At 41.3% G+C, this 576,716-nt stretch overlaps 1 protein-coding gene and 1 pseudogene across 1 annotated transcript; one reads left to right on the top strand and one right to left on the bottom strand.

Moving 5' to 3' along the window:
* Positions 1-72,819: 72,819 nt before the first annotated feature.
* LOC118596734 lies at positions 72,820-86,259 on the top strand (annotated as a pseudogene).
* A 30,972-nt stretch (positions 86,260-117,231) lies between these two features.
* On the bottom strand, positions 117,232-561,925 carry Tmem117 (transmembrane protein 117). The gene is made up of 8 exons (XM_036208156.1): positions 561,690-561,925; positions 554,400-554,702; positions 483,742-483,874; positions 326,420-326,519; positions 274,703-274,800; positions 202,903-203,062; positions 134,216-134,345; positions 117,232-118,959 (listed from the first exon to the last, which is right to left on the bottom strand). The coding sequence occupies exons 2-8, from the start codon at positions 554,674-554,676 to the stop codon at positions 118,313-118,315; spliced, it is 1,545 nt and encodes a 514-aa protein (XP_036064049.1). The 5' UTR covers positions 554,677-554,702; positions 561,690-561,925; the 3' UTR covers positions 117,232-118,312.
* Positions 561,926-576,716: the final 14,791 nt, after the last annotated feature.

The following is a 576,716-nucleotide window of genomic DNA, read 5'->3' as shown; positions in this document are numbered from 1 at the left end:
AGCACTTACAGTATTCAGTGCTTTGAAAAACAGTGTGAAATAAGAGGATAACTCTATGTACAGATTAGAAATGATAGTTTATTTTTAAATAATTTTCTATCTCTCTAACAAAACCACAAGAAAAAATACAGAGAAATATGAAAAAACAACAAAAATTAATTTATTTTAAAAATAAGGAATCATGTCATACATGTATCATATTATGATGTATGACCCTATGGGGAAAAATGCAAACCCAGATTCAATAAATCTTTTTTAGTGACTTTCTGCACGTGTTCCGGATACTGGTCTAGGCACTGTGTGAAGGATACCTAGTGTGCCATCTGCACCCAGGTGGTATGAAAAAGAGAGAGCATCCAGGCACACAGTGAACAATTGACATTGGACCTCACCATTCACTTACTGGCTGCTCATCCAACACACACCCTCATGAGAGGAAGAGAGAAACAGGCATGATGTCACATGGTTCACAAGTACTACGAAGAAAAATGTGACTGAGTTGAGGTGGTGATTATAGACAGGGATGATAATATAAATGATCAGAAACTTCTCTGGAAATAAAGTGATAGTGGAGGAGATACTTCAATAAGATGAGAGACTGAGGTACCTGCATACATAGAGGTGGAAATGGACAAGCATTGAAACGTGTGCACAGCACTGATCCTGGACCACAGCTTGTACATGCCTGGTGGAGCAAGCAAGCTGAATGCATGTAGAGAATGTGGTCAGAGTAGCAAACAACGGTCATGCCAGGCTCCCCCAGGCTATTTTATGGGTGTATACATTTTTCTTTTGTTGCCATGGGAGAAGTCCGAGAGCCTTTGACCATAGAGGCGCCACATTCTGACAGACCATCATGGCTGCTCTGTGGAGACTAGACAGGGGTAGAAGAAGTGTGGGGGACGGGATGCAGAAGCACATTCCTACGACAACGCAATTTCTGACAAGATGTTAGTGCTTTGAACTAGGGTGATAAGAGAACATTCCAGAAGATCCAATTAAAGGAAGAAACAGGAAAGAGAATCAAATACCACAAAATGCCACTTCCCATAGCAGTTACAAGAACTATAAAAAGACAGTTCTTTCAAAGGTTGCTGTTATAGAAAAACAAATGACCAGGATTAGCCAAGACTGATTTGAAAGAGAATGCTATTTAGGGACAGTGGAGACTTATTCTATTGTACACCCACCTTATTGAAGAAATTAAATGCCACACATTTTACCTGTGCTACATAGACACTCACATGTGTTTATAAAATAAACAAATGGTCTGTCAGACACATAACCAAAGAACGTACAAAATGACAGTCCCATAGAAGATGCGCATGTGTGTGTATGTACATATGTACATAGTTATTCACAGCAGTGAGGCCATGGATATACCAATATGTCATGCATGTTGCACTGAAAGGCAGGCTATGATGAATGGTTGCAGGAAAACAAAACTATAAAACTTAACCTAAATTTCATGCAAACCAAGTCCACGAAGGTGAAGATCCTTGTTTGTCTGAAATGTCCCCTCGGCCTCATATTTTTGAATACCCAGTTCCAAATAGTGGTGGTAGTTTGGGAGCTATGGAACCTTTAGGAGGTGGGTCCTGGCTAGTAGAGATGGGTTACTAGAGGTGGGCCTTTCAAGGTTGTGCCAGCCTTGTGTCTGGTCCTGGGCTCTGCATCTGGTACAGCAGCAGCATGGTGTGGGTGCCTCACGTCACACTGCCACCATCTTGGTCAGAGGTTGCTCTAGCAGCCATGCCTCTCTGCCATGATGGACTGCACCCCTGGTGCAAGGAGCAGGAAGTAACTTCTCCCTTTAAGTTGTATCTGTCAGGCATTTTGTCCCAGCCACAAAACACAAAAAAACAAAAACCAAACAAACAAACAAACAAAAACAAGTAATACAGAACTTGATGTGCCACAAATCCTTGAATTTTGGGCAACAATGTATTTTCAAACAGTCTGTCTATTAAAGTCTTGGTTGAATTCTTCAGCATGAAATGGACAAAAAAAAAAAGACTACACATAATGACATATGTATAGTCAACATAAATTGGTGCCTAGGATTAGTCTACATATTTATATAATTTTTAAATTCCTACTAAGGTAAGAGCTATAAATCATTCCATAGAGAGATGAGCAAGAGACATGTATAGACACTTAACAAGAAAAAAATAAAGATGTCCAAATTACCTGTGGAACACAATAAAACTGCAACAGGAAAGTGTGTGCAGCATTAATGCACCGAGATGCAGTTTGTCTCCTCCAAACGTCTTTCCCTGTTATGGATGCAGTTGCAACTCCTATCTTCTGATTTCCATACACAATGTTATCAAGAGCCGACAATGGAGGACATTATGAACAGCCTGCTCCATATGGTATGGCTTAGCTTGCTTTATCCCTTGCTCAAAGATGTTGAACGTGAACAATGCCACCAGCTATAGATGGGGTCAGTGCAAAACCAGCCTTTCTGCCAAAGGAAATTGTTAACTTCATTTGAGTCCTTTGTGGTGTTTCTTTTACAAGCATAAAATGACATATTTCTGTTTTAATGTGAGCTTCTAAAGTTACTGTGGGATGAAGATTCCAGTTGTTCATTCCATCATCTGTGAATTGTCTCTGCCTATTTGTATCTTAGGTTCCTACTTATAAGGTGTGTTAGTTTTGTAAATCAGATAAATACCACTGCACAATTGTTGGAAATTCTCTGACACATCTCAACAAGGCTGTCCTCAAGGTATTGTTATAGATTATTTATTATGATTTTAATTTTCAAAGTTTATTTGTTATTGTGTGTGTAGTGTGATGAGCATGTGAGAAAGATCATGTGTGGGCAAGGTACAGGCTCAGTGTCAGGGCAACTTTCATAAGTCAGTTTTCCTCTTCACTGTGGGGTCTGGGACTTGAACTTGGGTCACCAGGCTTTCAGAGTGAGCACCTTTCACATTGAGCCATCATGCTGGCTATTTTCATTGTATCATTCATTCATATTCCCACCTAATAGTTCCTTAAAATTTACATTATTGTCTCACCAACTCATTGCTTTTGCAGAGACCCACAAATCCATCTTTGGGATCCTCTATTCCAGTTATTCTGGACACTCACTGAAATATGTTTTCCTTAAGTTTTATCTTCATTTATGGCATTTCAGCACTAATTCTCCTACCTGGGCCATAGTGACAAACTGCTATTCAAATATCCTCCCAGAACTCTATGAGTGTTAACTTTCTCCAGTTAATTTGGTCCTCGCAGGAGAACTCGGATGTACCTTTCTAGATATCCCGTAGCTAATCACATGCTATATTATTACATCATATCCAGAACCAAACTCCACATTCTAGGAGGAGGTCCTTTAGTCAAACATGTGTCTGGCTTAGAGCCCAGCACTGGAATTCAGGACTGACCCACTGGACACATCAAGAAGAAAAGTACACTTTTCCCAATCCACCGAGCAATCTCTTCTGATATATTTGAAATTCATAAAGACTGTAAAATGCTAAATAAGAATACATTTATATTCAAATTATATCCTCCCAAGTGTGTTTATGAAATCATCCTTCTAGGGGCGTATTCAGCTCTGTGTAAAATCACATTCTATTCAGTGGCATGTTACTATTCCATAAAGAATCAAATAGCATGTATTTTCTACTTCAAATTGAATTTTTCTGGTAATTTGGGGTTTCATTTGTAGTAAATACATTTCTAAGCACAGGTCTTTGTACATCATTTCATCAATTCTCACAGAAATTCCAAAGGAAGATATCTTTGCTAGGCTATGAATAAAACAGCTTGATTCTATTTTACTAATTTGAAACATTTTAACTGCCTGGTTCATAGAAATGCAAGTGTAGCCTTTAAATTCTCATGCACAGACAAGGACAAATGTAAGAGATCTCCGAGGGCTGATTAACAAGGCAACAGAGCTGTTGCTGTTGGTTTAACATGTTGTTTGTGCTTTTTAAAGCACTATTCCCCAGGGCCAGGGGTCATCCCATCACCCTTAATCTTGAAGAACAACCACCCTGCCCCCTCTGAGCAGGGAGAACAATATTTGAGCAGTTCTGGGCTAAGCCTTAGAGAAACTCTGAGTATGGTTCTGATGCAAGGACAAAATTCACAGTGACATACTTGAGTGAGGAAGTACTGAGGATGGCGGGAAACCCTTAGGCGGCTTCTCTCTCATCTCTTCCTCAAATTATGATGCGTTCCAGCTCACTTGGGTCTCATGAAGTTCCCCAGGGAATTGACAATGCCAACACTCATGGACTGTTGGAGATTCCATTTCTTTATTTGATTTACTTTTGCTTCTTACATACAAACGTAGAAATTCATAGTTGAATCCTATGAGCATTTGAGGAGGCTGAAGAAAATCACATGTTCAAACCTTGTATCCAAATGTTGCTGTGCTCTACACAAAACAAAAGAAGCTGAAAAGCTGTGCTTGCGCTTTGCCTTGCTCCCAAAGCTACAGTAAGTCTCAATCAACAGTAGGGAGAGTATGAGGACCAACTGTGGTGCTAGCCCTGGGAAGCAGAAGTTCTCCCTAGGTTCTGCTCTCACACGCTATGACAAGGTACTCCAGAGGGGGAGAGTGCCAGCTGCCTGTTGACCTTCTTTTGCGATCTTCTGGAGCCTATGGCTAGTCCATTATGTCCTTCGTGGCTCGCTGTTCTATCTTGAGCAGCTCTGATCTTGAGGGAGCCTCAAGAGTTACTGTGAGAGTTTCAGCTCGGTCCTCTGAGAGTTGGAGTCCAGTGATCCCCGCTCTGTATTTGGAGCTAAATTTAATGTGCTCCATCCTAAATTCTACTATTTATCTAACTTTTCAATCCTACTTTAGTCTTCTAAATATGTATGTGTGCATATATATTTAATATAATACAAATATAAATGTATAAATATGTAAATATATACATATTTAAAGAGTTATATTTATGTGCCTGCATCTGTGTCCCTGTGGAGTTATATGCATGCACATGCTGTTGCCATTGGAGCCTATGGATCTGGAGTTATATGCAGTTGTGAGCTGCCTGACATGGGTGCAGAGAGCTGAACTCCCGTCCTCTGTAAGACCGATATGCACGATAAACCGCTGAGCAATCTCTCCAACCCCCATCTTTTAAATGTACTCTTAAGCCTTGGGTTTGGAACCTTAAATTGCCCTTTCAAACTATTTCCCAAAGAGCAGAGTCTGAGTCTGTGAAGAAAGCTGCTCACAAATATCAAATTGGATGATGGCACAGACAAGAAATTTGTTGGACCTTATTTTCTGCTCCTTTCGATTGCATGGTGATAGACTCCCTCACTCATCTCTGTCTTAGAATGCCCTGCTAAGTGCTGACAGCCCTAATTAGCCCGTACTACTCATTTTGTTTTGCAGTCTCTTCTCGGAGAGCTAACATCCAATAAACATATAGCTTGCCTACCAAATTAATGCTGGCACAGTGTTAGCAGAAGTACCTTTCTCACTGCATGGAACTTTCTTCTTATTCTCCATGAGTCAAGGTCTCATGTAAACCAGATTGGCTTCAATATTGCTACAGAACTGAGGATGATCTTGAGCTCTCTGATCCCCTTGTCTCTGTCTCCCAAATGCGGCTGGCATTTTATAGGCATTAACATCACACCCAGTTTATGTGGTGCTGGATATAAAACCCAGGGCTTTGCTCATACTGGACACTCTACCAAATGAGCTACTTCTCCAGCCCCAGCATTATGCAGCCATTTCTGCAGGTCCCAAAGCATAGCCTGGGCAGCTGCTCAGCCCTGATGGGGGCTCCCTGAGACATGGCCCCATGTGCAGAAAAGATTACTTGGCAACAGAGGAAGAAAGGGACCTAAGAAGAGCCAGGATTGGTGCTGATTGTAGTCTGGTGTGTGTGTGGTGTGTGTGTGTGTGTGTGTGTGTGTGTGTGTGTGCGCGTGTGTGTGTGTGTGTGTGTGTGTGTGTGGTGTGTGTGTGTGTGTGTGTGTGTGTGCGTGTGTGTGTGTGCGTGTGTGTGTGTGTGTGTGTGTGTGTGTGTGTGTGTGTACACATGGAGGTCAGAGGACAACTTCAGGTGTCCTTTTTTGGGTGTCAGTCACTTTCTTTTTCATTCTTTTCAGACAGGGTCCATCACTAGCGGGGAGCTCATTACATAATCTAGTCTGACTAGCCAGAGAGACCCAGGAGCCCTGTCTCCATCTCCCCAGCACTGGATGCCAAGTGTATGCCATTACAGCAGGCTTTTGTTTTCTTTTTCTTCACTTGGATTCCGGGGTTGAAGTGGGGTCCTGCTGCTCACCAGGCAAGCACTTTGTGGACCGAACTATCTTCCCAGGTCCGGGTGCTTTTCAAAATGTAGAAATTGCATGTAATACACCACCACAAGGGTGGCCCTGCAGAAACTGTAACTACAGAGCATTGAAATAATCTTTAGGGAGGCGGGGTGCTGCACAGCGGTGTAGCCTCAAGGAAGTCATAGAGCTCTCCAGATGCAGCAAGGAGGAGAAGAGATAAGAAAGAATGAGCCTCCCGGGGGGATAAGTCATGGAAGGAGTGGGGATCATCTGAAAAAGTCTCTTTTAAGACAGCTCGTGAAGCAGGGCGCCAAGGATGTCCCCCTGTCCACGAGGATTATCCAAGGGAGTAACCACTGTGTTTCTTTATTGCTTTCCTTAATGTGGCCATTTTATGGTGGCTGTCAGGGGTAGATATGAAATTCATAAGTCACAGAGCCATGAGGAGCTATGACTGATTGTCCCAAGCCCAAACACTCTGGGCTGAACTTTAAGGCTAAATGTAATCTGTATCTGAAGAGGAGAGAAGGAGAAATGAAAATCTGGTCTGGTCACCAGAAAGAACATACTATTATTAAAAACAAAATACCCACTGGTGTTCATGTTCCCCTTTCCAGGACACCACAAGCCTGCATCTCTGAGCCTTGTATCCCTTGCAGTACTGCCAGATGAGTTCATTACATTCTAGTCTAAGAATTGTGAGCAGTGGTGAAGCGCAGGAATTCTAGGCACAGCGCACAGGCATCCTTCGGTGGAGAATTCAAAACCTCTCAAAGAATGAGATCACTACAGCTCACATCTGACTCACTGCCTGTCTTTGTAAAGCCCACAAACTAAAATGCTTTTTATATTTTTAATTCTCTAAAAATAGGAATACTATATGCAATTTGAATTTGAATATCATAAAGTTCTGCTGGAACATATCCACATTCAGGGTGATTTATGCATTGACTTCAGCTACTTCTGTGGCAGGGCTGAGTGGCTGACACAGGGAATGTTTGTGGTGGACCCTGATGATGGTGCTTCATACTGTACGGTGATGGAATAATAACCTGGCAACATGCTCACCATTTATCGTGACATTTTGTTTTATGCTTTTTTTGCTTCATAATAAGAAGGTAAAAAAAAAAAGAAATAGAAAAGTAAGCTTCAACAGGGGAATGTGGTTTACTGCGTTATCAGATTAAATGGTGAAAGCCCATGTTCCATGCAATGACATTATATGTATGATAGATGTCTTAGTTTGAGTTTCTATTGCTGTGAAGAGACACCATGACCATGGCAATTCTTACAAAGGAAAACATTTCATCGGGTAGCTTAGAGTTTCCGAGGACTGGTCCATTCTCATCAGGGCAGGACATAGAGGCATACAGGTAGACATGGTGATGGAGAAGGAGCTGAGAGTTCTACATCTTGATCTGCAGGCAGCAGAAGGAGACCGTCACACCGGGTGTGGCTTGACCATATTTGAGACCTCAAAGCCCACCTCCTCAGTGACACACTTCCTCCAACAACACCACACCTTCCCCACAAAGGCTATACCTCCTAACAGTGCCACTCCATATGGCCAAGCACTCAAACAGCAGTCTGTGGACGCCATTGCTACTCAAACCAGCACAATAGACAAAGGAGAGTTACGTTCACACCATGATCTCTGGAACCTGTGACTACGTCACCTTACACACTGAAAGGGACCGAGAGGGGCTGAGATGTAGCTCAGGTGGTGGAGTGGTAGCCTAGCATGCGTGAAACCCAGGGTTTAATATGTTCAGTGCCACGTGAAACTGGACATAGTGGCTCACACATGTAATTTCTACTCTAAGGAGGTGAAGGCAGGAGAATCAAGGGTTCAAGATTATCCTTGCCTACTTAGTAAGTTCAAGGCCAGCCTGGACCTCCTGAGACCCTACCTAAAAAGGGGAGTAGGTGGGAGGATTCACATATGTGACTAAAAACAAATGATTTTGAAATGGAGAAATTGAGCAGGTGCCTCAGTGTCATTGCAACAGACTAGAGAAGGAGGCTAAGGAGTTAGGGGTGGAGGAAGGAATGGCTGACTCCCTGGGTTCAAAGGTCATAGTATGGTCCCTATTGGCTGGGAATCTCAAGTCAAGCACTCAGGAATTCCTGGAACCTGGTAAAATCAGGGCAGCAGATAATCAAGTAGATCCTCGGGGGGAAGGCACTTAAATCTCCACTTTAAGGAGCGTGGAACAAATTTGTGTTGTTATATATTGCTGTGGATATGTTACACCAGCAGTAGAAAACTAGTACAATGTACTATATTGATATTCCACAAACAGCTGCTCATGGCAGTATTCCCCCAACCCCGCAAAAGCCTGTCCAGACAGAAATGTAAAGCCAACTCTTTCATCTTATCAGGATTCTTTTCAAATTTTAAGGAAGGAAAGAAAGAAGGAACGAACGAATGAAGGAACGAAGGGAGGGAGGGAGGGAGGGGAGGATGGAAGGGAAGGAAGAAAAGAGGGAAGAAGGAGGGAGGAAGGGGGAAAATGAACGTGAGAATGTAACCTCGACAAGTTTCCAATTAGCCGATTTGTCAGCCAAGCAGAGAAACTACTCATTGAACAGTGCTTGATTACAAAAAAGAAGTGTATCAAATATGTATTTTTAATTTTTAATACTTATATGTGTGAGTGCCTGAGCACCAAGGCACTCGTGTGGAGGCCAGAAGACATCTTGTGAAAATCACTTCTCCACCATACTCGGGTCACCAGGCTTAGTGGCAAGTGTCTTTTACCTGCTGAGATGTCTTGTTGATTCCAAGAAAACAAAATTGAAACCACTATTTTTATTTATTTATTTATTTATTTATTTATTTATTTATTTATTTATGAAGACAAGTTGCCCAGAGTTAAGGCTACTGGGATCAACCACAATGGGTAAACAAATGTGACACATTTGAGTGGATTGTCTCAGGTCTCCACCTGGGTGGGGGTTAATTCCTCTTGTTGTTAGCCAACTCCTTTTGAAGCTACTAAAATCACTTATGTGAAAGAAGGATTGTGGTGATACATTATGTACCCTAATAAGGCTTGCCTGGGTATCAGAGAACAGAACAAGCCACTACATTAGACATGGAGGTCAGGCAGTGATGGCACACACCTTTAATCTTAGCACCCGGGAGGCAGAGATCTCTGAGAGTTCAAGGCCACCCTGGACCACATGAGATTGACTCAGTCTAGGAGAGAAAACAGAGCCAGGCAGTGGTGGAACATACCTTTAATCCCAGTATGGGAAGCACACACATCATTAATTCCAGGAAGTGATGTCTGGGCAGAGAAAGGTATATAATGCATGAGGAGACAGGAACAAGAGATCTTTTGGCAAGACTCTTTCAGCTGAACCTTTATGGAAGAAGTGTCCCTTTCAGCTAGAAGCCATTTCAGCTGAGGAACCCCTTTCGGCTAAAAAGCTTTGTCAGGCTGAGGAGTTGTTGAGGCAAGAGGTGGTGACCGTGACTTGTTCCTTTTTCTCTCTGAACTTTCACCATTTACCCCAATATCAGGCTCCGGGCTTTTTATAAAAGACCATCTAGAAATTAGAGTTACAAATGCTTTTCAAATAGGTAGAGAAAATATGAATTCAGTGTAATCTGAAATAGAATCTGCTAGAATGTGTTACAAGGGATAACAGTAAAAACACCCATAGAGCACAAAGAAATAAAAAGCATACTTAGACAAATCCACAGACATAGTGAAACAGCAAAGATATGGGGCTGGAGAGATGGCTCAGTGGTTAAGAGCACTGGCTATTCTTCCAGGGGTCCTCAGTTCAATTCCTGAAGCATAGGGTGGCTCACAACCCTATGTAACCCATCTGGCACCTTCTTCTCACCGACAGGCATACATACAGACAGAACACTGTATACATAATAAATAAATGAATCTTAAAAAAAAAAAAAAAAAAAGCAAAGCTATTTCAACCTTGCCTTTAGCAGAGATTCCTTTACAGAAGACATTTGAACTGTGGTAAAGAGCATGGAGTCTCCCCTTAGGTGGAAAAATGCTCTCATCTCCTCCCGCATCCAATGGGGTGGTTCTGGGATTTGGGTAAGGGACCACCTATGCCTGGATGGCAGGTTCATCTTTAAAAAATGTGCTGCTCCTGGCCAGAATTCCTTCCCCTTAGTGGAGTCCCTAAAGCCAAGTCACCAAGCAGTTCACTTTGCCTTTGTCAGTTCAGCCTTGGACAGACATTAACTATTTCTTTGCTTCCCCGTGCTGGCCAGAGCCAAGGCATATCTTTAAACTCCCTAACTCACACTTCGGTCTCCCCAGCTATTATCGTAAGCTCCCCTTCGCACTGTGTGGCTGCCTGCTACCTGGTAGCTGACCCCAGGCTTCCTTAAGCTCCAGCAGAATATTTCTTGCTTCCTCTTGTCTAATTTCCCCTATTCCTGCCAGGCAGCTGGGAAGTTTACAGTTTGCCTGCCCTGGGGGCTTTCCTTTTCCTCCCTGGAATTTCTGTTTGAGTCTGTTCTTTGCGCCTTCCCGCCTCCACCCCCACCTGCACAGCTTCTGTTGGTATCTGGTCTTAAAGGCTTTTTAATTTATTTAAGTTTGTTTAGTGTTTTCATTTATTTTACATACCAACCACAGTTTCCTGTCCCTCCTCTCTTCTGATTCCCTCCTTCCACCTCCCTTTTACCTCCACCCCAATACTCCTCCATTCAGAAAGGGGCAGGCCTCCCATGGGAGTCAACAAAGCATGGCACATCAAGTTCAGGCAGGATCAAGCTCTTCTCTCTGCATCAAGGTTAGATGAGGCGTCCAAGCATGGGGAATAGGTTCCCAAAAGCCAGATCATGTTCCAGGGACAGGTCCTGATCCCACTGCTAGGAGCACCACAAACAGACCAAGCTACACAACTGTCATCCACATATAGAGGGCCTAGGTTGGTTCCATACAGGCTCCCTAGCTGTCGGTCAGTGAGCTCCCACTAGCTCAGGTCAGCTGTCTCTATTGGTTCCCCCATCATGATCTTGGTCCCCAACTTGCTCATAAAATCCCTCCACCCTCTCTTGCACAGAATTCCTAGAGCTCGGTCCAGTGCTTGGCTATGGATCTCTGCATCTGCTTCCATCAGTTACTGGATGAAGGCTCTCTGATGACAATTAGGGTAGTTACCAATCTGATTACAGGAGGCTAGTTCAGGCACCCTCTCCACTATTGCTAGGAGTCTTAGCTGGGGTCCTCCTTGTGGATTCCTGGGAGTTTCCCTGGCACAAGGTTTCTCCCTAGGCACAAAATGCTGCCCACCATCAAGAATCTCTCTTTCATTACTCTCCTCCTCTGCCTGCCCCCAACCCACCCAACCTTATTTCTCATGTTCCCAATCCCCTATCCCCACCCCAGTTTACCCAGGTGATCTCATCTATTTCCCCTTCCCAGGGAAATCCATGCATCCCTCTCAGGGTCCTCCTATTACTTAGCTTCTCTGGGGTTGTGGATTGTAGCCTGGTTATCCTTTGCTTTAAATCTAATATCCACTTATGAGTGAGAACATACCATGTTTGTCTTTCTGAGTCTGGGTTACCTCACTCAAGATGATTTTTTTCCCCTAGTTCCATCCATTTGCCTGCAAATATCATGATATCACTGTTTTGTTTTGTTTTTTTTTAACCACTAAGTAACACTAACACAATTACATTGTGTAAATGTACCATATTTTCTTTATTCATTCTTTCGTTAAGGGGCATCTAGATTGTTTCCAGGTTCTGGCTATTACAAATAATGCTGCTATGAACATAGGCAAGCAAGTGTCCTTGTGGTGTGGTTAAGCATCCTTTGGGTATATGCCCAAGATTGGTATAGCTGGGTCTTGAGGTAGATTGTTTCCCAATTTCCTGAGAAACCACCATACTGATTTCCAAAATGGCTGTACAAGTTTGCACTCCCACCAGCAGTGGAGAAGTGTTCCCCTTACTCCACATCCTCTTCAACATAGGCTGTTGTTAGTGTTTTTGATCTTAGCCATTCTGACAGGTGAAAAATGGTGTCTCAGAGTCATTTTTATTTGCATTTCCCTGATAGCTAAGAATGTGGGACAATTCTTTAAGTGTATCTCTGCTATTTGAGATTCTTCTTTGAGAATTCTCTGTTTAAATCTGTACCCTATTTTTCAATTGGATTATTTGGTATTTTCGTGTCTACTTTTTTTGAGTTCTTTATATATTTTGGAAATTAGCCCTTTGTTTTTATTAAACATTAGCCCATGTTTTATGCATATGGTTTGTTGTTGGTTTTTTGTTTGTTTCCTGTGTGAATATCTGTGTACCCCATGCTTACAGTGCCAGCTGAGGCCAGAGAGGGTGTTGGTTCACCTGACACATGGAATGATCATGTGGAAGCTGGGAATCAATCCCGGGTCCTTTTGCAAGAGAAACCACTGCTCTTCACCACTGAGCTATGTCTCCAGCCCCAGAAACTAGGTATTTTGATTTACCGTACCATATCAATCAATGGCTTGAGATTGTTAAGGATTTTTGTTGTTGTTGTTGATAATTTTTTTCAGTTTGGAGTCAAATTCAATTTTTTTTCTGAGTAATTTTTTTTTCTCAGCCCCTATTAGTAAATAGTAACTATCTGTCATTGGAAATTAACATTTCCTACAATTTATTTTTAGTGAATGCTACGTAAAGTTCCAAGACAAAACAAAAGTAAAATGCAAGATTTATTAGACAATTTCTGTGGGAACTATGAACTTAAGTTTTCTGAGTGACAGGTAATATGAATTATGTGCAGTCTGTTCTGTAAACTTGAAACAAGATACAAGATCTCCATTCTCACACAAAATGGCTGCCATACTCTTTCCAACTTGTGTTTGGCTCTCTCTGTTTCCTCAGACACCTGGGACATATATTGGCTGCATTGTTTTACCACAGTTTGCCTATGTCTGTCAGTAGGGATATTTAGAGGTAACATCCATTCAAACTTTGAAATTTATTCTTGATTAGTTTGCAAGCAGAGAAGTTCAACCTCTATACAGAGAAGAGGAAGTCCTCATTTTGGAGAGGGAAAAAAATATCTTGTTCTTTGTCTAAGTGAATTCTTCATTGAACAAATGGTTGTGTGGGCATCTAATCATTTGTTCATTTAGACATTACATTTTTCAATTTAACAATAAATGAAACAAATACATTCAACTTAAAGAAAAATACTGCATATTACCTTGCTTACAGGTGCTTTTTGCAGGAATGCTGACTGAATTCTAAACAGATGAGTATGAGATGCCATGGTAGCTGGCATCCTATAAGTCTCAGACACTTGAATACTTTCTGCCCCGTTGGTGGCTCTTTGGGAAGGTTTGAAGGGGTGCAGACATTTTGGAGGAAGTATGTCACTAGGGGAAGGGTTTGAAGTTCCAATAGCTATGTACAGTCTTCGGTGAGTTCCCTCTTCTTACTGTTTGTCATTGAGGTGTGAGCTCTCAGCTGCCACTCCTGAGGCCTGCTGCCTGCTACCTTGGCTCTGCATCACTGACTCTAACCCTCTAGGACTGTAAGCCCCAAATAAACATTTCTTCTACAAGTTTCTCTGGTCATGGTGTTTTCTCACAGCATTAGAAAAGTAACTAAGACATTTCTCTTCGCTGTTGCTCTTTGCACTGGGTAATGACTAGACATTATATAACACACATATAATGTGTTTATTATATATATTGTATATTATGGATAATGCCTTTCTTGGAGTAACAGGATTTCCTGAAATGCTTGTGGTGTACAGGACCTCTTTAAATTGTGAAAGTCAATTACACAGTAAGGAAGTGTTAAGCCTGGGAGTGTAATGCAGCAATAGAGCATGTATTTAGCAGAGGCTACTTCCTGGCTCCAATACCCAGAATGCTTGCAAAAGAAAAGGAAGGAAGAAATAAAAAAAATACAAAAGAAAAATGTTATTTTATTCATGATAACACTGGCTTCTATAGCAATATAATAAACAACCCACAAATTTCACAACAATGGTTATTTTCTCACTCTGGTCCTGATCCAATGGGATGGTCAAGAATCAAACTTCCTCAATGTGATTGGGAATGTAGTCTTTCTGATTGTAATGGTTCCATGATCTTCTACAGCAAAAATCAAAATACATTTTTTAAATAATTGTTTTATAAATTTAATATTTCGGACGTAAAATCCAGGAGACAATAATCAAAGATATCATCTCCTTTTACATACAACAAGAAGAAAACAAATTTTATTTAACACTAGTGTTATCATCAGTTTGCATGCATAGCATGTGTGTCTGTGAGTATAATACACCCATGTGGGTATACATATATGTGCATATTCTTGTGTAGGCTGGAAGCCAATGACAGGTGGCTTTCTCAACTGCTCTCCACTTACTTTTTCTAGGGCAAGAATCTCTAAGTAATATTTCATCCAACTTTATGATTTCTATATTTATACAATCCCTTCACTTCCATTATCACTTCTAATATTCACTCTTTAAAATTCTGATCCAGTAATAACAACAACATTAACCTTATCAACATTCACTATATTTAGAAATTACCAATGGCTTTAAAGTAGGTAATACTAAGAAGAACAGATATTATATCTGAACACCGAAAGCCCTAATAATCTCTCACAGTCTTACAGAGATCTGATTGGTTTTACTCATCTCTAGCACACATTCTCTCTTTCTTTGATTGTTGCCTATTTCCAAAAGGTAAGTGGCCTCTTGAATCCCAGACTCAGATTTACTGATACATTTTCCCACCTCCTTTCTTAGTCAAAGTGTCTTTTATTCCATTATCTATGGTGGTTATTCTCCTGCAACTCATGCAGGAGTCCTAAATAGCTAAATTTCAGCCACTCAGCTCGCATCCAAACAAATATTCTGATGGTTGTCTGTAAACTGAAATTTGAGATGGTATTTGTGCAAAAGCCATTGATTTAAAGTAGGTTACATATATTGGACCCTTTTGATAAACACTGTAAAAGATTCTAGACATTCAAAGAATGCCTACTGCTTTGCCTTCAAACATCTGCCCCTGGTCTCAAGTAGAAGACAACAAGCTAAAATGCCGCACTGCCACACTGAATTAGAGACCAGATAAACTGGGTATTGGGAAAATGGTTACGTTGGGATTCCTTGGCCATAGCAAGCAACCAGGAGAAGCAGTTTAGAGATTAATTCCAGCGTGTTTAGACTGTATCACCTACAATGGATGATAGTTCTTCTCTAAGTCAGATTAGATTGATTCTGGGAATGCTCCCTGAGTTGCCAAAAAAAAAAAAAGCCATGGTTTTATATCAGGTTTAGTCATATTTTTAAATAATTTTATTTATTTGGGATTAGGAGGATGTCTCAGTCACTGATGTACCCATTGCTCAAGGATGAGAACTTGAGTTTAATCCATAAGATCCACAGAAAAACCCAGGTGTGGTGTGTGCTTGTAATTCCAGTGCTGGGGAGGCAGAGGCAAGCAGATGCATGCTGTTTCACTGACTAACTAGCCTGATTGGTGAGCCCAGATCCCAGGGAGAGTCCTGTCTCCAAAAAATGAGATGGATGCTATTGAGGAGTGATCCCTGACATTCATCTCTGGCATCCACAGCCATGTGCACACACATATACATGAATATTGTCAAATTCTGTATACACACACACACACACACACACACACACACACACACACACATACACGCACACACATACATGCATACAACATAAAACCTTTAATTTACTGACATTGAAATTATATGTATTTTTTCCTTTTGACCAGGAATAACTCATGGATGTTGAGTAATGGTTTTATGTTTAAAATGACTAATTCAGAGTCAAAGTAATCTCAAATAGTGACATCTGCTTTAAATTGTTAAAAACTCAGATGATTTCAAAAATGTAACCCATAAAAACAGCTATAATCATGTTACATATCTGAGAGTTTAGGTCTAAGTGAGATGGGTGCTACTGACTTTATCCTTCCTAGATTACAAAGCAATGAGAGTTTTTCCAAAGTATTTCCAATTTTATTAGCTTTTATTAAGTATTTTTAGATAGAGTTTAATATTTTTTCTTATTTTCTGCAATAGTCAAGTGTGGCTTCATAAAAAACAAGATCTTATTTTCAAAAAGTTCTCATCGATTTTCCTAATTTGTAGTCTGCATATTTCCTCTGAGTGTCTCCAACTAAAAAATCCTCTCAGCTGTATTTGACAAGGCAGCTGAGGTTTATTCCAACAGCTGTGTGGCGTCTCACAGCTGTTCCCCTGTCCTCGAAGCCTGCATATTTTGTCATCATTTGCACAGTGCCACTGTGAGAGGATTCCTGGGATTGCTGATCCCAGCCAGATCCCTCTTTGTTCCGACAAGACACAGAAAGAAACCCACTGTGCTCAGGATCATATGTTTTCTTATTTTATGGCAAAAAAGTGATAATAAAAACCGGACTGCCAGGTCGCTATTTTAGGGCCATTCTATTCTAACACAGCTGCCTCCTTAATTAGCTATAAAATGATAAAAGGTTACTTTCGCAATAAAAGTTACAAGGAGAAGATCCTTTACTATGCTACAGATATTTAAATATGTCTGTAATGAGTCTGGGTGTGGAGTACCAGCTTTATCATCTAGGACGTATAAGACAATCACACTTAACAGTCAGTGTTCAGCTTGAGAAAGAAGCAAGGTGGCATGTCGTTCCAAGTCAGCGCAATCCCGTAGCATAGTGAAACCTTTCAAGCAATGAGTACTCACACATTTTTTTTTTTTTATCTTCAGAGCATGGATCTTGTTCCATTAGTTGGGGAGTAGTGGAAAGGATTTTTTAAAAGTAAATCATATGATTTCATATTTAAGTAAACTCAATAGAAAAAATAAAAATTCATGGACAAATACAAGTTTCATATTGTTGTTTTCATGTCTTCTAAACTTTTATTTGCTAAGATATCCTAGGATGGAGGAACTCTTTTTAACTTCCCTCTCTCAACCCTGAATCCTGCTCTAAGTGGAAACTTTATACATGTAAAAACAAAAAATTCTGGACTCTAGCTGCCTTCTCTTCCATCCCACTGTTAGACAAGTGTTCAGGGTTAATTTCTTGGATAAATTCTTAGTTTTAAGCCTCTATCTTTCTTTTCTGTCTCATATTAGGAAAAGCTTAAGAAAGCTCACATGTTTTCCTCTTTGGAACTAATGAGAGGTTCAAGTCCCCCATGGGGACTCAGCTTGGCTGAATTCCCTGACCAGCAGGAAAGCTCCTAGCCAAGTTTCTTCCTTGCAGCCCGCTGGGCCTTCCCTGCCCTCGACATGCCTCACTGCATGACTAATAAGCCTTCTCATGCCCCATGGGTCACCAGAAATCTCCAGGTTTGGACCAAGCTTGTGAGGAAGAGAGAGCATCCTCCTTGTGTGGAGTGGTCACATGACAGACTATCTTCATGGCTAAACTGCCATCACACCCACCTGGGTGATCCCAAGATCCTTCTGTGCCTTTGATCTCCTGGCGTGAACTCCTGTAACTTTTGTCTACTATTCACAAGGAAACAAAGGTGGAAAATTTTAAATGTAAATTGGATCTGTCACTCTTCTATTTAAAATCTTATGGTGCATTCATTCAGAATAGGAGCCAAAGACATCTATGCATTACAAGGTTTTCTGAAATCCCCAATTCTGCTTCACCCTGGGTAGTATCTCTCTCTCTCTCTCTCTCTCTCTCTCTCTCTCTCTCTCTCTGTGTGTGTGTGTGTGTGTGTGTGTGTGTGTGTGTGTAGTGTGTCTGTCTGTGTGTCTATCTGTGTGTATCTGTGTCCGTGTGTGTATGTATGTGATGTGTATGTGTGTGAAGTCACAGGCATGTATGCATGCCTGTGGGTGCACATATAAAGGTCAGAGGTCAACATCAGGTAGCCTCTCCTGCTGCTCTCCACTTTATTTGTGAGACAGAATGTCTCACTGACCATGGATGTCACCAGAAGTCAGAACTGTTCTGAAAGCCCCTGGTTAAGCCTGCCTTTGTGTCCTCGCTATGACACCAGGTTATAGATGTGTACTCAGGTTTGTGTAGGGACTGAGGATCTGACTTCCGGTCCTTCCTCTTCCCAGCATGCAAAGCAGAGTCTCTTGTCCTCACTTGCACCATTTTTCCCGAGTCTCTGTGAAGACGCAGAGTCTCGTGTCTTCAGATGTCTTAACGTTACTTTTCTGATTTTTGTTCATGTTTCTGCTCAGATTTTACCTTACAGATTGTGCCTTCTCTGATGACCTATGTGAAAATAGTAACTTCTTCATTCTCTAACATTCCCAATCTTGATTCCCCTGCTTTATTCTTTCTTTAGAATATTAGCCATCTCTGGAAATAATTATCATTTTATTGTTGACTGCCTGATTTCGACTAGAAGTTAACTTCTGTGATGCCAGCAACATTATTTCCTTCACTCATGCATCCCAGATCACGCCACCCAGGATTTCTATTAACATCTGTCAAAGAATACACACATACATCCATGCATGGGCACATGCAAAAAACATACAGAGAGACACATGCACCCCAAATACAAATACAAATATGCACATACAAGCACATCTGAACACACACACAAGAATGCATGCACACACATGCATATTCACACACATGGACACACATAAAAATGGACATGCACAAAGAAGGTCAGTGCATACATGCACACTCACATAAGGGCACACAGTCATATGCATCATAGGTACATGTGAGCAAGGAAGAAAACATACACAGTACATATACTGATACAGACACTGACATACAAAAGTATGTATACACACATATATACACATATGTAGGCACACACTAACACATGCACACATGGTGACATGCACATATACCATGCATGTGCAAATAGTGCCCAACCATACAAATGCACACAATGCCCATATTCATGTGTGCACAAATATACACAAATAAACATGAATATCCACACATGCAAGAATATGAGCACACACTTATGTGCAACGCCACACACACCCACATACAGGCACACATGCACACAGATGTATAGATGCATACACCACATGTTCACATATGTGAGCACAGAGGCACATTTTGGTACACACACATGCATGAATACACCCACCCGCATATGCACATACACAAAGCATACATGTACATGTGTGCGTGAGCATGCACACGCACACACACACACACACACACACACACACACACCACCACCAACACCACCACCACCAGAATCCATACTTTAAAAACCAACCTGGTTAACTAAATTGGATTCCTGATTCCTTCTTCTCTGGGTGAACACAGGACGGGTCCTGAGAATGGTGCTGTATTCTTCTGGTTTCTGTTCCCATACAACAGGCAGGGACTCCAGCTGAACTGAAGAGCAACACTGAACAGAACTTCACTTTGCCCCCTTGACCTTGTCCTGGATGTAACTTTTGGTATCTAAGATTCCCAGCTGGCTACTGTTTCTGCACAGAACACATCCTTGCCTGCAGCTGGGCTGCATACGTGCTTTACCTATAGGCAGATGGAGAGGAGGGGATGCTGGAGTCAGCGAGCCTGACTAGGTTAGTCTGGGTCAGCATCTCACACTGTGATCATGGGGTGATTCTGTGTCACACCTTTCCAAACTCTCCTGCTTTGTCCTTGGGTTTCTGCCTGGTCATTTGCAGGAGAGGCTTTTGGGATGCTGTTGAATCAGGTTGAATCAGCATGGCAGGTTGGGGGTCCCAGCCAGAGCTCTGCGTTTGCATTCTCAGCTTCTAAAAGATGTCACTTTCTGAAGGCTCAGTAGAGAGTGGGACTGTCAGATCCCACACCAAGCAGGCTAGTTCCTACATAGGCTGCAGGAAGCAGTGGCCTCCCAGAAACCTCCACATTTCTCACACTTTAATCTTACATGGCTTTTTGTTGTTAAATTGTTAACTTCAAGTCAATCTAAACTATTCTTATATGCAGGGTGGAAATACATGTGGTGCTTTGACTAGCTGAACCCATAGAGGCATGCTGTTATTGTTCTGTGGCAATTCTAGCTCTAAACATGAGGGAAAACCTTGAGGTTTTTCTCACCCTGCATTTAAATTAGTGACTTTAAATTCTTTATGAAAAATATGCTGTAGTTATTTTTAAGTCTCTTTGGTGTGTTTTAAATTTTTCATCTTATAATTTTTTCCTTCTACCATTCTTTTTCCTTGTACTCAAGTTGATCTCCTACTCATTTATAAGTAGGTCTTCCCCAGTCTTTCTCTCTCTCTCTCTCTCTCTCTCTCTCTCTCTCTCTCTCTCTCTCTCTCTCTCTCTCTCTCTCTCTCTCTCTCTCTCTCTCTCTCTCTGTCTGTGTGTGTGTGTGTGTGTGTGTCTTTCTCTGTGTGATTGTCTCTATATGAGCATGTCTGTTTGTGTGTTTCTTTCTATGTGTGTGTGTGTGTCTGTCTCTTTGTCTCTGTCTTTCGCTATGTGTGTAGGTGTGTGTGTGTGTGTGTGTGTGCAAGCCTCATAACTTTCAGTTGTATCCTTCACAAGGAAGCAGATGGCCCATTTACAATGCACAGCCTAGTGCAAAGCAGCACACGGGATTTTGAAGCCTAGATGCCAACTTGCTATACAGTGAGAAACAAAGGCTTTAAAAAAATCTAAGCAGTAACTATCTTTGCCCAGACGCCAAAGCCAGCTCATACTGAAGTAGCAGTAAGGAGTAAGGGCCTGCAGCAGGAGCACAGCCTTACCCCAGGAGTGGCTCTGCTTCCAGCAGCTGTTTGTGGTCAGTGGGGATTGCCACCTGTATGATCAGAGGCTGTAACTTCATCATGGTGGGATGCCTCCTTTGAGCCCCATGCTCCCTTGCTTACAGCCTTGTCTGATGGCATCTGCATTTAGAGTATTTTTCTACCTTGGCTGTTCAATCGAATCTCTAACTCCTTTTCTATATGCAGCATATGTTGACTGTTCTGGGTAAGTTGACTTTCTAAGCAATAATAAAAATGATTATTTAAAAGAAATGAACCTTTAAATTCCACTTTTGTGAAAGATAGCATCCTATGGTCCTCTGGTTTCTGCCACTTCTCAGCTGTATTGACACAATTATGTTCCTTTTAGCTGCCTCCGAGATTTCTCTTATCTTCATTTACAGTTTTATTATGATTACCTGTTAAGGGTTGGGTTGAGGCTGCTCTGGTTGAGTTCATGGGAATTCCTGAGTGAGGAGCTTGGAGTCTTTTATCAACTCTGGAAAATTTTTGCCATCCACTCAAGTTTAGCATTGGCTCCCATTCTGATCCTCCCTCTCTACTGAAGACCCAGATGCTGAAATTCCACTCTGTCTGGTTTTAGTCCCACCACACCTGCTTTCTTTATGAGGCATCTGCCCAGCATTTCTTTGCCCACACTTGTCTTTGTATGAAAGGATTTTATTATTACTGTACTTGTTACTTGTAGCAATACAATTCATGCTCTGAAGACAAAAATGTGTGAGTACACATTGACTGAAAGGTTTCACAACATTACAGCATTGCCTTGACTTGGGACAACATGCCACCTTGCTTCTTTCTCAAGATGAACACTGACTGTGAAGTGTGATTGTCTTGGACATCCTAGATGATAAGCTGGCACTCTGCACCCAAACTTATTACTTGGTCACTTCTTACGGGCTGTATGACATGAAGCAGGTTACCTAATCTTATCATAATATGCCTTTAAATCCTTTGCTTACATCAGTTATATTAACAACCTATACCTGACTATATATTTTTTCTTTTTAGTTTGATTGGTAATTTTGCCTCACATGGCTCGGGAGAGCTTGGTGCCTGCTCTCAGGAAGACCGCTGTGTTAGTCACTGGGTAGACAAACCATTCTTAAGGGCAGATCCCATGCCCAGAGGTAGTCGACTAACACAAAATTAACTCACTAGTAGTTTTGGAGGTTTTGTTTTTGTTTTGTTTGTTTATTTTGTTGTTTCTAATCTCACAGTGATTTCTCTGAGTCATTTTGTTCTTTTGTTCATTTGATTTTATTTTTCAGCTTACATATCTTTTGCTTATATATTCTGGCTTCTGGTTTTGTTTTTATGGGATTTCTGTGTGCAAACGTGTGTGTCTCAGTGTCTGTGATTGCTTTTCTTGTTAATGTGATCAAGCAGCTGACAAAATTAGCTCAAGGAATGAAGCATTGTTTGAGAGTACAGTCCATTGTGGAGAGGAGGCATGACGTCAAGAGCATGAGGCACCTGAGCATGCTGCATCCCCAGTCAGGAGGCAGAAAACAGAAGGATGAATGTTGGTGCTCATCCCACTTTATCCTTCTCGTGCAGCTAGACATTCTAGCCCCGGTAGTGGCTTTGCCCATATTTAGGGTATGTCTTCCCACCTCAGTTAAGATGATCTAGAAAATCCTTTGCAGACATACCCAGAAGCTTGTCTCTTTCGTGTTGACAATATTAGCTATCACACCAGGTTTCTAGAATTCTTTCTCACATGCTTCTCACATGACATCCCATTTAAATTCCCCTGTACAACGTTTTCAAATAATCTACCCATTTCTCAAAACCTGTGTAATGAAGGATAATCCATGTAATTCCAATACCATACAGTCGCACTCAGCTGTCTTTGGAAGTAAGTTGAAGCCCTGTTTTTTCCCAAGTACAGCAAAGCCTATTATCTCTTTTAGAAATGTCTCTACTCTACCAGATGATAAACTAGCATGGCTGGGACCTTCCTTGGAATCCCTCTATAACCCAGGTCCCCCCACACAAAACATCACCTCAAGACAGATACAATAACAATTACAATAATGTTTGTGGCTGATAATTTATGGCTTGCCTTACACCACCAAATGCTGAAAAACAATTGTCAATTTTCCCAGCTAGAAGCCATTCTAGCAATCTCATTAGCAGAACAGGTAATCCCAGCTTGGGAGAGTATAAGAAGGGAGCCCAAGTTCATTCAGCACTTTAGTGAAAGGACCTGCGTACAGGACAGTTTGGTCGCCATCTTCTTCCATCCAGCTGAAAAGCAGGTATTCAAGCTGAACTCAGAGGTGCTCTGGGACTGCCTTGGAGCCTCCAGTGTGTGTGTGTGTGTGTGTGTGTGTGTGTGTGTGTGTGTGTGTGTGTGTTGTTGTTGTTGTTGTTGTTGTTGTTGTATGTCATTCAGATTCAGCTTTCAGTGACAAAATAGCTGAGGTGAAAATTGAAAAGGAGGGAGATTAATTTTGACTGATGGTTGCAGAGGATTTTCTATACAGTCACCCATTTTGAGACTATCACAGTACCAGGCACTTGATGAAGCAAAGCTGCTTACCTCATGACGACTTTGGTAAGTAAAGAAAAGGGTAGAGCCAGGGGTGCCAATATCCCCTAAGAGGTCATGCTCCAAAGACTTAACTTTCTTACACTGGGTCTAAATGTCTTGAAGCTTCAACCACTTCCAAATAGTATGGCAGGCTGACACTCACCCAAGCTCTCCATGTATGGAGTTTTGAAGAACATTCAACACAAACCACAGCAGAAGTATTGAAGTGGAGGCGGTTTCAGAGCCAATCACTTCCCCAGAGGCCTGTGCCATGGAAGATGAAGCAGTTGTCATAGTGACAGACAGTAGCTGGCTCCCTGCCTCCGTGCTGGACAGGGTCTGTTCTTCGAGTATTCTGCATCTCTGTGCTGTGGCAGGCGGTGTGACACCAATGTCCCTACTTTCCCCATTTCCCAATTCCTATTCTGAGCCTTATTCTTAAGCTTAATTTACTTCTGAAAACAATTACCTGGTCATTAATAGAAGCTCTAGGGCACTATGGCGTTAAGATGAACAAACCTTCAAATTTGACAGAAGGTGAGGTGGCAATTGACGCCTCAGGAGGTTTTGGGGCTCCTGACACCTCGAACATGCTGATTCCTGGAGACTAATGTGCTGGCCAGTATAGTTTAACAAAGAGTCTTTCTCAAGGACAGCTGAGGAAAATCCTAAAATAGGTAAGGACTTACAAACCACTCACAACTTGGGTCCCTCACCTTCTTCGCCCTATGAACTTGGGCTACTTTGAGTCTCAAGGAAATAAAGGTGATAATATAACAGTCCTCCTTGGCAATCAGTAAAACAGACAAAGCTGAGGCTCTAAACGTCACACGTGGTGTTGTCCTGCCGTCTAAATGGATGTCCATTTATATAAATCATGATTTTAATCCTTATTCACTTTCATGATAAATATACTAAAATTAAGCAGAATGTTTCCTGGAGTTACAGTGTGTGTGTGTGTGTGTGTGTGTGTGTGTGTGTACATGTGCAAGCTCATAAGGAAGCATGTTTATTCTCTGGGCTTGTCAGAACTGACATAAAAATAAGGCCACTGCTCTGGACTAAGGTCCTAATACTGCCAGGTTGGCTACTGGTGTGCAGTTACTGTCCACAGACTAGCTGTCCTTTCTGTCTTCCCGCACTAATCAGAAATGTCTTCTGTAACCAATAAATGTCTCCTGCCTGCAGGAAAACATCTCTCATGAAAGTCCCAAGACAGGAGAAAAGCAAGTCTCCATAGTCTCAGACTAGAGGAGTACACTACAAACACCCCATTTTGTGTGTTCCAGTCAAGAGAAAGCACAATAGTACATCAGCTACAATTTTTAGATGCAAGAAAAAAAGACTCAACTTAAGCAAAATATGTGTTTGTATATACATGTACACATATACACATTATATATAATGTATATACTATATAAAGTTGAGGTATACATACATACATATATATACATACATATATACATGTTATGGGAAATCTTAGACTTTTCAACAAGATAGAGAATCAGGCTTAGAAAACAAGCCAGGTGGAGAATCGCTGGTCACCAACCACACACACCCTTTCTCATCCTGCTACAGGTAGACCAATTTAAAACCTCTAAGTAGCCATTGCCACAAATGGACATCCCACACAGTTAGACTGATGACCTTGATCTAGAGATGGGGTGCTTTAGTTTATTCAGGTTGCTACAAGAAGGATACTATCCATAGACTAATAATATATAAATATTAGAAAATTATTTTGTTTTTTAGATTTCTGAATGCTGGAAGTCCATGATCAAAAAAAGGTAGGTTCAATACCTACCGAAGGCTTGCTCTATGTCCACACAGGGCAGGATGGCAAGTGGTCTCCCTAAGCCTCCTCTATAAGGGCTAATCTTGCTTATGAGGGCAGAGCCCTGAAAAGAATCCCTCAAAGAGCACACCGCTTGATGCTACTTTGCAAGTTAGGTTCTTACACCTGAATTTTGGGAAATGTCCACATACATTAACAAATGTCTCTATCTTTTTGTCCAGTTCCTTCAAAATTAATGTTCATGTTGAGGACCTATGATTGTTCTAGCTCTGTTTGTCTGCCTGCTGCTGGTGGGTGATGGAGCAGGGGTCTCCATCTTCTTCCATTTCTGTGGGGAAAGCCCACACATTCTTATTCTAGGGGGAGATGTTATGATCAGAATGGTGTTCAAATATTAGCCAGAGATTTTGCTACAAATGATCAGTGATTTCCTGGCTCATTAGAGAATTACTCTACTCAAATTTGGCATTTCTTACATGAATCTATTCACTTTGTCTATACTCCTAAGTTAACTGGGAAAAATTATCTTCCTCTGACTTGTCTGCATGCTACCCAGAGTTTCAAGGACAAGTTCATAATGGAAATGGTCTCAATGAAAAGGGTACTACATTCACAAGTAATTATAGCCCTAAGTGGCTATCAGATATAGAGGAAAACATTGTTTATGCCTCCAGCATTGAGTATTATGCCTGTTACACAACACCACCGATTAGATGGTTGTTGGGTGAATACTAGGAAGAAATACTTTTCAGTCTGGCATTTAGCTATATGCCAGGGATGATAAAAAGTACTTTGTAGGAATTATCCAATATCATTGTCATCATTCTTATTCTTATTTTATTAATGAAGCAACAAATGTGATAAGATTAGGTTACCTGCTTCACGTCGTACAACCGTACAACCCATAAGTGACCAGAACTCTGGGTTGTGGAGGCTGAGCCGGAAACTAGGATGTTTCCTCACACAGAGACTCTAATTGCCCTTGGGAAAGGGCTGGTGCCCTTACTGTAATCATCAACAAGTGCACCACAGACTATAAATGAAGCTGTTGTCCTTTCGACTCTGCAACTATTCACCACAGAAGTTGGTCTTGACCTTTATCTCTTGGTGAGCTGAGGGGGGATTTTGAAGGAAGCTAATGGTATCACTTGCAAGAAGAACAACGGCTTTGGAGTATGCTTCAAAGCTACTGTTTTAGAGAGCAGGAAAAATAGGAAGAATTTTCACTTGTGCCTTCCATCTATGACAGGGATAAGCCATATACATAAGCCAATTCCTAGGCATACATTTCATACAGTTGAGAAGCCATCCTTGAGAGCTTTAAAAAAAAAGTGACAGTTGCTAATTGGTTAATTAGCACTTAACTGAAATGCCTCTAAATTTGAACACTCCCGGCTGAACAGTAGGCAGGAAACAAATTCAATGCCTTGAAGTGGGATGCAGGAGGCTGTTAGGGAGCAGCTGGTGCCTGCCTTCCTCTCCATCCTTCCTGACGCGGTTTGGTCCTTTCCCAGGAAAACCTGTGAAAATGCATGCAGCAAAGGGGTATGCAACAGTTTTTTTTCTGCAACCCCACCTCATTCTCTGTTAGCAAAGGGAGTATCTGAGGTTACTCCCATTATCATCAGATGCAATGTTCCATGTATTCATCTCCAGGGTTTCCCAAGCATCTTGTCTGTGCAGTAAGTTAACTGCCTAGAAAGAAACAAACCAAACAAACCAAATAGGCGCAGCCTTTGTTCTTGTTGAACAAGCAGTTTCCATGTTAGTCTGACCTCTTGCAACCATGACAAAATGCTTGACAGATACAACCTAAGGATTCATTGACTGACTCATGGTCTCAGGTGCAGCTTCTTGTGGGAGAGGGCTTGACTAAGGTGGCTGGTCACATGACATCCATAATCACGAAGCACAGAGGAGAATGCATGGTTTCCACCAGCGTTTCCTCTTTCTTCCTTTATTCAGTCCAGGATCCTAGCCCACAGAATGGTGCCATCCATGTTCAGGGTATGTCTTCCCTCCTTGGTTAACCCTCCTGGGGAATGCCTTCTTAGATGGGTCCAGCGATGCGTTTCCTAGGTGATGCTAAATCCAGTAAAGTTGATGGTCAGGATTGATTCACATAACAGTCAACATTTACTGAACAGCTGCCTAGCAAACAACATCATATGTGATTTCTCAGAGGCATTATATTCCTACAGAGCTGAATGGCCAATAGCAAGGCAGGAGAAAGGAGCTGGTAGGCAGAGAATATATAGGAGGAGAAATCTGGGAGAAAATGAAGAAGGGAGAAAGAACAAGAGAACAGGGAGAGGAGGATGCTAGGGACCAGCCACCCACCCAGTCAGCCACGGAGTAAGAATGAGAGTAAGATATGCAGAAATAAGAAAAGGAAAAATCCCAGAGGCAAAAGGTAGACGGGATCATTTAAGTTAAGGAAAGCTGGCTAGAAACCAGCCAAGCTAAGGCCAGGCATTTATAAGTGAGAATAAGCCTCCTGTGTGTGATTTACTTGGGAGCTGGGTGGTGGGTCCTCCAAAAGAGCAGAAACAAACAACACTGAATGACACTTAGGCAGGGACAGAAGTAAATGGCTCCACCCCCATTTTTTTTTTACTGTTATTTGGCAGGTATCCCTCGTACATGGTAAGACAGAAGCTTCCAAAGTGAAGCCCTAGCCTGTTCCAATGACCTGGAAGGAGCCCTAAGGAGGAAATATGCTATTCAGATATGGGCAAAAGGAGGAGGAGCGCTCTGACCCCCCTCGCCTCACCTTCAGCAGGCTTTTGAGGAGACAGATGACAATTTGAATGAGACCTGTCGATTTCCCCACAATAGCTAGAACACCAACCTCCAGGTTCAACTGCGTATTGTCTCCTCAACCAGAGCACAGAACCAAGTTTGGCTTCCTGCTTTATCCTTGTGTGTGTGTGTGTGTGTGTGTGTGTGTGTGTTTAATCATTTAAAAAGAAAGTCTTTAAAAGTGACTCTTGAAAGTTTTTCTGCCTCCAAAAACAGGAAAATAAAATATTTCATGCCTCACCAGTGAACGGTGAGAACTCATTTTTTGTTTGTAAATGTTAATCAAATGATAGGCTTGGGCACCTGCAAAATGCTGTTTCTCTCTGATTTAAAACCACTGGAGTGATTGACTGGGATCAGAGCGACTCTAAAAGCTCAAGTTTGAGGTGTAACCTGGTGCTGTGCTTTCCTTTGCATTAATTTGGAAGGAGGTAGGAGCTTAGAGCTGGCCCCGGAGACAGTATCTATAATGATTTATTTAAATTCTGACCATGCTTTCTAATTATGTAAATATTCAATCATCTGTCTTGCTGACTTGACTCCTAAAATGAGAAGAACATTTCCCCTCCATAATATTTGGTGAAATGTCCAGGCTCCTTTGCATGAAATGCTATGAGGGAGCATCTATGCAAAGACAGAATTGTGAGTGCTCTTCAATAATTCATTTTCTTCCCGGGTGAAAACTCCAGCTCTTACTTTAAGATGCACCTAGCAATCATGGAGTTCTTCCTTCACTGAAAGACCTAGCTGCATCGCTGGCTACCCCCTTTCTCTGGGTGTGCTAATGACCTACTGCCAGCACTTCAGGGAGTGGCATAAATCCTAGGGCATTCCAGAACAGGAAATGGACACCTGGACCTTGGCTGAATTTATAACAGTCAGCAGTGGATGGACAAACCTTTCTGTATGCAGATCCAGTACCAATGTAAGCATTGGGAACTCTGATTATCTTTTACTGCTACACTTGTTATCTCCTGTGTCTCCAAAACTGTCTGACGTCATCTGGGTAAGCTCCCGTCTACACAGTGCATGGCAGCTCAGGGTCATCCTTCTTGCTCCCTCCAAGACCATAAAGTAAACACACCCACCATACTCACCTCTGGGGTCAGAACTACTAACCCAGGAAAAATATATCAGGGCTTTGTTCCCACTTCTGCTGATCTCAAATGGCATCGATTATAAATAATAATCTTTATGATAAAAAATAAAATTTTGCTGACTAGACCCCTCAAATCCTGTGTCCCCTCAGCTTCCTTCTGCCCTGGGAAACTCTTTATCATCCCACCATGCCTAGTTTCTATTCTTCACTGACATATTTATTTGTCTATCTATTGTCCTCTACACATTACCCTTGAGGGAGGAGAGTGGAGAGTGAGGTTCAGAGGCCTTTTATACAGAGGCTGTAAAATTAATATATACACATGGGAAAAATTAACATACACATATGAGAAAACCCAGTCATCAAAGGAGACTGGAAACATCCAGGCTGAGGCCGACTGAAGACTAGAAATGGCTAGAGCCACCTGCTCAGATGCAGAGGCACCTTAGACTGTCCGAAGCTGGCCTGCCCACTCACTCACTATAAGCTACATAACACACACACACACACACACACACACACACACAGAGAGAGAGAGAGAGAGAGAGAGAGAGAGAGAGAAAGAGAGAGAGAGAGTCAAAACTGCCTCCTCTCCCACATGTGCAACCCATCCTACAGGACCTAAAAGCACCCAACTTTTGCAGAGCATTGCAATTGAGCTTCTAAAAAATGTCCCTTGTCCTGACCCACTTCCCCCTCCTTGGAACTGTAGTATGTCTTAACAAACTGCCTGTTTGGGCTGTAACTGTGTGTTCCTGCTCAATTATTCGTTCTAGGATAGAAGAACCTGGAAATCCCTATAGGTGTCCACTGAACCCCAAATCTACCAATATCACCCCGACTTGCTTCCTCGAGGATAATTATCTCAATGTAACATTTATTTGTCGGCTTTGTGTATTGATGACTTTTTCCTGTAATCGTTGGCTCATGCTTTGAATAATGAAGTTTCATCTCATATAATAAGCACTTGTTAATTAAATGAATGATTGGATCACAATTGATAAGATTCTCCACAGCTTAACTAGGTATGAAATGTTTCATTACACAAAACAAAAACAAAACAACTCATTAACTTTTTCAGTATAACATTGAACGTCTCCTATATTCTGGCTTCAAACTTCTAATGCAATCTTCAGTTCTGCTTCATTCAGTCCTCACTCAGGGTGAGCGATGTGTCTTTAGTTACAGAACCTCCTGTAGATACCAAATGCTGCAGATTCTCAAGCCCCTTTTATGAAATGGCATAGTATTTGCATATAACCTGGGCTTATCCTCTTGTATACATTAAGTCATTCTTAGATTACTTGTAATACCCCTATAATGTAAATACGATACAAATGCTTGTTCCATTCTGTTGAAGGATTGCATAGATCAAACTGGCTTGGCAGCATGTCTGTGAGTATTGCCTGGGCTACTAATTACTGCATTAGGACCCAGCCATTTCCTGAACACGTGGTCTTGGGCTCTGTAGGAAAGCTAGCCTTCCTCCAGGGTTTGTGTGTAAGGTTCTAGCCTTAACTTCCTGCCCTGACTTCCCTCAGTGGTGACTGTGACCTAGAAGTAAAAGCTAAATAAGCCCCTTTGTCCTGTGGTGGATTGAATAAAAATAGCCCCCCCATAGGTTCATATATTTGAATTTGAATTAGTTATCAGGAAATGGCACTACTTGAGAACGATTAGGAGGTGTGGCCTTGCTGGAGCACGTGCAGCTTCACTGAAGTAGATGTGGCATCCTTGGAGGAAGTGTGTCACTAGTTGGACTTTTAGGTTTCAAAAGCCCAAGCCAGGCCCATTGTCACTGTCTACCTGCTGCCTGCAGGTCCACATGTAGAACTCCCAGCTACTTCTGTACTATGACTGCCCATAAGCCGCGGTATTCCCCGCCATGATAATGGACTAAACTTCTGAAACTGTCAGCTAGCCCCAGTTAAAAGCCTTCTCTTATGCCTTGGTCCTGGTGTCTTTTCACAGCAATAGAACACTGAATAAGACACCTCCCCTAGCTTTATAACAGCAAGAATGAAGGTAGGGCAGTGTGTATCAGCCAACTGCTCCTAACATTCATTCACCATTCTTTCCATACCAGGTTTGTGTTCAGGCTGGATGTGTATCATTCGCCAGAAGGAATCTTTGCTTCCTATTCCATCTTGTTAAAGGTGCTTTTCCCTGGGACACGAGTACCCTTTTGCAGAGGCTTAGTCTTATAGATTAAAAATAGATTCTAACTAGGGATAGAAAGACAGTTAAAATATGGTAACCTCAGAAGGAAAAAAAAATGTCTCACCCCAGAGTCTGATTGATGCTTCTCATTAGCTGAGAAGCAGGAATTAAGATAACAATGTATCAGGATTACAAACTCAATGCGTGTGACCTTGGTTAAGTACTCATTTTATTTCTAGGACAGTCTCTGGGAATCTCAAATAAGACCTTTGTAGTGAGGATACCCTGCCTTCTGTATAGCCAAGATCTAGACTTTATGTTAACCACTGTAATCCCATCAGGTGCCCCCCCAGGAACATCCTTGTAATCTCATTTAGGCTACTAGATCATATCATTTGAATACCACAGTTTCAAAACCATCAAAATTCTCTAAGTGATCATTTTAAAGACAATGAAGTTGGGCAGTCTCTTAGAGACCCCCACACCTGTGCTCTCCCCCAGAGTCTCTGTCTTTCTTAACCCCTGTGCTTGCAATCTGCACTTAAGTATCTTTCATAAACCCCAACTCTGCTTCATACTGGTTCATCCTGATTTTTCATGCATCGAATTGGAGAATCCATTTTCAGCTAAGTGGAGGTCTCTAGAAGAGTAAGGGATCTCCTTCAGGAGCAGCAGGAACTGAGTCTAGAGACCTCTACTCCAATAGGCAGGCTAACAAGAGAAAAGTAGCAGTTTACTGACATACTTCATACATACATGAGAGACAGCCAGAGAGTGAATAGTTCCCCTAGACGTTGCTTTGAATTCCAGCTCACGCTGAAATGTCAACAAATAATAGCAAATGTTTAGAAAAGTTGTCAGCTCAGCTGTTAATTGCTAGTTTTCAGACTCACAGGCCATTGGGAATGGAAACACCCTTCATGGTCAGTTTTCTCACCTCCTATTTCTCCAGCAGCGTACCAATTTAAAGAAAACAAACAAACAACAACAACAACACTGAGAAATATTGTAATTGCCTTCCCCAGAATCTGAAATATAGTGTGAAAGGAAGATTTCCCAAGGATTTAAAATACCAAGGGGAGGAAGGGTGAGGAATGAAGCCTTGTTGAAGCCCCTTAAGGGAAAGCTATCTTCTCTTGTTAAACTGTGGCTTTTTTACCATTTTTCCCTCCTTTAATTCTTCTAAATCCAGTTAAGCACTTTTTTTCTTTTCTTTTCTTTTTTTTTTTTTGGTCAGAGGAATAGAATCTAAATTTTATCTTTGAAACTGAAACAGACATGACATTTGATACTGTCTAGAAGGACATAACATCACAAAAGCATTTCATTGCCCCCTGAGAGTTGATCTAAATCACCTGGCCAGAAGAACAAACCACCACAAACTGATACAACTGAAGACTCACTGAGCGGGTGGAAGAAATAATTATCCGCTTGATGAGATGATGTCTATGCTCCCCCAGAGCCTCTGCCTTGATTCTGTTGCTTCAGGATCTTCTGTGCTAGGCCTGCCCCAAAAGCACCCCCTTTCCCTCCTAGCTCTTCTTCAGACACAAGGCAAAGTGCTAAGCTTGTTTGCACTTGGCGCTCTGGGCATCCACACTCATCCTCTGTCATTCCCCTCCCCCACAGTTGCCTGAAGACTTCTCTCTAACTCAAATGCATGTTTTCCTCCCATCCAGCTCCCTCCTCCTGGCAGCTGCTGAGTTTCACAGCTTGCCTGCCCTGCTTTCTCTCAAATGAACTTGACCCTGAGCTTCCTTCTAAGGCCATTTTTAAATTCTTTTATCCATGAAACCCAGAACTCACAGAAGAGGACACAGTTCCGCAGTCATCAAAATGACAAGATGAAAAGCCAAGGACATTGAGTCTCTAGTGACGGCAACGTATAGAAAAGTGAATAAATAGAAGCTGGAGGCTGCTGGGTGACGATTGTTAACATCCATTCCTGTGAAGTGGCCTCCAGTGGCTGGCCTTGCTCTTCATGGAGGAAACAAGGACACCTCTTGTGCCCATATATCTGTCAGGCTTTCGCAAGTAGAGGCGGGACCTGCTACAGTTTCCTTGTGTCCCCCTCAGCATCCTTCACATATTGAGGTGCCACATTCTGGTTTCCCTCCGGAATTTATTTTGTACCTGGAAAACGAATAAATGAGATTCATCTTCTCTTCCCAGGAGCTCCTAGTTTACTGTTAAGGAGACTATGGACTCCAAACATAGATGGTTAAGCACTCAATAAATGAATCCAATAATTAACTTGAATACAATAATGGACTTTCAATAAAGTATTGTTTGTGGTGGACATGTGACAAAACAGTGGGAATGAGCTGTCCGGGACCCTGTTCCAGAATTTGTGAGCCTGAGATGAGAGGAGAGGAGAGGGAGTTTGATACCAGTCTAAGCTGTGCACCAGAAGCTTTTCTCCAAACAAAAATAAACAAGGAACAACAAGAAAGAAAAAAATGAAGACTGTCTTTGCAGACCAGTTGCTTGCTTTTAGCCAGGAATAATGACTGAACATTTGACACACCATGGGAATCATGGATTTTAAGCATGAGTGCCTGTAGTTGGTGGGCAGCTTGAGAGATTAAGTCGGGTGTGAGAAACTGCAAGTCACTGAGATCACCTGGAATGCACACACACCAGGAAAAGCGTAAGAGGTGGCTGGTCGTCACAGCACAAATGTCTTGAGTCATAATGAACATGGACCCATGTATTGTATATAGTCTTGTTCTCTCTGATCTGTCGAAAACTTTAAGGTTGAAAACAGTTGCCATTAAAGGGAACAACGGGATCCTTATCAATCTTTTATCTAGAACAATCGGAAGCACTCCTCCTTGCCACCTTTCCCTGGTCTGTAGAAGAATTCAGTGAGTTGAAGTAGGGATTGGAGTTCAGTAAAAGCAGTGGATCTTAGGGTTAAGAGACAGGGAGAAGAGAAGATAGAAAGACAGAGAGGGGAAGGGAGGGAGAACAAGGGAGGGGAGGGAGAAGGGGAGGTGGAGGGGGGAAGGGAGAGATGGAGAGGGAGAGGGGAAGGGAGAGAGAGGGAGGAAGAGAGAGAGAGACTATGTTCCAAAAGCAGAGGACGGTGTGTTGGGAATGTCGATGCTTGGATGCTTGTTCAACTACAGAGAAAGCCTGTTCTTTCCCTGTGAAGCTCCCAGGAGAAATAAGAGGCCTCACTGAAGCTGGGGCAGCAAGCAAGATGGAGGACAGAAATAGCAAGGTGTGTTTTACTCTCACATGTGGCCAAGTGTGCTCCTCAAGGGAGGTCCTAGTCCTGAGTGTGGTGCTTTGAAAGAAAATGCCCTCCCCAAGGGAGTGGCACTATTTGGAGGTGTGGCTTTGTTGGAGTAGGTGTGCCATTGTTGGAGGAAGTGTGTCACTGTGGAGGTGGGCTTTGAGATCTCGTATATGCTCAAGCCACACCCAGTATCTCTGTTCACTTCCTGTTGCATATAAGATGCAGAAATCTCAGCTCCTTATCCAGCACTATGTCTGCCTGCATGACACCATGTCCCACCATGATGATAATGGAATAAACCTCTGAAAAATGTAAGCCATTCCAATGAAATGTTTTCCTTCTTAAGAGTTGCCATGGCAATGTATCACTTCACAGCAACAGAAACCCTAACTAAGACAGAAGTTGGTATCAGAAGTGGGGTATTGCTGTGATAAACCTGACTGTGCTTTTGTTTGGAAGAATTTGGGCTTTGGTTATTTAGGTTAGGAAGCAGTGGAATGCTTTAAGTACTGTTTAATGAGCTGTACTAGAAGGAACATGGAAGACAATGGTGCTGAGAATAATTTGAACTGTGGAGGGCTAGCTCAAGAGGTTTCAGAGGAGAAGAATTTTAGTATGTTGCCTAGAGACCATTCTTGTGATATTTTGGTGAAGAAAATGGCTGCTTTTTGCCCTTTTCCAGAGTCTACTTGAGACTAACATGAAGATAATTTCATTGTTGGAAGAAATCTCAAAACAGCCTCGTTGGTGGCACACACCTTTAGTCACAGCACTCTGGATGCAGAGACAGGCAGATCTCACCCAGCTATTTCCATCTTGTGACAAGGAATTTAAGAAAAGCTTAGGGAAGGTTTGATAGTATATGCCGTTAATCCCAGCACACCAAAGGCAGAAGCTGGCAGATTTCTGAGTTTGAGGCCAGCCTAGTATACAGAGCATGATCAAGGACAGCCAAACTTAGGCAGTGAAGGTAAGCATCAAAAACAGAAATCTGGTGAAGATGTATTTAAACTCCATCCCCAGTAAGCAGCAGAACATGGCAGCTTTTGCCATGTAGTTCCTGCTCTAGAGTTAAGGATAGAAGAAAAGGGTCATGTAATTTGCTTCCACAACTAAGGATAGCTGCTGGAGCCAAGCATGTGTCAGGACTGTCCCTGAATGGAGCCCTAGAAAGGTCATTGTAAGAACCTACAAAGTTAAAGCTTGGGTTGCCTTGGAGACCATAAAATGTTAGAGATGTCAGAGCCATGGGATACCATCCAAGGAAAGCTGCTAACAGGGAGTGGAACCAGCCCAAGAGAAAGAAGCATGTTGTGATCGACAAAGCTGAAAGGCATTGGAGACCCGGAGAGTGCTTTGACATCAGATGTGAAGATAGAGTTTGGTGTTTTCCCAGGTAGTTTTCAGTCTTGCTTTGGTCTAGTATTTTCTCACTAGGTTCCCTTCCCTATGTTTTGGAATGGCAATTGTGGAGGAAACCACAAGGGTTTCCTAGTGAGATCTGAGCATGTTTTACCTAGCAGAGCTGCTTTAGAGGATTGCTTGACCATATGCATGGTTTCTAGGTGATTGGAAGGGGTCTACATTTGGCTGAGCTAGGGGGAGGTCTTTTGCTCCACCCCTTGGCATTTCTATAAATAGCTTGTTAGAAGAGACAGAAGGGGACAGTGGATAATGATCCAGGAAGCTGGTGAATAATGATCCAGGGGGCCAGTGGGTAAGGATCTAGGCCCTCCTGAGGCTATCCTGTGTTTCTATCTGTTTCTCTCCCATGTGTCCTTCTACCTAAATCTCTTATCCCTCTCTCCTCAAGAGTACAAATGTAGGAGGTGGTCTCCCACAGGTAATGTGTACCATGTGCTGTTATATGTTGGAAGTATATGATCTGGTTTTTTTTTTTTTTAATTTTGATTTTATAGGGGATAATAGATAAGAGATTGCATGGATCTCAGAAGAGACTTTGAAGTTTGGACTTTAAAACATTGTTGAGACTGTGATAGACTCTGGGGACTTCTGAAGTTGGACTGAATGCATTTTTGCATTATGATATGGCTACAAGCCTTTGGGGGTCAGGGTATGTAATGTGGTGGTTTGAAAGAAAATAGCCCCCAAGGGAATGACACTATTAGGAGGTGTGGCCTTGTTGGAGTGGGTGTGGTATTGTTAGAGGAAGTGTGTCACTATGGAGGTGGGCTTTGAGGTCTCATATATGCTCAAGCCACACCCAATGTCTCAGTTCCCTTCCTGTTACGTGGAAGATGTAGAACTTTTGGCTCCTTCTTCAGCACTGTTTCAGCTAGCATACCTCCATGTCTCACTATGATAATAATGGACTAAACCTCTGAAAATGTAAGCCACAGCAATTAAATGTTTTCCCTTCATAAGAGTTGTCATGGTAATGGTGTCTCTTCACAGCAATAGAAACCATAACTAAGACACTGAATAACAGAGCCACACAGAGGAGACAAAGTGTGTTGAGTTGCTAGAACATAAGCCAGTGAGTGAACTGTAAGGACTTGTGTTGTAGTAGAAGCCGAGGTGGCCCAGCCGAGACTGTTCCAGGGCCTTCAATGAACTCATCTCCTTCCATGCCATCTTTTGTCCTGCTGTTTTCTCAGGCCTTACCGTCATCCCAGAGAGTTAAAAGCAGTGGAAACATGCCTTCCTTGCTGTGGGACCCTGAACCCTGAATAAGATCCTAACCTGAAGTTTCAGTTCACATTAGGATGGACTTATTTCTGTTTCTATCTTCAAATTGTCCATTTGACTCTGTTGTAAGCCAGACATCATCCTATGGTAGAGACAGGGCTGCTGAGCATTTTAAGCCAAGAAGCCATGGCTTTTTGGAAGATGACTAAATGCTTAGGGCACCATTTGCTCTCCCTAGTCATTGCCTCTTAGGTGTCATTGTGTGTTCACCTTGATTGGCTTTCCCTCTTTGCTCAGTAGAATTTGCCATGAAGGCAAGATCCACAGGACTATTTCACATTTCTCACTGATCTTTCCTTCCTTTTTTCTTTTCTTTCTTTCTTTCTTTCTTTCTCTCTCTCTCTCTCTCTCTCTCTCTCTCTCTCTCTCTTCCTTCCTTCCTCTTTCCTTCCTCCCTCTCTCATCTATCTATCTATCTATCTATCTATCTATCTATCTATCATCTATCTATCTATCTATGTATCTATCTATCATCTATCTATCCCTATCTCTTTCTTAGTGAAAAGCAGGGGAAAAATTACTTAATGTGGTCACATTGAAAAGAGGAACAAAAAGGTCCCATTACCTCCAAATCTATCTTTGGATCTTAACATACAAGGTTCCGATGTAAATAAAAGGTCAGAGGTATTCATAACTAAGAGGATCCAGTCAAGGTCAAAGTCCCATCATTGCCTCAACCCAAGTTGTCCCAATTGTGTAAAATCCCTTCTAGGGAAACAAGTTCTTCCCTGGCTGGCACTGGGATCCAGTCATTTATTTCTTCCACCATGAGATTCTTGAGAAAATGTCAATTTTTCTGGAGACTTTTGTTTAAATGAGTGCCTCTTATGCACACTTGGAGGTTTTGTGTGTGTGTGTGTGTGTGTGTGTGTGTGTGTGTGTGTTGTGTGTTGTTGTTGTTGCTTTATTTGTCAAATGATGTTTATTGATATAAATTAACTACAATAAACAATGATTTTGCATTAGGTTGTTTCTGAATAATGTGAATATTCTTACACAGTGTGTTACATAGTACAACCATTCTCTTTTTCTTTTTTTTTCCGGAGCTGAGGACCAAACCCAGGGCCTTGTGCTTGCTAGGCAAGCGCTCTACCACTGAGCTAAATCCCCAACCCAATACAACCATTCTCTTTTGTTGATTTTATTTTATTTTTATTAAAAAAATTTTTTTTATTCATTTTACACACCAACCACAGATCCCCCTCTCATCCCTCCTCCTGCTCTCCCCTCAACCCCAACCTATCCCTCATCCCCTCCTCCAATAGGGTAAGTTCTCCCATGGGGGGGCGGGGGCGGGCTGGGAGGATAGTAAAGCCTGGTACATTCAGTTGAGGCAGGACGGAGCCCTTCTCCATTGTATCAAGGGTGAGCTAGGTGTCCAACCATAGTTAATGGGATCCAGAAAGACAGCTCATGCACCAGGGATAGATTCTGATCGCACTACCAGGGGCCCCTCAAACATATCCAGCTATACAACTGTCTTTCATATGCAGAGCATCTAGTCTGGTCCCATGCAGATTCCACAGCTATCCGTCTAAGTTCCTGAGTTCCTTTGAGCTTGGTTCAGTTGTCTCTGTAGATTTCCCCATCATGATATGATCCCCCCTCGTTCATATGATCCCTCTTCCCTCTCTTCAACTGGACTCAGGAAATTCTCAGAAATCCACAAGGGTGACCCCAGATTAGACTACTAGCAATAGTGGAGAGGGTGCCTGAACTGGCCTACCCTGGTAATCAGATTGGTGAACACTTGAAGGTTTTACGTTTACATAGTTTCTTTAGCTATTTCATCCTAACATAAAACAATAAACGAGAGAAAAGATGCATGCATATTTTCCATGACTGTACCATAAATTCTGTGAAAGAAGAGCCCATGACCTATGAGCATTTATATTTCTGAGTATATCTAGAAAAACACTAATAATTCTATTGTCATCAAGTGAGTTCTCAAGTCTCAAGACTCCCCAAGAAACCTGGGGAATCCTTGTGTGTTCCTAACTGCCTGCCTTTCCTGCTTTTCACCATCTTCCCTTGTGTGGGCTTTGTTTTATCATTGGTTGTGTGCAGCACTTGAGCAGAGCAAGGTCTGGGAAATGATCTTTGGAACAGAACAATGTAGTATCTCTCTGGCAGCACTATGTTCACATCTTCAAGTACCCAGGGATATTAATAATCAGGGTTATTTTAATCCATTTCCAGAGTGGGAGATTTTGGGTTCAAAGGATAATTTGAAGCTTGTCAAGTTTGTTTATTCCTGGAATATAGACTTTGGAGGTCTAAATCCAAAAATGCCAGGGGTTTATAGAATTTGGTATTCAGCCCCTGCCCTTCTAATGTGATGAAAATTCTGAGACATTCCCAGCAGCCTCAGGACCACCAGCACATGTTCTCATGGCAAAACCATCCCTGTTGGAGTAGGCAGCCTTTTCTCTTTCCAGTCTTGGCCAGATGTTTCCCATCATTCCCTCATCTCTCTGAAGCCTTAAGGGGGTGAATTTTGTCTCATGCTTGCCTTTTCTAGCTGTCCTTAGTGACTGAGCTAGTTCCGATGACCCACACCACCTTTACTAGATGCTGAAATCTTGGAAACCACAATACTGGACTGACTTAATACATATTTTCTAACTTTTAAAACATGACCATTGGCTTTGGCAAATTTTAAATTAGGTGTGGGAGGAAACTTGGATAGTTGCCTGAACAATGGGTAACACTTTGAAAGCTTCTGGGAAATGTTAATGAACTATCAGTTTCTATGCCTTCAGAGTTCAGCCAAGTACAATTTCAGACTGATATAGAATACATTTAGACTTTCATGCAAGTCAGTCTTGAATCCCTTGGAATATGGTTTTATCTTGATTACAATTAACAGTAGAAATTAACATCATGGTAACTTAAATTCTTTCCTTAGAACCTACTTATCAAAACAGCAAGAATTATGAAGAAGACAAAAGAAATTGAACAAAGCAGCCTGGCATGCCAGACCCTAAGTACATGCTTTCTCTTAATCATTATTACATTTTACTTATGCATGTGTGTGCATGTGTGCATGCATGCATGCCAGCCTGTGTGTATGTATGTGTCTTTTCATCATGTAGGTCCTAAAGCTTGAACTTGGGTCCCCAGGCTTCATAGGAAGTGTCTTTAGCTATAGAGCTATTTGGCCAGTTCACAGTTTCATTTTATAGTTACTTTAGCATTACTTGTTATTATATATCTAAACATTTTTTTCTTTTTCCCTCCTTCTTTCTTTTGTTTTTTTTTCTTTTCTCCCTCCCTCCCTCCCTCCTTCCCTCCCTCCCTCCCTCCCTCCCTCCCTCCCTCTCTCCTTCCTTCCTTCCTTCCTTCCTTCTTTCCTTCCTTTTTCCTTCAAGACAGGGTTTCACTTTGTATCCCAGGCTGTCCTAGAACTTGCTTGGTAGACCAGGCTGGCCTTGAAACTCACTCTGCTGCCCCAGTACTGGGATTAAAGGCCTGTGCCATCACTGCTCCCTGCCTCCTCATTATCTGTTATTATGCATCCAAACATTTCTCTGAAACCCAACAGAAGGCAGGCGTGGTGACGATCCTGGAGGTAGTGAGTAAAGCTGAAAGGGAGCCTCAGTTTCTGTCCTCCACGGGGGCTTCCATTCTACACAACCACTTCTCTTAAAATGACCCAAGCTCATTCCAGGGTGAGTGTTCTGTTGGTTTTACTGCCCACATTCATTCGGAGTAGGCCAAAGCACAAGAGCCTCAGGGCATGGCAAGAACTCGCAACTGTGTGCTGTGAGCCCGGGGACGTGTGGAAGAGAGCCGAAGAGCTGGTGGATAAGCACCGGTTCAGGTTATGCGGATTGGATGGGAGTGGACTCCGAACGACTGATGTGGATAGACGGTCACTTCAATTGCCAGCTTCCCCTTCGGTGCTCTCTCACTGCGGAGTGTGAGCGAACATCTCTGTCTCCTACCTCATCTGTTCTCTACGACTTGGCAAATATCCCAGTGGGAGTTTGCACAGAGAAGTCAATGGCTCCCTGGAGAGGACGTGGCTCTGCTCTCATTGCTGTTATCGATGAGAAGCTTTATTTAAAAGTCGAGAAAGAAGCGAACATTTTCACACTTGGTAATCTTCCTTGCTCCCTTGGTCCTCACCAGGAATTCCTAACACTCCTCCGGAAAGCACCCGCTAAGCCTGGCACATTTTCAAAGTATGAAAGAGAATTAGAACGCTAAATAGGCTAACAAAATGCTGCGGAGATCTAGCAAGTTCCCGTGGGTTTTTCTTGTGTCTTAAAGCCATGGTGACTAGAAATATCATTACTCCCCTTCTCTGCATTGAGAATCATTCAGGGAGAGCAGCTTGTCTCAGTGAAATTCAAATGCCTATGAGCAAGCTGGCTGAACAAGTCCCTCCTGGAGCTTGGATGTGGACAGCTGAAGACAAACACGCCGATGTTATGATTTGACAGCTAAGGCTAGTGAGGCCCAGGGCTCCAACTGTAAAATATTTGAAAATTAAAGGGCCAGCGTTGGAAAAGAAGTGCAACTGTACTGATATCACAACATTCATACTTCCTGGGAAACTAATCTGGCATTTCAGTTTTCGTCATGAAATTGTCCTTTTTCATTATCGTGTTTCTATTATATTAGTTAATTAATTAAGTAATTGAAGCTGAACTTGTTTGTTCAACAAAATTTTAATTAATACAATAATTGGAACTAGTCAAACAAAGCATTGCTTACTAGCAGCCCTTTGAGACTGCTTAATGAACAGATCAAAATGATTTCTAAATGGGTGTCAATTATTTATGTGTAAATGATACTGCTAAAGGGCCTGAGGGCTGTTCAGAAACTTTATACTCAAGTGGGTTAAACTTTCTTCATATGCACAACCCTTACTTATTAATTATTGTTTTATTAATTGTTATTAATTTCCTCAGCATGCCACATTCACAGAGTAACAAGGCTATAAGACAGCCTTCTCCATGGTTGTTTTAATGAGTTACAAATCTGTGCCTAGTGGATAAATATTTTTTTCCATCTTTTATTTGGTTTAGTCCTAAATGAAGCTCATCTGCCCTGCACCAGATCACAAGAATCAGGCAGCTGCCCACTGTACCCCTCATTCTTTGGGTTTTTCGTTTTTAAAATAAGCTATCACTCTATAGCCCAGGCAAGTCTAGAACTCACTGTGTAGACCATGCTAGCTTAGAACTTGTGATTCCTCTGCTTCTGCCTCTGAGAACAGGTATGTTCTGGGACCTAGCCTTATTGATTTCTTTTAGAGAAAACATGCCGTGAACTAAGTAGCTAATTTATTCTCTTATTCCCCTCCCCCTCAAATTTTCATTCTTTACTTCTTTGTTCCTGGACCTGTGTGTTTGTGGTGGAGATGAGCCGACGCTCCACAGGTATTCAGAGCTCGTATGGGCATGCTCTCCTTTCACCCGCATAGGTCATTCTTTTAAAGTGTTTAGAAGCAGCTTCCGTTCTTCATCTCACAGCTAGGAAACCCAGCTTCCGAAAAGAACATGTCAGACAAGATCAATAACTACTAAGTAACAGGATGCCTTTGGTAGCACTCACTGGTATCAACCAATATTTTGGTTTGCTTGTCTGGTTGGCTGGTTTTGTTTTGTTTTTGGGATGGGGTCTTTATATAGCTCTGGCTTTCCTGGAACTGCTGTATAGACCAGGATGGCCCCAAATTCACAGTGATTCTCCTTCCCTGTGCTGGGTTTAAAAGTACACCACCACACTTGGCTCATTAGCTAATGTATTATGATATAAAATTACAAGGTAAAATGTCTATGAAACAATTCATGATTATGCCACATGGGACTGTGGTGTGAACTGATCTGCTGCAGACACTCCATTTCCCTTTCCACTAATCATGTTTTCTTTATTTCCTTCTGAGTCTCAGAGAACACTGACCTCTCTCCATGCTAGATACACTCAGACCTCACCAATTCTGCTTTGCAAATACAGCACCCTGAAACAATATAAAAAAACTTAGAATATTTTAAATGAGCCCTTCAGTCTAATTTTGGATGTACATGATCATTTATGGACCTAGGTCAAGGCTCCTTTTTAATGTCACCTATCAAATAAGACCTGGGGTCTTTAACTAATGTATTTTCTCATTGAGCTAGTAGAAAGGGTCACACACTCAGGATGGCCCTCTGACTTGTGATTTGGGATAATGTAACTATGTTCAACCAATGTCACCTTGCCTGTTATAATTTTCCATTTTTTCTTGTGTAAATGCTGGCAACCAAGCTTTTCTGTTGTTCTTTAAATGTCTAAGGCAATTTTCCTTTACAACCATCTGACCTCCATCTCTCCCACAACCTTCCCGAGAACTCTAAAAGCTCAACTAGACAGATTTGTGGATTTAAAAAAAAAAAGATCCACAGGACATGTTCCCATTGACCCAAGAAAAAAATGGACCATCTATCAAAAACAAAACAAAACCCCCCCAACCCAGTGGCATCCTCCAGTACAAATTCTTTGCAAAGTCAGATGTGGTTACCATTAAGAAGCTGATAGTAAAAACGAGGCCCATGAACCAAAACACTCATTACAATACACATGCATATACAGAGCAAATGTAGGCTTGGGCATGCGTACATGTAAGCTAAAATATATGATTTTGTACATGTGTCCATGTATCTATATTTTATACACATATAGAACTTGTACATGTCAAAAACACTAAAGTTACCTTGCTTCTTCTTTGATAAGTGCATTTACTAGGGTTCTCTAAATAATAGAATTGATAGAATGAACACACATACACCCATGCATGCACATGCACATGACCACACACACACACATGCACACACGTATATTGGATTTATTAGGCTCTGGTCTGAGTCCAACAATGACTATGTCCTGACAGAAAAAGGCCAAACATCCAGTAGTTGTTCAATCCAGAAGACTGGATGTCTCAGTAGCCCAAACCTGGTGCTGGCATACCAGGGAATTACTAGAGAGCTGCTGGTCTTCAAACTACATTGGAATCCTGAAGAAATAGGTTCTAATATATGCAAAGAATGGCTCAGCAACAGGATAGATGAACTTGCCTATGAGAGTGAGGGCAAGCAGGCTAAAAGCAAACGCTCCCTTATTCCATGTCCTTTGATGTAGGCTGCCACCAGAAGATGTGGCCCAGATTTAGGGTAAGTCTTCCCACCTCAAATGAGCCAATCAAGAAAATCCCTCACATGTGTGCCCAGCAACTTCAGTTTTAGTTGGTTCCAGATGTAGTCAAGTTGACAACCAACATTAGCCATCACAATAAGCAATTTAAAAAAATAAATGTGTTGACTGGCTTACTTCATCACAGATGATCAAAGATGGATGCTTTGGGTGGGACACCTATTGATTGTTTTACCATTGTCTACATTGATTTCACTTCTGCAACTAAATAGGCTTTGGTTAGTGGTCGTGTTGAGGGAATCTCTCTCTTTCAGTCTCAGAGGTGTTTGTTGCAGAGAAATCCATGCAGCTGTAGAAGTAGGAACAGAAACTGAACAGTTTCACAGACATTGGAATTACACTGACAATGGCTAAAGACAGCTATTTATTATTAAACTTATATTGGCTACGTTATATTAAATGACTCAAGTGTACCAGTGCATGGGGACATTTGGCTTACTCTCTTGTCCCCAGTCCACCATGCAATGATTCCCCAGCACTCACCTGACAACAGGCACTAACACAGCATTAAATTTAATCTCAGTTCCCAAGACATATCTAAGCTGTGAGCAGAGCTTACATTATTCATTCATTAGTCATAATTTCATCATTTATATGTTATAATAATTGATGTTATTATAATAAATTTCACTATGTCTGGAATCCACTTGCACACTGCTTCTACAAGGTTCACCAACCATTTGTAGGCGTATTCCCTACTAGTAGGAAAACAAGGGATATCTGTTGTCATGGACAACTAGACCTATTATGTTCTACTGCTCTATTAGTGTTCAAAGGGAGTCTGTGAACCTTGAGAAAGTCATATAGAGTCAACTACCATAGAAATGTCCTATAACATATGCATATACACAAAAAAAAAACAGACTTGAAATAGAGTTACCTGACAATAAGGGAACATCACCCATCCTAGATACCATGAACTATCAAATAAAAAGCCCAGTACCAGGAATGGGTTAACTCCTTTGGAGTTGTTGGTCAGTGGAGCCCTGTAGACCTTCAAACATTACAGGCTATTGCCTTTGCTCTTGGCTACTCTCCAGAAATTTATGGCAAGACGCTGCTGCTGAACATACTTACTGTATACTGAGTCATAGAACATGGCAAAGTCAAGCTGGTACTCACCTGGAAGCGTCATCCCTACTGGCTAGCTTTCATGGTGCTGTAAGGTGCTGTGCACACCACTGAAGGAGAAAATAATAATCAGTCTATCCAGCTGTGAACTACAATAGTGATTAAGCTGGCAAGACATGCTCACTCGTGCAATGGTGACATGAATGGTATGGGAGTAACCAACCACTTTCTGATTGAATTTAAGGCTTGCTATAAAATAATTGGAATCAAGGACCTGTGACCATACCAGCTCTAAAGGATTATTTCTGTTATTTGGTTCAATGGACATAGCTTTAAACCTACACCTAATGACTTATCACTGTATCCATGTATCCTCATAAGGGAAACTTCTTTATGTGTTATACAGAAATTAACACAGAGACTCACAACTGGCCAGTGTGCAGAGAATAAGAGACTGTGGAACAATCATTTCTAAATTGTGATATCTATTTAATTTTTATTTATTAAAAATAGGTTTTATTAATAAAATACATTCTGATTTTGGCTCCCCTTAACTTCTCTCAGATCCTCCACACCCACCCAAACCCATACCCTTTTATTCTGTCTCTCATAAGAAAACAGTCATCTAATAATAATGAAATGAGATAAAAAAAATAAAAACAAACCAGAATAAGACAAAACAAACAAAAAAATAAAACAAAGAAAAAGCACACACTTAGTAATAATAATTAATAATAATAATAATAATAATAATAATAATGATGATGATAAAACAAATACAGATGCAGAGACACACATATTCACATAGGCAGAAATCCCCTAAAAACCTCAAATCAGAAACCATAATATATAAGCAAATGACCTATAAGGTTAAAACAAAAGGCCAGCATTATGAAACAATAAACAACAAAAAGAACCTTAAAAAATACCATTAAGTTTGTTTTGTGCTGGCCATCTACTGTTGGGCATAGGGACTGCCTTTAAATATGGTTTGTGTCCCCATTGAAACTCTGTTGATGAAAACTAAATTTTCCTTTGTGAGATGTTGTCAACTGGAGATAGCTTCTGGGTTAGAGATGAAGGGCTCATGTTCACTTCTCTGTCATCACTGGGCCCCATCTGGCTTAGACCTATGTAGGCCCTATGCCTCCTAACACAGGCTCTGTGAGTTTGTATGTGTATCAGTCCTGTTGTGTCTGGAAGGGACTGTAGCTTGACACTGCTCAGTTTTGGGCAAGAACCTGAAACTAGATAAGCCATGAAAATAAAGGGAAACCAAATACTATTGTTAAGCTAAAGAAACTATCAGTAAAATGACTCCTAACAACATCCTGCTATACTCATTAATCAGTGTTTTGCTCAACCATCGACAGAGAAGCTTCCTTCTGAAGTAGATAGGAACAAATGAAGAGACCCATAACTCAAAAATATGCAGAGAGTGAGAGACCTTGGCAAACTCAGTCCTAAATGGGATGTCTCCATCCAATTCTCCCCCTCTTAGGGCCCAGAGAACTGTGTGGAAGAGGAGGAAGAAAGATTGTAATAGCCATTGAGAATAGAAGACCCTAAGAAAACAGTACCTCCATCATATCCTCCAATTCCCTCCCCCCAACATCCCCTGTTTTGCCCCATCCACTCCTACTCTGTTTCCATTCAGAAATGGCCAGGCCTCCCATGGGTATCAACAAAGCATGGCTTATCAAGTTGAGGTAGGACTAAGCTCCTCCCCTTGTATTGAGCCTGGGCATGGCAACCTGGTATGAGGAATAGGTTCCCCAAAGTCAGCAAAAGCATTATAGACAGGCCCTGCTCCCACTGTTAGGAGACCCACAGGTAGACCAAGCTACACAACTGTCATGCATATGCAGAGGGCCTAGGTTGTCCCATGCAGGCTCCCCGGCTGTTGGTCCAGAGTTTGTGGGCTACTGTAGCTACTAGGCGCCCAGGTTAGCTGTGTCTGTGGGTTCCATTACGATGTCCTTCACCCCCCTGGCTCATCCAATCCTTCCTCCGTCTCTTCAGTAGGATTCCCCAAGCTCAGTCTAATGTTTGGCTGTGGGTCTCTGCATCTGTTTCTGTCAGTTACTGGTGAAGGCTCTCTGATGATAGTTGAGGTAGTCACAAATCTAGCGGAATATAGTTAGGCATCATTACATTGGCCTTTTCTTTTCCAATAGTGTTTGGTTCTATCCTAGGTTTCTGGGCCATCTAGCCTCTGGGTCCTGGCACTCCAGGCAGTGTCAGGGGTGGGTCCACTCACATGGGATGGGTCTGAGGCCAGACCAGTCATTGGTTGCATGAGACTTAGTTTCCTGATTGACTAGATTTTTATTGTGACGTTTTTTAGACACCAAGTTTCTTTCTACTTTACTCCTCATTTTTGTTTTTCTTGTATTGTTTCTTCCTGAAAAGTACTCCATTCTTGTCTCTAAAATGATCCAGTCATCTTTAGTGATTTTTTCCCCCCTGGAAGAATGTGCTTTAAGAGATATCATCCATGGACAGAATGACCTGAGTGTAGGGACAGAAAGCCTTCAATGTTTCACATAATGGGAACTTGCTTTGTGTTCCTCAGTACTTTCTAATTAGTTGAACATGTTGTCAAAACTTTCCCAACATTTCATCTTTATAGCATAATAACCTTGGCCTACTTCAAGCGGTGAATGCACCTCTGCTAGTTCTCCTCAGCAGACAGTACAGGGTGAGGAAAATCAATAGCTCATTTTTAATATCAGTGAGAGGGATAAGTCCAGAAGGCTTCAGCCAAGTTTCACATCTTTGTGACAGGGAAATGCATGTGTTTTTTGTTTGTTTGTTTGTTTGTTTTGTGTGTGTGTGTGTGTGTGTGTGTGTGTGTGTGTGTGTATCTTCTTTCTATTTCAAGCTGCAGCGTTTACAAGCAGCCATTGACAGCTTTGCAGACTTCCTGACTTTAGATCTGTCACAGCGGTCCTTAGATTCTCACTGAGTGTGTTAGGAGTGTATCTGGAGCCACCCTTTCCTCTGCCCCTGTTGTAGTCAGTAGATGCTAAGGCTGGCTTAGTGACTGGAAGAAGGCCGTTCATCACCGCCTGAGCCAGATGGTGATTGACCTGTGAGACACAGGAAGGCTTCCTGGAAGGGAAAGGTGTAAGGTTAGTGTGGCGCTGTTTTTCACTTTAAATGCCTGTCAAGGGGACAATGAACTGTAACCTCCTTCGTTTTGCTGATGGTTAAAGAAGGGAATAGTGCTAAGTTTGTTTAATCTGAGGTGGAAGACAGTTTTGTTCACCCAAGCATAATTAATTCTGGAGACTATATAGCTATTGCTGTTTTTGAGAACACACTTCTGGAAAATCATCTGGAAATAAAACCATATGTATTTATAATGCATAGCTTGGATGATGTATTTTTATTTTAAATTATGACTCCTACAGATAAATAATCAAAGTGGTCATGATCTTGAATGCCATTGAAGTAAGTAGTTCTGGGGGAAAAAAAACCAACCACCTTCTCATTCTTTATTTCACTTCCTACCTTTGCCTTTCTAAGAAAATGTCATAGAGATTTCCTGATTGCCCTTTTCTAAGTTAATATTTCCATAGTTGACTCGTTTGCATGGAGCCCTCTGTTCCCAGTAAACCTCACGCATCTGTATGTGGCGCTCACCCTTAGATTAACAATCATTTAAACATTGGTTTGTATCTTACAAAGAACATCATTCATGCTTCTTAACACAACTCTAAAAAGGAATCGGCTTTTACTCAAGATGCACAAGTTGCAGACCAGAAGCTTGTGGCCACTGAGTGCCCCAACCTACAGTCCTATGATAGGAATCAGCAACAGGAAGAGGGAAGGGAACACATCCAGTGATCATGTGTTCTCAGTCACTGCACAGGTAGGTCTTGCACTTTGGCTGGGTATGTTTTTGTTACAGACTTCTCAACTGTGGACTCCATCTCAGGAAGATTAAAGCAAAATATTCTATATTTTATATTTTATAAGAATGTCCAGAAACCTCAGTTTAAACAACACACAGAATTCAAATGGGTTCTCAGTCTGAGAACACTGGTATCATCCTAAGCTATCCTTGAGAATGATGGAGGATTTAATTTGCTATCCACTAGAATTCTGAGTGGCTTTTATGTGGTTGAATGCACTTCATCCTCAGAACAATGTCTTCCTTTGCACAGAACAGGTATCTGTTCCCCAGCCACTTCTTCCCCCAGCACCTCTGCAGATATAAACACAAACACAATGAAGGGGAAGGGGGATTGCCCAAAGTCAAACAGTCAACCCTGATCTGAAACCACTTTGCAATTTAATTGTAAAGCATCCATGCTCGAAATCATATCAGTAAATCTGTCTTTTAAAACGCATTTGTAATAGAAGTGTTCTGGCAACAAATGCTTAAGTTTCAGCGAATTTCTGTGGTGTTTGTGCCAATGCAGACATTGCAAAGAGGATGTAGATCTTTTTCACAGAGAGTAATGAGCAAATCTTGACAGGAAATGCAATGGTGCCCTTTGAGAGCCAGTTTCTTCTCTAAGTTACAATTGACTGTGTTATTTGTCTAGGTCTCCAAAGGTCTAATTAGAGGAAACAAAGGTAATAAATTCAAAGCCCTTGTGATGGGTTGAGGGGAATGCACTGGTTGGTGGCAAATGCTAGGTTGAGTGATGTTCTCAGGGATACAGGAAGCGGTCTTTGACTGAAGGTCTCCTGTTTGTGGCGTCACTTTTCAGAACTTTTGGATTTCAGTCACTCTGGTGTAAGTCATCTAGGTTTGCATTTCCTATTTCTTGCAGTAAAATATTGGATAGAATGACATGGCAAATTGCCATTGAGAAAGGTGAGTTAAGAATAAAAGAAAAAAAAATAGCAGTAGCATGGAAATTTTATTATTGGATTCTTTGATGAACTGATTAGCTAGTCAATCCTTCATCACCCTGCCCCCATTCCCTGAGGTTAGAATGGATGCCTGCAGGGTTCTGCTCCTTGCTTAGTCTGGGAAGTTCCGAAGGGTCTTCTCAGCTCCAGGACTGCCCGTTGTACCAAATCCACATTTAGCTTCAGCTACACCATTGAAACCATTGAGGTTTTATATCTTCTCTCACTCCTTGTAGGCACAGCTCTGAATTCTGCTCTCCAGCATACTTACTGTATGTAGATCTCAGAGTCTGATTCCAGGAAGGCAGTCCTACAGCTGGGCCTTTGAGATGTGGGCAGTAATTGCCTCAGAGCAATTACCCATAATGAGAGAAGCTGAGATCCACCTGGTGACTATATATCAAGGGAGAAGTAGACTGTGGGCAAAGCTTCAGCAAGCATGCTACCCTGTGTAAGATCAACACTGAAGAGTAACTTATAGACCTCTGGGGTTGAATCTTCTCCTTCCTTCCTGGGAACTTCCCTTGCCCTCAGCTCCAAGGAAATGGACCATTGAAGAGCTTTCATTGAGGTTAGAAAGATTGTCCACACAGACAGACATTTTATTTGTCAGTCAGAAATGATAATAGAATTGTGAGTCCTAAGTCCTCCTTGTAGCCCAATAGAACACTGTACGAGTGTTCTTGGGGGAACTGGACAAAAACTACATAAAGTTGGAGTTAGATGTCAATGTGCTGCTGCTCACTTTCCCTTTGGAGAAGCCTAAAGGTAGGCACAGATCTCAGACAGCCTTATCAGCAGAAAGGAAAGAGAGAGCAACGTGAGGAACAAGGTAAGATGCATAGGATCATACACACCCAGAAGACATTGTGGAAGAGCCTAGAGGCATCTTGATGGGCCCCTTCTTGCAAACAGACCGCGTAAACCCAAAGAGGGAGAGTGCAGAGCCGTTGCTGATTCTCTGCCCTGCCTCCAGATCTTCTGAGGGCTTTCCCTGAGGACATTAAGTCTGTCTGGGCTGTTCCTTTCCTGTTTGTATGTCACTTCCTTTTCCTTTCAATTGCTTTTTATCTCCTCCCCAAACAACTCCCTTGGAGCCCTCTCCATTTCTTCATAATTGCTTCAAGAGAGCAGTTCAGCTGTTTGGGTTCTCACTGTTGCCCAGTAAGTTACTTGGCAACCCTAGTGGTTCTCCAACTATCTGGATTCAGGTGTCCTTAATACCCATTGCAGAGGACAACCAGCTCAATTTGTTTTTACTTATTATCATTTTACCTATTAAAAATTACTGGTTGATAATCTCATTTATGTGAGCCACCATGTGGTTGCTGGAAATTGAACTCAAGACCTCTGGAAGAACAGCCGGTGCTCTTAACCACTGAGCCATCTCTCCAGTGGTTGATAGTCTCAACAAGAAAATGTTATGAACAGAGACCAGCACCTTAACAACACCAGTTGACATAAGGATGGGGGAAATCATGCAAGATCCCACCCCTTGAGGAAGAATTATAGGCAATTAATGGCTACTGAGAAGGGGCAACACAGTATTCTCCAGAGATAAGCTCTTGGTAGGTTATGCCATCCCAATTAGTCAGCCTTAAGCACATTAACATAGGAGCAACGCCTAATGGGCTCAGCAGGCTATAGATGTATGTTAGATATATTTGTGCATGTGTAAACATTAACAACTGAATAAGAAGAGATCGTGAATTTGAAAGTGAGTGAGAGACATGGGAATAGTTGGAGGGGGAAAGGTGGTCATCAAAATGTTGTAAATAGTACTAGTGTGTACTCAAAATATACAATTAATTGTTTTAAAAAGGAAGAAAAACAATCCAGAGTCATCAGTTACCCAAATCATTTGATTACCAAAATTGGTTCCTAGATTTGTTTGAGCTGAATCTCCTGGCAGCAGAGAGAAGAAAGCAGGCATGAATTATGACATGTTGACCATCTGGCATGAGGAAGCATTAACACTTGCCAGCAGAGAGACTTTCTCGTGAATTAAATTGGAGTATCAATTTTCAACATGAGTTGTTAAGTAAGAGACCCTCAAAAGATACAGGTAAGACATCGGAATGGGCAGCTGTTGAGTGTACACTTTATAAAGCGGAGGACATAATGTCTCATTTCTGGGGCAGGTCTGTGCATTGGAAAACATGCAAACAGGAATCAAATGACCTGGGTTTGATCCCTGGTTCTTCAACTCTGAGGACTTTGCAGATGCTTATTGAGTTCCTGGGGGTAGGGAGCATTTCTTTAGATATTTTCTCCTAGGTTCCCTATCATGTGGGAACAGAACAGAACACATGAAAGTGCCTGTGTGTGATTGGCTTAAGCTAGATGGCCATTAAATCTGAGAAATGGAGACAGGAAAATATATTTATCTGCTAGATTCAAATATTTGCATACAGCCTTTAGCTTTGTTTTCACACAATATACATGAAGTTCTTAACTGAATCTTATTCCCATTTTACAGAGGAAGCCATGATCTCAGATTTCGTTTCAGATGAAGTCCTGAGTATTGTTGCCATGAGCACTGCAATTTCAAGGACCCCAGTGTCTTTGACCTATGGGAGTAGCAAGGTCTTCTACTCAGGCTCGGGAATGGCAAAGCCTCCTCTTGTCTATATCAATTGCAGCATCCTCCTCCCAGATGACTGTGATCTACAGTGATCTACTGAGATTAGCTAACTCTCCCCATACTCCTACTTGTTCCTTGATGCTGTAGTCAATAAAAAGGCTGCAGGGTGACCAGCCCACCAAACCCCAGCTTTTCTGTATGTGTGACTGTTGAGTCTCAGTTCCCAGTCACACCAGTCAGGTCAATCTCAAATCCATGCAGGTTGTGGCACCATAGACTCCCCCAAAGCAAACAGTGGAACAATGCAGCAGCTGCCCTTCTGCCTGACTTTTGAGCACCCTCTAACATCCTTGCTTCCGGAGGCTTTTGTGGTAGTTTGAATGAGATTGGCACCCATAGGCTCATATGTTTGAATGCTTGGTCCCCAGACAGTGAGCTATTTCGAAAGGATTAGGTGTGGCTTTTCTGCAGAAGGTGTCTCTACTAGAAGTGGGCTTTGAGGTTTCAAAAGACCATGCCCAGTCCAGATCCTCTCTCTCTCTCTCTCTCTCTCTCTCTCTCTCTCTCTCTCTGCCTGCTGCCTACAGATCAGGTTATAAAGCTCTCAGTAACTACTCCAGCACTGTGCCTGCCTGCCTGCCACCATGCTCCCTGCCATGATGATCATGGACTAACCCTCTAAAACTGTAAGCCAGTTCACAGTTGAATACTTTCTCTTGTAAGTGTTGCCTTAACCAGGGTGTCCATTCACAACAATAGAACAGTAACAAAGACAGAAGCCAGCACCGGGGACTGGAGTATTGCTGTGATAGGCCTGACCATACTGCTGTTGGAAAAGTATGAACACTTTGGGACTTTGGACTAGAAAAGCAGTTGAACACTTTAAGTAGGACTTGATGGGCCATTCTAGAGAAGTGTGGAACATAGTAATGCTGAGAGCAATGACGATCATGGCAGCTTGGCTCAAGAGGTTTCAGAGGAGGAGAACATTAGCAGCTGATATCGAGATCTTTCTTGTGATATTTTGGCAAAGGATGCAGCTGCTTTTTGCCCCTGTCCTAAGATTCTGCCTGAGGCTAAACTGAAGAGTTTTGGATTCATGTCTTTGACAGAGGAGATTTCAAGATAGCCTAGTATTCACTGTGTGATGTGGTTGTTAGTTGTCATAGTTGCTCTTACTCTGAGCTACAATGAAAAGGAACCAAATAGGATGAAGAGAAATTCAAAATGTACAGTTTGAAAAGAAAAGAAGCACCAGGAAGTATAATGGAGCTAAGTCCAGTGCTCAAGGTGATTAAAAAACTTAAAGAAAAACTTAATGCTACATGGAATAGAGAGAGCAGCCAGCTCAGGGCAAGACCCTACCCAGCTTATCCTGCAATTTGTGAACGGAAAGACCTGAGAGACTTTTCTAGGCTTAAAAAGCACTGGAAAGCTTATACAAACACAAGTCAAAGAGAAGGCCAGGTTGCAGCCTCAGGGAGCAGAAGAATGTGGCAGCTTCAGCCATGTGGTTCTGGCTTTGTCAAGAACATACAGCAAAGAGGTTGTGGAACCTTCCTTTGTAGTTAAAGAAATCCCCTATGGCCAGGCATGTGGTACCAAGGCCCAGAAAGGCCATTGCGTGAGGCTATGAAGGTAAAGACTGGATTGCTTTGGAGACCCCAAAAATCTTGGAAATGCCAGAGTCATGGGATACCTGCCAAGGAGATCTGCTAACAGTGAGTGGAACCAGCCGAAGAGAAAGAAGTGTGCTGCAGTCAACAAAGCTGAAGAGTTGGAGATCTGAAGAGTGCTTTGACATCAGACATGGAGATGTAGAGTTTGAAGTTTGTGCAGCTGATTTTCATTCTTGCTTTGATCCAGTATTTCCTCACTATGCTCCCTTCCCTACATTTTGGGATGGTAATGTATACCCTGTGGCATTCTATGTTGGAAGTATGTGATCTGCTTTCCAACTTTGATTTTACATGGGACTTAGAGTTAAGTGATTGCCATGAGTCTCCAAAGAGACTTTGGACTTTTAAACATTGCTGAGACTGTAATAGACCATAGGGACTTTTGAATCTGGACTAAATTCATTTTGCCTTATGATATGGCTACAGCCTGTGGGGGCCAGGGTTAGAATGTGGTGGTTTAATTGAAAAGGACACCCATAGGCTCATATGTCTGAATGTTTGGTCCCTAGCTGGTACCTGTTTGGGAAAGATTAGGAGGTGTGGCATCTCTTTTGTAGGATGTTTGTCACTGGGAGTGGACTTGAGGTTTGAAAATCCCAGAGAAGATCCAGTCTAACTAAACCACTAAGACACAGCCCCAATGGAGATGATGTCTATATGTAGGCCACAAAAGTAGTCACTTTCTAAGGTAGTGGTTCTTAACATGAGGGTCAAGACTCCTTTGTGGCCACAATACCAGATATCCTGCATATCATATATTTACATTAGTATCCATAACAGTACCAAAATTGCAATTATGAAGTAAGAACAAAATAACTTTATGGTTTGGGTCACCACAACATGAGGAACTGTATTAGAGTGTTGCAGTATTAAGAAAGTTGAGGACCACTGTTCTAAAGGAACCCAAATATCTTTCGGGAAATTACATTTATAGATTCTCAATGGCCTGACTTTTCAATTTAAATTATTAAGTAGTCACTAGTGAGATATAAAATCTAAGTCTGAAAAACTAAGTGAAAGAAAATTTCAAAATACAGCACAAAGAAATCCATCAGAGAACACAAAAAGACTTGAAAACCACAGCTAGTGCAATTAACTTAAAAACAATTGGCATTCCAAAGAATACATAGAAGGAAGAGAATCCATATTTACAAAGAGAGGAGGGGGATTGAAATTTTACCTGAGTTAAAGAATGACTAGATGTTCAATTAGAAGACCTTGCTTGCTGCCATCCAAAGAAATGATTGAAAAGAAGAAACTACTGCATCTGTATACAGGTATCTGGGTAAGAATTTTGAACTCCAAGAACCAGAAGAACATTTAAAATTTGCCAATAAAAATGAAAATTCAAAGCAAGATGACTCAAGGGGCAAAGTGTTTGCCAGCCAATGATGCGAGTCTGTCATCTGAGTTTGATCCTTGGAAAACGCTTAAAGGTGAAAGAGTATAGATTCTGCAAAGTTGCCATCAGCAAGACAATCTGAAAATGTAAGTAGTCTTTAGATATTAAAAATGTTGTCATATTGTCTTAGATATAATCTGAAAAGAAAATTATGGTATTTACATAGTATCCCACTGAAGGCAAGAATTAGGAGAACGTGGTGCACTGAAATCTTTGAGTGTTAAGGACCTCAAAAGAAGACTCACTGTCCTGAACCTGTTAGAGGAGAAAGTAGGGAAAACACTTGAGTTTTGGGGATGGGAATAGACCTTGTAAACAGGAGGCCAGTAGTATAGACATTCAGACCAACAGTTAATAAATGGAACCTCATGAAAAAGTTAACCCTCTTAAAGAAGTAAAAAGAATGATTAGGGCTCACAACTGCAAACCTGCTCAGCAGTTCAAACAGTGGCTGCTTCTTGAAGAAGACTAGTGTTTGATTCCCAGCACCCACATGGTGCCTCATAGTGGTTTGTAATGCCAGTTCCAGGTAAACTAATGCCCTCTTCTGACACTGCATGAATATAGTGAATAAACATATATTCAGGCAACATATTCACACACAAAAAATAAACAAGTTTTTAAAAGAACGGTTTCTAGAAAGGACTTCAAAAATTATCTTACAATATTAAGAGACTTCCTAATGTGAAAACCTCCATAAGTTCACATCAAATCACTCTACCTCATCAGATCTAAATGCATCCCTCCTCCCTGGTTCCTGCAGCTCTGAGGCCACTTTGCCAACCTGTGACTAATATCCTCTTCTCTCCCTTCTGTAAGGACCCCATCCATCAATCATTCATCAATGTCTACCTCTGTATCCTGAACAATAGACCATACTGTTTCTTGGTAACCCATTCAGAGAACACACAGACTCTTAAAGCCAATAGAAACTTTTTATTCACTAACTGGGGGTTACACGGGGAACTTGCCCAAATTGTGTAGCTCTGATTCTCATTGTTCTTTGCCTTTTATGCACAAAACCACATCCTGGTTAACACATTTTGGCTAGCAAGAAGCAGAATTATAGAATCCAAAAGTCAGGATTATTACATTTAGGGACCTTCCCAGATCCTGGAACTATGTACTAGGTCTTTGATGGACTAGGTCTTTGATGGACTAGTTCTTTGACAGACTAGGTCTTTGTTTCCATTTTGGCAGGTGTGGGGGCCTATGTGCTAGTTTCTAAAGTCAGAAAGGTGCCTCTAATATGGCATCAGCTGTGCTAAGGTCTCTGGATCTACTATAGTCTGGGGGCCTGTTATGATATAGAAACAGTTCCTACCCTAAAAGTTCTTCCCATATCCCTATTGCCCTTGATCTACATCACATTTTCCTTCTTTATTAAATGAAAGCTCCACTCCAGAACTGGCACACACATTGCTTCCACTTCCTCTGCTCCTGGCCAGTGTGTTCCAGGGAAGATTCTACACTCATATCAAAGCAAAGCATCACTCCTCATGCTCCAGCTGTGCTTTCTACCTGCCAAATCCAATGAAATTCCCAATAATCAATTTATTGATCGTTTTGACACACTACCTTGGAAAGGTGTCATGATTTGGCTGTTGAAACACACACTTACAAATTTTCAGACTAACTGACTGGTCCTGTCCTCTTTACTAATTCCACCCCATCTCTTCATATACATACATATGCATATACATATACATATACTATACATATATTTATGTATGCACAATATTTTCTTTTTTATTATATATTTTTTAAATTTATTCTTCTGTACATTGCATTCTGACCATGGTTTCCCCTCCTTCTTCTCCTCTCAGCCCCACCCCCACTCCACACACTCACATTCCCTCTCTCCCAGATCCACTCCTCCTCCTTTTCCTTCAGAAAAGGGCAGGCCTTCCAGGAGTATCCACTGAACATGGCATGTCAAGTTATAATAGAACTAGGCACATCCCATCATATAAAGGCTGACTAAGGCAACCAAGGAGGACAAAAGGGGTCCCAAACGCAGGCAAAAGAGTCAGAGACTGCCATCACTCCTGCTGTTAAGAGTCCCAAAGGAACATCAATCTAAAAACCACAACATATATGCAGAGGACCTGGATCAGACCAAGGTAGGCTCCCCAGTTGTTGGTTGAGTCTCTGTAAGCTCCTATGAGCACTGATTAGTTGATTCTGTGGGCCATTTCTTGTGATGACTTGACCCCTCTGGCTCTTACAATCCTTCCTTACCTTCTTCTGAAGGATTCACCATCTCTTAAGTCTCAGATATCCCTGTAGCTCAATGAAGATTCTCCTATCTACTCTTATGTGGGATGTCATCCTCTCTCCTCTCATCTCTTGGATTGGGACATTATTTATACCACTATTGTCTGTGAATTTACAACCAAACCTTACCTCCAACCTCAGAAGAATGGCCTCATATAGTATTTGTTGTTGTTTGTTTGTTTTGATTTTTCCTTTTTCTGTTTCTTTTAATTTGCTAGTCCTAAGTCCTTGGATCATCTCTGATCTTTCTTTCAGTCTTACCTGGTGTCTTAGTTAGGGTTTCTATTGCTGTGAAGAGACACCATGACCATGGCAAATCTTACAAAGGAAAACACTTAATTAGGTGGCTTAAAGTTCAGAGGTTTAGTCCATTATCATCATGGTGGGACATGGCAGCATGCAGGAAAACATGGTGCTGGAGAAGGAGCTACATCTTGGTCCCACAGGCAACAGGAAGTGGTCTGAGATACTGGGCGTGGCTTGAGCACATATGAGACCTCAAAACCCACCTCCAAAGTAACACACTTCCTCCAGCAAGGCCATACCTACTCCAACAAAGCCACACTTCCTAATAGTGCCACTCCCTATCAGCTTATTGGGGCCAATTACATTCAAACGAACACATTTTACTATGGGATGGTCTTTCTGTATGCTATGAATATGTGTTACTACCATTGGTTAATAAATAAAGCTTCTTTGGCCTATGATAAGGCAGGATGAGAGCCAGGTGGGAAATCTAAGCAGAGAGTCAAGGAGAAGAAAGGCAGCATCAGGAGACGCCATCTAAAGAACAAGATGCCAGCAGATCAGTAATGCCATTCCCATGTGGCAAAATATAGATGAATAGAAATTGGTTAGTTTAAGATGTAAGAGATAGCTTGCAATAAGCCTGAGCCATAGACCAAACAGTTTGTAACTAATAATAACTCTGTTTATTTGAGACCAAATAAATATTGGTGTAAATTTGACACCAATGCAACACACGTACATCCACATAAAGCCTAAAAAAGAGGGCTTCTAGACCCACAAAAACAGAAGTTCAGTGTAGCTTCTTGGTAGCCACAAGTTTCCAGATAGGCTCTGTTTGCTGGCGGCTAACAGATGCGTGGCTCCTTTAAGAGTCTGCTTCCTGGTTCATGCTGATGGCACAGATGGCCCCTTTGAAGGTCCTGCTACTGAGCACTTGAATGGGGTTATGGGCAGTGAGCTGCTCTGCCTTCCAACATGGTGGAGGTACATTCATGGCCAGTTCTGGGAGCCATGCTCATTGCCCCAACTCTGGGAAGCAGCAGGTTCATACCACCACCAAGCATCTTGCAGCACACTGCCCATAACCCCATTTTTGATGGAATTGAAGACTAGATAGCAAAAATTACAGTTTTCCTTAGTCATGATAAAAGATAAATTAGATATAAAACTTTAGACTCACAAAAATAGGATAGATGATAGAATATTTTCTTTGATTTTGCCAAATACAAATAGACTAGATATTGTAACTGTGATTCTTGCTTGATAACTGTTTTGTTATATGTTATTTTACTATGTTAAAATGAAAAGCTTTCTTTTTGATTAGACAGAATAGGGGAAGTGCTGTGGGGTGGTCTTTCTATATGCTATGAATATATGTTGCTACCAATGGTTAAAAAAGAAGCTGCCTTGACCTGACCTTTGGCAAGAGAGGAGACAGCCAGGCAGGGAATCCAAGAGAGATAGATACAGGGGAAGAAAAATGGGGTCAGAGGAGATGCTGCGAGCAGCCGCCTGGGAACAAAATGTAATGGAACTCAGGTAAAGCTAAGAGACCTGTAGTGATATATAGATTAATAGAAATGGGTTAATTTAATATGAGTGAGCTAGTTAGTAATAAGCTGGGCCATAGACAAAACATCTTGTAATTAATATAAGCCTTTATATGTTTATTTGGGACTGAATGGATGTGGGACACAGGAAAACTTCCATCTACAACATTCTACTCCCTGGGCCCCATAAGCTTGTAACAATATCATAATATAAACTTCTGATTTTCCATAGTATATCAGAGTCTCAACAATGTTTTAAAGTCCAAAGTTCAAATCTCTTCTGAGATTCATGCAATCTCTTAACTGTAATCCCCCTATAAACTCAAAATCCAAAAACAAATCACACACTTACAACATATAATGCCACAGGGTATATACATTACCCTTCCTGTTGGGAAGGGAACATACTGAGGAAATACTGTATCAAAGCAAGAATGAAAACCAGCTGGGCAAACTCCAAACTCTCCATCTCCATGTCTGTCTGACGTGAAAACATTCCTCAGATTTCCAACTCCTTTCAGCTTTGTTGACTGCAACAGACTTCTTTCCCTTGGGCTGGCTCCACTCCCTGTTAGCAGATATCCTCAGTAGGTATCTCCTGGCTCTAGCATCTCCAACATCTTGGGGTTTCCAGGACAACCCAGGCTTCTCTTTCACAGCTTCACACAATGGCCTCTCTGGACCTTTATTAGTAGATACCTCTGACACGTGCCTGGCCTCAACTGCTTTCCTTAGTCACAGAGGGATATTCCATAATCCCCTTCTTTCCTTGACTCCTAAGCCAGAACCACATGACCAAAGCTGCCAAGTTTTGCTGTTTTCTGGGACTGGAACTTAGCCCCCTCCTTCAATTAAATCTTCACCAGCTTTCTTCTTTCCATGGTTTCCTTCACTGCCAATGCTTGACTGTCCTGAAACTTGATTTGTAGACTAGCTGGCCTGGAACTCAGAGATCTGCCTGATTCTGTGCTGTGGGATGTTCTGTATGTTAAATGTGTTGCTCTGATTGGTTAATAAATAAAACATTGATTGGCCAGTATCCAGGCAGGAAGTATAGGTGGGACAAGGAGAGAGGAGAATTCTGGGAAGTGGAAGGCTGAGGCAGAGAGACACTGCCAGCCTCCACCATGTAAAGGGAGATGTAAGGTACCAGTAAGCCACAAGCCACATGGCAACTTATAGACTAATAGATGTGGGTTAATTTAAGATAGAAGAACTATATAGCAAGAAGCCTGCCATGGCTATACAGTTTGTAAGCAATATATGTCTCTGTGTGTTTACTTGGTTGGGACTACCAGGTGAGAGAGGTTTGTCCTGACCGTGGGCCAGGCAGGACTGGAGAAAACTTCAGCTACAATTCTGCCTCTGGAGTGCTAGGATTAAAGGTATGTTCCACCACACCTGACTCTAAGCTTCTCTTTAATCTTTTTTTCATAAATTGGAAACTTATCTGAGTGGGATCTTTCTCTGAAGTTACCACTTCCTTCATTCCATTTCTTAATCTTTTTCTCTCCTGCACACAGGACTTAGCTCCACTCTATTTTCTGGTACTCTTTTTTCCTCAAATTGTACATTTTGTATTTTTCCTTTCTCAGCTTGCTCCTTTTCATTATAACTCTTCATTAGAATTAACACTAATATAACCACAGGACAGAGTCTATACTAGGCTGTTTTGAGATTTCCTCTGCCAATAGAATAAATCCAAAACTCTTCACTTCTTCCTCAGGCAGACTCTTCAGACAAGGGCAAAATTAAGCCATATTCTTCACCAAAATATCACAACAATGATCTCTAGGTCACATAATAGTATTCTTCTCCTGTTAAGTCTCTGGAGCTAAGCCCCACAGTTCATCAAACCACACTCAACACCATTGTCTTCCATGCTCCTATTAGTATGACCAAAGCTCACCTCCACAGTGACACACTTCCTCCAACAAGGTAAAACCTACTTCAACAAAGCCACACCTGCTAATAGTGCCACTTCCTATGAGTTTATGGGGGGTAATTACATTCAAACTACCACACACTGTAAATTTAATTCCATTGTCATGTCTACATGTATTCTTATATAATCTGGATACAGTTCCTCTGTGGAAATTTAGAAACATTTTCTTTACTGTTGCTCTTCTCATTTTTGAAAATTGTATTTTAAAGAACGGAGGTTTAAATAAATTTCTCCTCAGTAGTGCTTTTTACAGCTTAAGAAATCTTTGGATTCTCCAGTGTCAAGCCTCATCTCTGGTTTAAGGAACTTCCTCAGGGATATCAGTAATGATAGGTAGGTGACTGTCAAACTTGTGGCTGTGAGAGCTGGAGAAGCAGAGACTGAATGCAGCTTAAGGTCACCACAGTTGCTCGATTGAAGATCAGGTACACAAGTTGTTAGCTAAGCTATGTGACCCCATCATTATAGGATCTCATCTTCTATGATACCCTAATAACTGGTTTTAGTGATCACTCTTCTCTACAAGCACCAGAAAGGCAAAAGTTCATTACCATCCACAGATTACAAGCCATGGAAACCAGTTTGAAGCAGTAAATGAATGTATGGATGTATATTAGGTAGCACACAAGATTGAAGATAATCTGAGAAAGCAGTCTAAGAAAATAGATAAGAATTAAGGATTATCTGAAGCTGGAAGGCAGGAGGATGCTGGCACACCTCTTCCTCAGGCAGTGCTCAGTGGTCCCTCTGAGCATCTTCATCTTGAGGATGTTTTGGAAGTATCACTTTTATTTAACTTGTCTTTACTTTTATTGACAAAGTTCTGCATGGTGAAGATATATTAACATATTAATGGACATAGAAAAAGCACCTGTGTTTTCAAAGCATATAGCAGTGTTGGAGAGGAAAACAATAATCATAAATACCAGAAGTAAGTGAAGTGCATAGAGTGTACCTGGTCTTGCAGCAGAATGTGTGTCTTCCATTTTATCTTTTATAATAATTAAATGGAAGCTTCATCACAAAGAAATACTATAACATCAGCATCATCTAGCTTAAAACATAGATGAATGTGTCCTGTTGTTTCATAATCACCAAATGATATATTATTGGCCACTTTATTCCAGGTACCACATGGGTCAGTTTATAGTATCTCATCTATTTTGTTTTTATGACACTCCTGTAATCCTAAATTGCTGCTACCTCACATTATTATTATTATTGTATAAGGTAACAAAGATTGAAGAAGATAATAGATTAATAGAAATGGGTTAATTTAAGATAGAAGGAGTAGATAGTGAGAAGCCTGAGCCATTAGGACAAACATTTTAAATAATATAAGCATATGTGTGTTTATTTTATAAGTGGGCTACCAGACTGCTGGGGCTTGGTGGGACTTGGAGAAAAGCTCTCCTGCTACAGGTGGAAGTTTACTGTGTATCCTGTTCTCATCACATGACTCCAACCCCACCCTATACCATAATAAGTTCCCCAAAAGTCCCAAATCCCAGAATTGGCCTCTGTGCATTTTCCTTTGGTGTTTTCCAGTATTCAAACAAAATAGAACCAAAGGAAGCAAAAAACTCCCACCAATTCCCTGCCACAGCCCGCCAATGGCTCTGCACACTTCTGGATATTAAAGAAGCAATTACTGTATCTTGCTCTGACTGATGAAGTGTGGCTGACCCCATATCAAGTCAGATCATAAAACTGCATAAAAATCTTCTGCCTGTACATGAATGTCTCCAATGACCTCAAAAGTGTCCAAAGCCACTGATCTGGGCTTCCAAGAAGGACGATTACTGTTGCTTGTCTGCATCCACTCAGTGTTTACACTTGGCTTCTAGTTGGCAGAGAGCTCAAGGTTACACCACTAGCGCAGTATCATTAGCTTTACGATTTTTCAGAAAACGTTTGCCTTTGCAAACGTTCCTCCTGCCCAGCGAACGTGTTTATGTCTGGGTGTAAATCCTGCAGCCCAAAGAGCAGCCTGCTGATTACACCACCTCCACTTCATTCCTCCATGTGGGACTTGGACCACAGAAATTCATCAAGAACCATCTCCTCCTGAACGACGTTAAGGGGAGATTTTTAGCGTTAGTTCGGGCAGTTGTGCCTAGGTAAGCAGTTTCCCCTTCATTAATTCTCAGCAAAGTCTAAAGAACGGTGCCCCCTTTCATCCCCCAATCATCAGGGAACCAGAAATAGTGACAAATGTCTACTTCTTTTTGATTAAAGTGGTGTCACTTAAGCATCAGAAAATGTTCTGCCTAATGGATATTTCCGACCCTACTGTATCTCTGAAATTCCTTGAAGGGGAATGGTGTATGTTTGGGGTGGGGGTGGAGGGCTTGAGAGAGCAATTAAATACGGAAGACATCCTTGTGCTACAAGGACACATACTTAAAAAAACAAAACAAACATAAGGGGAGAAAAAGCAAAACCCCCAGTCTAGGGGAAAGAAAGGCACTTAAAGAAATAGTGCAAGACTATATATGTTAGTATGAAAATTGACATTTTCCCCATACAGGAAAACACACAGAGGTAGAAGACATGGCTTCTAGTTTGATAAGGCTTAAAACGGGAGGCTAGGCTCTGGTTGATGGCTGCATTGGTTATTTTTCTTGTTACTGTGATGAAGTTCAGGAAAAGAAGCAACTCCAGGAAAGAAGAATATTTGGTTCACAGGTCAGGGTGTAGAGTTCACCATGACAGGGAAGGTATGGTATAGAGCTATGGTTGGTTACATTGTATCCACAGTCACAATATAGAGACAGATGAATGCTTCCTTCCCAGCAGGTTTCCCCCTTTCTCCCAGCCCATGGAGCCGTACCACCCTTATTAGAATGGTTCTTCCATACTTAGTTAAAACCCCAGGAGAGACCATCACAGACAAACCCAAAGGTGTACTTCATTAACACCCTGTGTTGATAATCAGAATTATCAGATTTTGTAGATGAGACGTCAACAGATTGAATTTAATAATCTAATTTTTAATACCTATTAATTTAGGAAGATTGGCTCAGGTAATAAGCTAATGGCAGATGGCAAACTCATGATTTGCCACTAAGCAATTCAGAGACTGGAGGAGCTGGTAGTGTGGGTCCAGTTTGAGCTACAGCTCAAAGACAGTCAGATGGGAGGAGTGAATGGGCTTCCTTCTATTTTTCCCATAGTTACCAGCCTTTTAATTCCATTTGGGCCTTCAACAGATTACACAAGGTGCCCACCCACATTGAGATGGCAATTTGCTTTACTTAGAGCATCCATCTAAATGTTAATCTCGCCGAAGACACCTTCAGAGAAACACTTAAAATAATTGTTGACTAAATGTTTGGCTTAATAAACTGGCATAAAATTAACCATCGCAGCATCAAACCTGCTAAGAAAATTAAAGTGGAAATTGACTATGAGACACTCACCAGGAGGATTCCCAGAGCCCTTCATCATCTGATGCAGGCTGAGAGTAAGTGGGAATTCATTCCTGTATTCAGTAGCTCCCTGTTTCTTTATATTTAAGGCCTGTCACATAACACTGTGCTTGGCCTGGGGATACAATGGAGAGCTGAACAGCTCCTGTCTCCTGGCCATTGTCCCTGCTGTAGAGACACTGTAATCAGTGGCTTGCAGACATGGACTCTGACAAACTGTACTCAGTGATGGTGACAGAAAAGCACAAAAGGACAGCAGCCCTACCCTGAGAGTAGAGAAGGGGTTACAGAAGCTCTCCTTGACTGAGCGGAGCATCGGCTGAGGCTGCAGGGGGAAGAGAAGATTCTCCAGGAAAGAAGGAAGAGACTGGCATTTGATCAACAGACACTGAGCAGTCATGAGCAAGACAGGATTTGGGGCAGTTGTACTAATTCTCTGAGGTGACCAGACAAAAACCCAACCTCATGGAGCTTACAGCCCACTGAGGGGCAGCTGTGAGGTGGAGACAATACACAGAAAGATGGATTATGTTGCAAGATGACTGGGTGCTGGGAATGATGAACAGAGTGAGCTGGATGCTGGGAATGATGAACAGAGTGAGCTGGATGCTGGGAATGATGAACAGAGTGAGCTGGGTGCTGGGCATGATGAACAGAGTGAGCTGGGTGCTGGGCATGATGAATAGAGCGAGCTGTCTCAGGAACATGGGGAGATGGGATGGTGTTGCTCTTTGGAATGGAATATAAAAATTTGGCCTCACCAAGAAAGTGGCATTTGAACAAGGACTTAGAAAAAAATAAGAGAGCTGACCATGTGGGCACTTGGAGGAGGTCACTCAGGAAACAGACATGCACATGAATGGCCTATGGCATGTGAGTACATGGAGCTGGAGGACGGGAGCAGGGTTTGGGACCAGTGTGGACAAAAGCTCACACAGAGGCAGCCTGACAGTGCAGCACAGGGCTCACTGTGACAAGCTTATATAGTCACCACAGCCACTCTGTGAGGTGGCATGCATGACCCCTGTCATTTTGACTATCTCAAAGGCTGGAAAAGCCTGCTCAGAGTGGTTATCAGGACGATCACCGCTGGAGCCTGAACCAAGGCTCTGTTAACTCCAAGCTGTGCAATACTGAGCAGTTACTTAACCTTTCTGTGCTTCCGTTTCTGTGACTGTGAAAAACAATGTTTATAGTACTAGATTACATTGTTGATGTGACAACCGACTTAATTAATTCTTGTGGAGTGCTGAAGAATAGATGGAGTAGATGATGTTGTAGCACTTTGAGAGACAGGAGAATCTCTCAAATCTCACCGGCCAGTTAGCCTGCCCTATGCTTCAGGGAGTAGCAAATATCCTACCTCAGAACTAGGTGGAAGCAGGGGGACTTCTACATGTGAGGGGTGGCATGGGGACTCCTGCATTCGCACATATCAATGCATACACACACACACACACACACACACACACACACACACTGTTGTACAACTGTTTCTCCCCAAATTGAAACATTCCATCCTGCAGGGAAAGCACCTTAAGTAGGAAGGTAAACAACTTAAAAGAGCTTCAGGAAGTTCCTGAAACTGACCAGATTCACTAGGCTCCTCCCTGCCATAGCAAACAAACAAAAAGCTAAGAACCACTCTCAGAAGAGTGAAGCTGAAGGAGGGTCTGAGACCAGACCAGTTGCCTAGAAGAAGCAAAAACCAGCCAAACAGCCTGGAAGAGGTTTAGAGCAACTGTGGCACCTGGAAATGTCACTCTCCAATATGCTGGACTGCCTTCAGGCTGTGCAATATGCTCTCGGTTCCCAGTTTTGTGAGCTGTCACTCACACAGTTGTCTTTGAATCATTTCTGCTTCTGGAAGTAAACTGTCACCTATATTTCTCTTAAGTAACCCCAATAACACTCACTGGCTCCCCAAATTGGACTTTGGTGGTATCTATACTTTGGTCTGTTATGGGTTCCCTATGTGTGGTGAGTGGACATGTGTTGAGTCTCCCCAGTGTAAGTTTTGTCACACAATATAGTAGGCTCCTCTAAACAGGAACTCTGCAGAAACAAAGATGAGTTGGGAAAGAGTAAGTGCATGGTCCTGGCTATGGGTAGCAAGGTATGCAGCTGAGGTTTAAATGCCAGAGGTGGAGCATCCATGGTGGAAATTCCAGTACAGTTGTCCTTTCCTGTATGGTGTGTGTTAGTGTGCCTTTGTGCTGATACATCAGTTGCATGGTTCTCACTGTGGGTAGTGAGACATACAGGCATACAACTAAGGCTGAGACATCAGGGCTAGGAGTGTCTATGGGAGGAATGCCAAGATGGCAGTCTTCATCCATGTGACATGAGCTGGCATGCCTGCTTGATGAGTAGGGTCCACCATGTGACTCTGGAGATGCTCTGAAAGCAGTTCAAGGTTTAGAGGAAATTTTGCAGTCTTTGAGATTTGCACTAAAGTGTTGAACTTGTCAGCAAGCAGTGGAGAAGTTGTCTGGTGTTCTGGTGCAAGATCCACCTCAGCTCCCCTCCTCCACCTCTTTCCCCAAACCCGCCCCTTCAGAGCCCACCAAACACAGCTCCTCCCCCAGAGAGGCTCAAGACCACTCCCACAGGGTATATAAGCTGCATCCCAGAAAACAGACAGGTGGTTCTGGTTTCTCATCCCTGTCTCCTCTCAGCAGGGCTAAGGAATCAGCCCAGAATGCTTTACCCATTAAACTGGGCCTTTTCTTAATTTGGTCTGATTTGGATTGTTGTGTCGGCCGAGAGGCCTATCAGGGTGCAAAAACTTATCACCTGGCCTCTATTGTGTGTAGTTAAAAATGCATCTGGGGCTGAAATGGCTGAAGGGGACCCCTGCACAGCAGGGGCTGGACCCCAGATTAGGCATAAACCACACCCAAACACCTATTTTCACAGAGAGATCCTTTAGTAAGCAGACAGAAATGCTAAAATGCTTTGTGACTTGGACAGAAAAACAGCAGCAAATGACTTTGCAGGTGTAATATGCAAGAGGAGAAGAAGGGAGGTCTATGTTAGAATGTGCTAGGATGCAGTGGTCAAGGAGGTAGGGGATGAGGGAGAAGGGGAAAGGGTGAGGGAAAGGGAGCAGGGGTATCTGTCCCAGGGGGACAAAGAACTGCTTCTGGATAGAGAGGAGACAGATGTGGCACACAGGCAAATATAAAGGTTTATAAAGGCACAAGGGGAAACCCCATGTTAGGATGAGGTGTTTAATTTTAATTGGGCATGTTAATTAGGTGAGCCAAAGGGGGCTTTTGATTGCTGGCCTTCAGTACTTTGATAGCTGGACCTTGGTAGTCAGCCTCAGGAGAAGGAAGTGGCCAAATAAGGGAGTGGACCTTGGTGGCTGGCTTTAGGAATGTAATTAGACGGTATTTAGCAAGGCAGAGGGGATGGGGGAGAAGGCAAGGTCTGCCAGAGTCACGTGCTCGTGCTCGAGTGGGCTTGGGACCCTTCAGATGCTTTTAAGGGAACCAGGAATTAGAGAAGCTGTGTTTGAATCGCAGTTCCCTGGGCCAGACAGATGTGTGTTCACAGAGGAGTTAAGAGAAGGCTGACTCAGCAGAGACCTCGAGGCTGGGCTGGAACTTTAGTTTGAGCCCTTGGGTGGGTCAAGGTGTTTACAAAGTAGGAAAGGCTTTGGTGGTGTTCAGTGACTTAGTCCAGCTTGTAAAGAGAGTTCATAAAATAAGAGAGAGCAACCTAAAGGAGAAACTAAAAGGCAAAGCAGAGGAAAGGGTCTGCCTGGGTTACTTGAAAATAAATGTGGCAAGATTTGTGTCAAGTTGGGGTTCCTAAGGAAACAAGTTGATGGAGAGCCAAACTGTGTGCTAAGGATGGCTTTAAAGCCTGAGGAACAGTTCACAGGAGGCACCTATGATAGAACAATACAGGTGAAGACAACTAAACCTGTCTATAAGGCAAAAAGGTCTGAGCCCACTTCCGGATTTGAAAACCTACCCAAAGCCACCAATCCCTGAGCATGAAAACCCAACCAATCCTTGAGCACAAAAGCTGACCAACCTCCAAGCATGAAAACCAACCAGTCCCTGAGCTTGAAAGTCCCACCAATCCCTGTGCAGGGTAAAAGAGCCAAGGAAAGAACACACTGACCCTGACTTGACCCTCAGACCAGAGCCAAGAAAAAATAATTCACCAGTCCCTGAACTTGCCCCAGGATCTGGCCACAGAATCCCACCAATCCCAGGCTACCCTGGAAACTGCCCCCTTCCCCCCACACACTAGAAACCATATATAAAACCTGCTTTCTGCTCAGTTCCCAACTGACTGCTTCTCACCCAAGCAGGGGCAGCCACCCTCCTTCTGTGTCTTTTCCAATAAATCTCTTGTGTGAGGTTTCTTGTGCAGTGTCCCTTTTTTGTATTTCTTGGCCCCAGGCTGCCAAGATACCTGTCCCCTTAGAGCTGTAACACTTACACTGTCCCAGGGTTGTAATTCTCGCTCCATACTAAGGAAGATATGCTTCTCTCCAGCAAACAATTATGCTAGGGGTGGAAATGGTTTGCCCAGTCTGTAAACCCCCGCCCCCCCACAGCCAGGTATGGTGAAGGGGGAGGCAACTGCTATATATACAGCCACAATGCTAACCCAGGGCCTCTTTGGTCCAGGAGCTTGCAGGTGTAGCAGGGAAGAGCAAGATCACATTCTTCCTTCCCCAAGTAGTAGCCATTAAGTCAGACTCACTGAGCTCACCAGGGATGGAGACATGTAGAGCAGCTTGTGGAAGAGCTTTAGGACATGGAAACCTACTGGCACAAAGGGAATGATGGAGGACTACAGCAAGCTAATTAAGATAGAGCCTCTTATTTGTGCTTGGTACCCAACCTTGATCTGTGCAGGAAGCAACTGATACAAACAGCTGGAACCTTTGCGATGTTAATCCCTGCTTAGGTTCAACTTTAGTATCTTAGTTGCGAACCTCTAAAATCACCTGATGCATGTTTAGAGCAGATGACAATAGACATCCAGAGTGCTTCAGCAAGGTATCTTTGTAACACCACTATTTCTTAGGAGACGGTGGTCCAGGATGTGGCCTTGTCTTACCCTTCCTCTGGAAAAGGCTTCATTGTATAAATGATGTCATAGTAGCCTCTGAGTGATTTGCATATTTAGAAAACTGTTAGAGAGGCATAAAGGTGCATCTAAAGAAACGAGGGTGGGAAATCAGTCTGCACACAGTGCAAAGGCCAGGTGCAGCTGTATAGTTCTTGTGGCATTCTATGATTGATAAAATCCTGCAACAGCCTGTGCTTGTCAATGTAAAGGAAGGAGCCACAGGCATTTTGGGGACTCGGGATATTGGCAGATTTTCATACCCCATCTTGCCTAAGTTATCTTTCCTCTGCATTACTTGATAAAGAATGTTATATGGGATTAGGACAGAAAGGCACAAGGGGCTTTTGAGCTGGCTAAGATCCTTGCAGGACAGGCTAGACAGCTGTGTGTCCTGCTAGGAGTCACCAGGAGTTCAGAGGCTGTAGCTAGGGTATGTAGCCTATCGCAAAAACAGCCTGAGCAAATGGCTCCATTAGGGTTCTGGGCTCAGTCATGGAAAGGAGCAGATCAGTGCACCCACTAGAACAGCAACTATAGAGGCATATACAGCATTGCAACAAGGGTATCCACAGCTGGGTATACCTCAGCAGCTATGAAAACAGCTTATCCAATACAGGGCTGGATTGAAGTCCTCCTGAACAAATTGCTTTCTGGCGTGGCATAGGATCAAAAATCACAAAGGCGGCATGTATACTTACAGCAGTGATACCTGTTGTATGTAAGTCATAAGACCAATGTCACTCAGGCTGTCCTAGGACCAGTGCCCTTCATAGCCACTGAACATCTCCTGGTAACTGAACCAACAACTAAAGAGTTTAAGTCTGAAGGGTACCCTACCTGGGTGGAAAAGAACATTTTGAGAGGCCATGCAATTGTTGAATGGAAATCCCAGTGCCTTCCTCTCTGTGAATTGCTGGCCATAGAAGCCCTTAGGGCCTTTAAATAATAAAGACTATTGCTGCCATTGCTTGTTGTATTCAGAATTCGAGAGTAAGACCCTATGGTTGAAGACACCACATGTGCATGCTTCAACTATACTACATGGAGAAATTAAGCAAAGGCTGAACTGGACACTCCCATCCTGCTGGCTGGTTTTAAAAGTGCCAGAATGTATTTGGGTTTTTTGATGGTTTGTTTTTGTTTTTGTTTTTTGTTTTTTTTTTTTTTTACTCTTTTCTCTTTGACTCTTTGAGGGACCTGCCACCCAACTCTCAAATAAATCACATGGAGTGTAGTGGGTAGCCATTCCAGCTTTGACCTGGAAGTTCCAACCCCCACTGAGGCTTTGGTAATGGTCACACCTACAAGGTGGGGCTGAGAGAGGATGCTGAAGACCCGGGATCTGGATGTGGGGGCTCTCTTGGTTCCTGGACCCTGGACGCTGGAGGTAGACCAAGCAGAGTTCTCCAGAGAACACCGCCGGACTGCGCCATACCTTTCCCAGACCCTGTAACCTATCCCTTCACTTGTAAGTTACCCCACAAAATAAACCTCTCTTTTAACTACATGGAGTGGCCTTAATAATTTAACCAATATATTCTTTCTCATGAATGTCTGACCTTAGCTTGGCCTGTTTCTTGCCAGCTTTTCTTTACTTAAATTATACCATTTCTCTTTAACTACATTTTGCCTCTGGGCTTTTACCTTTCTATATACCCATATGCCTCTTTACTTCTTACTCCATGGCTTGCTTTACAGCTGGGTTGCTGGCCCCGAGGAGTCCTCTCCTCCTTTTCTTGCCTCTAGATCCCTCTTCTCAGATTTCTCCTCCTATTTATTCTCTCTGCCTGCCAGATGCACCTATCCTTTCTCCTGCCTAGCTACTGGCCATTCAGCTCTTTATTAGACTAATCAGATGTTTTAGGCAGACAAAGTAACAAAGCTTCACAGAGTTCAACAAATGCAACATAAAAGAATGCAACACATCTTTGCATCATTAAACAAAAGTTCCACAGCATAAACAAATGTAACACATCTTCAGCTAATATTCTTCAACACCAGAAGGGGCCACACAGGCTGTCAGTGGAGAACTGTCACAAACATTTCTGCTTGGCTGTGAACCCTGCCTGCTGAAATATTAACATGCCAGGCAGGATGTACCTGCTTGTGAAATAGTGGCCTGCTATCGCTATCATGGGTAAGACCAACAGCATTCCAATTGGATTTAAGTCTGCTCCACAAAAAGGAGTTCACATCTGGTACTGTAAGCCCTGCCCCCCCCCCCAAAAAAAAAGACTGGGGAGATCACAGGTCCCAAAGGGGAAGTGACTTGTATGGTTTTTCCAGATGGATATGACTGCAAACTGTCTTCTAAACTTGCGTGATTATGTCCATAGACCATGGTTATTATGAGCTTCAACTCATAGTCCCAGGTAAAGCTCCAGAGAACAAGTAACTGCTACCATGACAATGGTGACCTGTTTCTCAGCCATAGGTGGACATCTATAGTCATACCCATTAAGGCTCAGGGATCATTACAGAGGAAGGGATGGGAAAAATTTAAGAGCTGGAGGAAGCGATGGAGTGTTGTACAATAGTTCCTCCAGATTGAAATGCTCCATCCTGAAGGGAAGTTACTTAAACAGGAAAGAAAACAACTCAAAAGTGCTTCAGGAAGTCCCTGAAACTGACCAGATTCACTAGTCCCTTCCCTGTCAGAGTAAGCAATGGAAGCTGAGAGTCTCTCTCAGAGGAGTGAAGCTGAGCTACAAAGAAGACTTCCAGAGTAGCCCAGCTGTGAAGAAGATTCTGAGACTAGACCTGGAAGTGCCTGGAAGAAACAGAAACCAGCTGAGTTGCGTTAGAAGAGGTTTGGACCAACTGAGGCACCTGGAAAGGACAGTCTCTAGCCTGCTGAGCTGCCTGTAGGCTGTGCAGTGTGCTCCAGGTTCCCAGGTTTGTGAGCTGTTACCCATGTTTGGGTGAGCATTGATTATATACTTGTCTTTGAGTCATTTCAGCTCCTATAAGTAACCCCTCATCTATATTCCTGTAAGTAGTACCAGTAATGCTCATCAGCTCATTAAATTGGATTTTGGTAGTATTTGTACTTTGGTCTTTTGAGAGTTCTCTATCTGGGATAATTAGACATGTGTGTTGCATCTCCCCAGGAAATTTTGTTACATCACACACACACACACACACACACACACACACACACACACACACGAGCGCATGAAGGGGAGAATATGTACACATGCACAATGCACATACACTCAAGCATACACACTATATACACACTTACAATGCATATACACATTCATGTACGATACACACCCACTATACACACACAATGCACATACACTCACACACTGAAATGAATGAGAGCACATTTCCATGAGGTTAGGTCTAACCAAGGACTGAAACTGCCCACGGTTGAAGTCTAAAAATGATGGAAACAGTGTTTCAACCTGAGCTCATTAATAATGCAAGTGTTTGAAAACTTTGAGGCTTGGATCAGGTTAGACTTGAGGCTGTTACTATTGTGTTGGGTGTTAGAAGGCACAGAAAAATGAGGTAGGGGGTAGGGGGTGGGGACAATGAGGAAGCATTTTAAGTATTCAATGAAGAACTCCCAGGTAGGCCACAGGTAAGAAGGACATAGCAGGTGAGTTGCTGTAAGATTGCGTTTGCAGATAGTCTAGGCTGATGCCAATGCCTAACTTCTGACTAAGAACCAGAGGACCAATGAGCAGGCAGGAAGTCGATGTAGCCTGTTCTAGGGCTAATTTGGCAGATCAAAAGTCTCCTGATGATTCGTCAGTGAGAGAGCCTCTGAAGGGTGGAAGGTCCAGTCTACGCTTCATCCTTGCAACCTTGCTTCCTGAGAGGCTGTCGCTTGAACACAAGCCATAGGTCAAACTCTACCCAGTGCCCAGACCTGATGGGCAGGAAGTTATGAGAACAAAGTCACACTTTGCAGCAGGCATCTGATTACTCTCTGGAAGGGTCAAAGGAAGAGCTTCGCTTTGGAGTCTGGGTGAAGAGCAGCCATGCTTGCTGGGTGGAGTGACCTGTGCTGTGGAGATTGGTGGGATGCTGAACCATGGGAACCTCTGGCTCTGCTCAGACACCAGACAGGCTTGCTAAACTCTCCTTCCATGTTTGTGCAAGGACAGTTAAGCCCATATAACATTCCTGGACAGCGACCTTCCTGAACACGTTCATTCCTTTAGCAATTGCAAAAAAATGTCTTCTTCATATTCTTTAACATAACCATCAATGTGGGAGTCTTAGATTTTTTGATAAAAATCTTTTATTATATTTACAGCCATTATTGAAGTATTGATTGCTGGCAGGACATTTCAAATAATTCCTATCTCCCCCTGCTTCCTCCTAGGACATAAATTAGAAGAAGCCTGTGCAACTGCTTAAACATTTTTGAATCAGTTACTCTTGGATCGAAGTGACCGAGCACATGAATAAACAGCTTCTGGGAAGAATTTATTTTGGCTCATGGCTTCCAGGCTCTCTGTCCACAGTCTCCTTGATGCTGGGTACACGGTGAGGCCATCATGGGTAGCAGGAAACCTGGGCTGCTTATCTCACAGTGGCCGAGAAGGAAGCAGCAAAAGAAACAGAAAGGGACTTCTGGACAAGATATGGTCCCCAAAGGACCACCCCCTGCTCACTCCAAATAAGCCCCACTTATTAACATTTCTGGGATCTCCCAAAATAAGGCCAGCAAGCATCTAACATGTGAGCCTGTGGGTGATATTTCATAGTCAAGTTATATATAGAATTCTGCCCCCCTGCCCCATATTGTCAAAAAATAGTATTTTTAAGTTACAGCAACAATATAATAGATCTGTCTGAAGGAGCTAGACAAATAGAAAATAGAGGTGTCCAAGCACATATGATGATTACATGTTTAATTCTAAATCTCAAGAGTCAGGGTTTGGAGCTATACACTCTCCTTCAATACAAAAAGCATTAAAGAGCAAACCAAGTACTTGCATATAGTCAGGAGTCCACAGGCTGCTGCATTTCTCCTTGAGAGTAATAATGCTAACCATGTGAATTGTCTATACTATTGAATCCTCTCTGAAGCCTGGTGTGTTTAAAAACAAACAAGGCCTACCATTCTCTCTAAGGTTGCAAGGGCAAACCGAGGCATGATTCCACCCAAGTTCACTCTGGGGAACCAATGAGTTTTTTAGCTTCCTTACAGAGCATAGGGTATGGGGGAGATGAAGAGTGTGGGTCCAACTTCCCCAACAGGCCACACCTGGAAAGCCTTTATCGAGCAGGGGTGAGGGACCTTCCCTAAGCAGAGTAGATGAAGCCCCACCCCTACCTCCACACAAGCTTCCTCTAGTCTTCCTTGACCTATACACACCAGCCTCTCCCATGGGCCATATGCATGCAAGGGAAGATTGTATACAAGACGTGGCAGGGGGCGGCTGGATACTCAAATGAGGTTCTCTTGACCCTCTACACTCCTTCAGGAGGGTGTATAACCCCTAACAAACCCAGATGAGACAATTCTTTTTGCTCCAGGGACCAGTTAGGCAGAACTCCACAAGGTGGTGGTTGCTTGGCTGGAAGGAGGGTCAGGCAGGATCCCTGGCGAACTGGATACTCTTATTATTCTGCTTGCATAGAAGGAAGCAGCTAAGGTAAAGAAAGGTTAATTGACTGACCCAGGATCACAGGAGAGCAACACAGTGCTTCTGTCTTCAGCAAAATATGAGGACAGATCCTAGTGGGGGCTGCTTTAGCAGGTGAGTGAAATGTAGTCTTTTTCTCTGACTGCTTTACCTTTGAAGGAGAAGAGTGACTTTTCTCTCCAAATAAAAGCTGCTGGAATATTATTATTATAATGCCTGACTCCATCTTAAAAGTTTAATGTAGCATCTTAATTAAACAATGTATTTAGAAAATTGTGTTTTGGGGAAATTTTTAATACAGATAACTTTGCAGAAGGCAAAGAAAAGAAGTGCTATTTTAAATACTCAGGTTTGAGGGTGATACACTTTATTTTTCCTTCGAATTCCTTTTTATTCTTTTAAACTGAATCAAAATGTTATGTATTCACCATAAATATATTTCAGAGGAGGCAAGATTCTGTGCGCAGGTCGAGGGGAGGGCACCCTATGACCACAGTGTGGGCCCTGCGGGTTGGGTTCCTTCTTGTCCCAAGGCTCTGGGAGGTACCATGCTTGCGTGGCTCTGCCCAAGAAGCAAAGCCAAAGCCTCTTGAACTGCGACTCTCTGGAGGGGTATGTGTCTTTTTTCTGCCACTTGAGGTCTTGAACTGGATTTGGGGATCTCCTGAGGCTACTAGGTGGAGAGAAATTGCTCACACTAGAGGCAGAGCACTGAGTTATTTCCCACTGCCTGCTGAGAACAGCACACAAAGGTGCTTTCTCTGGAAACCAGAATGGACTGTTGCCTGGTGCATGTCCTTCTTAAAGAGGTTCTGGAAAACAGGGGGTCTTTCCGGAGCCTTGAAGGCTGGTGTTTGTGTGTGTGTCCGCACAGAGAGCTTCAGTGAAGGATTTTAAAGATCTGGCTCTTAGCTGGCTTTAGGGAACCTGTTCCCCGTGCTGGATTACCTTGCCCAGCCTTGATGCAGGGGGAGGAGCTTGGCCCTGCCTCAAAATGCTTTGTTCAAGCCCTTGGGAGGCCTGCCCCATTCTGAATGGAGACAGAATAGATGGGGAGAGGGGTAGATGGGAGGCTGGGGGGTGAGGAGGGGAATGAGGAACAGGACTGGAGGAGAGGAGGGAGGGGAAACTGGTCAGTATGTAAAATAAGGGGAAAATGTTAATTAAAAAATAAAATGGTGCTTAAAAAATATTGTACATGTTAGGGGTAGTCATACATGTCTAGAAGGAGATGGAGAGGGCTATGCTGGGTGAATAGGATCTAAGTACATTAAAATCACTAAAGAATAAAAATGAACAACCAAGCAACAGCTGCAAAGCCTCTTGCCCGTGTTTTTAATGCATTTGGGTAGAGACAGAATGGAATATCTGGTTATACCAGACTGTCTAGTCTGCATACTAAGTCCACTTTTGCCAGGTGACACTGTGGCTGGTTTAATTTTCCTCACCTGTAAACGAGGATTATGGTAACATCTACCTCATGGCTCTTGAGAAGATGTTAATTGTCCTGGTGTAGCTCCGTGTTAGCAGCTGGAAATAGTAATAGTAATAATAATAATAAATATTAATTGTAGGCAGAGAACAAAATTGAAACCATCTGAAATTAAGATATCATTAGTTAATGTATAGTTGTGACTCAGTGGACTGTAATATCCTAAGAATTAATACATGTTATGAATCCTTAGTCCTATTATATGGGCTAAGCGAGCTCTATTACACTATGCTGCCTATGTTCATTTTTCTATTTGAAGCATTTAAGAAATATAAGAAAAATATTGGATCTAACCATTTTCTATTATGATCCATCTGTATTTTTTTAATATCTAGGAGCCTCAGGAAATAGACAAAGTTGGGATCACTGACCATTTACAAACGGTTTTGAGTTCCTTGCTGTTGTTTGTCATGAGGCTAGTCTGGGTTATGTGCTGTGTGCAAAGTGAGCCAAGAATATTTACTTCTTACTTTGGGCAACAGTCTTGGTGTTATTAAACAGTTTTTCTTACGTAACAATGGAGCACAGAGTCCATTGTTCCCATAGACACTTCCATGGTTCCCTGGCTATTACCATCTTAAGATACAGAATATCTGTTAAAATCAATGAACCAATACTGTTATGTTACTGTAAATCTACAATCTGTTCATGTCTCTGTAGCTTATCTAATGTCTTTTTGCTGTCCCAGGCTTCAGTGCACCACACTATATTTAGAAATCTTGCCTCCTTAGGCTCCTGTGAGCTGGCATGTTCTCAGAACTTACCCTGTATTCTCTCTTAATTCCTCCACCCCACCACAAATCCCTTCTTTCCAAGTCTTGAAACTTTGACTGTTTTGAGACATGCTTATTGGAATAAACTGTCTTTCTGGTGTACTTTGACTAATGTTTTTCTTCTGATTTATGGAGGTTGTAGGTTTAGGGCAGATTACAAAGTTAAAGTATCATTGGTCCCTCCTCTGAACATGGCATATGGATCATGGGTGGTCTCCATCACCTGGCTGGGCTTTTTCATTCTTCTACACTAGCCTGGACTCCCTTCTCCTCATTTCCATGTTGCCTTCTCAGGAAGTAAATGTGTACGTTCCACATTAGAAAGTGGAGAATGCTGCTGCTGCTGCTGCTTTTGTTTCTCCTTCTTCTTCTTCTTCTTCTTCTTCTTCTTCTTCTTCTTCTTCTTCTTCTTCTTCTTCTTCTTCTTCTTCTTCTTCTCCTCCTCCTCCTCCTCCTCCTCCTTCTTCTTCTGTAGCAGGAATCTTAAAGAGTCTTATTAATGAAATCAAACCCGAGGCCAGTTATTGGGGTGAATGCTGGAAGATCAGACACAGAACAAGCCACAGCTATCTCACCTTGCTAATTCCTCAGGTGATCCTGTTTCCTCAGGCTGGAAGCTTCTGAGTCCTCCTCCACATGAATCTTAGCTGAACTGTGTTCCTCCAAAGCCTGAATGCTTAACTAACCAAATGCTTAACTACCTACATGCTTTTACTTCTCCTCTAGTTCCTGGTCCTCATGCTTTATATACCTTTCTCTTTCTGCCTCCATTCCCTGGGATTAAAGGTTGGGTTTCTGGGATTAAAGGCATGGGTCACCACGCTTAGCTGTTTCTAAAGTGGCCTTGAACTCAGAGATGGGGCTAGCTCTGCCTCCCAAGTGCTGGGATTAAAGGTGTGTACCACCACCGCCCAACTTCTGTTATGGCTTACTCTTCCCATTTTCTAGCCACCATTTTTGGCTTTGTTCTAGAGGCTGTCTGTTCTCTGACCCCAGATATGTTTATTTCGGGGAACACACAATATTTCAGGGAACACAGTACCCACCACATCCTTCTTCTTCTTCTTCTTCTTCTTCTTCTTCTTCTTCTTCTTCTTCTTCTTCTTCTTCTCCTCCTCCTCCTCCTCCTCCTCCTCCTCCTCCTCCTCCTCCTCCTAATATGGAATTTTTGCATAAAAGTCATTGTTCTGCATGGGGGATTTGCCCCCTCCACTTCTTATTATTCAGTCATGTGGACTCTGGGGGTATTTCATTTATATTTTGAATTATAATTCAATATGACTATTATGTTGTGGCCCAAACTCTTCTGCTCTATGTTCCTCTGTAAGGAGCCAAAGAAGCCATGAGTGAGTGAAGTCCCAAGTGAATTGCATTGTAGACATGAGCACTACTGTGTTGAGAACTCAAAAGCCTCCAATCCATGGCTCAAGCTCTTTCCCCATCTGGGTCAGGCTCAAGAAGAGGCAAAACTCTTTGCAGGAGTCTAAGTCTGAATGTTATGAATGATGATCAGTGTGCGCAAAGGCAAGCAGCTGCAGCTTCCCCCTTTAGAACTATGCACACACAGAGAGCTCTTAAAGAACCCAGCTCACCCTTCCCTCTGTGCTTTACTTAATAACCATTCTGAGGTTCCCAGTTGTGGTGGTAGTAGACCCCATCTGATCCTGGCATTCCTGAATGTGTGTCTGTGTGTCTGTCCTTTCTTTCTTCCCTCACCAGCCCTAGCCATAGTTCCAGGACCCAAGCCATGTGGGTCACGACACTCCTGTGTCCTTTCAACATAACTTTTCAATTTTTCACTTTATTATTTTTTAACACTACAAGATGCTCTGAGTTGATCCTCTGTAGACTCTGCCCTAGTCATAGAATTCATCATTTCTCTAAGGAGACTAAATTGAAGAATGATTTTTAAAAAAAGAAAAGAAGAACTCATATAAATGTGTTCATTGCAACTAGAATGCCTCCCCCACCCCTTTTTTAGGTCCTTTCAGTTTAGAAAGCAAAGAAATGTGTATATGGGCATCCTCACTTGTGTGTTTGCATGAATTTATAATCACATGCATAGCTGTTGGTAATCATGTCATGCTAACCTGACTATGCTGCTTCCAGTTCCAATCTATTACTGCGCTTCTGTGCCATCCCAGTCTCCCTTGGCTAGCTGTAAATTCCCATCCCAATGGTAAAATTAATGATGAGTTTTGTTCCCCAGGAACATTCATTGAACCTCCCCGTACTATGAAAGCCAGACAGTAGAGAGGATGCTTCCAGGTTGGTGCCACCTTGTTTGTGCTATGTTCTCCACTCAAGTATGTGCTACTTTCAACAGTAAGGTTGTAGCATCAAGTTCTAGAGAGTAAGCAAGAGCACTAGCCCCTAGTAACTCATTCACAGCACAAGGGTTTTGTTTTGGTGGCCTAAGGTTTCTAGGAAAGGCCTTACACTCTCCCATTACAGGGTAACTCCAATAGGAAACTTGTGTTGGTTTTGTTGTTTGTTTTGCTTTTGTCGACTTGAGTCAAGCTAGAGTCATCTGGGAGGAATCTCAAATGAGAAAAATGTCTCTATCAGATCGTCCTGCAAGCAAGTTCTATGGGACATTTTCTTGGTTAATGATTGATGTGGAAGGAGCCACCCCACTGTGGGTAGTGTCCCCTCTGGGAAAGAGGTTCTGGGTTGGATTAAAAAAAAATAGACTGACCAAGCCAGGAGGCACAAGCCAGTAAACACAATTAGTCCCTAGTTTGTGCTTTGGTTCCTGCCCTGTGACTTTCTTCTATGATAGATTGTAACCTGTATGCCAAATAAACTCTTTACTCCCCATGTTGCTTTTGGTCATGAAATTTATCATGTCAATAGAAAGAAAACTAATACAAAACTTAAAAAAGGCTTCTGTATGGCAAAGAACACTATGATTGGAGTAAAGAGGTAACCCACAGACGGGAAAAATGTATAGCAGCTATATACCCGACAGAGGGCTAGTGTCCAGAATATACAAAGAACTCAAAAAACAACACACCAAGAAACCAAACAACTCAATTAAAACATGGGGAATAGAACTAAAAACGTTCTCAAAAGAAGAAATACAAATGGCTGAGAAATACAAATGTTCAACATCGTTAGTCATCAAGGAAATGGAAATGAAAACTGTGTTGAGATTTCATCTTACCCCAGTCAGAATGTCTAATATGGCCCCCATGCCTCTAATCTTAGCATTTGAGAGGTAGGCACATCTCCCTTAGTTCAAGGTTAGCCTGGTCTACATAGTGAGTTCCAGGCTAGTTCCAGCATAGTCAGATGCTATCTCCAAAAGCCAAAACAATAAAGACAAAAAAATAAAAAAATAAAAAAACCAACCAACCAACCAACCAACCAACAAACAAACAAAAAATGACAGGAACAAGTGCTGACATGAATTTGGGGCAAGGGGAACACTTATTCATTGTTGTTTGAAGAGAGTAAAAACTGGCACAGCCACTGTGGAAATCACTGTTGAGCTTCCTCAAAAAACTAAAAAAATTTTTTTTTTTTTATATCTACCAAATGATCCAGCTACTGCTCTTACACATATATCCAAAGAACTCTATATCCTACTACACAGATACTTCTGTGTTCACCGCTGCTCTATTCACAATCGATGGGAAATGGACACAACCTAGATGTCTATCAACTGATGAACGGATAATAAAAATGTGCTATAGTTACACAATGAAATACTGTTCAGATAGCTATTATAAAAATTAAATCATGAAATTTAAAGGTAAAGTTGGAAATAATCATTCTTAGACAACTCAAATTCCAAATGTTTTTTTCCCTCTTATGTGAGTGTTGGCTCTGACTCTTTAGATGTGTGTGTTTAAATTGAGATTCCGTTAGAAGTCAGAAAACTAGTAGCGTCCAGGATATGTTTGGAGACTCTCATGAGTGAGGAAATAAGCAGGAGGATGCTGGTAGTGGAGGTCACCAGTGGCCACTGGCAGGTGTGGGGAGCTGGGGCCCTGCAGGAGCTATCAGAGCACCTGGTAGTTGGGATTCCCCCAGCAGACATGTTAGGTTGACCCCACCACAACTAGCTGTAGGCAGACTTTTTTTCCCACCCACCAGTTCCCAAATAACTGACTTGGAGATTTAATATAAATTATAAATGTTCAGCCAATAGCTCAGGCTTATTATTAACTCTTACAACTTAAATTAGCTCAATTCTATTAATCTATGTATTGCAACATGGCTCATGGTTTTACCTGTCCTCCAGCATGTCTTGCTCCCTCTGTGTCTTTTGGAGACCTCTCAGACTCTGCCCTTCTTCCAAGAATTTTCCAAGCCTGGCCATCATCACTGTTCTCACTCCCTGGGGTAGCTTCTTTTCCAGTGGCTTCTTGGCCTTCATCAACCCGAGTCCTGCTCCAGCTTCTCCCTCTTGGCAGCTGGCTCTCTTACAATCTTCTCTAGGAGCCCCAGACACAGGGTCTCATACACCTCAGCTGCCAAAGTGCTCTGCTCCTGAAAAATGCTCTCATTAGTGTTTGAGCAATGCCAGAGCCTGCCAGAGTCCAGCTCCAGATGAAGGCAGGTTATGAAGATGGGTGGATGCAAGAACAGTGACAGAGGTATCAGACATGGGATAGATACTTCTTCGTTTCATTTTAGGAGAGATGGACAGAAAGGAAGCATATGGGAGTCATCCCCAGTGGGACAGGTCCCAGCTATAGGTCAGTCAGTTCTTTATTAACCAATGAGAGTAATAGATATGCGCAGGGTACAGAAGGATTATTCCATAGCAACTAGCCCCTGGGCCTCCTCTTCTGTTCCCAAAGAAGTTTGGCTCTTGGCCAAAATAGGCATCCATGACCCTAGTTAGCAGCCTGTGCTTGGATTCCTGAAACCATGATTTGACCCTCAGCACAGCCATATCTGAATGGAATGACAGAAGTCATAAAGCCAGCACAGCTGCTTGACAAAGATCCAGCAAAACTAAGCCACATGATGGCTGCCATGCCATCTTTGGTTTTTATCTCCACCTGTTGCATACCTGGGGGGCACTTTTAATATTTGTACAATTTGGGGATATTGGATTGGTGGAAAATTCCTTATAAATCATTTATACCTTCTCCCAGGAATATTGCTTCTAAGCTTCTGCAGGAAAGCCCTGAACATACCATTCCCACCACTTTTAGGGGGATATTCTTATATAATTGAAGGTCTTTCTTATGCCTTAAAGGTTGTGACACATAAAGAAGCCAGAGGTCTCTTCATGAGGCTATGAGACATTCTTGAAACATCTGTCCCTGTACTTACACAGGAACAAGATAATTAAAACAAAGTAAACTTTAAAATGTCAATAAGATTTGGTGGGCTAAAGGAGTTGGCCACAGTTCAGATTACAAGCCTCTTCCCACTGTACACTCAGACAATTATGTGGCATATAACTCTGCCTTACAGAGACATACTGATGAGCAAAGTATGAAGTAGAAACATGATAAAAGTATGAAGTGTCAGGACCTCGCTTTCTTTTTTGTTTTGTTTGTTTGTTTGTTTTGTTTTGTTGGGTTTTTTTTTTTTTTTTGAGCTGAGGATCAAACCCAGGGCCTTGCACTTGCTAGGCAAGTGCTCTACCACTGAGCTAATCCCCAACCCCTGTTTGTTTTTTCAAGACAAGGTTTTGCTGTATAGTTTTGGTGCTTGTCTTGGATCTCGCTTTGTAGACCAGGCTGGCCTGGAACTCACAGAGATCTGCCTGGCTCTCCCTGACCCCACCCCACCCCACCTCCATCCCAGTGCTGGAATTAAAGGCATGTGCCACCACCACCAAGCAGGACTTCCCTTTCTTAGAAGTTAGCTCATGTAGAGCCACTATGTCATATGACCAAGGAACAACAGAATGCCAAGATTAGACATCTAGACAAATTCTAGAAAGATATAAATATGAATATTGATTGTATTATGCCAGAATTTGAATAATAACTGCAGCAGCTTTGGCCTGAGGATTTTTCCTGGGCACTCTGACTACTAAGTGTTAATCATACACTGCTTGGGACATGACAAAAAGCCTGGGTGGCTTGAAGATTTTGTTTTGGTCTAGTGTCCTTGAAACAACCAAAGCTACCAGCCTGAGCACAGGCTGTCATATGCCTCTAGATTCTTAAAAATTGGGTCATGGGGTTAATGAGTAAAAATGATAATTGTTTATTAATGATGTCAAAACTTGAGGGAAAATGATTGAAAAAGAAAACTCTGTTTTGTCATAGTTTACTAACAATGACTAGAAGATGAGCAAATGGAAGTGAAACACATATCCAAAAACAAAAATAATATGATCTATGTTTTGGAACATCATTAATGTATCCCTGTTTACTAAATTCTGTATAAATAAAGAAGCATTCTGGCTGATAGTCAATTAGGCTGCAAGATTCTCTCAACCACCATGGCCTGACTCACTTCCTTTCCCCACCAACTCCTTACATCCTCTGTTGGGACCTGTCCCACTGGGGATGACTCCCATATGCTTCCTTTCTGTCCATCTCTCCTAAAGTGAAACGAAGAAGTATCTATCCCATGTCTGATACCTCTGTCACTGTTCTTGCATCCACCCATCTTCATACCCTGCCTTCATCCGGAGCTGGACTCTGGCAGGCTCTGGCATTGCTCAAACACTAATGAGAGCATTTTTCAGGAGCAGAGCACTTTGGCAGCTGAGGTGCATGAGACCCTGTGTCTGGGGCTCCTGGAGAAGATTGTAAGAGAGCCAGCTGCCAAGAGGGAGAAGCTGGAGCAGGACTCGGGTTGATGAAGGCCAAGAAGCCACTGGAAAAGAAGCTACCAGAGGGAGTGAGAACAGTGATGATGGCCAGGCTTCTGTGGAGCAAGAGGAAGCTGACTCTTCCTCTCTCCAACCAGGACCTTCAAACTGGGTGACCCCTTTGCCCAGATGAGCCCTGCTCATCCAGCTGGCCACTGCCATATCTTGGCCAATAAAAAATAAGTCCCTGGACTGGCATGTGCAATCCAAAACTGAGCCTAGGCTGGTGGTCCTGCTCACAAGAACTGTGCTACAGCATCTAACAAGATCTGTGTGAAAGAGGTTTCTTCCCCAGAGCAGCTGGAAAGTGCTGTGGGATGGTCTTTCTGAATGTTGTGAGTATGTGTTGCTATGATTGGCTAATAAAGAAGCTGTTCTGGCCTATGGTGAGTCAGGTTATAGTCAGGTGGGAAATCTAAGGGAGAGACAGGAAGATGTCGGGCAGACAGAAGGGATGCCAGCCCACCACCCAAGGAGCAACATGCCAGCAGACTGGTAACAACACAGCCATGTGGCAAAATATAAATGAATAGAAATGGATTAATTTAAGATGACAGAGCTGGAAACGCAAGAAACTTAAGCCATTGGCCATATAGTTTGTAATTAATACAAGCCTCTGAGTGATTATTTTGTAAGTGGCTACAGGAAAGTGGGGGTGGGTGGGACTGAAGAAACTTCCAGCTACAGGAAAGTTTGGTGGTGACTTCCTGTTTTATCCTGGTGACCCACTGCGTTTCCATGCTCGCTGCATTTCACAGTGCTAGGCTGCTGAGGACCTTATCCCACTTCAGGACCCGGTCTTCTGGCAGCCTGGGAACCAGTGTCAAACACCCTATTTCTCTTTCCTCTCTGCCGCTAGATAGGAAGGTGGACTCTACCTCCCTGCAACTGGCCAGCCTGTTGTGAGTGCTTGGAGACCCGGGGGGGTGGGACTGTGGCAAGAGACCCCTGGATGGTCACCTCAACTCCACATGGAGGTTTGTGCTCTCCTGCTCTGTCTATGGTTAGTCCCGATTCCTTTCTATTTTGTTTTGTTTTTCTGTGTTTTGTAGTTCTATTTCCAAACTGTGAGCTTGTTGACAGTAGAGACAGCTCTTGTTTGGCTTTTCAGTTTTCTACAGGGCTTAGGTCCCAGAGGTTCTCAATACATTTATTAATAAAAGAGAGCGGTAGGAGGAGGGAGAATGCAGGTGATATGAAGGTGGATGGGGAGGAGTGGAGCGAGAGATTAAGGATGGATGGGAGGGCATGGTAGAGGAAAGAGTATAGAGAGGGAAAATGAACACTAAAACCCCTTGAAAAAGCTACATAGAAACCTATGAGTGTAAAGCTTCTTAAAATACACATAAACATTTATATCACGTACAAATCTAAAGAAGTTGCTTCATCTTTACCATGGTTATATTCTCTTCTCACAGGCTTCCCTTTCTCCTTAGATTCTTCAACTTTCTAATTTATTCTCACTTTCTTTTCATGGATTTTTCACTGTGTAGACCAAGCTATCCCTGAAACTGTGATTCTTCTAACTCAGTCCCCTGAGCACTGCGGTTACCTTCACCATCAAACCATGACACAAAATCACCTCCTCCCTTAAAGTGATTCATGTTGGGTTTTTAGCCATAGTAATGAGAAGAGAAGAATGGAAAATTCTGCATCTTGCAATTGGTTCCATGTTAACATTTTTTTTTCATGAATTTGTGTGTGTGTGTGTGTGTGTGTGTGTGTGTGTGTGTGTGTGTATGTGTGTGTGTGTCTACTAACTCATCACCATATCAGTCTCCCCAGTTCATCTTATCATTCCTCCACACTGTGCCTGGATGCACCACTACTCAACATAGACTACAGAAGCACTGTCTGAGGAGGCAGCGCTGAGAAGCTTGTGTAGAAGGCAAGATGAGCCCCACTGGAAACTGAGTCTGTTAGAGCCTTGATCTTGGACTTAAAGTCTGCAGAATTGTGAGACAGCTAATTGCATATATTTAAGCTGCCTACTCATTGTTACTTTGTGTGGTGCTGTCATTCACTTAATACCTACTATCTTGTCACCATTTTCTACTTATTCCTTTAGCAAGTCTTACCCTCTCTTTATGTTTTCATTCCCTGGTTTAATAAAACATTTGGTAGGATACCATTTTCCTCCTTCTCTTGGTTTATTAGTTATACTTATTTTTGAGCTTTTGAAGATATTTTCCTTATTCTATTCTTTCACAGACACTAGCCCCTTCTTTTGAGAAATCAGAATCCTGACCTATACAATTTTTCTTCTCTCTGAAGAACTTCTAACATTTCTCATAGGAATACTGTACTGCCAATGAATGCCTTCATATTCTGTTCAACAGTCTTTTTTTTTCATTTAGAAAGAAAAATTGCTAGATATAAAACCCCAGGTTATTGAGTTGTACTGAAGTACTTTGAAAGTCTTGTTCTAGTTTCTTCCTGCCTACCTGGTTTCTGCAAAGCAGTCTATACAATTATCATCCTTATTTCTACATAGGTCTAGCTCCTAAGACTTTTCCCTTGGCTTCTTCACTTTGTTTTCATTTTATTTTAGTTTATTGAGTTGGAGTATGATATGGCTACACTGATTAATGCCTAAGAGTTTATAAGTTGTTATTTATCCTGTTTAATGAACTCCTAAGTATTTCTTTATTCCCTACTTTTGACGTCAGAGACTAGGTTCTGGCTGCTAGGCTTGGCCACCCCTCTCAATGGGCCACTTACAGAAACAAGTCAAAGTGAAAAGCAGAGAAAAAGGAAATGTGTTCAGTGTGGCTAGAGTCCAGTGACGCACCCAGTCTGCCAACTTGGAAGTCCATTTTGGAGGTCCTAACATGAGGTTTAACTTTTAAAAGGAGGGTAAGAAGAATGTATAGTTTAGCAGTCTTGGACATTGTCTAGGCTCCTGGCTCCAGATCTGTCCTCCACGTTGTCTTCACTGTGAAATCTCTTTCCAGAAGGTATGTTTCCCCTCTTGCTGGCAATAGACTCTTAACCCTTCCCTTCAACCTACATGAAATTCCTGGGGAATTCCACTTTCTTTGGGCCTATTGTCACTGCAGTCTGGTAGCCAAAGTGAGGGGTGAGGTTTATCTTTTTAGAATATCTTTGCTCCTGACAGGATGGGTATGTGAAAATTTTGAAAATCATGGAAGTTACTAATTTCAAAGTTCCTTATTTCCTGTTTTTTTTCTCCTTTTTATACTACAAATACATAAATACTTCAACTTTTGAAATTGCCCACTGTTTTTTGAATGACATTTATTTTACTTTATACCCACTCTTTTTCCTCTTCACATTTCAGTTTTCACCCCATGTTCCAGTCCATTAATTCATTTTTTTTGTCAAAGTCCAATGAAAACATTTTCATTTATTTATTTTTAACATTCATCAATTTGTTGTTGTTAGTGGTGGTGGTGGTGAGTGAGTGAGTGTGTGTACACATGCCACAGGTGCACAAGGAGAGGTCAAAGGTCAACTTGTAGGAGTTAATTCTATACTTGTATCACATGGGTCCCAGATATGCTCTGCTCATCAGGCTTGGTAGAAAGAACCTCACCCATCTTGTTGGCCTGGTATCCTTCTTTGCTTCTGTGGTGTCTTCAATTCCATTTGCTGTTTACTTTTTATTAAAGTGCCTCTCTTCCCTGCTTTCAGAACCCATCCACTCTTCTACAATGCCTACTTTTTATTTTTTATTTTTTTGCTTTTGTTTTTTTTTGTTTTTTGTTTTTTGTTTTTTTTTTTTTTTTTGAGACAGGGTTTCTCTGTGTAGCTTTGTGCCTTTCCTGGAACTCACTCTGAAGTCCAGGCTGGCCTCAAACTCACAAAGATCCGCCTGGCTCTGTCTCCAAGTGCTGGGATTAAAGGCATGTGCCACCACTGCCCGGTGATTCCTACTTTGTCATCAGAGACCTTAATGCACTAATCCTATTGCTTAAATTCCTTGTCTCCGAATTCCAGAATTGATATCTCTCTGATTATTTTACTTGCTTTGTGTCCTTACACTGGCTTGTTGTTACCTTGTAAGATGCCTTACGGTGTTTTGTCAATTATGGACATAGGTGACATATTAGAGAGGGAGGAAAATGGGTTTTTAACTGTAAAGTTTTATGCTATTCTTGCTGAGCGTTGGGCTCTGTTTAATGTTGATTACAGCTCTGGGTGCTGCTGGAGGCCTTGGTTTTATGTATCTCCTATTGTCTGGGTGTTTCCCAAAGAACTGCTCCTCATATGGAACCTTCATTTTGCAGCTATTTCAAATATAATCCTCTGTATTATGCCGGGGCCTATTGAAGTGGTGGGAAAGTGTGGGGTCAGAGAAGCAGCCTGTGATTTTAGGAAGAAACCTTTTTAAGCAATTGATTTTAGATACTTATTTTATTTTATCGGTGGATGTGTGTTTTGCCTTCAAGTTCGTATGTGCATTAGATGGTGTTGGATCTGCTGGAACAGATGGTTATGAGCTACCATGTGGGTGCTGAGAACTGAAGTCAGGTGCTCTTAACTGCTGAGCCATCTCTCCAGTCCCAAATCCCCACAGTTTTAGTAGGCCTGTGGGACTGTAAGTCTCCCAAGCACTTCTTTGTTTGTGCTTTCTCGGTACACATAGGTTAGAAAGACTGTGCAGGAAATGAATTGGATGACTGCCTTCCTCTAGGGAGGCACAAGGATCTGGAAAAGCTGTCTGAGAGAAGAGGCTTCTGTTGTGAAGAATGGGCTTTTTTTAAACCCTAAAATTATTCAGTTTTTCCTCCGGCTGCTGGAAATAGGAGTGGATTGTTTTGATCCCTTCACTGTTCACCATGAGAACTGAAGTATTACTGGAAATACAACTTAGGAAAATCTGGAGCCACCTTAAGATGGGATACTTAGCATTCAGAGTTCTACTACCAAGTTAATTCAAGGTGAGCATCCAGGAGTTCATAAAAATTATCCTTGAGGTACCACCGCCACTTTGGGGCTCTTGCATATCCTGTTCCAGTTACATTTCCCTCCACTGAGATCCTCTGTACTTACTCCTAACTCTGTGTCCATCTGTCTGTCCAAATTTCAGGGTGGGAGTTTGCTCCTTGATCTCAATTTTCTGATGAGTCCAAGAACAGGTGTGGATTTTCACCTCTTTTTTCCTTGTTTTAAAGATAAGAGTGATTACTTCCAATCTCTTTATTTGTACATGCCACCAGATTTAGGTGATCAACAGCCATTTGTACATTATTACACAGATGAATTTAATCTCTTGAATTACTGACAATAGATGGTTTACCTCTAGCTTGTTGCATTAATGCAGTCTTCAGAAGATCTATTAAGCTTTCTTTCTTTCTATCCTCAATATTGCCCAACTTCTGGACTCCAAGTAACATACTAAATTTTGTTACACTGATTCCAGCATTTTGTTTGTAAAATAGGAACAGTCAACACTCTGAGGAATTCCTGCAGTTACTCTCTAAGAGTAATTCAAACAAATAAATGTACACCAGGCTTTGTGTTGATGAAACTGAAAACTGCTATTTTTGGTGAATTATAATCTATGGTTACGGAATCCAGAGAAAAGGCTACCATGGTCTGCCTACCAGCTCTACAGGCTTCCCTTCCCAGGGTCTGAAAGTCATTCTCCCTTGTAAATGTTAGTGTTTCCTTGTTCCTGCTCTGCTACTGATTTGTAGATTATGTGTGGTGTTGGAATCTTCTGTTTCATGATTCATGGAGCTCTGTGTTCTAAAGTTCACATCCTAGAGTATTGGTTCATGATTTTCAGGCTTGGGTATATAATCTGTGAATATAACTCCTTCTTGCTATTCTGACACTGTGTTGTGCAATGATTTCCTTTCAATTCATAAATTCCATCTTGAAGGGAGATGTCTCAGGAAGTAAACAACTCATAAATCTCAGGAAGCTCCTAAAGCTGAGAAGATTCACCAGAACCCCAACCTAAGGTTTCATAAACAATAATAACTGTTTCTTTTTTCTTTGTACCCTGCCAGCTGTATGAAACAACAAGCCAGAAGCTCCATCTCACATTCTCTTTTTTCTCCTTTTGTCTTAGTTAGGGTTTCTATTGCTGTGAAGAAGACACCATGGCCATAACAACTCTTATAAAGAAAGCATCTAATTATGACTGCCATACAGTTTCAGAGGTTTAGTTCCATTATCATCATGGTAGGAAACATGGCAGCATGCAGGCAGGCATGGTACTGGAAAAAGAGTTGAGTGTCCAACATCTTAGATCTGCAGGCATCATGAAACACTGGGCATGCCTTGAGCATATATGAGACCTCAAAGCCCACCTCCACAGTGACACACTTCCTCCAACCAAGCCAAACCTAATAGTGCTACTCCCTATGAGTTTATGGGGCAATTATATTCAAACTACCACACCTTTTCTTTCTGAATCATTGGTTATTGTAGAGGCCACATGTCTTTTCCCCCATTTTTATTACTCCCTTACTGAAGCAAGTTCTTTTGGGGAAGACACTCAAGCCTCAGTTGCATGCCTTGTCATCTACAAAAAAAAGGCATGTAAGAGACACAATAGCCTGTTTATGCTTCTGACCTATATATATTAGAGATTGCAGTGTATTATATAATCCAGTAGCTCCATGGGCTTATACTCATACTCATGAGGCATGTTCTCAATGACAGCTAGTGGACAATAGCCACCCTGGGTTTCCCTCCAAGGACTCTCTACTTGGATAGCTTGGACTTAGTCGCCTATCCTGCCACATTTCAGGGACCACCACTACAACAAGGAGACACCATGACATACCACATGCAGAAAGGTAGTATAATAGGTTCTCTTATGCACATATCCCACCCTCACATAAATCTGTCTCTGTTGCTTGGCTCAGTACTCATTCCAGGAGCCATACAACCACATTTACCCAACTCATATTTGGCTCTGTTGATCTCTGATTAGGTGACAGTTGTATTGTGTAATTTCTCTGGGGCAACGTGAATAAGCATCTACTCACCCAAACAGGATAAAGGCAGACCAATACTTGATAATAATGCTGCCAAAGTCCAACTTGGTGAACCAGCACATGTAATGGAGATATTTACAAGAATATGGGTAAAGGGTTGCTTATGGGCACATGAATGACTCAAAGTCAGCTTCATGGCTGAAATGTCTACCTTAGCCTAGGTGACAACCATGAAATTGCTTCCCTGGAGCTCTCTGCCTGACTTGTCCCTCAGTTTTGACGTCTAGTACAAAGAAAGGGAGAATCCATGATTCAACTTGCAAATAGAAACCCTAACAATGGCCTAGTTTAAAAAAAAATTATACTAATCAGGCATAGCAACTGAATTCTATGAAATGGGGTAAAACAACTTTTAAACACTGAATGAGAAAAACCTGTCATAGATGAGACTCATGAGACTATGGGACAAGAGGGTGGATTGGACAGTGTGAGTTCTGTGAAGACAGAGAAGCTGAGTCATATAACTGCCCATCTCTCCTTGAGACAAAGACTGCGTAATGCTAAGTAATATAAGGGAAATCAGTCTTGGATGAACTAGCTTATGTGGGGCTTGTGTATTACCCTCTGAGATCCCCAAGAGAATAAAAAACGGGAAAATAACAGGACAAGCGTGCCACAGGGAATTAAAGGATGAGAGAGGCTGTATTTTCCACCCAATGCACTGGGCCACATAGAAACATGTTCATGGGACAGTAAGGAAGGAAGCTGATTTCAAGGGTATCTGGGATGGATGTGAGGCTTTCATGACTTTTCTGAGCTCTGTAGTGAGCCATGGTCTTTCTGAAGTAAATAAGCTTTGGAGGATCTGAATGACCTTGGTGGGTCTGAATGACCCTGTCTGTATGTAAGTGGGGCTCTTAAAATGCAAAAGCAATCAGAACAAAACATACAGTGCAGCTTCTCCAAAGCAAGCAAATGGGCAAAGTTTGTATAGAGCTAGAGTTGCTAGAGAAAAATTCAACAGAAAATGGCATGCTGTATATCTAGTTAGCATTTGGAAGGCTTTAAAGCCTGGGGCATCACCCCCTAGAGTATTCAGGGTATACTTTCTCCCTACCAAAAAAATATTCTGAGGGTGGAGAGTGTTCATCCATCCCAGCATCTTGTTAACAACCAGGGGGAGCCAGTGGAAAGGGAAATTGGAGTAGACCTTGCAGTTAGAATGTTGCTCTTGGTTGTGAGCCAGGCTGAGCAGCACTTGTCCTACTGAGACCATCATCATGGGTGGAGAGAGACACAGTGGCCCTGCAGCATTAGCAGTCCCTTTGGGATGAAGGGGGCTGGGTGGCTCATGGAAAATATCTGCGGTTCATGGAAGACTCGATGGTGTCTTCCACCCGTGTTGCTGTGCCCAACTCTTTTGGACTAAACAGTTGACAGAAACAGTGAAATCTCCTCATACTATATTGGATCTTGTTGATATTTCTTTAGTATCCCCTTATCCATTCAAAACCCACTGGCACTTATTTGAAATGGAAGGAGGTGGGCCTCCAGAAATCCTGACCTTCCTCCGCAGAAACATTTCATTATTAGTTCTAACCATTGAGTGTCTTTCATATCTGTAATTTTTTTTTTACAAATCAGGAAGAATTTTTACATCAGGAAGATCAGTAAAGGCGGCACTTCAGGAGGCTCAACGTAGGCACCCTGTGTGAGTAAGAAAAGACTAAAGGCACTCCCAGAAACCATGAGATTGTTCAGTGAAAATTCTGGTGCTGTGTGGGATACTTCTCTGTGAGTTTTTAGCCTGAAAGGTCCCCAGAACCCCCCAAACCATGAAGGTTGTCACTGCTATTAGCTGCATGCCAGAACTAGACAATAAGTCCTGTTGCACCATGTACTTGGCTGCAGGATATGGAGAAATCAAGCTGGGATTGAATTGGAAGCTTCCTTCTTGCTAGCTGGCTTCCATTGTGCCAGAAGGTGTCAAATAGGCTGCTGGAGGATATTTGCCATGGTCTTACAATAATATGAATTATGCATGCTATAGGATCCATTTGCTGGGAAAGATGGCCCCATTGATGGAATAGTGCTATAACTATTATACATGTAACCAATTAGATTTAAGGTCCATACCATATGATAGAATTCATATCTGCTACTGTGAACTGTGGCAAAAGCCAGTGGCTTGGGAAGCTGAACGTGATGTGACTAAAATATTTGTGTTTATGTACATAGATCACTGTTGCTGTCAGCCCTAAGTGGACATGGAGGGAAACTTATTTTTTTGACTAGCTGTTATACTTCAAAGACTCATAATCCATCAACTTTTAAAAACAAGTGACTACTGATATAATAAAAAATAAAACAACCAGATATCTTCATTACCCCCTCTAAGGTTCAGGGATCACTGTGGAGGAGGTGATAGAAGGCATGTAAGACCCAGGGGAAGACGTGAAGTGTGTAGCAATTTTCTCCAAACAAACATTTAATCCTGAAGAAGCCTTCTTAGACTTAGGAAGCAAGCCTCTTCTAAGTCTCAGGAAGTTCCTAAAACTAACGAGATTCACAAGACCCCCTCCAGTGTTTTACAAGCAATAACAATTGCTGAGGAAAGGAGCCTTTCTGATCTGGGAAGCCGACTACAAATACTTCAGGAACCTCCAAGGATATAGCTTTCATGAGTTGTCACCCAGGCTGGGGGAAGACTTTTGTGAGGGAGCTGCCTTGAGTCATCCATGCTCCTGTAAGTAATCCCTCACCCATATTCCTATGAGTTATTTCCTTAAACCCACTGCTTTTCCAAGGTAGACTTTAGTGAAGACATCACTTTGATTTATTTTTGTTGCACTAGACGGGAAGGTAGATGTATATCTGCATCTCTCCAGGAAAACTTACAAAAGACGCTACTGCGATACTCATGATTTGCACCAACACCATGTCACTTGTATTCATTTACATTTGAAAGCTACTTCTTTCCTTTCATTCTAACCCCTGCCCTTTTCACAGCATCTCTGATATCCTAGGCCAGCTTCCAATTCTCAATGTAGCAGAGTCACCATGAACTTCTGACACCCCCCCCCCAACACACAGGGGTTATAGGCATGTGCCCCAGATCCAGTATATATCATTCTCAGAATCAAAATCAGAGTGGTGTATATTTCAGGCAAGCACTCTATCAATGGAGCTATATCCCCAGCCCCAGAATGCCACTTATTTTAAACAGATGGTCAAGAAGCCGCTCATTAAAATTAACCACACATAGATAATGTGTAGTTCAGAGGTACCAACTGAGTCTATACGATTTTTGTGTTGTATGGAACATAAACTGAGGATGATTCATTCCTTCTAAGCTTAATTTCCCAGGTTGGGTAGGATAAATACCCAATTTACGATAGTCATCAAACTTAGCCACATGGAATAATAAAAGCGGGAAGGATTACTTATGTTTTAGGAGAACAGGAAAGATTCCTGGAGAAGGTGACATCACACAAAGCTTTGACGGATAGATAAGGAAAGGTGTGTGTTCCTTAGAGATGGAGCCCCTGGAGCAAAGGCTTGTGACCAGCGTGTCTGAGATAACTCAGGATAACTGGCAGAAGAAGGGGAGCTAGGGAAGACCCAGGTGTTGGGTTTCAACTATCTTTGAACTTAAGGACTTCTACTTTATTCTGTCATTGAATGGTGGGGATGGGGTATTGCCAGACTTTTGAGCAGGAAGTGATATGTTATTCCTGTGACATACTAGGGCAGAAATATGAAAGAAAGACAAAAAACAGTTGGGACTGGGGAGACGGCTCAGCAGTTGAAGCGCTTGCTGTATGTGCAGCCAGCATGAAGACTGGCTGTCAGATGTCCAGCACCTGTGGAAATGACAGGGGGACTTAGAGGCTCACCTTCATTTCTAGCACCTAAAATGTGGAGACTGGATCCCGAGAGTCAGCTGGCTAGCTAGGCTTGCCCTATCTGTGAGCTCCACGTTCAAGTTAGGGATCCTGACTCAGTACATACGGTGGAGAAAGAGCTAGAATAACTCTTACCATCAACCTCAGGCCCTAACAGGCATGTTCCCTCTCACATGTGCCCACATGTATAAGATTGTGCATATACACATGCACAGGTACCATATACCTATAACAAAGAGAAAGATAGTTACAGGGTTTGGCCAGCGATATACTGTGCTAGATAAAAAAAAGCTGCTCTGGGGAAGTAGCAGCACAAGTAGAGACCAGAGGATCAGCAGCATGTTAGCGTTTTAAAATGTTTCCAGTTTACTCTAGAGCAGCGGTCCTTGACCTGTGGGTCATGACCCTTTTGGGGTTGCATATCTGATATCCTGCATATTTATACATTTACATTACGATTCATAACAGAAGCAAAATTATAGTTATGAAGTGGTGACAAAATAATCCTATTGTTGGGTGTGACATGAGGAACTAACTGTATTAAAGGGGCAAAGCATTAGGAAGGTTGAGAACCCCTTCTCTAGAGGGAAATGGTTGCTGTTAAAGCTGATTCCAGTTTTGACCCTCTCTACAAGTAGATGCTTACTGAAAATCATCAAGTATAGAGAGTTTCAACACACATGGACAGTCTTCCTGTCTTAGGCGCTCTTCGAGACTTTTTACTTATTAAAATTTTTGTTCAACAATTTTATTCCCAAAGACAATGCACACTGACTGCTTTCATCCCTCAGCTCCCTATCACCCCTGTCCATCCACGTCCTCCCCACAAATCTCTCTCACACATTCATAGCTGCTCAACTTGTTCTGTCACTCAGTGAGTTTATCCAGGGTCATCTGTGTGACCACGGGTCTGGGACTGTCCGTTGGAGCCCTCTGGGTTCAGCAATGGTGTCTTAGTTATGGTTTCCACTGCTGTGATGAAACACCATAACAAAAAGCAAGTTGAGGAGGAAAAGGTTTATTTAGCTTGTATATTCTGAATCACAGTCCACTAGGGGGGGCCAAGGCAGGAACTCAAACTGGGCTGGAATCTGGAGGCAGGAGCCTGCTTTCTTACAGCATCCCCAGCCCAGGGGTGGCCCCACCGACAGGGGATGAGCCCTCCCACATCAGTCACTAATTAAGAGAATGCCCCACAGGCTTGACCACAGCCCAATCCTAGGGAGGCATTTTCTCAGTTGTGGCTCCCTGATCTCAGATGACTCTAGCTTGTGTTAAGTTGATGTAAAACTAGCCAGCACAAGTGGGTATACAACTAAAGACATCAATTCCTCTTCTCCTAGAATCTGTAAATAGCCAATAGTCCAGCTGTAAAGGCAAAGGCCCAGGAAGCTGCTTTCCCTTCCAGGACTGAGTGTTGGCCTAGTCTCTCCTGTGGGCTCAGTGCAGGTTAATGCAGCTGTAGTGAGTGACTGGTTGCAGTGGTTGTGTGGTGTCTCCAGACTGGCTTTCCATAGCCCTTCTCCTTGTCCTGAAGCTTTTAGACACTTCTCTCTTTCTCCTGCAGGGTCCTCTGAGACTCAGAGCAGATGGTATTCATAGCTTGTTTAGGGCTGAGCCCATGATTGTTGCTTATTCTGTGCCTCTGGGTGGCTCTGAGCCTCTGTGTTCACAGCCATTTATTGTGGGGAAAGGCCTCTTTGATTAAAGCTGAGAGTAGCTTTTACCAATGGATATAAGTGGAGATTTGTAGAAAGCAGTTTGCTGCTAGTTCAGGTGAGTTAACAATCACTAATCTGTGCACTAGGATTATGACCTCCCAAGACATGTTAGCCAGACCTCCATTGCCTTGAGCTTCCAAATCCATCCAGAGATTATTTCAATTTTTTTTTTTAGCTGATACATAAGGATATAATTGTTTCAGTGATTCACAGATACATTGCACGGCGCTTAACTCCACATAAACGTGCCTGTCCTTTACACATGTGCCATTTATTTATCACGAAAACAGTCAAAACTGTTACTTGTAGCTTTCTAGTCAACCTACCTACTGTCCAGTAGAACAGCAGAACTCTGCCGTCTTCCCGAACTATACATACTTTCCATAAGTCTGAGGAGGCAGGGGCTACTTGTGCTCGTGTAGCATAGAAATGATAGAAGTCTTCCGAGATCATGTTCTACCATGTTTAGATCTTTAGTAAATATGCTCTAACTGGGCATAAAACTGCACATGGCTTGCCTTGTAGGCTTTCTGGTGCAGTGATAGTACACTAACTGACCATCCAAGATATGAGCATTCCTGTTAGGACAATCAACTGTTGTAGATTGATCCGCACAATTCTCTGTCATTTTTTGGTGGCTGGCTGGAGCTTATTTGAATGGTTCCCTTGAGGCTATGTGTATATTATTTTAGAGAGGACCTAGTTGCCTTTTTGTAAGCACCAAGAAACTAGGATCCCCTGATCCAGGGCCAAATTGATGGGGAATCAATTTGAAATAGCTTCTCTGGGAGACAGACATCAAGTAATTTACTGGGATTGGTATTTGTACTGTAGGCAAAGCATCATTAAACTAGCTTCAAATATCGAACTTGTTTCTGAGATTCATGTTGCCGTGCAGAAGCATTAGATCAGGTAGTAACATAGCTCGAGTACTGTAGGAGGGTCTTTAGAGTGTCACCTTTCCGATGTAACGAAAGCTACACCCTGCTAGCTGGCCATCCAAGAAATGAGAGTTCCTGCTAGGACAATCAGCTGCCCTAGAATGTGCTTTAAATACGACACATACACTGGCATCACCCTGTTGATAGTAAAGTATTTTCAAGTAAATTTCACTGTGACAACTCTGAGATACGGGATACGAATGGTTTCGAGGAAAGAACACTTTGCTTATGTAAATCCTGACATTCTACAGAAATATGGGAGGATGTTTGACCATTAAGAACATCATCTTTTCAGACACACTTGGTCTTTGCTTATCTTTGGCACCCTGTGAAATCCTCCACTAACAGAATCATGTAACAAAACTAACAGCAGCTTCCAAATGACATTCCCCCCTCGGGGCTACATTTGAGTAAAATAGTTTTCAAAAGGTCAAAAGGAGAAGGCCTAACAGAGCAGAGACTGGCCAAAGGAATAAACATTTATACATTCTCGGAGTGTTAATTCTCACAAACAGCTGCTGAGAGTGGGAGCATGCAATATGTCGGTAGTCAAACATGATTTTGTGAGATTGGGCCTTCCCACTTTAAATTCTGTAAGTTGCTGCCAAGGGAGCATGAAAAATAAATTTTGTTTACAGAGCCACAGCAAAGGACCATGGTGGCACAGAGACAGAATGAAGAGACCTCTGCCTTCCATGCCTTTGGCTGTCTGCCCAGGCTGCTGCATGAGTACAGTGTAAGTGCCTAGCACCACGCAGGGCCGTGTCACACAGTAGATCCTCCTCACTTTAATTGGACATCGCTTCTTTGTTGTGTCTTAAACACAGCCCATGTTTCAAAGCTGGTGTCAGTTTCCTAATCTCAAAAGAGGAGACAAGAATTCTGTTCATCATAGAAACTATGTGGGAATCACATGAGCCAGCGTATGTGAAGTACTTTACAAGGAGTGGGGATTGAGAGTGACATCCCATGTTAGGCTAGCAAATGCTTCTCCTTTTCTTTCACAAGCCCCCTCTTCTATAACCAACAAGTGTTACTCACTGTCTTACCTGGTGCAATAAACTAATTAGTCTACCCAATAAAGACAATCCAGACATTTTGGGTTCTGTCTCACCCAGTCTTGCACTATAGTGGTACCGTCAACACATAGCAAAGACTTTGCTGTATAAATTGGTATATGGGATTAAGAATCCTCCTGGGGAAAAAACAAGATCTCTGTCATGTCTTTAGAATATCCATACCATCAGAAGCTCTATGATTGGCTCCAGCATGTTCAATCTAGTCTCTGGAAGAACACATGAGTTCCAAGGGCCTGAATCTAGGCTCCAGGGGTAGAAATGTTTTTAGTTCATCATTAGGACAAGGCTGAGGGCCCCAAGGACACAGAACCCTGGCCTTTATGATGCTTTGTGTTTCCTATAAAGAGCCCCTATTATATGAGAACAAGACACAGAACTGCAGACTAGAAAATCAGGCAGAGGACACTTCCCAATTCTTTATTAAATTTACAAAGAGATGTCAGTTCATTGATGTGAAGCAACCCAACTCATTAAGGGATTTATTCATATCCTCTTTAAGGACCTTGAACATACTCATATTGCTGTTTTGACATCCTTGTCTTATGCTCCATCTCACTCTCAGAGTGTACTATAATAGAGTTACTGACTTTCAGGAGAGACATATTATCTTGGGTGTTTGTGTATTTTTGTGCTAGGATAGAGCTAACTGGAGTTAGGAGGCATTTCTTGGTGTCAATATCTGGTCTGGTCTTTGTTGGTTGGGTTTTCTATTACTTGGTTGCTGTTGTACTAGGCAGTGTGGTGGCTGTGGGGTCCCTGGTAGAGAGTGTTTCTGGGGATCAGTGGCTGTCATGAATGGAAATGGACTAGAAGGGAGGGCTGGGAGGTTTGGGGGAAAAAGGCTAAGCTGGGTCTACACCAAGTGGCAGAGTTCCCAGGGAATCTGCCCACAGGATTAAAAAGGACCATTGTGGCAATGGAATGATTATAAGTATACTTACCATTTACTGTATAACAAATTGTTAGAAAGTCTTATTAATAAAACAAACCCGGAGCCAAGTATTGGGGTAAACGCTGAAAGATCAGAGGAACAGAACTAGCCACAGCTAATCTCATCTCGCCAATTCCTCAGCTGATCTCGTTTCCTCAAACTGGAAGCCTGTGTCCTCATTCGAATGGATCTCAGCTGAACTGCTGCTCAAAGCCCTACAAGCTTAATAGCCTAATTCCTGGTCCTTATGTTTTATATACCTTTCTGCTTCCTGCCATCACTTCCTGGGATTAAAGGCGTGTGGGTGTTTCCAGTGTGGCTTTGAACTCACAGAGATACAGACAGATCTCTGCCTTTGGAATGCTAGGATTAAAGGTGTGTGTGCAACTAATTTCTGGCTTCTTTATCTAGTGGCTGTTCTGTTCTCTGAGCCCAGATAAGTTTATCAGGGTGCACAATATATTAGGGAACACAGTATCACCACAGTTCACCTTAAAGCAGGTGAGGCTGGGGTGGAGAGAACAAGATTAAATGTTGAAATGAAGATGTTTCAGGGACATGGTACTGGATTCTGGATGATTTGAACAAGACAATTTCAAGATAGCAGTTAGGAGACAAATGTAGTATTTCTCCCAAGTCTCTGTAACAAAATACCCAACAGAAGCAACTTTAAAGAAGAATGGTTTATCTGGGCCAATAATATCAGTCCATCATGGGGGTGGAACTTAGTGATGGCACCAGGAATGTGTGGTGGAGGCTGTTCACATCATGACAGGTTAGGAAGCCATCCGTGAGCTGGGTAGGGAACAGTCTTCAGAAGTTCATCCCTAGTGACCTGCTCTGCCTGTTAGGTCCCACCTTCTTTCTACAGGTTCCTTAGAAAGCCTCTCAAGTCAGACCACTAGCTGAGGATCAGGTGTTCAAACCAGGAGCCTGTGAGGGACACTTGAGACCTAAACATAAAACCAACACAAGAAGTAATGCTGTCAGTATGCTATGCAAATCAATCATATTGCCTTCATTGTAGTAATTCATGTATTCGTCCACCCACTCATTCATTCATCATTCATTTATTATTCTATGCCTACATTCATTAAGTGTGCATTTACTAAAGGTACTACTTAGAGAGCTTTACAAAGCATGGCTTTTGCTGACATGGGCACTGAAATGTCACTCTGTGTGTGTCCAGGTGTTTGTGTTTACAGATCTGGAATGAGCTAGTACATGTACCTGTCACCACTTTAATGCAGTAACTGCTATTTATCACAGACATTTGTTTGGCAACACAAGGTACTTTGGCTCTAGAGTACACCATTTGGAGAAGAAAACCAAAGAAAACATGTCTTGGTTGGTCCTTCATCAGCTAATAAAGGCAATTCAATATCAATCAGCATCCACGAAAGCACCAATTGTCTTTTCTTCGGATGACAGCAAGGAAAATTGCACCAGAGGAGATGCTCACAACAGCAGCTGTCCTTATCACCAAGTGATGAACACTGTTGCCACTCAGTCCTCAAGATTCTAGAATAAATGAATCCCCACCTGCCAAGGATTATCAGCTATGTCTGCATCTGCTCAACAAAAATGCTATTACCAACCCAGAGGCCGAGGCTGACTGTGTCTGTGTATCCAGTGTCTTTCCCCCTTTCCAACCTTATACTTTGCTGTTGGCTCCCAAGATGCAGGGATAAACATGTTCTTTGGATGCAAGAAGACATTCTATCCACATCTTTCAACCAAGATGAACATTTAAAAGCATCTCAGCATCCTTAGGAAAAAATCCTTGAACACCTCCAAGGAATGAGGGGGATAGCTGGCTGCACTTATTTAAACATTCCTATCCACAGGGGCATCTCGCTGAGATAGTCTAACCTGCAGCCAGGCAGCCAAGTCTCCCATAGCTTATGGTCAGCCAGCCCCCAGGCTCCTAGGAGGATGGCAGAGAGGGTCAGGTTGACAGATTGGTTTTGCTGTCTTAATGAGCACAAATTAACTGATTTTTTTCTGGAAAACCCCTCTGGGTTCTGATAAGCAAAACATCATTCACAACATGACATCCTTTCTCGGGGCTGCACTTGGTTCTTTGTCTGGATGCTCACCATCCAGCCTGCCCATTTCAGTTTATTCCTAGTTATTATTTTCATTTGTTTGTTTTTCTTTTGCCACAATGACACAGTCTCATAATTAAAAAAAAAAAAATAGAAACACAGGAGCTCAGAAAACAAAGGTAATCTCAGCAGAGGTTAGTATCTGCTGCTTGGCCATTCTGTGTGCTGGTTAATACTTAATGCTCCATTGTAAATGTTGTGTGTGTGTGTGTGTGTGTGTGTGTGTGTGTGTGTGTGTGTGTGTGATAAAAAGATCTTCACATTTGGTGATGACTTACTTATTGTTACTTCAGATTCTTTTATGAGCGCTATTAGCCAGCTCGGGCATTTGTTTGTACCTGGAAATTTCTATATATTCTGATCTTTTGTTAGATAAATCAAGCAAACCACTGAACAACAGGAGATCTCCCTCCCGCCTCACTCCCCACCCCTCTGTCTTTCTGCCTCTTTGCAGTGCTGGAGATTGAAGCTGGGGTCTCAAGCATGCTAGGCTGATGGCAGAAAGGCTCTGACCTACCAACTCGTGTAGTTTATGTGTGCTCAGTGGTCCTGCTTCCCCTCGTACCTTACAGTGAACTGGTGTTGGTCCTCTTCCACCTGTGATGGGGTTGCACAGAACACGGGCTAAGATGAGAAAAACTGAACTGTGTGATCACATCATGTGATCACGTGGTGATAGTTTATTTATGCTCTAACAAATAAAACTTATCTAAGGATCAGAGGACAGAGCCAGCCACTCCATTAGACGTAGAGGCCAGGTGGTACACATGTTTTTTAGTCCTATCACTTGGGAGGCAGAGATCTGTCTGGATCTCTGTGAGATCAAGGCCACACTGGGAACAGAGCCAGGCGTGGTAGCACATGCCTTTAATCCCAACACTTGAGATCTCTTGTCTTTGCTTGGGAAGGACACATGCCTTTAATCCTTGGAAGTGTTGCCAGGAAACAGAAAGGTATATAAGGTGTGAGGCCCAGGAACTGGAGACTTTTTATCTGCAGTTCAACTAAAACCCTCAGGGGTGAGGACTCAGAGGCTTTCAGTCTGAGGAAATAAGATCAGCTGAGGAGTTGGTGAGGTGAGGTTGGCTGTGGCTTTCTCTGCTTCTCTGGTCTTTCAGCTTTCACCCCAATATCTGGCTCTGGGCTTTTTTATTAATAAGAATGTTTAGCAATTTGTGTTACAGTAAGGTGCCCATCCCAACCAGAAACTAGTATGATGGCAACTTTTAAAGCAACTGTGGTTTAAAACACAAAAGATTCTGCATTGCAGACAGTATGGCCTTGCACACACAACTTGAGTCTAAGTTGTAACCAGCCACCAGGGCATGATACCTATTCTAATTAACTTCTTTTCTCACCACTAAGATGCCCAGGATCTTTAGGTCCTGCTGGTTTTATGCCTTAATCATTAAAGGGCAAAGTTTCTTTCCCTGCAATGTGGACCTGTTTTAAATGTGCTTCGGTTTTAAGATTAACTCTGCTTAAACATGGGCGACCTTTCTCACTGATTGGAATATTGTTTAGAACAGTATTTCTCTTTGTGAAATGGTGTCTGTTAGTCATGCTGCTGCTGCTGCTGCTGCTGCTGCTGTGTGTGTGTGTGTGTGTGTGTGTGTGTGTGTGTGTTCACAGGTGTGATAGGAAGCACAAGGATAACCTAACTTGAAGGCGATTCCAACATGCTTCTGACCATTGAATGCTTTACAGTGTTACTGTTTACTTCCCTCATCCTACCCTTTGGGATTCATCCCCACACTAATACTTTTGTTATGGTTACCACCTCTAGATAATCTCCCCCATTATCAGTAGAAAAATGAAGGACATCCAGAGGGTTGGGATTTCTTTAGACAACCTTATGACTAAGGGAAGAAGGTTATTCTTGTGCAACACTGTAAATGTTTATTTTTCAGCTCCATGAAAATGCTTGTGGTTTCTGGTACCTCCTCATGATTAAGGAAAGAAAGTGTTTGGCAAAGTAAGAGCTGTACACGTGAAGAAGATTTACTGTAGAAATGTGCCATGATTTCCACCGCCCACTGTGGCGGCTACAACTGTATTATTGGTGGAGACTGTGGCAGCCTGCTCTCTGGAGCATCTACTCAGTGTCTCTACACTGGTGAATTAAACAGATACAAGAAGGATGATAAATAACTCTTGCATGTAGACATTTTTAAGAATGGCATTTATTCTATATTTCATTTCTTTATTCTTTTGCTTGGGTATGCATGGTCAGTTTCCCAGGCTTCCACTTGGTTCTTACTCCAATAGTGGAAGGCCCAATGTGACAGTTACTTTACCTGTCAAATATGTCAATCTCAACTGTACATTCAGAGGGGAAAGAAAGGACCACAGGGCTTGTCCTTGGGGCCAGTGGACTTACTAAGTTAGACTTCAACCAGGATTCCATTTATAACTTAGCCCTTGAATATTCTCCAATCTATCAAGAAACCTGCAGTCACTAGGCAGTGGTGGCATGTACCTTTAATCCCAGCACTCAGGAGGCAGAGGCAGGCAGATCTCATTGAGTTTGAAGCCAGACTGATCTACAGAACTAGTTCCAAGATAGCCAGGGCTACACAGAAAAACCCCATCTCAAAACACAAAACAAAAACAAACAAACAAAAACAACAAAGATACCAAGAGTCCCTATCTGAGTCACCATTGATTCAGACTGTATTTAATAGTTTTCAAAATGTCTCAGAATTCTCTCTCTCTCTCTCTCTCTCTCTCCCCTGCATACTACCTCAACAAATGGCCACTGGCCTGTTTAGGAGTAAGACTATGGCAACTATTACTATGATATGCACTTTCCAGATAGTTCCTTCGGGGAGCCCAGTTTTCTCTCTTGTTAATAGGCTCTATGTTTCAGGACAGCCCAAGGTCTAGAAACTGCACAAGGGAGACCTAAGATCTGTAAGAATGATAGTCTTGAACCCGAGTCCTCTGAATCTTCTCTCTAGTTGAGCTATAACTACTAGCTTCTTGTTTATTTTGCTTCTAAATATGTATCTATTTATTTTCCAGGCTTAAGCCCACTTGGAGTCATGATGTCTTTGCCAGGAGTGGAGTAGCAGTAGTGACGTTCTGGGCTTGGTTGTTTAAACAGCATGACGCAGCACCAGTTGTTTGGGAGTTGTATCATCCTATCACTCTCGGTCAGCCTTCTACATCCCTTCCCGCCATGGACTTTAGCCTTTGGAGAACTGTCATTGTAGTCACTACCTTGGTCACAGAAGTTGTAATTAGAATTAGTGTTAGGTTGGCTGTGTCTACTTTGAAGTGATGTTGTGACCCTTCTTGCCTCTGCCCTTGGCTAAGAGGTATTCTCTGGGCATTGCTGTGGAGTTCAGTCATCCTCTGGCTCTTCTGACCTTGTGTCATAGCTCAGGTACAGGACATGTACTGCTTCAGGAAACCTGTGCTCCTGACCAAGGAGACTGCAGTAGAGACGGACTCAGAAGCGGCTGACAGTGGAGCACTGTCCGATGACTATATCCCCCACGGATGGGCACCTGCTGTGTATGAGGGATCTCGGCAGTGGAGCTCCACTTCAGCCACCAGTCTTGAAGAGGCTCTGTGTTGATGCTGTTGCTATTTTACAAGAACTATTTGTAGAAACTGGAATTACATAAACATTATGGGTAGAATTGCTACTTTTGCACATTGTGTACAGAAGCCCACAGAGGTCTGCCTTCTTATTTTGCCTCCAGGCTTAGGATAACTTTCTGAGTAATACTGCATTTTGTTACATGAGTTGAAATCTTTGAAATTAATCAGTAGTCCTTATAAAGAAATGAGTTACAAGAGACTCTTTGGGGGATCTTTAGATGGATGGTCCAGCTGCCTGTCTGCTTCCCAGATACCGTCAGGAAGCACAGTAAACCAGAATGCCAGTTAAAATGAAGCCAGTATGGTGTGCCATCCTCAGGCATGCATGTGGTAATTGTGTTCAGCTCTGTGCAAGGAACCTAAAACATTAAAGTCAAGACTAAATTATATTAATGATTTTACTGTACTGATTAAGTTTTGATGTGAATACATTGTCAGACAGATTTTTTAAATATGCTATATAGAATGTGGGGAACCTACCCATTTGTTTGTGGGAGGCCCCCTTTCACATTTTCCCCAGGGTACTCTTGAGGAGGGAAAAGTGAGAAATATTTAGATAGAAGGATTGAGGGGAGAGAAACAGATAGAAACACAGGACAGCTTCGGAAGGGCCTGGCTCATTATCCATTGGCCCCTCCTGTCTCTTCTAAAGGGTTATTTATGGGAATGTCAAGGGGTAGAGCAAATGACCTCCCCACAGCACAGCCAAGTGTAGACCCTTCCAATCACCTGGTAACCACACACATGGTCAACCAATCCTCTAATGCAGTTCTGCTGGGTGAAGCAAGCTTGGATCTCACTGGGAAACCTTTGTGAGCCTCCATGAGAATGAACTTGTTTCCTACTTAAAAGTTGTTAGTGTTTTTCCACTATCCTAAGAAGTGCAAAATCTTCAACACATTCAGAGAGGACTAAGCATAATCTGATGCTAGCCCCAGCCCCACCCCCATACACCCCAGGTCAGCACTTTAAGAGAGGCGCAGACATAGAGTAGGGAGTCTCATAGAACTATAAAGAATTACATCCACCATCACTGAACTGTATGTTTAAGAAAGTCTGACCCACAATGGTCTGGCTATGGAATTATCCTCAAAGGTCCTGATGTTAAATGCCTGCTCCCCACTGTGGTACTAATGGGAGGTGAAGCTTCCATTAGGAGATGGGGTCTAGAGCTGGGCAGTGGTGGCAGAGGCAGGTGGATCTCTCTGAATTTGAGGCCAGCCTGATCTACAGAGTGAGTCCCAGGACAGACAGGACTAACTACTTCACAAAGAAACTCTTTCTTGAAAAACAAAACAAGCTGGGCAGTGGTGGCACATGCCTTTAATCCCAGCACTTGGGAGGCAGAGGCAGGTGGATCTCTGTGAGTTCGAGGCCAGCCTGGGCTACCAAGTGAGTTCCAGGAAAGGCACAAAGCTACACAGGGCAACCCTGTCTCGAAAAAACAAAAACAAAAACAAAAACAAAACAACAAAAAAAAAAAAAAAAAGAAAAAGAAAAGAAAAGAAAAAAAATGAGATGGGGTCTAGAGGAAGGTCTGTAGATCACTGAGGGCATGCCCTTGAAGGAGCTTGTGGGACCTAAGCCTCCCTTCCTCACCTTTGCCTTCTTCCCATGAGATGAGAGAGCATTTTAGCTCTACCAAATGCTTTATGTTTCTCATTACCATCTAGTAATGCTTTCAGAAGCCCAGAGGTCTGGTCAGCCAGAGGTTGGGGTGGAATCTCTCAAAAACTGAACTTTATTGTTAGGTATTTGATAGTTGCAGAAAGTTACCTGAGGCACTACTTATTCTATTCTCCTTTCAGAGATAACCTGCTACCAAAGCAAATGCAGCTTTTGCTGCCTCGGGGATTTTCTGACACATTTTCAGTCTCACCTGTGGGTCCTGGTATGCTTAAGTGTAACTGAGGAGCCCCACTGTCAGCACTGAGGTCTGTTTGCACTAACTGGCTTCTCTTGCTTGAGGGTGAGATAGGTGCTGTGTTCTCTTTCCCCATATGCTATGCTTAGTGATGTGAGGTTCTCTTGCTACTCTATTTCTACTGCTTCCCTGACCCCAGTACCATCTGATGGATAGTCAAAGAACTGATCTGTCACAAAGTGCAAACCACTTGGTACCCAGACACCAAGATCTTGGTGGTCCTTGGATCATCCTTTGCTCTCTCCCAGGGGACACTTCCTGCTTAAAACTGGACATCTCTCTCCAGCTAGGACAATGCATTGGTGGCTTTGGTAGTGTCAGCTTCCACATCTTCCCCTTTACTGAGTCTCTTGGGTAAAGAACATTTCCTTCTCATGCAGACACTGCACGACTCTCTCAAATTGATGTACACTGCAGGAAAATCAGTACCTTGGCCCTGGCTCCTGTGGTCCTCAATGTTCAGATTTATATTCTGGTTTTGAGGTTTGCACTATGATGTATCTAAGCCCTTAGATTCAAAACAGTAAAAATCCATCTCAGCTCTGCCCACTTTCACGGGAGGGGACAGCAGGAAGCAGGGCCAGGGATGAAGTTGAACAGAAAAACTTCTAATAGTCACAGCTTGAGATAAGTAAGGCAACTGATGATAAAATATCAGGAGACAGAATAACAGGACACAAGTCATGTACCCTCCACACTTGGCTTTCCTCAGCAGTCACTCCTCTGCCAGACCACAGAGGCTGGCTTGACTACACATGCTCAGACCCTATATTATTGATTCACTTAAGGCTGTGTGCCAGGTTTCCCTTCCAGCCCATATAAAACTAATCAAATTAATGGATGCTGCTGCTGGTACTCATCAAATGCCATTAAAATATAACTCTTTCATGAATAATTCTAAACATTGACTCAGAGCAATTGATTACAAGAACCATGGATTTGAAACGGGAGGAATAATTGATGTCTCTAACATGTCAATAGGCTTGTAAAAGAATCCTGAGTTACCAGTTATCAGAGTGCAGCTATAAACAGGTCGTTTGTGTTTGAGAGCTTCTGAGTGGTGTTTGGTGTTCAGTTTTGCCTTCCAGAGAACATGTAAAGCCTGCAAACCTGTTCATCACCTCAACTCCATTGACTAGTCTTGCTGGTGGAGTCTCTGTGTGCTTCGTATCTGCACCCATATAATTAAAAACTGCTGGAAAAGTTATGTACTGTATTTCTTCCCTTCCAAAACATCATTTCCCAACCTGTGGGTCAGGACCCCTTTGGGGGTCAAATGACCCTGTCACAGGGGTCATTTAAGACCATTGGAAAACACCAATACTTACATTATGATTCATAACAGTAGCAAAAATACAGATATGGGGTAGCAACAAAAATAATTTTATGGTTGTGGGTCACCACAACATGAGGAACTGTATAAAAAGGTCACAGCATTAGGAAAGATGAGAACCACTCTTCTAAAAGATGCACAGTCATCATGTAAATGCCTATGCAATCAACCACAGTTAACTCACACTTACCAGTCTGTAGTAGATGTGAACACTAGGTCAGAGCACAGCAGTCCAGCATCAGAAACAAGATCCATAGACTCTTGGCTGCCCACTGTGGCTAGCAGCTGATTTTAAAAGCAGTCTTTGTATTTTGTCTGACTAGGTTTCTCAGTCTCCCCTTCATAGTACACGCCTTTCTGTTTTCACCGTGATACTCTCTTTTGATTAGATTTTCTTGAGTTTGCTATCTTTATCTTACCTCTGCCATGTGGTCTTAGTTACTTTTCTCTTGCTATGATAAAACTCCACGACCAAGGCTGCTTAGAAAGATGACACTTGATTTGACTTACAGTTTCATCTGAGAACTCACAACAATTGATCCACAACCATAAGGCAGAGAGAACACTGACTGGAAATGGGGTGATTCTTTGGAAACCTCAAGTCCCACCCCTAGTGACACATTTCCTTCAACAAGGCCACACCTCCTGGTGCTTCCCAGGCAGTTCCATCAACTGAGAACCAAGCAAATACATGCGCCTGTGGGAGCCGTTCTCGTTCAAACCTCCGTCCACATCAAATGTAAGAAATGATTCAACTCCCCAATTTGACTACAAGAAGATTAGATAGCATCTGTTGGAGAGAGAATCAGAGAATTTGGAAATGTTGCACTATTCAAATGAGTCTAGTAAACAAGTAGCTTCATTGTATAGTATCTGTTCACATTTATCAGAAAATGGATGCATAAACCCTCTCCATATCCTAAGTCATCATGATACTCAGGTTTAAATAGTATTTACACACACACACACAGAGAGAGAGAGAGAGAGAGAGAGAGAGAGAGAGAGAGAGAGAGAGAGAGAGAAAGAGGAAAATGCTAAAGATTCCATAATAGAATAAAAAGTAGGTCACATAGAGACTCAGTGAAGAGGTCCTCAATCATACACTGGAAGGCGGTGAAACATACAATACAAAAGATAATAGTTGAGTTGATCCAAAGTTTCATGAAAGAAACATAAAACACTGAGCCAAAGCAGAGCCAAGTGGTTCCTTGGCTTTTTTGAACTATTAAGAGTTAAATGTGGCTGGGTGAACAAAATCCACAGGACAGGGAAAGAAAACAAGGCAAAGAGGACATGGAATTCTGCATTCCAGACAGGAATGAACATTAGCAGTTCTCAAGTTCATGTTCATAGAGAAGCAATCACTGATGAAACTGGAAACCCAGCTTAGCGTCAGCTCTCCCCGAAACCCACTGAATCACAACTTCAAGTATAAAACATACCTGAGTACATTGCACAAGTGGTCTTCTGACTAGGAACTCCTTGGGCTTGTAATTGTTCACTGTGGGTGCAAGGCCAAATGTCATTTCCCAGCATCCCTTGCAGGTAGAAAGGCACTACAATTGAGTGATGCCCATCGGGGAGCATGAAATGATATTAAACTCAAGTCTGTTCCTGAACCTCCCTAGAAGCCATCTCTCCTCCGGCCACCTGTGTACATGGAGAACTCTAAGACTCTTTGGCTTCCAGAGCACCGGACATACACCCCAGTCTGTGAGTCATGGTATAGGAGAATGGGAGGTTGCCCTGAGATCACTCAATTCAGTGCAGCATGGCAAGAAATGATTTCTTTCCATGTTAAACTGTTGTCATTTTTGGAGTTGTATACAGTGCTTAAAATGATGGGTAACTAAATGAGTAATGTGCTATGGTAAAGTTTGTGCTTTAGAAAGATTGTTATTCTGTGTAGCATGGCTCGCACTGGAGAAGGTGAGAGATGGAAAAGCCACTTAAGGTCAGCTCACTTATTCTGGGCAAAGCTGATGAGCTCTGGGCAAGGCAGTGACAATGGACAATAGGATATGAATAGGTCAGTCAATGAAGGTACCAGATAATAACATCTTTTCCTCTAAGGACTTTTTGGAAAAGGAGTGATAGATCAGCTCAATTTCCTGACATATTTTAAGCACTAAATGTTTATTCTCAAATTGAAGCATACAATTTGTTTCAAGGTAATTTTATGATTATAAAAATCTAAGTAATTGTGTGGAGATTTTTTTCCTGATTTGGCCATTGTTCTCACTCCCAAATTATACAAAATCATTCTAGAGTAACTTTTTTTGGTGTAGATCTCTTCTATTGTGATTAGCTTAAGGTCGTTTGGACCATAAGTAAAAGATTTAAAGCAAATATGTCTGTAAGCTGTGTGGAAAACCATGATGCTGACTTGTAATATCATTTATTCTACAAAGCATCGCACAACTTACTGGAAACGTTGCCCTGATTCCATGGGAACCAGTGTGGGCTCGTTCTAGACCAGTGATGCTCAGCCTTCCTAACGCTGCCACTCTTTAATACAGTTCCTCATGTTGTGGTGACCCCCAACCACAAAATTATTTTGTTGCTACTTCATAACTATAATTTTGCTACTGTTAGGAAATGTGATGTGGATATCTGATATGCAGTCCTCTAGAGGGTCACAATCCACAGGTTAAGAACCCGTGTTCTAGACTGTCAAGCCTGGATGACATTCTGATTCAGAAATGTTTCTCTGGACCGCATGATACCGCAGCAGGAATGGTAGCACATGCACTTGAGGATTTGTCAAAGGTGGTGGATGACTGACAAGATGAGATAGTCCTGATGAGGGAGGCTGGGAAAGCAGTCGCAGAAGGAAGGCGATGATTTAGAACTTCAGAGCTTTAGGAAATGCTGGAGAGTTAAGTCTGGTCCAGCAGCTCTGAAGGATTACAGCCATTGATTTCAGAGAACATAGCCACTTGCATTAAGCTAAGGGATCTGAACTCCAGTAAAAAAAAAGTGAAAAGGGTTTAGATTTGAGCTTGTAGAGTTCAAAGCAAGACTGAGAGATGGGAAATTGGGAGCCAGCAGCCAAATGGTGTGCAATGATTGTGCAATGATTGCACAACTCTGAATTGCTGGTGAGATGAAGGTGGGCTGAGTGGTTTGCCGAGGGTTGGCCCTACAGGGGGCTGGGGCCCTCGCCTGGGGTGTTTACCTCACCCCAAACAACGTGCTTTGGGGAAGCTGCCACAGTCACAATCTTATTGGTCCTCTTCAAAAACCTGTGAGGTGTCCCCATACTGGAACACACTTTAAGTGGTCACTGAAATATTGTTAAAGCCAGAGCTCACATTCAAATTACATTTCCTAGAACTAGTGATTAAATCAGGTTTTATTTTTGCTGTTTTCTTTTTCCTTTTTTTCCTTTTCCTTTTCTTTTTTTCTTTTCGTTTTTTCTTTTGCCTGGTTCAAACATCCAAAATGATCTATTCTTCCTCTGTCATTCATTTGGGGCTTTCAAAACATTGTGTCTATCCTCTTCCAGAAAAGTGAAATCTTCAAAGAAACCAATTCCAAAGCTAGACATTGTGCTGGTACCAGTTCGTGTTGTGGTTTTATGACTGTACTTAAAACATCTGACAATGAACTCACTCTGCCTTCCATTTAACCCAACCTCCTCTGTTTCAATCATGTGGTTGATATTGTAAATTGCATCGCAGCAGGCTACAGAAATCCCTGTTGAATACTTAGTCTAGGTTCTCGAGATAGGATAGCCAGAAATCAAGCATCTTATGTTTCTGTAAGTCATACATGAGAGATGGTATTTGAAACAGATAGTGTCTGTGGGTGTGTAGGAATGATTGTAATGGGAAAATTAGAGAGTTTGGGACTCAGAGACCTCTCTTTCAAACCCTGACTAAGCATTTGGCTAGCTTTGTTATCTTGGGCACTTCAGTGAACATCTCTGACCCTTAGATTCATTGTAGAGTGTAATTAACCTCATTTACCTCCTATGGTGATGGTTAGTTTGAGAATTAAATAAGATAATTAATTTGCATATAGAAATTATTCAGAATGATAGTGTCCTTAGCCTGACAATTGAGGGATTTGGGTGAGAGTCATAAATTTGTTAAGGCTGGGGCCATCTACAAAATTGTTACTGTCATTGTGTTATGTTACACTGGGCTTTCTGAGATATGTAAAATCTCAATTGCTGCTGGTAGGGACACACGCACCAGCTGACTTTGCCTGTGTTCTTCCTTTAGCTGCTGGTAGACACACACTCACCAACTGACTTTGCCTCCTGTGTTCTTCCTTTAGCTGCTGGTAGGGACACCCTCACTGGCTGACTTTGCCTGTGTTCTTCCTTTAGCTGCTGGTAGACACACACTCACTGGCTGACTTTGTCTGTGTTCTTCCTTTAGCTGCTGGTAGGGACACACTCACTGGCTGACTTTGCCTGTGTTCTTTCTTTAGCTGCTGGTAGACACACACTCACCAGCTGACTTTGTCTGCGTGTTCTCCCTTTAGCCTTTTGGAAGTGTTAAGTTTTACATTTGTTTTCTCATGTCATGTTGCTCCCTCACCTTGCTATTTTGACCTTTGACATTGTTTCACAGCTTCCCTTGCTTTCCTCCCAGACAGCACCAGGCTCTCTGGGAGCAGACATAGAATGACATCAACACTAGCTCATTTAAGAAACCAACCAACCAACTTTTTACATTACTCTTTTGACTGAACATATTTTCTGAGTGTCTTACCTAGCCCTCGAGAGTGTTGGTCTAAGAAGATGTGAATGGTGGAGTCCCTTTTACAAGGCCTTTATCCCTCTCTATAGTTTATTTATTTATTTATTATTTTACATCCTGATTACAGCTTCCCCTCCTTCCTCTCCTCTCATTCCCCCCTCTTCCCTTCCCTCTGTCCCCTCCCTCCCTATAGTTTTAAAGCTTGTGCACAGTAAAATTGCCATCTCATTTGTAAGACTCAGTTATAGCAATTGTTACTTGGCCTCCACGATCTGCCTCACCTTCTCTTTCTATTGTGAATTTCTACCTCTTTCTGGCCATCTTCAACAAGCTCTCTGAGGGTTCAGAAGATGATGCAGTGTTAGGTGTATCCATTTCAGCAAGCCAAATACTTGGGAGCTTGGTTTGTGTATGGACCGATTCTTCCCAGTCCTTTGTACAGCATATTTACAAGTCAAAGTAGATATTAACTAGAAGAGTGACAGTTCATCATCTGCAAGTCTGAGATGATCTCGCTTGCTTGCTGGTGGGACTGACCTAACACAGCGCAAGCAGATTCTTTGAGACAAAGCCAGAGGAAATCAGGCCAGACAGAGCAGTGAGTCAGGCTACTGTCTCAGCAGGAAAGGTCAGTATAACCACAATACCTTGTATGAAATTGCAGGACCAATAGTAGTCCTAAAAATAGGGATCAATTCTGAGTGAGGATAGGAAAGTGACAAACAACGGTGGTGTTCTCGGGTCTTGACTTGAATAACCTGGTTGGCATCATGGTCTATCAGCTAATAGTGATTCATCACTGTTGTCTTTTTCATATTTCATATTGAGTTGTGTTGGTGACCTCAAGGGCAGTCAGATACTGTAATGGAAGGCTTACGAGGCCCTAGGGTGACGTGAATCAGGTTGACCCCACCCCCACCCTCACATCAGAGTGCTTGAAGAGGTTCTGCACATTAGATGTGAAGTCTGACACTGAGAATTGATTGACCCACAGGGAGAATAGAGAAGAAATCATTCTTAACAGCTCTAGTCAGTTGGTGCTGATCTTAGATGCTAAACGGCAAAAAGACACAGTAAGTGGCCACCATGTAGGGAAGATGGGTGACCAGCTATGGCTTCATGATATGAATGGCCATGTGGTGGTGAGGGCTATTTCTAAGCGTATATTATCAGGCCTGAATTCATAGTGTCTATTTAATTTTCCAATTAAGTTACTAGTGAAGTGCTGCTTAAATATAAAATAATAAATTGTGTCAAATTAGTCCAAATTCTGCACTGCATGGAAAATACCATAATTACAGAACAGTAGGAATACAATTGTAGTCCTTAAGCATCACTACAATCAAGGCATTGCTACTTTTAGAATGATTAGTTTATGACTTCAAATGTTTATTTTAACTCTTCAAATTCTATGTTTGCTACATCTCTTTTTAATGCCCTTATTAAAAGCAAAATATTTGATATTCAAAAAGTTCCATAGAGTCATAGGAACTGCTGCTGGCTGGCTCAGGATCCAGGACTAAACATGAATGGATGGAATTTTAATTTTGATTTCCTTTCACTTTATAGTCTTTACTTGGTAGGCATAATATCTAAAAGATATAGGTAAGGAAGGAGGGGCCTCTGTGCAGATGAAAGGAGAGCCCCAGCACATGCAGCTGGGTAGTTAAGGCCTCAGCAGCTTCAGATCTTGCTTGATTATTAACATATCATCTCTGGAGATTATTATACCTGTTACTGAATGCCTGTAAATACACACACACACACACACACACACACACACACACACACACACACCACTATATATATATATAAAATCAACAGTTTTTCTAGACACTTCCTAAAAACACAAAAGCACCATGCTTCAGGTTGATTTTTTTGTCTATCTTATTTCTGCTAATTTGATCACCCCATTAAACATGTTTCCCTTAATATCCCATTAAAAGTCTCTAGTGACAATTTCAAAAGGCATCCATATGAATAATAAACATCCACCTTTAAAGTCAATTTTCTTATGAGAAAATCATTTTTAGAATTAACAAAATTATGACCCCAGGTTGCATTATTCAGAGCTTGTCCCAGAGCTAAGAATTCAATACTGTAGGCTGTGCAAATGTGACTAGGGATAATTCATGTCAGGATAATGTTTCTTTGGTCAGAGTTGTCAAGGGTTACAGTTAGCTTGTCCTCTCTATTTTCAGTGCCAGAGACATTTATGATTTTAAGTGCACCATGCATGGCTATTAAAGGCAAAAGAAACAGTGGGGGCATGGTTCCAACTGCTTGGTAAACAGTTACAGCAAGATGTTTATTAAAGCTGGCTCTCCAGTGACAGATAAATGCATAGTTCTGTTCTGCATTCTAAATTTGGCATGGTGCACGCTCAAAAGCAGATCAAAACAAGAGAGACTTTTTTTTTAAAAAAAATCATTAAGACAAAATGCAACAATGTCAGTATGTGACAAGAAAATAAATAATTTACCTTAAAAATGATCTCCCTTCAGCTCCTCAAGAAACATGTAACTATAATTTATGAAATAAAATTAAAAGCAATTTTAGGAATATACCATTTATTACCTTGCCTAGAACCAAGCTTTTAAAAATCCATTTTAATAGGTTTATGTTCAGCTAAGGCATGATTGAATCCTTTAAACAAACAGACAGAAAAGCAAAACAAAACCTACATCACATAATTACTGGCATATAATTCTTATTTATTAATGTGCAATGTGTACATCTTTAAAAAATGAAACCCAAACAAAAAATGCACATACACAAAAGATATTAAACAGACCCTTCTGCAGCATTTTCTACCACATGAGGTTTTGGTGAATAATTTCAGAATTCCCTTAGCTCGACATTGCCATAAGCTTTTCCATTTTCACTGTCCAGAACCATATTTACAGCAAAATGTACAATATTGTAGACAGTGGACTATGCAACCTTCACATGATTATAACTTCAATTCCTTGGTTATCTAGGATGTGGTGGAAATTCTAATAAATTTGAGAGCTCACCCAACTGTTCCTCTTAACCTTTGTTCCCAAAGGAAAAGGGCAGGACTATTAATCAGGCAGCAATTTATCTTTAATTAGGAAAACATAATTAGGTATTATCACCTAATTGCAATTAGTGGTTGGAGAAAGTCACTTTTCATGCACAGTGACCCATGTTGGATTACAGTTTTCCTCTCACTGGATTTTACATTTGTATTTATATTCAGCAGCCAGCCAATAAAACTGAAAAGGCAATCACTAGGCTTCTCTGCAGTCCAGCATGAAAGTCACCAACTTTGCTGCTAAACAGTGAACCAAGAGATCTTTCTACAACCACACATCAGCCGTGTCTGTTTCCTGCTCAGACATCAAGTGTAAATCAAAATAATTGTATAAAAAAAATCCCACATGAAATAGTCTGGAGAACCATTCTACACTTCGTGTCTGGTACATTTAAAAACAGTTTAATGTCTCAAGGCACCACTATGGTTGAACATCAGATACATGGGTAATCAGCTAATCTACTACGTTGTGAAGTCAGCAAATAGCTTGTGCGGTTGTGAAGAGCAATCTCTAGAGGACCATTAAACATACAGTAGGCACGTGGATCATAATACAAATAGAAAACAAGGAGTCTAGAAAAAGCATGTTGAGCACCGTTGTGGCATTGTTTATATTTCTTTACCTAATGCTATGTAAACCTGACATTTACAAAATGAAAGACTACACAATTTTAAAGTTACACTCAAGGTTGTTCTTTGTGCTGTCTCCACCTAAGGTGCTCTAGTTCATCCGCATACTTTGAGAGGTTGTTGGGTCTTGGTCAGCTTCTGTTGCACTGGTAGATTCCTTCAAGTGCAAGCTCAAGTTTTCTGACGTCAGATGGGAGGACTTGTAGACTATCTCGTTAAAGTCGGACCTGATACAAACCAAAGGGGGATCATTCAGAGGGTCTTCCACAGAGACCTGTGTGTTTTCTCGGGTCATTCCCATGTCTTTGCTGTGTTCTGAGGGTGATTTCCTTTTCATGCGGGTGTAGGTTTTATCTTGATTCTCCATGCCTTGCTCATTCTTCAAAAACCGACCAAAGAACCAAATGAAGAATCCAAACCACACAAAAGCTATCAAACTTGGAACAAAAGCCAGACACTTGACATCTAGGCTGGCCCCTATGAACCTGCTGTGTAAGAACATGTCTCCCTCAACGTAGGTTTTGTTAGTCTGAGGATTAGTGTGATTGGACCTCCATTCCCAGGATAACTTGGTTCTGTTCAAATCCCTTAAACTCTCAGCATCTTTCACTGTATATATCTTCTGCCCTGGGCCAATATACTGTCCATACTCATGAGGTTTATAAAATATTTGATTCTTCCACATATTCAGGTCCAAAATCAAGACGAGGAAGATAATTCCGTAGTTAAACCATTTACCTGCATTTAAAAGGAAATACTGGATTAATCAAAAGCCGATAAAATTGAAATAAATGTTTTCTCCATTAAAATAAAGAAAATGATATAATAGCATTAATTATTGGAGAATTGGACCTGCAGACAATTTTTTGACAGTGAAATGCTATCCTAAAGTGAATTGGACAAAGCAGAATGAATCAAACTGTTAACAGTAGGGCCTGGGGTAACATGAGGTTTACTGTAATTTGATTAAATCTCTTTGTTTTAAATGTGCCACAGCTAGATTCAAAGTCAGTCTTAGGTTTTTCTCGAGAATAGTTGCATTAGTGGTGGAAAACAGTTCTAATGCATTTTTTAAAGAAAGTCCAACATATGATTGAATATTTCTTAACTGTTTCATAATTAGGTCTGGGGAAGAAATATATCATCTTGTAATGCAAAGCACAGTAGTATATCAATTGACTTTGCATTGCTGTTTGGAGAAGACCTGTTGATTACACCATTAGTTGATGTGTTCCTGCTCAATAATCCCTGAGCATTCACTTCAAGACTTAAAAACTCACATCAAATGTCCATTGAACACAATTTATTTATGCGATATACAACCAAAACTAATAGACTACTAGAACATCACAGAGAATTTAACCACTATGATTTCCTCTTAGTATTTAAAATATTATATATGAACCAGAGAGAGAGCTCAGTGGTTATGAGTGCATACTGCTCTTGCAGAAGAATCGAGTTTGGTTCCTAACATGCATGTCATGCAGCTTACAACGGCCTGTAAACTAGTTCCTAATGCAATCTTCATTCACAAACATACACACACACACACACACACACACACACACACACACACACACACTTCAATATATTCAATTAAATCATATACATATATGTATTATGTTATTTAGTGATATGCTATTGAAATACATCTGCAAAGGGAAAGAATGTGGAAAATTTCTAAGGGATAACTAGGTTATATTACAATTGTTATAATTTCTTACAAGTTTTATAACACCAGATATACTATAATAAAGTTAATATCTCCCTTGAGTTTGTTGTAGCAAATGGTATGATACATATAACAAACTCCAAAAGCTTTAATTGTAGTTTTAAGTATCATGCCTTCATTGTTTAATAATTAGGAGGCAATAGTATTGAACAGCATAAAGTTACTACTTCACATGATTATGCATTGTGTGTATTGTGCAGTTTTCAGGAAAGAGATCTAATTGTGAAAAGGTTGTCTGCACAGCATCAGATCCTGTGCTATGTAAACTTGAGGGGATTCATCCTACTCCAAAATCTACCTGCTGTTTGATTTAAGTTACTTGCTTAAATTCTTACAGCCCCTATTTCCTTCCATGAAGAGAAAAAAAAAAAAAAGTATTCCTTGAAGTTAACATTTCATGAGCTTAAATGCACAGCACTATGCCTTGTAGTCACTTTTAACACTAATTGTTGGTGTTATCATCAAAGCCTTGCCTACCCATGACAATTTCTCTGTCACAACACAGGAGAAGTTGCCACTTGCTGTGTATGGAAGAGTTAGCTAAAGGAATTAACACTGCTAACAAATTTGTATCTTGTTTTTGTAGCTTGGCTCTTCTTCTGGTTGGTTATTACTGTGGACCTGTTTTAGTTTTGAAGCACTAAGGCCTACCTTGAACTCGGTTATCACATAGAAGAACAATGTTCCCAACATTCCAAGTTACTGTCTGATTTTGTGTGCAGAAACAAAAATCAAACTCAGAGGTGCATCGTATCATTAAACATTTGTTGAGCTCATACCAGATAGTGTGTAGCATACACCACTGGATGATGAAGACACAAGTTTCTCCCTTTCAAGGGGAATTTGTCCTCTTGCCGGGGAAACAGGACAGAAAAACAGCAGACAATAATAACAGATTGCATTTGAGAGAGGTAATGGCAGATACAAACTATAAATGTAACAGACCTTGAGAACATGGAATAAAAGACCATGAGAAATTTCTGCTGGAAGGACTTTGGAGGAAGCAGTTCATAGAGTAGCAACTCACTTGGTCCTTGAGGAAGAAGCAGGGATGAGAACTCTGGAACATTTTAGTTGTCTTTTCCTTAATACTTGTACTTGGCTGCAGATAGAATAGCACGCTGAAAAGGATGAGTTGTTGGAGGAAAGATGAGCCGAGAGAAGTGAGAAGGAAAAGTGTGGGATATGCAACAGGAAAAGAAAAGCAGGAGAAAAACGAGACCAATGGGGTAGAGAACTTCAGAAGGTCTCGCCTAGTATGAAGGGGCGAGGCACCTGTCACTGCCATGACGGAAGAGACACTACAGAGGTTCTCTAGAGCTATGCTGTGGGCATTATACTTACTCTGGTTATAAACCATGTGTGTTACAAAGCTAGACTGAATGGCAGAGCCAAGGGCTCTCTCAGCTTGAAGTTATCATCACCCCTGAATTGGGGAGGAGAAAAGGGGCGGCTCATGGGGTCAATGAAGGATGCCTTTCTGATGGTGAGAAAGATGCTTTGTATATGTTAATAAGCAAAAAAAAAAAAGGCCAATTAGTTCAGAGTAAATATGGAAATGAAAGCATACTGACCAAACTAAGTGAGAACACTGATTCCCAGAGAACATTTTCTCTTACATTCCTGAGCTATTATTATTATTATTATTATTATTATTATTATTATTATTATTTTATTATTTTATTATTTTACCAGTTCAACAGTGCTGGCTCTGACATTTATACCAGTGGCTTCTTAATGTTACTTCTCATGTGGCATAGAGTAGGGAGAAGATGAAATATGTTGCCTACTTTGAGTCTCATCATCTTCCACAACCTGTGAGAGGGTGTGCAATGAAGACAGAATAGATGCCAGCCTCCCTCCGACTCACCCTCACCCTTAGAGGATGCCCTCTGGGCATGCCTGTGTAGCTTCTCTTGTCCACCATCATTTTATTTTCAATGTGAGAAAAGTGACCGAGTTTTCTGATTCTGCCTTCTTCCCACAAAATCCTTCCACTTATTAGCTGGGGGTGGAATCCTATTTTCTATTTTTTATATTCTGCAAAATGAAGAATAATCTAAGTGTAACTCTCTGAAAGTATTTTTGTGAGGGCAAAATGAGAGGTTATATTTGAAACATATCTGAAATATATTACATTTGCCAAAAATATACATATTATGTCATCAAATTATTTTCTCTACTTTGTCAAAGAGGGACAGAGGGACAGAAAGACATGGAAGAGCTGTAACATAGGTAGTTCTATGCTAAAGGTGATCACATTCTTTTAGTTTTTATCATCTCTCACACATTGCTGAAAACTGGTATTTACAGATTCTATAAATGAGTTCTATAATGAGACCTACTATGGGTAGCTCTACAGAAATATACTTTGTGAATCACCAGTGGGTAGTCTGTCTACTTGGCAGTGGTAACAGCTCTGAGAAAAGTTATTTCATGTAGGTAGAATCTGCCTCTCCATCAACATTGAGAGCCCATATAGGGATAGAAGATGCATAGGGGAGACCCTGGAGACCCCTGAGACATCACAGTGACTTTAATTTCCAATGTGTGGAAAAGTATTGCTCCACCACGGTCATGGCCACTCAACTGAAACTTGAGGATGCTGAAAGAGTAGACAATATGATCCTTCCTACTCTTTTGGTTTTCAACCATCTGGCCTATTTGTACACAGGAAGGAGATTCATCACTAACATCCATCTTTTAATTTGTGACATAGTGTTTTGTTAACTTGGTAATGCTTTCTCCCCTTAAGAAATTTCTTGGAGGCCCTGGGTTCGATCCTCAGCTCCAACCAAAAACAAACAAACAAAAAAAAAATGCTGGGCGGTGGTGGCACATGCCTTTAATCCCAGCACTCAGGAGGCAGAGCCAGGCAGATCTCTGTGAGTTCGAGGCCAGCCTGGTCTCCAAAGAGAGTTCCAGGAAAGGCGCAAAACTACACAGAGAAACCCTGTCTCAGAGAAAAAAAAAAAAAAAAAAAGAACTTCTTGGCCTTGTGAGATGTGGTGTCCCATAACCCAAAGCTAGGTAGTGCAAGCTCAGCCTCTTGTGTTGGTGATGTTGTATGAAGCAGCATAGCTGAGCTGCCCTTAAGTGTTCTTCCTAGCCCTAAAAGATCTCCTTGGATAGTCATTGTAAAATAAAGATCTCCAAAGCCTTGATCCTATAGGATGAGGCAGAAAATCTCCCCAAATAGTGTGTGTGTGGGAACCAAGAACAGGCAAAAACACAGTTTTCAGATGAAGAAAGCTGTACTTGAAAAACTAGACAGTTTGAGAAACTGTCTTTGCCCTCAAAAGTAAACCTTAGTCTCTGAAATGACCCAAACAGGAGAGAACAGGAAGGGTTTCTACCTCTTTTCTCCAAGTGTGGTCTTGTGCATATATGATCCACAGTAGCTGGAGGTTTGGATTCCACATTAATCATGTGAGCGCGTTTGCATTTCCCCCTGTTGTTTCAACTACATAGCTAATGCAAATCAGCAAGGAGGCAGGGCAGAATCCATACATTATTTCTATTAATCTCCTGTTGAAATTGCTTGCTGTCTGCTTTAATGAGAAATCACCACGTGATGTTGGTGGGGTCACTTCTTCCTTGTATTTTGTCATGTTAATGAATCTTATTGATTGTCAAAAGTGATACTATAATGGCAATTTTATCTTTTTACTTTGTGGGAGTTTATGGAATCCTTGGATGTATAATTTTAAAGGAGTCATCATTAAATATCACCCTCATTTAAGACACAAATTGTCAATAATTTGGTGGGGTGGGGGACTACTGCTTTTTTTTTCCAGCAGAAGAAAAAAGAGCCATGATGAACTGATAATTGTAATATATAATGAATATTTCATGATTTCAATGTACATCTAACAATATATTCAGTCATGTGCCAGTTGACATTGTAATACAGCTATTCTGTAGACATCTCCCTACCAGGTGGGCAGTCCTACTTGGCCAAATATATAGGGCATGTGTTTGTAACATTCATGTTACCTATTATGGATGCCAACTAACATCCATTGTGGGGCAGTAGGAAGCCATGGCCTTGAAGATGAGTGCTGGATGATGATGATGATGATGATGATGATAATGATAATAATGATAATAATAATAATAATAATAATAATAATAATAAGAAGAAGAAGAATGAATGAATGAATGAATGAATTTCAGTGTGCTGTATCAGTAGTCTTGTTCATGATCAAAGTTATTTTATTCCAGACAGAAAAATAAAACCAGGCTTATTAAGTTAGCACATCCCCAGTCTCTCCCATGTAACTTAGAGATGTGTCAAAAGCATGTAAATGCTTGGGTTACAAGGTCACCATTTAGTAAATAGAGCATGCATTTGCTGATTTATGAATTGATAGTAATTTTGAGCTGGTAAAATATCCACTTAAGACCTCTGTTGTCATTGCTCCCTTTAGTAAGCAATCCAATATGACAAGCACAAGTAGTGCTGCGTAGATCACTTTATAATGACAAAAATAAAAAGAAGAGGCTGTACAATTATGACAAATTTGATGTCCATTCATCAATGGCTTTGCCGAGCTTAAGGACAAAGTCATGTACATTTCATTTCATGTGTCTCCTAGACCCTAGCTTAGTTTTTTTTCTATGTTAACTTTAAATGTCTGTGAATCAACTTGTAAACTGTGAAGTGACATGCCCCCAAAATATAAAAAGTGACTTTTGAGTATTTTAAGTCAAATGCATACTGCAGTGATGCAATCAATTCTAGGCTATTGTTGGAATTGATACAATGTGGAAAATTCAGAGAAGCAACATATTTATGTCTCAAATATTGAAATTAATTATGTATTTAAGTTGTTCCTCTGGTTATGAATATAATTGCTGAAGGATGTGTGAGGTGTATTACAAAATGGTTATGTACACAAATGAAGCAAAATGCCTGGCTGGGTAGGGAAGGCTAGCTTGGGTCCGAACATACTCTAGGGAAAACAAACATGGCCTCAGATGATGATACATTTTAGACAAATAGAAAGAATTGCTGCTTTTATGAAAGGAAGCATAGTTAACTCTTAGACATACACAAGGGCACTGAAATAGAAATTGCTTCTGGACAGGTTTGGGGAAATTCTCATCTGAGAATGTAGAGAGAGGTCTTTGTGTGCTGTCCTCGGAGGACAGCCTATTTCCCTATAACAAGCTTCTCTCCAGTTTCCTCCGACAGACTATCCTGAATGGGTTGCCATGCTCCTTCCTGCTCTTCCCATCATCTGACACAGGAGAACTCCTTAAGAAAATAATTTCTAGGCACTCATTTGCTAAAATCACGCAAGTATGCAAGTAAAACAAATAGCTTTTGCCCATTATTTTTCTTATCCTCACCATTGGGAAGCACCTGTGCCCTCACACCACCTGGGAAAATGAAATAGCACATAGATGCTACGGAATCTTGTTTACTTCCGAATTTTCATTTTTGCCGAAAGGGTTCCTGTGGGCATCATTGTGCCAACAGTGTAATTCTCCCCTCACTGCTACATAAGCCTTCCTTCTGTTTCTTCCCCTAACCCCCTCCTAATTACTCAGATGATGGCCACCAATGGGACACTTCCTTTGTGTGGCTGGGATGACAGATGGTAGAACTTCCGCTGAGACTGGCGTTAATAGGACTCAGAGGAGACTGGAGGCTGAGCTGAGAGGCCGCCACTTCTTGCCTCCAGAGATTTGGGCCATCACATTTTTTAATCCATTTATGTTCATGTTATAGGTAAAGGGAAACAACGAAGAAAATAGAACTGTATAATGCTTTTAGCTTTCACTTTAAGAACAATGGGCTTGGGCTAAAAGTACCCATGTGACTTAGTCACTAACCATTGTCCTTTTGGTTGCTGACTTAAAATTCCAAGAAAAATTATATTTTAACACATGGTTGGATGGAGATGATTATTTTTTTAAGTAGTACTCCAGCTTATAAAATAAAAGCTCATACATACTGTAGCAAACCATCTGTCAAGGGCGATCCAGATGAGCTAAACAGATGTAATAATTCAAGTTATTTTTGACATGCATAAATAAAGCTATCTTAGAATCAGCATTAAACATTACTCCAATCCTAGATGCTTTTCAAATGTCAATGGGGATTCATCAGTGTCAGGAAACCCTTTACATAAGAGTATTTCCTCAGGAGGCAGCATTTGCCATGCTTAGCATTCTTCTTCCTGGGAACTCAGGGATTAGAGGCACCAGCAGGAAACTTAAAGTAGTAGATAAATGGTGAGATGTGGTGGTATTGTGTTCCCCAAAATATCATGCACCCTAATAAACTTATCTGGGGTCAGAGAACAGAACAGCCACTAGATACAGAGGCTAGAAAATGGTGGCACTCTCGTGTTTAATCCTAGCATTCCAGAGGCAGAAATCCGTCTGGATCTCTGTAAATTCAAGGCCATACTGGAAACAGCCAGGTGTGGTGACTCACACCTTTAATCCCAGGAAGTGAGCCTTTAATCCCAGGGAGTGATGGCAGAAAGCAGAAAGATATATAAGGCGTGAAGACCAGAAACTAGAAGCATTTGGTTGGTTAAGCAGCTCAGCTGAGATCCATTTGGATGAGGACTGAGAGGCTTCCAGTCTAAGGAATCAGGATCAGCTGAGGACATGGCGAGGTGAGGTGGCTGTGGCTTGTTCTGCTTTTCTGTTCTTCCAGCATTCACCCCAATAACTGGCCTCCGGTTTGATTTTATTAATAAGACCATTTAAGATTCCTGCTACAGTGAGGAAACTCTCTCAGGCTATCTGATGTTGGGATTAAACAGGAAACAGAAACTCTGGATGAACGAAAGGGCAAACATCAAGTATAAAACAGTAAAGGGTGTGCTCTGTACACTACAGAGTAGACAGTGCTTTGAGTGGCTTGCCCTTACTCATGAGTTTGAGTCTTACAGCAATGTATGTGATAGATTCCATTGCTATCCTCCCTGAACAGACAAAAGACCAGCCCTGAAAAGGCTGAGGAACTAGATGAGAGCCACACTGACAGAGTTAGAGTCCATGCATTAGACCTTTGTCCCCCATTGCTTCAGGACACAATGTCTTACCTAGCTCATAGATATACAACAGCTTGAGATCAGGACAGAGTCATTGGTGCTTTGGGAGGATGCCTAACTATCCTCATACAGATTTCTCTAGCATAGAACAAACACAGGCAAATGACACAACAGAGGAATCTACTGGGGAGACTTCAAAGTCCCTTCTTATCCTTGACTCCAGCTTCCTCCATGGTCACCCAGACAGGCAAGCATTTCTAGTCACAATCCACACTGAGTGATGTTATATTTTGTACCTTCGAATTCTTGGAAAAATCTATGATGTGCTTTTCTATTGGCCACCCCATCTCTTTGGTATCTGCATTACGCTCATTAGCTTTTGTTAACGGTTGCATAAATGTCCTAATTTCATTTCTACCACTATGATAAAATAATCTGACAAAAATTCAGCTTATGGTTTATTCAGCTCAATATTGCAGGTTATAATCCATATCGCAGCAGCAAGAGTGGAAGGCACTTGGTCTATCACAGTCACAGACAAGAGGAGAGAGAAGCAAACACATCCATGCTTCCTCTTGCTTATGCTATGATCCTACTTTTCTTCACTCTTTCTTTTATAGTTTAGGTCTATGGAATGGTGCTGTCCACAGTGAGTTGGATCTTCCAGTATCAACCAATAATCATGAACATCCCTTACAAATATGCCTATGGGCCAACATGGTCTAAGTAATTTTTCTTGAAGTCTCTCTTTCCAGGTGATTTTTCTAGGTTGTGTCAAGTTGACATTCAAAGCTAACTATCATTCTACATCATAGCTAACTTAAGATACAAACACATCACATTAAAAACTATAATCTTCCACACCTTGTCCTTAAGATCTCATGTTTATCTCATAATATAAAATATAGTGCATCTGAGTTACTTTTCTTCTACTGTGATAAAACACCATGACCAAATGTGACTTATAGAAGAAAGAGTTTATTTTTGCTTATGATTTCAGCGGAGGAAGAATACATCAGATGGGGAAGCATAGCAGCAGGATCCAGGAGTGGAAAGCTGAAAGGCCGCATCTTTAACAGCAAGCATGAAACAAAGAGAGTGAACTGGAAGTAGGGAGAAGCTATATATGCCCAGAGCTCTCCCCAAGCACATACTTCTTACAGCAAGGCCAACCCTCCTAAACTTTCTAAAACAGCACCCACTGGGAACCATGTATGTAAATGCCCAAGCCTATGGAAGACATTTCTCATTCAACCCACTACATTCCAATCCCTGGTCCCCATAGACTGAATACTATATCATAATCACAATGCATTTAGTTCAACGTCAAAAGTCCCCTTAGTCTTTTATTGTCTCAACACTGCTTAAAAGTCAAAAGCCTATTGAGACTCAAAGTAACTTCTTAGCTGTAACTCTTTGGAAAATCAAAAAGCAAATTGCATACTTCCAACACATAATAGAACAGAATAGACAATACCATCTCCAAAGGGAAGCTTGGGGGTAAAGTTGAGAAATACTGGCAAAGCAAGACTAAATTCCAGGAGGACAAACACCAACTCCTGCAGCTCCCCATTTAGAATCAAGGGCTTTGGTGGCTCTGCCCCTGCAGTTTGCTGCCTAAAACATATGCCTCTCTCTTGTTCTGGATCCACTCTTTTTACACAGCTCTTCTTGGCAGATGCTTCATGACCACTAACCCTTGTAATATCTTGGGATCTCCACCAAAACCCAAGAGGATTCACTTTCACACATTCATGCAATGACCTCTCAGATCCTTCATACAGGAACTCCCCCACCACAAGATGCCTGGTCTCCGTGACTCTCTGAAAGCATAGATGAAGAATCCATGACCTCCACTCTGTATCCTTCATGCCTCTAAATCCACTATCATGTGAATGATACCAATGAGGCTGGCTGCCAGCTTGGAATGGATCCCTGCCACCTTGAATCACATTAGCAGCAACTTGAATTTGCAGTTGCTTTTTAGGAATAGAGAACTCCTTAGGCTTTTCACAATCTGGAAGTTTAGCTGGATTGGGTTCTACCTAAAAGGCACATTTTCCTTTATTCCTGAGAAAAACAGGAGACCTCCCTTAACTGTATTAATCTCCATAACAATTACAGTCTCTCTTCCAAAACATTCCTTGGTGGTAACATTAAGTTTCCTAGTGCTTTTTTCCTCTGCAAATTGTATATTTGTATTTCTTTCTGCTTCACTTGCTCTTTTTCATTGCAGACTTGCAGACATATTATCAGTAACAACCAAACCACAGACTCAACATTATGTTGTTTTGAAATTTCCCTAGCTAAAGAACTCATTCCATTTCCTTTTCATTCAGCCTTAGGCAAGTTCTCAGGACATGGGCAGAAAGTAGACATATTCTTCATCAAAATATCACAGGAAAGGCCTCTAACCAAGTTACTAATATTGTTCCCCTCTGAAATATTTTTAGATAGACCTCTATAGTCTGCATAGCTCTTAGAACTACTGTCTTCTAGGCATCTATTAGGATGGATCATTGATCCTGCTTATAGACTTCCAGAATTCAACTGCCTTTCTAGTTCAAAGTCTTCCATATCCCCCCCCCCCAAAGGTGGGGGATGACAGGTTCCTCACAGCAACAGCCCATTCTTCATTTTCTAGCATCAACTTCTGTATTAGTTACTGTCTTAGTCAGGATTTCTATTACTGTGATAAAACACAATGACCAAAGCAACTTGGAGAGGAAAGGGTTTATTTTGCTTACTCTTCCATATCACAGTTCATCATCAATGGTAGTCAAGGCAGGAATCTAGAGGGAGAAGCTGATGCAGAGGCCATGAAGTAATGCTGCTTACTGGCTTGCCCAGCCTGCTTTCTTATAGAACCCAGAACCACCGGCCCAGGAGTAGATAACCCTCAGTGGGCTGAACGGGCCTTTCCATATCAATCACTGATTAAGAAAATGCTCTTCAGGCTTACCTGCATCCAAATCTTATAGACACATTATTTTAAATGAGGTTCCTTCCTCTCAAATGATTCTAGCTTATGCCAACCTCTCACACACAAAAAAAACAAAAAACAAAAACACCTATCTGGGGCAATTATGTTACACTGCAGTGATAAAACATTATGACTAAAAGCATCTTATGGAAGAGTTTATTTTGCCTTACAGTTCAGCAGGGTAAGAGTCCATCATTTGGGGGAAAATGGCAGTAAGCAGCAGGCATGGCAACAGGAACAGGAAACAGAAAGATGACATCGTTAAGAGCAAGCATGAAGTAGAGATAGTGAACTGGAGGTACAGTGAAGACACTCTTAATTTCTCCCCCAGTGACACACTTTCTCCAGGATGGCCACATCCTCTAAATCTTTCCAAAGAGTGTCCCACAACTGGGGACCAAGTATTCAAATATCTGACTGTAGGGGTCATTTCTAATTCAAGCCACCATAGTCCAACTTTTTAAAACTCCCCAAAGTTACCATGATTTTTTAAAAAGTCCAGTATGTTCTAATAAAATGAAAGCAAACATTATTATTTCCAAAAGAAGGACCAGGACATAAAAACAATCACACCAAAGCAAACCCAAAATTCAGCAGTATAAGTCCAAATTCTGAAACTGGCTCCTAATGTAATCTTCTGGGCTCCAAGGGGCTTGGGAAGTGCCGTCCCTCCATCTCTGCTATCCAAGCACACAGCTTCCTTCTTAGCTAAGATACAAGACATTTAACCTACAAACTAGTTTCTTCAGCAGCAGCATCTTGTTGAGCAGGGTCTTCAGCCTGGCAGCCCAGGTTTTACTTGTGTTTGTGAGAATATGGGTCCCACGTTCTGCCTCAACCTTCATGCACACAGATTCTGATGTGTGGCTGATGGATTTATCTTGAAACAATGTTTCCAGAAGATTCTAACACATATTTTGTGTAAGATCCACAGGTGGATATAGTGCATCTCTCTTGATTACTCCAGTGGCAATACAATACTAACCTATAAAGAAAAATATTCAAGTCTCCCTTAACCTGTACACAGCAGGGGGGTTGCTCAACACGTTAACATCTAACAGCTTAGGATGAACTTTTCAGGCTATGGAGACAGTGTTAAAACACATCATGGAGCCTAGTATTTTGGAAATTTGATCTAGGTTTTCCCTAGAAATAGTCATCTTACAAACTGTGGTATGTAAAAACCACTTCCCCAAAGACTAGCTGCTTCTCCATAGCAGCAACCTTTTCAGTTGATTTCCAGGAAAAGAGGGAAATGGAAACAGCAAAATTTGAAGACAGCAAGCTTTGGCTTTTCTCAAAACCTTTGGCCATTTTCTCAAAGAATTCTAGTTACAGAAATGGACACACATAAACACACACACACACACACACACACACACACACACACACACACACAGGAAACACTACAACTGTGCTAATTTGTTCACAGTGCAGCCTTTTCCCTCAAGGCCATCACTCTTTTAATTCAGCCACCAGAATCTTCAAAGGGGTTTTCAATAGATTCAGATAGACAGCATGTGTATGGTCTGACCTACTGACCTCAGCTATGACATTTCAGTTAGAATGGAGCAGTATTTAATTATCCACATTACCCAAAGAAGCCTTTCCTAAGTCTCATTGCCAGCTCTGCTCCAGAACTACTGTGCCAGAGCTCTTTAGGAACTGAGGGGGCTGGAGCCCACCATCCATTTATTTATAAAGTTTCTCCAATAACTTGCCTATCAACCAATGTGGGGTTAGGAGAAAACCCTGAGTGAATGACGTCCTGAGTGGATGTATGTTGTTGACAGGAACATGGCCATGTCAAGGACCTCAATGCCTTTGACCCATAGGGAAGTGGAAAATCTTCCTTGGGAAATGGAAAAGCCTTCTCTCCTGGTCCAAGTGTGAATGATGTTGATAATATGTGCAGAAAATGCCCTGTGTAGATTTCTCCCCTTGGATATATATATATTTGGAACTGAGGATCGAACCCAGGGCCTTGCACTTGCTAGGCAAGCGCTCTACCATTGAGCTAAATCTCCACCCCACCCCCAATAAAGACTGCTCCTATTGAGATTAGGTAAGCTGTTCTTCGAGATCCAGCTGTATACCATACACTCCATCTCCTTGATTTAGCTGTGTACAGTAGTAACTTGTTTCCCTGTTGGACTCTATATAATAAACATGGGGGTGGGTTAGGGGGAGGGCTGGGGGTGGAAGGAGGGAGGACAGGGGAATCCATGGTTGGTATATAAAATGAATAGAAAATCTCTTAATAAAAATAAAATAAAATAAACATGCTGCTTCCAAGTAGCTGCAGCTTCCCATTAAGAGGGCCCAGTTTACCTGACTGAAGCTTTTCAATTAGTCCCCATGTTTTGTTTTGTTTTTTACTTCATTCCCTTACTACCTCAGACAGGTCCAAAAGCTTTCGTCATGTTACATTCCCTTCCCGGAAAACTCTATCAGTGTGCCTTTATTCTTTTTCAGCTTCTAATTCATAACACCAGGTTTGAGGCCCTGGATCTGTGTTTAGCAGAATGCACAGAGTCTCTGGCTCATAGCTAATGACACCATAGCTTCAGGCATCCTGCAATCACACAGCCTTTCCAAGACACTGTGAACAACTTTTAAAAGTGAATTTTTGTTCGTCTTCCTAAATAAAACACCCCCAAACTGCACAAATGTTGGATTCTGCAAACCCTGAATCTGCCCCTTCCATAATGGGCACTGTATATAACAAAGCCATGTAAAATAGTCCTGACATGTGTACTTTAAGCAGTACAATTTTTAAAAACTAATTTGCTCTCCAATTAATTTCTATATTCATTTTCCCATAACCCAGGGTATGTTTAAGTAGTATCCTTTCTAATGGGCATTCTGATAGTCAGAGACCATCTTTCTGCAGGGCTTGCCTGAGACAAGAGCTGGTAGCAAGAACAGATGGTCCAGGCAAAGCCACCCAGAGGGATATGGTGATGCCATGTGTGTGTGACAGCTATTTTAGAAGTCCAAGAGGACAGCATGCTGCAGAGATGATGTGGGGACGCTGAAACCACACTATGTGACCTGAACTCAAATTGATTGATTTACCCAGTGAATTTAATAGATGAGCCTCAGCCACTTTGAATAGGAGAAGAAACATGATGCTTCTTCCCTATGCATGAGCTCATTCTCAAACTCAGGAAGGTCATCTCATACTCAGAGTGAAAGCACAGCTTCCCGCCTGGGAAGCGGAGAGCTTTTCAGTCCTCAGATGTTAATGTTTTCTGTGCTTGGGCTATTTTTACCCAGCAGCCCAGACGGTAGTGTAAGCACAGATTTCTTCTGCAGCTTTCGTTATAACAGGTGTGGGATCCGAGGCCATTGTCCTTAAAGCACACACATTCATGCCCTGCATCCGAACAGCTTAGGACTGAATGCTACCCTTTATCCACGATCATTCAGCTGTCTGCTTTTTGTTTGAAAAAAAAAAAGTGAGAGAAGGTACAAAACGTATCTCCAGGATATCTTTTGGGGGATGAGAATGACTGAGCTGTTATTCGTTTCAGAAGCATGAAAAATCAGAAAGTAAAATAATCTGGAGAGACACAAAAGAATCTCTTGAGACAAACTTGTGCCAGGACACAGAAGTAGGTTCCATGAAATCAAATAGTCGGTAGCCTCCTTCTTTAAAGGCATGTGAGCTGATTAAAGACCCAAAACCACATTGGCATCAACTTAGCAGCAAATGAAGAATTACAGAATGTACTGATATTGAAAACAGACACTGGTAACTGTGAAAAAGAATCCCAGTATATGTAAGGTCCATGTGGAATGGCCCATGAAGCGTAGTGGGAATAACTCTCGATTGAATCGCTTATCTCCCTCCCTTTGGTTACCAGAATGCCAGACCACACACTGCAGTGGCTACTCAACCAGGAGCTGTATTGCCCTGGGCTCCTTAACTCTAAGTCCAGCCCTCTACGAGTTATGGCCACTGGAGTGTGATTGGCGTGAGCTGTTCAAAGCAGATAAGAAACAGGTGAGCCCTCTTTATTATTGTCCCCATTCCATTTGTTCCGATGCACTTGTTGGATATTAACATGTCACTTGCCAAAGCCGCTGTGAACCTACAGCCCAAATGGATGGCACTGAGTCACCAGCTCACCTGGAGCCATCTTGCATTGTGAAGTAAGTAAGCGATAATTAAATTCAGGGCTCCCATCAGTGGTTCGCTTTGTACAGAAAACGTGAGACAGGAAACAGACCAACGGTGTTCTGAGTCACACAACACACCTGTTATGTGGATGCGGTACTCTTCCTTGAAGATCTTCTGAAAGAAGGGGATCTTGAACTGCATGTGAGGAGTGTGCAAGCCGGGAAGATTCACGTCAACATCTCCCATGAAGTGTGGGAATTCCCAGTCCTGTCAAAAAGGCAACACGAAAGCGTATCTGTGATCTGCTTTGCTTCATCTTAAGCAGCAAGACACCTCAAACTGACTTCCTCTAAGTACTTGTTTTAAAATCACTTCAATTCAGTCAGCTGCTGGGTATATCTATTTCACTTGAAAATTATTATTTTATGTACAGTGGGTATTAGTACACATTCAAAATAAAAATTAAGTCATTATTCCAATTCTTATTTTTTTTAAGCTGGTAATTAGAAGCTAGTATGGAAATGACTTACATTTAGGTCTCTACGGTTTGTCTCCACTGGGTATAGATCTTTACTTTTTTAGACAAAGAAGGTTAAGTGATCTGGGCTTAATAAATTTGTGATATTTTATCCAGCTACTTTCAAAATTATGAGCCCTATAATGTCATGTCTTATATAAGAAAACAAAGTTCCCATGTTCCACTAAAGTATTTTTACTAAGTTCTTCTCTAGAAACTGAGCAGAATTCTCCAATGCCAAAGAACTCTAGTCTGCTTGCTTGCTGTGTAGATGAATTTGAGCCAAAAGATAGAGGACCTGATGTGCAAGAGCAGCAGGGGGATCCCCAAGATTGCCATCCATCACTTCCAGTGCAGGCAAAACTGCCCAAGGCATCCCTTTCTCAGAGGGAAGAGAAACTGATGCCATGAGGATTCTATCAGGAGGTCTCAGACTTTAAAGCAGTACATTAAAAATCATAATTAGCCATGAAATAAGAACACACTAAATATAAAACAATATTTGAGATGGGCCCTTAGATGACAAAAGACACACTTTTACTTTTAGTAATTAGATGATCACTGAAGGTACAGAACTATGTTTAGTTAGTGTTTTTAACCAGATCAAATATGAAAACATGAACAAAATATTAATCTGAGATTTCAATCCACTAAGTCAATATGAAACTGCTACGGTTACTCCAAACATTTGACATAGGTAAGCTAGGCACAGTGTCTGGTCCCTTAAGAGTTTCCATGCACGTTTCATTTTCAGAGAGAATGAACCATGAGGAAGAGGACATTGAAGAGTGGTGGTCCTCAGCATCTAGAAGTCTCTGGATCAGTGGACCATCTGAAGGTGCTGATAGGAAATACATATGCAAGAAGAAAATCAAATGGTACTGCATCATCTTGTCTGCTTTTGAGCAAATGTATCAGCCTTGCTGCTCTGTGTTTTTAAGTCATTAGTAGCAAATAGATTTAAGGGAATCAGGAAATAAATGGATAATGTAAAATGGAATTGGAATATATTGTGTAGAAATATTAGTAGAAAAATGGATCGGAGATTCTGTCTGTAAACTATTGCTGTGGTTGAGTACAGCATTTGCTCCCCACATATAGCATCTTTGTTCTTTCCATGTTACATAAAAACTACTACAAAGGAAACTGACCTTGAATGCTAAAATATGACTGATAAAAGCTATGACTGCAAATAAAATGAGTGACAGAGTAGCTTTACTTGTCTTCCATGAATAACAATATCGTTTAAAACTTTTTTTATTTCCTGGTTGCAGATAGAGCACACTCCTTGTTAGTCATTGGGCCTGTGTTTGAACCAGCTTCTTTGTCAGAAGGCATTTTCTGACTTCTCTGATTTAGACTTTCTTACATGAAACTAAAGTTTTCTGCTAGTGTGAAATTGCTTTTAGTTTAAAAGCAATCTCTGGAGACTTCTTTTGGACTGTGATCAAAACCTCATTCACTAAAAAATAGTTTCTCAATTACTTCCCAACTCTTCCCATAGCTAGAAAGATGAGTTAAGGAAGTAGGGAGTGGCGGGAGAGAATAAGAGAAAGGAGGGCCACTGTAGTGTTTTCCAGATATCAAAGTGAGGGGTTGGCGCTCACATGTGAGGGTGGTGAGTGTAGGAAAAGTAACTGTAGGTCTTTAAAAGAGAATAAGCAGAGAGGATCATGACTCACACGTGACATCTCCCAATCACCCTTTTGCTTCATTTATCATAAAAACCATGTTTTATTGTTTCAAAACTCTTTACTTAATCAAATTTCCTGGGCCCATTTTCTCTCTACTCTTTTAATTTTTGTATTTCAATTCTTACTGCCATATCTCTTCAGACTCATCATTTTGAGTCAGTGTACATCTGGTCTACCTTGGCTACCACTGGAATAGCAATCATAGTAATTGCTATATCATTTTTGAGCTCAGTTTATTGAAAAACTGATGTCTGAAATCACAGATATTTAAAACAGAGAGCAAAGGGGAGAAAGGGGGGTGCTTTTTGTCTCCACAGGTTTCAGTCACTTCATCTACAAATCAAGTGTTGAACCTGTCAACCTCACATCCTTTTCAAGAGCATGACATAATGAATGCCTAGGCAGCAACCTGCATTGTGACAGATACAAAAGATGAAATACAGAAATGGTCAATAAGCAGAGTTAGTTTTCTAGTATAATTCACAGTTAGTTTTATCTTGCAAGACAAGCAGAAGAGGTTGTCAATGGTTCTGTTTCACTCCCACTACGATAAAGAAAGGAAGGATGCCATCTTTTCCTATCTGTCCCCATCCATTGCATAGTACCAGTCACCTTGATGCCTTTGACCAGGGCTTAGATCAGAGCAAAGGTCTAGAGGCCACTCAGAAAGGGCATAAGGGAGGGGCACCTCTCCCAGAGGCATGTAACAGTGGCCTCATCAGGAAGATGGAAAAAGAAGTGCGTTCTGGTTCCTCTTTCAACAGGAGTCTCCCTGTGGTGACTCCAGAAATAACTGAAGTGTGTGTGTGTGTGTGTGTGTGTGTGTGTGTGTGTACAGATGAGAAATTTGACTCAAAGATGTTGAATCACTAGTCCCAAGTGACATATCATGCAGCAGAGCTTAGACATTCTAGCTCCAAAGAATGCATGCTTTCTGTTCATTCAGCCTTTCTCTAACCATAGAAAAGTAGCATGGCCTTTTGGTTTTATTTCAGTGCTGACATTTTGCTGTTGTTATTGTTTGTTTGTTTGTTTGTTTTTGTTTGTTTGTTTGTTTTCAAGACAGGGTTTCTCTGTGTTGTTTTGGTGCTTGTCCTAGATCTCACTCTGTAGACCAGGCTGGCCTGGAACTCACAGAGATCGGCCTGGCTCTGCCTCCTGAATTCTCGGATTAAAGGCATGTGCCACCAACACCCGGCTCCAGTGCTGACATTTTTAACCAGCTTTGAGTGTCTTGCATGAGAATTAGCCATGATCATTAGCTATCTTCCACCAGGAGCCAGTGTATGGGGGCTTGGGCCTACCTTGCCTCTTTGGGTGGGTATTATTAGAGTCATCTCACCCTAAAGTGAACAAGACAACTATAACTCTTTCTCCACAAACAACTTCCCTGGGGATTGTTGCCTTCTAAAAAGATGCCAGTGAGTGGGGCAAGGAATAGATGAATGATTGATAGCAAACACAGGGGCTGTCATGGCATTGACACCATGAATGCACAGCCAGGTTTACATACACATTGTATAGAGGTATTATGAGTCAAGGACATATTTTGAACTAAAGATATAAAGTATGCGGAGAATGACCAGGTAAAATATATTCAACTAACAAGCCCAAGATAGACAAACTCATCCTCCTGGCATGGCATATTATGAAATGTTCATTTATTTTGCTATCAATGTTTAGGAATAGATGCCTTGGTATTGCTCTCTGCCATTAAAGATATCAACAACGGCAAAGCTCTATCGGTGATGCGAGTGAGTTAGACACACAGCGTCAAGATGCTCCAGTTCTCAACAGCTCATGATGTTGTACACATCATGGACATGTCTCCGACTCCACATCTGTTCACAGACGAGGTATGGTTAATTTTCCTTCATATAAGCATATTTCCCATATAAAATAGTAAGCAGTGCCATTACATTTATCTACTTCTATTACTTACTATTTTCCACTTCTGTCTGTAGCAATGAAAACCAGTCCCTGACCCCTGGAATTCACACACTATACTTGGGCAGGACTTGGGGGCAGTGTTATGCATATGGACAGTATGGTATTGGGACATTCTGGAGTCATCATCTCTCAGTGCTTCCTCGTTGAGCATCAATGTCAAGGAAGAGATCTGGGTGTCCTTCAGAAGAACTCAGGCTTGGTTTTGAGTTCCCTGATGGTAAAATGATGATTCCTCATTTCTCTGTAGATAACACATTGAGGCTAAAAATCTAACAGCAGTTATTACTTTACCCCAAGAAACTAAAGCCAGAATAAAACAAAAGTCCTATTTTCTGGGTTAATAATTGATCAATTGGTTTTTTGAGGTAATTAAGGGAAAGAATAGCTTTTACTGAAAAATTGATAGCCTTTTAAATTAGAAACCACAAAAGTTTCTACTTACTACTTGACAATTTTGTCCACATATACAGTGGCTTTTGATCATTACCCCCTCACCCTCTCCTCCCACACTGATAGCTGTTTTTGGAACCCAGTGAGTTTAATAATGGTTGCTTATGTAAGCATAGGAGGAAGGTCCTCATCAGAACATGGACAACTTGTCAGTGAGGACATCACTATAGAAAATGACACCTTTTCCCCAGCAAACATTATCTGCACATGGAGCTTTGAGAAGCAGTGAGGCTTTGTATGTCCCTTGCCCATGTCTGACAAAATGCTGACAGTCCTAATCTTGTGTGGGTCTTGGGCAGTAATCATAGTGTAGTGAGTCCATGAGTGCAACAGATATGTCATGTTAGAATCAATAATAGATCCTAAAATGTTACTCTAAAATGTCAACTCCTTCCCCATTTAATAGTTTATTTATCTTCTTTTTATAGTATTAGGTTATCAAGCTTCATATGATTTCAAAGTCAACTTTACAGACACATTTATTTTCTAGCTAATTTCTATTCATGCATATTTCAGAACTGAATTCAAAATGTGACTATCAGAACATCATTCCAATAAAAAAACACCAGCTTGCAAAGTGTCCTTAGCTTTCCTAAGCTTACCAGTGTCCTAGCAACAGGATTTCAGATGACAGTGAGCAAAGGTGGCCCAAAGAATTGTTCTTATGCTCTGGATGACATTTCTGTTTCTTATTAAGAGAGCCTGATTTTCCCCCAGCAATGCTTTGCTTCTGATTGGCAAAGTTGCCATAGTAGCACTTGGCTGAATTAATTCTCAGAAGCCTTGTTATACAGTAGGCTCTGCGTATTTATTTGAGATTCCAGTCGTCCCCACTGAAATGTAAGCTCCGGGGAGCTCAGATGACTTTTCCCTGTTTTGATAACTGCTGTATTCTCAACACATGAACTCAGCTCAGCACATACGAAGAACTCAAGTGTTTGGTTAAAATGATGAATGATGCTCTCTGAAAGCTAAAAAGACACGAAATTCTCTTTTGTGTCTCCTGGGAGAAGCATGGGATGGATTTAGGTAAGAGAAAACAACACAGTGAGCATTATGTATCACTCTAACATTAGTTATGAGGAAAAAACTGGATGTTTTGCTTTGTCTTTATTATCCAGATATAGAGAGACCATGGAAATATTAACACAAAGCTTAAGCTTTTTGCAAAGGCCACAAAGAAAAGAAGAAAGTAGATAATTAGAGAGAGTGGATGTGATGGCTAATCTTAGCTGTCAACTTGATCACCTGGAATAAAATCAACTGAAACCCAAGCAGCTGGGCACACCTGTGAGGGAGTTTTCTACAGTAAATCATTTGAGGTGGGAAGACGCACCCTAAGTCTGGGCCACACTGTCTATTGGCAGCCCACATAAAGGGACGTGAGACAAGGAAGCTTTTGCTCTTTGCCTGCTTGCCCTCAGCCTCACCAGCAAGTTTGGCTATTCTTCTGCTAAGCCATTCCTTCTCTGGTATTAGAGTCTGCTTCTTCAGGATTCCACTATAAACTGAAGACCAGCTGAGACATCCAGCCTGTGATGCTTTGAAAGAAAATGGCCCCCAAAGGGAGTGGCACTATTAGATGTGGTCTTATGGGAGTAGGTGTGGTTTTGTGGGAGGAAGTATGTCACTGTGGGGGTGGGCTTTGAGGTCTCATATATAATTTAGCCATGTGCAGTGTCTGTTCCTGGTGCCTTTGAGTCACGATGTAAGAGCTCTCAGCTCCTTTGGTAGCGCCATGTCTGCATGAGTGCTGTCTGGCTTCCCACCATGATAATTAAATGTTTTCCTTTTTAAGAGTTGCCATGGTCATGGTGTCTCTTCACGGCAATAGAAACCCTAACTAAGACACAACTTCATGGACTAAATAAATACTGGGTTCTTGGACTTTGTCAGGAGACAGCCATTGGTGGACTAGTCTGACCACAACCTGTAAGCCACTCTCATTACCCCACTTTTAATATGTATAGATTCATCCTATGGGTTATTTCCGCTAGAGAACCCTGACTTCTATGGAAGAGGTCAAGCTTAAACACTAAAGATGTTTGGAGAATTGGTCAAGGATATGTTTGGGGTGATCTTTCTTGTCACCCTCTAAAAGAAAGAAGATTTGTCCAAACAAGTCAGAGACCAAGAAATTGAAGCAAGGTAGCATGAGTTAGAGCCATTATTTCTCACACTGAGGGACATGCAGCAATGCATGAGATTGGAATCTGACACTTCCAAGACTGCCAAAAAATGTTTCCTTGAGTCAAAGCTAGCTACCAACTGACCAAAATTAACCATAGAGGTTTTGGAGGAGTGAGGAGAGAGAGAGAGACCGGAAGTAGTAGGACAGGGCTTAGAGAGGGTCTTGACCTTTTTTTTTGGATGGAGGAATGAGAGAAAGACAGAGAGAGACAGAGAAACAGCTTTTATGCCACTTCTCTGATCATCCAGGTCCTTACCACATATCTGACTTCCAAGTTTCTATTGTTAAAGAATAATTAGATAAATGCATTATCACTGTTTTATTTCTATAAAGGAAAATGTTCTATAACCTTATGAGCTATTTAAACTATTTATTTTGGGGGTGGGGTCAATTTGTTGGCTTTCTGGTTGAAGGGGGCTTTTGTCAACTCATAGTAGAGATGGCAGACCTCACTCATCCATAAAACAAGTCCGGAGCAATGTCTACACCCTGCCCTGAAATGCTTTAAAGAATGTGACTTTCTCTCTTTTCTTTTTAAGATAGATTCATTTTTCTTTTATGTGTATGGGTGTTTGTATGGATAGATGGATGTGTACCTGTGGAGGTGAAAAGACATAGGATCCCCTGAAACTGGAGTAACAGATAGTTGTGAGCTTCCATGTGGGTTCTGGGAAATGAACCTGGGTCCTCTGCAAGTACAGCCAGCATTCTTGACTGTTGAACCACCTGGAATGTGACTTTTTATGTGTTCTCTCTATTTCCAAATATCCAAGAACTAGAAAAAATAATTCATCGTAAGGGTGGGTTTTGTAGTGTGTTATTGTTTTCCTTCATCAAGTTATTTTTGTTTTGTTTTGTTTTTTTACTTACTCTTTTTTTTTTACTTACAGAAGCCCACATTCCTCCAACTAATTCCAAAGAAAGCATACGTCAATGAGTTGTGTTAGTTTACCATGTCTGAAAAAACAATCTGAGCCCAGAGCAGGTCTGAAAAGTTAACTACACTCTGTTACTTTTAAGAGAACTTGCCTCAAGGCCCTAGTGAAGGAGCAGTAGGTTTTTCAAAACAAGCTTCAGTACATCTGGACTCCGAAAGCATCATTCCTTTAAGCTCCCAAATGGAAACAAACAGATGCCCTGCCCTGGCAGACTGATGTGAGGAAGGACAAAATAAAAGCTGGTCTTAAAAGTGTTTATGCTAATGGAAATACATCATGTGGCCTCTGGAATAATGGGAAATCAATAACCCTGACTGGGGCAACACAGTTCACCAGCATGGAGAGAGTGCTTAACATCTTATAGACTCCTGGGAAGGGGGGGAGCACACAGCTGGGTGAGGGCTTGCTGGTAATGACAGGCAGTGCAGAATCTAAAGAAACAGTGATGGGTTGTTTTAGCTTTAGCTTCTAGGATCTGTCAATCTCGATCTACGTAGTGCTTCTTTTTTTTAATAACAGTTACTTATTTTGCCGGGTGGTGGTGGCGCACGCCTTTCATCGAAGCAGAGCCAGGCGGATCTCTGTGAGTTTGAGGCCAGCCTGGGCTACCAAGTGAGTTCCAGGAAAAGCACAAAGCTACACAGAGAAACCCTGTCTCAAAAAACAAAAACAAAAACAAAAACAAAAATGTACTTAGTTTTATTTTCTGTGTTACTGTTTTGCCCCGGTGTATGTCTGTGTATCATGTGCATACCCAGTGCCATGGAGGCCAGAAGAGATCGTTGGAACCCCTGGAAATCGAATTAAAGATGGCTGTGAAGCATCGTGTGGGTGCTAGGAATTGAATCTGGATCTTCTGGATGAGCAGCTGGTGATCTTAACTGCTGAGTCATCTCTCCAGCCCTTCTCAGCATGTCTTAAGAAGAATGAGTTCTAACTATATGATATGTTTGCATGTATTAAACTCCAAAGGAAGTCCCCTTCCACAGGAAGAGTGAAGAAATCCATTAGAACATTTGTACTGTTTTCCAGACACTGGCTGCAGAACACAGCACCATCCCCGGATCATCCTATGCTATGTTGTATTCAGTACAAATGTCACTGCTCCAGACTGGCTGGCTGTACACATGCTGCCAGCAGTGGTCACATTCAACTGTTGGGATGACTGATTTCTTCCGTGAGCTATATGGGAGAATTAATTGCTTACTGTCACATAGTACATATTATTGTCCTTGGTAAATTTTAAATTTAATATTGCAGTCATTTTTCTCCATGAAAAAAAAAAATACTGATGGTAGAGATGAATGGGAAATAATCACCATAAAAACGTTCCCCTCACAATGGAAAGAGTGTAAAGTAGATCCAAATGTAAAATGACCTTCAAACTCACGATTCTGTAGGACTGCCTGGATTGTAGTGGAGGTACCAAGAAGTCTATCAACTAGTAGAAATATGTTAGGTAGTGATGAGCATTCTGGATTAAGACAGGGAAAGACACTGATCGAAAGCAGTGAGTTGGCCACAGGTGCTACTTTAGTTGAAAGTAATCTCTGAAACGTGATCTTCATGTGGAGGAAGCCCTGCAAAACTCAGAAAGAGGATTAATTATATCATCTGGATGTGGTGGTGCGTGCCTTTAACCCCAACACTCAGTAGGCAGAGGCAGGGGGAATCTCTGTGAGTTCAGCCTGGTTTACAGAGTGAGTTCCAGAACAGCCAGAGCTACATAGTGAGACCCTATCTCAAAAAATTTTTAAAAAGGTGGGGGGGGGGAATCACATCCACCAGGAGGAGAAATGGGCACAAAGGCGCCTGGGAGGAGTGTGAGGTGGCTGTTTTAGATACTGACATGCTAGAGCGGTGATAGGAGTGTGGTTGGTAAAAGAGCAGGGATGCCCGATGGGTGAGTGCTGCAGGGGCTGTGGTACGAAATGATGGTTTAAGCAAAGCAGGCAGGGAGGCAGATCAAGATGCCTATGAAGGTATCGATCAACATGCTTATGAAGGTGTTACCAACCAGACACCTGGAGACTGGCTACAGCATCTGCCCAGGAATTTAGGGAACTGGCTCCCCCTGAGAAGACAGGGAAGTGGGTTAGCTACTTCATACCTGCTAATGCAGAACAGATAGACAGTCATCTGCTATGGACTGAAAGGCTCCCACAGCACCCATGATGACATTGAAATGCCACTGTTACTGTATGAAGACACAAGGCTGTTTAAGGTGGTTAGTGAGTCATGCTGTTGTGTGAGCTTGCTGGCCCTCCTGTCATGTTAAAAGGTAACACGGAGGCCCTCATCAGATGGAGTTGTCATGTTCTTGAATTTCTCAGCCTTCAGAACGGTAAACCAAGTAAACTTCTATTGTTTATAAAATGAAAGGATGCTAAAACAACATCTAAACTGAGGTGTTATGTGGCCAGCTGAGACACTCACAGAAGAAGCTGGGGCTGGAGGTACCGATGAGATGTTGCTAATAGGATACTGGTTTAAGATCATGATGCATAAAGTGGGTGGAGTACTGAGAAACCCAACATTTAGAATATAAAAGAGAAAAGGTGGGGGACACAGAAAAAGAGGTGTCCTAGAAGCTAAGAGGGAGTGAGTGCTGAGCCTGCTAGCACAAGTCTGTAATCCCAGGTACTTGAGAGGTTGAGGCAGGGGGATTGGAAGGCCATCCGAGGCTGCATAATGAGTTTAAAGCCAGCTGGGCAACTTGGTGATGCCTTCTCTAAAACTGTCCACTAAAGATGGGAGCGTATGATATAACCCAGTAAGAAAGTACTTGCCTAGCATGTGGGGAGCCTGGGTTCCTCCCCTTTGCCCCACAAAAGGAGTGATGGATTGTGTCAAATGAAGCTGAAGATTTGAAAAAGATGGGAGACAATATTTTCTAATTACACTTCTGGCAAAGGTTTTATTATAGAATACATAAAATATTCTAAATATCAAGAGCAAAAAACAGCCCAATTTTTAAAAAATAGATAAATCTTCATAATCCATGTGGATTCAGTCCATTTGGGGAGAGGCAGAAACCAGACTTTATGATAGGTAAATACTCTCCTATTGTACTGTAGCCCAAACTCCACCACTTTAAAGAAAAAATTGAGACAGGGTATCATTGAGTTGCCCAACTGTCCTTGAACTTGCAGTGCTCCTACCTCAGCCTCCCAGGCACCATGGATGACAGGCTGGTCCCAGTAACATCCAGCATTGCTCCCTTCTGGAAACCCTGCTGCAATATCTTTTTTTTTTAATCTCCCAGTTGGTTTTCTATTCTGGCTTCTTTCCCAAGTCCTCCATACTGGGGTTTATACTGCTGCATCCCTTGTATTTCTTTCTGGCCTAATAGTTCACACAAATCAGTAGTAGCATCTGGGGGTGGGTAGAGGTGCTCACAAGGCCCATATCTCCCCAAGGATCTAAAGTAAGTGTCCAGTTGTTGAGTGAAGTAGATGTATTTTCTTTACATGTGTAGCCACTAGTAAGTTGCCCATGCTCCCATTAACTAATTAATCATCCATTCTCCTGTGACCCCATTGAAATTCATTTGTTTACAAAAACCAAACAAATAAATAAAAATAAAGGCTCGGAATCACTGATCTTCAGGCAGCTGCTGATTAAAATCAAGATGTGCTATAATCCCATCAAAGATGCATGCCTATATCAAGAGAGAAAAGACAGGCAGTGTGGAGAAGAGGGAGCCTGTGCCAGATTGTCTTTTGTCAATGTGACACACACAAGAGCCACCTGGGAAAAGAGAATCTCAATTAAATTTGCCTGTAGGCATTTTCTGGATTGCTAATTGATAGAGGAGGGTCCAGCCACTGTTCATGCTGCCATCCATTGACCAGGTGGTCCTGGCTTGTAGAAGAAAGGTGCTGAGCAAGCCATGGAGAGCAGGTGGGTAAGCTGCATTGCTCTTGGCCTCTGCTCCAGTTCCTGCCTCAACCTCCCTCATTGATGGACTACAACTTGTTAGCTGAGAAAAAAATCCTCTCCTCTCCAAGTTGCTTTTGATCAGTGTTCAATCACAGTAACAGAGAAGCCAACTAGAATAGAGTCCATACACACTGTTGGTGGGAATTAGCATGGAGAGCAAGCTCTCGAAGCTAAAAGTAGATGCAGAAACACCACTCCTGGGTGTATAACTAAAGGATACAAGGGTATGCAAGAACTGAAACATGAAAGAGTACCCCTGTTCCTGTGTACAAATTCATTATTCTTATCAGTTAAAATAAATGTAATTGAAAGTAAAAACAGACTATGGAAGAAGTGAAAATACAAAGCAGAGCTAATAAATATACATCAAGTGTTTATCTATAGTAAAAACCAGTCATGGAGGCATTGCTTGGAGAGGCATTCTGATGACATTAGTTTCAAATTATTTTATTGCATAGAGTAAAATGGATTTTGGTATGCTGGGGGATTCTGCACCTGAGGTTCCTTTTTATATATTTTCAGTAGCTTTTGCAATGACTGTTACTAAAAGTAGGGTGGCACAATATGACTATTCTTATTTTCTTAGAGCTGGTGTCCATTTCAGTGGGCAGTGTACACATTGACTGGTCAGTATTGCTGGCATGTAAACAGTTAAATATTCTGACCATCCTTCCTTCTGAAGGCAAAACAGTTCTTTATTTTCAGAAATAGCACAGGCTGTGTTTGCCGGGTCCTGAATACAGTGAGCTCTTGAAAACAGTTGGCTGGATCTTCCACACTCTGCTCCCAATGTTTTGTTCCCTTTTCTTCTTTCTTAGCAGCTGCTCCATTTCTAGAAAAACACTGATGCCTCTGCAGCTGCCTTTGCCCCCACAGACCACCCTATGATAGCATGTAACAGAACGTAAAACCTTCAGAGCAATGGACTTGAACTATCTGGCTGGCCATGTCTGTCTACTATGAGTTTGGGGTCAGAAGTGTTCATCCTCTGAGCTCTAGAGAAAAATTATCTACCCCCAAGTAAGAACAAAAACAAAAACAAACACATATCGGGTCAGGCTATGGAATGGAAAGAATAAAATATGTTTTGTGGTTTCAGAATTATACTCTCAGTGAACTGAAAGGTTTTATGAAACCGTTGTTAGTCCAGAGGTCAATGCCAAAGACAAGTCTAATGCACACGGCTTTCCTGAATGGATGCTCATTGGAGAGAGATTCCGCCATCCTCAGAGTCCACCTAAAAAACAAAAATCTGCAAGCTTGGGCAAGGGGCCTTATGTGCATGTTAGCAATTGTATTTTCTTTGTCCAGCCCCATCCATTCAGAAAACCTGACACTGCAGCCGTGAGTTTTATTGGATTTCATGTCACCCCCAAGAGCATGAGAGCAAAACCTGTACTTCTCAAAGTAATCCCATGTTGTATTCAAGCTCCCCACACAGAAGCCTCACACTATTACAGAACCAACTTAACAGTTATTAAATGCTCACTAGATGTAAGGTACATATTCTCAAAAGGAAAAAATAGAAACAAACCAAGCTCCTCCTTGTAGAGTTACAGAGAGAAACAACCACAGAGATGACAGAACTCTTCCCACACAGCCTAACTAACTAACATTGTTAGTCAGGAGGAGGAGACCAGATGATGCTCAGTCAGTAGCCCCTGAGTAGTGTTCTACACTCATTCATTTTACTGAGAATTCTTCACAAAATTCTGATTAAAAAGATTGACCATTATTCTACTCTCTTCAGACTAAGCAAAGACTTGTTATGAACTTGTGTGCTAAGTATATGGACTACTTTGAATAATAATAATAATAATAATAATATAATAATAATAATAATAAATACACTGTAAATAGATATTTACAACAATTAGGATTTTTGTTTTGTTTTGTTTTGTTTTTTGAGGCAGGGTTTCTCTGAGTAACACTGGATGTCTTGGAACTCACTCTGTAGTCCAGGCTGGCCTCGAACTCATAGAGATCCATCTGCCTCTGCCTCCCAAGTGCTGGGATTAAAGGTGTGCACCACCACCGCCAAGCCAGTTGGGTTTTTTTTTCTTTCATATGGAAGCAAGGGATTCTGAAAGCCATCATGTCACTTGTCTAAGGCTGTTTCGAGTGTCACCACAAGGATTCACTCCCAGGTGGTCTAAAACCTACGAAACTTTCTTTCCTTACCATTATCATTTTTCCCCTGAAACACCAAATTGTCCATCTAGAAGCCAGATTCCATGATAACATGTTTCCAATGGATGTTACCTTGTATCTGTAATGACATTGGTAGGCTGCAGCTCACATTGAATTACATTCACTTGACATTGCTATGTTCCCTGAAGCACACTAGGAGGAGACCGTAGGGAACACACACTGCAAGGGGAGGGCATGGCAGCGGTCTGTGTCCTTGACAGACCTGCTTCAAGTCCTTCAAGTCCTGGACAAAACCTGTAATCATCCATGCATCTCTAAGTATTTGAACCACCCACAATATTGCCTACTTAAAACTACAAACAGGCTCCAAAGGCTGAGGAGTCACAAGGTCAGGTTTAACAGTGTCTCCATAGATGGTACCAGTTTTCTGTATTAGTTCTTTCATTTTCACTATAACAGAATACCTGAAGGAACAAATTAAAGGGGAAGGATTTGGTTTGGCTCACAGTTTATGAGGATATGGTCTGTTATAGCAGGGATGGAATGGTGGTTGGGACTGGCTTGGCCCTGGTGGCAGAAACTTGTAGCATGGCTACCTCACATCTTTACAGATCAGGAAGAGAAGTGTTCCAGCAGAGCTAAAACCTACAAGGCCCACCCCAAAAGAGCTACTTCCTCTAGCTAAAAAACCCCTAAATTTTACACAACCTCCCCAAAACTGTACTACCCATTAAAGATGAAAAGTTAAGACACAGGACCTAATTGAGGAGATTATATATCTGAAACATTAAGTATTGTTATAAAGAGACTCACACTTCAAAGACTGGCTCTTCTTGATTATAATTATGGTCTGGAGATACCACAATGCATATAAAATTACTAGTTATTTTATTCTATTACTAATTATTATGTGCCCTCTCTCACATTCGATTTGTGACCAAATATAATAAAGTATATGAAATTGTTACATTTATAATGAAGTGTATCATATTTATGGACATTGCAACCAATATCCTAAGGCATATGTAGAATCAAAGTCACAGTGGGCTTTGGGAAGGTGGGAAGAATTATCAGAAAATAATTTGATGCTACCTCTGGCTACTATCTCATAACACTTTTACTCATAAAAATGGTATGCCTGCAGTTCTGAAAAAAAGACTTTTAATGCACAAAAATCTATATGGAAACAATGATAAAAGTGAACACAAAACATAAAATTTTGCCTCCAAGTACTGGAGTGTACTTGGTGAGCCACAGGTAAGTGTGCAATGTTCACATCTGCCAGTTGCCATAGGCTTTATGTTATAGTTATCTTCCATGTTGCTTCCACAAATCAATTATTTATATTATTTTCCTATATAAACCCAGGTGCAGTTGATCAGCTGCCCTCTTGCTAGAAGAGAGGCTGTCAAACTGACATTATTATAAAACCACTTAAATGACCAATTATCCAGAAATTACTTCTCTGAAAATGGTTCCAAATAGTTTTGCAAAAAGGTGATTTGCTGACCTTAGTTCTCAGCTCAAGGAGACCTTGAGTGTGTTAATATCGCGTTGATTTTAAATGCTAAATCCACTGTAGTTACAGACACAAATCTGATCCCTCAGCTAATCGAACATCACCTGTCTTTCAATTAGCCTTAGCTAAAATTGAGGATTTTTCAAATTTCCTCTTTGGGCAACTGTGATGGTTTGAAGAATGACCCCCATAGGTTCATACAATTTAATGCTTAGTCACCTGGGAGCAGAATTCTTTGATGGGATTGAAAAGAATTGGAGGTGGAAGAGTGTCTCTAGGGTGGGCAATGAGGTTCCAAAAACACATGCTAGGCACAGTCTCTCTCTCTCTCTCTCTCTCTCTCTCTCTCTCTCTCTCTCCCTCCCTCCCTCCCTCCCTCCCTCCCTCCCTCCCTCTGCCTAAGGATCAGGACATAGCTCTCAACTACTGCTCTATCAACTGCCTTCATGTCACCACACTCCCCACCATGACAATGGAGTGACCCTCTGAAACTGTAAGCCAGCCCCCGATTAAACACTTCCTTTTATCAGTTTCCTTGGTCACGGTGTCCTTCACAACAACAGAACAGTGACCCAGACAGAGTGATGAACAGGCAGAATGATCATTTCTTTTAATTTATGTACCTGCAAGATATGCTAATTAGCCAAGAACCAGCAAAAGACATCTCAGTTGTATTCCCAAACATCTAACTGCATACAATGTAAAAAAAAAAAAATGCTACTGTTACAATTAATCATATTTCTGTCTTCTTTTCAATAAAGCCTGATTTATCATTCTCTCACTGACAATTAGATAATGTGATTAACAGGTTACTAGTGCTATGCTCCAAAATAACAGAGAAGCCCTCTAAGGCTACTGCAAGGAAAGTAAGTGCATTTCCATTTTCTAATATTAGTAAGTGCTCTGCTCAACACACTTCCAGCTGGGGTGGATAATTGATCCACTGCCATAAAGCTGCCATCACCCAGTGAGCTCCTACAGGACAGTTCTTTATGTACATTTCCTTGGGCTAATTAAGCAATTCAAGGGCAATTGTACTTTTCCTATTCTGCAATTGTGAACAGTGAGGTGCAAAAGAGGCTCCTGATTGGTCAACCGAGTTATAACTACATAGCAGATGGGCCAATCAAGTCCCGTCTCACTTATGTACATCTTTTTACACTACACTAATGAAAGTGAATTACTTAGCTTGCCTTGGCTCTATATGACTTTAATTTATGTTTTGACTTAGTCTTTGGTTTTATCTTTGGCTCTCTCTCCATGAGATACCATAGGAGCTACTGTATGGAGATGGTTGCAACAGAAAAGGCTTTCAGGCTGTCTTTCGTTTTTAGTATTTGGTTCTTTTTTATACTCACAGCTATCTTTGATTTTCACGGCCATTTTGTTTTGTTTTACATGGGAAGTATATCTTACATGCACCACCATCATTTCTGAAATAATATTTTGTTCTCTGGGAAAAAAAGATCTCTCTTCACTTCTTATGAGAAAAAAAAAAAAACCTTTTGTCTTTTATTTGTTTGCTAAATATAAATATTTATATGTGCAATAACTGAGTCAGACTCTCTTCTAAGTCCTGACAATGTAACCATGAACTATGTACATTTGGTTTCAGACTCTGCTTTTGGGAGCTTGTGGTTTGAAAGGAGTATACACAGAAACAGAATGATTTCAGAAGGTGACTTAAGTCATAGTGAGAATGAGCCAGGACAATGCGCTGGGAAGGTGTCATGCTTAGAGGTAGAAAAGATCTCTCTGAGAATGAGGTCTGTGCAGAGAAAGTTACTTGGTATGGAGGTGTCTGCTCTGGATGCAATGGGGACCCAGACATAGTGACAGAATGGGGTCAAGTCTAGTGAGGCCAACAGATTAAAGAATTATAGTTGATTCAAATAAATGAAGTGAATGACTGCTATGTGTTTTTAAAGGAAATAAGGAGTAATAAAATAGTGGAGGACACTCATGGAGGGATCTAGGTAGGGATCTAGGCTGATATCCATGGAAGACACGTTGTGCCAATGGTCAGGCACGCGCGCGTGTGCGTACACACACACACACACACACACACACACACACACACACACACACACCCAAACCCAGAAAATATTAAGCAACATGTTTCATTGTCTTACCTGGAAGAAACCAAGTACACTCATAGGTCCTAGGAATGTGAAAGTGTTCAGATCATGCTATGCCCATTCTTAGTTACAACATATTATATAAAGCAGTGGTTTTTTTTTAGGCATGCCTTACCCTAAGAGATTCCATTTTCCAAGTAGATTTGATATCACTTTGAGGATAGAAGATGATTAGGTTCCTGTATGGATACATGAATACCACCACTATCACAGACTGACCAATGACTTATTGCTGGTGGTAGACGGGGAGCCACCACACAAACTAATTGACGTTGTACAGTAACATATAGGTGCATCAAAATCTTATCAAGGAAACTAGACCATAGAACTTACTGGACATGCCAGGGACTGGGGAAAGGGTGTAAATCCCTTAACCAGGCTCCACAGTGATGGACACCAGGCATTGCAATAGCAATCCACCCCCTCCCTCAATATATCACCTGATACCTGGTGTATGCATAAAGGACCTACAGGCAGAGAACTTCTGAATGTCCCTGGGACTTCAGCTTGGCTTGGATACTTGCCATTGCTATGGCCTACTCCAATAATGAACACACATTTACTCCCACAAGATAACCAAGGTCGGTGGGATGATATGTCAAACCATGACTGACACCGCTCAACCTGGTGGGGAGACAAAAGCCTGCTCATTTCTGTTTCTGGTATAGCATGCTCACAACAAAGAGCAAACCCACTGATGACTGTCCCGACTTCCTGAAGCAGGTAGTTGGTTGATTAAGCCCTGATGGCAATGGGCTTTGACACAGCTTGGTTGACTTGTAGAGACACGCCTACTCTCACTGCGGGTGTTACTATTCCACAGGTCTTGTTATGTAGATCTTGATTGTTTTTCTCGGTGACAAGACCAAAGAATTATTAAGATGTCATAATAGACTGCTGTGCTGATGTTTCATAGTTTTGTAGACTGTGGCTGTCTTTCGGTATCCATGGTTTTATGACCTCATGGATACTAACATCCATCAAAACCCTGGAATAAAATGGTGTGGGTATTTCCATGCAACATGCACATCCTCTGGTATACTGGAACTAGCCCCAGATTAGTTATAATATCTAACACACTGGAAATGCTACACAAGCAGTTATTATACTGTGTTGTTCAGGAAATAATGACAGGAAAGAAAGCCTGTACACAGTCAGCGCAAGTAGAATCTCCCTCATTCACAGTGGGTTAAGCCCATATAATTATAATTCAAAGATTCAGAGGACAGGCCATTCATACTCCTAAAAGTATGGACATGTCTCTATTTTTCTCAGTTCTTATCACAATACCAAATATAAAAAAGAGAATAAACGAGGGACATACAAATTTGATTTTGTTTGATTATTCTTCAAAATTATGGTTTGTTAAAGCCAGAAATTATACTATACCCTATGAGAAGTCAAATTTCCCCCATTTACAATAGGTCATCCTTTATTAGAGGAAGCAAACAGGCCAACTAATGCTCAAAGGATAATAGGAAAGTGTTACAATGGAGGCTTGAAACACATCGCCTTTGCACCCACTAAAGAAAGCATCTGAATTCAAGCTGTGTGAAAGCACATATGAACCAATCCTCCTCTGTCTTCTATTTCCATGGTGACCATAGGTTGGTGACAGTGCGCAGACTGCTGCTTATGCTCACCTTTGCTCCTTGTTCATTGTGGCTATAATCTGCTGCTGATTCTAAGCATAGACCAAATGGACTTCACCCTGTGAGTATCTTTGGTTTATCTACTGTTAGCTTTATCATTTTAGATAAAGTACACCTTTTAAAAGACTTTTTTCCCTTATAACATTTGACTTACAATGTTTGTCCTCCAAAGATAGACCTTGCTTATCTGATGATGCATGCGGTAAAATAGAAAACCCCATCTATATGACTGCCACAATGCTGAATGCCCATCCCTGGAGTGTTACTGCAGTCACAACAAAAATGAGAATGGATTTCAAAACTCTGTGAGCAAGTGGAAATGGTCTTGGTGTCCCACATCAGCAAAGTCATTCTTTAAACTGCATCCAACCAGATATACAAATGACTGAGGAACAGCACGGATATTACCAAGAAATGTGATTAAAACTTCAAGATCTCCAAGGCTAGGAATAACTCTGTATTTCTTATTCACATTGAATCTAGTATTGACTTCATATTCTGGTCATCATTCAGATTGATTGTCATTTAGGGTAGCATTGGCTTGGCAATTTCCTTGGTCAGTATTACCTCGAACATCAATATTTCCCTAATGTTTATTTTAACCAAAGCCAATATTTTTTATCCTTGATTTCTAAGGTAATTACTTTGGTAAATGACTATGACATAAATCAGATAACCATATGACAACCTATCACTGATAGTTACCTGCATACCATTTTCCCCAATGATTTTGTAACTAGTAAGAAAAATTTGCAGTATTATTTATCTTCTTGATACAGAACTTTAGACATATGGAGGGGTGGAGAGGAGAGAGAAACTTTACTAATAATTTTAATAAACATTTGACCATATAGTTAGAATTGGAAATTACCTGTCATATCTAAGTAAATCAATTTTTATCATATACAAATTTAATTTCTATGAGATATGCTTCTTTGTTACCTAGTTCTATACTATCAAAATAATTAAGAAGATATGGTAGAAAATAAGTTCAAACCCATTTTTATATATAGACAAAGATTACATTTTAGTTTTAAAATGGTGCTTTGCCAATTTTCCATAGAATCATTTTCAATTATTTCCTTTGTTCCCTGTGTGTATGTTTATGCAGCTGCCCTTTAGTGTAACTATAAAGCCATATTAATATAATTTTACTTTTAGCAAGCTTCTTGATGATGAAAATAAAATAATTTAAAAATGATCTTATTTTTCAAATCTATAAAGTGTTTATGTAGTGTTTTAATTTTTGTTCACCCACATTTTAATTATTATGTACAGTCGAGACAACATTCTTAGAACAATTTCTTTGTTTGTCTTTAAATCTTTTATTATTCTAACAGTCAATAAATTCTTTATATCCTCCTATATATCTTACTTGTATTCAATTTTGCTTTTATTTAGTTTTGGTTGAAGCAATTTCTTTCCAGCTGTGGGTTCAAAGGGGGTATAATATCACCTGTCTTCCTCCTGCATCCCCAGAGTGCCCTGAGATTTAATGAGATAACATCTACACAACACTTTATGCTCCTTAGAGAAAGGTGCTATATAAAAGCAAGGCATTGTAATTATTTATGTTATTATAAAACCTACAGAGATATTAGAGTACAACATAGCACAAATAGACGGTGTTAGACTAACTCTAAGTGTAGGCTGGGGAAACCAAACTGCTGGATTTGGAGGCAGATACTGTTACTCTTTCTCTGAATTCATTGTCTTGTTTATTGGTTTCAAAATGCAAATTCCCAGTTTCTCTCAATAGCCAAAACAAAACATTTTTGTTTTCATAGACAGCATTTCAAAGTCATGCTCTCTGTTGCCTTTGACACCCCCACTTAGTTCCTACTGGGTATATTCCCTATCAACACCAGAGTTGAAAGTCTGGTGTCACTCACGGATCACCAGGAACCAGGCAACCCAGCAGGCTGTATTCTACTGCCTAAGAACACCATTCTCAGCTGAGCTAGAGAGAATGTAGTGCACTCAAACCGCAGGTGGTCAGCCACTGTCTTAAGTATTTTAAACAAGAGATACTTGCTGCTTCCTACAGTGTTTGTAACTTAACCAGATCCTGTTCACCTGCCATCCTGCTTTACAGATCATCTGAGCATCTCCCAGGGGGAAGGACAGCAGCGGCAGCGAGGGGTAAGAAGGAGGTTTTAGTCTCAGCTCTTAGCTACTGCTCTGACCTCTTAGACTTTTAACTCTGCATTTGGCTCTGTGTTTCTTATTTAATAAGACCATTACATCCACATCTCCCTCTACCTACTTTAACACTCTGGGATTCCTTCCCTTGTGCATTCTGTCGCTACTTACTCTATAGCCATGACATAGGCATTATGCAAATCTTTAGGGACACAAAATGTTATGAAATTTTTCTCTCCGAGAGGATCTCAGAGGGTAATGGGGACATCAACATGAATAAAGACAATGGCTGTAAACAAAGGAACACGTTTCAAGCAAGAAGGAAAGGGTCAAGGGCAGAAAAAAAAAAACAAAACCTGGGACTATTTGAGATCACTGAAGGAGGCATCCCAGAGGAGGATACTAACAGAAGAAGTATTGAGGGAATGTAGAGATAGATGTGAATGGGACAAACTTGTGTAAGAACTTTGGAATGTTAAAGAGGTTCACTGTGAGAGAAAGGTGGTTGAAGGGGTCAGTGTGTAGGGATTAATTTTAATGCTTACAAGATTGGAAATTATGCATATATTCCATGGAGTCAACAGTGGTTCTGCAGCTGGTCAGTGGCCTAACTGATTCATCTTATGAGGATGATCATAACCATATAGGTAGTGACTAGAGCGAGGATAGTCTTACATTGAAAAGTTCTTGCAAAAGCCTAAACAAAACATGGTGAGGTGGGAGCAGTACTGTGGGATGGCACTGCTGTCAACATATGGGACAGGAATGTCAAAGGCTAGTATCACAAAATCCACTTCCTTACTTGATAAACGGAATGGCTGATGGCATCATGATGAGCAATGATGTCAGCAAAGTATAGGAGGCTATGCTAAAGTAACAAAATGAGTTTTTGTGTAGGAGATTCCTATTCACGTGGTGTCCAGAATGGGAGGGACTATGGAAGGGGTGGAAAATAACTAAAAAGGATCAAGATGAAATAAGCAGAAGAAAACCGTTCACAAGAACTCACTGATGCCCTAGGGAGGTGGTGCTACAACCACCTTACTCAGCTAATGGTCTTTCCTGCCAAGGATGCTGTTGACACCATGAGCTCACGCACCAGAAAAAGGAAAATGGAAAAGGATGAAGGGCGCTTAGGTCAGTCACGTTTTGCTCCTCTATTACTAAGCATTTGTGTCAACATTGTTGTTTGGCTAGGCACAATTTTTAAAAATCATTTATTTTACAGGTGAGTTTTTAATGTATTGATTGATCCTCCCTTATCACATGATCACTGCAATCTGTCATCCCCAGCCCATCCTTCAGAGGAGTGGTTAACTTACGGTTTTTAAGAATATCTCCTTCTCTAATTGTTGTATTGTACACAGTATTATAATTTATAAGGATGTTTTCATATAAGTATAACAGGCTACCCCATGTCCTGCCCTCTCTTTACTCTCCCCTCTCATTTCTTAGTTCCCTTTCCCCCAAATCAGTGTTATCTCTTACTATTATGCCATATGTACACATACAATTTTATGTAGCTACATAAATTCTAGTATCCCTTTTTTGTTTTGTTTCATTATCTTTGAGACCGGGTCTCTCTATGTAGTTCCAGCTGTCCTTGCTATGTAGACAAAGGTGGTCTCGAACTTGCAGATATCTCTGCCTGCCTTTAACTACCAATGCCACCACATCTGGCTAAAATCTAGGATCTCCAAGTTGGGGGGGGGAGGCAGTAATATTTGTCTTTCTAACTCTGACTGGATTCATATAATATGGTCTTTAAAAACTGTTCTCCAATTTCTGGAAAGTTGTCAACGGTAAGTCACAACTGTATATATTTCATTCTTTTAATCAAACAGCACCTTTATTTTCTCAATTTTTTCCCTTCTGACTCAGAACAGAAATCTACCACAGAAGACAATGTCTGTGAATTTTCATGGAAAGTGGCAGAAAGACAGCTAGTACCCATAGCCATGCTGAGACTCCCCAGCCTGAGCCAGCTCTGTAGGTTTTACATCCAACTTGCTCAGCCAAAGATTCTTCCTGTCCTGCCAACTCTCTAGCTTGGGTACCAGCCTGACTCAGCTGCCTGCTGCCTTTACCACTCCTAATTGGTACACCTCCTACTGGTTCTGCTTATAAGCTGCAGGGCACTATGATTCAGTTATTTGGGGAAGGATTCCTTCAAGTTTTATCATCAACATCATCTCCCTAGGAATCAAGCATATATTTCTGAGGGCAAGAGAATGAACAATGTAACATATGTGGTTTGGCTCCTTCTATATGCAAACCTTGAGGGTATTTTAAACTTCCCTAGATGAATTGTTTCCCCAAAGATTTATCAGTTTAGAAAACAAATGAACTCCCAGAAGGCCAATCCTCTAGCACTGTGCAGGAGAATCTGTCCACACCAACCCCAGGGAAGTGCAGATCCAGGGATGCTATGAAATGCCACATTTATCCAGAGACCCACCAGGACATTAGGTACCTGCCAAACTGCCAACAGAAAACAAGTATTGACTCAGAAGGAACTAAATCTGCACCCAACATTTCTATTTTGAGAAATACAAAGTAACAAAGCCACTATCCACATGGCTTAATTCAAATAGAAGTTTGGTAAGTCTAAAGCAATAATCACCAGAAGATGGATAGATTTCTAATAACAACAACAACAACAAAAAATATACAACTGAATCCAAATGGGATGCGAACTTATTTTTCAAATTCCTGCATATCATTTAATTTTCATATCATGCATGAAAGTTCGGTTACCACAGCCTTTGGCAATAATAATAAAAATACAGCACCACATATCTATTTACTTTGGGTCTGCTGACTTTATTAGTTTTAATACTAATAAAAGTTATATATTATGTGTATACTTATCAGATTAATTCTAACTGAATGCCTTTACCAGAGACTGTGGTTCTGCATATGATTTTTAAGAGAAATGAGAAGACATAAAACATAGGATTTTTAAGAGAAATGAGAAGACATAAAACTCCATACTATGACTAATTATTTCTATAGCTTACCACTACTGAAATTGTTTCCCCAATCAAGAGCACTTTACTTTCTTTCTGCAAAGTGCTTCTTTTATAACTTCTAATTATGCATATGTCTGACATAATGAAGAAAAAAGTGAAAATGGCAAAAAGTGAATGTAAATGAAAAGAAGATAAATGCATTCACCGGCCTCCTATCTGACCCCAGTGCAGAAAAGACTGTGCTGAGGGCAGCTGTTGGGAATGCAGTTTCAGCTACTTTATGCCACGGCCATATATCTCCCAGTGCCAAGCTGTGTGAAGAATGGGTACTTGTGACTAAGAACAGACTCGCTTCCTAGAGATCACTCAGCATGAGTTATCAAAAAATACTTCCAGCTGTAGTCTAATTGCTAGAACTCACTTGAATTTTGACAAATACAGTAGCGTAGGTTCCCACTTTTAAATTATTTTTATTAAAAAAATTCTCAAGTAAGATGTAATTAAAATTTCCCTGTGCAACTTAAATTAGACTTCTGTGCCAGAATCAGAATTTATTTGTAGACTGGAACAACTAAAAAAAAGTTACATGAGGCAAGTCACTCCTGCTGAAGACAGGCTGTGCCGAGAGATGAATCATTTTAGAAGAGATAGATGATAACTGAGGATATTTAAGAAAGTATCAATGATATGAGCATATTCTTTATGTAAGAACCAGGTCAGCTGCAAACACATCATGCTGGCAGGCCTCTTCTCTCACCGCCCCACCTCTGCCCTGTTCTATTTTGTCCAGGTGGTGCTTGAAGCTGACCACCATGGCCCTTGTGGCATTTGGGGATGCCATCTTGGCCTTTCTTGGCATGTAGCAAGCTTCTCATCTGTGATTGTGAGTATCTTGAGGACAGTCACTGTGTTTTGTTCATCTCTAATGTTCTTAAGCACCCTGTACAGTGTCAGTGGCACGCATACACATAGAAAAACAATTAGAAAAACATGGATAAATGAGTGACAGAGTGAATGATCTCTATTCCACAAGGCAGCTGAACTGTATATTAAATTAAGAAAAATTATCAGCTTAAGCCTCATCGTGAAAAGGAGGCTATTTCCAAAAGAGTGCCCAACACTTCTCTAGAAAAAGAAATGCCTGTTACACCGTTACAGAATGTATGTCACTCAGAGTGACAGATCGGTGACCAGCACTTTGACGTGGATCACGCAAGAATGCCAGTAACCACGTTGAAAGCAGCAATGGGGCAGGAAACTCAGAAATCAGTGACTTTGCCTGCCTTTGCCAACACATCCTAAGCCAGCCTGAGTTCTCCATCATGAACCTGCTGTAGCACCCAGTCAGCTAGATTCGACTTCTATACCTGTTAAAATAATTACTTCATTCATATTTCACTAAATGGGTGGGTGGCTTTCTTTGAGTATGTGGGTACAATGAAGATGTCGAGTGACTATTTGTTTAAATAAGAAAAACAGTTGGAATACCAGATGCCCAGGAGAAATGAGCTTTAACTGGATTTACTAGCAAGGAGACACATAAAAATTAAGCATACATTTGCAAACATTTGATGTACACACTTCATAACCTAAACCTTTGAAAACAATAACAAAATGCATCAATTATATCAACCTTTAATGATTCAGGAAAGGCAAAAATGCAATTTTATTGATTCAAGCACTGGATCCTGATAAAGTTTTACTCTCCACTGATACTAAGATAGTTTCAGTACACACTGGGACTGAGAAAAACTTCCAGCTGAAGAAGTTGAGTGATCTCCATGTCATAGGATGTTACACCTGGAGTTACAGGTCAAGGCATAAAGGAAGCATGCTTCTAACAAAGACAACACTCTTTAAGGATGGGGAAAACCCCAAAGGTCCTGGTAGAAAAGGCAAACCCTGTGAGGCATGAGCTTGGCCTACCAGTGTCTCCACATGATGAGCTTTTATCACCATTCTCCCGCTCCACACCAGCCTGTGCACCAACCTCTTTTTTTATACCCCAGAAACAGAAACCACAAGCAAAGCATATCCTCCTCTCTTTTGAAAATAACTTGTCCCATCACTAACTTTTAAAGAAACCAGAGAAAAATTTTAAGGAATATAAATTCAGAAAATACCCCTAAGTGTATTTAAATGTATGTCTCTAAGACTACAGTGATTAAAACAATTGCTCACTACTAATGAGAACTTTCTACTTGGCATGTGCCCTTCGTTATCAACCACTGGTGTTAGTAGCTTTCTTAGAGTTGAAACATTCTGTTTCCACTCTCTTTCTTAGAGTTGAACATTCCATCCAGAATGAGGGAATGAGCCCTCATGAGCTCCTATGATATGAGCCTGGGAAATAAACATAAGCTCTCACATCTGGCAGAACAGAAATTTGGAGATTTTTTTTTAAGGGCCTTTCCTCAGTAGCATAAAAATGACTAAACAAAACAAACCCACAAACAAAAAAGAGTGTGGGGGAAGGAGACGTCAGCAAGCCCATCTGTAGAGAGGAGAGGTTCTCAGACTGTGGAGCTGCATGCAAGCTTTGCAGAGAGCTTTAGGAATGCAGCTTTCATGAGTCATTCATCCCCCATGCTCGAGTGGGCTTTTCAGAGGTGCAGGTGCTAACCCACCCAGACTCCTGTTAGAAAACCCAATAAAATGTCACTGGGTCACAAAGTTGTTGTGGGTTCTCTTTCTGGGTTGAATGTGTGTGGTTTCTGGGTGTGTGTATGTGTGTGTGTGTGTGTGTGTGTGTGTGTGTCTGTGTATCTGTGTGTCTGTGTGTGTCTGTGTGTGTGTATCTGTTTATGTCTGTGTGTATCTGTTTATGTCTGTGTTGTCTCCCCAAGGAATAGCCTATTAAAGGACACTGGGTTCTACTTTTATAGGTGCTTCATTTGCTCTACCAGGGGACTAGGGTACCATTTTTTATATCCCTAAATTATGATGTGCAGCTCAACTTAAAACAATTGTAAAAACTAAGTAAAGTAACTTCTGATGATGGAGTACAGTTACTCGTTTCTGACTAATTCTCTAAGATTTTTCTTTTTGTGCTTGGGGCAGGAGAGCATACCTGTTAATCATGAGAACCGGAGTGTGGATTCCAGCATCCACATGAGTCAGGCTTTGCACGAACATCTATAACTCCAGGCCTGAGGGACTCAATACAATCCGCCAGCCTTGATACCAGCACTGGCACACACAGGTGTCAGACACAGACACATGCACACGTGTACACAGACCTGTACACAAAGAAGCAATGTAAACAAGTATTTTCGAAACCCTTTGATGCTTCAACTTTGATCTTCTGATTGCTAACTTGTATAAGGAAATCACCACTTATTACAAATCAAATTGGCTGAGATTGTTACTACTTTAATTCCTTTTGAAACAATGTCATCATAAGTAGATTGGTTACCATGATGAGCACCTCTCCACAGATCTCCTTTGCATGGAAGGACTTGGTTCGATAATATGAGAATGTTTCCCACATACAAATCATGTGCATACTTTAAAAACTGTGGGATAATTTTGGAAGATGAGACTCATACACAGAACTCTGTGATGTTTGGACTTGAAGTACTCTTATGTCCTAGAGGATTCATGGGAACAGACCTCAGATTTTCATTGTCCTATCACAGGCCATGAATTTTCTGGGGCTTGAATACGTTTCTAAGCAGGGGTTTAAATGCATAGCTTCTGTATTTTAAGTCTTTTTAATTTTTTTTTTTTTTGTGTGTGTGTGTGTGGGGGGAATTCCAAACTATAAGACTATTTGGCAGGGAATCAAAGGTTACAGATCAGTCAGGACAGACTTTACTGGAAGTTTAGGCCATGGGAACAGGTCCCCTTTTAACTAATTTGCCACGCCCCCCCCACGCGTGTATGTGTGTAGATGTGTATAATGATGACAGGTGGAACAAAAATTATTATGAAGATTAACAATAAATTCAATTCAATTAACTAAACAAATGACAAACTAATGTACCTATTAGGGAAAAAAAGGCAAGGCAAACTAATTCAGTGGTCCAGAAAATTATCTCTTTTAACATGGCATCCCTCAGAGGGACATTGTTTCCAACGATACTCATACTGCCATTTGCAAAGAGGCAACCATTATGCCACTTCAGTGAGCTGATGATTTTACTTATATTTTGGCCTATGGCATCTTTTTCCCTGTGCAAGGAAATTTATCAGTTTAAATCCCCATCGATTGTCAACTACAGAGTAGGCACTCGGCTCTGAAATCACTCTGCCGATTCAAATTGTGTTCTGAAGGGAATTGGTCAGGCTGCATTTGACACAACAAGGAACAGCCTGGCAGCATATGGCGAACTGACAGAGTCTGGGAATCAAGGGCCAAGCATGTGCTGCTTCCTGGGACTACCGTGTGTGCCATACACGAGAGTCTGGAAGACACCTGAGCAGATCAGCTACAGGAAGAAGGAAGAAAAGGAGACCACATGGATTGCAGAGCCTGTTCACTGTGCATTTTGTATGCTGCATATAGTCTCAATATTCTGGAAGAGGAGGCTGCTGGCAACTTCAGTATGTGTTCTGAAGCAGGATGAAAAGGACCCACAGTTACCTGTTCTGTAAGAGCTAATGAATGAGGCATCATGATGGAGGATTGTACAAACACCTATAACTCCAGGCCTGAGGGACTCAAACGGTGCGGGTAAATAAATTTAGATCCATTTTTGTGGAATATTGTAAGTGGTACCCATCACATAGTTGGCATATCATTTAAAACTACATATACTCCCAGGCATTTTGCTCAAAAGAATCATTCCAAGAAAATGAAAAGAGAGCAGAGAAATTAAACAGTAGAGGCATTTTTTCCTAGCAAAAACTTCAGTTGAAATTATTTAAGTTAACTCATTTAAAGCTAACCAAATTAAACAAATTAGATGGTTTTATTTTTTATTGAATCAATAGAACTTTAGGGGACTAATATAATATTTTAAAAGGCAGTTTCACCGATCTCAATTGCTTCATTTATTAAAAGAGGAAACTTCACTAGATGATCTATAAAAGCTCTTGTGGAGCTAGAATATTCTGTGTCCATAGAGTGAAATAACATTAGTGGAAGTTAGGGGACCCCATTGTTCTAAATTATAACTTTATCAGAAGAACCATAAAAATTATAGCATAAAAAAACAATAGCATTAAGGCTTAGACACACACACACACATACATACATACACACACATACACACCATACACACACATATATACATACACACACACACATACATACCATACACACACACACACACACACACACACACACACACACACGTGTAGAATTAGTCTTGACACATACAACAATAATGACAATCAGAAAATAAAATATCCATGACCTGTTTACTGTATAAATGAATAAATGAAGAACAATCAGCTTTCTATTCACATTAATCTCTATGGATTTCTCAACTAGTTTATTATATTTTAGTCCCTCACTATTGTTGTAATAATTACACTCACGATTATGTTAATAATAAATGTAAGTCATTTGGGATCTATTGTGTGTTCTGGATGTGACACAGTTTATCTTATTTAATCTTCACAGTAATATTGTGCATGCATGTTTTATCTATTGTATAAAATGAGAACTCATCTCAGGCAAGTGCTCTGCTCAGGATTCCTATCTACTCAGTGACTGCTATAGGAACCACACTTGCATCAGACTGACACCATGTGCTCTCTTTCTGCTAATCCACATGAGAAACACACAAGGCTGTGTGGGGAGGGTGTTCACTGAAGAGATGGGAGCTTGAGAAAGAATCAGAAGGTTAAAGGCAACCCAGTTTCCTTGGGATCCCCTCCAGACATCTCAGCTTTCTGCCCAGACAGTTGTCCTTCAAACAGCAAGTCCCATCAACATGGACTCTGTTTATTTCCCACTACCATTCCACTAACCCAACTTTTTCCTTGGCCAGTCTCTGTGCCTTGACCAAGCCCCAAATTCACATCCTGTGTTTGAAAATTCCATTTTGTGCCCCAGTACCAAGTCAACTGAAATTCCTGTTCTAACATTTCACGAGGTAATACAGCCTTCCCTGGCCAGACACACTCTGGATGGGAAGAGCAATGTGAACAATGAGGGGTCCTAGGAGCAGATGAAGAGGACCTGCAGTCCTGAGAGAATTTGGTGGAGGAAACAAGGGGCGGAGGGTTGGTGTTTTCACATCCACATAGCAATGTGAATGAGAACAGAACAAAGAAGAGGTGTGGAGGTGTCACTATGTGGCTGAATGGTGACATGGACTGGCCATTGGGCGTTCTCTCCAGCAGAGTACTGACACATAGATTTAGACACACACCATTACACAATGTTGTACATTTCTCTGTCTATTCCTTTGGCTCCATTCAGAGTCCTGTGTAACATCCTTCTCTCTACCCTACGTCTTTGTATTTTGCATCTGCTCAAATGAGTCCTGCGCATTCTCTACCTTGAACTGCCGTCATATGTAACATAGGCGCGAGTTAGCTGTTCTCATTGGGTGCATAGGATAAGGGTCACAGGGCCATTGAGTGTGTTCTTGTGCACAAAGGGGACAGAGCTGTGAAGGTGCCTAGGTTGCCTACTCAGTCTCAAATTGGTTAAAAGCCACCTTCCTATTTGGTTTTCCTTCCAGGCTATAATAAGGATGCTTCTCTTATCAAGGAACATATGCAAAGCAGGAGGCATTTGCATTGCCCCGTATCTTACCTTTCTCAGGAGGCGTTAGCAAGTTATCTGTATTTCCCTGGTGCTGTCGTTGTGGTTTTCAATGCAAGTTTGTTTCTCTCTGCATTCTTCCCCATGATAAGCAGAAGACCAACTTTTATATGAACTGTCTACCACCTTTGTGCCCATCATAGGACAGACTAGGCGATGGCTAGTATAAGCCTCTCATGCCCACCTGAGACTACTGTTGTCTTATGCTCAGACATAGCCCCAACTTCAGGGTCCACTTCAATGCTAACCAGACTCATGAACAATCAGTTGTGAAGTCCATTCACTATAAAATTCTCATTTTCTCTGGACTTCAATTTTATTTTAAATAATAATAAATATGCATATATATCATTTTAAAGTGTAAATTTCAATAGTGTCACATACCCCTACAGCTTGTTCTGTCTCATCACCATTCATGCCCAGAGCTTTTCTGGCACTCCTAAATTCACATGAACCAACATGTCCCCTACTCAACCCTTCCTCAGTCCTTGGCCACCACCATTCCTTGTTTTGTCTTGAGGAATTTAACATCTAAGTGTATACAAGTGGAATGCTGCAGTCCCTGTGCCTATGTCCTAGCTAGTTTTATTTCAACTTGAAACAAACTGGAGTCATCTGAAAGAAGGGAACCTCAATTGAGAAAATGCCTCCATTAAATCTGGCTGTAGGTCATTTCCTTAATTAGTGATGGATGTGGGAGGGCCCAACTTATTGAGAGTGGTGCCATCCCTGGGTTGGTGGTCCTATGTTCTGTAAGAAAGCAGGCTGAGCAAGTGATGGAGAGCAAGCCAGTAAACAGAACCCCTCCATGGCTTCTGCTTCAGCGCCTGCCTCCAAGTTCCTGTTCTGCTTGAGTTCCTGTCCTGACTTCATGCAAAGATGAATGGTGATATGGAAATGTAAGCCAAATAAACCCTTTTCTCCATAAGTTGCTTTTGGTCATGGTGTTTCATCACAGTGATAGAAACTCTAAGATAGCTTGTCTGTTAAAAGCATGGTCCTCGGCTTGATGCTGGAAGATGCAACCCTTAGGAGGAGGGGCCTAGTGGAAGAAAGTTAGGTCAATGAAGTCTGCCCTTGAAGAGGGTGACGGGACCCTGGCACCTTCTTGCCACTGTTTTTGCATCCAAGTAACCATGAGCTGAACAGGCCTTGCCTGTCGCTTGTTTTGCCATGATGGACTGTGTTGCTACAAACAAACGGGGTCAACTAATCAGAGACAAACTTGAGTTAAAGCCAAATGTCCTTCCTGGAAAATTGATTTTCTCACTAGATAACAACTAGGAGCCTTTAATACTTACCTTTTGGCGACTTAGTTTTAAATTTTGATATAAAGTTTTTTCAGGTTAAATGTAAGAAACTGGACGGTGACCCTTTAGTGACAATCAGTAAACAGTAAGTTTTAGGGAAATTTTATTTTTGTAGTGAATAAGCTTATATTCAAATATTTTTTAATCTAAATTGCTAAGGTAGTTTGTTTCTTAGGTTGTTACAAAATAAGGGGAAAAATGGCCTTTCTATTTCTTCCTAATGGTTCAATAACCATTTAGATAACCTATTATTCTCTATTCTCTCATTGTTAGGGATTTTCTGGAAAGGAAGGAAGGGAGGGAGGGAGGGAGGGAGGGAGGGAGGAAGGGAGGGAGGAAGGAAGGAAGGAAGGAAGGAAGGAAGGAAGGAAGGAAGGAAGGAAACATTAACCTGTGTTCATCTCTATTTTCTTATCCTAAGTTCTTCCTTTGTGCTGGAAACAGTTCGCCTGGTGTTGGAATCTACATGCTGGCCTTGATGCATGGTCTGAGTTTGTATAATTTAGACTAGATCACTAATTACTGAAGTCAGAGAACCTCCCAGAGCTGTGAACCATTCACTCTTTGGACTCTCTGGTCCATGAACAAAAGGTCAGCCTGAAGTTGCCCTGTTACCTTTGCCCCAAGGTAATACCTGCTCTTATTACGGTGTACATACATCTGCTCAAAGTCCATCCACAGGAATCTGACTTCCAAGAAGAAAATCCTTAGATATTCTTGGAAGTTAGCTAACCTTTAAGAAAAAAAGATTCATGGGGCAAAGCCAAGTAGGAAGGTGATGAAAGTGGTTAGATGGCCTTTGGACATGACTGAAGCTCACTGGCGTCTCCTTTCAGGAGATTCACTTAAGAGAAGCCGAGTGGCTAACGTGTAGTTTTACAACCCATTTTGTGTTCGCTTTATTAGAGAGAACTATTCATTTTGTGACTTAAAACAGCTGGGGACTCCAGCTCACAGTAAGTATAGCAAGGGTTGCGACAACGCATATGGCTGTGAGTTTGATCTCTAGCCTTTTCTTTTCCCTCTTTGTTCAAACACACTTGATTTGGTACAGCTTTCAGGAAGTGAGAGCTCATTGCCTGTCCCTACAGCCTGCTGTGAGCAGCCTTAGCACCTAGCTTTCTGTTCCTTCAGCAACTCCTTTAACAGCCAGAGCCCTTCAGCATAGTCAACATGCCTACCACAGACTCTCCACGAAGATACTTGTGAATCTCACTCCAGTTATTCCTTGTCCACTTTATACCCAGTCCAGGGCTGGCATCCTTGTTATCCAGCATGTCTACAAATGGTGTCATGCTCTGTTTTTTGTTTTTATTCTACCAACACACACTAGCTGACTTGTACCCTCAGCACAGTCCCAGACCAGGCGAGCCACCTCAGGGCAGAGCAAAGCCAGCATCAATTCTGTTCCAGCTATGCTTCTAAAATATGGCAATGTCCACATGGTCAGCAACTGAAATATGCCCATAGGGACATAGATGCTTCTAGCACAAAATTGATTCTTCTCCTCTGCAAACTTGAGCCCTGCAGCCCTTTGCAAAAGAAGTACTAAGTATTGTTTCAGAGAATTTTTTTTTTAAATATATACAGCTAAATGGTTGCATAGTTTGGTCAAGGAAAAGTGAGCCATTTCTTCATCGAGCCTGCTATATTTTTAAGAAGGAAGGATGTCTGATTGCTGGTGGCTGTCTGGAAGGAGAGCAGATTGATGCCCCAGGTGCTCCTAAGAACCAGTCTGTGGTGACACTGGCCGAAGTTTCCGGAAGAACAGAAAGTACTGCCAGGCCACCATCCTAGCAAACAGCTCATTTGACTTGCTGTGTCCATAGGTTACAATGTTGTACATCTTCCACTGGCTTTCCTCAGATGATGCCAATATGGAGTCCCCTTCGAGTTCATTAGTCACTCCATTGATCAACTCTCTGTTTGCGTTTTTTACTTACTTTATACCTTTGTACATTTGCTTCATCTGTTTGTTCCCTTGGTATAAAGAAGGAGGTTGTGATCCAACTTTATTTTCCCCTAAATGCATGCTAACTCTCCAAGTATTTCTTAAGTAGTTTGTCTTTCTCCCAACTGTGAGGAAATACCGCCTCCACTGCACATTAAACTATTATACATGCATTTAGCTGGACTCTAAATCTCGATCCCAATCCATTGAACTTTGATTTCTTTTTAATGCAAAGTCTTTTTTAGCCATGATTTCCAGATACAGGTGTTAGCTGCAGCTTCAACACTGAGCTGTTGCAGCTGTTGAGAGGCAGTGGCAGGGGAGTCTCTGCCACCATCTGTCATGCCTCTGATGGTGCAGCTGAGGCCAGTTCCCCTGATGAACAGCTGGAGAGCGGGCCACAGCTCTTTCAGCCAGCCACGACTACCTAAGTGTTCCCAGAGACACTGACGCTTTGCCAAAGCCAGCTCTACCAAGTTTTCCAACCATTTCATCATCAATTTGCCCATATGTTCCTGTTTACTTAAACTAGCTGTACTGGTTTCTGCTGTGTGTGTCCAACTTTAACCGATGGAAATCTTTATCTTGTTCTTACTGCAAAGAAATGTGTGGAGAATTCTAATGTTTCCCCACTCAGCACGGTGCTGACTTCTGAGAATTTTTATATTGGTGTTTACAAACATATTTGCATAATTTTATTAAAATATTTAAATTGTTCCTTTAATTTCCTCCATAGTTCTGAACATTTACCATTCTTGATGCACCTTTTATTTTCCTTACTGGTTTTCTTAGCTACTTGCTGAGAGAGCAAATTTATAAGAGATAGTGACTATATTTTTAAAAATATTTTAATATTCTACTTCTACCACCTGTGTGTGTGAGAGAGAGTGTGTTTATGTGCGTGAATGTGCAAAAAGGACAAAATTGATACTGTGTTTCTTCTAAAAATACACATTGTAAGATTTGGTCTAGAATTACATAATCTAACATGATTACACATACCTTTAAGAATTTATTATTTTATTTATTTATTCTGTGTGCACATGTGCACACTGTCACATGCATGTCACAGCACACAGGTGGAAAGAAGGTGGGCAAGGCTCAGTAGCTCAGTCAATACTCAGGTCCTCAGGCTTGAAGGAAAGTACCTATATGGCCTGAGCCATCTCACTGACCCCTTTGAACTCTGTCATCTAGATCTTTGACCTTAATGCAGTTATATGATTTCTTAAAAAAATAAAATACTAGACAGGACAAGATTAAAATTAAAAATATGCTGGACATGTTGACAAATCATCTTATATACTGATGCAGATTTATGAATTTATGTCTGGATAAATTTTCAATCACTTCCAAATCCAACACATTTCATTCAGTTATCCCACATTCCTTGAATTTAAATTAGGATAGTGTGCTATACTTCACAAAAAAAAAAATCAACTGGTAAAAGAATCAAAATTTATTTTAAAACAGAATTCTGTTTTAATGGACTTTAAAAATACCTTAATAAAATACTTTAAGAATGAGATTTGGCAAACATCAGTTCTAACAGAAAGTCTGTAATATTCCTGGAAATCTAAAATCAGAAGAGCTTTTCCTTCTGCCTTCACATAGAACCAGCATTCCCCACACTGTCAGTGGCTGTCAATCATCCACTGGTGCTCCTCCCATTCTATCCACGGCAAAGGGAAGAAACATGGCTGCAGCCATCTTCATCAGCACCTGATTCTAATCTACACATCCTAAATTAAACTAATGTAAGACATTCTGAACATAGCATTTGGTACCTTTGATCTTAAGGAAAATTGCAACACCTAGACCCAATAGGTGTGAAGAAGTAGCCAGAAAAATGTTCATTTTGTGGCCATAGATCAGTGGTTCTTAACCTTCCTAATGCTGTGACCCTTTAATACAGTTTCTGATGTAGTGGTGACCCCCTCAACCATGAAATTATTTTTGTTGCTACTTCATAACTGTTTACCAAAGGACTTAAAACCCATAGGTTGAGAACTGCTGTAACAAATCTTTCCTTTCTTTTTAGGTAATTTTCATTATTTTAAGATTTTAATATCACTACATCATTTCCTCCCTCCAACCTCCAACCTCCAACCTCCTTCTTTTGTTGTTGTTACATATGTGTTGTGCATATGTCTCTGTCTCTGTCTCATGTGTGTGTGTGTATGTGTGCAGTGTTACTAAATAAATAAAACCTTCTTAGTCTGCATAATGTTACTTGTATGAATGTTTTCAAAGGTGACCATCTGGAATTGGATAATCAATCGGTGTAGTCTTCCTTGGTGAACACTACCTCACCCCCTCCCAGCATTCCTTATTGGCCTGTAGATCCTTGTGTAGGTCCAGGTCTTGTGAACTGTCCCCTGTCCATGTCAGAATGTCTGCTAGTGTCACTGCTGTTCAGCTCATCTTATGCAGCCATGTTGGTGAGACTTTGTGCATGCAGGTTCTGACACTTCTAGGAGATGGTCTCATGGAAAACTCCCTGATCTCTGACTCTTAGAGTCTTTTCATCCCTCTTCCTCAATGATCCCTGAGCCTTAGGGACAGGACATGTGTTGTAGATGTATTAGGTGGGATTGGGCTCCATAACTTTCCATTTTTATTGGTTGTGGGTTTCCATCTGGTGAAAAAAGAGTCATTTCCTTGATGAGGGAAGACTACACTTATCTGCATATAAGTGCATATAGAAGAACATATATTTAGATGTATTTGCAAGGATATAAGGATAGATATTCAGAATGAAATTATGGATTATGCTGCTTTAGTAGTGTGGTGGCTGTAAGTTCTTCTCCATAGTCCATGACTTCACTAGCCCTGGGTAGCTGGCTAGGTTCCCAGTACTAGGAATGATTTCCCTCTTGTTGAGTGGACCTTAAATCCAATTAGAAAGCTGTTGTTTACCACCCAGGTGTGCACTGCCACTTTACCCTTAGGGCTATTGTACCATGCTGATGATTGGTGTGCTTCACAGGCATCATAGCTGGAAAGGACTGTTGGTTGCTTCCCCAATTTGGAAGCTTTCAAGGTGCTTTTTAGTACCATGAAAGTTATTCCTCAGGGATGGGTTTTTTAGGTCATGGCCATAAATCCTATCCATGATCCTCCTACCTGGGACCCACTGAAGATCTATTTTGTCTTAGGGTCTTAGAGGTTTCAGTCCATGGTTATTCAATGGCTCTATTGCTATGGCCTGGGGTAAGGTAGAGAAGTGTGGCAGCAGCAGAGAAGGCTGATTATCTCATAGCAGCCAGGAAACAAGAAAATGGGAATCAGGGCAAAATAAGCACTTTCAAAGGTATGCACATCATTGACCTCCTTCTCACAAATGTATTAACCTATTATTGATGAGGTTACCATACTCACAATCCAACTACATTATCTAGTAACACTTAAAGCTGGATCCAACCTTCAACACATGAACCTTTGGGATTAGTTTATATATGAAGCATAGTTTATATACAAAGCGTGTGTGTGCGTGTGTGCGTGTGCACACGCACACACACACAAGAGAGAGAGACAGACAGACAGAGAGATAGAGAGACAGAGAGATGGAGAGACAAAGAAAGACACACATACACACACACACACAGACAGAGAGAGAGAGAGAGAGAGAGAGAGAGAGAGAGAGAGAGAGAGAGAGAAACACACATACAGAAAAGAACTTCCATGGATGGAGTAGATCCAGTCTCAAAGTATCTTGAGAATCAAACATACCACTAATAATTGTGTTAATTACCATTTTTAAAGCAAAAAGGAACTAATCATAATGTTAGTGTGCTCATTAGGATACGCATTTGATATAAAAGTATGTGTGGTTTCATGGATTGCGTTTTGTAGTGTCAACTCTCAAATATCCCATACAAAGCAAGTCAAACTCAGTTCAAAGAGAAGGCAAAGTATTTATTCTTCTTTCTATGCAATATTATTTGGTTTCTTGGGAATCTGGAGTCAGAGTCTCACTCTATAGGAAAGGATACCCCTGAAGGATGAAGGACAGGATTCAGTAGAAGCATCCTTACATCACCATGGATGCCTATTCCCCTCACAGCAGCCCTGCTACTTTCCACTGTACTATGCCTCCAGGTACTATTGTGGGATGAGTTTATTCCTATGATTCATGTTGATGCTTAGTCACCAGGGTGGCAGTATTAACAAGTGACTTTAGGGGACAAGTAATTGCTGTGGAATATCTTTCTGTATGCTGTGAGTATGCAGAACAGCTTCAAGGCAACTGGCTGAAACAATGCAGCTTCACAGACTATTCCAGTCAAGAGGTTACCATAATTCTTAATTTTCTCAGGATCCCCAAAGATTACCAGTGCCCCTATTAGCAGGAGTAGTATGAGAAGCTATGCCCAAATTTCCAACATATTGTTTACAAATGTTTATTTTTACTTAAAGGGGGTTGATTATAAATGCATTCTCTTTCTAAAGAAGAAAAGGGGATATTATAGATATGATAGGATGGAAGGGTAAATTATTAAATCTACTTTTAAAGAGCAACAACGTTTGAAATGTTCTACATTGCTATAAATTTTAGTTTATTGACACAAATTTAAAGTTAATTTTGTTATACTGTGTGTATATTTCTACTCTTGTTTAAGGCATTATGTTTATGTAACTCATTTAAATTGTAATGTATAATTATGAAATACAGATTAATAATTAGTCATCTATGGTAATCATACTTATCGTCATGTTAGTTAAGTTTTCTAGGTATACAGAGATATATTTCAATTAGGTAGGTAATCTTCAAATAATTCAAAGACCTACAGAATATAGCATTTAAAATGTTTTAAAAACGTAGACTTCCCTAGACAATGAGACACATCTGCTCCTGGCAGCACTGATTTACTTCAAAGAGGAAGATGGGCATTGAAGACACTCCATATAGAGTTTATCTTCTTGGCAAAAATAGCCATTTGGGCAAGAAACTGTTCTTGCTTGGACTGCTTGACAAAATGTTGTATCAACTGGACATGCAGGACCCATAGGAAGGTGACTACTGAACTTTGCAAGGCGAAATGGTCCTTCAGGTTCGTGCTTTGCATAGGAGGAGACTGCTAGATATTCTGCAGGACACAGAGAGAAGTGATTGAGAGACTCTAGGCCTATAGACTGAAGATGGATGCCCCCACATTAACAGAGGAACTTTGGGTGACTGTCCAGGCAGGCAGCTCTCTCTTTCATCTCCAGAAATTTGGAAGTTGCTTACAATGTATTTTCTGTCTACTTAGGTAATAGTATATCCTTCTGGGGTCTTTGGTGTAGTTAAAGACTAGATAGTTATAATTTTCCTTGGTTACGATAAAAGATAAATTAAATATGAAACTTTAGACTCACAAATATAGGATAGATAAAATATTTTCTTTAATTTTGCCAAATACAAATAGACTAGATATTGTAACTGTAATTCCTGCTTGATAACTGTTTTGTTATATGTAATTTTACCATGTTAAAGTTAAAACACTCCTTTTTTATTAGACAGAAAGGGGGAAAGCTATGGGATGTCCTTCTGTATGCTGTGAATATGTGTTGCTCTGATTGGTTGATAAATAAAGCTGTATTAGCCTATGGCAAGGCAGATTAGAGGCAGGCAGGAAATACAAGCAGATAGACAGGAAGAAGAAAAGCAGAAGGGAAGAGATGTCAGTCAGAGGAGCAACATGTAATAGGATACAGGTAATGCTGTGGAACATTAATCTATGTGGATACATAGATTAATAGTTATGGGTTAGTTTAAGATATAAGAGCTAGCAAGCAAGAGGCATGCCATAGACTATACAGTTTATAAATAATATAAGCCTCTGTATGTTTACTTGGGTCTGAGTAGCTGCAGGACCAGGAAGGATACAGGAAACCTTCCAAACTACAAGTAATCATGAAGCAAAGCCTTGATTCTGGAAGATGAAGCCACAAAGTGTAGCACAGATCGACTCTTAACCAGACACTGGCCCTATTAGAACCTCACTGGAGTCCCAGCATTTAGGCTGCTGAAAAATACCATTTCTGTCCTTTTAAATCATCTAGGCATTTTGGCATAGATGGACTAAAACAGAATGAAAAGGAGCATAAGGTATTGGAGGTATTGAGCTTTAAATAACACTTTTAAATATCCAATAGTTATATGTGTGAGCTCATAATATCCCTGTCAGTGGATTCAGATATGTAATTATACAGTTGAGAGAACTACTCAAGTTGACAATGAGTCCAGTCATGTTTACTCAAGTCATTTTCAACAAATAATTTTGTAACAGATTAGAATGCAGCATGAGAAGAGAACCACAAGGAAGAAAAAAATCTACATTTAATCACTTATAAGTGCTTACGCTATGATTGATGCCATATTTTACATATATTACTTATTTTAGAGAGCAGTGACGGCTTAAAAGAGGCTTTCAACGGCAACCTCCAGGCATTTTTCCAAAGTCTAATGGATTTCTCTAAGACATAAAAACCAGGAATCCAGAAAGTATTTGTTTCTGGTTTCCCATAAAGCTTCATTAATCACTACAGATCACTAAAAATCAGCGAAATGCCATAAAAACTTGCTTTTCATTTCCCTGCAAATCTAACACTGATGCTTCTGCAGCAAAAGGTCGCAGAATTGAATGGATTAGATATGTGCTGGGAGACAGATTGACAGTGCATGGCAAGCAAGGAACACATGTGTCCTCCACGTATCTGCATGTGGGTGCACATAGAGCATCACATTACTGGCATGAGAACATTTTGTCCCTTACCATCAAGTCAGTCTTGGTTTCTTCCCTATTTTAAAAACAGTTTGAAATATGATCATGCTAGATTATCGCTCTCTTCTTACACGTAATGAGAAGACTCACAGAGGCTACAGAATCAGCATAATGTCATATAATAAATGTAAGGGACAAATTTGACTCAGGCCCCTGCCATCCCAAACACACTCCTAACACAGCCTTTCCCCAAAAGCATTTGTAACAAATGCCCAGATGAGTCTGATCTTCCAAGAGCACCCAAGGAACCCAAAATCAAACATGGGGACTGCCTTGTTCTAAATTTGCTATACAGGATATTACCATGTCTTTCTGCATGACTACTGCCCTTGCAATAAATCCCAATCCCATTCTTCCTTCTCCATTCCTCCCTTTCCTCCTCCTCTTCCCCCTCCCTTCTTCTCCTCATTCTCCTCCTCCTTCTTTTCTTCCTCCTCTTCTCCTCCCCAACAAAGCTCCATGCTGTTACCCCCTGCTGAAACCAAGCACATAATTTTTCTGCCTCAACTTCCAAACTGCTAAGATTAAAAGAATCCACCATTCTCAGCATTGTTTTATTGCTTAAACTGAAAACATTTCTCTTTAAATGCATTAGTTTTATGGTAAAATGATTTATTGCATATAAGTTAATGAACACATATTACTGTTGGAATCTTATGACACTTGAACAATATTGTGTGAACCCAGTGTCATTTGCCTAATTCTTCTCAATGCTGTTGTGTAGGCTTGCAAACACGCATATGTTTTTAACTCAAAAACAAACAACAACAAAAATCAACAATGACAATCTTCAACACAAATCTCTGTTCACCTTTTCCAAAGCTACATAATAATAAAGGTTTTAGTCCATATACATAGAAATCTGAAACACTGTCAATAACATTTGATCTATTTTAATTTGAATAATGAGAGTTTAAAATTGAGAATCTTTCTTAATCCAGGACCTGCTGTCAATTAGCTGGATGACCCTGACTGTGCCACTTAACCTCCCAAACATGTACTTTTTCCTCTATGAAAAAAATTCTACCTTACCTGATTGAGCTGCTGGGATAGTCAATAAAATAAAGAAAATGGGGATAACTTAGAAAAATGTTAAAATATGAAGTATCATTTTATAAATGATTCTTCTCAGAGCTATAGTTCATTTCAAAATGATTAACTTAAATGTATCCTAAACATCCAGCACTTCTGTAATGAGCATGCTAGGGGATCTTCAAAGTGGGGCTGTATTTCTGAGTGCACTGGGAATGTACTTATTTTCTTCCAGGTTCCTCAGGCTCCAGCCTCACTGCCTGTTCTAGGTGTCAGCCACTGTGGACTCCATGCTCTCTCCAAGCTCATCACCATGCTACTCCAAATGTCCCTCATGATATCCCTATGTCTACTTCCTTCCCTGTTTAGTGAATTCTCTTCCTGCCTTTAAAGTGAAAAATTATCTATGGCAGCACCCAGAGCCCCTGAGAACTTATACTGAGTATATCTCATTTTATAATGCCTGCCATGATGTGTTTTAGTTGGACGGAATTATGATCTCCTTATGGTGAAAGCTAATTCTGTACATTTTTAGATTTTATAGGGCTGTCTGTGTAACTGATAACATTGTTTTCCTACCTCAGATCATGCATTGTGTAGTATTACGAAGTGACAAAACACTGGATCAAGAGCTTTGTCAGGCAATGAGTGTGGTTGACATATTGTGCATGCTAATAAACTTATCTGGGGGTCAGAGACAGAACAGCCACTATATTAAACATAGGTTTAGGCAGTGGTAGCACACGCCTTTAATCCTAGCATTCAGGAGGCAGAAATTTTTCTCGATCTCTGTGAGTTCAAAGCCACGCTGGAAACAGCCAGGCATGGTGATACATGCCTTTAATCCCAGGAAGTGATGGCAGGAAGCAGAAAGGTATATAAGGCGTGAAAACCAGGAACTAGAGCCATTTTGAAGCTTTTAGCTTTTAGCAGCAGTTCAGCTGAGATCCATTTGGATGAGGATTCAGAGGCTTTCAGTCTGAGGAAACAAGATCAGCTGAGGAATTGGCAAGGTGAGGTTGGATGTGGCTTGTTCTGTTTCTCAGATCATTCAGTGTTCACCCCAATACCTGGCTCCAGGTTTGTTTTTATTAATAAGGCCTTTTAGAAATTTGTGCTCCAAATGAGGCAATGTTTGTCATCAAAAGAGCAATGGAGAGAAAGAATACTATGATAGCCAGCCAGCACCCACAAATATATTTTGCAATCTCTCTGGAACTCCAAGACCTTTTTTAAAAATATTTTATTTATTTACTTATTTATTATGTTCACAGACAGCTTATTAAAGGCTCTCTCCAAGACCTTTAATAAGCTAGAAGACAGGTTTTCTCAAATGGTTGTGTGGCTTACCCAAGTATGGAGCAGATAGATCTGAAACTCAAGCCCATAGTGTTTCTATCATTGCTATCTTTACTTGGTGAGTTAGTTAAAGTTGATCACTCACCAGGGTAGACTAGGCCTTTTCAATGGCTCCATAGTTCTCTATGCTTTTCCACAGTAGAGATCACCACATCACACACAAAGATTCCTAGTTCCCCATGCCTTTCCACAGTATAGATCATCATTCATCAGGTTAGACTAGGCTTTTCAATGGTCCCATACTTCCCCATGTCTTTCCATATTAGAGAACCAGGGTAGACTAGGCCTTTTCAATGGCACCATTGTTCTCCATGTCTTTCCACAGTAAAGATCACCACACCATACACTAGGATTTGTTGATTTGTGTCTGCTTATACCAGATTCCTGTTTCCAAGGGATAGGGTCATTATATCTACCACACTTTATGCTAAGACTTTTGTTGGCATTAAATTTTCCTCATCAAATAAATGAACTTTATTCCATTCATTTTAAAGCTGATGAAGACCTTTCCTGTCCAAACCACACAGACTTGGATCAGTCAGAGTTGTGCAAATTACCTGGGCAGTTTTGACAACACAATTTAATATAATAAAATATTAGCAAATATTTATTTCAGTAATCTTTTACTTCTTATCAAATAGGGATAAAATATTCAAAGTGGAGGTAAGGCCCCATCTCCAGACTGGGCAGACCAGGTCCCTAGCCCCTAGGCCCTGGGGGCACATTCCATGCCACTCCCCCAAGCCACTCAGGGACTGACTAGCTGTCCCTCCCCCCACCCCCTTGCTGAGAAAACAGCCTCCTATGACACCAGTGAAAACAGAAGACATAAGCCTACCCTGCACCAATTGGGAACAGAAAACAGGAACTACCCTGCACCAACTAGGAATAGGTGTTCCATCAGACAGAGCCCACTGGTGCCCATTGGACTAAGATCTGCTCCCTGAGACACAGAAGCCATCAGCACTGATTGGACCAAGAGAATGGATTAGATGAAGAGCTCCCATTAGACTAAGATAATAATCAGACCAAAAGAGGCTCCCTCAGCCACAGACAGCACTTGCACAGAGTGGAGGAAGAAATGGGCAAACACCAGTGCAAAAATACAATCAATAACATAAAGACCAATATGGTACCACCAGAACCTAGTGGTGCCACACCAGCAAGACCTGAACATCCCAAAGCAGAAGAAGCAGAAGAAATAGACCTTAAAAATGACTTTAAGAAGATGATAGAAGCCTCTAAAGAAGAAATGAAAATTACCCTTAAAGAAATCAAAGAAAAGACAAACAAAAAATTGGAAGAAATCAATAAATCCCTTAAAGAAAGCCAAGAAAAAGCAATTAAACAGGTGAATGAAAAAGTCCAAGATTTTAAAAATGAAATAGAGGCAATAAAGAAGACACAAGCAGAGGGAATGCTGGAAATGGAAAATCTGAGTAAACAAACAGGCACTACAGATGCAAGCATAACCAACAGAATGCAAGAGATGGAAGAGAGAATCTCTGGTGTTGAAGATACAATAAGAAATAGATTCATCAGCCAAAGAAAACACTAAAGCCAAAAAAGTCATAACACAAAATGTCCAGGAAATTTAGGACACCATGAAAAGACCAAACCTAAGAATAATAGGGATAGAAGAAGAAGAAGAATACCAACTCAAAGGCACAGAAAATATATTTAACAAAATTATAGAAGAAAACTTTCTCAACTTAAAGAAGGAAATGCCTATGAAGGTACAAGAACCTTATAGAACACCAAATAGACTAGATCCCAAAAAAAGGCCCCTTAGCATATAATAATCAAATCACTAAACAAACTGAATAAAGAAAAAATATTAAGAGCTGCAAAGGAAAAAGGCCAAGTAACATATAAAGGCAGACCCATCAGAATAAAATGTGACTTCTCCATGGAGACTCTGAAAGCCAGAAGGTCCTGGACAGACATTATGCAGACACTAAGAGACCATGGATGCCAACCTAGACTATTATATCCAGCAAAACTCTCAATCACCATAGGTGAAGTAAACAAAATATTTCATGATAAAACCAGATTTAAACAGTACCTATCCACAAATCCAGACCTACAGAAAGCAGTAGAAGGAAAAAAAACCCACCTAAGGAATTTAGATACACCCATGAAAATACAGGCAATAGATAATCCCACACCAACAAATACCAAAGAAGGGAAACATACAACACTACCACCAAAAAATAACAGGAATTAACAATCACTGGTCATTAATATCAATGGTCTCAATTCACCTATAAAGACACAGACTAACTGAATGAATAGGAAAACAGGATCCATCCTTTTGCTGCATACAAGAAACATACCTCAACTTTAAAGACAGACACTACCTCAGAGTAAAAGGCTGGGAAAAGACTTTCCAATCAAATGGATTTAAGAAGCAAGCTGGTGTACCTATCCTAATATCTAATAAAATAAACCTCAAACTAAAATCAATCAAAAGAGATCAGAAAGGACATTACATACTTATTACAGGGAAAATTCACCAAGATGAAAATTCACCAAGTCCAATTCTGAATATTTATGCCACAAATACAAGGGCACCCACATTTGTAAAAGAAACATTACTAAAGTTTAAATTGCACGTCAAACCCCACACACTAATAGTGGGAGATTTCAACACCCCACTCTTACTACTGGATAGATCTGCCAGACTGAAACTAAACAGAGAAATAAGGGACCTAACAGAAGTTATGACTCAAATGGACTTAATAGATACCTACAGAATATTCCACCCTCACAAAACAATATACCTTCTTCTCAGCACCCCATGGAATCTGCTCTAAAATTGACCACATGCTTGGTCACAAAGCAAATCTCAACAGAAACCAAAAAATTGGAATAACCTCCTTATTTTATTGGACCACCATAGCTTAAAGTTAGATTTCAACAACAACAAAATTTACAGAAAGCCTGTAATTTCATGGAAACTAAACAACAGCCAAAAGAATCACCAATGGGTCAAGGAAGAAATAAATAAATAAATAAATTAAAGATTTCCTAGAATTCAGTGAAAATGAAAGTTCAACATACCCAAACTTATGGGACACTATGAAAGCAGTGCTAAGAGGAAAATTCATAGCATTTAAATACCCACATAAAGAAGATAGAGAAATCTCACACTAGTGACTTAATAGTACACCTGAAAGCTCTGGAACAAAAAGAAGCAAACTCACCTAACAGGAACCGAAGCCAAGAAATAATCGAATTGAAGGCTGAAATCAATGAAATAGAAACAAAGAAAACAATATAAGGAATCAATAAAACAAAGAGTTGGTTCTTTGAAAAAATCAACAAGATAGAAAAGCTCTTATCCAAATTAACCCAAAGGCAAAGAGAGAGCACCCAAATCAACAAAATCAGAAATGAAAAGGGAGATATAATAACAGATAATGAGGAAATCCAGAGAATCATCAGATCATACTTCAAAAACCTATACTCCACAAAATTGGAAAAATCTGAAAGAAATGGACAATTTTCTGGATAGGTACCACATACCAAAGTTAAATCAATACCAGATAAACTATTTAAATAGGCTAATAACCCCTAAGGAAATAGAAACAGTCATTAAAAGTCTCCCAACAAAAAAATCCAGTACCAGATGGTTTCAACTCAGAATTCTACCAGAATTTCAAAAAAGAGCTAATTCCAATACTCTTCAAATTATTCCACACAATAAAAACAGAAGGAACATTACCAAACTCTTTTTATGAGGCTACAGTTACTCTGATTTGCAAGCCAAACAAAGATGCAACAAAGAAAGAGAATTACAGACCAATCTCCCTCATGAACATTGATGCAAAAATACTCAATAAAATATTGGCAAACAGACTCCAAGAACATATAAAAAAATTATCCACCATGATCAAGTAGGCTTCATCCCAGGGATGCAAGGATAGTTCAACATATGAAAATCTGTCAATGTAATATACCATATAAACAAACTGAAAGAAAAAAAACCACATGATCATCTCACTAGATGCTGAAAAAGCCTTTGACAAAACCCAACAAGGTCCTAGAGAGATCAAGAATACAAGGAACAGACCTAAACATAATAAAGGCAATTTATAGCAAGCCGACAGTCAACATCAAATTAAATGGAGAGAAACGCAAAGTGATTCCACTAAAATCAGAAACAAGACAAGGCTGTCTACCCTCCCCATATTTATTTAATATAGTACATGAAGTTCTGCTAGAGCAATAAGACAACAAAAGAAGATCAAAGGGATAGAAATTGGAAAGGAATAAGTCAAATATCCACTATTTGCAGACAATATGGTAGTATACATAAGTGACCCCAAAAATTCTACCAGGGAACTCCTACAGTTGATAAACTCCTTCAGTAATGTGGCAGGATACAGGATTAACTCAAAAAAAAAAAAAATCGCCAGGCGGTGGTGGTGCACGCCTTTAATCCCAGCACTCGGAAGGCAGAGGCAGGTGGATCTCTGTGAGTTCCATGCCAGCCTGGGCTACCAAGTGAGTTCCAGAAAAGGCACAAAGCTACACACGGAAACCCTGTCTCAAAAAAAAAAAAAAATTAGTAGCCCTCCTATATACACATGATAAAAGGGCTGAGAAAGAAATCAGAGATACATCACCCTTTACAATAGCCACAAATAACATAAAATACCTTGGGGTAACTCTAAGCAAGTGAAAGACCTGTAGGACAAGAACTTTAAGTCTCTGAAGAAAGAAACTGAAGAAGATAGCAGAAAATGGAAAGATCTCCCATGCTCATAGATAGGTAGGATTAACATAGTAAAAATGGCAATCTTACCAAAATCAATCTATAGATTCAATGCAATCCCCATCAAAATCCCAACACAATTTTTCACAGACCTGGAAAGAACAATACTCAACTTCATATGGAAAAACAAAAAAACCAAGGATAGTTAAAACAATCTTGTACAATAAAGCAACTTCTGGAGGCATCATAATACCTGACTTCAAGCTCTACTATAGAGCTACAGTAATAAAAACAGCTTGGTACTGGCATAACCTGACAAGTGGAGCAATGGAATCGAACTGAAGACCCTGACATTAATCCACACATGTATGAACACCTAATTTTTGACAAAGAAGACAAAACTATACAATGGGAAAAAAAGCATCTTCAACAAATGGTGCTGGCATAACTGGATGTCAACATATAGAAGATTGAAAATAGATCCATATCTGTCACCATGCACAAAACTCAAGTCCAAGTGGATCAAAGACCTCAACATAAATCCAGCTACTCTGAACCTGATAGAAGAGAAAGTAGAAAGTAGTCTTGATGCATTGGCACCAGAGATCACTTCCTAAATAAAACACCAGCAGCACAGACACTGAGAGAAACAATTAATAAATGGGACCTCTTGAAACTGAGAAGCTTTTGTAGGGTAAAGGACACAGTCAATAAGATAAAAAGACAGCCTATAGAATAGAAAAAGATCTTCACTGACCCCACATCTGACAGAGGGCTAATCTCCAGAATATATAAAGAACTCAAGAAACTAGACATCAAAATACCTAACAGTTCAATTAAAAAATGGACTATTGAGCTAAACAGAGAATTCTCAACAGGAGAATCTCAAATGGCTGAAAAACATCTAAGGAATTGCTCAACATCCTTAGTCATCAGGAAAATGCAAATCAAAATGACTCTGAGATACCATCTTACACCTGTCAGAATGGCTAAGATCAAAATCATTTATAACTGCTTATGTTGTAGAGGATGTGGAACAAGGGGAACACTTCTACACTGTTGATGGGAATACAAACTTGTACAGCCACTTTGGAAATCAGTATGGCAATTTCTCAGAAAATTGGGAATCAATCTTCCTCAAGACCCAGCTATACCACTCTTGGGCATATACCCAAGGAATGCTCAATCATACCACAAGGACACATGCTCAGCTTATGTTCATAGCAGCATTATGTGTAATAGCCAGAACCTGGAAACAACCTTAGATGCCCCTCAACTGAAGAATGGATAAAGAAAATGTGGTACATATACACAATGGAGTACTAATCAGTGGAGAAAAACAATGACATCATAAGGTTTGCATGCAAATGGATGGAACTAGAAAATATCCTGAGTGAGGCAACCCAGACTTAGAATGAAAAACATGGTTTGTACTCACTCATAAGTGGATACTAGATATAAAGCAAAAGATAACCAGACGGCAACCCACCGCTCCAGGGAGGCTAGCTAGTAAGGAGGGCCCTAGGAAGGACACATGGATTGCCCAGTGATGGAGAAATGGATGAGATCTACATGAGCAAACTGGGGGTGAGGTGGGGTAATGGAGGGCAAGGGACAGGGGATGAGAGCTTAGGGGGGGGGCGGGAAGTTCAAGCTGGAACTGGAATAGAGTGAGAGAGTAAGGAAAGAGATATCATGATAAATGAAGACACCATGGGAATAGGGAGAAGCAGAGTGCTGAGGTGGGGGTGGGGGTCCCCAGGAATCCACAGGAAGGCCTCCACCATAGACTACTGGCAATGGTTGAGAGGGTGTCTGAGCTGGCATACTCTGATGATCAAATGGCTGAATACACTAACTGTCATCATAGAACCCTCATCCAGTAACTGATGGAAGCAGATGCAGAGATCCACAGCCGGGTCCCAGGTGGAGCTCCAGGAGTCCAATTGATGAGAGAGAGGAGGGATTCTATGAGCAAGAGATATGGAGACCATGATTGGAAATGCATGAACTGTGGACCAATAACATGAGGAGCCCCATGGTACTGGACTAGGCCCTCTGGATAAGCAAGACAGTTGTTTAGGTTGAACTGTTTAGGGGGTCCCTAGGAAGTAGGATTGGGACCTGTCCTTAGTGCATGAGCTGGCTTTTTGGAACCTAGTGCCTATGGTGGTACACTTTGCGCAGCCTTGGTGCAGGAGGGAGGGGCTTAGACCTGCCTCAACTGAATGTACCAGGCTCTGCTGACTCCCCATGGGAGACCTTGCCTTGGAGGAGGTGGGAATAGGGGATGGGTTGGGGGAGGAAGGCTGGGGGGTGGGAGGAGGGAAGACAGGGGACTCTGTGGTTGGTATGTAAAATGAATAGAAAATCTCTTAATAAAAAATTATTTTAAAAAAATTTGTACTTCCCACATAACATTTATTTTTAAGATGAAGTAGGAAATGTGAGACTAACACATAATAACAGATGACCTATAAAAATAAAAAATATTCAAAGTGATGAGAAACTGAAGATGTAAAAAATATTTTAATATAGACTTTAAATGAATTTATTTAAAATTTAAAAATACTTTAAAGTCACAGATACTCCCCAAATGCTAGTATTAGTTCAACCTTTTTACATACTCATGCACAAATCTACAATTACAGCTTCTTTGGAAATATTGCTATTCAGTGTGTAATATTTTATTTTCACCTAAGCATAGTGTGTGTATGTGTGTGTCTCTGTCTATGTATTTGTGTGTATGTGGTGTTGTTTAGTTATATTTTTATAAGCCCTATCTGGAAGGTGATCCTACATGCAAAATTAATAGGACCATTCTCACCACTGCTTGAGAATTTAGATGTTAAGTGTACTGGGATTATGACTTTTTACAGAGCTTTTGAGAGGGATCTAGAAAAGTCTACCAGTGATAACACCACTATAAAAGAGTCAGAGATCCTCAAATACGGTGCTTGCCACCAAACATAACAACCTGAGTCCAATACCTGGGACCCACATGATAGGATGAGATGATTCATTCCCTCAAGTTGTCCTCTGACCTTCACATGCATGCTGTGGCACCTGCGAGTCAGTGTGCACACATGCATGAGCATGCATGTGTACACACACACACACACACACACACACACACACACACACGTTTTCATTCAAATTTAATGATATGTTTATTTTACCACATTCTTTTTTTAATTCATAGCTCTAAGCTATCATGAAACCTTAAGAAGTGTTCATGCCCAATCCTACTAAGCATACAATCCAGGTACCGTTGGATTCTTCAGAATGCTTATGCTTTTTTGCATAGTTTTTAGGATAGTGCTACGGAACTGTGGTGTTCAAAGTTATTTCCACATAGGGTCCTGAGAGATACTAAATTTTCTATAATCTGCAACACGACAGAAGATTTTCTGGCTGACATATACTTGTGCCTTTTAAGGTCTCTTTCTGCCATTCTGTTGGCTCTGTGACAACTCTGGAAACAAGTACTCTGAGAACTGTAAATTGTATTTAACTACCAAGATGTATTCATGCTCCAGGCATCAGGGGTCTCTAAACTCCTTTTGCGTCTCATGCCGGTCTCAAGAGTCATTGAGGGGAACTTTTACATACATTATCAGTCTTTGGTAATTGTTGCTGACCTTCTCTTATTTACATAAGCTTATGAATGGCCTACTGCCTTTTTTGTAATGATACCTTCTACTATAGGAGGCCTCCAGAAGTTTCTAAAGTTGAAATAGTACAATACCACACACACACACACACACACACACACACACACACACACACACACACACACACGGGGAGAGGGGGGGGGGGGGAGGGAGAGAGAGAGAGAGAGAGAGAGAGAGAGAGAGAGAGAGAGAGAGACAGCTCTAAATTTTTAACCACAGATGACTTTTAATGTAAATTGTACCATGAACGTTTCTTTTGTCTCACTAGCATGCAGGGCTGCAGCTGGTCTGTTCACTGTAATGGCTGCTAGCTTTCTCCTGAAGTCACACATTTGCTGGCAGAAGGCCAAGCCTTGTTCTTCCCATAAAACTTCAAAATCTAAATAGAGTTAAGGCTGTTTGCAATGTTGAAATTCTTGATAGGTTTTTTTTTTTTTTTTTTCATCACCCACAATAAATGAAGTTAGTTCAACTACAGCACAGTGGATAAATGATTGGGAAACTACAGAAAATACAATGGCTGGTCCTTCAAAGAGCTCACACTCTGGTGGGTTATGCACTGCTTTGGACCCCCTGAAGGAACTCGGCTGTAACTAATACAATTAAGATCAACTCTCACGATGTTCTGTAGGGGAAAAATAAGAGGGTTATTAATCACCTTGAGAAATAGCTTAGGGTTTTGATCAACTAGAGATACTGGTGGGACTACATTTAAATGACAAGTCTTCTGTTTAGAAATCACTTAACTGTCTCACTGCTCCACAGAGGAAAAGCCATTTGTAATCTGTCACACAAGTCTAGGCCTGGGCTGGTGGTTTAGCTTGCTGTGCGTAATGTGGCATTTTTCTTAATGGGCATTCCATGACATCTTCCTAACCAGCTCTGCGAGTGTGAAGAAATGGAATGAAAATACCAGGGGCTTCTGACCTCAGTGGTTGTGGAGTTCTTACTGACTGGGACTGGCCGCTGCAGAGCACATGGTTATCTCAGAAGCTGGATTCCCTGGGCAATATCTCTAAGTAATCTGCTGCAAGAAAAACCACAAGTCCTACTTCAGATTGCTGCGGAGCAATAAGGGAAAAAAGTCTTCTACACAGCAGAATGGAAAATTACCCATTAACGGCCACAGTGAAATATAAATAAAACAGATGCTAAAATACATAACGTGTTCATTATCCCAGTGCATAGTGATTAACTATGCATATTCCTTTTTGTCATGCAAAAACATGTGTTTCATTGAGCATTGTAAGCATTCCTAAGCAAGTGAAAATGAATATGTCTTTCAGTTAACATACTGTTTAACACCAATCAAATTTTCAATGAAAGCATGAACATCTTCTACTTAATCATCACGGTGGAATTTAAGCTTTTGGATTCAGAGCACAATCTAGCTGCTCCTTTATACAACCCAACCAGCTTTCATTCTTTCCTCTTATTTATCTCCTTGAACACTGTGTTACTGAAGATAGCTTTATGTTTGAATGTACAATAAATTCACTCAAATTTCAATAACTGCTAGAATGTAGATTGTATGGCTGCAATCTTTTCTCCAATTTTTAAGTGTCCATTAAATTTTCCTATTAAGTTTCCATTAATTTTCCCTTTTGAGATGTTGAGTACCTTAGAAGAAGTTATGTATATTGTTTTGTTGCCCCAGAAGATTACAGCAGATAAATATTAAATACATGGAAACATATGTTAGTACATATAAATGCATCTCTGGGGATTTTAGCAATTTATCTTAAGAGGTTATGGTGGTGACATGTGAGAGAGGATCATGGGAGGAAGAGTCTGGCTGCCATGGACTCTGTCCTGACTGGAAAACTTTTGACTTGGGCTAGAGGTAAAGGTCAGTAGCACTGGGAAATAGAGATTGGTTTTCTTTAAGGATGAGGGCCCTGGTGGGTGGCCCAAAAGGCCACATATTGAAGAGTATATGAGAAGTACCAACTGTTCTTGATGGGTTAAAACAAAAATAGACACAAAGTTGGATGGGTAAGGAAAGGGGAATAGATCTGGGAGAAGAGAGCAGTAAAAATTACCGTAATGCATTTTTAGAAATTCTCAAGGAACTAGTAAAGAAGGAGGGTGAAAGAGATGTGAAAGTAGAGAGAAAGTATTTGGGAAGATGATGAAGGAGAGCAAGAAAGGTTAACTGGTGAATATAATCCAAATGCATTATACATGTGTGTGAAAATGTCAAAGGAAACTCATTGGTTTGTATAACTAAAATATACTAGCAAACTAACTAGATATATGTTTATATATCTTAGCAAATCTTAGCATTCTGGGCATTAAGGGTTCAAAATGGATCTTGGTGGATTGGATTCAGCAGATCTTTAGACACAGTCATTGGGGCTTAGCCCCCTCTATCTCCAAGACCAAGGCCTCTTACACATCTGATTGGTTCCTCTCTGCCTCCTGCTTATTCTTTTACAGACTCTATGATAATGTTGAGCCTTCTGGATTATCCAAAGCAGTCTCCTAGTTTTAAATTCAGCTGAATACCAACTAATTCCATGGCAACTTGATTTCCTTCTCTGGGATAATTAACATATCCATGGGTACCTGCAATGAGGATGCGGATATTTGGGAAATGGAGGCAGGAGAACCTACCACACCAGGTATATCCAGTCACTGTGGATGGGGACATGATCTCTTACAATCTTGGAGGAGCTGATGTTAAACTAGCCATGTGTGTTACTATGTCAAATGGGCCTATGATATGTCTTAATTACATTTGCAAGTTCTTTTCCAGGAGTTAAAAGATGTGTCTCAAAGAATTGTTAAATATATTAACACATCTTTCTTCTTTTGGATTCAGTGCTGACAATTTACTTTTTGGGAAGGGCTTAAGCAAGTTCCAATGTATTTATCACAGTAAAATTTTTATTAAGACAAAATGTTTAAACTGGACTTACTCTTGCTGACAGATGAGGAGGTGCAGAAACCTTTGAGACTTTGAGCACAGTGAGGGGGTACCAAAAACACTAAGGGTTTCTTTTTAAATTAACAAATTTTCAAATATATTCCATTCTTCATATCCGAGCCAATCTCAGAAAATAAATGGAGTCTTGTGTCACAAATTCTAAAGGTCAAACAGAAAGCATATCATCACTACTGACCACAGAGCAACAGAGGTACCAGAAGACCAGGCCACTGAATGCCAGCTTCCACACAGCAGCTCCTCAGATATGAATACCTGAGCCATTTTATTCCACCCAATTATGACCTTATTATATCTCATTTCCTCTCTCTTTCTACACAGAACATTATGGATAGAGACTTTTCTAGTTTAAAAATGGAATTTTATGAGATTTCCTGTTTCATAGTCTCCTTTTTTATTAGTAAAGCCTATAAACTTTCTTCTTCTCCTCATCAAATAAAATACAATTTTTAATTTTTATTACAGAGGATGTTATGAATATATTTAAAGATGCTTTTACCATTAATCTTGAAACTTTAAGTGAGAAACAACACAAGATACACAACATAGACTAATGTGATTGTTAATGGCCAGCAATTTGTCATTGAGAGCAGATGGGGGTTACTCTGCTATTTAATGGAGCATTATAGATTATGAGTGAACCATAGTCTTGAGACTTTTGGAACTTTAATTCGCTGGGTGTAGGTTTCCACTCAGCATCATAGAAGTTTTCATTATTTTTAAAGAATGTTGAGACTCAGATTTTTATATTAATACAGTTATTTTAGAAGAAATTGGGAAAGACAGACAGGCAGACAGGTATACACACACACACACACACACACACACACACACACACACACACACACACATGAATATTGTACCAGAGGTTGAAGAGATGGTTCAACCAGTAAAGCGCTTGCCTCACAAACCTGAGTACCTGAGCTTGAGCCCTACTATCCACAATAGACAAAGCTGGGTATTGCAGCATGTACCTGTAATCCAAGCAATGGGGAAGTGGAGAAAGAAGAATTCTTGGTGCTTGCTGGCCAGCTTGTCTAATCTAATCAGCGACTTATGGTTTTAATGAAAGACCCTGTCTCAAAACTTAAGGTGGAAAATGGTTGAGGAAGACAGCAGATATCACCTCTGGCATTTACATGCACACATATGTATGTATGCACCTGCACATACACACAAGAACACTGTATGAATGTGAGTGAAGGCTGAATGAGACTCTGAACTGAGGCAGAGGTTATAAGAATATAAGGAAGAGAGAAACAAGGAATACTTCACATGAACACAAAAGATGATTATTCAAAGATTAATGTGAATGTGTAATCTCAGATACCTAGAAGGTTAGTGTTTGTGTAGTGGCTTGGTGAGTGACATCTAGAGGATTTGATGACAGGAATACCCCATGTAGACATGATAAACAGTGGTTATGCATGAGGCATCCAGGGAAATATTTCTGAGTGGCAATCACACATTCAGATCTGGAATTCGACAGAGACATCAAGACTTGAGAAAGACCAGGGGAAGCATAGGAAAGGAAGTCAACAGCAATAGATAGAACCGCCTGAGAAATAATGGGAACAGAAGATAAAGGGACTGAGGGAAGATAGAAGGATGGGTAGAGGGAGTGGACTTGACAAGTGGTTTGGAAAGAAAGAGAGGTTTACAATTTGTTTTCAATCAGGAAGAATAAAAGAGAGATGATTCCATGGGAAAACCTAAGAGGGCAGAATGTTGGCCCCTGAGTGGAGAGGCAATCATAAGACAGTGAATGCACCTCACTCAGTCTTCTATACTCATCTCTAAGGAGGAATCCAAAGAGAAAGAGGAGGCTGGGGAAAACCATGGCGGAACAGTGAGAGAATGTGCATGTGTGTGCCATTATATTCACGTGCTGGTTGACACAAACATAGCCATATTTGGGAAGGGGAAATCTTAACTGAGAAAATATTTTTATGAGACTGGACTAGAGGAAATTCTGCAAGACACTGTCTTGACTAGTTATTCATATGGGAGGGCCAATCCCATGAGGGTGTGTCAATGCTACTTCTGGGGAAGTGGTCCTGAGTTGTCTAAGAAAGCAGGGTGAGCAAGTCTGAAGAGCAAGCCAGTAAGCAGTGTTCCTCCAGGGTCTCTGCTTCAGTTCCTGCCTCCAGATTCCTACTCTGACTTCCCTCAGTGATGGAGTGTGACCTGAGAGTTGTAAGACTGAGTAAACCCTTTCTTCTTTGAAGTTGCTTTTGGTTATGGTACCTCAGCAATAGAAACCTAAGATAATACATGTACAGATAAACATATATACATACATGCACACACATATATACATCTATACACATAAGTGTGTGCATGTGTGTGTGTGTGTGTGTGCGTGTGTGTGTGTGTGTGTTAATTTGCTAAACTTTCATTGGGAAGCAGTGCACATGATAAAGTGAAACTTTTCTGGGAATCCATTGCTCCAGATCTGCTAGCTAAGGTAGCTGCAACCTCTCATCTCCTTTCTCCTTCCCACAGCATCCAGTCTTCTGGTCTACTGTTGTTCTCTACACACAGGAATCATCTGTAGGTAATGGAGATGTCGTTGCTGCCACATCTATAAGTCTGTGTATTAAAACAAAGATTCTCCTTAGAATCCATGTAGAAAGATCATTAGAAGACCTTAATTTCCTATTGTTCCATAAACACATGTATTTGTGTATTGAGGTATTGTGCTGTAACTCTTTGTTTTAAGCTGTTTCCAAACTTTATATCTTATTCAAATTGTTCAACTTGAAAAATAAATGTCCAAAGCTATTGAAATCAAACCAAGATGAAATATATGGCAAGCAGCTCACTCATAAATAACATTTCAAAGGGATATTGATCAAATGCATTTTCATCAAAATTAGAGAAAAAAAGACAAAAACACATCCCTGATACCCAGCAAGATTGCAACACTCACTTATTAGTGATACCCAAGAATAGTGATTCAGAGAAGTCATGATGAGGCTCAGTGAAAATGTATACTTCCTGAACAATCTCACACCACTCCCCAGTGACTCTGATGCCACTAGAGAAGTTGGAGAGCCGGCAGCTTCAAGCAGCAACCAGAAAGTTCATGTGGCTATGATGGGAGGAACTCCTATGTAGCTGGAAATTATTAGGTTCTAGGCGCGACTGTGCAATATTGAACAAAAAGCTTATGCTAATTAGAAACTACATCTTTGTACAGGTCTGGTGATTCTAGGACCGGAGGAAAGTGAAAACCCCACCCTAGGGTGAACATCAACTTTCAGGTTACGCCTATGCTACTTGTTCTCCGACTCCAACCTCATCATTCATAATGGCATTACAGTCTTCCTTAGAGAAATGGGAATGGACATTTTAATTCCAAGACTAACTATGAAGAATGAATTAATTTTCTGCCATTGATGTTGCATAATTTCTTTTTTAGGCTCCTGAGACAGGGTCTCACTATGTAGCCATGCCTGGACTGGAGCTTACTACATAGACCAATCTGATCTCCATGTGGTATAATTTTGATGTGTACAAATATCATACTTCAAGTGCTTTTTATAAGTAATGATAAAATAGGTATCAGGAGAAAATTGGAATCCTATATGAAAGAAAATAAGCCCTTAAAAACTATGCTGAAGTAGAAGCTGGACAGTTCTCTGGTATAGAATGCTTTTAACAGCCTGATGACTTTCCCAAAATCATACTATTTGTAGGAATCAGTAATCTAGAGAACAAAGACAGGAGAAATGTGGGGTCTGGGATGAGCCATGAAAATAGGCATTGTCATGGGGAAGCAAGCTCCTTGCACTCGTATCTCAGGAGATAGATGGCTCAGCCACCGTGCTTGCTGCACAGGCATGAGAACTGAGTACGGATGCCCAGAACTCACATAGGTGCTGGGTGGCCATGGTGGCTCTCCCTCAGGCAATGCCTGTGATTCCAGCCTCAGTGTGGAGCCAGGACCCCTGAAGCACATTGCAAAACCAGCACGGAGTAAGCTCTGGGCTTTCCTTCCCTTTTATAAAACTCGCCCTTGAAATTTCAAATAAACTGTTTACTGGTTTAAAAAAAAAAATGAAGTGACTTAATAAAATGCCATGGTCCTAAGAAATACAGCCCTACTCTACTCTGATGTCAGAGTGTCCCCATAATTCCAGCCACACATCAGGTGCTTTGCTGTGGACATGGTTTAATCTGATATTCCTAAAAGTACAAGGATGCAAACATGTATGGATTTGGAGTCCAAGAAACCTGGTTTTTGCACTCATCATCATTTTGCTGATTTCAGACTCTTATCTGTATGAGATGATACATTCTTGCTAGAAAAATTATGAATAATAATAGCCATTCATAAATAAGGTTTTCGCATGCTTAACTATAGTTCATCTAAGCATCCAAGATGGTACCAACACATAGTAAGCATGTGTTGAATGCCAGCCTTTCATTTCCATTTCTACTCTGCTGTCTTCCTTCATCACATCTTACCTTCAATGTGTTCCCTTGCCCTGCTTTGCCTTTTGTGAATTTTGATTGCCACTTATACTATGAAGGGTCCTCACTATGGTGTCCTGGTGTTGGACCCATCTTAAATATATTAGACTCTGAGCCTGTAGCTGGGCACATTTCTCTGGGATTCTCCTCATGTCCAGCTACAGAGGAAATGCAACCAGTTTCAGATACTACATGTGAGACTCAGGTCATCATCAGGCTCCACTGACAGTTCATGATCTCAGTTGACTTATAGGCTCTCCCTAGGCTGCTACAGTTGTAAAAATCAGAATGTGAGAAAAGGATCTTAAATGTTCCCTGTACTCTAAACTTCTGTGTGAACATAGATCTCTCTAAAACTTTAAGGCATGGGTTTAAAATGAATATCCCAAATTTCAGAGTATTGTTGGATTGCTTCCATGGTTTCTCATGGTTTTCAAAAATTAGTATAGGAGCCCACAGAAATATCCCACAACCCTGGCACTGTCCAATAAAAGTACTAACAAAGAACTGGACCATCCAGTCTGGGAGATGACATTGGAGATGAATGTTGGCTCTTAGGGCTCACCTCTAGCTTCACATGTTCAATTCTGACCTGAAATGCAGCCACACTGTGAGGTGAGAACCTGCCCCTTAAGGTGCATGATGGAACATGTGAGTCTGTAGGGCACATGTAAAATCATGTACTAGTGGTACATGGTAAGTGGGAGCTGCTACACAGAACACATCATGCTACATAGTAGAGAGGACTGAAGGCTAGAGCCCAACTATCCTCTCAAGGTGAGGATGAGATAGACACAAACCACAGAAAATAACACATCTGTCAGGGAAACACAGAGCTGAAGGCATCAGGAGCTTGCTGCCTCCACGGGGCTGTGACAAGACCACGGTTGATTTGCAATTGCATAGAATCCATACGTCTCCAGCTTCTAAGTCATGATCTAGTTCTCTTTAGGAAAACACCCCAGGGGCTGAAACATTTTAGGTTGAGATAAGACTTGAACGCCTTTCTTTTCCATTTTCTTAACCAAATCTTATATTCTTCCAAGTTACTTGCTTCCCACATTACCCATAAGGACTTGAATGATCTTCCCTGCTTACAATAATCCCTCACAGAACTTAGTACCCCTTTAAAAGCTGCCCAATACTATATACCAAATGACTGTTTGTTTCATTTTCAACAGAATGCACTTACTACTACAGTACTCATGGTGCCATACTAAACCTTCCCTCATCTCATGCCCAAGTTTGCCTTCTAATGATGCAATGAAGCATGGTCCAAAACCAATGAGGGGGAGAAAGGGTTTATTACACATCCTAGGTCACAGTCCATCATCAGAGGAAGCCACCTAGGAACTCAAGGCCATGCTTTACTGGTTTGCTCAGCCTCCTTTTTACATCAAGGTCACCTATTTAGGAGTAGCACTGAACCCAGTGATGTCCCTCTATCAACTAGCAATCAAGAAAATGCCACACAAACTCACCAACAGGCAATGTGACAGAGGCATTTTCTCTGTTGAGGTTCCTCTTCCCATTGGACTCTAGCCAGGACACCTCATAATATTTTTCTAGTTCTCCTATTAACTTCTGCTAGATGTTACCTACACCATGGTGTAGTGATATATTGTGTACCCTAATAAACTTGCCTGGGGATTGGAGGACAGAGCCAGCCACTAGATTAGACATAGAGGCTAGACAGTGGTGGCACACACCCTTAATCCTATCACAGGTAGGCAGAGATCTATCTGTTCAAAGCCACAATGGAAACAGAACCAGGCATTAGTGGCACCCACCTTTAATCCCAGGAAGTGATGGCTGGGTATAGAAAGGTATATAAGGTTTGAGGAAACAGGAACTCACTCTCTCGAGACTGAGGATTTCCTAGAGGTAAGAATGTGGCTGGCTTGTTCTGCTTCTCTGATCTTTCAGCTCTCACCCCAATATCTGGCTCCAGGATTTTTATTATAAGACCTTTTAACACTACGGCCTCTGTTAAGACATCTCCATGGCAACCTTTTGCATACTGCCCACTGGGCCAGACCCAGATCCCTTCACACTGTACAGACATAACTTCCTGTGGTTAGTTCTATGGATCGGAGACCAATTGCTGGAGCTACTCAGGATAGGATTCCCTGTGACCATTCTTATTGAACTGTCTCTCTCCCAACTGGACCAGCAGCTTTCTGGTAAGAGCAGGACAATGACAAGAAATGAAGTTATAGTTCAACCCCATAGCTACAAACCATGAGAAGAGAAGGCATTTACTGTGAATCTAGATATTAAATAAAGGTGTAAAGCCTTTACTCCAGGCCATCCTCAGGACCAAGGCTAGAAATCAGCAGTGTACTGTTCTCAGATGGCAGTGCAAGGCTTCAATAGGAGAGGTGCTGATAGAAAGCATGTGTGAAAGAGTTCAAAATCCCTGGAGTTATATAAAAGCCAAAGAGCAAGTTAAGTCAGGTAGACAGATGTTGACACCATTCTTCGCAAATTTTCTGTAAGCAAAACCAGTTGGAAATATTTATTCTGAAAATATACTTCAATGTATCAAAGAACCATGGCTATTTAATTAAAATAGACTTAGGCTTTAGTCCGTTATGAAACAAGTGAGTCCACTTTGCACACAGGGAGCTAAGGAGAAGTGTTCTGCTAAAGTTGGCTCGGGATGATTTAAATAAAGTCTATTAAATGTCACAGCATGTATTTTTAACTGTCAACCTACTCCTCAGAACCACACATAAGAGAATACATATTTCAAATCAGTTACATAAGAAAATATTTGGAGAGTGTAATTTTCATAATTAGTCTTCAGTGTGCTAAGAATTGCTTCTGAGGCAATGCCACTTAGCCTCAAGAGATTTCTGACCAAAGGGTTTTTTTAAAGGCTTCATGGTATAAATTATTCATATTTTATTTAGATATCTAATCACTATAAGGTGACATTTCAGTGCAAATGACCTAATATGATACTACTGTTGGTTCATCCTTGCATGCTTTACAAACAGTTTACCTCTTGAAATAGCACACAATTTGGCTTTTGTGAAATAACGATATTTTTACTCTGTTATTGATTCTTCCATTTAGCAAAATAGTTATGACAAAAAGCAATGAATTAAAGATGAACTGTGAAAGGATAAAACAACTGGTTAAATAATTTCCTTTTCTCAAAGAGCTTGGGTGTTTTAGGAAATACCTGTTACAAAGGTAGACAGTCATATAAATAAATTACAAAAAAGGAGCATTAAAAAGATGTGTCAACCACATGAGGATTTGCCAACTCTTATTCACTGAACCTTATTCTTTTGAACAGCCTCTCCTTTGCATGGCTTCTCAACACCTTGGTGCACATAATCCTAAGTGATATACATATGAAATGTAATATATATACATATACATATATATATATACACACACATATATATGTGTATGTATGTATGTGTGTGTGTGTGTGTATATATATATATATATATATATATATATATATATATATATATATTCTGAATGGCACAATAGGTAGGTTTCTATCATAAACTTCCAGTCTTTCTTTCCTTGTCTCTTCATTAAATATCACTTTATTGTATTTGTCATATAACAATTATATATACTTACAGGGTATATTATGACATTATGATATATGAATAAATTATGCAATGATTCTAAGTCAAGCTCATTAATGCATTCATCACCTCACATATGTGTCATTCTTGTATGGTAGGAACCATCCAAATCTACTCTTGTCACAATTTTGGAACATACAATACATTCTTGACTATGTCCACTGTGTTGTGTAATAGATCCCCAAGGCTTGTGTCTTTTATCTAGGCGAAGTGCTCTGTTCTTTCACCAAGACCTCCCTTCCCCTCCCTACTTACCAGCACTGCAGTTCCACGAGCCTAATTCCAAACTCTGACCTTTGTCCTGGTACCATGAATTTCACCCCATCTTCTGGCTTTAGTCAAATACTCTACCATTATTCTGATCTATTGCTTGAAATTTTAAAGTAGACTACTAAGCTTAATGAACATTGTAATGTAGCTATGATGTTATCGGGCTCTTTTACAAGGAGGAATACATAGAACTAGATCAGATGTGACACCACCCCCCCCCAATGTTAAAGAGTTTACCAAATGATATGGGAACCACCACAGCTACTACTACTGTCATAACAATCCTGGGTAACTCTCCTTCCAACCTCTCTGAAGGAGTCCTGTTACATCTATTTCTAGGTAACAGATGTTTTCTGTGCATTTCTACTGATGCTATACTAGTGCGACCCTTAACATGTCACATATAAAACACCACATATCACCATGCAAACCTGCCCCCTTTTCCTAAAGGGTTGAGGTCTTGTTTGTGTATGGTACTAGGCATGAACCCCAGGGCCCTATACATGCTAGACAAGAGCTCTACAACTGAGCTACAAGCCCAGTCTCTTGACTGCCTTCTTTCAGTATTGCTCATTCTAAAGCATTCCCAACTTTTAAGGAAAATAGCTTAAAATGATCACTAGTTTTTAAGCACTTATTGATTAGAACTTGAATTGGCTTATCCTTATCCTTGAGATGAAGTCCAAATGCTTCACAGATTCTACCAGTCCTGTCTGGGATGTGATGTCATTCTGCAGCACACTTGCATCATTTCGGGACCCATGAGCATTCCCTCACTGTACAGTTAACCCTTCTGAGTACCGACTGAAATAGATGTCCACAGAATACCGAGCCATAACCAACTATATAAGTAGACACCAGGGTCAACCTGGCTTAAGTAAGTACCCAATGTCAAAATCACACAGCAACAAAAGGGCATGGCCAGGATCACAACCATGGAAGCCAGATTTCAGCGCCCATACTCTTAACTATTGTGTTCTACTATCCAGATAGTAGCTGGTTAGCTCAACAACATTAGCTTGGGGCTCCACTAGCATCCAAGCTATATAAGCACAGAACTCTACTACACTTACCCACACATTCACAATTACCCTTCCATGGTTTCCTCTGCTTCCTGTGTACTTCTTAAGCTGTTGCTACTAGGTTATATCAGTATGGTTAGACAATTTCATAGTCTCTGTAATATTCTCTATTACCAATTCCCTATAGTTCAGTTAAGAAAAATGTCTATGAGTGATGAAGAATAGATGGAAACTGAAGAATGGACTGCTCCATCAGTCCTCATGGTCCCCACCACTTTCCAACTCTGCTCGGTCACTGCTTCCTGTAGACATTGGAGGATTCTACTCATCATCTTCCTCATTTTGGTTCCTCACACTTGTTTACCTTCTTCCTGCTTCCTTTCTTCTACTACGCCCTCCATTCCTTTTCCTGTCTAGCAAAAAAAAAAAAAAAAAAAAAAAAAAAAAAGACAGAATCTCCCTCCCTTATTTTATGAAAACAAGTTCCTCCCTTCTCAGCCTTCAAGTCAGATGCAGGAATGCCTGAATGAGGGGCAAGGAAGGATGTGGAAAGTGAAATGAGTACTGATGAGCTCTTTCTGCTTGAAGAATTCTAAAGAATGATGACCTTCCTTAAAATTAACCATTCCTCTACTCACACTTCTTCTATTAAACCATAAACCATGCTATGCACCCATGGGCTCTGCAGACTACATCCTCAGGATCTTTGAATTCCATTTCCTCTGTATTCTTTCCTCAGATACACACTAGGAATGAATTGATCGTGTTTTCTGTCTTATCTGAACAGAACAAATCATATCTGGAGGGCAATGCTGCTGCCCTGGAAAAAGTGGTCCTGTGGGTGGTCCCTGCTTCAGCCTCATCACCCTCTGCTCTCATTGGTTCCTGGAAACACCTAATCCATCTACTCCTGTCTACATTCTTCTTCTTCTTTTCGTGAATTCCTTTGACACTTTCTACTTGTTGATTCCACAATCCATTTTAACTCTTTGTGTCTTATGTTTACCTTTTCAGCAACTAATCAGAAAAAGAGTAGGTGATGCAAACTGAAGACCAAATTCTTAAGCAATGAAATAAGGGAAGGCATAAAAAGTGAATGTTATTACCAGAAACATTAAATAGGATTTGTGGTAAAATTTTCCTGTGACAGATATTTGCTTTCAAATTTACTTGTGTTCTATAGCACATTGATCTTACAAGTCATATGTCATTTTCCTGGAATTTGCTTTGTCTTATTTCTAATGACCTTATCAAAACCACTAGAAAATATAAAATAACAAATATTTAATAATAAATGCAGAAATCCTATTTCATAGATACACACAAAATATATTTCCTCTAAAAGACGCATACTTGTTCTACTAATTGTGTTAAAAATAAGATGTTTATAGAAATAGCATTAAGTTCCTAGAGCTGAGGAGAGCTCAGGGTAGAATCCATGCTTATCATGTACTAGCCTTGGCACCAGGAAGAAAAGTCTAATTCTATATTTAATTTTTGATTCAAATGCAACACTACTTTTCTGTAGTGCAAGTGGCAATCTCCTGCCATTAGGAAAGCCCAGTGTAAATTGCTTTTCAATCATTTAAATGTTCTAAAAGGCTGGAGCTCTTAATGAAAGCGCCCCCTCAATTTCCCCTGATTTTACTACTTTTTCATTTTTCTTTCATCTGAAACATGACCACAGCATGAATTGGCTCATAGTTCCATTGGCTGTGAACTTGTTAGGATATTTGTATGCTGTCTTTTCAAATGCCTTAAGCTTAACATAGGCACTTTAAGACCATTTCCTGAGTTAACTCCCTTCCTACATATGCTGGGTCCAAAACATCTGTGTCATGCCCACAGGGGATCACAGCTGGCACAAGACTAGGGCCTGAACTTCCACTTGTCAGTCCTTGTCAAGCAAGTACTATGGGCTACCCCTGCGTATTGCAGCAGGGAGAGTAAAGCCCACAAGAGTGAGGAGAGAGGAGCATGCTGGCGTGCAGGGTGGTGAAGGGTGCCACAGAAGGGCCAGTGGGGAACTGATAATGTGCCTTCCAGAAGAGGGAACTGTACTCATCTTCAATGCCCAGTAGAACAGGGAAAACACAGTCTGTCCAGGAGAAAGACGTTCCTGGACATGCTGGGAATAAGCACACTGGGATGAAGAGCAAAGCAGCTGATCTTCAGTCTGAGGCAGGATGGAGCACAGGAAACACAACCACCCCCACACATCATGCTGAGAAATGAGTGCCTGGTTAGGAACTTCACCTGGGGACCACAAAGAGCTGCTGATAATGTTTGTGTTGAGAGGCAACAAGACAGGTCAATTCTTATTGGAAGATTGTGAAATCCAGTTGCACAGGGCATATGGTAGAAGGGAAGAGGAGACGAAGGTCCCATTGATTCTTTTAATGGTATAGGGGAGAGTCCATACCAGGATAATAGCAAAGAAATGAGAAGGGAGGGTTGGGACACAAGAGACAGAGAAGGATGCATCTGTCAACCTCGCTAACACATGAAGTTGGAGGACAAGGCAAAGGATCTAAGACTTCTGCCTCTAGATACTCATTTCAATAATGCTTCCTTCCACTAAATACCCATCAATTTGAGTTTCCAGGGCCTAATTTCCTATTTTCTTTCAGATTGCATCTCTATCCTCAGAGTCAGTTTCCCACACTCTGAGCCAGTCATTCAGGGATTAGTGGTGGACAGTTCCTAAAGGATCAGCACAGAGCACAAGAACTAGAGTGATCACCCTCAAAGGTGTCAGCCATGAGCCTTCGTTTCCTCATAAACTGAAAATTGAATGACACTGTTTTGCTATAGGAGGAAAACAGAAAGGAAAAGTGAACAAAGATGAGAGGTGGAGAATAAAGGCTAGACCTGAGTTTCCTGAAGTTCTGGAAGTCCCTATGATCCAGAAATACCTTCCCCCTCTGATGAAGTGCACTGCCAGGCATTGTGTTACTCAGAGCCAACATGATTGAGATTGAGTTATTCCTTAGCTTAGACTTCTTACCTTGTCAACTGGTCTCTGGCTATTCTGAGCATGTCAGCCGTTGATTGACTCTACATCTTTATGCATTAAAAAAAAAAATCTAGAATACCTTTCCCTTTCCAATCCTGCTGTTTCTGTGAGTATAAATCCCAGTTAATTTTCCTTTCTTCTGGTCATCTTTATTGAGCACTATTTGAATGAATCTGTAATTTGTATAAATTCTAATACTGTATTTTTCCATTTGAAGTCTTTGGCTTTAGTGAACTTCTTTGGAAGAATACTTAAAATTTGCTTAAGTAGGGAATAAGGGAAGGGTTGCAATGTCAGTCGATGAAGGAGTATTCTCCAGCACATAAATTTGAACAAATCAAAGGAGATAATCATCTATTTGGCTGCTAGTACCTTTGACTCTAAAATGGGGTCAGGGAGGAACCAGTGGGCCATTTAACCAGAGTGAGAATTTAACATTATAAAGCATATTAGTTGGGAAACAGGATACAATGAACTGGATACATGTAATACACAGTGTATTGTTGCATAATTCTATTTGGAGCTCTGTGGAAGAGGTCCAACAGCTAATGAGAGGCAGACCTGGAGCCTACCAATGAATAATGCCTGACCTCACACCCAAGGCTTTCTCCACTATGCTAAATATCTTGCAGAAAATGAAAAAAGAAACAGCTGTTTCTAGAATAGACACAAGTTTTTTGTCTGCAGATAGTTCTAAACTATAATGCATTTTAAAATACAACCCATTAGAAACAGTGATATACTGTAAGTACCACATTGATGCCAATGCCCAGGATATGTAACAAAACAAAACACTATTGTTCTGCTTTTCAACAATGCAGAATCGCTCCCATAAAGGCCCCTCTTTGCCTCTAGAAACAAAAATCCAATCTGCTATCCTGCACAATCACCCATAAATTCTGAACACAATGGAGTCTCCTTTCCCTTTGGCAAAGGCAGCCATTGTTCTCGTGACTTACAGTGCCTTAGGAGGGGAAACGAAATTGCCTTATGAAAGCAATAAGAAAATGTCTAGCAAATGGATAGACATTTAATGAGCAAGATAAAGCACCAAGAAATAGCAAATGTCTCTTTCTGTCTCTTTCAAAAGAACACTCCTACACCCCAGACGCTCACACCAGCAGCTATCACCAGTAACAGTCGTTAGCATGATGATGTTTTATAAAAATATCTATTGCTAAGCAGGGTGGAAATACTGTTTACATGAAATGGAGGAGTCTCTGGTGAATACTGAAAAATTATCATTTTCATAACCAGAGAAGCACTTTCACATCATGTCGTTTCAATGGCTCCAACCCCTGCACTGCTTTGACAATTGCTTGTCTCTGCTTTGCTGGCTTTCTATCATTTTCAGCTCTGAGTACTCTGCTCACAAAATGGCAGTTTGGGGGTTCCACTTTTTGTCTTACTTTGCTTCCTGCATCATCCCTGCCTGATAATAATAATAATGATGCTGCATTATTACCAGGCCCCACCTAGTAATGTTCATAAAATGAATCTCTGCCCCACCCCCATCCCCAGTTATTTTTTCTGCCCTGTGAAATTGCTGATGAAATGATTAGAGAAAGCCCCATTAATCACAACTGTAAACTAAGTTCTTCTCTAGACGTGTAGAGAGAGCTCATGCTTACAGTGAGAACAAAGCTTAGACCAACTTCAGAGAGAAGAGAGAAATACAGTTACCTGCATCACGATAAGGAGGTCAAAGACCAAGATGAAAGAAGCAAGGAACGCTCTGGAAACCTCGTCACTGGGCAAAAATCCACGATTCAGTTTGTCCCAGCTGATCCAGTCGGTTGTGATGACAAGTACCACCACAGAAGTCAGGGTAAAGAGAACAGTCCTGCAATGAACAAGGCATCCATCACACAAAGACACCAGTGCTCATGAGTGCTGGCTGTCTGCTGTAGTAACGTCCATAAACAAAGTGCCATCGCCAAACGATGGGGAAAAGACATCAATGGGGTGTTTTCTTTCAGACAGGATTAGTACGTTGTGTTAGCATCTCTTCCAAGATAACCCCTGAAGAGCATCATGACGACAATTATGAAGGACATGTTAAGAGCAAAATTATTACAAATAATCTTGGTTAGTACAGCAGTGAGTATTCCAAAGAGAACACTGCATATGGTTTCCATTACATTCGCGCTTTTAACTGAGGCCCAGGGACAAGTATATGCAAATGCAGTAGGTAAATGGTAAAAGATGAGCACTCACTGGGTTCCATCTTTTACTCTGCTGCAGCTAGCCTCTTTCCCTGCAGAATACAGCATGTGGGAGGACGGCTGCCTCAAGTCCATCTCCTGTACTGTGCCACACGCTTCCTTGCTGTGCGTTAGCAGGAGTGCAATTTGCTCTTTTCTCACAAGCCTTGATAGCACCCTTAAAACTCTTACTCATTATACTTACAGTTTAGTGAGTATTTGTTAAAATTAAGCTTTCTATAAAATAATCACCTTGGTTTTTACTATTAACATTAAAAGTAGTCTTGGGAGATGTATGGTGAGATTTAATCTAAAGGGAAACTGTCCAGACTAAAGCTGAGTTTCTGTTATGTTGCCATCAGGATATCAGCTGAAACTTTGTAAAGGAAGGTACAATTGTTCTGAAATAAATTTAATCAGAAATAAACGAATAAGTAGAAGAAAGAAGAAAGAATGAGGAAGAAAGGAAGGGAGGGAGGGAGGGAGGGAGGGAGGGAGGGATAAAGGGAGGCAGGGAGGGAATGAGGAATCAAAAAAATATATGGATATGGAATTAAACCACAGAATATTTATTCATTTTGGCATTTTGCTATTAATTTTTAAGTAAATAATTTATTAATTCTTTGACAATTTCATACAATATATTTTTTAAGATTTATTTATGTATTTAGTATACAGTGTCCTGCCTGTATGCTGGGAGAGGGCACCAAATCTCATTACAGATGGTTGTGAGCCACCATGTGGGTGCTGGGAATTGAACTCGGGTCCTCTGGAAGAGCAGCCAGTGCTCTTAACCGCTGAGCCATCTTTCCAGCCCTTCATACAATATATCTTAATCATAGTCACTTCCCCAAATCCACACTCTCTTCCCTTCCTACTACTCTTCAAGTTTTCTTTTTTTCATTTATTTTATTTTAAAAACCACCAAAACATTTTGTGTAGCTCAACTACTCTTGGGAGTAGGGCCTGCCCTTGGGGTCATATCAGCAGCTACTACATGTCCTAACTCCTCAGTGAGGTGGGATTCCAACCCCAACCACCACACTCCTCCATGCTGGAACTTTGTCTGGCTTGAGTTTGTGCAGGTCTCAGGCACACTGCCACAGCTGGTATGAGTGAACATCTGTAACTGCCCCATTGTGTCCAGAAACTGTGTTTCCTTGATGTTAGCCACCACACTGGCTCTTACCATCTTTCTACTCCCTCTTCTGTGAAGATTAATCAACCTTGAGGGAAGGTTTGTGATTTGCACAGAACTGCTTTTGGTAACTGACCTCTCAAATGAGTAATATGAATCTTCCTGGAAGTCTCTCTCAATTGCAAAATGTGTAAAATCTGCATATTAGATTTCTCAGAAAATGCTTGTTCCCTTTTTGTGAGCTCTATCTGAAGCAAGCAATACTTTGATATAATGAATATAAAGTATTCCCTGGAGATTTTTCTACCCACAAATAGAAAAGACACATTATACCTTTAAAAATTTGACTAATGACCCATTAAATGTAAATTGCATATTTTTCTGCTATAGTAAGTAGAAGTAAAAATCCATCTCGAGGGAATTTTGATATCATATGTAGCACCCATGGAGGAATTCAACACTTCACCTGATTATTTATTATAAGGTTCCTAAAGGGCTGACTCTGGGGTGATATCATAGCAAGTACCATTTCTGAGCTCAAAAAAAAAAAAATTAAAAATAAATAATTGAAGGAAGTCTGGGAAATTCACAAACATGGAAATGAAGCAACATGTTTCAGAATGCCAATTGTCAAAGAAGAAATGAGATACGGCGTGAAAAAGGACCTAAGGACAGATGAAAATAGAAACAAACATTCCAAACCATAGGGGATGAAGTGGGAGCTCCAGAGTAAGTCCATAGCACAACCTCTGATAGTATAACAAGAGAGAGATTTCCACCAAGAAGCTTAACTTTGTACCTCAAGGAACTGTAACAACAATGAAGCCTAAACTCGGCATAGAAAGGAGATCAGAAATAAAAGAAGTAATGTATGAACAATAGAAATAATATGAGGCACCAGCAAGATAAAGAAAAGATAAGACTGGCAAACTTTTGATGAAAAAAATGATGGAAATCAATAACACTATACATACAAAATGAAACATTGCAATGCCTACAATAGAAATGCAAGTGATTATAAGGGAGTATTATGAGCAAGAACAAGGGTATGCATTGGACAACTCAGGAGGAAGAGAAAGGTTTCAAGAAAGGCACAGTCCACCAAGAGTGAATCAGCAAGCCATCTGAATAGGATTAAGTACATGACTGAATCACTAGTCAGAAACCTCTTACTATAGTCAACTCTGGAACAGATGACTTCGAAAGGGAATGACATTGAGTCATTAAGAGGGATTGCAGTCATCCCTTCCCAGACATTCCCAGAAATGCATGAGAAGGAAAAATTTCCCAGTTAATTTATACATAGCATTACTGGATATCAAGTTTAGACAAAACATAAATAAATTCTACAAGAATATTCCCAATAAGCACAGGTGTAACTATTCTTAGCAAATTGGCAGCATGGAGAAAGCTTGGACATTAAAACAAGTGGAAGTTATTCATGGGAGGCAAGGAAAGACAAACATGGACAAGTCAATCAATATAATACAATAATTTAAAAGAATGAAAGATTATAATCACAATCACCACAGTAGGTATGGAAAAACCTTTTTGACATAATTGACCATATATACACAGATTAGGTATAGAGCCATGTAATACTTAACTATGATACCACATTCTGCGAAATATGTCTTTGTGTGAGCTTTCTATATACCTAGGATGTATGGCAATACAATTGTATAGGTAACCTATCATTGACATAAAAGTTATCATGTATATGACTGTAGGAAGAAGGAGTATCAACAGAATTAACTGATACATAGCATGCTCATAGCCTACATTATACTCAGTGGAGAACACTTAGTTCTTTCTTCACAAGATCAAGACAAGGAAGCCTATTCTCATCACTTCTAGTCAACAATACTAGAAATATGGCCAAAGGAATCAGACAAAAAAAGTAAATAAAAGGCAGGAGAAACTGTCTGCTTTCATCATGAAACTTTTTGAACTAAAAATGTGAGTGAAATTGGAAGATAGAAAATTCAACATACAAAATCAACCACATCTATGTGCACTAACAGCAAAAGATCAGTAATCAGGAAAATAATTCCATCTATAAAAGACTCAAACGAAACAGAAATACCTAGAAATAGATTTAACCAAAGAAATAAAATATCTGTACACTAAAAAATTGAAGACACAAATGAATGGAAAGATATCTCGTGTCTATGGATCATGCAGACGAATAGTTAAAATGTCTGTATGCCACCCAAATGTCTCTATTTATTCAATGTAATCTCTATAAAGAGTCTGATGGAATTTTTTCAGTAAAATAGAACAATTCTAAATTCATATGACACCATTAGAGACACCAAGGAGTCAGAGGACTTTTTTAAAAGTCTGGAGACACTATATTTTCTGATATAAACACATACATAGACCCTCTTAAAAAATTGGAAAGACTAGAAATAAGCGCACAAATATATATAGTCAACTAATTTTGAGAGAATTACTAGGAATACACAATGGGAGCATGGGAAATGGGTGGCCATGTGCAAAGAATGAAACTGAATCCATTTTTACATTAGACACAAAAACTAACTCAGTAACATTAGAAGCTTAGATATATGGCCAGAACCCATACAAATTCTAGAAGGGAACAGGAAAAACTCTTCAATGTTGGTTTGGAAAGCTGTTTTATAGACCCGACACCAAGAGCATGGGGAGGAAAATAGAACAAATACGATGACACTAGACTGGAAAATCAAATGCACCGCAAAGGCAAACAATGGGGATGGAATGGCGACCAATGAAATGGGAAATTATGTCTGAAAACTATGTATCTGCAAAGGATCAATTCACAGAATGTGAGGAGCTCAGTAGCACAAAAATCAAATGATACAATAGGGAAAGGACCCGAATAGACAACTCTCAAAAGAAGGCATACAAAGGTCAGTGGGTACAGTCCAGCCTTGATGTGAGGGTCTGTGCCTAGTCTTACTGCATCTTGTTAGGCCGTGTTCAGTTGACATCCCTAGGAGACTTGCTCTTTTCTGAAGGGAAATAAATGGAGGAGCAGTGGATCCAGGGGAGAGGAGAGGCGGCAGAGGGTGAGGTGACTGGGAAGAACAGAGGGAGAAGAAACTGCAGTTGGAATGTATTGTATGAAATAAGAATAAACAGAAAGAAAAAATATCTATACCACTAGTCATAAAGGAAAAGGCAAATGATAACCATGGTGAGAAACTGCTTCCCACCTGAAAGCATGGTGAGCATCAGAAAGATGGAGATAAAGGCTGGTGAAAATGTGGAGAAAGTGACCCGTGTGCACTGCCGACGGCACTGTTCATTGGCCCAACGTTCTAACACGCACTAGCGATTAAACGCTTTGTGAGTGTTTCGCAGGCTTTGTTGTGTACTTCCATTTTGACAAAAGGCACTGCTACACATCTCAAGAAATAGTTACTGGTAACAGTTTATTGCTCCAGGGGGAAATTAAAGGAGGTGTTCTGCCTGATATTTAATTTTTAATAGTACAAAAGGAATAAAAATGGCAATCATTAAATATGCATGCCTACAGCTCAAAGAAAGGGACCTAAAAATAAGTCTCCAGAGGACAGCAAAAAGCAAAGGAAATGGAAAACAAAACACATTAATTAGTTATGCCATCTCCAAAGCCGTGCTGAGTGTGATACACAGATATACCTGTCAATCATGGAGTCAAACCCTGAGAGTTAATACATGTCTGCAGACACAAATGCGCTGCAAGTGGCCGCTTATGTCTCTCCTTCTTGTAGAACAGGCTTTACTGCACCGAAAATCTGCTCTGAACCATCAGCTTTTTTAAAAGTACCTGACTCAATACGGTTAATTTTTTAAACATCACTTTTATATGAACCTGCCATGAAGGAAATGTGAATAGCACCGCGTGACTGCAGTCACTATACATGATTTACAGAACACAGGGTATGGGTTCCAGTGATTTACATAAACTAACTTTACCTCCCCATCAACCCCAGTTTACAGATACAAAATTGAATCCTGAATTACAGAACCAAAGCTAACCCACACTAACCACATGAAGACTTCATAGGTCATATAGAATAAGGCAGAAGTGACCCCAGAAAGGTCCAGCCCAGGCTGAGCCAGGACACTCATGTTATAACTTGTGCAAGGCACTGTTTCTTGGGGGAAACATTTGACTATGACTTTCCTATATCTTACTTATAACTAGAAGTCACTTGCTTTTCTTTTTCATTATGAGTATAATACTATGAAATTACTCCAGAGCTTAACCTTGAAGAGTAAAACACAAGTGCCTGACAGGTAATGATAGGAAACAGTTAAAAGCTAAGTCTTGTGGCAATAAATGTCTAACCTCATGGAAGTGAGCCTTCAGAGCAACATTCTTGGGTTCTTGTTTAATCAATGATTGAAATGAAAGATATTTACTCTCCAGCATGGGCTTTGGGGAGCTCTGGCTTCTCTCTTTAAGGAGTATGCAATTAAGCAATTATCTGGATTGTTTTCCTTCCAGACTGTACCCAGTGCCAGCATGACATACTGGCTCATCAATTCTACCCTCTCTGGTTTCTGGCACTCATTCAAATGGAAAGACCTCATACATAATTATCAGCTTCAGTGGCGACTCTCCTCACTTTCATAACTTCAAATTTAGTTTCTGTCATTTTCATCAAATGTTGCTAGTAACACTTGTTTATTTTTATATTGTTTTACTTTTTGAAATTAAAGTATAATTACATCAGTTCCCCCATCCTGTTCCTCCCTCAGACCTCTCTCCATGAACCCACCCCTTGCTCTCTCAAATTCATAGCTTCTTTTTCTTTGAATACAACCTGGCTCAGTTTTTATGTTACTTGTACATATATTATTCCAAGACTGACCACTTGGTATTGGATAACCAGTTATGGAGCTTTTCCCTAGGGGAGACAATTAATTCTTCTCTCACTCAGCATTCCCTGGTTGCCTGGCGTTCTTTGTCTGGGGTCAGGGACCCATGAGAGCTCCCTTTCCATGTTAGCATGTCCGTTGGTGTTGTCTTGGTTCGGGTCTTGTTGAGATTTTGTTGGGTGAAGCTTCCCTTTAATTTCAAGGGAACACAACAGTTGTCCTTGTCCTCTGGCTTTTAAACTCTTCTCACCTCTTCTCCAGATGTTTGCTGAGCCTCAGGTACAGGGGTTGTGTTGTAGCTGCATCAGTTGGGACTGGGAGCCACACACTCACTTACTTTCTTTGGTAAAGGCTGAGAGCTACACTCACTGCTGGATATAAGAATAAGTATTTAGAACGCAGCTAGAATTTATGCTGTTTTAGTAAAGTGGTAGTTGTAGGTTTTTCTCCAAGATCCATAACCTCATTAGCCTTGGGTAGTTTCCAGTACCAGGCATGATTTCCCTCTTGTAGACCAGGCCTTAAGTCCAATTAGACAGCTATTGGTTGCTTCCAAGGTATGCTTGCCACTACTGCATCCTTAGGGTTATCATGAGCTGCTGGTCATTGTTTGTGGGTCATGGGCATTGAGCTAGTTAGGATGATTTGTTGCTGCCCCCCATTGGAAGCTTGTATGGTACTTTCTGTTACCATGAAAGCTAGTCCCCAAGGAGGAAGTAAGATTTCAGGTTAGATGCAACTCTGGTCCTCCAGATCTTGTGTCTGAATGATGGCTTCAGCAATAGGGACTTAGCTTCAAACTCTGGGAGGAAACCAAGGGCAACAGCAATAGACAATAACATCCAGAGGACCCAGGCTTAGTTTCCAGCACCCACATGGCTGCCTACAACCATTTTAACTCCAGTCCCAGGGACTCTGATACCCGTCCTGGCCTTCTGGAGTTCCTGCACATAAGTAGTGCACATACATACACTCGGGTGCACAACACACACACACACACACACACACACACACACACACACACACCCCTAAAATAAAATTAAGTAGCAAATATTTTAAAATAACAACAACAGAATTCAGATCTACTAACATAAGAACTCTCTCAGTCACAAATGTCTCCTCATCATCCAGACATCTACAGAAACTCACACTCATTTAATATAACTGAATCTCATTTACAAGAAACATATTCATCTTGTAGCCTAGTCAAATGGCTATTATATATAGTGATTAGATGCAGATAACACATATAAATAAACCCAGATTATCACTAAAACGTGGTGTTTTTAAATGTAACAAAATCTGAAGTGTCAAAGTGTGCTGATAGCATTTACTTTCTCTCATAACCACCTTAAGGGAGATTTACCAAGTAGTCACACAGCTGGAAATCAAGTATGATTCCAAGCGACAGAAGAGTTAGCAGTCGGTTTGAACAATTTGTGAATTACACAGGGATCTGCCGTTCAGGGATAATTCTCATGTGGTTTTATTTTGATTACACAGATAACAGGCATGTACAAGGGCACCTCACTAATATAAGTTGCATCAAATAAAATTGCCAATATTTGACCACTAGCAATGTCATGTGATCCAACATAATAACTATACCTTAATGTATTTTATGTATTAACCATCACTCATATTCTTTTTTTAAGATTTATTTATTTATTGTGTCTCACTGCAGGCCAGAAGAGGGCGCCAGATCTCAGTACAGATGGTTGTGAGCCACCATGTGGTTGCTGGGAATTGAACTCAGGACTCTGAGAACAGTTAGTGCTCTTAACCTTTGAGCCATCTCTCCAGCCCCCCTTATTCATATTCTAAACATGCAATCTTTTTGTTCAGGCAGGAATATCATGTTGCTTTCTAGTTGTGCTGCACAATTCACATATACTAAAAAAATTAAAATCCTCTTATTTCTTTCTTTAATACTCTAGTTAAATGTTGGGATTCCACCCAAACAAGTCAGATTATACTTCATCTCACTGAAAAATAAGCTTTATATTCTACTTAAACTGGAAATTTCAACTACCATTTCAATAAAGAATATATAAATAGAAATATAGTCTCACATTTCAAAGTGCCAAATACATAAAATACAATAAAGGAATTGAAAATTACTTAGTCTCATAAGTTCTGCTTTTCTAAAAAATAAAATAAAACAAGCCAATCTACATGAAACAACATTCCTTCATTTTTTTTTACTGTGCAGGCAAGAGTCAGGTCAAACATCCAGTTCCCCTCTGAGCACGAAGTGCCAGCACACCAGTCACAGATGGCCAGGGGAGAATGCCAACACTTTTCATTTGTTTTAATTATTAGTGTCACCATTGCAATCCCACAAGAAAACTAGTCACTATTTGCTGGATCAAACCAGTTCCCCTGAAAGAGGTGAGCCGGCTCACAGCTACAGTCCAGCTGATGAAGTCAGGCCTTCTCCTTAGAAAGAGCAACTTCTGGGATCCCACGTTTGAGACCAGGAACACCAGGGGAGAACAGAGGTAAATGCTTGCCAAGTGACCTCATGAAAGAGAGCAGTGGCTCCATATGGCTTCCATTAAATCAATGTTGCTGCCAGTTATTGGCCACGCCGAACACATTCATTAAGATAGGATCCCTGATAAAGGAGAGGTGGTCAACTCATCTTGTTTGTGGCTCTGTTGGGACCCAGAACCTGTACAGGTAGCTGTTAGATTCTAATGTTGTCTATTAAACTATACATTGATGTATTGTTTATCTTTATGCCTCTCTACCACTTACTTCATAATAAAGTTCCCCAAACACAGCAGGAGCTCAAACAGCACTGAACAAATTGAAATGAAGAAATAACTTAGAAACACTTATTCCCAAAAGGTTATAAAAGATGGCATCTCACGGTGCAGCATTTGGCCACACAGGGTGTTATGATGTGAACAGTGCCCTGGCATCCTGATCTATATAATCAGTGCTGACTGATGTTCTGCAGAACTCACCATGAAAACCAGACAGACATTGGCAATTCAACCAAAGAGGCAACAGACAAAACAATCTAGCCATATTCCTTTGGATGGTTCCATATCCTTTGATGACGCCTGACCAGTGTTGTCTGTTTAAGCAGAAACAACTGAAAGTTACTCATGCCACGGTTTAACTGACTCCATTGAGTTGTCTTGGTCATACATACCCATTACATTCTTTATATTCCATAGTTTTAGGTATAAAATATAACATATTTTAAGAAAAATAATATTTACCAGACTACAAAATCCTAAGAATAAGGGTTGTCATTTGTGGTGGTTTGAACAAAAATGGTGGACATGGGCTCATAAAAAGTAGCACTATTAGGAGGTGTGGCATTGTTGGAGGAAGTGTGGCCTTGGAGGAAGTCTGTCACTGAGGGTGGGCTTTGAGGTTTCAGAAGCTCAACCTAGGCCTGGTGGTTCACTCTTCCTTCCTGTTTCCTGTGGATCCAGATGTAGAACTCAGCTCTTTCTCCAGCACCATGTCTGCCTGCACTCTGCCATGCTTCCCACCATGATGATAATGGACTAAACTTCTGAAGTATAAACCAGCCCCAATTAAATTCATTCCTTTATAAGAGTTGCCATGGTCATAGTGTCTTCACAACAATAAAACCCTAAGACATTATTCACTACTGATTAGCAATGATCCTCACATTGCTAGTGCTAAAGGAATATATTCAGTGATTTAAGTTGGGGTAAAAACATGTATATTCCTTATTTTTCAGCAGACTCCAATTCAACCTTAACTCATAATGCTATTCCCAGTATTTACAGAGAAAAGAATGAAGCCTGTGACATATACAATTTACTCACATAGGTCTGGAGAATCTGATACAGCACGTAGAGTATTTGCCAAGCATGCTCAAAGCCCTGAGTTTGATCCACACTCCTGCACAAACCAGGCATGTTTGTGTATGCCTGTCATATCAGAATCAGGAGGTAGAAGCAAGAGGATCAGGAGTTCTTAGTCTTCCTCAATTATGTAGCAAGTTTGAAGCCAACTTGCCTATAAGAAATACTCTGCCTCAACAAAGCAAATATGTGAGATCTACCAAACAAGCATGTGAATCCTGTGTAGCCAGCAGTAAACTCACCAGGCCAACATTTCCTGTTAGTGAGTTACCTACCCTGTGCACAGTAAATGATCCATCAAGTCAACAGAGAGAACAGGGGAACATTTTTACCCCAGTTATCAAATATCACAAGTTTAGAAATAGAAGCCATAATAAACATAGAGTTATAGTTATTAATGACAGATAATGCCAATAAAGACTCCAGTATTGCTTAATTCAAATAAAATGACAACTATGATACTCCAAACATTGTCTTCATTTTGAAAAATGGGGCGTGGAAAGTTTACACTAAGTATACCAAATTAAATCTTCTGTCTGGAAACTTGGCTTTAAAAAGAAAAACTGAGCTGGGTGGTTGTGGTGCACACCTTTAATCCCTCTGCTGGGATTAAAGGTGTGCACCACAAGAAACTGTAGTAAAGGGCTGCAGCATTAGCAAGATTGAAAAACACTGCTTTATATATATATATATATAAAGGCTTAATTTGGGCTCCTGCTCTAGGGATCTGTACTGGTAAGAGGCAAGGAAATATCTAGATAATATAGTGTAAAATAATTAGGCTGTAACCGGCTTAAACAGTGTTTTTCAACCTTGCTAACACTGCAGCCCTTTAATATAGTTCCTCATGTTGTGCTAACCCCCAACATAAAATTGCTTTGTTGCTATTTCACAACTGAGATTTTGCTACTGTTATGAATCATAATGTAAATATCTGTATTTTCTGATGGTCTTAGGTGACCCCTGTGAAAGGGTCAGTCAACTCCAAATGGGGTTGCAACCTACTTGGCTGAAGAGTTGAATTTTATTATTGTTAACCCAAATATTGGAGGCAAAAAAAATTATACTTCAAGTTTTCATTATATTCATGAATGTAAAACAGATCCTTCAAGCCATTCCACTACTGATCAGCACAAAAACCTTCCTATACTTGCTAACATAATTAGAAAAGGGCCCAACATAATTAGTAAGAGCTAGCCCATAGTGTGCCTGCTGACTGTAATAAGGAATAACAGAAGATCTCAAGGAGGCACTAGAATTATGCTGCTCCTGGAAGAGGAAACTTCACAAAGTAAAAGATGATGTCAGATAGAAAGAGCAAATCAATAGGTATTACAGTGTTACACTGTAAGTAGATAAGTCTGCCTGGATACAAAGGCCAGGGGCATAAACTGCATAGAAAAGCAGAATCAGGCTGGATATTTATGAATGAGACTGTATATAACATGGCCTTGAAAGTTTCCAAACAAGGTTGATTTGGTGCTGTAGAAAATAATTCCTGATAATTGCTGTATAAGTAGGAAAATGCCACTCAAAAATAATTGGTTTTCAGGAAGAATTCACTCCAGGAGGCAAAGAGAACTCAGACTGAGGAGGAGTAGAAAACACACTTGTAACAAATTACAAATGAGATGCTTACCTGCTAATTCTAATGATACAAAGGAAAAATTCATCTTGAAAAGAAAATAAATGAAATGTAACGCTAAACATAGATATTACAGCACAAAGTATTTGACAAGGCTAACATTGCAAACAGAACACAGTAAAACAGTCACTTCAGAAATTGACATTGCTTGTAATGGGTTTCCCAGTCCTTCATGCAGGCACAAAGCTCAGTTAAATACCATGTTTTCTTGCCCTATCCATTTCCTCTTGAATCTGAGTAAAACCTATGGGCATGATGAAATAGCTCTCCTTTGATAATGTCATACACTCATACATGGCAAAAAGATTTCTGTATATTAAATTAAGATCATTAATACCTTGACCTTGTATTAGCCAAAAGGGAGATGATGTGGGTGGGCCACACCCAATAACATACACCAGGCTGGGCATATGGGAAAGAGAAGTAAGCAAATTTCAGCATTGACCCAATGACTCAGAAAGGCAGCCTTTATCCCAACAACGAAAGTGTGAAAGGAAAGTGTGGTGTGAACAAGGTCACTGACTCTCTGTTTGTTCTCTCTGTCACTCTCCATGAATCTGGGAGACTGATGAGCAGAACTCATGTCCAGGAGTCCATCTCACCTTGGCCCTGGATATGTTGTTTTCCAACATGAAGAGATTGAATGCTATCACCTTAATTGGATTGGCAGGCATATTTGACTCTTCAGTGACTTGAATTAAAAAGTACAACATAAAATTTAAAAATCATTAAAAGATTTACAGATGTTCTACAGAATCAATAGACAAAATGAAAAGCAATTACAAGTCCAAGGCCAGAATAGACAATTAACTTGAACAGTGTAAAAATAATGGTGCTGATAGATGGAGGATGAAGAAAAACAAAGAAATGGAGAGATGTGAGGTCATTGTTAAAAGAGAATTAAAAAAAAAAAAAAAACCAAGAAAATAAATAGGAATCATGGTGAACAGCCTCGGGAAACATTAAGACTAGTTATAAAAAGTAAATTCATATCTAATGAGAATTTGTTAACAACTCCGTTGAGAATGTTACTGATATGTTACTAATGTTGAGAATAGCTACTGATGGAATTACCAAGGATTATGGAAATGAGAAGAGCCAAGTACTAGAAGGGTTCTGAGTGGTCACTCCACACAGTAGCATTGGAAAGGATGAATTTGCATTTAAATTTACGCCTTTTGGTGAAAATTGAGTTTTTGTTTACCCCACATACATGCATTTGATGTAAAGGAATAAAACTACCATACAACTAACCTCAAAGACATCCTCATTTAAATGTCAGACAACAAACAAAGGAGAAACTGACTATGCACCTATACTTTCTCAACACTGATGTCTGCTAGTATGCAAACAGGAATAAGCTGTGATATTTTATTTGACAAACATGACATCATGAAGAAAAGAAAATGATGCTTCAATTTCAATATGAAATCTTCACAATAGTTAACTGTGTTTCAAGGAATTCAGTTGTTGAATTCAATCAATTGTCAAAACATTGAAGAGGATAAAATAGGCCCATCCATATCACTTCCACCATGCTTTCCTTTTGACTTTTCACATACAATATTCTTTTCTTTGATCCTTTCTGAAATATCTCGACATACCCACAGTTTGACATAATGAGAAATCCTGACAATTTTAAATACTGATGAGGCATGGCAGAGTCAGAACTGAGTGGTAGATTTTTAGATTGTGAGGACAACTTTGGAAAACTGCCCAGTGTATGTGCAGAAAACTGGAAGAGGCACATCTGCCAGGCAGAGTCTACATGTCCTATGTGTGTACACAAGAACATCCCAAGCCTCTACCACCATAGCAGTGTAAACATCTAAAAACAATATAATAATATGTAAAACATATAGAAATATACTAACCTAAAGAAACACAGAAATAAAAACAAAAAACCCACAGGTGCATCAACAACACACATGCAGCTGACAAATATAATTTTGAATGAATAAAGCAAGAAATAAAATAATACATAGATTTGCACAAAATCAAGGAATGGGTAATCCAGACTACTGTACTGACTAGTTTTATGTGGATTTGACACAAGCTACAGAGATTTGGGAAGGGGAAATATCAGTTGAGAAAATACCCCTACCAGACTGACCTGTAGGGAAGTCTATGGTGCATTTCCTTAATTAGTGATTGTTGAGGGAAGGCACAGCTCATTATGGGTGGAGCCACCACAGGCTGGTGGTCCCAGGATACCATAAGAAAGCAGCTGATATCTACAAATTCAATATCATTTCCATCAAAATCCCAAACAATTCTTCATAGACTTGGAAAGAACAATACATAACTTCATATTGTAAAAAACCAGGACATCTAAAACAATCCTGTACAATAATGCAATTTCTGGAGGCATCACCATCCCTGACCTCAAGCTCTACTATAGAGCTATAGCAATAAAAATAGCTTGGTACTGGCATAAAAACCAACATGTGGACCAATGGAATCGAACTGACATTAATCTGCACACCTATGAACACCTGATTTTTGACAAAGAAGTCAAAACTATACAATGGAAAAAGGAAAGCATCTTCAACAAATGGTGCTGGCATAACTGGATGTCAACACATAGAAGATTGCAAATAGATCCATATCTATCACCATGCACAAAAGTCAAGTCCAAGTGGATCAAAGACCTGAACATAAATCCAGTTACACTGAACCTGGTAGAAAAGGAAGTAGAAAGTAGCCTTGAATACATTGGCACAGAAGATCACTTCCTAAATATAACACCAGTAGCACAGACTCTAAGAGCAACACTTAATAAATGGAACCTCCTGAAACTGAGAAGCTTCTGTAAGGCAAAGAACATGGTAAATAAGACAAAACAACAGCCTACAGAATGGGAAAAGATCTTCACCAACCCCACATCTGACAAAGGGCTGACCTCCAAAATATACGAAGAATTCAAGAAACTAGACATCAAAATACTGAACAATCTAATTTTAAAAATGCCTACAGAGCTAAACAGAAAATTCTTAACAGAAGAATCTCAAAGGGCTTAAAGACATTTAAGGAATTGTTCAACATCCTTAGTCATCAGGGAAATGCAAATCAAAATGACTCTGAGATACCATCTTATTCCTGTCAGAATGGCTAAGATAAAAAACATTGATAACAGTTTATGTTGGACAGGATGTAGAACAAGGGGAACACTCCTACACTGTTGTTGGGCATGCAAACTTGTACAGCCACTTTGGAAATCAGTATATCAGTTTTTCAGAAATTGGGAATCAATCTTTCTCAAAACCCAGCTATATCACTCTTGAGCATATACTCAAAGAATGTTCAATCATACCACAAGGACACTTGCTCAACTATGTTCATAGGAGCAGTATTCATAATAGCCAAAACCTGGAAACAACCTAGATGCCCCTCAGCTGAAGGATAAATAAAGAAAATGCCATACATATATACAATGGAGTACTACTCAGCAGTGAAAAACAATGAAATCATGAAATTTGAAAGCAAATGGATGGAACTAGAAAATATCATCCTGAGTGAGATAACCTTGACTCAGAAAGACAAACATGGTATGTACTCACTCATAAGTGGATACTAGATGTAAAGCAAAGGATAACCAGACTACAACCCACAGTTCCAGAGAAGCTAGATAACAAGGAGGACCCAAAGAGGGACACATGGATCACCCTGGGAAGGGGAAATAGATGAGATCTCCTGAGTAAACTGGGGGTGGGGGGCAATAGATGGTAGGGGATGGAGGATGAAAACATAAAGGAATGGGATGGTTGATCTGGAGCAAGGATGGAATGAGATATCTTGATAGAGGGAGACATCATGGGGATAGGGAGAAACCTGGTGCTAGGAAAGTTCCCAAGAATCCACAAGGATGACCCCAGATTAGACTACTAGCAATAGTGGAGAGGGTGCCTGAACTGGCTTATCCAAGTAATCAGATTGGTGAATACCCTAACTGTCATCATAGAGCCTCATGCAGTAACTGATGGAAGCAGATGCAGAGATCCACAGCCAAACACCAGGCTAAGCTTCTGGAGTCCAGTTGAAGACAGTGAAGAGGGATTCTATAAGCAAGGGCATCAAGATCATGATGGGGAAACCTACAGAGACAACTGAACCAAGCTAGTAGGAACTCATGAACTTTAGACCAAAAGCTGTAGGGCTGCAATGGGACTGGACTAGGCCCTCTGCATAAGGTAGACAGTTTCATAGCTTGGTCTGCTCAAGGGGCCCCTTGGCAGTAGGATCAGGATCTATCCCTGGTACATGAACTGGCTTTTTGGAGCCCATTATCTATAGTTGGACACCTTGCACAGCCTTGATGTAGGGGGAGAGGCTTGGACCTTTCTCAACTGAATGTATCCAACTTTGCTGATGCCCCATGGGAGACCTTACCTTTTCAGAGAAAGGAATGGGGTATGGGTTGGGGGGAATGCTGAATGTTGGGGAGAACAGGAGGAGGGAAGAGATGGGGATCTGTGGTTGGTATGTAAAATGAATAAAATTTTTCTTAATAAAGAAAATAAAAAAAGCAGGTTGAGCAAGCCCATAAGCAGCATGCCTATGTGTATAAAATATATAACTTTAATTGTGTGTTTCTATATATTGTATATAATTAACTTTTCCATGATATGATATTTTGCAGAATTATGAAAATATTCAGTTTCTTTTAAAGAAGTTACTAGGACAGAGAACAATCCATCTCCCTTAGGATTTAATTTATAAATCAAAAGATAAAGATAATGTTTATGAACACTAAGAAGGCATTAGATGAAATTTAATATGTTCTAATAAAGCTCTCTGTAGTCATCAAATGGAAGGCTAATTTGTATCACTCTTACTAAATTTCTTCATAGACAATTTTATACATGTATACATGCATTCTGCTTACTGCTACTCCAACCCTCTCTTAAGCCCTTCCTCCTTCACAAACCCTAATAAATCCCTTTCTACTCCCATGTCTTTTGGTTTGGTTTTGTGACTGAGTTTAAATTTTAAAATGATCAAACAGAACGTTCCAATTGATACTAGAAAGAATGAATACTCTTACTTAGGCATTAATGTATCAAAATATAGAAAAGACCTTTATGAAGAAAATGAGAAATCTATGATAATAAAAATAAGACACTTAAATAAATGGAAAATATCCCATGCTTGGGCATGAAAATTCAATATTGCTAATATGTGAATTCTGACATAATTAATCTATGCCTTTAATTCATGTTCAGTCAAAATCCCAACAAACTGCCTTGTAAATATGAACTGATTCTAAATCTTACAGATGGTAAAGATGGAGAATTGCTACCATGATCTGATAGAAGTCTGATAACTAACACCATTAAACTGTGCTTCATAAGAGCAGGCCATAGTAAACACGACAATATATACACTGGAGAGAGTGCACAAACAGAGTAAGGGAACAGAATAGAGACCCAGCAAATACACCCACACAGAAACAGTTGACTGACCTTTTCTTAAAGGACACCAGGAATACCATGGGAGAAATTAAATAGTGGGATTGCCAGATGCCCCAGGAAAATGAACCCAGGTACTGCATTTCACATCTCAAAGATTAGCTCAGAATAAATCAGACTTCACTAATACAGAGCTGAAGATAATGTAGAAGAAAATCTAGGTGACCATGGCCTGGAAAAGTGTGTAGGTACAAGAAGGAAGGTATAATCCATAAATAATGAATAACTAGAATTCATTAACACTTCTCTTTGAAAAAAAACAATTAAATTGGGATTAATCCAAGCATGGATGTTTTAAGCCACATTTTTAATTGTAACTGCTATAGCAATCACTTTAAATATAACTTAAAACATACTGAAAGAAACAAAAAGAGAATTTAGATGATACATTATTAAAAGAAAACCTATTTTCACCAAAGAGGAATGAAATGGAAAAAATACATCTGTACAGACCATGCAGAAAGTAAGCAGACAGCACACATACACCCTCACCTAGCACTGTTGTATTACACACAGATCCATCCCATATGCACACTGAAAGTCAGAAGTGGCAATATTCTATTTGTATGTTAATAAATAAAGTTTGCCTGGAGATCAGAGGAAATAGCAAGCCATTATAAGTAAACACAAAAGTCAGGCAGTGGCAGCACATGCCCTTAATCCTGTCACTTGGCAGAGAGGGTCTCTGTGTATTCAAGGCCATACTAGGGAACAGAGCCAAGTGTGGTGACACAGGTCTTTAATCCCAGTACCAAACATAGAGACCTAGAGTTCTGCACAGATAGGCAGTGACAAGGAAGTGTGGTAGCTGGGCTAAGATAGCCAATGAGAGGGCAGAACAGCAAGGCAATAAAAGCCTGGGTAGACAGGAAGTTGTGGCATTTGAAAGCTGCAAAGCTGGTGAGGTAAGGTTGGTTGGTGGCTATTTCTACTTCCCTGATCTCTAAGGCTTTCAGCCCTATATTTGGCACCATGTTTTTTATTTAAGAAGACCATTTAGAAATATGTCTACAGCCAGAGGTTGAGAGAACAGGATTCTTTAACATACAAGGCCTACAAGAGACACGCTTCAGATTGCAAGTTGCAAGCAGCTTGAAAGTAACAGGATGGTTAAAAGAATATTATACCAATTGAAACCAAAAGAGAGGTGGAATATCTGTATTAGAGAGAAAAGAGGCTGTGGGACCCAACATGTAACTAGAAGCAAAGAAACAGACTGTCCAATGCAAAGAAGTGTTACTTCACCAAGCAATTATAACTAAAAGACATACATGCCTTGGGCAGAGCCCTAAATGTGCTAGAAGAGAATCAAAGAAAAACACGTCAAGGATGATAAACAGTGATACTTTGAAACCTGACTGAAAACAATCCAGAAGATTAACAAAGAACTAGAAGTCTCTAAATGTGTATTAAGCCAAGAAGGCATATGGGATATACCATCTTTAGAAAAAAAATACATGCTATTTTCTAGAGCATGTAGATTATTCTTCAGCATAAGCCATGAAGGATCATAAAACAAACCTAAAACATTTTAAAGGTGGGCCAGTATGATGGCTCAGCGGTGGGGGTGAGGGGTTATAGATATTTGCTACCAAGCCTGGAAACCGGAGTTCCATCCCTGGAACCTACATGGCGGAAGAAGAGAACTGACCTCCACAATCATGCCATGGCATCTGAGCACACACACACACACACACACACACACACACACACACACACACACAAAGAGGAATAAATAAACATAATTTTTAAAACAGTTAAAACTTAAAGATAACAATGGAATTATAGTAGATACCAGTAACAAATAATAAGAAATTGTCCGAAAAATAATTCGGAAAGCAGTCTCACGAAGGTACCAAATAATGTTCAACAGTGAAGTGTAAATTCAAAGACAAAGACCTGTGCACTGGAAGCTGTGGAACATGGATGAAAGATGAAGACACAGTTAGGGTGAAATCTGCATTCATGGGTTAGAAAAATCAGTACATCAAATGGCTGTGCGATTTGAGGCAACTGTACACTCATTGCCTTCCCGATCAAATATCCAACCAATGGTAGTATTGACTTTAATGGAAAGATGCCCATAATTAATATGGAATCCCAAAAGGCTACAGATAGCTGTCATAATTTTTAATAAGAACAACAAAGTTGTAAGCATGGGTTAATCCAGATGACCTGGGCACATTTCTAAGCACAGAATCTACCAAAACTAAATCATGAAGAAATATAAAATCTGAAAGTATCTATTTACTAGAAATGATACTGAGTCTACAACAACAATAATAATAATTGCCATAAAATTAATTTCCTGATCAAGAAAATCCCTGGACACATTTGTGATTTTTACCAAATTTAAAGAAGGAAATGAAATCAGATCATCTCAAATATTTTAAAAATCTGAAAGATGGGTAAAAATGTTCTATGATGCTAGCCTTACCAAAACCAAAGACAAATAAACATAGCACCTGAAATGAAAACTTCAAAGAGCATACCTCATAAAAAGCAGGAATGAACACTCATGCAACCAAGTAGTATGGGATACATGCCCAAAATAAAGTTATCACCATGTCATAGAAAAGTGTACTCCCACACCCACTACAGTCAGTGCCCATCGATGGATAGATGATGGATAGATACGTGCATAATGAATGAGTATACTGTAGAACACTGACCAATTTACAAAGAAAACATAATACAATCTGTACTCCCTGTACAAAAATAAATGACAGGAGAAAACTTTTGCAGGAGGTGGAAGGCTTACGGAAGAGACTGTAGTGGTTGACTTCACAGGAGAGGACTAGTCCCCAACTGCTAGCTGTGTTCATTAAATATGTTCAGTGTTTTGTATACTAAATATGCCCTAGTAAATGTCTTTTGAGACTCAAGTAGAGCCTAATGTAGTGACATACTCAATAGAAATCCCAGCATTAGGGAGACTGAGGCAGGAGGATCTCACAGATGTGAGGGGACTGAACCTACACAGAGAGTGTGAGGCAATCATAGGCCATATGTTGAAGGCCTGCCTCAAAAAATAAAGGGCAGTAGAAATATTCCCAAAATTCATATGCTTATTTGGTATAATCCTTACTTAAATCATAGCTGCTTTATTAGAAGAAACAAGTGCATCCTAAAATTAACATAGAAATCGAAGGGATTCCTATATGTATGTATAATAGATACACATATATAAGAAATTCAGTAAATGGAATAGAGGAACTGGAGACCAACCCATCTGCCTTTGACCCACTGACTTCTAGAAGAAGCCAGCAATGCCTTGTGAGGAAAGAAAAGTATTTCCCATGTATGGTGTTAGGACAACTTCAAAACACAAGTCAAACAATGAAATTGGAAATGACCTCATATGGTGTGTGTGTGTGTGTGTGTGTGTGTGTGTGTGTGTGTGTGTGTGTGTGTGTGTGTGTGTGTAGTGATTAATTAAAATCAATCAAAGATCTAAACATAAAGATGGAAATTATAAAACTCTCAGAAGAAGCTCAGGGAGAAAATCTGTCATCTTGAATTCAGCAGCTGCTTCTTAGATGCAATATACAAAGAATAAAAATATAGATACATTGGATTTCATCTAAATTAAAATTTTGTGCTTCAAAAGATATCCTTATGTGTCTTGCACTTCAAAGGGTAGCAAAGGAAAATGAGATCACAACTTGCAAGATAGGAGAAAACATTTGCCAATCTTTGTCAAGTGAGAGTCTCATAGGCAGAATTCAGAAAGTATGCTTATAAGTCAAAAAAGGAGCAATCCAATTTTAAAATGGGTATAGAATTTTAATATCGCATCAAGTGGGGTTTGCAAATGGCCAGCAGGCAAGCAGAAAGGTGTGCAGTGGCATTAGTAAATGAAATGCAAATCAAAACCACAAGAGGGGGGAACATCACACTCACCAGAACTCACACTCTCATATAAAAGCCTCAGACAACAGGTGCTACTGTGTGAGGAGAGAGAGTAAAACACTCAAATCGCTGGCAGGGATATCAAATGTTCTGGCACAGCAAGGGGCTTGGGAGATACTATGCTTCAAAGTAGCATAGGTTTACCATATGACTGTAAGTGGAAATTTCCTGACCGTACCTTACTGGCCAACTGATGAGAACCTGAATGATGAGAGGTTGGTTATTTTGGACCATCGTCATATCGCCCCCCTCTGTCTGAGACCTTATATCCTTGTGACTATTAGGTCAATGTACGAGCAGACCCTCGCTAGCTTCCACCCAAGCAAAAGCTAAGAATGTGGTCACACAGCCCCCGAGGCCTTCAATAGAAATCACCCTAAGGGTCAACTTATATTAAAATAACTTTAAAACTCCAGCTCTAGCTTTGTTTCATTATTCTGGCTAGTACTAAGAGTCCTTTCAGTATCAAAGGAATTGGTTTGGCCTGAGTTGGTCTAAGGAAATTTCTTGGGTTCTACTGGTGGCAACATAGAGCCATGCCCCCCATCTCTCTCTCTCTCTCTCTCTCTCTCTCTCTCTCTCTCTCTCTCTCTCTCTCTCTCTGTCTCTCTCTCTCTCTCTCTCTCTCTCTCTCTCTCTCTCTCTCTCTCTCTCTCTCTCTCTCTGTCTGTCTCTCTCTCTCTCTCTCTCCATGTCTAAGATCTTTGGTGAGTTGCACTGAGTTCTAGCCTAAATCATTGTTGGTAGATTCCTATGGCTTTCCTTTGGTCCACCTAGCCTGTTAAACACTGCTTATATGATATTCCATGTTACCTTGGTTTCTCTGCTTTTGCTTTCTTAGCCAGAGACCCACATTCAATGAATTCCATTAGAAACATATAAAAAATAAAAATAAAAACTTTAAGTTCATCCATACCCCATTCCTAGAGTAGATAGGGTCTCAGTTTAGATGTAACTTTAGTGTGTAGGCCATGGAAAACACATGAGGGTCAAACAGCCAGCGTCTTGGGTCTCTCACATCTCCCATAAAAGGTGCAACACAAACAGATACATGTGGGAGAATCACCCTCCCAAAGCAGCAAACTCTGGATTCCAAACACATTAAGAATGGCCAATTTTACCCTAAAATCTTAAAGACTATGGAAAAATGCTTTCTGCAGCTCCTAGCTCACCTGACCCCTCTAAAGATGACAGTCTTACTCAAAGGGACTTCTCTGCTGTTCAGTGATGCTCTGCTGGCCCGTGTTCTGCAGCTATGGTAAGGGAGACCTTCACTGCCATCCTTCAGGACTCTCTGCACACAGTGTTTGGAGGAAGAGGATTCTATAATGTTCATGGCCAAAATGCATTGGTTCTCATTTTATGAGAAGCTGAAACTGAGCTGCTCTGTGTATCTTTTTCTTTTCATTTCAGTTACATAAGCAAGCATAAAAGGTATCATTTATACTCATGATAAGTTACAGAGTAAAAAGCTTTGCCCCAAAGTGACTCTGAGGAACATAGACCGCATAGCATTTTCCTCTCTATTGATTAAAATTTAGAGGTTTTCTTACGTGTGTGTGTGTGTGTGTGTGTGTGTGTGTGTGTGTGTGTGTGAGAGAGAGAGAGAGAGAGAGAGAGAGAGAGAGAGAGAGAGAGAGAGAGAGAGAGAGAGAGAGGGAGAGAGTCCATTCTTTCCTTCCACCGTGTGGGTCCTGGGGATTGAACTCAGGTCGGCTTGGCTGCAGCCCCCTTTATGTGATAAGCCATTTCACCAGTCCTCTGCTGACTAAACAGAAAAAGATGACAATCTTTTCCATATAATAAGTTTCGCCTTTGCTATCATAGCTTTTCACTAGGTCTTTCTTACTTTTTAAAACAATGGAGTTGTAAATTTTCTCCTTAATTTTTCTAAGAGTCGCACTGTTACATGTGTTCATGGTTGGTTTTTTTTTTTTTTTCTCATGTACTTGTGGGTTGTTTTTGTTTATGTCAGCTTATGTCCTAGAAAAGAACTGAGTAACCAAACCTACGCTCACTTTAAATATCTTTTAAAAAGTTCTTGAGCGCCTTGCCTAATTTTAAGATGTATATATGATGATGTAAATTTATGTGTTGTTTACATGTGCTTGTATTTTTATAGCATTGGCTTGATAGTGACTTGGTTTATAGGTGTTTGTGTAAATTATAATTGCTAAATCAAGTCCAGATTCTTTTCATTTCATTCTGTAACCAGAGTTGTTAGGGGAAGAAGTAAAAGTCCTATCTCTGACAGCCTTATCAGTTAAGCTTGGCTGCTGTCTCAATATTCCAATTAAAGACATGGAGTGTGGAACAGAAGAGAAGATACATGAATTAGTGAATTGTGTGGTCACCCTGAGGAAACCAATAGAGCTGCTCCGTGATCTGGACCTTTCCTTGGGGGGTATTAACGGGAGAGTGGAACAATTAAGACAGGACATGTAACCAGACTATTGGGTCACAATACTAAATCCTAATATCTCAGTCAGGCTCAGGAGCCCATCCAAAGGGCCCCCTATGCAGTTCCCTTTTGGAAAACTGCCCTACCTGGGATGTGAGGCTCACTGGTCCAAGAACTGGAACATGACTTCTCTCTCCCTGTGCTTTCGCCTCTTCCTGGTTATTAGATGCAGATAGATCAATAGAAAAAAAAATGCCAAAACTTTACCTTGCTTTGGTTGCCTAATGAGCCCAAGCGAAAGTCAGTGCTTCTTAAATTTTTTTTTCCTAATGACTAATTTTTACAATAATAAACTTTCATTGAGTATTGATCTTAGGAATATTAGCAAAAAGGTTGCATTATAAAAACTAGATTAGGTTTTAAAAATCCTTTCACTAAATAAGAAATTAAATCCTAGATTTAGACCAAAGCAAAAGGAGATATAGTCACCCAGAATCTGAGGCCTTGGAAAATATTAATTCACTTTTCTGTAACCTGCTCACCCCATGCTTACCTTAATGTATTTGAAACAAAATCTTGATTTATTATTTTCTTCTTTCTGTTGCTATAAAGATTTCATAAAATTGCTACCCTATTGGAATGGGGGACTTGGGGGTAATATAATTCTGTGTTCCTGGTCCATCGTAATATTTGGCTCCAGAATAAACTGTGACTTACTTTTTGAGGTGAAAGCTGTTTCATGTATTGACAAGACTCATGAGTTTTATTTTCAGGTATTTCATTTCCAAAAAATAAAAACATATAGCCACAAAATTACCTTTTGCATGAATGTTCATAGTGTCCATATTTATTACAGTTAAAAATAGAAATGACTCAGAAAAGAGGCATAGCCTGTGAAGCAAGATGGCGACAACTGCCCTACTATGTTCCTTCCCTTGGCTTCTGGGTCACCCAGGCCTTGAGCAGTTCTTTAGAAAATCCAAGCTTCTACTTCCAGGAGCTACTCCATGCCAACTTGACTGGCTAAAAGTTGACCTGACCTTGAGCACCACAGTTTTCTTGTGAATTTATCTTCTCAAATAATCAAAACACCCCAAACATGTTTTAGAGTATAAAATAAGAAATAGATTAGAATAAACTTTAAATATATTAATATAGCCTGTTCCATATATCAATCATGGTCATTCACCCATCTGTTGAGTTGTGGATATGAGAGAAATGTTCTATGTGAGTATGTATCAGTCAAGTCAATGTGTGTAATTTTGTATCATTAAAGACATAAAAATAACTATGTTCTTCAAAAAAAAAAATAGGAACAACTCAAACATCAATCAAATGATGAGGAGTGAGTATAATACAATGTTAATTGTGAACAAGAACAGGTTGTTGAAAGCTGTTACCCAAGGGCAAATTTTGAAGGTATCTGCTAAGTAAAAGAATCTAGTCACACGTAGTGTAGATAATACTATCATTAATATAGCATATACAAAGTTGGGAAAGACAGACATGCAGAGCACAGACTGATGGCTGTCAGAGCCTGGGGTGAAGGGAGAATGGGTGAAAATCCCAGAACATTGTTAGGTTGATGATCATGTCTTAGAATGAGGTAAAGACTGAGTTTCCTGGTATTATGACTGTACTAAACACTGTTCAAATACCATATATTAAAAATAGTGAATTTTGTGCTGTATCAATCTCTCCTCAATGAAAGAATAAAGTTGGGGGGGGGGGTGCCCTCACATTCAGAATTGGTTCACTTGTCTCTTTCTTTCTCCACTACACACAGTCAATCAAGCCACTGTTTTCCATCCTCTCTTACAGGGTCACTGACAGTCACATAAATGGAATAACTGCCTGGATTCCTCCTCCTGTAACACATACTCCACGAAGCAGCCATAAGGACCTTTCAACTCAAAGGAGCCTGTTGCACCCCAACCCTACAGGACAAGATGATACACCTTCTCTTCAGTACAAAGCTTGTTCCCAGCCCTCCCTTGTCCTAGACCACATTGAGCTGCACGCTGCTGTGTGGATTTTGGATTCACTGTCCCCATCTTTCCTGAGCTGCCTTCTTGTGATACAGCACTCAGTTTACACCTCAGACATGAGGTCTCTAAACTTCCTGTAAAGAGCAAACCCCTAAGCCCCTCTCTCAGACCATCCATCTCATCTCCTGACAAGCTGTCTTTCCAAGTTGGTCCCCCCAACACACACAATGCTACCCATAGAAAGCATTCTGTAGTTTCTAACCCCAGTTCTGTCTCTTTTGAAGCAATATATTTTATCTATACATAGTTTGTGAGGATGTGTGACTTGAAATAGCATTTATTGAAGGCTTGAAATCTTCAGTATATGTTAGGCTATATGTCACGTATGCTAGTTATTATTACTGACATAATTTTAGATCCTTTGGTGCAATTTTGGCATTTTCTTTCATAGTTAGCATAGTAATCTGTTTCTGTCAGTATGGTGGTACTTAGAGGGCGTCAACATTGTATATTCTATGGTTGGAGGCGGTTCTGTGCTTCTGATTTGTATACCGTCTAAACAGCAAAGGTTTACCTTATTGCCTAATTCCCCTCTCAGCGAGTAAGGGGCTCCAGCCACTTTCCTCACGGTCTGCCCTACAGTCCCTCCGCAAGCACATCCTCCTGTGGAGAGCCCCCAGCAGCCTTTTCCACTTCAGTCCTCAGCATCGCCCTTCTTTCAGAAGCATTGGCTCTGGCATCCTCAGAAATAGGGATTTAGGTTAATAGGCATGTGGCTCCTGTGGTAAGGTGCCTGCCTAGCATGCCCAAGACCCTAAGTGCCATCCCCAGCCCCACAAAGGAAGGAAAAAAAATCACAGCAGCTATTAGGAGGTAAAGACCACAACAGGCCATTCTGAAGACAGTGAAACATTCACGTCACACGTGGAGGGAAGCATGGCTTATTACGAAACAGATGAGGGGTTGAAGACACGGCTCCACAGCAAGAGGCCTGGCGGCAAAGGACCTAAGCTTGGTTCTCAGCACCCTCAAGGTGGCTCACAACCATCTGGAACCGTGGTAGGCGATCCTGTGTCCTCTTCTAATCTCCTCCAGCATGCACACATACGTTACACAGATACACCTACAGGCAAGATGCCCATTCATTTAATAAATATTCTTAAAACAAAGGCAAGCAGTTTTGTTATGGCACAGCAGACTTCAGCTGGTGTCTGAATTTTGAGCCAGGGTGAAACAAAAAAGGCCAAATAATCAAACTGGGCAAAAATCAGAAAATATTAGGTGACCTAAGCTCCACTAAGCTTAAATAAATGGATCCCTGGAGCTCACTGACCAGCCAGCTGGCTGAACTGGCAAGCTCCAGGCTTAATGAGAGACACTGTCTCAAAAACTGTGGTGAATACTACCAAGGAAGACATATAACATTGACCTTTAGCACACACACACACACACACACACACACACACATACACACACACACGTGCACATACTCACACATATGTTCATAACACGTACACACACAGAGGCCAAAGCAGGGTCATAAATCTTCTCTTATGTTAACTGTTCTATTCACTATAGATGAATGTTAAAAAACAGTCTTACACAATGAAAATTGTGTACATTACATTAATCTCAATGCTATAAATGTATACAGCCCATGAAGCCCGATCACACAGTTGTCACTGTAGAGGCTAACACAGTATCCTTGGGGACAACTTCTGTGCATTGGACAGACCACCTACCTCACCACCACCACCACCATGTGGGTTTGTGAAAGGAACAAGAAAGAATGGCCCAGCAAGCAAAGTGCCCTGACTTTTGTCAAAACTCTGTTTCCATTTTCAGCTTCCAGATGAAAGATGTCTCCTTTCTGTAGCTGTCTTATCAAGTTTCCAGAAACAAAGACACATCGGTGTATGGATGCCTTCTCCTTATGAATGTTCATTTCTAGAAGCTGTGGGACACATATATGCATCCCATTCTACTATGGGTCTGCATTAAAAACTTGGTGATATCATTAAAAGTTTAACACATTGACTGGACTTACTGCCTTTTGAAATACCCCTTTCTTTAATTTTGAGTCAGGACTTAATTCTTACATAAAAGTGTTGAGGAAAAGCTGGCTCACGCCTACGTAATTGTCACAGGGTTTGTTGTTGTTGTTATTTTGTTTTTTGGGTTTTTTTTTTTTTTTTTTTTTTTTGCAAAAGCCCACAAGAATTTCCTTTTAATAGCAGGAACATTGGCGGTTTACATTCCATTTCATTAACAAGGTTATTTTCTGACTTTGAACATAGGTCACTATCTTGTAGTTCATGTCCAAGTCAATGGAGAGCTACAACAAGAAGAATGTACAGGATGTGAGGTAGAAAAAAATGCAGTGGCGACTCCATTCAGAGGAGTTTCTGATTGCCTCTGATTGAGTTTCACTCCAGTGCTCTGCTCCAAACTCGGCCGAAATGCCTCCCAAGTAAGCTGTTCCGACTCCTCCTCACCATTTTCCACTAAGCCAGGAGAATTACAACAGCTATTTGCAAATATAATGTCTTAATAGCACCAGCAATTGAACATCACAGAATGCTCTGTGTAGTTTCCTAATACTTAAGTAGGACTGTTTCCATAAGGCTTTATTTTTAAATGTGAATACAATCCTTTAAGCAAATGCTGTACCAAATAGATCCAATTATTTAATAATGTCAGAGAGCTTTTTATCTATTATATACTAAAATCTAGACTTTGGGTCTCATAAAGGCCCAAACTTCATATTTGGAGTATTTACATATTATAATTTTATATTCTGCATCCAATGGGCTATGGAAAGATTAGTGTTTGAGAAAGACCCAGGTCTGAATTGTCTGTTTTTTCCCTATCAAATTTGGGTAAGATGTTTAACAGCTGGCTGCCTCTCTGGCTGCTGGTACCAATGATCTACAATGGTGTCTCTCATCTGAACCAGGAAGTATGGGGAGGCCTGGAGGATCACTTAAAACAAAAGCAAATAATCCTTACCCATGAGGAAATGCCTGTCTCTTTCCCTTTCATCTTCATGTTACCTGAAATGCATGTTGTCATGGGAAAAAAAAAATCATTGCTGAAGTCGCTAAAAATTTCAACTCTCACTAGAAATTTTTGCTCATTTTACTAAGTAATAAATTCCAAACATGTTGTCTATGCATTATTTTACTTCAATTCTTGCTTTAAAAACTTAATGAGGCCCTAAATTTGAGAAGAGGGGACATAGGAGTTGGAGGGAGGAGATGAGGAGGGAATTGCTGTAAAATGCAGTCTCATATATGAAATCCTCCGCGTGCCACACTCTCCCGCAAGTCAACACACACACACACACACACACACCCCAACTCAGCCCATTTAATGTTGCTTTTATGTATGTGTATTTAGAGATGATCCGTTTAGGATAGGATAACCTATCTAACCTATCAGGGAGTTCATCCTGGTAGAAGACAGGTGTTCCTCCCTCAGAAGCCAATGATCACCCCTAGCTCTTGATCTAGAGGTGGGGCCTTGTACAATGCTTGCTTTCTTCAGTGACATGTCAACTGGTGCTATCATGATGCAGAATAGTAATTAGGCAACAATATTGTTGAGACTTCATAGATGCAGCATCCCTGTCTAAAAGACATCATGTGGTAGCCAAGTACCCTAGTCCTATGGCTCTTACAATCTTTACACCCATCTCTTCCATAATGCTCCCTGGTTCTTAGATTAGGAGTTGTGGTATGGATGTACCAGTTGGGACTTGATACCCCAGATTTCCTCTCTGATTTTGATCACTTGTAGATCTTTGTAGGAGCTTCAGTTTGGGAGAAGACGAGGAGGAGGAGGAGGAGGAGGAGGAGGAGGAGGAGGAGGAGGAGGAGGAGGAGGAATCTTTGACTAGAAGTGAGAGTTTAACTGTACTTAAGGCCTGCTCAGTAGGAGGAAATTCCTGCCTGATGCTGTGAAGCTGTCCAACTAGCCATGGATGGATAAGCCATAGACTTAGAGGAGAACTGATAGTGTCATTTTCCTAAACCAGTATATTTCTAGCTTTAGTCTAAATACCTAGCCTCATAGCTAAAGAAATACTTTTCAATAAAGAAATTGGTAGGGCTGGGGAGATAGCTCAGACAGTAAAGTGTCTGCTGCACAAGTGTGAGGACCTGAGTGTGGATCCATCCTGGCACCCACATAAAATAAGTAAGTGAAAATGGTAAGCCAGGCCTAGTGGTGTACATCTGTGACTTGAGCACAGGAGGGGCAGAAACAAGCTGACCCCTGGAGCCCATTGCCCAGCCAGCTTAGCTCAATCAAGAATGCATGAGCTCCAGGTTCAGTGAGAGACCTGATCTCAAAATATAAATTGGAGGGCACACTTAACAACCATCTCTGGTTTCCATTCAAACACCCACCACACACACACACACACCACACACACACACATACGTTATACAATTGGTAATATTAGTTTTTAATGTAGACACTGTTAAATTTAGTCACTGTGTTGGCAAGTGTGTGCAGAGAAATATTTAGGTAACAGACCATCTTGATAAAGATTCGTGATTCCTTGAAGAACATAGAATGATTACACACTAATTTTATTGATCTTAAGGTTGGAGAAGTCTGTGTTGCTTTTACTCACATCATTTTTATAACAATTATCACCACAAAAGATCAGTAGGCTTCAGGTTGCCTTGAAATAGTCAATACCTTAAGAAATTCCCCAGAGTGCCTGAATGACAGAAGCACAAAGAGAGCAGAATGAGCCATGCAGATTTACAGTGGTTTTAATCCTGACTCTGCTACACAGGTTTTTTGTTTGTTTGGTTGGTTGGTTTGGTTTGGTTTTTTGAGACAGGGTTGGTCCGTGAAGTTTTGGTGCCTGTCCTGGATCTTGCTCTGTAGAGTAAGCTGACCTTCCTTGAACTCACAGTGATCCGCTTGCCTCTGCCTCCCGAGTGCTGGGATTAAAGGCATGCGCCACAACTTCCCGGCTTCAGCTACACAGTTTTTATAGTGAAATTTTTGAACCACCTGAGGCTGAGTTTCTTTTGCTTACAACAGAGGTTATGTCAACTATATGAAAGTGTGATGCACTTTATAAAGTAATAACATATAACTTAAAAGTTTAGAGTAAGAATTGACATTGCACATTAAGGCAAAACTCAAGGGTCTAGGGAGGTGGCTCAGAGGTTCAAAGCACATGCTGCTTTGACAGAGGACCTGGTTTGGTTCCCAGAATCCACATGGTGATTCACATCTATCTCTAAGAGTTCTTACCCACCTTTTCTGGCTTCCATGGGCTCCTGTACACATATGGTACATATAAACTCATGTAGGCAGGCACACATGCACATACAGACACACAGACATACAGACACAGACACACACACACACACACACACACACACACACACACACAGAGAGAGACAGAGACAGAGAGACAGACAGACAGATAAATAAAAAATGTTTTTAAAAAGAGGAAGTCAGTCCACTTGGGGAGCTCATGTCTCACAAACATCTTAGCAAGAATAAAAGGTCCAAGCAGGGTATACACCTGTAATCCCAACATCTTTGGAGCTAAAACCTGGAAGAGCCCAAGTTTAAGGCCAGCCTGGGCTACACAGTGAGATTCCTATCTCAAAACACAAGAAAACAAACAATCCCAAAACTGCATGGAAAAGAACAAATGAGAAGGAAGGAAAATAACAGGAAAAGAAAGGAGAGGGTGAGAAGGAGGGAGAGAACGAAAAGGGGAGGGGGTGAGAAGGGGAGGCGTGAAAGAGGGAGGGGTGAGAAGAGGAGGCCTGAAAGGTGGGGAGGAAGAGGGACTACAATGACTTAGAAAGGCTACATGATAACAGATCATTGATATGAAAAACAAAGAACATGTATATCTAAATATTTGGCATACAAAGACAGAAATAAAACACAAGGCACAAATATGAACCTTATATATAATTTTCAATTTCCCCAAAGCCCTATATTTTAAAGGGAAAAGGAAAAATGGCATTCATTCTAACAACATTCATTACAATATATTGAAATTCTTATCACTATAACACATAACCAGTATAAAATGGAGAACTTGATTTTCATGGCTGTTTTCTCATTGAATTCTGGACTGTGGGAAGTATGCCTTACACACTGCATGTCTCAGCTCAGACATGTGTGAGGGACTCAGTGTCCATGTGCAGAAAGAGGCTCCTGTGTAAAGAAATGTAGGTCAGTGCAGCCTCTGAAGGGGCTGGCTATCGCAGTATTCACCTTACTATCTAGCAGCTTATGGGACAGTGTCTGTATAGGATTCTCAAGACGTGTCTTCTCCATTGAAGCGCCTTTAAAGGAACAATGTCTCTTGAACTGTGAAGAGCTTTCCAAGGTAAAATGTAATTACAAATGTTTTGAACTCATCTTTAATGTTTCTTCAAAAGACTTTGAATAAATATAGAATCTTTCATATAACAAGGTTGATTTTTCTCCTGTAAGAGTTTAAATAAAAGAAATGTCAAAACACTCTAATCTTTTTTCCCTGGTGATGCCTTAATGTTAAAAATATTTCCCTAGAATATACACCAGATGCCATGAGAGAAGAAGAAAATAATTGTATAAGTGAATGAAACTTCAGATTCTGCTATAGGCACTACAATTGTTTTTAACTCTTGAAATAAACAGAGCGGGCATTACAGAGTGTGTACCTGTTCATGTATTATTGGCAGTGCAGCAGATGATAACAAAAACTAATGCCAAAGGAAGATATGAACACAAAATTTTGAAACCACAATATAAGGAATGCAGGATTCCTTTAAGCTCTAGAAGGGTTTGTATGGACAAGTGTAAAATGGATGTCACAGGATTTGGGACATGGCTAAGTGGTATAATATTGGCTATGAAAGCACAAGGACCTGAATTAGAATGCCCAGGATCTTTGTAAGGCCCACTGCAGAGTCATTTGACTAAATCCTAGAACTCCTAATGGAAGATGAGAGACAGAGACAGGAGAATTTCCAGGCACTCAAGGATCAGCCAGTCTGGCAGACACAGCACTGAACCTGTCTCAACCAAGGCACAGGCCAATAACAGGGATCTATATACACATACACATGCATGTATGCACACCCACATGCACACACACATACACAATCACCCACACACAAACATACACATGCACATACACAACACACACATGCATGCAATATACATGCACATGTACATACATACTTGCACATATACCCACATACTCACACACATGCATGCACCCACACACACACAGACACACATCCATGCATACCATGACAAATGTAAAAAATTATGCTATAGATGTATTTTACTCGTAAATGCCAATTTTTGTCTACTCACAATGTACAGTACCTGCCAAAATGAATTCAAAGCTAAGCTAAAATGAAGAAATTACTAGAAAAACAAAAATTACCTTTCTAACATACAATAATATTATACTGTATTCAGTCTTCCTGAAAAGGTAGTATTAGTAATCCCCACTTTCCCTAATTTGTTGTTTTAAATATATAAGATTATACTTATTCTGAAAGAGACTGAAAATTAACAAATTATAATCTTACAACAGTGAGATCATAAAGATAATGGCAGAAATAATTCCAGCTCCACCACCAAACAGATGTGTGTACTATATATACTTTATTTAAAAATATAAGTATGGTATTTCCTCATGAATATTGCATATCTTATTATTCTGTAAAGGAAATGTGCAATAAAAACCTCCTTCATGATGTTATGCACAGAAGTACAAAGCAGAGTATTCAGCAGGACCTAGTTGGGACTGGATGATTTAATTTTAGGATGCCCAGAACAGTAGTTTACAATGAAATCTGTAACATAATTTGCTCCAATATCTGGAAATTCTGGCCACGATAGAATCTTTATGGATGAAAAATTCTAAATTTGATGTTAGCGGCCAGTATAATTCTAAGTTATTGCTCCTTTGAAGACACAATCCTAGCAGGGAGTCGAGGACAGGACAGGCACTGTCATGCCACTGGTAGAAACAGCTACAAAGAGAAGGTATTGTGTTGAGACCTAGATCCAGGATAGAGCATCAAGCCTAGAATATCATGGGAAAGACAAAAACGAAGAGCTGGGATAGGGTAAGAGAAGAGGAAGAGACCTGTGGTGGGTACCCATGCAGATGAATGGGGTCAGCTCAAATGTGAGACACTGATCCTAGAGCATCAGACTTGAAGCCACCATAAGAGGAAGTCCCACATGGGTGCAACACTACCCAGTCTCTCTCTCTTTTTTTTGTCTCTGTGATATGGTTTCTTCAAGGAGCTAGTATCCAGAATACTCAAGACATTTATGAACTCACATGTATATAAATGGTGTTGTCTTAGTAAGGGTTCTGCAGAGGAACAGAACTTACAGAATTAATGAATGAATATATATTAGAATGGCTTATAGGCTGTGGCCCAGCTAATCCAACAATGGCCATCTACCAATGAAAAATCCAGGAATCCAACAGGTATTCAGGCTGGACATCTCAGCTGGTCTTCAATATATGCCAGAATCCTAAAGTAGGCTCTAACACCCATGAAGGAATGGACTTCCCAGAGAGCGAGAGAAAGAGCAAGCAGGCAAAGACAGTGAGCTTTCCTTCTTCCATGTCCTTTCTATAGGCTGTCAGCAGAAGGTGTGGCCCAGATCAAAGGTGTATTTCTCCACCTCAAGTTACGTAATTAAGAAAAATATCTCTCACAGGTGTGTCCAGCCACTTGGGTTCTAGTTAATTCCTGATATAATCAAGTTGACAACCAAGAATAGCCAATGAAGTTGTTATATAGTAAATGTTACACAAATCCTTTCTTCCATTTTGAGGGAAATATTACTGAGGTTACCTGACTTGGGCAGCAGGAAAGAAGGTACCATGTATGTACGAGGCAGACTTTGGAGATAGTATCTAAATTATAAATCATTTTTATTTTTGAGACAGGTTTTCTCTGTGTAGTTTTGGTGCCTGTCCTGGATCTCCTCTGTAGAAAATGCTGGCCTCGAACTCACAGATATCTACCTGGCTCTGCCTTCTGAGTGCTGGGATTAAAGGCATGCACTACCACTGCCCAGCTTGTAAATCCTTTTAAAAGAAAACTAAGCCAAACATATGGTCAGCACCACTGGGACAGTTAAATCTGTAGGAATAATGGTATATTAAATGCTATAAAGCATTGACCTTTTAAAATAAAAGTATTATTTCAAATAATGCTATTCTCATAAACAAATCAAGTAAAACAAATACTCACAATTATGTAATATTAACTGTATTTTTAAATTATTTGGTGGGGATTGTGACAGCATGCTAAATTTAATACATTACATTCCTACCACATGTAATATCTGATATAAACTCCAAGATTCAAAGTAACCTAAGACTGTAAAATTCTACATTCAAATCAAAACTCTCAGGAAACATCCAAGTATTATTATTTGCAATTTCATCTTGTGATACTGACCTAGGATAAACAAGGATCTGAAATCAAAAATGGGATTTAGCTTTGCTGAAACATGTAAATGCATAGTTTTCCTTTCCTCTCATTTAAAAGGTTAAAATGTGACATTTGTGTCCATGTTAAATACACTGACTAGTTCAAGTATAATAATGGGATTCCATATAACTGACAAAAGTGTGTCAGTTAAATACATTAGACTAGAATTTTAAAATGAATAAAATATAACCAACATGTAGAAAAAGTCTTTATATAAATTTAGATATATGCATATGCATGTACAGGTACACATGTTTCTACATAACATACATTATATACATATATGTGTGCATGTGGTATTTAAGATTAAAAGTTTTTTTTATAAGACTGCAGGCAATAATGATTCCCAAACTAGTTTTTTTTTTTTTTTCTGTAGAATAACTGAAGATAAAAAAAAAAAAAAATTACTCATAGATTTACTGTGAAATGCCCCCAGGACCTAAGGCATTGCCTGGGTCCACTCAATGACTCAGATTCTAATTATATGTCTCGTTGGGCAGTTAATCTGTACCAGGGTTTTCCTTCTGGGCCACCAACCAGGCCCCAAATCAAGACACAGAGATGAATTAGTTTTGAATGCTCAGCCTAGGTTAGGCATGTTTCTGGCTTGCTCATTTAACAAACTTACATTAACCAGTTTCTCTTTATCTACTTTTTGCCTCAGGACTTTTTACCTTTCTTACTTCTGTATACCTTACATTCACTGCTTCTCTGTCTGTCTGTCTGTCTGGCATCTGCCTGGCTTCTTGCCCCAGGCATGCCCCTCCTTCTCTCTTCCTTCTTTCTTTCTTCCTTCTCCCTGTGAGCCTAGATTTCTCCTCCTACGTATTTTCTATGCATGCCAGCCCTGCCTATCCCTCTACTGCCAAGATATTGGCTGTTCAGCTTTTTATCAGACCAATCGGGTGCCTTAGGCAGGCAAGGTAAAACAGCAGCACATCTTTACATAATTAAATAGATGCAGCGTAAACAAATGCCACACACCTTTACACAGTTAAAGTACTATTCCACAGCATAAACAAATGTAATACATCTTTGCCTAGTTAAAATAATATTCCACAATAGCAATGCTATAGCTATTATCAGTGTCCAGCACAACACCCTCATCCTGCCCTCATCCTGAAACAAGGAAGGCCTTTATTCAATATGTGCTTTCTACTTTAAAATGAAAGTGATCATGGATAAGTCAGAATAAGGTGAAGTAGGAAGTAATATGCTTTCTACAGTAATTCAATGGTTGATTTCTTGCCAGGCTTTTGTGATTCTGTGGCTGTTTTCATTCAGGAATTTTTTTCCATTAAGTATGAGTAGGTGTGTGTGTGTGTGTGTGTGTGTGTGTGTGTGTGTGTGTGTGTGTATGAGAGAGAAACAGAGACAGACAGAGAGATGTAGAGAGAGAGACAGAGAGTTTCTCTATGAGTAAAGGTGCATATGATTTTCTATAGGGGTGTGTATGTGTGTGTGTATGTGTGAGACTTTCTCTAAAGTTTTGAATAAACATTCGTGTGTTGTGCGTGTATGTGCACTCACGTGCATGCATATGTGCTTACCAAGGGGACTATAAACACAGCACATCAGCTTTTAGACAAGGTCTGGGGTCATGTCGGATTTTTCACCATGGTTCTTCCACCTACTCACGTATGACCTTGAGTAAAGCATCGAATGTTTCCATGCCCAGATTTCCTCATTGTGATGAGGGAAGAGCAGTAATAGTCCCATGAGACTGGCATGAACTAAGCAAGAAACACCATGATAGCCAGCTGCTGACTCGGTCACCATGCTTTCAACATTGGGTTCTTATTTTCTGGGGCCTCTCAGTGCATTTGCATCTGAAATCTGGCATCTCTGTCCTGGAGGGTTCTAGACTGGGGAAGACCACAAATGACTGAACATCCTTCCCTGACCCTCTTCTGATACAGCCACGTGACATGGGCAGAAGACTCATTTCCACTTAAGGTGGTTGTGGTAGTTTGAATGTCATTGGCCCCCATAATCCCAAAGGGATTGACACTATAAGGAGGTGTGGCTTTGTAGAGGTAGGTGTGACCCTGTTGGTAGAGGTGTGTCACTGTGGGGGTTGAGGTCTCTTTTGCTCAAGCTTCCCTCAGAGTGCCACTGAGTCCACTTCCTGTCGCCTTCTGATCAAGATGCAGCCAGCACCATGTCTGCCTGCACACTGCTGTACTCCCCATCCACCATGCTCTGTACCATGATGATAATGGACTGAACCTCTGAAACTGTAAGCTGCCATCACCACAGTTATATGTTTTCCTTTATACGAGTTGCTGTGCATCCATGTGTACACATGTACAGCCATGCAAGCACATGCAGCCACATGAACACAGGACAGAGGGATACTGATTAGCATACACTTGCATAGGATGAAGTCCATCCAAGTACAAGTGTGAGGAGCCATGAATATGGACTTGCTTGTATTCCCACACGTCTTGGTCTATTTTGAAATTTTTATTGCCACCGGCACATGCTTGCTCAAGCCGCTTTCAGTTATATTTATTTTAATGTGGATGTTTGAAGTACAGCACAAGGGGGGAAAAGCACACTTCTTCCTACATGTATATCTAGAGCAACAGATTTTTTTTTTCCTGCAGGTCAAGTGTCTGGGATACTTTTGCATCTGCAGACACTGATTTAACCATTGGGTGGCAATTAGCTGTGCTGTGGAAATATGAATACCAGAGTCAATCTTTGCTTTTGCTGCTTTTGAAATATAGACAGTAACACTGGCCTGCCAGATACTATTGCCATTATTTTAAAACTTGATCCAGTGTTGAAGTCTTTGAATGCATGTGACTTTTGTGTTCTTTCCCTCTCTTATTGCTCTTGTCTTGGAATATTTATTTTGTATTAATCATGTATTTTATTATAAAAAATAAACCTTATAGGCATGATTGTTAGCAGAAAAAAAAATAAAGAGTTGCTGTGGTCATGGTGTCTCCTCACAGCAATAGAAACCCTAACTAAGACAGTCCTGTAGGCAGAGACAATGCAGCCTACAGAGCAGACAGTCACATTTTAAGGTTATCATCCTGAACACCTATTCAAAATGTTATTGATAATGATTTTAGCACAGCTTATCCTGTCTTTTGGTTTGGGGGCCAATACCAGTGTTTCAATTTACAAAATTAAATCTGATTGGTCTAATATGTCCCCAGTTCTACATATAGCCTTCTCATTGAGGTTTGGTTATCAGTTTGTCAACTTGTACTTTTTTATTCCAGGTGTTTTGATAGTTGATTACATAAGTAATAATGTAATCCTGGGCATTTAATCACTTCAACTAAAACCCAAACAGTTCATGTTTTGTTTTGTTTTTTTTCAAACTTAGGGGCTCAACATAAAGTGGACTCATTTCTTCCACCACCTTCTCCTTTCTTTCTCCTTTTTATTCTCTTACTATTGATAATCACTATTGATAAAACCACCATAAAGTATTGCTTCATTAGCTCTAAGTATTGGGCCCCCAGAAGAGACTCCATTACAGTGTGCAAACCCATGTAACAAACTCAAGTTCCAGGAAACTGTAATGTATAATAAACACAGAGATGTGAAAATCTAGAGGAAGGACCCCTGGAATGTTGGCAGGAACAGGGACAGGGTGCCATAAAGAAACTGACATCTCTGCTGAATGTTTGGTTGTTAATAGCTAAGAAATGGAGGAAAAAGTCGTGTCAGCAAAGATACACATGACCCAAGTCACCAGAGAGCGAGCACAGTGTGCTTATGAAACAGAGTAGATTGTGGGTAAAATACCGCCCAGTGTGCAAAGATTCCAACGGCAGAAGAAACACATCCAGCGAGGGCCTTAGAGACCCAGCATGCAGTGGCCTGAAAGAATCTTTGAAAGCACAGAACTTTCTCAGCTCATAAATTGGCCATGACATAGCTGTCAATTACCCCCTTTTACATGCCTCCCTGGGGTTTCAAGTTTCCATTTTAGAGGACCTGTTTTCATCTCCTATCCAGGTAAATTATGGTGATGTCTCAGCTTTTCCTTTAATAATGTTGTAAATCTGTCTCAGAGATGAGTATCTGGGCTTTGTAGTGCATCCATCAGACATGTCATTTCTCATGAGAATGGGCCATCTCCTCCAATACCACTGTGTTCTAGGATGAGATGACAGTGTCAGGCCATGCGCCATGGTAAGTGTATCTCTCAGACTCCCAGATCCCAAACTCTTATGGACTTCTTGCCCGTTGTATGGATTCTAGTTGTTTGCTAATTCTATTTCTTGGACACAGTGCCTAAATTAATAAATGAGCAAGTGGTATACCCCATACATCTGCATGCAACCCCCCAAAAAATGAGTAACACTTCTTCAATATCAAGTACCTTTAGTTCTTGGTAATTTATTATATATATACATATATATACATATATATATCATACACACACACACATACACACACACACACACACACACACACACACACACACACACACTCACCCTGGTTTTGTTTCCCAGAATTTTTTATCATTGACTTAATCCATAATAGACTACTCTACCACACACTAATGATATAAAAGACAGGTTTCTTTTTGTGAAAGAAGATAGTGTGATCTGAATGTACAGCCTGGAGTAGTAATACAAGCAAAGAGTAGCTGCTCTAGATCCCACTGCTGTGAGCAGAGACGAAGGTGGGAAAATCCTTTTCATCAATGGGCTGAAATTTCCTGATATGGCCTAACACTCCTGGATCTATGAATGTAGTGGTGTGCACACCTGAACTCTAACCCCAGCTCCCAGTCTCCCTCCTCTACCTTAGTTCTTGAGATGATTAAGAATAACTACTGTTTCTGATGACTGCCAGAGCTCTGCATGGGATGCAGTAGATCCAGGACCCTGGAATGTTTTCAGGCCATCAAGCATCAGCTCACTGGAAGGTGCTAAATAAATTAAGCCAAAAATATAAACCTTGTTGATGTGTTTGAACTTCTCAGCAAACATTGTTCATTCATATTTAACTGCTCCACAGAGACTGTTACTCTTTGGAGTGGTTCCAGGCATTATTTCCATTCCATTAGTAAGCTTGCAGGGTGTCTACGCCTTAACCCAAAATGATTGATCCTATAAATGCCTCTCCACTTTCTGACCTGAACACTAATTGAGTTTGTGTATAGATTAAAAGGAAAGCATGTTTTCAGAAAAGTTTCCACATACATTGCTGTCACTTATATTCCTTGTTAACAGAAGAAAAAAAAAAGGCACATCAAAATGATGGTGCTTGGCGTCTTCTCTGAATTGACGTTTTAAAACGTGATGTGAAGCGAACTAAGGCACAAAGCTGGGGGAAAGCATCTAAAATAGATTTTTCAATGCAAAACCAGACTGTTTCATTTAAAGAAAGAACAAATGCTGGTGGGTATGCTAATGTCTGTTCTTGCAGATTCTAGTCCTTCCTGCAGATGCATTTATTTGCAGAGGCATATAAAACTCTTAGAGTCTACTGCAGAAAGCAAAATCCATGAAGACCCTATTTTAAAGTTCTATTTGGGAGTTAGGGTAGCCTAAATGTGAAGTGGCCCCAAAGGCTCATGTGTTGTGTTCAAATACTCAGTGTCCACCTGGTGCCTGTGTTTTGGAAGCTATGGCACCTCTAGGAGCTGGAGATTTTGAAGGAAGTGGGATGCTGGGGACAGGTCTTTAGGTTTTACCACCTGGTCCCACTTCTTGTCCATCTTCTGCTTCCAGACTGTAGACACAATGTAATCAGCAACCCTGTGCACCTGCAGCCAGGCTTTTTCTGCCCTGATGCCCCCTTGAACTGTCACTCAAAATAAAACCTGGGCCTGAAAGCTGCTGCTTGTCAGGTCCTTGGTCACAGAAACAGAAAACAAATGTCTAAGGTAGGAGCAATGACTAAATGTTTCTTCAGATCTTTTACAAACAGACCTAAAAATGACGATGTACACATTAGATACTAGCAAAGTAAGACTCCATGCTTACATCCATAATTCATCATGAATGACATAATTATGACTGACATCCATAATTCATCGAGATGTGATATATTTAAATAATGTTTGTGAATTTTGACTTAGCTTGAGATTCTGAGTTTATAATCCAGACACTTATTCCACCCCTTGTTTCTCTACAGACAGTGATCAAATAAAAATGCTTAAACTTCTAGCCCAATTAGGATGAGTAAAAGCAGTTTCTGCGAGTTTTGCATATAATAATAGTTTTGATGATGTACATATGTAATTATATTAATATAACATACATTTGTAACCAGCATATTCTTTGTAGACAGCTGTCTTAGAGTTTCTATTGCTGTGACAAGACACCATGAACAAGGCAACTCTTGTCAAGGAAAACATTTAACTGGGGCTGGCTTATAGGTTCAGAGGTTTAGTCCATTATCACCACAGTGGGGAGCATAGCATGGTGGCATGCAGGCAGGCATGGTGCTGGAGAAGGAGCTGAGAGTTCTATATCTGGATCAGAGTGATACACTTCCTCTGTAAGGCTACATCTCCTCCAACAAGGCCACACCTCCTCCAACAAGGCCACACCTCCTCCAACAAGGCCACACCTCCTCCAACAAGGCCACACCTCCTTCTAGCACCACTCCCCTATGACCCTGTGGGGCCATTTTGACTCCAGCCACCACAGCAGTCATCCCTCTTCTAAAGCCAAGCAGATCCTGGGTTAACAGTGTCCTATATGCTGATCTGATCAGCTCCTTGCTAGACCTCTTTCTGAGAAAGAGTCCACACACCACCTGGACTTCTCTCACTGCACTAACCAGTGTCCTTGGCTATGCTTTTCATTGCCACACAAACTATTTTCCTTAAGTATGTAAAGTGGGGAAATACATACTAGGTAAAGAAATAGGGCTCCATGGCTCGTGCACTGCTGTGCAAGCATGAATACCTTATCACCTGATTTTGGATCTCCTTCTAAAAAGCTGAGTGTGGCAACAGGCTCCTGAAACACTAGCGTTCATAGATGGATGTCGGAGAAAACAGGGGGATAGCTGGGGATTGCTGGCTGACGGTCTAGCCAAAACACAGCAAGTCCCATGTTTAGTGAAGGACTATATCCAAGGAATAAAAGCAGATGGTGAGAGAGAGGAAGATGTCCAACATCTTCCTGTGGCCTCTGAACGTGTGTGCATATACATGCATGTACACACACACACACACACACACACACACACACACACACACACACACACACACACACACACACACCATACAGGTATGCACAAAGAGAAAGAAATTTTCCCAAATGGAAAAAGAAGTCACATCTTTCTGTTTGATGATTGCATGATGTGCTGTATAGGAAAATCTAAAAATTTCACTAACAAAAAGGCTGTAGGAATACATAAATTCAGCATAGATGCAAGAGATTAAATCAACGTACAGCAATATATACCTATACTAAAATAGAATTAAGAAAACAGCCCCACTTATGATAGTATTCAAAAATGAGTATGAGAACCTGCAGTCATGCCTGAATGGTAAAGCAGGCAACCCCTTTTCCAGTCAGGTTCCCACCTGTGAGCTGCTGTGGGTAGACAGAGGAGGGGATTGGAAAGATGAATGCCTCACCAGCTCGTTTGCACACCGCCCCTGACAGAACCTTCTAGTACCTTACAGGTGACCCAATTCCCATCCCACCCATGTGGGAAAAGGCCATCAAGTGAGGATGGCCAGGTCCCAGAGTGGAAACAGAATATGAGGAGACCAGTATGCCCCCACGTGTCCTTCTACCAAGCTGGTGAGTAGGGGGAGGTGCTGCATCCAGGACCTCTATGGACTTTTCTAGAGCTGGAAACTTCCAGTTTGGCTGCCCACAATGAGGCTATGACTCGAGGCACTGATACTGCAAGCAGTAGTTGGTATAGTAAGCTATACATACATATATATTACATATATGTCATATATATAATTAGTATGTGAAGTTAACAAAGATGGTAAAAAAAAATCTACATTCTAAAAACTCTAAGGTATTGATCAAAAGTAAAGACAAAAATGAATGAAAAGAGGCTACAGGTTCATGGAGCAGCTTGAGGGATCATGTCAACTGACTTCAAGATGTTCTACAAAGCTGAATGTTTCAACAGGGCCCAGAGATGAGTGAGAAAACACTTTCAGATAATCAGGAACCACTAGCGAATATACATTTAAATTTTCACAGGCACCTCTGCTGTATCTGGTCAAAGTGAGCTCTTTTCAGAAGAGCCACACAAGATCAAGCCAGCCAAAGCCCAAGCCTAGAACAGCGTATGATCTCTAGGCCCCGCCCCGAAATGAAGAGCTATTGGCAGTCGATAGTGGCTGACAGTGAGAACCATTCTGTTTTGAGGATATGGCCTGGGTGGTTTTCCTGTGATCTAGTAGATGGCCCCATCCATGCACAAATGACCCGAGCTAACTGGACTTTGTGAGTTATCAAAAAAGAAAAGAGAGAGAAAGCATGAAGTTGGTAGGGAATGTTGAGAGGAACATGGGCAATGGAAGGGAGATCATGGGGGCGGATAGGATCACATTTCATCATACACATGTGTGAAATTCTCAAAAGGAAATAATAAGTTCAAGATTTTAAAAAAGAAAGGAGAGAACATCACTTCTGGACACAGTATCAGATGTCAGGTGGTTTGCTTGTATTCAATGTCTTCACATAATGGGACATATTACCTGATTCATTCTCCCTTCTCCCTTCTTTCTTTCTCTCTAGTCTTCATTTAATTTCTGTACTTTTATAATTTTTCACTATTCAAAACAATTTTCACACTCAAAAACATTTTGATCACAGCCCTCCTTCCCCCAAGTCCTCCCAGATCCCCTCCATCTCTCTACTTACCCAACCCCAAGTTCCCTCTTAAAAACCAAACAAGAAAACAACAGACCCCCAAACACAGGAAACAAAGACACATCCAAGATAGAAAAACCAAGCAAACAAAACACCAAACATGCCCAGTGTCACTGTACTGAAGAAAACTGATTCCCTCTCCCATAAGGTTTAAGTGAAAGTTCAGTTGTCAACCTTCACGCTTAGAAGCTAGGATTTCATCCATTCACCCCTCCATCCATCCATTCATTCATTTTTTAAAATACAATAAGATTTAAAAATCTAATATATCAAAGTTGGACAAGACAAACCAACAAAAGGAAAAGAGCCCAAAGAGAAGGCACAAGAATCAGAGAGCCATGTAGCCACATGTAAAGGCACTCAGGAATCCCATAAAAACACTAAACTGGAAGCCATAATATACATGCAGAGGACCTGCTGCAGCCTGGTGCAGGCCCTGTCCACGCTGGTTCAGTCTCCGTGAGTTCATATGAGCATTGCTCATATAATTTAGAGGGCTTTGTTTTCTTGGTGTTCTCCACTCCCTCTAGTTCCCACACTGTTTCTGACATTCTTCTGTGGGGTTCCCTGAGTTCTGAGGGGAAAGATTTGATGAGGATACCCAATCAAATGTTCAGGGCTAAGTGTTTCAAGGTCTCTCACTCTCTGTACAATTTTTATTGAGTGTTTGCTATTATGTACAATTGTATTGACGCTTGAGACAAAAAGAAAGTCAATTTAAAAGCTATTCTTATGCGCTTACAAGCTCAGAGATTCTGCACATGACTCATATGCTTCATCTTCTTGCCTATGTATATCCTCCTTCAGGTCTTCTCATGCCTGCTTAGTCACAAAACTTACTGCAAATTATTTTTTTTCATTTGTGATATAGTCACAATTGTTTCAGCAATAGTAGAACTCAAGTGGGTTTCATCAATAGAGTCAAAGCCATGAACAAATATGGAAGAATCACTTTCATGGTTAGTTTTTCTGAAGATTATATAAATGAAGCTTAGCATTCTAAAACTCATCACAAAGCAATGTTCAATATGGATCTAAAGGTGTTATTTTGTTCTATTTACTATGCTTTTATTCCATAGAGAAATAATATTTATACACATGAAAACACATTAACATATTTTCCAATTTGTACTATTTCATCTGTAGCTTTGTATTATAGGACATTCATTCATTGGTTTGATGCATATTAATTTAATGCCTGTCATGGGCTATATCTTGTACTGGATAATGATAATTGAATGATCAAAAGTAGCTATATTCCATTTATCTAAGAACTTTGCAGACTAATAAGAGGTATATAAACAAATATAAATTTGCAGTGCAAAAATGTGCTATGATAGTAGTAGCTGATATTCTATGGCAGCAGGAGCTATTTGAATGATATTTGGGACCTTAGGAAGACTCTGCTAAGGAACTCATGCCATAAAGAACAAGGGAACTTAATCTGATGCATGAGAGCATTCCAGGTAGACACAATGTGGCCAGTAGCTTCATATATGGTGAAACACAAAATTTAAAACTGTTATGTATACTCCAAAATGAAAGTGGTCACTTTTAAAGAGCCAAGTCCCACAGCCTGAAGAGATTGAGTCATGCCTCCCTGAAGCTCTTTTGGATAGAATTACAAAACTGTCCATGCTATCACCTAACAGCACCCCATGTTTTATGTTCCAAACTAGCACCAGGTTCTCCATGTTCACCTTCAGTAATGTGGCAGGATATAAGATTAACTCAAAAAAATCAGTAGCCCTTCTTTATACAAATGATAAATGGGCTGTGAAAGAAATCAGAGAAATATCACCCTCCATAATAACATAAAATATCTTGGGATAACTCTAACCAAATAAGACCTGTGTGACAAGAACTTTAAGTCTTTGAAGAAAGAAACTGAAGAAGGTACCAGAAAATGGAAAGATCTCCCATGCTCTTGCATAGGGAGGATCAACATAGTAAAAATTACAATCTTACCAAAAACAATCTACAGATTCAATGCAATCCCCATCAAAATCCCAGCACAGTTCTTCACAATACTCAACTTCATATGGAAAAACAAAAACCCAAGACTGCCAAAACTATGTCAAACTAAATCACATGCTACAAAACTTTCTGCCACCCCTAAAAGATTACACAATTATATTTTCCCTTTATTCTGTGTATTGCTCTGGTGACTCTTCAAGTAGATTTGCATGAGTAGATGTTCTGAGAAGGTTGGTAAGAGGTTCTTCTGCCCCCTCCACCATCCCTCTCACGGTGGTGCTCTCTCTGTCTCAGGCTCTCGCCCCCTCTCTCCCTCCCTCTCTCACTCTTAATGAATGTCCTCTCTAGGTTTTAAAGGTAACACCCCTGTCCTCTAAGACCCTATCATGTTTAAATGTATATATCTTCTTATGTTTCTGTCTAATTCTCTTCCTCACACCATAAGGCTCAATCATGGCCTCAAGGCTCTCTATCCTAATAAACTACATCTTCTGAAGGGAATTATGTATCGTATTCCATTCTGGACTTGCTGCTGTTGTGTTATCATTATAACAAGAACAAATGTCTGTTGAAAAATATAAAAACTTTAAATAATAAAAATTAACATTATTGAAGGGCTTCAAATAGCTAACAAGGCCATGAGAATTGCTGAGATAAAACATGTGAAAATGGGATATTCCAGAAAGACAAGGCTTGTCATCAGACCTGCTTTGAGTAGATGAAGTCTTCTCTCATTCTCACTTGGGAAACCTTGAAAAGCTCTAGATTCACAACAAAAGCCAAGGATTCCAAGGGACAGTGCTGATCAATCATTCTAGCAGGAAGTCAGCACATTTAAAGCCGCACCTTTAAGATAAGGCAAACTGTAAACAAAGCAGATTGGATGAGTTCTAATCTAGGACGTCTTCTTTGGCTCAGGCCTTGACCTTGGATTGAGGAAGTTCAGTGGAATGAAAGACAGGAGCTGTCATAGTAAGCCTGAAATTATCCTATAGTGTGTTTTCCAAAGTGTGTAAGCAATAGTCAGGTGTCTAGGAAAACAAGGCATTGACCCTGATAACCAATGGAAATTTCAGAAATACCCAATTATTATAAGTACTAAACATTGACCACTGAAAAAACATACTTAATATGTCACATGAAATGAACGTGAACTATGAATCTTTGAAAAGGAACTATATCTTTTAAAATGCTGTAGTAAGATCATGAAACAAAACAAAACTGTTTAATAGTAGCAAGACTTAAGGAGGGCCTGTCAAGAACACAATGTAGATAGACAGGAGGCGGCGGGGGCAGAGAAGTGGGAGAGGACAGAGACCACAAAAGAGGGTTTTGAATCCAACTGGCCCCCTAATAGAAAAGTAGGTGAGAACAATACAGAAGCAGTATTGAGGGAGAAGTGGGAACCAACAAAAAAAAAAATTGAACCAAGAAATGTCTAAAATGATAGAGAAACCACCCACATTTTAATAGTTCTAAGAAATCCCAAGTATGCTAGTCATTTTTAAATTACTTTTGTGGTTTTTTAAAATTATTTTACATATATAAGTGTTTTGCCTGAATGTATGTCTGTGTACCATGTGATGCCTGGTGCCTATGGAAATCTGAAGAGGGCATAAGACCCCCTGGAAGAGGAGTTACAGATGATTGTGAGCCACCATGTGAGTGCTGAATCCAAATCTGGATCTTCTTCAAGAGCACCAAGTGCTCTTAACCACTGAGTCATCTCTCCAGCCCAACTTTTTTTTTTAAATCCACATCTAAGGATATCATTACAAAAGAGAAAAATGAAACAGAGAGTCATCAAGAGAAGCTACATGAGGAAGAACATAGTACCTACAATGTCAGTGACCTTACCGTAAAGAAAGGATACCAAAAGGTAGAGAAATGATACATTTAAGACAATGTTTTCCTGTCAAGAGTATTTGTATGTGGAGTATTCCTGTCCTGCAGCCACTCTCAAATGAACACACTGAGGCTTAAATTAATTATAAATGCTCGGCCAATAGCTCAGGCTTTTTACTGACTCTTACATTTTTAAGTTAACCCATATTTCTTATGTATGCTCTGCCACATGGCAGTACCTTTATTAGCATGGCATGTTTTCATCTACTACGCCCTCTGGATCTGGCTGTCAATTCCAGACTCTGTCCTTCTTCCTCCCAGCATTCTCCTAGTCTGGCTCTCCTGCCTAACCCTATTCTGTTCAGCTATTGGCTAGTCAGCTTCTTTAGTAAACCAATCACATCAACATACATTCACACAGTGTAAAGGAATATTCCATAGCAAGTATTTATCAAGATTAATGGTACATAAAGTCACTTTCAAAGTCTGTAATAAACAGACTTACACTTGAAGGAATGATGAATTTACTTCAGGGAGAAGTAATGATAGAAAATGGTCCAGGGTGGAAGTAATGTGTGTGTGTGTGTGTGTGTGTGTGTGTGTGTGTGTGTGTACACAAATAATTCAAATAAAAGAAAGCAAAAAGAAGCTGGGCAGTGGTGGCACACACCTTTAATCCTAGCACTTGAGAGGCAGAAATAAGCAGATTTCTGTAAGTTCAAAGCCAGCCTGGTCTACAGAGCGAGACCCAGGACAGGCACCAAAACTACACAGAGAAACCCTGTCTCAAAACAAAACAAACAAAAAAAAAAAAGAAAGAAAGAAAGAAAAGAAAAAAGAAAAGGAAAAAGAAAGCAAAAGGAGAAATTATATTACTAGTAAGCCTGATTAACTATGTATTTTAAAAATTATCATAGTAACATTAAAAGGAAAAGTTAAAGAGAGTAAGACACACCTAAGTGTGGATACAGGAACCTCAAAAGAGAGTCACAGTTAAATGTCTTGGCATTAGTTATATATACCATTTGTTGGTGCTCCAATTTTATCTCAAAAGGTTGCTAGGGAACCATTCTTTGTTTCTCCTTTTCTCTCACATTTGATGTGAGACACTAGAGATGCCTTGGAGGAATTATAATCTGATAAAATACAACCAGAAACCACTGGGATTGCATGGGGGGGGGGGTTGGTACACAGTCTTTCCCTATAAACAGTGTCTTTGGTGAGAATCCTAGAAAACTAAGTTCATGGCCAAGGAGGGAAGAAGAGCTCCAACAGCTGTGAATGAACAGACCTGACCCATTGTACATACAGAGAGCTGTGAGTCCCCAAAATGCAGAATACAAACTTCAAAACATTAGGTTTTCATGAAGCTGTCACGCACACATATATAAGGGTAAAAGCTAACAGAAATAAAAATATTCAACGAACAAAGACAAAGATTAGTCTTTTGGGGGCAGACAAGATGGCTTAGTGGGTAAGGGTACTTGCTATGAATCCTGATGAGCTGAGTTTGATGCCCAGGACCCACATGGTGGAAGAAGAGAACCAAATCCGACAAGCACCCACATCAAGCCAAATAGCTGCTCATCTCCAGCTCCAGCGGGGTCCAATGCCTCTGGCCTCTGGGAGCACCTGCACTTAGATGTGCACATGCACACTATTAAACATAATAAAAATAAATCTTATAAAGATAAATGCATTTGTAAAACAAAATTAAGAATACTATGAAAAACTATAGAAAATTTATTTTAAGAGAGATACACACAATAAAACCAACAGAATTTAAAAAGAAAAAGGAAAGCGCCACCACCAGAAACCCTGCAGTGTTAAGAACAAGATGCAAATGAATGAGAAAATGCAGACCAACCCTGACAAAAGAAAGGTATAATTCAGCATCAAACTATAAGACAAAAATATAAATGAGACAAAAAAAAAATCACCCTGCAGCAATTAAAGAAATTGTGTCATTAATGTTCTCACAGAGAAAGCTCTTGGCCGGGGGTTTTCAATGAATGACTTCTGTTCAATATTCAGAGAACAACTCCATATGTATTCAAACAGCTGCTTACTCAGACAGAACCAGTATTTGAGTCAGACTGTTGGGAAGCAAAGTTTATGCTTTATCCACAAGAAGAGTGAAAAGTCAGGCACCTAATTGAGGATGAGCTGGCATGGAGTACACATAAGGAGCACTTTGACTATGACAAGACAGCTTACCCAACAGGAAGATGGGGCCGCGCCTTGGAAAGTGACCCCACAAACTACAATTTCTAACACTCCCTAGGGACGTCCACTTTAAAGTCATCACAAGGTGCCACTAAACACGCAGCAGGCTGGCTGAGGTTAAAGTCTGTAAGCACTCACTGGCGAACTCACAGGGTAAGCCCAACAGAACTTGGAAACACTGCTGTGGTGGCAGAAAGAGGCAGCGACCTTTCCAGAGAGTTATCTGAGTGGGAATGCGTACACACTGGTTATCTCCGCTTCACCCGGATGTACATAATCTAGAGTTATGTGTACCCAGAGAGACAGACATGCCAGAGTAACCCTGGAAGTATTGTTTCTAATATCTAAACATTGGAAAAAGTTTCAATGCCCACTGAGAGCACAGTGGCTGTTCAGGTTGGTCTCGCATAATATAATGCAATCTAACTCAGCAATCGAACATGTACAATACAGTCCTTACTAACAGCTATGAAAGAGAAAGAAAACATAGGCTATGGTTGTACATAGATGGGGAAAATTAAGTGTATCATTTAGCAACACATCTGTACTTGGCAAAATTATGAAGAAAAAAAAAAGCAAGAATGTAATTACTCCCAGGTCCAGACAGCAGTAATTTGGGATAGGGAGAGGAGATAATAAGAAGTCTATGGAAAATACACTGGGGGATTCTCAGATGTGGGCAACGCTTATCTCCTGACTTCTGAGTGTGCCCCAGAGTTTATCCACTATATATAAGAATGTGTTTAGGTCTTTTTCATGTGTGTTTTCATACATGGTCATACATACAAACGATCTCTCTCTCTCTCTCTCTCTCTCTCTCTCTCTCTCTCTCTCTCTCTCTCTCTTCCTCCCTCTCTCCCTCCCTCCCTCCCTCCCTCCCTCCCTCCCTCCCTCAACTATCTTGGGAAAAGCTAAAATACCTAAAGACCCACAAGAAGTTTTGTCACACTGGCTTAGACATTTTATTACTTTTCATTCTTTGGGATTTATAAAAGCAAAGGGAAGCCATTGCTCACAGACAGAGCAGGGCTGGAAGTAAGACGGGTGCTGAGATACTCACTCTGGCTGCTAGTTAATTGGGTAAAGGGGAAACAAGGATTTGGACAAGATTGCCTGACTGGCTGTTGTAGTTCAGGAGAAAAAGAAATGACAACCTGAAGTAGCAAAAAGACACAGATTGTAGCAGAAAAGGATTCACAGTCACGAAAAGAACTTTCAGACATGGATGAGTTATCAGAAGAGGGGACATGAAAAGAAAAGGAAGCCAGGCAACCTACAGTACAGAGCTGGGCAGAGGGGAAGCTGAAGGAGAAGGGAAGAGGGAGGAGAAGAGAGTGAAGAGGAGAAAGAAGAGGAGAGAGGGAGGGAGGGGGAGAGAGAGGGAGAGAAAGAGAGAGATGGAAATAATGAGGCCCCTTTGGAGTTTTTTAAGTTTTGGATTCTTGAGTCCTTTCAAGATGAGATATCTAGAAAATAGCAGAGACCCCTTACTCACCTTTGTGAGTGTCTGCTGGTCTAGGCATGGACAATACAATGTAAACTAGAGAGTACAGCTCTATGAATCTTTCACGTGTCTGAAACCCGTGTGAAAGTCAGGCTGAAGACTGAGAATCCACATTTCATGTTTTTAGAATACAGAAACTATGAGTGAATAAAAAAGTGAATAGTTCCATAGGACCACAACGTGTGATATAAGTGAACTGGACAAATATTGAAATGAAGGGAGAGATGGGGTGACACAATTTTTAGGCCAATGTACCATCACTAATCAAAATCAGGGAATGGGAGCTAACTTACTGAGAAAATGACAATTTCTAAGCTGATGACCTGATGTACTGTGCAAACACTTTGCTTAGGTCAGAACAGACTGGACACAGATAACCTGCTCGGAAATGAGACAGTGATGTTCTTTAGGCAACCCTTGGGGGCATCCACCATGGGCACATGTATGGTGAATGTAACTGCAGAGTTGAGTTACTCATGGGAGTGATCAAAGAGGGATTCATAGAGGGGATGCTTATTTTGTTTACATTCTTTCTATAAGTAAATTCCATTGACTGGGTTTGTGTTGATTGTGGCTCTCTACTAAATGCATCTGAATTACAACCACCATACCTCCCCAAAGCCTACACATGTAATCTACAATAATTTTCCTTCCAATAGTGTTAAAACTAACACTTGTTAAACATTATGGCTTATGTATGGCTCTCAGGGGGTGCCTTAAGCCACAGAACTGGTAGAAACATGGGTATATCCATCACTGACAGCTTTACAAGGAGGCAAATGTGAGAGAGAGGCTTTGAGGCTTAGAGAGAATCCAGAAATAGACTTTAGAAAAGCGGACAAAATGGAATCAAAGAAAATGAAAAAGTGAATCACTCCCAAATCCCTGTGTGATATGAATTGTACTGTGTCTGGTCTACTCACCTGGGCTCTGTGAGCACATGCCCCTCTTCCTGAACCTAAGTATATATATATATCAGCTGCTGGGATACAATGGCAGTACAGTGCAACTCACCCCTACTCATCCAGGCCTTTGGGGTTGTTTTCTTTGGTGATTTGTCTGTCTTAACTAACAATGTATTTTATTCTTAGTTCCAAAATATTAGTGAGGGTCTTTAACATTTCCTATTCTGTCACTTTTGGTTTTTTCTTTCTCTGTGTGACAATTCCTGTCTGAGGTGATTGCATGTGTACTTGGGTGCCTGTCTAGATCCTCCTATCGAAATCTACTTTGTCACAGTCTTTCCATCAATAAATAGTGGCACCAGAAAGTGTTTGATGCCTAATATTCAAGTTACATTTAAGTCGTCTCTCTCTGCTGCTGCTTTTCATGTCTGTCTTAGTTGCTGTGTTCTTGCTATGGTGAGACACCATGACCAAGACATCTCATAAAAGAAAACATTGTCATTTAAGACGTGATTACAATTTCAGGGGGTAAGTCCATGACCATCATGAGCCTGCTGTGGTCTTTTGAAACCCCAAAGCCCACCCCTAGTGGCACACCTCCTCCAACAAGGCCATACATACCTCCTAGTCCTTCCCAAACAGTTCCACCAACTGGAAACCAAACATTCAAGTCTATGAGCCTATGAGAGGTTGTTCTCAATCAAGTCATCACAATGTCTATTTCTTCTCCAAGACAGACTCTGATCTATGTACTCCTCCTTGCCTCTGCCGATACAATTCTGTCCTGCAAATACCTGTCAAGGTCTTGTTGTGCATACTCTGTGCCTGTAATCAGTCTTCCATGCAGCAACTATTTTTACAAGCTGGCCAACATTTCAAGAGGGCCTCCTGCTGCATTGTTTGGGGGGTCCCCAGGTTCCACACCACACCTTGTCCTCCCCTATTTCTTAGAACAATATTATCCAAATGACTTAATTTTTCTTACTACTTATACCCCATGTTACATAGGCTAGTTTTATGTCAACTTGACACCAGCTGAGTCATCAGAGCAGAAGGAACCTCAGTTGAGAAAATGCCTCCATAAAGTTTGGCTGGATGAAAGCCTGCAGGGCATTTTCTGAATCAGTGACTGATGTGGGAAAGCCCAGTGCATTGTGAGTGGTTTTACTCCTGGGCTGGTGGTCCTGGGTGCTATAAGAGCGCAGGCTGAGCAAGCCATGAGGAGCACGCTAGTAACTCTTCCATGTCCTCCACATCAGCCCCTGCCTCCAGGTTCCTGCTGTTTGAGTTCTTATCCTGAGTTCCTTGGAATGATGTGGAAGCAGAAGCCAAGCAAACCTTTTGCTCCCCAAGTTGCTTTTGTTCATGTGTTCTATCACAGCCAACCCTGACGAAAACACATACTGGCCCTGTTGCTATTCACAGAACATGACAAATTGCTCTCCCACCAGACCATGTTCACTAATGGTCTCTCTACAGGACCTAATTTACTCTAGACTTTTATCTGCCTGGTCCTCATACTGCTCTCTGCTTAACTAGCTATGGAAATTTACCTGAGCACCCACTTTGAAGTAGCCCTGATTGGATGCCATCCCCTCCTTTATGGCATTAACCACCACAAGATTGAAGTCCAGCTAGTATCCATCTATTTATGTCTGCATAAACCCACATAAGGTAAAGTCAGGTCCTGACAGCACACCCATTTAGGTCTAAAATACTGTCTGACATATAATGGAAAATAATTGTGTGTCAAATAAATAAGTAAGCTTCTTATCTGAAATGTGAGCAAATCCCATCAGCTTTCTTTCAGTGTTTTTATCTCAGCTCTTCCCTCTGGAATCTAAGTCACCATGACCTCTCTGGAGGCTGGCTGTAGTATCTTCTTAATTGGTGCCCTTGCTTTTCTCCACATCCTGAGCAATCTTTACATATGTAAATGAAATCACATCAGGCTTCTATTTAAAACTACCCATTGCTTTCCATAGCTCTTAGAAGAAAGTCTGTCATGAAAGATGATGCATCCTCTACCTGCTTCCAATTCTATCACATGGCTACTCTCACCTGTACCTTACCTCCATTCTGTTTGTCAATTAAAGGAGTTGGCTCTTGAATGTTTAATACGTCAAAACACTCCAGGCACATAAACTACTCAATGAACATTTATCAGTCAGTTGATGTGCAGCAACAACTCCGCAAGGGCCTGGGAACAGACATCTGCCACCTCTGAGGCGACCAGCATTTAAATCATCAAAGTGTAACATAGGACACTGAGATGGGAAAGTGGGTGTTGGAAAGCCAAAGTGCCGAGCCCCCCAGTAGAGCTGGGGAATGGTGCTCAAATAAGGACTTTCTACATTGGAAAGTGCTCTGCACAGGCAGATTATGCAATGATATTACTGTTTGAGGTTAGAAATACAAGACTTGTTCTCATTAACGTCTTCTGCCTTAATACATGATTAGACACAAGGAGCTGTTTGACTATACTGAGTATCTAGCCACCAAGCTCATCTTACTCAAACTTGCAAATATTTCTAAAATCTAATATCCATTTTCCTGCTTTCATAAGCATAACATCCTAAACAAGATTGAATCTTTCCTTTCGTGACTTCAAATAATAAAGTGCCTCAGGGTCATGTTTCTGCAAGTTACTGCTGTGACTTGTAATGCAAATATCGAGTAGGTGGAAGATTAAACATAGCCTGTAAGGAGCCAAAGGCACCCTGGTCCTAGGAATTGACTGTGTAAAAATCAATGCTATAAGGTTAGTTCTGTATTATTTGACTTTTTATTAAGAAGGAAAAAAAGAATGCTAATTGCTTGGGGACTGGGGCTAGTTGGTTGGGTTTTTGCTGCGTTTCTATAACACACAGCTGCTACGTTGCTGCTGCTGCTGCTGCTGTAACAAAGTGCCAGACACTGAGCAGCCCACACAACAGAAACTGATTTTCTCTCAGGTCTGCTGTCAGACTTAGTTGCTTCTGGGGACTCCCCCATGCTTCAGATGGCTGTATCACCCCTCACCCTCTCCATGAGGTTTGCTTTGTAATTTCCTCTTCTTGGGAGGATACCAGCCATGCTGGATGAGGGACCCCTACAGTGATGTCATTTTAACTTGATTGTCTCCTTCCCATCCCCATTCCAAATCAGTCACACTCTGAAGCACTTCACGGTAGGTCAACACATGGATTGGGAGGAGCAGCAAATACAGGCAAATCAGTGTAAAAGCCAATGTGACTTACATATTATGCCAGAAGCCATAACAATATGCAGCAGATGCCAACTGATATTTGTAAGGTCAACCCACCAGATGAATAAATCTGATGGAGGAACCTTGTCAAGTAAGGCATATGGGGCAACAGACTATGAATGCTGTCTGCTTCTGTCTGTAATTTTATTGTGTGCTACCACAATTCTCCCGTAAAACAGCTATGGGGTTCTTTTCACAGCTTACTGGTAGTGTGTTGGGCACAATTATGTCTGTGTATTGACAGAAAGATTATTACTTCTTACACTGTGTAATTTTGGTGAATGAAATATATTTTCATAGCTGGGCCTTTGTTTCAAGGCTTCAAGACAATTACATACAATTAGTTGATTTAAAACTTCAGAGCAAATTCAAAGTAGATCAGTTACCCCTGCAAATGATCACACAAGGACAGATTCCCAGATGTCTGGTTGATGAACTAGGATAGAAAGGTTTAGTTCCTGCTGACATCATGGATTATTTTGCAAACCCTGGGTGTAGTCTTGGAGCAGGCTCTCTGAAGACTGCAACAATATTATAAATATGTTATATAAAAACAGCTGTATATTGTGTGTATACAGATAGACAGATTAGATAGATAGATAGATAGATAGATAGATAGATAGATAGATAGATAGATGAGGAGAATCAGTGATACTGAGTCCAGTGGCTCTTTTCAACAATATGATGCTTTTAGAAAGAAATACACCCATATGTCTCCTAGTAATGTCTAAGTCAATGATAAACTACAAATAAGATGACGTTTTCACAGCACATCACCTAGTGACATCATAGCCCTCTCTTAATTTGTACAAGGTCATTGTAATATCCACATGTTGATGAAAACATGCTGTATTTGTGTTGCTGAAGCCAACTAAATGTGTATTTCTCAAAAAGTGTCTTTGTCATTCCATGGCACATAACTATAATTCATTCCGTCTTTGTGCTCTTTAAAGGGCATTTTCTATGGCATTGATTTGTACGCTCCCATCTCATGATTACCTAGAGTGACCATTCTAAGGCTGAAGCCACACCCAGAGAGAAGACTTCCTTGATACCAGAGTGGAAACAAGTACAATAAAAAAATTTCTGAACAAATCTTGGCAGCCATTTGCCTGTCCTGGTGGGTTCTCTAGTAAAGAAAAATATACTTTCCTCAGGAAGACACCTTTTCTTCTGTTTCATTTATTACATATTTGGAATACTTCATAGTGGTGATATTTTATTTGTGCACCCCAATAAAGCTTGTCTGAGGATCAGAGGAAAAAGTCAGCCACTATATTAAACATGGAGGTCAGGCATGGTGGTACATGCCTTTAATCCCAGCAGTAGTTAACCATACAGGTCTGGAGGTCTGTATAGACAGGAAGTGATAGAGCTGGGTGAGGTAGCTGGGTGGAGAGAGGAAGTGAGATGGCAGGGAAAGAAAGGATATAGGTGTGAGTATACAGGAAGTAGCTCTCTCTGGAGGCTGAGGAGTTGGTGAGGTGAGGTTGGCTGTGGCTAACCTATTCCTCTAATCTCTCAGTTTTCACCATAATATCTGACTCTGGGTTTTTTTTTTTTATTAATAAGACCTTTTAAGAGTTGTCTTACACTTTGTAATAGTAGAATGTATTAAGTAAACTGAACAGACAGCAATAATCTTTACCTTGTAAGGCTTTATAAAAAGTGTCCAGCAGACAATCTCAGTTAATTTAGTGCTCTCCATCCCCCCTGCAGGCCAGTCTTAGTTAAAAGACTGCCTTCTCTGACATCTTCTACAGGTTAGCATGGACACATGGTGGTCAAAGATGATATTTCCAGTTCACCCACTTGTAACACCAACATTTTGCATTACCTTGTATTGCACAGAAGCACATCATAGAATGGTCAATAATAAAGATATTTTATATTGAAATTCTTTTCATAGAAATGAGTAATGAATATCTCCATATAATCTAAGTATAAAATTACAATTTGGTAGAAAGTTATATAATTATATGTATATAGATTTTTATGCTACAATGAAAAAATCAGCTCATTTGTTAATAGGGAAAAACAAATTAAATTGTTCTTGATGATTTCAACCTTGGCAACATTCTGTTTTTATAATTCCAGAAACACCATGTTTTTGACATACAACCAGCACAATTCAAGAGAGTACCAACTACATCTTAATGTAGTTTCATGGCAGTTGTTTTTAGCCTTTTTTCTCTCTGTGACATTAAACTTCATTTCATTAAGTGTTATGTTCTTAGGCGGCATACTGTGAGCAAATTCCAGTCAGCTGCCCTTTAGATGTATGAGGGAAGACCTGTATATAGTATGTTCCATCTAGATATGATAAAATATGGGAAATGATTCCCTGAAACATGTCTACTGTTCCTCTCCATAGCCCAAATCACCACAACACAGTGAAGCGTGGGAACACCGGGAAAATGCAGCCATTGGTGTGTCTTTTGTATTAGGGCTGCTCATGTGGTTAGAGCCTCTCTATGGAGGAGCAATGGGTCTATCATCCTAGCCTACGAAAGTGGGAGGGAAGGGATGCTGCACAGAAGCCCTGTTGTAGGGGTTTGCTTTACTCTAAGCTTTCAAAACACAACTTTGAGGGGAGCACTAAGGAAGACTAAAGCAAACCCATGATGAGTTTTAAAAATTCTCCACATACCGCACAACATCTCCCACACATGCTGGTGTATCATAGTAGCTCTCCTTGCTTTTCATAACCTCAACCAGTCAACAGTAAGGAATTTGGCTTCAGTTATCATTTCTTTACTAGTTGATGTACATGTAAAGGGGGCTCATCACTGTCAATTGTCATACACGTGAGAAATAACATTACCAATTATAATAGAATTGTTTCTATTTGGATCCTCTCATCTTTATATTTAAAATTGAGAGACTTTATACCAGTTGGCTAGATACTCTTGTACTGAAAGAGCATGCTGAAGCTAATTTAACATTCCTTATTATGTCAACTTCAGATAAGGCAATAAGACTACCCAGAATCATAGAATTTATAAGGCAAAGAATTTTGGATGTCATTGAATATCTTTAAAAAAAAAAAAAAAGATTTATTTATTTATTATGTACACAGTATTCTGCCTGCGTGTGTCCCTACAGGCCAGAAGAGGGCACCAGATCTCATTACAGATGGTTGTGAGCCACCATGTGGTTGCTGGGGATTGAACTCAGGATCTCTGGAAGAGCAGTCAGTGATCTTAACCACTGAGCCATCTCTCTAGCCCATTGAATATCTTCTTGAAAAAGACCATCTCTTCTTGAAAAAGACCATGCTGGATCACTCTTTCTAGCCAAGATTTTCTTCAAGAAATGTGAACTCACTCATTTCCATTGAGCAGAGCATGTCATTAGTTAACTATAGTGTCTGATGCCTCCTCAATTCCAGTGTTTATTAGGAAAATGCAGTGGTTTTGAGATGATTGCTAATGTCAATATATGACATCACCTTTAATTTTTATGTTCAATCTTACAATTGCATTTTACAGAAATCAGGTCCTTGGAAACCATGTAGATAAACCAAACAAGAAAACTATCAGTTGGATTTTCATGTATGAACTTAAGGCAAGCTTCTATTAACACGTCGTACCTATTGGTGTATTAACCTTGTATTGCTCAGCTTATTTTCTTATAATCCCTATAATTGAGAGAAAATGACATACAATTACATCAAGTTAAAATACACAGAATGCTTTTGGTTATTACCATCAGCTCAGAAGAGCTGTTACATCAGTATATCCTGCCACCAGCACATTCTCTTACTTTGAATTTTAGATTATTTTAAACAAGCTCAATCAAAAGAACACAGGGGGGAAATGACTGTTAGACAGGATTCGGCAGCTCAGAGGACTCCTTGGCACAAGGACATTAATTTTGGGACCCAGGGTAAATTGTTCCTCTTTATTACCATGTCTTTGTCAATAACGAGGGTATTAGAACATAAGCAGAGAAACACCATGACTGTTTGTGTGTGTGTGTGTGTGTGTGTGTGTGTGTGTGTGTATGTGTGTGTGTGTATGTGTGTGTATGTGTGTATGTGTGTATGTGTGTATGTGTGTGTGTTGTTGTTGTTGTTGTTGTTGTTGTTGTCTTCTGTATATGAATGCTTATGAGCACATGCCAGTCTGGGCACACACGTGGAGGTGTAAGGACAACTTACAGGCCTAGCTCTTCATCTTCTACTTCATTAGAGGCGAAGCCTCCTCCTCATCACTAGAACAGCCTGTTAGGGAGCTTCTGCATGTCTCTATCTCCACCTTTCCCCTCCCAGCGGGAGTTCTGGGGTCACACATTCCTGTGCTGTTGCATCCAGTGTGTCTGTGGGGACCCTCACTCTTGTATGTTGACCTTTCTCCCTAGCCAAAATTCTTAGATATAATGCCTTTTTTAAGCCAACTAAAAACCATTTTTAAAGAGAAAGAAAATATCACACTAAACACACATGTTAAAAACATGAACATTAATGACTAAATATGTTAAACAACTGAAGCAGTTTTGTGCCATGCTTTCAAGCTTTGAAATCAGACAGACGGCACTTAAATCTCAGCTTCGCCATTCACTGCAACCAAAACCACAGGATTTTGCCATTGAAACGCTGCAAAGAAGGGTCCAGACTTTGTAAAGCAGCTGTTCAAATTAAAAGAAGCAATGAACACAGAGGGCCCAGTACTTGAGACAGAGAAGCAACAACCATCGGGTCCTGTCGGGTGTGTGTCTGATGTGACCTACATCTATCTTTCTTTCTTTCTGTAGCTAGATGCATCTTAATTGTTTGTCTTTCTTGTTCTTTCCATGTCACCCTATGTTGAATGAGAGTGAGGAGAGAAGGCATGCTTTTCTTGTTTAAAAGAAAAGCATTACATTTATCACCATTAAATTCAGCGTTACCTCTGGGATTTTCATATAAGGTCTGCATCGTGTTGAGATACAGTCCTTCCACAGCTACCTTGTCAACAGTGGGTTTTTTAAATTTTATTAATTTTGTAAGGTTTGTGTGTGCATGGTGATTATGTTATTTCTCCCCTGTAACTATGTTATGATACACTGATATGTTGATGCACTATTATTCCCAAGAAATAAAAGTCACTTAGTTTACTTAGTTATAACACACAATTTTTTTAAACATTTGTTTTATTTATAATCATACACACACATATACATATGTGTGTGTGTGTGTGTGTGTGTGTCTCTGTGTGTCTCTGCACTAGAATATAGATGCTATAATATGTAGAAGAGGGCATGAGATCCTCCAGAGCTTAAGTTACAGGTAGTTGTGAGCTATCTAACATGGATACTAGGAACTGAACTCAGGTACATGCTCTTAACTGCCAAGCCAGATCTTCAGTCCTAACACATATCCTTTAAATGTGCTATGTGTATTGTTTTAAAAAGCTCGGGAGCCTTTTAAAAGTAATTTTATATCTTTGTTCATCAAGGTCTGCTTTTGTCCACTGTCCCATGTCTAGTAGAAGGCCTCTCCCAGTGAACAAATCACACACACACACACACACACACACACACACACACAATGTGAATGAGGTGAGCCTGCCTTTTTATCTGGTTCATAGCAAATTTCTGCTTAGATTATACATTGGCTTAAAATGTAAAACACTCGATTTGTCCAGATATTATCAGCAAGTTCTATTTAACCAATGGGAAAACAAACTTGGGGTACCTCCCTCATCAGATCTGAGGCACCTCTACCTAGGTCCCACCTTTAACCTGAGAAGGCTTCCCAGGAGCAAGACAACTCTTCCCAGCACACAGTTGACTTGGTACGGGACTCTAATCCCAACTACTTGGGAGGCTGAAGCTGGAAGATTACAAGTGTAAGGCCTAAACTACAGAGTAAAATTCAATGTCAGCATAGGCAACTTGGTGAGACCTTATCTCAAAATAAAATAAACTGGAGCTAGGGATATACCTCACTTGTTTATCGTGTACACACACACGATCAACCTTAATGTGTGGGTCTAAATAACAGTTGTTTTCTGATTCCAGAAAGAGAGCAGTCATTGGCAAGGACCCTCATCTTGTCTTATATGAAAATTGGCCTCAATTTCTATTGCTCCTAGTTTTGTTCCCTGGTCCACAAAACAAGATAATGATTTCTTTTCATTTGCTAACAGTAATGAGTTGCCCTGTAGACGACAGCAGAGTACTAATTCTTAACAATTCTGGTTCTGAAGCCAATCAGCTGCGGATTTCCAATAGAGGCCAATGGAGCACAGAATTCAGTTTATGGATCAGCAGACTCAGAACCAAACCTGGACCACACTGACGCAGAGCAGCAGGCAACCAGCTGCTCCTCCTGGACACCAGAGCTTTATTGTTTATTCAGTCTACAAAATGCTAGTCATTTATGATTCAGACAGCTCACACAAAGATTGACAACTATTTTTAGATAGTTTTTCTCTGAGTAGAAATCTTAATTCAAACAGAAAGTTGTTGGTCCACAAAACTAAACAATTATTTCCCAAGGAGGAATTTTTAAAACTTTTTTATTTGTAGGTTTATTTGTTTGTTTGTTTACCATGTGTACACACACATACATGTGTGTATGATGTTTGTATATGGGTCTGCATGTGTATGGAGGTCACAGGATGATTTCTGGGAGTCTATCCACTCATACCATTGTTTGGGTCCCTGGGATGGAAGTCAGGCCATCTGGTTAGGAACCAGGTACCTTTACATAGTGATGTAGCAGGAATCTTAAAGGTTCTTATTAATAAAATCAAACCCAGGGCCAGTTATTGGGGTGAACGCTGGAAGATCAGAGAAGCAGAACAAACCACAACTACCTCATCTTGCCAGTTTCTCAGCTGGTCTTGTTTCCTCAGATTGCAAGCTTCTGGGTCCTCATCCGAATGGGTCTTAGCTGAACTGTGCTGCTCCGAAGTCTGAATGCTTAACCCACCAAATGCTTAACTAGCTAAATGCTTTTAGTTTCTGGTCTTCACGCCTTATATAATCTCTCTTTCTGTCCCCACTCCCTGGGATTAAAGGCTCATTTTCTGGGATTAAAGGCGAGTGTCACCCTGCCTAGCTGTTTCCAATGTGGCCTTGAACTCACAGAGATCCTCCTAGCTCTGCCTCCCAAGTGCTGGGATTAAAGGCGTGCACCACCACTGCCCAACTTCTGCTATGGCTTGCTCTTCCTATTTTCTAGCCACCATTTGTGGCTCTGTATCTAGTGGCTGTCTGTTCTCTGACCCCAGATAAGTTTATTACCTGCACAATACTTTTGGGAAAACAATACCACACAGTGAACCAGTTTTCAAGTCCTCGAGCTCAAGAGGGACTTTTCACAACATTCCTGAGTATATATACCTATAATGTTACAACATTCCTGTCATCACCACTGACCCTGAACATTTGGAGCCTTCAGTAAGGGGCATTTTCTTTCAAACATTTGCAACTCCAAGGACTGTTCAGTCTCAGTATTGTTAGTCTGGGTTTTAGTGAATGGAATGATGGGCTATACTAGAGGGTAATATTTTAGCAATGCAAGATGAGTTGTTTATTTATTTGTTTGTTCTGTTAAACTGCACTTACCTTTAAGAAATAAAGAAAAGATCTATATGACCCAAATGTTTGAGATCAGTGGTTATGGTGATATTGTGACATCAAAGGAATACACCCTTCAGCATTTTAATGAACTTTTCAGTTGGGTTTAGAACATACTATTTAGAGCCAAGGTGATTTTTAAACCCTGAAAAGAAATATTTCTATTTGTTTTGGAAGACATTACATTCATAAGTTTTATTATTCTTATAAAGCACCCATTAATTGCAAACTAAATTATTTTAAATTTTCTTTTTATGATTTCCAATGAAGTCCTCCATCTAAATTGACTTTACAAATATCACAGAGCAAGGCAGGATGGGAATCCCTGACCACAGAACACACCTCTCCAGAATGCATGGAACATTTGCTATCTGCTGGACACAGCACAGAAAACAGCCCTGCTTCCAAATAGTGGGATAAAGGTAGAAATGTGTACAAGCTTCATCACTATGTTTTATTTTCATGCATTTTAAAAATGTCTAGTGGTATAATATTGTGAACTATTTATTCTTTATCTCCCTACCAAGAGATGTTTTAACATGATGCTTATGTAGCAAAATGAGCCCCTTCTCTCACACAAAAATGTGTGTGCTATAGATAACGCCAACTACTTCTATAGAGTAATAAGCTGTAATATGTATGTCTTTCTGACCTTTTTTTCTCATCTTTCAGTTGTCCTCATATTTCCCAATTCCTCCTCTGCTAAGTATGGCTTGACTTTGAACATTCCAGGGAACCACTTTGGCCAAGGTCAGCTTCCTCAGCATTTAAGAGCATAGGAGCACAGCATTGGGACTTATTTCACCCATTGCTGGCATTTGGCTGTGGATTCTATGGTATGCCATAATAAGCACTCTTGACATCAGACACAATTTCATGTTGTCATAGGGTTTTGTTCATTCAGTGCACTATCCCCACAACCCCTCCATGTGCACTCCCTCTCATTTGGAGACTCCTGTTCTCTACAGGTTTTTAACCTAATGTATTTGGGTTTTTTTTTTCTTCTGTCCTATTACATTTCTCCACACATCAGCTACATGTAGCTGCCACCTATGCAAACTACAATTATAAAATAAAATATATTTTTCATACTCTGCCACCTTAGAACTTACTCCCAAGATCGATATCCACGTGACTGACAATTGAGTGTTTCTGTTCTCCATGTCTGCGCTCATTGTGTTCTACTGGAGACTTTGCTTCCTACAAAGGACTTTATCTCCTCCAGCAGGAGACAGCTGTCAATCATTGTCCACTGAGCTGCTGCTCATCACTTTGTACTCAGAGCAGTCATGGACTTCTCGCCTTCCTCATCCCTGGTACCTAACCAACCACCAGTCATCCCTGTCCACAGTTCCTCATTAGTTGGAGGTGATTCTTCAGCTCTGTTTCTTTACAAAACCAATTCTAGCTCACCTGGCACCGCATCACAGTGCCCACCTCCTGGTCCACACATCCTCCTTTCTTCTCCCTGCATTCTTCAATGGACTGAAAAAGACACTAACCTGTTTTTTTTTTATTTATTTATCTTTCAAAGTTATATTCTAAGAACCACAGCCAGCATCTGCTGCTGGAAACAACAGACATTAGAACAAAATTATAATGAACACATAGTAATAAACAGTGAAGCCGGAACTGAAAACCAGGCCAGAGGCTTACAAGGCTGTGTTTCTAATAACTATATTACATTGTACTCAGTATTTAATAAGTACTTGTTAAGTAGATTACTTTAAACTTGGCTAATTTTAATTCAGCAACATTAAATTCTCAAAGTCATGAGGTTGGGCTAATATGCGGGCATAAATGCATCCCCAAGAGTTAAATTTCTCTGGCATGAATATGGGTTAGTTTTCAAAGTGAATGATTCATATCACATTTTAACAAAGTAATGAGACAGCAATAGCTTTGCAGGTGTTTGTACAAATGTGTGCATGTCTGCATGTGCAAATGTGTGCATCTATGTACACACATATGTGTGTAAATATGTATATGTATATTTGTGTGTTTCTGTCTGTGAAAATGTGTGTGTGTGAATTCATGTGTCCATGTATGTTAGCCAATATATATACCTATGTATATACATGTGTGCATGTGTATACAAATTAATGTGTACCTATGCATACACATGTGTCTATGTATGCATATATATGTGCATAAATGTAATGTATGTGCATAGATGTCTATGTGTCTGTGTGTGCACATGTGTGTGGAGGCCAGAAGTCAACCTCAGGTGTCATTCTTCATGTGCTATGTACATTTTATTTTCATTATTTTATTTTATTTCTCATGTTAGCCAGGAACATTCCGAGTAGGCAAGACCAGCTGGCCAGCAAGCCCCAGAGTTCTGCCTAGCTCTGCCTCCTCAGCACTAAGCTCACACGTGTGTATCACTTTTTGACACGGGCTCTGGGGACTGAACCCAAGCCCTCTTGTTTGCACAGCGAACACTTTACCCATGATCTACCTCCCAGGCCCCTCAGTTACCTTTTGGCCTAGAAATAAGTGTCTTGTGTCCAACAAGAAAGTCAGCTGGAGCATTATCTTTGCGTCTTTCTACTTTGAGTATCTACAAGTAGCCATGTTCACAATGGAGCCTCTTATTTACTGTTAAGGGGACCGATTTACTCGGTACAGGTATTTTGGTTTGGAAAAAAAAAATTGGTTTGTTCCTCCTCAATTACAAAGGCAGTTTTCAACCAAAGATAGACATTTGATTAAAGAAATAAGAAAGCAATATAGAGAGTATTAAATAATAATGAACACTCACTCTACCAAAACATGGAAAATACAAAATATTTTTTCCAGTTAAATATGTTGTCATAGAAACTGGCTAGTTGTTTCAGTGGATAAAAGTGCTGGCCACCAAGCCAACTCACATGTGTTTGATCCCAGACATCTACACACATAAAGATGGAAGGAGGGAACCAACTCCTATAAATTGTCATATGACTTCTATACACACTGTAGCTTCTACATACACACACACACACACACACATGCACACTCATGAATAGATGAGTATTTTTAAATAAATATCATAGGATCTTCAGGTTTCATGGAAATTTGAAAGTACTATATTTTTCCCATATTCAATGTTGAATTATTTCCATATTATTACTAATAGATTGGTACCCAGTCTTTGAAAAACCATTTCCATTGATGAATTATTCAAGACTTCATCCACAGGCTCACTGGGCATGAAGAGGCTTACATTCTTTTAGGGAATTATTAAATATGAAGATGAAGTCTGCTTGTATGCGGCTATGGTTAGTGGTCAATATTTTGACCTCAGTAAAAAGAGCAACAAAATTATTCCCTTATCTCCATCTTAGCCTTACAACAGAAAATAATATTATGGCATTCAAAGAGGTATTGCAGAATGACAAAATGTGCTTTTAGTAAAAAAGAAAAAAAGAAAGAAAGAAAAGAAAGAAAGAAAGAAAGAAAGAAAGAAAGACAGAAAGAAAGACAGAAAGAAAGACAGAAAGAAAGAAAAGAAAATGGCAATGAATTGTAATCATATAGGTCACGGTACGAAGTCTGTAAGGGTGTTAGTGACACTTCTTTCTCTGTGACTTTTTCATGACTCTTGGGTATTTTTCTTTATTTGTCACTTACTTACTGCATCTTTTTTCTTGTGAGATAGAGTCTCTTGTAGAACAGGCTGGTCTTCTACCTGCCATGGAGACAACATGGATCCTGCAGCTTCCATGTCCCAAGTGCCAGGATGGCAGGGTCCCCCACACCACAGCCGGCTGTTTTATTTTTGTTAGCACACTAAATAGTGTAAATTAAAATAATAATTGTTTCCTTGCTACCTCCTGTTGAGTCAAATTGAAACAACTGGGCCCTTTGCTTTGACTTTCACAGCCGTCCTTCTCAAAGCAGAAGACATATAGTTACGTTTGTTTCCTAGGCAGCAATTCCAATATTGAAGGTCAGATGTTCCACCAAACCATTAGGCTACTAGAGAAAGCGCTTATTAAATATGAGACACTTAGTTAAAAATAAATCAAGAATACAGAGAATTATCTTCTTTGTGTGCCAGTGTGGAGCCGAGCAGGTGTGTACAGACACACACATACTCTACCTCCTTCCATTTCTTTTCTAACTCAACTTCTTGCAGAGCACAGTCTTAACCAAACATTCTGTCACTATCATATTTGTAATATCATTTCTATAATCCGTGTCAGTGATTTCTTGGTCATCCTCTGTCCAGGCCATAAAACAGCCTTTGGGGACAGTGGCTTGGGGACTATGTCTGAGGACATGTTTCTGAATACAACAGCATGGACTAGTTCATGTTGCCATATTCAAAGTGCCCCAATCTCATTGGCCTGACACTCGTTTATACTACACGTCCACTGTGCTGTTCAGGATGCTTCGTTCATCTCACATTCTCTCAGGAAGACACAATCATCCAAGGTGGCTTGCTTCTCATGGAAAACTAAATGCATCTACATAGATGTGACATGTGCCACTCTGAGTCACAATTTCATTGTTCAAAGCAACTCATGTGACTTAGAAGGGGCAGGGCGAACAACCACCTCCCAATTCCTTGTACCAATCTCTCTTTTAATCACAGACAATGTCTTCTCCTTGGTAAAAACAAATAAGCCATGTGTGTGGAAAATAGAATCCAAAGATGCTTCCCATCAAGGCCAAGCCAACTGTGTCTCTGGAGAATAAAGAGACAGATGACACCATGAACATCATACTGTCTTTGTTGTCCATTCTTTTACTTCAGACAAGACAGTGAAAATGGCAGCTGATAGTCCCTTGGGGAAAATGAAAGTAAATAAAGATTTTCATTCTTAGATCTTTATTCTTGTAAGTTATGAAATGGTCTGGGGAGTGACTTTGGAAGCCATCTGTGAATATTCCCCCTTGCATCTGATATTTCCAAACACGGTCACAATTCAGTCTTTTCTCTGGTGTGAGAGCCTGAGTGCTGCAGCAGCCTTGTCTTTGCAGGTACAAATGAAAGCATTTCCTTCACAGGAAAGTCCACCTGTCACAGAGGCAGGGAAGCAGACAGCCAGATAACCGCAGGCGACAACACGCCAGTGGGCATTCTTGAGTTAAGAAAGCAGAGCAAACTGCGCATTGTGTAAGCCACACTGCAACTCACAACAGTTTTCCTTACCATACCTCTTACTCCTGCATAGAGCTTAAACCAATTTTTTTTAAATAACTAGAGCAAAATCAAAAGGAACCATCCCTTTTTGAGTGGGTGACATGAAGTATGCAAATGTTCTCTTTTATTGTTGAGATGATAAGTTTCTCAAATACCAATTTCTTTTTCTGTTTTATCTCCTATGGCTAAAAAGAAATCCAAATGCCCTTTATTCTTGCTAAGTTCTTTTTATATGACATGTATGAACATAAAGAAAGATTTCTTTGCTTCCCATATGATTTGCATGTCCAATTCTTTGCATCGGATTTTGCTTTTTACAAATCAAGATACTATTGTCAAGACAACCTAACAACACCAAAATGTATAAAATAGAAAAATATCTTAAAATGGAATTTAAATGCTTCTTCCATTGTTTCATCCTCTGTGGTTGGAATTACTACTTTTGAATTACAGGGAAAGAGCACATGCAAATATATTACATTTTAATAATTTATATGAACAATAAATAAGTTTAAATTTTAATTTGTTCTACATGTAAGATTATATTTTAGCCAATAACTATAACTAAATTATAACTTTAGATCAATTAACTATGCATGTGATTTATTCATTGGGAGTATGTCACTGCATACATGAAAATAAAGTCTTTATATAAAAGGGAGAGAGAGAGTACGTAGATCTGAGTATTTTGAGGAAAATGATATTAAGATGATCTATGAAGAATGAGGCATGGATTCCTCCCACAGAACTGTGATTAAGAATACCTGTGGAGAGTCTGAGGAGGCGGTTTAGATGGGAAAGTGTTGGCTGCACAAATAAAATGGCCTGGCTTCAATGCTCAGCACCTACATAAAAGCAGAGCATGGAGAAGCATGTCTGTAATTCTAGTTCTGGGGAGGCAAGAACAGAAGGAGCCATAGGATTTGCTGGCCAGCCTAGCTGAATGGTTGAGCTGTGGGTTGAGTGAGCATTGCTGTTTGGAAGAATACAGTTGGAAGGGGAACATGAAAGGGAGAGGGCTTGAGGCGCATACTAGAGGTTGGAATGGATCAAAACATTACATGTAAGAACAAAACTTTATAATAATAGAAACTATGGAGTGACAGCTTGCACTGCTTTGGGGCAGGAAGGAGGGGCTTGGACCTGCCTCAGCTGAGTGTACCAGGCTCTGCTAACTCCCCATGGGTGACCTTGATTGTGAAAATGTGGGGATGGGGGGTGGGAAGAGGGAAGAGGTGTGAATCTGTGGTTGGTATGTAATTTTAAAAAAAAGGAGTGAAGAGCTATTGAAGAAGATATCCCATATTAACTCTAGCCTTCACAAGCACACACACACACACACACACACACACACACACACACACACACACACACCACACAAACCCCTCACATGTGCATGCTCCCCTGACTCATGCATACACATACAAAACCAAATCCAAATAAAATAAAACAAAGAAAGAGTAACTAATGACAACAGAGACATTAGATTTCTGTATTCAGGGGAACCCTGAAACCCTTGGCACTTGGCAGTGTGTAATCCACAGTGGATTTACTTGGATCAATGTAATAATATATATATATATATATATTTTTGTATATATATATTTATTAAATGAAAATTGTTTTAAGAGAAGCAGTACACCAACACCTTTGATATTAGAGTCTGTCTCCTTTCAAATGATCACACTTCAAACCACTTTAGAGAATTAGATAAGGGAGAAAGAGGCACGTAATCTCAAACTCTTAGGCAGCACAATTAGCTGAAGAAAAATGAAAGATGATTACCTGAAAAGAAGCACATCAATTCTCTTAGACACAGTCCTTTGTAATGACTAATGGCCTTAGACAACTGCACCCACTCTCCATGGTTGTTGGAATTAAATCAGCAAATGTACAGCATGCCAAGTCCATGGTGCAACATGTGAGCAGAATGTCCTCAAAAGTATTTGCTACGTTGTTATATAATATTCAGACAAGCTACAGAAGGAGCTTACATAAAAAGGAACCATTAAAAACTGGCTATGCTTGACCTGTGGATTCAGAGTATGAACAAGCAGATACAGACTCATATTCTCACATATTAAAAAACTGCTTGTTTACTTGCTGAGAATTGAGTTCAAATGCCACATATCACTAGCGATATGTAGCAACTTCGCTACATTGCAAAGGATTGTGTGGAGTATTTATTTTCTCCCAGTATATAACTACTATTATTTTTGTAGCATTCATATTTTTAAGAAGTAAAGTGGAACAAATATCTAAGAATAAACAGATATTCCTTATTTCATTTCTAATGGCAGATGTACAGGCTAGAATTTTCTAGCACAAGATGCCATCAATTACAATGAGTCTGAGCATTAGTGTTGTGGGATAATCATTTTCAACACTGTGAAGATGTGCTTCTGCCAAGGCACCTTCTGATTGGTTCAATAAAGAGCTGAATGGTCAATAGCTAGGCAGGAGCGGACTTCCAGGGAGAGAGGAGTTCTAGGAAGAAGAGAGGCGATTTTGCCAGCAAGACGAGGAGGGAGTCAGATGTACAGTATGGAGGAGAGGTCACAAGCCATGTGGCAGAATGCAGATTAATATAAACAGATTAATTTAAGTCATAAGAGCTAGTTGAGAACAAGCCTAAGCTAAAGCCAAGCTTTCATATTTATCAAGTTTCCATGTCATTATTGGGAGCTGGTGGTCCAAAGAAAGTCTGACTACGCATTAGTGTATGTAACTTTACACATAGGAGAGAAAACTGGTATGCTGAGGGAATAACCCATAGCCAAAAGGAAAGGTGAAATGGGTCGCTCTTTAATTAATTGGATGGTGCTGAGGCAGGAGAGGAAATCATGGAAAGAAGAATCAAGAATCCAGGAGCCAGATGGTTTGTGCAGAGGCTCCTTCCAGGTGGACTTCACATCCTTAAACAGAAGTTGTAGCCTGTGAAACGACCTATGTGATTTGTGTATACTGGTGACAGTTTTATATATCCCATTTCCCTGATGAAAATGACGGCTTAGTTTTGCTGAGTCAAAAAAGAGAACCACTTACTTTAGGTCAAGCTGTCCATCACTTTTCTTTCTTATAAATAAGCTCATGAACAGTAAACAAGGGAAATGAATCTGTAAGATATGATAATGATTTTAGTGGGGCACCAGAGTCTTCCTAAACAGAATTCTGTACATTAATGAAAATTATACTCAACCCAAGTGCTTTAGTGAATGGGGCAGCATAGAAATAAATAAACAAAGGAGGCAATTTCCTACCAGAATAAAATTATCCTCACGTTGCCTTTCTTCCAGAAGGCTCTTGCTGATTTCCCCCAGTCAGGGTAGGGCTTGTCTTGAAGCATCATGTCTGTGACCTGAAGAGGAGAGGACCTGGCTTAGCACTTGAGGAAATCTCAAATTCCGATTTCAATACAGGCCTAAAATTTACATCTACTGAGGATGGAATGTGCACATATTTCACATCAGAATACAGGAGAAGATCCAAATGAGAGGCCTGAGCTTCATTCAACTAAAAAACCTAAGAGTACATTTAACGTTACATACTGGGTGAGCACGTTTAAAGTTATTTAGCACGTGAAGTGCTGAGTCTGGTTTATAAATGTTAATTGAGATTATATAGGATTTTTTCAACTGAACTATGTTTCATTAAGACTATTAGCATATACTATCTGTCGGAAACAATGGGTCTCATCACTGTGTTTTACACAGGTATACACTTCAGTTGTATGAACCCCCTCCCATCTCACTTGAATACCACATTTTATAGGATACCTTTGATTAGTTATGGCTCTTGAGTGTTTCCAAATCATAAGCTTAAAAACATAAACTCCAAATTACCTAAATCCTAATTCAAAGTGGTTTTGTGTGTGTGTGTGTGTGTGTGTGTGTGTGTGTGTGTGTGTTTTAATTTCATTTTTATTTTGTCCTCTTCTTTTTCCATTCTACTGTCTTGTCACTTTTCTGACTCACCTCACCCTGACCCCTGAAGTGGTAAATAAATAACACATGAGAAAACTTTCTGCCTTCCCTGCCAAGAATCTGGTACAGCATTTTCCCCAATTTACAATGCATGTAATCTGATTAGCCAGCACTCTCCCATCTACAACTCTGCATCTTCCAAACGTGTCCTCTCTTTCTGCCTCACGCACAGACTCTGTCCATCTGCTGAGGCCCAGGTACAGCTGTGCTCTCCTATGCAGCCTCCAATGTGAGCTCCAATACAGTCAACTCATACTTCCTGACTCACCTTCTCAGGCCACACCACATTCCATTTCCCATTTTCACACTTCTCTTTCCTTTCTATTGGCCTTTCCTATCCCTGACAGTAAATGTTTATCTTTGCATCCTTTCTAATGTCTAAGGATGACCACATAGCAGTCCAAAACGTTTATACAAAAAATAAATGACAAAATGAATTAGTAAATGTATCTTTAATTTTAAAGGCTCATTAACAAAGTAAATTGCTCATTAGCCATATTACATAGTAAAGCTTTCTGCATATGTTCAGTGCATCATCAATAACCTGCTATAGAAACATTTTAAAAGCTTATAGGTATGGGAAATGATTTTCCTAAAAAAAAGGGAAAATATGGTTTTGTATACACACATACATATGCACACATAACTTCTTTCTTTTTCCAGACAATTTATACTCCATCAAACAGACATCATTCTATTAGTTTCGATTTTAATTGATAATCTCAAATCCAAACACACAATGTCTTAATCAGGATTACTCCTGCTGTGATTCAACATCAGGACCAAAGCAGCTTGGGGAGGGAGGGGTTTATTTGGTTTACTCTTCTATATCACTGTTCAAAGAAAGTCAGGACAGGAACTCACACAGGGCAGGAATCCAAAGGCAGGAGTTAATGCAGAAGCCATGGAGGGGTGCTACTTACTGGCTTGCTCATCATGACTTGCTCAGCCTATTTTATTATAGGACCATCAGCCCAGGAATGGCTCCACCCACAATAAGCTGGGCCTCCCCCATCAATCACTAATTAAAAAAATATCCTACAGGGTGGCCACAGCCCCATCTTATGGAGGCATCCTTTTAAGTAAGGTTCCCTCCTCTCAGACAATTTTAGCTTGTGTCAAGTGGACATAAAACTAGCCAGCACACAAAATATAGATTCACAATTAAGAAACCTGATATAGAAGAAAGGATAATGCATTGTGGAAAGAAGAATTTTGATTATCCATTAAGAAATACTCTTGAGCTACCAGTCTTTGGTCAGACGAGCTTCTTCATGCAGTGGTCAGTGGTAACTTCAAAGATTCATAACCAAATGAGGATAATAACTGCCAGCTAATGCACAGCTACAGGTGGGACTCCTAGATCACCCCTCCAAGAGTCAGGGATCATGACTGGAGAGGGAGTGGAAGGAATTGAAGACCTGTAAGTCTCAGCTCCTCAAACTCCCCTGTTGTCAACACACATGGGAGCAACTAATAGGGATAATTAAAAAAAGGACAGATGTGTATTTTATTTACTTTTATTTGTGTGTGTATGTGTGTGCATGTGTGCAAGTGTGTGTGCAGGTGTGTGTGTGCGCAGGGGTGTGTATGCAGGTGTGTTTGTGTATGTGTGTGTGCAAGTATGTGTGTGTGCATGTGTACAAGTGTGTGTGCAGGTGTGTGTGTGTGTGTGTGTGTGTGTATGTGTGTGTGTGTGTGTATGTGTGCATGTGTGCAGGTGTCTGTCATAGTGGACAGAAAGACACCAGATTAACTCAAGCCAGAGTTACAGGCAGTTGTGAACCACAGGTGCTGAAAACTGGAAGAGCAGCCGGTGCTCTTAACCACCAAGCCATCTCTCCAGCCCTTGCTGCTTTTAAAAGGGAGCTAGTACCTTCATTATTTTATCATCTGTTTGGTTTTGTTCTGAGCCTTCCCAATTACAAATTTTCATTTTCTCACTAATAGTGATGACCAAAGACTATATTTCCTTCAAAAAATGCAAGATATTTATTGACATGATCACAGGGAAAAGACAGATAAAAGGCAGAAGTCAGGTGAAATGTATTGTCACAAAAAGTAGGCAAAATAAAGGAATTAAAATCCCACCTATTCAGCCACACAGTCTCAGATGAGAACTTCCTTAAGAAAGAGCTGTGGTGACAATTTCAGCCATTTCCCTTCCTAATCCTTATAGAGAGCAAGTCTCGTGTTGAGCATTTCAACAGAACATCAAGGTTTGATTTCATGTTTGACCAGATTTAAAAAAAAAAAAAATTCATTACTTCTTTTCAGCAATGTGTCGCTGTTCTTGGAGGAGTGTACATGATGATAAATATTTTCATGTAACAAAATGATTACTGGGTGTGTTTTATTCAATTTTCATTTTTTGCTCCAGGGTAATTTCTAAGAAATACTTGAGAACAGTCATCTGCAGCTAGATGACCAATTATTATGCAGCTTGTTTTATAGAAACCACATCTAGAGATAAAGCATTTTCTCAGTAAAATGATAAGATGGGGGCTAAGAAACAATCTCTTAGATGCCAGACAGCTGGTCTTTTTCACCCTGGTTCCTACTCTTTATTTTAAGACATCTCATCTGATCGATGAGAGGTCACTTACAGCTAAATTGGCAGTTGCTGGGACGATCATTAAAGGGATGCATTCAATAAGGAAAAATCCAATTACCTTCTACATTAGAGAAATCAAATTTATTTCTGGTGTTGGTCAAAGGCAGTCTTTATTGGGAAAGATGCAGGAAATGGAGAGTGGAGGGGATGTGGAGGGGAGCTGGGAGAGTAGAGGGGATGGGGAGGGGTGCTGGGAGAGTGGAGAGGTGCTCTGTGGTGTAAACAGCACATTATTGTGTGTGATGTAAACATGATGCATGACTGTATGTGGTGTAAATGCAGCACATGACTGTTGATGCTTCTTTCACAGTTAGGCAGTAGAATGTGAGATTGCAGGTCTGGTTTTCTAAGCTGGGAGAAATGTATTTAGCTGATTGGGGTCTCATAACCAATCCTCCTCTTCACTTACCTATCAACAGTGTCTCCGCAGAGAACATAGAATCTGATCATTTGGTACTTAGAGAATTTTGTCAGGTGGTCTCCCTCAGGAGAACACAGGTTACTTTAGGACATGCATATTGTATAGTCTGGTTGGGAAAAAGAAAAACATTTTGAGACTTAAAAGTCAGCAAACAGTTGTAGAGACAATCTGTTTTATGTGGATGAAAGTGACATCTTTGATAAGGAGCCATAGCAACCACAGCCCAGACACGGCGATGATACCATGCATGTATCACACTTGCTGCAGAACTCAGTGGGCTATAAGCCATCCGGTGTATTTTTCTAACTAATTGTCATGGCAACATTATACTTTCCACTTTAATCCCACAGAGAGAAAAGTCAGTAAGATGAAACAATACCTGCTGGTTCATGTCCAATGTGTTGTTTACACACACCAGTTGCCAGCCTGGGTTCTAATCTGACCTTGTCCATGCTGTACTAGCTTGGAGTCAAGGCAAAGTCCTTTCTGCCTTTGAGATCTGTTCCTCATTGACTGTCTATGAGCATACAAGATATCAGTGGAAATCATACCTGGCCTCTCTGCACCTCTGTGACAATCACATATATTATATTATTTGTCTCACTCTTTGAACATTTAATGTCTCTATTCTATTTATCATCAATAAATTACATCATCTTCACTTAGCTATAAAATGTGAAAAATAAAAACTATTATCCTGTCTCATACATTATTTCTATATTGTTATGGTTTAGGAATTTTCTATATTCTGCTATCCTGTCACATTGGCCCACAAGTGAACTAACCCAAGGAGACTTTCCAGTCCTTCATCCCGACTGAGTCTGTCTACTGCTTGCAGTGGATGAACACTTAGAGAACTAAGTAAGTACTTCCATAAGAGAAACTTCATGAAGACACAATCAAAACACTTTCCCACAACCAGCCTGTTTATCTTCCTTCTGTCCACTTTTTGATATTATTGTTTTCACTTATATTAGTATATTTTTGAGACAGGGTCTCACTATGCAGCTCCTAGTCTGGCCTCAAATATGCCTTGTCGCCCAGATTAACCCCAAATGCATGATCCTCATCCTTCTGGGTATGTTTGTTTTCATTGGTCCAAAAGGAAAACTGGGCCACAGAATCGTCTTTAGGAATGGGAGGCATCGATTGCTTCACCGTGGTGGCATAGTTGAGGGACACCGAACAGAAAAAGAAAAGGAGGAAACTAGTACTACTATTTTCATCTTTCCTGGCAAATCATTTGTGTTGCTCATTTGCTCACATGTTTTCTTTTCTATTTGTGTGAAGATGTTTCTCAAGGTGTACTAACAGCTGCTGCGCTGTTACGTCTTTGGGGATGGTATCTGTAACGTCTACTTTCCTTCTGTGTTATTTGCTCCTATCTCATAGGGAAACGACTACAAACATGCTGGTTTTCTCTGTCTTTGGTGCCTTTTCTCTTCAGTTTTCAGTATTGCTCATTCAACCATGATCCATATTGTGCATTTGGCAGGGTGCGATTAAGAATTATAGAAATCAATTTTTGTCCTTTGATACCTTATTTTGCTCTATTCCCAGCTTTCTCTATTTTAACCCCCACCCATGTATGTTGTGGTGGGGGGGGTGTGAGTGTGAGTGGGTATGGATGGGTGTGAGTGTAGGGGGTGTGCGGGTGTAATGAGGGGGCGACCCATTAGAGGACAATTCTGTTATAATGATTCTGTTTTGCACATTTCTGTATGTTCTGGGCACTGAGCTCAGGTCATGAGGTTTGGATGGAAAGCTCTTTACCCATTAAGCTATCTTGCCAGCCCCAGTGTTTTCTCTTTAATGTTTCTTTTCTGAGTTTGCCATCTGTTGTTTGATCTTCCATCTCGCCTATCTCTGAACTCTTGGACAACTATTTACATATATATTCATATATACATATATATATATATACATATATATATATATATGTATATATATATTGCATTTTTGGATACTGTAAGTAATTGTGCAATTTCGGATTAATATCCCTTTCATTGTAAATCATATTTGTTTTGGTTTCTCAGTTGCCAAGGACTCTACTTCTTTGTAACCTTGACGATACATTACCCTGTCTTCCATTAGCCATGTGTTTAGTGATAACTGTAATACACTTCTGTCTGCCTTATTTAGGTACTGTTAGGTGCCAGCTCTGGGAAGGAGAGCATGGATTATAGCAAACTGTGGTCTCCGACACTGTAAACACTCAGTCTGTGTATCCCTGTGTTGGTGACATTCCTTTGTCGGCATCTCCACATCCATTGTAGCACAGTGTTGCTTTTTTATGGGTCCAACTTAGGCCATGTTATATCAAAAAGTCTAACTTGAATTTCTTAGACTCTAGGGAAATTCTGCAGCCTGCAGAACAACACAAGTTTTGTTTGTTTGTTTGTTTGGTTGGTTGGTTGTTTGGTTGTTTGGTTGGTTGGTTTGGATTTTGCTACCCTCCCTAACTTCATCTCACTCACAAAGATGCACATAATGTGATCAGCCTTACTCAGCAGCACCTCCAGCTGACACAAAGAAAGACCCAAGGTCTAAGAAGAAAGGATTGTGAGTAGTCACTGGAAACATCAGCTGAGTACACAATTAAGTAAATGGAAACCATGGGTAGAAGTACACTGATGCCATGGATGAATTACTACAAGAAATATATCTGAAAAAATCCCTGGCAAACATCTACTGGTGAACATTAAACCTGGAATGCATTCTCCAGCTTTTCAGAAACACAGCCAGGATTTCACAAGACATGAATATTAATGTGCTTGCTTATTATCTCCAATGATAGCCTATGTTGCCTTTGTTATATATTGCACCTTATTGCTGAATCCCCACTGGTTTACAATGAGTCCCGGACTGTTTTATTATTAAGTAAAGACATTGGGCACATCTCAGAATATTGAATCATTTGGAGAAAGACACCTGAATTACTGGGAACCAGAAATAAACGCAGTCAAAAATACCTTGCTATGCAAGTTCTGCAGAGTTTCACAAATAAATATGATATGGTCAAGTATAATTTGCTTCCTACCACAGTGAGTTATAATTTGTAATAAATAGGGCAAAGGAGAATGATGACTAGTGACTGAGCAGGAAGCTACACACAAAAATACTGACTCCATGCTTGGGTGAGCTGTTCCTCATGGCTGTTCCTCATGACCGTAAACAACAATAGCCCAACATTACATGGTTGGGTATTTATTCTTTTCACTGTTGGTTGAAAGAAGGGGTTAGGTTTCTGTATGCATACCTGCTCTGTTTTGTTAACATAGATAACAGATTATTAGAATATTGGTAGAAAATTCGTATTCCATAACATGATGTATATGTAGGTGGAGAAATTACAGGAAAAAAATGAGTATTTCAGCTATGCCTTTGTAACAACCAATATCCACAAAACCCTTGGCCACAGAAGAACAAAACATCTCAAAGTGATAATTAATCTCATGTAAAGGCCTAAGCACTCTATTAATAGTTTTCTAAATGTGATGCCCAAAGCATGCTAGTCAAAGGGCAGAGCCTAAAGAGTTGTCATAGTCTGGGGCTCAGAATCCTGACACTCTCTTATTAATCATCCCATATCATGACAGTAGAGTCAGACATTAGGAATTAGATATGAAGGAAGGTGACAGTGAAGCATTGTGGCTAAAAGTTAAAATGAGGACTGATCCATGTCTGCACAGCTGATATGTAGTGATGACATTAGCAACCTCACCAACCTCACCAAAAGCCTAGAAAGCAGAAAAGCGGATATAAGTAATTATTACCAGAAAGTGGCTATAAAGAGAAATCCAATTCATAAGCATTTGGTGTCTAAAAATGAAGCCAACTCCTTTGCTCTCAAATAAGAAGGAAATACTAATTTTGGGGAAATGTATACAGAAACTAATGAGAGTAATTTAGGAAGTTAGGCCATTTTCTGTGATTTTGCTAATACATCAGGTGTAAATGCAAGGCATTCACGAAGATTATTTAAAAGTATATGTAAGTACAAGCCAGGCGGTGGTGGCGCACGCCTTTAATCCCAGCACTCCGGAGGCAGAGGCAGGCGGATCTCTGTGAGTTCTAGGCCAGCCTGGTCTCCAAAGTGAGTCCCAGGAAAGGCACAAAACTACATAGAGAAACCCTGTCTCGAAAAACAAAAAACAAACAAAAAAATTATATGTAAGTATACATTAAAGCCAAGAATTAAAATGGAGAGAAAGAAAGCATATTTCTTTCACTTACCATAAGACAAACAAAACAGCACAAAACAAAAACAAGATCCTTGATGTCCCTTTCCCCACACTGTCCTCCATGCCCAAACCTATGACGTCACCATAGTGAGTTTATCATTCTCACTTCCCTTTTGCTCACTGTGGTTTTGCTCTAAGCAGCCATCCTCGTGAGCAAAGTGTAATAAAGTGCGTTGCTCACTTAGAGATATCACATTCAGTCTAGTAAAAACAATACCCAATTGCCCCGCACCTGCTGTCCTTCTTCATTTCACTGTTTCTCCCAGATTTGGTTCCACTGAATCAGATGGTTACAACCTCGATCCCAGCTTCATACCCATCTATCGGTAAATTAAAGCCTCATTTTTATGCAGTTTGTAGCTTCTGTTCTTAGAATCTGAATCTTATAAATATTTTTGAGTTTGATTTTTCAAAAAAAATAAGTTTGGGATAGTTTTAATCTTCTCTGCAGTGTCCTTGTTTTTATCATGTGAATTTCTGATCACATATTCTTGCTTTCCACTATTTTTTGACTGATTTCCCCTTGTTTCCTAGTGTCTTCTTTGTCCTGACTTATCTTTCTCTTCGTTTCCTTTCATCTTTCTTTTGCCATGGGCACATTCTAGGGAACCTCCTATTGAGCTATAATCCCAGCCCTTAGGTTTTAAATGTTGAAGGCTTATTTCATTAATTTTTGGTGTTTGTTCTCTTTCATACCACCATCACTATTGAATTTCTTCTTTAGAAGTTTTGAAATTGTGATACATATAGATTTTTAAAGTTTATGCCTATAGTGTGTATTTAACCATCTATAATCCAATGCTGATTTATTCTCAAAGTCTTTATTTTGCTATGTATAAATCTATCTATGTAGGTTATATTTTAATAGGATTATTATGGTTTTATATTATATTATATTATATTTATATTATACTGTGTTTTTTTTCAGTCCCTTACTTGCATAATTTCTGTTCTTAAACTAGGCGTGATGGTACACACATGTAACCTCAGCCCTCCGGAGGCAGGGACAGGAGGATTGTAAGGTCAGTGCCAGAGTGGGACACATGCTGAGACCCTGTTTGGGGCCTAGCTTTCACAGTTGTTTCACAGGCTTCTGGGGAAGAAAATTAATCAATAGTCATATGTAACTGTGATTCCTGTAAGCTGCATTAACACACAGCATGGAAAGCCATGCCAATGAGTACAGTAGTGGCACACATGGTATGGCCAATCGGTCATCCTGGAGTTGGATTTAAGGCCTGCTCCTCGGGAGGAAACCTGTGGCTGCAACTGTAAATGAGGACAAGAACTCATAGCCAGGGATCTCAAAAAACTGCGAGGTGAACCTACTACTATTATTTTGCCAACATCAAACTGACTTTTAAATACTCTCCCAGTAGGAAATGTGTGCCTAATATTGTAAGTGAGGCTAAGAACCCATTTGGGAGTTCACAGGCCCCAGGGGAGGATCTTATTAATACCACACAATGACAGAAAGCTTACAGTGTACAGATGCAAGTGTGTTCACTAATCTGATAATCTGAGTCCTTTAAGAGAAAAGTTAGATTGATTTTTCCTACTAAAGTATTTCTGTTTCCTTCTATAGCTGATGTCACTGACTTTTCTTTTTGTTTTCTATTTTGCCTTCAATTTTGCCTCCTTTCAGACAGTTTTTCCTTTGCATTTCTTCTCTATTACTTTAGAAACATTGTTCCTTCTAGTCACTAGAAGTTGACAGAAAATTTACACTGGCTACACAAATTAGCTAATCTAATAAAATAGTGCCATCACTCTATTCCATAAAGTTCATAAGATATAATTTTAAGCTTTAATTGCTCAGCTTGTTCTCTTAATTCTTCCAGAATTTTGTTCCAATGGATGTTATTAAAAACCACTTGTGAGCTGCTATGGGTACTGGCACAAAATGTGGACCTCTGGAATAGGAGCCAATATGCTAACCACTGAGACCTCCTGCCACTTCCTATTTGTATGTTCTTCATTTAACATTCAAGGATCATATATATCTATAAATTTATCCTTTTATTTTAGATTTTCCATTTTCTTGGAATGTAAGTATATCCCAATAGTCCGAGTCTCATTTGGAACTAACATAATGCCTTCCCTTTTGCTTCTAATTTTATTAATTTGGATCTTCTCTCTCTTTTTATTTAGTTCTGCTGCTTGTCATTCTATTTGTTTTCAAAGAACCGGGTCCCTATTGCAGCAATTATCTGAATTGTTCTTTTCATTCCCAGTTCATTGATTTCTGCCCTGATCTTTATTGTTCTATTACATCTACTGATTTGGGATACTGGATTATTCTTGTTTTCCTAGGACCCTGAGAAATGTCACAATTTATTTAAATCTCTTAAATATTTTGATGTGGGTCCTTAATAGCTAAGAACTTCTTGGAACTGCCTTCTTGGATTTCCATAGGTTCTGCTATGAACTTGTTGATGGTCCCTCCTAATGTATTTAATGACCTGTCCATCATCCTATAGAGTGTCTGTTGTTCTGTCTCCACAAGTTTGCATATCTTTTATATTTTAAAATATTGGTTTCTAATTTGGGGCCATGGTGATCACAAAGAATAAAAAATTAATATCCTTATATTGCTAAGACTCACTTTGTGTACTGAAACACGTGTATTTTAGAGAATGTTCCATTGACCTGCCAAGAAGAATGTGTATTATATAGTTTTTGGGTATAATAATCTCTAAATGCATGGTAAATCCAATTCATAATAGCATATAATTTACTTTAGTGTGTGGGGTGGGAGTTTGGATGAACCTTCTATTGGCAGGGATTGGCCATTGAAAGTCACTAACTACTACTGTGCTATGCTGAGGTAATTCTGTCCATTTGTGTCCAGAAATGTTTTTCCCTCAGGATAGTAACAGAGCCCAGAGCCTTGCCCCTGATAGGCAAGTATTCTACTTCTCAGTTGTATCTCTGTATTCAGTTCCTAGGGACACTGATGCTTCACAAAATGGGAAGACAGGGAATTCTAAGGAGCTAATATGACTCCGATACCCAAGCCTGAAAAACTACAACAGCAACAAAAGAAAACCATAGTCCAACATCTCTGATAAACTTGGGTGCAAAAATTCTCAATAAAATGCTGGCATGCCCAATTCACAATAACCAAGTTGGCTTCATTCCAGAGATGCAGAGATGGGTCAACAATGCAAATCAGTAAATGTCATATATCACATATATAGACTCTACAAAAAAAACAAACAAACAAAAAACAGGAATTAGATCAGTAAAGCCAGAAAAGGCCTTTGACAAAGTCTAACATTCCTTTTGATAAAAATTCTGAATAAGCTAAGAAGGAGTAAACCTCAGCAAAATAAAGGCTGTATACAACAACCCTATAGCCAACATTACACCAAACAGGAAGAAAAAAATAGAACACTTCCACAAAGTCAAGAATGACACAACAGTTCTGCCACTCTTACCCAAAATTTACTTCTGAGCTGGAACAGTAAGTCAAGAAATGAAACAAAAAGGATACAAAGACTTGGAATACACTTCAGCAGGTAGAGAGCCTACCTAGCATGCACCAAGTTCTGGGTGCAGTTCTCAGGGTACCATAAAATAGACACAACATCCCATGCATGACTGTAATTCCCACACTTGGGAGGTAGAAGCGGGAGAGTCAGAAGTTTCAGGTCATCCTTAGCTACGTGGTTAATTTTAGACGAGCCTGGGCTACATGGTGCTCTGTGTCAACAAACAAATGAACTGAAAAACAAAGACAAAGAATGAAAGGAGACAAGGACAAGTAGGAAAAGAAAGACGTCCAAATAAATTCTTAAAAAAGGGAAAGTGATGGAGGCATCACAACGTCGGACTTCTCATTATACTACAGCGCCACAGCAACTAAGATAGCATAGTCCTAGCTGGAAACAGACGCATGGATGAATATAAGAGAATAGGGTGACCAAAATAAACCATGCCACTACAGCCACCTAATTTTTGACAAAGGTGCCAGAGCTGTGCATGCCAGCACCTTCAACAAATACTGTGTGGAAACTGATATAAACACAAAAGCAAAAACATTTAAAAAAAAAACTGGTATAAAACATACAAAAACTGAATATAAAAGAATGAATCAGATTCTTATCTCTCGCCCTAAACACAATTCAAAATGGACTTTAATGTAAGACCTGAAACTCTGAAACCATTATAGGAAAATGAGAAGAATAGACTTCAAGATATGAGTACAGACAAGGACTCTCTGAATGGGACTCCAGACCCTCAGGAAATTAAACTAAGTATTGACAAATTGAACTCTATGAAATTAAGAACTTCTGCATAGAAAAGAAAATGATTCACTGAGTTAGCTGACAACCAACAGAATGGAAAAGTGTCTTTGTAGCAGTATCTGATGAAAGATTAATAACCAGAATGTACAGTTTTTTAAAACCCTCAAGAGAATAAACAAACCAAACAACCCAGTACATGGATTATGAAATGAACACACATTTCTCACGAGATGCAGACCAAATGGACAATAGTCTTTTGGAAATGTTCAACATCCTTATTTACCAGGGAGGTCCAAATTAAAAGAACTTTTCAATTCCATCTCCCCAGTCTAAATAATTGTTATTAAGATATCAAATGACAAATATTGGACAGGTTGTAGGAGAAAAGAAGCTCTTATACAGAGCTAATAGATATGGAAATTAGTTGTTACTACATTAATCAGTATGGCGGCTCCTCAAAAAACTAAAACTAGGAATACCATGTGGTCCACTCATATCACTCTTGGGTGTATATGCAAAGGATTTTAGCTCAATATGTTGCAGAAGTACAAGCACCTTTATCTTTATTGCAACATTAGATGTTCATCAACAGATGACTGGATAAGGAAAATGTGGTATAATCACATAATGGAGTTTATTCAGCCATAAGACCAGCAATAACCTTAACTGAACTTAAGGCCCACTCCAAAGAGATGCAACTCATATCTGGCACTGCTTGAGTGACCAAGAACTAGAGACTAGATAGCCCAGGTACCTACAGAAAATCCATATATTACTGGTTTTTAAAAAATAGTGATAAAATGACTCTTAATGATATTCTGCTGTATAAGATCAGTTCTTTGTTCAGCCATCAACAGAGAAGCTTTCTCCTGCAACACATGAGAGCAGATGCAGAGACCCACAGCCAGATATTACACACACACACACACACACACACACACACACACACACACACAGAGAGAGAGACAGAGACAGAGACAGAGACAGAGACAGAGACAGAGGGACACAGAGAGAGAGACAGAGACAGACACACAGACAGAGAGACAGACACACAGGCAGACACACAGACAGACACACAGACACAGACACAGACACAGACAGACAGAGTTTGGAACACTCAGCCCTAAATGGGATGTCTCCATCAAATTCCTCCTTTCAGAATTCAGGGAACCCCATGGAAGAGAAGGTGGAAAGAGTGTAAAAGCCAAAGAGAACGGAAGATCCCAAGAAAACAAGGCCCTCTAAATCAACATGGGCAAAGCTCATGTGAACTCACAAAAACTAAGGCAGCATTCACAGGACCTGCACGGGTCTGCACCAAGTCCTCCATATATATGGAGTATGACTTCCAGTTTAGTGTTTTGATGAGATTCCTTCAGTGTGAACAAGTGGGTCTCTGACTCTTGTGACTTCTCTTTGGATCTTTTCCTTCTACTGGTTTATCTTGCCCAACTTTGATGGGATAGTTTTTTATCTTACATTTTATTTTGTTATATTTTAATATTGTCTCTTAGAAGCCTGCCTTTTTCTCTTGAGGGACAGAAAAGAGTAGATCTGAATGGAAGGGGAAGTGAGGAGGAACTTGTGGGGGAGAACCATAATCAGGATACATTATGTAAGAAAAGAATCTATTTTCAATAAAAAGAAAAAATAGAATGAAACTAAGTTCTTCATAGGAGATACAACTGGCAATCATTGTAAGTAAAATCCAGCAAATACCTCATTTCTCTTATCGTGGAAATCCTAGATTTTATGTGGACATATGAACTCATTTATGTATATATGTCATGAAAGTGGAAATGATACTGTCTATGGAAACAAAGAGGAATAACAGGTTGGAGTCAAGAGCAAAAAAGAGGTGTTCGGTGTGAGCATGGTCAAAATACATGATATACTCATATAAAAATGTCTCTATGAAACACCATAAATGTCCATGTGAAGAAAAATATATAGAAATGCTATTGCAGATATATTTTGTTTTAAGAGGCAACTGCCACTGTTTTCTGTTTCCTGGGTTATTTAAACCAACCACATCCCCAGGATCTGCTCAGATTTCCCACACTCTTTTTCTCACTCTTGTTTTATAATTATAGGGAATGGGGTGTTTTAACAAAGAATTCCAGTTCTCATCATGAATCAGAAAGACATGATTAATGACTAGAAGGAACCAGCAAGAATAAAGATATTCAATAGTATCTTTATTTTCAAAGGTTCATAGCCAAATGGCCCCACTGAGTTTCTAATGCTTTAAATCTGGGGACATTTGAGATGTGCCTCTCATCCCCACACATATCAGATCCCTATTTTATTTCTCTAACATAGGGAAAGGGCTCATCAGACTTTGACTTCCAACCTGATATTGACCTCCAATTCACGTGTGTTTTCTAGGCATTACCATGTTCCCATTTCATGGAAGACAATCACATGGCACAGAGGGACTTGAGAGCTGGTGAAGGTCATAGTGGGGCACAACTGGAGCAGAGGTTAAACGGAGACAGGCTGGACTCCAAAGCACAGCACTCACCTGACACAGCGTGTATCCATTCCTTAACATTACCAGTTTGTGATGTAATAGTTTACTTCCAAATTAAAGATCTGCTTTCTAATTTCAGACATTTGCTAAAAATACCTTATTACATCTATTCTCTCACTAATATTTTACTCATATTAAATACACAATCATTTTCAAAGCACTCTTTCATGTACATTCACAGACATTCAGGGTCGCACAAGCTTTACATTGTCTACACTGTAAGTGCAAATGCAAGCACAGAGACAGACTGAGATTTGTCAGAGCATCGTCCAGCTTCTTTGCAGTTAAACTAGGGCGTTTTATTATTTCTCCTCCCTTTCCTACACTTGCATTTTCAAAATGCCAATTCCCTCAAATAGATAGATAAGATGGATGGGTGGATGGATGGGTGGATGGATGGATGGATGGTAGATAGATAGATAGATAGATAGATAGATAGATAGATAGATAGATAGGCAGACAGACAACAGACAAAAGCTATGAGCAGGTAAAAAACACTGAAAGATGAAGACAATGTAAGAATTCCACTGCCAAGTTTCCAGTGCAGGCCCCCACATGATAGATGGAGCCTACTGGCTCTGTCCTGAGGAGTCCATTGACCGACCCTTTCCAGTTTTGCATTGGCATGAAATATACAGGTGACTGGCACTTTTCTTTTGTTCTCAGGGAATGGGAAAGCAAAATTTTTATTTTAGTTTTTGTTTCAGGTATAGCATGCTGTCATCAGTTATTAATTAAATGTATTCACTGGCAATTTCATACATGCATATAATGTATTCTGGCTTCTTTCACCCCATGCCTTCTCTGATCTCCTTCAAACCTAGGGGCCCCTCCCTAAATGCCCCTTCCCCATGTCCTCCTCTTTTTGTACAATACAGTATGTTAATAAACTCCAAGCTGATAATAACCTGAGCTTAAGTTAAATACCTTTATTTCCTGGAGTATTCTTCTATTGCATAGGAAGAAATGTAACATTTGTTTTGTGTCTCTTCTTTATCAAACCCATTCTCATGTATCTTTACCTATTTTCCCTCTGGCAGTAAGAATGGATTTATTCTAAAATGCTTATTACAAATTAACTATATGGTACAGTACTCTCCTGGATGTTTGGGCTATATTGCTGAAAATAGAAAAAAAACTTACAGTGCTTACTTCTATATAAAAATAAATCTCTAATGATAAGCACGGTAAGGTAAATGGTAAGTATACAGTGGTAAGTGCCATGGGAAAACAAGAACACAGCAATCAAAGAGCCAGACAAGGAAGCTCAGACAGAAGGGGAGTGCTGGGACATGCTTGGAAGTGATGTTTTGACAAAAGGGAAAGCAGACGGGAGGATGCAGTAGGAAACACAGAGGGGTGGAAGCTAAGACACCTACACTAGAGTCCATTGGTCCTCTCTCTGCATCACTTCTGCAGACAAAGTCAAGAACTGACCGGGTTTGCCACTCGCCCCTCTGACAGTCCAGACAGGCATCATTACTGCCTATTTGCTCTAGAACCTGATAATACTGTCAGACTCTATCAGTTTCGGGGACTTAAAACAGTCAATTAAATGCACCCAAAAAAAGCTAAGACACACAAACAAACAAACACCAATACCAGAAAATAATAAGGTAAAAAAGAGGAATATTTATTGGGAACGAGGTAAACAGAAATTCAAAGTCAAAATCACTTACTGGACATTCAAGTGTGAGATGATCAAAGTCAATGACAGAAAAATAGATCTGCGGGCCTAAAAGAGAATCTCAACTCAGAAATAAATCATTTCAGATGTTTTGAGGTAAGTATCTCACAGATCGGTGTGTGGTCTGTCTGCATGTTTACCTTCCTCTCTCACTGAGGTGTCTGCAGGCATTGACAGTATTTCCTAACCTACCCTTACACATGTTCTAGAAGAAACTCTACGAACATCTTGTCCCATTTAACAGGTTAGGCTCCCTTAACCCATTCTTAAATTCACCTGAAGAGGATTTAATTTCATCCACTGCATCATGACATGGAAAGCCAGCCATATCGATTCTTCCTTGGAGGTAGTGGCTAGACAGATCAATGGTAAGTGAATCATTGAGGGCTCCCTGAGTCAGTTAGGATGCTCTGGAGGGTCTCACAGCTCGATGTTTGTGGACTGCCCCTGCCCCGACATAAAGCAGCCACCTAAGAAAACAAATGCTGCCGGTCAGTCGCTCCCCAATGTGCGAACACGGTGTGCTGCCTGCAAAGCACCTGCTTCTGTTTGACTGTTGTACTGAAGACCTCCCGATGCAGAACAAATGTGTACGCTCGTTGTCTCTATTAGACTATGAATTCCTCGGGTTTAAAGATCCCATCCTAGCTCATTTGAATTCCTCCACACTTTCTTTGGCATACTGTATTCATTAAAAAGCCATTACTAAGTGTCAAGCTTTAAAAATATATGGCCCTGGCCTCCAAAGACCTTTGAATATTTGATGAATAATTAAATAAACAAACGAATATCAGACTGACAGCATTATAAGGGGTCTAACAAGAGAAACTCCTTAGCCATACACTTATTTCTTTTGATATATTGATAGACAATATCAAGTATTCTTTTTAATAAAGAAAAATAAGAAATTTGCTTTGATAAATATATAGAGCTAGAGGAATAGATGAAAATATTAAGGTGTTGATAACCTTAATTTGTACTATTTACATTTGTCCATATGGATTAGATACAATTAAATACACACACACACACACACACACACATTTAATAGTATTAAGAAGTGTCCTTAGGTAATGTCCATCTATGCAAAAAACTATGTATTAGGAATCTTCTTTGCTTTGAGAACTAAATAAAGATGTATACATACATGGACTCCACTAGTTTTGCTGTAAGATTGTTATGTACATACTCCTGGATCCTTCCATTGTTCACATCACTCTGAAGAAGTAAGGCCTGCTTGAGGCTAGGCAAACCACTGTCCATTAGGGAACCACTATCAAGTAGGTCTGTCATGCATACAAAGCTTAACACAGGCACAAAGTAAAGATACTTTGGAGGCTCAGCACTCTTCTAGTGTCAACATTATTCCCTACCTTAAATACAAATCCATCACTTTTGTCCCTTCTTATTTTCTTCCATGGTGAGGTTGTCAAGCTAGGACCACTGAGCCAGCATTTCTACCAGGCACATTAGGACGAGTCTTAAAAGTAATACACTCAACAATAATTTTGCCATTCAAAATTATTTGAAACTGAGCAGAGTACTCAATATTACTAGATTGTTAGACATATGCTTCTTATAAAAACAGTCTATTGTGATAGTAAATCATTCTCATTTTCACATACCACAGCCCATAGGAAAGCTGGCCGGGCATGACACAGCATGTAGAGATGTTTAGAAGGAACCTACTCACACACGCATGCCTCCCTGTTTACATCTTCTCATGTGCACTTGACAGTTCAGAAAGAATTTACAAGGTTGTAGAATAATAGTTACCTCTTTCACTAGATGAATCTTCCTTGGTTTGTGATCGCTAGGTCTCAGGAAGAACAGGGATGACTCTGATTGCTTTTATGGAGGTCTGATCTTCACTGGGAAGACAAGTCAATGGGGGCTCCGCCACTCCACTGCTGCCGTTGGTACCAGAAAGGCTCCCCAGGGTCATGGCAAATGAAGATGCCAAAGTCCTAACTACACTGTATTATCTGGACTCCCAAATACCTGTTCCATGGAAGTGAAGTTTTGGCAGGGAATCTAGCCAAATTGTCTGTCAATCACGCTGCTGTATGTGACTTGCTAGCATTCTCTGGCATTCATAATGGGTGTATATTACATTCTGTGTCAGATTGCTGCAGAACATTCTGGTGACCTGTTTAGAAAGTATTATCTTACGTCCCATTAGGTGATAGATGTGGCACGTGAGAACGACATTAACAATAACACTGTGAAAATGTAGGATGTATGTATGCATATATGTATATGCAAATGCTCCAACTGTGTGTATGTGATATTAAATGAGTATGAGTTTGAACAGGAAATTACATACAGACCTTTTATAACTTCAGACATAACTATGCTTATTTTTTTCTGTGTGTCATGTCAAAAATAAGTAGATAAAATGCTAAACAACCCAAACCTGTGATTTCATCCAGAAAGAAGCCTCCTCCCTCTTCCACCAAACCCTGCTTCTTAATGTCCCCCTTCAAAACTTGTATTCTTCCACTTATTATTAGGCTGTCTGTCTGTTTGCCTATTTGTTTGTTTTAAGTCAGGCCTGGAACTCAATCCATAGACCATGCAGACAGACCTCTACCCCTGAGTGCTGGGGTTCAAGGCAGAGTCTGTTTTTATTTTTCCAAAATGACCTACTGAATCCAGTTAGTGATTCACGGCTGGAAAACCATAACATCGGAGCACCAAGGCACATAATGAAATTAAGGCTGAGGTATTTATACCCTATAAACTAAGAATAATTTCCAAACTAGTTAAACACAACTTCAGTTATGTTTATCCAACATAAACGCATGGCAGATGCTTTCTCTGAGCATCGGCGTCTTTTCACCAAGGGTTTTGCTCTGTTTCTCTGTTGTTGGTAATTTGCTTTTCTCCTCTGCCTTTATGAACTAGCTTTCCTTAGAAGCTATGAATAACAAGTGGCAAAGCGTGACATATATTTTATTTTAAAAAGCTGAAAATTGAACATGTTTCATCACTGCATTCTTCTATAAGTAGACAGACGTAATTATCCAATCATTGTGATCAGATATTTTGGTCCAGCACAGTGAACTCAGCACAGGAGTAATTGTCGTCCGGTTGGCATTTCAGCAATTAGACTTCGAGAGCCTCCTAGTGTTGGGTAATTCATAATAGTCACTAAAATGCAAAGTCAGACAAGATACAAGCCTTCATCAAACGGCATTTAAGGCTGAAGAGGAATACAGAAAAACAAGTCAATGAGTCCTAGTGGAACAGCTCACAGGAGGAGGTAGGCAGAGATCACTATTGAGTAAGCGCACTGCAGACACACTGACCGAGGAGACAGCATATGTTCAAAGGATGTATAATGTTACCTCCCCCCCACACAAAAAAAAAAAGAGAGAGAGAGAAGAGAAAAAGAAGGGAGGGAGGGAGGGGAGAAGAAAGGAAAGAGGCACTTTTTTATTTGTTTTTCTCATTTTACATACTAACCACTGTCCCCCCTCCCTGCCCTTCTTCTGTTCTCTCCCCACCTCCCTCCCATCACATGCCCCATTCACTCCTCACAGTGGGTAATGCCTCCCTTGGGTAGTCAACACTGGGTGGCATACTAATTTGGGGCAAAGGGGTCAAGACTATGATGGGAAAAACCACAGAGACAGCTGACCCAAGCTAGTGGGAACTCACAGATTCTGCACTGACAGCTGGGGAACCTGTATGAGACTGTAGTAGGCCTTTCTGAAGTGGATGACAGTTGTGTGGGTTAATCTGTTTGTGGGAGCCCTGGCAATGGACCAGGTCCTATCCCAGTTACATGAACTGGCTTTTTAGAGCCCATTCCCTGTGGTGGGATGCCTTACTTAGGAGGCACATTTCTGAGATTGCAATAAAGGGATGCAAGCTGTGCTTAGAAAGATTGACATTATATTGGCTCTTTGTTGTGTCTATAACAACACAGATCTAAAGCCACACCTTGCCAGATCACAGCTGTACTGTCCAATGAGGCGCAGGGTCTTCTATGATTTTCTGAAAGATGGCTCACATAGCTAGAAAGAAGGTATAAAAGCTATGTAGATGTAACAGTCTTATTAAATAAGAAATACAAAGCCAAATGCAGAGTTACAAGCCCAAGAGGTCAGAGCAGTAATTATGAGCTGAGACATAAAACCACCTTCTTAACCTTCGCTGCCGTCCTTCCCCTCCAAAAGAGGCCTACTTCCTGTGTGTCTGTCTTTTTTTGACTTCCTGTTCTGCCTTCTTATTGGTTGTAAACCCAACCACATGACCTCCTCATCACTGCCTGTCTATACAGACCTCCAGGTCTCTATGGTTGGTATTGAGATTAAAAGCATGTGTCTCCATGCTGGCTGTATCCTTGAACACACAGAGTTCTGCCTGTCAAGTGATCGGGATTAAAGGTGTCTGCCACCACCAACTGGCTTCTACTATGGCTTGCTATTAGCTCTGACCCTCAGGCAACTTTATTTATTAAAATACAAATAAGATCACATTTCAGCGCAAATAAAATATCAGCATACAGCTATGCTCCTTTCTGATGACCTTGGGGATGGAGCTGCTCCTCAGCCCATTCTGATAGTGCACAGAACTGAGTTCCCCGCAATTACAAGCCCAGAGTACCCATTTCCTATGGGACATGAGCTGAGGTTGTTCCTAGCTTCTAGAGATCCCCCTGAGACTCCTTCTTCCATCTTTAAGCAGGCAATGGGAAGTCAAATCCATCTTCCCCTTTGCCTCAGCAAGCTCTCCTGCTACTGTCTCCTGCAACATCTCCATGGCTCAATTTTCTGCCACTTTATGCTACTGTTAAGGGCTCATGTGGTGTCTTTTGTTCACCCAGGTAAGCCAAGCCAATTTTACTATCTTAAGGTCAGTTGTAATCTCAATTTTATCTACACAGAGCCTTTTACAAGTCTCTAAACTGATACTTGACTAGTCAAGGAACAAAATTCTTCAGGACAGTTTTAGAACTCAGTCTAGGCTGGGGATATATGTTTTAGTCTTGGGCTCAGAAAGCTCATGCTAAGTTTGAAGAAAATAGTCAGGCAATACGTACATGGATAAGAGGACACTGTGCTTGAGGGACTACTAATTCTAGCTCCTTCACTTCCTACGTGCTCACACCAACCCAAAGAGGTGGGCCCTGAGCCCTTTCCTGCTCTCCCTTCAGCACATGACCTGGTTGCACATGAAAGTTTTGTGACCTTTTTTTTTTTCATCCAGCTTGACTTTGGCCCTATGACCTCCCTACATCCTATGTCACATAAAACAGTAATTGCATTGACACCTATCTCCTAAAAGGGGATGCCTACATGAATAAGGACATGTTTGTTTGTTTGCCAGTTAATATAGCCACAGAAAGAATTCTTCCACATAAGTGGAAAATATTAGAAACATGTCAATAAATTGTTTCAACCTGGGGATTATTGGAAATTCTTATATTTTTATTAATACCTTTCTGAATGCTCTAAATCCAACATGATTTTGCTTATCTATAGATAGATAGATAGATAGATAGATAGATAGATACATACATACATACATACATACATACATACATACATACATAAGATCGATATAAAGTCTATAAATATGAGAAAGTCAAGAGAAAACTGGTGGTTACAGATGCCTGTTCACAAGAGTATTTTATTAACCTACAACATGAAAACAGAGTCGAGTGAAGGCATCTATTAACATAGAGAAGGCAATTACTGAATCTAAGAAGTAATTTTAAGTTAATAATTTCAGTGAAATGAGCTTTTATTTAACTAGACATCTAATGAGCTAACTCAGCATAACTTGCCAATTAGTACAAGTAGGCTGTGAGGTTCTTGCCACAGTCCTGAACTTCAGCAGGTAGGTGCTTCAATAAAGACCACTGGAATGAACAATTTACTACGTGCCAGGCATGATGCTGAGATGTGTGTTTTATAAAGTGTTTTCCAGAATCTTCAAAGGAGATATTTCCTTTGAAAAGGAAGACCATCAGAACACAGACAGCTTGCATATTTTATCAAGGGTAATTAAAATATTATTGATTTACATAGCGGCTTTGGAAACCATATCTAGGAGCTGTGCCTAGCTTTTAAACCAGTGCTTTGCATCATGATGTGACAGGTACAGGCTTGAATTAACTGGGTGTCCCTCATCCAAGAGTCTGACTAATCAAATGAGGGAATGCTGAGCTTTAATATATTGGCCTATGAATTGGGCAACGATCCTCAATTCTGTGTGTCAAACCTGTAGCTGAGAGGGTTAGAACTGGCAGAGGTTAAGTAACTAGACACAGAAGTATGATGGATCCTAAGAAATCAAACTACATATTGTTAACTGTAAGCTTCTATTGTTATAATCAATGAAAACTTCAGACAGGAACAGCTATGGCGAGGTATAGCTTACCTGTGACAGTTTGTGACAATGTTTAGCTTCCACTAAGCAACATTGCTACCTGCAGTTTATATAAAGGAAGGAAATGTAGGGATAAATAAGCAGAACCCATGAAGCATGAGAAGTTCTAGCTTAGTCCTTTTTCTGTTAGTTGGGCCATAGCTAAGGAATGAATTCTGATGTGGAATCCATGTTTCCTTTCACTACTTCAGTTGAATCTGTATTATAAGAAATAATAATAAGTAGAAAGATATTGAGGAAACTTGAAGACATTTGAGAAGTAAAAAGTTGTAAGTGCATTTCTAGAAAAGACAAAACCTAGGTGACTTACATATCTTTAAATAGAAAGAAAAAAAGGAAGGAAAGAAGGAAGGAAAGGAAGGGAGGGAGGGAGGGAAAGAGGAAAGGAGGAAGGGAGGGATGGAGGGAGGGAGGGAAGAAGGAAGGAGTGTTGGTTTGGCCACAATAATAGTCAAAGAATCTAAAATCAAGAAACGTGATTGTAAGTCACCAAGGAAAACTTCCAAGTAGTTAGAGTCTCTAAGCCAATGGCTCTCAATGTGTGTTGCAACCCCTTTGAGGGTAGAATAACCCTTTCATAGGAATTCCAAAGACGATCAGAAAACACAGATATTTTACATTATAATTCATAACAGTAGCAAAATTACAGTTATGAAGTAACAATGAAAATAAGTTTATGGTTGGGGAATCCTCACAACATGAGGAACTGAATTTTTTTCTTTTTCTATATTCTTCTCTCATACAATACATCCTGATCGCAGCCTCCCCTCACTCCTGTATTTCCAGCCCCTCTTCTCTCTCCCCAGATCCAGGCTCCTCCATTTCCCTTCAGAAAATAGCAGACCTCCCAGGGATATCAATCAAACAGGGCATAACAAGATGCAATAAGACTAGACATAAGGGCTGGAGAGATGGCTCAGAGGTTAAGAGCACCGACTGCTCTTCCAGAAGTCCTGAGTTCAATTCCCAGCAAACATATGGTGGCTCACAACCATCTGTGATGAGATCTGGTGCCCTCTTCCTGCATGCATACATGCAAGCAGAACACTGTATAAATAATAAATAAATAAAAATCTTTTTTTAAAAAAAAGAATACACATATCCATTTAAAAAAAAACAAACTAGACATAAACCCTCATAACAAGGCTTGGGAGGTAACCCAGTGTGAGGAAAAGGGTTCCACAAGCAGGAAAAAGAGAGACTCCTCCATGCCCACTGTCAGAAGGACCTGTGTCGAAGGGTCACAGCATTAGGAAGTTTGAGAACCATTGCTCTGAGGAGGCCTAAGCTTTCCCAGGAAGCAGTGAGATTGCTGGTACAGAGCTACCCAAACCTACTCTACACACTTAATTGGCAAGGTTCTCACAGAGAACACAATGACCATGAAATTGGCAAACCAATCATTACATTCGCTGAAACTGAGAAACTATAATTAAATGAATGATTTGTAACTGTACATTTTAATCAGTTTATACCCCAACCAGTCCCCATTTTATAAGCTGCAAAGATTAAATTATTAATAGCTTTCCTGAGGGCATGGTGAATCGGGTGAGGCAAAGATCTGAGAAAAAAAAAGCAGAAATGTTGGAGGGGTTCAGGGTAAGCACACACAGCACACGGCCATTAATTAAAGTTGTAACAATCTGCTTCACTCTGCCTGCAGAGACATAGCCATGGGCAAATGGAGAACATAAATCAACTGTGAATAAATAAATATTCCCATTACCACCCAGGCTTGGGATTGTGTTTATGGAAAGAGTGGATTGTTTATAAGCGTTAGGTGGAAACTGCAAGGAACGGACGATATGCTCGTTATGCACTGAACGATAATGGGCTGTAATGATAAATCTACTCTGTGAAGAAGGAGAAGGAAGATGGATGGTCTATAATATTTTGCCCAGCAAATCTTCTTACCTAACAGAGCTTATAGATTTAGGGACTCCTCCATTTACCAAAACATTATGTATCATTCTGCTTTAAAACAATTTTCTGTCTTGAAAGGACAGACAGTGCATTGTCAGGTAAATGGTCCTACAAGAAGCCAGCAAGAACTTCCACAGGACTTTTGTTGGATATGCCTCATTTATTATGTTTTTTCACCTGAGAAATGTTGCTAAAGAGAGGTTTTACAATGTGAATGATATGATGAGCTGGACCACTGCACACAAGGAACCCAGTCCTTTTCTTCCTGAGATGACTGTCCAGTGTACTTGACCTGGTCTCCCTGGCTGTTTCTTACACACTTAACTTTTTTATTCTCTTCCTGTCTTGTTTCGTTAAATTTTTGAGGGGCACATTTTATTATCCTGAGACCATTCTAAAGCATGGTCTCAATCTGCAGGAGGAGTTCCACAGGATAGGAGATGCCCTACAATGCTGAGGACATGGTCATAGCCATGTGAACATCAAAAGTTTAAACTTCCATACACGATACTGTTAAAAAGGAAAGTGGCTCTGATGCATCAGTACCTGTGTATTGTGCACCTTAATAAACTTTACCTAAAGACCAGAGGACAGAACAAGCCACTAGATTAAACATAGAGGCTAGGCAGTGGTGGCACACAGCTTTAATCATAGCACTCGGGAGGCAGAGATCCATTTGGATCTCTGTGAGTTCAAAGCCACCCTGAACTACATTAGATTTATGCAGTCTAGGAGAAAAACAGAGCCAGGCAGCAGTGGCACACACCTTTAATCCCAGCACTTAAGATCTCTTGTCATTGCTTGGGAAGCACACACACCTTTAATCCCAGGAAGTGATGGCTGGGCATAGAAAGGTATATAAGGCACGAGGAGATAGGAACGAGAAGCTTTATCAGGCTGAGGAGCTGGTGAGGTAAGAGGTGGTAGCTGTGGCTTGTTCCTTTGTCTCTCTTATCTATCAGTATTTACCCCAATATCAGGCCCCAGGTTTTATATTTAAAGACCATTTAACATTTGAGTTACAAGTAGCTACTTGAATATTGAAAGCAAGCTATCTGCCAAATTTTCCTTAGACTCTGTTGAGTTCCTTCAACTCTCTTCTTGTACCCTATGTGTAAAGGAAAAGTTAAATTATCCATCACAAATACATTTTAAATATTTTTTAGCACTGAACTCTATGGAAGTTGACAGGGATCCCTGGATTAAAAAGTCAAAGTACAGTACATGTCACTAAGAAGACAGGGTAAGTGCTACTAAAACCCCTCAAATGAACAGAAACTATTACTGATTGATTCATGCAGATAGTCATTGGAGATGAGCAAGAAGCCACAATCCTGTGAGCTGCTGTGGAGACACAAATGGAGCATCAACTTCCAGAAAAAAAAAAATAGCGAGTCTTTAAAAATTGAAACACAGAATTACTGTAGAAGCCAGCAAGTTCATTTCCTGACAGTAGAAAATTGAACACAAAAGTGTATACCCATGTTTGTAAAAGAATTGTTCACAATAGCCAAAAACTGGAAGCCATCCAAATAGCCCTCAATGGTCAGATATGTAAAACATTGTAATAATATTTAATCTTTAACAGGAAGGAAATTCTGAGAGATGCAACAATATGAATGAACCTGGAAAGCATTATGTGAGATGAGCCAAACCCAAATAGTCTGATTTACAGTAGTTTGATCATATAAAAGAGTCACATCTATGAGGTCAGAATATAATAGTAGCTGCCCAGTGGCTGAGGAATGGGAGAAATGGGTGGTTAGTTTTTCAACTGATTCAATTTAGAAAAAAGGGGACATGCTTAACATCAGTATAACAAGACTTCCACAAAGTAAGTGACAGATGCCTCTGAACTGTGCACCGGAAAATGCATCACGTGGTGCTTTTCTGCTATGAATATCTGACTTCGATGAAATTTTGGCTACATATATTTTGATTCTAAAGCCCTAATAAAGAGAAGTTTTACAAAGAAAACTAGCATGCTCCCTGGGAAGATGGAACAGCTGCAAAGTGCTTGGTGCCAGACTGAGCACCTGATCTTTGCATAGGAAACGAGTGGGTGGCAGTATAATCAGCAGTGGAGTGCTAGCCTAGCATGCTCAAGCTCCTGGGTCCAATCCCAGTACCACAAAAATTAATTCAGAAAATATTCTAATAACAATAAATATTAATACCATTAGTAAGAAATAATCAGTTGACTAGAATAAAAGTTTGAAAAGAAAATACAACAGATGTAATCTGTGGCTTTCACATGGTAAAAGGAATATGAGTAAATTTTTTTCATTTATTTTCCACCATTCCTTCTGCTTTATTGCCCATGTGACCATATGTGTCTTTGACAAACAAAACATTTTGGAGGAAATTATCAGAGTAGTGATTCTCCAAGCCAGCCAACAATACTGGATTTTTCTACCTAGTCTTACTCAAGAGGGGCACTTAAGAAACAAAAGGACACTTCAATATAGAGGAGGGTAAGTAATTTGTCATTCTGCTTGTGCTGAGTGCTCCACTGAGGCTTGACTCATTTTGTGCAAGGCACAGGCACAGGTTCCTATGCACAAAACTGTCCCCACTCCATGGAGAACCAAAGACTCGATGAAACAGAGCGACCTTCTTACTACAAATTAAATGGCAGAGATGAACCAGGAACTTAGATTCTATAAGTTATGTTCTTTCTACTCCATAAGTTCCCAATTCCATTATTCTACTTGGGACAAGAGGACTGCACATAGGCCTTGGAGAGATTCCGGAGGCCTCAGAGGGGCATGATTAATGAGACCGACTCTGCATGCCCAACAGACCTACAAACAAATCAGCATCATGCTCAAGGACTTGGCTGTAGATCCAACCATGAGACCACTCCATGTGCTTTTTGAGATATTAAGCTCAAATAAAATGAAATCTATTTCATTGTGTGTTCCCAGGGAGAGGATACATCCCAGGAGCCATGTATCCTGTTCTTGTGCACGGAACATCAACTCCAGGGGAAGAAAGCCAAGAGATCCCAAGATGGTGAAAACCCTCACAAGATGGACATTTTGATGAATTGATACAAAATTAGTTCATCCATTCAAAAAACTACTGAGCATCTGCAGTGGCATAGAAATAATGCAGATAAAGAATGGAAGATTGTGGGCTTCAAATATGGGTCAACTTTAGTGTGCTATTTTCATATTTGATAAGGCGACTGGTGTAGTAGAGGGGGAAGCTTATTTCTAAGACAAAAGAATGTTAGATTCTGCGTTGCAATTGTCTCTCTTGATTAAAAATGGAAGAAGATTTTGGAATATATATATATATATATATATATATATATATATATTTATTTTTTTTTTTTTTTTCAGATCCTTGGCAACTGGAGTTATAGGTGGCTATGAGCCACCACATGGGTAGTGGGAATTGAACCCGTGTCCTCTGTAAAGCAGCCAGTGCTCTTAACCACTGAGCCATCTCTCCAGCTTGCACATAAAATTTTAACAGGGACTCCAGAACCAGCCTGGGGGACTAATATGAGCTTTTTGCCTTGTGTCTTACAGCAGCATGGCTGCTTTAGCAATAAACCATGCTGACAGGGTCACTTAGAACACACTAGTCTTGTGGCATTCATTCCACAAAGGCAGAACGTGTTGCCAAGCCCAAGCTTTTCCCTTCTAGGCCGCTGCTCCTGCTTGGATGTCTGTGTGGAGGAAAGTCTAGTTTCTTTGGCCACATTTGCCCTACATGAAACATGAAGCTTCATTTTTTTCACACAGAAATCGCTGGTGATAAGCTCCACACCTAAAGTCATTTCTGTAGAGAACATTCTTACTTTTGAAATCAACTGAAGATTTTAACCTTCCTAACCATGAAGGTGGTCAAATTGCCCCATTCAGATGGTGGGTGAAGAGTGCCTGGGTGCTCACAGGATGGCTGGGTTCATACCTTCCGCTTCAACTTACCACTCTACCTGCTAAGCCTGAGTCCCCTCACTCAGGAATTCTTTCATTATGCCTTGGCTTCAGGGGTTGTTTTTTGTTTTTGTTGTATTTAGATCATTGCTTTCCTTCTCAATTCTTGCTATGTTTCCAGATTGTTACCTTTTTTTAGAATTTCCCAGACTCTCGGAGTAGTCTGATTCTGACTTTGGTTTACATCCTAACTCCTGGAGCTGCCAGCCAAGCTTCTCCTCTTCCATTGCCAGGGCCACTGAAGACAGGGAAGGCCTTTTATCCAACTCCTCCTGACTCCCCACCCCTTTCAGGGCCACCAACAGCTAGCCTAATTACCTTGGAATTCCTCTCATTCAAATATAGGGTTCAATGCAAGATAAAAACAAGAAAAACATTTGAGGAAAATTTGGTCAGGCTGGTGTATTAGGAGAAGTGGTTACAATAACCCCAAATGGCAGGACAAGATGAGATGTGATTATCTCATAGAATCTGCCAGAGCACTACCGAGAACACTCATTTTGCGGCTTTCTTTTTCCCTGATTTTTTGTGAGTTCTTTCCCACTTTTGTATTGCATGCTTTGGTCATATTCACCCCTTCGCCAGCTCCTCTTGGACCCACCCCTTTCCTTACACTCCCACCTTTCTGTCCTTTTGTTTTAGAACATAGTGCATCCAATTTGTGCTCTTTTTGGATATGTGGACTTCCCCTGGAGTGTGGTCAATCTCCCAGAGGCTACACTGCTCAAGAAAACGGACACTCCCTCACCCAGTAGTGTGTTTTGTGCTCAGCCATCTCTAACATTTCCTAGCCCAGTTTTATCCAATGATAGTCTCTTCTTCCAGCAAGGCAGAAGGGAGGCTGAGGTGAGCAGGGGATACCTCTGGTTCACTGATCACTGCTCGGGACTCAGTCATTGACAGTCACTACATATTGAAAGCACCAGTGTGGACTTTTTCTGGGTATAAAAATCATCTGGAAAAGCCTGTTTTGAATTCTTTGACTCAATAACTAATTTGAGAAAAGCCATTTTGCAATACCTAAAGGAAAGGTCATACAACTAAATATATATTAGTCTGTATTTTATAAATTTGAGGCAAGATGATATCAGAGATGAGTATGGCAAGAACCATAGTGTGATCAGTATTCACACATCTTAGATCTATCATAACCTCACTCATGTATTGACTTGTTGAATCTTAATGCTACAATAAATGATACATCTGGAAGAGACAAAGAGAGGTCAAGATACAATAGCTTGTGAAAGCAGTTAAGATTTGGGTATTATGAGCTGCTTGACAAGTATCCAGGTGATGGATGTGATAGGGATTTTATGAAGAGCTGTGATGGGCTAGATGACAGAGAAAAACATCTTAGTACAAAATACAAGATTGGCTGTGTTTCTCAATAACATTCAGGTCTATGAAGCAAAACAAAAGATGCCCCAAGGACAGGGAAGTGCCTGCCACTCCTGGAGCAACTATAAGGAATTGAGCAAGAGGCCAAGAAGGCCGACAAGTTCATGTGAAGGACTCATGAAGGGACATTGTGCGTTTGCTGTGGAAGAACTGAATGGCATTCAATTGCCAGGGTGACCCGCACACTCTGCTCTCAGCTCCATTTGGCTGCAGTTCTTGTGAATGTCTATGTTCTTTCAAGCTCCAGTACAGCCTCCCCCTTTCCACTTTAGTGGACTCAAATAACCAACACGTCCCAATGATTCCTACATGACAAGGACCAATGTCACTTCGACACCTACGTGCTGATGCCCAGCAATTCCTTAGATGCTCCAAACCAGCATGTATATAACTCTACCATGTAATTCTCACCATCCTGGTGACCTGGGCTAACACATCACTGTGCATGCCTAGTCAAGTAATAAAAAATTAAAAACGTAATTCACCATTCATAAACATACATCAACAAGAGTAGCAATAGAGGGAGAATAGAATAATAGACTGAACATGACCACAGCAAAACCTCAAAGGTGGTAAGGAGAGAAGCTACAATATAAGAGCTTCCTGCGTGCTGGGCACTTTTCTAAAGGGCTCTGCTCTGCTACATAAACTCACTGTGCTGATTGCTACAAACTGAAAGCCTATGTTTCACGCACATACATTCACAGATGAGGACACACAGGATTCTACTAATTCAACTCACAAAACCTCCCTCAGCACTATTCCCACTTTCTCTGTAGGAAATTAGGAGGAAATGGTAACAATAGCTCTCATTTGTTTTACATGATGTGTGGAGTCAGTATGGTATATGATGTATGTGGTTGCATGCACCCATGTACACATGTGTGGAGGCTAGAGAAGGCCCTTGCATGTCCTCCTGTATTGCACTCTGTCTTATTGCCCTGCAGAAGGGCTTCTCACTGAACTGGGAGTGAACTGTTTAAGCATGGCTGCCTGGCCAGTGAACTCTCAGATGCTGTCTGTCTCTATACCCCAATGCTGGGTGGTAGGCATATGCAGACATACCCGGCCTTTTATGTGGGTGCTTGTAACTCAAACTCAGGTCCTCATGCTCACAGAGGAAGCACTCTTATTGAAACACCTCACAAGCTCATACTATAATAGCCATCACTTATGAGAACATTTATGATACTTTTCCAAAGGTGTATCAGTTTACCAATAAGTGAACAAAGCCTTAGGTCTTATGAGTAAGCAACAGAATTGAAACTTGAACTGAGCTCCAGGCCAATTCTACTAATAATAGAAAACATTTATCTCTATCATTTTCTGTTTACTATGGGAGGGTCATAAGCAACAGTCTTCAGAAATATCTCGTCAAACCTGTCACCACAAATTTCCAGTGATTAAATTGCATGGATGCTAAATTTTGAGTGGAAGAACTCTATTATAGAGTACTACCCAATATCCAAAGAAACTCACTGCTCAAAAACACATCAAATTTATTGATTAGATACAACCTTTGTTGTACTGTGCCTCTGTTCCTTAAAGTGTAAAATAGGAATAACAATAATTTAAAAAAGTATCTGATAGAATTGGGTCACACTGCTGAGTAGGTGTAAAACATTTAGAAAGGGTTCTGGGATGTCAGGCCAAATTCCTTTCACATAGTCACTGTTAGAGTGGCAGCTGTCACAACACATTCCGAACCGCCAGTGCTAAGCAAGGCCCTGGCTGGGTGATGGCTTAAACAGTGTGATGAAGCCCAACACTGATAGATGGTTGTAGACCTGAACTTTAAGTACAAAGAAAACGTTTGGTGTTCTAAAAAGCAGCCTTTCTTAGAGTAAACTCTATTCATGGATTTAGTCTTTGCCTTTAGCATTATTTTTAAATAAGTTTTTATAAGGAAAGGGAAGGTGAAGAACTAGATGTTTACTATTTACTTTTATGGATTATACAATTGTGCATACATGTGAAATTTAAATACAATCAGAACAAAGTCATTGCGCTGCTCAATAAAATGTGACTGGATTGTTTTGGTGCTGCAGAATCCAGGCTGCTGACACAGACAGTAGCCATTCTCTAGGGTTTGGGAGGGCAGACAACTTGACATCCTCCGGGTTTATCTTTACCCTGGAACACCTTCTGGAAATGCCATGTTGCCTTGCAGGTTAGTAACAGGGTCCTGCTGATTCACAAGCTGCCATTCCTCTCTCAGCCTTCCCTTGGCCACAGATCTCATGCTTTCATCCACGCTCTGATTTGAACTGGAAACCCTGGTGGAGATGAACATTACACCAACTTGCCCCCATTTGTTTGTGCACCTTCTGTCTCCGCCCCGGCACTTTGTCCTCACCAGGCATCTGGTGGGTAGTGTGGAGGCTTATTCAAACGACTTTTTAGGATATTCAAGAACCATCTCACAGTAGATCATTCTGACAATGTAACTTTCACAGAATTCCAAAGCAATTACTAATAACATTGCCACTGTTTTTGCTTTTGGTGGCATGCCTTGGAAAAACAGCCGCTCTATGTGGGCTTTAGGGTATCCGTGCTAATTCACTGGCATGAAGAAATTACATGCCTCCGAGTTGGACACCAAATCTTATAATTATCTGGTGGTGCATTCTACTCAGGAATTTCAAGCCTGAGTGGGCAAAGACCTCTTTAGAAATTATAGAGCCATGGTCTCGGGAGTAAAATACGAACATCAGAGGAAAGCTGCCATTTGGTAAGCTTGCAAAGAACAGCACCATGGATGTTTCAGCCTGGTTAAGCATTCACCCTTTTACAACGGTTTATAAAAACTAAATCTGAAGTTTATGGGGGGGGGGGTGTTTTGGGATATCATGATTATTGTTATTATTAGTTTTAAAGAGTAAATAATATGATCGAACATTGTGATCTGTTTTTCCTGAAGCTAAACAGAGCAGGAGTGAGAGCCCAACCAACTGACAAAGGATGTTTTTCAAAGGAAAGGGAAATCAAAGAAGGCATGGAGTTTAGGACAGTAACTGGCAACGTACCTGACAAGATTGCACTGCTCCGCAGGTACCAGCCTGCGCTGACTATGGCCACCATATTTGGTGATTACTGATTGCCAATCACAGCGTCTGCTGCTGGTCCCTCCCAACCCCTCCCCATCAAACACTGTTCATTTGCCTGAGGCCTATGATCTTCCTTGGGGCAGCCTTTCTGGGCAGATTGCCCCCACACACACACACAATCAGCATTAGCCTTCATGCCTGCATCAACCCAAACTCAGGAACTGTTGGCATTTTGGACTCTGCACCCCTTGCTCCTCCACGCAACCTGTCTTCTCTACTTGGACATTAGCTACAATCTGTCAGGCAGCTGCATCACTCCAAGACACCAGGGGCTATTAACAACATGGTTAGCAATCATCTACCTGTTGTGTTGAAGTCTTATTGTGCAGAATCTGTGTAATCAGCTTTTGGGGGGCTTCTTATGTTTTATTACACTCATAAATGCAATTTTCTTTTTGAAATAATATTATTTCTTGAAAATATACTCGAAAATTTTCCACTCATGCTAAAATACCATACACTTAACATTTGAAGCCAAATGGTATATGATTTTTAGATGCCATGGCAACCAAAAATTAAGTGTGGATTTGAATAAAAGAACTCAGTCTTCCTTAAAAATTCTTCTCTTAACTGGAAAGAATACTAATACAATTTTATGTGGAGTCTTGTCAAGTGCATTCAAGAAATGTCAAACTATATTTTTAGCCCTGCAGTTTGCTTAATCCCATAAGAGTTTATCTAGCCTCTGTGTTGACAAAGTGAACAGCACTGAGCTATCAGGGATCTGAGCTCCTGTCAAGACCCACTTCGCATCAAAAGTTGCCATTCCTGCACAGCTGTTTTCTCAAAACTTCTGAATTACAATCCACACTTCCCTACCTCCTACAATTCCCCTGGGTTTGCCTTGCACGCTTCTGTTGTCATCCCTTCATTGACTCCGAACCTCACTTTTATAGACAAGTCGATGAAGTGTTGTGGACATGGGAAGCAATAGGAACATCAGACAAGAGGTGCCTGATTAATGTTCGTTGACTAGGAAAATGCCACCCTCACACATGGGCCCCAGGAGTTTGCTCTCCGATATCACATCTGGGCCCAGTTCTCCTGCTTTCATGTCTTTCTGTGTATAATCCTTCTTAGAGAATATAAAATTAGTATATTAATAAATCATCTATTTGTTTTAGAGTACTAAAGCAATCCAGGCCACAAGTACATACAGGGAAATGATTCGAATGAGGATCCTGCTTTGGCCTCAGATGTGGACTTTATTTAAAACTCAGAACCCAGCAGAAGGGAAATAACAAAATGAAACTCTGTGGCAGCTAAAGCTCAAGCTCTCCACTCTGTGGCAAGGTTATATTTTAAAACTCAGCACTTTCCAGCAGGGCCATCCAGTCACTTCAAGCTGAAGCAGAGACCAACTCGCCCACTCAAGGCTTTACTCATCTTTTAAAACACACCTGAGCTGCACCTTTGAGGGTGCGTGTGTTTCATTATGTGTCCTCATCACTATACATAATTCATAGGACCTACATCTTAATATCTGTGAGCAGAGAAGTTTCTGGCAAACGACATCACACTGCCATCCAGTGTATTTATAATTTAGATCGACCTAGTTAGAGCTGACCTCATTTGAAGAAAAAGAGCTTGCTATGTGAAACAGTGAATAGACTGTCTTGATATCAATTCATGTCTGGCTGAGCTATGGGAATAATAGTGCGGTGGGACAAAAAAAAAAAAAATAAGATGTTAAAATTAGCAAATTATCTCCATTCAGAAAATGCAAATTGTGAACCATCTTTTAAGATGTTCTCATTTACGAAACACTGTAATTTTTTAAAAATTAAATAACACCAACAGCATTAGCAGTCATAACTTCACGAGCTTTATCATTTATCTCACAGCAGTTAACAGCCGTGTTACCTAAGTAATAATTACTGGAAGTAAGCCTCCCCCTGGGTGAGTGGCAACAATACTTCCTAACGTTGAATGAGAGGTGCAGAATGAAATTACAGCCCATGCAGAACTGGAAGAGCAGGTCATCCAGTGGGAGTAGAGATGGGAAGGAAGTGGATGTAGGTGACACTGTATTACAAATAGGTACAATTACAAAATGACTGCTCTCCAATGACATTGCCTTACAATAGCAAAATTACAAAGTGACTCTTCGCTGTGCTATGAGCTGGGAAGGTGGAGGTTGCCGTGTTTGTCTTCACAATGAGAGAAAGGAAAACTCCTGCATAATTTTATCAAAACCCTGGGTACAGTGAAATTGCTAGCTTTTCATCAAGGCTTGTATAATTTGGGTGCAATCCATTCTACTCAAAAGGATCCTCAAACATGAACTGAACAAAGATAACACTAATAAACACGCCAAACTGGAAGCGGGGAAAACCCAAGAGGCCTCAGTTCTACACAAAGACAAGTCAGGAAAGCTGGGGGCAGGAGAGGTGGCCTTCCCCAGGGAAGAGCACAACAACTTGTTTTCCAGTACCAGGTGGTCAGCCCTGAAAACACATATACAAGTGATACTATATGGACTAAACACATTATATTTAGGAATATAAATTCATATACAAATGCATATATTCATGCAGCCACAATTAGTGAAAAGGCAAGGCTATGAATTTGAAGAAGAAATGGACTCCAGCTTTGCCTGTTAGATCTGACACTCAGACTACATCCAGGCAAATTAAATCATTCTCCCTGGAAGTAGAACATCATCTATCAGTAGCCTTTGAAGCTACCTCGTGAATCCAAAGTGCTGACAAGTTTGAGAACCACAGATTTAATAAAAGCCAGGTAAAAATAGATTGAGGCAACCAAATAAACAACAAGCTTGGTTATCTAAATCTATACACAAGCTATGTAACACCATTATTAACAGACGTCTTAATATCTGTATTCATTTAATAACGGCACAAGACAAGTTCATTAAGAATCCATCTTCACACTGTTCCTGATAATAGTCCAAGGCTAACAAGCCAGTCAATAAATACAGCAGGAGCTTGAGGACTCTCTGCACCCATGCTGGCAACAAGGAACCTGACCACAGAAAGACACACATTTCATTAACACTTCAGTAAGTGTGATTACGAACATGATTTTTGCCCACTTGAGCCTTAAATGTTTGGGTGGAATAAGTGCTAAGTGGTACAAGGATTCTGCTACTTCTCCTGGACTTTAGTGGCCATGACAAGTCAGGCAGGACTAACCCTTTAGAGGAGAGATACATTTATGCAGTATGATGGAGATGTTCCCAAGTGACGCCTACTCCAGTTTATTCCCCACACAGTTCTTCGACTGTTCCTTTCATGTATCAGTTTCTAAGTTAATGAGCCCTGTTTTAGCATAAAACAAGGTCTTCTCCTTCTCTTCTGGCTCACACACAGACCAGGCAGGCAGCCCAGTGCTGATGACTAAGGAAAGGCCATCTGTCGTTGTGGTACTGAATGAGAATGTCCCCCACATGCTCCTATGTGGTGCTGTTTGGGAAGGTTTAGGAGGTGTGGCCTTGTTAGGGGATGTGTGTCTCTGGGAGTGGGCTTTGGGAGTTTTAAGACTTGTATCCTTTCCAGTATGCATTGTGCTTGCCGGAAAGGATGTGAGCTCTCAGTGTTCTGCTCCCAGTGCCAGGCCTGCCTGGCTTGCTCCCGTGCCTACCTGCCACGATGGACTCCGAGCCCTCTGGAACTCAAACCCCAATTAAACCTTTCCTTCTTTAAGTTGCCTTGGCCATGGTGTTTTATCACAGGAACAGAAAGGAACTAATACAGCTATTTATGAACACATTTCAAAGAAAGATTTGATGGGAGCTAAACCTGGAATACCAACCTATAAGGAAGAAACAAGTGCATGCCAAGTATCCATGCCATGAAGACTCTGAAGTCTTAGAATTCTGGATCTTTATAAAGCAAGCATCATCCTGGAGGCCCTCTATTAATTAGAACTTTACAAATGAGGATATTCAGTAACTCTGCAACTTCTCCTACATGCTTTCTGCTTCCTGGAATCCTGCCTATCCCCCACATGGCAGCCATCTCAAACTGGTAGATTCTGCTCAAAGGTCTGAGGCACAAGCAACCTGCAGGCCTCATAGTGGAAGACCAGGTAGACACACTTACAAGAAAGTACTGTGAAATGTATCCAACAAGCAGGCTGGAAGATGGAGAGATAGCAGACACAAGACCAGTTCCCAGCATGAACGTGGTGGCTCACAACCATCTGTAACTCCAGTTCTAAGGGAGCCTTTTCTGACCTCCAAGAGCACCAGTCATGCATGTGGTGTGCATACATACATGCAGGCAAAACACTAACACATAATAAAACATACAAACATAAATAACTCATTTTAAAAAGTTGGGCGGGCTGGGTCAATAGGAGAATTCCCCTTGAAAAGGAGCACCTGTTGGTGCAGATGGTAGTCAGGTCATCAAAGTTGAGGATTACTTGAGACTGGAAAAATGTAAAGGCAGAAAATTCTTCTGAAACAGCACAGAACAGAGGTCTCTCTGCTGTGCTGGGGCCCAGAAATATACTAACATTAGCTCCTACTTGGCATTAACAGTATTTGGGTGTCTTTGCAGGGAATGTGATCCAACATCATCCCCCCCCCCCATCATACAGCAAATGCTTTACAGTTTTACTCCATCAGCCTAAACTAGATGGTAATTGAATCTGCATCTCAGGAAATTATTTTTTATGTAAAATTATCCCAGAAAGCCACTGTTAGGTATTCAATTTTTAAAACAGATTGAGGACTTAGATGCTGAAGCATGGCTTGAACAGAACCCAGCCCTCCAGGACAGTAAATCCTATGGTCAGGAAGCATCTCCCTGGAACATGCTGTGAGGGGCTGGCTTGGACGCATGTTACCTATTCAGTGCAATGCCATACGCACACTCTCAGTCACCCGATGAATTCCATAGACACACATCTACATTTGTTAAGGGACTAACGTGATGAATGAGAGACCTTCAATTAAGTTTTAGAATATGAACAGTCTATAATTCCACGGCATGAAAATGTGATGCATTTAAAAATTATGCACAGAGACAATGTATTTGATGAGTTTTATCACATAAAAATTTTTTGAATAGAGTCAAAATATGGTATCAGGAGATACTGAGAGAATAACACCAAAGTCTCTATTACATGTGGATTCCTTAGCATTTCACAGTCCTGAGTATCCTGAGTGTCTTCAGGTCAGAGTCAACAAAAGGCATCACTAGTTTCAAAAATGCAGGACTGGCAATAAAGACCCTGACACTCAGCTAGTACAGGTCCCAAAAGCATTTATTCTTCTTTTTAAAGGTTTCTATATAATCAGAATTGAACTATGTATAGATATTTAGTATTTGATTGGGCTAAGAGTGGTTTGTTGCTAACTTTTTTTTTAATTTTCATGTTTTAAAAAAGTCTATACATACAGCTGCCGAAGAGAGTATTCCATTAATTCTATCATCATCAATGCCAAATAGAAATTGAGATAATTATAACATAAATCAGGCCAAAAGTGCTCAGATCTCTAGAATTGTAAGCTTTCATTTTTCTTCCATAGCTACAGGTTCACTTTATCCTTTATGGTGTATTTTAAAACCTGAAGAGACATACTGTTCTTTTCAATGAAAACAATGGCTTCTCTCCAGGTTTCGTCTCAAGCACATAGCCCATCTGGGCATCATTTTTCATATATCCTCTGGTCAGGTGTCAAAGCAAGAATGATTTGGAACTTTTTATTTGGTGCACATGGTGTCCTAACCTTCCTTTTGGCTCGAGTCAATAGCATCAAAGAAACGATTGAAGTGGACTTTATCTTCTGTTTTAATTGATGCCTTCAGAAGTGGCAGCAGCATTTATTTGATGTTGCACTGGACTATAAGGAATCACAATGCAAGCTTAATTGACTCCTTATCTGTATCATATTGGGCTCAAAGTGACTTAAGATGTTTTGTGGAGCCACTTGGTAGACTACTAAAGAACAGGGCATTGGGCCGACATCTAGAATACCCTTAACATGTTTCAGCAGCCAGGGAACAAAAAGAAGTTCATTATTTTCTATCAACCTTCAGAACAACACTATCAGGAAAGGTTACTTATTATCTACATAGTTTTAGCGGACTCTTCCTTATGGCTGTGGGCATGGTCAAATGGTGGCCTGCTTGCCTAACTTGTTTGAGTCTCTAGGTTTGACTCTTCATACACAAATTGAAGAGGGTGGAGGACAAAGAGAAGAGAGAGGAAGGGACTAAAGGCAGAAAGGGAGGGAGACAGAAAGAGAGAAAGCTCCCTTAACCAGTTCTTATCATAATTCACTCAAATACACTTACAACCTGATGTAATAGCTTTTACAAGGCAATAACAGCAAAACCTAAGCACAAAGCACTTCATCGCTATAAATTTCCTTTCGATGTTTATAGAACATTTAACTACAAGTGCAGCATACTCTATGAGCATAAAAATCTTAAGTACTCCCCAAATCCTTGGGGCAAACAATTGCCAAAGGATAGCAATTTCACATAAACAGAACACTTAGCACTTAAATACCTAGGAACTGTAACATCTATCTTAAGTAAAGTCAGTCAGTATAAAACCTTAACTCCCTTCCAGTCCTGGAGAAAACATACTTTGCACCACATTTTTCAAAAGGAACCAGAAGGAAAAGCTGAACTGCACAATGTGGAAGAGTGATGGTTTGAATGCATACTACGGTAGCATCACTTTGTGCCTGGGGAAGATGCCTAATCTTCTGTCTCTCTGGTTGATGACGAAATTCAACCTATTTCATGGACAGGCTAGCGGAAAACAGTAACTCCAATGCTGCTTTATGCCATGTTGTATTAAAATCTACTGCAACATAATCCCCACACACTAGGTTGTGAGGGTAGTGCAGTAGTGGAAATCATTCAAAATCTGGAACCATACTGCCTGGGTTCAAAGTATATTTCCACACTGGATACCCATGTGGCATGGAGAAGGGGTAAGATACCCTCCCTAAGCTCAGTGTCTGTTCAGGGTTCCTTAGTGGGGAAGCACATATAATGTAATGCCAATGAGGTAATGAAGTGAGCACCAGTTGAGTATTAGTTAAGATTAGAACTAGGAGGAGGAGGAGGAGGAGGAGGAGGAGGAGGAGGAGGAGGAGGAGGGGAAACACGTGACTCTTTTGTAGTACTTTGAGTAATGGATCATTACTCTCTTCATTCCTTTGACCTTTTCTTTAACACATTCTCTCATCCACAGCACTTCCCAATGTGCATTTATGTGTATACATGTAGAATAACATATGTGATACGGTATTTAATGTACCTGTATTTCTATTATAAATATATTACAGCACATGTAATATAGAATCATATTAGTATTTGTATAGTATGGTTACATGTAAACCTTATTTTATGGGTGCATTGTGTATGGATATATTCACCTGTAAATGTTATTTTGAACAGACTCAATATACAGTTATAATAATATAAATTGCCATGCAATGCACTACTCCAAATAATAAATGACATGCTTGAAGGGCTGCTTATCCAAGATAAGGGTTAAAGAAATGAACGGAAAGGACCTCTATTTCCTAAATAACAAAAGAATTTTTAAATTTAAAAAATTTTTAATTTTAAATATTAAAAATGTTTAACTAAAAATTTTTAAAAATTCTAAACTGTGCTAATACTAATAACTTGACCTCATTTCATTACACTACCGATCTCAGAAGGACAAATCAGGTAGCATTGCCCCCTGGCATTTAATCAAACTCCTTCAGGTAAACGGTGGACAAATGGCATTTTAGTAGGCACAGAACATTATGGCATGAAAGTCATGGAGACTGTGGACAAAGGGGGCGCATATTCTGAGGAAGAATAACCAAGCAATAGAAATGAAGTAGAACAGAACTAAAGAATCTAACACTGCGTGGCCATGGAATAGGAAAACAAGAATAAGCCCTGCCTGCGGTGGCAATGTCTGTCTATAAGAAATGTCCTCAGTGTCTCTCAAGTTCACCGTGCTTCAGTCCATGGTCACCTCCTAAGTGGCTTCCATGCTTAAATATAGGATATTCATACATTTTTAGAAAATGAATACAATTAAATATAACACATTTATTACATACTATGAATTTTCACATTTTGGTGGAGATGCTGACACTAGAAGACTAATAGCGAAAGCCTCTGTTATTAAACATCTAGACAGTATATCACATTGCTTAAACTAAGGAATCCTTTCTAAAATGTCATACTCCGTTTATAGTTTTCCAAATCCAACATTCCTGAAAAATTAAAAGACTCCTGGATCTATTTGTCATGCTATCTGAGGTTAGACCCTCCTGACTTATTAATTTTTTAGTGAGAAGTTATTTTGAAGAACCCTGAAATACAACGCTAAAATATTTGCAGTGACATTAAAATGTTTAGGCATGCTAAAGCAAAATGACCACACCCAGTTCCCCACTATATTTCCTAAAGAACAGAAAAGAAATAAACAAAATAATTGCTTCCTCGCACTCTTTAGTGTCATCAAATGATCAAACCGCCAGTGTTTGAAGGGTTTTGTTGTTGCTGTGTTATTTTGATTGAAAACGTAGGCAGCAGGGGACTCGGGGTGTGTCTATATGGCGGTCTAGGATGGTGCTCCATCTGGATCATCCACCCTTTCCAGAGCATGGCAGGCAGATTCCTGGTGGGCCTCTATGGGATCACGTGACCATATCTCTGCTCCCTTCTTCCCTTCCTCCCTCCTGTTTCTCTTTTTGATTTTCCATGAAGAACACTTCCTCAGTTGTTGGAATACAGTCCAAGAATGGAGACCTGTGAGACTTCTAAATGCTTGTAAGAAAACAAGAAAGGAGTCTTGTGGCCTCAGTTTCTTCAAAACCATGGAATTGTTTTTGGAATGTGACTTCACGCCCCTCCCCGGTATAGTGGAGAAGAGTGAATTTACTTCAGCTGATATTATCTATATGCCTACACAACATGTTTTTGCTAGGTGTGGCTTTTCCTTGTGACCGTACACTTCCTCAGGTGACCTTTCTTAACCCCCAGAGTGTCAATTGTCTGAGGCTCTGAATGACGTTGGCTATTGCATGAGACTTTAATCTGTCTCATTTTCCTGAACCTCATCACCCAGGTTCACACCACCAACTAGAGCAGTAAACATTCAATGAACTATGCACCCCCAATTTCCCTAATGTATGACTCCCCCTATGGACTCTCACATAATACAGAAACTTTATGGAAATGTGGTAAACTACATAATTAAATGTTTGAGCCAGTTTCCATCTTCAATGTATAAAATAATGAAACGCAGCATACAAATTGTCCAAACATGGCATTAGCTTGTTAGGAAGTACACTGATGCTATGAAGTAGTTCCAGTGCCTAGATGGAGAAAGCAGAGGGGAAATGCAGGTTAACGTTTCCAGGGAACAGCTGCTCCTGGGAACAGCTCCAGTGGTTAAACATCTGGCTTACACCCTTTCATTTGTCAGATCTGCTTGTACACTGAATTTGTTCATTCTGTCCTTCTACGCCATGTTTCACAGTTTAAATTCTCTTCTATTATAAAATTCAATGAATTTGTAATTGCTGCTTTATTTCAAGCAGTAAGGAAAATTAAATTATGCTTTTTACTTTGTCATTTTGAAAAATCAGTGAAAGAGGAATAGAAACCTGGCATCCATCACAATATGAATTGTCAAGATCAGTTCCACACAGAATAACAAGCTAGACTTGATGTTGGTTATTTCCAGTTATTGTTCATTGACAAATTTGGCTTTTTCAGTACAGTCTATAATGTAGTAATAGATCAAAAAACTTATTTTTTTATATGTATGGGTGTTTTAGTGTATGCATGTATGTCTGTGTACCACATGAATGCAGTCCCCCCATGGAGGCCAGAAGAGGACATCAGATCCCCAGGGACTGGAGTTATAGCATGTGGTTGCTGAGAATTGAACCTGGGTCCTCTGGAAGAGAAGCCCGTGCTCTTAAGCATGAACTTATCTCTCTAGCCCCTATACGAGAAAAAAAATTAAGTAAATTTCTTATTTTGGTGAAATGAGAATCACAAATTCCTTCATTCTTTCCTTCCTTAGTATGCAACAAGCATAGGTAATTAAAATCCTACCATATTTTAGGTGTTTATATACATGTAACTATAAATTTTATTTTATGTTTTCTATATTTAAATTGAAATAGACCTGTATTTATTTGTTTATTTATTTTTATTTATTTTACATACCAACCACGATTTCTCCTCTGTTCCCTCTTCCCATTTCCTTTCTGCTCCCCCATCCATTCCCCAGAAAGAAGCAGGCCTCCCATGGGAGTCAACAAAGCATGGCATATCAAGTTGAGGCAGGACTCAGTCCCTCCCCACTGCATTAAGGCTAAGTGAGGTATCCCACCATAGGGAATAGGTTCCCAAAAGCCAGCTCATGTGCCAGGGACAGGTCCTGGTCCCACTGCTAGGGGCCCCCTAAATAGACCAAGCTACACAGTTATCTCCCACATGCCAAGGGCTTAAGTCAGTCCCGTGCAGGCTCCCTAGCTGTTGAAGACCTGTATTTTAAAACACTTAAGAAATATTTTATCCTCTGGTCTCGTTCCCTAAACATTAACTTAGAATAAGAAATCAAATGGGGAGCAGCTTTTAAATCTATGTCTCCAGCGAAGCTTAACCAATTGCCTCTCTTAAGTAGTATTCTTTCCTTGCTCAAGTGACTTAAGAGACAGATCTCAATCCAATTGCCTTCTTCCCACAGCTGGGAGCAGGACACGAACCAACAAGAATGATCGTTCAAGGAACCCATAGGCAGAGTCTGCATGACTCCGTTTTTACTTTATACTCTTGCCCTTTGCGTCACCATTCGGGAAGAATTCCACAGATAACCTAGTACTTCTACTCAGGGCTCATCACAAGCATGTCCGCTCACTGTAACGGAAATAACATTCAGCAAGTACCCAGCCTGATGAAAGTGCTGTGGGAAAGGAGGGAAGTGGGGCTGGCACCCAAGGTCCCTGGGGCAACACAGCTGTCCTCTCGCCACACCCCTCCCAAGGTTCCAGGGCAGCCACCACGGGGTGACCACAAAATTAAACTAGGTAAAAAAATGAAACACTCTCCTATGACTGTATATTCCTTCAAAAATAAGTTTTCAGGTAACCCAGGCCTGCCTGGAACTTGTTCTACAGCAGAAGATGACCATGAACTGCTAAGCTTCCTGCTTCCACTCCAGAGTACCATAATGCAGGAGTATATCACCATGCCTGGCTTCAATAAACACTTCTTTTTAAAAATTTTTTTTCTTTGAAAATTTCCAACCTGTATGTAATACATCTTTTTTTTTTTTCATTTTTAAAGTGTTTTCTTTATTCTTGGAGAATTTCACACAATATACAGCTCTCTACCCATCCAATTTCATGTTTCTTCTTACTTAAAAAAAAAAAAAAAAAGCAACACAAACTATGGAGTCAGTTTGCATTTGCTGACTACTTCTGAACATGGGGCCTGCCTTGTAGTGTGGTTGATATACCCAGTGCCACGACACTGAAGAAAACTCACCTTCCTTCTCCTACTAATCACCAAGCACCCATAGCTCCCTGGAAAGGGGGGGAGTTCACGCCCACTTTGTATCATGATCATGTCCACATCTCAGTCCCTCTCTCCAACTTTTCTGGGTTCCCCCAAACACATCTTCCTCCTAACCTCTTGTTCTCTTTCAAAAATAAATTATGCCCCACTGAGTCTACTCAGCAATGCCTGAACGTGCACAGGTGTGAAGTCACACACTGAGAACAACCTATCAGTGGTGATGTCCGCAAAGAAAAGTGGCTCTGGGGGCTGGAGAGATGGCTCAGTGGTTAAGAGCACTGGCTGCTCTTCCAGAGGTCCTGAGTTCAATTCCCAGCACCCACATGGTGGCTCGGAACCACCTGTAATGAGATCTGGCCTGTAGGGACACATGCAGAGAGAACACTGTATCCATAATAAATAAATCTTTAAAAAGAGAGAGAGAGAGGGAGGGAGGGAGGAAGGGAGGGAGGGAGGGAGGGAGGGAGGGAGGAAGGAAGGAAGGAGAAAGAAAGAAAGAAGGGAAGAAAGAAGGGAAGAAAGGAAAGTGGCTCTCCTCCCCTCACCCCAGCTCCCCAGAAGCTGGTCACAGAAGCTCCTCCCCACCCCATGCTACAATTCTTACCAGCCTTGAGCTTGGACCAGGTGACCACAACTGCTCAACTAGTTCATGAGTACACCAACCATGACATGTCCGGAGGACAATGTTTCACAGCACCAGTCCACATCCTTTGGCTCTTACGTCCTTCCCACCGCTCCTTCTGAAATGTTCCCTGAGCCTCAGTGAATATTCTTAAGCACCTATTTGGTGTCTGGTTCCATGCTGAGAGCTAGAAACACAAATGTGGACCTACTGATGTTACCTGCTCCCTTCAAGCTTCAAGTTGAGAATGGCAGTGTTCATGCCTTCTGTTTAAAAATATAGTTTGTTATAATAATAATAGAAATATTAACTATGAAATTCAGAGTTTCTGAGAAAGTAGAAAATATGTAACAGGGTTGGGGATTTAGCTCAGTGGTAGAGAACTTGCCTAGCAAGCACAAGGCCCTGGGTTCGATCCTCAGCTCAAAAAAAAAAAAAAAAAAAAAGAAAAAAGAAAAAGAAAGAAAGAAAATATGTAACAGTAAAGAAGGGAACAATGACAACTTTCATTCACATATTTAGAGAGCTAATGTAGTATTTATATATAAAGCAAGCATAGTTAAAATAGAGAAGTAAACTGTTCCTAAAAAAAAAAAAAAAAGCACTTCATCCTTACTAATGTGCTTTCACAGTGTTTGAAGGTTCTTCACATGCTACTAGAGGAGAAAGGTAATCAACAGTCTTACCCAGGCATGATGCTGCTACACACTACAACAATAATTGGCCTAGCAAGACATGCCCACTGGTACATACTGGCATGAATAAGTCTTAAAGACTTATTTTTGACTGCACTCAGACTTAGGAGTTCTTAGAGGGACAGCCTACATCTCTTGGTGATCTGTTGCTGGTGTTTTTCTTTGGCTTCCTTCATTCTCCTGGCTAACAGTTTAACATATTCTGCATCTTGTTTCTCTTAGTGTGTTTTTTTCTACAGAGTAATACAACAGCATGTGTGTTGCAGGACATATGGAGTAACAGGATGCTGAATCTTGGGCACTCTGGTCCTGGAGTTGGGCCCTTTCTACCTTCTGTGTTTAATGGCCTTCTGAAAACTTATTGGTGGACATCATCTTCCTCAGGGAGACTGAAAAGCTTTAGGACTCTGATAGCTCTTTTAGTACTTGACAGCTGAAGCACAGTAGCATCTGTCAGTCCAGGAATATTCTTCTTTCCTTTATTTGTAATAACCAACTTGAGAAAACTCAGTGCATCCTGAAACAGACTCTCTCTCTCTCTCTCTCTCTCTCTCTCTCTCTCTCTCTCTCTCTCTCTCTCTCTCTCCCCTCTCCCCTCTCCCCTCTCCCCTCTCCCCTCTCCCCTCTCTCCTCTCTCCTCTCTCTCTCTCTAACAAAACTGGCCCTTACTTAACAGCAGATACCATGGGTCTAGATACCGCTTCATGAGAAAACCTTGCTCTTTGTTCTCACCACTATTTTGGACCTCATCCCTTCTGCTCTTCACCCAGAGCATCTGCAGCTACTTCTGTTGCACATGCACTTCTTGTGAAAAGCATGGAATTTGCACTTAACGTTCACTTCCATGAGTTCCTGGCAGCCAGGGGCTGGGAAGGAGTGTTCAACTTCGTCATGATATTGACAACCACCTAGGAGGTGCCATGAAAAGAACCCAACTACTTTCTGATTTGATTAAAAGCCCAATCCACAATACTGAACTCATGCCTGATACCATTAACTGGGCCAAAAACCTGTGGTTGGCTAGGTTACAGGCCTTAGGGGAGGCTGTAATAGAAGTATTCTGTAAGAGAGATGTAGGATTAAACTGCTCCCTAAGTCTTTATCTTTATACCCAAAGATCAGTGCATCTCTCAACCTCAGCAGAGGAGGGTCTTTCTGCAGCAGATGGTGATTAACACAGAGACTCACACAGGTGGTATGCAGAGAATAAGGGACCGTGGAGCACTCAGCTCTAAATAGGACATCTGTGTCATACCCTGCTACCCTAAAAAGCTCAGGGATCACAGTGGAAAAGGGTACAGGAAGATTAAAAGACCCAAAGGTAATAGATGTCTAAAGCAAAACAGAATTTGCCACACATGACAGCACCATTGCACACATGAACCTGAAAGGCTGGGACTGAATGCAAAGGCCTGTATCGGATCAAGCCAACTGAAATCCTAGTATGGATGGGGATGGAGTCCTGAAGCCCCTCTTGGGTCAAGGAGCTATTGGCAATGGGAGAGAGTCAGTTTTCCTTGGGGATGCTAAGTAGATTCCATGGGGTTTACATTTTGTCTTGTTAAAATAAAAAAAAAAAGCACATGAAGTTGGGGGAAGTTTGGGGGGCAGAGAGAGGAAATTTAGGGGAAGGAAGAGGTTGACTATTCAAACATATTGCATGCATGCATAAAATTCTCAGATGACAACAAAGGAATAGAGCCACCTTGTTTCTAAAATCTTATTATTGCTCAATCTGCAACAGTTGTCATTAAGGTAATGTACCACTTTTATTTCTTGTAACATTCCAAACGCAGTGGCTGTATTTTACTACCCCAAGGGCATTTCTACATATAGATATTGAATAAGGATCTCTGGGTCTAAGAAACATTCAAGAAAGCTTAGCATTAAAGCCAAACACAGTGTTATACAAGATGGCATAATAAGCATTGGAAATATTAGGAAAGTTAACAGAGAGATGACCAAGTTGTTTTAATGTATCTGTGACATCACTTCAGATGAATGCCTAGTCTTATTGTAATAAGTATTGCTTATTGTAACTTGACATTGCTATCCCCAGGAGGCCTGCTCTTTTCTGAAGGGCAATGGAGGAGAAGAGGATCGGGGGCAGAGGGAAAGAGATGGGGAGGGACCTGAAGGGAAGGGAAAGTGGCCAGGATGTAATATACGAGAGAATAATTTTTTTTTTCCAGAGCTGAGGATCAAACCCAGGGCTTCACGCTTGCTAGGCAAGCACTCTACCACTGAGCTAAATCCCCAACCTGAGAATAAATTTTTTTAAAAATGAATGCCCACAAGCAAGCCCAGGAGCAGCTTGTCAAGGCCACACATTCAGAGGGATATGAACAGCAGCTGGCTTTTAGAATGCAGGGCTGCTTTTGTGACAGCGCTAACACAATTGTCCCCACCAAGCACAGCTTACCATCACCTCTTTGGTACCTTCCTCCTTACTTCACAAGACCCTCCTGCCCTCTCAGTGCCATGAATCATGCTATTCACTGCTAGAAGAGAAAAGGCAAAGAGGAGAGGATGTTGCAGGGGTTGGGGAAAGGAAATGGTTTGCTGAAGATAAACAGCAGACGCCTCTTCCCTCTGGTGAGAAATGAAAAGCGAAGGCCACATGATGATCTCCACAGAAACCTGGCCACCTTTGGCCTCGGGGGAGGCTGAACAGGGCATGGAAAAAGCTGAGTCATGAGCTAGATCACTCAACGGCACAGAGCAGTGGACACAAGGAAACTGTAGTTCAAGATAGCCAGTGTTTCTGCTTTACACAGACGTCTTCAGGACACGGTTCTTCTTTGCTCCTATAAATGGCAACAGTGCAGCGCAGTGCTGGATTATAATGCTCATCACTTTATGCATTTCTTCTATTTAAAATAAAAAGGCTATTTAACAGACAACAAGAAAATGATAAAGTTAACTACGCTTTGCTTACATTTGTCCTACACAGAGGATCTCCCGCAAAGCCAGGACATAGCTGGACACTCAGTCGTGTGAGGGCCAGGGGTATTTCACAGAATGTTTGAGATAACTCTTGTCTTTGAATCAAATCAGTCCTGATAGCCTTTGTAAACCATAGGAAAGTTTAGAATTATTTCCAGAAAAGGAAGCGCCTTTGCTGCAGAAATGCATGAAGGGTTAATCTATGACTGTTAATGTGAAAAGTCACTTGCTTCTCCCTGAAGGTCACCTTCATCATTCATATTCATTCCACACTGAGAATTCTATGCACACGAAGGTCAAAGCTACCTGAGACTCCTCTCATGAGGAAAAATATTATTTTTAAAGCGTTATCAATGCACACATATGTAGGCATATAAATATTTATTGGAAAGTTACAGCCAATGAATTGGAGGGGGAATAGAAACTGTGATCTGGGAATCCTCCCTGTGTGGCTGTGTTTGCAAAGCAGGAGCTCACATTTACTTTGCCATTTCTACCTGAGTCCAGTGGGGGAAAGTCAACGCTTCAGAGTATAAGCAGAAAGATACCTTGGGCTCTGCCCCAGTTTACTAAAAGGAAGAGAGGAGTGGCGCATGGGATTCAAGTCTACATTGGGTGGTTAAGCCTAAAACATACTTTCCCTCATTCTTAATCCTTTCCTAGCTTTCCAATAAAGCAGCAATCTATGGAAGAGGAAAAAAAACAGGTTAGCAGGTAGACACAGGAGACGTGAAGGGAGCAGACATTAACGTATGTAGCTGAGAAAAAGACAGGATCACAGGCTACACAAGAATCTTTGTGTTCCCCTTACCCATGTAAACAGGCAGACATGTACAGGATGGGAAATACACCCAGAAAGAATTAAAGGTCAAAGTGATACCCTACATGCTCCTGTGAAGGGGCCTAAACAGGTGGGTTTTGCTTTTCAGATTGAAAACACACGGAGGCAGAGCTCTAGATGGTATGGGATAGGAGTGCCATGGTGAGGACATGTTTGGAGTTGGGCAGAAACCGGTCGAAGACAAACAATGATGTTACAGTGAAGACAGCAAATGGCTTACATATCAAATGCTGGCGTGAGCTTCCAATCTGCACAATGATTGTTCTAAGTCTGTGATCCTGTTTGCTTCTGCCTTGACTCTTGTCAAGAACAAAACCAGGAAGTAGTGGGCCGCACCACCCGCCTACCTCAGCATTGATAATGTGAGGGCAACTCCAAACAATCTGCACCCAGGCCTGGGATACAGTGGGATGCGCTAATGGCCAGGAAGTCCAGGAAGCATGGGGCTTGGTTCAGTGTCCTGCCCTTACAGCTACTTGATGGACCAGACCCGGGCAAGCAATGTCACAGCACCAGTAAGGCCCTTCCATTTGCCACATACTTCAGCATGTTAAGTCCTATCCAGGGTCAAACACTTCATATTTACAGAAAACACATCACAAAAATAGAAAGTATTAAATCCATTTGAGCAATGTGCAGATTGGGCCTCTGTGTAGTGTATCTTATTTCTCAAAGCTCAAAGCATGAGTGTCAAGGTCAGAAAGTCCTCGTTTCTGAAACCATAATCCAGCTCTCACTTCCATTTTATTTAGGAGATTCAAGGTAAAAATCATAATCACAATTAATGTAGAATTTTCTCAAAAAGCTATCATCCCAAATTTCAAGTATATTATTTTCCAAAATATATACTTCCTTATGAGTCGGTTTTCCTAATGGAAACAAAAAATCTTGATATGATGTAGCCTGGGCTCTATGAGTAGCTTATTCTGACTATTTTCAGTCATTAAAAGTAAATCATTTTTAAATAAATTTGAGTTTTCATGTGTGTTGGGCATGTGTGTACACATGCAAGTGAACATAAAAAGACAGCCTTACATGAGATCTCCAAGAACACTGTCTACCTCCTGTGAAGTAGTCTTTCATAGGTTGCCCAAGCCAAAGTGGTCAGCCCTATATCCATGCACATCTAGGCAACAGTAGGTCGTGTATACATGTATACATAATAATAATAAATCTAGAAGTCATTAATTCAAAGGGAGAATATAGGCATAGGTATGGGAGAAGTCAGAATGAGGAGAAGACAATGGAACTGATGCAAGTATGGAGTGCCTATATACAATTATCAAAAGATAAATATAAAAAATAGACTTATCAGAACTCTTAGTTTCTGGTTCAATGGGGAAAACAAATTTTGAGACCACCTAAAGAATGTTTCAGATGGTCTTCTGAGACAGGGCAGATTACATTCATTATCTAACAACCTTATATGTCAAAAAAAATGGTCTCTGAAAAGTCATTTAGAATTTCACAGAGGAGACTTTTTCATTATGAAGCATGTACATGTTTGTATTCTCAGATATACATCTGTATATATTCATGCACACACACATATGTATATATGCACATACATGTCTCCTAGAGCAGATCCATCATCAATATAATGATTGCATTGGCTGTTTTCCTGAGCACTACAGATATTGAATATAATCTCTAGAATAATCTATACTTACAAAATCCAATCTGTACAAAGAAACATGGAATTAGTTTTCAACACTGATATATATTTATGAATAAGTGCTTTTAAAACATTAAGTAATTGTTTTCCTACAACATCTTTCCAACCTTATGAACAGGCCTTCCTTCTGATGAGAGAAACTCAGGTTTTCTTACCATCCAGGCTGTGACAAAGTCCCCCATCCAGGTCCCTACGGCAGCTAGTTTCATGAAACTTTCATTGCGGATGCCCATGTAGTCCGTAATGATATATGCTCTGTGGAAACAAACACAAGACATTGCCCAGACTCAGAGAGCTGTCCAGTCAATGCTTCCTAATGCAGCCACACACTTTCCCCTTTCAACAAGCTCCCTATCACCTTATCACATTTGTTTATACATTTGCAAGGGCAAGAGAGAGAGTTCAGAGGGTGTTTGGGTCAGTTTTGATTAGATTTGAATACTGTTTGGAAATTTAGCCATTGTCATGTGCTGTTCATCTTTGAGCTGCAAGACTGACATCAGCTCTTGAACATTTGAACAGAAATACCCAACAAAGGCCTCATTTCACACTCACTCAAATGTGAGCAGACTTGAAACAATTCCTGACAGAGAGCTTGAGAGGAAAGATGTGTTCTGTCAAGTTAGAATCAGTGGAAAGGTGCTGGGCAGGGCCTCAGCTGTATCACAGCAGGATATTGTTCAGAACACTGTCAAGTTTTAAGACATCTGCACAGTGAACTAACGCAAAATTTGATTCAAGTATGTATGATTTCAATTACTACTGAAACAACAATAACCAAACTGTTTAATGCATCGCTTCAGTTTTATATAGCTAATTCTTATTTGCTTGTAATAACATAAATTCATAATCTTTCCAACTGAGTGAGAGACAATTGTTGGGACAGTGACATCAAGGGTAAGACCATGCTGTCTTGAAAAAAGCATTCCCTTTTCTATCTTTTCATGTTAAAATTTTTATTAATTATTACTCTCTCATGTCTCTAGGGAAACTGAGCCAATCAATATCATGTGACTAAACAAATAATTGCTGGGAATCAAATCTCTCTCTCCCATTTTTCTTAACTCTAAGATTTTTCAAGCTGTTTATTTAAATTTCAATTTTATTTCTTTTCCCAAAAATGATAATATAATCTACAGTATTGGTAAAACCTGCTTCTTCTTGGATTAGTTTCAGGTAGATAGTAGCATATTTGTTGTTTATCTACTGAAATTTTTAAAGTAGCTTTTTGAAATTGCTGAATTGAAAACCATCTTTAATTTGATTATTTTAACTTCCTGGAGTTCTTTTCAATACTTCTAGTGCCATTGCCTTTATAAAAAGATATCTAAATAGATTTTTTAAAGAACAATATCTTATATTCAAAATAATTCTTTTTCTACAAATTTCATTCAACTTTGTTGGGAAGTCTAGAAATATGTTGAGTTCTCATGCAAAACTTGTAGCTTTTGATTGAATTTTCAATTTAGGTGAGGAAGTATTGCTACAAAGTTTACATGTTCATAGTGTCACAGCTTAAGCAGAGCATATCCATCAACTTTCATCTAGTTGCAGTGACATGTTTTACTATTTGCATTTTACAGATATTGAATCAACACAAGAGTTCTGCAACTTGTTCTAAGTAAGCACTTCACAAATGAGTAAGGGTAGAATTTAAATATCCCTGCCTCTCATATAAAAGCTCTGAACCATTGTTCTATACCTTTCTCCTGCAAGTATTAATGGAGATATAAAAACATGAAGAAAATCTACTTTGTACTTTAATAAACAGTGAAGATGTAAAGCCCTTGAAGATGAATCAGAGTAAGAAGTCAACAGTAGCATTAGCCACTACTCAGAGCTACCACTACACACAAGAAACCCACGGTTTCAGGCTCACCAACCTGAGTACTTCCAGCTGAAAGCTCCCAAGTGAATTTGCAGTTTGCTGTTAGCCAGTTCAGCACCACCATCCCTGGATAACTCTAGCGCAGTGAAATCCATGCACTATGGAGTATTCACTTTGGCATCTGTCCAGCATTGTCAATGAGACCATTTTGATGATATACTCAGCAGCATCTTACTCCCTGCCCATTTTACCAATGAGTTAAAATCATTATGGCACAATGAAAACTTCAGGGTACATTGTGTGTGTGTGTGTGTGTGTGTGTGTGTGTGTGTGTGTGTGTGTACGAGAGAATGCATTTGTTTCAGTGCATGACCTGAATATACTTGCAACAGATCAATAATGATTTAGCCAAGAAAAATTAAAATAAATGTAAGGTTTAAAATGTTTTTAAGACAGGTGGTGGTGGTGCATACCTTTAATCCCAGTACTCAGGAGACAAAGGCAGGCAAATGATGTGGAATAATCTTTTTATAGACTGTGAAGATGTGTCTTTGCCAAGGCACCTTCTATTGGTTTAATAAAAAGCTAAATGGCCATTAGCTAGGCAGGAGGCATAGGTGAGAGAACAAGACACAGGGAATGCTGGGAAGAAGAAAGGTGGGTTCTCAAGGAGATGCCAGGACTCAGAGGAGGCAACATGGCCAATAAAGAGTAAAGATAGTAAAGCCATGAGCAGAAAGTAAATTAATAGAAATGGGTTAATTTAAGTTATAAGAACTAGTTACAAACAAGCCTAGGCTATCAGCTGAGCTTTTATAATTAATTAGAAGTTTCCCTGTGGTTATTTGGGAGCTGGCTGGTTGGAAATAAAAATCTGCCTATAGGCAAATCTCTGAGGTTAAGGCCAGCCTGGTCTATAGAGTGAGTTCTAGGGATACACAGAGAAACCCTGCCTCACAAAAACAAACAAAAAAGTAATTAAGTTAAAAATATCAAGCCCTCTGTAATCTGCTGAGATATATCAGAGTTAATTAAACAATGCACACTGAAGAAATACGTGGAATGATTAGGTGTCTCTTCCCTGTAGAAAAGCTGGCCTTGGCCTGATCACAGAACATCCCCAGCGCTCTGCAGGGAGAATATTAAAAACCCGACGAGCCACAATTCGGGTGAGAAAGGAAGAGCTCAGAATGGGATACAACACATAGTGGCTTTCCATTTCATGTCATCTGTCACATTCTGAATTTCTTTGGGGAAGTGACCTCAAGGCTAAATAGAGTCAAAAATGTTGTCATAATCTATGCTAAGAAGACTAGTATAGATCACAACTTATTACAGAGTGCCATCTAAGAAACTACAAAGCCATGAGGAACAAAAGAGACAAGAGTATCCTTGATGAACACTCAGACCTCCCCATGTCCTTTATGACAGGATCACATTGTTCCAATTCTACTCTTCCAGCAGAGAAAGTAAAGAGCCACTTCTGGAAAAGTAAATATAAGCTAGATCCTATATACATTCTATACATGATATCTGCTGGTTATTCAGAAATGAAAAGATAACAGGAAATATGACTGTGTCACTGAAAATCCAGATTGAAATCATATTTAAACATAATAGGCTCCAGGAAGATAGAGCAAGGTTTTTGGTTCACTGCTAGTCACCAAGCATCTACAGTGCTGCCTGTATATAACAACTGATCACTGAACATTTGCTTAACTTGTAATGAATGGAATATCCACATTTATATGCCATGGGTAGGTCTATGTGTATTAAACATTAGGAACATCAACAAATGGTACTGAATTATGGAAAATTTACACACAGAGGAAGATGTTAAAGACCTTGACTTATTGGGTATATTTGTTTTCCCAAACTGTATTTGTAGCTCTTCCATTGCAGGATAACTATCCCAACTCACCTAGAGTCATACATGATAGGACATATAGAAACTGTACTTCCCTATGGCTATGGGCATACAGTTGGGCTACCCACTGTAATAATACAAAGCAGCAAAGCTTGTGAAATAGCCAAGAGATTTAAAGGGGAACATATGAAAAGACATATGAACACCTGTGATTATTATTACTTTCATTACTTTTGACAAATAATTTATACATGTGCAGACATGACATAAAAACATTCAATGACTACTTCATTAACTTGCATGTCAATTAAGATTAAACCATGTTTCCTTGTTGGGTTCTAAAGGAGAGATAATTCTTTGATTTTTTTTTCTTTCAATAATTTTAACCAGATGGGAATCACTGAAAAAAAAAACAAACTGAAATTGTGGGATTTCAGATACTCAGTGGCTAGGACTAGATTCAGAATGAGTTTTTATTGCTAGAAGGCAATTATAATTTTAGTTTTGTTTGGTGCTACAGTTGATTACTTCAATCACACATCATATGGACTTTGGCTGATATTTCCTCTATTAATAGATCTACAAAATCTTGCAGACGCATCAGCCTTCCGGGTAAAATTTCTAAATTAATTTCTTAGAATCTAACTTCAATTGTTTTTCAAATTTTAAGCCAGTCAAACCTATTACAAATATGTGGAGACCACAATAAACAGCATCTTGGAAAGGTGAGTAAATATCCTAACAGCTCAGCAACAAGAACAGCTAGAGCTACATCATATTCAAAAACATAGGTGTTCAATGACTGCACTGAATAGGCCCTCAGATGGGCCAAATACTCAGATTAACCAAATAAAAGTACACTAAACTGAATTGGCCTTGCAGGTGAGAGTCCTGATCAGCAACATTGAAAGTTCCAGTTCCCATCCACCAATTATTTATACTAAATGGGTATAGTCAATGCCAGGTGATTTAGGGGTTGGGTCTCTGAAAGTTTAACAGGAGGCTATAAACATATATCATCAACCCAATACAGATTCATGCTCCACTGCAGATCCATCTGTGGCTAGCTGGATCCATAATGTCACAGCTGTCTCTCCCAGTCATTTTGGGGCAACATAAACAAGATTGGGGGCTTGATACACAAGTAAATCATGAGTAAGGAGTTTACCTACACTAGCAAAACTCTATGCCAGACAGAAAAACACTTGAAAACAGCTTTAAGTATTCTTAACTCATTGAAGTAAAAATTTATCAACACACTATGCCAGAAAGTGAGCATGCTTCGTTGCATAAGCCTCTTCTAAATCTCTTTATGTCTACAATAAAATGATTAACAGTTTTCAGTCATTTAGTTGATTGTCATCCAGATAAACACACTTTAGTATTGTTGCTCAAAAAAAAAAAAATCTCATTTTTTAACTATTAAAAGACTTTAGTAAAGCTCAACACACATATAAGAACTTCCTGGCCAGACCACAGCTATGAAACTATGGATAAATGCTCATGGTCATGCTATAGATAGTGCAGACAGTTGTTTAGAGAACCCATGAATGATTAAAAGTGTACCCAGCCCTACCAAGGCTCACTGACAGCCTGACAGCTCAAATTCCCCAGCATTAGCTTTCTATTCTCTCTTAGTTCTATATATAAAACATACATATATCTATACACCCTATACAGTGGGTTCTAATTGACCAAGCCCACACATTACATCAATTCTTCCCTCTGTTCCTTACCAAACCTCAGCTTATTCAGCAAACTCCATCTGTGTGAGATGCAGCCACCCTATCACAATATCTATCCCTCCTTTGCCTTGACCCTCCACATACAATTAATTACTACAGTTATTTCTGAAGGACTCCCAATTCTCTTCAACTATCTGTCATCACCACTATTGATCTGTTCATAATTATTTCTAATATGATATTAAATACCCTCCTATTTTCCTAGGATATTTCTCACTTGTAGATTCTTTATGCCATTATGATGACTCCTGGGGAAGAAATATGTCTCAATGAAGGAGCTAGAGTCATGAGACCAGAAACCAGTTTTGAAATTGCTATGATTTAGACCTGTTTTGTCTGCAAAGACCCTTGTGTTGAAGACTTAGTCTCTAGCCCATAGCACCTCTGGGAGGTAGAGGAACCTTACAAAGCAGTACTTACTGGGATGTCTTGACATCACTAGAGTTATGCCTTTGAGGGAGATGATGGGCTATAAGATGAGCAGCTTGGCTCCGTTAAATACGTCTGCCAAGATGGTTTACCTTGACATAAGCCTCTACTTGTTATATGCTAAAACATGCACAACTGTGAGTTTAAAAATACATCTTTTCTCATTATAGGCTGCTTATCCCAAGTACCTAACAATAGGAATGGAAAGCTACTGACTCAGCAACCCACCTCATGTCCTCAATACCTGGAAAAAAAGTATTTAACATTGATAAAATCATGCATTTTTATTAATATAGCATGACATATATATACATATATGTGTTAATATCACACTGAACCATATTAATAAGTATAATTAATACATAATGAAAACTTTTTAAAAAGTGAATTCCACATATGCATGCCCATTTTCATTTACTAACACCTATCTACTACAAGTTTAAACATCTTAGTAGAATGTTATAAGATTTAATGAAAGATTGTATGTGAAAATATTTAGTAAGTTTAAAGCATTGCAAGTATGAAACAAAATTTTCCTTCTTGGGATTTTACTTCAGATTAGAGGTAAAAAAGAATATGTTGCTGGGACAAGTTCATTATAAGTAAAAATGCAAAAGGTAGCCAACAGCTGTCTAATTGGACTTTAGGTCCACTCAACAGGAAGGCTCACACCTAGTCCTGTAAACTTATCCTACTACCCATGAAAGTGAGGTCATGAATCATAGAGGAGAACCTACTACTGCCATTTTCCTTAGCCAGCATAATTCATAACTGTGTTCTAAATACTTATCCTTATACCCACAGATGAACGTAGCTCTCAGCCTTCACCAAAGAAATTTCTTTTCACAGAAGATAGAAACCATTACAGAAAGTCACAATGGGTCAAAACAGAAAAACTGCACATGGGGTGCCCTCAGCCCCAGTTAACACAGCACATTATCTACACTTCAGGCTCAGGAAACCTAGAGGAAAGGGGGGCAGAAAGATTGTAGAGCCAGATAGGCAGGAAGTCTGCTGCAAGCTTGTGTCTTCTATATATGGTGCAGAAACTCACCCAAGAAATCTCAACAATACAGTACCTAAATAAGACCTGAATGGATGACACCAGTCGACATGGCATTGTGGATGGGGGTGGGGTCCCATGAGATTTCCCCCATCTGAGTGAGAGAGGGAATTAGTCCTTTCTAGTGAGGCACCCACTAACTAGTGGAGTTAGGTCCTGTAGGGAGTTATCAGCCCTAAAAGCACATACACAAGTAACACTAAATGGTCACAGAAAGTTGTACTTATATATTTATTCACACACAAACACATTCATATTATTTAAATAATTTGACACCAGAGAAAACTGAAACTTATATGTGTCTCGTGTGTGTGTGTGTGTGTGTGTGTGTGTGTGTGTGTGTGTGTGAATTTTTAGAGATAAGTTTAATTTTAAAAAGACAAACCTCTAAACTTGTTTTCATTTTCTCAAATAATGTGGCAGTTTCATACTATCACAAGGTAAAGCATGGATAAAAAGGCCCTCTACAGACCACCTTATTGTTTACAGTCATCTTTCATTTTATAATTTCACCAGCAAATCAACTCACCAACTTCCTCCCTTCCTGCGACATCTCTTATTGTCACTGGCCCAATGCTCTCTGCATCTGGAGTGTCATTGTCTAACCTTCTGCTGAGGTTAATAACTCAGCGTGCCACACTAAGCTGTCCCTGCCCTTGCCTCCAAAAGCCACCCCTCTTCCTGTATCTGTCATAATGGTTAGAATAGATCATTATGTTACACAACTTTCCATAAACATTGGAATGGTGTTCTCATATTGTTCCACTCTCCCATGAAACCAGTTCTGCAAAGGTGAAGGACATATGTCATTCACCTAGGCAGAGGAACTTCTTTGTCCAGTATGCAGTATGCTTTAGGAAGGCAATAAATATTTACATGAATTAAATAGCTAACTGACTAAAGTAAGAAAATTAATTATTTAAAGAACCCGACAACAGAGAAAACTGAACATTATATGAAAGCATTGAAGGTGAAACCAAAGACTCACAATAATATAAGGTAAAATGAAAAGAGAACATCAGTGATAAATTATGAGCCATGTAATTATGGTATCCTAGCAAAGGGAGAGTGAAATATCATTGCCTCATGTCTATTTCTCTTTTTAAAAGAAAACATTAGAGGCCAGAGCATAGTCAAGTCAAAATGAAAAGAATACCCTTAACTTTCTGCATTTGCATTTTTGTTGGCTGAGAATAAAAAGGTAAAAATATAATAAGCCTACTAAATTACACTGTTTTTCTAAATCCTTTAAATGAGATGGTATCAATCATAATTTATTTTTTAAAGATTTTTATTTTTATTTGTATGTGTGAATGCCTGCATGTATACTTGTGTACTGTGTACATGTCCAATGTCCATGGAGGCCAGAAGAGAGAGTGAGATACCATGGAACTAGAGTTATGGGTGGCTGTGTGTTGCCACATGGGTGCTGGGTCTTCTGTAACAAGTACTTTGAATCACTAAGCCATCTCTCCAGCCCCTTGATGCATAATTTAATACATCAATTTGCTAGTATAAGCAATATGAAAGCCATATGGTAAAATACATTTATTTAATCCCTGTGAGTAAAAGAAAGAAAATCTGCTTTGCTGTCCTTCAGATGGATTGTGCCAAACCTCCTTTGCTGTTTGCACTGATCTAAGACGCTAGCCAGGTGAAAAGTAACACAACCTTAGATTAATTTGAAGTTTCAGAATTAATGTTTGGAGCCTCTTTATGGTTATTTTTTTTCTTCAAACTTCAAAATCTGTAATTTATTTTGATTCTAAAATGAGCCTGTCTGAACTATCAATGAACTAAAGCACATTCTGTGTTAAATAAGATTCAATGTGTTTAGAAGTATTCAAAGGAATATATATAAAATAAATGGCCATTTCTCTTGCTGTAGTGGTAACTTGCAAGCTAAGCCAGAACACCATTAATTAACTTACTCTGCCTAATGATGCTTCTTTCCACACATATTAGAAGCTCATGATTATCATAAAGGAGATTTTCCTACGGTTTTGATGCTATTCAAAGTAGAGCATTAGGTAAATTCTGTTTCAATGGATGTATCAATAAAAGTAAGTAGTTTAAAAAGGCCTGACTAGATAAGAAGTAGATAAATATAATCAACTTTAGCAGAAACTGCAATTTGTCCACAGAAACAATAAAATGAAAATAAACTCTGACAACTGAGTCTGCCACTACCTCCTACAAAAATTTCAAATGCAAGGTATTTACAATGGCGACTCCTTTCCTGCTGTATTTCTCTGCCTGCTCACTGTGAACTTAACAACATTGCTTTTCTCATCCTCACTCGTTCCTTGTCATTTCTAGCCCCAACTCTTTTTAGAGTTAAGCATGTTTATTAACATAGACAAGCAGTGATTAACATTCACATTTATTATATCACATAATACAAATGTAAAGACAAACACTACAACACAATGTATATTCTCTGCACGATCCAAAGTATTTAGTGGTCCCAAAAGCTCTCTTTAAAATTCAAGCAGCTTATCAAAATTAAAACTATGTTCTATTTAAAATGAAGATATGGTATGTTAGCACAGAGTGAGACTTCAAGCAATACCAGTGAAGGACAGTTTGAAAAATTGCAGGAGGATGTTTGAAGGACACATTTTAACATAGTGTGGCAGGTATGGGAAACATCAGATTTAAGGTTTTAGGCATAACTCACAAAACCTAAATTGTCAGCAGAAAGGTCCAGTTATTTATGACTAAAGCTAGAACTAAGCCATTGCACCCAATGTTAACATGAATATTAAGCATAAAACTTTCACATTATTAAATAAATGATTACCATATTTAAGCCTCTCATTTTAAGATGATCAGCTATTGAGTAAAATTAATCACATAGCATTGTCTAATTATCATCTCCATAAAAATCAGTGAAGCTCAGTTTGGTTACACATCCACAGAAAAACAAGGGCAAAAGGAGATGAGGAAAGCATAAGGGAAGCTCTCTGTGAGACGGGGGTTAGGTGAGGGCCACAGTCAGCAGGCGTTCCACAAGATGGTCAGACCTGTGAGAATGCACAATTCTGCATAATACCAAACCACAGTATCAGAGTGACCTACAGCGAACAAAAACTCTTTCTAGAAGGAAAACTACTGGCTTTGCAATCAGACATCTACTTGGCAAAAAATATTTGGTTTGGTGTTTTAAATGTATGGGAGGTGGTGGTAGAGATCCAGCCTTAGCTTCCCTCAGAGCCATGCATACATCCACATCATACACCTTGCTCTTTCCTTCAGCTAGTCAACAAGTGCTTCCTTTTACATCTTCCCTTCGCCTACTCAGCCATCCTGGAACTGGATATGGAATCATGCTACTTTCTTCTTTTGTCTTATGAGGGTTCACCGTTGAAGAGTTTGCCTTAAGGCTCCATAGAAACTGAACTTTTAAACAGTGTTAGAACTGTTTGTGAGACTCAAGACTCCTGGAGTTACATGAATGGATTTTGCATTAGGAGATTACCATAAACCCATGGAGGTCAGGAGCAGAACACTATGGGATGAGTCTGGAATGATCCTCTAACAAATTCACATTCCGACCACTTACTGGCCAGCTGGGTGTAATCTCTAGGGAGGAGGGTCTGTGGAGCATTTAGGAGGGTAGGGTCTAATGGACAGAAGTTGGCCAAAAGGCCTTTGACCTTATGTCCCAGCCTCACTATCTTTGTGACTAGTCACTGCCACCTATTCTATAGCCATGGACAAAGTGGCTGCATCATGCCTTCCTCGCTGTGATGGACTAAAATCCCCTGAGACTGTGAGCTCAGAAAAATGCCATGTCCTTGAAGATATATTGTCAGGCATTTTGTCACAGTGACACAAATATGTGTTCTATACATAATCCTATGAAACACATACAGCTGATCAGTCTTGGAAAAAATGGATCAAAACACAAAAAACAGGCATAAGAACTAATTACTGGAATGAAAGGGGGGATGTCACCACATATCCTACAGAGATTAAACCAATGAATTATGTATTTTGAGAAATCTTGTACCAATAAAGTTGAAGTTTTGACCAAAAAAAACCCAATATATTTCTAGAAAATCATTTAAATATACCAAACTGTATATTGTTACAAAAAAAGGAATGAAAAAATAGGCATACAACCACACACAAAATTTATTTTATAGCTCTAAACTTCCGCACAATGAAAATCTAGGCCCAGATGTGCACATGGGCACCCAGGGACTTGTGAAAGAATGTTGACAGGATGGCTGTTCATAAGCGCCTGCAACTGGAAACATCCAGAATGCCCATCAACAGAAGAGATCCACAAACTACAGCATGATGCAGACCACTCAACGGTGAACATGAGCAAATGACTATACCATGAAGCCTGGCAGATCTCAGAAACAGCTGTACAACAGCCGACCATATAACAGGAACAAACATACCATGGGATTGCAAATGCACCCAAGCTTGAGCATAGGCAAAACTCAACGATGACGTGAGAGAGGTCTTACAAGAGGCAAAACTGAAGCAAAGCCAGAAGAAAGGCTTTGTTTTGTGGGAAGGAGAGGTTTGCTGTCACAGAACTCAGTCAGCAGCTTCTGGAATGCTCTGAGCACTCTTTCATTTAATGTGATTGGTGATAACATGGGTAAGCATTTAACATGATATTTCCCTTCCACAAAATTATGTTGTGCATGTGTGTTGTATAAGCTTTTCTGTAGGTACATTGTTCTACTTTTTAGAAAGTTGAAAGACACAATAATAAAACCTATTAGCACAGCAGAAGTCCCAAAAGTGGTGGCTACATAACCATTTTATTTTATTTTTATTAAGAAAAAATTTTTCATTCATTTTACACACCAATCAAAGATCCCCCTCTTCCCTCCTCCTGCCCCCCCAGCCTCCCCCTCCCAACCCATCCCCCACTCCTACCTACAAGAAGGCAAGGCCTCCCATGGGGAGGCACATTCAGTAGAGTCAAGTCTAAGCCCTTCCCCCTGCCTCAAGGCCGCAAGAGGTGTCCCATCATAGGTAGGTAGTGGGTTCCACAAGCCCTCTCATGCACCAGATGGATTCTGATCCTACCACCAGGGGTCCTCCAAGCATATCAAGCTACACAACTGTCTTGCCATGCTAAGGGCTAATCCAGTCCCATGTAGGCTCCACAGGCATTGATGCAACAACTTTCATGAGTTCCCTCTATATATAATCATTTTATTAAAAAAAAAAAAGTAGGGTGATTTTCAAAAGAAATTATTTTTAACTTGAATTGAAGTTAGCATTTGTTCATAGAAATGTGAAATTTTGCTGCCCATGAGGGTTCCATTTTTACAAGGATTAGTGTGCACAGCACAGATGAGGTCAGGCACCATAGCAGGAGCCATACAAACATTGACTTGCTTCCTGTATCTCAGGCGATGATATAAAAGGTCACATTGGAATAGATATTCACTCAGGCCCAGGAAGAATCACTTGATTTAGTGGTGTCCTGGTTTGTGAGAGTCACTGGAGAAGGGGACTGGTAGCACCTCTGAGGCTCCAGGAAAGCTCTCAAGATTCCTGACACACAAGGTCGTCAGACAGGCAGGATGAGGCCTGTTGAGAAGAACCTAAGAAAGGTCCAGGAAGATGAGATTTCTTCAAACAGACTCTGGCCATACATATGGCCAGGCTATTCTGGGGGTTTGGGGAGGAGCTGGGATCAGCACTCAGTGTGATTAATGAAAGTTCTTCAATTGTTCTGGGTTTAGGGAAACCTCATAGACAATGCAGAGACTAAGTCAAAGGACTCTATGAGGCACAAGTCCATACTACCTTGAGGGTCTACATTTCAACAGTAGCAATAGGAAGACACACAGGGAAGAGAATAATAATTGCATGGTACAGCACTCTCTTTGACTGTTATTTGAAAAACACAAACTCCATAACCTTGACCTAGAATGGGAAAGTACTAAGTTTAAAGTTAATTCAGTGTTTAAATATCAAAAGGGATATTGAACTCTTCATTGGGGAATGCCAGTAGAGCTTCAAGCCATTAATTTGATAGGTTAAAATATGTCAGTGCAAATCTGTAATCTGATTTTCTGAAGCATCTATGCCACCCACATGCGATGCCAGAGATTTCCGCACCATCAGCTTAAGTCTGCTTGGCAGACATGATATCCCACAAAAACTGACAGCATCAGATTTTGCTAGCAATTAAAAGGTCTATCTGGGGATTTTTCTTCAGGCAGTGCAGGTATAAGAAGCTTAGAAACATCCCCAGCCTTGAAAGACTAGGCACTGAGGATGCCTCCCAGCCATCTGCAACTTAACATAAAAGCAGCTGCTTATCCTTGAAGGAGAGGACCACCTCCTCATTCATTCTTTCAACTATATTGATTGAATACCTTCTGTGCTGCGGACTGTGCAAGGTGATGGGAATACCGAGATGAATGGGGCACAGTCATTACCATAGAGCAAATGAAAAAGAACTTGCAAACAAACCCACGAGCCCTAAGGGGAAATGCCACCTTTTGAAAGAGGCTGGGATGAAAGGCACCTAAATCTTCCCAGATGAAGGGAGGAGCAGAGAGCAGGGAAGGCCTCATAAAGGACAGCAGAAGTGCTTGAAGTAGAAGGAAGTAAATGTCTAACAGCAAGAAGTACCTATGAGTGCTGTGTAGGGAGATGGGATGGTGACTCAGAGGCATCACCCTAACACTGCAACATCTACTTCAGATATTTAAAATATTTTCCATTTAGGGAATAATCTCACTTGAGGCACTTCAAATAAGAAGCAGGAAATAATTGTGGATAAACAGAGGATGAATAGATGAAGAGATGAGGATGGTGATGGGTGATAAAAGTTAGATAATAAATAGCTACATGGAAGACTGATGATAGGTGAATATAAGTGATAAAAATATAAATCAGAGAGATATTTAGATAGATGGTAAGTGACAGATATGATGATAGATAGGTAGAAAGACAGACAGATAGATGATAGACAGACATATAGACTAACAGATTCTGAGTACACATGCACATTATACAAATAGACTTATTTCAAATAGTTGGTTTATAGACTTACGGGGCTGGTAAGCCCACACACTCTGCAGATCATGTTAACATGTTTGAAGAACCAGACAGGGGCTGGTGTTGGAACATTCTCTCAACAGAAAGAGCCTCTTTCTCTAGGAAACTTTAGCTTTCATTTCCAAAGTCCTCTAATTGACTGCATGAGGCCCACCTTGTATTATGGAATGTGCAAGTTCCTTTGCCATTACCTAACGCCACCTGACTGAAGACAACAGCCACATCTACCAGACACTGTCACACCAACTCCTAGACTCACCATTGACTAAGGCTGTGTTGAGCCTAGCCAAGTTGACTTATAAAAACAAACTATTGTTGAATCCATATTACCAACTTACATTTAAAGATATATTTGTATTTCTATCACAAAAATATAATCATCATAAACAGCTGATAAAATACTTTTGAATCACCACAATCCTAATTTGAGATTTTGAACATTTTTGCAGTTATTTGTGTGTGTGTGTGTGTGTGTGTGTGTGTGTGTATATATATATATATATGTGTGTGTGTGTGTGTGTGTGTCTATCTCTACATATCTTGACATATATATATATTTTATATATATGGATATATATATATATATATGTTTGTATATATAGACGTGTGTGTGTGTGTGTGTGTGTGTTTGCATGTACTAAACACACATGTAGAGGTCAGGAACAATTTACAGGAGTCAGTAATCTCTATCCACCATTGAGCTCTAGGGACTGGACTCCGGTCATTAGCTTAATGGCAAGCACCCTTACTCTCACCTGAGCATCTCACTGGCCCCTAATTAAAAATTTAACACAAAAAAATCCCATAATATCATCTCAAATTCTGCCAACATGCACATGTGTGCACATGTAAGTCCTCACAGATATACTCACATGCACATAGGAAAACTATGCACACAATTGCACAAACACATTTACACATACCCATACACACACACACACACACACACACACACACACACACACACACATATCTCATGAAGCACAAAGTTACTTCTTGGCAGGGGAGTTCGAGACAGGGTTTCTCTATGTAGTTTTGGTGCCTGTCCTGGATCTCACTCTGTAGACCAGGCTGGCCTTGAACTCACAGAGATCCACCTGGCTCTGCCTCCCAAGTGTTGGGATTAAAGGTGTGCGCCACCACTGCCCAGCCCAAAAGTTACTTTTTGTTGTTGTTGTTTTTGTTATAGTCAGGGTTTCTCTGTGTAGCTTTGCACCTTTCCTAGAACTCACTTGGTAGCCCATGCTGGCCTTGAACTCACAGAGATCTACCTGCCTCTGCCTCCCAAATGCTGGGATTAAAGGCGTGCACCACCACTGCGCAGCTCAAAAGTTACTTTCTGTTGATGCTATCAGTCAATGTTCATTCATCATCTTTCAATAGTTTATGGTTCACACTACAGATTTTCAAAGAACTTCTGATTTTTGGGTCAGTTTCCATGAGATCACACCCACGCCTTAATAAGTTTTGTTTTATGTGCTTCATTTCTACACAACTTCCAGCCCCTTTCTGACACTAGAGCCATTTGTACTGTCAGGCACCATCTTTCAGTTCACATCTGAACAGTTGTAGGTTAACACAAATTGCTCATATTCATGTCCAATCTAAAAGCATTTCTCTGAAACCCAAAGGTATCCACTTTCAATGCCTCATGAACACGGGAGTCATGTTTGGGTTAAGTATTTTTTATCAAATGACCCATTTTTTCCATCAAAAATAGACTATCTCTTAAACAGAAAGAACAATGTGGGGCAACCAGCTCTCTGCTCAGTGGTCAACAGTGTAAGCACAGAGCTATGGTTTTAACAGTGTAGATCACCGGCAGCTATCCCTTGAAGATCAGAAGCCTGCTAGAGCCCTGAGCGTGTCAGGACACTATGTGAGCAGAGTGGCAATATTTAACACAGTGCCCGAGGCCGCACACTCTCACTGGATAGTGGTTAAATCAAAAGAGAAAGGAAGATAAATTTTTCTTCTGTGGTTGGATGGGAGAGGAAGTTGGTATCAGATTAGTGTATTATATATGCAGCTCAGTTTACCTTAAAGACCTTATCATTATTACAGATATTATGTTCACTCAAAATTGTGCTTTTAGATAGCTTTACGATGTCCTCCGTTAAAGTGACCCATTACTTGTGAACAAGTAGTCTACAGTGCAGGAGAAAGTGATGGAGATGCATTGGTGGGTCTATCCATCATGGCTCCCATCTATGAATCCCTACACCTACAAAGCACAGAGGTCCAGAGAAATTGGTCTGAATGGGGACCCTGAATCTAAGGGTTGGCAGATAACCGACACCAAATTAGAGTTGGGCAACCAATGGAAAAGTCAAGCCACCAAACCCCTGGGGGGTGACCAAATTGGGAATATAAAGTCAGGAAATCCTCACAATGGTACAAGAGAAGTTCTGAGAAAAAAAATGCAGGCTGTCAGGTGGCACAGGGTTAGGTTTTTATTCAAATCCTAGAGCTGTGAGGAAGGGCCTGCCAGCAGTACCTGAGGGGGCTAGAACAGGCCTGAGGATTGCCTGCATCAGAAACTTGTGTCTGAGCTTGGTGACCCTTATATGAGTCAAACATTGCAAGGGAAAGCTGGTGTGTGGGCAGAATGTTCTGCTGAATGTGGCTCTGGTTACATTCTCTAAGACTTTTGTTTGCCTTATGACCTACACGCATATCAAAACTGAGAACAGCAGACCGTGGACATAAAACTATAATTCCTACTAATTTTAAGTAATTGGTGTCAACTTAACTGACTTGCCTCTCTTTCACAGACTTCTCTTCAGAACATAAACTTGCCTGCTCTACGTACCCACCTCAAGGACACTAAGGTGGCATCCTAGTAGCCACCCCAGACTTAATCTCCTACCCTCTGCCTTCCTACTCTCTTCCAGATCTCATCCTGCTGATTTAAGTGGCCTGTTGAAAGCCTGGATTTTCTTCTGCCACTTCCTTAAGACACTACTCCCAGATGCCCCAGTGTCCTTCACCTCAGGACCTAGTCACACACAGTCCTCCTCAGTCATGTCCTTCATAAGATGCACCTGGGAACTCTGAAGAGACACCATTGAACAAGTTCTATCCCAAAGATCTTGGCTTACTTTTTAGCTAGTCTTGGACACAGGCACAAACTACACAGGCAATCTGGGTGTCAGAGTCACTACAAAGGATCACTGAAAAGCAGAGTATATAAAGTGGTGCACATCTTCAAGAGAGCCTCTGAATTTAAGGCCAGTCAATAAGGGCTACACAGCAGCTTCCAGGCCAATAAGGGCTACAGAGTGAAAGCCCCCTCTCTCCCTCTTCCTCTTTCTCTGTCTCCTTCCCTCCCTCCTTCCCTCCTACCCCATCTCTCTCATACACACACAACAAAAAGACTGAGCCATCACTGGAATCATAGACACTCAAAAGACACAATTAAGTACATTTGGATAGAGTGAAGTGTTCAAGGCTGGCATGGTTGAAAAACAATGTCCAATTTCCTGACTTTGATAAAGAATCTTAGCTCATTCACCAGCTGGGTATTCCCAGGCTGGCTAGCAGTCAGGCTCCTCTGAGTAGTGGCGAGAGTCTGTTTGGGGCTGAACTCTGAACTGTTCATGTTCCCTGCATGCTCATGGAGAAGCGATGCAGTTTTCAAAGAACAGTCTGTTTCCAATCGTGGCTTTAAAGTACACAGCAGATGATGGTTCAGGACTTCTTTGGGACCCACAAAACCAGGATTGCTTACATTTAACATTTCTGGTCGAAACAAACTGTGTAATGTGGTGCTGTGCTAGAACCCAACACATTCAAAGTACAGAAGGAGGAAACTCCACACACAAACTACGCATGCTCATTTGAGAGTCCGTCATCCTCACCCCATAACTATGAAACCTCTGTTGGCAATAGAAATAACCTGAAATAGAGATTAATGTTCCTTTAGGTCCTTTACAAAACAGGGGCAACTTTTTGCTAACAGTTGTGCTGTGGATATCGCTCTGTGTAAATAAAGTTCTGATTGGCCAGTGGCCAGGCAGGAAGTATAGGTGGGACAAGAGAGAAGAGAATTCTGGGAAGTAGAAGGCTGGAGAGAGACACCGCCAGCCGCCGCCATGAAAAGCAACATGTAAAGACACTGGTAAGCCACAAGCCATGTGGCAAAGTATAGACTAACAGAAATGGGTTAATTTAAGATAGAAGTAGATAACAAGAAGCCTGCCATGGCCATACAGTTTCTAAACAATTTAAGTTTCTGTGTGCTTTCTTGGTTGGGTCTGAGTGACTGTGGCACTGGTGGGTAAGAGAGATTTGTCCTGACTGTGGGCCAGGCGGGAAAACTCTAACTACACAGTTGCATTATATTCCTGAAGATAACTACTACTGGAATTGTAAGAATGTAAAAATTATATTTTAAAGCCATTCATGGACATAAGTCCATTGACAACAAAAGTGTAACAATGTTTGTCTAGGGATGTGATACACAGATCCATTTAAACAAACAGAACTCATCTGCCTAGAGATAGAAGGTTGCCTTGATGCCATCATTAACATCACATCCTGAACTGGGCAAGGGGGCATGTCTGTAATCCCAGAGATGAAGAGGCTGAAAGAGAAAGATCATGAAATTAAAGCCAGCCTAGACCACATACCAAGGTTAAGATTAGTCTCAGCCATAGTGTAAAACACTCAAAGTAAGAAGAGGGAAAAAAGGTCAGATAATGTAAAACACTTGGAGTATTAAAGGGGAAGAGATAAACTTCCCTTTGACTAACGTATAGCAAAAGTTTATAGACCACCAAAGTAACATTGCATTTAATTTTACTACTTTTCCTCATCCCCTTGGTGCCCTGAGACCGCAGCTTTACTCCAGGTCTGTGGTTTGCGAGAAGATGATCCCTACTCCTGAGACACTTGCTTTTATGTTTTCAACAATCAACCTTTGCCTGCCTTTTAATGGAAATAAGTCTCCCATACCACTTCCCTTTACTTGGCTACTTCTCCTCCAAGAAGCAGAGTTGGACTTTGCCCTCTTCTAAACTATGATAGTCTCTTCCAGTTAATATGATTATTTAAAAAATGAAATTTTTTTAAATGAGAAGGGAGTTAGCGTCTACAAAATATATTCTTTTCATGAACATATTTTCACTCTATTTCTTTTTTCTGTCTTCATTTGAAGGGTTTTAAACCATAAGCATGCAAAAGCTCATTATTAAAATATGAAAAGCATTAAAAATTAGGAGGGAAATATACCCAAGAGTCTATCACTCAGTACAACTATTCCAATTTCTTTCTGATACATTTCTTGTACATATTTTTAAATAAAGAAATCAAATACATGTTATGATTAAAATGTGCCTAAAAGTTAAGAGACAAGAAACAATAAAACCGATGATAATGTGTAAACACTGAATGTCTATGAGCAAAACTGATAATCCATATATTTAGATAAATTTGTAAGGCAAAAATACTCTAAGGATTTCTTGTGTAACAATTCCCTCTGAGATTGAAACATCCTATCCTGCAGGAAAACTCCTTAACAGGAAAGGGGGGGACCCTTAAAATAGCTTCAGGAAGTCCCTGAAACTAACCAAATTCATTAGGCCCCTCCCTCTCAGAGTAAGCAATAAAACTGCTGAGAGTCACTCTTAGACAGGCCATGCTGCAAAGTAGCCTCTGAGAACAGACCTAGCTGCATGGAAGGGATTTAGACCAACTGAGTCACTTGGAAAGGATGCTTTCCAACCTGTTGAGCTGCCTATAGGCTGGCTATGAGGTGTGCTCCAGAATCCCAGCTTTTGTGAGCTGTCAGCCAAGCTGGGGTGGGCTTCAGTGATGCACCTGTCTGAGTCGTTTCTGCTCCTGTGAGTAACACCTCACCCATATTCTTATAAGTAACCCCAGTAAAACTCACTGTCTCACCAAGTTGGACTTTGGTGATATCTGTACTCTGGTTTGCCGTGGGGCTTCCTATCTGGAGTGAGTAGATGCGTGTGTTGCATCTCCCCAGAAGTTTTGTCACACAACAGGATTTCTAGATTTGAAGACCTAAAGGACCTAGGAGGGGGCTGCATCTCAAACAACTGAGAGTAACTGGGAATAGCATTAATTAAAAATGTGTTTATTCCTTCAAGTCTGTGCAACCTCCCAGCTCAGACCCACAGCATGCTTCAGAGAAGGAGCTGTTACTTCTATTATCATGCAGCTGACTGGGGGCTGCAGCTTGCTGCAGAGAAGGCTCATGCTGAAAATTTCTAGCCCAGGAAAAGATCAAACAAAACCCTAAGTAAAGCCTCCACTAAATGTGTGTTGCTTTGGCACGGCCATAAGGTTAAAAAAGAAAAGTGAGTTAAATTATTTGAAGTCGGGACCATCTAGATGAGACCTATATTATAGATACGGTTTCCATGTTCAGCACAGATAAGATTACCAGAATGGGCAGTTGGTCCACAATTCTGTCATTTCTCCCCCTTACCAGTAGACTTTAGCATTACATTATTACTTATCATATGCCACTACTCAGCACGCTGACTAACCCTAGCAGGGGAACTGTGCTGGAGGCATGTCAGGAGCCGCTAGGGTCAAAGCCAGTCCTGGCACAGTGGATCCCATCAATATTTGCTATGAACACTAAGAGCATTGAGAATGAGGACTAAAGAAGACAGGATTTTCACTGCTGTGTGTTTGGATTGGACCTCCACCTCAACCCCTGGCATCGCTATACCCAAAGAGTCTGGAATGTTTGGGTGGGAGCTCCACCTCACACAGCTCCGGCCCAAACCTGCCCCTTCAGTGTCTGCCAAACACAGCTCCGCCCCAAACCTGCCCCTTCAAAGCCCGCCAAACACAACTCCTCTCCAGAGAGGCTCAAGACCACCCCCACAGGGAATAAATAAACTGCATCCCAGAAACCAGTCTCTGGTTCTTCCGGGTCTCATCCTCTTCTCCTCGCTGCAGGGCAGGGGAATTGCCCTGGAGTGCTTTACCCATTAAACCCGGGCTTTTCCTGATTTGGGCCTGAAACTTACACTGTGCAGAAATATGCTATAATTAACAACAAAACAAGAATAACATATTACAAATCAAGAAAAGTTATAGGAACGTGACATAACAATGGAAGTTCAAAATGTAAGGAAGGCCCTTTAGCTGAGTCAAAGGGGACGATGGAAGATTTAGAAGACACAAGGTGGGAAAGACATGGAGATGAGAGAAACAATGATGCACTCAAGGTCATCAAGAGGTTGGGAGGAAACAGAAGGCAGAGAGCCAGACTTGAACCGCAGACAAGAATCCATCCTCCTCTACACAGCAGCGGAGGCAGCTTGAACTTAATCTCAGATGTGAAAGGAAGCTCTCCATTATCCTCAGCTTGGCTGTCAGATCCCACAGATTCTCGTTTATTAGACGAAGCTGACATCAGCATCGAGGCTTGATCGATAAGACAAAGCTGGAATGAAATTAGAGCCATTAGGGGCCATCGCGGGGAGTCAAGTGAAACCCAAAGGCCGGGCGGAAGAGTCAGCAAGAGAAATGAGGAAGTGGTTAAAAGTGAACCAATCGTGTCCCATCTGTCAGAGGACAAGCATGGGAAGAAAAAGGATGGATCTAAGAAAACACCTCAAATCTGCTCGAGCAACCGGCAACAGGGTTGAAGTAGCGTCACTCCGCAAATTCAGAAATGAGGAAGGAGGGGCAAATTAGAAGAAGAGCCGCTTCAGCTCTGAAAGGCTGAGCTTCACAGACACCCGTGGAACTCCAGTGAGAGCTCCATAGACTGGTTTGCACGGAGCTGGGCCAGCCAGCATACAGGCCAAAGATGGGAGGTACGGTTTGTCACTCTCCCAGAGGGGAGATGCCATAGGAAGAAGAAAGGGAGGCCATCAGCTGTCAGACAAGGCCCGTGAATGATGCTGTGTGAGAATTCTGACTGCTGTGAAAAAAATTCCAAGAAAACAGGACAAGAGTCCTCTGATCTCAGCCCTCCAAAGCAGATTGTTGTTGGAATGTCCTTTTGTGCCGCTTCAGGTGTGGTAGATAGGTTTACTTCCAATTACCCATCAAATGATGTTTCCGAACACAGGTTGTCCTCATGGCTGTTCAGAGCCTAAACTCACATGAACACGCCTTGCCCTTGTGACTGTGTACAACCTTGAACTCATGTGAACTTTGCTCATATGACTTTGCTTAACCTTCAGAGTATAAACTGTCTGGTGCCCTGAATAAAGCTGGCTATTGTGTGAGACTTTGGTCTGCCTCACTTTTAGGCTCCATTCTCCCGCGTTCACGCCACCAACTAGAGGGGTAACAACCAACCTCAAGGAATGAGAAAAATAAAAGGAATCCACAGCTTTAGAGAGAGGGCTGCAGCAGAGACAGAGAATACAGGAGGAAATTTAACACGAACGTTAAAAATCAGGAAATGGCATACAGTATAAAGTTCAAAAGAGAATTGAGAATATGAAATGCTTAACTGAAGCTAAGAAATAAGAATAGACATGTACCAAGCAAATTTCACACTAGATTTGCTATCCACATGAAGGAGAGTTTCAGTGGTTAAAGAAGGTGCAAACACTGAAGAGCAGTAAGTCAGGGCGTATGTAAGAATAAAGTAAATAAGACCTTGAGTGTAGGCAGTAATTTTAACATGAAGCATGGGTAGAAAGAGATGGGGATAAAACACCAATGATTAGACAATGTGGGCTTGAGCGATGAGAGGCACACAACTTTATGCTTAATAAACCTGATGGAATATTACCAGTTTGGTGGCTAATTGCGTACATGACTTGGTTTCTCTGTTGAAGAGGCCTGAGTGCAGCAATAGTATTGCAGGTATAATGTATGCACTGCTCTGCAGTGACATATTGAAATGAATGATAAATGGCACTGGTGGCTGGTTACCACGTGGGAAGGTCATGGTCACAACAGAACCCTGCTCTGGGATGTTATCGATGCTGTAAATGTGTTGCTCTGATTGGTTAATAAAGTGCTGATTGGCCAGTAGCCAGGCAGGAAGCATAGGTGGGATAAATAGAGAGGAGAATTCGGGGAACAGGAAGGCTGAGTGAGGAGACACTGCCAGCCACCGCCATGAGAAGCAGATGTTAAGATACCAGTAAGCCATGAGCCACATAGCAGCTAACAGATTAATAGAAATGGGTTAATTTAAGATATAAGAACTAGATAACAAGAAGCTTGCCGTGGCCATACAGTTTATAAGTAATATAAGCGTCTGAGTGATTATTTTACAAGTGGGCTGCGGGACTGCAGGGGCTTGGCAGGATCCGGAGAGAAACTCTCTAGCTACCGAACCCAGTATAAGTTTTAGAGCTTTATTAAGAGGAGGGCGGGAAGACAAGAGAACCAGGTGTGGGGAGGAAAGCACGTGCAGAGAAAGGGAAGATGGTGTTGGGGAGAGAGAGCAGAGCAGAGAGAGGGTGGGGTCTGCATCCGGCTTTTTAAGGGTTCCCAGTGAACCCGCACAGGTGGGCATATGGAGCTACACCATTCACTGATTGCATGACCACATATTGATGATGTAAGATGCAAGACCCTTTGCTTAACTCCTGATCTGCACATGTGCAATCATGCAGCTGGAGTGAGGGCAGAATTCTGACACATGTAACTAAGAGCAACGCATGAGGCAATTACTCAGAATCAGCGGAAGTATAATAATATAGTGAATGGAACCAGAGCTGGAAATTATAGAAACAGCCAGTGTCATAGTTCAAAACTAAAGAAGCACACATCTGAGTTTCACTTTGTAGGATACAAAACTAGGAAGTTGCATTACTTCAGCAAAATATTGTCTAACTTATGAGCTTTGGCTTCCCCACAAAGAATGACAAAATAACATTGAACTCATCCAGAACCCTGATGCAGAGAGCTTGGGAACACTGTCTTCATTCAGTGGAGCAGAAGATTTTAATGTAGCAGAGGTGTCTCTTACATGTGCTGAAGTAAGAACAGGGCTACATAGACTCTGAAATAGTTTGTATATCAAGTGCTTAAAGATCATATGTATGAGCAATGTATCATTGTAAACATGATGTATGATCTATTTCTGAATCGTAAAAAAAATTCTTTGACAAGGTCAAAGTGTCTTGGCCAACCAGAGGGAAAGTGGTTTGTATACATGTCCCACAACAGCCCACGTGCTCTAGGTTTGGTTATAGGACTGTCATTAGATGATGGAACACTGGGATTGGGGAGAAGTCAGATCACTGGAGGTTTTCCATTGAAAGAGGTATTAGCACTCCACGATCTTGCTCTCGCTCTCCACTCTCAATTGTTCTCTCCTTTCTGATTGCACCTTCCTCTACTATACACTCTCATCACAATTTACTGCCTCGCTATATGCCCAAAGGTAACAGGGCCAATGGCTGTCCACTAAAACTTCTGAGCCAGTGAGTAAAATCTCCTTGTCTATGAAGCTGGCTTCCTCGGGTTTTTGTGGCAGTAACAGAAAATTAATGATAAAGTTTCCTTGGGGAAGGACATGGTTTACTTGGCTTATATACTATGCAGTCCATTATTCAGGAAAGCCAAGGCTGGAACTAAAGATGGGAAACAAGAGGCAAGAACTGAAGCAGAAACAGTGGAAGGCTGCTTGTGGGCTTGCGACCTCTAGTTTCTCAGCTTCTTACATCCTAGGCATACCAACCTAGGAGTGGTACCCTCAGTAGGCTGGACCCATCCATATCTATCATTCACTTCTAGCACTAGTGGAGAGGGTACCGGAACTGGCCTTCTCCTGTAATCAGATAAGTGACTACCCTAGTTGTCATCAGAGAGCCTTCATCCAGGAACTTGTAGAAGCAGATGCAGAGATCCACAGGCAAGCACTGGGCCAAGCTCCAGGGGAGTCCAGTTGAAGAGAGGGTGGAGGGATTGTACAAGCAAAGCGGGTCAAGATCATGATGGGGGAACCCACAGATGGTCTGGACCGACAGCTAGGGAACCTGCATGAGGCCAACCTAGGCCCTCTGCATGGGGGTGACAGTTGCATAGCTTGATCTGTTTGTGGGGCTCCTAGCAGTGGGATCAGAACCTGTCCCAGGTGTATGAGCTGACCTTTTGGAACCTATTCCCTGTGCTGGGATGCCTCGCCCAGCTTTGATGCAGCAAAAGGAAATTGGTCCTGCCTGAACTTGATGTGCCATGCTTTGTTGACTCCCATGGGAGGCCTGCCCCTTTCTGAATGGAGAAGTAAATGGAGGTGTAGATGGGAGGTGGAGGGAGGGAACAGTAAGAGAGGAGGGAGGGGAAACTATGTTTGGTTTGTAACATAAATTTAAAAAAAGAAAAAAATGCCCCACAAACATGTGCTTCGGCCAATCTGATGGTGGCAATTCCTCCACTGAGATTCCTGTTCCCAGGCGACTCCAGTTAATGTCTGATAAAATCTACATCAGCTGACTAACATAGAAGGTCTGATTTGGTTACTTGCACAGCTGTTTCGAAGCAATCAGAAATAAAAGTACTCTTCAGCACTGTTCCATCATTCATTCAATACTAACCTAGTATTTTAATTCCAAGGCCAGTTCCTGCATTTCCTCACCACTATAGCTACAAAGGCCTTCTGCTGCCCAGCCACTCATTCCAAACCGCCATTAGGACACTCTCTTTTCTTTAAAAACAGAAGCTTAAACTTCTTTACATTTGGCTCATTGAAACTACCTGATTGTGGAATGTAGCCGGAAGTTTCTCTGGTCCTGCAGCCGCGTATGAAATAATCACTCAGAGGCTTATATTAATTACAAACTGTATGACCTATGACAGGCATCTTGCTATAGCTAGCTCTTACAGTTTAATCCAATTCATAACTATTAATCTATGTATTACCACATGTTCTGTGGATTTACCTGCACCCCGATTACAAGTTGTTCCTAGGATGGCAGTCTGGTGTCTCCCCAACTCTGCCTTTCTCTTTCCTGTCTCTCTTCTTGGATTTTCTGCCTGCCTCTAAGCTGCCTTGCCATAGGTTTATCAACCAATCAGGGTGACACATATTCCCAGCATACAGAAAGACATCCCACATCAGTGGAATAAGCAGATGATGAATAAATAAACTCTCAACTTTAAATTCTAGTTGATGGTGACACTGAGTGCCACCATGCAGATCTGTGGCAAAAGGCTAATTCTGCTTTAAACAACTGAGAAGATCTTACTCATTTAATATGATGTGTAGAAATAGAGACAGTGCTACTGTCAGTAAGATACAAGAAGAGTTTATCTGGCTAGACACTGGTGGCTTTTTGCCACATTGTTAAAGTCAGTGCAGGAGAGGAGATTTACGGAAGCCTGTCACACAAGGGGTGTATACTACTTTTTCAAAATATGAAGAAGAAATGTCTTGTCAACAGAATTCTCGCTGCCTGTCTACAAGAGAAATAAGATTGTATTTGGAATAGTATATTAGGCAATTTTAAATCTTACAATCTTCGAAAAAGAGGTAAAAACCAATGTTTATTATGGAAGAAATAGTATGTAACCTCACAAGTGGAGTATAACCAAATGTCACTGTCACACAGAAGTATTATTAAGAAAGCCTGAAACATAAGATCTGCGCTTGCTTCCCCTGCACTACTATATGCTAATTTTAATAATCAAAACATGCCTGTTTCAATATCCAAGTTCACTCACTTTCAAGACACTGATGCAGTGTGTGTGTGTGTGTGCGTGTGTGTGATTCTTAACTGAACTTGGAAATGCTCTCCAGCCATTCAACAGTGAAAGAGAAATCTATACTCTAAAAATGTTTACTCCTTTTTGTGAAACACACTTTTATAAATCTTAGGTTAATTCTTCCCCTCCCTTCAATGCTGTCCAAAGGCAAGGTTTCTTAATGGAGACTGTGTGAACTGGACACATGTCCAGCTAGCTCTTTGAGAGTTTCATACACTGTATTCTAATCATATTTATTCTCTGACTCTCCCCAAATCCATCCCCATTCCCTACCTACTTAACTTTCTGTCCTTTTCTATAACCATGCAAGACCAATTTATGCTGACTAAATATGTTAAGTATGTGTGGTCTTTAATTAAAGTACAATTGATTTTAATATTATGCTTCAGGAGTCAAGAAACTTAAGTTTGAATGCTTGCCCTACACCTCTCAGGCTCTGGGAAGCTGGGGAACTTTTTCTGGATTTCCTGAATTTAATTTTCTTGTTTGCACTAGAAATGCATGAGTTTATTCAAAGCTCATTTGAAATCTAAACAAGTGTAGTGTCAGGAGTGATGCTACTTGAGAAGGGGAAGGTGTGGAAGTTGATGTTTCCAGGAGAGGAACTGAGCTGATGACTGAGAGAGCAGATTTTAGTACGTCAGTCCCTATAATTAATCCTCATCTTCTCCTCCACATGTGAAACACTCTCTATTACTTTGTGACTGATTACTAACCTGGATTACATAAACTATTGGTAGAATACTGCAAATTTAAACCAATTTTTCCAGACACCTGTGTTTGTTTGATTGTCATTTGTATTACAAGTTAACAAATCACAATCAAATCTGTTTATGGGAGTCATAGCAATGTTATGACAGACAGAGACAGTCTATTATTGTTGACCTTACTCTGCATGTTATGCAATAAAACTCAAAAAATTGACTGAAAGTTTGTACTCTTTGACCAATAGGTAAGCAGTATATAATGACTATTCAAAGTATAGAAATATATAAATGCCATTCACAACAAAAGACCAGCTGGAGTAGTTATGATATCATTGAAAGAAAACTGGACTTCGGTATTTAAAAGTATGTGTGACCATCACTTATAGTTATGTTTGTACTCCATCAAGTTAATTAGCTTCTGAAAACAAAGTCTACTTTCATATTTTTAAAACAGATATAAGAGACTGGAGCTCTCCAATCTAGTATATCAGGAGCCTGGATGTAGTAGGAATCTTAAAAGTACTTGTTAATGAAATCAAACCCGAGGCCAGCTATTGGGGTGAATGCTGGAAGATCATAGAAGCAGAACAAGCCACGGCTATCTCACCTTGCTAGTTCCTCAGGTGATCCTGTTTCCTCAGGCTGGAAGCTTCTGAGTCCTCATCCCAATAGCTCTCAGCTGAACTGTGTTGCTCCAAAGCTTAACTAACTACATGCTTTTTTTTTTCTTTAGTTCCTGGTCCTCACGCCTTATATACCTTTTTCTTTCTGCCCCCACTCCCTGGGATTAAAGGCGTGGGTCACCGTGCTTAGCTGTTTCTAAAGTGGCCTTGAACTCAGAGATCTGGCTAGCTCTGTCTCCCAAGTGCTGGGATTAAAGGTGTGTACCACCACCGCCCAACTTCTGTTATGGCTTACTCTTCCCATTTTCTAGCCACCATTTCTGGCTCTGTTCTAGTGGCTGTCTGTTCTCTGACCCCAGATATGTTTATTTCGGGGAACACACAATATTTCAGGGAACACAATACCCACCACACCTGGAAGCCATCACATCATACTAAGTACCTGTGGTGCTTTCCATGAGAGTTCTTCAGGTGTTTGAGCCCTTGGTCCCCAGCTGGGGGTGCTTCTAGGGGAGGCTCAGGAGGTAGAGCCTTGCTGGAGGAGGAAGTCAGTCGCTAGGGGGTGGGCTTTGAGGGGTCAAAGCCACATGCCATTCCCCATTTCCTCTTCCTGCTTGGTGTTGGCAGCTCAAGCTGTGAGCCCTTGGCATTCTGTTCCTGCCATCATGCCTTCACACAACCTTCCTGTCCTCTAACCCTCTGGAACTCCAAGTGGAGTCTTTCTTCTATTAGTTTGCTCAGTCACAGTATTTTATCATAGCAATAGAAAAGTAACTAATACATTAAAAAAATGAGGAAGGAAGGAAGGAAGGAAGGAAGGAAGGAAGGAAGGAAGGAAGGAAAGGGAAATTAAACTAATTATAACTCAACAAGTCTTAGAGCCTTCAAAGAAGTGAGACTACCAGGTGGGCTCCTGTCACCAAAATTGGAGAGATGGGCAGGAGGATAGAATGATGGGCACATGAATGGAATGATAGGCAGGTTAATAGAATGATGGGCGGGAGGGTAGAATGATGAGCATGTGGATAGAATGATAGATAGGTTACTAGAATGATGAGGCAGGTGGGTAGAATGATGGTCAGGCAGACAGAATGATGGAGAAACTCCTAAATGGCAACTATCCAGGAGAGTAGCGCAGTGGTACTATACTTGAAGAATTGTAGGGTGTGCTCAGTGCACAATTTGGGGAGCAGAGAACTCCAAGGGAACTGAGTTGCAGAAAGGCCTTTAGCATTCTGCCAGATTATCAAAGTGAAAACGATTATTTAGATTTTTTCCCCTTGTGCTTTCAGAAGGTAGAGGAATGATTGTGCTATTTTAGGGTACTGGGGAGCACTCTGATCTTCACAGACCATCTCTTGGAACATCTGTTCTACAGAGCCTAACCTTACTGCAGTCCAGGGAGTTACAGGGAGGAAAATGCTGGAGTGCAGTTCCTCCCAGCCTTCCTGTCATGGGCACAGGCACAAGGGAGTCTAAGAAGCGGCTGAGATGTTGGCATTCCATGACACAGTCTCACTGATAGATGGAACTTCATCGCTATATACATTTCTCTCCAGCTGTCACCAAGCTACTTAAGGATGCTACATTACAGCTCCTTTCATCCGGTACAAAATTACTCTCAGGGCCAAAGTGGGCACCAAAAATGGCAGTTCTGGTGGCTATGTCCTAAACAGAAGGAGCCTGATTGAGTAAACAGAAATCTAAACTCAGCATTCCTTGGGAATCTCATAAGACAGGTTTCTGTTTACCAAGAAAGCCTCAACTGCCCTTATCTACACATAATGGCCAACTATCTGGGCAATTCTAATTTTGGATTGACAGGTCTTTGAACAGCCTGTATCTGCTCTAAGACACAAACACACACACACACACACACACACACACACACACACACACACACACACACACACACCTGCTGAGGATCATATAAAATCCGCCTGCTGAACTCCTGTCCTCTACTCCCTGAGGCAGACCTGCAGTTTATTCCTCCAATAACTGTTTTTTTCCTACCCACAGAGTGGTCTAATTTGGTGGTTTATTTATCAGTGCCATTGTGCACCTATAATCACCATCATCCACCCAAAAATACAGTTTAAATAACTGCACAAGTATCAAGAGTGAGGCAGACATGGCAGAAATATTGGAATCAGCCGAGATGGATTTTTAAAAATACTGTGGCTAATATGCTAAGGATTTAATGCAAAAGGCAGACCAAAAAAAGTAGATTGGAGATAACAAAAAAAAAAAGAAGAAAGAAAGAAAGAGGGACATGCTGATCTAAACACTGTGACGGACAAAAGAAGAAAAGCTTTGATGGCCCCTAGTGACAGACACACCTAAGAGAATCTTGGTTAAGAACATGTCCATAGAAACTCTCAATGCTGAAAAGCAAAGAGAAAAAGGTGGTGGAAAGAAAAGCTACACAACTATCTAAGGCTGTGAAACCAGCAGAAAACGTGAAGCCACCCCAGCTGGGGGAAAAAGAGGAAAAGAAATGCATGGGTCAGCTATACCAAACACCAAACGTTAGACACAGACTCACAGCCAATACCCAGGGGCCAATGCCAAAGCCACACCCAGGGATGTCACATTTACCCCAAAGAAAATAAAGGAGAAGTCTTGAGAGAAGCTTGAACAGAGAAATATGCCTTACTCCAGGTGAATAAGGATGAAACCACAGAAGCAGAGCAAAAGAAGAAGGAATTGAATAGGGGCTGGGGACACAGCTTAGTTTATAGCTGAAAAAAAAAAAAAGGTGAAGTGTTAACTGTGCAGGCAGACCTGAGTCATTCTCTAGAACCAACCATGAGGACCTGAGTCATTCTCCAGAACCAACCATGAGGACCTGAGTCATTCTCCAGAACCAACCATGGGGACCTGAGTCATTCTCCAGAACCAACCATGGGGACCTGAGTCATTCTCCAGAACCATCCATGGGGACCTGAGTCATTCTCCAGAACCAACCATGGGGACCTGAGTCATTCTCCTGAACCAACCATGGGGACCTGAGTCATTCTCCAGAACCATCCATGGGGACCTGAGTCATTCTCCAGAACCATCCATGGGGACCTGAGTCATTCTCCAGAACCAACCATGGGGACCTGAGTCATTCTCCAGAACCAACCATGGGGACCTGAGTCATTCTCCAGAACCATCCATGGGGACCTGAGTCATTCTCCAGAACCAACCATGGGGACCTGAGTCATTCTCCAGAACCAACCATGGGGACCTGAGTCATTCTCCAGAACCAACCATGGGGACCTGAGTCATTCTCCAGAGCCAACCATGGGGACCTGAGTCATTCTCCTGAACCAACCATGAGTACCTGAGTCATTCTCCAGAACCAACCATGGGGACCTGAGTCATTCTCCAGAACCAACCATGGGGACCTGAGTCATTCTCCAGAACCAACCATGGGGACCTGAGTCATTCTCCAGAACCAACCATGGGGACCTGAGTCATTCTCCAGAACCAACCCTGAGGACCTGAGTCATTCTCTGGAACCAACATTTAAAAAAAAAAAACAAAAAACTGGGCTTGGTGCACATGCTTATTATCAATCCAGCACTGGGGAGGCAGAGGCAGGTGGATTCCCTGGACTCACTGACCAGCCAGCTAGTCTACTTCAAGAGTTCCAAGCCAGTGTAAAACATCTCAATAATAATAATAATAATAATAATAATAATAATAATAATATTGTAGATGGCATCTGTGAAATGATGCTGGGGCTATCTTCCGGCCTCCACATGCATGCATACTGTACATATGTATTCTCACACATACATATGAACACACAGACATACATACACATAAAAAGTGAATGGAATGATGCATTTAAATCACTGACAAACAAAAACCAACACCAGTTCAGAATTTTGTAGCTTGAAAGTAGACATGTTAAAAAAAAAAAGAAAAAGAAAAAAAAAAGAAAAAAGAAAGTTACTTCAGAGAAAGAAAAGCAAGTCAAACTAAGTTTTACAAAAAGAAAAGAATAGGAAAGGCAGATATAGTGGAATTCAGAGTGCCAACCTCGGGTCTACACGGGCTTAAATGAGCTAATAAACAAGACACATTAGTAACTCACAAACAAGCAAACTCTAAGTGCTCGACAAATGTTTCAGAAAGCAGAAAAACATGCAGTGCTCAAAATATCTGCTGAAAACATGAAGGGGTGGGGAACAGAGAGATACAGAGGAAGGGGGGGGGGGGAGGGTGGGTGTCCAAAGCTCTGGTTTCCATTGCAATTACAGGAAATGAGTAATGCCTGCTTGGCAGCACAATATTTATACCCAGCTCCTAGGCAGCTCCTGTTGAGCAGCCGGTTGAGACAGGTATGGAGAGCTACCATGTGGGCACTGGTAGTTCCGTATTTTGAATGACCACTGCTCCTCTGTCTTGCTTTGAGTTCTTCAAGATACCAATTTCATCTTTGTTAATTTATACTATGAAAGCTCTAATTCTGGGTTCACTGGGTCACAGTGAGCATGTGCTAAGGGCACCAGATCATTGAGAGGATGGCCAAGCAGACACCGCGATAGGCAGACTGCTCAGTCTTCTCTCAGAGATCAGGCCTCAAGTTCAGTTTCCTGAGACTGGGTAAGCAGTTTCTGGGAGGGGCATGAACAAAAGACAATTAATCACTGTCAGCAGGGACAGGGAGATAAGACACGCTAAGCCTGGGCCACTGAGCCAGCCCCCACAGTCAGTACGAGCTAGGCCAGTCAGTCTCCACAGCAGCTCAAGGACGAAGCCTGGGCCTTGTCTAGGCTTGCCCAAAAACGGATAACTGTAACCCCTTACTAACCCTAGCCAATTAAAAGTTACTGACATGATTACCACTCACATAAACCAATCCTGAGTCTGTTCCTATGTAGTCTATAGACCCCAAGACACCCCCACTTGCCTCACCCCCTATAAAAAACCCTGCCCCATTGCTCAGACAGATGGAGAGGCTCAAGTTAACTCCCAATAAAAAGACTCTTTGCTTTTGCATCAGATTTAGACTCTTGATGGTCTTTGGGAGTCCAGACTCCGGGCACAACAATCATGGCTTTGACTAAGATCAGAATTAGTGAAAAGGGAAAGGCAGAATTAAATCCATGGTATCTTCTACAGCACTTGAGAGGAAGATCAAGTAAAGACCAAACAGAAAGCCAAAGAAGAGATTCTGCACATGTTCGGTAGGGGAAAGAATGCTGTCAATTCAGCCACATGACTTTCTCACGGATGACACAAGCTCTGACATTTGTCATCTAATCACTGTGTGGCTTCTACAGCAGGTATGCCATGTTACAGGACGCTAGTCACAGAAATAGGTCACCATGTTTGAAAAGTACAATGAATGACAAGAAAAGAAAACAGTAAAAAAGGCATAGCAGAGAGCTATGGGGCAAAGTTAATGAACTAAAGACAAGATTTCTATCAACATCTCTGTGAGGGAAAGCATACAAACTGATGCATTATGACAACAGTCTCAGAAATGATTCTAGTCTCTACATTCCATGGTCAAAAGCAGGACCTATCTACTTTTTAGTAGTTGGAAAGTAACTAATCAGAGCAACACTGATTAATATCCTTTGCCCTTGGGTTTCTGATATCATGGACTATGAGAATGTCACACTGCCTGCAAGTCACGGGACACTTCATGGGATTGTGCTAAGAAAAAGAGCTTATAAAACAATTGTGACATTGTCTCTCTCCCCATTAGAGAAATAAAAATTTTCTCTAATCAAAAGCATGTTAGCGTATGTATAAAATATATACGACAGCCCAGTCATGCAAGAGACCAGAAAATAAGTAACAGTCCATAAGCAAAGTGTGGATCACTGCATACGGGAGATGGGAAGACAGGGGCTGAGATAAAGAAATACAGAAGGAGAAGGACATAAGAGAGAAAGAACACAGAAAAGAAACTAAAAGGCAGAGAGAGAGAGAGAGACAGAGACAGACAGAGACAGAGAGACAGAGACAGAGAGATTCCAGATTGACAGAGACCAAGAGAAAGAGTAAGGAGAAAATTATTTTTTACTGTTTTAAATTTGAAAACAGATTTTTTTTTCTTACAGTATATTCTGATTACAGTTTTCCCCTCCCCCAACTCCTCAGAAAAGAGGGGCTGCAAGAAACAACCCCTCTAACATTCAAGCTTCCTCATGTCTAAATTTATTAGACAGAGGGGGGAAAGCGTGTGTGTGTGTGTGTGTGTGTGTGTGTGTGTGTGTGTGTGTGTGTGTACATGGTTGTGGAGATAAACAAATGCAGAGAGTTGCATAAATAAACCTCAGCTAGCCCTTATGTGGGGACCAGCCTCATAGAACATATGAATTCTGTATGCACTGCTGTGCTTTCTTCTAAGCACTAATGGAGGACGGCCTGAGTCTATTCTCTAGGAAATCATTTTTCTGCCTTATATCTCCCCTCGGGCTTTTTCTTTTCTTGGCTGAGTAATTGTTCCTTTTTGGCTTCTTTGTTATTCTAATTTTCTAAACTTTTAATTATCTTTATTGGTTTCCTGTGCGTGCCCCTGTAAATCTCCCTCAGCCCACTGGAGAGTAATCTAATAACAAGAGCTGCATTCATATGCATAGATCAGCTACGTGAGCCTCATTGCCTTTGACTGCCCCCATCTCCCTTTCATAGAGACATCACAATGATCAGATCAATGAGGAAAAAGCATGGAGACTGGATATGCAGAGAAAGCTAGATGCATCTGTAGGAAGATGAGTTCAGAGCCATTTACAGGTGGGGAGAGCTGAAGAGTGGGAGGGAGGAACAGAAAGTTGGAGGCAAGTGTGGGGCTGCTTGTGTGCCACAGAAATCCTCCCCCCTTTTTTTTAATCTATTGGGCACTGAAAGGTTAAGGCAATCTCGTACAGAGTCAGGTTAAATGGAGGCCATTTTATTCACAAAATGGAGTGTGGTCTGTAGCGGATGGAAAGGCCAACACCCATATAAAGAGACTTGGAGTATCCTCACATGAATGAGCCAGAGGAGAGCTAATGACTGACAAACTAAGACAAAAGTCGCAGAAATTGAAGGTTCAACACGCATGCAGAGGGCGTTAATGGACAAGGGAAGAAAAGCTCTTGTCAGAGACTGAAAAGGAAGAACACAAGCATCCAGGAGCATGGCTGAGGAGAGGGGCACCCCAAGGAAGTAGCTCTGTTATAGGTTGGATGTGTGTGTCCTCTCCAGTTTCATATGCTGAATTCTTAACCTTCCAGGTTGATGGTGCTTGGAAACATGACTATGGGATATTGGGTTAAGGTGTAACACATCATGATAAGACAGGTGCCTTTGGAAGGAACCTCAAGATACAGTGGTTCTCAGCCTTCCTAACGCTGTGACCCTTTAGTACAGTTACTCACGTTATGGCAACCCCAACCATAAAATTATTTCCTTGCTACTTCAAAACTGTAATTTTGCTACTGTTATGAATTGTAATGTAGATAACTGACATTCAGGATACCTAAAATGGGAGGGATCAGAACCCACAGCTCAAGAAGAATGATTTTCAGGTTTCACCACCTGAGGACATGGCATATTGTGTTGTATGAAATGGAACACGGCCGGTGGCAGACACTGACTATGCCAGCACCTTAATCTTAGGCTTTCCAGACTTCCTGTCACCTGCACATCACAGTTTATGGGGCTTTGTTAGAGAGCTCAGATGGGCTAACCCAAGCACCAAAGCCCAAGACTGACCCAACAACACAGCTGCTGCAAAGAAGTCCCGGAGTCTCCATACAGTCACCACAATGGCCCTATGGGGAATGCATTTCACCAGAGAGGAAAGAGAAGAAAAAAATGCATTGAGTTGAGAGGTAAGTGCTGAGAAATAAAACCTCTTCTGCCTAGGAGTTTTATGGTGATGATGAGAATGGGAATATGCAGTAAATTAAAGGAGATTAAAAAGGTAGAGAAGGAATTTTGCTGTGGGAAATGCTATATACAGAAGAGAGTGAGCGGAATATGAGCAATGTCTCCGGAAATATTATGTTTTTATGTGTGTAAACACATCATCACCTGGCAAAGGTAAAACTTGGCTAAAACTGCAATGAACCTGATAGTAAATATTCTAATGATGTATAGTATGATACATTAATGTGTGCTGTAAATCTAAGAGATGATTAGGATGTTTAAACAAGTTATTAGTCAAGGCATGCATATATATTCACATGTATTTTGTATTTTCTACCTGCACTGCCCTTAGGGGGAAAAATGACCAGCACTATAAAGAATAATAAATCTCAGTTCTTTATATATAAAATCAGTCACTATACACTACTGTCCAACATCAGCAATGTTGTGCTTCCAATCTGGAGTCGTGATGAGACACAAAATAATCCATGTTTTCTGTTTTAAGCTCCAGCATCGTTTTTAAGTACCTAGCACTGAGTTTGGTCTAATTAATGAATAAAATTAAACGTTGCCATAGTCTTAGGCATCCTTCTATGCCTGATCCCTTGTTCATAAAGGATCATTCAAACCTTAATACAGTTTGAAGCACCTTGGAAACACCTTTACATCCCTTTGATGTCACTCCACAATCTGTAACAGTTCTTGCCAGCACAGTTTCGGGCCATTGTTCATAGTGTCCCTGCTACCCCCAGGCAAGTTTGGCTTTCATCCGCTGTGACTTCTACGTGCGTTTTAGCCTTCCCACTAACATCTCATTTGTCTTGGCGAATGCACTGTGCTCTTTCATAATGCAGATGGGAAATGAAATTCCTTTTCTTTTTCATTCTCCTTTTTTACCAATAGCCCTGGACATTGAAGTTCTTACAGCTAGATTGTGAAATTGAGTTTTAGCAAGCTAGATGCCAAGACTCTCTTTAACTCATCTACCTGTAAAGCCTCTGTGTTTCAGGGTTGATTATACGAGGATCTCCATATGCTACTCCAAAATGGAGCTATACAGCTAAACCAAGAGTTTGGTCAACAAAAACAGTTTTACCATTGTAGACAGCCTACTGTAGCACTATGATATTAAAATTCCACAAACAACTATGTTGTCAAATATTTTTATCATCTTAAGGAAATGTGCTTATAATATGACCTTTGCTGTGATGCCTGCCATATCATCGTGCGGATAATGTGCTAGTTTGGATATGGTTTTCTTCTCCTAGGATTCATGTCTGGGATGGGGGGTGATGGTCTGAGCCTCTGTGTATGGAGAGCTGGAGGAACATTCAGGAAGTGAAGCCTAGAGCCCAGTAGCTCGTTATAGAAGATGAGATGGTAGCCCTGGAGTGGGTTAAGGTAGGTCACATGGGACTTGCCTGCATTCTGAATGAAGACTGTTATAAAGAATGACCCTGGTCCTTCCCCGTTCTTTGGCTTCCTGTCTTTCCGTGGAGCATCTCCCTCTCCTCTGCGCTCCCCCATGCTGCCCTCTGACATGAGTGGTACTGGCTATGCTGAGCACATGTTAACGCTGTGCTCCTCAGTCTCCAGGCCTGCAAGCAAAATAAATTCCTTTTTTATTACAAATTACTCAGTGTGGGGTTTTGCAGTGTGGATGGTCTACGGTAGATTTTTCTAGCATACTCAGTATTGGTCTCTTCATCCACGTTCCCTACAGGGTAGCACTTGGGGACAAGAGAAGTAAAGTATAACTGAGATCGGCAAAACACAGTGGTAAAAATAGACTGTCCTCGCCAGGCAGAAGTCTATTTAAGTATTGTGTGCTGAGGAGTTTTTAAAGAATAAAGAGAAAAATGCTGATGCCAAGAAAATACTGAGTTTTTTGAAAGGGTAACTAGTTGCTGCTCTACTTAAGATCTTTCTAAGAAAGTAGTAATACCTTCAGGTTATCTTTTAAATAGATAGATAGATAGATAGATAGATAGATAGATAGATAGATAGATAGATAGATAGAAGCAAGCCTGAGGCTTTGCTGTTACCAAATAATATCAGACTTCTCAACAAATGGACAAGACCCAGATATGAAAAGCAAATTAACACATCATGAGACTGAACATTCCCTGAACAGTTGAAGGCCATACAGTAGGATGGTGTGCTGGCCTTTCGCCAACCACACCTGAGGGAGGAGGTACTGCAATAAGATGAGCTCAAACGTTATCACAAGGGACCACCCTGAGGAAGCAAGAAGAGCTTCCTCCTCCACTACTGTAAGTGCAGCATCTCTCAGATACACAATGGATACTATTAGGAGGGGAGAGGAAGGCCTGTTCCTCCTATACATTGTAAGAACAAGAAGAGCTAAGAGAAATAATGGATGGCACAAGCACAGCTGGCCATTTCTTAAGAGACTCGGAAAAGACAACACAGTACAGAATCTGGCTCCTAGCCTTCAAGACTCAATACTCTGACTTTGACAGTAGTCTGAGAATAGTCCACCATTTAGGAATGGATTCATGGTAGAAGACAGATGGTAAAGGGTCATATTCAACAGAGAAATATAAATATCACAAGCACTGAATCCCTCTCATTGGGGCGACTAGAGTATTCTGTTCCAGTAAGCAAACACATCAGGGGATCCAAATTATCAAATTATAATCAGAAGCTAGTCTGGCTAACACAGATTCAGAGAAAAAAAAAAGACACTATGTAGATGATTCAATTCTTAAATATACCAGCTGCTTCTATCTTTAAGACACAGATGTTCTGGGCCATGGAGAATGGTACCCCTGCCACCTCTCACCATACAACATGTCCAGTCATATCTGGGAGCATAATGCCTCTAAGAAGTAGAGGATACTGTCTGTCTTACCACCTCTTTATTCAGTGTGTAGCATCTAAAAGACATCCTAAAGCTATTTCTGAGCTGAGTGACTTCAACTCATCTTTTTCTATGATGGCAAAGCTAGCCAATACATATTCTGTTTTTAAATATGTTCATATTCAGCCTGATCTCTTTAGAAATTGCTGACCCCAGGGCCACTTTATACAAACCTTGACTGTGCCTCCTGCTCTAGCTTATTAGAGAAACTGGTCTCTCAGAACACTCATCCTATATAGTCTATTTCAAAATTCGCTATGGATACACATTTGAACTGACCCGAGCACCAACAATGAGCATGCTGTCTTAGTCCCAATTATTTGATTTCTAACCTGGGCACTGGTATAAATCTAGAAGCTATCATGTGGTTCTAAAAATTAATTCCTAAACTGGAATGAGTGGCGGTGACTTTGAATCCCTTCTCCTCCTCCCCAGGGATCTCTCATCAGCCCTCCTTGAACTCTCGGATCCAGACATCATTTTCCTTTCCATTCTGTTCCGACATACACTCACAATCCAGCCACCATCCCATTCAACTTCAGACAAACAGGTCTCCCAGTTTCCAATTTCTGCTCTAGAAGATGTATCAAATTTACATTTTAAAATTTTTGTTTTATTTCATTTATGGCAATTGTATATTACTTATGGAGTAGTATCATAATCCAAGACATGTATATAATTGTGCGGTGATACAATTAGGGTTGTCATCATTTCCATTTCCTTAAACTTTTGCTTTAACTTTCCGCCCACATATAATAATCATACATGTTTATTTGGTATACTATAGTATATTAAAACAAATACATGATAAGACATATTTATATGGTACAGTGTAGTATATGAATACAAGCATGTAATGTTTACTGATTACATCAAAGCAATTGACATATACAGTTTTTTATTACTTCAAGTTTTTACCATTCTAGCTCCTTTCTTTCGATTATTCTCAAACTATCTATGTAACTGTGACACCCACTGTGCCCTAGGAATTCCTGCTTCTTTTGAACTGAGCACCTGTTGCTGTGTGCAAATCCTTCTCAACATGAACTTTGTGCGAGCTGAATTCTCAATCCTGTTTACTAAGAGTATACTTGATTCTCAGTTTCTCCCAAATTTTCTTTATCTGTTAATAATGGATGAGTTTTGAGAAATATTGACATGGATAACCATAAGATGGATTTTTTATAATATTGATGGAGTTCCTGTTACAGCTTCCTAATAGGAATGGGAAGAATGTTACATATTGGACATGAAAGAGAAGATTAAAGTGGATTTTCCTATTGATTGATTATGCTCTTTTTTTCAGCCATCTTGGCTTGATCCTCACATCAGAGATGTCAAAGATTATTTTTGTCATATTCTTCCTTAATGCATCCATTTCATCATTCTTTTTGAGGCATTCTATATAATCAGAAAATCAACCAAAATAAAAATTTAGCTGGTATCACTACTAATAAATGCAGGATCCTGGGTACCATGTCAAAACATTTCCAAAGGACCAAATTTTCACCTCCAATTCATTCCACTCACTTCTGCCCAATTACCAAATGCACACCATCCTCCCCGAGGAGCACATTTTTAAAGTTTGACATTGACGTGTTTCACGCAGCGATCAGAACTGGGCAGATGCCCATGACTCACTGTGATTTATATTCTGTCACTGGAGCTAATGCACAGTGAACGGTTCAAAGTCCTCTTCCCTTTCGTCAGCCTTTTAAATAGAATCAGACATAGGCACAATATTAATTTTAAAGTTAACTTACTCTAATTGAATGGCAACGTTTTACTGTAGTCGTGTATCAAACAAGAGCCACCATCTATCATGAGTGACACGGGTAATGTAGATCCCTCCATACTCTGCTTTTCATTCTGCTTCCCTTTTCGCTCAGGAGCATCTTAAGTGCTGCTGTTCGTAGATTAATACACGGTTAGCAAATTGCTATTCACTGAATCACCTGTATACTGTCCACAATGTACCTGCGTCATGTACAAGGATAAGCAAACCCATCGGTGCCTCTTTTGAGGAGACTCATACCATAGAAATCCATAGTCAAAGGAATTTCAGGTAGTCCTCTAACCTGTATGGTTTTGCTGTAGGTCTTTTGCCTCATTGTTCCTTGCAAGGCTGTCTCTTAGCAGGAGTACCCAAGAAGAAAAGACATCACTTAAAAATTATGGGATGCTATTCAGGGAAAAAGATGATGCTTGGTGGTTTGATTGATTTATGATTTCATGAAGAAAAAAACCTCCTGTGGCTATATTGAGGAATTAAATGTTAATTTCTTTGTCTGGGTTTTTTTTTTTTTCAGCACGTAAGTATAATTAGTCTAAAACACAGCTGAGTTTTTTAGTAATATCTTTCTCATACTTGAGAGGGGTCCTGGATAACATGTTCTTCTCTGTATTTGTTGTGAGAACTTAGTTTTTTTAACAAAGCCTACAGAATGGGGAAAGATTTTCACATCTGGCAGAGGGCTGATCTCCAAAATAAGTAAAGAACTCAAGAAACTAGACATCAAAATAAAAACAATCCAATTAGAAAATGGGCTATAGAGCTAAACAGAGAATTCTCAAAGGAAGAATTTCAAATGGCCAAAAGACATTTAAGGAATTGCTTAACATCCTTAGTCATCAGGGAAATGCAAATCAAAACAACTCTGAGATACCATCTTACACATGTCATAATGGCTATGATCAAAAACACTGAAGACAGCTTACGTTGGAGAGGATGTGGAGCAAGTGGAACACTCTTCCACTGTTGGTGGGAGTGCAAACTTGTACAGCCACTTTGGAAATCAGTGTGGTGGTTTCTCAGGAAATTGGAAATCAATCTTCCTCAAGACCCAGCCATACCACTCTTGGGCATATACCCAAGGAATGCTTAATCATACCACAAGGACACATGCTCACTATGTTCATAGCAGCATTATTCATAATAGCCAGAACCTGGAAACAACCTAGATGCCCCTCAACTGAAGAACAGATTAAGAAAATGTGGTACATATACACAGTGGAGTACTACTCAGCAGTGAAAAACAATGATACCATGAAATTTTCAGGCAAATGGATGAAACTAGAAAATATTATCCTGAGTGAGGTAACCCAGACTCAGAAGGACAAACATGGTATGTACTCACTCATAAGTGGATATGAGAAGTAAAGCAAAGGATAACCAGACAACAACCCACACCTCCAGAGAAGCTAGTTAACAAGGAAGACCCAAAGAGGGATGCATGGATTGCCCTGGGAAGGGGAAATAGATGATGTCTCCTTGAGCAAAATGAGGGTAAGGGGTGGGCAATGGAGGGTAGGGGATAGGGGATAAGAACATAAGAGAATGGGAGGCTTGAGCTGGAACAGGGATGGAGTGGGAAAGCAATGAAAGAGATACCATGATGGAAGGAGATATCATGGGGATAGAGAGAAACCCAGTGCTAGGGAAGTTGCCAGGAATCCCCAAGGATGACCCCAGCTTAGACTACTGGAAATAGAGGAGAGGGTGCCTGAACTGAACTGGTTTGCCCCAGTGATCAGATCGGTGAATACCCTGTCACCACAGAGCTTTTCTCCACTGAATGATGGAGGCAGATGCAGAGATCCACAGCCAAACACCAGGCAGAGCTCCAGGAGTCCAGTTGGAGAGAGAAGAGGAATTCTATGAGCAAGTGCATCAGGATCATGATGGGAAAACCTGCAGAAATGACCAAACCAAACGAGTGGGAACTCATGGAAGTTGGATCAATGGCTGTGGAGCCTCCATGGGACTGGACTAAGCCCTCTGCACAGGGAGACAATTGTGTAGCTTGATTTGCTTGGGGGGAGCCTGGTGGTAGAATCAGAATCCATCCTTTGTGCATGAGGGGGCTTTTTGGAGCCCACTACCTATGATGGAACACCTCGTGCAGCCTTGAGGCGGGGCGAAGAGCTTGGATTTGCCTCTACTAGATGTGCTCGCCCTGGGAGGCCTTGCCTTCTTGTGGGTGGGAGTGGGGGGTCGGTTTCGGTGGAAGGCTGAGGGGGAGGGAGGAGGGAAGAGGGGGGATCTCTGATTGGTGTGTAAAATTTTAAAAATTCTTAATAAAAAGATGAAAAATGCACAAAATACCAGAAATCACTTCATTAAACTAAAAATAATATACAATGATAATAATGATGGTGATGAATTGGGAATGAAAAAGCAACAGTAACTAAGAATTATAAAGTCTTTGACTTTACAGTGTGAGAAATTGAATATATAATTTTATTTGAATAACATGAGAAATCCTGGTGTCACATGGAGGACCAAAGCAGTACAGTGTAGGATGGTACAAGTTTCCAAGCTGGACCAGTGTCCTTATCAATCCAGAAGCTCACCTCTCTGTTTCCTTCTTTCTAAAACACTTGATGGCCCTCTCTCTCTAGCTCCATCTCGGCTTATTTCTAGTAATTCTTCTGACTGCAGCTTAAAAGTTCAAGGAAGATTTCTATCCTAAAACCTCTCCCAAATTAAGTCAGGTCAATTCCTCTCAGTAGAGACTTTCAAGACAGTTTCCCCTTCTCCTTGAAAGGCTGAGAGGTAATTTGGTTGTACTCCAGGACCTACATACAGAGGTTGCCTCGGTCTTGATGGTCCACTCTGGCACAAAATTGGAGCTCAATAGCTCCTAAAGGAAGAATGAAAATGTGGTTCTCAATCTTCAGCTTTTATATGGGGACTACAGAAGCTTTTCCATCAGCTTGAGCTATCTCTGTAAATAGGTGTCTAGTTGTTTATCATGTGGCTGCTTTTGACTGATATCAGTATTTTTTATTTTCTGGGTTGGCTTCAACAACAGCTCGTCCATTGGTGGTGTCACTCTCATGTGTGAAGCAGGAAATAACTCTGCTTTGATGCCTTTGAAAGTTGCTTTATGGTCTAGATGGTCATGAAGGCAATGCCATCTACAAGAGCCAGCATGGATGCCCTCCTAGGCAATCTGTGCTCTTGCTCACATCACCCAGCAAAGTCCTATTGGCATTGGGGTCACTGCTTAGAGCTCATCTTCTCTTGGCTTTGTATTTGATAGTAACACTCTGTCAGGGTATGGGAGTGAAAAATAAACTTTCAGAAATTCTATGACCTTCCTCAGTGTGAAGAATAAAGCAAGCAAGAAATTGCTCTTTAAAATTAAGCATTTCATCTCACATAATGGCAAGAGAATGACTATATATATACATATATATGTATATGTGTGTGCATATGTATGTATCACTGTGTTATTTTACTATAAATAGAAATACTTACATGTATCAGATTCTTCACTGTGATCAGTATAACTATTCATTGATATGGTCATTCAAACCTCAGAAGGAGGCATAGGAACTGAGCATCTTCCAATGTTGCTTGGGAGAGCTACAACCTTCCATTAGTCTTACAGATCTCCCAGAACGTGATTAATCTTCTCCAGCACCATCTATGTCACTGGAAGATGTGGGTGTAGTATATGCAATGGACGGCTAACGTACCCAAATTGATAAAAACGGATGACTAGATAGACTTATCAGATTTTTTTCCCCAGGATAACAGAAAATAAACTAGAAACATGCAGTTTTCAATTGTTTTTATTTTTATACTACAGTCTCTCCTGAATAAACATGACATCTAGTAGTTCTGTCCTTTCCAAAGCCTTGAACCTTATGGAGAATGCAGAGCTGATTGCATTCTGGCCTCAATTGTTCTAGGTGACTTTGCAATGTTGAGAGAAGAAATAGTTCCATCTCTGACCTTAATATCAATCAGTAGACAGTGTCAAACATGACATTTCATTGTCCCTTCTTAGTGGCATGCTGTAAATAGAAACATCATTGTTATAAATTGTTCTTTGAGTTTTGACACTGAACAAATTACACTGTGTACTCTTATTTTATTAAATGGTAAAACTCAGCAGGCTTTCTATCAGGAGGCCAATGAGTGGTACTTTGTTCTCCTAAGAAATTGAGGTCTGTGTGAGTAGGCTAAGCAAGAGGCCTCTTCTTAACCATTCTGCCAGCAAATAAGTCATAAGACCTTTTTCCTCGAATACACTTTAAGGCATATATCCTGTTCTGTTTTAATATATAGCTTACAACAGGGCAGTAAGCACCATATCTCAGGTAGTCCCAATGCATGCACTCAGCCAAAATAAATAAATTTAAGTTATGTAAACACCAAAACAAGAATTAATACAAAAACAAATAGGCAATAGATAGGAAGTCTCATCAAGTATTTTTGGGTTGTTTTCTGGGTTTTTTTTTTTTTTTTTTTTTGGTGGGGGGAGGTTGCCTTTCAAAGGTATTTAAGTCAATCACAGATAACCAACCATGTATCCAAACACACCGTTTGATATACTGAAATTGAGATGTGCAATATAAACATAATAATATAAATTGTTACAGGGTGGAGAGATGGCTCAGTGACTAAGGATATTTACTGCTCTTGCAGAGGACTCAAGTTTGCTTCCCAGTACTTTTAGTGGTCAGCACACAACCGCCTGTAAATCTAGCTCTAGGGAACCAGACACTCTAACCTTGGCAGGTCTCTACAATTGCAGGTATATAACCCCGCAGAGATCCATAGACATAACTTAAAGATAACAATTATAATTATTCTAAGAAGTATTACACACTATTTAAATGCATATAATTTCATTGGGACATGGCTGCTTTTGCTCTAAGACAGTGAAACTGAGTCAGTCCAACAGGGACCAACATCCATCCAAACCTGCAATGTTTACTGTCTTGACAGACAACAGGGTTTGTCAACCACACTGTCCAAAGCTATAGCAGTAAACTATTATTAGGCAATGACTTGGTTTAAAAAATATAGGCCATGAATTTGAATGGGCACAAGGAAGGTTAAGTAGCAGAGTTTGGGGGGGGGGGGGGCGAGAATGTCATTGCACTATAATCTCAAAAACCAAAGGGCAACTTTTTTAAAAGAGAGAGGTTGAGAAAATGGGTATAAACCAGTGAGGAAGGGAAGATGAGGGATGATAATCTAAGCAGAAAAAGGTATATGGGCCTAAGATCAGAGAAGGGAAGCATGGGGTAGGGCAATACTTAAGCCAACCTGGCTGAAGCTGTTGGGTCAAGGGTGGAAATCAGGCAGAAAATGTGGTACTGAATACGGCACTGACAGGCACCTAAAGGCTGGTACACAATATTCAGCTGGAGCCTCCAGCTGGCCCCTGCAAGATCCAGGGAAGCCCCGTTCCTCTCTCTCTCCCCAAACCCCGCCCATTCATACAGTCTCTGAACAGAGAACAGGCACGACAAAGCCCAATTCTATATTCTTTAGACTACTGCAACTTCCTCCCCTGAAGCTGCCAGCCACCCAGGTCCCCACCTAAGCGCTGAGCTTTTGACCACACTTGAGCACGAACCCAGCTTGTGGAGGACACATCATCACCTCTCATCTATAGGTTATAAAACTTTCCGGCCCTGGCTCTGGTGATTGACTTCTCTGGCCACAGTCTCGGGGACCAGAGAACCCACCTGGAAGTTGCTTTGCTCGATATACCTGTTATATTTTTTTCAGCGCAGCTTGATTTGGCTCACAGCGTTGGCAGAGAAACTTATTGGGGGGGGGGGGGGGGGGGGCGGCAGAATATCTATTTCACACCTTCAATCCCAGCACTCTCCAAGCAGAGGCAGGGAGATCTCTGGGAGTTTGAGGCCAGCCTGGGCTATATTAAGTGAGTTTTCTCTTAGTCTACACTGGAGAGCTTTGTGACATTGTCTTGTTTTGCCTTTAGCAGATAGGTCAAACAACAAAGACATAGTTTAGAAAAAACATTGCCATTTTATTTCAATAAAAGTCGTTCGATTTCATCAAAGGAGATCAACTCACTGCAGAGGGAGATCATCCCAGAGCTTTCTGTGTCTATAAATCCACCCATTTTTTCATTCATGTCAAAGCACATTTAGTGCTGTTATTTATAGTTTCTTACCCACACATTCCTGAGTCCCTCCCACCTGGGATCTGTTTAATACTTGAAGACTCAAAGCCTTGAGCAGCAGCCTGAAAAAGCTGTCTTGAACCTGGCCAGTTTGATTTACGGCTCACGGGTACCGGCATTTCCATTCTCCCAAAGGTTAGTTTGAAGACAGTACAGAAAGTGTAGCCCTCCACCTAGACACCCACCAGGGTTGGCTCCCAGGCAAATTGTTTTCATTTATTTCAGTCTAGCTAGGGGGCTACAGCTCAGCAAGCCTGTGCAGGTGGGAGTGAAGTGAGAGGTGCGACCGCAGTGGGCAATCCCTGTCCTCTAAGCCTCCCTAGAGTCCAGAGCAAATCTAGAATTACCGGTTCAGGATAAGCACACTCCTAAGACTTGGGTTACCTGCAGCAGGAGTCGCCATCCCAAGGGACTATTACCAATTCAGAGACTTCATTGTGATTCAAATCAGCCTCAAAGTCCAGAGGCTGAATAGAACAAGATCTAGCTGGACCCAAATAACTCTATGGAGAAATTTTTCAGGTTGATCGGTAGGGAGGGAAATACGTTATAATGGAGAAACCACGGACTGTGAAATGAGATTTGTGTGTTCCTTCACTAGTTAGTGGAGCTCCCCCTCTCCCGCCCCCAAGAGCCAATCACTGCATCTCCTTCAGGATAAGAAATGCTGCTGTCATAACCCGCGAGTGGTCCTGAAGCTGTGCCCTCTTTAAGCTACTCTGCAGCTGCTCTTCCCTCCACCAGCAGCATCCATTTGTGCATCAGCAAAACAAGTTTCCTAACAAAACAAGAGTATGATTTGACTTTCCATCCTATCAGCCAAGTCACCAGGTGACGTCAGAGGCTGAGAACTGGGTCCTGTGCCTACATCTGTGGCTCACAGAATTTTCTAAAGCAAATCTCAGTCTTCACTGGTTTCTAAGAATACAAGAGTTCCAATGCCAAAAATTAGGAGAGAGAATTAATGTTGTATAATAGTAGAGATCTTTAAATGTGCCTTGTGCAAGTAAAACCCTCCATGTTCGTTCCTCTGATAAACATATACTTATACTACAGAGGCGGGAATATGTTTGAATATTCTACTTATTTTACAAAAGACAAGAGAGGACAGCATGGCAGTGTTGGTTATGTTAACTATAGTGCATTTACCATGTTGGCTCCAAGATATAAGCCCAACTCATTTCTTATGCCAAAAACACTAATTAGTGAACTAGAGGATGTTTTATAAAATGATATGATCTGTTTATTTAAATTCTTATTAAGCTATTTTATTTTGTAAACTTAGTGAGATAACTAGTCTTAATTTGGAACTAACTGTTCTAGTCATATGTCACAGACAAAAATAATTAAGCCTGGGATCTATGGCAGTGTGTACAGATCCCTCTACTGTCCCTGGCTTCATCTGAAGCATCCCTTACAGCAAGCCAACTTCAGGTCAAAACAAGTCATGGAGCATTCTAGCTCTAAAGAATTATTTAAGCTTTAACAGCCATTCTGAATGGAGTAGCATAATTCCACCAGTCACTGCCCTGCTCTGCCCTACCTCGAATGTGAATCAACCCCTTGCCCAGTGTGTCCACTCTGTGTATGTTATTCAACCTTGGTCATTTAGAAAGAGGAAGAGACCATATCTCACAAGCTTTATTAAAGTATATCATTATTAGAATTTTCCCATCATTTAGCTGCTGTTAATTTCTTACTATTCCCAGCTTACAAATTCAGCTTCATCATAGGAATAGAACTAAGCATTATGTTTGGGGTTTTCAGGCATCTCCTGGTAGATTCTATACCCAAACAAGGAGATTCCCACATAATATAAATAGGAAAATGCCACAAGAGTTTTGTGGTTAATTCTGCAATTGATACTCTTTATAAATTATAAATGTCAGTTTACCAATGTTAATAATTGTGTTGGTTTAATTATAATGATATTAAAAAGAACTATTTTCAAGAAACATGACTCAGAATTAACTCTGGTTGTTGTAATATAACTTTGGTCTGGTCTCATCCACTGTCCTCAAGACCTTGCTAAAAGCAGATTATTTTTAAACAACTGAGCAACCATATTTTGTTTTGATAGTGGAAGAAAATATAAAAGTCTCAAACACACAGCACATTGGTCTATAAATGACCCTCAACCAATGGAATATCTGATCTCTTCAGACAGACTTTGCTTAGAATTGGAGCCAGAAGCAGAGAAAGTCAAGCTTATCTGACTGTGACTAGAAACAGAGTTTAAAGACAGCATGCTCGAACAACCTAGTTCTGGGTGGTAAACAGGGCTAAAGCCAATGAAGGCAGGATGGAAGAGTTGAAAACAACACCTGGCATCTCTGAGCCAAAGCACTGCAGTGTTCTGCAGAGACAGCAAGTACAAACACCAAACATCCTTGGCCTCAAGGTTCTCTCCACTCTGCTCAAACCCATCCTTGGGAGAAAGTCGTTCCCTCTCAACTCTGCTCTGATCTCTGCTCTCCTCTGTCCCTTTAGCTGCCTCTCCTCTCTGCCCTCCTAACAAAAGTTGCAGTGTAAGCCAAGCTCTGCTTTTTTTCTGTTCCTTCTCTTCCCTGAAAGAGCTGCCTGCAAAAAAAAAAAATAAATAAGTAAATAAAAAGGAAGCCAAAGAAACATATTTTGCATGTTTTAGACATTTAATTATAATATAGAAGAATGATGGAGCATCATGATATAGATTATTTTTCTCTTCCAAGGAGAAGTGTAGTCATAGAATTTCAAAGTTGGATGGACTTAACGGCTTAAGATACCTTTAGCAACTCCCTTTCAGAGGCCCAAAGGCAACCATGACACTTTCCCCTGAACATGAGTCTCCCCTGATTTCTTTGTTGCTGTTAGTAGCCTCTGCTGGAAGGAGCTAAGCTAATGTTTTAAGTATATCACAGATGAAACTCCCACCTTAAAATGATAATGGCTCAGTCATTAAGATTCTCATTTAAAAGTTACATTTTGTAAATCTATGTAGCCTATGGCGATGTCAACGGTTAGAGAACATGTGGGGTAGACTGGATGCAGCTGGACAGTGTACTCGCATTGGCACCTTAAAATCTTTGTCTTTATGTGGTCAAGTTGTGTATCTGGATAAATTATGACCTTGCACCTCTGCTCTTCATTATATGCACTAAAATTATGTGCATGTGTATCTGAAGATATATGCACTAATATAGCATCATATAAAACAGAGGGACATCCAACAGAAAACCCAAACATCCAACAATAAAATGGGTAACTTGTGGCACACTCACACAACGGAATATAATTACTACACAGAAAAGGAATGAAGAACAATCAGACAAGTTATCAAGGATTTAAAAAAAACACAACAAATTACAAAAAGAAGGTTGATTTAATTGACCTTTTATAAGTATTTTTAAAGACCATAAGGAAGGTAACATGATAATTACCAGTTTGTTTTTAAGAGAACTATTTGACTATCTATATCATGTTTTTTATCTCTATAGATGGCAGACTTGGAACAGAAAACCACCATTGTAGGCCTTAGAGGTGACACTTCCTTCACACCCAAGGGATCATATGAAATGGTCAGTATTATCAATACAGTTTCAATATCTTCCTAATGAAAAACTGTTGAATTTGAGCTAATTTAGACATCCTTAAAATATTGGCTGTTCAATCGTTTTCTAACTGTTTTTCAGTACTACCAGAGACCCCTTGCTTATCAACAATATCACTAATTTTGTTTCCTATCCAATAATATAAAGATTAGCATGGACATCATGCATCCTGACAGAACTGTTCTATTTCATACTGTGAATAGCAGAGTTGTTGTGTTGAAATGAAATTTATCTCAGTTGTGAATATTAAAGTCTCATTAAAATTATCTGTGTTTTATTATCTGGGAAGATTTTTCTGATAGGCCTGTTAGTTTTAAATGGTTTTAAAAGTCCTTTGAATTGGGGTTGAAGAGATGGCTCAAAGGTTAGGAGCACTGACTGCTCTTCTAGAGGACCTGGGTTCAGTTCCCAGATGCTATATGGTGGCTTACAACCATCTGCAACTCCAGTTCCAGAGACACCTTCTGACCTCCAGAGGCACCAGGCATTCACATGGTCCAAGACAACACAGGCACACGAATACACATACAACAAATATATAAAGCATTTCTCGCATTATGATTTATAAAAATCCTTCTTACTCAGCCATCATCAGAGAAGCTGCCACTTGCAGTAGATGGGAACTAATACAGAGACCCACAGATGAACAATGTGCAGAGTTAGAGACCCTGAAACACTTGGCCCTTAATGGGATGTCTTCCTCAAACCCCTCCCTTCAGGGCTCCTCTAATGCTGAAAACGAGAAAATATTGTAAAAACCAGAGGGGGTGGGGGACAGTAAGAAACTGTGTCTTTCAGACACAACAGGACAAATGCACATATGAACTCACGAGATCTTGGCAGCATGCACAGAGCCTGCACAGGTTCAAGTCCCATGGGGTCCTAGAGCTGAGAGGAGGAAGTGGACATGAGCTCCCACTAACCAAGAAACTATCTCCAATTGATAGCCAGTCGCAAAGGAAAGTTCGGTTTTCCCCAAGAAGATCTCACTGAGTATATTAATCACACCTAAGGCTAGGCCCCATGCCTAGCAGTAATGACCAACACAATAGGAATTCAACGGTATTTTTATAGATTTTTTTTTGTCTCATATTGCTTAATTTGGGCACTTTTAATCTTACTAGTTTTTTTGGTTGCATATTATAGTTTCTGATTTTGTGTTTTAATAGGTTTGGTTTTATCTGTGTCTGAATCTTTCTATCTTGTACTTTGTTCTTGTTTGGTTTTTTAAAATTCTAGTTTGTTTATCTGTTTCATTTGCATGTGTGTGTGTTCTCTGAAAAGAGAGAGAAGGAAAGGGCACAGGATTGGATGGGTGAGGATGTGGGCACAGGATTGGATGGGTGAGGATGTGGGCACAGGATTTCGGGAAAGGGAAACCATGATCAAAATATATTGTATGAAAAATTATTTTCTTTTTTGTTTTTCCTTTTGGTTTTGCGAGACAGGGTTTCTCTGTGTAATAGCCCTAGCTCTCCTGGAGCTCACTCTGTAGACCAGACTGGCCTTGAAATCACAGAGATCCATCTACCTCTGCCTCCTGAGTTCTGGGATTAAAGATGTACACCACCATACCAGGCAAAAAAATTATTTTCATATAAACAAATACACACACACATACACACACATCCTTCTCACACTGGTCCTGGCTCTGACTCCAAACCCTGAGACTGCATGTGTGGCACTAAATTATGCAGATATGACATCATTTATAGAATTCTGGGCTACTCTCTTTCCATTTACAAGACTCCCAGTAAAACAAGAACACTGCTTGACAAGATTAGAGATTTATTTGTTGACTCATTTAGAAGTTCTGCACATTGAACTTAATCCAGTCTCAGAAAAGCCCCAAGGGAGTCATTAACTTCAAAATTAATTGTAATCCATAAGCATGGGAACCTCACAATCTAAGAGTCTACTGGAAGAAAGCCACCCTATAGCAGAAATCTGAGATTTATATTCTAAGGCAAACTAATTATTAATTCCCTACAAATCAATTTCTTTATATATAAATGGATGATCACAGATCACAGAAGCTTCTGACTGTCAGTGGGAATAATCTTAGGGATTTGAGTGTATTTTTAATACTGAATAACATAGAGCAAGCACGGGAAGAGAATTGGAGCATAAAAAGCTAGAATACCACACACCTAATTAGGATTCCATCTAGCTGAGTTAAATCGGCACCAATGTGGTTTGTGATTCCACAAACATATTGTTGTAAAAAATATGCCAGTGGATTACCTCAGGGACAGGACAAAAATTCTGAACTTAAACTAGTCAGCAAAGCTACACATTAAACTAGAAGAAGAAAATACATGGCTAAAATGGGTTTTCCTCCTCCTCCCCTTCCTCTTCCTCCTCCTCCTCCCTCTTTTCCTTCTCCTGTAACCCAGGGTGGCCTACAATTTACTATATAGGGGAAATAGCCTTGAATTTATAATCCTCCTGCCTCTACCTTTTAGATGGAGGGATTACAGGTATGGGCCATTGTGCCTGTTTTCTACAGTGCTAAGAATCAAACACAGGGCTTCAATCACACTAAGCAGGAATTCTGCCAACTAAACAACATTCCCAAGGCCTGGATTAGTCCAATATTAGAACCAACATTTTCACCTTTGTATGTCAGCTTACTTATCTCTAATTCAAAACTATCGGACCTAGTACATGCAACACAGATACCAAAGGAAAATGATTCTATGATCCAGTCAAGCCTGTTAAAGTTCTGTGTCCCTGTCAGTGAGGAGTAATTGCAACACTAAGTCCAGTCTAGTTATGGAAACCACTTTTGTTTTCATCTTATACGGATACATCAAAATTGGTCATTGAAAATTTAAGTTCAGCAAGGTGGTGCACACCAATCATCCAAGCAAAGAATTTATCTAAGACACATCTATATCCATGAGATGAAAATAGAATTGCATACTTCTGATATGATTTCACAGGTTCTCAAATGGCACTTATACAGAGCTACCAATCCTCAAAGGACTTATCCGAATTCATTTTAAAGAGTATCTTTTTGAGCATGCAGAATTTTGTAGCTTACCTCTTCACTCTCTTTCTTACAGGTTGTATTTCCAAGATCTGTCTAACTCAAATGATCTTGGAATGTTTTTAAGCATGCAAAAGCATAATACATAGTAATTCCTCCTTAGCCATAAGGGATACTTTCCAAATCCCCAACCAGATCCAAGACTGAGGACAGTCAGTCCTGAGCTTACAGACACTGTTCTGTCATCTGCATGCTTGGGCACTGCCACAGGGTCCCAGAGTTAATCTGTTCTTCAACACTTTATTCCCTGGTGCCTCCTTTCCATCATACACTTACCATCAGTGAGATACTCAAGTGTTCCTGGAACACAGTCACTGTCAGATTGTGACAGGTGCTCAATAACAGGGACAGCTCTGAAGTGATAAATGGGCAGGCAGTATATACAGCATGGACACACTGCACAAGGGAACAACTGGGGTCCCAGCAAGCTGGGAAAAGTTGGGACACTATTTGCATAGAATCCTCAGAAGAGTGCACAATTTAAAACTTGGGAGTCAGAAGTTGTTTCTTTCTAGGATTTTCCACTTATTTTCAGAGTATGAATGATAGCAATTGATTAGAACTGTGAAAAGGAAAAAGAAAGACCGAGGGAAGACTACAGCATTATAAAGCAAGCACACGAGAGCCCTTCCCGACAGCGACTCCGAACATGTGTCCACTCTTAAGCTGTCCTCAGAACCCGTTGTCAGCTGCGTGTGACCAGCCATGGTGAACCAGCCATACACACAGTCACTGTCTGAGCGCACAACTAGCTGCAGAGTATCGCTTTCCCGCACACAAAAAGGCCATGCCATTTGTGTGGCGTGACATCTAACCTCAGCTGACTCCTTCAGTTTCAATTATTCGATAAGATTTTGTCAGCCTTGAGAAGAATCAGACAATTCTGTGAGATCTTTAATGTTCCTGAATGTGTTAGTTGAAGAACTGTTAAAAGTTTGAAAATGTATTCCAGACCAATGATGTTAGACTTCTCAAAAACATTTAAGATGATTATATCATTCATTTATCTCTTAGTTTTTATCACCAGCACAGAAACTGCGATTATTTAATTCCTGTAATTTTCCTTTGTGAATTCTATCTCTTGCGTCTCATATTCTTTGAGTTACCTGCTATAGTGAATGTCAAGGAAATACTGGGGATTTGTTATCTGTGGAAGATAATTACAATAACATATCCTAGTAACAGAGAATTCTTAGAACTGTGTCTCTGAACAACAGGATTTTCTATTAAAGAAGAAAAATAGAAGATATGAACCAATAACCCAGAACTGTCAGCCCAAAGAGTAACTAATCCACAATACTGGAAAAACGTCTTCTGCTTGAGGACTATGGCAGAATCATGAATATTGTCCTTTGCATTGTCTTCAAGATTATAACTCCAAATGAAATTATCTCATCTTAAAGCTTCAAGGCTGTTCTTAGAAAGTACCCCCTTCATTTAAAAAAAAAAAAAAGAAAAAGAAAAGAAAAGAAAAAAAACAAAAGGAAAAAACCTTAAGATGTAATTTAGCAATTTAGCAGGTGTTATTTCAAAACAAAAGCAAAATCATCCTCCTCAAATCAGCCCCCCCCCTCGCAAGAGGAATCCACCAAGCTAGGGGCTGAGGTGCTACATTATGCTGCCTGGTTAATGAATAAGCAGAAAAGTGTATTCTTTCAAGCCATTATTTACGTTTCTTAAAAACAGCTCCAACCAATCACAAATAAGAATAAAATATGTCTGTTCTCTCTCTCTCTCTATATATATATATATAGATAGATAGATAGATAGATAGATAGATAGATAGATAGAGAGATAGATAGAGAGATATAGAGAGATAGAGAGATAGAGAGATATAGAGAGATAGAGAGATAGAGAGATAGATAGATAGATAGATAAACAGAGACAGAGATGTAGCAGGATCTTATAGGTACTTGTTAATAAAATCAAACCTGAGGCCAGTTATTGGGGTGAATGCTGGAAGATCAGAGAAGCAGAACAAGCCACAGCTACCTCACCTCACCAGTTCCTCAGCTGATCCTGTTTCCTCAGACTGGAAGCCTCTCTGTCCTCAACCAAATGGGTCTCAGCTGAACTGCTGCTCCAAAGCCTAAAAGCTTAACCAGCCAAAATGTTTCTAGTTACTGGTCTTCATGCCTTATATATCTTTCTCTTTCTGCCATCACTCCCTGGGATTGAAGGCGTGAGTCACCAGCTCAACTGTATCCTTGAACAGATGGATTTCTGCCTCTGGAATGCTAGGATTAAAGGCGTGTGCTACCACTGCCTATTCTCTATGTTTAATATCATGGCTGTTCTGTCTCTGACCCCAAATAAGTTTATTTGGGTGCACAATATTTTGGGGAACACAATACCACCACACAGAGACTGAGAGTAAACTAAGATGGTTTGAATACTCCATGGAAATAATAATGTCTGCAACACTTCAGAGCAGAGCCCCTGACCTGCTCACAGCAAGCCATACCTGCAGAAACAGCAAGAAGGTGGTCACAGGGGTGCCACTCCCTTGGGGGACCATTCTCTGGATCACTTTTCACTGCCTGGAGTATTTATGGGCATTAAAGCCAGATGACTGCCGGTGCTTCTCTGTAGTTTCTATTAGCTCCCTAGGACTTCCTGGGATGGCTCCTGGAGAGTGAGTTGGTTACGCCTTCTGGAGCTGCCAGCTGTTAGGAACAAAGACACTTGGGCAAGGAGCTTATTAAATGGCATTATTTCTTCTCCACACAGTTTTGACAGACTGAAAAATCTGCTTCTGAGTCTGCCTGCGGTTTCTTGAATTGCACACTGTCAAGTCTGCAGTTGGAGGTTTTACCTCTGCTCTTCTAGAGGCGGTTGGTATTTGCCTATGCCAGATGACTTTGCCTATGTGGTTCTTTGGTCTACGTTCCTTTTGGAATAGTCACTTTCTAGTCAGCTATGATGAACCTGCCCTGGGCTATGGTTATGGTGCTAAAGTTCAACTACTAAAGAGCCAACTAGTTTATCCAGGAATGCCTAGAAATTAACGTGTTGTTGTGGACATTGATGATTCAAATATAAAACAGCATTGGCTAGTTGGGAAAATGCAATGTAGAAAGGTAGGAGTATTAGAAGTTCACCTCATTTACGTATTAAATAGCTGCCAGAGTGAACTGAGAGGTGCCAGCAAGAGATGAAAACCTTCCTAATCCCCCACTCATCAGTCATTGTTATTTTTAAAAGGAAGAGATGGTGGAGTAAGGTCTAAAGGAAAACATTGCTTTCCCTGTCTTTGCTGTTCAACTGTGATGTGCTTGAATTGATGCTCCCATATATAAATTCATCCAATTCGTCCCATCATTAATTAAAAGAAGAAAAAGGTAACTCTTGATGTCAGAGGTCATGGAAACTCTGTAAAACCCCACGTTTCTATGAGTTACTCTCCTCAGTAGTTTTAAAGGGACTCAGTACTAACAAAACCCACCACGATTATTCCTCCGACAGTTAAGGAAATGTCCTGAATGCATTTTCAACAGTGCCTGAGGTGCCAGTTTGTCCTGGTAGTGGCAGTGCTTGTGTCTGCTGCTTGGCCCCCTGAGATGCTTCAAGAACCAAATGGTGGGGCTAGGGATATGGCCCAGTGGTAGAGTACTTGCCTAGCATGCACAAGGCCACGGGTCCAATTCCCAGCACTTCCAGGAAAGACAATAACAACAAAATAAAACAAAATCCAAAGGAGAACTTTTCCACCACTGTCCCCATAGCACGTAGCCAAGGCAACCCACCAAGCTGGAGTACTGTTCTCCCACCGACACTGTGGTACCAAAGCAGGTCTTGCTGAAGTCAATCAAGAGAAATCCTCTCTCCAGACTTCACATCATACTGCCTGGCTTCATTTCCACCACAAAGTGGCCTTGGACCTGTCATACACACACCAAAAGTATCCATAATGTACACAGACCTCAACATGGTCTCCAGCTAAAGCACGGATCGTGGACATCAAACTTGGTTTCCAGCGGCAGCACAGACCCTGGATGTCTTTCAAGAAGACTTACCCAGAAAATGAATCACTCTTCAACTCAGATATCTCATTGCTGCTCCGAGTCTGGGTGATCGTATGGTTGAGTGGTGAGAGGGTTGGGGTATGGGGGAACTCAGGACCTGCTTGAGCTCCAGATATCTCATTGTTGCTCAGAGTCTGGGTGATCATATGGTTGGGTGGTGAAGGACTTGGGGTATGGGGGTGGGAGGAGGGATCAGGACCTGCTTGAGCTCCAGGCTACTGTGCACCACCTCACCCTCAATGCTGGCCACCCTGCCAGTAAACCAAGCATGGCCATCATGCCTGTAACCCAAGGAAGCCTTGTGCTACCTTTTCCCAAACGGGTGGCTTCAGCAGCAGGCCAGGCTTGCCAATGGGTTGAGGTGAGCCCAGTGCTGGACTGGGCCCCCCAACAGCCCCAAAGACCTGCTCTACTAAGCAATAACATGTCCCTTTGTCATCCATGGCCTTGCTTCCATACCTGTCACCACCATGGTGTCTCTAGATCTGTTTCTCTCGGTTGCATGTGCTGCCCCTTCCACCATCTTCTTTCCTATGTGCTAGGTGTACACATTTGAAAGATCATTTTGTCCTTCCCGTTTCTCAACATGGGGTACACACCCACAACAAACTGAGCCAAAAAACAGCACAAGAGATGGATACCATCTGAGAACCAACTTCAGCTTTCCCTTTCACTAAAGCGATCGATTAGGATTAAATTCATGACCTGGCTCATCCTCCCACTGACTGGCACATACTTTCCTAGGGACAGTCTGTGTCTTATCTGTCCTAGTTAGCTTTAATTGTCAACTTGGCATAGCCTAGATTCACCAGAGGAAGGAGCCTCAGTTGAGGGATTGCCTGGGTCAGGCTGACCCATGCCAACCTTGTTGGCTAATTGATGTAGGAGGTCCCAGCCCAGTGTGGACAGCACCACCCCTGGGCAGATGGTCCTGAGCTGTACAAGAAAGGTAGTTAGGCATGAGCCTTGAGTGAGCCAGGGAGCACCATCCTCCATGGTTTCTGTGACAAGTCCCTGCTTACATTCCTGCCCTTACTTCCCTTAATGATGAACTATAACCTAGACGTGTAAGCCGTTCCTCCCCGCTACCTTGTGTTAGTCAGTGTTTTATCACAGCAACTGAAATCAAAGTAGAAATAGTATTTCTGTTCTATACTTGAAAAAACTTGGGCTTAGAACTGAGACTAACTACATACCCAGGCCCTCCCCCACCATATATATAGTCTGTGTTCAAAAGACACTACGTATTTCAAAACATGAATAAGAGATCAATCAAACAAGCCCCAGACTCTCCTGAGAAGGAAACCATGCACCTGTGAAGGCCACATGTCCACAAAGCCAGCTCTGCACTGAGTGTAAGTTATCTGCCCAAATCATGGAGCATGAACACTGGGGAGGGGGAGCTGGTTGTACCAGGCTTTCTCTTTGGGCCACTAACCAGCTCCCAAATCAAGACACAGAGACTTCTTATTAGGTATGAATGCTTGGCCTTATCTTAACTCCTATTGTAATCTGTTTCTCTTCATCAACATTGTGCCTCAGAGTTTTTACCTCCTTTCCTTCTGTATATCTTACTTTCACTTCTCCTGTCTGGCTGGCTGGCAGCTGCCTGGCTTCTTGCCCTGGGTGTGTCCCTCTCTTTCTCCCTTATTCTCTTCTCCTTCTCACTTTCAAGCCTCCTACTTATTCTTTCTTCCAACCAACCCCGCCAATCCCTCTTCTGCCCAGTTATTGGCTGTTCAGCTTTTTATTAGACCAATCAGGTGTCTTAGGCAGACAAAGTGAAACAGCAACACATCTTTACATGATTCAACAGATGCAGCACAAACAAATGTAACACACCTTTACATCATTAACAAAGGCAGCAGAAACAAATGTAACACACCTTCACATAGTTAAAGTAATATTCCGCAACATAAACAGATGTTTATTTACATTTACACATTTACATAGTTAAATATTGCACAACAGCTGGTTACAGATCCTTAAGAGGAAACCTACAGCCCTGATCACTCCACTATCTTCCCACATGTAGCAAGGTTCAAACCGGCAATCCCCAAACAGTCCTGGTCTAGTCTCATAGATAGACACTGTTACAAAACACCAAAGTTTGTCACTATGGAAAGAATACAGTTGTTTTCAGTTACAAACCCTCAGTTTATGAGAAGGTTGAATGCGCCCTGGAGGAGAGAAAGAGAAGTGCTAGAAAAATGATGAAGTTACATAGGAATTAAATAAAAGTGTGTCAAAGCAAGAGGACGTGTCCCTGTGCCCTCAAAGGCTCTACAAAAATGGTCCCCAGTCCTCTCCCTCTGAAATGCCTCTGATGCTTCTGAGACATTGGGTTTTTCCAAGAACTGAAATTTTTACTTAAAAAAGAAAAAGATGACATTAAGCATACTTCTGCTTTAGCCTAGAACTGTGGATATATATTCAACTGAGACCCAGGTCCTGGATTAGATTTGGAATTAAACTTCATGTCTGTTATTGACCAACAAGGAGACTTGGATAATTGCCACATCTCTGAGCTTTATGTCTCTGATAGAGAGAGAACATGCCTGGTAAATACTCATTCAACAAACATTAAAAATAATTTCTTCTTTTATTTTAATCTGTTAATTGTTCTTACAGAATGTGTATGGTTGATTTTTATAAGAACTATGGATTTATTTCTAGTATTGACTAGTAATAGATGATGAATGATAAAATATTTACTAGATAAAAACTATATTCAAGGGGCTGCAGGGATGGCTCAGTGGTTAAGAATATTTGCTATTCTTCCAGAAGACCTGAGTTTTATTCCCAGTACCCAGGTGGATTAATACCACCTATACCTTCAACTCCCAGCAGATTCAATGCGCTCTTCCAACTTCTGCAGGTACCTATATCCATGTACACACACACACACACACACACACACACACACACACACACACACAGACATCTTAAGATAACGACAACCAAGATGCCAATGCCTATTTTCCCAGAACAATCCAGATGAACTCTCTCCTCTTCGTTATTAGTAAGGGGTCCTCTCAGTTCTCAACAGTGCCCCATGACACATTTGATATAACTTCTAAAGTTCCACTCTTCCCATTCAAGTTGACTTATTTTTACTAAAAATTCTTTTTATCGATGGCTGTAGTAGTATTTATTGCCAGCATGATGGGATAGAGTCACTGAAGAGACAAGCCTCTGGGGATGTCTGTGAGGGGTTGTCTAGTTTAGGTTAAATCTGGTGCTAAATTTGAGCAGTTCCATTCCATAGGCTGAGGGCCCCAGACTGAACAAAAGGAGAAAATGAACTAGGTGTGAGCATCCATCACTTTCTGCTTCCTGACTAATGAGCCAATGGAACCAGCTGCTTCTGGTTCTGCTGCCAAGACTTCCCCATCATGGTGGACTGCACCCTCTAACTAGAATCAAAATTAACTACCCTTCTTTCTTCTGCTTTCCACAGGCATTTTTGCCACAGGAGTCTATAAAGTAACTGATGCAGTGGCTTTGCCAAATCAAACAGGAAACATGGTAATTACAATGACTGATACACAAATACTTAATTAGCATCCTTCCTTCTGGTAACTTCTGTGAGGTTTGCAAGGTCAACAGCCTGAACCCCACACAGGGTCAAGTGACCTCCAGGGGACCAAAATTCTTGACCTAGATGTAGATCCACGGGATTTGGCCAGAGAGGCAAAAACTCAGACCCCAAAACGTCAGTGATTTTGAGAAAGGCCAAAGACAGAAGCCATCATCTCTCCTGAGGATCAAGAGGAAAGAGCAATGGGAGGGAATGTCAAATCGTAGTCACAGTGGCAATATTTTTAGCACCCGCTGAGAACCACTTCTAATGTGTCTGGCTGGATGACCAGAATAAAATGTTACAGAACCAAAGTAAAGGGAAGACGTGAATAAAGCATGCCGTGCATTTCCATGGTGAATGTTCTGTCTCTGTACTGTTGGCTGGCTGGCACTGACTATAAGAGCCACCTCTAATCTCTCAATACCACATTAGAATAAGTGGATAAAGTATCCATCAGGAACACTCTGTTCTACTGTGGCTGTGAGGAAGGCACTGACATCTCTCCCAGGACTCAGCCAAAAACCCAAAAGCCTCCTGAATACTCGCTCTCATTCCAGCTATAGAATGTCAATTCTGAGCCATATTACTCAAAGTATCATTTGCAGAAAGCAAGTCTACGCACTTACTGCAATACAGGGTTCCAAGCTCTTTCCCCACCCTGCTTAACATCTCACTGAAGTCCAGGAAAATCACACACACTCTGTGTGTGTGTGTGTGTGTGTGTGTGTGTGTGTGTGTGTGTGTGTGTGTGTGTGTGTGTTTGTGCGTGCATGTGCACGTGCACACCTGTGGAGGCATATATGGGGACTGTGCATGTACATAGAGGCCAGAGGCTGGCATTGCATTGCATGTTTTCCTGTATTATACTCCACTTTATTTTAATGAATCACATGTCAGCTATCATAGGTAGCCAGCTTGCTCTGGGGATTCCTGTCTCTGCATCTTGTGCTGGGAATCCAGGAAAGTTCCTCTGCCCACCCAAAGTATATGGACGCTAGGGATCTACACTCCAGTGCCCATATTTGGGTACTAAACATTTTATTCTTTGATCCATGTCACTGGTCTTAGGAGCATGCCCTTACTTGAGACAGGCTATAATAAAACCCATTTATGAGACAAATCTGGCATCACTTGTCTATGAATTCAAACTCCAAGCCTCTAAGAATGTTATCCCCATGGCTAATTTTTCTGTAGAGTTCTGCCATCACTTCCAGAGTGCTACAGATAGCTGTCACTAGCTGGAGAAGTAAAGGACACCTGCTTCTAGATCTCAGAATTTGATTGATGGCTGAGTGTAACTGTTAAGTAATTTAATAATCTCCGAAATTTCAATTTATCTGTAAAACACAATGTGAGAAACAGTATGCCTCACACACACTCTTGTAAAGACTAAATGTGTTTGCATTTTCCTACCATAAATAAGTGAAAATTCCATTCCTTCTCATTTTGATATACATGCATTCTTCATACCCAAAACTAAGGCATTGCTGTCCTCTTTCATCACCAAGTGGGAGCCTCGGGTCATTAATTATTGCAGTCCCAAGGCCTCTTGGATAAAGCAGCATCTGTCACCTGCAAGTGAAGTGTGAGCACACACCTGGACAGAAGATGGATCTGAGAGCAGCCCAGCAGCTCCCAGCTGTGCACACAGACAGGCACACAAATACCCACCCGTCTGGCACAGAGCAATGGCTGCTTGGCTTCTCAGAGCCACTTAGAAACTGTGGCTGTAAGAAAATCTTCTGTTGAAAACCACAGCTTTGGCAAAAGCCAATTGTTATCCTGATTTAAAACAAAACAAAAAAAAAAACTGCAGTTGACAAAGCTAATGAAAATACACTGTCTTTATGGCGAGACATCAGTGATGCATGTACATGTTTCAGTAAGGAAGATGAGATGATTCTGAGTCCACCCATGGATTCCCAGCATCTCTTTCTCTGTATCACACACAGGCCAGAAGACGAACCCACTGCCTTGACAGGGTAATATGTATTCTGTTCCTCAGTTTCCCACATCCCCCTGAGGAGCTCAGCTCTGGGGCATCCATAGAGAAGCCATGAAGAAATCATGGTCTACAAGCCTCAGAGAGAATCCATCTTCTGTGCTGAAGCTGTAAGCAGCTCCCTTCTGCAAGATTCCAGAGTCAGGTCCCAGATGTGGTGAGAGGCCTCCGCATCTGCTGTGTCCTGGCCCTGTCACTAACATCTGTGAGGCACTCAGTTTGGGGCCTTGGCTTCTTTCTGTTCTGGAAAATGGAGCTGTACATCCCTTCTTGGCCTTCCCAGAGGATCAATTACTGGATGCAAATGAGAAAATGTTCATCAGCTAGCCTGGAAAAATGAAGATCAGGAATATGTGTGTGTGTGTGTGTGTGTGTGTGTGTGTGTGTGTGTGTGTGTAGGAGTATAAGAATGTGGTATGTATGTGTGTATGTGTGCATGCATAGTGTATGTGGGGTTTGTTGTTGTGTATATGAGTGGTACTCCACATATGTCAGAATATATGTTGATGTGGTAAGCAAGAGGATGTAGGAATCAAGGATGTTAGACACTAGAGCCTGACTGGCCAGCACAGGTCCCCAGTTTGCTTTGATGCTTTTCTTAGGCTTCTATAGTAACTAAGAATGAAGATCCTTTGACTTAACAACTAAGGATAGCTTGTAGCACATAGGTGAATGTTTCCAAAGGAAAGGTGGTAAGAGTTGCCTTTCCTTCCTCCTTTCTGTTTGTATCATGCATGTGCTGTCTGGAGCTACAGCAGCCATCCTGCCATAATGAGGCAAAGTAACAAGGACAAAAGCTAGTGTGTGAAGGAAGATGTAAGAAAAGCAAAACACAAAGGATATCGGGTTTCTGATACATCACAGAAAAGTTAAACCAATTCCAAAACTCTCCTACGTCAATGGAAACCATGAGAAAGATTAGTCCTGATTTGTTTAAGTCCCCATTAGATACCCTGTGGACTGTAGTCAAATGTATTCCTGAGGAAAAGAGGGAAGCCAGAATGACCCTTTTAAAGCATCAGTCAGATCATTTCTTTGCTGGAAAACACCCAAAGACTTCCCTTCTCACTCAAAGTGGGCCCAGAGCCAGAATCAATCTATAGCTTGTGAGTCTTCTGGCCCATCTTGGTCTCCGCCTATTTAATCTGCCAGTCACAGTAAGCTCATCAGTCTAGACTCAGCCCCACCTCAGCCTTTGTGCTTGCTGCAGCTGTGTTACCCCAAGGCAGCACCAGCACCCAACTCCATGCAGCATTTCCCACAACCCTCTTCTCAGTGAGGCCTCAGTGTATGTATGTCCTGCCAGGGTGTCTGTCTAATATAGCTGCCCATTTCGAGCTCTCTTTCTTGTCTGTAATTTCTAATGTGAATATAGATCTGTGTGCTAGTTGTGTTTTTTTGTTTGTTTTGTTTTGTTTTTCAACTTGACACAAGCTATAAGTCATCGAAGAAGGCCATGAGCTGAGGAACTGTTTCTATCAGATTCCCCTATGGACAAGTCTGTGGGGTATTTCCTTGATAAATGATGGATACAGAGGGCCCAGCCCACTGTGGAAAGTGCCACCTCTGAGCAGGTGGGCCTGGGCTATATAAGAAAGTGAACTGAGCCAGCCATGGAGAGCAAGCCAGTGAGCGATACTCCTCCATGGCTTCGGCTTTAGTTCCTGCCCTAGGTTCCTGCCTTGGATCCCTTTCCTGACTTCCCTTCATGAAGGACTGTAGGCAGTAAGGTAAAATAAATCCTTTCCTCACCAAAAACATTGTTTTGGGCCATGGTGTTTATCATAGCAATAGAAAGCAAAGTAGAACAGTCTCCCCACATCTTTGACCATGCTATGTTTCACACAAAGACTAATGAATTCTTTTGTTTTGTTTTTCTTTCTTCTCAAGCACAAGAAGCATCAATCGCATTTGAACCAATATTCTTATATTTATACCATAATTTTGAAAGGGATTTGAGGTATTTTCAAAACAAGTCACACAGTCTATACCTAGTGAAGAATTCCATAAATAAATAGAACTTAAGGCATAAAGAATCCAGAGGTTTGGGGCTTTTTGTCTGTGGTATTAGTGATCGAGCCTGAGGCCTTGTGCACTGTATTAGTTTCTTGTCTCCATACTGCTAGCAAACACCTGTCAGAAGCATTTCAAGCAAGAAAGGTTTGATTTCAGCTCACAGTTCCAGAGGAGGTGCAACGGCAGGAACATACACTGCCTGGTCTCTTCCGGCCCATGTTCAGAAAACAGAGAATAATGAATGCTTATGCTCTCTCTCTCTCTCTCTCTCTCTCTCTCTCTCTCTCTCTCTCTCTCTCTTTCCCACTCCAGAGCCCAGCCCAAGGAATAGAACTAATCACAATTAGGGTGGGGCTTCCCACTTCAAAGACATGCCCAGATATCTGTCTCCATGGTGATCCTTAATTTCATCAAGATGACAATGAAGTTTAATTGCCACTCAGTGACTCAGTGCTATGCAAGTGCTCTACCACAGAACTCAAACCACACCAAAGACAAGGACTGCCCAGGTTGATTCACCATTCTACTGCCTCTATGCGAGCAGACTTGACCTTCTTGGTAAGAGTGAGGAAAATCAATTAACTGTAACAACAGGCTGTGGCCACTGCTACAAGCCTGCATCAATTTGCAGATGAGTAAAGTCTCTGTTATTTAAGATCAAAGTGTCCCTCTATACACATAGCTTCGAATAACAAAAAGGGACACAGGCCAACTCCAAACCCCTATCCAGTGACTCTACCTCACCAAATCAGCAGAGCATCCAACACAGCTTCAGAGAAGGCTCAGCAAATGCTTTCACCCCTAAAGCCCAGGCCAGAACCCATGGAATCCTTCAGTCACGCCTAAATCCCAGTCAGACTCCTCCCCTTGATCCTTCTCAAGGATGCCAAGGGCTCAAAGCTTACTCATAGTTCACTTCACGTTCAGGAATCCCTTCTATGGCATAATCGGTATGGAGAGAAGCTCCACCCTGTTCTCAGCCAGTCTATCCAGTACATTTTTGTTTGACTCCAGAACTCTGTCTCCATCTCTTCTAAGGGCACATCTCTTCATATCTAGGCAGATGCAGGACTCTGCAGCACTGCTTCTCCCCTAACCCCTTAGAGGAGACAAGAACCACAAGTTTTATCTTGTCATACACAGGTCTTTGGACGCTTGCTAACAGTGGAAGACCCCCCTCCTCCAATCTATTTGATGGCATCACTAAAAGGAGCCAGACCATTCATTTACCACCTCTGATGATCCTAGCAACTACCATCAGCCACTTTCCCCCCCTCAGAGCCACAGCTGGGGGGGGAATATGATAAGAACAATAGAGTGGGTACTGGAAACTAATCTGACATTGATTGACAAAGTTGGATCTTATTTAATCATACAGAAACTTTCTTTATTCAACTACCAAGTGTTTTAGAGAGGTTATGCTGGGCAGATAGATTGCATTTTGAAAAGTACATTAGCAAATTAGCCTGGCTAATAAAATATTCAAGGTTACAGAAAGAACACAAACTGTCAAGGACAGATTTAATGGCTCCACAGCATTATTACATTACTTAAAAAATTCTTTTCACTTTAAAGTGGAAATAATTATATATTGAACAAATACCAATAGAAATTCTTCAGATTATAGACGGTAAAGATGATGGTGGCCCAGTGATCAGACTGCCCTTGGGAGGTTGGGGTGGAAGGATTTTGAGTGGAGACCACAAGCAAGATCTTTCTCTAAAACACAAAAACAAAGCCAGAAAAGGATGGGCAGAGTCTTGGGAGAAAGGCCTGTCAGCCTGGTGTCACTAAGGCGTGTGCACTCCTGCAGCAGAGGGACAGCTGTGTCTGAACAGGGCAATCACCAGTGTTCAACAGAGAAGTTCGTACATGCTCCACCAGCAGACACACTTAACCACTAACTGGAGTGAGTGCTCTTGGAGAGCAAACTTCCAACATTACAGTGTCAGGCTCACATCTCAAAGTCACTTAAGAAACTGCCATCTGGAGATGTGACCAAGCCCCTGCTTCAGTCACAGATAGGTTTCAGGAAATCTGCGCAGTTTTCTGTCTTAGTGGTTATCAAAGAAGATTCTCTAGGAAGGTCCACAAAGTGTATGTCACTAGCTGGCCAGTTGCCCCACATCAGGGGACCTCCTCCACATCAGGGGACCTCCCGCACATCAGGGGACCTCTCATATTCCAATCCATACCAGTTGAAGACCACATGGCTCCAGCTCCAGCCCTCCATGAATTTTATTTTCCTGAACTCTGCATCACAGCATTTCCTGGAAGCTGTATGAAGCCAGTCTAAGAACCCAGAAGCCCTTTCTCTGATACTCATCCATTTGTTCAACCACAGACTTCTCAACCTTTCTATCTCTCTTTTGAATCTTCTTTCAATCATTCGCTAACATTCTCTCCTGGCTCCTTTCCCCAGAAAATGTCATTGCACCATGATTAACAGAGAAGGTGCAGTGGGGGCGGGGGGAGGGGGAGTCCCTGTGGCACAGCCTTATGAATCTCTCCCAGAGTCCTGGAGGCACACACCCCCAGTTCAGTCTGGCACTACCTTCTCTTCCTGAGCCTCCCTTTTTCCTCTGACCATCTCCTACTTATGACTTACAAATCTATTTTTAGTCTTTAACACATCTTATCTCACTTTTGTTCCATCAAAATCTATCCCCTCTCTCCCTATAAACATAATAGCTGTAATCTTGAAATAATATGAAGTAATGACAACCAACTAAATGCTCACAAATATATGTCTTACTCCTACCCAGTGACTGTTTCAAAATTCAGCAACATCGATATAAAACTCATCTTTCTCACAAGATTGTTGTCTAGGTTCTTGTTTTGTTTTGTCATGAAAAAGGGAAACCTAATCATACCCAGAAGCAAGGACATCTGGTTTTTTGGCCCTGCTGAAGTGTGAATGTAATGGGGGGGTCATGTCACACAAAGCATGGCTTTTCAGAAAATTCCCAGTAGACACAGCTCCTTCTATGTCCCTCTGCTTTGCCCCTAGACCCTCCACCTTACCTGGGCATCCTGCCACTAAGCATACTGAGACCTCCTTCTCTCATTGTAATGTACAGAGTTTTCTTCAATATACAACTGAGCCAGGCCAGGTTCCCTCTGCTCCCATTTATCCTCTGGGAAACAGTCTTCCCATTCCACAAAGAGATAGTCGTGAGCGTGAGTGGCTAAGGAGACACTTCATCTCTGTACACTACCCCAAACCTCCTGGCCTCAGCTCCACAGGCTTCCTCTCACACTGCATGTTTCTCCAGAGAATCCATGCCCTCTGCCTGGTGCCCATAAGCAGGCAGCCTTCCTCAGACACTGCAGCAGTTCTCAGCACTCAGTTGGGACTCCTTCTTGGATATCAGCAAGTATCTCCTCATTATCAAGGCCAATGAGCTTGTGCAATTCTTCATGTGGTGTGGTGTGGTGTGGTGTGGTGTGTGTGTGTTAGTAGATCACTTTAAAGGTTCATCTTTGAACTCTTGCCCTAAAAATATAGTAAAAAAAAAAAAAAAACACAAAGCCAAACCCACAGCTTGAAGGTAAAGAGTTCTTGGTTCAAAACCAGCTTCACCAGCTAAAAATTGCCAATCTCCCTATTTAATAACCAAACTTCCTTTTAGGTTCTACAATTTATTGACAATACTGCCTATGTCACTGGGTTGCTATAAAAAAAAAAAAAAAAGTTCAAGCACATAGAGGTATCATACAGCAACCAAACTTTGGAGGACATGAATAAATGATTTTCCTCACCAAATATGGTGGTCTTCTGTTTATACCCCTTTGCTTTAAGGCCTCCTGTTTGCTCTGTCCTTTATTGATTTTGCTACCTCCTATCTTCTGGGAGCATCTGTCCAGCAACCATGGTCCTCTTTTCTTCTAGTCCCATGACTGACTCTCTCTCCCTCCACCCTCTCTCTGTCTCTCTCTCCTTGGGTCTGTCCATCTCTGTCACAAAACTCACCAATTCACTGATACATCCCTCTCTTCCTCCTGTGCTCTCCCACCATCTCCATCTCTTAGAATCTCTGGATGTTGGAAATAAGTGTTGTTAGAGATGTGCCATCACTATAGCAAGTCAAATCATCCAAGGACTCTCCGATAAGCAAACAAGGTCCACAGGCATGTGGACATATCAAGTCCAAAGCTGCCGTCTCCCACCGTGGCCACCCACCATTCCACCTCAGAAGCTTCGGGTGAGCAGCCTGCTGTGTGTCTCTGCCCTCAAAGGTCTTCCATTCTATGCAGCTTTAAGGAGAGAATAAAGAATTCATTTGTAGCATTCTGTGCTTCCCTGTGTCAGGGCCCCAGAACAGCCTTCGCCAGGCCCTAACCATATCCCCTAGTGATAGAAACTATCTTTGCGTGTCTAATCATTCCAGGATGGAGTCTTCATATTTATTTCTTGTATTTGGAAACTATTGGATCATCCTCATTATCTCATCCTTTTTTCCCCCCAAGTTCTCTGGGTATTTAGGATAGCTTCTACCTAAAACTTGTCAAAGCAGAAATCTATAGCTACTCCTAAGCTGATCTCATGATATCCTCACTTAGGCTGTCATCGCTGAGCCAGCTGAGAGGCCAGGGCTCTAACTTCAGTCCATAAAGCTGTCACTGCGATCCTCATGGACAATTTACAGTGACATGCCCATAGGCATGTCGAGAAGAAATGCATATAAGTGTCAGAGTCAAATACTCAGTGGCAATTTATTCTGCCGTTTCTGTTGCTGTAATTTTAATGAGCACACTGTACACTCTCATGTGGGCCTCACATCCCATTAGAGAGCAGTGCTGTGTATACGACATAGACTCTGCTGACAGAATGAAAACCAGGCTGAATTTCTTCAAGATGATAAGATGTGAGCTGTTGGAAACCTCCATAAGTGACTTAACAAAATGAATGCCAGCACTTGTTTATGCTTTCATTAAAATCAAAGGTATTTCCAAAAATGACAGTAAATATCACATACTCTTGAACTAAAATGCACGTGCCTGAACAAATACTGTAAGAATAGTCTCCTACTCTCAGACATTCATGCTCTCTCCACCTAGGCCTAGAGACTCTGAAAGACAGTAGGATGTGGGCCTTTCACGGTGACCTGTTCACATAGCTTTCCTTCACTTTAAAGTAATTTGGATAAAAAAGCAAACAGTGTTTATAAGGTACTTTTATATGTTGGTATGTTACTTCAATTTACTTTTGAGCTGTAGATCCTTTGGACAAACTAAAACATGCCTTTTCCATCTTTTATTGGTTCCTCTGACCTGCAAACTTTACAGAGAAAAATGTACAAAACGCCTCAACAACTCCGTGAATACAAAGGCTGAAGAAGGGCCTGAGTGATGCCTCGGAAGTTTAAGAACCCTTGCTGCTGTTGCAGAAGACCTGAATTCAGATCCCAGCACCCACATCTGGTCGCTCTTACACCCACAGCAACTGTGCCACCAGGATCTCCAAAGCCCTCTTCAGGCCTCTACAGGTACTTACTCATGTGTGGTAGCCATTCAGACATATATACAGACACATAAATAAAAATTAAAATAAACCCTAAGGGGAAAAAAAGCTGAAGAAGGAGCAGCAATACAGCTCAGCAAGTAAGGAAATTTTCTGGCAAACTTAATACTCTGAATGTAGCTGAAGTTTTTCTGTGTCTTCCCGGCTCCTGCAGCCATTCAGACCCAAGTAAACTCACAGAGACTTATATTATAAATTGTATGGCCATGGCAGGTTTCTTGCTATCTAGTTCTTATATCTTAAATTAACCCATTTCTATTATTCTATAAGTTGCTACATGGCTTGTGGCTTACTGGTACTTTTATATCTTGCTTCTTCTGTGTCTGGCTGGCGACTCCTGACTCAGCCTTCCTCTTCCCAGAATTCTCTTCTTTGCTTGTCCCACCTATACTTCCTGCCTGGCTACTGGCCAATCAGCACTTTATTAACCAATCAGAGCAACACATTCACAGCATACAGAGCGATACCCACAGCACTCTGAATTCTGTCCCTATGATCTACATGGCAGAGGAAGAGAGGAAGCTGCCCTTTGACCTCCACATGCCTACACATATGCACACACGCTAAGTAAAAATTTTAGTTTAAGTTGTCTTTTAATGCCAAAGAAAAAGCAAAAGGCGACATGAAAGACACATGGGTTCCCAGATCTCAGTTTGTTTGCTGCAGATCACAGCACAATTCACTGCAGTAATTTTCTGTAACAGAGGAGACAGCAATCCTTCCAAAAGAAGAAACCCACTCAGCAACAAAGTTGTCTGTGCAATCTCTAAAATAGGCATGACAGGTTTGCTCCTTTGAGTTATAAAGTTAGTTAACTGCTTGGGACAATGAAGGTAAGAAGTACCATAAAACAAGAAATAGTGTTCAGTTCAGCTTAAACTGACATTGCAGAAAAAAAAAAAAAATCTGGGGAAATGTCAGCATTAACATACAAAGTATAGAAATGGCTGGCCCAGGTAACATACCTTGGATGCACTGCATAGAACACCTGCTGAAAGAGCATCCTGTTGTGAGTATTCATCACACTCCAGGAGAAAATATAGGCTCAGAACTTGTCCCATGGATCTCTCTCTGGTCTGCTTTCCTTTTGACTGGAGCTTGCTGAGATGCTCAGTGGATATACTACTTGAGCAGGCCACATTGCCTGTACCCAATTTCAATGGCATGGGGAACTATGCTGGCAACAAGAATGTCTCTGTTTCTACATCTTTACAGTGTTGGTTTTTTTCCAAATTAAATATTTAATAAAAATTAAAAGCAACTGTTCTCAAATAGCTTATCACTAGCTAGGATAAAAAAAATTCAGCAAAAAATGTGCTTTTATGTGGAATAGTCTCAAATTAAGTAAAAATGGAAAATCTTGTAAGATGCTGACTGGAGAGAAGGTAGGCAGCCTGTAGGTGTTGTTGGGTGAATTAGAACCAATACCCAAGCTTAATAAGAAAGCACAACAAATCTGCATCCCTACGTTTTTCCTACACTGACATCCTGGCATAGATTTTTTTTTCTCTATCCAGATAAGTAAATCATGAAACAGAGAAGTGCATGCCCCACACCACACTGTCACACAGCTAATTGGGTGTGGGATTAGGCCAGAATCCAGATCTCCAAACACTCTGCACATGAGGCACTCGGGTGGGCTGCTCCTCAGTCATTCATGATTGATGGGTAAGTTACTACTAACAAACCCTCAGTTCTATAATCTATCCTCTGGCCACACAGTTTCTGTTATTTTAGCAGAAAGATTTAATGACGCTGTGGTTTCCTGTAACACACTGCTCTCAGGACACTGATGTCTTTATTGGCCTATATTTGTGACTGGAGGGAGAGAGATCTCAGAGACAGAAGTGTTGTGAGCTGGAAGGCTGGGGCTGCTCTGTCACATCACACGCTATTCCTTCATAACCCGGTTCCTAGGCTGTTGTTACACATGTGCAAGCGCATGCACACACACGTGTATATACACAAGGAGAACAATGACTGGAACATAGGAACAAATGTCTCTGCTCCACCTAAGACTTGTGAGGGCCTGAAGAGGAAGCAGAGTCCCATTCGAGCTTGACTCCATCAGCCTTCAGGTGACCTCAGAGACAGCCTGACTCAACCTTCACAGTGCTGTTAGAAGTTAGATCAATATTTCCCCATCAGGAAGGAATTCTCCGCAAGTCCAAGACATAGATTCAAAGGAGCAGATCAAATTGAGGCTCCCCTCCTATAGCTATGGAAATTGAAGAGGTTACAAACATTCCCTGTGCCTCAGTTTCTCCATCTATAAAATTAAGACATAACCTGCCCAATAAACCTATGTAGACTAGAAACAAAAAATATATATCTAAGTATATGCATATATATATATATATATATATATATATATATATATATATGAATACAGTTCTATACACATAATTATATGCAAGGATATTTACACGGACCCATACAGATAGTACAGGGCTGGTAGCATGGCTTTATCGCTATTGCTTCCCTTACAGGGTGGAAGGGAAGCGTGCCATTCATTTTCCCTGCTACATCCACTATTTGTCTTTAAATACAAAAGAAAAAGCCAATGTCCTGGCCTTGAAATCCTCCACAGTTGTCACACATTGTTCTCAAACCCTATGTTACCACTCACAACTGTTTGGCCAAACTCTTGCCCACACTATGGTTAAATTAGTGTAGTGAAGATTGTGAGCCACTAGATCTCTGGAAAAGAGATTAAAATTGAAAGCTAAAATGGTATCTGGACAAACTGGTAACAGCATAAGAGAAACACAGGATATGGCAGGAGTTTGGAAAGGGGGTGTTGACGGTGCTCATTCAGCAATGTTGAGAAGGTAGTATGATATTTTTGTTTTGTTTTGTTTTGTTTTTGAGACAGGGTTTCCCTGTATAGCTTTGTGCCTTTCTTGGAACTCACTTGGTAGGCCAGGCTGGCCTCAAACTCACAGAGATCTGCCTGGCTCTGCCTCCCAAGTGCTAGGATTAAAGGTGTGCGCCACCACCGCCCGGCAAGTAGTATGATATTTTTTAAAAAGCAGTATATAACAATAAAAGTATACTCAAGTGCATGTACTTGTATATACAGGTAAGCCAACTCCTCACTAGTTATCCTAAAATTAGGACCACTGCAAATTTAGTCACAAAAATTATGCAGTGATTTTACTTAAAAGAATCAAAAACAAGAAACAAGCTGAATATATATATATATATATATATATATATATATATATATATAATATGTGTGTGTGTAAAATATATATATATATATATATATAAATTTGGTATAAATATACAATAAAATGACCCAATCTTTAAAGACTAAAATACTAGAAATGCAAAAAAAATTATTATATATAAAATGAAAAATAACTACTACCAGATATAAAACAGGATGAATTTTTTTTAGGATGTATGGGGCTTGGGAAATGGTTCAGCAGGTAAAGAGCTCCTACCGCAAGTGTGAAAACCAAAGATCCCTGAAATCCACAAAAGGTAGGTGGATATGGCAGCAACAGGGAATCCCCAGGGCAAGCTTGTCCAGGCTAACGCAAATGACAAGCTCTAGGATTAGTAAGATACCCTGTCTTGATAAACCACATGGACAGCAATGAAGAAAGACATCTGACACCAACCTCAAGCTTCTCCAAATACAAGTATACCTGGACACATATGCACATGCACCCTCACAGTCATATGGCCACACACATCCTGTGAACACACACACACACACACACATTCATAGACACAAAGAGATATGAGTGTATATATAGCATTCAGTATGTTTAAGTACTGTCTAGGGACTTTGCAAATATTAGCTCATACAATTTTTATATTAACCCTTGAGGAAAGGAACAATATTTCTACCACTCTGAAATGAAGACAACCATGTGCAGACAGGGAAGCAGGCCTGTCTATTCTGTAGAGATATAAGAACACATACCAGAGTTTGAACTAAGTATTCTGGCGCCAGTCACCCTGTAATTCACTAACTTTTATCCTTGGGTTAACTTTGACTACCATGTATGTTAACAAAATATTATAATTACATTGTTAAATTTTTATCATCAAAGTCAGCTTATTTATATAATAGAAAACATAAAAGGTATTGTCATTTCTTTGGCTGATGCTAACAACTAAATATTCTTTGACAAATCATGAATCTACTTCATAAAAAGTGTTTTAAATGTAATGTTTATTTAATGCTAGGTTTATCTTATTTTGCCTGTGACTCCATAATTTTAACTGAATAAAATGTTCCCTGATAACAATATCATTTCTGTGGGTTAGTTAAAAAATACAATGAGGTGTCCATCACAGGTTTGTGCTTCTCAGATCTGAGATACTTTCTAAGCAGTTCTGGTGTGAATTGTCCAGTTTTCTATCTATTTGGTCAACATGTACCATTGGAGGTCACAGTGGTATCAGCAGGGTGGTTAGAGTCTGGTTGCAGCTAGTCCCCTGAGACACCCCTGTGCTTGGACTGAGGGCAGGGACAGTTTTATTTTAAATAGGACTAGTTTATGTCAACAATCCTACTGTTAAAATCACTATGGTGGGGGGTTGGGGATTTAGCGCAAGGCCCTGGGTTCGATCCCCAGCTCAAATAGATAGATAAATAGATAGATAAAATCACTATGGTGTAAACTAAGTCAGTCCAAAGGAAGCTAAAGGAAAATCATACTCCAATGATGGGAATGTCATTTCTGATATTAAAACCTATTTTGCAAAAAGTCCCAAAGTGAATTTTGCTTACAGACATTGTTCTTGAAACATCCTATATAAGCTGTAAGATACCCTCGCCATAGAACTTCACAATTATCATAACCAACACAATGACACTCTTCAGCTGAATTTCAAAACTGATTGTCCATATATTCAGGGAAATTTGCAATAAAATGGTTTCTAGATTGCAAAAACCCAAAGCCATCTTCCAAAAACTTTCAGTATAACTTCAAGGTGTTCTTTAAATTGAAAGCATCTTCAAACGTCTCTGAAATTTTACAAATTACCTAATGTTATTCCTTTCCAGTTCTCAGTTAAGATTTATAGGCACATGTGTTCTTTCTGAGTAGAAACCTTTCAAAATAGGAAAATATCTTTTTCAATACATGTCATGCCTCTCAAGGCTTTGATACCCAGGGGCGCTCTATCTAAATCAGTTCACCAAAGGCAAAGCCTTCAGGGTGTTTACAACAAGCATTAAAAATGTGTCACTAGCTATCAAGTATGCAATTTTTCAACAAGTTCTTCCTTTCTGCATCATTTCCTTTTACTTATAATCACCTGACTTCTAAGACTTCACGACCATCTGAAGCCATCACAATCAAACTTAAAGGCCATATACATCCCCTGTGGACTATTACACTGAAATAATTCAGTTTCAATTTCATTCTGTAACAATACATCAACATGGGATTGTAATTACAATAAGATGTTAAAATGGGATTTTTCCCCCGTGTCACTTGGTAGAGGCACTTAGGAAAAAGGTACCACTAATGTTCCTAAGTCCCAAGATTTGTCATATAATAACACAGTATCCTTGTCCTGTGCCTTATCAAACTGTACTTATATTACTGTGGCCTTTAACTTTGATCAGAGGAACTTGCTGTTGCAGTGGGTGTTGGTTACTCACAACTGGCTAAGGTGCTGTAAATAAATAATTGTTGAGTACTCAGATCTACATGAGACATTTATATCACCCCTACTCTGGATCTGGGGACATCATGAAAGATGGGGCAGAAAGTTGCAAGAGCTGGAGGAAGGGCCATGCTTTACACAGTATGGCCATTGCATTCATGAACTCACAGCAGCTGCCATTCCCTCCAAAAGGTCTACACAAGAGTGTGTGCTTGGGTGTTCCATCCTGGAGGTGGGAGGAACTCAGAAAGCCTCCCTTCACTCTAAGGGTTTGGCAGCCAACAAAAGCCTCCCACCACCCCTAAGGAGCAATGCTGCAGGCCACAGAACTCTGAAGCAGGATTCCGCTGACTCTAGGGAAAGCTAATACCTGGAAGAAGCAGAGCTCTTCCAGAGGATAAAGCCGAGCCTCAAGGAGTCTTTGTGGGGATATTAGCTTTTGAATATATATTAGCTGGTTCCTGCAATGGTTTCCTTGTGTGCTATGGTAGCTTTCCCAATTAATTCTTCTTCTAAGAACTTCTAACAGTGTGTTTTATCTGAGAGATCTCTCAACATCCAAGAATAAAATGCTGCTAGACAAGCATTTCAGACCACCTGCTGGTCTCCTGAATTAAGGTAAATATCCACATGGAGACAACAGCCAAGGTCAGGTGGATATTAGGAACAAACCTTTGCTTCTTGTGTAAATTAAGCTTAACCCTCCTTTAATTCACTCAAAACAAAAAGGCACTCAGATACCAGGTGCATCAAGCTATGACACAGGCTTCCTAGCTACCAAGTATGGTGGTACTGTGTTCCCCAAAATATTGTGTACCTTGATAAACTTATCTGGGGTCAGAAAATAGAACAGCCACTAGATAGACATAGAGGCCAGAAAATGGTGCCACACACTCACTTTTAATCCTAGCATTCTGGAGGCAGAGATCCATCTGGATCTCTGTGAGTTCAAAGCCACACTGGAAACAATCAGGCATGGTGACACACACCTTTAATCCCAGGAAGTGATGGTGGGAAGCAGAAAGGTACATAAGGTGGGAGGATCAGGAACTAGAGTCTGTTAAGCTTTTAGATTTTTGAACAGCAGTTCAGCTGAGGTCCATTTGGATGAGAAACACAGAAGCTTACAGTCTGAGGAAATGCAATCAACTGAGGAACTGGCAAGGCGAGGTTAGCTGTGGCTGGTTCGGTTTCTCTGATCTTTCAGCGTTCACCCCAGTACCTGGCTCTGGGTTTGTTTTTATTAATAAGACCTTTTAAGATTCCTGTTACAACCAAGCAGACTTGTCCCACCTGAGCAGAAAGCAGAGGGGTCAGAGAAGTGCACATTACATGAGGATTTAAACTGGACTGGAGAGAGAGGAGAAGGACAATGATGGAGCACGAAGATGGAAGAAAGTTAGAGCTACGAGAGGACAGGAGGAGAAGGGACATCGAGGAGCTGAGGATGAGAACAGAACCGAAGCTGTGTAGACATAGCTTTGTCTGAGAAGAATAAAGTGAATGGACTAAACAGCTCGGTGTACATAGATTCATTCCCTCAGATTAATTCTTACCGCTCATGGCATCTCTTCTGGAACCCTGGGAAAAGACTATCAGAGGCTGGACCCCAATAGTCTTTGTTAGAGCAATTGAAAGCCAATGGTTGTTGATGGAGGGGGCCAATTCCTTCAGTGGTGTAGCCACTAGTAAGTTGCCAACACTCCTTTAAGTAACCCCATACTCATGCTCATGTAAGCATGGTAAACTCATTGGGTTGCTTGTCCCCTCAAAAGACATGAATGTTAAAGGGAGACTGATCAGGGAAAGCCAGTGGCTCTACAGGGGAAGGGAAGGCAAGATAGGGTAATGGTAGGGTGAATGGGGACAAAATATATCACATTCATGTAGAAAATGAATAAAACCCAGTATGCATAATTAACAAAACATAGAGAAAAAGTAGAAAGACAAAATCATAGAAGCATTAAAAAAAAAAAAAAAGGAAAGATAGCATGCTTGCTCTTTGCTCTTGGTTCCTACAAGACCTTGAAAGAAGTCAAGTGGAAGGTTCTAAGTGGTAGAGGTGTCTTTTGTTATACAAATTCCTTTGGCCTATTAACAATTTATGTCACCAAGGTGACAAATAAATACAGCACAGAAAGATTCAAGATGTGCAAAAGAAAGTGCAACCAGATGGATTCATAATGTGTTGACTACCAGGAAAGCCAACCATGTGACTAGAGAGACAGTTCAATGATTAAAAGCCGCTCTGGTGGAGCACCTGTGACACATGACTCTAGACCTAGGGATCTAGGCCCTTCTCTGGCCTCTGTGGATATTGCATGCACATGGTATACAACATACATGCAGGGAAATCACTTACACATGAAATAAAAATAAATTTAAAAACAAAAGGAAAAAAGGAAGAAAAGAAAGGAAGAAAAGGAAGGAAGGAAGGAAGGAAGGAAGGAAGGAAGGAAGGAAGGAAGGAAGGAAGGAAGGAAGGAAGGAAAAAAGAAGGTAATAAGCAGAACTTTTGTCTCCCACCTCTGGAGAGTGCAAAGGAACTATACAATGAGTTCAGTTGTGTGACTAGGAGTTTACTCACTCATATCAATCAAATAAAACTCAGATGGATATACTTGGAAGATGAGAAACCCAGTGCATGGCATCCTGGTTCCCACACGCTCCCAGCCTTGATTCCTAAGTCTCTCTTCATTGTAGCTGTTCAGTTTGTATCAGTTATAAGAAAACAGAAATTGTAAGAGCTTCAATAGCCACAGGGCATTGGTTCCAGGGGCTTCCTGGACACTGAAAATGTCAATACACAGTATCCCTAAGAAAGAAGTCATAGTACTTGCATATTATATATATATATATATATATATATATATATATATATATATATATATATATATATATATGTGTGTGTGTGTGTGTGTGTGTGTGTATGTATATGTATATGTGTGTGTGTATATATATATATATATATATATATATATATATATATATATATATCCTGTAGATTTTGCTAGTGTGGTGTGGGTGTGTGTGTGGGTGTGTGTGTGGGTGTGCATATCTGCATGAGGCCAGAAGTTGACAGCATGTATTTTCCTCAACACTCTCTAAATCACTTTTTGAGACAGAGTCTATGATGGAAGCAGGAAGTCACCGGATCAGCTGGATTGGCTAGCCAGGGGATTCTAGGATCTGCCTGTCCCCTGTCAGTTAGCACTGGGATTACAGGTATGTGCCACTATTGAGGATTTTTATGTGGGTACTGGGGATTTGAACACAGGTCCCCCTATACTTTATCAACAGAACCATTTCTAGTCCCTGGATTAGAAAATCTCACAAGGTCATTGCTAGGCAAATAACGGTTGTACTGGAGTACTTCAGGAATGATGACCATGGAGAAATGTACCTGTCTGGTGTAGACACATTATTCAAAATATTATTTTCAGTTAACTAGTTGGTTGAACACATTCATGTAGAATCCACAGAAAGGGGGGCTGGTTATGCAGTAGTCTTGAGTCCTGTGTCAGTCGAGCAATTTTTTTGCATCTGACAGAGGATTATGCAAACCCAGAGTCTATATTCAAGTTGAAAGTATGGAGCAGGACCAGGGAAACCCAGGACCTACAGTGGATGTCTAATGTGACAGTAGCCATATGAGGTGAGCCCAGAACATGTGTGGCTGCAAGGGTTCAGGTAGTGTCGGAACTGTTGTGAATTACTGGACATGCAGTGTCCTTGAAAGCCACTAAACTGACTTTACAAAGAGCTGGTCAAGAACTTATGAGATGCTGATTGAGACAACCACCTCAGAGATGGGAGAGACTAGGAGGGATTATGAGTGTAAAGTTACAAAGGCTCTGGAAAGGTCCTTAAGAACAATGAATGGACCAGAGTCAGGATATCGGGGGGGGGGGGGGGGGGGGGGGGTCCAAGCAGAAATGTGGCCTCCACTGAGAAAGCTAAAGAAACAAAGACCAGTCACTGGCCTGTTCTGACAACATCAGCAAGACTGGTCCCTTCCACAAGAATAAGCCATGCTCCCCAAATCTGTGGCTAAGGGCGCATGAATGGGCCAGCAGGAGTCATCCCAGATTGGGCCCAGTCAGGCCACTGGGACAGGCTATAGATAATGACTGTGCTTTGTGAATGAGAACAGAGTCCAGACTGGCCAACCAGAAGATACTGGGTTGGTCAGAGAGTAAATCTCAACTTTACTGTAGCAAGGGCTCCAAAGAAGCCCAGAGCTCTGACCTGGAGCGTCCTCGGGGGCTGGCCCTGCAGCCAGCCAGCTGTGACCATCCCTGCCCCTTGCTCTTTCCTTTTCTAGAGCAGCTATGGGCAACTTGCAACACTGTAGGAAAATGTAAAGCTCTAGGTGAAGAATCAGCCAATGACAACTTCTGTCCCCAGTGTCCCTCACAGCCAGATTTAGGAGGCAAGAGCCTGCACTCAGACTTGGGAGTCTGGCTTATTACCCTGGGCTCAAGTGAGACATCTTCAGGAAGACTAGAGATAGCCAAGTGAATTTATTTTATACCTAATAATGCCAGAAAAGCCCTGAAGTATACCTTCTGGCTCCACCAAAGGGGTCAGCAGAGGATACACCCTTAGAACTACTTCTAAGACAGAGTTTTTGAAGAAACATTATCAGTCAGCAAGATCACTGTCTCCCTAGAGCAACAGAATTGCTAATGTTTTTAATATTATGTGCTATACACATAGAATCCATCTAATCTATTGAACGGTGGGCACTGTTATTATCATTTTCATGTTTGATATGAATCTGAAGCTTCAGGAAACAGAATAATATATCAATACTGTAGGTGACTGAGGGGCAACTCAGAGGAGGTGCGGGAACCCAGATCTCTCATTGATCCAGCCCTGCCCTGCTGGTGTGCAGACCGAATACAACTTTGAAAAGTAATAGTGACAAATGGTTTGATAAAAACTGAACTCACAAGATTCCTCTCCAAGGTGTTATGGTGTGCTCTCAGGAGAATTAGTATCTCTGGTAAGTGAATAACTGGGTAAGTGTGGTCCACAGTTCTCCTTGTCCTACCTCTGTCTCACTGTGGCCACCAATGGCACAGTGAACTGTCTTTAGGCTACCTGTTTATGCATCCCAACCTCCGTACAGAGATGACTGTCACACAGCTTGATCATGGCAAGCCTAAATGATAACCCGATTTAACACTTGACAGGAGCAAAATGTTTAGTGAAAGAATACATAATGAACAATTTTCCTTTGACAGAATTACTGCTGCCAGAACCTAGTTTTACAATAACTTTTAATTATATACCTCCAGGCTTGTAGTATATTTTATTATTCATTTATTCTTTTTAAAAAAAATTACAGGAAGTCTGACACCTCTTGCATACCTACACATCACAGTTTTTGCTAGGGTTGTTCATTAGAATAGATAAGTCAATTATCTATTACCATCATTGTCATTATTATTATCCTTCCCTCTCGTGTCAAATTGCCATGGCGACCATGAGTTTGGAGAGGATGTACATTTATGACAGTGCACAGGATTTACTGCATTTTAACTCTGCAAAGCCCCCTCAGGGGTGGAGGGCAACATGTATGTATCAACTCACATTCCCTCCGCCACAGCTGAGCCGTGCCCTGAACTTCATAAGCAGTTGGGGACACATTTGGGAATCCTTCAAAATGAACCACTCCATAATATGTAGCATATGAAGGGATTATTATTGTTGTCTTCAATTACCTCAAGGCCTGGGGATCATAATAAATGAAGTCTCTGGAATAATGAAATAATAAATTTTCATTTAGAAGAAGTTGCAATCTGAATATCCTTAATACATGCCATCACTCTCCTAAACTTCCCAGTACGGGGATGTTGCCCTTGAATGCCCTCAGGGCTGTCGGTAAGATGCAATCTTCAGTCTTTACTGATGTAAATTCTTATCTCAGGGAATATAAGACATTCTTGGGAAACAAAAGGTGACAGATAAAATGGGTTAAGAAATCACCCTTTAGAATTCTATTAGCAATTTATGGACTAACTATTCCTTTAGCAGATTGAGAGCTCCTGGAGATTAGATACTGACAAGTATAATGTACAAATACATGTATTTCACCAGCATCAGATTTTTTTTTTTAACAAAAGAAAAGACAGAGGTGAGAGGAGAATTGGGAATGTCAGTGTGTCTTATAGCCCAGATGTCACTCATTATCTTTAAAGTTCTGACTAGGGTAAGAATTTCTGCTATTCCAAGGGCTCAACCCAACAAAGATGTTGGTGTGGATTCTCCAAGAACCAGTCTATTTCTCCACCAGCCAGGTCTCTCTCCTTCCCTTGTGGCTTAAATGTTGTATAACACTTCTCTCCAAATTGAAGCCTTCCTTCCTGACAGGGAGTTGGAAAGGGGGGCTCTTTGAGACTCAGGAAATCAACAAAATATACTAGTCTTAGGAAGATCCTAAAATTTACAAGACTCACAAAGCTCCCCTCACCAAGCCGCATAAGCATCAATGATTGCAAGAAGGGAAACATATCATCAACTGAGCTGTACATCACTGCAGGAAAGAGGAGATATTATGATCAGCTGAGCTACATGTCCCACCCAGAACTTCATCCAAGGCCAGCCTTGGTGAAGTGTCACCATGCTGCAGTGGGCATTCTGGTGATGCTATTGTGTTGAACTCACGCGAGCTCCTGTAAGGGATGCCTACAAACTCACAGCTTCACTAAGCTAGATGCGGATGGAATTTCCTTGGTCTGTTGTCAGTGACCTATCTGGGGTAAGAAAAATTGTTCCTATATCCCCTGGAAAGGTCACACAGCAATGGGAAATGCCTCCCATAGGATTATGTGTGTGAAAACTTGGTCCCAACTTAGTGCTGTTTTAAAACATTGTGGAACCTTTAGGTGATGGAGCTTCACTGAAAGAAGTGGGTCACTGTTGGGGAGGGTGTTGAGATGCTATAGCTCAACCCCACTTCCTGTTCCTGCTTTGCTTCCTAACTGCTGACATAATATGACCAGCAGCTCATGCCTCTGCTGCCAGGCTTCCCCATGATGAAGCACTACCCACCTTCTTAATAGATAAGCCAAAAGAAGCCCTTCCTCGAAGAACTGTCTTCTCTTCAGGTGTTGAGTTAGAGCAATGAGAAAAGCAATGAAGATGCCTCCCTCCGACTGCCTACCTCACTAGTCTCCATTCTGAAATAAAACTGTGAGTTATAGGTTGCATCACCTTATGTGTCACCAAAGCTCTATGGCTGTTCAAACATTGATGTGCTTAAATTTCATGTAAAATTGTCAATTAGAATAAAACTTTATGACTCAGTGAATATTGACCATCATTTACCCAAGGAAAGCTGTTCTTAGTAATGTGGTAAAATCCAACGTTAAAACTTCGGGCCTTCTTTTTTTTGTTTATCTTTTTTCTTTAATTTTATATATCAGCCATGGATTCCCCTGTCCTCCCTCCTCCCATCCCCACCCTGCCCTCCCTCCAATCCTTCCCCATTCCTACTTCCCCCAAGGCAAGGACTCCCCTTGGATTCAACTCAGCCTAGCAGATTCAGCTGAGGCAGGTCCAGTCCCTTCCTCCTTTCACCTAGGCTGAGCAAAGTGTCCCAGCATAGGCCCTAGGTTCCAAAAAGCCAGCTCATGTACCAAGGACAGGTCCTGGTCCTACTGCCTGGGGGCCTCCTAAATAGTTAAAGCTAATAGACTGTCTCACTTATCCAGAGGGCCTGATCCAGTTCCATGGGGGCTCCTCAGCTATTGGTTCTTTGTTCATGTGTTTCCACTAGTCTGGCTATTTGTCCCTGTGCTTTTTCCAATCTTGGTCTCAACAATTCTTGCTCATACAATCTCCTCTCTCTCTCTCTCTCTCTCTCTCTCTCTCTCTCTCTCTCTCTCTCTCGCTGACTGGACTCCTGGAACTCCACCAGGAGCTTGGCTGTGGATCTCTGCATCTGCTTCCACTTTCATCAGTCATTGGATGAGAGTTCTATCAAGACAACCAGGGTGTTCCACCATCTGATCACCAGAGTAGGTCAGTTCGGGCTTTCTCTCGACCATTGCCAGTAGTCTACAGTAGAGGTATCTTTGTGGATTTCTGGGGCCTCTCTAGCACTTTGCTTCTTCCTATTCCCATGGTTAGCCAGAACCTGGAAACAATCTAGATGCTGTTCACCTGAAGAATGGATAAAGAAAATGTGTGGTACATATACACAATGGAGGACTACTCAGCAGAGAAAAACAATGACATCATGAGGTTTGCAGGCAAATGGATGGAACTAGAAAATATCTTGAGTGAGGCAACCCAGACTTAGAATGACAAACATATATGTACTCACTCATAGGTAGATACTAGATGGAAAGCAAATGATGACTAGACTGCCACTCACAACTCCAGGGAGGCTACTTAGTAAAGAGGACCCTAAGAAAGACACGGGGATTGCCCAATGACAGAGAAATAGATGAGATCTCCATGAACAAACTGGACGTGGCGGGGAGTAATGAATGGCAAGGATGGGGGGAAAGAGAGCTTGGGGGAGCGGAAAATCCCAGCTGAATCAGGGGCAGAGAGGGAGAACAAGGGGAGAGATACCATGATAAAAGAAGACCCCATGGGAACTTTGGGCCTTCTTTTCCAACTAAAAAGCCATTGATCCATTGCCCCAGCTATTTTTATGTCAAGTTTAGACAAGCTAGAGTCATCTAAGAGGAGGGAAACTGAATTGAGAAAATGTCTCCATAAGATCTGGCTGTAAGACATTTTTATAATTAGTGATTGATGTGGGAGGGCCCAGCCTGTTGTGTGTGATGCCACCCTTGGGATGGGGTCCTAGAGTCTATAAGAAAGTAGTATGTGGAGAAATCCACAAGGAGCAAGCCAGTGACCCACACATATACACACGGTGGCCTCTGCATCAGTTCCCGCCTCCCGGTTCCCACAGTGTTCAGTGAGTTCCTGCCCTGGCTTCCCTCAATGAACTGTGACTTGGGATATACAGGGCAAATCAACCCTTTCCTCCCCAAGTTTCTTACAGTCACAGTGTTTCATCACAGCACTGGTGACCCTAAGGTACCCAGCTTTTTGTTTTAATAGCAGGGATGATTATGTTTGAAGTCACTTTCTAAAATTCTTTGACTATATTTAAGGTAAATTTTGCTTTAGTTTTCACTATCTTTTTCCATTGCATTAACAACATCTTATTATATATTATATAACTTTAGACCAAGTGCTCTGATGAATACGTTAAATGTATTTACATGTTTTTACTACTCCAGCTGTCCAGAAACAAATTGCAAAACTATATTCATTTTAATTTTTCAAATTTATCTCTGAAAGTCTTATGTCTTAAGTAGTTTTTTTAGAAATTTGTGATTTTTCAGTGAGAGACTTTGTGATATAATGAAAAAAATAATCTCCCACACATCAGTGTACAATCGTTTGTTTACAAGGGATCTCACAACATCTTCAATGTGCGTGGAAATAAAGACAGTGACAAACACCATGAAAGGGTTTTCTCAAGCATCGTTGAAGTGAGGTGGATCATCCACTGTTTAGTGTAAACTTCCTAACATGAACCATGTAAATGTCTAAAAAAATAACTGCACTAGGAACTATAGGGCATATAACAACAAGGTGAGTCTAGCATTAAAAGCCAATATCATTTAATACCAATGTGGTCCAATACCACACTCAAGACAAATAATGAACCTGATCAATTTAGGAGGTTTCTCAAAGGCTTTAGCATTTTTGGTTTCAAAGTCTGTACTCTTAGAAGAGGTAAGATATGAAGCCTATACATTACTCAACTTAGTGAAATTATTGATAGCTTATAAAGCAAGATTTCATTTTAGAATCTGGCTAGTCGCAGTAGTATATTCTGATAAGCAAATGCTGAAGGAAACAAGGCAGGAAGATCATGAGTTCAAGGCCAGCCTGAACTACTTTTTAAAATGGGATCCACCTAAATTTCCAACAATATATAGATAATAAAATGTGGTTCATATGCATAGGAAATTTTAGTCAGATATAAAGAAAAAAATGAGGTTAAGAAATTTTTAGGAAATGGGTGAAACTAGAAAATATTTTATTAAGTGGGGTAATTTGGGGTCATATGCAGATCCTAGCTCCTAATCTTTAGATGAGTATATTCTTGTAGGACTGAGTGTATACAGGCAAAGATACCAAAAATGAGCTTTGACAGGGGGAGATGTGTTGTGGAATATTAGTTTAAGATATGTTAACACTTGTTTATGCTATGTAATATTTGTTTAATGATGCAAAGATGTGTTGCAATTTTTTTATGTTTAACTCTGTGAAGCTATGTTACTTTGCTTGTATAAAATACCTGATTGGTATAATAAAGAACTGAACACCCAATATCAAGGCGAGAGAAAGAAATAGGCAGGGTTAGCAGGCAAGGATAAATAGGAGAAATCTGGGAAGAAAGATCGAGGATAGAGAAAAGAAGGAGAAGAGGACTCCAAAGTCCAGTCACCCAGCTACACAGCAAGCCATGGAGTAAGAAGTAAAAAAAAAAAAGGGGAGGGGGTATATAAAAAGGTAAAAGCCAAGAGGCATAGGATAGGTGGGATAACTTAAGCAAAGCTAGCAAGAAACAAGCCAAGCTAAGGCCAGGCATTCATAAGAAAGAAAAGTCTCCTTGTGTTTATCTGGGAGCTGGGTGGCAGACCCCCACAAAGGGCAAAGAATAAGACAACCAACAGCAGAGGTAGTTTAAGGGAGGTAAGTGGAGTGGGTCACAAAACACATGTGACATGAAAATACAAAGGTAATACTTGGGGGCAGAAGGGTACAAGCAGAGAACAGGACAGTGATAAGAGGGAAGGGGAGAGGGAAAGATCACCCAAAGAATTGTGAAGATGTAATTAAAAGGCACATCACTTTGAATTCCAATTAAAGCATGAAACTTGTAGGGTTAGCTTTTCTGAAAATTCCTCTGGCCCTCAAAACACTGAACTTTAGCCTGACCTTACAACTGAGTTAATAATGTGCCTATTTAAAACTATATCCTCATTGCTTCCCTATTGTGTAATCAACGTAACCTGCCTTTAAGAAAACAAGGGGACCAGTCTTACTATGCCTTGGACTTTCCATGTGATCAGCTTCCACAAACTAAGCTCAATGCTTAACTTCAATTTTAAATTATAGACTCTTCTTATCCCCCTGGCCCAGAATGACATATGTGTGCTGGAGTAATTATTTGCTGAAAGCAGCCAATAGGTTGGAATAAAATTAAAAAACAAACAAACAAAAAAAAAAAAACCCAAGTATCCACCATGAATGTTGGGATCAACATGTACATCTAGGCTGAGGCATGTGTTTGTGGGTTTGAGTCCTGTTATGGACCAACAAGGTCATACAGTAAGTTCTTCATTGGTGAACTTTGGTAAATGTTGATGATGATGATGATGATGATGATGATGATGATGATGACAATGACGACGAAAGAAATAATTCATTCCTTTCTCATACCATGTTTTCTGTGCTGTTCACTTATATAGAATAAGCCCTTTCCCAGGAACAGATGGAAGATGGGGGGAGTATTCAAATTTGGGATCATTCTTGATTTAAACTCCCAAAGCAAGAATCTTTTTTTTATTTCTTTAATGCAGCACCACAACAAAAAGCTTTAAAAAAAAATTGGTACCTTCCATGAGATGATGAGCTGTCAAATAAAATACACCCCCTCAAAGGAAAGTGGATGTCCGTGGAAATGATTATACATGAAGGAAGCTCCCGGACTGAGCAAGACAAAGCCATATGCATGCTTTCAGATGCTGCCCCCAGATGTGTGTGTGTGTGTGTGTGTGTGTGTGTGTGTGTGTGTGTGTGTGTGTAGAATATATAACTAGAGAAAGGCCTGTGGAAAGGGAAGAAAGGGTGTTAAGGTCTTAAGGGAAGGCAGGGAGTGAGGAGACAGATGGCGGTAGGGTCTGTAGAAGGGAGGCTGCTGGAGACAGGACAGAAACCAGCCGGGGCAGGACAGAAGGAAGGACCAATAAAAGAGAAGAATCATGAAGATGTCATGATGAAACCAACCCATTGCTGTCTTTGCACATTAATTGCCTGAAAATGAATTCAAACACACACACACACACACACACACACACACACACACACACACACACGCATACAAATGTGTGCATATACTAATTAAGCAATAATTTCCAGTTCCACATAGACAGGCAAAACATACACTGGGAGGAGCATAATGAGAGACACACCTATTTTTCTTGAATATAAATGTATCTTTGGGGACAAAGTTCTCAATATTGTGAGACTGAAAAGTCTCCAGTCAAGATACTAATGTCAAGTCATCCAAGGCTGGTGCAGCCTACAGCCTTTAATGAAGCCAAATCAAATTCTCTCTGAAATCAGGCTCTTCAGTAAGGAGCTCAGCGCATTTTGCAGACAGAGGTCTGGGGGTTGAGAGCTGCAATAACCAGCCAGGTGTGAATATAAGAGTAAGGGGAAAGTTGGACAAAGATGGATGGCAATGTGTTTGGCAGCTCTCCTTTGTAAAACAGCTATGTTTTTTTGATGTTTGACCAAAAAGAGCCAAAGCTTTTAAGAGATTACTTTAAAGGTAAACCCCAGCAGACTCTGAGAAAAAGTTAACAGAACTGCAGGAAATGAATGCTGTAACTATTTGATGCAAATCAAAATGAACAAGCTAACTGGGTGAGTATCTGAGGCTGGAAGGAGAATGCACTGAACAGAAAATAACAACAAAGAAGGTGCTTAGGAATCACACAAGGAGCCGAACAGAATGACGTGTCTTAAAGAAGCCCACATGGATGCCATCAGACCTCCATTCAAAACATCTTCAAGGAAATGCCAACTCAATTTTAAAAAGAAGCCTAACTGTAGTCAAAACACACTGCATACTTGAAATATTGGCCTTATTGACTATCTACTAATTATCTACCTATTTATCTACAAGGCCAAAATTGTAAATATACCATGTAGCTGAATTTTGTGTAATGTAGCAAAGATATATGTGGATTCAGAGAACTGTGTGAATTCAGCTACATAAATAAAACTAAAGTGAACAAAATAAATAAAGTGAATACTCAGTAGTCTGATATTGACTAGGCTTTTTTATTTTTCTAGGAGATCAAGTTGCTAATTACACTGTATATTATTTTTCCTATGTACTTATTCTCCTTTTACTTCTGTCAATCATTGCTGTCTTCATTTTGACACTGTATTATTGGGAATGTCATAAAAAATTTCCTGGCAAATTGAGACTTTTTTGTCATATAGGATTAGAATCATGTCATAAAATCCAACAACTACTCATGACAAATAGAAACAAATTCTTATCTAACCATGAATAAAAGAAAAGTCCCTTTGCCAAAAAAAGATATCACAAGAAATGTAGAATATTTATTTAAATTCAGAAGTAAAACAATAATGTTTTCCTTTGCTGCTAAAACAACATTTGAGTAAAGATTTGTATCTATAAAATAGCAAGCCAATAAGAAACAAAATAGTAAAAATAGAAATGGAGAAACACAACATCAATTTTTCTAGAAGATAGATAAGATTACCTATAAAGAAACCTTGGAAGAATGTCTGTGTATGTTATATAAATGATGATGAAGACATTTTACTCAGCTTGCAAGAAAAAAGAACATTAGCCAAAAGTCAACTGTATTCCATCAAACCAGCAAGAAATTGTTAGAAAGCCTAGTTTTAAAACACAAACAAAATATTTTCAGCATTTATACAAAGTATAAAGAATACAGATGGTGGCTTTTGGGAATCAACTTGCACACCTATTAAGTCATTAATAAACATTCAAGGACATTGCAAGCCAACTAAATACAACCATATATTTTTAAATAAATTCTACAAAGTCTACAATTATGTAGTTAGGTTATTGCATCTTGCAATCACCCACACATACATCTTACAATGCCTTGTTATCGAGGCTGGCATCCACCATTTCTGTTTGGTGCAAATACTACAAGTGGATAAACTATTGAACACCTCTTCCTAGTGATGTCACATTAATACCTTGGAATTGACTATGGTAGAATTTACAGCATGGAAATCAACAAATTCTTCCCTTCTTCCTATTCTCCAGAGAATCAGTTATTCAACATTTACTAGTATAACAATGAACCCAGGCAGTGAAACCCATGAAAGATGTCAAAGAAAACACAATGCCCTGGAGATGTCAATGTACAGAGGATTTCTTAAGCAAAAATCAGGCATACGCCCACAAGGAAGAGCTCTTATAGAGCAGATTGACTGGGAAAGGCTTCCTTGAGAAGGTGAGGTTTGATGATGCTATAAGCAATCAGTAAAATGAACAAAAAGATGCAGTGTATGTTCACTACAACCTCCACATCTGAAAGACAGAAAACTTCAACACACAGATTCTTCTTTTTTATGAACTTCCTATTGAAATCCCAGAAGGTTTTGGTAATAAGGTAGAATTTTATTACAAAATTCTAAAATTTCCCTGAAAGAGAGAAAGTCCAAGGATAGAGTTTCTAAGAACTAAACTGGGAACTTCTGCTCTGTCATCTCAATTTATTACAAAGTTATAATGCTTTTACTAAAATGGCATTAGCATAAGAATAAAATGTCTAGAGGCAGCCCCCTCATAAAAGTAGGAAGTTAAATGTCAAAGAGGACATTTAATTTAAATTAAATGGAGTTGGGGGAGGAGCTCTTATAAATAATGCCTAGCTAAAGAGATAATTTTATCAGAAGAAAATGCAGGACAATATCCTCCTGCCTCAGCTACACAGAGGTTTCTGCAAATAAGATGCAAACATTCAATCCATAGAGGAAAGGAAGTTATGAATTCAAATACATGAAAATTCCAAATTTTGTTTATCAAAAGAAAACAGCCAGAATTGAGTTGCATGAAACCAGACATTTGCTCAGTGAGGAGGGCACTGAATGTCATGATTGTGACTTCTAGGGACGGACCCTGTAGTCTGAGGCATCGGCACTGGGGGCTCAACACTCTGCTTTCTCTGTATGTGTATGAATGCAAAAGTGACTGAAAAATTTGGAAAACTCTTTACCACACAAATGGTTTGAAAGGCAATTAAAATCTAAAGCATGTGCATAATTCTAACATTCTGATAAGAAAAAAGAAAAGGGCCCCGAGGAGGGGGATGTTTTAGGCTAAAAGTAACATGAAAGATCCATAGACCCCTATGAAAGGATACTCAACTCCATGTAACCAGGAAACTAAAATGGAAGGCACAAAGAAACCCCACATTACAAAGGCTGAGAAAATTAAGCAGTCAGTGAATAAGAAGTGCTCGGTGGCTGACAGGAGCGTAAATTAATGCAGCCAATCTTCAGAAGCCGAGGCATGTGGCGCCGACCTAGGATTTTACGCTATTCATTATAGCCATTATCTGTACATATGTATGTGGAGGGACAAGTGCTGAAACATCAAGACTTTGCCTAAGAATGGAATGACAATTTTTTCTGGAATTTTCCTTCAATATAATATAGCAGTTAAAAAAAAAAAAAAAGAATGGATCTTTGTCATAAACAGAAACACTAACATGTCTCAGAAAAATAAATTTCTCAGAGAATGAGAAAAGCAAGTCTTGTAATTATCCATCATATATTATATCCATACTGTTATATTGTGTTCCAGAAAAATATACCTAAAAGATAAAAATACAAAAAGTAAAAGATTATTTAAAAAATGTATGTACTGCATTCTTGTGTGCTTCATAACACACATTACTTAAAAAGGATGATATATACAACTTTGGCCAGATATTTGTGTTCATGTATGTGTGTAGTCTGTGCACATATGTGTGCAAGTATGTTCTGGTGTGTGTACCCATGCAAAGACCAGAGATTGGCATCCATATATTCCTCACTTGTTCTCCATTCTAGTTTTAGACACTGGAACCCTCACTGAATCTAGAGCTCATCAATAAGGACAGTGAGCTTTGGAGTCCTCCTGCGGCTCCACTTGCCAGTGCTGGGATCACAGGTGTGCCACACTGGTTTCTGGTTTTGTTTTATTATTTGTTTAAAACCTGGGTGCTTGAGACACAATCTCAGGTCTTCTCACTTGCCTGACTTTACTCACTGAGCCATGCCCTGGCACCTGACAAGATTCTTGATCCCTGTAAGTAGATGATAGCATCTTCTATTGAACATCACCTGCAATTGAGACACTTTCTGCTGCACAATCAGAATCTAAAACACTGTAGAGAACAGGCCAGAATTACAACCCAAAAAGCTAGAAAACACCTGTGGGAATGAAATAGGACATGTCTTCTGCCGTGTCACAAAACACCTGACACAAATTCTGTTGGCAAAAGACACGAAGAAAACTCCAGTGCTTTCAGGGTCTTCTATTGGATTTCCTTTCTCTTTCACATGTGTGGCTGGAGGTTGTTTTATATAGAATTAGATGACAGACATGGAGGATGTGTGGCCCACCCTCTCCCTGGCTTACCTTCATGACTGTTATCTGGTATAGACTGTCTAGTTTAATGCAAGAGCTCCACATTTTGACACTGTTAGCAAGGAAAAGTCATCTCAGATCCAAGGCAGATTGAGCATCATGACAGAGTTTGTAGATTTTAGGGAAAGAATGCATTCATGTGAAGTGCAGACCAGAGTAAATAGCTATGGATAGGAGGGAATTAAAGTTAATTAGATTAAGGCAAACACTACGTTAAGGTAAGAATCCATGAATCAACACTCACTGCTAACCTTGGGCCACTGTAGTAGGTCCCCAGCTGCCTCTGCATATGTAGGTAAGACATACCACACAACTCTGACTTGTTCTTCCCAGTTCTCTCACTAGACCATAAGGTTCCTGGGCACAGGACTGTATTTCGCCCATCTTCAAATTCCCAGCATTGGTCACATAGTAAGTCCTTAATTACGAGTAAATGAATAGTAAATGGAGACATCCTCAGTGAGTGTGTGCTCACACACTTTAACCTACTTAACCCCTCTGTTTTTATAGTTAAAAAAAAAAGAGATGCAAACTTCTCAAAGTGCCGAAAGGAATGTTGATTTGTTGGCATCTTTATTGCATCCATCAGGGAATTCAACAGAAATAGAACCAATCAGAAGAGACAGAGAGATAGAGACAGAGAGTGACAGAGAGAGGCAAGAATTTAGTACATTCCCACCAACAGTGGTGGAGAGTTCCCCTTGCTCCACATCCTCTCCAGCATAAGCTGACTTCTGTGTTTTTGATCTTAGCCACTCTGACAGGTGGTATCTCGGAGTCGTTTTGATTTGCATTTCCTGGATAATTAGGGATTTTGAGCAATTCCTTAAATATCTTTCAGCCATTCCCCTGTGGAGAATTCTGTTTAGTTCTATAGCCCATTTCTTAACTGGACTGTTGGGCATTTTAATGTCTAATTTCTTGAGTTCTTTATATATTCTGGATATCAGCCCTCTGTCAGATGTGGGGTTGGTGAAGACCTTTTCCCATTCTGTAGGCTGTCGCTTTGTCTTGTTGACCGTGTCCTTTGCTCTACAAAAGCTTCTCAGTTTCAACAGGTCCCATTGATTGATTGTTTCTCTCAGTGTCTGTGCTACTGGTGTTATATTTAGAAAGTGATCTCCTATGCCAATGTGTTCAAGAGTACTTCCTACTTTCTATTCTATCAGATTCAGAGTAACTGGATTTATGTTGAGGTCTTTGATCCACTTGGACTTAAGTTTTGTGCATGGTGACAGATATGGATCTATTTGCAGCCTTCTACACATTGACATCCAGTTATGCCAGCACCATTTGTTGAAGAGGCTTTCTTTTTTCCATTGTACATTTTTGGCTTCTTTGTCAAAATTATATGTTCATAGGTGTGCGGGTTGATGTCAGGGTCTTCAATTCGATTCCATTGGTCCACATGTCAGTTTTTATGCTAGTATGAAGCTGTTTTTATTACAGTAGCTCTATAGTAGAGCTTGAGGTTGGGGATTGTGATGCCTCCAGAGGGTGTTTTATTATACAGGATTCTTTTGGCTATCCTGTGTTTTTTGTTTTTCCATATGAAGTTGAGTATTATTCTTTCCAGATCTGTGAAGAACTGTGTTGATAATTTGATGGGGATTGCATTGAATCTGCCATTTTTACTATGTTAATCCTGCCTATCCATGAGCATGGGAGATCTTTCCATTTTCTGACATCTTCAATTTCTTTTTTCAGGGACTTAAAGTTCTTGTCATATAAGTTCTTCACATGCTTAGTTAGAGTAACCCTAAGGTATTTTATATCATTTGTGGCTATTGTAAAGGGTGGTGTATCTCTGATTTCCTTCTCAGCCTGTTTGTCTATTGTATATAGGAGGGCTACTGATTTTTTTTTTTTTGAGTTGATCTTGTATCCTGCTATGTTGCTGAAGGTTTTTATTAGCTGTATCAGTTCCTTGGTTGAATTTTTGGGGTCACTCATGTATACTATCATGTCATCTGCAAATAGGGAGAGCTTGACTTCTTCCTTTCCAATTTGTATCCCCTTAATCTCTTTATGTTGTCTTATAGCTCTGGCTAGAACTTCAAGTACTATATTGAATAAGTATGGGGAGAGGGGACAGCCATGCCTTGTTCCTGATTTTAGTGGTATTGCTTTGAGTGTCTCTCCATTTAATTTGATGTTGGCTGTTGGCTTGCTGTAGATTGCCTTTATTATGTTTAGGTATGTTCCCTGTATTCCTGATCGCTCCAAAACCTTTATCATGAAGGGGTGTTGGATTTTGTCAAATGCCTTTTCTGCATCTAGTGAGATGATCATGTGGTTTTTTTCTTTGAGTTTGTTTATATGGTGTATTACATTGATGGACTTTCGTATGTTAAACCACCCTTGCATCCCTGGGATGAAGCCTACTTGATCATGGTGGGTAATTGTTTTGATGTGTTCTGGGAGTCTGTTCACCAGAATTTTATTGAGTATTTTTGCATCAATATTCATGAGGGAGATTTGTCTGTAGTTCTCTTTCTTTGTTGCATCTTTGTCTGGTTTAGGAATCAGGGTAATAGTAGCCTCATAGAAGGAGTTTGGTAAAATACCTCTGCTTCTATTGTGTGGAACACTTTAAAGAGTATTGGTATTAGTTCTTCTTTGAAAGTCTGGTAGAATTCTGCAGTGAAACCATCTGGTCCAGGGCTTTTTTTGGTTGGGAGACTTTTAATGACTGATTCTATTTCCTTAGGGGTTATTGGACTATTTAAATGGTTTATCTGGTCTTGATTTAACTTAGGTATGTGGTACCTATCCAGAAAATTATCCATTTCCTTTAGATTTTCCATTTTTGTGGAGTAGAGGTTTTTGAAGTATGACCTGATGATTCTCTGGATTTCCTCATTGTCTGTTGTTATGTCCCCCTTTTCATTTCTGATTTTGTTAATTTGGATGCTCTCTCTCTGTCTTTTGGTTAGTTTGGATAAGGGCTTGTCTATCTTGTTGATCTTCTCCAAGAACCAACTCTTTGTTTCATTAATCCTTTGTATTGTTCTCTTTATTTCTATTTTATTTATTTCAGCTCTCAATTTGATAATTTCCTGGCGTCTGTTCCTCCTGGGAGACTTTGCTTCTTCCTGTTCAAGGGCTTTCAGGTGTGCTGTCAAGTCACTAGCATGAGATTTCTCCAGCTTCTTTATGTGGGCATTCAGTGCTATGAATTACCCTCTTAGCACTGCTTTCATACTGTCCTATAAATTTGGGTATGTGGTGTATTCATTTTCATTGACATCTAGGAAGTCTTTAATTTCTTTCTTTATTTCTTCCTTAACCCATTGGTGATTCAGTTGAGCATTATTCAGTTTCCAGGAGATTGTAGGATTTCTGTAGTTTTTTCTGTTGTTGAAATCTAACTTTAAACCACGGTGGTCTGATAGAACACAGGAGGTTATTCTAATTGTTTTGTATCTGTTGAGATTTGCTTTGTGGCCAAGTATGTGGTCGATTTTAGAGAAGGTTCCATGGGGTGCTGAGAAGAAGGTATATTCTTTTTTGTTTGGGTGGAATGTTCTGTAGATGTCGATTAAGTCCATTTGAGCCATAATATCAGTTAAGTCCATTATATCTCTGTTAAGTTTCAATTTGGCCAATCTGTCCAGAGGTGAAAGTGGGGTGTTGAAGTCTACCACTATTAATGTGTGGGGTTTTATATGTGATTTAAGCTTTAGTAATGTTTCTTTTACATATGTAGGTGCCCTTGTGTTTGGGGCATAAATGTTCAGAATTGAGACTTCATCTTGGTGGATCTTTCCTGCGATGAGTATGTAATGTCCTTCATCATCTCTTTTGATTGATTTGCAAGCTTGTACAGCCACTTTGGAAATCAATATGGCACTTCCTTAAAAAATTGGGAATCCATCTCCCCCAAGCCCCAGCTGTAGCACTCTTGGGCATATACCCAAGGAATGCTCAATCATACCACAAGGGCATTTGCTCAGCTATGTTTATATCAGCATTGTTTGTAATAGCCAGAACCTGGAAACAACCTAGATGCCTTTCAACTGAAGAATGGATAAAGAAAATATGGTACATATACACAATGGAGTACTACTCAGCAGAGAAAAATAATGACATCATGAGGTTTGCAGGCAAATGGATAGATCTAGAAAAAAATCATCCTGAGTGAGGTAACCCAGACTCAGAAGGACAAACATGGTATGTACTCACTCATAGGAGGATATTAGATATAAAACAAAGATGACTAGACTGCTACACAACTCCAGGGAGGCTACCTAGAAAACAGGACCCTAGGAAAGTCACAGGGATCACCCAATGACAGAGAAATGGATGAGATCTACATGAACAACCTGGACGACAGTGGGAGTAATGAAGGGCAAGATTTGAGGGAAAGAAAGCTTAGGGGAGCAGGAGATCCTATCTGGATCAAGAACAGAAAGGGAGAACGAGGAATAACAGACCATGATAAATGAGGACCACATGAGAACAGGAATAGGCAGAGTGCTGGAGCGGTCCCCAGAAATCCACAATGATATATCCTCTGTAGTCTACTGGCAATGGTCAAGAAAAAGCCTGATCTGACCTAGTCTGGTGATCAGATGACTAAACACCCTAACAGTCGTCTTGGAACTCTCATCCAATAACTGATGGGAGTGGATGCAGAGATCCTCAGCCAGGCCACAGGTGGAGTTCCAGGTGTCCAACTGTCGAGAAAGAGGAGGGACTGCAAGAATGTGAATTGTTGAATCCAAGATTGCACAAAGCACAGGGACAAATAGCCAATTGAATGGAAGCACATGAATTATGAACCAACAGCTGTGGAGCCCCCAGCTAGATCAGGCTCTCTGGATAAGTGAGACAATTGAATAGCTTGAACTGTTTGGGAGGCACCCAGTCTGTGGGACCAGGACCTGTCCTTAGTGCATGAGCTGGCTGTTTGGAACCTTGGGCTTACACAGGGACACATGCTCAGCCTAGAAGGAGGGGATAGGACCTGCCTGTACTAAATCCACCAGGTTTAAATGAATCCCCAAGGGTGTCTTGGTCCTGGAGGACATGGGAATGGAGGGGAGGGGATGGGGGAAAGGTGGGGATGGGGAATGGAGAGGGGAGGACAAGGGAACCCATGGCTGATGTATAAAATTAAAACACATAATAATAATAATAATAATAATAATAATAATAATAATAATAGAAAAAGAAAAAAAGAATTTAGTACAAAGAACTAGTTCACACGATTCTAGAGACTGAGAAATCCCCAATCTGCCTTCTGTGAAGCAGAGACCCAGGACAGCCAGGGATGTGGTGCAAAGGCCTAGATCCAAGTGGGATGGGGTGACACTGCATGCAGTCTGAGCACCAGGTAAGAAGGATGTCCCAGCTCAGCAGGAAACAGGAAAAGCGTACTCCTCCACTTTTGCCTTTTGTTTAGCAGACTGAAGGGTGTCTGCTCACGGCGGGGGCAGTCTGCTTTCTCCAATTCACTGGTTTTAATGCCAAGCTCATCCAGAAACACCTCCACAGACATCCATAACCCATGGACCCAGAGGCCACTCAAGCTAACACAAAAGTGGATCCCCTATACTTACCTTTAGAAACTACACTGAATAGTATTATCTTGCAAAGGACTACTAGTTTTCAAAATATAGTGATTTACTTCGAATTTTAATTTCAGTTTGCTGTATTTAGTGGGTTTCTTGCAAACCCACTTTTACAGCAATAGCGAGTCCAAGAACAGCATAACATAACTCTGAAAAATGGCAAACTCTGCTGCAGGAGAATTCTAACGACTTTAAATTGATTCAGTTGCACTGTAAATCATGCACGTAGTTTTGCATCTATTTGGAATAATTTATATAACACTGATGTTGTCTAAAGTTGTAATTTCACTGAGAAGACATTTAAACCTACAAGAAAGCTACTTGTGGCTCTGTTTCCATATTCTTTTCATGAGTTGACCTTACATTTATTTTATTTTGTTACTTTTATTTTTTTTTTCCTGCTCTTGATAGCTGCTAAGTAAGGCGGGCCTCTTCCAAGGCAAACTGGTATCAATTTACCCTCAGAGAATCCTTGCTTTTATTTTCAATTAAACATTTAGGATGCAAGCTGCGTGTGCCCAGAGGCAGTCCTGTCCACCAGCTTAATGTTCAAACATGTGTCCCAGGACCTTGACCTAGGCAAGCTCCTAAACATGTCTGTGATTTGTCCTTCTTAAATTACCTTAAATTGAGCGTGCTCTGGGGTGCGCCCCCCAAGTGATTTATCATATGAATATTTATAAGCTCCCCCAATAAATTCTTTCTACTTGTCTTTATTTTGAGAGAACATGTCATTGAAAGTACCTCTCATGCTGTCCACAGCTTCATTGGACAGTAACTCTTTCTCCACACTCTGTCTCTGAACCATACTTTTTCGTGTTGAGTTACAGCTGGGGGACAAGGATATTTGTTACAGTTTATCCGACATTTCTAGATATCTATAACAGGAGAAATTTTTTTCCCAGCTGTAAATCCTGTCACAGGGAAATTAGTGGAAATTCAACCTCTGTCACGTAACAATAAGGTGCAACCCAACTCTACCTTTTCTTGTCCTTTTTGTTGAGGGATTTAGAAACATGTATGATTCTCTAAGCATTACAGCAGCATCAGAGAATGAACAAACACTATAATTAAATGCATGACCTTTGCTGTTTGCCAGGAAGATAAGAATCAAGACCAGTAAGTTATCTCCTCTGAACAGAAAAAAAAAAGTCAAACTCTTCTTTGATTCTGCCGTGGAAAGAATTGCCAGCCTCCCCAGCGGAAGAAGAGTCAAATGCAGGAGGCATTACCAGTCAAGGGGCATCGCAGGAGGAGAACTGTTTCAATCCAGTCATCCTTGAAGTTAAGAAAGAAGACACTTAGAAACAGATGTTCATATTGTGTTTCTACTGAAAAGATTAAGAGAATTATGCAGAAATCTGAAGACTACCATTAAAAATAATATTTGGATTCAAATCACACGCCTGTGACCTTTTCAAACCACTCCTTGGTCTTCAGCATCAGTTATTCATCTATTAGCCAAGGGAGCTTTAGATTTTGTTTGCTTGTTTGTTTGTTTAAAGCTATGATACATTACAAATGAGTCAAAAACAAACAGCACAGATAATCAAAGGATCAGCCTTCAGAGCAGACACATCCCATGGCACACTGCTAAGCCATACTCAGGCATCCACCATCCTCTCCACTCACCCTACTCCCAAACCCTTGAGAATTGGAAGCATTACAATAATAGATCTCTGAAATATTTAACCATGCTTAACACTACCTTTATTTATTCTTTATCACTGCTAGGGATCAAACTCATGTCCTCACACCTATCAGGCCAGCACACCACTGCTGATCTACACCACTCCCCCTACAGACATTTGTGAAACTTACGTTTCGTGCTTATGTTACTTATTTTATTCCTTCTGGACTCGCTTCTGTAAATCTTTATGTCATTTCTAGTTAACAAAGTCCTGGCATGACTGTGGCATTTTCACAATACTTTATTTTGGTTGACCCTGCTACCTAGCCGCCTAGGAGTCCCTATTCTGTTCTCATGTCACATGTATTTTCTACTTCCTTAAGGACTCTCTGTCTTCCCCATGGCTCCTTTTCCACCTTCATGGCCCAAACCTACACTAATACAGTTACGTATACAGAGTTTTAAGACTAAAAGAAGATACCCAGGCAATGGCTATTTGGCCAAGTGCTTGCTCTGTGGTAGAAGAAGCTGTGTCTGGACCTTAGCATCTGTACAGAAACTGGGCACAGGAGCATGTGTCTGTAACTGCAGAGCTGGGGATGGAGAATGGCAGATTCTTGGGGCTCATTGACCCATAATTCTCCAGGTTCAGTGAGAAGCCCTGTCTCAAAACATAAGGTGGAAAGCAATCTAAAAAAATGCCTGATGTTGATCTCTAGCTGCCACACACATGTACACAAACATGCACATGTAGCCATATGTACATGGGCACAGACTCTTACAAACATACACACACACACACACACACACACATCACATCACATATAACATCATACATATACACACAATGCCACACATAGATACATGGCATCATACACTACTACATAAATAATAAAAATAAAAACAACTTATACACAATTGACCTGCTTATTACTGACAAATGATACAAGCATTCACTTTAAAAGAGCCCTACGGGGCTGGAGCATTTGTTTGGGTCCTAATGATGGAGGCAAGGACTCACTCACTCACACACACACACACACACACACACACACTTGCATTTGAATGTGTTCATTTGTGTCACTTATTGGTCAATGGCGGAATGTCTGCAGACCTAAAGCATCACCCTTTACCATCACTTAGCTGCCAACAAATCACAGTGAACCATGTCTTCCGACAGGAAGCAAGGAGAAGGCAGTGTCTCTCCTGTGATGGTCCCAATACCACACAGCAGCACCAGAAGCCAGCCATGAGAAATCAGCAGATAAACCCAGAGAAATCTGGTACAATCACTGATCTGACCTCTTTTGTCAATGTTATCGTAGTCTAAAGAGTCACGTGGTGTTCCCAGGGTCTGAAGAATCGAGATGACCCAATACATCATGTGACTCTGGGTGGCATTTTGAACTGGGAGACAGTAGCAAAGATGGTCACTCATGGAATTTATTAAAAGTTTGGGGGATACTATAAGTTAAGATTTCGCTGGGTGGCAGTAGTGCGCACCTTTAATCCCAGCACTTGGGAGGCAGAGGCAGGCGGATCTCTGTGAGTTTGAGGCCAGCCTGGTCTACAGAATGAGTTCCAGAGCAGACACCAAAACTACACATGAATCTTACAGGTCTTATTAATAAAATCAAACCTGAGGCCAGTTATTTGAGTGAATGCTGGAAGATCAGAGACACAGAACAAGCCACAGCTTCCTCGCTTCACCAGTTCCTCAGCTGGTCTTGTTTCCTCAGACTGCAAGCTTCTGAATCCTCATCCAAATGAATCTCAGCTAAACTGTGCTGCTCCAAGCCTAAAAGCTTAACCAGCCAAATGCTTCTAGTTTCTGGTCTTCATGCCTTATGTATCTTTCTACTTTCTGCCGTCACTCCCTAGGATTTCTGGGATTAAAGGCTTACTTCTTGTCACCATGCCTGGCTGTTTCTAATGTGGCCTTGAACTCAGAGATCCAGAGGTATTTCTGTCTCTGGAATGCTAGGATTAAAGGCATGCACTACCACTGCCTATTCTCATGTTTAATATTGTGGCTGTCCTCTTCTCTGACCTCAGATAAGTTTATTAGCCTGCACAATATTTTTGGGAACACAATACCACAGAAACCCCGACTTGAAAAACCAAAAAGAAAAAAACAAAACAAAACAAAACAAGATTGTATCTAAATTAACCATTAGGATTGCATCTGTTAAGTATCTTGATGCTTATTTATGAACAATACTACTTTTGTTTTTTGGGTTTTTTTTTTAAAGAACATACATGAAGGACTTAAAGGATAATGATGATGCATATATGTATAAAGAGAATGATCATACAAATATGTTTTAAAAATTGATTACTAACTACGGATACTGGTTGTTTCATGCTATTTTTAAAATCTTTGCTGTATGTCTAAATTAGATGAAACAAAATGTTAAGAAAATGCTGGATGATATAACTGCCAGTCAGAAATGTGAGATATGGGGAGGTCCCAGACAGTTCCAGGCAGACCCAGGGCATATTTTCCTGGCTATAATGTAGGAAATATTAAAGAAGCAAGTAAAATAAGAAACAAGCACATGTGCTTTGTGATGCTATAAAAATTTTAGCATGGCAGTTAAATAAAAAATCCTGGAAGTTAGTGGGAAGGTTTCAGTGGGAAGGGTTCAGTGGGAATGGCTGGTGTACAGGACCACCTTCTGAGACTGTGATGGAACAGAAAACCCTGAGAGAAGCATTATTATGGTGCTCATGCCATTCAAACTCACATGCCACACACTCCAAGTTTACAGGGAAAGGCATGCAACACCAGGACATAGAAACAACAAGAATAGCCTAGAGACAGTCTGTGGAATTACTGTTTCCATACACATGCTTCAGACAAGATAATGGATGCCCCACCGAAGTACAACCCCAGCCAGGATCAATCCAATACTGTGAAATAAAGCTTCTCACAGGCCGGAAGTGATAACCCATATAATATCAGGATTGTCTGCAACAGCTACAAAGCTGTCAGCCTGATTTGTCACGCACGGGATGAAAAAGATCACTGACCCGTGTTAATTTGTAGCGACTACCAAAGAGTAGCCACACAGAGCCATCTTTGATGGGGAAGGATGGTGACCTGGGTCATGTGAAATTTCCTGCCGATGCTTCCATGAGGGGATGGGCCAGCCTTTTATTACAGCAGAAGGCCATGCTCTGTCACAAATTGTAGCTGTGTAATGAATCTAAATTTGGAGTTCTCACACATATGCAATTGACAGAAGATCTGAAATACCATCTGTTATATTTAAACCTCAGAAATTTTTCTGGAGAAGTTCCTTTTCTCAAGGAAAGAGGATCCCTAGTGCAAGTTCAGTAGAATGAAAAAGGAGATGTTCTAACAGGTTGCCAGCAATGTTTTTTTGCCCCAAACCTGTCTGAATTCAAGCACTGCTTCAGTATTTCATCACTGTGGGTTCCTAAACTTTGGCAAAGTTTTTCCAACACCCACACAGCAACAGAGAGAGGGAGAGAGACCTCTGCACCGTTGCTGTCTACTGTTAAACAAGGAGAATTCAATCTGAACAGATCCCCAGCTCTCTGTATCTTTTCTTTAGTTTATTGTCCCATGTGCCATATGAATTGGAGGTTAAGCTGCACATTTCCACATTGGTAGAAGGAGAAACCTGGCTCTTGTGAGTATCTGTTAGAGATAAGGGGATCTAGAATTCAATTCCTTCTTAAATGAAGATCTATATTGCACCCATCCAGTTGGCTATATGTGCCTTGGGCATGTTGCTGTGGTAGCCCTCTGAATTTCTGTCTGTCTCTCTGTCTGTCTGTGTCACAATACACAAGACTGCATCCTCAGTTTATATCAGCACTGTATGGGAACTGTTTCATCAATATCTCACTAGGACCATGATAGTCCCACTGTCTCTGCAGAAGAGACTAAGGCCAACACCCTGCATCAAAGCTTAGTTATTAGTGTATGATCTGGCAACCGGTGACTGCATCTAAGTATAAATCCTAATAGGAGCAAGAAAACCTGTCTTTGAAGGGGATTTCATTTTATATATGGGGGGGGGGTGGAGGGCTGGAAAAATGACTCAGCAGTTAAGAGCACTTACTGGTCTTGCAGAGAACCCAGGTTCAGTTCACAGCCCCTACGTGGTAAACCACAACAATACATAACTCCAGTTCCAGGGAATCTGATGCCCCTCCCCTGACCTCCACAGACACAAGATATGCACATGATGCACATACGCACAAGCAAGCCAAACATTCATACACATAAAAATTAATCTCAAAATTTCTTTTCAAGTCACTCAGGTTGGGAGAGGGTTCAGACATAAAGTATGTGTGCTATAAACATGAGGATCTGGGTCCACACCTCCAGCACCCAGGAAAGGCTGAACTCAGTGACTCACCTGAAATCCCAGCAGTGCAGGCCCATCCAGAAACTGTGTCTCAAAATTACGGTGGGAGCATTGGAGGACACTGTCTGACATAAATCTCTGTCCCCATCCAACACACGTACAGACACATCTGCATAAGCATGTTTAGATGGCTGTGTTCATGTACCGCAGGCAGTACTGTAATACTCATTTAGAGATTTCAGAAATGGTCAAAAAGGCTCTCTGTAGCCAACAAGGTGACGAGGCCAGAATATGAAGGGAGAGTCAACCCTGCGCTTTGCTTTCCAGCTCACCACAGAAGAGGAGTGGAGAAGTATTTCCTCTCAGTACTGAAACTGGACCTCAGAGTGGCTGACTTGCCCAAGGTCACACTGCTAATAACAGTCAGGACTCAATCTCAAGGCACCAGATTTCACTCCTTCGCCATTTCATTTTGTCATTCTGCCGGGGAATTGTTTCATGGGATGAAGAAACAGTTCCACCTCTATTTATGTAGATTTGTTTTCTTCATTTTTAGTAAGCAGCAAAGAAATTGCTTATTATTTTTATATAGAATGCTCATGGACTTGTGTCATAATTCAAGGATTTGGGGTTGATCAACACAAAGGAAGACCGCAAAGCACAGGACCCATGTTATGGCGGCACCTACGGTTACAGAACCCATGTTACGGTACCATGTATGTTTATGGTGGCACTTATGGTTACAGGACCCATGTTATGGCAGCACTTGTGGTAACAGGACCATGTTATAGCAGCACTGATGTTTACAGAACCCATGTTGTGGTGGCACTTAGGTTTACAGGAACCATGCTATGGTGGCACATATGGTAACAGGACCATGTTATGGTAGCACTTATGTTTATAGGACCCATGTTATGGTGACACTTATGGTTACAGAACCCATGTTGTGGCGACCCTTATGGTTATAGGAGAAGGAATTTGTTCTGAGTAAGATTTCCAGAGGCCATCCCTTAGAAGAGGAGTAAGACCAAGAACCCAAAGTGGGGAAAGGAGAGGTCACAGCGGGAGTCACCTGACTAAGTAAGGGCATTTGAGAGCAAAGTGCAGGGCTTCAGAGCCACAGAGGTCAAAGGGCAGAAGGGCTCCTTGTCTTTTATAGCTAGTGTTTGCCTTTTCCCTGACAAACAGAGTTGGCTGGCAATTCACAAGCCATAGAAGCAGGCTTTAAACACTAAGCCACAGGCTTACTTGGGATATACTTAAAGCAATTTTGTATATGTAGGAGTTTGAGTTGGGCCCTAGCTAACCATCCACAGCTGCTTTGAAGGAGTAAACACATGCAGCCAGGTTAGGCTATCTCCAGGGCCACCTGCAGCCTGGTTATACCACAATACACGAACACTTGTCATAACAGTACATGTCAGGATAAAGGCAAAGAGCACTGGCTGCTCTCTTCCAGAAGAATTGTTCCCAGCACCCACACAGCAGCTCACAACCATCTGCAACTCCAGTTCCATGGGAACCATGCCTCCTTCTGACCTATGAGCGTATCAGGCATACATGTAGTACACAGATGTAACACTCAGACAAAACACCCATCCACATAAAATGAAAGAAAAGCAATCTTTTAAAGTACGTGTCAGCCAGGCAGTGGTGGTGATCCCAGCACTTGGGAGGCAGAGGCCAGTGGATCTCCAAGTTCAAAACCAGCCTGTTCTATAGAGAGAGTTCTAGGACATCCAGGGCTACACACAAAAACTCTGTCTTAGAAAAAAAAAAAAAAAAAGAATGTTTCAGGAATGGAGAGATGGCTCAGAGGTTAAGAGCACTGGCTGATTTTCCAGAAGTCTTGAGTTCAATTCCCAGCAACCACATGGTGGCTCACAACCATCTATAATGAGATCTGGTGCCTTCTTCTGGCATGCAGGCAAACATGCAGGCAGAACACTGATACATAATATACCACATGTCCCTTACCCTGTAAATTAGGAAAAGAAACAATTCAATCCTAGAATCTTTCACTTGTTTGTAATCTCAACAAGCAAACTCACAGTCTGTGCTCTGATTTTGGACCACAGACAGATCGGACTAAGTGTCTGGCCTCTGCACACCTGAAGGTTACTTTCCTCAAACTCAGCTAGTGTCAAATGTCCTGAGTACGCCTTCAATACACAGATGTGCCCCAAAGAACAGCCTTCGACTTCTGTGTGTTGTAGCTCCCATCTGTCTGTACCATTTTCCCCAAGGGAACAGAGACTGTGGCTGACCTCCCACTGGTAGTTAATTTCATCAGACTGTTGATTCTCAGTGACCCATGAACACCCTGACTATGAAGAACCCAAGACTCCCCATAGAAAAGCTGGTTTCCATCCACGCTCTCCAGGCTCAAGATTAAATGACCCTCCCCCAGCCTTACCTCACTAACCTGAGGTGTTTTAAGTACATTTGCTTATTCGCATAAAATGTTAGGCTCTGTCACTTTACAGGTGGGAGTGAATAATCCCAAGGCTGGCAGTTGCCAGATTCAGCCCATGGCAACCCAGAAGCAGGAGCCCTGACCTTGAAATGCCTTCCTCGCTCTACTGTGCAGGGCTTGCACTTTACACACCCTCACAGCCCGTCTTTGACCAAGAGAAGAAAACGTAAGGTGGGATGATGCAAGGCTTTTAACACCTCTGAGTGCAGTGACAATCTTGACTGAGGTCAGAGTGGGCTTCAGATAACATGGAAGACACAGTTACATCCTCTGCCTCCTTTAGCCACTGGAACACCTAGTAGGTGAGTATGCTGGAGATGGAAGTAAGCCTCCAGATAGCAGGATTTACCTCTGTCCAGTGGATGAGGATGCACGCCTGCCATGTAGTGATTTCCTGGGATGACATACACCTCAGGATTTTACATGTGCCATATTCTGGGAAAGGATGATTCTGATCACAGATGAGCTTGCACCAAACGTATTCAAAACAACAGCTGTTATCCAGGAAAAAAAAAAAAAAAAACCCACTACACACAATTGTCCTTCAAGCAAAAGTATAATTAGCCTGTGGAAACACTCCATAAAACTCTGCTGACCTTCGTGCAGATGGAGAATTACTGATGTTGATGAACTCTACTGATGGATAAGTGCAGGTATAAAAGCAAAGTTCACTATTGAAAATCCTTTATAATTGATAAGGTCTTAGGAGATGCTGCTCAAAATTCATTACACAGTGTGAGGATTTATAATGGTGGATCCTACTTCAGTAACAAGGAATGGAATAAATGGTACAATGGGTAAATTTCATAGTCTACAAGTGCAATGCTTTTATTAGAATAACCATTGACTGAATTACCACAACTATTTCTAATTAAAATTCTTTCAAATATGTTTCACCTAGTACATCAAGCTCACAAAATGTTCAGAAAGGAGTTGAGACTTCAAGGGTTCATTGGTACTAAGAAATGTTAGAAATTCATGTACGTGATTCAACAGTGACCTTTCCTTAGACAATACATGTCATTTTCAAAAGAAGTGCTAGAAAATCCAAAGCACAAACAAAAAATGCAGCAAGTCTCCAAAAGGGAAGATTCCTTTATTCACCCTGCACTGATGCCTTTTGGCTTCTGCAAACATTCAGGAAGTCAGCCAATTGGCTCTTGCCACTGCCATCCCCTCCATGGTGATGTTCCCTGGCCATATTCAAGATAGCAGAGGAGGACTGCTGTAACACAAGTCTTAAAAGGTCTTGTAATATAAAACCCAAAGCCAAGTACTGAGCTGAAGGCTGAAAGATCAGAGAAACAGAACAGCCAGCCACTAGCTTACCTCTACAAAATTCTCAACCTCAAGAGAGTGAGTTCCTGTTTCCTCATGCCTTCTATACCTTTCTCTGCCCAGATATCACTTCCTGGGATTAAAGGCATGTGAGTTTCCCAGTTCTGGGATTAAAGGTGTGTGCCACCATACCTGGCTCTGTTTCCTGTGTGGCCTTGAACTCACAGAGATCCAGATGGATCACTGCCTCCCAAGTGATAGGATTAAGGGTGTGTGCCACGACTGCCTGCCCTCTGTGTCTAATCTAGTGGCTGGCTCTGTCCTCTCATCCTCAGACAAGTTTATTAGGGTACATAATATATCACCACAGACCGTACCTGAGCACAGGCACAGTATACAGCACGACATGGGCCAGCAGAGTGGCCCCATAGCCAAGAGCAACCAGCACACACCAATCTGAGAGTAATTAATGCGTGATGCACCAACTAGATAGTCTAATTAAATAACAGTGGTTAATTACTAATTAGTACGTGACTTGAGCAGACAGAAACATTTAGACTTGTCAGATGTTAAAATGAACACTGAGAAACCCAGAGCCCTGTCTTTTTTTTTTTTTTTTTTAATGATGCAAGTGGGGAAGCGAGTGTCATCATTTGCCCAGATGCACCATGAAGAGCCCGCCTACCCTCCTAAAGAGGACACGGTCATTCTATCTCTGGCATGATAGCTGTGACAACCCAGCAGGTCACAGAGCCAAAGGCCAACATGGTAGTGTAAAGTGTGGGGTAGGATATAGTCCTAGAAACCAGCCCATTAGAGTATCCATGCCGGTCAGCTGGGAAGATTTGGTTCTTACTTTGTATATGGTTATGAACTCTATACCTAGAAAGATCTGCCTCCAACCATCACCTCTAGTGGCAAACGTTCACAATATGCAAATCACTCCCCGTGTCACTCTGGGTCTGGAAGTGGGGGCTGAAGAGGGATGCCAAGACTCTGAAAACTGATTTTGCAAATCATATAAGATTTTATTCTACAACTGTAAGACTTGGGAGGGTGGGGTTTTTTTTTTTTTTTTTTTTGGCATCTACAGAAAAAAATACCATCTGTCTCCTCATTACCCTAAAAAAAGAAAGCAAAAGAAAAGCTTGGCGAGGCAGCACATTGCCAACCTTTACTTTCAATTATTTATCATCTGAGAGGCGCGCACACACAAAAGGCTCGGTGAATAATGTCTTCCCCATTTGTGGAAAGTGTAGGTGGAAGCATGTCGTGGAGCATGTTAAACGGGAAGATGAGATGGATGCCCACCTTTACTGAACATTACTTTTCATAATCCCACCAAAACAAAAGCAACCAACAGTATCTTTGCCATCTCCTCGGTGACAGTGAAACACCTGCTACCTTAAAACACAATTGCGTAACAAAAGAAAGCACTAAAATCAGGAAATCTGCCAGGAAGGCTTGAAGAACATTAGCCTCTGCGGAATCGTATAGGCTGTTCCCTGCCCCGCCCCCAATTTTTATGACACCTTATATATTTAGTGTGTGTGTGTGTGTGTGTGTGTGTGTGTGTGTGTGTGTGTGTGTGTGTGTATGGATGGGGTCACACATCTGAAGAGGTCAGAGGACAGACAACTGGTGTAAGTCTGTTCTCTCCTCCCACTGTGTGAATCCTAGAGGTGAAACTCAAGTCCGGAGGCTCGGCAGTAGGTACATTTACCAGCCAAGCCATCCTCCAGGCTTTGAGCTGCGTATTTGAAATGGACTTGCCTGTCAGATCTCCAGAGGTCTTTGTTTGGTACACACTGCAGGAAATCCTCACGCTCGAGGTGAAGAGGGTGGCCAGTGCTGTGCAGGCCGCCCCACTAAGGCTTTCATCCTGCTACCTTCTTCAGACGCTTGGCTCACCGTTCACCTAGCTCTAAGAAAAAAGGAAATGATGACTCTCTATTTCTAGCAGAGAGGGAACGATGGCCGTCAGGGTGAGGGATGAACTGTCAAGTCACCTTTTCTCTCCTACACAGTTTCAAATCCTCCTCCTCTTCCTCCTCCTCCTCCTCCTCCTCCTCCTCCTCCTCCTCCTTGGTGGAAACCCAGGCTCGGGCAGCAGAGCAGTGATTATGTTAGCCAGGTGGAGATCCGGGGACACATTCCAAGGTAGCAAAAGAGTAAAGGGGAGACTCTCCAGAGCCCTGGGGACTGTCCTGCTCCCACAGCGGGTGGGCAGAGTAAAGGCTCCATTGGACAATGGACAGTCATTTAAGAAACCATGCTTGCCAGCCTGGGAGGCCAGGAAGGTCAGAAAGCTCCACCAGGCTGGGCTAAAGTCTAGAAGAATCAAGAAATGCCAAAAGCCAGCTTAAGTGAAGTGGCCATCAGAAAATCAATTAGTCAGCCAGGCCCAGGGACAGAACCCATCAACGCCACCCTGTCAAAACCAGAAGTGAACCAGGAGGAGGCGTGGCACCGTCTTCTGGGTATTTTGCTGTTGTTCATGTTTTTGAGGATGGAGATTGCACATTTGTTCCAACGTTAGAGACAAATAAGTCTGCCCTCTCCAACAAGACAGATGAAACTGTAACGACCACAAAAAAGACCCCTATGTACAGAGTTCAGAACCTCCGTATCATATCTACATTGTTGTGTAGATACAGGGTTTTGTATTCATTATCAGTAGTGGTAATTTCACATTGCAAAAATTTAGAATTCTAGCATTATACTGGGGACTGTATAATGGCATATTGGGGACTTATGAACATACTACCTATTTGCTGCTTCTAAAAGAAAATGCATTCTGAGTCCTGAAGTACTTTGTAAATGATTATTTGGATCAGTACACATATAGGTAATTGACTAAATTCTGGCAGGACCTAGTGCCAATGCTACACCAGGGACAAAAGTTTGTCCACAGCACCCTCTAGTGGTTCACAGTTTTTTATTTCAACAGAAGTAGACATTTGAACAGCCAGCCATTCCATATTATGAGATGGGTGTGTGGTCATTTTTAAGAGTCTTAAAACCACACAATTTTGGAACTTTAAACCTGGAAACTATTGAGAAATATTATTTTAGTCTTTTAAGCTGTCACAAATTTTATCATTTTGTTTGATCACATCACCAAAGTAATATGTTCTTAGAGGAATCAATAATGAAGATCTTCCACTGAATTAAGAGCATCAGTATACCACATCAGTAGCTGATTTAAGAGTCTTTTCCTAATTCCAGTTTTCTTTTTTAATCCATCTCCCCTTCTTTGGGATGATGAGCTGTCCACAGACAGATCTTTAAAGCTGTTAGCAGAGAAACACAACAAAATAGGAAACAAACATTTCCACGATAACTTCATTATCTATATCTGAAATTTCAAGTCCCTTATTTGTGAATTATTATTATAGTCATCTTTTTTTCTGAAACAAGATCCAAATGTTCTCTGATGCCCATAAACCAAGAAACCCTCCAGACACAGGCCAATGATGGGGATGGCGGCGGCTTGTTTGCTGGTCTTGGATTCGGTGCAAGGCACCTTACTGGAAATTTAATAAAGTCATGTTACATTACCATAGCTATTATAGTAATTCACAAACTCTAGGAAAAATAAAATAACAATAAATAGAGGAGGTTGTGAGGAAAGCTAAGAATGGGGAGGACAGAGAAAGTAAGGAAAAAGTGCCAACATAAAGCACACATTCAGGCATACTAATGAAAACTGGTGGTAACCAAAAGATGGGAGTGGGGGCTCCTGTCTGTGCAGCACCTGGAAGTCAGCTGCAGGGGAGGGAGGGGGCATGACATGGGCTCTGTGGGCAGTGTGTCTTTCAACCACACAGAGACCTAACCATGCTATCCCAAGCAGCAAGGGTAGGAAGGAAGTCTGTGGTGGGTTAATCTTTTTGTACACTGTAAAATGTATCTCTGCCAAAGGCAACTCCTGATTGGTTTAATAAAGAGCTGAATGACCAGGAGAGAATGGGTGGGATTTCTGGGGAGAGAGAAAGAGAAGAACTGGGGGTTAGAATCTAGGCACATGGGAGATGCCAGTGAGATGTGGTACAAGTTGGATGCACAGTACTGAGAAGAGATAAAGAGCCACATGAAAAAACTTGGATTACTAGAAATAGGTTAATTGAAGTTGTAAGAGCTAGTTGTGAACAAGCCTAAGCTAAGGCCAAGCTTTCATAATCAATATTAAGTTTCGGTGTCATTATTTGGAGGCTGGTAGTCCAAAGAAAGCCCAACAAGAAAGGCTCACTACAGAAGCGAAGTGGGAGCTTCATGGTATCTAAATTGCTGTTCCCAAAGCAGAAGTATCCACAGCACCAGAGGATGAATTAGAACTCCCCAGGCTCAACACAGAAAGTTTTTAACACAGCTCTAGAACAACCAGCCTGGGATCAAGCTATACCACTCCCGGGTAGATGCCAAAAGGAATCAGTCAGCACACACTAACAGCACGTATACATCTATGTTTATTGTAGTACTGCCCATAAGAGCCAAGATATGGAAACAATCTTAGACACCTATCCCCAGATAAAAGGATGAAGAGAATAAGAACAGAAATCTATCATTTGCCTGAAAACAGTTTGAACAGAACAAAATTATGTTAAATGAAGTAAGCCACATTCAGAAAGACAAACATCTTCTCACATGAAAAACAAAGGTTTTACACACATACATACATGCATGCACACAAATGCTTGCACAGACTATGAAAGCATAAGGGGAGATTTTGAGGGAAAGAACAAAAGAGAGCCACAGGGTACAGATATGAGCAAAGGCTGTGTTTGGTATGTCTGAGGATGTTATGATGAACCTCACTATTTTGTATATTTGGTTAAGTTTTTCTTCTCATAAACAAGCTCAGAAAATGACTTGGTAAAATTGTTTGCATTGCAGGCATGAGGACCTGAGTTCCAATGCCCAGACCCTACAGAAAAGGCCAGGAGTGCTGGTGGGTACCTCTAATCCCAATAATGAGGAGAGGAGAGGCAAAGACAAGAGGAGCTGAACAAGGTCATGGACCAGCTAGCTAGGCTTGTGTGGCCAAGTCCCAGGCCAGAGAGAGATTCTAACTCAAGCAGAAAGGTGAAAGTCACCTGAGGACCAAGGTTCTCCACTGACTTCCACATACAACAGGTGGAAACACTCATGAAAACACCATACACACAGGTGTACACACAGAGAAAAAGAGAGAGAAAAGGGGGGTGCTGACCTAGACCTTTAATGAGTATTAAAGGCCATGTGTTATAGGCATGGTCTAATGGCATACCTATGGAAAATGGGGGGATCTTTATGAAGTAGGGCTTAGGGACTGGAGACCTGCTTCAGTGGTTCAGAGCATTGACTGCTCTTCCAGAGGACCTGGGTTCAATTCCCGGCACCCACGTGGCAACTCACATAACTCTATGATCTGACATGTCCTCACACAGACATACTTTCAGGCAAACCACCAATGCAAATAAAAATAAAATAAATAAATTTTTAAAAAGATTTGATTTTTAAAAAAGTAGAGCTTAGAAGGACATCTTTAGGTCATTCGGGTGTGCCCTCCAAGGAACCTGTGGGACCCAAGCTCTCTTCTCTTCCCATCTTTTGCTTCCTAGCAGAAATTGACTGGCTTTTGCTCTGCCACACACTTGCCATGGTACAATGCCCAAAGCAACAGAATCAACCAATTGTTGGTTGGCGCCTCCAATAGATAGCAATTATGATAGAATACCAAAGAAGCATGCCAATAAACTAATTTTGAGCAAAACGTATGCCTCTGAGCCAACTACGATCAGAGAGGTATTGCCTTATGAAAATTGGGTTGTTCCTTCTATAGCCATGGTGGAAGGTAGAGAGAGCATAATGCATGGTAGCACATCTCAGTCACTCAGTCTTTTGGAGGAGTGGGGTTCAAGACAGGGTTTCTCTGTGTAACAGTCCTAGCTGTCCTGGATCTCTCTCTGTAGACTAGGCCAGCTTCAGACCCACAGACTCACAGAGGTCCACCTGCCTCTGCCTCCTGAGTGCTGGGATTAACGGCATACACCATCATCACCCAGTATCACTCAGCCTTCCTAAAACACGATCATGTTAATTTTAAAATTAAATGGAACATTTCTGTGAAAATAGATACATTAAGTGAAAAATAACGTTGAACTATATATAGAATCAAGCTGAAGCTTAAAATAATGTTGTACTATAGATAGTATATGTGTGTGTGTGTGTGTATATATATATATATATATATATATATATATATATATATATAATCAAGCTGGAGTTCACTAAATATTGCTAATGCTTACCTTAGATGAGAAAGGCAATGATGGTTTTCTTTCTTTCTAAATATTTTAGTTACATTCTGGTTTTTTTTTCCTAAAATAGGATTACATTAATTTAATAAGCAGGAGAAAACAGTGAAAAACCTCTATGGCTTTACGTTCATCTCTGTTTCACATTAAATTCTATAATATCCAATACTTAGATGCATATCTCACCTGGTCTATAAACCTAATTGTCAAAGGAACCAAAGAAAAGTCCCGAAGCTTCCCTGCTGCTTCCACAGGAGTCCTAAGTAAGCATGCTTGTCTCCAGACATCAATCAGAGACAGAAATACAGGGACCATGTATTTTGGGGTTTGGGTTGTTTTTTTGTTTTTTTTTTTAAATCTTGCTAGATAGTTTTCTTATAGACTGTATCTTCTGACCCTTTACACAGACTCTCTACAGAAGGCCCAGATCACCCACTGGTACCTAAAGAGATAACCACCACCTTATCAATACTTCATCCTGTGATGCTTATCCCAGCTCTTCAGAGAGCATGAGTGGGGTTCCAGTTCATCCAGAGACACTGACCCCTGCCTAGGTAAACACTGGCATCTGAAATGGCCTTTAGAAGTCACTGTCACAAAAGGAATGCAAGGAACAGAAGATAAGGGCAGAGATGAAGAGCCAGTTTGGTACCAGTTTGGTAGGCTCTGAGGACTGTAGAGAGTTGCTCACACTCTGAAGCCCTGGTTTCCTCACATCTCCCTCATGTACAACAGGAACGTTTGTTATGGAGACAGCATGATGCTCCCCAAAAGTTCCTTTTCTGCTTCTGCTCCCACCACAAACCTCCTCCTCCCTCTTCTTGTACCCAACAAAGAGCATTCCTCTTGTGTAATGTGTTGGGTAAATCAATGCAACATGTGAGTTTCCTTAAGCATATAGATTAACCAAGATAAAGGGTGATCACGTGCCTTTACTCTACTGACAAGGAAACCCACTGTGAAATGCACCACTCCCTTGAAGAGACCAAGCCGGACTAGTATGGAGACCATAGCTAGTGCTTGTGTTCACACTCCTGACCTGAAATGCTGCATTGTTATTTGCTTGTTTTCTAACCCAATGATTCCGTTTTCCCCAAAATAACAAATGTCAAATACTTAATGAACACTGTTGTACTAGGAAAAGTGCTATACATAATTAAATGTTCAGTTAAATTGACCTAGGAAAAGTTTTCCTAGTGAGAAATAAGAATACAAGAAGAAAACTGCTGTTTTGTTGAGTCACAATATTCTATTGTGACTAAATATTTCAGATACTAAGTGTGGGCTGTTCTTAGGGTACATGACATTCCTTCCGTTCTGATGCAGAAAGCATGAAAATACCAGAGCTTCTTGCCTTTTGTTGGACCATGAATACTTTTGAGGAGAGATTTATCCTTCCCCTCAGAAGAAGATAGATGCATTCATGTAATTTTGCAAACTTTTAGTTGAAGGAGCATCCCCCACATCTAGAAGATGTACACAGGCCTGCCACAGACTCGGGCTGGTTCCTGGCTCAGCAGGATTAAAATATCCATGTTGACACCTCCAACCTTATCATAACACTCTTGTGATAAAGCTGGCGTCTTAAAAGAAAAAAAACTGAACTATAAGTGTTTTCAAGACAAACATTTTAATAGGAATAATTATATTTGGCATGAGCAATTATAACCTGCTGCATGAGACAGATCTGTAGAGCCTTTTATCCATTTCCCTCTGATTATTTCCTTCCATTGCTCCCTTTCCAGCCTCTCCAAGGTTTTCTTCTCAATTCTATACACTACCATTCAAGTCTAGTGTACATGACCGGGGTCTGAGCTGTCAGTCATAGGTACAGGAAGAGTTTAGTCTGGACGTACTTACGCTGTCCCTGAAGGAGCTAAGAATTTGCTGAGATGAGCTGAGGTACACAGACCGAGTGTTAATGATGTGTGACACACACCAGTGTTGCCCTCATGTGCCAGGCACTTTGCCAGACATTTCACATTTGTCATATAAAACCTTGTCTACAGAGGTTGTTTCTAGATTGTCCAATTTACAGATGTATAATATTTCACAAGAAGGACACAGCTAAGTTGCGTTCTGGTATGAAAGCTACAGTTGGACTAACAGATGCCCTAAGGGAAGGTATCTGAATTTCTTCATTCCAGAAAACCCAGGGAAGACTTCTGTTTCTGTGGTCCTTTGTCTTGACCTCATTATCAGGATGGGTCCTGCTTTTTGTGACTTACCTTTTAATTTTTTTTTTTCTGAATTGGTTATTTAGCATTTTTTCCGCACTATTATGTAGTGTTAGGGAGTGGAGACCTACAGACCCAGAAAGGGGTATGGCAAGCTGGTCGGAGTATGAAGTCTGAGGACCTGTATACTGTGAATAAGCCCAAAGAGGCAGTCAGGGGCTGCATGCTGACACATAGGTAGTACCACTCCTATTGGATAGCTCCTACTAAACACATGAAGAATGATGGATTTTGAGAGGGTGATTAACATGCTCAGACTTGCATTTTATAAATTCTCTTTGACTTCAGTGTAGGAGAATGGATTGCAAACGCTGAGGCTGCAAGGAGAGAGAGCAATGTGGAAGCTGCAGCCATGACTCAAAGGGGCCTGAGGAAAGCCTGCTGAAGGCAGCCAGGCGGCAGGCAGCCTATGACTCTCTCAAATACGTGCTCTCCTCTCCTGCATGCTCTCTCTCTCTCCCTCTCTTTCCTTTCACTCTTTCTTTCATTTTCTTCATAGATAATGATGAAAACTAACATTTACTGACCATTTTTTTATGTCAGGCTTTTTCATAAGCATTTCATATTTGACTAAGTTTTCCTGAGAACAAGACAATCCCCCACTATACAGAAAAATGAAGGGTTTTCCTAATCAAGTAATATCACCAAGGTTCTTGAAATCAAACACATTATTTTATATTACTTTTAGGAAAGACAGACAGACAGGTGTTGATAGATAGAAGATAGATAGATGATAGATTGATAGATAGATAGATAGATATAGAGATAGATATAGAGATAGATAGATATAGAGATAGATAGATATAGAGATAGATAGATGGATGGATGGATGGATGGATGGATGGATGGATGGATGGATGGATAGATGGATAGATAGATGGATAGATAGATAGATAGATGCATGCATGCATACATACATACATACATACATACATACATACATACATACATACATAGACAGACAGATAGATAGATAGGTTAAATGATTATTCATTGCTGTGAATATTTACCAGCAGAAGAGAAATGTCTTAGGGACAACTGCCCACCTCACAAAGAGCTTGTCAAACATGCTTTAGAATCAAACCCTACTTTTCTGAAGTTATACTCACCCTAGCAACACTACCATCTGTGGCCTTATGACTTCCAATGAGCCTAAGGAAGGCTCTCACAGATAGCAGAAAAATCTCTGAGCTCTTTAAGAGTTCATCTTAAATCTAAGAATCTCCATTAGCAAGAAAACCATGACCAATCTCAGCGTCCCACAGTTACCATCATATCTCTGGCCGCAAAATCCCAGGCTCTGGCGATGATCCTCAGATGGATGAAAAAAGGAGGTCCCTACTTACGTGCAAGAAGGACAATTCAACCACATACACTTCCCCCAAAACTAATCAAAGGGTGATTGAGAGAAATAGCTACTTTATTAAATCCCTCACAGGTCCACTTTTATCCCTGAAGCACTGGCCTGTAATGACAGACCAACAGTCACAGACACTGTAGCGTTCTAAGCAGAATTAGGGATATACCCTGAAATGAGGTTGAACATTTCTCAAATCAGAGGACTGAACCTTTATTGTTTTTCTACTGTTAACCTGCTCTGGGATCTGGAAAAAAAATCTCTTAAGCCTCTCTCAGCTTGCTCTGTACCTCATTTGTAAAATGAGGTATAATACTTAGCAACTACCTCAGAAAGACACACTGAAAAAAAGAAAAAAAAGAATGGCCTAAGGATCAAGATGCACTGACATCCTTGGATGAAAGATTTACCACATTCAATCCTAATTTTAATGAATTACAGAGAGTTGCAAATCCTATTAAATGTATATATTTAAGCGGGATAGACTAGGCTAGCAGAGCTGCTGAAAAACTTCCACAGGGTGAGGTATAAAAACATTACAAGATCATCTTCAAATGAAAAGCCCATCGAGCTCAATTCCATCTGGAACTCTAGAGGACAGCAGAATGTCTCATGGTGACATTTTAAAAATTAATGTGGAGTTATCTGGAAGTTATTCTGGACCATAAAATGGTATAAAGTCTAATCTCTGAAACGCCAGAAGAGCCTCAGATTCACTTGGCCCTCAAATTCTCTATTCACTGTCATTTCTCCCACAGATTTAAAGCAAGCCAGAAGTTAACAGCTGGCGGGAGTGACAGAGTCCAGAACTGAGAGGTGACAACCATTCTCTAGCATCTTCCATCCAGTAACTGCCTCTAAGAGTTTTTTTAAGTCAATTTTATAATAGTTTCTCAGATAGCTTAGCTTCCAACACTGAAAAATTCTTCCCTTCGTTCATATTGTCTAAATCCCACCGAAGTGTTTGCTTCTGATTTGGGAAACATGAGCTAAAATACAGTGTGAGAACTAGTATATAATGCAGTTACTATCTTATTCAAAAACAGTCAGAGATGGCACAGAATTAAATTCTTTGTCTTTGGGTTATGGGGAATATCACTGACGAGGTGAAGACTGATTTCAAGACCTTTGTGTAGTGGGTAGCCATCCCAGCCTTGGCCTGGAAGTTCCAACCCCCAATGAGGCTTTGGTAATGGTCACGCCCACAAGGTGGGGCTGAGGGAGGAAGCGGAAGACCCAGGATCTAGAGGAGAGGTCTCCTTGGTTCCAGGACCCTGGACGCTGGAGGTAGACTGAGCAGCGTTCTCCAGAGAACAACGCTGGACTGCACCATACCTTTGCCAGACCCTACAACCTATCCCTTCATTTGTAAGTTACCCCACAAAATAAACCTCCCTTTTAACTACGTGGAGTGGCCTTAATAATTTCACCAATACCTTTGCTCCAGGGTGAAGGTCAGTTAGTCTAGACTTCTGTGTGGAGCTTTATGTAGAAACCAAATAATATAATAATAATAATAATCCATAATAATTTGGGGGGAGTAGAAGGAGCCACCCTTTGTAGCCAGAAGACCTAATAAAAACTTTGATGGGTTGGGGATTTAGCTCAGTGGTAGAGCGCTTGCCTAGCAAGCACAAGGCCCTGGGTTCGATCCTCAGCTCAAAAAAAAAAAAAAAAAAGAACTTTGATACTCTAGCTGGCTTAAACAACTAAGAATCCTGTCCAAGGGGAATGTCATCCATAAAAATAAGTACACTCAAATGCAGAGTGCTCATCTGTCTGACTGGACCCTTGTATGTTATTGCTCAGATCCCAAAGCTAAGCTTCTCTCCTAGGTGTACCCCAGCCTTTGAAAAGGGAAAGGAAGCGTGGCCAAACAGCGACTACATGTGTGAAACCAAAATGAAATTTCAAATACAGACAAGTCATCACAAAAGCAAGGGAGCAGCATCGCCCATCAGCCTGCTTCCCCTGCGAGATGCTGAATGTGCACAGTGCCAGGGAAGTAATATGCACAATCAGCACCGGCCCTCGGGGACTGAATCCCACTGGGACCCGGTAACAGGAGAGGTACCTCACAGTCCGTGGGATAGTCAAGATGTGTCAGCAAATGCCTCATGTGGTGTCATCCTCCCTCTCTCCTGACCACGGTAAACTTTCGCTTCCTGGGAATTGATAGTTTCTCACTGTGCGTGGAGAGGGCCTCAGAGTCCCTGGTCATCGTCCCACATAGCCACTACCAATTGGAGTGGAATTGTGGCAGTCTGTCTCTGACTGAGAAACTCATAAGGAAAAGTGGCTTATAATTAAAAAGCACTAATTTCTCTTTTTTTCCCAAATATTAGACAAATATTTAAGTACACACCTATGAAAGTTTTGAAAAATGACAACTCTGATTCAGGCAAACCTCTTTTGACCCCACATGTCCTCTCCCCACAAAAATCCCAACTGGTAACAACTATTCAATATTTAGATGAATTTTTTTTCTGGTATTTTGCAATGTGCTACAATCGGCATTTCTTCAAGTCTAAATGTTTCCCTCTAATCTCCAGCATATTTAGCAACAATGTTGAAGGAAGAAAACCACACCGAAATGCTACCACACGAACATCATAAGTAAGGACTGCCAAATTTCAGTCATTAAAATGTTTGAACTGTATGTCATGTATTTACATGTGCTAAATCCTCTAACTTATATTCTTCTCTGTGAGCCACGGTTTTAAAAATAGCATTAAGCCACACAGCACACAAACCCAGGTGGCATGGTTTAGAGATGTTTCCAGGCATGTCCCTTTTCAGAGGCCTCTGGCCACCAAGCATCTCATTTTGTGGGGATATTTTCTAGCATTTTGCTTGGTTCTCTGTGGTGCTGGGGGCTGAATCCAGGGCTTTGTGACCATGAGGCAATCACTCTCCTTGCAAGCCAGAAAATTAACTGAGGCCTTTCTATTAGAGTATTTCCTGTTTTTATGCTTTCCATGATCACTTACATCTTTCATAAGACTTACTTGACGAGGCTCCAGGCTTTTCAACCCAAAAGAAGTATATAATTTTAGTTGGTATAAAATTAGAACATGGTGACAATACTCTGACAAATTAAAATTGGCAGTTTTCTATGACGAATTGCAGGCATTAAACCAAGGTAAAAAAACAGTATCTCTACCACCAGTCATATGTTTCTCTGACAAATTTAGAATGAATATTAATTTTCAACGCCCCGGCAGAGCAGCAAAGAATCAACCTGCAGATCTCATGGCACTCAGTGCAAACAACACTGGATCATCACAGTAAGCTGGCTGACACACTCATTTCTACTTTGAAGAACTGAATGTCAAAAGGGACCTGTCTTCACGAAAGAAGGAAAGAAAGCTTGTAGACCGTGAAAGCACAGAGCCTCCCCAGCACCTGAAATAACATGAGCCAATGTAATACTCATGTTCTATGTACACTGGATTATTATTCACAAATTCATCCAGGGCATGGAAGATTCCCAAGAAACATACTGGCTAAAAGCCTCATGGGAGATTAATGCACAATAAAATATTCAAAGTACACAGGCAACACAAATATCCCAGGGGCAAGATAGCAAGAAAGGAAAAAAATAAATAAACCAAAATATTTTGAATGTAGAGAGATTAAAAATGCGCAGAAAAGCACACTGAAGAAAAACTATCCTAATGCAGACAATGGTGTGCTAAGCCTGTCAAGTAACCATACATGGAGGGCCCTGACCAACAGAAATCTGTTTCCTCACACTTCTGCAACTGGAAGTCTGGAGTTTACTTGGGAGCTATGATTTCCTCAGAGGCCTTACTCCTCCTCAGCTGTCAGATGACCGCCTCTTTGCTGTGTGTCCACCTAGTCGAGTCTTTTTTGTGTGCTCATGTCTATCTACTTTATTAATGTTCCCATAAAAGGGCATGTGACACATTGTTAGGACCCACTCATCTGACTTTGCTATCACTTCAAATGCTTTGTTTACAAATACAGTCATACTCTGAAATACTGGGATCCAGTTTTGAATGCTGAAATTTGGAGAGGGGGTATCTTCAGGTATTACATTGTAGAAGGGGAAATAGTGATCTGAAAAAGAAAGAAAACTCTGAATGTAGAATATAGTCCTACATATGAGATTTAATGGATAATCTCAATGGTAAATATCAGCTGGGAATTCTGAAAACAACACTAATGAGCCAGAAGATCTCTGTAGACTACACATAACATGGAACAGAGTGCTAGAAAAAAAGTACAAAAAAATGGTGGATGGGGGTAAAGAACAGAACAAGATGATCCGGCTTCTGCCTCACAGAAATCCCAAGAAGATGTTAGAAAAGTGAAGACAGGCAACATTTAATGGTTGAGAGATTCCCAAAAGTCATAACAGTAATTCTGCAGGATTTCCAAAACAGAAATTCTAAGCACAGTTATTCGACAGGAACTTACATATAGTCACATCAAAGTAGAAGGTACAATTTCAAACTCAGAGATAGTATAAGCAATAATGCAGAGAAAACCCTTATCTACAATGGAGCAATGATTACAAAGAGCAATGGCAACAGATACCACCAACCAGTAGAGCATCATCTTCTGAATGCTAAAGGAAAGGAGCTGTCTGCCTCTGATTATAGACAGATTGCATCACTCAAAATGGGAGAGTTGTGGAGGGTGGGGAAGAAAAATATCTAAGATACATTTATGCCCAAAAGAAATACATTAATTATAAGTAACACTTTATTTTATACTTTAGTGTGCTTTCAACGTTTTCTAAAATGAGTCCATGTTGCTTCTTTTGAAGATTTAGTCGGTTATTTGCATGTGTTTATGTTTGTGTGTAGCTATGTACACTTGAATGCAGATGTTCATGGAGGCCAGAGCTGGAGGCAAAGGAGATCATGAGTTCTGTGACATGGGTGCTGGGAAAGACTCAAGTCCTAGACAAGAACAGAGATCAGCTGCACAGAGTTCAGTCCTAACCACTGAAGAACCTCTCCAGCCCCAAGTGTTGCTTTTTATTTGTTTATTATTACTGTTGTTCATTGGTTACTTTGTTTTGAAACTCTATAATCCAGACTAGACTGGGCCTCACTATGTAGCTCAAAATGGCTTAGAATTTACAGCTATCTTCCTGCCTTGGTCTACTGCATACTTAGATTACAGGCATGAGCTTTTCAGTGTTTTTAATCTTTAACATTGTAACATACCAACATTAAATAAAACATCTGAATAATTAAAATATGTAAATATTTATTAAGCTAGTATAAGAAAAATAATCTTATGGTAATTGTCTCCTGGTTAACCAACTCAACATTTCTTATTGTGTTCCATCTCAGAGAAAGATACAATTCATTTAGACTTCCATCCCTTTCTAATAAAATCTGTGACTCAAAAGTCATTCAAGATAAGAAGGAGTGCAAAGACTTGAAATTCAGGTGTTACAGAATTGTGCACTTGTATTAACTATATTGATGTAATAGTACTGAACCAACAAACTACATCACTTTCTACCTGAAAATTCCAGTGTGATGGGAGATTTGTCCTCCCAGCAGGAGCCAGGTAGGTCTGCATTCAGAAGCATAGCTAAGAGCCACAGCATGCATCCTGGTAGGTTCTACACTCCGTCCATCTTGGCATACTTGGGAAAACACCTTATTTTAGATATTTCACTTTCAGCTGTTAGCACTTACTTATCAACATCTTAATTATTTTTTTATCAACATCAACTATTGCCAATTATTTCCATGCAATAATATCATATACATAAAAGAACTGAAAATAAAACCCATCAAAAATAAGGCCATAATTATATTTCATACTACCTTAAAAATGAAACACTACCTGGCTCCAAATATTCAGAGGTGAATATAGAACCTGAAGTAACCATGGAAACCAGGAAAGTAACACCATAAGGGCAAGAAGCTCTAGAAAGGAGAAAAGGATGTAAGTGATTTGAAAGAGAAGGTAGGGAAACAGGGAGGGGCTTTGGTTGGAACGGGAAAGGGGACTAACACAGAAGGAGAGAGAAGGAATCAATAACACCATGGATGTTTGGAAAAGCCATAAGTGTTGCAGAATATTGGTTTACATTTTAAAGATTTGTCTCTGCTTTCTGAAAATCAGAAAGGCTCCTCTGATTGGTTTAATGAAGAACTAAATGGCCAATAGTTAGGCAGGAAAGAAAAGGCAGAACTACCAGGCAGAGAGAGAGAAAATGGGAGGAGGGATCCAGGCATGGGGTTTCACCAGCAGACTCAGAGCAAGTCAGACGTGCTGGACTAAGGAGAGGTAACCAAGTCACATGGCAGAACATGGATGCTTTTAAAATATGCGTTATTAAGCTTTAAGAGCTAGTTGGGGAAAAGCCTAAGCTAAGGCCAAGCTTTCATAATTAATAATAAGTCTCCATGTCATTATTTTCTGGCTGGCAGTCCAAAGATAGTCTGACAAAATGCTTGCTACACATAAGGAATCATACTGTTCTTTATTTACCTGAAGTTATATATTTTATATATTTTATATATATATATATATATATATATATATATATATATATATATGTCAAAGAGTATACATATATTGTTCAAATGAAGTTATACCATGTGGACAATGCTCCCACAAGAGCCATAGACAATCTCACAGAAACCCTAATACTGAGCATGAGAAACCCCCTTTCAAGTTTTTGGTCAGGGGAGGCCAAGGGACTATAAGACATTATAGGCTATTGCTGTTGCCCTTGACTGTCTCCCAGAGGATGAAGTTATGGTTCTATTGATGAAGACACTGGGCACTTCAGACACAGGACTCAGAGGATCTGAAGGTGCTATGCAAGCTTCCAAGGGAGGGGAACAGTAGTCCTACATGACTGTGGCACATATGAATTGCAACAATGACCAAAATGGAAAGAGAACTCTAAAGGTGTAATAGTGACAGTTATATATTGAAGATAAAACCAGCAGCTGTCTAACTAGACTTAATGTCCACTCAGCAGGAGGGAAATCATGCCTGGTACTGGAAACATAGCCAACTACCCATGGTTATTGAGGCCCTAGATCTTAGAAAATAACTACCAACACATTACTAAGGCAGCACAGTTCCTAATTGCATTCTTATGTACACAGATAAGCGTAGCCCTCACCCCTCATCAAAGCAATTTCTCTTTGCAACAGATGGAAACTACAGAAAATCACACTGGACAAAACACAGAGGACCCTGTGGAGTACCCAGCTGAAATGGATACATCTACCACACAACTCCTTCACCTAAGGCTCAAGGAACATCTTGGAAGATGGGGCTGAAAGATTGTAAGAATCGGGGGACCTGCTGTGAGATTGCATTGCCTAGAAATGCCAGAGAAGCTTCACTGATGATACCTCAACAATATGGCTGACTAAATAAGAATTAACATGGAAGGGGAAATCTCAGCCCTACACCAAGAACCACAGGCAACTTAAGAATGCTAAGAGCATGAGAAATAAACTTCTCTGGGGAAGAATGCCTAAGCTGGTTGCCCACATAGTCAACCTTGAAACTATATGCATCCAAGCAACACTAAACACACTCAACAGGTTGTATGTATGGATGGATGGATGTAGATATAGATAGATGTAACAATAACAATTCAAGAAAAAAGGCCATAAATATAAGAGAGAGCAAGAGCTGGGGACATTGCAGGAGTTGTGAGGAGGAAAGGGAAGGGAAGGAACAGTATAATTGTGTTTTAATTTTAAAAAATGAAAAAATACTACAGTTAACATTCACGAAGTATGCCCTTCATAATTCCTTAAACTGGGCATAATTATAGGAATAGAGAATGGTAGTAACCCAATGACTTGTCCTTCATTTCTTTGAATTTGTCCATGTTTCAAAAAGAAAACTGTGATACTTAATAATACTTTAGAGCATTAGCAGAATTCTTTTGTCTACCTTGCTCTAAAATGGCTTTAAAATAACTTTTCAGCCCATGCTTTCCTTGGCAAGCACAAGGATGGCTTTAAAATTAATCCCAATGAACCAACAAAGCACCCTGAGAAATTCAAGCAACTGTGTGAATTCTTCACAAGCAGAGATTCAGGTCCATGTATGGACATTTTCCTCCCATTGTTTTCTATCAAAGGATTCCCAGTTTATTATTTGTGGTTTTTATTAATGTTAAGTAGGTATTAAAAAAAAAAACTCAAAAGGCTAAGGTCCAAATAAAGCTACCAGCCTGCCACCTCAGTTCAGTTCAAAGAAACCATCACTGAAAATATATCTATTTCCCTGATTGATACCTTTTAGAAGACTCTTTCTCCTCCAAAATGTAATGAAATAGTTTCATTCTGCAAATAAAAGAAGACATTTCAAGATGTGCGCTGATTTCATAAGGGAAATTCCACTTTGCATGATAGAAGAAAATGAGATCAACAAAGAAATAGTAGCAGACTGTGACAGAGTGTTCTGTTCTTACCTCAGACACAACATCTGAGTGGCAAATGCTGTGACTGAAACACAGGGCATTACACCCAAACTATTTCTTCACCTCCAGTACTCTATTCATTTCTAAAGTCAGACAAGTTGGTGTTCTAATTTTCATCCAAGAATTCAGATCTTCGCTCAGATCGTGATTGTCTTTGTTTCAGAGAAATGTTAGCACAATGCTAATAAAAAAGAGGTTTAGTATGTAGAAAGGTTGTGCGCTCATCGCCTGATTAAAAGTCTGGTCAGTGGAATACAGCACTCTGTACCATTCAAATAAATCCAAAATGGGGGCATCCTGGAGTATTTTTGTGGTCCTTGGTTCTGAACACTCTTCTTTTACACAGTCATGGGAGGCCTTGCAGGGTAATAAAATAGCTTTGATATTTAAAAAATGACAATAATTGTATTATATATTGTGATCCAACATACAGAAATGAATTCAGATTACGGAACAATATGTCTCCCTAAAACAAATCATATCTGAGACTTGCTATTCTCTTGACGGTTTGCCTATATTTTCTGAGGTCCACCTGCTGAGTGTGAATTGCTTGCTATGACCTTAGATGAGTTATCTCACCCCTGAATCTCAGCACTTCCACACCAAGCTTACAAGCTGTGAGCTAAGTCATAAAATCCTTGGCACTCTCGACACATGCTAATTCCTTCCTATCCACACCACTGTATTCCATATTCTATTGACCAAAATCAAGAGTCACATGGACCCAAAAAATAAAAACTACACAAAACTATGACAGATGGGTCATACTCATACTTCTCTGTATCTGACACCCCACCTCATCCTCTTCCTTATAGTCTGTGGCTGATCCAGAGACACATAGGCAAATAAAACAGCTTTGCTTTATAGCCTGCTGTACTAAAATGGCTTATTATATGGCTATTTCAGTGACTGGAACTCTATGAATGATTACTGACTTCAGGGCCCAAAGAGTCACCCTCTGTAGAGAGGGTGTGTCTGCTGGTCCAGCTCAGGCTACACACTAGCTTCTAGTCAGGTATAAGAAAAGATGGTTCCTGCCAGGAAACCCACATACTCTTCTAGCCACTGTTCTTCTAACTAAACCCGTTGCAACATACCTTGGGTACAGCTCCAGTCAAGCCCGCAGGCTTGTAACTGCCTTATTTGTTTGGGATTACATTTAGTTTCACTTAGATTGTACGTGTGTATTCCAGCTTTTCAGAAAGTGTCCTAGTAAGACCCATATTTTAAAAGTAACTCATTTTGATCAGGTTTCTATAAAGTATACAGAAAGACTAGTGATAAAGACTTCTCACAACTGATAGTAAATTTGTTCTTTAAATATGATTTATTCATTTAATCTATTTCTTGACAAGTCTTTAAAAATGGAATCTTAACATTGGCACTTTGGCTTATACTAGGAAGAGACTTTTGTTTTCTTTTTAAAGTTATCATTTTTTTTATTCCAGAAGATGAATGCCTCAGACTCCTCAGTTGCAGTGTTTCCCAGGAGATAAACTAGAGATAGAATGATTCTTCTCTTACTTGTCCTGTGATACATATTAGCTATTTTTGTCACTGTAACAAAATATCCAACAGAAATCACATAATGGGGGAACGGTTATTTTGTTCACAGTTTCAGAGAGATTTCAGCCCATTATGTGGGGAGTGGAGGCAGGGATGTGATAGCAGCAGCACCTCCTTCAGATGGTAATGGATGTCTGCAGAGACTCCTTGGTAGCAGGCAGGGAGCACTGAAGACTTGGCCAGAACTAAGTGAAAAGAGTCTTCAGAAGGAGACCTGCTTCTGCCATGTAGGCCTCATTTCTGAAAGACTCTACCACCTTCAAGATAGCATGAGAAACAAGCATTAAGTGGGGATAAAGCATTCTATAGGTAATATTTCAGATACAAGCAAGAGCAACTACCAATCAAAATACCAAGAGTTGCCATGTTTCATGTTATGGCTTTTTTTTTTTTTTTTTCTGGTGCTCAGCTGTTAAAGACTTGGAGTGTATAGATATTTAGGGAGAAATATTTGACCCCTTCAATACTACTCTATGGTCCCTAGTCAATGACATCCTTACCCCCCTATGGCTTATCAACCATATTTCCTCAGGGAAATTAAGCTTACCCATACATCTGGGGTCCTGAACAATTGCCTAATTCCAAAATAGCTAACTTCTATCCCTATTCCTAAATAAAAATAAAAATAATACTTACTGATAAAAAATTTAAATCTCTTGTAAAGGTGATCTCAATGGTAGAAATACTTCCCTCTCAGTTTTATGAGGAGATTGTTTGCTCGGTTGCAAACACGGGTGTCTCTTTTTTTCCATATTAAGCAGTTTGAGGCTTAGAAGGGATAGTCGAGGTCCTCAGACCTATTCAAAGCAGAAATTCTGCCTGTGTTCTCCCTGATGTGGTCTACCCAACAGTTCCTTGAAGACTTCTATTGGCAGGGAACCTATCACCACACCAAAGAAACAGGCAGCTTAGCTTAAGAAGACTCTAGCAGGCATGATGGCCTTGTTTATGAGAAATCCAGAAATTTTATTAGTGACAGACCCATTCATCATTTCTCTCCTACCCTCTGGCATCACACAGATCAAATCCACTCCCAATTACACATGACAGCTCACTAAGTATTTGAAGACAGTGATAATTCCCCAGGCTAAAACACCAAGAGTTAGCAGTTCCTACAATAAAATGGTCAGAAAGGCCTTTATCAGTACAAACGAATGCCCAGCTGCAAGCAGATGGCTGGGGCCAGTGGAGAATGCAAACTCAGTTCTAATCAAAAAGCAGTAGATACATGGGCCTGGGAAGATTACCATGGGTAAACTGTTTGGTGCGTGAGCGTGAGGCCTGAGTTCAGGTCTCCAGCACCTAATGTAAAAGTGGGTGTGGCTGTGTGCTCTATAGCCCCAGTGGGGAGGAGGGGAGGTAACAGGAGACTACCACATGCTAACCGGCCAATCAACCTCTGGCCTCCACACTCATATACCCACCCACCCACATCCCACCCCACCACACACACACATACACACACACTAGATATGGTCTGGTTGCAGAGTAATAGGATTTCATTCTTTTAGAAAAGCATTCTACTTACCACTATATTACTTCTCATGTCTCACTGGTGATTCCCCACCAGCCTTTAGTTTGTCTTAATTACAAAGCTTTATCCAAACAAACTGCTGTTGGGAATGAAACTTATACTGGTTGAAGATTCCTAATCTGAAAATCCAAAGTATCAAATGTTCCAAACTCTGAAACGGTGGTTCTCACCCTTCCAAACGCTGTGACCCATTAATACAGTGTCTCATGTTGTGGTGACCCCAACCATACAATTGTTTTTGTTTCTACTTCATAACTGTAATTTTGGTACTGTTATAAATTGTAATGTAAATGCCTGTGTTTTCTGATGGTCCTTGGTGACCCCTGTGAAGGGGTCATTTGGCTTCCAAAGGGTTGCAACCCACTGATTGAGAACTGTTGTTCCAAAACATGTTTAAACATCGATAGCATCTGCAGAAAACTCTGTTGTTGCAGTACTTCAAGATTCTTATTTTCAGGTTAGGGACACCCAGTCAATAAAGTCTATCAAAATCAGAAAAGCTCTGAGATCTAAAACACTTCTGGTTCCAAGGATTTGGGATAAAGGATATACAAGCGCAATTTGCAGCATACCTTAAAGCTAAGTGAGAGCTATCACGTTGTCTCTGTTTAATCTCTTTGCTTCCGTCCCATCATCCATCCCCTGGCCTCTTGGTTTAGTTTAGTGCCAGTGCTCTAGCCAAGCCCCCTCAATCTCTTTACGAGCATCCAAACTTCCAGTAGACTGTGCAAGTCTGAGACCAGAGATTTTCAGTATAGACCTCTAAAGGTCCCCATGTCTCAGTCATCTGAAATCATATGTATTCTGGGATTCTGCTGTTTTTCAACATGAGATAATAAATTCCTTTCCAGTGATGTTGAGCTACCAGGAGACTAAGGTTACTTTAAGGTTTGGTATAAAAAGACTGATACCTAGTTAGATAAATAGCTAGCTTGCTAGTCAGTTAGTTGTGTTTTATTTTGAGATGTGGTCTCAAGCCCAGACTGATCTCAATTCGTTTGACAGCCAAGGATGCCTTTGAATTTCTGTTCCTCCATGCTCCACCTCCTGAGTGTTGGGGTTACAGGCATGTGCCATCATATTAGTTTATGAGATAATAAGGTCTGAACCTAGGGTTTCATGAATGTTAGACAAGCATCTTATCAACTGAGCACGTTCCAGCCCTAAAAACAGAGTTTCAATTAAAAGCAATGTATTTTCAACATTTCCTAAATACTAATCCTATAAGGTAGATATTTTTATTTTTACTTAATAGCTAGGAAATTTCAACTGAGAGGACTGAGCAGACACCATAAGAGATTGCTCAGTCTTCTGTCAGAGATCAGGCCTCAATTTCAGTTTCCTGAGACTGAGCAAACAGTTTCTGAGGAAGTCATGAAAAAGGGCAATCAATTTTCAATGCCCCTAACAACAGGGAAGAGGGAGATAGCACATACCAGGCCTGAGCCAGTCACCACAGTCAACGCATACTAGGCCAGTCAGCCTCCACAGTCAATAGCTCAAGCTAATAACCAAATAAGGTCAAAGCCTGGGACTTGTCCATGCCTGCCCCAAAATGGAAAAGCTGTAGCCTTAACCAGCCCCTGACTAGCCCTAGCTATTCAGAATGTACTATGATTGCCACACATGTGAGCCAATCATATTTGAGATGACCAAACTGTCTTAGGAACTCCTTGGCTATGCTTAAAAGGAGCATGTGAGCTCCTCTCGAGGTTGTTGCCATTTTCCCTTGTATAGGATGGTTGGCCCCAGCATGCTGGAATAATAAATGCTTTTGCTGATTGCATACATTGTGGAGACCCACAGAGGTTTCCTAGTGAGAACCTACTCAGGGTCCAAGAATCTGAGCTTGCTTTACCTAGCAGGGCTGCATAAGGGGATGATTTGACCACAGACATGGTTACCAGGTGTTTTGAAACGTCTACACTTGGCTATATGGTATGCTTTGATCTTGTAGGAAAGAGATCTTTTGCCCCGTCTCTTGGCATTGTTATAAAGAGCCCTTTTGAATAAATGGAAAAGGCCATTGGGTAGTGATTCAAGCCCTCCTGCAGCTATCCTGTGTTTCTGTCTTTCCCCTCATTGTCTAGGTCTCTCTACCTAATATTTTCTTATCCTCTCTCATAAGAACCTTTCAAAAGGTGGGAGCTGGCCTCCCACAATATGTGGATGGTAGCCTTTTGTGGACTTCTCCAGGACCCTAACACTATGTGACCAAGCCTGCTGGTTTTTCTGGAGAGAGAAAGCCTTACTTTGAATGCTGAAGCTGCCCAACAGGATATAGGCATATGGCTGGCAACAAGCTGCTTGACTTCTATTAGTGACTGGTATCTCTTTCTGAGACTCAGGAGCATTCAATAACATGATACATATAAATCACATTACTTAATACATGGAAAATCATATGGTAACTCCAGCTTAAGACAGGATGACTGGAGAAGGAGCAGAGGCCAGATTTAAAGCAAAGTGTGGTTGACCTCAAAGCCAGTGCAAATACACATAGTCAAGGACAGAGAGAATTCATTTTATTGTTTTCCTCCAGCAAGTACAATTTGTCTTCCTGACAATACCTTTTCATACAATAAAAGATAAAAACGAGGTTTTGAGAATAATAAAAGGAACAATGCCACCAACAATATTTCCCAGTTACAGATTTCATCACAGCCACTTAAGGACAAAGCCAGGACGACAGGGAAAAAGAGCATAGGAAGCTATGCTATCAGCAGACAAGTTGGGGGCCCAGGCATACATCTGTGAGTGCTCTGTAACAGTTTCCTCCAGGGGTTAAAACATTCCATCCTGAAGGAAGCTCCTTAAGCAGGAAGGTAACAATCCAAAACAGCTTCAGGAAGTCCCTGAAACTGACCAGATTCACTAGCCCCCTTCACTGTCAGAGTAGATAATAAAAGCTGAGAGTCCCTCCCAGAGGAAGTAAAATTCAGCTGTAAAGAAGTCTTAGAGGAGCTGAGCTGCCAAGACTCAGACAAGCTAAGCTGCAAAGAAGACTCTTGAGACTACACTAGATGCCTAAAAGAAACAGAAACCAGGTAAGTTGCCTGCAAAAGGTTTAGACCAGAGTCACTTGGAAAGGATAATATTCAAGCTATTGAGTTGCCTACAGGCTGTGCAGTGTGCTCTAGGTTCCCAGCTTTGTGAGCTGTCACTCATGCTAGGGTGGGCTTTGGCTATGCAGCAGTCTTTAAGCCATTTCTGCTCCTCCAAGTAACCCCTCACCCATATTCCTGTAATAAAACTCATTGGTTCACCAAGTTGGATTTTGCTGGTACTTTGTGATTTTTTTTTTCCCCAGATAGTAAGTTGCCCCACTGACACAGTAAGCTGAATCAAGACACATGACAAGTATAACAACAGGCTGATTGAGAACAAAGCAACTCCCAGGCAGGTTCACTCATCTCAGAGAACAAGGCCAAGGAAGCTACATCCCAGAGCTAAGGCAGCAAGGATTTATAGATCTTAGGCAGGGGGTGATGATGTGCCAGCCAGGAGCTGGGACTGTCCCCAAGCATGGCCAAAGGCTAAGGCTCCAGATGGGCTCTAGGGCAGACCAGTCATTTGAGGAAGACAGGATGGACTGGCTGCTAGACACACAGAACTAGGTTTTGGGTGCTATCTCTTTGTTCAGAGATTTTAGTGTGGGTGGGGCTGGGTGAGGTAGGGCAGATGGGGTTTTCCAGCTTCTGCAGGGAAGAGCTAGAAACTCCAACTGAACACTTTGGTCTGTGGTGGGTTCTGTATTGGGGATGAGTAGATGTGAGTGTTGTGTCTTCCTGGGAAAAGTTTTGTCACACAACGGTGACAGCTAATCCATTTGCTTGTAACCAATGGCAGGCAGATGCTGATTAGCAGTGATAGTGATACGTGAGGTTGTTATCCATTTCCACAGCTTTAGACTGTGCCTTCCATCTTCATAAGGAGATGCAGGAAGCTGTCGGGCAGCATTATGTGTTGTCTGCAGATAGCAATAGTTTTACCGTATAAACTAGGAAACATGATGGTCTATCTTATCTTTTTTTTTAGTAAGTCTTACATTGTAAGAAACTCAAGAAGGTCCCTACTAAATGCATAATAAGTTGAATAGAAAAATATTGCCATATGGAGCATGGTAAGTAGAGGGTCAGAGTATGGATTTTTGCCTATCTTAGTTGTTACATAAGAGGTTAAAGGAAATAAGAAAATATATATCTCTCAGCTACCAGTCAATGTAAAGTATACTTACTCATCAGCACTCTTTAAAATATGCTTAAGAAATGAGAACTCAGAAACAGAGCAGTACTGTACAAAACATACCTTTTGAAAGATAATTCCCAGCTAGACCCGCCTTCATTTTAAACAACCAGTATCAATATCCTCTTATAAAGTAAAAGTTTTCTGGGTAAAATCAGATTTTAAAATGTTGACATTTACTAAAGGGCTATGATAAGGGGTGGCATCCAAGGTGTGCACTGAACTTCTCCAGACACTACAGAGCTCTAGAGGACACTGAGGCCAGCCAGGGCTATACTCTGTGCTGGGTGGGAAAACATGGAATGTGACCTACAGGTCTTCTGAGAGCCTGACAAAGGCGGGAACCCATCTCCTTCCTAACGTGACTTAAAGTCAAGTCACCAAAGGGTTAGAAAGCTACATTTTTTTCAGTTTAATCGAGTCAGTCTCTCTCCAAGGTAGGACAGCAAAGATCTAAACTCACTACAACTCATGATCCATAAGACTTCTTGTTTTCAATATAATTAAGCTGAGGGAAATGTACAAAATCTTAAGTTTAGCTTCTAAAAGGGCTTCGTGTTCAGGCAAACATCACTCCTGCAAAAGCTATAAAATGACCAACATTATACTGCTGAACATTGGCTGTAATCTTGATTTAGAAGTAGTCAGAGATCTTAACTGCTCCTCCCTTTAAACTACAGGCATCTAAACAAGTCCAGGATTTACAGTGAGAATCCCCCATCTCGGAAATCCAAAGCTGAGGAACTCAAATGACCTGAGCCATGATAGCCCCTCTACAGCAGCCACACATGCTATCAAAAAGCACAAGCCACTGCACAGGGTTCAGGTCTTCACAGGCATGGTGGCCCAAGCCTGTGATCCCAGCAACACAGAGGCTGAGGCAAGAGAATTCACAATTTCAAAGCCATTAGGTCTACAATCAATGTTCCAGGCCAGCTAGACCAAAAGAGCAAGACCCTTCCTCAAAAAAAAAGAAAGGAGAAAAAAGAACCACAGCTGCTCTTACCTCAACCCTTTCAGCTATATATGCACCAAAGATGTAACCACTTTTTTGTATATTGAATAGCAAAATAAGACTAAGAACACCATCAGCACTAAGTTTGAAAGATCATAAGACATTTGCACAGCCATCCCCTCCAGTTCTGCCAAACAAACCCAAAAGGTACTTCTTTCCTCTATTTATAAACAGAAAATAGTAGACACCTAAACCATCTGCTCTAGTACAAGACACCTAACAGGCAGAGGCAGGACTCAAACCACTTTACTGAAAAACTTACCCTCAACCGATCCAGTCACTGCCTGTCTGATGCCCCAACGCTTCAAAGGCTGTCCACTCTTCCAGCTGCATAATGCTACTCTGTTCCTTTTTATGTCATTTCCCTTTGTAAGAAAAGCAAGAACTATATCAAGAAATATGTATCAACTGTGACACTTTATTTATCTTAAAAATAATTTTCCCAAGGAGATGGTAAGAGGGTATAAGAAAACAAGAAGAAAAACAAAGAAAAAAACAGAACAATTACAAGCAAGCATTTCAGAGAACATGCCCCATCCACATTCACTCTACTCAAAATAGGCACAGACAAGCTGTTTATCATTATTATTTGCACCACTACAAGGAGTCCAAGCTGAGCTACTTAATGTACTATAGGGCATGAACTCTGCTAGGACCACATTAGTACCACCGGACCAAGCCAGCTAATGCAACAGAGAAACAAAATAGAAAATCACTCCCTCCAGGCAAATCTTCAACTGGCACCTCAGATGGTTGATAACAAGGTGTTTATGTGAAATCAAAATACTTTAAGGAAGCAGGCATTGCTCCTCAACTCACAGTACCCACTTCTAATTAAGAAGTAGCATTATATTTTCTTCCTATCTCAAACTCCTTCTCATGTAGAAATGATGAGAAGCAACTAGAAACATTTTGGAAGGCCAGCTGAAGCTAGATAACAAAAAATGGCGTGTCAATAGTAAACCCAACTGTCCATAGACACTCCAAGAAAAGCCATTCAGACACCAAGCCTATCTAATGCTGTGGGGCTGCCTTTTAGTGGCTCAGAGATGCCATGACACCAGTGGCCACAATGTAAGACTTTCTTATATGTTGCCCTTGCCTTCTCTCACAGCCATCTAGGATTATGATAAATATTTGAGTTAAGCTCAGTGCTTCTCAAAATGACAGCTTTAGAGGGGTCTAAGTAATACATCTTTTGGAAATAAAATCCAGTAATCCCATTCAGTTAACAAATTTTCAGCAGGGTGGTGGTGGCTCACACCTTTAATACCAGCAAGCAGGAGACAGAGGCAGGTGGATCTCTATGAGTTCAAGGCCAGCCTGGTCTACAGAGCTAGTTTCAGGACAGCCAAAGCTACACACAAACACACTCACAAACAGAAAGAAAGAAAGAAAGAAAGAAAGAAAGAAAGAAAGGAAGGAAGGAAGGAAGGAAGGAAGGAAGGAAGGAAGGAAGGAAGGAAGGAAGAAAGAAAGAAAAACTGTCTTAAAAGAACAAATAAATAAGTAAAATACCCATTGAGCACTTACTATGTATTATACGCTGTACTAGGTGATGTTTTCTTCAAAACTGAAGAGAGGAAAATAGACACAGCCCTCCCTGCACCCATCAGAGGGAGCCAAACATGGCTGTGATAGCAACACACAAGGAATCACTGTGTTCGATGACCATATATCTGTTGCCTACACCTGTCAGTCACTTCACACCAGTCTGCAGAGATTTACTCAACAGCCCAAGCTGGAGATGCTGTTCACACTGAACCACACCATGAAGCCCTGTGTTCTCAGGTGCTGTAGCTGGAAAGCAGTTTTGAGGAACCAATGATGAGCATCATTTCTGGTTACAGGCACATATTCTATATAACCATTAGGGAGCTAAATTACATATGTATGTATATGGTTTATATATAAATAAATATAAGTATATGTTTATATATTGCATGCTGTATTCATATATATTTTGCATACATATATAATTTATGTGTGTTGTATGTACATGTGCACATATACACACATGCATGCATACACACACACACACACACACACACACACACACACACACACACACACACGAAGTTCCTGCAATCAAGATGAATGCTGGAGCGATCATACCATACAGGAATATCAGAGAAGCCCTCATGCCAGTCTCCATTCTCAGAGCACAGTCCTGTGTGACTTCAACAAAACAGAAGGATGGGTCATGATCTGGAACGTCACCTCTTCTGAGAGTGCATAAGCTGCTGCCTGCTGTCTTAGCTGCTTGGAGCAGCTATAGAATTTGTTATCAACTGGACACCTCAGAGCTACTGAAAAGAAAGACAGTAGTTTGAACTAGCTAACACATTAACAATTGCCACATTTGTCTAACAGGAAAGTCAATATTGTTTCAATAGCCCTACTGCACCAAGGATCTAGAGAATCAATGACCTTCCTGCCAGAATCCCAGTGTTATAAAAGTAGGAAAAAATCCTAAATTCACACAGGACTACAAAGGACTCTGGGTAGATGAGAAGAGGGCAGAGATATACATAGAGGGAGACAGAGTCACACAGACACACACGGACAGACAGACAGACAGAGACAGAAAGAAAATATAAATCTAAAGTCACAACATCTCCAGATTTCAAAGCATCTTACAGTCATTAAGACAACATGGTCCTAACATAACAATCGACACATAAACTGATGCAAGGAAAAAAGAGGGTGGAAAACAGCACATATATGTTCAACAGACCTTCGGTGAGGATGCTGAGAGACAACATAAGGAAAGAAGTCTCTTCAGCAAATGCTGTAAGCTGGAATCTTATCTTACATACTACACAAAAAGAAAACAGAAGGGCAGAAACTTGAGACCTGACACTCCTTGAAGAAAACATAGAGGGAACGCTACCATAGTCCTTGGGCATGACAACAGACACACAGCAAATACAGTAGTAGATAAGTAGGGCTGCACCAAGCCAAGGTCCCCTCTGCACCATAAAGGACTAAAGGACAGTGTCGTCAGAAAGCAGCCCGCCAAACCGAGGGGCAATCTGCAGACCATCTATCTGGTGGGGGTTACAATCCAAAATACATTTTAAAAAAATCCTTCAACTCCATGGCAAAAATCAAAGAACTCAAAAAGGAGAAAAGAACTGCAATGGAGTTTTAGATAGATGTTTCTAAGAAGTCAAGAAAATGTCCAAAAATATGGAAAAGATGCCTTCAGTTATCAGGGAAAAGCAGGTCCAAGCTGCAATGAAAATCCACCTGTACCCCCTGGGATGGCTCTTACCAACACCAGAAAGACAAGGAGTGTTGGAAGGATCTTCTGGAGAAGCCCGTGTTTTGTTTTCTAACTGGGAACACTCTCCTACTCTCCTTATTCTCTCCTCTCAGGGTATTGTGATTTCATCGTCTTCAGACCCTCAGGAGCAGGTCTTTAATCTTCCTGTCTACCCCATCCATTCTCCATCTTACCATTGATTCTCTTCATGCACCTGGTTCTAACAAGAGGCCTCTGGCCCTGATTTTGCTTCCAGGTGAAAATGTAGTAACCACTGGGAATACTTACTTGAGTATCTCAACAATATTCAATGTCCATAATCCAAAAATATACTCATACCTCCCCTCCCACCCTGAGCCTGCCAGTGTAGTGGTATTGTGTTCCCCAAAATATTGTGCATGCTAATAAACTAATCTGGGGTCACAGAACAGAACAGCCACAATATTAAATATAGAGGGTAGGCAGTGGTAGCACACTCCTTTAATCCTAGCATTCTAGAGGCAGAGATCTACCTGGATCTCTGTGTCTTCAAGGATACAGCCAAGCATGGTGACTCATGCCTTTAATCCCAAAAAGTGAGCCTTTAGTCCCAAGGAGTGAGAGCAGAAAGCAGGAAGATATATAAGGTGTGAAGATCAGAAACTAGAAGCATTTGGTTGGTTTAGCTTTCAGGCTTTCAAGAAGCAGTTCACATAATCTCATTCAGATGAGAACACAGAGGCTTCCAGTCTGAGGAAACAGGATCAGCTGAGGAACTGGTGAGGTGAGGTGGCTGTGGCTTGTTCTGCTTCTCTGATCTTCCAGCATTCACCCCAATACCAGGCCCTGAGTTTGTTTTTATTAATAAGACATTTTAAGATTCATGCTAAATGCCAGCCATCACTGTTTCATGTCTCTGAACAACATGATGGCTAGACATTAGAAGGCAATTCATTCTTTCTGCCCATCTGTATTGCATGCATGCAGTTCATAAAGGATCACTGATCATTCTGTTCAGTATCTCTTAAAGGTGTCTACTGCTCCTACCATCCCTTCCTATCTCATGTGTAGTCTATATATAGTGGTGATACTTTTTAAAACACATAGATCCCTGCTTCCAACTCTGCAATGAACTTTGCTTTCCATTATAATAAAGTCCATATCCTTCCCATCACTTATGGGTTCTCAATCATGTGACCCCACTTTATCTCATTATTCTGCCCTTATGTTACTTTTGTGCAAAGACAATATTACCTGAAGAACTTTGCAGCAGATGTGGCTGGTCAGTTTACTCCCAGGAACCACTGTCTCTGGCTCCTCACCATGTCCATCTTTTCTGTGTGGGTACTGGAGATTCAAACTCAGATCCTCACTCTTGCAAAGCAAGTGCTCTTGCCCACTGAGCCATCTCCACAGCCCTCAATGAACTCCTCTTACTTCTGTGAGTGGGGTATCCTCTTCCTCACTACTGAGTCTCCACGTCCCCACCTTCTCCCTCTTTACTGATTTTTGACTGCCGATGCCCTGGAAGTTGGCATTCATTAGTTAGATACCTGCCTAGATAGAATTTCCTTCAGGAGGAACAGTTTAAGCTCAGGTAAGACGTCCATTCTGCCATTATCCCTACTGCCACCTCCTGCCTATGATACTCTTTAAGGGTATGTATGTGGACGGTGCTGGGGACCAAATTCAGGGCTTCATACATGCCGAGTAAGGGCTCTGTCATTGAACCATACTGCCAACCTCCCCAATATGTTGGTAAATTTTGTTTTTATTGCAAGTATATTTAACAAAAGTCCCCTTCACTTAATTAAGATTTAACTACACATAGTTGTTGATTATAGTGATATTATATAAGCGGACCTCTAGAACTGAATCATCTTTCACATGTAGAGCTTAATGCCCACCAAACAGTAAACTCCGACTTCTCCCCATCTCTAGATAACACCACACTTCCTGCATGTGACTGGCTCTGTCTTGTAAGTGGAATAACACAGCACTGGTCCTTGTGTGACATGAGCAAAGTCATACAGACTAGGGCTGGAGAAGCCGCCAGTGGCCAAGTTAAGAAAGAGGTTATGGGGAGAGCACCTGGATTCCGTCTATGTCCAGGGTGATGGCAGGATTCAGGGTAAGTGAGAAGGAGCAGGGAACACCTGCTACATTTCAGAATGGAAGAAGTATAAGGGCTTCCATGTATGGGTTGGGTCGTAATTTTAAATTAATCTCCAAAGAGATGATAAATACGCAGTGCACAGGGACAGACATCTCTCACAAAGAATACTTTGCTTCTGTATTTACTGGACAGAAATTAACGGGCATTTTCTACTTCATTCTGCAAAGGAAAAAAAGATAATTCTATGGCTCTGCTGTGCTTTCTTTGATTAGCAATGCTGTGACATTACCAGCGAGAAGGTTTTATTATGTCTTTTTATATTTCCGCTTGCAATATAATTCTTACATCCCTAAGTAAAATTCAAACTCATTTCCCACTAAAAGGATATACATATAAATCTGTACATCGCACAAAGCTCACAAGGAAGTATTAAGTGATTTTAGGAAGAATTATTTGTTCATGGACAGGCTGCAGTAAAAACTGCCAAGTGTGGAAATGGCTTTCAATACAGACGCTTTCTCATGCCTAACTGAAACAGCATTACAACATGATTTCTAAATTAAACTTGTATATGGCCCCTACAACCTAATGACTCTAAGATATTGTATTGAGCTAAAGAGCGGATTGAAAAAGAGCCATCTGCAAAGGTAAATTACTTACCCCAGTGTCGGCATAGTAGGGGTATCAGGTTCAACTTACCCTTTCTTCAGCCATTTTGAAAACTGAATAGTCAGGTTTCATAACCAATCCAAGACAAACAGATTTAAAACAGCCAGTCTAAATTGCATAGCTATAAAAAAAATTAACAGGTTGTGTGAGATCCCACCTGGGTGGCCAGCTCCTACATTTTATGATTGGGCACTCTTGAGGAGAAAGGGATAAGAGATATTAGATAGAAGGATTGAGGGGAAAGAAAACAGAAACACAGGACAGCCTTGGGAGGGCCTGGGTCATTATCCAGCAGCCCCTCCTGGCTCTTCTAAGGGGCTACTTATAGGAATGCCAAGGGGTAGAATAAAAGACCTCCCCCTAGCATAGCCAAGCCAGACCCTTACAATCACCTGGTAACCACACACACAGTCAAGCAATCCTCTAATGCAGCCCTGCTGGGTGAAACAAGCTCAGATCTCACTGGGAAACCTTTGTGGGGTTGCCTGTCAAGAAATTTTCCTTTGTTACAAGTAGAACCTGAAAACAACAGCCATCTGCCAGACTCCTTTTTCGGGTGTTTACTCCTGCTGCAAACCATGTGAGATGTTCTCAGAGACCAAGCTCCACTTGGGAAGCATACCCATCATCAGGCCGGTCTCTAACACCAGAATACTGGAACAGTTGAAGTGCTATTCCGGTTAACTTTGGAAGTGATAGGAAGTCACTAACAAGTTCTCTGCATATGACTTCTTTAGGAAACTGTCCTGGCCAGCTTTATGTCAACTTGACACAAGCTAAAGTCATCTGAGATGAGGGAACTTCAATTAAAAAAAAAAAAATGCCTCCATAAGATCCCCCTGTAGGAAAGACCATAGGGCATTTTCTTAATCAGTGATTGATAGGGGAGGCCACACCCCATTGTGGGTAGTGCCATCTGTGGGCTGGTGGTTCTGGGTTCCATAAGAAAGCAAGCTGACCAAGCCCTGAGGAGAAATCCAATAAGAAGCCCCCTCCATGGCCTCTGCATCAGCTCCTGCCTCCAGGTTCCTGCCCTGTTTGAGTTGCTGTCCTGACTCCTTTGATGAAAAACAGTGATGTAGAAGCATGAAGCAAATAAACGCTTTTCTCCCCAACTTGCTTTTTGGCCATGGTGTTTCATCACAGCAATGGAAACCTCAACTAAGACAGGAACTTCCTGGAAAATTCTCAGGGGAAAGGTCAATTGTGCTTCTCCCCAGTGCACACTGTGAAACTCTGGGCCTCTGAGCCTGGGACTGAGCTCTCTGCCCATTATCCATGTATAGCTGTAGAAAAGTTCTGAAGCCTCCTGCCATCATTATAGAAGATAATATACAGAGGACATCAGGCAGAAAACCATATCAGTGCAGGAGTTGAGGAGAACTAAATGCCCAATTTGTGCAGAAATTCTTCAACCATTTTGGATGTGTGTGTCTTCCTTCAAACCTTCCCAGCACAGAACCCCCTATTTTAAGACAGTGTATTAGGGGCTGGGTGTCACAGTGCAGACCTTTAACCCCAACACTGGGAACCAAAGACAGGCATATATCTGGGAGTTCATGGCCAGTCTGGTCTACATAGTGAGTTCTAAACCAGCCAGAGCTACAAAATAAAGCCGGTTCTCAAAAAAAAAAAAAAAAAAAAAAAAAAAGTTTTTAAAGACAGTGTATTAGGTATTTCCTTCCAACTAGAAAAACATCATAAAATATACCTGGGTAAAACCACAAACATTTACCCCCTGGCTTCTGTGTACCAGAAAACTGTGCTCCATCTGGGTCCTTAGGATCCAGGCCATTTTCGATGACCCTGTCAGCCAAGGCTGCAGTTACATTGGGGCTTCTCTGGGGGAAAGTTCACATGTTGGGGGAATTTCATGTCTTTGCTAGTGTTGCTTGCCCCAGGGCCTTCCCACAGGAACACCCACTGTTCATCCAGTGTAGCTCTGAGAGAGAACAGGAAACAAAAGACTGTGGCCAGTCTAGCCTAAGTATGCTGTCCTACAGCTTCTATCCATCTATGTTATAGCAGTAAGCTGCACCCAAAGAAAGCAAGTAGAGGGCTGGACTCAAGTGTCAGCTTTGAGGCTATCTCAGATGCTGCCAACTGCACCATCGAATCCCTTGAGGGTCTACTTTTATGGAGAGCCGAGGTGAAGAGCAGGTCCGGACATGTTTGTCTTAAGCAAAATGGAATTGATTTTATTTTCTTAAACTTTAGTGAGAGACCCAGAAAGGGCCATGAAATGGGTCAGCTAATTCTTAACCTATGATTTTCCTGCCAATCACTGAGGACATTTCTGAGATTTCATGTGGCATTTATGCCACATGGAATGGCATTTTTTTGTGTACCTGTTAACACTCTTACTATTATCATGTTATTAAATAGTCCTTAAAATAGTTATTTTCATCTGAGAGTGATCTTGCTCTAATGGTCTCTATTGTAACTTTTTTGCTGAAAATTATATAGTTGCCTCCCAAAGTTATCGCCTTCCCTCCTCATCTCTCTCCTACTGACATTAAGGAGGAGGGCCACATAACTTAAAGAGCCTCAGACACACCAGCTCAAGTCCTTCCTTCTGTGTGGATAGCTGGACAGGACTGTGATTTCTTTCCTCCCTTAGGAGTTTTCCTATAACCTTAGGGTACTATAAAAACTAGGCCTCAGGGAGGGCATTGTTTAAATAACACTGCACCTTTTTTCCTTTGTTAAGTTCACATTCTTCCCTTTATGATGTCACCCTTTGCCTTCAGCAGATGCCTCCCTAACTTTCCCAGCAGTAGGAGTTGACTGGCACACTTGTGTCTCTATCACCAATTATTTCCTGACTCACACGGAACCATCAGTAGGCACAGGAAGGGAGCTGAGTTGCCAAGGTAACCAGACAGCAGGCCTATGTGCAGCCTCAGTTGGATTTTTATTCTAATTGATCCAATTCCCCTGTTCATGACTCACTTCATTTTAAGGAAGTAAGGCATGCTGTAATTTTTCTGAGCTATTACATGGATGCAATCATTTGTTTACAAGGACCACTGTATAAGGGGCTTCTTGAACTACTAACTCGGCTCATCTATATCTACTAACCAAGCATGATATTCAAGGACTGTAGAATAAGCAGAGCAAGAAATCATCAATCAGAATGAAAGCATTCACCAAGTCAGAAGGGATAGTAGCTGCAGAGCCCTGAGCCAGCCACACTACCTTACCTTACTTCTATGGAACAGACTTCTCTGCTGATCAGTTGTGGCACATTTAATTGTCTTACATGGACATCTGATGTTATCACCATATACAGATGAATAAAATTATATTTGATGTGAAATGCCTCCATGAGTCAAACCATGGGTGTGAGGATTTTAGCCTAATCTGCCTATACCTGTCCTCCATGAAGGCAGACACTCTGTGTATTGGAAGGTGGATGTTAAAGGCACTTTTTATATTGAGAGAGGTAGGGTATTAGAAAGTGTACAATTGCTGGCTGTGGACCTGCCCCTGAAATGATTCTGGATCTTCCCACCTCAGGCCCCTCAGCCCTTATGTACTCTGATGGACCAAATCATTCTAATTTGAGTCATGAGTTAAGTGCTGAATTCCACTTCAAGGATGAATATTTAATTACTTCTCTGAGATCCCCAAGAGCAACTGGCAATGTTTCATATAACAGCTACGGTTTCAGTCTAGATCCTACAGGAGAATGAAGTGGGGGTGGGGGTGGCTTTAACTGACTTACAATGAAAATGCATGGTTGCTATGAGCCATGAAATTTTTGGAGCTGTTTGTTATTGGGGTACAATCTAACATATCCAGACTGATGCACCTTATTTTTAAGTATATTTTTGCGGTCTCCTATTTATTATTTTACTTCTGAGACATTTCGATGGCTTTTAATTTGTGGTTTATAAATTACTTCATATTATGTGTAAAATTTAGGAGGTTTGGGAGAGAAGGATAAGAAGGTTCATTCATCTCTTGAAAACTCATAACTTGCCAGCATCTTCTTCATTACTAAGTGACCCAGACATTTAGATTATAACTACAGCCTTGACCCAGAACACTTTAGCGCACAGTCTTGTCCTGTCTTTTTGACCCATCATCACTCATGGTCTGGTATGACAAAACAGTTCTGTGCCCTACTTCCTGACAGCCCTGGACACACAGTGGATTGATGGGGGGCAGGGGTGTCCTCCATCTTTACACTGTAACTGGTGATTCATGTGCAAAGTGGTTATACTCAAAATCTGTGTTTTTTAAGCTAGTGAGGTCAGGTCCTGAGGGATCAGTGATGCCACAGCTCTTGCTCCATCTGGGAAGAATAAGGAGAAAGGCTCCAGCAGACAGATTTCAAGATCTGAAGAACTCGAAGGGTCTGTGGAATGAGGGAAATCTTGGGAACCAGTCACCAAACAGGTCCACGAATCCAGCCTCCTCACTAGTTCAGGTCTTTGAATTTTCAAAAGCTTACCATAAAAATGATTCTTTCAGATGATACAGTTAAAAAAAAAAAAGCTACCTTTCCAGACACTGAAACTGTTTAAGAAGGTGGAGTCTCCTAGCCGCCTCTTTTTTGCTGAGCCACACTCATTCAAAATGAGTCCAACAGATCTACCAGTCCTTAAGACCTGCCCCTCATCCCATAAAACTCCAATCACCTTACAGTGGCATCTATGTGTTCAGTTGTGATGTCTCAGTAAGTGCAGAAAGCAGCAGAAAGCATCTTCTTGACTCCCTCTTCTTTACCATCGGTGATTCATTTTGAAACTTAGAGTGAAGTTTGCACATCAACTTCTCTAATACAAATAAGATGCTTTTCTCAGTAAAGAGTTTTGATGACTGCAATAACTATATGTTTGTTGTTGTAACAAAAGCAACGTAAGAAGGGATGTGTTTCTTTTGGTGCACAGTTCCAGAAGATACAGTCTGCCACCCCAGGGGAAGGATGCTGGTGGGACTATGAGGCATGCACTTACATTGAGGCCACTGTTAGGAAGAACAGAGCAATGAATGATGGTGCTCAGATCATTTTTCCTTTGTATTTCTTCCAGAAGCTCAGCCCATGGAGTAGCACTGTCTGTATTTAGCTTGGATCTTATCAACATGACAACGAAAATTAACCATTAAAAATCACCTGACCACACATGTTACAAATAGATGGATATGCATTATTAAATGTGGGTTATTAATTGTAATAATTAAATTATTAGATAAAGGTTATTAGATTATTAGATGTGGGATATTATTAAATAATATATTATCATGTTTTGTAATATTTTAAGAGTGAGATATACATCTATACAAACTAGCATATGGAGATTTGGGGAAATGGTTCAGAAAGTATCTACCAGAAAGGCACCAGGACCTGAGTTTGTATTCCTGACTGGGCATGGTGGAATGCACTGTAATCCCAGTCTGGGAAGGAGAACTCAGAAGGATATCTAAGACTCACTGGCCAACTAATCTTTCCAGACCAGTGAGTTCCAGGTTCAGTGAGAGACCCTGTCTCAAAAAATGGTGAAGAACCACTGAAGGTACCCAGAGTAAACCTCTGGCTTACACACACACACACACACACACACACACACACACACACACACACACCATACACACATACCATGCAAACATACATGCCACAAATACACACACACATTCAGACATGTATGAATACAGACATATGCATACTGCACACACACACACATACATCATACACACATACCATACAAACATACATGCCACAAATACGCACATACATTCAGACATGTATGAATACAGACATATGCATACTGCACAGAGAGAGAGAGAGAGAGAGAGAGAGAGAGAGAGAGAGAGAGAGAGAGAGATAGCATGTTGGTAATCAAGAAGCAATAAGCTAGACATGATGACCCTCACTGGCATGCAGGAGTGGGGGGCAAGACGATTAACATGAATTTGATGTCAACTTCTGCTAAAGTGTCTAAACACAATAAAAAGAGAAGCATTCAAACCTATTAACACTTTGCTCACAGAATATAAACATTTTACATTGTAAACACATCTTTGCTCTTACCTCAGAGTATACTGAATGGTCTGTGCTTTGCAAAAGAACTGGGAACCACTGGCCTAATCTAAAATGTGTATATCTGGGAGACAGAATGAAAAATAGGAACACTACAAAACATACACCAGTCTTATCATCTAACTTTTATTGAGTTTTATTGTTAATAACCTAAACAAGTGAGCTTTTAGAAACTAGGAGAGAATGTTGTTTAACATGTTGTTCAAATCAGCTTTTTTGGTATCCCATTTCTAAAGAATTTCAATGCTGCAGACACCAGACAAGTCCTTTTGCTTTGTGTCTTTTAGCACTAACATTCAATTATGTTAGGCACACTTGCTTCTCCAGAAAAAAAATTAAAAAGGGAGCATCAGGGTGTCCTCAGGATAGCTGGAAGGGGGCTGAACAGGGAGAAGCTGGTGTGATTCTGTCCTTGAGGCAAACAGAATGCACACCACAGTTCACCAAGGCCACCGTGGGGGAGGGTGGCCATCCCAGCTCAGCAGAAAGAATGAGGTACATGATTTTGCTACAATTGCTGTAACCTTAGCAAGAAAAGATATAAATAATGAAATAGTGCGTTAATAAAACTATTTCTTATTTCTCATCAATCCCCCGAGAGTTACTGTGGGGTTAATAGAGTGCAAATGTGTTAACTCGTCACAGAAATGTCATGTTCTCAGATGGTATGGGGCTGTCTCATTAATTTGTTAAATTAGACTGTATAATTTTGGTAAGTCTTGAGCCTTTGGCTATAAAATATATATCAACTTTCCATGAGTGAAAGTAATCATTTCCTCTCTGTTCATCACCAGGAAGCAGGAATTGACATGGAATGTAAAGACACTCATCATCATATGGACTGTAGATCACACACACACACACACACACACACACACACACACACACACAGCCTGTTACGCAATTTATTTACATGATCCCATCAATAAGTCCATCAAATTTTCCTTCCCTTTTCAAAATATCAAAATTACCAAGCAACCACTCAGCCACTTACTCATAATTTTCTTTTTAAAGCCCTAGTGCAATGCTGCATTTGTTTGTTTTCGTGTACAGAAAGGGGCAGCTTGTGCCTATTCATAGGTACTAGCTCCAGCCACAGTCCAGGCAGAACTGTGTGACCACAGGTCAGCTGTGTTTATGACTATGTATACATCAGTGTAGGTCACACAAAACACGTAAGTTCCTGCTCGATGAGACCTACAGATGCCAGGTGCTCATTCGGGCAGTTTTACCTTCCTGATAATAATAGTAATTTGCAATAAATGTAATCTTTTCAGTCCTGGGAAGTGTAGTCCACTTAGATACACTCTAATCTGCTTATGGGCCTGGGTTTGAGCCCCTGCACCAAGGGAGATGAATATGAGTGAGGCCACATTATCATATTGACCAGTGTCCTTTTTGCCATGATTAATTTACAGAAACTAACACTTCCTGAGAGCTAGCAGGCTGAGAAAACAACTTACATCATTTCTGCTATCATGATAAAAAAATAACCCTTATCAATCCTTCTCAGTTACCTTATGAAGGGATACTAGAGCAGCTGGTCCGCACACATGACTTATTTGCCACAGCACTCTAGGGTGGATACAAATATTCCACAGTAAATCTCCCACATTATTACACCAGGAACCAGCTAAGATGTGGCCATCACCCCGATAATTCCAATTCCTGGGTCAGAGCTTTTCTCCTGAAACAAGCTGACAGAGTATTTAATGGTGCCCAGGCATGGTGGCTCACCTACATAATCTCAGCACTTGGGAACTTGAGACAGGAGGATTCCTATGAGTTCAAAACCAGTCTTGGCTACATACTGAGTGGCAGGCCCTCTTGAACTGAAACCCTATCTTTGAGGAGGTTGGAGTCAGCAACTGTGGACAGTGATCACGGAACGCTTGTCACTCTGGTCAAGCCGGCGTGGACTCTGGAGAGTCATAAGGACACAGCTTTGACTGTGTTTCTCCATAATTTTCTAAGAACCCATCGATTAAGACACCACTGGCTGGGCCTAGGAATGCCTCACTATCCCTCATTGTTTACGTTTGTACCATCAAAATCAAGGGATGGAAAAGCCAAAGCTACCAGCAGCAGCAAACCACACGGTTGTGGATTTCTCCTATCACATGTGCTTCATACTCATCTGTCCCCCTCTGCCTCTCCCCTTCTCCTCTCTCCCCCTCTGTACCCACCCCCTGCGCTCCCTCCCCCTCTCTGTCTGCGCCCCACAATATCAACCCTACTGACCAGACTGAGCCCTTCAATTCATCTCTCACCCTTCCATTCTCAACAACCAGCTTTAGCCCTTACTCCCAGCCTTGGTAATTAATGGTGCTATTATTGCGAATTAATTGTATGAGCCAGTCAGTATTTAGCCTAATTAAGAATGGAGCCAACAGATTATTTAAAGCACCACTCCAGCAGAATTTGCAGTCAGCCATGCATCAGCTGCCCAGTGAGGCTTCCCAGGCAGGCTCAGCCTCCACCTCTACTTATCCTAAACACAGTGCTCTGTTAAGTACTTTGGGAAATGGTCAGGGCTTTTTCCTTAATTTGTCACAACTCAATTGTTTCATGCTTAAGTCTATCACTACTAATCATACAAAAAGCTAAATGTTCATAAATGTCATTTAATTTTTCCTTACCATTTTCCAAAATGGAATTAGCACTATTAAAGACAAACAAACATATTTCTTCCTCAGAAGGAAGCTTCCAGTATATGCTGGTAGCTGGCCAACCAATTTTCCACTCAAGAGCAACAAATAAAAATCACTGTGCTTGAAAGTGAAAATGTACACCTGGCTCCTGGCCTACTTCTAGATTAGTGGTGACCGGATGTATCGGATATCACTCTGTACGCCATAAACTTACAGGATGATTATCTGTTGCTTAAAATTATTTTTTTAAAAAACAGCAAAGAGGAGGCTGAGTGGATGGTTCCATCAGTAAAGTGCTTAACGCACAAGTCTGAGAACCCAAGTTCAGATTCCCAGCACTTCTCACAAAAAGCTGTGGCACAACGGCACATACCTGCAACCCCAGAACCCAGGAGATGGAGAGAGGCTTGCCTTCCAGCCAGCCTAGAGGAATTGGTAATTTTAGGGCTCAGTGAGAAACCTTGTCCGAAAAAATAAAGTGGAGAATGAACGAGGAAGACAGCCAGCATTGACTTCCAGCCTCCACACATATGTGTGCACATGTGGGCCTGCACACATGCTCATACAGAATTATGTACACAGACATATATACACAAAAATAATAAATAGAAGAAAAAGAGAAAATAATTCAAAAGTAAGGAATTTTAAAATACTTTTGAGATTTCCAGGTGTATTTAGTGTGTGTGTGTGTGTGTGTGTGTGTGTGTGTGTGTGCGCGCGCGCGCGCACATGCCTGCATGTATGTATGTGCACCACATGTGTGCCTGGTGCCCACAGAGGCCATAAAAGGGAATTGCATCCCCTGGAACTTGAGTTACAGATGGCTAAGTCAACATGGAGATGCTGGGACTCACACCCAGGTCCTCAGCAAGAGAAACAATTGTGTCTAACAACCGAGCCACCACACACATCCCCTTTTGAGATTTTCTAAGGAATAAACTAGAAAAGCAAGCTCTGCCTAAAGTAGATGTTCTCCCTGAAATTTTTCCCATTGAAGGGTGACTCGGCCTTAGGGAAAGCAATGGCTGACACCTCCACCTCTGCAGGGAGAAGCTGAAGCCGTGGATCAGTCTTTCCTGGTGCGATGTGTGACGTGCTCATGGACAGAGCACCAGTCATTCTCCGAAAATAAAGAGACAGGAGAGTCTCGGGGCCGACGTGGGTCAAGTGCGCTTGGGACCTAAGAAGCATGAGACCTTGGGCCGTCTCACCTGGCATCCAGGCCACTGTTCCTCTCACTTAGTCACCTTGTGTGTTTGGACTGCCTCTCTCCACATCGCAACATGAGGCTGAGGCCTCAGAGGTGCCTCTTCAAATGCTTCCTTTTCCCACCCACCTTAGTCCAGCTGCTCTGGTCATATCTCACTTCCTCAGGTCTTCACCACCCTCAGACTAGGTCTCCACATAGTTCCTAACGACAGTGTCTCAGGAAGGCGGCAAGGGAGGAGTGAGGAATATCCCACTTCCATGACGCCCACCTCTTGCTTCCTTTTGCTAGACCTCACATGCGAATACTTTCAAAACTGCCTGCATCACAATCTTTTTGCCCTTCAGCTCTTCTCTATGCTATATTTAATCCCTAATATACATATTAAACTACCTGGAAAAGCAAAAAAAAAAAAAAAATCCAAAAATTTTCTTTGTGATCAATTCTAAAAACATCAACTTTGTAGCCTTCACTAAACAGTACACTGTTCAGAAAAGCATTCCCATTCAGAGCGGGTATTTTATGATCGTGAATGCCTAATTTTCTTTACTGGTGAGCACAGTATTTGCCTTTTAATGCTGGGATAGGTCTATAAACATATGAACATGTTTGTTTGCATGTATGTGTTTATAGACACTGTCATCTGAGCCTGTACTGGGTCGCAATGAGGCCAAGCACATCACACAAAGTACTTGCTATAGAGTTCACTATTTAAATTTCATCAAAAAGTTCCCTAGGGGGCTGGGCAGATGGCTCAGGGAAGGCCCCACAAGGGTACCCGAGTTCAGCTTCTGACACTCATAGTCAGGCAGTATCAGTGTGACTCCAGCTCCAGGGAGCTAACACCCCGGCCTCTTTGAGTACCTGTAGTGTACTCACCTACAGACATGTACACAAACATAATTTAAAATACAGTGTTTTGGATGAAGGGTATAAAGATTGTAAAACCAGACCAGGAAATCTGCTGTGAGACTGTCACTTCTAGAAATGACAGAGAAGCTGCACCCGTCTGTTGTAGAATATTATTTGAAGGTGTGTTACTTTTATGTTGCATTTGTTTAACTCTGTGAAGCTGTTACTGTGTCTGTCTGAAACACTTGCAACACTCAGCACTGAAAACATGTCTTTTGCTGCCCTCCAGTGGCTGTATTTGGTATAAAATCCTGCTACTAAAATAGTCTTCAGAAAGATACTTTTAAAAGATGCTTGAAGTAGCCAAACACTAAGCATGCTTCCAGCCTTTTGTTACATACTTAGTTTTCTAATCTGTAAGATGTCAGCCTGGACTTCGGAGCACAGCTCTCTTCATTCCTCCCAAATAAAAGAGGAGCTCTAACCTGAACCCTAAACAGATGGGTTTTAAGACCCTCTAGGAGAACGCAGCCACAATTGGAGGGTTCAGTTAGAATTATTTTTGACGAAGTCAGTCCCAGCACTGTGGAAGAAAATGGCTTCCAGTTCTTGTCCTAGGTTTTTCTTTCTGGGGGGTTTGGTCCTATGTATAAACAATGCATTATTCTTCAGCTGTGATGCTCTGGCTACAAACTCTCAACTGTGGCTACCACACTCTTTCTGGTGCAAATGAGTGCTTGGCTCCTTTTTCATTGGCTGTTCAGGTAAGTTGACAGAAGTTGAGGCAGGAGGAAATTAAACTGCTTTACACATAAACTGGGAGCTACACAAGTTCCCGGGGGGGGGGGGGGGGGGACTCCAGGGAAGGAAGAGTCTGAAATTGGTCGAAGAAAATATCCAGGGTTGTGACATGGGCTCAGACTCCTCAAGAAGCTGCATTCAAACCCCGGGACTGCATCGGTGCCCGAGTTCTCTGGGAGAACTTTGTCCCACAAAGCACATTTGGGTTGGACGTACTTCACAGCTGCCTGGCTGTGCCCGCCCTCATACATTCTTTCTCTGTCGCACCCGGCAGAATCTTCTACCTAGAGGACTTCTGATTTCTCATTTCCAGCTGGCCTCAGTTCAGGTTTCTACCGCTGTGGTGAAACATCAGGATGAAAAGCAGCTTGAGACAGGGTTTGTTTCCTTACTCTTCCACATCACAGTTCATTATTAACGCTAGTCAAGGCAGGAACTCCAGCAGGACAGCAACCTGGAGGCAGGAACTGATGCAGAGGCCATGGAGGGCTGCTGCTTACTGGCTTCCTCCCCATAGCTTGCTCAGCCTGCTTCCTTGTAGAACCCAGGACCACCAGCCCAGGGATGGCACCACCCATCAATCGCTAATTAAGAAAACTCCCCACAGGCTTGCCTACAGCCCTATCTTATGGAAGCACTTTCTCAACTGAGGCGCCTATGAAAGCCAAGTTACATTTTAAGTTTAATTACTATGCCTAAATGATCCATAAAACAAAGATATCTCTGACCTACAAGCCTCTTGCTCAAGGACAGATAGTTGCCACAATTCTGGAGGCTATTGTTTATGTAAGATAGCAAGCCACATGTTTTCACTTCCATAAACAAGTTTGTTTGACCCATCTGTACTGGATGTGCTTGTTCACAAGTGGGTGGGAGGATACCAGGCAGGAAATGCATCAGGATGTACACTTGTCCTTGATTGGCTATAGCCTGGAGATACATCAGGATGTACATTTACCCCTGACTGGATATAGCCTGGAGGTACATCAGGATGTACATTTGCTCCTGATTGGATAGAGGCTGGAGGTACATCAGGATGTACATTTGCTCCTGATTGGATACAGGCTGGAGGTACATCAGGATGTATGCTTGCCCCAATTGGACTTAATGGAAGATGCAATGAATTATGGGTTTTCCTTCTTAAGCTGCGACAAACCGTGACTCAGGCCCATTTACCGGGACCCTGGGTATGGACCTGGCCAGAGCCCATCTACCTGACCAGTATTTAATTAAAACTTGCTTCACATTTGGCTTTGAACCGTGGTAGTGGTCTGACTCTTGATCAGTGGCATTAACACTCCCTCCTCTCTGATGCCTCTAGCACGTGTCAAGTTGACATAAAACCAGTCAGCACAAAGCCCAAATCCTCAATTCTGGTCTCTGCCCAAGGCTGAAACCCCAAGTCCCTAAGTCGCTGCCTGGTATTCAGGTCCTTCTGCATTTCCTCTCCAGCTTTGTCCTATTTCAGAATAAGTTTAGCAATGCATCTTAACAATCCATCCAGCCGCGTTACATCTCCAACAGTCCTATGATTTGTACAGCAGGAGAGGTTACTGGGTCCATCCCCAGTGTGGAGAAAGAAACTGCTTATAAGATGCTTAAGGCAAAATGCTGCCTAGGAATGTTAACTACAACCGCCAGCATGCTCATAAAGGGGACTCAGATTGTCTTTAACTCATCTGGGTACAAATAAATTAAATAAATAAATAGATAAATAGATAAATAAGTGACTTGAAGGGCAGGAGAAGCCACGAGAGGCAGGATTTGGGCACGGTGGGGTGTGGAGGTGTCTCCCCACTATGCTAGGAAATGTGGTAGTGGAAATGTCTGCTCTTTTGGTCCATGAAGTTCCTTTGCCTTTTATCTTTCTCACTACACCTCAGTTCACTCCCCAAAGATGCCCAAACCTTAGGAATCGATGTCTGCTTCAGGGATTCAACTGGGAGAAAACAGGAACTGGGCAATTCACCTCTGATCCAGCAAGTTCTGGCCAGAGCTTGTTCTCTGCACTCTGGGTTCATGGGCCTCAGCTTATACTCAATTTATACTCAGTTCTAAATTGGGGATTTTTAAAAGCAGACCAAGCTAGACATGCCCCCTCCTTTTTTTTTTTTTTTAATCTCTGAAACCCTACCGATGCTCAACACATATTCTAGTCTCGAAACATTCATTCTAGAAAGTCCCAAAACATATGAACACAGGTCTAGTAGCCACACTAGGTTTCCGGGGTTCAGGAAACATTCTGGGAATGGGTCTAGGCCAACATTACTAGAAGCATCCCTAAGCCAGGGCAGACTGGAACCATCCATGCACACCAGATTCAGTGTGAAGAAGCCCGAGTTCTCTACTACCAGCAATCCTCCGGCATAAGCCAGTCTCCTGTGACGTCCACACGCCCCCAGACCTTTCCCTGCTCGACACAGGATGAATCAATACCTCCCATACCCATGCCTCCCGGAGAACCCCAGAAGTGCGCAAAGCCCTTTTCTCTAGGAACTGATTTGCCCACCCAATTTACAAACAGGCTTTGAAGCACTCTCTCAGCCACACAGCACACTCAATAAACGTGGACAGTGCATCCTTCAGAAATGGCCATTTGATGATTTAAGCAATTTGTCTCTCGCTGGGTATTTTTTTCAAGGGCCATTTTCAGGAGAAGGTTCTTTCCTAGCAAATGCAAGACAGATCACTGGAGAGTTCAATAATTACACTAGAGTTCAAATATTCCATAATCTCTAATAATGTGTTCAATTGGAGAATAAAAGGGAACCACAAGTTTAGGTAAGATACTACATATAAACTGTAAACCATTCACTTAGCGACTACACATACCTCCTATTTCTTTGGGTTATCAAAGTCAGCTTGAAAGACTAAAGTATGGAGGAGATTAATAGGGATGTAGTGAACTCAGCCCCTGGGTCAGTCTTAAGGGACTTCTGTGCTAGCCTTTCAGGCAATGGGCCCTTAGAAGTCACTACTTAATAGGCCAACCCCTCTATTATTATTTTGAATGGGGAGTTAACTAAAATGCAACTTTGGTAATCCTCAGTTTTTTTGTTTTTGTTTTGTTTTTGGTTTTTCAAGACAGAGTTTCTCTGTATAGCTTTGTGCCTTTCCTGGATCTCCCTCTGTAGACCAGGCTGGCCTCGAACTCACAGAGATCTGCCTGCCTCTGCCTCCTGAGTGCTGGGATTAAAGGCGTGCGCCACCACCGCCCGGCAATCCTCAGTTTCTTGATCCATAAAATGGAGACAATTTTGAGAGCCAAAGTTACATTTAAGGTTTAATTACTATGCCTAAGAGATCCACGAAACAAAAAAAATGTCTCTGATCTGCCAACATCTTGCTCAAAAAGAGAGTTTCTAAAATGTTGGAGGCTATTGTTTGTGGAGACAACAAGCCACATGTTTTCACTCCCCTGGACAAGTTTGTTTGACCTATGTGCATCGGATGTGCTTGATTACATGTGGGCAGGAGGTTTCCAGGCAGGAAATACGTCAGGATGTATGTTTACCCTATTGGATGTAGGCTGGAGGTATGTCAGGATGTATGCAGGCCTCTGATTGGACCTGATGGGAAATACTTAAGTGGCTGATTCAGGGCTGTCTTCTGGAAACCTAGAAATGGACCTGGACAGAGCCCACCCACCTGGCCAGTATTTAATTAGAGCTTGCTTCAGACTTGGCTTTGGACTGTAGTAGAGGTCTTATTCTTGATAGGTGGGATTAATAACAAAGGAAGTCCATGTTACACAGGGGCAGTGTGAGGTTTAGAACTGAGAGACCTCACGCCCGACCCTAAGTTCTCAGCAGCTGTGCGCCCTCTCTAGGATTATTTTGATTTAGCTGCTGAGTGTTTTACCCTGTGCGAGGGATTACTTGTTACTGCATTCAATTTACTATTTTTAAATCTCTCTATCTTCACTTAAATCCTTAACACAGGCCTTATCAGCTCCATATAAAAATATAAACAGTCCTCCTGCCTCAGACTCCCAGATGCTTGGAATTATAGGCCTGTGTTATCATATCAGGCTCCATCCAGTGCTTTGAAAGTGCAGAGTCTTATGGGAAGCCCTCTGGTGCCTTACATAATTCCAGGCTGTCACTATGCACTGTTACCCCAGGATCAGAGCCAAGGAGTATTCTGAGGAAACCAAGTGGGAACCTGTAACCCCATCACCAAAAATAAACCCACTGTCAGTGTCATTATTTGGGTACAAAAATAATCCTGACAACACATTTAATAGTGTTCTAAGGCCTAAACATTCGATCTAAAACCATTTAGGGATTTTGCTCCCAGAAAGTATAATCCTTGTGGAACATCTGCTTTTCCGTCACTAGTCAGCCCTCCACAGTGAGAAACAGTAAGATGTTAAATGGGCTTCACTCTCAGCCCTCAACAGTGGTGGCCAAAGTCTATATATAGCACCCAAACCACCTCACCCAACAGAGATGGGTGGAGGTCTTAGCTAGCCTGTACCCTAGAGGGAGAGGCCCTAGTCTAGTGAGGAGGACAGACACCTTCCCTAGCACTTATCTCAGTGCCCAATACATAAATGGCTTGTTGTTGGTACTCAGCTAGTTCTTAAGACTGTACGATAAAGCAGTCTCCAATGTTCTGCCTTTAAAACTCAACTGGAAGCAAGGCTAGAGGACACTGTGTTGAAAGACTGGCCTCTGGGCTTTGCTCTGCAACCAAAGAGCCGAAGGAAGTTGGAAGAAACTCTACAATGAGGTTGTCAGCACATCTGCCTGCTGCTATGATCCGCTAAGGGCGGTGCTCCATCTGCATCTGATCCAGGGAGTCCAAACAGGACCCAGTTTCTCTCTGTCAAAACTGTCAGAAAGAGGTATTATTTGTTTGTTTGTTTATATGCTATCACACCAGACATGGATCGTGACTTTAAAACCAGCCTGGACTACACATCTAGACCATGTCAAAAAAAAAAAAAAAAGTTACCTGCAAACCTGAAGCCCATCACAGCCCTGGCACAACCAATACATTTCCTGACTTTCATGTTCTCTCCCACTATAATAAAATTGGTATCTACCTTAAAACCATACCACAAAAAAAGTTTTAATAATAAGGAATAAGCCTCAGGGTCGTAAAATGCCTCATCTTCTGAAAAAGAAGAAAGGTTGTAAATGTCCTCAGTAAGACAAACACAGATTATCTCTATTTAGGGCACAGTGTCTGCAAAGTGACATGTTTAAACACCTCAAAGCGCTGGGTGAGTTCTGAGAATTTCACGTCCACCCCAGAGCACAGCACAAGGGGAGCAGGCAATGACTCACCCCATGTTCCCATCCATCAGCAGAACCGTGTTGTATATGTGAGAGAAGAGGAAAAGAAACAGGATGGTGCTGAAGAACATCGTCATCCACGATCCATGGTCTTCACGAAACATTTTTAACCGGAGCAACTGGCCTGAAATATAAACATTATGAGTCAGTGTACACTGGCAATTGAAACTCGTGTGTCTTTGCTTCATTTTCACCGTGAGAATGCCTTTGGGATAACCCATTATCGAATGCCTTTTTGTTTTTATATGAGGAAAGGATAATGACTAAAATCCAAGACAACTAGTATCGCTCTAGGAAGTGGTCTAATGTGAGAACTGCTACCCAGGGGTTATCCATTACACTGGCATGGGGTAAATTAGAACACTACCCTTGCTGTATTTTTTTTCATAAATGTGGTTTTGGTTCACACTGAAACTATTTAAGGCAGATGGCAAAAGGACAAAAAGTTCCACATGGTTTCCTTTTGCTTCTAGATGCTCGTTCTTCATATCATGGCCAGCTCCACTTGGAAGAAGGCTTGGTTTCTTAAGAGACCAGACAAGGAAAACAAAGATCCTGTCATCAGACACAGAGGGCTTAGCACCACTCCTCTCTTAAAAGTTTGTACAGCCACATGTGTGAGAGGGGGTCACATGTGTGTGTCACAGACAGCAGTGTGTCTTGTGGGAAAATGTAATTTCCATTCTGATCCACAGAATCCAATTCACAAAGACATGATAAAAAAAAAGAGAGAGAGATACAAGATTAAAGTGGTAAAATTTTAGGGAAAGAAATATATATTGGGATAAACACTGAAAATTATTAATATCAGAAGTGTCCCACAAAATGGCTAAATTTATGGATACAAATATTCTGAGAGATGAGTATGCTTTTTTTTCTATAAATAAAACCCAAGAGAAGGAAAATGGTGAGGGTAAGCCTCTCTAAAAATAAACTGTGCCTGGCATCATGGTTTTTCCATTCTTCAGAAAGCTTATCTATTCAATGAGATGGCATCGACAGAAGAACCACACAATGGGGCAGAGGGGCTAGAGGTGGCTCACAGTTAGCATCAGGTACCGATCTTACAGAAGACCCTAGCTCAGTCCCAGTACTCATGGCAGGGTCCTCACAACCACCTGTGACTCCAGCTCCAGCGGGCCTCTGTGGTCCTCTATGCTCATAAGCACACACGCGCACACACACACACACACACACACACACACACACACACACACACACACGCATGCATGCACAAAGCTGGTATGGTGGTTCATGCTGGTGAAATGGAGATAGGCATAGCCCTGTGGCTCAGTGGCCAGCCAGGCTAGGCTAATCACCAAGGTCTGGGTCCCAGCAAGAGACCTGACTCAAATAAACAAGAAACAACATTTGATGTCACCAGATGAGGCCCATAGGCTATGTACCTCCAAGAGGTTGATTCTGACCTCCACATGCACAGGTGAATACACACACACACACACACACACACACACACACACACACACACCACAAGATTTCAAGAGGAGAATGTAACTGTATAGCTAATAAAGTAATGCACAAAGCTCTACCAAAACAGATGATACTAGCACCACCACTGACAAGATTTTAGAACTTAAGGATTAACTAAGCAATTATGGAAAGCCAGGCATGTTGAAGCCTCTCTGAGACAATGACAGGACTATCACAGTAAAAAGACATTAGGCAGAAGGTGTCTGGGGCTAAAAATAGGGACATAGCCAGGCGGTGGTGGTGCACACCTTTAATCCAGAACTTGGGAGTCAGAGACAGATGGATCCCTGTGAGTTCAAGACCAGTCTGGTCTACAGAATGAGTTCCAGGACATCCAGGCAGTTATACAAAGTAACCCTATCTCAAAAAACAAAAGAACAAAAATGACATGAACATCTGAAAGCAAATGGTAAGAATATTTGTTCATTTGTTAAAGAAATGTATCTAATACATTCCTCTTATATGCCAGACAAGGTCCTGGTTGTCAGAGACGCAGCTGTGAGCAAGCAAGAGAATGCTGAGAGTCAAGCAGCAGTTGGCAGTGAGTGGAGACATGGCCATAACAGTGTTCACAGACTGTCTTGGAGGGTTCTCTGTGCCTCCTGTCTTTTCAGCTGCAAAGACCTGTGCATTTAATGCAGTAGTCAGTAAGGAACCATGAGGACTTGCAATCAGAATTCCGTTAAGACTCCAAATGTGAATTTCATTTTCAATGTCTATTTATGTCAAAAATTCACTAACAGGCTGATTTTATACCAGTGATTTAGGACTGCTCTGCAAATGATATGCTGTGAATTAACCATGTGCTGCCTGAAATAATACAAAGTTAGTAAAAGTAGAAACGTGATGGACCCATCATGTGGTCATCACCAAGCTCACTGGCAGTAATTCCAGGCATTAGATGCATCACTGTAAAATGGCAGGTTAGCAGGGTTAGAACTCACTGGAGGAGCACAGCACATGATCAGCCTTGGTGTGATACAATGGTGGAGTCAAATCACATCAAACCTTCCCTGAAGCAACTTCAAGATTAACTCGATAAATAACTACCAAATGCCAGAAACAGGTATCCATGGATGCCATCAACTGAATGGCTCCACAAATGACTTTCCCATACAATCTAATCAAACCTAGAATCTCGAAAGTACATGAGAATGTCTGATAAATACACACAGTCTCTGCACGGCAAGGTGGCCATGCACATTGTTTACCTGGAACAGCAGTGACATGATTACTCTCCTGGCATATAGATTAATGGTGGTCCCTTTATTTCTTCCTAGTGGTGTTGGTTTGGGCAATAAATTCCAGTCAACTACTATCCACAATGGATTGGATCTAGAACCTTCCATGAGTACCAAAATCCATGCATGCTCATGTTTATTACATAAAATAGCATGGCATTGGCATGTACCCCACATAGATCCTCTCATGTACTTTTAATCTTCTCTAGATTTCTTATAATCCCTTAACTGTGAGAACAGTTGCTGTATTGCTTGGGGGGAAATGACCAGGGTAAAAAATCCTGTACATGTTCAGTACAAGGTGCAATGTTTTTCACATAGTTTATATTCATTGTTGGCTGAATCTGCAAATGTGGAATCCACAGACACACAGAGCTAGTGTATACCACTCCTGCTACAGACCACGGAATCCACAACCTTCTAATGCTTTCTACTAGGAGAATCTCAGGTGATAAGAGACTTCGTGGAACAATAGAGGAAAATACATCAGTAAGAGATGTAGTCAAAATTATCTTCAGTTTGATCCTATGTATCTTTATAAATCTAAATGCACCCTTATTTTTATAATAAAATAATCTTGTTCTATATGGACTATCATTATGACAAAGCGATTGAAAAATACAGCTTACTTATTCAAGTGGCATCCAAACCATTGTGTGTTGAGGTGAGGGTGGAAGGGCATAGGTATTGAAGGCCTGCAAAAGTTAGACAAAGCCAAATGGAATTATCTATCAGGCGTGCCTAATCTGCAACCCACAGGCCACATGCAGCCAAGAGTAGCTCTCAGTGGGGCCCAGTACAAAGTCATCAGTGTCCTTAAAATAGTATGGAATGTTCTGTAATTGTTTTCAGAACTTGCACGGTTCTCAAGCCCAGATTTTTTTAGATGACAAGGTAGTGTTACAACGTCAAAAGGGTTAGACACACTGGTGAGAATACAAAAACTTGTCCTAAAAAGATAATAGGTGTAGAACCTCTAAATTGACATACAGTCCCGACAAGACTATTCATCTCACCGCAGGTAAAACGAGCCCTCAAATACTGTAGAAGATCCAGGTAGGCAAGTGCAAGAGAGAATTCAGAGGAACTACTCGGCTTCTTGGCTTTGCGGCTGATGTGTTTGCATCACTGGAAGAGAAATGAGTACATCCTGTCTACTCACTACTTGCTGTGGTTTGAATACGAACTGTCCAACACACACCCATGTGATGGGTCACTGTTTTTGGAGCTGGTACCAACATTGGGAGGAGGGGTCTGGTTGAAAGCAGTGGGTGATACAAGGGGTATGACCTTGAAGTGTGCACCTGGTCTTAAGTCCCTCCCTTACTCTTGCTTCTTGTTGTGGGCTGCCCTGCTCTCCTCTCTTCCTCCTCTCCATGATGCTCAGACTCACCACAGCCCCACTGCCCTGGATTTAGCCAGCTGTGGACCAAACCTCTGAAACCCTGAACAATAAGCCCCTTCCTGCTTTTAAACTGTTTCTCCCAGGTATTGTCACTGAATGAAATACGAACACTCTGCTAGACTTTAAAAAAAAATCATGACTCTGGGTCCATTTCCTTCCAAAGTATTTCTCCCACAAGGCATGTGTGATGAAAGGCCCTCAGAGGAGATGGAATGGGAGTGTTTGTGTTTCCAGATAAGACAGTGGTAGGCCCACTAAATCGAGGCTGTTAGCACAGGAGATAGGATGGATTCAAGGAGGCTTCTAGGTCCGTAGGAGATACAAAGGCTGAGGTCTCCTGGGGTGAGATTCATTGGGGATGATAAAGAAATGCAGGAAAGGTCAAGGGTTCAAAGAGTCACAGCTTGGGAAATCCAGAGTGTCGGACTGAGCAAGTCTCCAGGGAAGGGGACCACAAACCTTCAGTAAAAGTGCAATGATAGCCGGGTGGCGGTGGTGGCGCATGCCTTTAATCCCAGCACTGGGGAGGCAGAGCCAGGCAGATCTCTGTGAGTTCGAGGCCAGCCTGGTCTACCAAGTGAGTTTCAGGAAAAGGTGCAAAGATACACAGAGAAACCCTGCCTCGAAAAACAAGCAAATAAAATAAACAAACAAAAAAGAGTGCAATGAACAGGCTGACCCACAGCATCACCTTGAGCAGGGTGACAGTGCCAAGGAGGTATCGGGGACATCACCGCCCGCAGAAGAATGGCAGGAGCGGGAGAATGGTAAACGCAAATGGAAGGGTTCGTCTCAGGACGTTATGCACCCGAGATGTCTAAAAAGCTTTTCAGCAACAGAAAAGCAATCTGAAAATTACCACGATTGTGTCAATATTTCCCTAAGTTCTTGAGTTGCTGCTTCGAACAGAAGTCCTTGCCCTGTTCAGGGCTTTAAGTAAGTGAGAAATCAACTTCTCTGCAGTCATTGCCTATTTCTGAAGCTGTTTTTAACATGTTAGTGTCATCTGACCGGATAGAAGGCAGCTGAGAAGTCGGACCAGAAGGAAGTTTAAATGGCCCAAATGAAAACTTTATTCTCTCCACCTTTCTCTGTACTCGTGGCTGAAGGAATACACAGTAAAATATTTCTACTGAACGGAAGACTGATGGGCAATCACAGCCTACATTGTTCTCCTTGGGACTACACACCTATAGAAGACCAAAGACCCAAACTTTACACAGCCATTGCCTGACCTGTATATACGATACCATCCATGCACCGCAGTGAAGTGGGGATCAGGTTTCTCTTTTCTGCCTGTTTCTGTGCATGTTGTTATCATTTGAACATGGTTAGATACCCCAGAAAACTCATCGAAATTTAATTCCTACTTTAATAGCATTGAGAGATGCTGCGGTCTTTAAGAGATGATTAAGTTGTTAGGGAAGATTAATGCCTAGGGTCTGGGTTAATTCTCTCAAGACTGGATTAGTAACCATGAGATATAAAATGAAGACACTCTGCATGGTTTGTCTGCTTTGTATATGTCCAACTGCCCTCAGCATTTCAAAGCAGTATGAGCTATTTATTCCAAAGCTGAGATGCCTTACAATGCTCCTGGATTTTTCAGCTTCTGGAATCATGAAGCAAAAGTAATCTCTACTCTTTATAAATCATCTTGTCCTCAGTGTTCTTTTAATGGCCACGGAAAATGCACTAAGACACCACAGTGCCCAGAACATACTATCTCTTAAATAAATGTTGGTCCAGTTGCTAGGAGGTAGAACACAAACAATAAATACCGTATTGTATGGGACTCTATATTTCCACATCTGCCCTCCTCCTGCACTGCCCCCCTGAGCCCTAGAGAGCTTTCCTTGGCTGTTTGCACCTCCCTCCACCTCAGGTCTCCTCATATACCAGCTCCTTATGCAGCACTGTTGATTCCTATTTAATACGAAACTCCAATTTCTTTATCAGACTTTCCAACATTCCTATTTCCTATACACTCTATATGTGTTTTACATGTCCTCTGAAAAACCCCAACTGTAGTTCAGAACTACAGTCTGCTTTCACTGATTCTGTTAAAGTGCTGTGGGGGATTGGGGGGCCTACATGACTAGGTCGACCACCACTCATGGCATCAGCCCATGATCTCGAATCCCAGGTGCCATAGCCTGGAACAACCTTTCAGTAACGGCTGTCACTGTGCTTGCCAGCTCCTCCTATTTTTCTCCTCAGCATCTGTGTCAACGTTCACCTCAAAGCTCTTAGCAAGCCTCTTCACCCTCAGGATATGATATTTATTGCAGACTCAATAACAATGGTCATTAAACATGATTACTCTCAACTCCGCACCCACTCATACTCATCCACTCTCTACTTTCAAGGCCATTCTTTCTTCCTTCTCTTGCTTCTCAGAGGATTCAAAACCGTTCTCTGAACCTGGGGCTTACACAGGGACACTTTGCTCAGCCTGGAAGGAGGGGACAGGACCTGCCTGTACTGAATCCACCAGGTTGAATTGAATCCCCAGGGGAGTCTTGGCCCTGGAGGAGATGGGAATGGAGGGGAAGGGATGGGGGAAGGTGGGGGGGGGGGCGGGAGGGGGGAGGACAGGGGAACCCATGGCTGATGTGTAAAATTAAAACACAAATATAATAAATGAAATTTGAAAATATAAAAAAACAGATCTACAAACAAAGCATTATTGATAATAAATGCTAAAGAAATTAAAAAAAAAAAAAAACACCTGTTCTCCGAAAAGACCTCACCTAACACCTTTTCAAAAGCCTTTTCAAAGTGCTATTCATATCTCAGGAGCTTGCCACAGCTATCTACTCTCTCTTTTGTAACTCAATCGCTCCCTTTTTCCTCATCTTTTTCCCTCTGCCCCCAAAATCTCATTCACCCTAAAAACAATGCTTGCTTGTTTTCATGTCCTTAAACTACGTTCATTCTCCTTGTCTTTTTATCCAGATTTCAAGAAAAGAAATGATCGCCACACCCACTCCCTGAGATCTAATTGGCCATGCAAACACAGCACTGGCATTGTTCTGGAGAATGCTCATGGCACTCACCACTGCCCACTGCAGAAACGATACTCTGGACTTTAATTTACTAGGCATCTTGGGTGTATATGGCAACGTCCTTTTAATGTTGCATTTTCTTGACTTCCTATCAGAAAGCACAATTTGTCCTTTTCCTATGTTTGTGACTATCGTTGGTGACTATTTTATTTAGGAATCTCCTCTTCTACTTGTCCCTTAAATGATCGTATGCTCCCATGGTCTGTCACCAGGCTTGTCTTCATAACAGCCCATGATCGTATCCAGTCTCCTGAGTCCAGCATCCATGTCCCAGCAAAGACCTTTCCACCTCAGCTTCTGCCCAGGCTCATCCTTTTTGGACTACTGGAAAATCAAACTCAGCACATGCAAACAAATTTCAAATCCCCAGTCCTTGTCCCAACAACAAATTGTCCAGATCTCCAGCCTGGTTTTTGTTATCCTTAAATCTGCTTCTGACCTCACTCTTTAATCATTTTCAAAACAATCCACAGTAGAATTCAACTTTTCCTTGCTCAATGGTCCTATTATTTTACTCTTCTTTTCCATATATAGTTTTGCATTGATTTTTGATGAAACTATTCCAACACCTTCCCAGCCAGCCTTTCTAACTTTAGACTTTCCCATCTCAAGCACACTTCCCACACAGTCAGTAGACCTAACTGAAACATAAATGTAGCCACACCCTCCTTCATTTAAACCTTTCAGTGATCACTTCTTCCCCTGCAGTTTAAAAATCTAAGCTTTTGCACATGGTATACAAGGCATCACTTGGTTGACCAGCAAGCTTTTTGGTCACTGCAAAGATGGGGATCTTCCACTCTGCTTCCCCTAACACCAATCAGGTTTTGGCTTTTTAAGTTTGTGTTGAACCCTCTTCCTGGGTAGTCTTCCTTTTCCACAGGCCACCAACTCCTATCCTTCTTACAAGCCTTAAAATTCAGGTCAGTGATGCCGTCTGGGTCATCTTCCTTGGTTAGTATTTTATATAGTGGCGTAGTACAAGTACACCAAAGGCACTTCTGAAATAGGCTTGCTAAGGATAGAGCAAGCTCCTGTGAGTGCTGACAAGACTGGTCACTTTCCAGAGATATCATAAGGGATTGGATTGCATGATGATTTCAAGTCTAGTTTCATTTTGGAGACCAGATGATTTGTTTGATCAGTGAGAGATTACCTCAACACCTGTCAACTTTGGAGACTGCTAGCCTTTGAAAATAATTGCCCTTGTCCCTTAAGGATGTATTCCTCCTTATGCTTTCTCTGTCACTGCATATCTCTCTAGCACATTAAATGAATCTGAAGTAACACAGTGATAATATTCTCAAAAGATGTAGTTAATATTTAACATTTTAATATTAAAAACTTGATTAAATATGAGCCTTATTTCTTATCACTAGAAAAAGAATATGAAAGATAGAATTAAATTGGATCACCACAGTTGAGCATTATTTGAAATCTGCTTTTAATCAGACTGAAATGAGTATATAAAATATTTATTACAAATTTGTGTGAATTTACAGTCTCTAACAAGGTAGTTTTTCCTTAAAAGTTAACTAATTGAAATGACACAACAAAAATAACTAAAAGAAGAGAACTGAAGCCCAAACAGGAGAGTATCTTCTTGTTCACAAGATCCCGGCTCACCCATCCCTTCCAAAACATAAAACTTGCGGCAACAAAGATTATCTAACACACACACACACCAGAGTACCTTTAGGGAAAAGGGGTTTTCTAGTTAGACACATACAACTTTAAAAAATAAGTATAACATCATAAGACCTCTTTTCCCAAAGAGTGCTATTCCATTAGTCTTCAGATCAAATCTTGATGTTTCTTACACATAAAGAGAATCCAAAAACATCAAACAGATGATTAGCACCTCTCATTAGAAGTAAGAGCTTATTCATAAAATACTCTTATTCACTTCATTTGACAGAAAATCAAACATAGAGAATTGAAACATAATTCCACACACACTAAAAATATTTTTACAGTGTATAATTCAAATGAGATTCTAAAATGACAGAACGGTTAAAAACCCATAAAAAATGATAGCTAGTGCCTCAGATGTGGTGGTGCCTGATACAGATTTCAGGTCTAAGCATTAAGAGAAAAGTGCAGTAAAATATGATATCCTAAATAAACATATATTGACACAAATTATTCTCAATAAAAGACAGTAGTAAGTCTTAAATTTTATTAAAAGTCCAAATATTGACCACTTCCATTAAACCTTTGCTTTAATCATTAAGCTTAAATAAATTTATTGTTGTTCAACAGGAAATATCATGCTGATATTACTTTTCCTTCATTAAAGACACACAGCTGAGGCTATCCAATGTGAGAATAGGAAATCCACAGTGCCTCCCAACAGGCAGTCTACTTAATTGCTCATATATAAAATATCATACTCTAGAATTTTGATCAAATTGATTTGTCTCTGTTTTATAGGTCTATGTATAATGATAGGAAATGGCACTTTCAGATTAAAAACTTCCATATAATATCAATTTCATGTTGTCTAAACTAGTAAAACAAAACAAAGAACCTCAGATTCAAAACAATTATTTTAAAAACATGATTATCTCAACAGTTAGTAACAAAAACTATTTTTATCTATTCTGTTACTTCAAGTGAAAGTAGGTAAAAGGTTTCCTGAAATGTCAGATGTACTAAAATTGGCACTGGGAATAGAAATTATAGGCTGAAATTCTCAAAAATCAGTATCTTTACTATCATTGAATTTTTATGCCTTCATTTTACTAATAGCAATTTTGAAAAACAATGATCTATTTTTTAAAAAAAGCTTTTTGTTTACTATCAGACACTAATCTAACTATAAGGCAGGTTTTAGGCATGTCCAATTGATTCACAGAGCAACCGACTAAAAGGAACGTTTCAGGCATGTCCAGTCTATTCATACTGCAACCTAATGTTGTCCTCTACAAAGTCCACACTTGAGAACTGCACAGTCAAGTTACCGAATATGAATCATGATTCTGCACTAGGAAACCATCCTGGGGTGCATCAGATCTGTGCTACATGATTTCCACAATTTCTAGCAATCCTGACTATCTACCATGTCCCTGGTCATCACAAGGAGGAAAGAAAGGGAGGTCTGTCATCCCTGAACATAATTCATTGCTAGAAGAAGTCAGGTCAGAGGCCAGGATTCAGCCACACCCCTGACACCTCCAATATTCCTGTTGCCAGGACCTCCGTGCTCAGAGTTCAGACTCCGACTTTCATCTTGAACCTAGTTCCATTCATTGCTGTCCTCTGTGTGGACAGATGTTTTACTACCTGCAAACTCACTGTTCTCTCTGCACAGTCTTCTTACAGAGTTGAAAAGCAGATACATTAAAAACTATGTAACAGAATTGGGGACTTACAGGAGCTGTGCTCTTTAATCTGCAATAATGTTACAGCACAATGGATTCCAACTCCCTTGTCTGACAAAAGAGAAAGCGGAGATGCAAATGTTCTCCCACATTGACCACACATAAATTTTAGGGCAATGTCAAGGACTTTTAATGTCTTTTAAGGTGGTTTAAAAAAAAATCAGTTGTTTGCTTTTTACACTAAAAGTAAAGACATTTTGATTTGGGCAATTTTCTAAGCCCAGGTTAAAGTACAATGAAAAACTGGGGTGCAACATCATGTAGCAATCAAAACCAAAAGAGATATTTTCCCTTTGAGTGAAATTAAAAGTATCCAGTCCCCAAAAAGCAAGTCCATCATCCTCACTACTTATAAGTCATCCCCACTACTTATAAGTCAGTACAAAGTGAGTAAGACTCTATAGGAGTCTATGATTTCATTAAAAACTATTTTTTCTGCTTAATCTGAACTCCAAAGTCAAAAAATTAAGAAAAAAATAATTTTAAACACCATATGTGTTATGTCAGTATGGTACCATATGGCAGATTCCTTAACTCTTGCATAATTATTACTGATTTCTACCAACTCCTGGGTTTTGTTCTAGCATACATTAAATTGTCTGGAAATAGTCTTTCTTATTTTCTGTAAGTTTTCCTGAACATATGCACTGTATATGGTGCTGCATCACATCACAGCACTTTTGTATACTGTCATTCTTTAAGATCTGTAAGCCCTCAAGATCAGAGAAGCTGTGATCAAAGATGGTAGACAGCACAGGAGGACCATCTGCCCAAGTCTCCAGGGAACACACTTGGAGAAGCTCGATAACATTCTCAGAAAAGGTGGATGCTCGCTGGAAAATCTCCAGTTTAATAGGAAAATAAAATGAGAACAAAACTGAAAAGGAACAAAACAAAGTCCGTAGCAGACAGACTGTCATAGCCTGGGGAGCTGCCCGCTCTACGTGAGTGAAGCGACAAGAGCATGGTACTCTCAGTAACAGATGTTTGGAAGAGAGAAGAAAGAGAGAGAAGAAAGGAGACAAAAATTAGAAATGGCAGCAGCAGGAGGAGGAAAGAGATGCTAGGGAAACCCTCTCCATAGGCACTGGCCTCAAGCCACAGTGAGATGCTTTTAGTAAAAGGCCTGCTTAAGATGGTGCTTGGCGACCCCAGACTCTCCAGGCACTGAACTGTCAGAAATTCTGAGCAACTATTGTAGACTACACACTGCATGCTGAAACCAAGTCAACCGAATAACCCTGGTGTGGGGTGAAACTCTAAGCAAGGACTTTAATGTATGAGGTGAAACTCTCAAACCAGAAGAAGGAAAAGTACAGGAAACATTTCAAGACCTAAGCAAGGACTTTGTGAATAGGCCACAAGTCACTCAGGAAATAAGGCTGACAACTGATAAATGGGACCTCATAAAATTGAAAAGCTCTTATAGAGCAAAGGAGTAATTAATCACGTGAAAAAGGCAACCTGTAGAAATGGGAGAAAATCTTTATGGTGAGACTAACTTATTTGTTTAATATGGCTATCTGCAGTTGCTGCTACTTGACTTTAAGCAGTATAATTTCATTGTAGCCTTCATGGTAGAAATGTCTGCTGTATAGATACCACACTTTCTTCATCCACACCTCTGTTGTCCAACAAGAGAAAATCAGTACATCTGGCAGAAGACTACTACCCAGAATATAGAAAGAATAAAAAAACCAACAAGAAATCAAACCATCCAATCAATTAATGTACAAATGAAATGAGCAGACAGTTCTCAAAAATGAAATTTAAATGGCCAATAAATAGAAAAAAATTGGAGAATGACTCTCTCCTTCTCTAAACCCAAGCATGTTGTTAAAAAGAAAATGCAAAATCTCTGTATCATGTCATAAGAAAGAGCCATCTGATATGGGAGAGAAGAAAACCAAAATTAAGGGACTATTCTGTTGCCACTAATCTCAATTCTTTGGTTCTATTTTGATTCTTTAAACTTTTCTTAAGGTATGAATTTTATATCAAAATTTATAAGACTAATATATATGTTAAACTTTTATTATTTTAATGGTCATATAGAGTACTAACTAATTCCAGGAAAAAAAAAAAGCTGCCTATACATGTTTTTGTGTTAGAATCTCTATCAGTTTTTCTGCAGGGAATCATGACCAGGCCTAACAACAAATTTGAAGTCCCCAGAAAGATGATGGGGCCCCACAACGATGATTCCACATGGACAATAATAATAAGACTAAACTGACAAACATCTCCAAAAGATCAGCTTTGGATTACAAACTGCTCAGGACAATTTCAAGATGGCTAGCTGAGATGATCCAGCCTCACAGACTGTTTGAGCGAGGACTTGAGACAAGCCCTGCACTTTTGCATTGTGCAGAGACTGGACAACAAATGACACAGCTGCCTCTCCTGGAACTTGACAATTGACCCGAAATGTTTCTTTTCAGGATCCCTAAAGATCCCTTCACCCACAGATAGCAGGAACAAACTTTAAGAACACGAGGCCCATCGTCCCAAGAGGTGGGGCGGGTGGGTTTTGGTCTTTAAGTGGGTTTTGGGTTTAGGATAATTGTCATTGTTTAGGAGGGTTGGTTACAAGTTATAATTGTTAGTGGTCAGGAAAGAGGCTAAACAACGGAGATTAGATTTAAAGTTCTTGGTTGAAAAAGAAAAAGAAAAGAAAAATAAGATATAGATAAGAGGTAGATTATTGAATCTACTCTGAAAAAAAGATATAGAAATGATAGAATAATGGGTAGATTGTTGAATCTACTTTTAAAAGACAACTACTAGTTTTAAATACTTTACATTGGATTGGATTGTTTACATTGTATACAAATTTTATATATATATTGAGATTGATATTGATATTGTTAGAAAATGCTGTATGTACATTTCTAATCTTATTCAGGATATTGTACCCATGCAGTTCACTTAACAATGTAATGCAATTTGCTAATCCTTGAATGTTATTACCTACTCTTAGGATATATAGAAATGAAAGTTAGTAGTTAGACATCACAATTGAACTTGTAGTCATATTAGGTATGTTTTCAAGGTCAAGCAGATATATTTTAGATAGACAGGTCATCTTCAAACCCTTCAGAGATCTACAGAATATGGCATTCAAAATGTTTTAGTAACATAGATTTTTTTTTCTTTTTTTATGACTATGAGACATGTCTGTTCCTGGATGCACCAATCTACTTCAAAAAAGATACAGGCATTGAAGAAACTGCATATGGAGTTAACTTTCACTGTGGCAAAAGTTAGCCACTGGGCAGCAAAGTGTTCTTGCATTGACTGCTGACAGTATGCTATCCAAAATGGACAAACAGAACACAAAACAAAGGACTACCGATCCTTGCCAAGACAAGTGTGGTTGCAACTTTGACAGAATGTGTCCCTGGGGCCAGGGCAATATGGCACCATCACTGAAGTGGCTTTGCAAACCAGAAAAAGGTGCAGTTCCCCTTTCTTCAAAGGCAGCTGAACAGGCAGTGGACCGATGGCTTCTGTTGTGCAGTGGAACAGTAGCTGAAACAGTTATTCTTCAAGGAGTAACTAGGCTGATGGGGTCTAACCTCTCAATGGTAGATTGGCATTTAATAAAGGAGATGAAGCCACCCACAAGCTGAGGAGAATGGGCAGCTGAATTCCAAAAACACGAGCAATTTCCAGAATTTAAAATCCTAAATCATGACAGGACACTGGCAAAATTCAAATTTATCTGGTACATGGAATACTCACACTGAATGTGAGATTGAGCTGTAGGCCTTGTGTACAGCCTACTTCACAAATGAGTCTGTCAGATACGCTAAGCCTGTAGGACAAAGATGATGCCCCAACATGAAGAGAAACCTCGGGTGACTGTCCAGGTAGCTAGCTGTTTCTGTCATAACTCATTTTTTGGAAGTCACTTGTTTGTACTTCCTGTTTTACTGGGTAATATTATTTCCTTCTCAGGTCTCTGAGAGAGTTGAAGACTAGATAGTTGTAGTTACAATTTTCCTTGCTAAGAAATTCAGAAAAGAGGGGCTGGAGAGATGGCTCAGAGGTTAAGAGCACTGTTTGCTCTTCCAAAGGTCCTGAGTTCAATTCCCAGCAACCACGTAGTGGCTCACAACCATTTGTAATGAGATCTGGTGCCCTCCTCTGGCCTGCAGAGATATGTGCAGACAGAATACTGTATACATAACAAATAAATAAATCTTTTTAAAAAAGATATTCAAAAAAGAAATGCACCAAGAGGTGTTGTGTATAAGTTTGAAGGACATCATAAGATAGTTTTCTGTTGGTAATACAAGATAGGATAGAAAGTGAATTAAGTACATTTTGGACTCACCGAAATAGGATAGATAATGGAATATTTTCTCTGAATTTGTCAGTGCAAATGTACTAGACGTTGTTGATGTATTTATTGCTTGTATATACTGTATATAGTCATTGTACTTATTATATATAGTTTTTCTTATATTAGTTATAACTTTTTATTAGACAAAAAAGGGGAAATGTGGTGATATTTTATTTGTATGTTAATAAATAAAGCTTGCCTGGAAATCAGGGGAGAAATGCCAGCCATTTTAAGTAAACAAGAAGTCAGGCAGCACATGCCCTTAATCTCTTAGCAGGCAGGATCTCTGTGTGTTCAAGGCCACACTATGGAACAGAGCCAAGTGTGGCGACACACACCTTTAATCCCAGCACCAACTATAGAGGCCTGGAGAGCTATATAGACAGAAAGTGACAGAGCTGTATAGGAAGAGGAAGTGAGGTAGCTGGGCTAAGATAGCCAATGAGAGGGCAGAATAGCAAGGCAATAAAGGTGAGGGTAGACAGGAAGTAATGCACATTTAGAAGCTGCAGAGTTGGTGAGGTAAAGTTGGCTGGTGGCTTTCCCTATTTCCCTGATCTAAGGCTTTCACCCCTGTATTTGGCTCCATGTTTTTTTATTTAATAAGATCATTTAGAAATTTGTCTACAGTACATAAGTATCAAATGATGGGTGTCTGTGTGAACCAATAAAATCAATGTCTATTTTGTCACATTAAGAAAATGAATGCTAAACAAAATCCCCTGTGAGTGAAGACATCTTGATAATTGACCAAAAGATGACCTCAAACACCCCAGTGAAGCTCAGAGATTAGACCCATACAGGTTACAGTTCCAAACATTTCTCAAACTGTTGCAAAGGATTAAAAAGCAGGGGAACTCATTTCCATGTGCCAAAGGCTTGCTCTCTACTTGACAGAGCTTCTTCAAGTGACCAGAGAAAACAACCGACCGGTCAAGTCTTCAGAGGGCTGACAGACTGACAGCTTCAAGGGATTCCAAACCAACACCAGTGGGATGTCCTCACAGTGCCCACAGAAAAGCCTGGTTATGGAGGTTTGTTCCCAAGTGAGCCACTGAGCTCTGGGTTGATGAGTCACAGTAATATGTAAATGTATGTTCTATGATTATTCTGCAAACTAGCGGGGTGACTTTAGCATCTGAAGCATGGGGATGAGTGACAAAGACTATCTACAATAGGTAGAGTTATGAGGAGAGGTCCGAGAGCACCAACGGTACGCTGCTCTAATGTTCACAGTGGTAGTGTTTCTTTTGCCTTAAGAGAGGTTGTGGCTATGGTGATGGAGAAAAAGGGCTCCATGACAATAGCTCCCATCGCACCAAAGACCGAAAAGTAGTTTCGAAGGTCAGCGTTTGTGTAGTAATGTCACTAACAACATTTTAACCTCTCCTCTAATGTACTCCAAGTGACACAGTTGATCACACTTGGTGCCCTTTAGTCAGAAGGCTGGTACCCACATGACCAGTAACAGGCACAGGTGTTATTCCATGCAATCAGTGTCCGTGTTACATGAATGAATATTAAAGCATTAGAGCTGAAATGTTTATAACTCTTTCCTCTTTAAGTATTCAGAAAATACTGCTTCCAATATTCAATGTTAATAGAAAACTTGTAGCATGTCTCACTTATAGGAAGAAAAAAAACAAAACAAACTAGAAAGCTATATGCTAGAACACTATACTTCACCAGTATGCTTAGCAAGTGACATTTCCCAAGAAGATACAAAAGGTTTAAAATTAAGATCCACAGTACAATTTTTGCTTGAAATCTCACTTCTAAATCCATTATTTCGTTTAGTTAGCACTTAACAGGGATACATAGTGATAAAAGTGATTTAGTGACATAGGAATCTATTTAGACATTCCACCAATACTTGATGGCTATTTCTTAATAGTTACATATTATAAATTGCATTTCTATCTGGAGCCTCACAAATATAACTTTCCATAAACTAAATACTACTTCATAGGACTATTTTTTCTATCTGAGGGTATAGAAATATGTGGTTAGGATATTTTTGTGGTTTGATATATTTTTCAATACTTATAATTTCAAGAACTATCTGCCTTCAGCGCAGTTACATGACTACAAAAAAATGAAGTTGATTGATTTTATGGCACATTAACCTCAAGTTATGAAAGAAAAACATCATCTTATAAGTTTTTGCTTAATCAAGTATGCAGACCTGTAACTTCAGAGAGATTTGTAGGAAACTATCTCCAATAAAAGCTAATCTTAATTAATGCCTTGTACAATCTAAAAGCAGCTATTTGCCAGAGCCTGAATGAAGTAATAACTCATGAGGAGTTTATAAGGAGAGATATTAATATTATAGCAGACTAGATGCTTCTGTGGCTGATTAAGAATAGGAAAAGTCAAATTGGCACCCACTGCAGGTTACATTAAAGTCAGTGTCCCGTGGGACATTGACATGTTACCAAGAACCACTACTCCAATTACTTTCCTCTTTACATGAAACAATAAATCTTTATGAGATTATATTCAAAGACAACTGAGTGCTAGAAAATGGGCAAAGCATATTCCTTCAGGTGTCTATCTGCCACAGGGTCACTGAAATGCTCTATTTGGGCATGCGTGAAGGAAACGTCCTCAAGAGAAAAGCACTTTGCATTTTGAAGTACCTAGGATAGATCTAACTACAGGAGAAGACACAGACAACTATAAATACCAATAACATAGAGCTCAGGAAGAAAAACCCCACAAGAGAAAAGAGCAGGAAATGCTGTGGGATATGAATAAGGAAATAGAATATTATTTTAAGAGAATCAATAAAGCCAGGATATTTTTTTTAAATGGGTGGGCAGCTGTTCCAGTTTGTTTCTCTGTTGCTGTGATAAAACATTGACCAAAAGTGGAGAAAAGGACTTGTTTCAGCCTATAGTTATAGTACATCATGGAGGGAAAACAAGGCAGGAACATAGAGGCAGGAACTAAAGCAGAGTTCATGGAGAAATGATACATATTGGCTTGCCCTCCCTGGCTTGCTCAGCTATTTGTTTATACTATGCAGAACCACCTGCCCAGGGATGGCACCTCCCACAGTGGGCTGGGGGCTGGGTCCTCCCACATCAATCATCAATCAAGACAATGTCCCACAGACACGCTCACAAGCCAATCTGATGGAGACAAGTCTTCAGTTGAGGTTTCTTCTTACCAGATGTGTCAAATTGAAAACCAAGATTAGCCATCTTGGCAGTTTTATAATAATGGCTGCCAGAGACTCCAATTATAGAGGCCAATGGGAGTCAAATGTTGCAGTGGAGAGAGCCCAGATCAGGGACTACTGGAAAGAACAGTGGCCCTGAAGAGTGGAGGCAGGAAGGGATGGCAATCGTAGTAAGGTAGACAGCCTTAAACTTGAGCAGGATGGCAAATATCCAGACAAGACGTTCTTGATTGTAAACACAATGAATAACTAGGCTTCCAAGCAAGGATGAGGCTGTCTTGGATTTGTGTGCTCTAAGACAAATTTATAGAATTTCATTCACATCTAAAGGATGGATTTTGAAACAATCCTGAAATAGCACAATGGGAAGTGTTAGGTGGCAATGCCTAGCGTCTTGGAGGGCTGCTTGACAAAGACCACAGCGCTCGGACAACGTGGACTGACCCTTCACTGACCTCGGTGGAATTTGCTACACAACTCTTGCCTGTGTCTTTGACACGTTTAATGTTTGAACTCCTTGCTGTTAAGGGCCCCTCACAGAAGGCTAGAACTGGGACAATGTTAACAATTCTTTAAAAAGCTGATGTTAAGAATAAAACTTATGGTGATTCCCTGGGAGAATTAGCTATGTAAGAAATTGAGTCTTCTATAGAACTAATTACTTAAGTGGTATTCATAAACATGAGACACAGAATCTGGAACAAATCATTTAAGAAGAAAAACTCAGGGAAAGTTTAGAAGCTGGCAAACTATAAATGAATCATTGGGTTTTCATCCCTTGCCCAGAAACACAGAACTAGTATGGACAAGGAAAAGATTTTTTATTATAAAATTAACTGCAGGCCTTGGTGCCTTCCTGAAGGCAAAGTAAGCAGTTTTAGGAATCTTGATGTTCTTTGGCTCTTTGTAGGATTGTAATAAAGATAGTGACCACATTGAAACAGGAGTTTATGACAGAGACACAAAGAAAAACATTCTGGCTCAGTGACCTTCCTGGCTGCTGAGCAGACTTGTCAGACCAGGACTTCTCTTGATTGTAGAAAGAATAAAGAGCATAAGACGGTATTTCAGAAGTCAAGGGGAAGGATGGTGATCTTATGTCAGATATAAGAGAAAGAATTTAAACAAGGGACCAAGGAATTTGATTCCTGTAGAAAGATCGGATATTCATTATAGTAGATTAATGGACTAACTGGGAGTAGGAAATAACTTCTGATCTATTAACTTAGTCAAACTTAATACAGACATCCTGTCTAGTTTGTCTGTAACTGCAAGGCTTTATGACACCACTTTTAAGGAAAAAGCTATTGAGTTAAAAGAACTGATTTTATCATGTTAGATTTTAGTTCTCGTGAAATTTGCTGTTTGCTCTTTTTATTTCTTTTACTTTGATAAGCTTATGTAATTACAGAAGACTTTAGAAAATGTATGTACCATGAAAAGACTATGGAATCAATGATTAAAGGCTGTGAGGAAATGATTTTGTGTATAAATAAAGCCTGTAAGAGATAACAGGTTGTCAGAGTAGGACAAGCCAAGATGTACTTCTGTCCATCTCTCCTAAAATGAAACTAGGAAGTATCCTGTCTCTGATTCCTCCCTTACTGCTCTTGCATCCACCCACCTTCAGACTCTGCCCTCATCCGGAGCTGGATTCCAGCAGCTAGGTTTCAGGAAGTATAATGGCGAAAGACAGCTTTTAAAGGGAGAAAAAAAACAAACAAGAATCATTACAGATAAGCTATACTAGTGAGTGCTAACAGGAGAGAGGACAAAGAAAGACTTGGTCCAGTGGCTCTCAACCTTCCTAATGCCAAGACCCTTTAATCCAGTTCCTCATGTTGTGGTGACCCCCAACCACACAATTATTTTCATTGCTACTCCGTAACTGTAATTTTGCTACTGTTATGAGTAATAATGCCATTATCTGTGTTTTCTGCCGGTCTTAGGTGACCCCTGTGAAGGAGTTCATCGATCCTCCCCAAGAGTTCATGACCCACAGGTTGAGAACTGCTGATTCAGTCGTAGGGGAAGCAGTAACAGAAGAACAAAAAGCTGCAAAGACTGTTGGTGTGGGGAGCATGGGAATAAGGAAAAGCCTCCTGAGTCCAGCAAACTTCAATATCGGAGAGATGGTCCTCAAGGGGGACAGAGACGGGAGTGTGGCAGGATCTTGAAGAGCATCAGTTTTGATCTGCACAATGAGCTGTTGAACATTTTTGAACACAGTTCAAAATGTTCTGAACACAGTTGCCACAAAAAAAGACATACAAATCAAAACCATAAAAAAAAAAAAAAACCACCATCATCTCACCCCTGGCAAGATGGCTATTATTAACCATAACAACAAAAGGTTAAGTATTGGCTAGGGTGTGGGAAAGCTATAACTGCTAGATAATGTTGGTGGGAATTAAAAATGGTGTATCCAACATGGAAAACACTATGGAAGCTCCTCAAATATTAAAAGTAGGGCTGGGCACAATCCTGAGAATAATCTCTTATCCATGCTCATGTAAGCAGTCCTAATTAAACACACACACACACACACACACACACACACACACACACACTACATGAATGTTGAAAGGAGACATTTCAATGTTGAGAAAAGGATGAATCAGTGGAAATGCCAGGGGACAAGAGATGTTAACAAGAGAAGTGAATATAACTAATCATGTGGTGGTGGTGGTGGTGGTAGTGGTGGTGGTGGTGGTCATGGTGGTCATGGTCATGGTCATGGTGGTGGTGGTATGTGACCAATTCTTACTGGCTTGCTCCTCAAGGCCCTTGCTCAGCTTTCTTCCTTATACACCTACCACCAGAACAAGGGTCTCCAAAGTGAGATATAGGAAAGGTGCAAAGCTACACAGAGAAACCCTGTCCCCAAAAAAAAAAAAACCTCTCCTTCTTACAATAACAATTAATATAACAATTTAAAGACATCTTAAAGGAGACATAAATAATACACCAGCTCTGAAATTCAGGTGGCATTATGAACATTGCTGGTTTCATTTTGCTCAAAACCTTAAAAACTGAGTTCTATGCAGCAGACATTTGCCATGGCAGAAAGAGTGGAGACAGGCAGGAAACTGAGGCTGATACCCAGCTTAGCCACTACCCACTGGAGTGACAAGGAACCAGTGTCTTAACTTTTCGGTGCCTCTGGTTTCTCATAGGTAAAATGGAAGTGATAACATTAACCACTCAGTAGGATTGTTAATAGCCTTACCTTGTGACTCTCAGAAGTCGCTGACTAAAATGCCTGTGACAAGGGGACACATGCTGAAGGTGTGTTAGGGTCATTGTTTCATCTCTATGTCAATAAACAGGACTGGAGGCCTTCATGCAACTCATCACACCAAGAAGTGAGCAAAGGAAGGTTTGGACTACTGGTCATGTTAACTAATGGCTTTGGGTCCTCTGAATGTGTGCTAGGAAAATGCAATGTTGACATGGATCTGCTGGTTGCAAGGAAGAAGGATGGACCCATGGTGGGGAGCAACAGAAGGGAGTGTATGCTCTAAGATCTAGACTGTTGGATGAGGAACCTAGATCTATGATAAGCCAAGGAGAAAACAGAAGAGCTTGTGACTTTGCCTGACCCGTGTTTAACCGCTTCAACACAGGCTGGAATAGGGAAGCCAACAGAGATGGCTTATGATGATTTAGTTTCAGAGGTGAAGAGAGAGCATTGCGGACTTGACTCTTTCAGCACTTTCCTGCACGTTCAGGCTGCAGGGATGTAACCACACACCACCGTGCTTGTGCTTCTGATGATTGGAAAGATTTCTGAAGAAAATCGTTCACACAGACACTCAGGCAGCGAGGGGAAGGTGGGAAGCTGGACATCTCATTTATCTGTCTTCAACCAGACAGCAGTGCTCTTCAGCTAACAGTGGGATGTGTCTCAACAAAACACAAAAAGGTAAAAGCGGACTCCATAACGCGAGTCTAAGGAACACCACAGCGCAACGTGGTGGCATACTATCTGCTTGCTTTCCTCGTGATCTGCCTGCTGCTGTGGCCCACCACTGTGAGAGAATATCACACAGAATATCACTAGCCCAGAAAAAGATCAAATTTCAAGATATGAAGTGCAGTTGCTACTGAACACATTTTTTTAATTGTTGTAAAGTCAAAATGTAAAAGTCAAACCGCCATAAATATCATGGTACTGTGTGGCAACATCCTGTAGCCAGTACGGTAGATTTATAATATTGTAATGGTTTACAGATGGCAAACTCATGAAAATACTTAATACACACACAAATTGTCTTATAAACACATGTGCATAAGAAAATATACCAAAATATTAGCATTGGTGGTCTCCAGTTGGCAGGATTACCAATTTTTCTTCATTAAACTTTGTCTATAAATTCCATACAAGTTCTTTTCTTTTTCAGTTAATAATTCAAGCAGGACTTTCTTCAGAAAACCAAAGGGTTGGCATGGTTGGAAGTGTAGAGCTCCTTCTTACTGTGCCCTTCCCCCATCCTCCTCCCATGCCTTCTCTGAGGTCTGAGTTGAGCTCAGAGTACAACTGGGTAGAAAGAATATGCTGCCCAGCACTATGAATTTATCCTCCTGGTTTTTATTACTTGACCTTCATTCTCTCCTTGACACTATTGACTACAGTGGCCCAAACCATCCTTTAGAGTATCAGACCAAAAAAAAAAAATGGGGCTGGAGAGATGGCTCAGAGGTTAAGAGCACTGGCTGCTCTTCCAGAGGTCCGGAGTTCAAATCCCAGCAACCACATGGTGGTTCACAACCATCTGTAATGAGATGCAGTGCCTTTTTCTACTGTGCAGACAGAAAACTATATACATAATAAATAAATAAAATATGTTTTTAAAAATGTGTATAAATAGCAGGGCTGGCGGTGCAGGAAGTAACAGAGTCCTCAACAGCCACAGTAAGATGTGCTGGCATTCTCTCATCCTAACAGCAGAGGAAAGTTTCGCTCTTCCTCTCCATCCCCTCTAGCTGAAAGCCGGCCACAGCAGATGCTTAGTAAACACAGTTCCCTCTTCTCGGATATACCCCTGAGTACCACAGAGTCATTCATGGTGAACAAAGTCAAGCAGTCAAGTTTCAACCTTTTGAAGCTTCCAGCTTCCTCTCCCTTTGATCCCAATGTTTCAAAATATCTGCCTGGTTTTTGGACAGCTCCCCCACCCCAAATGAACAGATTTCATGAATAAGAGCAGAGAAAAGAGGTCCACTGTCACTGCCCGATGTCATCAGCCCAGCCATCCTCAGTGGTAAAAGTAAGCCATTGTCCCCCTCGCTGTCCCCTTCCAAGGCTCTCTCCCATGCGCTCAGCCCGAGGCTGCAAACTCCGATGGCAGGGGCTTTGGCCAGTGTTCTCCACTGAATGCTCAGCGCAAGCTTGGCACACAGAAGGAGCACCACAAGTAGTTGGCCAGTGAATAGTCACTTCATTCATTCAGCAAGTCGGATTCAGGACAAGGATGAGTGAATGGGATCCCAGTACAGCAGAAGGATGTGGAGTGTGCTGATGAACCCGGATGCTCGGAAGGAAGACAGGAAGAGCAAGGCCCAAACAGGGTCACAGCATGTTCTCTGACACAACTTTCTCTCTATGGAGGACCACTGCACCCACCCTCACTGGCATTTGTAGGATGTGGGTTCATGGCTTGCATTGATTTGAACAGATATAGCCAGAGCCTACTCCCCTGACCTGTTGGGTCCACCCCAGAATGTACCAGAATCATGGAAAGGGTAAAGTATCTCTGCTTTTCACATTGGGTATTTACACCTAGTATCTAAACAGTACACTGAAGAACTAAGCTCATTGAAATGAATCACAGGCAGCCCATGAGACATGTTTTATTAAAAGTTCAATTTAAAATTTGGTTCCTTATAATATTGCTGCTTTCAACCGAATTTCTGTGAACATAAATGAAAACTATTTTTCTTTTTCCATGATAATAGTAAACAAAGTACATGAAAGATTTCTAATTGTTTCCTTATTGCTGCATTAAAGTGGATGGTGTGAATCTGTGCCTTCCTGAAATGTAATTCATATCGACCTTCTAGAGAAGGTAGGAATGCAGGCTATGAAACCAATGTGTCACGTGTTGGCAAAGGATATTAGTTCTAAACAGGGTGAGAGCCAGACATGACAAGCTAATCTCTACTGTCTGCTCCTTCCTAGTCCCCTTACAGATCCATTTCAGTTAATCCAGGCCTCTACCAGGGAAAAATCCCTCACCATGAGTCCATTAAAGGTAATAGAACTTGACCACAGTATTGCAGAGCAGATGAGCAAATGTTCATACATTTTATACATACAGTTTATACATTCTGAATACATGGACAGTAAGAAATTTAAAATATAAACATAAAACAATATGGCACCTTTGTTACTTACTATTGTTTCACTAAACATTTTTGTTTGTTTTTATTTTGGTGGAGACAGGCCTGGAACTTACTCTGTAGATCAAGCTGGACTTGAACTTACCATGATCTGCCTGCCTCTGCCTCCCAAGTTCTGGGATTAAAGGTGTGCGCTCCCATGCCCAGCCTCACCTTCTTTTTAAAATGTAGGGCACTTTCTTATGGTGGGAGCTGAGTCTAGTTGTTGAGTTCAAACACTTAGAGTTTGGTAAGAATGACTTGGAAGTTGTATTTCCTTTGTGGCGTCTAAGAACCCACAGACAGGTCCATGGATGAACTTCCAGAGACAGACAAGTCCCTGAGGGTAAGTGCAGTGTGTTTATAGGTTCATATGTGTACATGGCTTGACACATGACACATCCTCAGAAGCTTGCTGATTATAACAAATGTATATACCACTGATTATGGCTTAGAAAGTGTCTATTTCTCAAAACATTTCCAGTTTTCAAAATACTTCTGAATCTTTCCCTTGGGACTGTATTTAGCAAGTAATTGTAGTGATAATAAACCTTCCATGGAGATGGCTCTGATTTAAAAAGGAAAGAAAATAAAACCTTGGCAGGGAAATACAGTAAGCAAATGAATGCATTATCCAGCCTACTTTTGCTGTACGTAATCTAACTATAAAGTAAGGAGACCTGTTTTTAGGGGGTTTAAGGTAGATTAAATGCTATAAATCAATTGAAGGTCACATGGAAAAGTATCAATAAAACATCAGTACTTTACCAGATAATACTAACCAAATGGGTAAAATAATAATATATTATGTATTTGTTGTATAAATATACAAATATTTACTGTCTAGCAGACAGACACACACTCACTCTCCTCTCTTTTTGTTTGTTTGCTTTTTGTTTTTTGAGAGAGAGTTTCTCTGTGTAGCTTGACTGTCTTGGAACTTGCTCTGTAGACCAGGCTGGCCTCGAACTCAGAGATCCACCTGCCTCTACCTCCCTGGGTTTAAAGGCGTGCACCACCACCACTCTGCCAGACACTCTAATAAGTGCTGAGAATCATAGTTTCTACCCTCATATAGAGCTTCTATTCTGCTGCTTTTTTATTATTTTTCTTCATTTTTATCTGTAGGGTGTTTTGCCTGCATCTATGTCTACGCACTATGCATGTGCAGCGCCTGTAGAAGCAAGAGAGCATTGGATCCCCTGGAACTAGGCACAGTCGTGAGCGGCCATGTGGGTGCAAGGGCCTGAACCCAGGTCGGTGCTCTCTACTGCTGAGCCAGCTCTCCAGTCTCTCTGCCACCTACTTAACAGTTCAATTAACCTAGCGTGCATTGCTCAACAATTAAAATGTAAATGTTAACAGATACAGAGCAAGTTAAATGTAAAAGGAAATATGTTACAGGAAAACATAATGTTTGGAAAGCAAACTACTAACGGCAAGTACACTACAGCATATAGAGTGTGAGTTAAAACAACTGATAGGAATGAACTGGTTCACGATAACCAAACATAGACATAAAAGGGTAAACAATAGCGATACTTGTTTGATAATTATGAGAAGCAATATGCGTGTGAATATATATGTATGTGTGTTTGTGTGTGTATGTATATCTGTGTACGTCTGTGTGTATGTATGCATATGTATTCTTTATATTTGCTCACCTGAATGCAGCAGAAGCTATAGTCACACCTGATTTTCTGAGGATTTGGGACACAGGCAGGACTGTGTCACAGTGAAAAAGAAAAGCAAGCCTGTAATCCGTCTGGGAGGTTAGGTGTGCCTCCCCTGCTCACTGGCCTAAGGACGAGCCTTGTCCAGACACTCATGGGAAATGATGTTCTTGCTCCAAGGCTTAAGTCCGTTTCCTAAATCCAGTAAGTAAATAACCTCCTGCCTCCTCTAATCTGAATGCTTCCTGTTGTTTCTAATGCAGTACACTGCAGCTCACAGAGCTCAGAAACGTAGGCTCACACCTTTTAAATATACAGAACATATACACAAAAAAAGTTGGACCATTTCAAATGAGCCTAAAAGTAAATATTAATAATAATTGATGCAATGAGGAGAATATAATAGTGAAATGTACTAATTTGCCCAAAGGAAGAGATTCCAGCCTGTTTCTACTTCCTCATGGTTGCCCACCATTCCTCCCATCCTGTGGCTGGAAAAGCCAAAGAGTGACGAGCAGAGTTAAGAGCAAACGTGAGGAATCCTCCCAATTCCAGTTTGAGTGCCAAGAGAGGCAGTGATGCTGGAACTGTAATTGTTATGCCTAAGCTTCCTTTGCAAATTAAATAAATCAATAAATGGTGGGGACACTCAAGAGTGGACATTTGGGTATGCAAATATCAAAACAAATGCTATTTCAAAATGAACAAGCCCATACAAGCAAAGACTAAATGGCCTGGTATAGCAAACAAGGAGTTTTCTTGGACATGGAGAGCACCAGTTGGAAAATGACTTGGTTCCCTTCTGATGGATATGGGATCAGGGAGACAGAGACACAGACCACAGCCTCTGAAAATCCATCAACGGATACAGACGCTGGCTGAGATCCAGGAGGAATACCTCCTTCGCGACAGGGCTGATCCACTTCAGCACTTTGGCTATTAACCACCTGTTTTCCTAACACCCTCTGCAGACCTGAAGTCCAGGGTAGTCCCATATGTGCAAAACGAGGAGAGAAGTCAACACTGCGGGATGATGGGACAGGAAGGATGACATCTCTGTCCACAGATGCCTCTAAAGTGAGTGGCCTGCTCCGTCATTTGGTTTAGAAACAGAATATTTTAACTGTCTGGTCATGGATTTCCTCACAAATTTCACTTAGATACCAAAGGAAGTTTCTCAACTTTTTTAAAGATGGGATATCTATATTTTGAGATGTTGCATATCATCTAGGATACACTTAGGCATTCTCATGCAAAGGCTGAGACATGATTCAGAATGCCCATATCATAAAGCACTGCAGGATGAAAAGGTGCTGTGGAACTCCTCTGCCAGCATGCTCTTCAGTGGATCGGTCCCGTTGTGTGATCGCCTGCATGTGCCGTTACTGCACGAGAAAGTGAAGTCATCCTTTTTCGTCTGAGAAGATGCCAAGTTGCTCGTGCCAACTGGGCTTGGAAAAAGCAAAATGCTAGTTTTTGAAAAATGATAACATCTGGTAAACGACTACACATTTACTTACAACCCCATATTCAGAAAACGCTTGATGGGTAAACATGATAGCGATGAACTTGGAGAATGGGGCTTTGTTTCACATTGTGGAAGAGAAGCAGAGCCATCAGAAGGTGGTATTTGAGTACATAAAGGACTCATTGAGGCAGAGTCAACACTCGCTCACCACTCTCGCTGGGGGAAAGATGAGAAAGGACAGGCTCCTGTGCCAGGAGGTCAGCTACCCAGATCACCAGGTAGGCATAGAAACCATCCAGACTGAGCCGAGCTGCAGCATGAAGACTGTTTTCTGCGTTGCATAATACTTAAGAAAAACAGCCCAAGGGCGGATTCTTTTTAAGAGTAGATATGTCAAATGTTTTAACATCTCCTCTAATGCCAGCACTTCCTTAGAGCCCTCTCTCAGACCACAGATGCTCTCTGTCATCTACCACTGCATCTTGTTTTTATCTAAAAAGGAGCTGGTTGACTTCAGATCATCCTTTTCAAGTATTACAGCCAATTGTAGGTGAAACTGAACGCAGATTACTAATTTAACATGTGAGAATCCATCTTACTAAGTTGTCTACTGTGCTGGTATTTTCATAGAAGAAATGGCTTGTCCTGTCTCCTTTGCTTTCCTCTGTATTCATTAACTTCCTCTGGTACTCAATTGACCTCCTGTCCTCAAAACTCAATGTTGTGAGAAAGTTCCTATCAAAATGCCAGCAAAAGCAAAATCACTCGTGCCTTAAGACCCACAGAAATAGGATGTTTCTTTACAGCATTTCAAGGTACCCACTTCACTTGATTTTTAGTCAAATATGTATGTGTATGTATGTGTGTATATGTGCGTATGTGCTTATGTGTATGCATGTGTGTATGTACATGTATATGTGTGTATATGCATGTATATCAGTATATGTATGTCATGTATGTGTATATGTACTTACATATGTGTATGTAGTGTATATGTGTATGTGTATATGTGTGGTATATGAGTGTGGAAGCCAAAGTATGTGATACTATAAAGTACCTACCATGTAGCACCAAGATAAGGCTGATATTTTATTATTTCCCTAAATGTTACTGGACTCCATAAAATCTAGCACATTCAGGAGACCTTCAAACTGCCAGGAATACAGTTATTAATGTCAGCATTTAAAAATTCCATCAATACCTCCTGAGTTTCCCAGAAAAGGACACAAAGAAAACAAAAGGTCTCCAGGCCTCCGGACTGTACTTTGAAAGTGACAGGTTATGTGCTTTCTTTCTTTTTCTACTTAAATTCTCCTCTGTGCTTTTGTCCTTGCTGAGCTACTTGGGGTTTTAATCACATATCCAGTAGTTTTAATTAATGTGAAAATGTCATTTGAGTAATTAATGATTACTATCTATCTATCTCTAATCTATCAACTTAATGAAGGACTGTCCCTTCTAGGTCGCCATATATCCCTCTTGCTTCTAAAACATTCATGGACATCTTTCAGTGACAGTGCCATGCTCCGTCTTACCCCAGCGCCTCCTCTCCCCACAGTGAAAGCCACTTCATCTCTCCTGGGTATTCCCTCTTATCTTGGGTGTTGGCCCAATAGCTTCCTCTTGAGGGAAGAACTTGAGCTCAGTAGAGAACTAGATATCAGGTCAGCCCTGCTATTGGTCCAGCTCTGGTAACTGACTCTTTGGCAGAGTTCTAACAACAGGCTCTGCCTTGTTCCTGAAACCAAGGGCCAATGGATCCTCTAGATGTGTTTGTTAGGTCCATGTCTTATCTCCCTATAGTCTGGGTATCCTATCCTAATAAAATCATTGTCTTCTCTCTGAATGGATCTCTACAACCCATATCTAAAATTATGTCCTAGCTCTACACCCTTTCCCATCCCAAACCTCCCTCACTCAAGAGCATGACTTTTTTGAATTTCTGGATCCCCCAAGTCTCCTCTGCTCTGGTGGAGGTTGGTCAAGGCTGATCTCCCTCAAGATATAAAACAGCTGGTTGTCACTCACCAGCAGAAGGCATAAGTGGTCAGAAACTTAATAGACTTATAAAATTACATAGGTTGAGTAATCAAAATTCTTCCTAAAGTCGTTAAGTATTAACATTATCATTCCCTTTATAAACACCATCATTATCATCATGTAATAGACCAAAACCAGAACAAATTTTATACGATACAGAAGACATTGCCAGTATTTCCTGACTATTTAATCCCATCCCCTTTTAGGCTCTTGAAACAATGATTAAGCAGACACTTCATTTCTTAGTTAGAATAAGTATACTGTGGTAGTTTGAATAAGAATGGCCCCCATAGGCTCATAGATTTGAATGCTTGGTCACCAAGGAATGGTACTATTTGAAAGGATTAAGAGCTATGGCCTTGTTGGAAGCAGTGTATCACTAGGGGTGGGCTTTGAGATTTCAAGAGTCCAAGTCAGGCCCAGTGAATCAATCTCCTCTCTCTCTCTCTCTCTCTCTCTCTCTCTCTCTCTCTCTCTCTCCTGCCTGTGGACCTAGATGTAGAACTCTCAGCTCCTTCTCCAGCACCATGTCTGCCTGCATGCCACCATGCTCCCTGCCAATGATGATCATGGACTAAACCTCTGAAACTGTAAGCCAGCCCCCAATTAAATGTTTTCCTTTATAAGAGTTGCTGTGAATGTGGTATCTCTCCACAGAAATAGCACACTGAAGAAGATATCTACTTTTCCTTTTTGAAATGCGGATTTTAAAAGTGCCTTCCATGCTTCATCTGTTTTGCAAACCCCTAAGAGGTCACAGTTCCAGGACACTTTGCTCTCTTGCTTTGTGATGAGAAGTTTCATTTTAGCTCACAATGCTCTGGGTAATGAAAATGAGAAGTACGCATCAGTTAAAGATGGCTGAGTGAGTAACATACTGCTAGGCTTCCTGCAGAGAGAAATGACTCTCCTATACTACCAGTGGGAACATAACATACTCTATTCCTTTGAAAATGCCATTGCACAGTTGTTCCCATGGCTGTGTAAAAAGTTAGGTCATTTCCTAAATGTCAGTTCCTTTTCCAGAGCCTCTTCCTATGTCAGACATCGAGAAAAAGATTTACATACAAAAACATTCCAAAGATATCAACAGACAAGAAAAATAGGAAGAAAGATCACCAGAAGAAATGGAATTTGACTCGGTACATTACAGTATATCTCTGTGACGTGAAATCTGACAATCATTCAAAATTATGTTAGCTCATGAAATGCAAAGTTGGGGGTGGTCTAGTAACAAAATCACTTTCATGTTAGTCCAGAATGGTGGGACAGGGGGTGACTTGATTATTTTTTATTGGAGTCAGAGCTAGGGTCTCATGCAGCCCAGGCTAACATAAAAATTAATAAGTAGCTGCAGACGACCTAAACTTAGGAAACCTCCTGGTACTGGGATTATAGACATGTGTCACCAGGCCTAGTTTATGCTGTGCCAGGGATAAAACTTACAGCTTTGTGTGTGTGAGGAAAGCACAAAGCACTCCTCTAGCTAAGCCACATCCCTGGTCCTTTGCTTTTTTCATTGCCTTCCTTTCCTCTTTCTTTCCTTCCTTCCTTTCCTTCCTTCATTTTCTCTCTTCTTCTCCCTCTTCATTTGCTCTTTGTTTTCTGTGGTTTCCAATACAAAACATGGATGACATTTGTTTGGTTGGTTGCTTGGGTTTTCAAGACAGGGTTTCTCTATGTAACAGACCTAGCTGTCACTCTATAGACCAGCCAGTCCTCAAACTCACAAAGATCCGCCTGCCTCTGCCTCTAAAGTGCTGGGATTAAAGGTGTGCATCACCATGCTTGGCCATGTAGTATTTTCTGAAAGGGCTTTATTTTTTATTATTTTTATTTGTGTATGTTCATGAGAGCATGGGTTTGTGTAGTGCCTGCAGAAGCCAGAAGAAGGCATTGCATCCCCAGAACTAGAGTTACAGGATGAACTCACCCACTGTGGGTGCTGGAAACTGAACCCAGGTCCTCTGCCAGAGTAGTACACACTCTTGACTGTTGAGCCATCTCTCCAGCCCCCACAGTCATAGCTTTTTTTTTTTTTTTTTGAGCTGAGGATCGAACCCAGGGCCTTGCGCTTGCTAGCCAAGCTCTCTACCACTGAGCTAAATCCCCAACCAGTCATAGCTTTTAAAGTCAACTCCAAAAAGCAAAGAACAACAAAGGGGCATAAGTTTGATGACTTGAAAGTATCTGCAAGTATCATAAAGCAAGAGCCTGGTCAGTTCCTCCACAGATGATGAGTGAGAGGAAGGATTTCCCAAAAGAGCTGAGCTTGCTGCCCCATATGGCAGCTGGAAATGATGACACAGAGAGACACCAAACCAGACTGCTCTGTGGACAGAAAGAAAGGTTTACTGGAGATCAAACTGCCAAGGCCATCTCAGGGCACTCGTGGGGATGGGACAGGGTGGGTGGACAAGCAGATTTAATGTGACAGTCAGTAGGGTGGAGATCTGAGCTGATACAGGATGTCTGGATTGATCCAGAACCAAATGTCCTTGGCAGAGGAAGAGTTGATCTTTGTGGGAAGGCTAAGGGAGGTTCCTGTGGGGGTTGAGGGGGGATTGAGGGAGGTTCCTGCAGAACAGAACTGTCTTAAGAGATCTGCTTTTCTAGTAAATTGAAACCTTTAGGCTTGTTTACCCATAACAATCCTTCTGTTTACCTGGCCAGAGTCTCTCTGTCTGTCTGCTTAGAGCTATGGCATCAGTGCTGGCATTTGGGGGTGGGGTGGGGTAAGCTCTGGATCTAGCAGTAGTCACCCCATCCTCACGACATTGTCCTCCCAGATCAAAGATGTCCCAAGCCCATCATTGAGATGGACGTGAAGGAAAAAACAAGTGAGCAAGCCAACCAACCACCAAACTGCATCGAAGCACCATTTCAAGTGCATATGCCAAAGCAAACCCCATGGATTAAAATGTACCAGGTCTGCACTACAGTTAAGAGACGTGGATGCTTAAGAAATATTAAGGAAATAGTCATGAGTGGGCTCCAAATTTAAAAATATAAACTCCTATTTCATTTAAAATCAACCAGTTTAACAGGAAAGGCACATGGATGGTGTAAAGATGGCCTTCCTCATTGAGCCACCTCTGTATCCTTATATGTATCAGGATGTTCACACATGAATCCTCATTATAAGCTTGTTTGGGTATCAGGGAAGCCATTTGTACAAGGTCACATACGAAGCAGCAACGGACACAACCCACCACCCCCCCCCCACCCCGCCCCGCCACCGCCACCACCGCTGTCAAAACCCATGTCCTCTGCTGCACTACTTGGGACTGATGACTCAGAACAGCAGTCACTCTGGTGACAGTGACTTTGTAAGGGACCCAAATGTGAGGAAAGCATACCTCCAGTAAATTCCAGAGGGTTTTGTTAATCAAATTTGGCTTATTAAGAAAACACAGCACAATCTCTTACGTTATTCCAATGAACAGACTTCAAAAATATTGCAAATTCCTGTCGTGAATAAACATGACTACAATATGACATTTGCTGTTATTATTATTACTTTGAGGCTCATGTGGACCACTGATGTTTCACACTCCACATAAAAATCCCCTAGCACACACTGAAAATGAGTTTATCTCTTTGATGATGCAGAAGATCATTCAGAGTCTTTTACAGTTATGAATACGAATTACCAAGGCAGCCTTCATCAGCACAAACATTCAGATAATTGAGACTAGACGATCTGACTTTTGCTACCTTACAAACTAACAGGATGCCTTCCACTTAGCACTAAGGAGAACATTTGGAGTTTCCTAACTGAATGGACTTGGGATCAGACTTTCAACAATGGGGGTATATAAAGCAGCTTGGCTGTGAGATACTCTCCTGTGCTGGGCCTAGGATCTGAATTCTCAGCAGCATTAAAGATTCTTTGGGAGGCCAGGGGCCACATGCTGAAGATCTTTTTGATCCTGACAAAATACCTGGTTATCTGCATATCACATAGACTGGATGAATATCGACTGACTGACAGCTGCTCCGTCCAAGCCGGAAATGGTGGTGACTACCTTCATTGAAGTGAAATCTGGATGGTCTCAACTCCATCCAACAGGCCACTCAGCCAGCTGCTGGCATTCCACTACCATCTTAGAGCCAACCCTATTTTCTGTAGATCTCTTGAGACTCTTCTGGTCTACTGCAAATGCTAACAAAGCATTCAGGAGTTGAATTTCAAGGCAAGTATAATGTGAAAGAAGCAGCTTGTTAGAGTACAGCCAGGCTCTGTGAGTGACTCCGCGAGGTAAGTTACTTAACACCAGCATCACATGGTGCTCTCACCCATAGAAACCTGTATGGGGACACGAGAGTAGGTCAGTGAGATCAGCTCACTCCGGGGATCCTGGCACTCACACTTTTCTTGTATCCTAGAAATCTAAAGTGGATTACAGATAAGAAGAAAACAGCCTCCAACTTCCACTCAAATCTAGGTCCAGGTGATCCACCAGTGTGGGATTTAAGAAGGATCTGTGTTTGTCATGACTCACATAGACTCAGTAATCATTACTAATCATAATATATCCTGAAACTCTAGCCTGATGCTGAAAGTACTTAACAGTGTTATAAACTTCACTGAGAGATTACTAAGGGGGAAATCATACCATTCTCAAGAAATTAAAAAAAAAAAAAAAAAAAAAAGTCGGGGTTGGGGATTTAGCTCAGTGGTAGAGCACTTGCCTAGCAAGCGCAAGGCCCTGGGTTCGATCCTCAGCTCCACATTAAAAAAAAAAAAAAGTCACAAGAACTCAGATTCACTGGATGGAAAGAAAGTTCTTTAAAAGGCATACAACATCTCTACGTAGCCTCTTAGAGGAAAAGATCATGAATCTTTCCTGATCCGTTAAGTTTCAGATGACAGTAAGTAAGCCACAGAAGGCAGAAATCAAGGTTCTAAAGGGGGTTGGGGATGGAGGAAGGGGAGCAGGCGGGGAGGATGAAGGAGGACATGTGATGTGTGTGTGTTCTGTTAAGTGTCATCTTCATAGAGATGGCCGTTGATGCCAGAGAAACTGATTGGAAGAGTGATAGTGTGGAGAAAGGCAAAAGGCCAGAACGAAATCTACGTTCGATGGACTAAACAGAGTTCAATAGGCAAGAGCAGACGGCCATCAGGTGAGAAAGGAACAAGATGATTCAGTACCACACATGCAAAGGAAAAGGATTGTTCCAAGAGGTGGCTGCGAACAGGAGCTTGAGAACACAGCAAGAGACTGGCGAGCATGTGTTCTGAGAAGATCAGCCCTGCCTGGTGCTGTGCTGGGGAAAACATTTTAGGCAGAAAGAGGGGCCTCCATGGAGCAGTAGCGAAGGATTTATTATTGACCATCCTGAGAATGAACAGGGGCAGAAACTGAAGTGCAGGCTTACGGGGACTAGAAGCAAGCAGGATCGGCTGACCCAGAGCCTTCACACTCAGTCTCATTGTTATCTTTTTCTCTTCGGGCAACTCCCTCTCCTTGAGCACAGACCAGTATGATCAACATGGCTGCCAAACTCAATAGCACATTCAATAACAGGGCAGAGGCATCCCCATAACTGAAAGGGTCCTTATCCTAATACAAACTTGCAACGGAAGGTGAGCTGGCACATGTTGGGTCCACCAGTGTGTCTACCAGGCATGGGTGATGTGCACATCCAGTCACCTGCGGTGAGGGAGGAGGAAGTCATGTCCACCAGGGCCTGCTGGGAGGGTGATGGGCTGGAGCAGAACTGAAACAAGTGAGTACGGTGGATCATGAAAACTATGCTCGGCCAACCTTGAAGAAGCTGTCAGAATCAACTCGGTGTTGAAAACACATGAAAGTGTTGACCCCATACGAAGCGCTACACACTCAACTCAGGTGAAGCCTCTTCCTGGATGTCATCACAGAGGGATCGAAGGAGGGGGAAATAGCCATGAAATTATAAACAATGTATAACTGCCCCATCAAAATGCCAGGATGACCAGAGCAAGTAGACATGAGGTGACATTTTTGCTGAGAAAGGAATGGAATTTTGAAGAGATGAGAAAGAGGAAAGAGAAGAGGTCAAGTCTCAGAGATACTGTCCCTACTATTAGGCCAAATGCCCCTTGAAGGAAGGAAATGCTCTCCCATTTTCCTTTGCATCTCTTGTTGCTTACAAAGCAATTAATCAGCATTTCATTGTTAAACACCAGTAAGCATGAACAAATAAGAAACAGAGAGGGGAATATCAACAAAATTATTAGAAAGTTTGGTCCCACCAAATATGGGGGCCCATACCTGTAATCTTAACTACTGAGAAATGAGGGTAGGAAGATTGAGAGTTCAAGGCCAATGTGGGCTATATAGAGAACTCCACATTAGCCTGGGCTGTACAATGAGACTGTCTCTAAAAACAAAAACAAAATAACAAAAGTTTGGTCCCATCAAAGACAGGAAGAAGATTCGTTCAGACAAAGACTAATGACAGATAAGTGGAAGGTAATGACAGATAAGTAGAAGGTAGGCGTTAAGGCCAGGTTACAGGGAGCTCTGAATGGAAACTGAGTGTTCCACTTTTACTGGGGACAGAAAATGTGACTGATAGAGGCACAAAGCCTCTCACGAGGCCCATGACCATTCCTCACCAGTAATACGAGACTGATAAATTTACCCCACCACTTCAGACAGGTGTTGTGAGATTCAAATTCAATAACATACATTGAAGATATTTCCACTCATCTTTGTATCCCCTCCAGTACCTGTCATAGAACTCTGCCCAGTCCCTGTTGAATGACTTTCTCTGTAAACTGTAAATCTTGTCAAATTTAAGAGATTTTTCAACCCTTAGAACTTATCAACCATCTGGATACTCAAAAGTTATTTGTGTAACTGTGCTACTTCTCATACATGTGTATATATATATTGGTGAAATTATTAAGGCCACTCCACATAGTTAAAAGGGAGGTTTATTTTGTGGGGTAACTTACAAGTAAAGGGATAGGTTACAGGGTCTGGGAAAGGCATGCGCAGTCCGGCGGTGTTCTCTGGAGAACTCTGCTCAATCTACCTCCAGTGTCCAGGGTCCAGGAACTAAGAGAGCAGGTGCATCTGGATCCCAGGTCTTCGGCATCCTCTCTCAGGAGGATGTGTGTGTGTGTGTGTGTGTGTGTGTGTGTGTGTGTGTGTTAGATTTTTGAGACAGGGTAGCCCTGGCTGTCCTGGAACTCGCTCTGTAGATCAGGCTGGCCTCAAACTCACTGAGATCCACCTGCCTCTGCCTCTTGAGTGCTGGGATTAAAGGCATGTGCCACCACCGCCCAGCTTCAATGTATTTTTTTAAATTGTCATATGAATTCTATTGAAAAGCTGAGATATGAGGTGGATGACACTGGAGGAATGGTACCTAAGGGTGTACTCTGGCCTTGGCATGCACTCTCGCACACATAAACACACACACACACACACACACACACACACACATAACACACATAAACACACACACACACACACACACACACACACACACACACACACACACACACACACACACACCTACCTCTTGGAAAGAGCATGTCCCTTTAAGTCTCTGACAAAATCGTATTTCTTCAGATGGGTCTTGCCTGGTGAACTCAGTAGTGCCATCCCCAGCCCACTGTTCTATTATCTCAGTCCTTTTTAAAAAAAAATAAAATTATTTATCTTTATTTCTGTTTAGGTGGAAACCCTGCCAGTGCCATATACCCAAGGAGCCTGGGATGATTAAGTGGATGCCGCACTCCCTCCCTCCCCAGTCTCCACCCCTAAGAAAGTCCGCCAAGAGTCAGCCCCTCCCCGGAGCTGCTCAAGACCACGCCTACAAGTTACTCAAGACCACGCCTACAGACCTGGTTGCCATAACTGCCATGTGTCCTTCTCTCCTCCTGTTCTCTCCCCTGCCTTCTCCAGAACCACCCGGGAATTGCTTCTCTCTGTTTATTAAAACTGGACTTAAACCGGGCGGTGGTGGCGCGTGCCTTTAATCCCAGCACTTGGGAGGCAGAACCAGGCGGATCTTTGTGAGTTCCAGGCCAGCCTGGGCTATTTGTGAGTTCCAGGCCAGCCTGGGCTACCAAGTGAGTTCCAGGAAAAGGCGCAAAGCTACACAGAGAAACCCTGTCTCGAAAAACCAAAATAAATAAATAAATAAATAAATAAATAAATAAATGAATAAATGAATAAATAAATAAATAAATAAAACTGGACTTAATGATTCAGCTTGATTGGCTTATCACATCAGCAGCAGAGGATAGTCAATAACCAGGGGTACAAAACTTATCTATTTCATGTGCATTCATGTTTTGCCTGCATGTATGCCTGTCTGAGGGTGTCAGATCCCCTGGAACTGGAGTTACAGACAGTTATGAGATGCTATGTGGGTGCTGGGAAGTGAAACCGGGTCCTCTGGAAGAGCAGACAGTGCTCTTAACTGCTGAGCCATCTCTCCAGCCCCTATTAGCTCAGTCTTGATGATCACCTAATTTTCTATATGTTATATGACTTTGTATATATGTTACATATCTGTTCTTCTCTTCACCATCTGTCTTCTCCTATAGATCACATAAATAAAGAGAAACTTTTTTCCTTCTTGCATATTACCATGACCTAGTTCTAAAACTGTGTCTAAGCACTGTGGTGCCCAGTCAGTACTGCATGAATGAATCAATATCGGAGCTATGTTTTAGGAGGAGTGTGGAGGAAAGAGTTCATGGAACAGGAACCACTCTCCTTGGAAGGCTGTTAGCAAGGCTGGCCTCTGGCTGGCAATCAAGAGCTTGGAATTCTGCAGGACCCCACTATTTCATAACCAGGAGACAGGGCTCACTGTACCTGAGCTGTTCATATAAACACTCTAATACAATCCACAGTGGCTAATTAAAGATGTTCACAAAAAAAAAACACCGTGGCTTGCTCCGGACACTTGCTTTCCTTCTGGAACCTGGAATTTGGTAATGCGTCAGGGGTTGGCCAGTCCCTAGGAGATACCCTGGGTCTATGTGTGACATAGGCTTCCCTGACAGGCAATGCTCTGCATATGTCGTCCTAACTCCTTGGATTAAGTGTGACCTGTGTGTCTTCACTTCAAAAACAACTCTAGAAGTTTCTGTCCGGCTGCCTCATGCGGCTTTTCTGTTTGCAGACTTGGTTTTGATCTGTTTGGCGCAATGAACCAGCGCTTTGAGTCCTAACATATGCTGAGGCCAGGGAGCCTTCTTCGTGATTCATCAGAACTGGGGATGGTCTTAATCTCCTGACACAAAGCAGATTTATTTATTTATTTTTTATTTTATTTATTTATTTATTTATTTATTTTTTGCCAGCAGCCTAAAAGTGTAGATCTGAAAGACTAGCACAACTGCTGTTGAGTGGGTAGGTTAGGAAAAGGCTGTTTCTGAAGTCTGAAGAGGAAGACCAGAGGACCACAGGAGAGGGAGGATCCTGTGATCATCCCAGATCATCGCTGACAGAAAACACTTGATTATGTGGGCAGCGAATGAGGAAGAGAGCGGAGGAAACTGAACCAGTGAGTGCAGGTTACCAAAAGAGGAAGAAAGATGGTGACCGTGTGGTGGTGTTAAACTAGCCTGGGTCCAGAAAGTAGACTGAGCGGATTTGAAACAGCATTCAGAGAGCTTGAGGAATGAGAGGCATTTCCAGAATGAAGCACTGGGAGACCTGGGCCTGAGCACAGCAACTGAGCCACAGGAAGTCCAATTGGGGAGGGGGCTTCTGTGTGCTTTGCTTGCTGGGGTATTCCAAGCATGGAGAGGTGTCCCTAGCGTGTGATGTGCACTCAAACGCTTGTCAAGTAGTAAGGAATGAAATGGTATTCTAGAAAATAGACAAATCTGCTGGGCGGTGGTGGCATGCCTCTAATCCCAGCACTCGTCATGAGACAGAGGCAGGCGGATCTCTGTGAGTTCGAGGCCAGCCTGGGCTACCAAAACTACACAGAGAAACTCTGTCTTGAAAAAAAAAGAAAAGAAAAGAAAATAGACAAGTCTGTCAGTGTAGAAGGCTAAAATGGAGACACGCTAAGTTTGATTATCTTCTAGTTGTCAATAAAGCAGCAGGTGGAGAGGAGGTTGGTCCTCCAAGACCACCTCGTCACTGAGAAACCAATAAGAAATAACAGGAACAAAGCTCTGTCTTTTTGCCCAGATTCTCTACACGGAGAACCAAACTAGATTAATTTTTTAAATGCCTTTAGGGTATACATAACAAGACACCTAAGAGAACATAGCTGAAGCAATGTCTCCATTTGTGGTGTGCATAAGAAAATTACTCTTGAGTGAACACTTTACCTCTAGGTCTAAAACCAGAGGAGCAAGAAAGAAAAAGATTTCTCTTGAACCCATCTAGAGTGACAGCTCATATTAATGACTTCATTGGAATGGGGAGAGAAGAGGCTTTCTCTACACAGCACGGGGTAACAATGACAGACTGTCAGGAGCAGCTCAGAGCCTAGAACCAAATTCACAAACAGCCAGCTTGGCACGAAGGTCAAAATGGAAACTGATAGCATTCAAGAGGAAAACAGCAGATAAATTTCCAGTGCATTCCTTTATAACCGCCTTAAAGTCAGAACACGGAAAACCAATCTGGATTCTTATATTCAGAGTTCTTTACTTTCATTTTGTAAATTAACACATAATAGCCTACCTTGTGTATGCTGAACTGCACTTCCCAGGGAACCTTTCAGTACCATGGGCTGCTGGGAAGGCAGCCAGCTATGGTCTCACCTCTCAGTCCTCAGTCTCCCCAGGAAGATCCCTATCTGAAGAGAACAGCTGCCAGAGGCCATGACTCTTCCCACTTCCCACTGGTACCCACCAATGGTTGCTTCATGGGGAGTTCAGAGTTCAGACCCCACTTGAATTCTGGGTTTTTATGAAGGATAAATCCAGTCCCAGAGTCCCAGGGTAGGATATAACTGGAATGCAACCCAACATCTCCCCCACCTCCACCCTTCTCTTTCTTCATTTCCCAAGACCACGCTCCTAAACTTAGTATTCTTCTCAGAGTAGGCTGAGAAATGATTCCTCTAAAACAGTGGCTCCCAACCTGTGGGTCTCAACCCCCATGGGAGTCAAATGACTTTCTCACAGGGGTTGCCTAAAACCATTTGCATATCAGATATTTATATTATGATTTATAAGAGAAGCAAATTTTCAGTTAGGAAGTAGCAATGAAAATAATTTTATGGTTGGGGTCACCACAGCATGAGGATCTGTATTAAAGGGTCACAGCATCAGGAAGGTTGAGAACCCCTGATCTAGACAGTGTGTTTGAATACTTGGTCCTCTGCTTTCGGCACTGTGTGAGGAGGTTGTGAGGCCTCACTGGAAGAAGTGTGTCACCTGGGGTAAACCTTCAGGTTGTAGGGCCTAATCCTACTTCCTACTTCCCTCTGCTTCCCAATTGCACAGCAAATATGGCCAGCTGGCCCCCACTCCTGTAGCCTGCCATATCTCCCAGCCATGGTGACTGACTGTGTCCCTCCTAAAACTGTGAGCCGGTCTTTCCTCCCTTAAATTTGCCTTAGTCAGGTGTCTAGTCACAGCCAGGAGAAAATGAACTAGAACCCAACCTAAAAAGAAAGAGGAAAGAACCATCCATTGCTCTAGAAAGACAATGCGTTGTAAAGTGACTACTCTACTCTTCCCTAAACACGTCTCTCCTTGAAGGCTGGAGAGATGGCTCCGCATGTAAAGGACTTGCCATGCAAGCATGAGGTTGTGAGTTTGGATCCCCAAGTCCCACATAAAAGCAAGTTTAGAAAGTGCCCTTAATCACCCTCTCAGAAGGCAGAGACAGAGGATCATATGGATCCCCCAGAACAAGCTGGCTAGCTGGACTAGCTATGAACAAGCACTGGTTTCACTTGAGAAATCACTCAATTAAGTGGCCAAGCCTCAGGGAATTAGATAAAGACCAAAGGATGAAGACCACCCCTGTCTTGGGGTTTCCATTGCTGTGGAGAAACAGTATGACCAAGACAGGAACATTTCAATGGGGTGGCAGCTTACAGTTCAGAGGTTCAGTCCATTATCACCACAGTGGGACATGGTGGCATGCAGGCAAACAGGGTGCTGGAGAAGGAGCTGAGTGTCCTATATCTTGCAGACAACCAGAAGTGGTCTGTGACACTGGGAGCAGCTTGGGCAGAGGAGACTCAAGGCCCGCCTCCACAGTGACACACTTCCTCCAACAAGGCCACACCTCCTAATAGTGACACTCCCTTTGCGGGCCATTTTCTTTCAAACCACCACAACCCCCCACCCCAGTGTCAATCTCAGCCCTACACACTTATGATGACACAAACAGAAGCCACATGCACACCACACACATGTACACATGCAAAAATAAATCTCTTTTTAAAAAAACAAGTGCAGTGTGAGGAGGTAGAAAAGCATGAACTCTGATTTCAAACAAACCTATTTCAGTCCCATCATACATCACCTCCATGACCATGTGCTCCTTCATTTCTTTGATCCTCAGTTTCTTCATTACTAAATAGCACACACTCCATTATAATTTCGTAAGACTAACTAAGGTAATGCGCACACCGTCAGGGCTTTAGCGGTATCAATGGAGCTTGTCACAATGGGCCATGAACTCAGTGCTGCCTTCCTTTATCACAACCATGCATGGGTTCCTGTGGTGCAGAGCCCTGATAATGAACCCTGGACAGTTATATAGCAGAGGGTGTGGCTCAGGTACACCACTTGGCATCTATGAGGCCCTAGTTTTGAACCTCAGCACTCTAACAATTAAAACACTGTGAAATATCTCCTGGAGATGTAGTTCAGTTGGGAGAGTGCTTTCCTAACACACACAAAGTCCTGAGTTCAAGCCCCAGCACTGAGTAAGCCGGGTAAGGTGGCACACCAGAATCTCATCACTCTAGAGATGTCGGCAAGAGTATCAGAAAGCAGAAATCATCCTCAGGTACACTACCAGTTCCAGCCCAGCTTGGTCTCAGAACATATTATAAAGTAATTATATGGTAGAAGGTACTAGTTCTTGTATGGCGGCACCAAATACTGACTAGGGACTTACTATTTCCTGGGCAGTTACAGTATGGCAAGTGTAATGTGGAACCTATTACATTGAATGTTTTAGTTAGTCTTCCACACAGCACTGTGAGGCAGGTTTGATGGCTCTTTTGTAGGTGTGAAATGAACCACACTAAGAGAAAGAAACTATTCCAAGGGACCACATCTAGTAAGTGGCAGAACCAATATTTGTACTTCTCTTTTCCACCTTTGGGCTCTTACACTGTACTTTTTTGTAGACTCATAGACCTACCCAAATAGAAACTCTCCTTTATTTACCAGTGATAAAATAGAGCATGAGCTGGGTTAGACCTTGGTCTTCAAGGGACAGCTGAAAGGAATGTCTGCCCAGCAGAAGAGCTCAGCTCCAGCAGTCCCAGAGCCGCACGCCTTGGCTTCATACCCTATCTCCACTCTGGCCTTGAGTAGCCCCAGCTTTTCCTGGGTTTTGGAGCTACTCAGACCTGAGTCTGATCTTAAGCAGGTGAGTAGAACATTCTGCCTTAAAGCCTCAACAGTGAGCTGATTGAGTTGGGGTACCTGTCACCATAGAAGGGGCCCCTGCTCTGGGATCTCACATTCGCAAGGCATGTCACAAAGCATGCCAACCCTGTAGGTGAATCTTTTCAAAGAACCTCCTAAGCTTCGTTTTGTAAATCCCTATAATTGCCACTAGCTTGTCTTCCAACCATGTAATTTTTCATGATGTTGTTTCAACAACCTGCAACAATTTGTTTTAATCAGTTGTGGATACACTGCAGGAAACAGCACAGGCAGAGAGCCTTCTTCATCACTAATTGGCATTAGCCATTACTCTCCAGGAACTAACTGTGTACCAGATGCCAAATAACATTCCCTCCTAGCAAACCTCTAAACTCCTGGAGTCTAGTTTTGTCCAAGCAGCAATGTGGCTTCCTGGTTTGGAAAAGAATGGGGGGGGGGGGGGCACTTAACTCCTCACTGAGGTAGATGAGGGCTTTCCATCTCCATGGGCTCAAGAGATCAGTGATGGGGAGACCCTAAGCCTGCTGTCCTTGAAGCCCTGCTGTAGACAAGTGTACACGGGAACAAGGTACCTTGGTCTCTATTGTCATGGTACCTGCCTCTAAGAGGACCCACACAGGAAGCTGATTGTTTGGGTCAAAGGAGGCCAGGTGCTCCCCCCCCCCCCCCCCCCCCCCCCCAAGCGAATGTGCTCGATGCTAATCCACAGGGTGTTTTCGCATTTTCCAGCTCACTGCTTTGCTTCCAAAATGGGAAAACAAGGACAGAGGCATGGAAGGACACTGTGGGAGATGGTGCAGACAGTCTGGAAAATCCCCTTGCATGGAGACTTCCCTACCCACGCCAAAGAGAGCTGTCACCTTTGACCAGGATACTGGATTCAAGATCCTCGTCATGAAAGCCTTTACTGGCAGCTTCAGAAAAACAGATTTCTGCAAGTGTTAACAAGAACTGAACAATAATTAGTGAAAACAAATACTGTGAAACTAAAAGATGAACTGGAGAAAGAATGATTTTTTTCACTTTGTCAAGGAATTAATTTATCTAATAAACAATAAGAGCAGTGACATGTAACATAAACACAACGCTCTACCAGTTTGTCACAGCAAAGAAACTTATGAATATACTTGAATTATTAAGCAGTAGACGATGTTTTCATAAGACTGGAAGGGCTATTTCAGCTCTTACACACTTGGGAAAATGGCTCCTTTTGCTAACGGCCTGACTTGGGCACGGCTTCCTCCCTGAGGGCAGGGCTGGCTGGCTAGTGCCTTTACTTTTTTTCTAGTCGTTCAACAAACACTGTTATTTGTGTTGCATTTTCACAATCAGAATGCCTTCTCACATCGTGGGGAGGCTTCGCAGAAGGCGGCAGGGACAAGTACGGTCTTAGAAATGGGAGGCCAGGTTGTGCACACTAAGAGCTATGCAACTGAGCATCCGTTCTGTGTGAGCGCCCACAACTGTTCTTGCCCACACTTGGGAAGGTGCTAAAGGCCTTGGGAACTGGTTAGCAGGTTGGTTCAATATCCTAACTTAATGGTTTTACTGATTTGGGCTGAAGTAATCCAAATCACGGGACGTTTATCTGTTGTCATCATTAAGATCTCAGTGATCCAGGAGGTATTTTGACAGGCTTTGAATATGAAATGGGGTGGCGAAGAGATATGAATTGAATAATTAATCTTTAAGTGTTTCTGTGATGCGTATCTAAGAGGATGGTAAGAAACAAGAAACCCATGACCCAGAGTCTTTGAGTCATGTGTGTCTTCTTTTAGAAACTATGTCTCCAAAATGACTCTGTTCCTTCTGTTGTTTTGGGGGAAACAGGGTCCCACTAAGCAGTCCCCGCTGAACATGCACTTGTAGAAATCCTCCAATCGCAGCATCTTAAGTGCTGGAATTACATGTGTGAACCACAATAACCAACTCTCAAATCAATCCTTGGCAAAATATAATGTGACCTCTTTACATAACGTTTGTTCTCATTTATCTCAGGAAACTTTCTTGTCTGTATTAATGATTTTTAAAGCCCTGAGTTTCTTATATTTTTTTACAATGTATTTTTTAACCTTAATTAGAAACTTTTGGAAGAAAAACAAAACAAAACAACCAAAAACCAAAGAAAGCTGGCATTCTAACTTCTCCACAAGAGGAGATACGTCCCAGAGCTGAGATGAGAAAGTTACAGGAAAAGATAGCTCAGACCGTCTCTGTTTTTCTCGGGGGTTTCTTTTTTTCTTAACAGCAAAGAAAATAAGCTGCTATAACAGGCACAATCCAGAAGGCGGCGCTCATCCCTAAGGAGAATGCCTCCTTTCCATACACGCTGAACTTAAAACTGACTTTTTATAATGAAACCTCTTAGAGATGAACAAACCTTTGAAGTAGCTCTAAAGGAAATTTTAATGTCATACATTAACAATTAATGTTTCCAGAAAGCACAAGCCGCCTCAGTAAAAATCAGGCATATGATTAGTTGAAGGGGTTAGACAAACGTGTCATGTAAATTTCATAAGAAACATATTAAATGAAAAATTTTTCATAATAACCATAGATGGAAGTTTCAACTGCAACTGATATTTTATTTAATCCAACGAGTCCAAAATACTAACATTTCTACGTGCAATTGGTGTAAAATGAACGGCCAAAGGTTTTCCGCTTCCTTGGTGGGATTCTGCGCTACACTTTGCACCTGCCCACAGCCCAGCTGCTCAGCACACATCATGCCTGGCAGTCACGTCACCCAACAGTGCGCACCCAGAGAGTCTAGCCCATGTCACTCAGCACCAAACCTAACGTCTGACCGCTAAAGCAAACAGTTAGCCTGTGTTTCTTAGATCACATAAAATATGCCCTCAAAAAATGTAAATAGATTTTCCCTGCCGGCAAGGCAGAGCAAGTGCAGGATGTGTTCTGTAGGCAAAGCATATGAAAACAACCACCCTCCACCTCTATAATCTTTTAATATATAATAGCCTAGAAGATAAATCCTGGCCTTATTTAATTACAGCTGTCTTATTGACATTTTCAAGCATAAAATCCTTACTAGGAAAGTATAATAGACCAAACCCTGCAAGCCCTCCTACAGAAGGTGGGTGATATATGTCATGTGTATATTGAAGCATTGAAGAGTGGGTTTAACAAGCATTTCCTCACATCATGGATCTTACATGTCTCCATTGAACCAGCTTACATAGTTAGACTTTTCTGAATCATAGACACACGAGGCGAGACAGACCATTCTCATTTCATAACAGTCAGCTGCTCCATAAATACACAACAGAAGAAGTTGCTCGCTGATACAAAAGATTTATTACAACTGAAAAGGGTAGCGATATTTTTGAATTTTTATTGAGGGGGGGTGGTTTGAGACAGGGTTTCTCTGTGTACCCTGGCTGTCTTAGTATTCACTCTGTAGACCAGGCTGGCCTCGAACTCACAGAGAGCCACCTGCCTCTGCCTCCCGAGTGCTGGGATTAAAGGGGTGCCAGGGTTAGCTGTCTTATTCAGATACATGGTCCTGAAAGTAGACAGGTCTTTATTTGTCTGATACAAGAGCACAAGTGTGAAAGGAAGCCTTGCTTCTGTTACAAGATGCGTTGGTGAGAGCAGTGACCTGCCATTGCTTGGACACAGAGCTTCACCGGAAGACAGCTCAAAGGGCCACTGTCTGCGTCTACGGACAAATCTTCAGGGATTCGGTACCCAGACTCAGGGCACCATGCTAGCTAATGCTGGGCAAAGTCTTTGTGTGGGGGGGGGGGTTGCAGATTGCACCCCCAGAGGAGTGACACTTGCCATTCCTTACAACCCCTAAACATCTGCAAACCCCACATCCCCACACAACTGCTTTGAAACTGGATTCCAGAGTTAAGTGGCAAGCTGGTTTTCTTTCTGCACATGCAAAACAAAACACAAAAATTCAAGTTACTTATAAACAAAAAGTTACTAGAGTTCTCTAACCCTATGACAGATGTGGTTTTATTCTGTAGCAATCAAGTAACAGAATGTTATTCAAGAGGATATGAAAATTCATTTTCAAAAAGACATACTGATTGGGACCAACAGGATGGACCGGTAGGGAAGGGTGTTTGCTACTGAATTAGATGACTTGAGTTCAATCCCTGGGACCCACATGGTAGGAGAGACCTGATTCCTACAAATTATCCTCTGACCGTTACATACATACATACATACATACATGCACGCATATACACAAATAAATGATTCTTAAAAATAAGGTGAAGTTTGCAAACTTATCATTTATGGGAGCCTGAATTCATGACTCAGTATTTGATCTTCAGTTTGGATACTTGAGGACAGGGGCTGCTACTTCATCTCAGAAATGAGAAAAACTATTTTCCTACTAAAAGCGGATGAAATAAGAAAGTGTAAGAAATGCTACAGACATACTGCAGGGATTTGAATGGAGTTTTGATTTTACTCTTACACACAGCACATCCTGTGCCCTGATGGAAGACTAGGTTTCTTTCCTAATGCCCGGGCAGTAACTTCATGGAATAGTGTTCTAGCCAGATGGGATCTGTTGCTGTGGCTGCAGTGGTGTGGGCTTCCTGGAGGCTCAGGAAGCTCCTGGAGCCATGGGGCTCTGTGTGCCAGCAGCTCTCAGTTGTTCACGGGAACACTGAAAGACTGGGGGATGGGCTACTCCCAATGCAGTGAAAACTAGCTACCACTTCCCTGGGTCACATAAATCGGGGTTAGATTAAACTGCGCCGGTGTATAAATTATACAACGACAAAATCTACAGGAAGGCATCCAGGCTCCTTAAAATACAGCAAGGGAGTACAGTAGAACAATCTGGAATCCAAACTCTCAACGTCATGGCCAAAGTGAGGAAGACGCACGAGGGGCACCACTTCCTGTTTAACCTGCGCACACAGAGGTCTCCTCTCACCAACAGGAAGCCTTGTGTTTGCTACCATAGGAACTGGGCCTTCTGCTAAGGGACTTGGAGAACACTCTAGCCCAGCAAGCATGGGGGCCTGGATCCCTACTCCGACAGGGTGACCAAGGGCTTGACACCGTAGTAAACTGCAGCAAAGGCCACTGTGGAGACTGCTGACCATAAGCAACATGCTGAACACGGTTGTGTTCTAGGCCCTGCCCCAAATTGGAGTCTGCGATGATCGGTCTAACTTATGTCAGTCGAGGCAGGAAGTAAGAAAAAGACTGACAAGGAGATGGAGAAGGAAATTCTATTGCAAAGGGGCCTGAGTGACAAATGGAAATGGAAAACATACACGCCAAGCAGAAGCAGCTGGGCTAAGCTCAGGTACCAACTTCCAGCATCTTAAAAGGGAGCAGGCACCTGTGGCCCGGGTCCTAAGCAGCGAAGGCTGGGGCAAGCAGCAAGGGCATCTCTGAAGACTCCAGCTTGCCTGTACATGCTGGCTTCCTTCCCCCTCTGCCCCACCAGACTCTAACTCCATCTCACAAACACACACACACACACACACACACACACACACACACACACACACACACAAGCGTGCGCCCACAAAAAGTATATGTATTTCATTTCTTTTCTTTTTTTTTTTTTTTTTTGCAGCTGAGGATCGAACCCACGGCCTTGCGCTTGCTAGGCGAGCACTCTACCACTGAGCTAAATCCCCAACCCTGTATTTAATTTCTTAAAAGCAGATTACTTATAAAAATAATTCAGGCCCGCTTGTGTTTATTTCTCGCAGCACAAAATGATGGAAGCTGCCTTGTTTTTACAAAGAAGATTCAATATGGTTTGCTTTAACTAGGTGGCTCCTCTGGGGCTCTCCGATTGCTTCAGCAACTCCATATCAAGTACCAAAGGCTATTTTTTATTAGTGGGAATGTGTAATTCCTACCTCCATCCCTAGAGGGAGGGGCCTTGGTCACCTGGCCTCACTCCTTCCCACTGGGTCCAACTTGATATCAGCACCACCTTCGCAGAAGTAGGAGATCTGGGTGCAGATTTCCTGGTGAAGGAGCCAGTACATTGGATAGCAGTTTCAGTTAACACAGCTGATGTGAACCACTGGGTCCTGAACTCACAAGGGACTTAAACTGAAGAACAAGTCACATAAAAAGACAATCAGAAACACAATTTCAATTCCCCAAGAACCTATGTAGACAAAACACAGAAAGTCGAAGTAGTATAGATTGGGAAAGTAAACTAGTTGGGCTGTCCACTGGGACTTAACACGGTTTTATTAGACTTTCTGACATCCTACATCCTATTTAATGTGATGGAAAAGCAGAATGTTCTTTCGTTTCATCCCCTCTTACAGTGTTATTGAAGTAGGAAAGTTCATCAGGGCCAGAGAAATGGTGAATGAATATAGGCACTTAGTGCCAAGCCAGGTGACCAGAGTTCAACCCCCAGAATCGGAATGGTTGCAAGACAGAATTGAATCCGGCAAGTTGTCCTCTGACCTCCACACTGGTGCCAGGGCATGTGAGTGAGGGTGCATGAGCGCGCGCGCGCGCACACACACACACAAACCCACATACACACACACACACACACACACACACACACACACATGCACACACCACGCACACACGCACACACACGCGCACACACACACACAAACTCACACACAAACACACACAACACACACACACGCGCGCACACACACACACACGCGCACACACACACACACACACACACACACACGCGCACACACGCACACGCACACACACACACACACACGCACAAATGCACAAATGTATGTTAACAGAAAGTTCATCATCTCTGATTCAAACAGGGAGAGGAGAGTAAAACACCTTTTGCCAAGTAAGAGAATCTGTGGAAGGAAAAGAACAGTGGAAAGTGCAGAAGGAAAGTCAAAACAAGACTGAGCAAAGCCAGTGAGAGGGAACGGGATCGCCTAGTTCCTATGAAAACTCAGACCAACAACTGCAGCTCGCTTGCTATTGTGATAAATGATCAAACTGTTGTCAAAAGATGAAAGAAGCAAATATATGCTTTATAGCTTTAATGTGGGTGAAGGGGATAAAAAAAGAACCCAAAACTTAAATAACTCAGGCTTAAATACTAATAGGCAATTTCTAACTCTCAGAACGAAAAGGGAGACAGGAGAAAAAGGAATCTAACTGTAAAGAATGAGACAATTAAAACTGGCGGGAACTATACAGAGAGAAAAGATATTTAAAGTATTTAGACAGAAGTGAGTGGACATGACTGCATTATTTTCATTTTGAGATAAGATTTCTTATAGCCCAAGCTGGCCTACATAGACAAGGGTGACCCTGAATTTCTGATTCTCCTGCCTCTACCTCCCCAGTGCTAGGTTAGACCTGCGTGTGCTACTACCTCTGGTTTTATGCAGTGGGGGATCAAACCCAGGGCCTCCTGTGTCCTAGGCAAGCAATCCACCAACTGAGCTCCAACATGATGGTTTTTCTTTAAGCCTTATTTTTATTATCTATTTATTTATTTTATACATATATATAATCATACTATATTATATATATAATATCATACTATATTATATATTGATCTCTGTATCTGTACTAATGCCACCTGTGTGCAAATGTCCACCAAGGTCAGGAGAAGGCAACAGATCCTCTGGGATAGGAGTTACCAATGATTGTGAGTCATCTGACCTGAGTGATGGAACCTGAACCCAGGTCCTCCGGAACAGCAGCACGCTCCCTTAACCACGTGTTGTTTTGTTTTGTTTTTTTTTAATGGCACAAAATTAACAGAGTCTGTTTCTTGCCTCAGTGTAAACTGCAGCTTTTGGCTAATTTCCACAGCCAGAAGAGGAATAGCTGAATGGCTTTTAATTAATTTCAGTATCAAAATTAATTATTAAATGGGAGCTTTATTAGAGCCGTGAATCTGAGTGTTAGAAGTACTTGATTCTTCAATATCATACATCAGAGTTAACAGAATTTCAGATACATTTGTACAATGTAAATAAACCCATATGCTAAAACATTCCGATTAAAGCGGATTCTCAAACAAATAATTAACTTCCTAAATAATCCCTCTGCTTGCATAGCACTGGATAAATATGACAGCACATCCCTTACTAAGATACTAAGCCTATTTAAAAGAAGAAAAGTGAGATTCTCTTGATATTTAAGCTATGGGGCAGCGCTTTGAGAACTCAGCGGGATGCAGTTCTCGGTGGAAACTGTTGCCTCTACTTATCTTTCTACCACATTCAACCACTGCTCTGCAGCCTCCTTCTGCGCTCCCCCATCTCATCTCTACCGAGCCTCCCCTTCCAAAGTCTCCTGTGGCAGTTCTGATGGAGGTCCCTGCTAATCTCTTCTTTCACTATTTCCTACTCTTTAAACTCTGCCTTGTAATCTTTACTTCAAGACATTTCCCACGGCCATTAAACACTCATTCCCATCATCTTTTCTAATCCTTCTCTCTTGGCCAAGAAAAATAAGGGGGGCGTGTTAATAATCCATGGCTTTACAGAAATTTCATAATGCTTTTAAGGCACTGAGAATTCAAATACTAGCTACATAGTATTTAAAAAAAACAAAACAAAACAGAAAGCAAGACATAGTACCTGGGGCTGGGGGGGGGGGGGGGGTAATGCTATTTTCTTAGTTTTTCTAGTTTGACTTTTTAAGCTAGAAGCACAGACACTTATTTCACTTATTTTTAGAATGGTATCAGCGCTCATAATGATGCTCTGTGGCAGTTCTGTTTTCAAGCCAGCCCTTGATCACTGCAGGATACGAGCCAAAAATGGAAAATGATGAAGTTGCCAAGGTTGAGACAGGAGGCAGGTGGTTCTGGAAACAGAGCGCTTGGAGATTAGTCACAACTCCATAAAACCTCGAGTTTACCATCACTACCATTTAAGAAGTACAATTATAAAAGTCATCATCACCTCATATACTGGCCAAGCAACGAAAGAGTTAAGATAGGACCTACAGGAGTCTTATATAATGTACATATCCGCCCCTCTCCATCTGAACAAAATACCCAAAATAATTGCTGAAGACTCATGAGGACCCAAAACTCCATTGTGAACAGAGGAAATACAAATGCCTCAGCAAATGCTGGAAATTCTTCAGGCAATCCTATACGAAAGAGTCATCAAAAATTACCATATCAGATCAATGGCAGATCAATCTGCTTCTCAAATGTCCACAAAACTGCACTGCAATAACTTCTATATCTTCACTAGTCACTTTCATGCAGATGGCCAGATAGCCAAAGAGTTTGTTGATTTCCAGTGGAAGACCCTGATAACAGTGGGAATAGAGCTGGAGACACAAGGCAGCTCCTTTCTCACCTTCCATGTTTACCTAATCATGGAATGCACACAAAAATATTAGAGATAGGCAAGGGGTAAGTGTGACCAGGATGTATTATGCACATGCATGCATGGAATTGCCAAAGAATAAAGCTAGGAAAGTTTAAAGAACAAAAAAGATATTAAGGGCTGGAGAGATGGTTCAGAGGTTAAGAGCACTGGCTGCTCTTTCAGGGGTCCTGAGTTTAATTCCCAGCAACCACATGGTGCCTCACAGCCATTTGTAATGAGATCTGGTACCCTCTTCTGGTATATGGACAGACTGTATACATAATAAATAAATCTAAAAAACAAAAGATATTAAGTCCCTGAAATATACACGATGATTAAAAGTTTATAAAAAGACAAAAATTAGACAAATTGGAAGGGCACATGAGATTTGAAATGTAGAGAGAGAGGGGGAATAGACTGCGTGAGTCTGACCTGCTGAAAATGAGCCAGTGTCACGGCAGAGAAATATCTGCAGCAGCAGCGTTGTCGGGAATGCCAGGTTAACAAGTGCTCCCTAATCCGCAGACAGCAAGAGGGAGGCCCCAGCTGAAAGCCTGTCCTCCCTGTCCTCGGTTTACATCGTAAAGAATATTCTAATTGCCAACTAACTTCTATCACCAATGGGGGAGAACAGTTCCCGACATACTATTGTACATATATTACAGAAACAAGTATTCTGGTTGCTCTCCTTCATCTCATTGTGTCCTTCCAGGACACACCTCTGACAAGCATGATTCATAAGGTACCCAGAACTGTGTCCGACAGTAGTGTTAAATAGAATTAAATGAATTTAAATAAAGTCTCGATGGCTCCTTTCTTTAGAGGTAGTCTTTAAAACCCAAAATGGACCCATTCATCAAGGGAAATTTCTTGGGGAGGTTTTAAGTTTTTGGTTTTTGGTTGTTTGTTTTTACAATGAATTCAACTTATTATGTAAATATACAGCTATACTGATCATTTCTTCCTTTATCAGTTTTGTTAAATTATGCCTATAAAGAAATCTGTGGGCTGGGAAAATGGCTAAGTTGGTCATGTGCCTGCAAGCAAGGACAAGGACCTTTGTTCAGATCCCCAGAACCCAAACAAAAAAGACTATGGTAGTGCTAAGCACTGGAGGTGGAGATAGCAGAAATAAGTAGACCCCTGAAGCTCACTGGCCAGCCACCTCAGCAAAATCGATGACTTTCAGGTTCAGTGAGAGACTCTGCCTCAAAACTCAAGGGTAGAAAGCGCTGGAAGAAAGACACTCAATGTAGACTTCAAGCCTCCAAATGCATGCAGTACACAACTATACAAAGATTCTGTGTCTGTCTGTCTGTCTCCCCCCCCTCATACACACACACACACACACACACACACACACACGCACACACATGCACATGCACACACAGACACACTCACACACACGCACACACACACACACTCACACACACACACACACGCACACACAAACTCACACACACGCACACACACACACACACACGCACACACACACACACACACACACACACAGGTCTCTTTGAAGATTTTAACACATTTATTGAGAGTTGCTGGTAGCAAAAGACCATGGAGTATACAGCAGGTGACAACTAGAGTTCAGAAGGCCAACCTATCAGAACTAAGGGTTCTGTTGGAGTAAACCATCATGCAAGGCATTATGGAATTACTGCCTTTTGAACGAATTGACTGTCTCTTGTTGGAAACTTCTTGTGCAATAACAGCCATGATTCTCCCCATTTACCATGCATCTCCATGTTAGTGTACATGTAATCTCATGATTACATCTCAATCTTATGGGCACACATGGTTATGGATAGTCAAGAAGATGGTTTCTTATTTAACTGCACAATTTTTATGATTAGAAACATACTAAAATATGGTTCATAACAAGGTCTATTGTTCCGTGTGGACTGTAGACAGTTAGAGGTCTTGCTCTCCATCCTTAGCCACTGACAAGGCAAAATTGTCCAAAGTGTCCTTGTAGAACTTTCACAGAGCAGAAGTGCAGGTGCCTGGCCTTGTTAGGTCAAAACCCTTCAGAAGAATTATAGTGAACCAGAAGTGATAGTGCAGGTGTCTGCCTTGGTATATCTTAGTCCTTCAGGAGATCAAAAGCAACTATGTTGCCCTAAGCTTCCTCCACCAGCACCTCCCCACTCTGATTCAAATAACAATTAACACTTTGTATTTGTTTCTACACAACTTTTAAATGCAAGATTTTAGGCTCAGTAGACTAATTATGTATAGGTCCTGAGATTCAGATGACTAACAGAAAAAGACTGTAAACTGACTAACCATGTCCAGATATTATTAATCACATAAAAAAGTGCATGTATTCTTTGCCTTTTCCCTAAATCTCCCATTGGTTTAATTTCTTCCCTTGTGACTCTTGAAGCTATCCCTTTAAGAGATGGCCAGAACTTTTCACAACCTACAGCTGTTGTCAATCACCAATTGGGCTGACCAAGTCTTTGCCAAGTGTGACTCTTATCAGAATACTTGTCCCTGAGAGTTTACCTTGTAGTTTTTACTAACAAGTTGTTAATGAATGAAGATAGATAGATAGATAGATAGATAGATAGATAGATAGATAGATAGAAATGCTTGGGGGAACAAAGAGGAGAAGGAAGATGGAAAGAACTAGGTAGAATAATGAGGGAGCAGGCACAGAGAGGAGCTAAGTGTGAGAACAGAAAAGAAGCTGTGTAGATAGAATTGACTGAGAAGAATAAAGTGAATGGACTAAAGAACTCAGCATGCTCAGATTCTTTCAGTACCCCTAAGTTTAGATCCTCAGCTGGTTATCATTCTTCCATGGACCCTGGGAGAAATCGAACAGGGGCTGGACCTCTATTATTTTCTATGCACATTAGCATAAATGAGCATTTCTAACACTTTCTGCCCGTTTCGATTTCCAGTGATACTTTTCTCTTTCATTCTTGATATGGATAATTTGTGTTTTCTATTCTCTTTCATGATCAGACTTTATATCATTTCCTAATCATAGTAATCTTTTCAATAAATTAGCATTTGGATCTGTTCGTTTCTGGGTTTGGGTTTTGTTTTGTTTTTGCTGTTTGTTGGGTTGTTTTTAATTTGTTTCTGCGCTTGTTTTGGTTTGAGGTTTTGAGGTAAGGTCTCATACGTCCCGGACCAGCCTTGAACCACCTGCACCACCGGTGTGCCTGGATATCGGCAGTTCTGGGGATGGAGGCCCAGGGGTTTGTGCGTGCTGGCCAAGCCCTCCCCGAACAGCTTTCCAGGCCCCAGTTTTGTTCCATGTGCTCTTTGATTTTCACACTTTCATTGGCTCAGTTGGTTTGCTTTTTCAAGCCCTTCAGATGGAGGGACCCCTTAAGATGGAAATGGACAATGATTCAAAGCTGTTCTTTGCGGCTGTATTTAAAATCTCAAATTGCCTCCAAGTGCTGCTTTTGTTACAACACATCACTTTACAGATGCCTTAATGTCAAACTGACTCAGAGGCTCAGTGGCTTCCTGGGCTGGACAAATGGCTCAGCAGCCTAAGAGACATACTGTTGTTGGAATTCAGTTCCCAGCACCCACAACAGGTAGCTCACAACCCCCTATAACCCCAAATCCAAGAGATCTGATAGCCCTCTAATGTCTGAGGGCCTGAGCATACTGGCACACACCACACACACACACACACACACACACACACACACACACACACACACGCACGTCAAGAATCTTAGCAGCTTTCAGGAATGAAGTTGCATTCTTTCCTCACACTGCACCTCCACAGAGGCCCCATCAAAGGCTTTGTCCACACCTCCATCCCTCTCCCACTCAGGCTCGGAGCAGAGCACCAGTCTTGAAATACTGCTGGTTACAAGGAAGACAGAAGCAAGATAGATGCCCCAGAAAAGCTACTGTAGCTTGGAAATGCCACACTGTACTGATGTTCTCACCTGACCAGCCAGAACATACCAGAAGACCAGGAAGGACAGCCCTGCCGTGTGTCAGAAATGGTGAGACAAACACCTCTAATGAATCGCATGAGTGACTAAATTATACTGTACCAGGAGATATCACCTAGGAGAGCAAGAGCCTCACTGCTGTACCCCAGTGCCTAGAGCCGCTCAGCTCATCTCACATGCACAGCCTCTAAAAGCACCCCTTGGGGAATGCAAAAACATCTTTCATTAAGCCCTCTTGCAAATGTAAGGCCAGCATATGACTAGACCTGCTGAGTTACTGAATCTAGAGATCTATCCCCCCCACCGCTGACAGCTTTCGGTTTGGGCTGTCAGAGTTCAGACACTACGTGGGTGTGCATGCTCCATCCTCTTAAGCTTGGGTCGCTAGACACTTGTATTTACAAAACGCAGTGTTGGGGACAGGATTGTGCAGCCAGAAAGCAGGAGAAACACCTGAAAATAAAGGGAGAGGGTCACTTGGGGGGCTCCACTCACAGTCTGGTGGCTGTGTCTGTCATGGGAAGGGCTCTGGCACCATCTACAACCTCCTCCTCATGTGGACAGAACATCTGTTCATGCCGAGAAAGACTTCCCTTACTCTGTGTGGGAATGTGAGAGCCGCAGCTTTAAGGGACAATTGTGACTATCCCCATCTGCTGCCTCCAGCATGTCCTCCGGTACCTCCCCTGCTCCCAACACCAACACAAAGCAGCCCTGTGTCCCTGGGCCAGGCACAAAGAAGGGACATTCCTGAGAAGCCTTGAACCCACTCAGCACCCCAGCTTTCTCCTAGATTTGGAGAGGGAGACAGAAAAGGGCAAGTTCAAGGCCAACCTGGGCTACACAGTCCATTTGAGGCCAGCCTGGGCTTCATAATGTTAATGAGACTGAGTCCAGAAAATGAGGCCAGGAGCTTTCTCATTGACACGGCCATAAAGGAGTCCAAGGTGGGGAGTTCCTAAGAATGAACGAAGTCCTAGATGGGAAGCACTGATTGCATGTCCTCCTTGGAAGCAGGACACCGTGATGTCTCTTAGACACCAAGCTGAGCACACTAAGTTTAAAGTAGCAACTGAAAAATCAGGTAAGGTTATTTGTTTATTCGTGATCCCCTCTCACTTCCTGAGAAGAAAAAGATTTTGCAAATGAACTCCTCCAGTCCTCCAGTCCCACCCCCCCCCCCCCATTCCCACCCCCATTCCCAACCCCCCCACCCCCCACCCCCGACTTCTGCTGTCTTTATGCTGACCCTGCACTGACCTGTGACCTCTGCTACTTACCAAGTGTGATGGCCCCATGCTCTTATAGGATGTGTTCTCCCAGAAAGACACACAGGTGCCTGCTTCATCTTCTTCAGGTCCTTACTCAAATGCCATCTCACCAGAGAGAGAATTCAGGCAATCCCCTGCTCCATGTCCCCCATCCTGCTTGTTCAGTCACCACGGCATTTTCTGTCCTCTGACTCACAGACAGTGGCTTATCTACTTGTCTGTCCTTCCTTACTATGTTGCAAGCTCAACACAAACAGAACAGAGATTGTGTGTTTCAGGATTAGAACCCCCAAACCTAAAAGATGCTCAGCACTTGTTGAATGGAGGAGGTCGAGCCTCTGTTTAAGGCTCCTGAACTTGACAAATCAGTTGAGAGCAAACAGGTTCAGGCAAACACGAAGCTTCAAAAACCAGCTCAGTGCACTGATGCCTTCACAGCTTAGCGTATGTGTTTGTGAAATAAATGCGCCTTTTCGTGGTCTCTCCTGGAATTACAATAACCCAAGGTAAACATTCGTCTCCCTAAGCAAACTTGGAGAATAAAGCAGGATGATGGAGCGAGAGGTCAAGTTTCAACTTTAGAAACCGATTGATGCAGCTGGTGTTTAATATATGGCAGGGATGGGCTCCAAGAACCAGCGACCTTCAGTGAAGTTGTTATTGTTTTTTAAGCAGGAGGAGGGCAGGGTGGTTGTCTTATCTGGGTTTTCCTCACTCTCTGCCTCCTCCTCCATCTGTCTTCACTGACTTTGTTTCTAAAAGGAGCTCCATCATGGGGTCCAGGTGCGGTGGGAAGGGGGTGGGGGGGGATGTTGCTGCCACAGGGCCAGGGAGCCAATCTCAGGTTACCTTCCCTCCAAACGGCTGTGATTTTTGACACCTTTGAGATTAAAGATGCTCAATTTCTTCCTTGATTTCAAGTTTTAGTTTTTCCCCAGAATAAGCACATAGCATTTTCAATTTAAATTTTACGAAAAGAATGATATGTTCTGTGCCTCCTGCTTTTGTCAGGACACTTTAAGATCTTGAACATGGTCTTTGAAAGTCTCCATAATTTTTTTTAATTTTATCTTATTTTATTTATTTACTTATTTATTATCTTAAGGCACCTGTTTGGTTTCTAATGGGAGAGAGAAAGAAAAGGTGTGGATTTTTGTGGGTAGGGAGGTGGAGAGATTCTGGAAGAAGCTGGTGGAGAGGAGCTATAATCAGAACATGCTGCATGAAAAATATCTATTTTCAATTTAAAAAAACAAATAAAGAGTTTCCATAATTTTCCTTGAAGTTTCCATTCCTTGCCTCCCATTTAACTAAATCTGCTGATCCAGGAACACTCCCTCATTCACACATTCCTGCCGCCCCTTTGGCCCCTCCCTTCTACCCAGCACATGACCACCAACCTGGCTTGCCCTCCTTTTCACTGTGACAGATTTTTCTCTTGGTGCTGTTGATGCCCAGAGACTTTGCATTCTCCATTACTGACAGGGCTCAGTGGAGAAGGCTGTAACAAGGATGCTCTGGCCAGGCTCATGCATCCTGAAAGCCCATAGCTCCCATTAACACATGCCGCATTACAAAACCTCCTGTGACCATTCCTGCTGAGAACAACGCCTCACCTCTTCAAACGAGGTGGCCCACTCCCTTCTGGGCAGTTGCACCTTGCCGGCATTGCAGTGATGGCAGCCCTGTTGGCGTGTGTCTAATGGGCACCTGAGATCAAGGCTCTATTTACATACGTCCATGTCGTGGATGTGTGTGCTGAAATCCCCTGGAAGACCCAGCATCTAATACCGTCTCTGACAAACAAGTCCCGAAACATGCGTCAGGAATCATGGTGGCAAAATGGTGCTGTTAAACAGGAAGAAACTGGGACAGCCATAAAGTGGAGAGGGTTAGGTCAGGACATAACCTTCCCTGAACTGCTGAGGCAGGTTCAAGCCTGCCCTCTCAGGCCCATGTGTCCACTCTTAGCTGGCTTATCCTGGCCATGCCCTCAAGGACATGCAAAGTACAAGATGTGTGCGCTAGGCAAGGGAAAAATCTTGGCCCGTCATCACATTCCTCCTAAGCTGAAGGAGCATCTGCTGAGAACTGGCTCGCTGCAGGAAGCACTTTTGGAGTTTCTCCGAGCTCGGCAGCAATGACGGTCTTTGCCCTGAAACTGAGACCTTCCTGCCAGGTCAGTCAAATGACTTCCTTTTTAACCCCAAGAAAGGGCTGTCAGGTGGAGGCCGTACCAGAAAGCTCTGGTCACAGACAAGGTGGAGCACAGCGGTAGGGAGTGGCCTGGCACAGCCCACTCCTAAATCAGACAAGGCCGGCCGTGGCCAGCTCGCCATCTGGAGTCCCTGAAAGGCTTCTGTCTGGAAATCAGGCTTCAGTTTAGGGTCTAACTTTGCTGCTGGCTATTGGAATGACCTTGGAGCCAAGCAAAGGAACCTTGTGCCTTTCTGTGTATCCATCAACAATAACGCTGGGTCACGCTCATGAGAACCCAAACCCAAACCACAGAAGTGCCTCTCCCACCACCCACACACATAACCTGATATTAACAGTCAGGAGGAATCCAGTCCGCCTTCGTGGAGGACTCTATGCTGATGTTGTGTGCCCCTACATCTTGTGATGGCTTTCCTTTGTCCCCTTCTACCTAGAACCTAGCAACACAGCCCCTTGTGAGAGCTTTGTCCCACATCCTTCCCATCGCCACCCACCTAGCCAATTTCCCTGGGAAGGGAACAAGACCGCCCACTGATGTCATTGCTAACATTGTTGTTAGTCCACAGCACCCCCTAAGCAGCATACTATTTTAACTCCGTGAAAACATCATTCAGAGTGAGTCTAATTACAGCAGTCAGAGAGGAGAAAGGGAGAAGAAGAAAAGCAAGCCAGGAAAAAAAAAAAAAGGCCGTAGTCTCTCCAATAACACCCTGCTTCAGTCGGGAATAATTACCCTATGTTGGAAAAACAAACAATGTATTAATTCTAAATAATCCAATAAGCAAGCTCTCTTCCCTGCCAGCTTGCTGTCACATGAGCTGCCAATTTCTCCCCTGGCCAGGGCCACCTCACTAATAGTGAGCTGGTTTTCCTCTTGCTGGGCATGTGGGTCCAGCTGCCTGCTGTGATTCCATTTGACAGTCGTCTGCATGAGGATCCCAAACGGCATAACCTCCCACATAGGGAATGAGAAGAGGAGGTGGAGGCAATAATCAACCTGGAAAGGAAAGAGTCCCTTGACCCTGAGTGACTCATCTCTACCGAGAACAGAAAAAATAAAATAAAATAAAAAGTACTTAGAATGCTTCCCTGGTTGCTGAATTACAATGCTCTACCTGAGTATCAAGTCCTTGAAATACCTGTCTACGGAGTTTGTAATCTCTGTCCTACAGGCACTGGAGCGCAGCAGATTTCTGCCCTGAAGGCTGCAGCTGATTGTATTTTAGTGCTAATGGATGTGCCTCTGACTGCAAGCTAATGAATACACGTCACAAGCAGGTGGGAGGACATAGTTACGCTGGGATTTCCAGGTTTGCTGTCTCTTCCTGCTATAGGAGAGAAAGAGCATTGCAGTCATGGAGCAGATCTGTAAAGGGCTCCACACTTCAGTGACCCCTTTTGTAGCCCTGAGCATCAAACTCAGGGCCACACACATGCTGGGAAAGTGTTCTACCACAGAGGTCTGCACCCGCCCTCCACGGCTCTCATACATCACATTCCCTTACGAAGAACAACATTCTGTTGATTGTTTTTTAAAGTGCCAACCATTTTTCGGTTTGCTTCCCACAACCTGCTCCATACATCTACATGTCAAAGCTGTGCTTTGCTTCTCCTACCAGAAGGACATGACAAGCTTTGCAAGGAAGTCTCCTGTCATCTCTGGCTCTGAAAGTACTTTCTCTGTAGATCGTAACTGAGTACTGACAATCTAAGCGCTTTCAGAAGTGAAGACAGTAACTCTCGGGATAAATTGGTTGAGAACAAAGATGGTGATATCTCTCTGGAACCATTGTCCCCAGTGTAAAACACTCAATACTTTGAAAAGACAAAGTTTAAAGCTATGCACAGTGTCAGTACCACTTGCATCTCTGTAGACAAGAACCATGTTATGGGCATACTGTTACCTGACTCCAAGAGACAGAAATCTGCGTCATCTTGGTCATACAATACTAAAAACCACAAACTGTTTTGTATTTCTGCTGAGCAGTTATGAATATATTTTTCTACATGTACTGCTAAGTACTATGATACACCTAAAGACTATCCGTCATAAGTACTAGTGAATTCATTATTCATTTATTATTAATGAGCTATTCAGATCTCAAATTAATGCAAAGCAATTCAACCCATACCCATATCATTGTATTGAAATAATGTTTTTTCCAAAGTGCTTGATTTTTCATATCTTTTTGTTATTGTTGTTGTTGTTGTTGTTGTTGTTTTCAAGACAGGGTTTCTCTGTGTAGTTTAGGTGCCTGTCCTGGATCTCACTCTGTAGACCAAGCTGGCCTCGAACTCACAGAGATCTGCCTGGCTCTGCCTCCTCGGGTGGTAGGATTAAATTTAAGATGTGTTACTTCTGTTTATGTTGCATTTGTTTAACTCTGTGAAGCTGTTCCGGTGCCTGTCTAAAACACCTGATGGTCTAATAAAGAACTGAACGGCAATAGCAAGGCAGCAGAAAGGCGGGGCTGGCAGGCAGAGAGAATACATAGAAGGAGAAACAAAATGGAGGAGTGGGAGAAAGAAGGAGCCAGAGAAGAAGGAGGACCCCAGGGGCCAGCCACCCAGCTGCACAGCAAGCCATGGAGTGAGAAAGAAAGATATACAGGAATAGAAAAGGAAAAGCCCGGAGGTAAAAGGTAGACGGGATAATTTAAGGTTAAGAAAAGCCAGCAAGAAACTAAGCCAAGCTAAGGCCGGGCATTCATAAGTAATAATAAGCCCCTGTGTGTGAATGTATTTGGGAGCTGGGTGGCAAGCCTCCCCCCCCCAAAGAGTAAAAAACAACATCTCATGATATATTGAAATTACTCCCCTCAAAAACAAAAAAACAAAAACAAAAAAAAAAAAAAAAAAAAAAAAAACTTGACTTTAAAATAAAACAATCAAAAGCACAAAGAAAACACTAGAAGGCCATTAATTGTTTGCACAATACAAACATAAGACTGGTAGAGCCATCCAGCTCCAGTTCTCTTTAGTATAGAAACCAGCCCTTTGATATCACAACACTTTAAAAAGAATCAAGATGTTTTTAATAAGGCTCAGATATCTTGGGGGAAAGTAAGGATAAAAATGAAGGTTCTTAACTGTAGCCAAACAGAGACCCTCAGTCCAGTATCTGCAACTCTGAAACACCAGGCCCAAGTTTGTATAAATATGTCAGCAAGTTCTTTTAGTGGCAAAACCTAACCCCAGCTCACACAAGGGCTGTTTTTAGTCCTGTTTCCTCTTCCCACGTGATATCTATAGAAACAGACATCCAGCTACTATTCATACTAACAAGTTTGACAGTGGGTCATTTAGCAGTGTGACCAGCTGAACACAGAAACATGCACTACATTTTAAGAAAGGAATCTCTCCTCGTGGTTTGGGAAAAGAGCGATGGCCCAGGTCAAGCCTGGTGAGACATGTGCACAGTCTTCCTGACAAATGGCCGCTGCCTGTTTGCTCCCCATGAGGCAGAACCTTCTCTCTCCTCCTTCAGCCCCAAGATGATCAGACTGCCGAGCATCCCACCCAGTCTGTCCTAGCTACCTCCAGTCCCACCCTGACGCTCACCCCTCAGGTCCCACCAGCCCTGGAAGCTTCACATTCTCTCCTCTTCACATCCTGCTTGACTTGCCCTCACTCCCTCCCTACTGCGCATGGGCCTGAACACTCTCAACCCCTAATTAAGGAAATCTCTAACTCCCCAGTCTCTCCTTTACAACTCCCCTCAGACCCTGCCTCATTAACTCCCCCAGTAACTATGCCATCATTTCATAGTTTCTTCAGATTTTCCCCAAACTCAGAGAACATAAGTCTAAAGTCCCAACACTAGCATTTAAAGACCAAAGAACTTGCGACCCAACCAACCTGAGCACTGTTTCTCCTGCTCTTTCTTAATGCAAGCCTTTCACAACCTCATTCCAGACAAGTCCTGTTTCTCCTCTTACCACCACGCCCATATTTAAAAACCTGACTCATCATTATCTCCTATGCTCACATCACCATTTACCCCATGTCCTGACCTCTTCATTTCTGTGGTTCTCCTTCTTTCTTGGGATGGTTAGTGCATTGGTCCACAAGGGTGAAGGGGGTAGAAGCTAGGAACAGGGTTCTAATGGCTGTGGATATGATGGAGGCAGCCCTCTGGGAGATGACTGGCGAATCAGCTCAACTTTATTCCAGAGTATAGAAAATACATAGGATTGGGGAGCTTAGCCACAAATCTATTTGTATTAAGTGGCACGCTCCTATCATAAGGCTTCCTATGTGGCAGCAGGGTCCTATGGCAAAGCTCCTAGTACAAGTCTTAGTTAGCATATGTGCAGCAGCGGGGGAAGGCTTCCAGCAGGAAGGTGCCAAGGGTCATGCTAGAGATAAATCAGGCATCCAGGCTTAGAGACAGCTTTCAGATAAGGTCAGTCCTCAGGGCCCAGAGATGTTCTCCAGATAAGGGCAGGTAGAGAGCAGGAAGTCTTGATGGGGAGAGAGTCCCTCATGTTGTTGAGTTCTGGAGAGAGCTGTCAGGCCTAATAGACTGCAACCTCTGACCATCAAAGCCTCCCAACACATTTCTACCCAGTCTCACTCTTGATTTATACTCAGTTGAGGTCCCATGAGGGCATGAAAGCTTCTTTTCAGCTTCCTAGCCCACTGTGACCTCCCCTCTTGAATTCCCACATCACTCAGTGTAGACTATTCATTTGATACTTGATATGCATTTCCTTTTATTATCAGAGTATTTAATTTTTCATGCCTATGTATCTTCTCTCTTTAACCAGATTTTAAATTCTCTATCTCATATTTTATGAATGAACAAATGAATACCTTTCTATAGTTTCCAATGAAAAGGCAACATCAGCAAAATCAACATAGGAAAGATGAAGACATCTTTATCCAGTCCTTTAAATGTATTGAATACTGTGTGTCAGGCACTGTTTAGTCCCTGAGGATCAGATGGAAAATATCAGCATATGGCCTACTCTCAAAGGGCTTGTGGTATAGCTTAGGGACTAAATATATACATACATATATATGTATATATATACATATGTATATATATATACATATATATGTATACACACACAACTGTTTCATTAATATTCTGTTGGGGGCTGGGCAATGTAAACAGGCTGTGCTGGATAGTTTTATGTCAACTTAACACAAGCTAGAGTCATCTGAAAGGAGGGAACCTCAATTGAGAAAATGCCTCCATAAGATCTGACTATGGGGCATTTTCTTAATTAGTGATTGATGCGACAGGCAGAATATAGTACTATAAACTTGTTCTTATGTTTAAATATTATGCTCTGTCCTTTTATGGAAGCTTAAGACTAAAAAAATGGAAATCCACATGTGCACTGGTATCTCACCATTCAACACTGCCTGCACAAAACAGAAGGAAGAACAAACCACTTACTAAAATTTATAACAAGGAAATCCTAACATTTTGCAGAGACAACTCCTGTATGGGCCTTGAAATCACCATTACTGCAGACAGCCGAAGGAGGTAAAGCTTTCTATTGCCCCATCTGCCTGGGTTCCTGTTGTGGGATATCTGTACACTGTGTGGAGAGGTATTTGCTGTGATTGGTGTAATAAAAAGCTAGGCAGAAGGTATGGGAGGGATTTCCAGAGAAAGAAAGGAAGAGGAGGGGAATGGCGGCACACAGGAGATGATGCTGTGGAGATGTGGAGGTGGACCACACACAATGAGAAAGGTTAAAAGTCACATGGTGAAATGTAGATTAATAGAAATGGGTTCATTTAAGTTCTAAGAGCTAGTGGGACAAGACTAAGCTACAGGCCAAGCTTTCATAATTAATAAGAAGTCTCCAAGTCATTATTTTGGAGCTGGCCGGCTGCCCAAAGAAAAATCCAACTACAGGTTCCATGGAAGTTCAGAACTCACAGAATAACACAGCTCACAGAGTCAAAGTACATTAGGTTTTCCTGTTTTTCTATGACCCTGACTTTCTGATTCATGTACTAGTGCACATATTGTTGGGAATAACTTCAATTTATATATAGAATAAAAATTAATTATTTAATAAACTTAAGAAATTAAATTCCCTTCTCATAAATATTACAAGCAGAATTTCTCTATCCATGGATATAAAATCATGCCAGAACATATTATTTGAATGGATATAAAATAAAAAGCTAGATTCATTCAAGCAAACAGAAAAGAGAGACACCAGAGTGTTCAAACCGATGATTCAACAGAGCTCACTTCTGATAAATCTTTATACCACATTCAACAAGAGTTAGTCTTGAAACTGAAAAAATTCTTTTGAATGTGCTCCTCAGTCACTTGCCCCTGCTAGTACAGCGAAGAAGGCCTATAATCCCAGAGCTTGAGGAGCTGAGACAGGAAGATTGAGAGTTGGAGGCCATCTTGGGCCACAAAGCAAGACCCTGTCTTAACACAAAAAGCACGCTGCTTCTATGTAGCTATAAAACTGCAATTGTAACATTGTATCTACATAGCTGTAAAACTGCAATCATAACATTTTATCTATATAGCTATAAATTTGCAATTGTAACATTGTATCTCACACATAAATCAGTAACCATTCAACCTGTTAAAGAGGTGCTCACCAGTTCACCCCAGTCCCTCATTTTGTATATAAATTAATAGCATCCTGTTGTTCTTTTGAAGTTTCCTAAGAAGAGTTAGTAAAGTATATGAGAGCTATAGAGTGAACTGAAGGAGGTAGGGAATTTTATTTAATATCTACATCTGACATTTTATTAGAGAATTACAGTAAGCGAAACTGCTGCACAGACAGCACAAAAAACACTCTGATCATTTCACAAACCATCCTGGTATTTCTGTAGCACAAAGTTCTCTGCTTGTGACTTAGCTTCAGTCCCCTCAGCATGCACACACCATCAACAACATCACTGTCATGGACTTGTATCCTCACATCATTAAAGGCTTAAATATAGCTTTTTAAAAATGAATTATGTATAAAGGCTAGTTATCTGGGAACCAAGACAGAAACATTTATCTCTTATCAAGCCAATAAGAACATTGGTGCTTGCATTAAAGTTTGGATCCTTTCCCACAATGCTGCAGGCTGTCAGCTGAGGCCATCCTGCCCCCACTGCTTTGCAGCAAGTAGACTCCTGTGGAGAGAAGACACCCGGAATAATGCCGGAGGGCTTCAGAAAGCAACTTGAGGGGGTGATGCTTGAACTAGGATTTGAAAGGGGAAAGAAGTTGGCTGAGCCGTCAGAGGAGGCCAAAGTGACATTGGAGGGCCATGGAAAAGGGACAGAGAAAAAGGCAGAGGTTTGAGGGTAACACACTGTGCACTGTGGAAAGGCTAGAGTCAGGCTGGAGCAGTCATCAAGAGCTCAGCCACCCATCCAAACCATTTGGATTCCATCTTGTAGATGATAGGAGTCACTTAGCAATATAGTAAAATCACTCTATAATCCAGAGTGAACCAGAGGCAAAGAGACTAGCCAGGAGGGATGATTTAGGGTTCCTGGGCCAAGGAGGAAGAGAGATGTAAAGAGACAGAGAACACAGGTTTTGAGTTGGTCGGGAAGCTCAGCCAGGAGGCCACACTCCATCACTCACAAAACTTGCAAACTACTTACTCCTTCTCTAAGATATACATACCACTCCGGAGATTTTGAGTAAGGGGAGGAAAAAGGTAATAAAACTGACGTTGAAATCTTTTCTATTGTAAGCAGAAAAGTTAAGATGCACTTTTGCACTATTTTAAAATAGTTCATGCTCAGTAAACCACTTGAAATCTAGAGTGCTTTTTCAGAGCTAAACCACTTATACTAACAGGAGATTTGACAAGCAAGCCGTGATTGACATCTGGTTCCAGTATAAGAGACAGAATTTATAGGAGAATAACTTGGCAACATGTAGCAATTTCCAAGTCAAATCACCTACCCTCATTATCAAGCCATTATTTTAACTAGATGGTTCCCAGTCATCCTTTCTTTCATACATTCAGATGCTTTTCTCCAGCCTTAACAGTCTGGCCCATTTGCCAGAACGACTGCGGTTTTCAAAGTTCCCCCAATGGCTGACCAACACCTGTAGCCATTACTCGTAAGGAAACCTACTGACTTCTCTCTCCAGAACTCCTTACCCATTGTGGAAACTGAGTCTTTCACATTCACCACCCACCCTTTACTGCTTCTACACATGTGATTACTACATATAGTGCCATGCCTGTTCTATATCTGATGGGAGAGAGCCAACTAACACTATGTTGCTGTGTATCCCCTGTGTCAATGACCTGTCCCTCCTGACCACCCAATGGAACCCTAAGGACCACACCCTGGAAATCACCACTACAGAATGACTGTCACTCAACCACACCCACAAATCTTCGCCCTTTCATTATTTCCACTTCACTTGAACTCTAGAATGCTTGGTGTTCAACTAAGTCTTCAAGCTCTTTCAGGCTGCTTCCAGACTGTTAGCTCCCTTCCTGTGCAGCCAGATTCCCTTTGGCCAGCTTTTATTTGCAAGATGCAAATTGGAGCCATCCCCACCAGACTTTCAGATCTAGGGCCTGGGGACTGTGCTGGACAATTCAGAATGGCACCATTCACATTTGTAAGTGGTTACCCCGGTGGCTCACTGTGATAATCAGCAGCAACCTGTCCACCTGGCCCTGGCCCACTGACCTCCTTCGACCCAGTGTTCCAAACCTTGACCACGTGGCTTAAAGTCCCTTATTATCCAACCATCTTTCTTTTTTGTTCTTCGTGGTAAAGTGAGGGTTGTCAGTGGGGAGATGCTCTCCTCCTTCCCTCCCCACCTCAGATACACCTACGTCAGCATCTTCACTCAGGCCTGCATCTAAGGAATAGGGTCTCTGCTCTTGCCCCCTGTAAAGCTACGATTTCTTCCCATATTCTCAGCCCAAGACTAAAGAGATACAATCATATTTATTTGTTCTGTAAAGATGTTCTGTCTAAATCACCCTAGAATTCCCCACCTCAATTGTTATCACCGCCGAATACAATACTCTTTTATTTCCCGACTTGCTCTCCTGCTGAGTACAATGCGTTTTTATTAAAGTCTCTTAGTGACAGACCAAGCTGCAGCTCTCACATCTGATTTCATCCTGCTGGTGTTTCAGCTCATCAAGTATTGCACAGTTATCTGTCTACCTCCCTCCAACAGAAGGTAAGTGTTCATGAGAGCAGAGGCTTTGCCTCTTACATGTTCTAGCCTAGTGTCTGGTGTGTAATAAGTGAATATCTGTTGGATAAATATCTCTACTTCTTGACCAACATCAATTAGGCCAGCAGCAGGAACCACATCCCACTGGGTCAGTCAGTCTCTTCCCTGGGAGTTTGAACTTGGGTAAAGCTAGTCTAACTGAGTAAATGCACACTGAGTCTCATCCTGACCAAGCTCTGGGCCTTGATCACCCCAAAGTCCAAAGTGAATTTCCTCCTCAGCCTTTGTGCAATACTCCAGTATCCTTATAACTAGTTACTTGTTGATTTATTTATGTATTATGTATATGGGAGTTTTCTATCTGCATGTATGTCTGCATGCATAGGATCCCATGAGACTACAGTTATAGATGGTTGTGAACCGCCATATAGGTGCTAGGAATTGAACTCAGGACTTCTGGAAGAGCCGCCAATGCTCTTAACCAAAAAGTCCATCCCTTTAGCACAATGGTTCTCAACCTGTGAGTCATGACCCCTTTAGGGGGGGTCACATATCAGCTATCCTGCATATCAGATAGTTACATTATAGTTCACAATGTAATACAGTTATGAAGCAGCAACAAAATAATTTTATGGCTGGGGGTCACCACAACATGAGGAACTGTTTTAAAGGGTCATAGCATTAGGAAGGTTGAGAACCACTGCTCTAGCACATAACTCGTTACTTTTTAACTTAAACTAATGTTTCTGATATTTGTTGCCAAGAGGTTCTGTTCTTTAGTATACTGTACTATTCAGGTTCCAAATAAACATTATAAAGCCAAAGTTGTGATTTTGTTTTTTTAACCAGGGGATGGGACTTAACAATGGGGGTTAAGAAATGGCTCAGAGGGAAGGGTCTATTGCCACAAACCCTGGTGACTTGGGTTTAATTCTTGAAAGCCACATGGTGCAAGGAGAGAACCAACTTCTCTTAGCTGTTCTCTGAACACACACACCCCACACTAAATAAATAAATGCAAAAAGGATTTTTATGATGCAAAAAAAGTGCTGTCTATAATTTCATATACATAATATATGTGTGTGTGTGTGTGTGTGTATATACATACATATACATACATACACACACACACACACACACACACACACACACATACATATATATATATATATGGCTAGCAGTTAGCTTACTTTAGTGAAGTGTGTGCTACAGAAGACACTGTCTTTACAATTTGCACTCTTCACTATACCACACTTAGGGCTATTTTCATTTTTTTTTTTTTTGGTTTAAGCCATTTTTAAGTGAAATCTGATATCAATTTTATTTCATGACCATTTCCCTTAAACATCAAGCAAAGGAAAATTAACGAATCTGCCTAACGACAATAGCCCAGAACAGACTGAGGCTAGAGGACAAGCTGTAAGCATCTGGCACTGTGTTTTGGAAACAGACAGCTCTGGCTCAGAGAATCAAAAGTCAAGAGCCAGCAGCATGGCAGCACATGGTACTTACCAAATAAACGCTGATGGAACAGAAACTTGCCAGCAATTAGTCCTATGAGGATGGCCAGTAGCCATAGAAGCACCTTCAAAATCCTCCAGCCGACTCCTCTAGGGTATTTATTGGTTACAAACGAAAAACAGTTCCCAACAACAATAACATTGGCTTCTGTCTGGCTGTGAGAAACTGGGTCCTCGGCAAATATCAAGAAGTTGAAGAAGATGACCAGGTAAGCCACGATCATGCGAGACCAAGGATGCTGGAAGTAGTAGCGGAAGTCTTTACCCATCCTTCAAGCCTTCGACGCTGCTTTACCTGTAAGGAAAAAGATACAGAAATAAAGCAGGAAAGTGGGCCATCTCTCCATCATTGCCTGTTCAGACCTATAACAGCTCCACACGAAGATATGTGGGAATCACCACCCCTGTCCCTGCCGAGGGCACCAAGTCTCAGGTTGAAGAAAGTTAACTCTTCCTTCACCCTCCCATCTATTTTTATCTCCTATCACTGGAGGGCTAGTGGGCAGACCATAAAAGAAAGGAGAGGAAGGAGCAAGGGATGGAAGAACCCTGTAATCCCACCACTTGGGAGGCAAAGGCAGAAGTTTTTAGAGTTCAAGGCCAGGCCGAGCTACTTAGCAAGTTTGAGGCCAGCCAGGTCTACATGAGACTATTTTTAAAAAGTGAGATAATGACTAAGATGACATGGTGGGGAGAGAGGGGTACAGAGCACAAAATCTACACAGTGCCTTTACACATTTTACCTTTGATAAGCCTACAAAGCTGTTTAAATCTTTGCGGGATCAGAAGTGAACTGAACACACACATTACAAACACCTTGTCCAAGTCCCTCTGGGCCCAGCTGTAAGTAAGTAATTTGATGGATACAAGATATACTTCCGAATCTTTTTCTAGACATTGCCAAATGGGTACATGGGCAGAAAATTTAAAAAACACCAAAAAACCTTTTATGGCCTGGTTAAATTAAGCAAGATTTTAATATAGCTAAATCTACACTAAGCATATCCTGGGGGGGGGGGGGGGTAGGCAGAGCTGGACCACTCTGCTTGTGAGGGGCAATAAAAAGGAAGATTTCAGTGAAAGACCTGGCCAGGTTCACGTTACAGGCTGCTAAGCAGGATGGTTTCCTGGGTGGAGACCCAGGCTGCTCCTTCCAGGCAGTGGCAGTAATTTGCAAGGGCACAGGGCATTGCAAAATCCCATTATCTCCATAGCAATGGTTAGGACCTGCACACACCCTTCTTAACATGCACATGCCCAGGTCCACAGCCCTGCTCACGTCCAACCTTCTTAAGAGCGACCCACAAATCCCCTACACTGTAACCCCTACATTGGGCCTGCCTGCCTAAATCTACCTGGTCTTGGGGAGAGGACCCTATAGCTAATGCTAGTGTTCATCTGATTTGGCTCTCAGACTCAGCTATATTGGTTTCTTCAACAATAATAACTATCTATATATTGAAAAACAATGCTAATAAAGGATAGACTTTGACTTCCATTGACCAGTTCATTTTTCTTCTTTCTCAATTTTTAAAAATAAGTCCAAGGCGATTAAAAGCAGGGCGTGGGGTGGGGGGGGCGGCACAGCGGGACAGGGACAACAATCCTGGCAAAGTCCACGCAGCTGTGTGCTGGATGTCTGCATGTATCATTAGTATGTCAGTTTGGGGTCATAACAACCTGCTAAATGCTGTTATTACCCTTCCCACGCCTTCATTTTACAGAGAGGGAACAGAGACTCTCAGTTTTGGAGCCATCCAGCCAGAGAGCTGTGCTCTGAGTCTCTGGGGTCTGACCCCAGGAAATAACAGCCCCCTCCCATGCACAGTAGACAGGGCAGCTTTAGGCACTCTCCACATCTAGCAGGGAGGAGCCAGGGCCCAGCCTCTAGGATGGTAAACCTTGCATACTTCCTAGAGATACTTTTGCCTCTAGAGGCAATAGCAGAAAATCTGTAATAAAGCTTACTATTCCCCCAGGAAAATTGTATAAATGAAAGAATCCTTCACAGATCCTGAACACTTGGAGAAGGCAGGGGGTAGGGTATTGATAAAGGTTTTCATTTATCCCTGAATGGAAGTATAACCAATGACACACTAGCCTGAAGTGATTCAAAGTCAATGGAAGATCTAAGAACAGGCTCCAAGGCCCCAAAACCCCATCCTATACCTCTGGCTCATGAATGCCAATTAAAGCCATAATCTAAGTTAATGAAAATTTGTTACAACTGTTTTAGAGAAGCAACGTTAACACGCACAAGGATTGGCCATAGAATTCACCCAAACTGATTAGTCCTGCATCTTCAGTTCACAAGCCTGCCAAGCAATGGCAAGCCCCAGAAGGTCTTCATAAACATTCAGAAAGGCCTGTTCCCAGGGTCGTAAGACTGGGACCTTGCACGTAGGCTATGCACTACAACAGGTGTAGTGCTCACACCTAAGAGCAAAGCAAACCGTGAAGAATGAAAATGAATGGCATGCATGCCCGTGGCAGTTGACACAGGAATGAGCCCACCGCTAACAACATTTCATGCAGAGACCGTGGACCTGTCCAAAAACCACCACCCTACAGCAATTCCCCAAGACTCACCCCAACGACCCCAGGTCGTAACAGACTCTCCTACAGGCCTAGCAACAGAGACACACAGGCACGGGTGTCCTTTAAGTCTCTCTCCTAGGTGACTATGCTCCTCTCTTACCAGCGGCGATCCTGGTGCCTCCTCTCCCACGGCAGGTGCACAGGCATTGGCATAGGGGTGAGAACCCAGAGAATAAACATCAACCCTTGACTCTTTTTGTAACATGAAATACTCTGCCTTGCACTGCTGTTTGTTTTGTTTTGTTTTAACTTCAGAATCTTGCTTTGTGAGCAATAGAATGTCCACACGCCTGAGTGAAATGAGCGCATTCAAAAATGTTTGGAGACAGCTGCTGCTACCCAGAACGTACACTCTTTTGGGAGGCAGAACTATAGCACCAAGCAGGAACCCTACACCAGTGCATGATCTCAGTTAATCCCAAGTGATGCTATGAATGTTCCTGTCGCTATCATGTTACAGATAAGGAAATGAAAACTCCAAGCACTAGCTCACAGACCCAACAAATAAAAAAAAGTCAGAATTTTAATGTCCAGGCCTTGTTACCCTTTCTCGTTTGCCAGTGCTGGAGGGTCGGTCTTACAAAAAGCTGTTTCTGCCATGCTTCAGAATTGGCTCATTATCTCCTTCAACAGTTCAGTGACTTCGATCCTAGCAGAATGAAGCAGGACCCTGATACTGATCATTTGGTCTTTCTGTGAGAAACATTAGGATAGATTTATTGTTTCCTTACATCCCAAAGTTAAAGTGGTATTTTTTCAGGGGAGCCCATAACTCAAACACTCACACAGTAACTTGGGGATCTTTGCCCATCACTATTAAGCAACTCTAGACACAAGGATGTCAAGTTTGTCTAGTTGTAGCCCTGCTTTCTGGTTCTTTAGATATCCCGGTAAGGTCCAGAATGCCAAACCCATTTCTACCTCTGTAGTTCATAAGCATCTTCAGAGACCACAGGTTCATCTGTCGACCCTGTCATTAAGAATCCAGGATTGAGAATTTTCTGACAGACTATTATGCTACTAGGCACAGAATTTGCACATATTTCTCTTTTTGTTTTTAAAAATTCCAACCCCACAACTGTATGTGGGAATGCCTTTATCTTTACTCTTAGCAATTCCTAGTGAAATCACCCACTTACACGTTTATCTTCTTCACTCAATACTCCTTAGAGAGATCATAAGGGACTGTTTCCTTCCAGGGCAGAGCACAGTGCTGAGCGCAGAGTGGGCAATCGATAGATGTCTCCAAAAGACAGAGCCAGGTGACAGTCAACATTTACTAAAGAAAAGATAAAAGGCCGGCATCCAACCCTAAGCCTGCAAAGATGGCACTGCCAGCTAGTCATGGCCCTGGCCACCAGTGCCTGGCTCTGCAATATCATCGCTGTCACGAAGGGTTAACATTTACTGAGGATTCACTGGACATCAGCCTCTATATTAGTGAGCTTTGCAATCATCTCTAGTAGATCGAGTAGCAGCCCAGTCAAGAAAACACTCTTATTTTCCTATTTCATAAACATGGATGCTGGAACCAGGAGAGTTTGGTACCTTCTGCAGAACAGTAAAGCTGGTCAGAGGTGTGATTCAAAGGTGGACTACCCAGCACCAATGCTTTAACTATGGTTTCCCTGCACAAAACTTTGCCCTTTGCATGCATGTTAAGAAGTATTTCTAAAGTTTTCAAAACACTTCTGAGATGATGAGTCTATTGTTACTAAGCCACATGACTCTTGACAGCATAATCAGAAAGAACCAAGAACCACAAGATGGTTCAGTCTTATCCCTTGGTTTGGAGCACCAGCTTAAGTAGCTGAGTTGATCTGCTGGTGCTTTGGGAAGACACTGCTGACATTCAGTCTGACTCTCAGGAGGAGAAAACTCCTTGCCCCTTAATTCTCTCATCAGCAAGGACAGTGAGGTGATGCCACCATTAATGCCATAGAAGCCTTCGGTTTTATACACAGCAGCTATGATGACCCTGTTGGTAACCACAGGCTGAAAATGGCCATTCGTCAACTGCTATAGCAGCTCCACGTGCTATCCAGTTCCAATGTGGATTTATATCAGATGACTAAAATGTCACATATTTGACCAAAAGCTGACATTCTAAAGGAACATGAAGAAGAAATGAAAGAAAGGACCTCTAGCTAGATCAAAGGAGTTTGTAAAGAAAATATTGTTCTGTAGTCACTGAGCCGAGAACATGAGATCAAAGGCTTCTAAGAGAAGACTGACAGAAAAAAATGGTGAAGTCTGGCTTTAATTTCAGAATAGATGGATAGATGGATGGTTGGATGGATGGATGGATGGATGGATGGATGGATGGATGGATAACAGAGTAACCTTGGGTGATAGAAATGTACCAAGTTCCCATTTCAGAGAGAGTGGACCATGGATTAGAAGGTTACTGATAAGGGACCTGTTTTCAGGGCTTCTGATAGTTTCTTTATAAGGGACAAATACTAAACACTTGAGATAGTATTTTTTAAAACTAATAGGGAAAAGTAAAGCAGAGATAATTCGGGGGGCATTGAAGGCCTCAGAGAAGGAGGTCCAGACCTAGTGCTTCAGGAAGCATGGGGCATCTGAGAAGACTGCATGTGGGAACAAGACCAGGCCTGGAAGCAAGCTCAGGCAGAGGGAAGCAGGGGAGCTAATGGTGTCAGCAGGGTCACGTGTCTGCTGTTCCAGAACATTCTGCAGGAGGGCAAGGGGAAGAAGCAGGGGAACTCATGAGGAAGACATCTGCCAGGTAAGAGACAGGTAGAGGTGTAGGCAGTTTATAAAGCTCAGCTTCCAGACACATAGAAAAGAAGCATCGAGATTTACTGGTGGAGTAGAGGGATGACACCAGTGTCCTGGGGAGAAAAAGAGCACTCCTGGGGTTGGGGATTTAGCTCAGTGGTAGAGCGCTTGCCTAGCAAGTGCAAGGCCCTGGGTTCGATCCTCAGCTCCACACACACAAAAAAAGAAAAAGAAAAAAAAAAAAGAAAAAAAGAAAAGAAAAAGAACACTCCTTTCCAGGGAGAGTTGGCTGCGGTGGAACATCCAAGTCCATAAAAGGAGAAATGGAAAGAAAGTGGATAAACCAAATCCATATACATATTTCCTGGGCCAGACCTAGGTCAGGATAGGCCTCAAGATAAACATAGGCCTTTATCTCAAGTTGAAAGATAAGCAGACTCGTATTAGCAGGGCATGGGGTGGGGTGGGGTGGGGTGAAGGCAATCCTTGAGTATCCTGGGTTCCATCCCTACCACCTCAAAAACAAACAAAACAACAAAGCACAGTTTAGAAGAAGACACAGCACTCACTACAGGTTTTAGGACGCAAACACCAATCACAGATGTACCGTTGGGGTTTTTGCTTTTCCATCCAGTCCAAAGACCACACAGCCTTTTAAAGAAAGTGCAACCTTCTAAAGCAATCGATGCAGCCACCTAAGTGTCCCTGCATAGGGACAGAGATGGAATCTGTGGGTACCCAGCTAATTTACAGGACCACATCCATAAATCACTTCCTCTCTCTTCACATCGTATCAAACTTTTGTAATTTTCCTCCCGCGTTTTCATCCTGCAGTCCTCTGGACATCCATCAAAGCATGTTTTTAACCCAGAAGCCAAAAGCGAAGTTGGTTTGAAGGTCTTCCAGAAAGACAACTTCCCGATGAAATGGCAAAATGGGGATGAGTCCTATGGCTTTATGAAGTGTAGGCAATAGTCATTGTTAGACCCTTTAAAAATGCTCAGATGGCCCTTTCGATAGCATCTGCTTGTCACCATTATTCTCCAAGACAACAATATTTAATGGGTTAAAGTTCATTCGTGCCTGGAATTACCTTTTAAATGACTGGCAGTTTAAAGCAAATTAAGTAAGACTGATGGTTACCAGTTTTCTGATCACAAGAATTAAATGGAGAGTGAGTGGGAGGGGAGTGATGAACGTCTGAGTCAAGATCCCCAACTGCTCTTAAAATGCAAGGACTGGAGGCATAGGAAGATACTATACCCATCATTTAAAAAAAAAAAAAATCAACACAGCAGAAATAGTTTTTTACCGAGATTTTACCACTATAATCAGTAAATTAGAACATTTCAGAAGACAAATCAAACTATAAAAGCTTCCTAGGCTGGGGTGGGGGCACCTCGTGTTTTACATACTTCAACTGACTTTTTTCTTTATGTCCATGCACTAATATCAAGGTAAGTATTACACACACACACACACACACACACACACACACACACACTGATGTTCTACGGAGGGTAGAATGAATCATAGCATCCAAGACGTTCTCTCCCGGGTCAAACACACTTGCGGCCCTATGGTCTTTTTCAAAACAGAAATACAGAAAACTACTTTTGATTCAGTCACGGCGGAGTTCGCAAACACACAGGCCTTTCTATTGCCTTCCTGAAAGGACATCTAGGAAGTGCAACCTGTGCCTTTAGGCAGCAGCCAAGGGGCTTGGGTCCCAGCGCCCCGGAATCGGTGGAGCGGGAAAGTTCCGGCTGCCCACGGCCCCTCCCTCCCCTGCAGCCCCGGCTGCCTCTGTCCCCGCCCGGCTGCCTCTGTCCCCGCCCCTCGGGGTCCCCGCGCCCCGGGGCCGCTGAGCTGCGGGGCTCCGGCCTGCGAGCCTGGGGCTCCGGCCTGGGGCCCGAAGGGCTGCGGGCCGCCTACTCACCGGAGGGCGCGCGGCTCGGCCACCGCGGCGGACGGAGGACGAGCGGCGACACGGGCCGCGGCGCGCTGCTGTCACCCGGCTATAAATACCGCGGCCCACGCCGCCGCCTACGCCGGGCGCCCTCGCCGCTCCCGCCGCGCCGCAGAGTCGGCTCCGGACCGCGCCGGGCACATGCCGCCCCGCCCGCCTCTGCGGAGCCCGAGTCGGCAGGGCAGGGCCGGGAGAGGGCAGGGAGGGCAGGGAGGGCAGGGAGGGCAGGGAGGGGAGGGAGGGGAGGGAGGGGAGGGCAGGGCAGGGGAGGGGAGGGAGGGCAGGGGCAGGGCAGGGGTGCTGCTGCTGCTGCGGCCTAGGGAGAGCGCCCGGCCTCGGCCTGCGGGAACCGCATCGGCTGCACCCTGCGCGGAACCTGCGCGGCCACTGGGAGGATAGCTAACTTTCTAACGCGGCCTCGGGTCACCAGCATCCCTGCCGCTGTGCCCTGATGAGAAGGGGTGGGGGTAGAGAGAACAGCGGTGGGCAGCGGGAGTCTCACACCTGCCTTGGATTGCTTCTCTCTCTCTCTCTCTCTCTCTCTCTCTCTCTCTCTCTCTCTCTCTCTCTCTCTCTCTCTCTCATATATATATATAAAATATATATGTAGTGTGTGTGGTGTGTATGCACACATAAATATGTGAATATATGTGTGCACATATATAGACAGGTACCTGTATGTGTGTGTGTGTGTGTGTGTGTGTGTGTGTGTGTGTATAGATAGATAGTTATGTGTGTGCATATATATACATAGTTATGTATGTGTATATATATACAAATATGATAGTCATTTGTACATGCGTGGTGTGTGTACATAAATACATACATACACACAAATACATACAGATATATACTAACACATACTACACGTGCACAAATATGTAAGCACACATACACTCAAGCACACATGCACATAGATACACATAAGCACATCTTGGACACTTGTCGTCTGGTACGGTCACGTAATTCTCTGCAGTGTGCGTCAGGAGGAACTTCTGACCTGGTCTGAGGAACCCCTTTCTTTTCATCTTGTATGTCTGCTGTTTACTTCACCACTCACAGCAACTTCTCCCTCAGCTTGCTGGTTGCTTTAATGTGTTAAACGAGGCTATATCCAGCATGCTGGTAGCTCCTGCATACTGACAGCCGGTGCTAATGGGTGTGATCACGTTTTGTACAGAGAAATGAAGAGAGAGATAAATCTTGTGTGTTGACAGCAGCAAGTTTAGGAAAGCAAGGGCAGCCCTTTCCCTGGCTGGACTGAGGATTCAGAGTGAGTTGAGTAAGGAGAGGGAGGCAGCTGGGATATCTGCAGATTTTGAAGTGGGGTGGAGAGCAAGTCTTGTGTGAACTGCCAGCCCCCCTGCAGGCTCCACATCTTTGTAACTGACACTGTTGTCATAGTTTATTTTCAGGACATTGTGGCTTAGCAAGTCTCCTTCATGGTGCTTCTGTAAATTTCCTTGAGTGTGTCCTATGCTAGCACTGTGTGCATTTCACTATAACATGTGTTTTTTTACCTTTTTTTTTTTTCGAATTTATTTTATCCCCCATGCTTTAAACTGTTTAAGAACAAAGACAAAAATCTTACCATTGCCCCCTCAATACCTAATGCAATGAAGTCCAGGAATCGTTCAGTGAGCTGAGGATTAATTTCACAGATGAATCATTAGATTCTACTGTGCTTTTATTATTATAATTGGGGTTCTTTCCCAAAACAATTATTAAGCAGTGTAACTGTTTCACACACCTCCTGTATGCTGCATTTCCCTGGACCACCCCTTAAAGAGTGTTCAGTCAGTTGAAACTTGAAAATATGACTTTGTCTAGCCTCAGAAGCATGGAGCTTGTTACCCTACTCAAACTGATCCTTATTTAATAATAACACGAGGAATAAGCTTGGAAAATGTTTCCTGTGTGCTCTTGAGAAGTCAAGGAGGAGGCTTGAAGTGTCTTTAGTATGAATGCCCCCCTTTACCTCCTTCTGGAAGCTTATGGACTCTACTTGGACAGCAATTTAGATGCTCCAGATCAGCCTCATTTTGGGGACCTGAAAGGACAGCATTTTTGCTTGGGTCTTCGTGGGTGACTATAGAGATAAAAGCTCTACTTCTTGTCTACTGAACTCAGTGCACACATGTAACATCTGCATGTGCGACAGTGCCTCCGTGTCTTCCATTAGTGGTCAGAGCCAAGCAGTTCACTCTAGATCTCACACTAGCAACACAAGAGAAGCAAGGGGCAGACAGCACGCAGGGTGGCTTTTTGAGCACACATTTCAGCCTCTCATGCATCCTCTCCATCTGTCAGGGAGCATGTGCATGTAGTAGAATATTATTTTAAGGGGTGTTACTCTTGTTTATGTTGCATTTGTTTGACTCTGTGAAGCTGTGTTCCTGTGCCTGCCTAAAACACCGGACGGTCTAATAAAGAACTGAATGGCCAATAGCGAGGCAGGAGAAAGTGTAGCTGAAAGTTTTCCTGTGTCCCGCCAGGCCGGCAGCAGCTTATAAAATAATTGCTCAGAGGCTTGATATTAATTACAAACTCTTTGGCCTATGGCTCAGGCTCACATTAACTAGCTCTAACAACTTAATTCAATCCATTTCTATTAATCTATATTTTGCCATGCGGCTTAGTGGCATTACCTGTGTTCCATTACATCTTGCTCCCGTGGCAGCACACAGTGTCTCCTCTGACTCTGCCATAGCAACTTCTGTATTCACCAACGGTAGCAACACATATTCACTGCATACAGAAAGACCACCCCACAGCAAGAAAGGATAGAGAGAGCTGACAGGCAGAGAGAATATATAGAAGGTGAAATCTGAGAGGAAAAAGAAGTAACCAGAGAAGGAAGAGGACTCCAGAGACCAACCACCCAACTACACAGGAAGCCATGAAGTAAGAGTAAGATATACAGAAAAGAACAGGAGAAGCCCAGAGGAAAAAGCTAGATGGGACAATTTAAAGTTAAGAAAGCTGGCTAGCAGCAAGCCAAGCTAGGTCCGGGCATTTCATAGTTAAGAATAAGCCTCTATGTGTGATTTATTTGGGAGCTGAGTGGCGGGACCCCCAAAGAGAAAAGAGTAAAAACACCAACAACATGTAGGTTTCACAGTCAAGATGACCTGGAATGGGGAATGTTGGCATGCATTCAGATGCTGCCACTTGCTAGCAATAGCCTGAGGCACATTACTTCAGCAGGAATCTCATGTTTTTTTTCTTTCTTCACCAGTGAAAGGCTGAAATGTTCAAACTTGGCATGGATTAATGACCTGTTTAAGAACAAATCCTACTAAAAACTTAGACCATTGTCCTCCCTGTCTATGCTCATTCCATTCCAGTCCCATAGACAACACATCAGGAGTTTGACGTGCCCTGATGTGCATAAAATACCTTTAGCACTGGGTATGCAGCAGGTGCGATGAATGCCAGTCTTCCTTCCTGTCAGACTTCCTATTTTATGAAGACTACACTCAGAGCCAAACCCATTGATTCCGTCTAAGTGGTGACAGAGAGAGAAGGGCTGAGGAGACAGCTCAGCCAGTAAAAGCTAACTAAGGTTCACACCAGAGACACCACAGAGTAGCCCCTTCCAGCTGTGTTGGCCACCAATGGGTTTCAAAGGCTATAGCTAGGAGTTTACAAGAGAATCCAAGATGGCAGGGCTTCAGAATACCTCTCCCGCCAATCAAATTCCCATCTAACCAGCACCATGTATTTTAAATATGAGTTTAGTAAGCTGGCCACAGTGGAGGACAGAGTCGGGGTAAGGATAGACTTAATTTGCATAATGGTAAAGTTCAATTGACTACTGGCAGGATTAAGAGTTGCCCAGGAAAGAACATTTCTGGGTAAGTTTGTGAGGATTCCAGACCCATTGGCATATGGGACAGTAACAAAGAGGCAAAGACTGTCCCTGAATGTGGGTGACATTATCCACTAGGCTGGGCAGGGCCTGATGGCTCAGAGGTTAAGAGCACTGACTGCTCTTCCAGAGGTTCCTGAGTTCAATTCTCAGCAACCACATGGTGGCTTACAGCCATCTGTAACCAGATCTGATGTCCTCTTCTGGCCTGCAGGCATACATATTTAAATAAATAAATCTCTCTTAAAAAGGATAAAATAAAAAAGGAGGAAGCCAGCCATTGTATACAAGCTCCACCCTTCCCGAGCAAGCGCATCAGTTGTTGTTGCCATTTCCTACGGACATGGACTCCAGCTGATTCCACCAGCTTTGCCTCCATATCACACTTTCCAGGGAGTTCCCAGGTTTTTCAGCCCTGTTCTAGGGCTACATTTGTTCTGAGAATTCAAACTACAAGGTTCTCTGCCTGTCCAATATGCAGATGCCCACTGTCGGACTACCTAGCCATCAAGCATGTCAGCCAATCTAATAACACCCCTTTTTAAATTGTATGTGTATGCCAGGTGATAGCACGTGCCTTTAATCCCAGCACTCGGGAGGCAGAGCCAGGTAGATCTTTTTGAGTTCAAGGCCAGCCTGGTCTACAGAGCAAGATCCAGGACAGGCACCAAAACCACACACACACACACACACACACACACACACACACACACACACACACCACAAAGAGAGAGAGGGAGAGGAAGAGGGAGAAAGAGGGAGAGAGAAAGAGAGAGAGAGAGAGAGAGATGCCAGTCATCTCTCAGGTAAGACAGAACTACTCTAATTATGAACTCCCAGTAGCTGTGGATGCCTGCATCAGGTCTGTATAAAATGAGCCTGTCGACAGAGATGGAGGTGGGGAATCAGAGACCCTAACCCTCACTGTGACCTATTTGCTGATAGATTTAAGAAGTAGGGAAGTCATTCCTTCAATTGTATACCAATAATGACTCCACCAGGCTCCAGTAGATGGTTCCAATCCAGGAGTCACACAGATGGCCCTGGGCAAACAAAATGCATCATAAAACAACAAAACTCCTGGGCCTGGAGAAGGGACTGGTGGCTAACAAGAGAGGTTGATAGGAACAAGAGAATGTCAGGGACCAAGATGTCAGGAACCAAACATGAACCATGGAAAAGTACTAGCTAGGCCAGAGAACAAGTCATATGCCCACTGCCCTTTCCCAGAGCAATAACACCTGTTTAACAAACTAGAGTCCCTCAAAGATAAGAGAACACAGTCAGGTGCCATGACAACTGAATGTAAAGAGCATTCCATGGTCAGGTAGCCTAGCAACAGAACAAATGGGCCCTGACCAGTGACCTTAGCCAACATCCTGCAGTTGCATGATGTGCATGTCTCCCATGTCCTGCACCTCTTCCTCATCTCTGTCCCCTTCCCTCCTTTCTGCCCCCTCTCCTAATGTGCTATATAAGCCTTGCTGAGGAAAATAAAATTTGCAGCTTTATCAGAATCCTGTCTTGCTGTCGTCTTTCGTGTCCCCTGTTCCTTTCATTCTCTCCCACAGGTGGGTCGCCCTGTTGAATCCCCTCTGGCCAGGGCAACTGGCGCCCAACGTGGGGCTCAACCCTCGCCTCGTTGGGAGTTGAACGTCCTTCTCCAGGAAAGCCCAGACGTCTGGTGGAGATTTGAAGTGATCGCCCATCGAGACCGCCCGACTCGATGTCCTGGTGATCCGGAGGAGAGCGGGAAGGACAAGGTAAGTCTAAACTATAGACTTCGCCATGGGACAGGGAACTTCTTCTCACGACTTGTTCATAAAGGGCATTGAAGAGTCCCTGCAGACACGAGGGATAAGGGTTCGTAAAAAAGACCTCAACAAATTCTTTAGTCACTTAGAGGACTGTTGTCCTTGGTTTCCCCAAGAAGGAACAATTGGAAAAACGCTGGAAAAAGGTGGGCAACTGCCTTAAGGACTACTACCACGCCTTTGGCCCAGACAAAGTCCCTGTCATAACCTTTTCCTATTGGAAACTTGTTAATGATATTCTCAGGATCCAAAGGACCTCCCCCTCCCCTGACACTGAGTCGGTCATTTCTCAGGGAGAAAAAGTCATGAAAGAACAGTCTCACCCCCCCCCCATGCTGATTCACATCCTCCCCACTCTCCCCGACCCCCTTCACAAGCACCCTCTATACAGGAGATTAAAAATATGGAAGAAGGAGTCCAATCACCCCCACCTCAGTCTATCTACCCCTCCCTCCAGGGTCTTGACCTGGCCCCCTTAACCCTGGCGATGAGGATGGTCTAAAAAAGGAGGCCGCCAACTTGGCCCCCTTAACCTCCCTCTCACAAAAGCTACCCCCAACAAAGATAACATATAATCTTACTCAGCCCCCTCCTTATGATGCCCCCCTCACTGCCCCCTTCTGTGCCCCAGTTGTTGAGGCCCCTGTGGGTTCACCACCAGCACTCCCAATGCTGACCCCAGATGATCCAGAAATCCTCCCTAATCTCGTAGCAGAGTTACAATGCCTACAGGGCACACTTTGGGCCCACAGAGAACACCTGGCCCTTCAAAAGGAACTAAGCTCCCTTGATCAGGAGCTCTCTGACCTCGCCCTGGCACCCCAACAACTCAGCCACCGTTGCAGGTGCCTCACCCCCCCCCATCCCCTCACTCAAAAAACCTCAGCCACAGCCAGTCTTGGCTTTTCCCATTACCCGAAGCCAGGCGAGTGGATCGGATCCGCCAAACCTGCCCGAGACAAAGGAGTTGCCTCCCCTTGAAGAGGAGGAGTGAGAAATCCCCCATGAGGAGGAGCCCCTGATTACGGGCTCCAGGGCCTATCAGGGCCCCCCACCCGGTCAGTCTTACCAAAAACTTAGCTTTTGCTTTGTTGAGTGACTTACATCAGCCTGCGCTCAGTATGGCCCCACCACTCCCTTTACCCCTGCGTTGCTTGAAAACCAGAGTGAGGCTTGGCTTACGCCAAATGATTGGTATTTTTGGGCCTGTGCTGCCCTGTCTGGGGGAGATTTTGTCTTATGGAAAACTGACTTCTCAGAAAACTGCTGAGAGATGGCCCAGCGCAACGTTGATAACCCTTCCTCAAAACATTGGACCATTAATAAACTCCTTGGCAAAACTCCTTATGACAAAAAACGAGGTCCAGACCACCTTTCCACATGGCTTATTGGCCCAGATTCAGGTCACCGCCAGCCTTTGAGCCTGGAAGCGGCTTCCCCAAAAAGGTGCCACTACCACCTCATTGCCCAAGGTGCATCAGGGACCAGATGAGCCCTATAGTGAGTTTATATCCCGTCTCAATGACACCACTGAGCACCTCCTGGGCTCAGGAGAAAGCAAGAGTACATTTGTTAAACATCTCGCCTTTGAAAATGCAAACCCAGCCTGTCAGGAGGTTCTCCACCCCCACAGAGATAGAGGCCCCCTTTCTGAGTACACCCACCTTTATGCTGGAGTTAGCTCTGCCCACGCCATAGGTTTGGCTATCGGTGCAGCCCTAAAGTTGGTTTGTGCCCAAGATTTTAGATCCCAACAAAGTCGCCTTTGCTTCTCCTGTAAACAACTGGGACATTTTGCTCCCCAAGTGGATCCCTGCCCCCTCGTGGGGCACGGCCATGATGCCCCAGCCTGGGGTCACCACTCAGCCACTACCAACCACCCCATGTCCTAGATGTGGCCATGGCCTTCACTGGGCGAGGGAATGTAAATCTAAAACCAATGCTCATGGTCGCCCACTCCCTCTCTGCCATCGGAAAACTTTCTTCGGGGCCAGCCCCTGGCCCCTCCGCTCCAGGGAGTGCCCCATGGGGCCTCGCAGGCCACTCCCCAACTGTCTGCTCCTTCCAATGGGCAACCCCAGACAGCGCAGGATTGGACCTCTGTGCCGCCACCAACACAATACTAAATCCATCCCAGGGCCCCCAAGTCATCCCTACCGGGATTTGGCGCCCCCTGCCCCCAGAAATCCATGCCCTTATCCTTGGCCATGCCTCATCCACCTTAAAAGGTGTCCAGGTCTACCCCGGAATTATTGTTAATGACTATACAGGAGAGATTAAGATTTTGGCCTCAGCACTCCAGGGTCTTGTTGCCATCTCCCGCGGCACCCACCTTACCTAGCTGGTTACCCTCCCCACGCACCGCCTAACTGCCCCCTCAGGCCCGTGCTCTGCCTGGATGTAGCAATGCCTTCCATCGCTCCCACCTCACTAGGCCCACCCTCTATGTCTGCCCTGGTTACCATCATCCCCGCTCGAGTCATTACACCTGTGGTGGTCACCCAGAGCACCATTGCAAGGCCTAGGGCTGTGAAACCAGCGGTGATACATACTGGGGCCCTTCCTCGTCCTGGGACCTTATAACTGTTAGGGCCAATTACTCCCACCCTAAGAATCCCTGGACTATTAGACCTGGGTGCATTAATTCATGGTGTCATCCTCTTAGGATCTGATTTACTGACCCCGGAAAGAAGGCTACCAATTGGGAGCAGGGCTATGAATGGGGCCTCTTACTCTACCAAGATGACCATAATTCAGGTGTCATCTTCTTCATCAAACTTTTAAAACAGCCTGTTAATTCCCCTAATGCTGTTGCCATCAGTCCCAACCCTCTTCTCAGCAACAATGATTTTCCTACAACCAATATATCTCAGACATCCACGGGTTTTTCTCCCACATTCCCACCTCCCCCACCAACTACCAAAGATATGATTACCACCCATATCACAAAAACCTACCAGGTACTTAATACCTCCAAGCCTGATTTGGTTGACTCCTGCTGGCTTTGCTATCATTCTGCCCCACCATTTTATGAAGGAGTGGCTGTTGATTTAGATTTCTCCCTAACCACTGACCCACACGATTGCCACTGGCAACAGCCACCCACATCTTGCCTTACATCTCCCAAGTTATGGGCTCAGGCCACTGCCTTGTCACCCAAGGTGCTATCATTCCCCCTGTTTATCAACCCCTTTGCAATGTCACAGACAACCTAAATATCTCCCTTAAGTCTGGATATCTCCTCCCTGCCAATGATACTTGGTGGGCTTGTACTGATGGCCTAACACCATGCATTTCCCTACATTTAAATAATCCCTCTGCCCCCTTATTCTGCATATTGGTTCAGCTTATCCCTAGGCTAACCTATATTCTCCAGATCAATTCTCTGGAAGATGAGAAGAGAAGACTCTGGCAGAGACGGCTGCTCTCTCGCCCCCCCCCCATCACTTGAAAAGGGAGCCCATGACTGCGGTCACTTTAGCCATCCTCCTGGGGGTGGGGGCTGCAGGGGCTGGTATGGGCATAGCCTCCCTGGTCTTATCTAATCAACATTATTCAGAGCTTAGAATGTCCATAGATGATGATATAGAGCAGCTCAATCGAGGCATTTCTGTCCTTGAATCCTCTCTCACCTCCATTTCAGAGGTGGTCCTCCAAAATTGCAGAGGGCTAGACCTCCTCTTTTTACAGCAAGGAGGCCTCTGTGCCGCTCTTAAGGAAGAGTGTTGCTTCTATACTGATCACACAGGAGTAGCAAGAGATAGCATGGCTAAGGTTCGTGAAGGCTTAGAGAAGCGCAAAAAAGAAAGGGATCAAGAGCTAGGCTGGTTCCAAAATTGGTTCTCTGCATCTCCCTGGCTAACCGCCCTCCTGCTGTCCCTCCTGGGACCCTTTGTTGGCCTCATTCTTGTCTTGACATTTGGCCCTTGGGCTTTGTCTTGACTAACTCAATTTGTGCGCAGTCAGCTGGCCGAACTTCAGGCAAAACAAATTCAGGTTCATTACCATCAACTCGACCTCCATGAATGGGGTCTCGATGAAACAGATACAGACTCCATATCAGCACAGACCCCTCTGCCAAGGGGAGGATGCACCTGTGCCTGGGAGCTGGAGCCCAGTGCATAGGGGGTTGGGGATGCAGCCAGGACTGCAGAAGGCAGGGAGACTAAACTGCTCCACCATCCTGGGTGCCTTGGATGTCATGCTCTATTGCATGGCAGTTATGCAGACCCTATACTCTTCCCTCCCGGATTAAAACCCGCCCCCTGCAAAAAAAAAAAAAAATGCATTGTTCCAGCTTCCTTCGGGACATGTGGGGATGCCTACATGAACCAACCAATTAATAATGGAACCTGAACTTATCAGGGATAGAGCCTCTGTCACCCCTCCCCTGTCACGATGAAACATTTGGGCCTCATTTCTTTGTTTTGCTATATGTATAGAAGGGGGAGATGTCAGGGACCAAGATGTCAGGAACCAAACATGAACCATGGAAAAGTACTAGCTAGGACAGAGTACAAGTCATACGCCCACTGCCCTTTCCCAGAGCAGTAACACCTGTTTACTAAACAGAGGCCCTCAAAGATAAGAGAACATTCCACAGTCAGGTGCCATGACAACTGAATGCAAAGAGCATTCCATGGTCAGGTAGCCTAGCAACAGAACAAATGGGCCCTGACCAGTGACCTTAGCCAACATCCTGCAGTTGCACGATGTGCATGTCTCCCACATCCTGTACCCCTTCCACATCACTTCCCCTTCCCTCCTTCCTGCCCCCTCCCCTCCTGTGCTATATAAGCCTTGCGGAGGAAAATAAAATGTGCAGCTTGATCAGAATCCCGTCTTGCTGTCGTCTTTTGTGTCCCCTGTTCCTTTCATTCTCCCCCACAGGTGGGTCACCCCCGTTGAAACCCCGCTGGCCGGGTCAAGGGAAGCCAAGAGAGAGGGAGGAAGAGTAACTAGAGTGCACATACACATTATGGAATTGCCAAATAATAAAATTAACAAAACTTATGTGTCTTAAGGTAAATCATATATGTACGTTTAAAAATCAGAAATGAGTGCATGAACTGTGTTTTCCTGTTCTCCTCTCACATCCTGGTAGCTGAAGAAGACAGTTTACTGGTCATTTGCTCACTCTAAGAAAGGGCAGGGTCAATACGTTTTTCAATCATTGGTATAAATTATGACTGTAACCAGATTATGTGCTAAGTGGACCCTTTAAATCAAGAGGAGACCATGTCTGTAAGCATCTGTACCCTCTGTCCACAAAGCCAATTGAGGGCACTTGTATCTGCAGTTATGGATTTCACTTAAAACTATCTTTAGGCCAGGTGGTGGTGGTGGCAGCAGCGGCGCACGCCTGTAATCCCAACACATGGGAGGCAGAGCAGGGAGGATCTCTATGAGTTCGAGGCCAGCCTGGGCTACCAAGTGAGTTCCAGGAAAAGACGCAAAGTCACACAGAGAAACCCTGTCTCAAAAAACAAACAAAAAAACTATCTTTAACTTCGAATAGGTCAGTCTGGGCGGTGGTAAACTATACACTCTGAATATTAAACTCTTAAGTTCCTTATTGCTAAATAGGAAAGAATAGAAATTTGAGCATAATTTATAGTCTGGTAGTTTTTTATCAACTTGACCCAAGCTAGAGTCATCTGGGAAGAGGAGCCTCAACTGAGAAAATGCCCCAACAGATTGTCCTGTATAGTGGGTAGCTATCCCAGACTTGGCCTGGAAGTCCCAACTCCCATTGAGGCTTCGGTAATGGTCATGCCCACAAGGCGGGGCTGAAGGAGGAAGCTGAAGACCCAGGATAGAGAGGAGAGGTCTCTCTTGGTTCTGGGACCCTGGACGCTGGAGGTAGACAGAGCAGGGTTCTCCAGAGAACACCGCCGGACTGCGCCATACATTTGCCAGACCCTACAACCTATCCCTTCATTTGTAAGTTACCCCACAAAATAAACCTCCCTTTTAACTACGTGGAGTGGCCTTAATAATTTCACCAATAGTCCTGTAAGAAAGTCTGTGTGGTGTTTTCATGATTGATTTGGATGTAGGACTCAGCGGTTCTTGTATAATATTAGAGGGTCCAGCCTTAATATTATTCATCCCAGGGGCTCAGGAGAGGGAACTACTAATGGCGAGGACTATTTTCTGGAAATAGAACCTCAGCACACCAAGCTCCATAGTCCACTTGCTTTAATTCCTCTGGGATAGCATCCTATATACACAGCTTCAGTTCTGTTCTTGTGCCTAGCTCCTTTCTTGCCTGATTTCTCTCTATATGTATCTATTGCTCCCTCTAAGTTCTATCTTAATTGCCTCGTCTTAATTCTGCCTCACCTAGGGCCTTTTCAATTTGTTCTTACCCAGCTAGTACTTCCCCATCTGGCTCTTCCTCCTCTTCCATCTCTTCCTCTAGTACTCTCTTCTAGTCCTTCAATCTAGTTCTTCCACATCTCTGTTCCTCTCAAGTTCTTACCTATCTAGTTCTTCCATTCTCTTTTCTCTTTTCTGTCTTCCCGTGCCCTGGAAGTCCTGGTATATATACATATATATATTCACTTACAAGCACTAATCCCTTGGCAGTGTAAAGCCAGGCTTCCAGGATCAAATGGAGGGGGTGATAAGAATCACAGAGAGGCGGTAACCATTAATTATCATTTGCAACCACAAAGGGAAGTGACCAATGGGGATGAATTAACTAAAGGCTAAATTTGGGTAATATCTAAGAAAAGGGATCTTATGTGCTCAACTATAGTCTTAAATGTGATTGGCAGAAAATGTTAAGAATCTTTAAGTTGCTAGGTCAATGGGAGAAAATAAAACTGTCTTCTTTTTTCCTGTGGCTCCTATCTGTCCAAGCTATCTGCCATTTTCCTGCAGGGTGGGGGGAAGTGTGCTCAGTTGCTAGGCAACCTGTGTACAGGTAGACGCCTCTGGTGACAGTTAAAGGGAGCTCTGGAACTGGAGGTAAGATTTGAGAAAGGAGGAAGTTAAGCTTAATTGTCACATCTGTCAGACCTTCTCAAACAGGTAGCCTGGATGCTTAAGTCTGTTCTTAGAGCGTACAGAGGTATCTCTGATAAGGTCCATCTGGGGATGGACCTGGCTGGATGCTGCCAATGATGATAATTACAGGGAGGCTTGAACTGGGGTTCTGGCTGAGCATAGCTGTCAGCACAGAAAGTTATCTAAATATTCCTAGAAGTGGTTAGGTAAGGAGCTGACGGTCTATAAAGTTAGTAAGGCTGTAAGAAAGGAGGGTCTGAGCTAAATTGTGCAAAGCTATTACTTAATGTCCACCTGACCTAGGTAGTGTCTCCTTGTGGATTTTATCTTAAATCTGGAGACTTGTTATTACTGTTAGTCCTTGAGTGTGGCTAAGGGAGATATCTGATTCCAGAGAAAGCCTTTCCTGAGGCTGTTCTCCAAATACCTGGAATGTGTATGTCCAGAGAGTGATCAGTCCACACTGTTAGCCCTTCTTAGGGAAAAATCAGTTGGGAAAACTATGAAGGCACACATGATTTTCATAACAGAATACAACTGATGTATAACAAGCCAAATAACACCAAAAACTCCTTGGAATTTGTCTTCCTCTGGAGGAATTTCCTGATCCCTCCAGGTAGTGACTTTGCCTTGTGATATATTCCTGCGGCCCGCAGCAAGCGGTGTCTTCCCTGGGCAGGTGGTCCTGGAGTGTATGAGAAAGCAAGCTGAGCAAGCCATAAGAGCAAGTCAAGAAGCAACACTCCTTTATGGCCTCAGCCTCAGCTTCTGACTCCATGTTTCTGCCTTGACTTCCTGCCCTGACTTCTCTTCATGATGGACTGTGAAACACAAGCTGAAATAAACTCTTTCCCCTACAAGTTACATTTACTCATGGTGTTTATCACAATGATTGATATGGATTCACAACACACCCCCATGGTTGGGCATCATTTCCGGGTCAAAACGTCTCTCATGACCAGGACCCCGTGGCTTTGTGTGATTGCGTAAAGCATGCAGCGCAACCATGTGATCTACGCACATGTATGGAATAGCCACATGGGCCTGTGTTCGCAGGCGCGGCACAGCCTTTATAAGCCAGCGCCATGATTCCCAGCCCCATCTTTACTCACATGTCTTTCCACAGGCCTGTGCACCTCTGTCTCTTTACCTTATCTTAATAAAACTCTTGTTAGTGGATTCTGTTGTGTTTCGTGACATTTCCTCACAGGGTCAGAGCACCGCAAATAAACCAATAGTGATGGGAAACAAACTAGAGCAATTTATAACTGTCCTCTGGTTTAAGCAGTGTCTGGATTCCCAGGATTCCTCTCACTCATCCTAATTTCATTCTTATTGAACACAGGTGTCCTGAATTTCACTTGGAACATGTCCATCATGTGTCTATAGCTGAATTTCACTTGGAAGATGTCCACCATGTGTCTATAGCTGAATTTCACTTGGAAGATGTCCATCATGTGTCTATGGCTGAATTTCACTTGGAAGATGTTCATCATGTGTCTATGGCTGAATTTCACTTGGAAGATGTCCATCATGTGTCTATGGCTGAATTTCACTTGGAAGATGGTCATCACGTGTCAGCAGTCTTGACTTTGTCAACTAGTCTATGTGTGGTACTAAGGAAGTGAACCTCTGTGTATGCTCGAAGCACCTGCTTCATGAAGTGTTTGAGGAATTAAGGTGTCCACTAACTTCAGATGCAGGTCATTTGGTGGAGTCCTTTCCTAGCAGGTGTGAATAAACCGAGTGCTATGGTACATACTTGTGATCCCAGAGCTCAGGACATGGACATGGGAGGACCAGAAAGTTCAAGTTATCCTTGGCCACATAGTTAATTTGAGGCCAGCCTTGGATGCATGAGACCTTGTCTTTAAAAAATATTTAAGGGGCTGGAGAGATGGCTCAGAGGTTAATAACACTGACTGCTTTTCCACAGGTCCTGAGTTCAATTCCCAGCAACCACATGGTGGCTCACAACCATCTGTAATGAGATCTGGTGCCCTCTTCTGGCCTGCAGACATACATGCAGGCAGAACACTGTATACATAATAAATACGTAAATCTTAAAAACAAAGAAACAAACAAACAAACAAACAAAAAAAAAAAACGTTCAGGATCATAAAAAAAAATATTTTTAAAAAATATTTTATGCTTAGCATTTGGTCTGATACCTATTAAATTGTCCATAATGTTGCCGTTTTTATGATTTCCTTCTTGTCCTGCTTATAGCCTGAAGGTCCCTCAGACTTCCTTCAACTAAAGAGCTGACTCAAGCCTCCCTGAGGACATAAGGGGCAG

The sequence above is a fragment of the Onychomys torridus genome, chromosome 16 (assembly GCF_903995425.1).
Source record: "Onychomys torridus chromosome 16, mOncTor1.1, whole genome shotgun sequence".
Classification (NCBI taxonomy): domain Eukaryota; kingdom Metazoa; phylum Chordata; class Mammalia; order Rodentia; family Cricetidae; genus Onychomys; species Onychomys torridus.
Note: the sequence above shows the minus strand (reverse complement) of the source record. Positions and strands in the feature narration are given on the sequence as shown.

Excerpts from the sequence above, each read along its gene's own strand:
- Tmem117 (XM_036208156.1), bottom strand. The coding sequence starts at position 554,676 with ATGGGTAAAGACTTCCGCTACTACTTCCAGCATCCTTGGTCTCGCATG. Across the intron at positions 483,875-554,399 it reads GTTCCATCAGCGTTTATTTG|GCCAGTTGCTCCGGTTAAAA; the intron begins GTAAGTACCATG and ends TTTATATTTCAG. Across the intron at positions 326,520-483,741 it reads CTGATGGATGGGAACATGGG|AGCATATATCATTACGGACT; the intron begins GTGAGTCATTGC and ends TTGTTTCCACAG.